Source organism: Leucoraja erinacea, chromosome 7, assembly GCF_028641065.1.
Source record: "Leucoraja erinacea ecotype New England chromosome 7, Leri_hhj_1, whole genome shotgun sequence".
Classification (NCBI taxonomy): Eukaryota; Metazoa; Chordata; class Chondrichthyes; order Rajiformes; family Rajidae; genus Leucoraja; species Leucoraja erinaceus.
Genome location: NC_073383.1, coordinates 16777246 through 17353961, shown reverse-complemented (window position 1 = coordinate 17353961; position 576716 = coordinate 16777246). Strand labels below are relative to the sequence as shown.

The window sequence follows — 576716 nt, the reverse complement described above, 5'->3', positions numbered from 1 at the left end:
TTATTCGTCTGGCTGTATGGTAACTCAAATCTCACTGTACCAATAATGATGCATGTGACAATAAATGTAACTTGAACTTGAACTTGAACCCGGGCTTCTGGCGAGGTAAGGCAGCAACTCTGCCACCGCGCCAGTGTACCGCCCTTAAATGCCGTAATTGTCCCGATCTCTACCATTTCCTCTGGCAATTCATTCCATGTAAGCACCACCCTCTGTGTGAGAAAGGTTTTCAAGCCCCTTTTAAATCTCTCTCCTCTCACCAGGAGAAACATTAGTAAATTGCAGCCATTACAGTTTGCCGACGCTGCTAAATAATGAAAGATAAATTGAGATTTACTATTATGGGTTCAAAGATAATGTGGCAGATGGATGTATAGATTGTCAGATGGGAAATAAAATAGTTTGTAAGTTGCAAACAAATTTATATTGAGGGACAGAATAAGAGGGTAGGCAGAGTGGATTTTGTCAAAGCTGCCTTAGTTAGGACACTATCATGGTGCTTCATAGGGTGAATATTATTACACAATAGAACAATGTAAACCAATGCCTTTTGATGCTTTTATAACACCAGAACGGTGATTGTTAAAAAAAAACCCAAATAACTTAATAAAAAAACTAATTTGATCATGGATGAAGCATACATAGTCAACATTTATTTTTTGTCTTAAATAAATGGTGTATACAATAAGGTTAAGCTATTACCTCAAAAGCAAAACAAAAAAGTCAATTATATTACCAAAAGTTGATTTAGCATCATATAAAATGTAGCACAAACAAATGAAGCAAGGGAAAATGATAATTAATGTCCAATAAGGAAATTAAAAGGAAAAATTCAACTAATAGATCGCTATGCTTCCAAAATGGACATTTAGCCGTTGAATTATGCCTTGCATCTGTTGATCGAGACTAGAGACTAGAGACTAGAGACTAGAGACGAGAGACTATTATTGTTTTGGTTCAGGAAACTTTTAATTGCATAGAACACACCCTGAAGCAGATGTTAAGTTTTTGAACTAGGGAAATTGACATTCCCATCTTGTTTAAAAAACCTCATTGCAAATGGTATTAGTTTTGAGCACCAAACTGGAGATGCAAAGCTCATTCAAAGGTGCAACAGGCTCCACTGGGGCAACTTTGCTTCTGTTTGTGCAATAAAACAAGATGCAGTGACTTTACTGTTCATTTTACATCTCACTGGTTTTCACTGGATTGGCTTGTGAAATAATAACCAGGGGCTCTTCATTACTTTCCTCCCATTTTACAACATTGCACAAAATTAAAAGTGATCCCGCCAGATCTGTGACTAGTTCCCTTTTCATTAGCTGTCCATATGCTTCCCCAAAAGTAAATACACATCTAGCAGGACAGGTGACATTCCATTGAAGATCATGACAGTAAATGCAGTGGATAGATGAAGATGCAAAAAATCTGTCTGATTCTGTTCTCCTCCTGACCGAATGATGCTGTGGTTATTTTTATATCCTCCAAAGCTCTATTGGTAAAGATTAACCTTCTCAACACAGGGTTCATGTTTATACTGAATTTCTGTCCCTGGATTTGGATAAATTATTCCAACCAAGGTCAACAGTGCAGACTCGTTGATGTAATTTATTAGATCAAAGCTGAATGATTTGAGCTATAATCGTATTTTTAGGTTAGAATTGAAATTATGTTGTAAATATACGTTTGTGATATCCAGGGTATAAATTATATATAAACAGATTATGGATCAGATATTTAAAACATTTTGTGGTTTATGACATAAGTGTGAACGCTGATATGATTTTTTAAAAATAGAGCTAATATAAATGTTTCATCTGCGCAATGTTTCACTTTGTTACTCATCAAATAATGATGCTGACATTACTTCATAATCATAGAGTTTTTTAAGTTAATTTTACCGTATAATGAATACAATTTACAAATGAAAATGAAGCCTAATTGTGATATTTTAATTGCATTCAATTAGGCCAAGATTAATACTTCCTGTGAGTTTTGTAAAGGAAGGATTTATGGCATTTTAGAAGAAAGGTCATTAGGAAACTAAACTAATTGTCATATTGAAAATTATTTCTAATTGGTATAATTAATGAATGTTTAATATATTTATAATTGTTTTTTATGAGCATATCCTGTATGGTTTGTAAAAAGATGTTTCAGTTGTTAGATTGTTTCACTAATTAATTGAAATATGGATGGAATTACGTAACCCACTGCCAGTGACTTTTTCTGGTAAACATGCAACTTCTTATACACGCTGACACTTTCCCAACTACACATATAATACAATGCACAAATTAACATTCATATTTATTTCCAAATGAAGATTATTCCAAGCCTCAGTTTCTCAAAATTGTTGGAAGTATCGTATAGATACTATTTGGTCCAAATTTACCCAATAATAATTCTGATCCAAGGTTCATGACTTAAGAGATGAATAAAAAGTGTATTAATAATAATGATTGTTTAAAAAACCCAAGAATAGTTCACAAACCAAACTTTAATTTTGAAATTAGTTGTTAGAAATTGGCAAGCATCAACTGGCAGACTGACTGAAGAAGGCTAGATGTACAAAGATTTTTAACATCTCAAATGAAGAGTCAAAATCCATATTGTTCCACTGTTATTTTGGATGAGTTTCAATGGGAACTCCTTTTTTCTTTCAGTGGGAAAACTTGCTGTTGGGAAAAGCAACCAGTTTGAGTTTGTCTAATGACGGCATAGTGGTGCAGTGGTAGATTTGCTGCCTCACAGCGCAAGGGACCTGAGTATGATCTTGACTACGGGTGCTGCCTGTATGGAGTGTACATTCTCCACTTGACAGTGTGGGTATTCCCCAAGTGCTCCGGATTCCTCCCACACTCCAAAGACATACAAGTTTGTAGGTTACTTGGCTTCAGTAAAAATCTTAAATTGTCCCTAGTGTACAGGATAGTGCTCGTGTACGAGGATCGCTGGTCATCGTGGACTCGGTGGGCTAAGGGCCTGTTTCTGAACAGTATCTCTGAACTAAACTAAACTAAACTAAACTAAACTAAACTAAACTAAACGTGTTGACTGAAAAATGACAAAAGAAGGCCAGATGCACAAATGAAGAGTCTAAATCCATATTTTCCATTGTTATTTTGGTTCAGTTTCAACGGGAGCTCCTTTACTTGTTCAGTGGGAAAACCCGTTTTCCTGTAGTTTGATTTAAATTGGAACCTGTGCTGTTGAGAAAAGCAACCAGTTTGAGTAAGTTTTACAGTGATTCATAACATTGGGCAATCTAGTCAAAGAGCTTAGACTGCAGGAGATTGTATGAACCATGAAGGATGTATAGCTTTGTGTTGTCAGGTTTAATTTGGTCTTTATGGAGCTGCATGATGAAGGAAGATTGCACTATGCTGGGAGTCATCTAAAATCAGAATAAATAGAAACTAGGTGATGGAGTTTAATCCTAACAATTGGTAGTATGTTGCAAAACATATTTGGATTATAAAATATGACTATGATTATAATTATTCAAAACTCACCTTGACGGAGATGCAATTTTATTTGTATCATATCTCTGTCTGCAACCTAACATCGAGGAGTTGCGGCCTTTGCTGGAGACCGACTTTGAGAGCTTCAACCGCTGGTGCTTGTGGACTTAACATCGTGGAGCTCGCGATCGCTTTGCCAGAGATCTACCTCTGAGCTCTACCGCTGGAGTCTGTGGGACTTTAACATCGTGGTGCTCAGAGACTGACTTCGGGTACTCAAAGCTGCAGGAGCTTCGATCGCCCCGACACGGGAGCTTCAATCGCCCCGAAATACAGCTTAGTATGGCTGTATGGTCATTCGAATTTCACTGTACCTTAATTGGTACACATGACAATAAACTGTCCTTGAAACCTTGAAACCTTAAAATAGACAATAGGTGCAGGAACAGGCCATTCGGCCCTTCGTGCCAGCACCGCCATTCAATGTGATCATGTCTGATCATCCACAATCAGTACCCTGTTCCTGTCTTCTCCCCATATCCCCTGACTCCGCTATCTTTAAGAGCCCTATCTAGCTCTCTCTTGAAAGTGTCCAGAGAACAAGCCTCCACCCGAGGCAGAATTCCACAGACTCACAACTCTCTGTGTGAAAAAGTGTTTCCACATCTCCGTTCTAAATGGCTTACCCCTTATTCTTAAACTGTGGCCCCTGGTTCTGGACTCCCCCAAAATCGGGAACATGTTTCCTGCCTCTAGCATGTCCAAACCTTTAATAGTCTTATACGTTTCAATAAGATCCCCTCTCATCATTCTAAATTCCAGTGTATACAAGCTCAGCCGCTCCATTCTCTCAGCATATGACAGTCCCGCCATCCCAGGAATTAACCCAGTGTACCTACGCTGCACTCCATGTTCCATAGATAAATGGTCCATAGGATAAAGGAGTTAACCTTTCCCGCTCTAATAAAAATGAAAGCACAATTAGCTTTTGCTCACTTGAATTGAACAATCTTTAAGAGCTGCAGTTGTCAGCTGATTGAACATGTAAAGAATAATTAGTGATTTAATTTTTAATTTGATTGTTCTTAACATTTTCAATGCATTATAGTGATGAGATCTAAAACAATGCATCGTAAACTTACAAACTCATTGGAGCTCAATCTGCAGAGTTCAGGTATATCTTATATTTCAGACTTTGCAATCTCCTCGCAGCACTGAACTGGCTAATAGTTTTGTGCTTTAGATAAGATGTGGACTGATAGTAATTTAACAGTGTAATGGAGCTTACAATTCGTAAGCTTTGGTTCAATCATTTGGCACTTAGAACTGAAAATCTCATTCTATCTATTTTTATCTCATGGAGCCTAATTTTACAGTGATCATCTTCGTGAATTTGTTTCCAGCGTTGTGATACAATTAGAATAAACAGATATTGGGTTCTCATTGTCCTTAAATCTTATTAAACATAGGAATTGTCTGAATTGTTCATAGTCATAGTGTCACGGAGAGTCTATGAATTGTTCAGGTGATTTAGATATAAGGGAATGAGAATTTAGATCTTTACATTCATTCCTGTGAATCGATCGCAATAAGGCACATTTTTGATCAGTCACGATCTTGAAATCTTTAAAGTTCGTTATCTTTTGTTAAAGTACTGATCAGAATATCAGAAGTGATAGGAGCAGAATTGGGCTATTCGGCCCATCAAGTCTACTCCTCCATTCAATCAGGGCTGATCTATCTCTCCCTCCTGATCCCATTCTCCTGCCTTCTCCCCTGAAGGAGACCAAAGGGCAAGAAACGCTCGACCTATATTTCATTTTCCAAGCTTGTTGTTCAACCCAATAATTTGGTCAATAAATATTGCTTCATGCATCAAGCTTCATGTTCACCAGCATCCTAACCTGGTTCCTTCACATTAATGTGGCGATCATGAAAGTGCATCAGCTATTTAGTTTTGTCGGTGTCGGTGGAGATTTGGTATGCCCACGCGGATTATCTTACACTTCGACAAATACATTAAAATATTCCGATGGGTTGCATCTCAGCCTGGAATGGCAACAGCTCTGCTCCTGATCACTTGAACCGAAGGAGAGTGGTGAACACAACCTTGCTTATCACAGGCACGTCATTTTCTTAGGTCCAGCCAGGCAATTGAATCACCCCACCACAACTAGAGAACAGCCCTGAACTATTATCTACCTCATGTATTGTCTTTCCGCAGACTGGTGAGTGCACAGCAACATCTTTTCTCTGTACCTCGGTACACATGACAATAAACTAAACTGAACTGATTCCCTTTACACTCTTCCACTTTCTGGGAGAAGACACAGGAGCTTGAAAGCTCAGATGTCCAGACATCACAACAGCTTTTTTCCCACTGCTACCAGGCTCCTCTTTCCCACCCCAGCCCCAGAGATGTTGCATGTACTCTTACCCTTAAGTCTGCCTCATTTGGTTATTCTGCTATTGTACTATTGCACTACTTCTGATTGCACTACTATAGTTTCACCATTCAGCTGGTCTGCACGTTTCACATGTTAATAAGTGATAGGAGCAGAATTAGGCCATTTGGCCCATCAAGTCTACTCCAACATTCAATCATTGCTGATCTATCTATCTTTCCTAACCCCATTCTCCTCCCTTCACCCCACAATATCTAACACCTGTACTAAACAAGAACCCCTTAAAAATACCCATTCTTGGCCCACAGCCTCCTGTGGCAAAGAATTCCACATATTCATCACCCTTTGGCTAAAGAAATTCCTCCTCATCTTCCTAAAGGAACGTCCTTTAATTCTGAGGCTATGATGTCTGGTCCTAGACTCTCCCACTAGTAGAAACATCCTCCCCACATCAACTCTAACCAGGCCTTTGTAACATGTTGTTGTATTTATTATTATATTGATCATTACTGTGTGTATACTGTTTACTCTGTGAGCTTCACGTGAACAAGGAATTTAATTGCCCCTTGGTGTATATGACAATGTGATCATTAGAATCTGAATCTTTAGGCATGTGCAGGAAGTAATCCCATACTTTTTACAGTAGGATAAAACAATTAACAATTATCGTAAACAAATAAATAATTTATTCTATATTAGAAACATAGAAAATAGGTGCAGGAGGAGGCCCTTCGGCCCTTCGAGCCAGCACCGCCATTCATTGTGATCATGGCTGATCGTCCCCAATCAATAACCCGTGCCTGCCTTCTCCCCATATCCCTTGACTCCACTAGCCCCTAGAGCTCTATCTAACTCTCTCTTAAATCCATCCAGTGATTTGACCTCCACTGCCCTCTGTGGCAGGGAATTCCATAAATTCACAACTCTCTGGGTGAAAACGTTTTTTCTCACCCCAGTCTTAAATGACCTTCCCTTTATTCTAAGACTGTGGCCCCTGGTTCTGGACTCGCCCAACATTGGGAATTTTTTTCCTGCATCTAGCTTGTCCAGTCCTTTTATAATTTTATATGTTTCTCTAAGATTCCCCCTCATCCTTCTAAACTCTAATGAATACAAGCTTAGTCATTTCAATCTTACCTCATATGACAGTTCCGCCATCCCAGGGATCAATCGCATGAACCTACGCTGCACTGCCTCAATCACAAGGATGTCCTTCCTCAAATTAGGAGACCAAAACTGTACACAATACTCCAGATGTGGTCTCACCAGAGACCACATAATAATATAAGGAAATTGCTAGCAGACTACATCACATGTTGCTACAGCCTGCAACAACATAGACTTTCTTGAAAATGATCATTGAATTGATATTAAGCAATAACTATCAAAGATGCCAGAGAACAGTTGTTAATTGTCCGAAAAACACACTCAATTAATGTCAAAATGGATTTGTTGTTCGGAATATTGCCCTTCCTTTGTTTTGTCACTAACTTGTTTCTGGTGCCTGATTTTCTTAACGGGTTGTGTTGGATGTTAGTTTTGTCTCAAAATTGCTTTGTATGTTTCAATTGATCGTGAAAACAATGCTTGGCAGCTCTTTTTCCCAAAGTGTAAAACAAACATTAGATATACATGGTAACAGCTACAAAGCCTCAACCTATGGGACTGACTGGATGGCTCTTACATGCTGCTGACCCAGATTCAATGGGCTGAATGGCCTTCAACAATGCTGCAACTATTCTGATCTTGTCACTGAATGGAGCTGTGGGATGAAGACAAGAGGGGCAAAGTTTAAAGGTGATGTGAAAGGCAAGTTTCTTACACAGTGAGTGGTGGGTGCCTGGAATGCACTGTTAAGGGTGGTGGTGGTGGGGGCAGATACAATAGTGGTGTTTAAGAGGCTTTTGGATGGGCACAGCCCACCTCAATATTGTCTGTGAGTTTGCGGCCTGGTCAGAGGAACATCCTCCCTCTGAAAATAGACACAAAATGCTGGAGCTACTCAGCAGGTCTGGCAGCATCTTTGGAGAAAAGCAATGGTGTTGTTTTGGGTCGAGACCCTTCTTCAGACCCTTTAGCTGTGGTAGCGAGTCTGGGTTAAAATGTGGTCTTAGAGCCGGAGAGCAGGAGGAATCACAGAGGCGGAGCAGCGAGAGAGGGTGTTGCAGAACTCTCGTCGGAGAGAGACGGAGAACCTCTTCAAAGTAGACATACCTTGAGGAGATTGTCTCAGTGGAGCAGACAAATTATGTAGGAAGATACTGTTGAGGCTGGTTTACATTGAAGATAGGCACAAAATGCTTGGCAGGTCAGGGAACATCTCTGGAGAAAAGGAATAGGTGACATTTCGGGTTGAAATCCTTCTTCTGACCCCCTATGAAGACCGCCCCGCTCATTTGAGAAGTTATGTTTATTGGGTGAGCTGAATGAGCACCTTGTAGGTTGTGGACATATGGAATTATTGGGATTGAAAATTGGAAAATACTGAAGATGCTGAAAACCCGAAATAAAATAGAAAATTCTGGAAATACCAAGCACGTGATGCGTTCTGTGGAATGGGAAACAGAGCTTACATTTTGGGTTGAAGACCCTCTCCTATTGGGATGGGTGGGTGGTTTTCCGAGATTCAGAATAGATAACACTTTGCAATGATGCCAGCCTTTTGCAGTAAGTCTGCTTTTCAGGGATGTTGAAGGTATATTTGGCAAAGTATATTTTTCCTTTTGGATCAGGTTATTGTGAAGTTCTGGGTATACGCCAAAGATTCTGGCGGTTTTCCCAGACTTACTGCTCGTTAGTGCTGTGCTCGCATCTTCCTTGTATGTGAACATACTTGGCCAATAAACTTATTCATCATCTTCATCTTCTTTAGTTGTAAAGGCTGTTGTGAGGAGCAGGTTTTTGTAGAGAAAACCGAAGCAGAATTTTCATTGTTTGCTTGTGCTGGATAGGAGTTATGCAATGTTAGAATATAGAAAATAAACCAGTACAGGAATACATTCTTAGCCCACTAGATCCATCCTGAACATGATGTCGTTGATGCCAGTACGTGATCCATATCGCTCCATTTTCTGCGTATACATTTCCCTATCCAAAAGCCTCTTAAATGCCACTATTGTATCTGCTTCCACTACCCTCCCTGACAGCGAGTTCCAGGCACTTGTACGACAGGTCCACCAAAGATTTTCCAGCAACTGGTGGTCCTCCTTTAATCCAGACAAAACTCACCCTAGAAATGCGGTGCCCTGGCCGGGTGACGTGGCCGATCCTGACTTCCACACCGATTGGAGGGTCGAATTTGTCACCCCGGGCCGGGACATTGGAATTCTGGCCCGGGCAAGGGCCAACAGATCCGTTCCCATGTCGACTTCCACGGTGACAAATGCAGGCCGTTATAGAGTCATAGAGTGATACAGTGTGGAAACAGGCCCTTCGGCCTAACTCACCCCCCATGTCCGTGACCTCTGTTGGTCTGGCAAAATGGATAATCCAGAAAAGCTTTGGAACCAAGGAATACAGCTGGTGGACCGGCAGTAGATAAAGAAGAATGTCACTCAAGTCCCGACACGTAAGATGGTCAGATAACTTATGGGAGTCACTGACACCACAGACAGTTCCTGCAGTGGACATATATTTGTTATTGTGTGAGTAAAGAGACAAATGTTCTGACATGAAAGCTGGTGACATTCCATATGGGTAGCTTACAACCCCAACGGTATGAACATTGAATTCTGCAATTTTAAATCACACCTCCCTCTCCCCCTCTCTCTTTCCTGTGCCCCCTCTCTAACTCCCATTCCACCCCGGTGTGTTTCCAATTCTCCCACTACCCTGTCCCTCTCACCCCCTCTCTCCCCGTCCACTTATGTCTCTCCCCCTGGCTTTGAATTTCACTCCTCTTCTCTCCTTATCTGAACCCATTCCTTCTTTTTTTTAATCTCTTGCCTTTGTCACTTTCCAGGATTTGTCCCGCGCCCCACCCCTTTCCCAGTTTTCTCCCCCCATTACAATCAGTCTGAAGAAGGTCGAGACCCACAATGTGCTTATCCACGTCCTCCAGAGATGCTGCTCCAACACAATGCATCTTACTTGTAACAGAGGGACCAACATGAATAAAACTGCTGATCTGAAGAAGGGTCCCGACCCAAAACATCACCTATCCATGTTCTCCAAAGATGCTGCCTACCCCGCTGAGCTCCTTGTGTCTTTAATTTAGACTTCAGGCTTTGGAGATACAGTACGGAAACAGGTTGTTTGCCTCACGCCGACCAGCGACCACCCTGTACACTGGCACTATCCTACACACTAGTGGCAATTTACAATTTAACTGAAGCCAATTGATGTACAAACCTGTGGAGTGTGGTAGAAAACGTGAACACCTGGAGAAAACCCACGTGGTCACAGGGAGAATGTACAAACTCCATACAGACAGCCCCTCTAGTCAGGATCCAACCTGGGTCTCTGGTGCTATAAGGCAGCAACTCTACTGCTGCACCACCGTGCCGCCCTTTGGCATCCCTGTTGTGTATCAACAAGTATCTGCAGTTCCTTTTTTCTGCTGTTCAATTTATTGCAAACATCGCTGCTATAGCCACTCCCAAACTCATAGAATAGGTGTAAGATAAGTGACGAGATAAGCAAATTAGTATTATGTTGTATGTGGCACGCTGATACCTATTAGTATTTTATAAAGCTATACAGGACCACATATATCCCCAGAGGCTCCCATTAACATCTATCATCAAAGCACTTCACCAGCTCCTGCCACCAGGAACTCCATTAGAAGGATTTGTTGCAAATAACATTATTATAAACTATGAGCAAATCTTTTCACTGATTTTAAGTACCTAAGATTCCATGCCTTAGATTTAGTGAAGATTATTGCTTGGAGTGCAGGAGGGTGAGGGGTGATCATATAGAGATGTATAAAATCATGAGAGGAATAGTTGGGACATTTTGGCCGGTGTGAGCAAGTTGGGCCAAAGGGCCTGTTTCCACACTGTATCACTCTATGACTCTCCATGACTCTAATAGACCAGGTAGATATGCAGAGTCTCTTGTCCAGCGTAGGGGAATTGAGAACCAGAGGATGGAAGTTTAAGATGAAAGGTGTACCTTTTTCACACAAAGGGTGGTAGGTGTATGGAACGAGTTGACAGAGGTGGTAGTTGAGGCAGGGACTATCACAACATTTAAGAAACAATTGGATGGGTTACATGGAGGACAGGTTTAGAGGGATTTGGGCCAAATGCAGGAAGGTAGGACTAGAGTAGATGGGACATGATGGTCGGTGTGGGCAAGTTGGGCTGAAGGCCCATCTTTCACTACTGCATAACTGACACTATCATGAGGCCATATGTCAGTGAATATAGAACATCGAACAGTGTAGCACAAGAATAGGCCCTTTGGCCCACAATGTCTATGCTGAAAATGATGCCAAGACCATCGTTTATCTACCTGCAAATAACCCATATCCCTCTATTCCCTCAAGATAGACACAAAATGCTGCATATCTGGAGAGAAGATCCATTTGTGTGATGTCAGCATTCGGGTGACGTTTTGGGACCTCTCTTGAGAGATGCTGCCTGTCCCGCTGAGTTAGTCCAGCATTTTGTGTCTATCTTCAGTGTAAACCAGCATCTGCAGTTCCTTCCTACACATCCCTCCATTCCCTGCATATCCATGTGACTATCCAATAGTCTTTTGAATGCCAATAACACACATGCTTCAACCACCACCCTGGCAGCACATTTCAGGTACTCACCACCCTCTGTGTTAAATACTTGCTCCGCACATCACTTTGAAACTTTGCTCCTCTCATCTTAAAGTTGTGCCTTCTAGTATTTGATTTTTCCATCCTTGGAAAAAGATTCTGTCTGTCTACCCTATCTATACCTCTCAGAATGTTATATACTTCTAGCAGGTCTCCCTGTAGCCTCCAGCATTCCAGAGAAAACAATCCAAGTCTGTCCAACCTCTCCCTGTTGCTAATACCACCAAATCCAGACATAATTCTGGTAAACCTCTGCACCTCTTCCAAAGCTTCCATATTCTCCCTGTATTAGGGCTACCAGAACTCTACACAATACTCCAAATGTGTTCTAACAAAAGTCCTATAAAGCTGCATTATGACTTAATTGTAATGGTAAAACAAAATCGCACTAAACATTATTCCCTTATCCTGTATCTTTGGCATGAGGACAAATGCACCAACATGAGCGTTGGAGGAAGCTAACATGACTAGCATCACCACCACAATAATGCAGCACCAACTTCAATGGACTGGCCATGTCGTCCGCATGTCCAACATACGTCTTCCTAAACAAATCCTGCACTCTCAATTGAAGGAAGGCCAACAAGCCCTCGGCGGGCCAAAGAAACGCTTCAAGGACAACATCAAGAACAGTCTGAAGAAATTCCACATCACATCGAGCAACTGGGAGCACATTGCACTGGACAGGCGCTCCTGGAGGAAATCTGTGCAGGAAGAAGCTGCATTTCACAAAATTGAACTATGTCGTGTCGCAGAGTCAAAGCAACAGCACCGCAAGTGAGAGAGAAGGGGGCTCGACGACTACCAACCACCTCCAGTCTCCACTGTCCACGTTGCATCAAGGTGTGTGGATCGCGGATCAGCCGCTGCAGACATCTGCAGACCCACAAGTAGATGACCCTATGGAGAGGAGAGGACAGTCATACTCGTTTCGAGTGACCACCGCCAATGATGATGATGTAATCATGTATAGTCTCTTCGCTGACTGGATAGTATCCAGCAAAAAAGCTTTTCACTGTATCTGGTTGGACATGCCAATAATAAACTAAGCTGAACTTCATACACAGCACTTGCAATTTTGCTGATTCGGATAACTGAGGGCAGTTTAACTTGCGATGGAATTCTGCAAAATGTAACCTGTTTGCCTGTTCCATTCATGTAAACATCAGCCACCCTCTCAACCGGAAAATAAAATCCCTTTTGGCTGTCACCGCTGACCATTGTCACAATCGCCTAGTCCGGGCAAAAAATAGTGGTTATCAACAATGTTCATGAAATGGATCACAATAGTATTTATTTAGAAGTGACAAGAGATGATTTAAGGTAGACAAAAGTGCTGGAGAAACTCAGTGGGTGCGGCAACATCTACAGAGTGAAGGAAATAGGCAATGTTTCGGGCCTGTAAGTTATTGGGGCAAATCCTCCAAAATCATGGAAGAACTCGGATAAGGACATGGACATTTTAAAAAGACAAATTTGCTGGCTGCAACGGAAAACCCCCCAATCCACAAACCTGTCTGGCCTGTGGGCATCAAACAACTGGGCGAATGGTGTGGGGAGGAAAGGCTGAGACGGAGATAACGAGATTATCTTGGATACACAAAGGAAGGAACCAAGCCTCAGCAGACGGTGGTAAACAGGCCAGCCCAAGCTCAATCACCATCTTGGATGACCCATCCATCGAGACAATAGGAGCCCGTCCAGGCGATGGGATAACGATCAGGCTGAGGGATCATGACATCAGCAAACCCCTTATCATCGGAAGCCTATTGTTCATGCCAGATCGAAACTGGGAATCATCAAAAGAACCCTTTTCATCCAGAGGACCACCTGGGGGTTTCAAAGTAAGCTCAGGTATAAAAACAGGAGTCAAGCCAGAACTCTCTCTCTCTTTCTGCTCTGCTGGACAGCTCGTGGGCCTGTGTTGACCAACTGTAAGTACCCCAGTGACCTGGTGAAATTACCAAAATAGGATAGAGGTTGAGAAGATAAAGTGGGTAAAATTGTGGAAAAGGGGTACTTGCAAGTAAAAGTGTGTAAAGTAAGTTTTACGACGTGCCCGATAGTTTTCCGTCCATAGTCTTAGTTTAAAGCATAAGTTTAGCCACGTATTATGTAGTGTTGGTGAGATTCGATTTCTCATTGTTTAATAAAGCCTGTAAATTTTAGACTTGCTTTGAGCCCATCTTGGTTTCTGTTTTCCCTCATCAGCCCACTCTGGTCAATTCAACCTTTTATCATATCCCACCATAATTCCGAGGTCTAGAACCTAGGGGAATCCCTTTTGTTGTATTCTCTCTCTTGGAAACCGCTCGAGTGGAGTGGTGGCCGTTTGACCCTCCGACAAGGGAGAGAATAACTCGGGCAGTTGGGCCCGAAGGGAAATAAAGGGAAACGCAAAACCCCTACAGGCTGAAACCTTCTAAAGAAGAGTTTTGGCCCGAAACGCTGCCTTTTTCCTTCTCTCCATAGATGCTGTTGCACCCGAGAGTTTCACCAGCACTTTTGTCTACCTTCGATTTTCCAGCATCTGCAATTCCTTCTTAAACAAGAAATAATTTAAACTGTAAAGAGCTAAAACCAGAGCAACTTTGAATATTTCTGCATTTGAGAGATCTAGAAAAGAATACGAACTTTAAATCATCCAACGAACTGCGCTTTTAAGGCTAACCAAAGGTACTGAAGGAAAATAATAGAAATAAAAGCATTTCATTAGCAAGGTAAATGGGAAGTTCTGGGGTGTTAAATTGGATAAACCCTGAATTGGACTTGGGAATTCTGTAACGTCATCAAGCCAAACACATTCATGGTGTTAAATTCATGGTGCCTGCTGTTTCAGATAATTACTACTTGTAGTTAGTTGTACCTATGTTGTTGTTAGCTGCAGAAAACACTGGGGGGCTTGACTATGTGAATAACTAGCATGACTTCAGACAGTCTATCACACTTGACAGGGAGCGATGTTCTTGCTGCAGGTAATGGTTGGAATTGATTTTATACGGCCAAATTGTGGAAGGACAGGCACCCACGTTGTCTGACAAGGTATTGCAGGTTTTGGTGAAGGCGCAGAGAGAAAGAAAGATGTTCTGTAACTTCTGTGGGAAAGATAGTCTTTTGTGATATAAAAACACAGGGAGAAGGAGTAAGAGTGTTCAAGTTAAAGTTCAGGTTTGTAGGAAGGAACTGCAGATGCTGGTTTAAACCGGTTACTGTAGACACAAAAAGCTGGAGCTACTCAGCGGGTCAGACAGCATCTCTGGAGAAAAGGAACAGGTGACGTTTTGGGGCGAGACAGAAGGTCTGAAGAAGGGTCTCGATCCGAAACAGCACCTACTCCTTTACGCCAGAAATGCTGTCTGTCCCGCTGAGTTACTCCAGCTTTTGTGTCCATCTTCAGGTTCAGGTTCATTCTCACACACATGAGTACAGTGAGGTACAAGTACAATAAAATAATTTGCTTGCTGCAGCACCCTCCTGCACCTGTTTTCTATGTTCTATGTTTCTATCACAGGCATGTAGTCTCAGACAAACATACAAAAAGCAAATCATATGTGAATTATGCATAAGTTACATGCAAAATTCTAAAGGAAAGAAAGCTTAAAAAAACATAATCGGAAAACATATAACATAGTTTAGAGATACAGTGGCGATCAGTGAAACGTGGTTGCAGGAGGGCTGTGATTGGAAACTAAATATTCCAGGATTTCGCTGCTTCAGGTGTGATAGAATTGGAGGGGCAAGAGGTGGAGGTGTTGCATTGCTAGTCAGGGAAGATATTACAGCAGTGCTTTGGCAGGATAGATTGGAGGGCTCATCTAGGGAGGCTATTTGGGTGGAATTGAGAAGTGGGAAAGGTGTAGCAACTCTTATAGGGGTGTATTATAGACCGCCAAACGGGGAACGAGAATTGGAAGAGCAAATATGTAAGGAGATAGCAGATATTAGTAGTAAGCACGAGGTAGTGATTGTGGGAGATTTCAACTTTCCACACATAGACTGGGAAACACATTCTGTAAATGGGCTGGATGGGTTGGAGTTTGTAAAATGTGTGCAGGATAGTTTTTTGCAGCAATACATAGAGGTACCTACTAGAGGAGGGGCAGTGCTGGACCTCCTGTTAGGAAATGAGATGGGACAGGTGGCGGAGGTATGCGTTGGGGAGTACTTCGGGTCCAGTGATCACAATACCATTAGTTTCAATATAATTATGGAGAGGGTCAGAACTGGACCTAGGGTTGAGATTTTTGATTGGAGAAAGGCTAACTTTGATGCGATGCGAGATGATTTAAAAGGAGTGAACTGGGACATTTTGTTTTATGGGAAAGATGTAGAAGAGAAATGGAGGACATTTAAAGGGGAAATTTTTACGAGTACAGAATCTTTATGTTCCTGTTCGGTTGAAAGGAAACAGTAAAAATTGGAAAGAGCCCTGGTTTTCAAGAGAAATTGGACATCTTGTTCGGAAAAAGAGGGAGATCTACAATAATTATAGGCAGCATGAAGTAAATTAGGTGCTTGAGGAGTATAAGGAATGTAAAAAGAATCTTAAGAAATAAATTAGAAAAGCTAAAAGAAGATATGAGGTTGCTTTGGCAAGTAAGGTGAAAGTAAATCCAAAGGGTTTCTACAGCTATATTAATAGCAAAAGGATAACGAGGGATAAAATTGGTCCATTGGAGAGACAGAGTGGACAGCTATCTGCAGAGCCAAAAGAGATGGGGGAGATATTGAACAATTTTTTTTCTTCGGTATTCACCAAGGAGAAGGATATTGAATTATGTGAGGTAAGGGAAACTAGTAGAGTAGCTATGGATACTATGAGGTTCAAAGTAAAAGAAGTACTGACACTTTTGAAAAATATAAAAGTGGATAAGTCTCCAGGTCCTGACAGGATATTCCCTAGGACATTGAGGGAAGTTAGTGTAGAAATAGCCGGGGCTATGAAAGAAATATTTCAAATGTCATTAGAAACGGGAATAGTCCCCGAGGATTGGCGTACTGCGCATGTTGTTCCATTGTTTAAAAAGGGTTCTAAGAGTAAACCTAGCAATTATAGACCTGTTAGTTTGACTTCAGTGGTGGGCAAATTAATGGAAAAGATACTTAGAGATAATATATATAAGCATCTAGATAAATAGGGTCTGATTAGGAACAGTCAACATGGATTGGTCCATGGAAGGTCATGTTTGACTAATCTTATGGAATTTTGTGAATAGGATTACTAGGGAAATTGACGAGGGTAAAGCAGTGGATGTTGTCTATATGGACTTTAGTAAGGCCTTTGACAAGGTTCCTCATGGAAGGTTGGTTAAGAAGGTTCAACTGTTGGGTATAAATGCAGGAATAGCATGGATGGATTCAACAGTGGCTGAATGGGAGAAGCCAGAGGGTAATGGTGGATGGCTGTTTATCGGGTTGGAGGCAGGTGACTAGTGGGGTGCCTCAGGGATCTGTGTTGGGTCCTTTGTTGTTTGTCATGTACATCAATGATCTGGATGAAGGTGTGGTAAATTGGATTAGTAAGTATGCAGATGATACCAAGATAGGGGGTGTTGTGGATAATGAAGAGGATTTCCAAAGTCTACAGAGTGATTTAGGCCATTTGGAAAAAATGGGCTGAAAGATGGCAGATGGAGTTTAATGCTGATAAATGTGAGGTGCTACACCTTGGCAGAACAAATCAAAATAGGACGTACATGGTAAATGGTAGGGAATTGAAGAATACAGTTGAACAGAGGGATCTGGGTATAACCGTGCATAGTTCCTTGAAGGTGGAATCTCATATAGATAGGGTGGTAAAGAAAGCTTTTGGTATGCTAGCCTTTATAAATCAGAGCATTGAGTATAGAAGCTGGGATGTAATGTTAAAATTGTACAGGCATTGGTGAGACCAAATCTGGAGTACGGGGTACAATTTTGGTCGCCCAATTATAGGAAGGATGTCAACAAAATAGAGAGAGTACAGAGGAGATTTACTAGAATGTTGCCTGGGTTTCAACAACTAAGTTACAGAGATAGGTTGAATAAGTTAGGTCTTTATTCTCTGGAGCGCAGAAGGTTAAGGGGGGACCTGATAGAGGTCTTTAAAATGATGAGAGGGATAGGCAGAGTTGATGTGGACAAGCTTTTCCCTTTGAGAATAGGGAAGATTCAAACAAGAGGACATGAGTTCAGAATTAAGGGACAGAAGTTTAGGGGTAACATGAGGGGGAACTTCTTTACTCAGAGAGTGGTAGCGGTGTGGAATGAGCTTCCAAGTGGAAGTGGTGGAGGCAGGTTCATTGGTATCATTTAAAAATAAATTGGATAGGCATATGGATGAGAAGGGAATGGAGGGTTATGGTATGAGTGCAGGCAGGTGGGACTAAGGGGAAAAAAATTTGTTCGGCACGGACTTGTAGGGCCGAGATGGCCTGTTTCCGTGCTGTAATTGTTATATGTTATATGTTATATGTTATATGTTATACAGAGCTGAAACAGACCCTTTGGCCTACAAATGCGTGCTGACCAGCAATCCCTGCACTATCTACACACCAGGAACAATTTACAATTGACCTATAAACCTTTACGTCTTTGGAGACAGCGCCTCACGTTGATGCTTTTGATGTAGACGAGGGCTGTGCTCCTGATGGACCAGGCTGAGTCCACCATCAGTTTGTTTTTTGCCCAAGATTCCAGCATCTGCAGTCTCTTGTGTTTTCGGTATAATCAGTTTATCCTTTTCATTAAGTGCTGCATTACTTCCTTTCTGTGATATGGATTGGAACTGCTTTACTACAGTAGGTATTGACATTTTTATGTGGCTTTCTGTTAAGTGCCAGTACCACCGATTTTTAAATTCCAAGGCCATCGACTATTTCTATTGAATTGGTATGAATACGGAAGATTTTTGCTTAAATTAGAAAGGAGTATGAATGGAAATTATGGACCCACAACAGCAAAAATATCTATTTTGGTTACATTGATGTCATTTGCACTAACAGCTACTTATGATGATTGTGCACTAACAGCTACTTATTCTATCTTCATTATCCTCATGAAAGGACAATGCTGCTCTTTTCTGGTTCTTTCCGATTTCTGGGTTAAATATATTGTGAGCAATTTTGAGGATCCTGAGGAGGTTTGTAAGAATGATCCCAGGAATGAGTAGGTTAACCTATGATGAGCATTTGTCAGCACTGGGCCTGTACTCGCTGGAGTTTAGAAGAATGAGGGGGGACCTCATTGAAACGTATCAAATAGTGAAAGGTTTGGATAGAGTGGATGTGGAGAGGATGTTTCCACTAGATGAGAGTCTAGGACTAGAGGTCATAGCCTCAGAATTAAAGAATGTTATTTTAGGAAGGAGATGAGGAGGAATTTCTTTAGTCAGAGTGTGGTGAATCTGTGGAATTCTTTGCCACAGAATGCTGTAGAGGCCAAGTTAGTAGCTATTTTTAAGCCAGAGATAGATAGATTATTGATTAGCACAGGTGTCAGAGGTTATGGGGAGAAGGCAGGAGAATTGGGTTAGGAGGGAAAGATAGATCAGCCATGATTAAATGTGGAATAGACTTGATGGGCTGAATGGCCTAATTATACTCCTATCACTTATGACCTTATGACCTTATGATTGTGTACATTCCACTTGCAAAATGAGTTACTTCATTTATTATTTCTGACCTTACTTATGACCTTATGACCTTATGATCTCATTTGCAATAGGAGCTTCATCAATATATTAATGGGTTGATTCTATTTTAGCTGGTTGGCAAAAGGCAGACAGACGAGTGGTTAAATTGGTCAGGTTACGATGCTTACTCGCTTTGAAATTGACTGCAATTTGCACCTCCGTCCCAGAGGAGGCAGTGCGATGATTTGGTGCGACTGGCAGGGGCCTTCTATAACACAGGCATGTCAACTTCCTGTGATGTCACTGGGTTGCAAATGGAATATGTTAACAAGTGGCCCAAGTAGTAGAGCAATTCAACAATGAAGTAGTTCTAGACCAATAAAAGTACATATATCTAAAACACTTCCCTGACAGAGTCATGACAGAGGCACAATTCTGGATTGGACAAGGAAAACATGCTGATGCTCCAAAGAAAGCCACAAAGTACTGGAGTAACTCAACGAGTCAGCAGCATCTCTGGAGAACATGGATAGATGACTTTTCGGGTCAGCACCCTTCTTTAGACAGCTACTACTCCCTTCACTCTTGCTTTCTTCTGCGAGCCCTGTATAGCTGATCCCTCTGCTTAGATGGTTTCAGAGATGGATTTCCACCATTTTGCATGGACGTTCAACCTCTCGACACCGCCATCTGATGCAATCCCACTTTCTCTCCCAGATGTCGGTGGAATCGTTTGAGGAGTGGCGATTTAAAAATACTTTATCCTGTCCTCAATTTTGTAAAGTGGATTAAAACAGACAAAAGTCTTGAGCCTTAACAAGGATAAAGTGATGATCCATTTTCCTAGACGCAGCTATGAATAACAAAACTTCAGCAGGTGGAACGCTAACCTTGTGACTTTGGTGGAAGGCTGTCAGGAAAAGGTCCCTTGATCATTCTACCCTTAATTTATTTTTCAGTCTCTTTTCCGATTTAATTCTCCATCTGTAGGCAACCCATCTAAGGAATAGATCCCATGTGTAATGTGTGTACTGCTGTGGGACCTACGGAAAGCATTTGATGAATTCAGCTTCAGTCGCTTGCGGTGGCTATTTCTTATACAGGGTCTATGGTCAATGTGCAGTTCTGCTCCGACATTGGAAGAATCTCCCAGGGCAATAAACAAGACACCACAATTTGCTGTTTTACAAGATGTCACAAGATGCAAACATGACAGGTTATTTTATCTGAAGAACCAGTCTGAAGAAGGGTTTCGGCCCGAAACGTTGCCTATTTCCTTCGCTCCATAGATGCTGCTGCACCCGCTGAGTTTCTCCAGCTTTTTTGTGTAACCCCAGGTTATTTTATATTTTGATGTACAGTTCGGTCATTATTTTCATCTGTTCAACTGCGCTCTCGCTCCTTCGCAAAAGTTTTCGTGGAACATTTTTCTACACAAACCAGTTCATCCCATGTGTCGCTTTCCAGAATGGGGAGTATTCGGGCTCCTTCTGGAATAGGAAAGTTGCATCGACGTTTTCCAGTGGGGTCAACTTTTTCAATAGATAATTCATGCAAACGTCGGATGTCCACTTCCTTGCCTCACACATTGTGGGGGGTTTGTAGTGGATGTACGGTTTGTAGGTAAATGGGCTTCAGTTAAAAAAAGTGTCAAATTGTCCCTAGCGTGTAGGATAGTGTTAGTGTAGGGGGCGATTGCATGTCATCACAGGATCCATGGGCCAAAGTGCCTGAATCTGCACTGTATGTCTAAAATCTAAAGTAAAGTCTAAAATCAAAAGGATGATATTTTTTGATTCTCTACAGAGTGGTATCATGACATCTACGGAATATAACACTTGGTTCCCCTCCATTTTACTTCCTTCATTCTCCTTTGATAACTGTATTGCTGCTGCTTCCTGCTCTCATTTTCACTTGACCCATCTCTGACTCTTCTCTTCCCTTTTACAGCTTTCTTTCTCCATCTCAGGGGATGGGGGTTAGCAATCAGTGTTCAGCAAAGGAACCACAGGTTCTCATAGGCCTCTTGATAACACTGTTGCCTGTATACGTAGGGAATGGAATTATTTAATCAAATGGGTAGCTTTGTCCTGGATTATGTTGGACTTCTGGTGAGTTGTTGGAGCTGCACTCATTCAAATAAATGGAGGTAGACAGAAATGGTGGAGAAACTCAGCGGGTGAGGCAGCATCTATGGAGCGAAGGAATAGGCTTCTTCAGATTGATGTGGGGGTGGGGGGGGGTGGGAAGAAGAAAGGAAGAGGTGGAGACAGTGGGCTGTGGGAGAGCTGGGCAGTGGAGGGGAAAAGGAAAAGCAGGGACTACCTAAAATTGGAGTCAATGTTCATACCGCTGGGGTGCAAACTACCCAAGCGAAATATAAGGCGCTGCTCCTCCAATTTACGGTGGGTCCTCACTCTGGCCATGGAGGAGGCCCAGGACAGAAAGGTCGGATTCGGAATGGGAGGGGGAGTTGAAGTGCTGAGCCACCGGGAGATCAGGTTGGTTAAAGCGGACCGAGCGGAGGTGTTGGGTGAAGCGATCGCCAAGCCTGCGCTTGGTCTCACTGATGTAGAGCAGCTGACACCTAGAGCAGCGGATGCAATAGATGAGGTTGGAGGAGGTCCAGGTGAACCTCTGCCGCACCTGGAAAAACTGCTTGGGTCCTTGGATGGAGTCAACGGGGGAGGTCAAGTGACAAGTGTAACGTTTCTTGTGGTTGCAACGGAAAGTGCCAGGAGAGGGGGTGGTTTGGGTAGGAATGGACAAATTGACCAGGGAGTTACGGAGGGAGCGGTCTCTGTGGAAAGCCGAAAGGGGAGGAGATGGGAAGATGTGGCAAGTGGTGGGATCCCATTGGAGGTGGCGAAAATGTCAGAGGATTATTTGTTGTATGTGACGGCTGGTAGGGTGGAAGGTGAGGACCAGGGGGACTCTACTCTTGTTACGAGTGGGGGGATGGGAAGTGAGAGCAGAGTTACGTGGTATAGAAGAGACCCTGGTGAGAGCCTGCAGTAGAAGAGGGGAATCCCCATTTCCTAAAGAATGAGGACATCTCCGATGCCCTGGTTAGGAACACCTCATCCTGGGTGCTGATGCGGCATAAACGGAGGAATTGGGAGTAAGGGATGGAGTCCTTACAGGAATCAGGGTGGGAAGAAGTTTAGTCCAGATTGTCATGGGAGTTAGTTAAATAAATAAATGACTCCCATAAAAACTCAAATAAATGGAGAATATTCATGGAACCTAGAGCAATACAGCAAAGGAACGGGCCCTTCAGCCCACAATGTTTGTGCCGAATGGTGCTGAAATTATGACTTCCTGACTCTTATATTCAATGCCCCTAGAAATGAAGGCAAGCATACCATAATCTTCTTTACCAAAGCCTTCTTTACCTCCCCAGCTACTTGTGATGCCACCTTCAGTGAGCTATGAACTTGTACCCCCAAGATCCCTCTGCACATTAATACTGGTAAGGGTCTTGCCATTAACTGTAAACTCTCCCCTTACATTCAACCTCTCAAAGTGCAACGCCTCGCACCTGCTTGGGTTAAACCCCCATCACATTTTGGACTTGTGCCATGTACATTTTAGAAAGGCATTGAGTAAGAGGAGGCAAATCGCTCACCACAAGAGGTGCCATACTTCGGATGTTCACAAGTTCAAAGAGCAGAAAAGGGCCATTCGGCCCATCATGTCTGCTCCGCCATTCAATCATCTATCTCTCCCCCTCAACCCCATTCTCCTACCTTCTCCCCATAACCCCTGACACCGTACTAATCAAGAATCTGTCAATCTCCACCTTAAAAAAATCCATTGGCTGCCACCACAGCCATTTCTGGCAATTAATTCCACAGATTCACTACCCTTTGACTAGATACATTTTCATCTCCTTTATAAAGGTACATCCTTTTATTCTGAGGCTATGGCCTCTGGTCCTAGACTCTCCCACTAGTGAAAACATCCTCTCCAAACTCACTTTATCCAGGCCTTTCACTATTCGGTAAGTTTCAATGAGGTCCCCTCATCCTTCAAACTCCAGAGTGCCTTCAAACCTGTTAACAAAATCTCCAGCGATTACAGCACAAGATATGCCTTCAAAAATTAGGTCATCGTAGGCCATTCGGTTAACCCCATTCAATCATTCATCCAACTGGGTACCTGCCTTCTCTCCTCGATCCCCTTAGCCACAAGGGACACATCTAACCTCTGAACCTCTCTCCAGAGAGTTCCAGCGCATCCTTCCTCAAAGGACATGGGGACGCAAAATCGGGAACAATCTGCTCACAATACTCCCCTTAAAATTTTGCGGATCCCCTCTCAATCTCCTAAATTCTAGAGAGTATAAACCTAGTTAGTGTCATAAAGCCTCAGCATTACATCCCTGTTTTTGTATTTGAGCGTTCTCAAAATAAATACTAGCATTGTACTCACCTTCCATACGACCCAAAAAGACAAGGATTACTGGTCTTAATGACTACAGGCCTATCGCACTGACCTCTGTAGTCATGAAGGCCCTTGAGAGACTTGTGCTGGCCCAGCTGAAAAATATCACAAACCCCCTGCTGGACCCTCTGCAGTTTGCATATTGGGCCAGTAGATCAGTGGATGATGCAGTCAACCTAGGCCTGCACTTCATCCTCCAGCACCTAGGCCACCAGGGGACCTATGCAAGGATTTTTGTTGTTGATTTTAGCTCTGCAGTCAACACCATTGTGCCAGAGCTACTACACTCCAAACTCTCCAAGTTGACTGTGCCTCAACCCCTCTGTCGGAGGGAGGATCACCAAATTCCTGACAGACAGGAAGCAGCATGTGAGCACATCTCAGACCTGCAGACCCTCAGTATAGGAGCACCGTAAGGCTGCGTACTCTCTCCTCTCCTTTACTCTCTCTGCACCAACGACTGCACCTCCTCAGACTCCTCTGACAAGCTTCGCAAGTTTGCAGATGACACAACCCTGATTGGTCTGATCCGGGATGGGGAGGAATCTGCCTAGAGACAGGAAGTGACATAGCTGGCATCCTGGTGCCTTCGTAACAACCTAGAGCTCAATGCTCTTAAAACAGTGGAATTGATAGTAGACTTTAGGAGAGCTCCCCTTCACCTCCCCCCACTCACCATCAGCACCACAGTCACATCTGTGGAGTCTTTTAAGTTCCTTGGAACCATCATCTCCAAGGACCTGAAATCATCTCCCCAGTAAAAAAGGCCCAGCAGAGGATGTACTTCCTGCGGCAGCTGAGGAAACACACACCTGCCCCATGTAATGATGGTCCAATTCTATATTGCCATTGTAGAGTCTGTCCTCACCTTTTCCATCATGGTCTGGTTTGGCTCAGCCACCAAGCACGACATCCGGAGGCTGCAGCGAATCGTCCGATCAGCTGAGATGGTTGTTGGCTGCAACCTTCCCCCGCTTGACGAACTGTACACTGCAAGTGACAGGAAGCGAGTGGCTAACATAATCTCTGACACCTCTCACCCTGGCCACAAACTCTTTGAAGCACTTCCATCTGGAAGGCTACTCCGGACTGTCTAAGCCACCACAGCCAGGCATAAAAACAGCTTTTTTCCATGAGCAGTAGCTCTGCTCAATGACCCCAAGTCTGTAGCCTCCTTTTGCTCTGGTATTTTATTTCATTCACATGTTTCAACTATAATGTTTTATTATTAATGTTTAATGTTTTATGTGTGTCATTCTTAATTGTTACAGTATGTCATGTTACTTGCGAGCGGAGCACTAAGGCAAATTCCTTGTACGTGTAAATACTTGGCCAATAAACTTATTCATTCATTCATTCAAATTAACTTTTTGGGAATCCTGCACTAGCACTTCCAAGTCCCTTTGCACTTCCGATTTCTATTTAGAAAGTAGTCTAATAGTAAATAGCATTTATGTGGCTGGTTTAGTTGAGTTTTTGGTTCAAGGTGACTGCTAGGATGATGATGATGTTGATAATGCTATTGAATGTCAAGCAATAGTGATTAGATTCCCTCTTGTTATATATAGCCATTGATTGGCACTTTTGTAGCACTAACATCGCTTATCAGTCCGAGCCTGAGTGTTTTCTGTTAAATGGTTGTTTCTGAAAAAAAAAACAGTTTAAAAACCCTGGTGCTGGTATTTTAATACCGGCTAATTGTAAAAGCTGTAAAAACAGATAATCGTCAAAACAGCATTTTTTAAGGGTGTATTGAGAGCCATGTTAGGAATGTAAATCAATCCTATTTTTAGTGCAAGTAAACTGTGGTTAATGTACAGAAGGTATTGTGTTGAGGAAGATAAAGATGTGTTCGGTCTTTCTGCGATGTTCCAGATCAACAACAAGATTAAAAATAAATAATTTATGTTACTTAGGTACGTGACCAAATGCATTTCTTCCAATTTTAAACATAATCGGCTCCTTGGCCAGTGCATGCCCATTCATCAACTGTACAATTGAAGTCACACAATGGTAAATTGGAAGTACATCAGCTGCCTCCAAACAACGAGCAAAATTTGTCTCATAGATCAAGGGATGATGTGGAGGTTCAAAATCAATTGCTGATGCAACTTTCGGAAAAGAGGATGGTAATGGTGCAGTCTCTTTGGTTAATTTGCTGAACAATTAGAATGGCAATTAAATCATCCAGTTGAATCTTTGGACTAATAAGTAGAGGAACCTGGGGAAAAAATAGCTCTACCCTGTAATGATGTGTGTCACCAAGATTTTAGATAGCTAAAATTGAAATTGAATTACAGTGTTTCTGAAAGATTTAAGGTTGCATTAATTAGGGCAGCCTCATCACTTCAATTTTCATTTATTGATCACAAATTAAGGTATCATTTCCCTTAAAAGATTTTCCGGATATGCAGAAAAATGACTATTCGTACTTAGATGTGTAATGTCCTTTAATTGGGGTGTGCATGCATGCGTGCATTCGCGTATGTGTGATAGTCATAGATTAATTCATGTGGGTGAATTAGCTGCTGTGTTTCTGCATTATTCCTGTGTATACTCTTCAAAAAGCCAATTGTGTTATAGTGTTATGGTGTCATACAGCATGGAAACAGTCCCTTCGACCCAACTTTCCCATGTCGACCAAGTCCTAAATGTCCAAGTTTAACCCATCTATACTATTACTAAAACTCTCATCTTGACCACTTCCGGTTTGCTTTTTTTTTTAATTGCGCAAAAGCAGTACCCTTTATCGCTAGGATTTTATTGCCACCCTACTCATCGTTCTCGTCTGGTCCAAGCGCACTAAGTTTTGTTTTCCGATCGGTGGAATATTACAAAAGTTATGAAGGTTTAAGAAATCGTGACATCAGCAGATTGGTCTTCTCGCTTGTCACTCACCATTAAGGAAACGCCCCTTCCATGCGAGGAGAATAAACTCCCGGAGGCAGGGCTGAGTCCACAAGCCGTGTGGAGTCAGGGAAAGCTACTGTGTGGTGTCGGGGGAAGCTGCTGTGTGGAGTTGGGGAAAGCTGCTGTGTGGACACAGGGGAAGTCACTGTGTGGAGTCGGGCAAGCCGCTGAGTGGAGCCAGGAGGTGCTGTGTGGTGCCACGTCCGGTGGCCACTGAGTAGAGTCCTTCCCCCCCCCACACATCCCCTTCTCCCCTCTCCCCCCTCCCCCCCTTTCCCCTCCCCCTCTCCCCCCACACCCCCATCTCCCCACACACCCACACCCCCCTTTCCCCTCCCCCACCTCCCCCTTTCCCCCCACACCCCATCCCCCCAACCACCACCACCCCACCCCACCACCCCCCCCCCCCCGCCACCCCCCCCCCCCACCCCTCCCCCATTCCGCTGCCTACCCGCAGTTATAGTACCTACCCAACACACCTCCAGCCCTCCAATATACCCACCCCCCTGTCTTAAAACGAATATCCATGTGTGAGAAAATGAGGCTGTTACTAGGCGGTTTGAGGAAATATTTCCATTCAGTTTCTTACATGGGGGTCAAGGAAAGAGCGTTCACGCTGCGGCTTGTTTCCAATCTTTCCACCACCACGCACAAGAGGTACAAGAAGTGACAAGACAGACACCGTTGCATGCAGATGCCGAGAGGTGTGTTCAGCTCTACACAAAACAGAATTCTTAATGTGTAGCAAGGAACTGCAGATGCTGGTTTAAACCAAAGATAGACACAAAAAACCTGAGTAGCGGGATAGGCAGTATCTCTGGAGAGAAGGAATGGGTGACGTTTCAGTCCAGACCCTTCTTCAAACTCTTCAGTCTCAAAACGTCACCCATTCCTTCTCTCCTTCGAAGTGCTGCCTGCCCCGCTGAGTTACTCCAGCTTTTTGTGTCTATCTACAGAATTCTTAATCTTTTGCCCCCACAGTTTTACCACAGATTAAACCATGGAAAGTGACCGGGGGGGGGGATATTATGGTTTGTGAGGTGGGATGAAACTGTGGAACATGTTGCCATTATAAAGGTGAAGGTATTCAGTCTTAGTGAATTCATAAATCCCCAGGGCTTAATGGGATGTATCATATGGGATGCAAGAGATGATGTGGGTAGGCAAACTGACAAGATATTTAAACCTTCGCTGGCATAGGTGAGGTGTCAGTGACTGCAGAACAGCAAATGTGGTATGTTTATTCAGGAAAGGCAGCAGGTGTAGGCCAGGCCTATAAAGCCAATGTCACTTGTAGGGGTTGTTAGCAAAGGTTCTGAGGGTCAGCATTAATCTGCACTTGGAAAGGCCGAGAATTAAGGATGGAGGAGGCACTGCAGCAGCCTGGGGCTTACCAGGGCTTACCTGGACCTGGGACACTCCAGTACATGCAGAATGCGGGCATGAGTTTGGACTTCTTCTTATTCCTTTGTAAACGACACCAAAATATGGCAATGGGTGCAAGAATCTCACTGTGTAGTGGACACGTGACAATAAAGAACCATTGAAACATTCAAAATAATAATAATTAAGAACTACCCAGTAATATTTTTGTTGGGGGGGAGATCCTAACTGAGCAAATTTTTCAGAGATTTTAAAATGAATTATTGAGAGCAGTATGGTTAATGTAGTCTTTATGGATTTGATTAAGGCCTTTGACAAGCTCCCATATTGTATGCTAAAGGTCACCTAAAGGTGAAAGCTCTGTGATCCAGAATAAATTAGCCAATTGGATCTAATTTTTTTTTTAATCTGCAGATCATGCAAATCTAAAACCTAAAGAGCAATTTTTTGGAAATGCTCAGCTTGGCCGCATCTTAGTTTAGTTTTAGTTTAGAGCTAAAGTGCAGAAACAGGCCCTTCGGCCCACCGAGTCCGCACCAACCAGCGATCCCCGCACATTAACACTACCCGACACACACTAGCGACAATTATACCAAGCCAATTAACCCATAAACCTGTACTGTACGTCCTTGGAGTGTGAGAGGAAACTGATGATCTTGGAGAAAACCCACGCAGGTCACGGGGAGAAAGTACAAACTTGGAATTGAACCCGGGTTTCTGGCGCTGTAAGGCAGCAGCTCTATCGCTACGCCACTGCGCCGCCCCGTCTGAGAAGAGGAACAGAATCCATATTTTTTTGCTCGGAGCCACTTTCTCATAATTTTCTGTTTTTGTTTTATATTGAATGCAAAATTAGCTTGGTACTAGGAGGGAGCAAGTGATGATGGAGGGTTGTTCTCGCTGGAAGCTCATGATCAGTAGTTTACCACAGGGAACAATGTTGAGATGTCTGAAGAAGGGTCTCGACCTGAAACGTCACCCATTCCTTCTCTCCAGAGATGCTGCCTATCCCGCTGAGTTACTCCAGCTTTTTGTGTTGCCTGTCCCGCTGAGATACTCCAGCTTTTTGTGTCTATCTTCGGTTTAAACCAGCATCTGCAGTTCCTTCTTATACAACGTTGAGATCCTGACTGTTTATCATGTACGTTAATAATTTGGATATGAAAGCAGGAGAAATATTAATAAGCTTGCGAATAATGTGAAAATTGGCTACTGGAAATGAAGAGAATAATGTAAAGCTCCAGAATAATATCAATCAGTTAATATGATGGGCAGAACAGTGGCAGATGGAATTGAATTTTGACAAGTGCAAGTTGGTATTGTTTGTTTTATTATTATTTTCACATGTACTGAGATATAACAAAATTTAACTTTATTATTTTAGACAAGTTATAAATTGAAGAGTTATTGCAGTTAAATTAGTTAGTAAAGGGCCTGTCTCACTGTACGAGGTAATTCAAGAGCTCTCCCTAGTTAAAAAAAAAAAACTCGTGGTAAGTACGTAGATTGTACGTAACGGCTATGTCGGAGCTCGTGGATGTCTCGTAACGGCTCGTAATGCTAATGGCAGGTACTCGGGAAACGTGGTAGCTCGTGAAGTTTTTTCAGCACTGTGAAAAATGTCCACGAGAGCCCCGAGTACCTACGAACGGCTATTACCGTAATTCTCCGAGTTCGAATCGGGGAAACGGGAGAACTCTTGAATTATCTCGTACAGTGGGACAGGCCCTTTCGTTTAGTTTATTGTCACGTGTAAAAAAGTACAGTTTAAAGCTTTTGTTGCGTGCTAACCAGTCAGTGAAAAGACTATATGATTACCATCGAGCCTTCCACAGTGTATAAATACATGATAAAGGGAATGGCGTTTAGTGCAAGATAAAGTGCAGTAAAGTCCGATCAAAGATAGTCCAAGGGTCTATATAGTCCAAGTGTATATCTTTGGAGTACGTCTCAAAGGTATAACCCGAAGGTTCATCAGTCTGGAGAATGTCACACGTGTAGAAAGGTTAAGTTTAAGTTTAAGGGTACAATACAAGTATCTATGGAATTGTTAATATGTTCCCTTAACTCATGATACTGTGTGTTCAGTGTATGTCTAGAAACATATTTTTTCTCCCCACAATACAGGTCCACCACCAATTTTATGGAAACTGATGGTCTGGCACCTCCTTTAAATCTAACCAAATGACAAGAGCGCATTTGAAATCCCCGCCCTCCCCAGAAGTTCCCCACTTCTTAAATTGTCCTTAGTGTGTTGGAGAGAACTAGTGTACGTGGTGATCACTGGTCAATGTAGACTCAGGCTGGGCTGAAGGACCTGTTTCCACATTGTATCTCTAAACTAAACTCAACTCAACTAAACTTAACTAAACTAAAGTAAACTAAATTAAACTAAACTAATCAGGGCCAAGTAGCTTTAATGTCAATGGTATCTCACAATGTCTCATTATCTTAGTCAATGAGTTATCCTTTCTTGTCCTTTATCGTTTCAGGGACAACAAGTTTTGCACCCCTCAGAAGAAACACTTGTAGCAGGTCCCTCTCTTGGTCTTGTACCAGCAGTGAGATTTTCTTGCCAGTCAAATGCAGAATGAAATGGACCAAAGTTCTCAAGATGGATCCATTTTAATGATTTATTAATTAATCTGAGCTAATCCAGAGAGTTGAAGCTAACCTGTGTATGTGTGATGGCTTGTATTCCTTGAGCAGAGAGCACTGAGGACCTTTGCATTGTTTTCTAGTGCTGCATCTATCCCATCATACCTCTACTTCCTTAGAAGATTGGGGAGATTCAGCATGTCGATGAACACTCTCTTGAACGTCTACAGATGTATAGTGGAGAGCATATTGACTGGTTGCATCACGGCCTGGTTCGGCAAGAGCAGCAAACTGGACAAGATGCAGTAATTTAGCTGCCGCTACCTGGAATAATCAGGAAACTGGTAGTTCAGGATTGCAGGGACTCTATGGACATATTGGTGTTCTACCATTGTAAGATTTAGACTTTGGACTTCAGAGGTACAGCGCGGAAACAAACGACAAGTGATCCTCGCACATTAACACTACCCTACACATACTAGGGACAATTTACACTCATACCAAGCCAATTTACCTACAAACCTGTCCATCTTTTGATTGTGGGAGGAAAGCAAAGATCTTGGAGAAAACCCACGCGGTCATGGGGAGAACGTATAAACTCCATACAGACAGCGCCCATGGTCGGGATTGAACCCGGGTCTCTGGCGCTGTACGTCAGCAACTCTACCGCTGCGCCACCAGGCCACCCTTGGTTGCAAACAGGTTGCTGAAGAAACATTGGCAAGAAAGAATGTTGATTATTGTTTTGAGTGGACGGAAATCTTGATTTACTTCAAATTGTGCAATCAATTTTGCAGAATGACTAATCACAGTGTTGTTCAGGATTACTTAAATACCACGCAATTCTGCATTGACAGGAAAAGGTCACTGATTACTTCAGAGTTGTTTGTAAGATGTAATTTAACAAAATCATTTAATCACTTAGGATTCTGACTGGGATTTGTTTTCTACTTAAGCAGTCCCTCTGGGCTGAAGATGACACACTTCAACTGTACATAGAACTGCAAATGCTGGAGCTTTTCAGTGGGTCAGACAGCATTTATGGAGTAAGAAACAGAATGAACTTTCATCGGCACTACTGGTGAAGATGGTGAGTGGTAAGATGGCAGCAGAAGCCAACATGGTATCACCACACTCTGCTGGAGACAGCGCAGGGGGTGTTTGATTGAGGTGATACATGGATATTGTTGCTTTGCCTCTTTCACTATTTTCACATGGCTTTGGAATGTTAATAGAATAAATTGTATTCAGTGCTTTCATTAAATGACGGTGTGCATGTATTAATTTTTAGGCTTTTCAATTTTTAACTATCAATTATTTTACAAAATGTTTACCATAGTTTAAAAAATAAAATTTATTGGTCAGGTGTGGTAAATTGGTTAAATTAATTATGTATTCCAGGCACTGATGTAAACTTTCCCTGCACATCTTCATTAAACTTTCCCCTCCCACCCTATTGCCATGGTCTCTAGCATTGGACATTTCCCAGTTGGGTATAGACACAAAATGCTGGAGTAACTCAGCAGGACAGGCAGCATTTCTGGAGAGAAGGAATAGGTCACGTTTCGGGTTGAGACCCTTCTTCAGACTGAATAAATGTCACCCATTCCTTCTCTCCAGAGATGCTGCCTGTCCTGCTGAGTTACACCAGCATTTTTTGTCGATCTTCAGTGTAAACCAGCATCTACAGTTCCTTCTGACACATTCTAACCTGGGAATAAGGTTATAAGAGTTTACCCTATCCATGTCTCTCATAATTTTATATTCTTCGATCAAATCTCCCCTGAACCTCTGAAGGTCCAGAGAAAACAATCCAAGTCTATCCAGCCTCTCCTTGTAGCCAGGGGCATAAATCCCAGGGGGGGGGGGGGGGGGGCAGGTGGCAGCCCCCCCCCCCCCCCCCCCCCCCCCCCCCCCCCCCCCCCCCCCCCCCCCCCCCCCCCCCCCCCCCCCCCCCCCCCCCCCCCCCCCCCCCCCCCCCCCCCCCCCCCCCTGTTTTGAGAGATGGGGGATAGTCCCCCCCCCCCATTTTTTATAATCCGGATTTTAAAACCGGGTGAAAACTCAGGTTTCCGCGAGACAATGGAGGTGGGACTGCTGATCGAGGGCGCCGATTGGACGAGAGAGACACTGGTCAGCAGGCAATGGGGGCGGGACATGATACTTCAGCGTGATGATTGGAGGGGGGAGATGTGCCAAAACACTCTCGGCACAGACCTGCGCCTCATCCGCAGCCAGGATAGATCCCGGCTCTCCGGCGCTGTCCCGTCCCCATCCGAGTGCCCCCCCCACGCCCGGGGCTGGCCAGCCCGGGGCTGAGTCAGACAAGAGCTGTGCCCACAGGCCCACAGCCAGCGCAGAGAAATAGCGCTAAACCCAGCTCAACCCTGCCAGGTTAACCTACAGCCCTGCCTGGACTTGCGGGAAATATGGCCCAGCTTTGCAGCCAGCGCGGAGAAGCAGCACTGGTGTCCCGTCCCGTCAGTCCAGGCAGGGCTGTAGGTTAACCCGGCAAGACAGGCAGAGTTGAGCTGCATTCAGCGCTGAATTGCGCCTCTGAAGCCTCGCGTGTGTGTGTGAGTGTGCGCATCCACGCGCGGTCGCCAAGAAATTGTGTCCCCCTTTTCCCCCGGTCCCCCCCATATTTTGATAGCGATTTCCGTGCCTGCTTGTAGCTGAAACCATTTAATCAGGTAAACCTCCTCTGTACCCTTCACGACTTGCCTGTTATGGGATGATAATGCAATGCTTCAAATGTGGCCTAACCAATAGTTACATTATGACTTTCTGACATACAGTACAATACAATACCGTTTATTTGGCATTTGGACCTCACATGAAGTCCAAACGAAATTTGGTTTCTGCAGTCATACAAGAAAAGAACCAAGACACACACCAACACAATTTACACAAACATCCATCACAGTGAATCTTCTCCTCATTGTGATGGAAGGCAAAGTCTTGTCTCTCCCCTGCTCTCCATTCCTCTCCCGAAGTCAAAGTCAAAGCCCCCGGCTGGCGCTAGCAAGTCCCACGGCCACTTAAAGCTGTGCCGGGCGATGTAAGGTCCTGCTCAGGGTCCCGATGTCAGAGCCCCAGGCGGGCGCTAGCAGTCCGCGGCCACTTAAAGTCGTGCCGGGCGATGTAAGGCCCTGCTCCAGGTCACTCTCAACTCCGCAATTCGAGCGGAAGTAGTCGCCGTTGCCGGTGCCCCACAAAGCGATCTCCCACCGGGGACCCGCGAGCTCCCGGTGTCACCATCCACCGGAGTTGGGTCGCATCCGCGCGCCATCGCAGCTCCCCGCGCTCCGAAGCCGGCCAGCTCCACGATGGTAGGTCCGCAGCTCTGCCGGCTCCGTGACTTGAGCTGTCGTTCCGTTTGGAGGCCGCTCCACGGTGCTAGGCCCCAACGGCAACGGAGACCCGACAGGGAAAAGGTCGGGTCCCCGTACAGGGAAGAGATCTAAAAGTTTCCCCCACCCACCCCCACGCCCCCCACACATACACAGTCAAAAACCCACCACAAACTGTACACTCTACAGGACAATAAAATAAAAATAGACAAACAGACTACAGAGGCCGCTGTGACGTCGGTCGTGCCGCCAACCCTTTTATTGGAAAGAGATAACATTCTGGGAAAGAGATAACATTCTGAAGAAGGGTCCAGACCCGAAAAGTCACCCCTCCTTTTACTCCAGAACTGCTGCTTGACCCACTGAGTTACTCCAGCACTTTGTGTCTATCTTCTAAGAGATAACAAAAGGTTAGTTTTACGGCATGGAGAAGGTAGAGGATTGTGGAGATTCAGCCTCACAACACCAGAGACCCAGGTTCAATCCTGACAAGGGGTGTCCCCCTAAGAGGAGTTTGCATGTCCTTCCTGTGACTGCATGGGTTTTTTCTGGGTGCTCCAGTTTCTTCCACATCTCAAAGATGTGTTGGTTGGTGAGTTAATTGGTCGCTGGTAGTTGCCTGCAGTTTGCGTGCGAGTGGTAGAATTTCAGGAGAGTTGATGATTAGATTAGATTAGATTAGATTAGATTAGATTCGTTTATTGTCATTCAGACCTTTCGGTCTGAACGAAATTCTGTTTCCCTGCAGTCATACATATAATTAAAAAAATGACAAAAACACACAATCAACACAAATTTAACATCCACCACAGTGAGTTCACCAAACACCTCCTCACTGTGGTGGAAGGCAAAATCTTAAAGTCTCTGTCTCTTCCCTCTTTGTTCTCCCTCTGCGCCGAGGCGACGGTTCAAACTCCGCGGGTGGTCGCTGCCTCGCCACAGCTCAGAGGCCGAGTCAGGTCTCCGCTGCCGCCGCCGCCGCCACAGCTTCGGTGCCGAGTCAGGTCGCCGCCGCTGCTGCCGCTGCTGCCGCCTGCTGCCTCGGTGCCGAGCCAGGTCTCCGCCGCTGCTGCCGCCGCCGCCGCCACAGCCTCGGTGCCGGGTCAGGTCTCCGCCGCTGCTGCCGCCGCCGCTACAGCTTCGATGCCGAGTCCGGTCTCCGCCGCTGCTGCCGCCTGCTGCCGCCGCCATCGCCACAGGCTCGGTGCCGGGTCAGGTCTCCGCCGCTGCTGCCGCCTGCTGCCGCCGCTCCGTTGCCGCCAGCTCCGCCATTAGGCCTCGGCGCAGACGGAGACGGGGGATACGACCGAAGAAAAAGTCGCATCTCCCGAAGGAAGAGGCCAAAGCATTGTTTCTCCCACCCCACCCACATACATACACAACTTAATAAAACAAAATTAACTAAAACATGACAAGGAACAAAACGAAAGAAAAAAAACAGACGGACTGCAGGTGGGCCGCAGCTGTTAAGCCAGCGCCGCCATCTTGGACGGGGGAATGTCGGGAGAAGTTAAAAATGAAATATTTATGTTGATTATTGTATATGGGGTGTTGATTGGTGTGGACTCAGAAGAGCCTGTTTCACTACAGTGCCTTTCAGTTGCTCCCTAAGGTGGGTGAAATTAATATCACTAACAAGGTGAGGTCAAGGTTGTTTTTGGAATAAGTTATAGGAAGAATGGGCAATGGGTTAATTGGGGGGCAATTACAGAGAAAGAAAATGAATAAAAACTCTGAGCTGAGATCAGTTGGAGAGTGGGAATACTAAAAAGGGAATGTGGGAAATGTGATACTATTGGATGTGTTCCTGGATGGAGAGGAATGCGGAGCTAATATCAAAGATGGTGATACAGATGGAGAAATGAGTTGGTTAAAGTAATAGAATTTGATCTTGAGTCTGGAAGGTTGCAACATGCCCAGACGAGAGACCAAGCTTACATCGGGCTGTATAACAGCACTGCTTGAGGCCACAGAGAGATAGGGCCAGCGTGGGAACATGATGGAGAATAGAGGGCCTGTCCCACTTGGCCGTCACTTGTGTGTAATTTACGCCACATCATTTACGCGTCACAACAGACAACGTGCGTGATGCGCATTACACGCGCATAGTGCGTGATGACATAGGCAGTGACGCACGTCCGCGTGCGGCGTTGCAGGATTTTGTGATGTACAAAATCTTTGCGTGCCATCTGCGTGGCGTAAATGACGGCCAAGTGGGACAGGCCCTTTAAAGTGGAGAACACTAGAGACACCCCTGCAGACTAAATGTAAGCCACTCTGCAAAATGGCCACCCAACCTCCATTGCAGTGGAGACCACATTGTGAACACGAAGTACAGAATAGAAAAGATTTCAACTCTTTCAAAGTATTGTTAATGTCAGCACCACATCCTGACAGCTCGGCTATTCTTAGTTTCTATCACTTTGGTTTCCTCTTTATTTTCTCTGCAGGAAATTTTATTGGCATTAATATTAGCAGAACTGATATTTAAGACAAGTTAACAGTAGATAAAAGCTCTGCATATTGAAATCCCAGTGAAGTAAAGGTCACTATGTTGCTCTATTGGGAAAGGAGGTAAAGCATTTTCACGACTTGCTAATGACTGGAAAACTAATTGGCAGAAATTATAACACTCACTAACTTGTATTATTGATCCAGTGAAGGGACTAATGTCACTACAGCATAATTTCAGTGTTATTTGCCAGTTCAGTTCAATAATAAGGAGAAACATTTTTCTGTCCAACACTAGAACAGCAAAGCCCAAGTTTGCCTTGTGAAAGACATCGTTATTTCTTCAGATGACAAATGGTGCGGAGACCTGTGAGAATTGGATGTTATCCTTGCTTGGCCAGGCCATCCCTGCAAAGCTGGACAAGTTAAGAATTATATATAACAATTTATATATTATAGGCCAGCATTGTCTATCAAATGAGGGCAGCATGGTGGTGCAGTGGTAAAGTTGCTGCCTTACAGTGCCAGAGACCTGGGTTCTATCCTGACCACGGGTGCTGTCTGTATGGAGTTTGTATTTTCTCCCCATGACCTGTGCGGGTTTTCTCTGGGTGCTCCGGTTTCCTCCCACATTCCAAAGACGTACATGCTTTGTAGGCTAATTGGCTAGGTTTACAGAGTTGACGTGGATAAGCTTTTCCCACTGAGAGGAGGGAAGATGCAAACAAGGGGACATGACTTGAGAATTAAGGGACAGAAGTTTAGGGGTAACATGAGGGGGAACTTCTTTAATCAGAGAGTGGTGGCTGTGTGGAATGAGCTTCCAGTGAAGGTGGTGGAGGCAGGTTTGTTTTTATCATTTAAAAATAGATTGGATAGTTATATGGATGAGAAAGGAATGGAGGGTTATGGTCTGAGCGCAGGTATATGGGACTAGGGGAGAATACGTGTTCGGCACAGACTAGAAGGGTCGAGATGGCCTGTTTCCGTGCTGTAATTGTTATATGGTTATATGGTTATAGGTGAAATTGTAAATTGTCCCTAGTGCGGGTTGGATAGTGTTAGTGTTAGTGTGTGGACCCAGTGGACCGAAGGGCCTGTTTCAGTGCTGTATGCTCTGTGATAGCACAGTGGTGCAGTTTGTAGTGCTGCTGCCTCACAGTGCCAGTGACCCTGATTTGATCCTGACCTTGGGAGCTGTCTGTGAGGAGTTTGCACGTTATCCCTGTGACTGCATAGATTTCCTTCACGCACTCCAGATTCCTCCCAAACCCCAAAGAAATATGGCTAATTGTCCCCTGTACATTGGCCCTAGTATGCAGTTAGTGGATGTGAGTGGGATAACATAGAACTAGTGGGAGCAGGTGATCGATGGCTGGTGAGGAACAAAGGCCTGTTTCCATGCTGTATCTTTGAAACAATAATTCAATCAATAAATCACAATTATAAGGTAAAGGTTGTGTGTCAAACTCTTTCTCTTTTCATCATGCTCCTGCTGCTTAAATTTAGTCACTCGTTCTGCTTGTTAAATGATCCCTAAAGAGGCCGACCAAGCTCCCTAAAGAGCTAAGAAGCACGAGGGAGAAATGTAATTGCATAATGTTGACTTTAATGGAGCTGCGAGGTTTCATTTGGCTGGAACTTTGAGGAGGGGGTGCGTCGCAGGTGGAAGGTGGAATAATAAACAGCAGCACCTGATGATTCTGTGCAGCTGCCATTCCCTAGGTAATGCTCTGTAGTTGTGGAGTCTTCTGATACCCTCAAGGCCACTTGGAACAGTGGAATCCCGAAGCAAGAGGGCAGTAGTCAAAGGATACATCGTGGGAACATGCCCTGCGGTACACCGAGTCAACGCTGGCCAACCTCGCTGAGTTTCTCCATCATTTTGTGCCTATGTTTGGTTTAAACCAGCATCTGCAGTTCTTTCATACACACAAATACTGTTACTGGCCTGGCTGTAGCTTTCTAATAAATCTTTAGGTTCAGCAGCTTTTAAAAAAAAATCTAAATTTACTTCAACTAAATTTACAACATTTGCAGGTTGATTGAGCACAAAATATGGAGGTATTTTCTTTTTTGTCAAGATGCAATGGCAATCTGTTCTGATAAAAGGCCTTCAACCTGAAACATTAATTCAATTTCTCTTTCCACAGATGCTGATTGACCTGCGGGGGTGTTTCCAATATTTTCAGTTTTTATTTGCAATAACAATCTGTTTATTACTGATTGTACATTCCCAGCTAATTTATGCTTGGTCTTGTCTTAACACAACAGATTATTGCTCATGAGAGAGAGTGGTGTGTGTGCTCATGTGATGTATCTACAGTACTGGAGATGACTGCAGGAAATGCTACACTTGCCGCTTTACCTCCCCCCTCGACTCCATCCCAGGACCCTTTTCAGGTGAGGCAGAGGTTCAGCTGCACCTCCTCAAACCTCATCTATTGCATCCACTGCTCTAGGTGCCAACTGCTCTACATCGGTGAGACCAAGCGTAGGCTTGGCGATCGCTTCGCACAGCACCTCCACACAGTTCGCATTAACCAACCCGATCTCCCGGTGGCTCAGCACTTCAACTCCCCCTCCCATTCCGTATCCGATCTTTCTGTCCTGGGCCTCCTCCATGGCCAGAGTGAGTCCCACCGCAAAATGCAGGAGCAGCACCTCATCTTTCGCTTGGGTAGTTTACACCTCTGCAGAATTGACTTCTCCAATTTCAGGTAGTCCTTGCTTTCTCCCTCCTTCCCCTCCCCTTCTCAGCTCTCCCACAGCCCACTGTCTCCGCCTCTTCCTTTCTTCTTCCCATCATCTCCAGTTTAAATTCCATTTGGAATATTTTGGAGGACCAAGAAACCAAGAGACCCCCACACCCCCCTCCCCACACATCAGTCTGAAGAAGAGTCTCGACCCTTGTGGGGAACAAGGAAATGGCAGATGAGTTGAACAGGTACTTTGGATCCGTCTTCACTAAGGAGGACACAGCCACTCTTCCTGATGTACTAGTTGACAGAGGATCTGGGGTGACGGAGGAATTGAAGGAAATCCTCATTAGGCAGGAAATGGTGTTGGGTAGATTGATTGGACTGAAGGCTGATAAATCCCCAGGGTCTGACAATCTGCATCCCAGGGTACTTAAGGAAGTGGCTCTAGAAATCGTGGATGCATTAGTGATCATTTTCCAATGTTCTATTGATTCAGGATCAGTTCCTGTGGATTGGAAGGTAGTTAATCTTATCCCACTTTTTAAGAAAGGCGGGAGAGAGAAAACAGGGAATTATAGACCAGTCAGCCTGACATTGGTGGTGGGGAAAATGCTGGAGTCAATTATAAAAGATGAAATAGCGACACATTTGGATAGCATTAACAGGATCGGTCCGAGTCAGCATGGATTTACGAAGGGGAAATCAGCTTGACTAATCTTCTGGAATTTTTTGATGATGTAACTAGGAAAATGGACAAGGGAGAGCCAGTGAATGTAGTGTACCTGGACTTTCAGAAAGCATTTGATAAGGTCCCACATAGGAGATTAGTGGGCAAAATTAGGGCACATGGTATTGGTGGTAGAGTGCTGACATGGATAGAAAATTAGTTGGCAGACAGGAAACAAAGAGTAGGGTTTAACAGGCCCTTTCAAAATAGCAGGCAGTGACTAGTGGTGTACCAAAAGGCTCGGTGCTGGGAACGCAGCTATTTACAATATACATCAATGATTTAGATGAAAGGATTCAAAGTAACATTAGCAAATTTGCAGATGACACAAAGCTAGGTGGCAGTGTGAACTGTGAGTAGGATGCTATGAGAATGCAGGAGATATAGGGAGAAGGCAGGAACGGGGTACTGATTGGGGATGATCAGCCATTGAATGGTGGTGCTGGCTCGAAGGGCTGAATGGCCTACTCCTGCACCTATTGTCTATTGTCTATTGTCTATTGTCTATTGTGGCTTGGATAGGTTGGGTGAGTGGGCAGATGCATGGCAGATACAGTTTAATGTGGATAAATGTGAGGTTATCCACTTTGGTAGCAAAAACAGGAAGGCAGATTACTATCTAAATGGTGTCAAGTTGGGAAAAGGGGAAGTACAACAGGATCTGGGAGTCCTTGTTCATCAGTCAATGAAATTAAGCATGCAGGTACAGCAGGCTATGAAGACAGCAAATGACATGTTGGCCTTTATAACAAGAGGAATTGAATATAGGAGCAAAGAGGTCCTTCTGCAGTTGTATCGGGCCCTAGTGACACCACACCTTGAGTATTATGTGCAGTTTTGGTCCCCTAATTTGAGGAAGGACATTCTTGCTATTGAAGGTGTGCAGCCTAGGTTTACAAGGTTAATTCCCGGGATGGCGGGATTGTCATATGCTGAGAGAATGTAGCAGCTGGGTTTGTATACTCTGGAGTTTAGAAGGATGAAAGGATATCTTATTGATAAGATTATTAAAGGTTTGGACATGCTTTGGACAGGCAGGAAACATGTTCCCAATGTTGGGGGAGTTCAGAACCAGGGTCCACAGTTTAAGAATAAGGGGTAAGCTATTTAGAATGGAGACGAGGAAACACTTTTTCTTACAGAGAGTTGTGAGTTTGTGGAATTCTCTGCCTCAGAGGGCAGTGGAGGCCGGTTCTCTGGATACTTTCAAGAGAGAGATAGATAGGGCTCTTAAAGATAGCAGAGTCAGGGGATATGGGGAGAAGGCAGGAACGGGGTACTGATTGGGGATGATCAGCCATGATCACATTGAATGGTGGTGCTGACTCAAAGGGCCGAATGGCCTACTCTTGCACCTATCGTCTATTGTCTATTGACCTGAAACGTCACCTATTCCTTCGCTCCATAGATGCTGCCTCACCCGCTGAGTTTCTCCAGCATATTGCCTACCTTCGAGTTTTCGAGCATCTGCAGTTCTTTCTTAAACAAAACTTAGACCTGAGGTCACTTAAGAGATTTAGGATTGCAATTTGGACTTTTAAAATAGATTTAACTACCTTCTTGAAAAATGTTGCAATAAGCATTGGTGCCGAGGCAGGCTGTTTGGTCTTCCAACCCAGTTCTGCCATTTAATTAGATTGTGTTGATCATATCTTTGCTTCAATGACTCTACTATAACAGGTTGGTGGTTAATCCAAGATTTAGCCATGGCTCAGCAAGCTTTGCTTTGCTCTCAGCACACGTTATCATCCTGATTTTAGTAGCAGCAGGTTTGAGTAAGAACGATAATGAACTTTTAGCAGGAGGGCAGTTTTTAATTAGCTGCGTTCGGGCAGGCAACCGTGTGGATCAGCTCGAAGAAGTGTACAAACAGCAAGGGGTCGAGACAGGATGGAAGTCTACACAACGCCATTGCAAACTCTGGAAAAAACACTCAGTCCGTTAAAGCCAACTTTATTTTTCTATTTTACTTTTATATTACAATTTCAATTCCTATTTCAAAGCCATAGAGGCATCCAACATGGAAACAGACCCTTTGGCCTAATTTGCCCATGCCAACCAACAAGCCTCGCATATACTAGTCCCACCTGCCTGCATTTGGCCCATATTCCTCTCAACCTGTCCTATCCATCCTGCCCTATCATGTCCATTTTTGATAGGACGGGGTCAGACTTTGCATGTTCAATCTTTGTTCAGCTTCAGAGATGTTAGAAGCCATCCTCTAAATTATAGACACAAAATGCTGGAGTAACTCAGTGGGTCTGGGAAAAAGGAATAGGTGACATTTCGGGTCGAGACTCTTCTACTGACTGAGAGTCAGGGGAGAGGGAAACTAGAGGTATGAAAAGGTACAGAACAAATTGTTGGCTGAGGAAGAGGTGATAACAAAGGGAAACAGATAGTGAAACTAGCAGTTCGACAAGAGAGAGAGAGAGGGAGAGGGAATGCAAGGGTTACTTGAAGTTAGAGAAATCAATATTCATATCGCTGGGTTGAAGTTGCCCAAGCAAAATATGAGGTGCTGTTCCTCCAATTTGCATATGGCCTCACTCTGACAGTTAAGGACGTCCCGGACAGAAAGGTCAGTGTGGGAATGGGAAGGGTAGTTAAAGTGTTTGGCGACTGGGAGATTGCGTAGGAGAATGATCGTCCAGCCAGCACTTGGTCTCGCTGAGATATAGGAGTCCACACCTGGAACAGCGGATATAGTTGAAGCGATTGGAGGAGTTGCAAGTGAACGTAGCCTCACCTGAGAGGACCGTCGGGGTCCCTGGACGGAGTTGAGGGAGGAGGTATAGAGACAGGTGCTACATCTCCTGCGGTTGCAGGGGAAAGTACCTGGGGAGGGGGTAGTTTGGGTGGGAAGGGATGAGTGAACCTGTGGAGGGGGTGATTTGGTTGGTAAGCTTCTTTGAATGCAGTTTTTCACTCTCCACAGATGCTCTCCAACCTGCTACAGCCATGATGAACTTGTCTCCCTCGTGCCGCCTCAGGTCCTCTGTTTGGCTTGAACGTTGCCCGGTGGGCTAGAATGTATTGTTGAAGTCTGATGCTCAGCACGGAAAATCTACCACACAAACTTCATCGCAGTACGCGGACATGTTCCAGCCGCGCTGCTGTACAAACTGGGCCTGCGCTGCTGGAAATGATGCGTGTTTGGGGAAAAGAACTACACAGGGAGCTGAGGGTACAGTAAGAATATTGAGCACCATGGATGGACAAATGTAAGTGCTGAGAGTTATTGCTGGCAGTACGTTAGAAGATGTGTTTTGTTGTGTTTGAGGCATATTCACTGATCGTAGCCTATCGTGTGAGATCAATGAATTTGCTTGGCATCTAGAACCCCAAGACATGACTTCTGATGCTGATCTTTAGGAATATCTGCTTCCACTGTCTTTTATATCAAATTATGGAAGGTGTCCACATTCCCTGGTGTTACAAACCACCTTTGCCCAGCTCCCTTCCTCCACCAGCGTTGCAGTGCTGTGTCCAAAGGCTGTGGGACTCAACTTCTCTCTTAGGTGAGGGAACTATCAGCTACAGGTGGAGATTGGCAGACTTGGATTGTTTTCTCTGAAACATTGGAGGTTGTGGGGAGGCCTGATAGATATAAAATGATGTGAGGCACAGATAGGGTAGACAGTCGTAACCTTTTACCTAGGATGGAAATATGAACTATTAGAGAATATAGCCTTAAGATGAAATGGGAAAAGTTTATAGGGAATATGTGAGGAAGTTTCTTACACACAGGGTGGTGAGTGCCTGCATAGCTGTGCCCAGGGTGGTAGTGGATTCAGATATGCTAGTGGCGTTTCTGAGATATGACGAGGGATATGGAGAATGTGCAAGCAGATAAGAGTTGGTCTTGGCATCATGAGCGGCACAGGCGTTGTGGGTCAAAGAGCCTGTCCCTGTGCTCTTGCTTGTCTTTGTTCCAGATACAATATGGTTTCTCAGGTTGCCGTCAGTTGAGGAACCCTCTATCATGGCGCACCTTCCCTTTATAGGAGTTGCAGCTAACCTTAACTGTTGCTTGGCATTGATTCATGAAGGGGAATCCTACTGAAGCATTCAGCAAATGAAGTGCAGCTACTCCAGCTAGATGTGGAATGCATTATAAAGCGTAAGTCGCACATATTTGGTGCCCTGCTTAAATTAATGCAGGTTAATCGCACATCACATTGCATGTGCCTCTTCCAGGGACCATCAGATTTAGCTTCATTAAAGTTAATTTTATGAAACACTAGAGTATTGTTTTCCATTAATAAGTCGCTCCCTGTTGTAGTTATGAGAAGTAATCTTATCAGTTTATTAATACAGTTGAAATTAGTTCGTCATTAAAAATAAGTCATTTTAATTAAGATGGTTATTCCCCTATCTGAGGGTAAACTGATTAGTACTGAAAATCATTTGCAGAAAAAACATATTGAATCATTTAATAGTTTCATCAATGACTTGCTCAGTAATTTCAAGATTCTATGACAAGAGAAGGATTTTATAATATAATTCTGAGAAACAAAATGTAATTTGCACAAATAAACAGTCAGCAGTGTCTTGTCTTGTGGGATGTTTCTGTTTGATTTAGGTGATTGAAATCATGACACTGAGCAAAAAGGAAGACAGACACGAAATGCTGGAGTAACTCAGTGGGACAGGCAGCATCTCTGGAGAGAAGGAATGGGTGACGTTTTGGGTCATGACCCTTCTGCAGACCTCGGTCTCGACTTGAAATGCAACCCATTCCTTCTCATCAGAGATGCTGCTTGTCCCGCTGAGTTACTGCAGCGTTTTGTGTCTACCCCAGTTTACTGAATCTCTTTACATGTGATAAACCGACCGTCCAAGCGATCCTGATTAATCTCGGTGGCACTCCCTCAATCACATGCCCAGACCTGTACACAATATTCCAGAAGTAATAAAAAACGTTCTGCAGATGCTGGTCTGAAGAAGGGTCCCCATCTGAAACGTCACCGACCCATTTTCTCAAATGGGTGACCTTTTGGATCAAGACCCTTCTTCAGACCCGAAACGTCACCCATTCCTATTCAGTGATGCTGCCTGTCCCGCTGAGTTACACCAGCATTTTGTGTCGATCTTCGATTTAAACCGGCATCTGCAGATCTTTCTTACACGGTGAGCAAAATAACTTGGTTAAAAAATAAAGTAAACTCGATGGTTTTCTCTGTAACTCATTCACATTTTAGATTTTCACGTTGCCTGTTTGTATTTATAGAGCTAACAAACTGGAAGAACCACAACCCTTGTTTGTGTGTTTTTTTTAAGGGTTGTCATGGAGGCAATGCGACAGTCACAGCTTTGATGGTAGACATGACAGAGAAGCTCGCATTCCTCAAAGCTGCGCAGCTTTTGACCCAGTAACTAGATAAACAATGGTGATAGCCAGGGATAATATGAGATTTGAGTATAGGAGCAGGGGGGTTCTACTGCAGTTGTACAGGGTCTTGGTGAGACCACACCTGGAGTATTGCGTACGGTTTTGGTCTCCTAATCTGAGGAAAGACATTCTTGCCATAGAGAGAGTACAGAGAAGGTTCACCAGACTGATTCCTGGGATGTCACGACTTTCATATGAAGAAAGACTGGATAGACTCGGTTTGTACTCGCTAGAATTTAGAAGATTGAGGGGGGATCTTATAGAAACTTACAAAATTCTTAAGGGGTTGGACAGGCTTGATGCAGGAAGATTGTCCCGATGTTGGGGAAGTCCAGAACAAGGGGTCACAGTTTAAGGATAAGGGGGAAATCTTTTAGGACCGAGATGAGGAAAACCTTTTTCACACAGAGAGTGGTGAATCTCTGGAATTCTCTGCTGCAGAAGGTAGTTGAGGCCAGTTCATTGGCTATATTTAAGAGGTAGTTAGATGTGGCCCTTGTGGCTAAATGGATCAGGGAGTATGGAGAGAAGGCAGGAACAGGATACTGAGTTGGATGATCAGCCATGATCATATTGAATGGCGGTGCAGGCTCGAAGGGCCGAATGGCCTACTGCTGCACCTATTTTCTATGTTTCTATGTTTCTATGAGATGAGCTTAAATCAGTACATCAGTTGCTGGAAGGAACTTGGGGTGGAGGGTGCTATACCTAGCAGTTCCATGCAACAGATTTCTGAGCCGGTTCACAGACTCGCCAGCCACCTGCTACTTCTGCGGGCCGGAAGAGTCTGTGTTCCAAGCATACATTGAATGCGTGAGGCTGCATGAATATTTGAAGGGGCAGTTCCTTGCTTTCTGGCTTCATGTTTGTCCCACCGTTGGGCACCCAGTGCATAGGGGAGTGGTTAAATCAGAGGATGCCCTGGTTGGTTTGCTTTTGCCCGAGCCAACTGCCTGCCCCTTTTCTGGGGTTACGTCCATGCCCAAGTAACACTTGATAACAAAAATGTCCATGGACACCATTGAGGGGTTCTGGGACCGTTGGGAACCGCTTGGGATTGTTCGTATCCTGGATCAGGATTATAATATAGTGATTTGAGTAGCAAGGAATTTCAGTAGCAAGCATTTAGTAGCAAGGAATACCTGGCAATTTATTATCCTGGTGGTGGGCATTCTGTTATTGATCGTTGCACAAATATAATTGTAATTAATTAAATAAATTTAGTTTTGTAAAAAATAATCAGTTGCTGGAATTCACGATTGAGTCAATTATAAAGGCTGAGTGAATATTTCAGAGTGTATATATATACTTTAACTCAAAGTGCAGACTTTTAGCCACTGTTGGTTTTATTTAGGGTAGATTTAACAGGAGACAGATTGAGACAATTCCGGACTCTCCCTGATACATAAAAGTAATAAAGGTGGTATTTAGATTCTGCCCAAGGATATTTAGAAGTCTATAATGCTAAGTTAATTTACTTTAATGGTTTTTGTCTGAAATGTTTAAGAACATCATACTTTCTTTCAGTGGCTCACCATGGACTTCAGAGTTGAATGTGGTCTGAAAATAATTTTCCATGGTGAGCTCGAGCCATCAGATGGGACTGTGCCTTACAGAGGGATGCTGATGAGCTGGTACCTCATGGCTGAACGCAAGATAGAGGAGTAACCTCCAAGCCACTTCCCTGCTCACAGGACATTGTGCATTGTGGCCTGGAGCAAAGGGCCTGCCCAGCCGCCCCTTGCTCATCCCATGAAGACCAGAGGCTGGAGGCTGGAGCCGGCGGTGACAAATCTTACTCAGATTTAGTGGGAAAAGGCCAATTGTTTTATATGGAGCTACTGTCACTTCCCACGCAAGTTCAAAATTAACATAGGATGCAGAACAGTATAGCATCGGAACAGGCCCTTCGGCCCACAATATTTGTGCCGACCATGTTACCAAGTTAAACTGATCTAGTCAGTGTGTACATGATCCATATCCATCTATTCCCTGCACTTACATGTGCCGATCCAAATGCCTCTTAAATGCCACTATCGTATCTGCCTTCACCACCATCCCTGACAATGCGTTCCGGGCCCCCACCACTCTCTGTGTAAAAAAACTTACCCGCACTATTCAATTAAATGTTCCCACTTACACCTTATAGCTATGCCCTGTATTGTTGGACATTTCAACTCTCGAAAAAAACGTTCTGACTGCCTGCCCTATTCAATGGCTCATAATTTAATGTATTTCTTTCAAGTCTCTCCTCAATCTCCAACGTTCCAGAGAAAACAATTCAAGACTATCCAACCACTCCGTGTTGCTGAAACGTTGTCATTCAGGCAGCATTCAGGTACATATGTCCATCGATTAACAAATTCCATTAACACTGGGAAATCCACATGCTTAGTTAGAACTGGTGCAGGAATAGTGTCTTGGAGCAACTGTATGGGTCTCAGGAAAGTATCAGTATTCTTAGATTTTTTAATGCCCATTTCAATATCTTTAATTGTTGATAAAAAACAAAGTGTACACATTAAAAAGTTTGGTGTTTAATATTTGTGGGTCATTTCTAAATTCCAGAGATATTCAAGGTCTTTGGGATTATTTAACAGCTGACTAAGTGAGATATGGCTGACCCAACTCTCAAAGATATGTTTCTGTATTTTTGTGGAAGGAGTCAGCACTGCCTTTTCCACCCGCTCCTATATAATGGGCTTTCCTTGCAGATGCATGGATTGCTGATGGCTTTGGTCCCACAAGTTAGTGTTGGCAGATCCACATAAGATAAGTGCAACCCTTTGACGTGGAGGACTGCAAATTCTGGTGTCCATCGCTTGTAATTTACTGCAATAATTTATGTACATCATAAACATTAGCAACAAATGCCACAACTATTCCCATGTTTGCTATTTTTACAGTAGTGGATTAAAAATGTTGAACTATTCAGCGTTTGATTTGTAACATGGCAGGCATTTAAATTTTACGACCTTAACCGCTTACTTTCCAAAGTTCTAAACAAGAGGTACTTTTATCTTTATTCAAACTGTTTTACCTCATTTGTATGTGCGGCTTGAGCCAGAGAAAGAAAAAGCATTCTATAAAGGTAAGGAAAAAAAGTTGAGAAGTTGACAATCAAAAAGTTTCTCTATTATAGTATGCATGCTGTGTCCATAAATGTTATAACACGAACTGCAATAACAAAGTCTCCAATTTATACACGATTATAAAGATAATCAAATCTAGTTTGGTTTAATTTGTCTGAGGTTGATTAAACTGGTTACCTTGATTTGATTGCTTGCTGTAATTGAATCGGTAGATATACATATAATGCAAGGCCTAGGGCTGTGAAATTATATCAATATGTTACTATGTTTCCTTGGAGCTATTTTTAGGATATATTATACCGCTTGACTAAATTTCATGCTTGCTACCATTTTCCTCCATTGGTAGCTTAAGCCATATCCCAGTAGAGAAATAATTTAATAAAATGAAATGTGAAAATTATATGACAATATTGCATAAGAAATAAAGTCTAAAGCTAATGAAATATTCACAACCACCTTCTATCATCAATATACCTAACAAGTGGCTGCATATTCACCTAGGGGACAAAAGAAGGAAACATATTAATTCAGTCTTCAGGTTCTATAAACACTGCTTTTTAAGAAACAATACAATTTTAATTCAAAATATGACGTATGGCACGTTGACAGGATACTGATGCCAGCTGATATTTTTTAATATTTGGAAATATATTCATTTTCCGATTTTTGTCATTTCACAGAATAACTTTATTAGCAAGAGATGCAACACTTGTCCTTCACCTCCCCCCTCGACTCCGTTCAAGGACTCAAGCACTTCCAGGTGCGACAGAGGTTTACCTGCATCTCGCAACGTTCTATTGCTCCGCTGCTGTAAATGTCACGAGATTTTATCGCGTGAAAATCGGAGTCTGGAGTTTCGCCGAACCAATTCAAAAAACCAACTTACCGGAGGCTCCCCGGGAACTCCCCCGCTGATGACTCCGATCAGGGTAATGCGCTGTGCATTTAAAATGGGAGGATAGCACCTCTATTCCGTTTGGGGAGTCTGCACCCCGGGGGCATGAATCGAAAATTTTGTCCTCCAGTCTCAGAGCCCCTCAGAGAACAATCTCAAAACAACTGCTGAAAACCCAGAAACCTGAAGAACAGACCTCTGAAGTAGATTCGGCCCGAATGGCTACAAGATCCAAGACTGCTGCAGATGGCTACTAGCTTTTTTGGTAAAAATTCCCATGTTTGCTATGGACAGCAGGGATAAAGAACTCGCGTTTGAAGAGAACATGGCAGGATAAATTGACGCTGGAAACTCAAAAATTCTGGAAAATATTAATGTTAAATTGATGGAAAATATGTCGAACATCAATGAGCCAGTAATCAAAAAGTTCTTGAATGCATTGGCATTATACAAAATCGAATTGAGGATGCTGTGTCCATGAAGAGCTATAACACGAGAATTAATAAAGGGGAAGAAGAGATTATAAAGATAATCAGAAGTTTGGTTTAATTTGTGCAGGTGTAATTGTTTCTTCACATGTAACTGCAATGAAAGGCATGGAAACAAGTTGTTGAACAAATGGCTGAAGATATTTTTAGGATATATGAACCGCTAGAACTAGACAGCTTGCTCATTTTCCTCCAGAGTCAACTGTAGAGAAATAATCTCAAATGATAAATGTATTGATCTAAGAAGCTCGCTCTAAAGACATATTCCAACATTTACGAATACTGGGAGTAACAGAAGGGGCAGAAGGGACACAACGCCCGTGAGTTCAGTGCTCAGATTCTAAACTTTTTATGTACTCAATTTACCTGTGGAATTCAAAATATGAATACTGAGTGGCATGATCGCCATACCCAGATTTAAGCGGTGATCACAAGGGCAGAATCCAGCCCACCCACGACAGATCATAGTCAAACTTCGGGCCAATTCAGCACTTGAAGAGCTGATGAAAAAACATGTTAAATACGGAGTGAAGATGACATTTGGAAACGACTCTGTTTGGTTGACAAACTCCTCCGGGATTATCCCTATATTTGAGATCATGCAAAAGAGAAGTTTTTTAATCACAGACAAGACAGATTCTCCATGGAGTTAAAGATGTCAGATGTGGCGTTTTTTTATCAACGGCCAGCTGCTACGCATTACTTTCAATCGGGAAAAGAGAAGGACCAATTCACTAAACTTGCTCGGACGCATCCGTTATAAATATGCCCAAGATTTTATTGTGGCACTTTAAACAGAAGATTAATCAAGGCAGCGGGACGATAAGGACAAAAAAAAGTCTTTCACTTTTAAAAATACAATCACAGAACATAGGAAGAGAAGGGAAGAAAAACACCATTTTCTAAAAGTTTAAAGGCATGGTCAAAAGCGCATTTCCAAATGCGCTGGTCTAGACACCTTATTTCCTTTGGATGCTTTGGCATTCAACTCAAGGACATTCCCCTCTGTTCAAAATGAAGGGTAAGGAGCAGCTGACCAGCTAAACAACCGCAGAGCCGAACGGCAGAGCCGAATGGTGGAAAACATCACAAGGATTTAAAAAAAATAACGGTTTCTTAAAATGAACCCGAAATAGCTTTACAAAATATAGAGAATTAACATATAATTAACAATACTAAAAATAGAAATGTAAATGGAAAGTGAAGAACGAACTATATAAAATGAGCGCGTTACAAATCCAGCCTAATGTAATAAAAAGACTGACTAAAATGCTGCCGCTCGATATAGAGTGAGACAGTTCAGTAAGCAGTGATAAAGAAATAAAGGCTAAAATAAACAAATTTTAGAACCCTAAGTAGATCTCAAATACTGAAAACCCAGTTTAAGTGCTATGTCTGTTCGTGGATGGGGAAGGGCTAGGAGACTCAGGCACCTGGCATAATTCCAGGAGCCTGATTCTGGTTAATCCTTTCAGTTAACAGGATTTGAGGCTATTATCAAAGGTGATAAAATAATAATGTTAAAATGGAAAATAGTAGATAAAAATGTGGTAATCAAATATACTGCATTGGCATAAACAAAATCGATTACGAAGGCTAATGGGGTGATTAAATGGGAAAAAGACCTGATATATAGTTTGACAAATGTGCAATAATGTAAGACATAATCTAATTCACATGGAAAATTGTACATGGCTGAAGATATATTATGAAGCTAGAAAACACAAGAGTGAACTGGCAAATTTTATCCAAATGTCTTGATCCGCCACTTTGATAAGACGTCATAGCCCAAATACTGGCAACTATAACACACTCCTTAGTTCACTACTAACTTAATCAAACTTTATAGATTTTGGAATGGATATTTTTGAAATCGACTTACAAAATTATTCAAGACACAAGCAATGGAACCCACGACAGATCTGAAATTCGGGATTTTCAGCATTTGGTGTAATGGAAGAAAAAATGGGAATAAATTGAACACATCTCAAAAACTCTATTCCTTAACTATGGTTTAATAATAGCAAAAAACAGATTCTCCATACTTAAATTTTGGAAGGGTACATCAATACCAACGCTTTTCAAATTCGGACGCATGTGGATTGCAAAGTATTGTTGGACACCGCTCATCAAGAGGGGACGATATGGACGATTCCTCCTAACTGGATAAGATCAGAAACACCATTTTCTAACGAGTTGGTCTCCATTCGTCGTTTTTTTTGGCTGCTTTGGCATCATATGGTGCAATTCAATTGTCAAAAAAGGAAAGACTGATAAACAACGCAGAGACGAACGGCAGAGTTGAATGTGGAAGACTATAAATAATGATCTCCTTTTCTTTATTCAATAGCTTTCAAAATATAGAACTTTCAATAATTAACAATACAATATAGTTTAAATGGAAACTAACGAACTATATAATGGGCAAAATGTAATAATGTTTCACAAAAGACTGACTATCCTTTATATAGAGTGAACAGTTAAGCAGGGATAATTTTAATAACTTTTCTCAGAACTAACGTAAAAAAAAAAGAAAGTTGTACATAAAATGTATTATGAAAATATATATTAGGCACTTTGGTGCCATATGACTGTGTTTACTATTTCTAATAAAATAAAAATATTAAAAAAAAAAAAGATATATAAATTTCACAGTAGCTGAACAATTTTTTTATCACAATATGCCACAACTATGTGTTTTGTTTTCAAGGACAATCGCAAAAGGGATCTACCAAGGAAGTCAGTAATATAAACGCCCCCCAAATATCCAGAGTCCTGAGGTACGGATGCACCGTAATAAATAAGGGTATTAAAATCAGCGAAAATGCAAGATGATAAACAAAAGAAAATGGGAGGAATCACACTGTGTGGCTGGAATATAAGGGGTATCAATGAATCAATTAAAAGGGGCAAGATACTAGCTCAGTTGAAATCTTACAACACGGACATTATTTTTCTACAAGAAATGCATCTTAAACATCAAGATCAGATCAGATTGACGGCGAATTGGATAGGCCAAACATTTCACTCCTCACATACTTCGAAATCCAGAGGCACCGCAATTATTATTCGCAAAGGAATACCATTCAAATCAAAGAACATTATATCAGATAAGGAAGGGAGATATCTTATAGTTACAGGAGAGATCCATGCTACGCCAATCATTTTGGTAAATATATATGCGCCCAATTTTAATAATCCTCAATTTTTCAATAAAATCCTGAATACAATCGCAGAATTTAACTACCAAAATGTTATAATTGGAGGAGATTTCAACTGTGTTTTAGATCCGTACTTAGATAAATCGATGCAAAAACAAAGAGGTAATATGAAATCTGTGCTCTTAAATACATATATAAAAAATACAAATATAGCAGATGTTTGGAGGATCGCGAATCCGACTGGAAGGGAATATTTGTTTTATTCAATGGTACACAAAACATACTCACATATAGATTATTTCCTAGTGGATACAAAACTAATCCCTTATACTATGAACCCTAAATATCACACCAATACGATTTCAGATCACTCCCCGCTAACTTTCATTTTAAAATTAGAAGAAATGTCTACGAACAAATCGTTCTGGAGGTTTAATTCGCAAATTCTGAAAGACCCACAAGGGAGTATATATCTAAACAAACAGATGGACCTATTTTTTGAGACAAACGATACACCAGATATATCGCCCACTTTACTATGGGAATCCTTCAAAGCATTTATTAGAGGAGTCATTATCTCGTATCAAGCTTTTCAAAACAAAAAGAATAAGAATGAACAAAGACAATTAGAAAAACAAATCAGCCAACTAGATATAGATAATGCTAAAAATCCAACTATGGATAAACATAATAAAATTTAAATACTGAAATTTAAACTAAATAAATTATTGTCAGAGAAAGTTATAAGACTATTCCAAATTACAAAACAAGAACATTTCGAATTTGGGGATAAACCCCATAAACTTTTGGCACACCAACTGAAAAAAAAGGGAAAAGATCATGCAATTTTAAAGATTAAATCAGATAGAGGGGAATTATTAACACTACCTAATGATATCAATAAAAGATTTGCTCAATTTTACAAGAATTTATACACATCGAAAACGCTAATAGACAATAATAAAGTTTCAGAATTTTTGGACAATTGTAACCTTCCAAAACTAGAACTGAAGGAACAAGAGGAACTGGGAGCACAAATTACATCTAAGGAAATAGAAGACACAATAAACACACTTAAGAATGGAAAAACACCAGGACCAGACGGATTCAGTAATGAATTTTATAAATGTTTTACGACATAGTTACACCACGTCTACAGAAAATGTATACATACGCTTTTAAAGAACAAATCTTACCTGAAACACTAGCAGAATCAACGATTACATTAATACTTAAAAAAGGTAAAGATATAGAAGAACCAGGCTCATATAGAGCTATTGCTTTGTTAAATACGGATCAAAAAATATTAGCGAAAACACTAGCTAGAAGACTTAGTAAATATGTTAGTAAATTAATAAATGAGGATCAAACGGGATTTATACCTAAGAGACATTTATTTAATAACCTGAGACGTCTGCTTAACATAATGCACTCTCACAAACCTCAAGAACAAGAGTTATCTATCATTTCATTGGACGCAGAAAAAGCGTTTGATCAAGTAGAATGGGATTATATGATTAAAGTATTGCAAAAATTTCAAATGGGAGAGAACTTCATCGCATGGATAAAATTATTATATAACAAACCCACGGCTAGAATATTAACTAATAATATACTATCTACGAAATTCCAATTATCAAGGGGCAATAGACAAGGATGTTCATTATCACCTCTGTTATTTGCCCTGGTAATTGAACCTTTAGCTGAAAAAATCAGAACACACCCGGATATTTACGGTTATAATACAAAATATTCAAATAACATAATATCTTTATATGCAAACCCCAAATCAGTATACCAAACATATTAAATCTAATTGAGGACTCTGGATCTTTCTCAGGATACAGAATAAACTGGAACAAAAGTGAAATTATGTCGATAAAACCGAAAGACTCAACACATCTCTTGAAATTCCCCTTTAAAATAGCCACAGAAAAATTCAAATATTTGGGAATTGAAATTACTAGAAACTATCACGCTATTTTTAACGCCAATTATAGTCCCTTACTTAAGAAACTAAATAATCTAATGAAATTCTGGAAAACGCTCCCGATGTCTTTAATAGGTCGAATAAATGCTATAAAAATGATCTTTTTACCACAAATCCTATATTTATTTCAATCAATACCTATATATTTTCCAAAAAAGTTTTTCAAAAAATTGGACTCAGACATCACAAATTTTATATGGGATTATAAATCCCACAGAATACAAAGAGCACACCTTAGTAAACCAAAAGAGATGGGTGGTCTAGCGCTCCCTAACTTTATGTACTATAATTGGGCAGTAAATATTAAAAATATGATTCACCTGCTGGACAACTCTGCCCAGCAGGTGGACTGGATTGTAATGGAGAGAGAATCTGCTCTCCGTGTAATACGGGAGCGACTCTCCTCTCACCAATGAATCTGAATGACAAAAATTACAATAAAAATCCAATGATACATAGCACAATTAGAACTTGGAAACAAATAAAACAGAATCTAAAATTAAGAAATCTATCTCTTTTAATGCCAATAGTCAATAATCCGTCGTTTAAACCTTCAATTATAGATAAATCATTTACACAATGGGAAAGAATGGGAATCAAAACGCTCGGAGACTTGTATGAATTGGGAAAATTATTATCATTTCAACAATTACAACTGAAATATAATTTGAAAAATAATCAATATTTTAAATATCTTCAAATCCGTGACTATCTGAAAAAATACACAAAAGACTATCATAACATGCCTCCAGACTTATTGGATGAAGCCATGAAGACAAAGGCTGAATCAGCAAATCTAATATCATACTTATACAACATTATTTTAAATATAGAAATACCTACAACTGATGGTATTAGAAGAGACTGGGAACAAGAACTAGCTATAAAAATTTCAAAAGAGAGCTGGGATAAACACTTAATATATGTCCATAAATGCTCGATCAACGCACAACATACTCCCAACCAATTCAAAACATTACATAGACTATATTATTCAAAAACCAAAATAAATAAACTTTTCCCCAATGTCTCACCCACTTGTGATAAATGTCAGTCACAAGAAGCTACCATAGCGCACTCTTTTGTTTTTTGTATAAAAATCCAAAAATTCTGGAACAAAATATTTGAAATCTTCACAAAATTAATTAAAATAAAACTTATACCAAAAGCAGAATGGATCATTTTTGGAATATCGGAAGGTAACCCCGAACTAAACGTGTTTCAAAAGAACTTACTTAATTACGGGCTAATAATGGGGAAAAAAGCTTATACTAAAATTCTGGAAAAACGCTCCAATACCAACAATAAAAATGTGGATTTCAAACATGTTCGAAACATTACACCTGGAAGAGATGAGACTCCTCCTAGCAGGCAAAGCAGACCACTTCCAAAAGACGTGGTCTGCATTTATGGAACTATTACAAGCATAAGGTGCAATAGTAATTTAAAAAATAAATGGTACCAGGATCTGGTAACGGGGGGTAAATAAAAAAAACACGGTTGGTATATCCTTTTTTGCGGAGTTTTGTGTTATAATAGAGCGATTGTTTCTCCTTTTTTTTCTTTTCTTTCTAGGGTCTATTTCCTTTCTTTACTTCCTTCTCTAACTTCTTCTCTAAGGGGCTTTCTTTTCCCAACACTTTCCTGCACCTTCACGACTCTTGCTCACTTTCCTTACTTCTTTTATTTCTACCTTTTTTAAAGCTCGAAAAATGAATAAGATATGTGATGTGTATTACTGTAATTTACTGTACTTCTAATAAAAATAAATTAAAAAAAAAAAAAGAAAAAAAAAAGAAGATGAAACTCTGAGCAGAATGACAAGTCAAAGAGTTATACAGTGTGGAAACAGGCCCTTCGGTCCAACTTGCCCACACTGACTAACAGCCTCATCTATACTAGTCCCACTGCCTGTGCTTGGGCTGTAACCCTCTAAACCTTTCCTATCCATGTACCTGTCCAAATGTCTCTTAAATGTTAGGATAGCATCTGCCTTAACTACCTCCTCCGGCTTCTTGTTCCATGTAGCCATTGTAAAAAATGTTACCCTTCAGTACCCATTAAATCTTTCTCCCTCAACTAAACCTAAGTCCTCTGGTTCTCAATTCCCCAACTCAGGGTAAAAGGCTCTGTGCATTCACCCGATCTATTCCTCTCACAATTTTGTACATCTCTATAAGTTCACCCCTCATCCTCCTAGGCTCCAACGTGGTGCAGTAGTAGAGTTGCTGTCTTACAATGCCAGATTCCTGAGTCCAATCCTGACTACGAGTTTGTACGTTCTCCCTGAGACGGTGTGGGTTTCCCCGGGCTTTCTGGTTTCCTCCAACACTCCAGAAATATACAGGTTTGTAGGTTAATTAGCTTTGGTAATATTGTAAAATTGTCCCTACTGTGTAGGATAATGTTAGTGTACAGTAGTCGGCGTGGAATCGGTTGACCAAAGGGTCTGTTTCCCTATTGTATCTCCAAAGTCTGAAGAATAAAGTCTGACCCTGCTCAATGTCTCCCTTTTGCTCAGACCTGGCAACATCCTTGTAAAAACCTGGCAACATCCTCGCAAAGTTGAGAAACTGATCTGTTCAAATTTCTTGATTTTAGATGTTGCCCCAAGGTCAATCCCTGAAGCCTTCAGTGATCCCACCATGTCTCAGTTGAGGGCAGCAGGAGGTGGGTGAGATGTTGAGTAAGATACAGCCAACCCTTCCACTTCAGCTGCATGGAATTAACCTACAAACCTGCTGGCTTATGGAATGTGGGAGGAAACCGTAGGACCTGGAGTAAATACACGGAGTAAATGCATTACAAGAAATCTTTCTCTCTGCAAACTAGTGACATTGTTCAAGCTTTTCTATCTTTGAGCAGCCACTTTGGCAGTATGCAGCCTCAACTCCAGCATTTGCAGCTTTTTTTTTTGATTTCCAGATAATAAAGCAACTTCCATTGTCTTAATGAAAATCAATACCACTCTGCCTGTTCCTGTTGCTAACTTAATTAGTTGGCAGGGCTAATTCCATTACTGCGTTTTTTTACAACTCATGGAAAGAATTCTTTGGCACTTTTTGATTGATGATCAAATATTAATATTTTCTGCCAAGTGGGGAATTCCATAAATTCGTATATAAAAGCTGAATGTTTTCAGCTTTCAGTTCAGTTTAGTTTATTGTCACATGTGCCAAGGCATCTTTTTTACTACCTTTTCTTCCATTTAAGTCCCTACTTTTTAAAAAGCACATTTGACCCTTCTTCAGACTGATGTCAGGGGAGAGGGATATACATCGATAAGGAAGTGTAAGGTGTGAAAACAGGACAAACGGGATGCGGATCAAGGAAAATGTAGAATAGATCATTGTTAGCTGGGAGAAGGTAACCACAAGGAGGACCTATGTTTATGGTGAGAGGGGAAAGATTTAATAGGAACTTGAGGGGTAACATTTTCATGGATGGGTATATGGAATGAGCTGCCGGAGGAGCTAATCGAGGCAGGTACTATAAAAACATTTAAAAGATACTTGGACAGGCACATGGATAGGAAAGGTTTAGAGGGCAAAACACAAGCAAATGAGACTAGTTTAGATGGTGCATCTTGGGTGGCATGAATGAATAGGAGCGAAGGGCCAGTTTCCGTGCTGTATGACCATGTCTCCATGAATGTGCGCAAGACTTTATTGAAAAAAGGCTTGCCCTAACTTAACCAGGTAGTGAGAACAGAATGCATATTAGCGGGACAGGCAGCATCTCTGGAGAGAAGGAATGGGTGACGTTTTGGGTCAAGACTGAAGAAGGGTCTAGAAGACCCAAAACGTCACCCATTCCTTCTCTCCAGAGATGTTGCCTGTCCCGCTGAGTTACTCCAGCATTTTGTGTCTACCTTCCATTGAAACCTGCATCTGCTGTTCTTTCCTACACAGAATGCATCTTGTTACTTAATAAGAGTAGCTAATGTTTTGGAAGAAAAAAGCAAGTAAATGGCATGGGGCATGTGTGGAAACAACCAAGTTTGCTTCTGGGAGTAGAATTTTGTTTTCTGTTGAATGCATTTAATGTGGGAGGTAGGAATATTTTACATGTTGAACTCTCCTTCAACACTTGACTGCAATCTACTGGAGGTCTGCAGATTCTTGTTTGGCAGACTCATTGGCTGTCTGTTTGGTTTGGGCTGCAGTTGGCCAAGCAATCTGCTGGGCGCTAGATCACAACACTGACGCCATGGCCACAAGGTGCATGATGACAGCAGTCCATGCCTGGATGGCTGAAAGCTCAGCTTGGATGGGAATGCCAGGTGCAATGATGCAGTCCCCTCTCTTCCTCCTCAGAGGCTGGTTCCTCAGCAGGGCAGAAGATCTCGGCTAATGAGACGTGAGTTACCTTGTCAATCGGCAATGATAATATCACGGAAACATGATCATAGAGGAGGGAAACAAAGTAGGCCATTTGAGAGAGTTGAGGATGATCAAAGGAAAAAGATATAATGAGGATGTTTTCAGAACTCATGGGCCTAAACTTTGGGGCAAAATTGAGTAGGCTAGGACTATTCTCTGGAGCGCAGGAGGATGAGTGAGGTGCAAAAACCATGAGAATAGATCAGGTAAATGCTCAGTCATTTGCCCAGAGGAATTGAGAACCAGAAGACATAGGTTTAAGGTGAGGGAAAAATTTAATAGGAACCTGAAGGGTAACATATTTTACACAAAGCGTGGGGGTCATATGGAACGAGCTGCCAGAGGAGGTAGTTGTGGCAGGTACTATCCTATCAGTTCAGAGACATTTGGACAGGTACATAGATAGGTCATGTTTTGTTTCTATTTCAAATTTCCTTACAGCATGGGAGGCCATTCAGCCCATTGAGGGGCAGAGTCTGGTGGAGACACCCCTCAAACAAGAGAAGGGCTATAACAAGAGAGGCAAGTGTGCTTGGTTTAAGGGCAGCTGTGAATACTACAAAATATGACACTAATGAATGTATAGATTGTTGGAAGAGATTTTCAACTGTTCTTGTTCTAGATATATTTTTTATTCAGAATCTTGTTTATTTTTGGCAAATTAAAAAAGAGTCTATGCTCCTCCCCTAATTATCTGTGCAACCTATTCCCACTCCCCCACACCCCCAGCCCACCTCTTCTCATTATTTTCGCCACTCACCTCTCAGTTACAGCAACTTTCAGTGGCTAATCAACCTGCCAGTCCCAAAATCTTTGGTTCAAAGTTCAAAGGTTATTTATTAGTCACATACACCATAGGTGTAGTGAAATGCTTCTTGTCAATGCAGCACTTAAAAAAAAGAATACAGACATAACAATAATAAGAGATTTAAACATAAAAAACATCCACCCACAATGGTTCCCATTATGAGGGAAGGCACAATGTCCAGTCCTCATCCCATGTCCACCCATAGTCGGGCCCATTATGGCCTCCGCAGTCGCCTTTACGGAGGCCCGATGTTCCAGGCCGTTCTCGCCGGGTGATGGTCCTCCAGCGTCGGGAGAACCCTCTCAGTGGCTTGGGATGCCTGGAACGGCTGCATCCTTACCGGAGACCGCGGCTTCCGAAGCCGCGCTGGATGGAACTCCACCACTGGCGATCTCGGCGAGAGATTCCAGGCTTCCGATGTTAAAGTCAGCGCCGCCGCCCGCGGCTGGCCGCTCCACAGACCCGCAGCTCCACGATGTTCATCGGCGGTCCCAGCATACCGGAGTTCCAGCGCGGCGAGCCGGGCAAGGCATCACCCGCTCCGCTCCGCTCCGCAAAAGCGCTCCACCACTGTGCCACCCCCGAAGCCGAGGTTCTGGTCGGTCCCCTCAGGGAACGCCGCTCCAGGGATGAAGAAGGAAAGCAGAACATCTGGAGTAAACCCATGTGGCCAGAGGGCGAATGTGCAAACTCCACACTGTAAGGTGTGCGGGGTGGGTGGATAGAAACATTTGCATGTTTCCCAATGAGGAGGTGGTTGAGTCGGATACAATAACAGCATTTCAAAGATACTTGAAAAGGTACATGGATAGAAAATTGGAATGGTTTAGAGGTCTATGGGCCAAACGCAGGCAGGTGGGACCAGTGTAGATGGAACATGTTGGTTGGTGTGGGCAAGTTGGGCCTAGGTGCCTGTTACCATGATGTATGACTGTGAAGCATAATTTTAATGCACGATTTTAAGGAGAATAATGATTTTCGCCCAAGCCTAATGCAATAAAGGAACACACAGTCTGAGAACAAGTATTGATTGAACTGCTTTCGCTTAAAGTGCAGCCTTGTCATGCCTGAATCTAATTTTCTTAACAGTAATTCCATTAATTAAAATAGGTAGGTTAGGATGGCTAATTAAAATCATAATTAAAGTAAATGAGCTTTCAGCTCATCTGCAGTCTTGATCTATTGGTGAGACAAAGTGCCATTTAATCTGCTCCTCATCACCACGAACCCTGACAGAATTTTTTTATTTGGGCATTAGTTCAGGTCAGGCTAACAATGTTAGTTCTTGTGCTTAGAGAAGATAAAAAATATTTGGATTTGACTATGGGTGGACATGGGATGAGGACTGGACATTGTGCCTTCCCTCATAATGGGAACCATTGTGGGTGGATGTTTTTTATGTTTAAATCTCTTATTATTGTTATGTCTGTATTCTTTTTTTTAAGTGCTGCAATGACAAGAAGCATTTCACTACACCTATGGTGTATGTGACTGATAAATAACCTTTGAACTTTGAACCAAAGATTTTGGGACTGGCAATTTTTTTTACATGCTTTGGTTATTTTATGAACGCACGGTGTAAGGACTGATAACGCTTTAATAGCTTTATAATAAGAATTTCCCCTTTTCCTTTCTGGGGAAGAAGGGATAACATGTACTGGAATTATTAATGACTAACATGAACAACTTTTCAGGTTCTATCCAAATAATCTGCTGGCTATGACCACACAATAGTAAAGGTGAATATTAATGGAGAGGCCGTTGTCCATAAACTAATGAATTCATTGGTATTTTAGCAACGTTAGCATTTCTGCAGTTGGAATGCTTTCAAAATCTTCTTCCCTATTTGCAGCATAATTGAATCCAGTTTGCTTTTGATAATGTATTGTACTTTAGATGCCATATAATACACAAATGGAATTTATGTTTAATAGTTCATGGTCAGACTTAAATTAAAAAATGCACTTAATGATTTTGATTTCACTCTGCATTGACTGCAATCTGACTTCTTAATGGAGTTGATTATTGCATTTCATGCACAAGCCAAAGTAAGAGTTAAACTATGGCTGAATAAAAAACCTTGCATTACTCCGACTATCAATTGTTATAACATTATTGATCAACAGAACATCTTGGTGAAGTAAAGCAACCATTTTAATGCTTTGAGAAATAAATAGAACTTGTATTATTGTTATCAACCATGAGTCACCCTTAGTTTATAGGGCAGTAACTAGGCAACAACAAACTAGCTTCAAAGTTGCTCCAACATGGTGAAAGGGAATTCTTTAGATAGGTGTGAACACTACTGAGTATGACAATAAGAATATATAGACACTGAGAATGTGTGAAATGTTATTGTTTTGATTTTTTTTAAATTCTGAATAAAGTTTATTTTTGATATTAAAAAGTAAGGTACAAACCAAAGAATATTTACTTTAATAATTCTAGAAATTGACAAATTCACGGTTGAGGGGGTTGAAACATTAAAGCTGCGGCAACGTATTTATAGAATACATTTAATATAGAAAAACATTTCAAGTGGCTTCACCAAGAGTGTTATCAAATAAAAGTCACCACAAGGGACACGTTAGGGCCGAATGGCCTACTCCTACACCTAATTTCTATGTTTCTATGTTAGGGAAAATGATCACAAGTTTGGACCAAGACGTTTAAAGGATGGAAGGAAGAAAGGCTTAGATGAGAGGAATTCCAGAATGTAGGTATGTTCACTAGTGTCAGAGCAAATACACCGAGGAGGCCAGCACGATACGATACGACATAACCTTATTTATCCCATGAGGAAAATTGACCAAATTGATCAATCAGCACTGGAGGAGCACAAAAATCTTGAAATCAGTTTAGTTTAGTTTAGAGATACAGTGTGAAACAGGCCTACAGAGTCCACAGCAACCAATGGCCAACTGTACACTCATTCTATCCTACACCCTCGGGACAATTTACAGGTCAAATAACCTGCAAACCTGTACGTCTTTGGAATGTGGGAGGAAACCAGAGCACCCGGAGAAAACCCACATGGTTACGGGGAGAATGTACAAACTCTGTACAGACAGCACCCGTAGTTAGGATCGAACCTGGGTCTCTGGAGCAGTAAGGCAGCAGGCCTATTGTTGTGTCACAGTACTGACCCAATCAGATAACAGAAATTGAGGCCACAAGGAATTTGAAACCCAATAAGATAGTCTCCATGTTTATAGTAGAAGGTTATATGTTAGTGCTGGGAAATAGGCAATAACCATTTAATATGCTGATACGATATTTCCATTAAAATATTTCCTCATCATATATTTTCACCGCTCCTTTCAGAATGGTCCAGCTGATATCTATTTTCCCCAAAAGGGTATCCGTACGTAAAACCAAAAAAATGTTGTTTGGCATTTATTTGCCAATATTTCTGCAATGACCAGGAAAGAAATAATCAAGATTGTTGAGTCTTGTTCCTACACACACTAAATCGCTAGATTCTTGAAATGTTTAGATTTGCAAATCATCTTCTGTTGTCTCGTTTCTCTCTCTCTCTCTGGCTAAGTCTAATTTGCATTCTCCATTAATTTGCTTCTGTAACTCTAATGATTGCATTTCTTTCTCCATTGCTCTACTGTTTCTTTTTTATTCTTTAAATCCCATTGATTAAGAAGTTAGTGCTCTCTTTGTGATGACTGGCACCAAACGGAGTACCGGCATCTCTAAAAAAAATTAAACATCATTATTTTGTTTCCTGGTCACGTGAATTAATCGTGCGTACTGACACATCTATATCTACAAAAAAAATCACTGTAAGAAGTTATACTTGTAATCCTCTTATTCAGCCAAGGAACCTAAGCGCTTTGTTGACATTGCCAATTGCATACTGACTTACTTTTCCTGCAGATTGCAATTAAAACATTTTTGAGGTTGAGTCAAGGGAAAAAGTCTAACCAAGGAAATTTGCCGTAAGATGGCCTGGTCCAACAAACGTTAGGCTATTATACTACCATCCTTAAATAAAAGCAACACCATAAAACAGTTCACCATCAGTACACAGTGGAGCAGCTGGTAGAACTGCTGCCTCACAGCACCAGGGACCCGGGTTCAATCCCAACCTCAGGTGCTCTCTGTTTGGAGCTTGTGCATACTCCAAATGACTGCATGGGTTTTCTCCAAGTGTTTTCCTCACATATTCCAAATACATATAGGTTTGTAGATTGTTAGTTGAACATTGAATTCTCCCAATTTTGTTAGTCCTTGCTGTCTCCTCCCATCCCCCAGCCTTCGGGCTCCTCCGTCTTTTTCCCTTCTTGTCCCCGCCCACCCCCGCCCCCGATCATGTATGGAATGGGGCCCGAAACGTGAGAAAGCTGCAATGACTCCATACAGTAGAAATTGGTGGAAAAATTGCCCTTAATATGGGTGATCAGTATGGTGGAAATGGGTGATCTATGGTCAGCATGGGCACAATGGGCCGATGGATTTGTTTTTGTGCTGCCAGGCAGTCAATGCAGAGTGAAATCATTGGGTAAACTAAAATTAAACATTGAGGAATTGTACGATATTGAGTATGTGTGCATGTGTATATATTCACACTGAACTTTTTTTTCTCCCGTTATGTCCTTTGTTTACATATTCTGTTGTGCTGCAGCAAGCAAGAATTTCATTGTCCTATCTGGGACATATGACAATAAAGCGCTCTTCGCTCTTGATAAATGTTTGCCTTCTTTCAAATCAGAGAAGTTTAACAGCCTCAATGCTTATTATTGCAAGAATATGGAGATTGTTGCTTGCGAGCAAAAATGAAGAAATACAAGCATGTTGCTGAGTCTTAAAGGGCTAAACATGACATTCTGAGAATACTGATTCTAGAATAGGTTTTAGAATAAGCACCAGGCCGTATTTGTTCCTTTGAAAATTGCTAGCTGAGCTTTGCAAATCCCTCATTGTGTAAGTTGTTTAATGACTTGGGGGATTCCAAGTTGGTTCTCCAGTTACCTTCCCTTTTCTCCAAAAGGCGCTGCTGACTTACTTGTGAACGGCCACAGCAGATTCAGTGTCTAATGTGGATTTTGAAAAACCATTAATTTTCATGTACAAGTCTTGGTCTTTCTAGTGGGCCAACTCTGATAGAAACATAGAAACATAGAAATTAGGTGCAGGAGTAGGCCATTCGGCCCTTCGAGCCTGCACCGCCATTCAATATGATCATGGCTGATCATCCAACTCAGTATCCCGTACCTGCCTTCTTTCCATACCCCCTGATCCCCTTAGCCACAAGGGCCACATCTAACTCCCTCTTAAATATAGCCAATGAACTGGCCTCAACTACCCTCTGTGGCAGAGAGTTCCAGAGATTCACCACTCTCTGTGTGAAAAAAGTTCTTCTCATCTCGGTTTTAAAGAATTTCCCCCTTATCCTTAAGCTGTGACCCCTTGTCCTGGACTTCCCCAACATCGGGAACAATCTTCCTGCATCTAGCCTGTCCAACCCCTTAAGAATTTTGTAAGTTTCTATAAGATCCCCTCTCAATCTCCTAAATTTTAGAGAGTATAAACCAAGTCTATCCAGCCTTTCTTCATAAGACAGTCCTGACATCCCAGGAATCAGTCTGGTGAACCTTCTCTGCACTCCCTCTATGGCAATAATGTCCTTCCTCAGATTTGGATGATTGCTTGGAATAGTTAAAAGCCCCATGAAAAAAATTAACAAAGAAAATAAAATGGAGATTGCATCTTTCTGGTTGCTTGAATTGCATTTGACAGTGCAACAATTACATGGTCACTTTGTGTCTTTTGGAAGAGCTATTTTATAGCAATAAGGAGCAATGAGTGTAAAGTCCAAGCCAGGGCATTAGAAGAGATCGGCCCACTCTATTTTCTGCTTCTACAGATTAAAATATTCAGATTACTGACTACTAATGTTCTCGCACTCATTAGCTGAGAAAGTAAAAATTGGATCGGTGTTTATTATTTGCATAATTTAGCGCATTTACCAGACAGTGTCATTACCCAATAAGCCATCCGGGCAAATTTCCAAGATTTTAGCTGTCACTTATCATTTACAATCGGCTCCATGATGTGAACTGGTGGCTCGGAAAGACCTGGGAGATTTTACCTGGCATTCAAATAAAAGTTATATTGTTGATTAATTAGGTAAGTATAGAGAACACATCTGATCATGGTTTATTTCAAACATGTTTGGCAGTGAAACCTGTGGAGCCACATGTCAAATTAATTAGTTGCTGCAGTTTTCAGAAATACCCAGTATTTAACTCTTGCTAATGGTGTTCTGTTGCTTGTCAGACTAAAACTTTCAGTGGGTTCCCTAATACCTGAGTTGTAAAGTGATTAATAACCCTGATAATCTCACAGAAATGTAAGGGAGAACTTTGCATTTGAGAAAAAATCTCTAGATTAAAATACCGTTACAGTAGTAATCTTTTACGTTTGCCAACATCTGTTGGCCCACCTGAAAATATCACAAACCCCCTGCTGGACCTCCTGCAGTTTGCATACTGGGCAAATAGATCGCTGGATGATGCAGTCAACCTAGGCCCGCACTTCATCCACCAGCACCTAGACCGCCAGGGGACCTATGCAAGGATTTTGTTTGTGGATTTTAGCTCTGCATTCACCACCGTTGTGCCATAGCTACTACACTCCAACCTCTCCCAGGTGACTGTGCCTGAACCCCTCTGTCAGTGGATCACATGACTAATTTCTTGATTGGACAAGAAGCCACATGTGAGGCTGGGAAAGCACATCTCGGACCCACAGACCCTCAGCATAGGAGCACCGCAAGGCTGTGTACTCTTCCCTCTCCATTCCTCTCTCTGCACCAATGACTGCACCTCCACAGACTGCTCTGTCAAGCTTCTCAAGTTTGCAGACGACACAACCCTGATTGGACTGATCCAGGATGGGGAGGAATCTGCCTACAGACAGGAAGTGACATAGCTGGCATCCTGGTGCCTTAAGACACTGGAATTAATTATAGACTTTAGGAGAGCTGCCCTCCCTTCCCCCCATTCACCATCAACAACACCACAATCACATCTGTGGAGTCATTTCCTGGAACCATCATCTCCAGGGACCTTAAATGGGAGGCCACCATCGACTCCACAGTCAAAAAGGCACAACAGAGGATGTACTTCCTGCGACAGCTGAGAAAACACAATCTGCCACAGGCAATGATGGTCCAATTCTATACGGCCATCATAGAGTCTGTCCTCACCTTCTCCATCATGGTCTGGTTTGGCTCAGCCACCAAGCATGACATCCGGAGGCTGCAGCGCATCGTTCGATCAGCCGAGAAGGTTATTGGCTGCAACCTTCCCCCCCATCGACAAACTATACACCGCAAGGACCAGGAAGCGAGCGGGCAAGATCATCTCTGACCCCTCTCACCCTGGCCACAAACTCGCTGAAGCACTTCCCTCAGGAAGGCAAATCCGGATTGTCAAAGCTGCCACAGCCAGACATATAAACTGTTATTTTCCACGAGTAGTAGCTCTACTCAACAGCCAAAAGTCTGTAGCCTCCTTTTGCTCTGGTATTTTATTTCACTCTTCACATGTTTAAATTATAATGTTTTGTTTTTAATTGTCTGCTGTATATCAGTGTTGTTACTTGCAAGCAAAGCACTAAGGCTAATTCCTTGTATGTGTTCATCCTTGGCTCATAAAAAAATGATTCAATCTGTTTGGAAGGGGCTCTGTAAAACTGAATAAGCAAAACCAAAACTAAAGCAAAGACAGTTTATAGAGTGAATGGTATAATTGATAATCAGATCAGTGGTGAATTAAATTTTCTCAGCAGACTAGAAATGTTCAATATTGAAACTTGCCCCGACACATATTTCAGGCAGGTAACATGGGCACCTAAAACTAAGGCCCGGACTAATTTAACATTGCCCCAAGCACATGTGTAGATTGAGGTAGGTCGCTGCCTACACTGTTAAATTAGTTATCATTGCATCCATTTTAATCCCAAAAAATCATTAGCCATGCAGGGATACACAGTTAAACCGAGAGCTCGAGGCTGGTCAAATGTCTTCGAATTAGAACCTCTCAAATACTTCTGTTTCTTTAAGAATATGACTCATATTTCTATGACAAACTACACCGCAAGGACCAGGAAGGAACAGGTGGTTTAAAAATGCGACATCCTTGTTCCAGGAGTGATATCCATCATTCCTGTAGGAGAGAAGCTATTACTTTACTGCACACTCTAAAATGGAAGTATGGCATGTGATAGTCTATTCTCATATCGCGCCCCTTGCTGTACTTGCTTTGTTGATATATCTTGCATGCGACATGTAGCAGGAAAAGCACTGAACAAAGGGTGTCCTGTAGCTGGCCTGCCCAGTATTTGGGTTTATTTTGTGTCCTATGTGAGTAAAAGGGCAGCACACAACCTCCCCACATTTACAGGGTGGTGCTTCATGGCAGGGTCAAGGTTTACCACCGTGGTGTGTGTGTGTGTGTGTGTGTGGGGGGGGGGGGGGGGGGGGGGGGGGGGGTTGCGGAGTGGTGATAAGCCATGGAAATGCAGTACACTGAGAACTTGTCTCCATCCTGTCAGATTACATTCCTTGTTCCATCCTCATTTTAAGGTGAAGGTGGTTGGGGGTGGGGGATTTAAAAGGAACCTGAGGGGCAACTTTATTACACAAGGGGTGGTAAGTATATGGAATGAGCTGCCAAAGGAGGTAGTTGAGGTACGCAACCAAAACTTTTTACTGGACCTTGGTGCACGTGACAATAAACTAATCTAAACTAAACTAAACATGTAAAGAACATTTGGACATGTGCACGGGTAGGATAGGATTAGAGGGACATAGACCAAACAGAGCCAGGTGAGACTAGTGTAAACAGGGCATGTTGGTGGGTGTGGGCAAATTGGGCCGAAGGGCCTGTTTCAATTCTGTGTGACTCTATGACTCTATCTGCATACAAACCTTTGGGATAGAAAGGATATGAACACTTTAATTGTCTGTTAAAGGAATGCCCACACATTCTTTTGAAATTAATTCTGCCCTCTGTGGGTGTTGTGGGCTTTTAGAAACTCACCAGAGAATCCAAAGAGTTTGAAGGCACTGGGACTGTACATGCTGGAGTTTAGAAGGATGAGGGGAAGCTTACCAAATAGTGAAAGGCTAGAATAAAAGGACATACCTTTAGAAAGAAGATGAGGGGGCATTTCTATAGTTAGAATCTGTGGCATTCATTGCCACAGACGGTTGTGGAAGCCGTCAATGGATATTTTTAAGGCACAATTGATAGATTCTTGATTAGTATGGGTGCCAGGGGTGAGAAGGTAGGAGAATGGGGTCAGAAGGGAGAGATAAATCAGCCATGATTGAATGGTGGAGTAGACTCAATGGGCCGAATGGCCTAATTCTGCTCGTATGATTTATGAACTCATGAAAACAAAGCAATTTTAACATTGATACCATTAGTACACTGTACAATAGACTATTTCTTGCTTGTTGGTGGGAAAGGGTTTTTTGGTAGCTAAGCAATAGTCCCTGCCTCAACTGCCTCCTCTGGCAGTTTGTTCCATACATCCACCACACTTTGTGTGAAAAGGTTACCCCAGATTAAATCTTTATTAAATATTTTCCCCTTCACCTTAAACCAATGTCCTCTAGACCTCGATTCACCAACTCTGGGCAAAAGACTTGTTGCATCTACCCGATCTATACCTCTCATGATTTTATACACCTCAATAAGATCGCCCCTCATCATCCTGCGCTCCATGGAATAGAATCCCAGCCTACTCAACGTCTCGCTTTGATTTAGACCCTCAAGTCCTGACCACTTAGTACCCTTCCCGGCTGTATGGAAGCGAGTTTGATAAGTCTAGAAGATTGTGAGTGGAGTGTGAAGTGTTGGAATATTGTGTGAATCATTGAGAGTTTGTGTCCATTGTTGGCAACGATGGGAAATCAGATCGAGCGTGATACAATTGAGGATCCCGAGAGCCCGTTACAGCTAGTGTGTAGCGAGTTCCCAAAAGATGCTGAGAGATTAACAAACTTTTCGGGAGCGCTGTATAGGAAATTAGGAGGTGATTTGCGGCCTGAAGGGGGAGAAGACGATTATTTGGAAGATTGGGAAAGTGTTCGGATTAGGTGAAGTTCGTAGCCTCCACCTTATTCCTCTTGCATTCCCCGTACTCCATCCACACATTGTATTGCTTGCACACACAACAGACACTCTGAGCCTGCAGCACCTTTAACACCACCTGCAGATTCCACGATAAAGCCTGCTTTAGAAACAGCAGCAACACCAGTACAGGATTCTTTGACTCCAACCACTCCACTATTGGCAGGTAGTCCAGTAGTTCATGGTACCAGGAGTAAAACAAAGAAGATAGCTCCCGTATTTAAGGAGAAAGTGGTTATTAGAGACATAGCGCAACTTCCAGGATACTTTTGTGAGCCTAAGACCAGACGAATTAGCTAGAGATCAGAGAGAAGTACCGTAATCCCCCTAGTGAAGAGGAAGACATATTGGAGGGTGAGACAATAGCGGGAGACACTGAGGGAGATCCTGATATGGCCAATATCATGAGAGCAGAGCAAGTATCGTGTAGGCCGTTCCCAGTCAGGGAAATGCCTAATCCAGCCTTTGATCCAGCTAGTGCAGTGGGTTCAAACAATCCCCAAACTATTGATGTATATACCCCATGGAAACCCAATGAGATGATGGCAGTACTGAGCAAGGTACCTGACCGAAGTCACCTGCTTCCTTTGTGGATTACCTTAGGGCCACAATGCGTGTGTATCACGCAGACTCCCGAGGGCTGTACTACAGCAGAATCAAATACACAGGACAAGATGTTAAGAAGTCCCTTGTGCCAATAGGTGGGGAGCATTTCACGACATTCGCTGATTGTTGAGAGTGGTAGACGCTCAACATCGGTGGGGGGGGGGGGGGGGGGGGGGGGGGGGGGGGTATACGTATATCTTGGCCTGGGTAACCTTCAGGACAGTTGGGCACAGGACACATCATCAGTAGTGTACTGATAATTACTCTGACAGAACATACCAGATTCCGAGCAACCTTAGGACACCCAACTCGTGAAGCACTGGCTAATGTGATTGCTGATAATAGTGCAAGAGAAGATGCAGTTTTAACTGCCCTTGCGAATACTCTAAGCCGATAGATATTGCTAGGATTCTGGATATGATGTGAGACCAAAGAAAGGAGAAGGAGCAAATTAATTTTTGGAAACATTCTCAGAGTTAAGAGGCTGTCCCACTTGGGCGACTTAATCTGCGAGTTCTGGCAAATTTGCCTTCGACTCATACTCACAGCGTGGTCGACACGAGGTCTTAGGAGGTCTTCGGAGGTCTTCATAACTCTCCTTCATGGTTGAGAGTGATCTCCACGTATTCAAGGCCTCAGCTAGGTTGCGGTGGTTTTTTCAATATGTTAAAAAATGCCCGCAAGTAAAAAAAGGTCACCATGGAAAAAATTGATACTTTTTTTACTCATGAGTTAATCGTAGTAGGTCGTAGTAGGTCGCCATGTTAGTCGTAGGTAATCAAGGGTAGTCAAAGGTAGTCTAAGGTAGTAATATATAGTCTTCATCTAATATATAGTCTTCATCTTAGTCGAAGGGAAGTCGAAGGAGATCGAAGGAGGTCGTCTTCACTCTCCACTAGTCGGTGTCCAATTTTCCCGAAGTTAGTCGTAGCTAGTCGTAGCTAGTCTTCAACATAGTCAAAGGAGGTCGAAGGAGGTCTTCAACATGTCATTTTTTCAAACTCTTCTAAACTCACCAATTAGGTCGCCCAAGTGGGACAGCCCCTTTATACATGGATCAGTCAGGAGATCTGAATTTTAGGAATGGGGCAAATTCTCCTCAGTACTGTAGTAATGTTACAAAATTTTGAGATTTTAAAAATCAAGTCTGCAATTTATCCCATCAGATAAAGTATAAAAATAAGTTTAATTTGACACCTAATTCACTTTCATATCTCAAGTATTTAAAAAGTTATGGCCATTTTCATACTCGGAAATTAGCATTTTGTTCCCTATTGATTTTCTATGACATAACAAAAAAGCTGTGATCATGGACAGTCAAAAGCCCATAACTTTCTTAAAAATTAAGAGAGCTGAATGAAATTTTCAGTTATCATAGATTGAAGCATTCTGAAACAAATATAAAATAATCTTACTTGGATGACCTGAAATTAAAGCATATAGTTAGTTAGTTACCCAATTGTAGCTAATTACAAAACTCAATTACTAGATCTAAACATCTATCCAATTTCTTAAGAAATGATAAACATTTTTAAATAGCCTAAGTGTCCAAATAATATTCACAAAGAATTCACAATAAAACATGATTTTTAAATCTCATTTACATTAATTTATGGGCCAAATGGAAGGAATTTAGTGTTCAATTGCTGTAAATTAATGGCATTTAAATCAGCTTTCTACGTGGATCCTGTGAACGCGCTGGTTTAGAACGTTCACATTGCGGTGGATTTGTGCCCCCAAATGCCCAGAAAAATACTGCGGGATATAATGGGCCCCAAATTAGCTACTCGCAACATTAAACTTTGTATAAGGGGATCATAAGAAGCCCTTTTTAACGTAAAAATAAACAGCCTACCTTCTGTTGTCCCCTGTATGAGATCCGGCCCATTGTTGCGGGTTTAGAGGTTAATTTTTAACCTACTATAACAAGTAAATAAAGCCCTTAAAACTAATAATAGCTCCAGTGACGGAATCTTCCAGCGATTTTTCGTTAATAATTAACTAGGCTGAGCAAGCTCGGTTTGAACAGTCTAGGGGAAATCGCGTTTTAAACCCGCCCCCCTCTAAACGGCGCCAAAATCGCGCACACGGGCTGGGACAGATTTTCAACGACCTTCAGGTATGTTTTACAACATACCTATGTACTGCGCAATATTATTGAACTGCCTTCCAACTAATGTGGCTGAATCACTTAAAACCAATAATATGGACTTGTCGGAAAATAGTTCCAGTCAGATGGCTTGGGCAGTGAGATGGAATTGGAAAGATATCAAAAAGCAGGAAGGTCAGCCTGCAGTAAAAATGAAAACAGAATACGTAATTAAAAAGGAGGCACCAAAATCTGACTCAGGACCGTGGAGTCCTAAAATATTAGTGAAGTATGGAACGAGAGAAATTAGGGTCCCAGAATACCCAGGTCACTTTTATGATGAAATGCCTGCCTTAGAGCTGATTTCCCCGAGACCAAATTGGAGAAGAAATAGAATGCTGGGACCAGATCAGTGTTATACTTGTGGTGGGACAGGGCATTGGTGTAGAGCATGTCAGAGAAGAGACTCTCAGGATCAAAGGGACTCTTGGGGTCCAAGAGACTACAGGAGCTCTCGAGATCCTAGAGATTACGGGAATTCTCTAAATCCTAGAGATCAGAGGGATCAGAGAGAACAGAGAGTAAGCTGGCCAGGAGATCAGGGATCAAGAAGACGGGCACCTTTTTCACAGACCAACCCATGTTCGCAGTCCTGTTTAGTCAGCCAGTCCAGAATCAATGGACAAGATAACTGGACCCCTACCCCTGGACACATCAAAATAATTTATCAAGATGAAGAAAGGTATATTTATCAAGATGTAGAAAGGTATACCATTACAATAAACACTGAAAATTATATGAGGAAGACCTTAAGGAAAGATAGTCCAGAATCAAGAAATATTAGCCCCATACTTACCCGGAGAAATATTTTAAAGTGAAGAAATTAGTAGCCTCAGGGATCTGCTTCAATTGTAACCAACTAGGTGACTGGAGCAGGGAATGACAGTGACAGAGAAGGAGAGAATGGAGCAAGAGCCGAGGGGAAGCTACAGAGAAACTAAGTAGGGACACATATTAACTGTTATTGATGTGAGGGAACAAAGTGGAATAAGAATTTTGTCACACGTTGAAGGAAAGGAAGGCGCTCCAGAATATGCTGAGGTACCTGTGAATTTATGGAAAAGAACTGCAGAGGTTGCTCCACATATCACCAAAAAAGTAAACTATCCAGCAAGTGCAAAAGATCTAGGAGCAATGGTGAAAAGGGCAATTACTATGGCAGACCCGAATAAGTACGAAGAGCCAAATTTGTCAAACCAGTAGGTTGTTAAGTCTATCAGGCCCCAAGGACAGTTGTTACCCGGCTATCTGGGGAGTGAGGTATGTGAGTATGTGGGTCCACAAGTATGGGCAGAAGGCACAGCTCAGGTAGGATGTGTTCGCATTCATCCCATCCAAGTAGCTTTTCAGATAGGGGTAACACTGCCTTCGATACAGCAGTATCCATTGACACCACAGGTCATTAACAGCATAGACAAATGAATGTGGGGATTGCTGGAACAGGACATCTTAGTAAAATGCCAATCCATTTGCAACACACCAATCCTTGCAGTTCCGAAACCAGGAAAGGAGGGCCAGTACAGATTGGTCCAAGATCAAAGATCGATTAACTCAGTTGTAGAACCGCTCCATGCGCCAGTGCCAAACCCTGCTCACATCTTCGCTCTAATCCCAGCCCAAGCAAAACTCTTCTCAATAGTCAACCTGCAACATGCATTATTTTCCTTCCCTCTCCATAAGAACAGCCAATATTTGTTTGTTTTCACATATAGGGGCCAGCAATACACCTGGACCAGATTGCCTCAGGGATTCATCAAGTTGCCTACTTTCCTAAAGAAGCAAAGCAAATGAGGCAATGGTGTTGTATGGTCAATTCATGTAGACCTTGGATTCCTAACATAGCTTTAGAAACTAAAGATCTGCCACCCTATACAAGTAAAGAGGGTGAATTTCAACTAACCAAGGAGGCACAAGAGGCTTTTGAGAACTGATCGCTGATGCAGGCCCAAGCATTGGGAAGACCACTTTACGACAGACCCTTCCAACTTAATTGCACCATTCTCTCTCAATGTTCGATGGCAGTCCTTACTCAAAAATATGGGGATAGGCATAGACCAGTGGCATATTACTCATCTAAACTCGACCCAGTAGCAAGGGGACACCCATTATGCACTCAAATTTTGACCGCCATTTATAACAGTTTGACCCTACAGCAGGAGATAATAGTATATACTTCACATTCAGTGGCAGCCTGTTAGGGCAACTCCAGACTCCACAATGGCTCGTCAGAACAAATATGAAATCTGCTTATTAAATAACCCGAAAGCTTCAGTTTAGGCATTGTACAACAATTAACCTGGCATCTTTTCTTGTTTCACCCCCAGAGGAACAGTCAGAGGCGGGACATGACTGTTTGTTTGTAATCGAGGAGGAGACATCTGTGAGGGAGGACTTGAGAGATGCACAACATGACATTGTACGAAGATGGGAGTGCATCCATTGGACCCTGGGTGAGAAATTGTCTGGGTATGCAATTATTAATCAAGATGGGGAAAATGTAGAAGCAGCTGCCTTTAGGTCACCTTATTCAGCACAACAGGCTGAATTATTTGCTTAGGGCTTACATTATGGGGGAAAATGTAAGGGTAAACATATATTCAGATTCTAGATATGCATTTGAAGTAGTGTATGATTTAGGACAATTATGGAGAAATAGAGGATTTCTTACCTTGGCGGGGACTCAAATATCAAACAAAAAATTGGTGACAGATTTATTAAAGACCCTGACAATTTTCAGTCATGAAATGTAGTGCACGCACAAGAGGACAGACGCCAACAGACATTGGAAACCGTAGAGCCGATCAGGCAGCAAAATAAATATCCCATGAAAGTAAGATGGTGGTACCAAAGTTGATGAGGCGGACTAAAAGTTTAACAGGTCCCCTTCGGAGAAGCCAATGCCAACCATCCAAAAGATTGTTCAGTTGCAGGAGGAGGCTACTTAAAGGGATAAAGAACAATGGAGGCAACTTGGGAGTACACTGGATTGTATGACAGGATTATGGACCACTCCAGCAGGGAAAACTTGCATGACAGATTCTCTGTCAGTATGGGTTATAGAGTGCATGCACTATGCAACTCATTGCAGTGCAAGAGCGGTAGGAGACACTATTTTGGCTACTTGGTGGCATCTACGGTTACAAACATTAGCCTGGTTAGCCAGAAATACAATCCAGGGAAAGGAATAGGTTGTGGAGATGGAAAGACACCTTTGCCCATGGGTCCATTTGAGGCATTACAAATGGATTGCATCAAATTAGAAAGGTGCCAGGGATACAGGTATGTACTTGTCATAGTCGATGTATTCAGCAGGTGGATTGAAGCTTATCCAACCCTTGATAATAAAGCAGCTTCTATTGTCAAGGTATTAACAAAATAAATTGTCCCTGGATTTGTCATCCCTATTTGACTTAGTTCAGACAATGGTCCACATTTAAATGGGCTAGTTAATATAGAGTTTTGTGAACAGTTGGGCTGTTTTGGGCAAATATGCTGCTGGCCATGTAGAAAGACCAATCAGACCCTGAAAACTAAATGAAGGCATAGACTGGAATTGGTTGGATTAAATTACTCCCCATAGCTTTATTTCAAATGAGAGTCACGCCTGCAGGGAAATCTAGACTGAGCCCAGCTGAAATTGTTTATGGTAGTACCCTAAGAACACCTTGGATCAAAATGCGAAGAAAATTATAAATTTCCATCATATGACTGTGGAGATGACCGACTACATTTTGGCTTTGACTCGAGTTTTGGGAGAATCACATTGTAGGGTGAGAGCAGCGTATGGTGAGTTGCCTTTGTTGACTGCTTCTACTAAGGTGGAGCCTGGAGATTATGTCCTTATAAAGAACTGGGTAAGGAAAGGGTTGGAGGTTCGCTGGGAAGGACCATACCAGGTTCTGCTAACGACTCCAATAGCAGTGGAGGTAGAAAGTAGAAACGTATAGGTGCATCTCCACCACTGCAAGAGTATCCGTGAGAGAATAGGCTGCTAACTTATTTTATTCAAGATTCTCTTAGAAACATCATACTCTACGATGAGTCAAAAAACAGATGCACCTAGCAGGATAGATGGAGGGGATTCGTGCCCTTGAAAACACGGGAGGTGAAAAATCATCAGATAGGAATCATGAAGCTACTCCCATGAAAACTCGGGAAGCTTGGTGAAATTCTGAGAAATTACATCAGCATCTTCATGTTAGGATACCTGCCTAGAATGGGGTTATTGTTGTGTTTTGATTATCATAAATGATAAAAGAGGGGAATGATAATTAAGCATGCAGGTACAGCAGGCAGTGAAGAAAGCGAATGGCATGTTGGCCTTTATAACAAGAGGAATCAAATATAGGAGCAAAGAGGTCCTTCTGCAGTTGTACAGAGCCCTAGTGAGACCACACCTGGAGTATTTTGTGCAGTTTTGGTCCCCTAATTTGAGGAAGGACATTCTTGCTGTTGATGGAGTGCAGCATCGGTTTACAACGTTAATTCCCGGGATAGTGGGACTGTCATATGCTGATAGAATGGAGCAGCTGGGCTTGTACATTCAGGAGTTTAGAAGGATGAGAGGCCATCTCATTGAAACATATAAGATTGTTAAGGGCTTGGACACACTAGCCAGGAAACATGTTCCCGATGTTGGGGGAGTCCAGAACCAGGGGCCACAGTTTAAGAATAAGGAGTAAGCCATTTAGAACGGAGATGATGAAACACTTTTTCTCATAGAGAGTGGTGAATCTGTGGAATTCTCTGCCTCAGAGGGCGGTGGCGGCAGGTTCTTGTTCAGGTTCAAGAGAGAGCTAGATAGGGCTCTTAAAAATAGCGGAGTCAGGGGATATGGGGAGAAGGTAGGAAAGGGGTACTGATTGGGGATGATCAGCCATGATCACATTGAATGGCGGTGCTGGCTCAAAGGGCCAAATGGCCTGCTCCTGCACCTATTGTCTATTGTCTAGTATTTATAATATTGGCCAAATAAATGTCACAAAATGGAGAATCTCTGCATTTGCAAAGTCTTCTTTCTGTGAAAGGTTGCAGGGCCATGTGTCATGGCTCCAAGATGTCTAGACCCTGGGAGGAAGTTGAGGATAAGGTGAGTTTCGGGCCGAAACCCTCCTTCAGAGGATAAGGTCCTCCCTATTGTTAATATGTATAAGGGTTTTGCACAAAGAGCTGAGCAGGATTGAAAATGCATGATTAGGATTGGTTGTAGAATGGGGTGTTATAAAGTATTGTTAATTATGTTGCAGAGTGTTGGTGCTGTTATCTTATGATTGGTTAAAGTATGGAGCCTTGTTCAAATTGTTTATACTACCTGGGGAAATGTTTCTTTACTTTGTTAAACTGTCTCCCAACTAGAACCTATTGTGGAAACAATGAAATGGGGTACTTTGTGATTGGGTTAGGGAACTGTCAATAAATGTATCATATAATCTATATTTGTGATTGGCTTGTAGGGGTTGCCCCCTCCATATAGTTTCGTGCCACGGGTCTGATAACCTATAAAAGAGAGGACACCACATGGATCGGAGCCGATGTTCTGGGAGAGCACTTTGGATTGTGTGACTGTTTGGAGGTGTCTATTCGCACGAGGCTGAAGGGCTTAGACGAGTAGAGACAAGGATCAGACCCTATACGATACCCAACCAAGGTGTTGGTTGGGTATCGTATAGTAAGCTTGTTTGTGTTAGTGAGAATAAAGAATTAGTTGATCCAGTGCTTGACTCAGTGTTTTATTGAACTAGACTAAGGGGTTAAGCTGCAGAGAGCAAAATTACATATGACAATAAAACACTCTTAATTCTTGACTCTTGCCATTCATGGAGAAATGCTGGCAGTTCTGCATGGAAGCATGTGCAGTTCTGAGCACATTCCACAAAAAAGTGGAACTGTTTCTATATATATGCTTTATTATTGTGTGTGGTAAAGATAAAAATACCTGCTGAGCAATCTGTTCTCCGGCAGAAACAGATTGCAAGTTTATTTTAAATTGAATTATATTGCAGACTGAGCATTAGCAGATAATCTGGTACAAATTGTAATGTTCCTGATTTGGAGACATAAGGAACTGCTGGAAACTGAAGTAAATACACAATGTGCTGGAGTAACTCAGCAGGTTAGGCAGCATCTGTGGAGGGAATGGGTCGGTGTTGATTTGGGTTGGAACCCTTGTCAGATTTCTTCCTGATTTGCTCTTTCTTCACAAGCTTAGTTGGCAATTCTACAACTGAATCTGTCAAATGTTGCCTTCGGCATTAAATTGCTTTCAGTTGGCAGAAAGGCCTCTTCTATGAAGGATATTTTCTATAATCAGGTTGGTGGTTGATTCGTTCTAATTATACCTATTATAGTGCAGATTTTCTGAAAGGTGTTCTGAATCCTAATCTGTACCCTTTTCATATGATGACATTCCCACTCAACACTTAAGGTGTACCAATAACAACCTTGTCCTCAACTCACAGAAGACGAAGGAAATCATCGTAGACTTCTGGAAGACCAGAAGTGGCAGACATACCCCCAGCCACATAAACGGGACTGAGGTGGAGCGCGTCTCCAACTACAAATTCCTCGGGGTACATATCTCATAGGATCTGTCCTGGTCCCTCAACACCGCCAAACTGATTAAAAAGGCGCAGCAGCGCCTCTACTTTCTGAGGAGGCTTAAGAAAGCTCACCTGTCCCCCCAGATCCTGTCCAACTTCTACCGCTGTACCATTGAAAGCATCCTGACCACCTGCTTCACGGTATGGTACAGCAGCTGCACCACAGCTAATGAATCTCTCCCTGCACTGGAGACCCGACCTTTTCTCGTCGGGTTTCCGTTGTCGTTGGGGCCGCAACGAGGAGCGGCCTCCAACGGGAAGAAGCCGGGGACTCTGGTGCCGACTCACCGTTGCCGTCGCGGAGCTGGCCGAGACCGGAGCGGGTGGAGCGGTGGAGGAGCGCTGCTGCTGCTGCTGCCGCCGCTGCTGCTGCTGCTGCTGCTGCCGATGCCGCTGCTGCTGCTGCTGCCGATGCCGCTGCTGCTGCTGAGTCGGAGGCTGCTACTGCGGGTCTGCGGACGGCGGCACCGGGAGCCCGCGGATCCCTGGAGGGAGACCGCTTTTCGGGGCTCCTGCAACGGCGACTTCTCCCGCCCGAGTTGCGGGGTCGAAGAGCTCCTGGAGCGGGGCCTGACACCACTGCCCCGCGCGGCTGGAATGGCCGCGGGACTTTGCGAGCGAACACCGGGGGCTCCAACACCAAGACCCGGTGTGCGACCTCGCACCACCCGGCGTGGCTTCAATGGCCGTGGGACAATCGCCATCGCCAGCCGGGGGCTTTGACTTTGACTCTGACATCGGGGGGGGAGAGTGCAGTGGAGAGATAAGTTTAAGTTTTTTTGGCCTTCCATCACAGCTATGTGATGGATGTTTATGTAAAATGTAATTATGTTGTGTCTGGGGTCTATTTGTGTGTAATGTATGGCTGCAGAAACGGCATTTCGTTTGGACCTCCAGGGGTCCAAATGACAATTAAATTGACTCTTGACTCTCTCTTGACTCTTGAGGAAGGCACTGCAACGGGTGGTGAAAACCGCACAGCACATCATCGGTGCCCCGCTCCCTGACATGGCTGCCCTTCACCGCAAACGGTGTCTGAGACGGGCTGGGAAAATCATTAAGGACCCCTCACACCCCAACCATGGACTATTTGCCCTCCTCCCATTAGGGAGGCGGTACAGGAGCCTCAGGTCTCGCACCAGCAGGCTAAGGAACAGCTTCTTCCAAAATACCATTACCCTGCTGAACTCACAGGCCCGACGCTAGCTATCTTTTTATACCCTTTTATCTGTATATATTTATTTGCCTATGTACTAGATCAATATATCAACATTGTACATATTGTTTTAACCAATATTTTACTACTTTGCACTTTGATTAGATGCTAAACTGCATTTCGTTTTACCTGTACTCGTATTTGTGCAATGACAATAAAGTTGAATCTAATCTAATCTAATCTAATCTAATCTAATCTAATCTAATCTAAGGCATGGTTTTGTAATAGACTCATGGAGTCATGGAGTGATGGAGTGATACAGTGTGGAAACAGGCCCAACTTCCCCAACATGTCCAGGCTACACTAGTCCCACCTGCTCATGTTTGGTCCATATCCCTCCAAACATACCCTACACATGTTGGTATTTATGTATATTCTCCAAATCACAACCCCACCCCAACTCCCAGTGAAATACATCAAGCTATTTCCATCAAAACAATTGTTTATACTGTTTTCTTTTAAGCCTGAGTTGAAGCATTTCAGAAATAATTGTCTTCATAACTGAAAAATCAGAAAGGTTATATTTATTCCTTGATTCAAATAGTGTTTTAGAAATAAATACACTTTAAAAAACATGAGTTGCTGTTTCAAGTAAATTCAATTCAGTGTATAGCCAGAAAAAAAATGTTGATTTTCTTAGATATGGGTTCAAAAAATAATATTGGGAATCGATGGGAGGAATGGTCTAATTAAGGAAGAGAATGATTTTACAACTCAACAAATTGCAAGCAATTTACATTGCAGAAACTCATCGTTGAAGTAAATTGAATGCAACATGCTAATTATACAGCGTGAGTTTTACACCACAGGTGAGCTGGACTTAATGGATGAATTTCCTGTTTTGCAGTCATACTGGTACGTTAAATTACCCATTGGAAAAATTGTACCCTAAAGCAATCCTTCCCAATTCAGTTCCACTGGGAGGTGCATACTTTCAATGAGTTTGGTATGCCGAGCATGGTGAAGCAGAAAGCTACTCTGAAATGAAGTCAGTTACACTTAGAATTTGGAGTAATTGGAATATTCGAAAAATTCTTGCTGGGTTTATTCTAATCTGGACACTCGACAGTCAAATTCTGTGGGTAAATGTATAATTTACTAATAAATCAGGCAGTGCCATTCGGATGTGTGCATTATGTTCTCTTGCTATTGGTTTACAGTACGTATATTTTACTTGGGTATTTGGAATTATGAACAATGTGGAGCAAAAATTCTAGCATACGTAAAATAAAAACAGAAAATGCTGCAAATTACTCAGCAGTCCAGGACGCATCCGTGGCGAGAGAAACAGAGTTAACATTTCATGTCAATGACTCTTTTCAGAAGGACCTCAGTCAGTTCCAATTTAGACTTTAGAATTTAGAGATACTGCGCGGAAACAGGCCCTTCGGCCCACTGAGTTCGCGCTGACCAGCGATCACCCTGCACACTGACACTATCCTGCACACTAGGGACAATTTACAATTTTACCTAAAGCAAATAACCTACAAACCTATACGGCTTTGGGATGTGGGAGGAAACCGGATGACCCGGAGAAAACCCAAATGGTCACAGGGAGAACGTATAAACTCCATGCAGACTCCACTCGTAGTCAGGATCGAACATGGCTCTCTGACACAGCTCTACCGTTACACCACTGTGCCATTTGAGGGATCTCGACCTGAAACATTAACTCTGAAACATTCTCATTAACATTTCTCTTTCCATGGAAGTGGCCTGACCTACTGAGTATTTCCATGATTATTTGTTTGTGGAAATATTTCCAATATCTGCAATTCTTGATTTTTTAGCAGGCATAAGAGCATATAACATAGAAAAGTATAGCACGGGAACAGGCCCTTTGACCACAATGTCTGTGGCAAACATGAAGCCAAGGTAAACTAATCTCATCGGCCTGCACGTAATCCATATCCTTCCATATCCTTCCATTCCCTGCATACCCATGTGTCTACCAAAAAGCCTCTGAAATGCCACTATTAGAGTCATACAGTGCAGAAACAGGCCCCTTGAGTGAACACTAGATCTTCTGTCCTTCATCCATCCGAATACCATGTGTGAATCAGGCAGTGAATCAAGGAAACCCTGCCTCAAATGTCTTGATGACAATTACTCCATCACAACAAAGGGAGATTTATTACCTGAAGATATTGGTTTTTAGCCTATCCTATAAGGCAGGGCCTTTTCATATGTCTTATATGTCCCTGAAAGTATCTTATATATAGATTAAAAACACCACTTCCATATATTTTTCTCATCTGTTTTTTTTTTCTAGATAGCCACTGGAACTGCTGATCTTTTTCGATTCGGCAATCCAATTCTTTGCAAGCATTCCATCATCGGATATTATGAAGTTTATAGCGGGTAAGTGATACCCTATTTCTAACAGATTAGTATTATCCAGCCAGCTTGTTCCAATCAATACACTGGCTAAATTGCATTGCTTTCATCTGCAGTGCATTTATTGTAGGTTCACTGAAGCATTAAGGTCTACCAATCTGTTAATGCATTTGATCAGTGATCGGACTGAATCCTTAACTCTGTAACATCACCAATAAAATTCAGACCAAGTGTTATTTTCCTCTGAACTTTCGTCTCCTAATGTTAGGTTGAGAAAATAAAATGGATTTTCGAAAAGCTTGTAAAGGGGCTATAATTTAAAATATTTTTTAAAATCTGTTGCCTAAAGAATGTGTAGGAAGGAACAGCAGATGCTGGTGTACCACTAGGGGCGGCGCATTGAAGGCAGCCTCTGCCTACAGTCTGTCTGTTTTTTTTTCTATTTTTTTAATTTTAGTTTGTCTTAAAAGTGTGTTTTGGAGTTTCTTTACTTTTTTCTATGAGGGGGAGGGGGGTGGGGTAAGGGGGAAACCGCTTCCCAGTCGCTTCCTGGCGAGGACGCGACTATTTCTCCGAGTTGCGTCCTCGCCCCCCCCTCCTCGCAGCCTACCATCTGGATCGGAGCGGCCTTTCCTGCCGGGGACCCGGACCAAAGCTTCAGCAGCGGAGTTGCAGCGCTGGATTCACCGCGGAGTGATGCCTACCTGGATCGCCGTTTGAAGCTCCGGAGTGCTGGTCCCTCTGTTCCAACATCGCTGAGCTGTGGTTTGAAGAGCTCCCTTTGCGGGCGGCACTGACCAACATCGTGGAGTCCTGGGACCCTTTGCCAAGGGCCACCAGCGTGAATCTCCCTCCGCCTGTGGACTCCGGGAGCTGCGGACTCTGGTAGGAAGCGGCCAATTCGGTGGTCCAAGCCGCTGAGGTTGTTCTCCCGTTCCGACGTCGGAGCTCCAGCATCCCGGCGAGCGGACCTGAATATCGGGCCACCCATAGCGGCGACTGCGGGGGGCTAGGGAGGCCCTGACCACGGGTGAACATTAAGAACAACAGAGGAAGGGAACTGACTTTGGTGCCTTCCCTCACAGTGGGAAACTTTGATTCTGCTGTGTGGGGATGTTTTATGTTGGACTCTATCGTGTGTTGTGTTCGTTATTTTATTTGTATGGTGACCACACATTTCACTTTACCAACTGGTACATGTGACAAATAAATGTATCTTGTATCTTGTATCTTGTACACCAAAGGTAGGCACAAAATGCTGGAATAACTTACCGGGCCAGGTAGCATCTCCGGAGAAAAGTACGAGATGATGTTTCGGGTTGGGTTGGGTAGTGAAGGGTTCCAATTCGAAACATCACCTATTCCTTTTCTCCAAAGATGTTGCCTGACCCCCTGAGTCACTCCAGCTTTTTTTTTTTTGTCTATCTTCAGTTGATAAAGAATAATTTTTGAAAAGCAGGGGTGAAGGTGGGGTGGAAACAATATATCTGGAGACACTTTGTAGGCCAGACATTATTTGAGAATGAGAAGCAGCATTCAATTATTGGTTTGATGGCAACTCATTGAAATATTGGCTGTGATAGTTAGTGGCCAGGAATCCTGGAAAATTGGATTCTTCTCCATCCGGTTGGTTTGAAAGGCATTCCTTTAAAGGTTGCTCTTAACCTATGGTGTAAGGCTGTAACAACAAGGAACTGAAGATGCTGACATACCAAAGAAAGACACAATAAACAATAGACAATAGGTGCAGGATTAGGCCATTTGGCCCTTCGAGCCAGCACCGCCATTCAATGTGATCGTGGCTGATCATCCCCAATCAGTACCCCGTTCCTGCCTTCTCCCCATATCCCCTGATTCCGCTATCTTTAAGAGCCCTATCTAGCTCTCTCTTGAAAGTATCCAGAGAACCGGCCTCCACCGCCCTCTGAGGTAGAGAATTCCACAAACTCACAACTCTCTGTGAGAAAAAGTGTTTCCTCATCTCCGTTCTAAATGGCTTACCACTTATTCTTAAACTGTGGCCCCAGGTTCTGGACTCCCCCAACATCGGGAACATGTTTCCTGCCTCTAGCATGTCCAAACCCTTAATAATCTTATAGGTTTGAATAAGATATCCTCTCATCCTTCTCAACTCCAGAGTATACTAGCCCAGCTGCTCCATTCTCTCAGCATATGACAGTCCCACCATCCCGGGAATTAACCTTGTAAACCTAGGCTGCACACCTTCAATAGCAAGAATGTCCTTCCTCAAATTAGGGGACCAAATCTGCACACAATACTCCAGGTGTAGTCTCACTAGGGCCCTGTACAACTGCAGAAGGACCTCTTTGCTCCTATACTCAACTCCTCTTGTTATAAAGGCCAACATGCCATTCGCTTTCTTCACTGTCTGCTGTACCTGCATGTTTATTTTCATTGACTGATGAACAAGGACCCCCAGATCCCGTTGTACTTCCCCTTTTCCCAACTTGACGCCATTTAGATAGTAATCTGCCTTCCTGCTTTTGCTACCAAAGTGGATAACCTCACATTTATCCACATTAAACTGCATCTGCCATGCATCTGCCCCCAGCCCGTCCAAGTCACCCTGTATTCTCGCAGCATCCTCCTCACAGTTCACACTGCCACCCAGCTTTGTGTCATCTGCGAATTTGCTAATGTCACTTTGAATCCCTTCATCTAAATCATTGATGTATAATGTAAATAGCTGTGGTCCCAGCACCGAGCCTTGCGGTACCCCACTAGTCACTGCCTGCCATTCTGAAATGGACTCGTCAATCCCTACTCTTTGTTTCCTGCCTGCTTACCAATTTTCTATCCATGTCAGCACTCTACCCCCAATACAAAATGCTGGAGTAACTCATAGGGTCAGGCAGCATCTCTGGATAACATGGTTAGGTGACGTTTTGGGTGAGGACCCTTCTTCAGATTCATTGCAGGGGGAGCAGGAAAGGTGGAGGGGAGGGGAGAACCTGGTGCAAGGTCACTCCCCTGCCATGATCCTTGGCAACCCTCCTGTTGAATGACCAGTCCCACACATAAAGGTTAGAATTCATGGTCTTTATAGCAGTACAAGCGGAGGGAACAACATGCTTTCATCCCCGTAGTCTGCATCAAATCTAATGAGAGATTGACGCACCGGCTACAGGATCGCTGTGCCCTGGGTAGGGGTGAAGATCTGGACTGGACTATATAAGGAATGTGTAGCATGCATAATCTGTGTGGTGATATATATATATATTGTAAAGACATACTAACCTACACCTCCCCTCTCCTTTCTTCCCACAACCTAACCCCCCCCCACCTTTCTTTACCCCCCACTCCCCCACCAGGACGTTGGCACTGACTTGCCCCTCCCCTTTCTCCCCCAAGGCTCCCCCATTTCCACCTCCCACTCCCCTCCCCTGAAGCCTTGCTGACCTTGCACCCCCTCTCCTCTCCTACAGAGTCTTAACAATCCTCCAAACAGTCTTAAGAAGTGTCCTGACACAAAATGTCACAAATAGTTAGCCTGTAAGATAGAAATCCTCTCTGTCCTTTCCGCTAGCTGCCTCAATCTCCGGGTAGGAAGTAGAGAGTTGTTCATGTTCTAGGAGCAGAATCAGGCCATTTGGCCCAACAAGTCTATTCTGTCAATCAATCATGTCTATTCTTTCTTTCCCTCTTAACTCCATTCTCCTGCCTTGACCCCATAACCCTTGACACCCTTACTAATCAAGTATCTGTCAATCTCCGCCTTTTAAATATTCACTGACTTGGCCTCCACAGCCATCCGTGGCAATAAATTCCACAGATTCACCACCCTCTGACTAAAGACATTTCTCCTCACCTCCTTTCTAAAGGTACTTCCTTTCATTTTGAGGCTATGCCGTCTGGTCCTAGACTCTCCCACAAGTGGAAACATCCTCTCCACATCCACTCTATCCAGGCCTTTCACCATGCAGTAATTTACAATGAGGAACCCCCTCATCCTTCTAAACTCCAGCGAGTACAGGCCTGGCCCTGACAAACGCTCATCATATGTTAACCCAATCATTCCTGGGATAATTCTCGTCAACCTCCTCTGGACCCTCTCCAACAGCAGGCCTGAGCTATGGGGCCCAAAATGGTGATGCTGGGGAGTATGGGGTGGCAGTGGTGTTGGAGTTGGGGAGGTTTCACTGTGAGTAAATGTGTGCAGAGATCAGCGGGAAATGATGGGGAGCTGATGAATATATAGTCTTGGTGGAAAGGTATCGGGAGGGAAGCAATTGACTGCTCTAGTAAATACACAGAGACAATGATGGTGGGGGTGTTATGGTAAGTTTGTTTGCTAGGGAGGTTAACGAGGCAGCTAGATAAACCAGGGAGGTCCTCCCACCTCTCTTGGCCTACAGGCAGTGCTAGAAAGGATCTTGTGTTCAAGAAGGAACTGCAGATGCTGGAAGATCGAAGGTACACAAAATTGCTGGAGAAACTCAGCGGGTGCAGCAGCGTCTATGGAGCGAAGAAAATAGGCGACGTTTCGGGCCGAAACCCTTCTTCGCCGAACACCTCCGCTCAGTCTGCAATAACCTACCAGAACTCCCGGTGGCTCAGCACTTCAACTCCCCCTCCCATTCCCAATCCGACCTCTCTGTCCTGGGTCTCCTCCATTGCCAGAGTGAGCAACACCGGAAATTGGAGGAACAGCACCTCATATTCCGCCTGGGCAGCTTGCATCCTGATGGCATGAATGTTGAATTCTCCCAATTTTGCTAGCCCTTGCTGTCTCCTCCCCATCCCCCCGCCCTCGGGCTCCTCCTCCTCCCCTTTTTCCTTCCTTCTCCCCTCCCACCCCCCATCAGTCTGAAGAAGGGTTTCGCCTCGAAATGTCGCCTATTTTCTTCGCTCCATAGATGCTGCTGCACCCGCTGAGTTTCTCCAGCAATTTTGTGTACCCTAGAAAGGATCTTGTCTGTTCTCCAACAAACAAACGTTGTCTTTGTTCTGGTGACAGATTTAGCAAGATCTGGGGAAACCAGCCAGCCAGTATTAAATTCATAGGCATTCAGCTTCATTAAAATTGTTAAACTATAAATCATTCCCACATGCTGTTAAGATTCAGGTCGTCCCAGCAAGGCGATTTGGGATTGTTGTGGCGTTTTGTTTTCCCATCCAATTTTTATTTGTTGGATGAGGTATTTTAAATTAGCCCCAGTTAACTGTTTTTGTCTTCACTGACATTGCCGAGTATTTCTTTTTTTTTCCTTAGTGGACAGATTATGTTTAACGTTTCTTAATATACCGCAATGATTTTTAAATGGAGATATAAAGCAAAAAATAAACAAGCGTTGGCATAATGTTTGTGTTAATAAACTAATTTTCCAAAGGACGAATGAAGAACAAAATCCTTGTTTTTATTTCAGATTCCCAATATCTGCAGTACAGATAATTCCTTTTATAATGGACCATAGAGGCGCTGTGGTGCCCGCTATTGCTGATTGTCCACTGTAATAAAGTAAGGGAGGGTAAATAGAGTTAGTGAATATGGGGAGAAGGCAGGAACGGGGTACTGATTGTGGATGATCAGCCATGATCACATTGAATGGCGGTACTGGCTCGTAGGGCTGAATGGCCTACTCCTGCACCTATTGTCTATTGTCTATTGTAACATGTACCGTATTGAAAAAAAAAAGACATTAAACACACACTAAACAAGACACACAATAAACAGGAAAGGACACAAAATATATAACACTACAGAGTGATCGCACAACAGTGCTCTGACACTACCTGGCGGTAAACACAGTGAGACAAGATTTGCATCAACCATCTAGTGGTCACTCAGTGAAACAACAGTCTGAAGAGGGTCGTGGCCAGAAACGTCACCCGTTTCTTCTCTCCAGAGAACTCAGCCCGTCCCGCTGAGTTACTCCCGCTTTTTGTGTCTATCTTCGGTTTAAACCAGTGTCTGCTGTTTCTTCCTACACAAATTCTATGTTTCTTTTGTCGGTTGTGAACCTTTATGATCCCTTGTTCCGGATACCGATTCAGATTCAGATTCAGATTCAACTTTATTGTCAATGTGCAGTTTACAGTACAGAGACAACGAAATGCAGTGTTACTAATAAACTACTAATAAACACCTAGGTTACAACACATTTAATAATAATAATAATAATAATAACAATAATAACAATAATAATAATAATAATAATAATAATAATACTAATAACAACAATAATAGTAATAACAATAATAATAACAACAACAATAATAATAATAATAATAAAATAATAATAATAATAACTTTATTGGGCCAAGTATATATATATACAAGGCATTTACCTTGGTGATTTGCTCGCAAAAGGATAAAAACACGATAAAAACACGAGAAACATTTTGTCCGCTATTACTAAAATCCGTGATAAAGTGGCTGGTAATAATGATGGTAGATTGTATGTTGCCTCTGTATAAAAAATCTCATGCTGGTATAGTGGAAGAGGCAAATATTCCTCAGGCGCTGGTTGAACTTGACCTGCGATTGCCCATCATTGTGGGTGACCAGTCCACTTTAATAGTGTTCGTGCATATGGAGTGCCCAGGGATTCAGAGGATGTTGAAGAATGGTGGATATCAACAATTGATGCAGTTGGGACTTCCAAACCTTCACAGTATTCAGTCCAATTCTCCTTACATCATTAGGGGTTCTGAGGACAGTGTTGAGAAATGGGTTGCTGTAAGTAATCACGTCAGACTCAAAACTGGGTCATGTCAAGGTTTGGACTGTGGTCCTGTCCTAACCACCCTTGAGAGGGAAAATAAACATCTGAACAATCTTGCTTTATTATAACATTATTCATCCTAGATGCCATTCCTTTCCCCCTGAATGTTGTCAATATCTTTTTGCACATTACCAAGTAAACCAGGAAGTTTCCAATTGATATGTTTGACCTATACAAATTTCCAAACCACTCTGTCACACTCAATCAAACTACATTTGGAATTACTGTTTCTGCTTGGTGGTAGCTATGTGCATGGGTCAAAATCTATAGAATTAATGAGCTATATTTTCTCCTCACTATTTTTTAATAAGCAATCATTCAACAAGACGTCTAGTGGGCAAACTATGTTTAATGTTTCTTATTATACTGCAATGGTTTTCTAATGGAGATATAAAGCAATACATAAACACGCACGTTGGCATAACAGTTTTGTTAATAATCTAATATTCCAAATGACAGGACTAATGATGGACAAGTCCATTGACAGATGACTTAGCTTAGATTCACAAAAGTGGAATAAAATGTTTGTATTAGGTTTACTGTAAAAGCTATCTTGTTGACTTACATCTACCAGGGTAGGAAATCTGCCACCCTAATCCAGTCTGTTCTAGGGTGGCAGATTTCCCTAGAACGTGGGCAATCTAGTTAAATCTTAACCATCCTTCAAATTGCTGAACAGGACAAACAAGTTTGGGGACGAGTAAAAAATTATTTGCCACAGAAGGCTGTGGAGGCCAAGTCAATTTGTTGCATGGTGGCATAGCAGTACCGTTGCTGCCTTACAGCGCCAGAGATCTGGGTTTGATTCTGCCTATGGGTGCTCTCTATAGGCAGAATCTCTCTGTGAAGTTTGTGACACAATCCTCCCACACTCCAAAGACGTACAGGTTTGTAGGCTAATTGGTTTGGTAAAATTGTAAATTGTCCCTAGTGCGTGTAGGATAGTGTTAATGTGTGAGGATCGCTGGCTGGCTTCTATTCTGCACCTATAACCTATGAACTTATGAAATAGTAGCAATAAAGTTTTAAAACCTTGATTGCATCATAATCTGTGTTGATTGGTTGAGAATTGTTTCTTCGTGTTATTCTTGCATGATAATATTCAGTGATGAAATTTGCATTATATACAGAGTGCATCTGATCTCTGTGAGTTGATTTATTTATATACTGTAGGTATTAATAAACCAGCACAGAGGAGTGAAATGAAAAGGAATTCACAGATGACTGAGTGAGTAACTCAGTTGTAGAATCCACTGAATTTTGTTTCTATTCAACAAAGGTGAGTTGATGTAGGAACTCATCGGGTCAGCCAGCATCCATGGAGGGAAATGGGCAGTAGATGTTTCTGGATGGGATCCTTAATCAGGACTGGCTGAAGTAGTAAAATGGGGACAGTGGAGATTGCAGTTGCTGGAATTTCGAGGAAATAAATGCCCAAATTAAAAGTGGAACCAATAACTGGGAGGCACAGTTGCACAGCGGTAGAGCTGCTGCCTTGTGGTGCCAGAGACCCGGGTTCGATCCTGACCACGGGTGCTGACTTTTGGAGTTTGTACATTCACCCTGTGACCGCGTGGGTTTCCTCCAGATGCTCTGGTTTCCTCCCACACTCCAAAGATGCATAGTTTTGTAGTTTAATTCTCTGCCTCAGAGGGCAGTGGAGGCCAGTTCTCTGGATACTTTCAAAAGAGAGTTAGATAGGGCTCTTGAAGATAGCGGAGTCAGGGGATATGGGGAGAAGGCAGGAACGGGGTGCTGATTGTGGATGTTCAGCCATGATCACATTGATTGGTGGTGCTGGCTTGAAGGGCCGAATGGCCTATTGTCTAATTGGCTTCAGTGAAAATTGTAAATTTTCCACAGTGTGTAGGATAGTTCTAGTGTACGGTTGCTGGTCGGAGTGTACTCGGTGGGCTGAAGGGCTTGTTTCCGCACTGTATCTCTAAAGTCTAAAGTCGAAAGGGGCTGTCCCACTGCGGTGACCTAATCGGCGAGTTTAGGAGAGTTTGAAAAAGTGTCATGTAGAAGACCTCCTTCGATCTCCTTCGACTATGTTGAAGACCAGCTTCGACTAGCTACGACTAACTTTGGGAAAATTGGACTCCGAATAGTGGAGAGTGAAGACGACCTCCTTCGATCTCCTTCGACCTCCCTTCGACTATGTTGAAGACTATCTATGTCTACCTTCGATTACCTTCGACTACCCTCGATTACCTACAAATAACATGCCAACCTCCTACGACCTACTTCGACTAAACCTACGAGTAAAAAAAATATCCCACACTGCAAAAACGTTTGGGTTTTGTAGTTTAATTGGCTTCAGTAAAAAAAATTGTAAATTGCCCCTAGTGAGTAGTGTACGGGGTGATCGCTGGTTGGTCCTGTTTGCATGCTGCATCTCTGAAGTCTAAAGTCTAACTCAGCAGGTCAGGCAGCATCACAGAAGACCCTGAATGTCACCCATCCATGTCATCTTGAGATGCTAGTGTGTAGTGCCAGTGTCTGGGATGATCCCTGGTCGGCATGGATTTGGTGGGCTGAGGGGCTTGTTTCCGCACTGTATCTACAAACTCTAAAGTCTAAAGTCTAGAGATACTGTCTAACCCACTGCGTTCCTCCTAGCAGCTCTCTTTTTTTTTGCTCCACATTCAACGATCTCCAATCTCTTGTGTCCACAAGGGAATACATGTCATTTAGTAAATTGCTCTTATGATTACGTCCATACATAATCACATTGCTTATGTAGTACATAAAACCCTAGATCTTGCTGCAGGGTGACCACAGAACAATTTCTCCCACATTTTCCCACCCATATCTTTAAAAATATGCCAGGAAACTAATTTCCATGGATATTCTTAAGGGGGAGATTGACAAATTCCTGATTAGTACGGGTGTCAAGGGTTATGGGGACAAGGCAGGAGAATGGGGTTGAGAGGGAAAGATAGATGGGCCATGATTGAGTGGCGGAGTAGACTTGGTGGGCTGAAGGGCCTAATTCTGTTCCTATAATTTATGAACTTTTGCAACTGCCATTCTTATAGCAGAGTATTCCTTCTGATGCATTGGGTATTAAACCATTATCATTATAAAATAGAATATCCTGATTCTTCTCAACATTGAATGATGCTGCTAAGATTCCCCAATGAAGTGAAATAGCTCGAGAAGGAGGGTTCAATACATTCCCCTTCAGTGATCATAAGATGGATCATTTTCAGGATTGATGGGCCATCTTTTAGGTATTAAATTCCATCAGATTTCAGAACATTTGCATTGATTTTTTAATGTTTTCTTCCTATGATTCTTGAGTAAGACACAAGGAATATATTACATCATCGATAACTGGAACTTGTTGGGCTGTATTTTTTAAAACTAATTATGCCATGTCATATACAAGGAATTTTGCAAGCAATGAGCTTTATGGATAATTCTGGGAGAAAGCAAAAGAAAGTCAACGATAGAACAATATTTAAAATATTAAAATACACACAGACACTCTCACTCAGACAAGCACACAGGCGCATTCACTCACAGGCACACTCACACACAGACACACTCACACACAGACACACTCACACACAGACACACTCACACACAGACACACTCAAAGACAGACACACACACAGACACAGTCACACACAGACACATTCACACACAGACACACTCACACACAGACACACTCACACACAGACACACTCACACACAGACACACTCACACAGACACACTCACACACAGACACACTCACACACAGACACACTCACACACAGACACAGTCACACACAGACACACTCACACACAGACACACTCAAACACAGACACACTCACACACAGACCCACTCACACACAGACACACTCACACACAGACACACTCACACACAGACACACTCACACACAGACACACTCACACACAGACACACTCACACAGACACACTCACACACAGACACACTCACACACAGACACACTCACACACAGACACACTCACACACAGACACACTCACACACAGACACACTCACACACAGACACACACACACACACACACACAGTCCCACACAGACACACACGCACACACAGACACACAGACACACACATACACACACACACAGTCCCACACAGACACAGTCACACACAGACACAGTCCCACACAGACACAGTCACACAGACACAGTCACACACAGACACAGTCACACAGACACAGTCACACACAGACACAGTCCCACACAGACACAGTCACACACAGACACAGTCCCACACAGACACAGACACACAGACACATTCACACACAGACACCCTCACATCGCACATCCATGCATTTACAAGCCCTTGTGCACTTGGCACACACACGCATACGCACATGCACACATCCACATTCAGATGCACACGCACACATCCACATTAAGATGCACGCACACACATCCATATTAAGACGCACATGCACACGCACACATCTACATTGAGAAGCACATGCACACATCTACATTGAGAAGCACACGCACATGCACACACACATCTACATTAAGATGCACATGCACACATCTACAATCAGACGCACACGTCTACATTCAGACACACACGCACATACACGCGCACACATCCACATTTAGATGCACTCACTCACCCACACACACATTCAGACACACTATCACATCAGCCACACTCACACAGACATACTCTCACAAACACACACCTTCATTAAACGAGGTAATGGCAGGAATGTCTTGTAATTGCCCACAAAGGGAAAATGAAATTAGTTGAATCAATTAGTCGAATGCAGTATTAGTTGAAATTAATCGAATGCAGTATTTTTATCATTAAGTTGTAGCAATGAAGGTTAAATGCACCTGTGCTGTCCTTTGCTGAAAAACATACATTGGTTATGATCATAACATCTGAGCCCTGCATCAATGCTACTTGGTGAATGACGCAAAGAAGAATATTATCAAAACTATTTCCTAATTAAATGCCCTTTATGCAATCTGATATTCTTATTCTTCAACAGAAAGAAAATCATACAAGGATTTGTGGCGACTCAGCTGCTGATATAAGTAAATGGAAACCTGTACACCTTACCTAGATAGCACTACATTTAAAGCTCACATCTACTAAACCCATGAGATTCAATTTATAGTGACAAGTAAACATATTGCCTGGAGATGCAGTAGCTGCACAGCAGATGTATGACCAGGAAACATCACATTGAATTGCATGGGTTTCAGCGATATCCATAGCTCAGTGAACCTTGATCCATATTGGGATGAACTGATTTCAAGCCTTGTATGTTCACTCTGTATGAATGCAGTCACTTAGAAAGTGTCACCTTTGTGGCCCCGAGCTTAACTTTTGCCTTCCAAAATAGAGGTCAAGCCACCTTATATATCAAAAGTTTCAGCAAACTAACATTGAACTTCAAAATGTTTTCAACTTTTGCCTCCAAAGCTGGAATAATTTGCTTTCTGTGTACTGACCCGGGTTATTTAAATACCCCTGATTCGTTTTGGAGGACGGATTATAGATAAATTCTTGTTGGAGGAAGACAAGTTCTATATTTTTGGAGTTCTTTTAAGGTAAGAGAAGAACTTATTAAGGAGGGATATTTACCCCCGCGAGGCACAACTGTGATCAGATGCGGTGCCACACCAGTCTGTATGGAGTTTGCACGTTCTCCCTGCGAATGAGTGGGTTTTTTATGGGTGCTCCGGTTTCCTCGCACATCCTAAAGACGTGTGGGGCTTGTAGATTAATTGACCTCTGTAAATTGCCCCTATTGTGTAGGGAGTGGATGCAAATGTGGGATAACATAGAACTAGTGTGACAGGCAATCGATGGTCAGCATGGACTCGGTGGGCTAAAGGGCCTGTTTCCATGCTTTATCCCTCAAACTAAAAACTAAATTAATTGTGGACAAGCACACAATTAGTTCTAATGAGGGGTCTCAAACTTGAAAGTGTAACAGTTTCTCTTTCAAAAGATTCTGAGCTTTTTTTCCAGTATTTTCTCTTTTACGTTTCCAGCGTTTGAGTTTGTGATTTTCTTTGACTGGGGTGGAAGTCTCAATCACCTATAACAATCAAAATCCTAGTTCGTGGGTCAGGGGTTACGAGGGGGGGGAGGGGGGGGGGGGGGGGGGGGGCAGGCAGGGGGGGATGGGGTTGAGGGGGAAGGAGGGGGATCAGCCATGATTGAATGTAGACTTGATGGGCCAAATGGCCTGATTCTACTTCTATAACATCTGAACATGACGTCAGATAGGATGCAAACGTGGTTTGAAAGTGCCTATGGCTAAAAAAAGGTCAGGTTTACTCTATCCATTCCCCTCATAATCTAATACACTTCTATAAGTTCATAAGATCGCACCTCATCCTCATGTGCTCCAAAAAATAAAGTCCAAGGTTGCACAACCTCTCCCTAAAGCTCAGGTCCCCATTCTCTGGCAACATCCTCATAAATCTTGTCTGACTTTCCAGCTTAGATAGGTGATGTTTTGTGCCAGGATTCATTCTTTAGATCCTAAAGGTCCCCATCCCATAACATCACCTATCCACACACTCCAGCGATGCTGCCTGATGCACTGATTTACTCCAGCACTTTGTGCTTTACTCCAGATTCCAGCATCTGCAGTTCCTTGTGCCTCTGTTAAATTACATTGAATGTAGTTTGCTCTGCTGTCAGGATTAGAGTAGACTTAAAAAAAATCAATTCCTGCTCAGGATTTGAGAGTTGTTGACAAGGCTAGTATTTACTATCCATCCCTGATTGCCCTTGAGAATGTTACAGCTAGTCGTGTTCTTGAAGTGCTACTTATACTTGATCAAGAGAAGTCTCTAATTCACTAATAGAGTTCAATTATTTTGTTCTTGTCTGGACTCCAGCTGAAACGGGTGCAAGGCCAAGTTTAGTTCAGCTTAGTTTAGAGATAGTGTGAAAACATGCCCTTTGGCCCACTGAGTCCATGATCACCCATATACTAGTTCTATCCTACACACTAGGGACAATTTACAGAGGCCGATTAACCTACATAGCTGCTCGTCTTGGGAATGTGTGAGGAAACTGGAGCATCTGAAGAAAACACTCGCGGTCACGGGGAGAACATGCAAACTCCACAGAAACAGCACCTGTCGCCAGGATCCTGGGACTGCTGCTGTCAGGCAGCAATTCTACCACTGTGCCAACGTGCTGCCCCCTAGTGGCCTTGACAGCACACTAATGTTTCAATGACCAGCTCACAGCTGATGATAGTTCTAATTGATAATGCTGCCTTCACCCTTTTTATCATTTTGTGGATTACTGCAGCCAGGTTCAATTTGTCCTGCGTTGAGAGGTATTTGGATATTGTTTATTCCTGTTGTATCTGCACTGAAGCAGCTTGGTCGGAAATATGATTAGTTGTAGAGCTGAGGGTTTCACCTCAGATGGTGTCAGAGTCCAAAGTCTTTGCTGCTGCCTGTTCACTCAACCATTTCTCAACATATCCCAGAGTGAATTGAATGTGTTGGAGACCATGCTGTCAGGAAGAGGTCAGGATGGATTATCCACTCAGCACTTCTGGCTGGCTTTAACTGTGCACACTTCCAGCTTCTCTGCTGAATTCAGGGCTGGACTCCTCTTCAATTGATTCGATTGTTTAGTTGTCCAGCACTAATCCGGGCTGGTGAGTCATTGCCTCTGAACATGGTTGCACTTTGTAGCTTCATCGGGCTCAAGGGGCTGCACCACAGTAAGGATATGATGGTATATGAGTGGGTACAGAGGGTACTTGGAGTTATGAGGAAAGACCATCTAGGCCAGAATTATTTTGTTTGGAACAATGTGACTTGGGGGTGGGCAATATCAGAACTTAACCCAGGTATGCAAAATTATAAGAGGGCTGTTGTGTCAGGCATGACACTGGCTCAACTTAAGGGCGGCACAGTGGCGCAGCGGTAGAGTTGCTGCCTTACAGCACCAGAGATCCAGGTTTGATCTGGACTACCAATGTTGTCTGTATGTAGTTTGTACATTCTCCCTGTGACCATGTAGGTTTTCTCTGGGTGTTCTGGCTTCCTCACATATTCCAATGACGTACAGGTTTATAGGCTAATTGTCTTCTGTAAATTGTCTGGAGTGTGTAGGGTAGAACTGGCGTATGGGCAATTGTTGGTCGGCACAGACTCGTTGGGGTGAGGGCATGTTTTCATGCTGTGTCTCTAAAACTAAAACTAAACAATGATTATACTGATAGTCATAGTAAGGTGAGTATCAGTACATGAATTCACAATATATGGTTTATTTCAAATGACAACCAATAATGAGGAGGTGTCGGTCATCTTGGATTTGTCCTAACTGCTCACTCTGGCATTCAGAGGAGGTGCTGGCGGTCTCAGGTCTCTTCCAAGCTAGTGAAAGATGCAGTTAGTCTTTCACTTTCTTCCTCTCACATCTTGTTCCCCTTTCTTCCTGTCCCACTTTCTTCCTGTGTAGGAAGAACAGCAGATGCTGGTTTATACCAAAGTTAAATACATAATGCTGGAATAATTCAATGGTCAGGTAGCATATCTGGAGTAAAGGAATAGGTGACATTTCGGCTCAGAACTCTTCTTCAGTCTGACCCGAAATGTCACCCATTCCTTCTCTCCAGAAATGCTGCCTGACCCACTAAGTTAGAAACATAGAAACATAGAAATTAGGTGCAGGAGTAGGCCCTTCGGCCCTTCGAGCCTGCACCGCCATTCAATATGATCATGGCTGATCATCCAACTCAGTATCCTGTACCTGCCTTCTCTCCATACCCCCTGATCCCCTTAGCCACAAGGGCCACATCTAACTCCCTCTTAAATATAGCCAATGAATTGGCCTCAACTACCCTCTGTGGCAGGGAGTTCCAGAGATTCACCACTCTCTGTGTGAAAAAAGTTTTTCTCATCTCGGTTTTAAAGGATTTCCCCCTTATCCTTAAGCTGTGACCCCTTGTCCTGGACTTCCCCAACATCGGGAGCAATCTTCCTGCATCTAGCCTGTCCAACCCCTTAAGAATTTTGTAAGTTTCTATAAGATCCCCTCTCAATCTCCTAAATTCTAGAGAGTATAAACCAAGTCTATCCAGTCTTTCTTCATAAGACAGTCCTGACATCCCAGGAATCAGTCTGGTGATCCTTCTCTGCACTCCCTCTATGGCAATAAATATAATATGGCTATGATATACAGTGCATTCAGAAATCCTAATTAAGCCCTTTGTCCTCCTCTGCTGGTCTATGAATATCTCCCAGTCCTGTATGCTGCTTTTTCTGGCTAATTTGTACGCATCATCCTTCGCTTTGATACTATCCCTGATTTCCCTTGTTATCCACGGATACACTACCTTCCCTGATTTATTCTTTTGCCAAACTGGGATGAACAATTTTTGTAGTTCATCCATGCAGTCTTTAAATGTTTTCCATTGCATATCCACCGTCAACCCTTTTAGAATTAATTGCCAGTCAATCTTGGTCAATTCACGTCTCATACCCCCAAAGTTACCTTTCTTTAGGTTCAGAACCATTGTTTCTGAATTAACAATGTCACTCTCCATCCTAATGAAGAACTCAACCATATTATGGTCACTCTTGCCCAAGGGGGCACGTACAACAAGACTGCTAACTAACCCTTCCTCATTACTCAATACCCAGTCTAAAATAGCCTGCTCTCTCGTTGGTTCCTCTACATGTTGATTTAGATAACTATCCCACATACATTCCAAGAAATCCTCTTCCTCAGCACCCCTGCCAATTTGATTCACCCAATCTATATGTGGATTGAAGTGACCCATTATAACTGTTTTGCCTTTGTCGCACGCATTTCTAATTTCCTGTTTGATACCATCTCCAACTTCACTACTACTGTTAGGTGGCCTGTACACAACACCCACCAGCGTTTTCTGCCTCTTAGTGTTTCGCAGCTCTACCCATACCGATTCCACATCCTCCAAACTAATGTCCTTCCTTTCCATTGCGTTAATCTCCTCTCTAACCAGCAACACTACCCCACCTCCTTTTCCTTTCTCTCTATCCCTCCTGAATATTGAATATCCCGGGATGTTCAGCTCCCAGCCTTGGTCACCCTGGAGCCATGTCTCCGTGATCCCAACTATATCATAATCATTAATGGCTTTCTGCATGTTCAACTCATCCACCTTATTACGAATACTCCTTGCATTGAGACACAAAGCCTTCAGGCTTGTTTTTACAACGCTCTTACCCCTTATACAATTATGTTGAAAAGTGGCCCTTTTTGATTTTTGCCCTGGTTTTGTCTGCCTGCCACTTTTACTTATCACCTTGCTACCTATTGCTTCTACCCTCATTTTACACCCCCCTGCCTCTCTGGTCTTGTACCCAAATTTGTTACTCTAGCTTTTTAGGTAGACAAAAATGCTGGAGAAAATCAGCGGGTGAGGCAGCATCTATGGAGTGAAGGAATAGGTGATGTTTCGGGTCGAGACCCTTCTTCAGACTCGACCCAAAACGTCACCTATTCCTTCGCTCCATAAATGCTGCCTCACCCGCTGAGTTTCTCCAGCATTTTTGTCTACCTTCAATTTTTCCAGCATCTGCAGTTCTTTCTTAAACAATACTCCAGCTTTTTGTATTGTCCTCCTCTCTTCCTGTCCCCATCTCTCTTCCTGGTCCCCTTCTCTTTTCCTGGTCCCCCTCTCTCTACCTTTCCCCCTCTCTGTTCCTGTCCCCCTCTCCCATCCTGTCTTCCTTCCTCTCTCTCCCCATGGCTGGATCTCCCAGGGTTTATTAGGAGTAGGACTGATGAGGTGCAGCTTAGTTGATCCAATTCCAGCGATTGTGTCCACACAGCTGTTTCTTCTTTGTCTGTGGCCTCAGCTCAGTCCAGAGTGCCGATCATTGGCTTCTTCAGGCCTGTGTGCCAGTGATGGGTATAGGAGCGGCCCTTTGGAAAGGCGTGTCGTCACAAGGCCTCGATTAGGTGAACAGGAGGTGCTACAGCAGAGAGTCCTATTCCGCAGGGGGGGGGGGAGAAATGTTGATCTATGTTAATTGATGGAACAGTTAGACGAAGGTTGAGAAAAACATTTTCATCAAACTGGTCGTGCCGAATAAAACTAAGTGCCTGAAAGTGTGATGGATGCAAAAAACCTCACTACATTTAAGAGGTATCTGGATGAAAAGCTCTGATATATGCACTGAGAATTGGGAATTGAGGGTAACTAAAATTGGGAAGTGGGCTCCAAATCATTGGGATATGGGCTCCTTCTGTTCAGTGTTTCTAGGAATCTTTCTATAGTTGACTCCTGCTCCTACTTTTTAAGTCCTTAAGTTTTCCTAATTGCCCATCTCAATATTCGCTGAAAAATTAGCTGAAGTTATTCCACGTCTTCTACAAGGCAGCATGAATATTATACATTGCTTGGGAATTTATGTAATACTATTGAACTCCTCATATGCTGTGTGACATTGTTAAACTTCTTTATCTCAGGATTCACAACCTGTAATATCCGTCAAACCACTGAGGTGTTCCACAACCTCGTAACACATTGCCAGTCATCTGTTCTTTTCTACATAATACATGCAACAGTAATTTTGGACTTCATTACATCAAGAAGCAAGCAAAAGCCAAGCAGCAACGAGACAACATTGTATTCTACCTTCACTGTAACTTTATCACTTTATTTGCATCACTGCATCCTACAGCTCAATGAGCTGTTGAAAAACAAGAGTATATTTCACCAAACCAATGTGATGTTGCAGCATTCAAAATGCTAGTTGAATCGACGAAACTCCATGAAAACCACATAATTTAGAAATCAACCAGTTAAAATGAAGTAGGATCACAGAGTGTGGAAACAGGCCCTTTGGCCCAACTTGCCCACATTGGCCAACATTGCTAGCGGCACTAGTCCCATCTGCCTGCGTTTGGAACATATCCCTCCAGACATGTCCTATCCATGAACCTGTCTAATTGTTTCTTAAACGTTGGGATAGTCCCAACCTCAACTACCTCCTCTGGCAGCTTGTTCCATAGACCCACCGGCCTTTGTGTGAAAAAGTTACCCCTCAGATCCCTATTAAATCTTTTCTCCTTCACCTTGAACCTATGTCCTCTGGTCCTCAACTCACCTACTCCGGGCAAGAGACTCTGTGCATTTACCCGATTTATTCCTCCCATGGTCAATTTTGACTGTGGCCTAGAAATTCTTTTTGCAAGCTCTCAATAGGAAAGTGCTGTACAGTCAAGGTGAGAAGAAGGGTCCCTTGGTGAAACGTTGTCTATCCATGTTCTCCAAAAATGGCGCCTGATCTGCTGAGTTACTCCAGCACTTTGTGCCTGACTTTGGTATAAACCAGCATCTGCAGTTCCTTTTTATTACAATTTTGCACGCAGTTTTTCCTCAGGAAATTTGACAGCTTCCATTTCAGCAAGACTTTTGTTGGGCTCAATGCCTTTCTTCTAACAATAAAACTCTTGCAAGTGAAGTCGATTTACTGCAAGACACAAAATTCAGCATCGGCATGATTTTTAAACTGACTAGTCAGAAACAAAACAGTTCTTATTTACTTACGAAACAACCAGATTCTACGTTAGAGTTTAGAGTTTAGATTTATAGGTGGAAACCGGCACTTTGGCCCACCGTGTCCACATTGCCCATCAAATACCCATGCACGAGTTCTATGTTGTTCCACTTTCACAGCCTACACAAGAGGGGCCAATTTTGCAGCGGCCAATTAGGATTTGAGAGGATGTGTCAGATTCAGATTCAGATTCAGATTCAGATTCAGATTCAATTTTAATTGTCATTGTCATTGTCAGTGTACAGTACAGAGACAACAAATGCATTTAGCATCTCCCTGGAAGAGCGACATAGCAAACGATTTGAATAAATAATAATAAGTGTCCGGGGGGGGGGGGGGGGGGTGGTGATTGGCAGTCACCGAGGTACGTTGTTTAGTAGAGTGACAGCCGCCGGAAAGAAGCTGTTCCTCGACCTGCTGGTTCGGCAACGGAGAGACCTGTAGCGCCTCCCGGATGGTAGGAGGGTAAACAGTCCATGGTTGGGGTGAGAGCAGTCCTTGGCGATGCTGAGCGCCCTCCGCAGACAGCGCTTGCTTTGGACAGACTCAATGGAGGGGAGTGAGGAACCGGTGATGCGTTGGGCAATTTTCACCACCCTCTGCAATGCCTTCCGGTCGGAGACAGAGCAGTTGCCATACCATACTGTGATGCAGTTGGTAAGGATGCTCTCGATGGTGCAGCGGTAGAAGCTCACCAGGATCTGAGGAGACAGATGGACCTTCTTCAGTCTCCTCAGGAAGAAGAGACGCTGATGAGTGATGTGTGTGATGTGTGAGGGAATCGGAACGCCCGGAGTAAACCCAAGTGGTCACAGGCAGCACTCGTAGTCAGGATCGAACCCGTGTCTCTGCCGCTGTAAGGCAGCAGCTCTACCTGTGCACTGTGCCACCATTAATCCAATAGAAATAAGGGAACACAGAAGCATAGGAGGTGGAGAAGACCATTCAGCACAGTGAGGTTAATCTGCCATTGCTCTGTCCTGTCTCAGTGTTATGTTCCTGTGCTCTCATCATACCCCTTGAGGCATATTATATTTAGAAAGATAATCTACCTGCTTCCTAGGTATACTCTGTGACCTGGCCTCCACACCTGTCTGTGGATACAAATTCCACAGGTTCACCACCCTCAGAGAGAAAATATTTCTCATCATTTCTTCACCAAACATCTTACCCTACACTCTGTGACCTCTGGACCTGGACTCTGTGGCCAGGGGAACCATCCTCCCTGCATGCAGCCTGTCAAGTTCTGTCAGACTTCCCCTGAAACCGTGATGTTTACAGGGCCAACAGCCAAACAGCGTTCTTTGCTGCATCCGAGACCTGCAATGTCAAATACAACCTGACGTGCTGGCCTTGACGGTTCTGCCCGATGGAGGTCAGAATCACGGTCATTTCTCAGACTCCTGGCCACAGGAATATTCTGAAATGCAGCTACTGATCTGTGTGGCTTCTCAGAGTTTGCTTCTCAGCTGTTGCACTGGAGGTCTCACCTCAATGCCCTACGAAAGGAGGAAAGTTGGACAATGAGGATATGCTCTCAGGCTACAGTGATATTAGTCAGCTTGTAAGTAGGTGAGAGGAATATCATATGGAACTTAATCCTGACAAGGGTGAAATGATCCATTTGGTGAGAAAAAAATAGGGATGGCTTAGAGGATATAGAAGGACATTGATGTACAGGTCGAAAGATCTCCGAAGGTGCCAGAACCAATAGACAAGGTGGGAAATGAGGCATACAATGTTTGCCTTCATTAGCTGGTGAATAGAATATAAGAGCAAGGATGTTACAGCTGCATAGTGGTGCAGCGGTAGAGTTGTTGTCTCACAATGCCAGAGTCCCGGGGGCTATCCTGACTATGGGTGCTGTCTGTACAGAGTTTGCACCTTCTCCCCGTGACCTGCGTGGGATTTTCTCTGGGATGTCTGGTTTCCTCCCACACTCCAAAGACGTACGGGTCTCGACTCAAAACATCACCCATCCTTTTTCCTCCAGAAATGCTGCCTGACACGCTGAGTTACCACAGCATTTTGTGTGTATCTTTCGCAAGCAGTATCTGGGTGACCTGCAATAGTGTTATTAAATAGCTGTAGACAGTAAACCATGTTTTGTTCCTGTATTCCTTGCATTGTTAATTCTGCTTGACTCAATAATCTATGGTTAAACTATGCTTTCTGTAGAGATAACTTGAAAACATTAGATGGACACAAAATGCTGGAGTAACACAGCGCATCAGACAGCATCTGTGGAAAAAACAGAAAGGTGACATTTTGGGTTGGAATTCTTCTTCAAACTCATGTTTTGGGTGGGAACTTATTTCAGACTTTTAAACTCAGTGAATTGAATAAAAATATGTTAATATATTCATGGCATTTTGAAAGGTCTTGGTTTGTAACTGAGGGAGAGGATTATCACCTCCTTAGACATGACTGTGGCAAAAATGAGGGACATCCGTTCAAAGGGTTCTTCCTTTGAGAATAGCTCTTCCATTTAGAAAGGTGTGCATCTGCAACTGGGTAAATTTAGCCAACATTTAGCCAAAGCAATACAGTTTCTTGAAGGTAGAAACATCTACATCGACTGATGAAACAAACCTTCAAGCATTGGGTGACAGAGTGGCACAGCAGTGGAGTTGCTGCCTTACCGTGCCAGAGATCTGGGTTCGATCCTGACTACAGGTGCTGTCTGTATGGAGTTTGTACGTTCTCCCCATGACTGCGTGGGTTTTCCCCAGGTGCCCCGGTTTCCTCCCACACTCCAAAGACATACAGGTTTGTAGGATAATTGGCTTTGGTCCAATGTCCCTAGTGTGTAGGATAGTGTTAGTGTACAGGGATCTGCGGTTGGTGCAGACTTGGTGGGCCGAAGGGCCTGTTTCCACACTGTCTCTAAACTACACTAAACTAAACTTACAGACACAAGTAACTCAACTGGATAGGCAGCGTCTTTGGATAGAAGGAATGGGTTAAGGCTGAGTTCTATCTTTGGTGTAAACCAGCATGTGAAGTTCCTTCCTAAACTAAAATAATGCCAGGTTAAAGATCTATCTATGATGGTCTACACACTGTAGAAAATATCAGCAGCAGACTTTCACGCAAGTGATTAAATGTTTTTGCTGCCTTGCTATCTTAAGATCAGAGAATATTGATGATGGCTTCATAATTTTAATGTAACAGACGGAACCCAGCTGCGAACAGCATGCACATACAATGACCAGGAGAAGCTTCAACATCAAGGAAACATTTGATTCCTTAATGAGGAGAAAATTAAGAATTGAACAAATGTGAGTAGCATATTGTCCCAGTAAATGTTTTTTTAATTGTTTTGGTTATTTCAAAATTAAGGATTGAATAGAAAATACACTATTTTAGACAGAGTAATTTTTCATTCAGAATATTTGTAGGAGTATTAACATTTGTCTGAATAGGTGACTACATTGGTTGTTGCATTGATTAAAGAAAATACTTAATGGCATTGAATATGTAACAATACCAGTCACAATGTTAATTGACATCTTTGTTTTTTAAATGTGATTCTTGTTCATGGTCACGTAACAATGTGTCTAAGATTCGTCGCCCTAAATGGGTCCGGAAGTAGTATTTAAACAAAGAAAAACGTTCTCTCACTGATGAACAACGAGTATCTATCTACCTTGGTTTCACTTGATGGTAGAATTATGTTGACAACAATCTATCATACTGGATCCATAATGGATTCCTAGTCGCTTTTATTTCACAGATACAGGTGCACAACCTTTTATCCGAAAGCCTTGGGACCAGACACTTGTCGGATTTCGGACATTTTCGGATTTCCGAATGGAAGATTTTTAGCGTAGATTAGGTAGGTAGCGCGGGCGGCTTGAAAAGTCTGGAGCGACTGCCTCCTCCCCGGAGACCGGGGAATCATTGTAAATCATTGCATAAATGTTAGTCAGTTAGTTTGGAGGGATTTTATGTGGTGGTGGTGGGGTGGGTGGGTGAAGGGGTAAACTTTAATTCTTAGTCCCCTACCTGGTCGGCGACTCCCAACATCGCGGAGCTGGGGGCTCCGTCCGGCCGCGGGCGGCGCCGGTTGTAGCTCCGACCCCGGCAACTCGACCCCTGGCTGCGAGGCGCTCCAAATCCAGCGCCGCCCGCGGCCGGACGCCCGCAGCCCCCAGCTCCGCGAACGTTGGGAGAAGGCGGCCTCAGCGCCCTGGAGCTTACCGCACAGCGACCCGGTAAGGCATTGCCCGCTTCCCGCTGGTATCCCAGCGCTGCGACGCCGCCGACTCCCAACATTTGCGGAGCTGGGGTTGCGGGCGTCCGGTCGCGGGCGGCGCTGGATTTGGAGCGCCTCGCAGCCAGGGGTAGAGTTGTCGGGGTCGGAGCTACAACCGGCGCCGCCCGCAGCCCCAGCTGGGAGTTGGCGGCCACAGCGCTGCGGAGCTTACTGCACGGCGACCCGGTAAGGCATTGACCGCTCCCCGCCTCTCCGACCAGGTAGGGGACTAAGAATTAAAGTTTACCCCTTCAACCCCCCCCCTTCACATAAAAGTCCTCCAAACTAACTGACTAACATTTAAGCAATGATTTACAGATGTTTAAGTGTCTCCCCGGTCTCCGGGGAGGAGGCAGCCGCTACAGTAGTACAGACCTGGGTTGACCGTGGGTTGTTTCGGGTCAAGTTTGGCGCCAAACGCGAGCTTTGGTGTGAAGACGACATCCTGGAAAAAATGGCCGGTTTTCGGAGTTTTTCGGTTTCCGGAACACCGGATAAAAGGTTGTGCACCTGTATCGCATAAAAACAAACTCTTCACCCCACCAATAATAGTCACAAAATGCTGGAGTAATTCAATGGGACAGGCCACATCTCTGGAGAGAAGGAATGGGTGACATTTCAGGTCAAGATCCTTCTTCAGACAGAACTGATCCTTACCCTTAACAACTTTTCATTTGACTCCTCCCACTTCCTCCAAATCCAAGGCATAGCTATGGGCACTCGCATGGGTCCCAGCCTTGCCTGCCCTTTTGCAGTCTCTGACTCTTCAGCCCACCACAGGGGCCATGCTAATCATTATTCACACTAGTTCGATGTTATCCCACTTTCTCACCCACTGCCAACACATCAGGGGCAATTTTCAGAGGACAATTAGCCTACAAACCCACATGACTACAGGAAGAACGTGCAAACTCCTCACAGACCTCATCCATAGTCAGGATTGAACCTGTGACTCTGGCGCTGTGAGGCAGCAGCTCCTACCGGTGAATAAACCAGTCACAGTTTACTGATTGGGAGATGGTTAAGGCCGAGTAAGTGATTGAACTAAGGTTGATGAAATAGCGTAACCATTTTTGAGCCTGCACTAGGCAACACACAGGGTAAAAGACTAAATGTGGCCTTTGGTCCAGAAGAGATTTCTATTGATGATTGTCTGGACACAGACAGCTCACCTGTAGGTCAGGGGGCAATAGATTTGGTCATGGCACCAAGAAGACCATTCCAGTGGGAGTGTGGGTGGGTCGGGCTGACAACAGTCTGCAGTAGTGTGACACAGCTTGGAGTGACATTCCTGCACCTCCTGGCCCCAGTCCAGCTAAGTTACAGTAAAACTTAGGTGTAAGTTGCTGGTCTTCACAACCGTCTCCACAGATCATTATTTTAGTCTCAATGATCTGAGTGGATCAGACCCACTCTTTGTTCTCCAAATACAAATGCATTTCTGAGCCAACCTGTGGGAGTTATTGTTTTGATTTAGAGAGAGAGAGAGAGAGATAGAGATAGAGTGTGTGTGTGTGAGAGAGACAGAGAGAGAGAGTGTGTGTGACAGAGAGAGAGAGAGAAAGAGCGACCGAGAGAGAGATAGAGACAGAGAGAGAGAGAGAGAGAGAAAAATAGTGAGAGAGAGTGAGAGAGAGAGAGAGAGAGAGAGAGAGAGAGAGAGAGAGAGAGAGAGAGAGAGAGTGTGAGAGAGAGAGAGAGAGAGAGAGAGAGAGAGTGTGTGAGAGAGAGAGTGAGAGTGAGAGAGAGAGAGAGTGTGAGAGAGAGAGAGAGAGTGAGAGAGAGAGAGAGAGAGAGAGAGAGAGAGAGTGAGAGAGAGAGAGAGAGTGTGAGAGAGAGAGTGTGAGAGAGAGAGAGTGTGAGAGAGGGTGTGAGAGAGAGAGAATGTGTGAGAGAGTGAGAGATTGTGTGAGAGAACGTATGTGAGTGTGTGTGTGTGTATGTGTGAGAGAGAGAGAGAGATACAGAGAAACACCATAGAAATAAACCCTTCAGCCCACCGAATCCACGCGATCCACTTATCAGCTGATTTGCTGAAGCAAAGTTCAAAGCAGCTGGTGACTAAAGGTCACCTGACCAGAATGACATTGAATATAATTTAGGTGTTTTTGGGGACAGGATATAAACTTGAATAGTAAAAAATGAAGAATGTTCCCCAATGGTGCACCAGAAACATGGATGTATAAGGCTGAACTCCCTCACATGTCTGCACCCAAATATCTGCAACAGAAGCTAACGTGTGATTTATTGTAAAAGTGAAGGAAATAGCAAAAGCCATGGCAATCTCTTATATCAGAACACTTACTTAGTTTCCTTTGCATGGAAGATAAAATATTTACTTGATTATGCCTGTACCTGCCTTCAGTGATTCCATCATCACTCTTTTACAGGCCAGGAATTAACAAACCTCATCATTACTATTTCAAGTGATCATCAAATATTTACTTTCTACTGGTTATGCCTATAAATATTATGATGTCTTTGAGCTATAAAGTGATACGGCGTGGAAACAGGCCCTTTGGCCCACTGAGTCTAAGCCAAACATCAAGGATACGTTTTTAAACTAATCCTACTGTAACCTGAAAGGAATGGAGGGTTATGGTCTGAGTGCAGGTAGATGGGACTAGGGAAAAAAAATATTAAAAAAATTGTTTGGCACGGACTTGAAGGGCCGAGATGGACTGTTTCCGTGCTGTCATTGTTATATGGTTATATCTTATTCTTGTCACATTCCCATTGACTTCCTCCCCCCCCCCCATACCAGATTCTATCATTCATCAGCACACTGTCAATTTTCAATGGTCCATTAACCTACTAACCCAAACATCTTTGGGATGGTGGCGTAGTGGTACAGTTGCTGGATCTCTAAACTAAATTAAACTACTGATAAGGGTGTTCAAGAAGGAACTGCAGATGCTGGAAGATCGAAGGTACACAAAATTGCTGGAGAAACTCAGCGGGTGCAGCAGCATCTATGGAGCGAAGGACATAGGCCACGTTTCGGGCCGAAACCCTTCTTCAGACTGATAAGGTTCCCTGATTGTGCTGTGCTCAGGGTTGTTGCACTATATGGTTTGTAACATCATCCAAACAAAGCAAAAAAACACTGGTTCCCTTGACAGATCCACCCTACGTACACGCACATTTGTCATCATGGCTGGTAATTCCAGGTCTTTGTCCTTCTGGTTCTCATGTGCTCTAGGCTATTTTGTGGTCCAATCTTAAAGTAGTAACTTTACTTCACATAGCTAATACTTCACTTGAATTTTCTCATCTCACAGAGAAAATGAGCAGCTGTAATCATATTTATAGGATTTATCGCTCCATATTTTCATTTCCTACAAAGTCAGAGACTGATCCAGTGTTGTCTGATTTACTCCGTGCTTAAAGGTAAAGTGACCCACATTTGATTTTTTTCTCCTGTCTCTCTGTGATGGAGTATGTACCAATTTTATTGATTCTTGTGTAAAACACAAATTGATGGAGTAAATCAGCAGGTCAGGCACTATCTGTGGAAGGAACTAATAGGTGATCTTTCGGCTCACTATCCTTCAGACATTTTAGTCAGGGGGAGAAAGCTGGAAGAGACTGGTGGTGATGGGACAGTCAGTGATAGGTGGATACGGGTGAGGGGGGCTTGATTAGAAGATGGGTGGAGTAAGTACTTTACAGATCCTCTTTAAATTGTTCCCTTCACACCTTAAACCTATGACCTATGCTTAGAATCCCATAGAATCCCTTAATCTGATTAGAAATGAAAAGGAGAGAAAAGGGTTTCAGATAGGAGGGAAGGGGAGTGCAATGTAAAGCCGGAGTGGATGGGCGGGGGAAGAGCAAAGGGGTAGATAATGGGAGAAGTGGGTGCACATCAGGGTGGGTGGGAAACAGGAAAGAGAGAAGGCAAAGAGGGGATGTTACTTACAATTGGAAAATTCAGTGTTCATACCATTGGGTTTTAAGCTGCCCAAGTGGAATACAAGGTGCTGTTCCTCCAGTTTAAATGTGGGCTCTCTCTGGCAATGGAGGAGGCCCAGGACAAAAAGGTTGTTATGGGAATGGGAATTAAAATGGTTACTGGCTGGGAGGTTTAATGGGCCTTGGCAGACCAAGCGCAAGTGTTTGACAAAATGGTTAACTGGTTTATGCTTGAACTCTGATGTAAACAAGGCCACATCAGGAGCACTGAATGCAATAGACAAAGTTTAAAGAGGTGCATGTGAACCTTTGTCTGCATTTACTGATACTTTATTATTCAGGACCAGTGGCATCAGAGAACTATAGAGTTGTCCAGCACAGAAATGGGCCCTCCAGTCTAACTCATCCATGCCGACTAAAGGTGCTTTCCTTTTTGCCTTTAAATCTTTTCCTTCTCGCCTTAGACCTATGACCTATGTCAGGAATGTTGAATCACTTACCCTGGGAAAAAGACTGTGACCATCTACTTTATCTATGCCCTCGTGATTTTATGAACCTCTATAAGGTCACCCCTCGGTCTCCTTCACTCCAAGGAAAACAGTCCCACCCTATCCAGTTCCTCCATATAGCTCACGCCTTCCTCTTCTGGCAACATCCTTGTGAATCTTCACAAGAATTAGGGTAGCACAGCAGCAGAGTGGTAAGTTGCTGCCTTGTAGTGCCAGAGACCCGGGCTCAATGCTGATCACGTGTGCTTTTTGTACGGAGTTTGTATGCTCACCCTGTTTTCTCTGGGTGCTCTGGTTTCCTCCCACATTTCAAACATGTGCAGATTTGCAGCTTAATATGCCTGGTGTGCAGGATAGAACTAGTGTAAGGGGATCACTGGCAGGCGAGGACTTGGTGGGCTAAAGGGCCTGTTTCCACACTGTAGCTCTAACCTAAACTGCACACAACATTCTGGATGCACTCTCAGCGATGTGTTGTACAGTTGTAGCATGGCGTCTCAATGTTCGATCTCAGTGCCCCTTCTGATACAGGCAATCTCACCATATGCTATCTTCATCACTTTGTTTACCTGTGTCCTTACTTTCAAGGAACTATGTGCTTTTACCCCGATGTCTTTTGCTCTCTGCACCACTTACCCATTGCCTTGTCATTTACTGTGTCGCTCCGGCCCTACAATGCACCTCTTTGCACTTGTCTGAAGTAAAATCTATCTGCCATTACTTTGCCTATTTTCCCATTTGATCTAGATCATGGTGCACCCTTAGACAACCTTCAGTATCCATCACACAACCAATTTTGGCATTTTCAACACTTACAAATCACTCCACCTTCTTTCTTATCCAAAATTGTTAATATATATGACAAACAACAGGAATCCCAGCAACAAACCTTACGGTATACCAATGGTCAACTGCTTCCAATCTGAAGAGCATTCCACATACCACCCTGCGATTCCTTCCAACAACATTTTTTTGTGATGTACATACGTACGTACAAAACAATCTATTTTAAAGGAATTGTGCTTGCCTAACACCTTAAATTGGTTAAAAGTTTCTTATTGAAAACACTACTGTATGTGTTTACATGTGTCTATTGGACAAGATTGGCATTGACCAATAGGCCAAGCTTAAAGTAAACACTATATCGCTGAAGATCTCACATTTCTGAGAATTGTGGGCAACATTGCATCCTAGATCAGAAAATGTTATTGCTTTCTCCTCGGCTGTTTTAGATGGTGCGAGATGATAAAAGGTCAATAACCTGTTACCAAAATATATAGGACAGCACAGTGATGCAGCTAGTGGAGCTGCTGCCTTACAGCGCCAGAGTCCTGGGTTCAATCCTGACCTCAGGTGTTGTCTGTGTGGAGTTTGCACATTCTACCTGTGACCACATGGGTTTCCTCCGGGCGCTCCAGCTTCCTTCCACATCCCAAAGGCATGTGGGTTTGTAGATTAATTGCCTTCTGTCAAGTGCCCCTAGTGTGTAGGGAGTGGACATATAAGTAGGATAACAGAACTAGTGTGAATGGGTGATCAATGGGTGGATGGATCTGCTTCCATGCTGTCTCTCATTCAATCGATCAATCGATCGCCCGATCAATTGCTTAATCAATCAATCACTCACTCAATCAATTGCTCAATAAATCAATCAATGTGTGTAGGGAGTGGACATATATGTGGCATAAGTTTGTTCAAGTTCACATTTATTGTCACATGCACCAATTAAGGTACAGTGCTATTTGAGTTACCATACAGCCATACTAAGTGAAAAGAACACAATACACACATAAAATAAAATGTAACATATACATCCACCACAGTGGATTCAACATTCCTCACTGTGATGGAAGGCAATAAATCAGTCATCTTCCTCTTTGTTCGCCCGTGGCCAGGCCTTGAACCCTCCGCAGTTGCCGCTGCCGATGGTCCAATGTCCACGTCTTCTCGTCGGCATGATCGAACCGGATGGGAGCACTCTGAGTCGGCCACTTCTTACCAGAGACCGCGGGGCTTCATGGTGTGAAAGTCCACAGGCCCCGCGGTTGGAGTTCTTCTTTGCGCGATCCTTGGCAAAAGATCCCAGGGTCCGCGATGGTAAGTCCATGCCGCGCCCGTGGCTTGAAACTCCGGGCCGGTCTCCAGGAAAAGCCGCACCACTCCATGATGTTAGGCCGCAAGGGGGTGGGGGCGCGGAGATGCGACACGGAGAAAAATTGCATCTCCGTCGAGGTAAGTTACTGATAAAAAGTTTCCCCTATTCCCCCACCCCCCACCCCCCACGTAAACTAACCAAGAAACATTGAAACAAACTTTAAAAACATACTTAAAATAATAAAAACAGTAGAAAGGGCATGTTGGCGCCACCTGGTGGATTAATTAACATATAATTAATGTGAATGGGTGATCAATGGATGGATTGATCCGCTTCCATGCTGTCTCTCAGTCAATCAATCAATCAATCAATCAATCAATCAATCAATCAATCAATCAATCAATCAATCAATCAATCAATCAATCAATCAATCAATCAATCAATCAATCAACCTTGCCACTAAAGTTGATATATCAGGCTTCAATCAGAGAGGCATGACTACAGCAATCAGATGGCTAAATCCTGGCGAAGACCCGTCATTTGTCATGAAGATACTCATAAGAATGTTGAGAAAATACAACTCATCTCTTTGCCAAGGAAGCCAGATAGATACATTATGAACTAAAATTACTTTCAATTAAGTGAATAGTTTAGTATAAATCAAAAGCATACCGTATAACATTATCTTCAAAATGTTATCTTCAAAGTGGTAATATTATATGTGTTAGATTAAAGTAGTGGGAAGCACACTACTGCATATCCTGAAGGTGCCAGAAGAACAGCAAATCTTCATCAATCTTCATCTGTGGAAGCTGCTGACAACAATTTTACTTTGACATTTGCATTATCATTTCATTGATGTGCTGTAAAGCATAACGTTCCTGAAACTCTCTCTGGGATAGCAATATGCCAACAGCAAATATGCCCTTTCAAAATTCCTTTTTGTTAAGGGATTAAGCCATTGGTGTTAGGTGAGTGAACTGTCATTTATTTGTCTTTTTTTGCCATTAGATTGTGAGAAAGCATTACCGATATGGAAAAACATTTTGCCAGAAGTTTGGAAAAAAGAGACAACCTTTCTTTGTTTGTCTACAAGAAAGAATGTTAGTGATTTATTTACAAATCTGCTTTGGCACATATACTCCAGTTGACTGAATGTTGATAAGAATAAATGTTCAGAAGAAATAATTTCAGTTTAGAATTTAGAAATGCAGCATGGAAACAGGGCCTCCAGTCCACCAGGTCCACTCCGACAATCGATCACCTGAACATTAGTTCTATGTTATCCCGCTTTCATATCCTACACACGAGCGGCTGTTTACTGAAGCCAATTAACCTACAAACCTGCACGTCTTTGGAATGTGGGAGGAAATTATTTCCACATACAGTACCTCGACTCCATCCTAGTACAATCTCTCCCGACCTATGTCCAAGATACCGCACATGCCCTTCATCTCTTTAATGACAGCCGCTCTCCGAGCCCCCACTCCCTCATCTTTACTGTGGATGTTCAGTCACCCTATACCTCATCCCCTACCAGGAAGGCCTAAAAGCACTGTTTCTTTTTTGACCGCAGAACCATCCAATTTCCCTTTACTGACACTCTATTCCGCCTAGCGGAGCTGGTCCTCACCCTCAACAACTTCTCCTTTGACTCCTTCCACTTCCTCCAAGTCCAAGGCATAGTTATGGGCACCCGCATGGGCCCCAGCTATGCCTGCTTCTTTGTAAGGTACGTTGAACAATCCCTGCTCCAGGCGTACACTGGCTCTATCCCCGAACTCTGTTTCTGTTACATTGTTGACTGCATTGCTGCTTCCTCCTGCACCCATGCAGAACTCATGGACTTCATCAACCTCACCACCAATTTTCATCCTGTACCCAAATTTACTTGGACCATCTCTGACACCTCCCTCCCCTCTCTTGATCTCACAGCCTCCATCACAAGAAATAGACTATTGACTGATGTCTATTACAAACCCACTGACTCCCACAAATATATCGACTACACTTCACTTGTACAGATGCCTGTTGAATCAACGCTGAAAGTGTCAATTTTACATGTGAGAAGGAACTGCAGATGTTGGTTTACTCTGAAGACAGACACAAAATGCTGGAGTAACTCAGTGAGTCAGGCAGCATCTCTGGAGAAAATGTGACGTTTCAGGTCTCAGAGCCTCTGTCTGCAGATGGGGCTCGACCTGCTCCTTTTCTCCAGAGATGCTGCCTGATCCACTGAGTATCTATTCAAAAATGTAGTTCACAGCCATTTGCAAGGATTTAAATGTAATGTTTTTAAATGGGCTACCATAAGATTACTTGGTGAATGCATCCAAAACCACATCTTATACATTTTATAGATACTTGCAGGAAGAGAGAGGGGGGAATATTATTGATTGCTCTTCCTAGTGCACATTAAAAAAAAAAAAGCAATCCTATAAATCAGAAGTTATGAGCTCCAGTAAGCTCCTGGCTTGGTAGCATTCATTTACTAAAAGCTGATTCAGCAAATGAACATCACAGCCAAGATAATGGAAGCTAAAATTAGTGTACAATTTCTCTTGTTTGATCTTTTTAAATTGAAACATCTCTATGGAAAGTTAATCCAAGAATTTTATCATTTGGAACACAAAATGCTGGAGAAACTCAACGGTTTGGGCAGCATCTCTGGATGACATGGATAGGTGATGTTTTGGGTCAGCTCCAGTCTTCAGAAGAATTCTCTTCCCCAAAAGTTTGTCATTACTCGGCTACTTGAAACTAAACTCTGAGAGGGATACATTTTTGTTAACTGAGCAAGGTGCTGCCCGACCAGCAGGATTTTCCCAAAATTCTCTATTATTGTATGACAATTCCAGCATATATCATTTTTTTGTTCTTTTACTATTCTCCTTCATCCCTTTCTACTGATATCTCCTCCGGACAGATCATTGGCGATAAAGAACACTTCACCTCCTGCCCCAGCCATTAACGCCAACGTTAGCAGACTTTGACCTCTCTTGACCTTGCCTTGTCATAGATATCACCCATTCCCCCTTCACTCCACCTCCTCCTCTACAATTTAAAACATACTTGTTTCTTAACTTTAGAAACAAAAAACTGCAGATGCTGGTTTACCAAAAAAAAGATGCAAATTGCTGGAGTAACTCAGCAGGCCAGGCAGCATCTCTGGAAAACATGTATAGGTGACATTTCTTCTGACTGAAGAAGGGTCCCGACCTGAAACGCCACCTATCCATGTTCTCCAGAGATGCTGCCTGACCCGCTGAATTACTTCACTTCACAGACATTGTGGGCTGAAGGGCCTGTTGTTGTGCTGGAATGTTCTATGTTCTTTGTTCTATGAATGGCAAGGTACAACAGAGGAGTTGAGTTACCTACCTCTGTTCCAATAATCCCATGATCTCCGAAGCATGTAGAGAATTCCATTTGCCGGAAATTTCAGGCATGTCATTGGAAAGAATGTACGGGGCATGTTTTTTTTTACAGGGAGAATTGGGTTTGTTTTTTACACGGAGAGTGGTTGGTGCCTGGTGTGGTATTATGCAATAATAGTGTAAGGCTGGGCAGACGGGCACTAGGACCCTGTGTGACAGAAGCCCATCGTGCACAGTCAGCACTGCTCTATCAGCCCAGTAATAGGCTCCAGTAACCGGATGTGACTGGAACCCAGGGTGTGGGCAGTTAGGGAGTTGCCTGGGCTTGCACACGAGGCTTTGGCTGTTGCTGCTGTTGTACATATTAAAGATATACTCTGTTTACGTCGTGGTACGAGCCTTATTACAAGCATAACTCGACACCTGGAACGAGCTGCTAGGCCTGGCAGCCCACCGAGTCCGCATCGACCAGCGATACACACACACACAGACACAGACACAGACACAGACACACACACACACACACGACAATTTACAATTTTTACCACAGCCAAATTAACCTACAAACGCGTATGTCTTTGGAGTTTGGGAGGAAACCAGAGCACCCGTGGAAAACGTATAAACTCCGTACAGACAGGACCCGTAGTGAGGGTCGAACCCGGATCTCCGGCGCTGTAAGGCAGCATCTCTACCACTGCACCACTGTGCTGCCCCACCATGTCCCGTGGTGGAGGCAGATGAAAGTGGTGCTTAAGAGTTTTTTGATAGGCACACGGATATGCACGGAATGGAGGGATATGGACCACGCAGAGGAGCTTAGTGTAACATAGCATCATGTTCGGCATGGTCTTTGCATACGAAGGGCCTGTTCCTGTTCTGTACTGTTCTGCATTCTATATTTCTTTTGCAATGTTAGGCTTTTATCAAAATACCTCACAACATGCCACTTTTTGCTTTAAAAGCAACAATGCTTGAAATCAGATATAAAAGCACAAAATGCAGGTAAAATGCAGCAGCTTAAACAATGATGAGAGAATTTATGATGAGAAAAAAATCTGTTCTGCACATCCAGCATTTCCTGCTGCGTTTTACCTGCATTTTTACTGCTTCTCCAATCGCTTGCTTGTTTATTCTGGGTTAAACCTTGGCGTGATTCGGGTTTTCTCATTGCTGGTGGCATCCAGAGTTTCGAATGAGTGCTAAATCCAGCGATTTTTACGTTGAGCTGGCTGCGTATTTTAATTGAAAGCGAGCTTTGTGCTCCCACTCTTTCATCAAACTGTCAGTCAATAATGCTACCTCCTCATGTTTTGAAGTTTCTGATCGAAGAGGAATTTTGCTGAAGCGGACAAAATTTCATGATGGAAATATCTACTGTAAATTTGCAAAAAATGCTTTGCAATATGTTATGTCAGGCACCACAGTCTTCTGTACATTACATTAACTGGCCATATTGCACCTTTTTATCTCATTTTGTCTTTTTTCCAATAAATGAAAACTGCTTTTCTGTTCCCTTCTTGAAATTGAAATGGGGAGCAGTGAGGCCATTACCGTTAGTCATGGAATTTTGTAGCATTTGGGGGCAAAAGGGGGCTCATTACAAAATCATGAACAATATAATGACCCTCTATTAAAACAAAGCATCTTTCTTATGTTAAAAAAAATCACAAAGTTGCAGTATTTGTTTTTCTGTGATGTCTGACTGTGAGACTGATGCAGTGTGAGCTGTAAGTACTCGTTATTATTGGTTAGGACATTTAGTAGGTGCAAGACCGAATGGACGGCAGCACTGCCATTCTGATGGTCTCAAAGCAGCAACAGCACTCTGCAGAATATACAGTCAACAGCAGAAAATAAATGCTGTGTAGACAAGAACACAATGTGCTGGAGTATATCAGTGGGCCAAGCAGGAGGACACGGATGGGTGATTGAAGAAGTCCTGACTTGAAAATGTGCCTATCGTGCCCTCCAGAGATGCTGTCTGATCCGTTGAGTTAATCCAACACTTTGTGTTCTACACAAGATTCCAGCATCTGCAGTTTAGTTTCGTTTAGTTTATGCATCATGGAAACAGGCCCTTCGGCCCAACGAGTCCGCACCGACCAGCGATCACCCATACACTAGTTCTACCCTACACTGGGGATAATTTACAGTAGCCAATTGACCTGCAAACCTGCACGTCTGTGGAATGTGGGAGGAAACCGGGGCACCCAGAGAAGACCCACGTGGTCACCGGGAGAATAAGCAAACTCTGTACAGACAGTACCCGTAGTCAGGATTGAACCTGGGCCTCTGGCACTGTGAGGCAGCAACTGTGCCACCGTGTCGCCCCAGTTTCATGTGTCTCTTCTCGAAGACTAGTTGCTGATTGACACTGGGCAGGAAAAGCAGATGGAGGAGAGAGTGAAATGATACAAAGATTTCTCAGCTGGTGTTTTCAGAGAATAGATTTGCTACGTGAACCTCAGTGAGAAAAAATAAGCAAAAAACAGCTGAACTTTAGTTATTGTACTTTGCTTTGGAGACAAGGAGAGTTAATAGAATCATTTGTAGAACGGAGACGAGGAAACATTTTTTCTCACAGAGAGTTGTGAGTGTGGAATTCTCTGCCTCAGTGGAGGCCGGTTCTCTGGATACTTTCAAGAGAGAGCTAGATAGGGCTCTTAAAGATAGCAGTGTCAGGGGATATGGGAAGAAGGCAGGAACGCGGTACTGATTGGGGATGATCAGCCATGATCACATTGAATGGCGGTGCTGGCTCGAAGGGCCAAATGGCCTACACCTGCACCTATTGTCTATTGTCTATTGTCTCCTATCCCATCTGGTTCAATCCCTTCCCACCAAGGTCCAAGACACCTCACACCTCCTTCAACCTTTTAATGACTTTCAGTTTCCAGGCCCCTGTTCCCTCATTCTTACTATGGACATTCAGCCTCAAGAGGGGTCCCGACCCGAAACGTCACCTTTTTACCTTTTTCTCCAGAGATGCTGCCTGACCCGCTGAGTTACTCCAGCACTTTGTGTATATTTTCTGTTAATAGAATCATTTTGTTTCAGAACAATCCTCAATCTCCCATGATTCTTCCATTGCTGTGATCTCTTCCTGATGGAACATCTAGTTTGCTGTAGGGAGCCTCCTAAGAAGTATGTTCCATTTATCTCTGTGCAAAATTCACTGTTATTTTTCCACCGTGCATCACATCAATCTAACAAAGCTCAACATTCGCATTTACCAACCTCTTGTGTTATGGAAAGTCTCTTGGTGGTTTTGATAGAATTTTTAGCCATACAATTGGACTGAAGTTTAAAATGTTTTAGTTTAATTTAAAGATACAGCACGGAAACAGGTCCTTTGGCCCACGGAGTTCATGCCGACACACATGCCGAGTTCAATCCCCGGGCACGAGCACTACCCTACACACACCAGGAACAATTTACAATTTTATCAACAGACCTTCAATTTTAGCTTAGAAACCTGTATGACTTTGGAATTGAGGGAGTGATGATTAAAATTCCACATCTCAGCAAGCACTGCAAATATTATGGATGTAACTTGGAGCCTAATCTAATCTAATCAGTGCTTTTCTTTGTAGACAAAAGGTGCTGGTACACATATCAATTAAAAATGAAGCTGCATTCATCAACAATTTATTAACATGACCCAAAACGTTTCCTATCCTTGTTTTTCAAAGATGCTGCCTGTTCTGCAGAGTTACTCCACCACTTGTGTTTTATTTTGTAAACCAGCATCTGCAGTTCTTTGTCTACAATATTCCAATGTACTTACTTACATTATCCATTAGTTAAATATGATGAATAAATATTCATGTCATGTGAGAGGTGCTGGTACAGCACCACATTGCATAGAAAAGCTCTGGATCTAATTAAATTAAAACAGAAAATACAGTCAACACTCAGCAGGTCCGACAGCATCAGTGGAAGGAGAAGCAGTTAACAATTCTGACCAGCATTTTCAAAACGTTTGTTTCAGATTTCCGGCGTCTACATTTTTTTAAAATTTTCAGTGATTAGGATGTCAATATCCCAAATTTACCAAACTATGTTTGAAATCATTTTTTCAAAACCCTGCTAATGGTTGTTCAAGTAATTCTGGCCACTTCAATAAAGTTTTTATTCGATGTTCATTCTAGATTAAAGGCTACTTATGCAGTATTGTGTAGGCTTCTTAAGGGCCTGTCCCACTGTACGAGGTAATTCAAGAGTAATTCTCCTGAGTTTTCCCTGAATCGAACTCTGAGAATGTCCGTAGCGGGTCCGTAGGAGTTTGTGGATGTCTCGTAGCGGCTCGTACGAGTAACGGTAGGTACTCGGGAAATCTGGTAAACTCGTGACGTTTTTTCAATACTGTGAAAAATGTCTATGAGTAAAAAAATACTCGTGATGAAAAAAATGGTTACTTTTTACTCGTACAAGCCGCTACGAGACATCCACGAACTCCTACGGACATTCTCCAAGTTCGAATCAGGGGAAAACTCGGGAGGCCTCTTGTATTACCTCGTACAGTGGGACAGGCCCTTTACATTGATGAACTTCATTCTTTATGAAAGACAACTGGTACCCCAAGTTTACGTCCTTTAAATATTTTTTAAAAAGGACACAAAGTTGTGGAGTAACTCAGTGGGTCAGGCAGCATCTCTGGAGAAGTTTGGTGACGTTTTTAGTTGGGACCCTTTTTCAGTGATTTTTGTGGTAGGGGGGGGAGAGAAAACTGGAAGAGACATGGTGGCAGGACAAAGCAAAGCGAGCAATAGGTGGATACAGGTGAGTATGGTAGATGGCTGGACAATTCAATTCAATTCAATTCAATTCAATTCAACTTTAATGTCATCGCACAAAATACAAGTATCAGTACAACAAAATGCAGTTTTGCGTCAGTCCATAGTAGTTGTACATAAAGAGAAAGAAGAAGAAAAAAATAGAAAGAGAGAAGATACAGAATAATCAGGAAATACAGAATGATTAAACAAAGGGGGACGGAGGGACCAGAGAAGTCTATCGTCGGGACTCCGAGTTCAGCAGTGTGATTGTGTTGTTATAGAAGCTTTTCCTCATCCTGCTGGTACGTGACCTGAGGCTCCTGTACCGCCTCCCTGATGGGAGGAGGGCAAACAGTCCATGGTTGGGGTGTGAGGGGTCTTTGATGATCTTCCCAGCCCGTCTCAGACACCGTTTTCGGTGGAGGGCATCCATGGCAGGGAGCGGGGCACCGATGATGTGCTGCGCGGTTTTCACCACCCGTTGTAGTGCTTTCCTGTCCGCAGGCCAGGCCAAAGATGATGAGACAAAAAGTGTGAGATAAGAATAGAATAGTTGAGAATTGTGAAGATTATGTCAGAATATAGGAGGAAGAAGACAGGGAGAGGGGGACAGGTAGAAATGTGTGCAAATTCAGCTGGGGCACAGGGAGGAAAAGGGGGGAGGGGAAAGAAGGGGGATTGTTAATGGGTTGGTTACCTGAAATTGGAGAATTCAATTTTCATACCATTAGGTTGTAAGCTACCCAAGTTGAATATGAGGCGATGTTCCTCCAGTTTGCATGCAGACTCACAAGGCAGTGGAGGCCACAGCAGGCAGTGGAGGCCAATTCACTCGATGTTTTCAAGAGAGTTAGATATAGCTCTTGGGGTTAATGGAATTAAGGGATAAGGGGAGAAAGCAGGAACGGGGTACTGATTTTGGATGATCAGCTATAATCATATTGAATGGCGGTGCTGGCTCGAAGGTCCGAATGGCCTACTGCACCTATTTTCTATGTTTCTATGTCTCTATGCTTCTGGCATTGGAGGAGGCTGCAACAGAAAGGTCAGTACAAGAATGGGAAGGGGAGTTAGAATGATTAACAACCTGGAGATTCAGTAGTCATTGGTGGTCAAATGCAAATGGTCTCCTAGTCTATGCTTGGTTCCACCAATATAATGGAGGCCACATTGGGAATACTGAATGCAGTAGATGAGGTTAGAGGAGGTGCACTTGAACCTCTGTCTCAGCTGGATGTAATGCTGGTACCCCTGGATGGATGTGAGGGCGGAGGTATATGGACAGGTGGTATATTTCCAGTGGTTCAGGGTATAGTACCTGGGGTGGGGTAGTTTGGGAGAGACGGGATGAGTGAACGAAGGGCATGCGGAGGGAGTGGTGTCTGTAGAAGGTTCAAAGTGTTGGAGATAAGAAGATGTGACTGGTGGTGAATCACATTGACAGTGGCTGGGAAATGTTGTAGAATGATATGTCGGAGGGTGGGGAGGGAAAGAACAAGGTCCTGGTAGCAGATGGCATCCCTGTTCAGATGGCATCCCTGTTGAAATTCCAACACTGGTGGAGGGGAATGTCAATTGTAAATTCATAACCTCGTTTCCCTTCACTGGGAAGAGGGGACATACGAAGGGACTTTAGAAAGGTTCATTGTCACAACCTCCAACAAGGGGATAAAACCAACTGCAGTAACTACAGCAGGGTCTTCCTGTGTTTGGCTGCGGGGAAAGTGATTGCCACAATCCTCCTCAAGCACCTCCTCTAATGGTTGAAGAGCCGCTCCCAAATTGCAGTGCAGAACCTGCTCATCCAGGGCTACATATTATCACTGCACATCAACTCTAAGAGAAATGTAAGAAGAAGATATAACCACTGTACATGGCCTCCACATCATTGCATTTTTGAATAAGTCATATTATTGTTTATCATGATCTTGCAATGCTTCTTGCAGATCCTTCCCCAAAAGTTAAAGTGGCAACATCTGTCCTTTCACCAACTCATGTAATATCTTTTTTCAAAATATGTGGCTTAGCATTGATCTCAAATTGTATTGGCATCTCAAAAGATGCATAAACCATATTCAGTATATTCCTTTAAATTGCCCTTGTCTGTCACCAAACATCCTTCTGCAATTGTACAAGGCCCTAGTGAGACCACACCCGGAGTATTGTGTGCAATTTTGGTCTCCAAATTTGAGAAGGACATTCTAGCTATTGAAGGAATGCCGCGTAGGTTCACTGGGTTAATTCCTGGGATGGTGGGACTGTCGATGTTGGAAGAATGGAGTGACTGGGCTTGTATACACTGGAATTTAGAAGGATGAGAGGGAATCTTATTGAAACATATAAGATTATAAAGGAGTTGCACATGCTAGAAGCAGGAAACATGTTCCCGATGTTGGGGGAGTCCAGAACCAGGGCCCACAGTTTAACAGCTAGAGATAGGCCATTTAGAATGGAGATGGTGAAAAACGTTTTAATCCAGAGAGTTGTGAATCTATGGAATTCTCTGCCTCAGAAGGCAGGGCAGTGGAGGCCGATTCTCTAGATGCTTTCAAGAGAGAATTAGATAGAGCTCTTAAAGATAGTGGGGTCAAGGAATATGGGAAGAAGGCAGGAATGGGGTACTGATTGTGGATGATCAGCCATGATCACAGTGAATGGCAGTGCTGGTTTGAAGGGATGAATAGCCTACTCCTGCATCTATTGTCTATCTGAGGATTTTTCTCCATTAGACATTCCTTTGCTACTGGCTTGTTGTCATTTAACTCGTATCACACAATGTCAGTGGATGAGGTTCTATAATTTGCTTGGTTGTCATTATATTTGATAATACCCATGCTCAAACCTGCCTTTCAGCTCAGTAGGGGGCTTAACGTTATGCTGCGCACAAGCATAAAATTCAGCTAATATCTATAGCCATTACAGTATATCAACAGCCATACTTATTCTTTAAGAGGAATATAAATTTTATCCAAAATTATAATTGCAGATTTTACTAATTTCACAGATGAAAATTAAAAATCTTTGGTTGCTTTTTGTACAAGTGAAGTAGAATTACATCACATTGGCATCTCAGATTGTCACTGGATTCTAATCTATTGGTAACATGTTCCTCATTATTCAAATTAAAAGCAATGACTACGACAGCAAGAACCATTTGGAACATCAAGTGCTGGAGTAATTCAATGGGTCAGACAGCATCTCTGGAAGACATGGATAGGTGACGTGTTGGGTTGGGATCCTTATTCAGACCCATGTCCTCCAGAGATGCTGCCTGACCTCATGAGTTTTCGAGAACTTTGTGTATTTTTTTGGTAAACCAGCATCTGCGGTACCTTTTGTTTCCATTTTAAAGAAATATTCTGGTTCCTCATCAATTGTTCGGGCTATCTATGTTTAGGTGATTTTTTTCCCCACTGTATTTGCAAAATGATTTTTCCTTCTCACAGATTTATTTATTTTCCTGCGTTCACATGCTGAAACATTCAAAAATAATGCACAAAAATAATCTACATGACCTTGTTGACTAATGTTTCCGTGCAAATTTCAAGATTAGGCACATTTTCATTTCTTCTTCTTCTGGATTCTGCAGAGGGTGGTGAAAATTGCCCAGCGCACCACCGGTTCCACGCTCCCCTCCATTGAGTCTGTCCAAAGCAAGCGCTGTCTGCGGAGGGCGCTCAGCATCGCCAAGGACAGCTCTCACCCCAACCATGGACTGTTTACCCTCCTACCATCCGGGAGGCGCTACAGGTCTCTCCGTTGCCGAACCAGCAGGTCGAGGAACAGCTTCTTTCCGGCGGCTGTCACTCTACTCAACAACGTACCTCGGCGACTGCCCATCGCCACCCCCCGGACACTTATTATTATTTATTCAAATCATTTGCTATGTCGCTCTTCAAGGGAGATGCTAAATGCATTTCGTTGTCTCTACTGTACACTGACAATGACAATTAAATTGAATCTGAATCTGAATCTGGATTGAGGATAACTAGTTTCTACTCTGGTACTGTGGATTCTGTGGCGGCAGACACAATACAATCATTACATAGAAGACACAAAAGTGCTGGAGTAACTCAGCAGGTCAGGCATCATCTCAGATGAAGATGGATAGATGCCCTTTAGGGAAGGAACCTTTCGGTTGGGTCAGAAGAAGGGTCCAGATCTGTAACGTTACCTATCCATGTTGTCCTGAGATGCTGCCTGGAATGTGTCTTAATGTCGTGTTCACATGCACCTTTGGAATGATGTTATCACTATTATCATTGATATGAATAGATCGAGTATCTATTTTGCCATACATTTATGGATATAAGTGATAGCAAAAGAATTAGGCCATTCGGCCAATCAAGTCTACTCCACCATTCAATCATGGCTGATCTAACTCTACCCCTCAACCCTATTCTCCTGTATTCTCCCCATAGCCCCTGACACCCGTACATCCTACATTACTGCCATGTAACCTGTGGTATGAGTGTTCTTGCCCCAAACGGTCATTGCAAGAATCGTTAGGTGTACTTGTCTTCCACTATCCAGGTCAGTGTGAGTATAATTACAGTCTAAGTCAATAGATAGATCCCGTTGGTCCACAGAATATTGGAGGAACCATTTAACCTGTTTTCCATGCAAAACTTCCATCCTCTCTCCCTCCTATCACAGGCCTTCATGCTTTTGTACTTCCGATGAACATACTGCAGTGTCTTGATTTAGTTAAACTGGCGGAAGAGAGTGTAACTCTAATGCCCCTGTCCCACTTACGGAGACCTCTGGAGACTTTGCGCCCCACCCAAGGTTTCCGTGTGGTTCCCGGAGGTTTCAGGTGGTTGCTGGAGGTTGCAGGTAGTGGAAGCAGGTAGGGAGACTGACAAAAACCTCCGGGAACCGTACGGAAACCTTGGGTGGGGCGCAAAGTCTCCAGAGGTTTCCGTTCAGGTTTCCTAAGTGGGACAGGGGCACAACTTTCTCTTGCAATGTTGAATATGGTTAAAATAAGCATAGTAATACAATTTATACAAATATATTTACAAAGCTCTTCAAGTCAAGAATAAAACCTAATACGGAATGGATTATATTTGGAATAATAGTAGAAGATATCAGTTTAAATAAAGACCAAAAAGTATTCTTTAATTATGGGTTAATAATTGGAAAGAAATTGATACTTAAATTTTGGAAAAATACAGCTATACCAACTATTAAAATGTGGATTAGGAATATGATGGACATAGCACACCTTGAAGAAATGAGACTCCGCCTAATAGATAAAAAATGACCAATTCTTAAGGAGTTGGTCCCCTTTCATCAACTTTTTGGAATCGTGTGATGCAGCGTTACCGTAAGGATTACTGATTTCAGGTCGGGTCATGGATAGATTTACATCTCCGAACAAAGATTTGAAAATTTCTTTTTTAATAATGATAATAATAATAATAATAATAATTTATTTATAGAGCACTTTAAAAACAAACATAGCTGCAACAAAGTGCTGTACATCACTAATCATTGACAAAAAAGTTAACACACACCAAAAATAACAATCAAAAGAAATAGTAGGAAAAGACATGTGAAATAAAGAAACATCAAAAACACCACAAACAGAAGCAAAGCCTCAGGCATGGTCAAAAGCCAGGGAGTACAAATGCGTTTTAACACTGGATTTGAAGATGGACAGTGAGGGGGCCTGTCTGATGTGCAGCGGCAGGGTGTTCCAGAGTGCCGGAGCAGCAACAGAGAAGGCTCTATCCCCTCTGAGCTTCCGACTAGACCTCGGTACCTCCAGGAGCAGCTGACCAGCTGACCTGAGGGACCGGGCAGGAGTGTATGGGTGGAGCAGCTCAGAGAGGTAAGGCGGGGCGAGCCCATTCAGAGATTTAAAAACAAATAACAGTAACTTAAAATGAACCCGAAAGTGCACCGGGAGCCAGTGTAGGGAGGCCAGAATTGGCGATATGTGCTCCCTCTTTCGAGTCCCTGTTAAAAGGCGAGCAGCAGCATTCTGAACCAACTGGAGACGAGCCAGTGAAGAACGAGCAACACCAAAATAGAGCGCGTTACAGTAATCCAGCCTAGATGTAATAAAGGCATGGATTACTGTCTCAAAATGCTGCCGCTCGAGAATGGGCTTCACCTTCGCCAGCTTCCTTAGGTGAAAGAAGCTGGACTTAACCACCGCGCCTATTTGGCGATCTAATTTAAAGTCACTGTCCATCCTAAAACCCAGGTTCACAACTGTTGGCTTCACGTACCTTGACAATGGACCTAAATCAACAAATGGAGGTTCACGGCAGCCATTGGGATCAAATAAAATCACCTCTGTCTTCTTTTCATTAAATTTTTAAGGGTCCTTTTCTCCTATTTCTACTTTCTATGTTTTCTTTTCTTATATACACACTTCACCTTTTTCTATTTTCTACTATTTTTCCTCTTTTTCATCTCTCTTTTTTTTTTTACTTCCTTTTCAAAAACATAAAACTAGAGGTTGTACATAGAATGTATTACGTTATGACATAGTTGGCACCTAAAATTAGGTACCACTGTATTGCTTTGTACTGTATTAACTTCTAATAAAATAAAAATAAAAAAATAAAATAAAAAAGCAATAAAAATGGTCAAGATTGATTTGAATATGAGAGTTAACCCGATGAGGTTGGTTTCTGATCCTGGATACCTTTGGTTTAGTTTAGAGATACAGTGTGGAAACGGGCCCTTTGGCCCAACGGTTTCACGCCAACCATTGATTACCCATTTACACTAGTTCTACAGTGTGTCCTATGCACTCAGGGCAATTTGCAGAAGACCCAATTAACTTACAATCCTGCACGTTTTTGAAATGTGGGAGGAAACTGGAGCCTTCAGAGAAAACCTATGCGATCACATAGCGAACGCACAAACTCCAAGCTCAATCTTATCTCTGACCTTTTCCCATTCCATGCAGTTTTATGGATTAAGTTTAAAATTAAATGACTGCTTTAAGCTACAATGATTTGAAATGAAAGCACAGAATCTTCAAAATAAGTAGCAGCAGCACACTGAAACATTGATCTATTAACTTCAACTAATGAACTATTTGCTTCAAGGTTATTTCAATTCATTATGAAGTTCTACAATTTTCAGCTTTAACTTTTAACTTTACACTTTAAATTAATTGCTTTGTTGAGGGAGAGAAATCTGACCTTGCATCATATTAGGTGAACTTCTCAGTGGTTTGAGTCACTTGCAAGCTTAATTGGTACTTTAGTAAACTTAAATTTGAGGTTGAAGATGAATTGGTTGGCGGCGCGACTCACCCGTTGCAGCGGCCCCTACAGCCTGTCTGTCTTTTTTTTATTTTTTGTCTAGTTAAATGTAGTGCTTGGTGTTTTTTAATAGTATTTTTAAATGTGTAAATGTGGGGGGGGGGGGGGGGGAAACTATTTAAATCTCTTCCCTGTCCGGGAGACCCGACTTTTTCCCTGTCGGGTCTCGGCTGTCGTTGGGGCCTAGCACCGTGGAGCAGCCTCCAACCTGAACGACCCGGGGGCTCCAGTCCCGGAGACTGCGGAGCTGCGGAGCTGCGGAGCTGCGGATCTGCGGACTCACCATCGTCGGGGCTGGCCGGCCTCGGAGCGTGGGGAGCGGTGGTGACTCGCTGCTGCGACTCGACTCCTGGGGCTCGGAGGCTCCAGCAACGCAGCCGCAGGTCCGGTGGACTGTGACATCGGGAGCTCGCGGGTCTGGGAGGAGAGAGAGAGACCGCTTCCCGGAGCTCCCGCAACGCGACTTCTCCAGCCGGTGTCACGGGGTTGGAACGACCCGGACCGGGACAGTACATCACCCGGCACGGCTTCATGGCCGTGGGACTCACCATCGCCCGTGGGGGTTCCAACCTTGGACTTTCAGACCGGGAGCGGGGCCGTAAATCGCCCCGCGCGGCCTAAAATGGCCGTGGGACTCATCATCGCCCGCCTGGGGCTTGGACATCGGGAGAGACACGGAGAACAGGGGAGAGAAAAGACTTGCCTTCCATCACAGTGGCTTCACTGTGATGGATGTTTGTGTGAATTTAATTATGTGTATGTCTGTAAGACAGTGTCTTTGTTTGTATGGCTGTGGAAACAACATTTCGTTTGAGTCTCACTGGGGCTCAAATGATAATAAATTTGTATTGTATTGTATTGTATTGTATTTGAAATAAGTTGATAAAGTAAGAAAATGGATCAAATCTTGACAACAGAAAGGTCAGAAGTTATATTACCTCTCTGAGTTTTTGAGAACACAGATTTAGAACATAGAACAGGATAGCACTGGATCAGGCCTATCAGCCCGCAATGTCCACACTGAAGATGATGCCAATAGACAATAGACAATAGGTGCAGGAGTAGGCCATTCGGCCCTTCGAGCCAGCACCGCCATTCAATGTGATCATGGCTGATCATTCCTAATCAGTACCCCGTTCCTGCCTTCTCCCCATATCACCTGACTCCGCTATTTTTAAGAGCCCTATCTAGCTCTCTCTTGAAAGCATCCAGAGAACCTGCCCCACCGCCCTCTGAGGCAGAGAATTCCAGACTCACCACTCTCTGTGAGAAAAAGTGTTTCCTCGTCTCCGTTCTAAATGGCTTACTCCTTCTTCTTAAACTGTGGCCCCTGGTTCTGGACTCCCCCATCATCGGGAACATGTTTCCTGCCTCTAGCGTGACCAAACCCTTAACAATCTTATATGTTTCAATGAGATCCCCTCTTATCCTTCTAAACTCCAGAGTGTACAAGCCCAGCTGCTCCATTCTCTCAGCGTATGACAGTCCCACCATCCTGGGAATTTGTTTCCATATGGTCATTATTCCTCCATTCCCTGCATATCCACATGCCTATCTAAAAGCCTCTGAAATGCCACTATCATTTCTGCCTTCACCCACCACCCCTGGAGGTGTGTTCCACGCACCAACCACTCTGTGTAAAAAAACTTCCCCCATACACCTCCTTTAAGTGTTTTTCCTCTCACCTTAAATCTACTGGGGAAAAGATTCTGACTCTCTAACCTATCTCTGCCTCTCAGAATTTTATAATTGTCCGACTTCAAAATGGTTTTGGAAGATTCTCAACATTGGGATAAATTGGTAGAAATGGTTTTGATACTTTTGGCATACATAATTCAGGGAAGATTTGACTTGGCATAGCTCCAAGCCCAGCATCCAACTAGAACTAAAGGCCAAAGCATCAAAGATAATTGACTTTCATGTTCAGAACAAGCTACCTCTGCTGCAGCTTTCTCAAGGTACAATTTCCATCTTGGTCTGCACTCTATGTCCTAGTACAACTCGGGAAATGGAAATTGGAACAGGCTATGGGGTTGGGACCAGGTGACAGTGAGTGGAAATATAATGCTAATTTTGGAAATGGGGCTGAAGAATTGCAGCAGCAATTTAGGCCAATGGTATGTAACTACCTAGATACCCGCTCAATGAATTGGCTGAATATTAACTTTATTTAATATGCGATTAAAAGATAAAATTGTGCTACATAGGCAAGAATGAGGGGACAAGAAGGTAGCACAGAATCGGAGGAAAAAGCCAACATGCAGGAGGTACAGAAGCCTGAAGTCCCATACCACTGGGTTCAGGAACAGCTACTGTCCTGCAATCATCAGGTTCTTGAACCAACCTGCGCAACCCTAATGGGCCTGTCCCACTTAGGTGATTTTTCAGGTGACAGCCAGTGACTGTCAAGTTGCCGGTAGCCGCCTGAAAAACCGGCAACTGGAACGGCGACTGTCAGAGTGGAATACACACACACACACATCGCTTCCTTCACCAGCCCGTTATGCAGGCGGGGGACAGGGCAAGCGGGGGGAGCACTGTCTGAGTGAAATTCACACGGTGCAAAGCCAATGTGATTCAGACACACACCGCGATGAACAGGAAGGTTGGCGCTGTAATTAAGACGGCTAAAGCACAGTGTACGGCAAGTCCTTTAAAAGATCGGGGGGGGAGGGGGAGAGGGGAGAAGGGGGGAGAATGTGGGAGGAGGGAGAAGGAGTGGAGACAACCTTTAAGAAGCAAGACAACTTTTAATAAACCAGATATACACGGGTGTGAAGTTCGGCGGACATTTAACATTACCGGTCGGTTACCCTTGGTTCTGAAAACTACAGCTTAAGTTTTTTTTTACAAATGAGCCAGGTCAGCACCGGTTACAACCTACAAGAACCTACGAGAACCTTTGACCTCCTGGCAACCCACTAGGATCTCCTGGCAACCCACCTACGGCACAAGAATTCTCGCTACTCTCCATGGCGGCTTCATTCTAGTTGCCGCTAATTTTTCAACGTGTTGAAAGGTTGCGCAGTAACTATAATGAGGCCGCGACTAGTTCACAGAATGCCGGAACTCCTCAGGACCATGAAGGCTACTTCTCGGCAACCACCCGCGAACATGTGGCGACCAAATGGCGACTGCATAGTCTCCCGCAGTCACCTCAAAAGTCGCCTAAGTGGGACAGGCCCATAATCTCACCTCGACAATGGAACACTATGGAACACTATGGAACTCTTGCACTACCAGGGGCTTGTTTTTATACTCATTTTGTTTTGTGCTAAGGTCTTATTTTTTTATGCCTTTTATACAATTTTTCTTTCTGCAGAATTTTACGTATAATTCACGTACAATTTATGTTTTTTAGATGTTTGTCCGAGTCTTCGTGCTTGTGATGCTGTCAGAAGCAGGATTTCATTGTATCTGCACCTCATTGAGACCAATCAGTGGATTAAGTAGAATAAAGAACATACATATTAAAAGAAAGATTTGTATCTCTCCAATGCCCTTCACATACTTTCAGGAGAGCCCAATGTGTTTCATGTCCATTGATAGGGGCAACCTAAGGGCCAACTTTTTTCACTTGCTGGTGGTGCTGTGTGGAACGAGCTGCCAAAGGAGATAGTTGAGATTGGGACAATAACAGCATTTAATAGACACTTGGGCAGGTACATGCATGCAAAAGGTTTCGAGGTATATGGGCCAAATGCAGGTAAATGAGACCAGCATAGATGGAGTATCTTGGTCAGCATGGACAAATGGGCCAAAGGGCCTGTTTACGCACTGTATAACTCTACAAAATATATTCACTGATGTTATATAAGAAACCTGGCAGCTAATTTACTCATAATAAACTCCTACAACAGCCCAATGTCAACAAAGTAGAATTCCTTAGTTGTCATTCATGTTCCTGCACTAGTTTAGATCACAATGTTGGCTCAATACATTTGGTTACTGTTTTATTTGATTTGATGACTGTTTGAAGCTCAGGCAATCTGGACGTCATCTGCCTGTACCCTGCATAACTTGGCTATCTACTCTATCTATGCCCCTTTAATTCCTACACCAATTGGCCAACTCACCTTGGATCTCCTGTGTTCTAACCTTCTGCCCAGCCCACCCTGAGGAAGCTTGTCAAAGGCCTTGCTAAAGTCCATATAGACAATGCCCCCTGCCCTGCCCTCATCAATCCTCTGAATCAAATCTTCAAAACACTCAATCAAATTTATGAGACATTATTTCTCATGCACAAAGCCAAGGTCACTATTGCTGATCAGTCCTCGGCAATCCAAAGTAAAAGAAAGCCTCTCTCTTAGAAACCTTTCCAGTAACATTCCCACCACGAGTGTACGGTTCACTGGCCTGTAGCTCCCTGGCTTGTCCTTGCAACTATTCTTAAATAAAGGCACACCATTAGCCATCCTCCATTCTTCTGGTACCCCACCCTCATCTTGCGTGTTTGTATTGCAATAAGGGGCGGCATGGTTGATTTGCTGCCTTACAGCGTCTGAGACCTGGGTTTGAATCTGAGTATGGGCGCTGTCTGTACGGAGTTTATCCGTTCTCCCTGTGACTACGCGGGTATTTTCCGGGTGGTCTGGTTTCCTCCGATACTCCAAAGTTATACAGTTTTTTAGGTTAATTGGCTTTGGTAAAAGTAAAAATTGATCCGAGTGTGCATGATAGTGCTAGTATATGGGGTCATCGCTGGTTGGCGTGCACTTGGTGGGCAAAAGGGTCTGTTTCTGCGCTGTATGTGTAAAGTCTAAATTCTCACCCACGGCTTGCAAAGAGATCGCTGCCATGACCTAGCAATTTCTTCCATTGCTTCCCACAACTTCTGAGGGTACATCAGGTCGAGCCCTGTGTATTTATCCACCTTTATGTGTTTCTGCACCATCACACCGCCTCTTTCATAATGCCCAGATGTTTCAGGATGTCACAGCTTCAAAGGAATGTTCTGAGTCAAAGACACCAACCCTCACCCATTCCATTTTGCAGTGTCACCAATGAGTAGGTGGCTTTAAGGTATTTCAATGATTACATCAATTTAATTTTTTTAATTTCAATGTGCAATTTGTTTCAAACACCCAAAGGGGCTGTCCCACTGCGACGACCTAATCCGCGAGTTCTGCCGAGTTTGCCCTCGACTCATACTCACAGAATAGAATAGAATCTTCATTTGCCACGCAACCAGGGTTGGTGGTATTTGGTGGTATTTGGTCGACATGAGGTCCTAGGAGGTTTTTGTAACTCTCCTTCATGCTCCAGAGTAGTCCCCGCGGCTATGTCGCGGCGTATTTTTCAACATGTTGAAAAATGCCCGCGAATAAAAAAAAGGTCGCCATGGAAAAAATCGATACTTTGTTTTCTTGTAGGTTTAGTTGAAGTAGGTCGTAGTGGGTCGGCACGTTAGTCGTAGGTAATCGAGGGTAGTTGAAGGTAATCGAAGGTAGTCGTAGATAGTCTTCAACATAGTCGAAGGGAGGTCGAAGGGAGGTCGAAGGAGATCGAAGGAGGTCGTCTTCAATCTCCACTATTCGGAGTCCAATTTTCCCGAAGCTAGTTGAAGCTGGTCTTCAACATGTTCGAAGGAGGTCGAAGGAGTGGAAGGAGGTCTTCAACATGACACTTTTTCAAACTCTCCTAAACTATTCTAGATTTGCGGACTAGGTCTCCGCAGTGGGACAGCCCCTTCAATCTATTCTTTATAAATGGGATAGTTTCATGCAAGGAAAATACATTCTCCTTGGTTCTCATTTGAAACGTAAAGATGGACCTATAACTAAATTAAGTTAGTTTCCTGTTCACTTTAATTATTTTTCTTAAAACTTATTAATTGAAATAAATTCCATTGCAAAACTTAAAAAAATGACAAATAAAGAGATAGTGAATATAGTTTAAAAGATGACATAAAATGTTGGATGCTTATGGTTTAACCATCTGGTTTTATTCAAATTAGCTAAATTAATAAATTCCAATCCCCAATGATTTCATAATAAATGATTTTGTTCCATTAATGTCTGCACTCTGTTACAGATAACATGGAATTGTTCATTGTGACTCATTTCTCTCAAACATTTAAGCTTTTCCCCTGTTTCCAACATGTCTGCTTATTTTTGCCAGAGGTTCAAAAAGCCTCGATGATCCATTTCATTGTTGTGAATAACCAGATCAAACTAAATAAAACAATAACAGAATAGTCATCGTTCAAGAAAATTAATGAGTTTAGTTTAGAGATACAGCAAGGAAACAGGCCCTTTGGCCTGCCGAGCCCCCACTGACCTGTGATCCCCGCACACTAACACTATCCTGCACACAGTAGGGACAATTTACAGAAGCCAAATAACCTACAAACCTGTATGTCTTTGGAGTGTGAGAGGAAACCGATGCTCCTGGAGAAGAGCTATGCAGGTCACGGGGAGAACGTACAAACTCCATACAGCAACACCCATAGACAGGATCGAACGCGAGTCTCTAGTGATGTATGGCAGCAACTCTACCACTGTGATGGCTGCTGCCCAAACACCGTGCCGCTGAATTAATGTCCGAACAGAATTTTGGATAAACATAAAGCTAATCTCCAACCACCAATTCTTGCAGGTACCAGCAGAAAAAAGAAGTTATCCATAAATGATTCTTCAGGGTCACAGGGTCAGAGCTGCAAATTGATGAGCTATTTTGCCTGTCTGCAGTTTGCCATCATGATTTTAATAACATGCAGGTAGAAAGAGTCATAAAAATTCCATTTAAAAATACTAAAACATGTTATAAGGTTTAATCAGATTAAATTTCACTCCCAATTTATTTCAGGCTCAAACTTTAAATGGCATAAATTGCAGATATATTCGGTCAGAACAAAACGTGGCTGATTATCATTAATTATGAAGTGCCATTCCCAGACAATAGTGTGGCACTGCTGTCTGAAACATATGAAATACAATAAACAAAAAATTGGATTATAGTCTGTGGGCAGAATATGGATAGTAGAAGTGCATGATTATATCACCACATTTTATTAATATTCACTTCTCGTTTTGAGAACTCAAATTTAAGAAATCTTTTCTGTTGGTTTTCCTGCAAGATACAATACAGATTATGGATTCAACCTTGTAAACTACGATAATTCTTCTCACTGACTGAGGTTCTTTCCTTTGCTTGCATTCATATATTTTTACAGCATGGTCTTACTAGCTTCAAGGAGACTTGCAGGCCTTCTTTAATTAGGGTTACACCTGGAGGATACAAGGAAATGCTAATGCAAGAGCAGGATATAACTGGAAAGAGAGTGTGGAATCAGAAGTTTGTTAATGGTTTGTAACGTGAAGCCATATCTTCCCCAGGAATCACTGTTCTTTATGAACTTCAGCGGGAATCACTAGGTGACACATCTCCTTCGAAACCACGAGTAAAAAGAAGCTGCAGATGCCGGTATATAACAAACGTAGACACAAAGTGTTGGAGTTAAACACTGGTTCAGGCAGCATCTCTGGAGAACATGGATAGTGACGTTTTGTGTCAGGGCCCTTCTTCAGGCTAATGGGGGGGGGGGGGGGGGGGGGGGGGGGGGGGGGGGAGGGGGGGGGGGGGGGGGGGGGGGAGTGGGGTAGGAAACCTGAAAGAAAAGTGAGGCAGGACAAAGTCTGGCGGGCAATAAGCTAATATAGGTGAGGGGAGGGGGGGTAATAGGCAGATGGTGGACTAAGGCTCGAGATGAATAGGCAGAAAGTGTGAGACAAGAGGATTGAAGAGTTGCAGATTGTGAAACTAGAACAAGGAGTGTAGGTAGGCGAGGAGGGGATGGGAATAATAGGTGCAAGTTCAGGTGGGGCACAGAGGAGAGTTGGGGGGAAGGAAGGGGGGAGGGGGAGGTTAGCGAAAAGAAGCGAGAAGGAGAGCACTTGTGTAATTACCTAAAATTGGAGAATTCAATGTTCATACCCCAGCAGAATATGAGGTGTTGTTCCTCCAGTTTGCGTGTAGCTTCGTTCTGGCAACAGAGGAGGTTCAGGCCACAAAGACCAGTGTGGGAATGAGGTGGAAGAGGGAGATCCTGTAAGCTTTGGCTGACCGAGCGCAAATATTTGGCTGGAGGGTATAGTTTTAGGTTAAGGAATAAGAGATTCAGAGGGAATCTAAGAGGGAACCCTCTTCACCTAGAAAGTGGTAAGTACTTGGAATACACTGCAGGAGAGGATGGAAGCAGAGTTGCTGGCAGCAAGTAAGAAGTATCTAGAACATGCACTTATATCACACATGCATACAAGACACTGAGCTATGTGCTGAAATATACTGATGCAGTTAATTTTTGATGGATGCCCAATGTTGCTGAGGAAGGACATTATTGCCATAGAGGGAGTGCAGAGAAGGTTCACCAGACTGATTCCTGGGATGTCAGGACTGTCTTATGAAGAACGACTGGATAGGCTTGGTTTATACTCTCTAGAATTTAGGAGATTGAGAGGGGATCTTATAGAAACTTACAAAATTCTTAAGGGGTTGGACAGGCTAGATGCAGGAAGATTGTTCCCGATGTTGGGGAAGTCCAGGACAAGGGGTCACAGCTTAAGGATAAGGGGGAAATCCTTTAAAACCGAGATGAGGAGAACGTTTTTCACACAGAGAGTGGTGAATCTCTGGAACTCTCTGCCACAGAGGGTAGTTGAGGCCAGTTCATTGGCTATATTTAAGAGGGAGTTAGATGTGGCCCTTGTGGCCAAGGGGATCAGGGGGTATGGAGAGAAGGCAGGTACGGGATACTGAGTTGGATGGTCAGCCATGATCATATTGAATGGCGGTGCAGGCTCGAAGGGCCAAATGGCCTACTCCTGCACCTAATTTCTATGTTTCTATGTTTCTATGTTTGCTGTGAAAATGATGGGCCGAATGGCCTGTTTCAATGTTGAATATAACTATAAAAGCCTCATAGAATGTAAGCATAACATAAAGAATGAATGGCTGATCCCTCCAATCTACAGCGGCTATGGTTACTAATTTCAAATTGACAACTTGGGCTCCCATTTTCTGTAACATCGAGCTTGAAGTACTTTCTGAAAAAATTACTGTGCCCGACTTCTGAAAACATTGCAGCTCTCAATGGAAGCTATTATTCTGGCCTGCTAAACGCTCTAACAAATGGTTATAAATACCCGTGCTAAAAGTGATTCAGGAAGATGAAGGTGATCATTAAAATATCCAGTTATTCCAAAATGTAGATAGAGAGGGGTGAAATAACTTTGAAATATAGTAGTATATGCGTTGTAAGCAAGAGATGGAATAACTATCCACATCAGTCATAATATTGATTCTTGGAAATTGAACAGATGAATTAGCCTGGCACAGCTTAATGTGAAGTAGCTCTGCCACTTGTACTTTCAAATATTATTAATCGTTTGCAGTAAAATGAGCCTGTGTAGGAAGGAACTGCAGATGCGGGTTTAAACCGAAGCTAGACACAAAAAGCTGGAGTAACTCAGCAGGACAGGCAGCATCTCTGGAGATGAAGGCATGGGTGATGTTTTGGGTCGAGACCCTTCTTCAGACTGGTTAGTGAATAAAGGAAACAAGTGATATAGACGATGATGTGGAGAGATAAAAATGATGAATAAAAGATATGCAAAAAAGTAATGATGATAAAGGAAACAGGCCATTGTTAGCTTTGTTGGGTGAAAACGAGAAGCTGGTGCAACCTGGGTGGGGGAGGGATGGAGAAAGAGGGAATGCCGGAGCCTGGTTTGCTGTCCCCAGGGTTACAGGCGCGACCATGTCACGTTAGTGATGTGCTACTTGAGGTGTGAAGGCACATCCTTCCACATGCACGGAACATACCTCTGTTTAGTTATAAAAAGATACGGTAAGAAAATCATCCGCAATCTTAATTGGACGTAATATAGATATATTGTTGACTTTTTGATACCTTTAATTAATGTTCCTTCTGGAACACGACTCAGCAATTATATAACAAATAACACGTCACCCTACTCATTTAACAATATAATGGTTATTACTTACCTTTTATAACCTACATAATAAGCCTTTTGCTGCACAAACTGGGCTGTCATCATATATGTTTTTTTTTAAAATCTTGCTGAGTAATGCTTTTCCTTTGGCTTTTAATATATGAGGAGTAGGAGGCAATGCATTATTCTGGAGCACTTGATAAATGGCACAATTAATTTGATGCTTTGTTTTCGAGTCAGATCATAAAGGTGTTTACAGTTTTAGGTTAATTTGATACAGCCATTGCTCATTATTATTAATGTGAGAATGAGCTGAACAGGAATTCCTCTTGTCATAAGCTTGAAGTATTAGCTCTGGGGCAGTTGTGTGCTTGCTGTTGAAGAAAGCAATGAATATTTATCAACTTATACTGTTCCTAAAGTGCCTCTCATTTTGCATATCTTGTCAAGTAGCTGGAATAAAATGTTGGTTGAAACAGAAAACGTTCGTCTTATTTAAGCGCCCTGTGTAAGGATAATGATACGATGTAAAAATATAGGTTTGGAGAAACAAAATGACCATGTCCCATTAATTAGGGCAGAAGGCTCAGAACTGCAGCATTAATCAAAGAAAAATGATTACGGCACCAAGGAAAATATATTCCGAGTTTCACAACTGTAAAATGTGTGGTGTGGATTTTTTTCAGCGTGAGAAAGCCAGTCTGGAAATTGAAAAGGAGTGTGAAGAAAAAGATTGGCAGTAATCACAGCTTCCAGGAGAAATGCTTTATGGGTTGTTGCAAAGGGCAATTAGACTGACTAAAATGGAAGCAATAACAGCTGTCTGTTTACTTTAATTATACCAGAAATTGTACAGGACAAATGGCAGAAGGATGAGAGGGTATCTTATTGAAACATATAAGATTATTAAGGGTTTGGACACGCTAGAGGCAAGAAACATGTTCCCGATGTTTGGGGAGTATAGAACCAAGGGCCACAATTTATGAATAAGGGGTAAACCGTTTAGAATGGAGAAGAGGAAACACTTTTTCACACAGAGAGTTGTGAGTCTGTGGAATTCTCTGCCTCAGAGGGCGGTGGAGACCAACTCTCTGGAAACTTTCAAGGGAGAGCAAGATAGGGCTCTTGAAGATAGCGAGGTCCGGGGATAGGGGGAGAAGGCAGGAACGGAATACTGATTGTGAATGATCAGTCATGATCACATTGAATGGCGGTGCTGGCTTGAAGGGTCGTATGGCCTACTCCTGCACCTATTGTCTATTGTTTATTGACAGAGGATCAAATGAATTTGGTGTTTCTTCTTGTCATTTGAGCAGGCACTAAATATATAACACTCCAAGGATTTCAGTCATGGGATCATGGAAAAATGTACAATGTGGATGGAGGCCATTCTGTTCATTGTATCTGTGTTGATCAAAATGAACCACTCTGTCTGCTGAGCTACCAGTAGTCCATAGCTCTGCATATCACACCTCTTTGTGTCCACATTCCTCCTACGGTTTCTGTCTCAACCCCCTTTTTAGCCTCTGAGTTCCAAACACCCATCGGGATGAATTTATTTTTAATCCCCTTCCAATTCTTCAACCAATTATCTTACATCTTGGTTTTGATCTCGCTGTTGAGGGAAATTATTTCTTCCTATTTACAGGCACACAAAAATGCTGGAGAAACTCAGCGGGTGCAGCAGTATCTATGGAGCGAAGAAAATTGGCAACGTTTCGGGCCGAAACCCTTCTTCAGACCTACCTCCCAGTTCGGACCCCAGCCGAACTGTCGGTACCGACTGGCTATCTACCGGCATACACAACAATTCTCCAACCAGGCACTGAGATTCCCAACCCCTTCCTATTTATTGTCTACAGCTCTCATTCTTTTAGACACTTCCATGCAGTTTCCTCTTAACCTCCTCAGTTCCAAAGAAAACACTGATCTCATCCAATCTTTTCTCATAGATACAATTCCCCCATAATGTGGTGACCAGAACAGTACGCAGCACCCAAACTTTGCTCTAACAAGCTCCAGCACAACCTATCTGCTCTCAGATTCCATATATTGGTTATTAGAGAAAAGCATCCATAGGGACTTAACTACATTATCCTGCTATTGAATATCCATGGATATATATTCCATGGTATAACTGTTCCTCCAAATCTCTAAAAACTACAGTTCTTCATTGTTTATTCCTTGTTCCATTGCACATCCCCTTACATTGGGTGGATGGACATAGTTTCTTGCCCAGAGTGGGTAGGTTGAGGACCAGAGGACATAGATTTGACGTGAAGGAAAGAGATTTAATGGGAATCTGAGCGTAAATTTTTTACACACAAGGCGTGGCGGATGTATGGAACGAGTTGCCAGAGGAGGTAGTTGAGCCTGAGACTATCTCGCCATTTAAGAAACAGTTAGACAGATACATGGATAGGACAGGTTTGGAGGGATATGAACAAACACGGGCAGGTGGAACTAGTGTAGCTGGGACATGTTGGCTGGTGTGGGCAAATTGAGCCAAAGGGGCTGTTTCCACGCTGTATCACTCTGTGAAAGGAGTAAAGAAGGTAAACATTTATGCCTTCCATCACAGTGTGGAATGTGATGTTGCCGAAAAACAAGATGGATGCTCTGCCTGCACTGGTGAGGACTCGGAGGGAGTGCCGTGAGTGCAGTGATCTCAGTGTTTGCGGGGACATCGCTCCATGAGGACATCTCGGAGTCTGGTGCAAGTGTGGATGGCTTTCTGACTGTTCGGGCAGACAGGGACTGCAGAGAGAGTGACAGCGGTCAGTACAACTCAGGCCACATCACGGTGAAGCGTGTGTGTGGCCCGGACATTGGACTGATGGCTGTGGGTCTCCGCATATGCTGTGTGCTTGGGGATTCTCACACACCGCTGTGGTGGCTGTTTAAGTCAATGTGTAATCTTTATGTAGTTATGCATCTTGTTGCTTTTTTTTGTATGACTGTATAGTAAATCAAAGTTCACTGTACACTTGTTTCCAATTTATATCACTTACATCCAATTTGGATCCCCTGACTTTTTTAAGACCCTATCTAGCTCTCTCTTGAAAGCATTCAGGACCCAGATGAAAGAATTCCTTCCACAGACTCACCCACTCTCTGTGAGAAAAAGTGTTTCATGCTAAACCCAACATCTTTCCTGCCTGAGTGTCTGCCTCAAATATGTCCAATGCCCTCAGTAAAATCCCTGGCCCCAGCCGCTCCATTCTCTCAGCATATGCCTCAAAAACCTATTTAAAAAGCTAGTTCCTCAAATTAGGGGATCAAAACTGCCACAATTTTATTGTCACGTGTCTCGGTACATGCCTGAAGGACCATTGAATCTGAACTCTACGATTCTAATACCATTGTTAGCAATGGTTGCCATAAACGACGGTTTTGACAATTGTAAAATCCTTAGCTTTCTACCACAGAGCCATTTGTTTCCAAAATAGGACCAGATAAAGATCATGCTAAACTCACTAAGTAACCCTGCAATTGTCTCAAAACATGCTAGTTCCCTTATAAAATCCAAACCGTCTCTAAGTAATCTGTACTTTTAAGCGATCCCTTTTTCCAAAATAAAACACTAAACGTGTTTAGTTAGCATTAGCAGTAAAAATCATCCGGTTCTATCCTTTCCGCGTTTTATCACTTTTGCAGCCTGGAAATGTTGGGGTGAGAAAAACTCAACCCGACCTTTTCTTTTCCCTGTCGTTGGGGCCCAACGACATCAATGTGCATTATCTAAGACCGATTCTGGAGATTGTGTGGTTCTTGTCCTGCTGGACTTGTCTGCCGCCTTTGATACAGTGGACCATAATATCTTGTTATCTCGGCTGCGGCAGTTAGTGGGCATCTGCGGCGGCAGTGCCCTGGGATGGTCCTGGAGCGGGGCCTGACACCACTGCCCCGCGCGGCTGGAATGGCCGCGGTCCTATCTGGCAGACAGAACGCCATCGTGTGGGGGGCTTTGACTTTGCCTCTGCTGGGGGGGGGGGGGAGAGTTGGAATCCTCTTTTTTTGGCCGTCCATCCCTATGTCATATGGTTTCCACATTTGGGAAATGTCGCATTTCGTTTGGACTGGGGTCCCCCTGCTTTTCTTGACGTCGCTGTAATTACATACTTCCCCTCTGGCATTAGCAATTCCTATCCTTTGGTAAGCAAAGGTGGAAATCATCTCTTTCCCATTGCATTATGCAGATGATACCCGCCTTTGATACAGCTTATCTTTATATTCGGCTACGCTGGGCAGGCGGCAGGGAGGTCTTATCTGGCAGACAGAACCATTTTTAGCTGTGGGTTTGAAATATCACTTCTGTCTTGTCTTGATGACATTAAGTCCTGGATGGCCCTGAACTTTCTAGGATTTAATGAAAAGAAAAGAAGGCAGAGGTGATTTTATTTGATCCCAATGGCTGCCGTGAACCTCCATTTGTTGATTTAGGTCCATTGTCACGGTACGTGAAGCCAACAGTTGTGAACCTGGGTTTTAGGATGGACAGTGACTTTAAATTGGATTGCCAAATAGGCGCGGCGGTTAAGTCCAGCTTCTTTCACTTAAGGAAGATGGCGAAGGTGAAGCCCATTCTCGAGAGGCAGCATTTTGAGACAGTAATCCATGCCTTTATTACATCTAGGCTGGATTACTGTAACGCGCTCTATTTTGGAATTGCTCGTTCTTCACTGGCTCGTCTCCAGTTGGTTCAGAATGCTGCTGCTCGCCTTTTAACTGGGACTCGAAAGAGGGAGCACATATCGCCAATTCTGGCCTCCCTCCACTGGCTCCCGGTGCACTTTCGAGTTCATTTTAAGATACTGTTATTTGTTTTTAAATCTCTGAATGGGCTCGCCCCGCCTTACCTCTCTGAGCTGCTCCACCCATACGCTCCTGCCCGGTCCCTCAGGTCAGCTGGTCAGCTGCTCCTGGAGGTACCGAGGTCTAATCGGAGGCTCAGAGGGGATAGAGCCTTCTCTGTTGCTGCTCCAGCACTCTGGAACACCCTGCCGTTGCACATCAGACAGGCCCCCTCACTGTCCATCTTCAAATCCAGTGTTAAAACACATTTGTACTCCCTGGCTTTTGACCATGCCTGAGACTTTGCTTCTGTTTTTATTGTTTTTAATGTTTCTTTATTTTACATGTCTTTTCCTACTATTTCTTTTGATTGTTATTATTGGTGTGTATTAACTTTTTTGTCAATGATTAGTGATGTACAGCACTTTGTTGCAACTATGATTGTTTTTAAAGTGCTCTATAAATAAAATTATTATTATTATTATTATTATTATTATTATTATCCCCAATTTTCCTCGCTGCTGGTTTCTTGCTCGTTCTTGGCAGCCGGCCTCTGGAAACAAAGTTAACAATGCACTGATCTCAAATAAAGTCTAGTGCACAAGAATTCATTCATGCCGACTTCATATTGGAAGCTAATATCAGCCCTACTTCCAACAAGACTACATGTTCAGAACAAATCTTTGTCTGACATGAAAGACTGATATCTACATTTTCCATTTTCTTGACTCAATCAAGAAATAAACGCTGAATCATGAAGTAGCAGTGTTTTTCAGCTCAGCTAGTCACTTACAGTCTTGATGTATTTTGTCCCAAATAACTTTTCATTCCTGATTCATCGTCAATTCTGGTACTTCACTCCGACTTTGCACTGTCTGTGCTAGTTACAATGTGAGATGCATCATATCCATTAAAATAGTGAAGATGTAGTTTCTCCTGTGTCATTCTAAGACAGCAATGATTTCTCCACACTATTCATCTTCTTTAAGAACTTTCTAGTCTACTTGTCTTTAGTTATTTGCTTCCTTCCACTGAATGATGTATTGTAAGTATACAGATGGCATCTTGGTTTCTGTATGATGAGAGAACTTGGGATCCTTTGTTTAAATGCATCGGTGCCGCATTTGAGCTGAAGATGTGTTACCAGCAATGGAAGTGGCAATGGAAGTGGTAAAAGGGATTTTAATAACATTACAGACAAAAAAAGTATTTTCCTGGCAGCTATGGGTATGAATCTTCTTCACCCTCTCACTTGTTTTCTGTAATTCTTGATTAGAATGGATGTCAAGGGTTATGGGGAGAAGGCAGGAAAATGGGAATAGGAGGCAGAGATCAACCATGGTTGAATGGCGGAGTGGACTAGATGGGCCAAATGGCCAAATTCTATTCCTATAACTTGTGAACTGGTGAACTTGTAATTCTGCAAAAATGTTAGCAATGATTCAAGAGGTTTTAAATTATATTTTCCAAAGATGGTGAACTCACTGTACAGAAACTGAGACGCCTTTCACTAAAAACACATTTTCAACTAAATGGATTCCTCTTCAGTAGCATTAACTATGGTGACAAATGCAATCTTTTCCATCTCTGAAATTCATTCTCAACTATTGTCATTCCAAAGCTGTTTCTGGAGAGCCTGCTGTGTTCAAATTGCCTGCCATATTTTCTCTGTTGTTTATTATTTATATTAATAATTTGGATATGAACAAAGTGCTATGGCTAGTACGTTTGCAGATGACACCAACATTCGTGGTCTAGTGGAGAATGAAGAAGATTACAGTGGGATCTGGATCATCTTGGTCAATAGGCCGATGAATGGCGGAAGGTGGTGGGTATGTGGAATGAGCTGCCAGAGGAAGCTTTAGAGATGGGTACAGTTACTCATAAAATAAATTTGGACATTACATGGATTGGAAGTGTTCAGAGGCAGAGAGAAGTAGAGAGAGGTAGTGAGAAGTAGGCAAATGGGACTTGCTTAGATAGGCAACTTGGTCGGCATGGATAGATTAAGCTGAGGTGATCTTTCCCTGCTGTATAACACCACAATATGGTCTACTCATTCTCAATTGCTCTTTTTCAAAAAGCTGGCCCAGACTTGGTGGGCAGAATGGCATCCATCCATGCTCTAACCTTTTGAACCCGCGGGGGTAGAAGTATTCCCCATTATGTCACAATCCTGGAAATGGCATGTGTTCAATCAAATTGACTATTCCAGCTCCTGCTGTGACTTCCTTTGCAAAAGACAGAATAATCAGGTTATAATTAAGATATCAGAAAGCAGCGTTCATTTTCCAGCTGATAGGAAATCTGTAATTCATACATCAGAAGTCTCCTTAATATTCTTTGCAGGTTTAAGGCACTGCAACTAAAGGACGTTTTGAATATAACCTGTGAAACGTACGATCCACATTACTATTTTATCATAATATTTTATAATCTTATGTTCTATGGTTGGTGTCTCTTTCCCAGTATAATAGGTGGGGTAGTGTGCCTCGCACATTACAATTCATGTTATTTCTAATTCTGGTATATGATATACCAAAGCTAAAGCTGATTGTCATTGCTAGCATGTAAAGAATTAATGTCTGGGCACCTAAAGTATTGGTCTGAAGCAATCAGTTTGAGGACGACCATGGCAATTTGGCGGCTTGGTCGCGCAGCGGTAGAGTTGCTGCCTTACAGCGCCAGAGACCCGGGTTCGAACCTGACTACGGGTGCTTTTTCTGTACAGAGTTCGTACGTTCTCCCCATGTCCTGTGTGGGGTTTCTCTGGGATCTACAGTTTCCTCCAGCACTCCAAAAACATACAGGTTTGTAGATTAATTGGCTTGGTATAATTTTAAATTGTCCCTAGTTTATGTAAGATACCATTCGTGTTTGGCGATTGTTGGTCGGCACGGACTAGTGGGAACGAAGACCCTATTTTGGCTAAACGAATTAGAGTTATAGCATTGCAGAGTCACACAGCATGGAAATAAGCCCTTCAGACCAACTTGCCCATGCCATTCAAGGTCCCCTATATGCACTAATCTCATGTTTGGCCTATATCCTTCTAACCCTTTCCTATCCACATACCTGTTCAAATGTCTTGATAGAGGTCTTTAAAATGATGAGAGGGATAGACAGAGTTGATGTGGACAAGCTTTTCCATTTGAGAATAGGGAAGATTCAAACAAGAGGACATGACTTCAGAATTAAGGGACAGAAGTTTAGGGGTAATATGAGGGGGAACTTCTTTACTCAGAGAGTGGTAGCGGTGTGGAATGAGTTTCCAGTGGAAGTGGTGGAGGCATGTTCATTGGTATCATTTAAAAATAAATTGGATAGGCATATAGATGAGAAGGGAATGGAGCGTTATGGTATGAGTGCAGGCAGGTGGGACTAAGGGGAAAAAAAGTTGTTCGGCACGGACTTGTAGGGCTGAGATGGCCTGTTTCCGTGCTGTAATTGTTATATGGTTATATGATTATATCGTCTTTTAAATGATATAGTACCTGTGTCAAATACATCCATTGGCAGCCAGTTCGATATATCCCCGCAGGATAGCTCAGGTACTTATGTCTTGGGAATATCCTTATGAATCTTCTGTGCATAATCTCCATTTTAACAACATCCTTCCAATTGCAGGGTGACCAAAACTGAACACAATACTCTAAATACGGCCTCACCAATGTCTTGTACAACTGTAACATGACCTCCAAACTTGTCTACCCAGTACCCTGACTGAAAAAAGCTAATGTACCAAAAGCCTTGTTAACCATCCCGGCTAACGGAGATGCCATTTTAAGGCCACCACGAACCTGGACATCTGGTGATGCTGTTGCTAGCTGCCTACGCCCACAGTCTGGTTGTCTTTAGTTTTTTTTGTTATGTTTAAAGTATGTTTTTTTTAGTTCTTTTCAGTATCTTATGTGAGGGAAGAGGGTATGGTAAGGGGGGAACTGTCCTTCAGTCACTTCCTGACGAGGATGCGACTGTTATCTGAGTCACGCCCTCGCCCCCCCCTCATCGCGGCCTACTAACTGGATTGGCGCGGCCTTTCCTGCCGGACCGGACCAAAGCTTCAGCAGCGGCGGCGAGGCACTGGAAACATCGAGGAGCGGGCGAGGCCTTACCTGGGATCGCCGCTTGGAGCTCCGGAGTGTTGGGCCGCTGCTCCAACATCGCGGGTTGAGGGTGCGGAGCTCCCAACAGAGGCGGCGCTGACCTTGACATCGCGGAGTCCTGTGACCCTTTGCCGGGGGTCGCCAGCGCGGCCTGTTGACATCGGGAGCCGCGGACTCCGGTGGAAGGTGGCCGATTCAGTGGTCCAGGCTGCTGAGGATCTTCTCCCATTCGACGTCGGGGTTCCATCGTTCCTGGAGAGAGGGCCTGAACATCGGGCCGCCCGTAGCGGTAACTACGAGGTGCTCGGGAGGCCCCGACCACGGGTGAACATAGGGGGACATCATTGTGGAGGTTGGCTGGACTTTGGTTCCTTCCCTCACAGTGGGGAAGTTTGATGCTGCTGTGGGGATGTTTGTGTTGTGGTCTACTGTGTTCTGTGTTTTGTGTCTTTTTAATTATTGTATGACTAAGGGAAAACAAATTTTGTTGTCTCTTGAAGGCAATGACAATAAATTAAATCAAATCAAATCAAATCGAATCATGCAGCCCTTAGTCCCTCTGCTCTACAACACTTCCCAGGGCCTTGCCATTCACTGTGAAGGTCCTGCCCTGGTTTGACTTCCCAAATGCAATACCTCGCACTTAACTACATTAAACTCCATTAACCATTCCGCAGACCACTTACTCAGCTGATCAATATCCTGCTGTAATCTTTGATAACCATAATCTCCATCTACCATACCGCCCACTTTAGTGTAATCTGTAAACTTACTAATCATGCCTTGTACATTCTCATCCAAAACTCAATCAGATTCATGATACACAATCTCCCAAGGGCAAAACCATGCTGACTATCCCTAATCAGCCTCTGTCAATCCAAACACATATATCTTTTAAGGACCTGTCCCACTTTGGCGACCTAATCTGCGGGTTTGCCCTCGACTCATACTTGCAACATTGTCGACACGAGGTCTTAGGAGGTCTTCGTAACCCTCCTTCATGCTCAAGAGTGGTCTCCGCGTACTCGAGGCCTCAGCTAGGTCGTGCCATTTTTTTCAATGATAAAAAATGCCCACGAATAAAAAAAGGTCGCCATGGAAAAAATTGATACTTTTTTTTACTCGTAGGTTTAGTCGTAGTATGTCGTAGTAGGTTGGCATGTTAGTCGTAGGTAATCGAGTGTAGTCGAAGGTAGTCGAAGGTAGTCATAGATAGTCTTCATCATAGTCGAAGGGAGGTCGAAGGGAGGTCAAAGGAGATCGAAGGAGGTCGTACTCACTCTCCACTATTCGGTATCCAATTTTCCCGAGTTAGTCGTAGCTGGTCTTCTACATAGTCGAAGGAGGTCTTCAATATGTCATTTTTTCAAACTCTTCTAAACTCGCTAATTAGGACGCCCAAGTGGGACAGCCCCTTCGTCCTCTTCAGCAACTTGCCTACCACAGATGGTCCGTATTTCCCAGGCTTTTTCTTGCAGCCCCTCTTAAATAGAGACGCAACTTTAGCCACCTTCCAGCCAAGCCGCGCCTCACCCGTGTCTAATGATGAGTGATGTATTTTAGCCAGGGTGCCTGTATTCTTTCTCTAACTTCCAACAGTATTGTCGGATTTATCTGATCAGCCTGGAGATTTATCTACCTTCATTCACTTTATTTCTCCATGGTAAAAACAAAGACATACTCATTGATGACCTTACCCATCTCCTGCAGCTCCACACAGAGATGGCCACTTTCTGAAGGGCCCGATGTTCTCTCTAATTACCCACTTTTCCTTAATGTACATACAATCTCTTTGAGTTTTCTTTAATATCATCTAGCAGAGCAGATGGAGATATTGCAGAATTTAAATAAATCTAGAATTAAAATTGTTATATCATTAAGTATAAATTGTATACCTGCATTTTTCAAAGGAAATTTGTTATCCTTACCTAGTCTATTCTCTCGTAAATATACTTCTCTTCATGGTTCAGGAGCGATTGGATTTGAATAATATATGCTGGCAAATCCATGTGAATGAATAAGAAAGAACTATTTTCTTCAAAAGATTGTACAATCAGATCAGAAAGGATAAATCAAGCTAGATTTATTTTAAATAAAATAGAACTGAGATGCATTCATGTATCACAAGAAAGTAAATGCACAAAAAGCAAAACAAAAAAGATAAAAGAATTATAGAACGTGTTAAAAAAAGACCCTTTGTTAAAGGTATTTCATCCACATTGTGTTGGACTGGACTGATTTTGAATGAAAGAACCTTCCGTGGACATCTTGCTAGTAGCTACGACAATTCCTAAGTTAATCAGAACTGAACAAAGGAAATTGTTGCATTTATTTCATATCTGAGGCCACAGGGGGAATGGAGCTGCTAATCACCCAAATTCAAAGACACAATACCATTGCAATGAATGAATGACAGGGATATGTTGATGTGTTTTGCCAGATATTGGTGGAACATTCATGTTATGGCTATGAGATGACCACGTTTTCCCTGTGTTCTTCTGGTTGAAATGTGCCACGGCATGACTTTCATGGTGGATGCAAATTGGAAAACTTGCGTTGAAACCTCTGGGAAGTGGTGAATGGTAAATAAACATTGGAACAGAGGACAAAGAGGAAAATATTAGAATAACAGAAGAGGATAAACTAGAGTCTAAATACAGTAAGAGCAAATTGAGATAAGAAGAAGCAAAATAAAAATAACCTAGCACTTCCGAATACTCAAGCAACAATATCCAATGATAGGATTGAGAGTGAATGGATTAAATTGTTGCAATTCTGGGCCATTAACGGCAATTTGACTTCAGAACTAAAATAATCCTTTTGTTAAAAGGAACATGCCATTAAAATCCAGCTGTAGCTTTCACCAGCATTTCTAATGTTCAATCAACATCCAAGTCTAGCAATCACTTACAGAGAGGCACAGGGTGAGAACTAGAGTAAAGCAACTCAAGGTTTTCTGTTCAAACTTCAGAGCTTACTTGCAGATTTGTGAATCTTCTGACATGGCTGAGTTGGGCCGATGGAGCTATTTCCTGGCTGTACAACTTGACGACTCAATAACTCTTCATCACACTTCTATCCTTGAGGCAGACCTTGGTCCAATAACTGGTTTGGCAGTATATTTTACAACTTCAACCAAGGAAAACATCTTAAGCCACAAATGTGACAGTACCAGCAATGGGTCGACGTAGCCCAGACCATCACGCAAGCAACCTCAGTTCCATTGACTCCATCTACACTTCACGCGAGGCCACCAGCATGATCAATGACCAGTCTCACTCCCTCTTCTCCTCTCTCCCATCAGGCAAGAGGTACAGAAGTTTGCACTAAATGTTGTACACTTTATCCTTTACCTGTGCACTGTGGACAGATTGATTGTAATCATGTATACTATTTTCTTTGACTGGATAGTATGCAAAAACAAGTGGGTACACGTGACAATTACTTGGACAACAATGGACCATTTGGTTCTAAGTCTGCAAAAATGTTGCAGCAGATAAAGAAGGTGGCAAAATTGCTTTTGAATTGTTTGAGGAGGTGACGAAGGTGATCAAAGAGGGTAGGGCAGTGGATGTTGTCAACATGGATTTTAGTGAGGCATTTGATAATGTTGTTCATGGTAGGCTGATCCAGATGATTAAGATGCATGGGGTTAGTGGTGACTTGGTCATTTGGATTCAGAACTGACTTACTCATGTAGCCAGTGGAGTTCTTCAGGGTTCTGTGCTGTGACCTCTGTTGATTGTGATTATATACACATACACGTACACACACATGCACACACTTATATATTTAATATATTATATTTAATATAATAATGCACACACACACACACACACACACACACACACACACACACACACACACACACACACACACACACACACACACACACACACACACACACACACACACACACACACACACACACACACACACACACACACACACACATACACACACACACACACACACAACAAACACACACACATACACACATACACATACACAAACACACACACACATAAATAAATAGATGTGTTTGTTAGTGACCTTGCAGATGACACCAGCATTAGAGGAGTTGCAGATAGTGAGGAGCGCTTGGACATAAATGTAGATGGGTTTGTTAGTGACCTTGCAGATGACACCAGCATTAGAGGAGTTGCAGACATACTCACTCTAACTGCAGCAGTAGCTCATTCAATCTCACCTTTCAGACACATTTTCTTTGCCTATCTAGCCTTCTCCACCTTCTCAGCTATCGAAAACAAACTTGTTTTTCTCTCTTTCTTAGTTCTGATGAAGAGCCTGAGAACAGGTTCCCTTTCCACGAATGCAGATGGACTTGCTGGCTGTTTCCAATGTTTTCTGCATTTATTTCACATTATTTATGTTGGTGTTTAACAAAAACCATATAACCATATAACAATTACAGCACGGAAACAGGCCATCTCGGCCCTACAAGTCCATGCCGAACAAATTTTTTTCCCCTTAGTCCCACCTGCCTGCACTCGTACCATAACCCTCCATTCCCTTCTCATCCATATGCCTATCTCAATAATATGCCTATCCAATCCAATACAGCTGAAATTATGCTGTGGTCACAATCCTGAGAAATAGTGAGGAAGTTAATTGGACTATTTTTTTCCAATTAATTTTCAATGAAGATAAATTGATTACATTAATAATAAACACAATTAATGTATTGATATGGGCGGCACAGTAGTGCAATGGTAGAGTTGCTGCTTTACAACTCCAGAGACCCAAGTTTGATCCTGACTACAGCTACTGTCTATATTGGGTTAGTAGGTTCACCCTGTGACCACGTGGGTTTTCTCCTTGTGCTCTGGTTTCTTTCCACACTACAAAGATGGGCAGGTTTATAGATTAATTGGCTTCCGTAAATTGTCCCAAATGCGTAGGATAGAACTGGTGTACGGGGATCGCCGTTCAGCGCAGACTCGGTGGGCCGAAGGGCCTGTTTCCACGCTGCATCTCTGAAGAAAAATTACAATGTGCCTTGACTTTGAAGGTATGAATATTGATCCCCAAAATGGTGCACAAAGAAATGTCTATAAATTATTCATTGCCATTGTTGTCATCAGAATATTTTTGTCATAGGTTTCCAGTATCTGAAGACTTTAACTGTCATCAGAAACTTATTTATTTATTTATTTATTTAAAAAAACCCATAAAATGATATTGTCGTTTGCCGGCACTGGGCCTTTACTCACTGGAGTTTAGAAGGATGTGAGGGGACATCATTGATACATGCAGAATAGTGTAAGGCTTAGATAGAGTGGATGTGGAGAGGATGTTTCCAATCGTGGGAGAGTCTAGGACCAGAGGTCATAGCTTCTGAATTAAAGGATGTTCTTTTAGGAAGGAGATGAGGACAAATGTCTTTAGTCAGAAGGTGGTGAATCTGTGGAATTCTTTGCCACAGAATGCTGTGGAGGCCAGGCCAGTGGATATTTTTAAGGCAGAGATAGATAGATTTCTGATTAGTACAGGTGCCCGAGGTTATGGGGAAAAAGGCAGGAGAATGGGGTTAGGATGGAGAGATACATCAGCCATGATTAAGGCATTGTAGACTTGATGGACCAAATGACCTAATTCTACTATTCCTTATGATCTTATTACCTTATATATTTTTTTTAATGAATTAATTCCTTTCTTAAAGTAGGTGGAACTCCAAGGAACCCTGCCCCATTTTTCAGTGCCATTGACCACTTCCCATATGGAGGGTTCCTATCTGACTAAAAACCTACTGAAATTTGGTACACAATAAAAACCCCAAAAATGAACTAATTTTGATAGGGCTGTTTGAGGAAGTAGTATATTACTAACCAAATTTAAATTGGTGAAAGACTCAAAAAGACTATAACGATGACATTGAGCATATTGAACAACAAATAAATCTAAGTTAGATGTAATCTGTTCAGTTTTTTGTGTTATTCCCCAAACATTTTGATTGATGGTTAGCAGCTTAAAGAGGGAGTGACTGAATCAGGGTTCCATTCAAAAATCAAAGTTAACACGTGTGAGAGTGAATTTTGAAAACATCAATGACAAGGATAATTTGGAGAAATGTAATTATTAATTATTTTTTCAGGATGTTGGTATTGTCAGCAAGGCTAGCATGTATTATCCATCAATAATAGCTATTGAAAATATAACAATGCAATGCTTTTTTGAAAGGCACTGCTACAGTGCTATGGGGTAGAATGCATCAAGATTTAGACTCATCAATATTCTTGTTAGCATGTGGAGTGAATACAGTCTTGTGTGATAGTGGGAATCTCAGGAGGACGTTGTGAAGCATCATCCATTTGGTACATCTGGCTGAACATGGTTGTGAATGCTTCAGCTTTGACGAGCTCTTGCATGCTGTTCCCACCATCACTGAGGATGAGGATGCAGCTGCCCTGTGCCCCACTAGATGTCTATTGTCCACCACCATTCATGATCGGACATGGCCTGCAGAGGCACGGAGCGCCCAAGCAGCGATGGAGGACATCTACTCATCGCCTGGCCAGGCAGACCACTGCAACTCCATCTTTGACCCAGTACTGCTGCCAGGTCAACAGGCCTTTATGGCCAAGTTAAGACTCTAACATCTGTGTGGAGTTTGCATGTTCTCCCTGTGGCTGCGTGGTTTTCCTCTAGATGCTCCAGTTGCCTTCCACATTCCAAAGACGTACAGGTTGGTAGGACAACTGACCTCTGTAAATTGCCCCTTGTGTGTAGGTGAGTAAGCGAGGAATTGATGATAATATGGACACAATAAAGTTGTATTAGACTCGTGTATATTTGTTTATAAAATTATGAGAGGCAGAGATAGGGTAGACAGTCAGAACTTTTTTTCCCAGAGTGAAATTGCCCAACACTGGGCATGGATATAAGGTGAGAGGGGGTAAGTTTAATTGAGGTGTGCAGGGCAAGTTTTTTTAACATAGAGAGTTGTAGGGGCCTGGAACGCATTGCCAGGGGTGGTGGTGGAGGCAGGTATGATAGTGGGATTCAAGAGGTTAGGCACATGGAAATGAAGGGAAAAGTGGGATTAGAATCATGTGCAAGCAGGTGAGATCAGTTCAACTTGACATCATGTTTTGGCACAGTCATTGTTGGCTGAAACGCCTGTTCCTGTGCTGTACTGTCTATGTTCTCGGTTAGGGTTAGTGTAAATGGGTGGTTAGTGATCAGTGTTGACTTGGTGGTCCAAAGGGCCTATTCCATGCTGTAACTCTCTATGTCAACTTCTCTCTATGGAGCAGCACTGATTAGTCAGCTGACGAGGAACAGGAGGCAATAATCAGAATGTTTCTTTGCCCAGAAGGGCTGCTCTGTGGTGCAGCAGTAGAGTTGCTGACTAATGGGCCTGTCCCACTTAGGTGACTCTTTAGGCGACTACAGAAGACTCTGCGGCTGCCACATGGTCGCCACATGTTCACGGGTGGTTGCCGGGGAGTCGCCTTTATGGTCGTGAGTAGATCCCGCATTCTCGGAACTAGTTGCGGCTTCATTCTGGCTGCTGCTAATTTTTCAACATGTTGAAAAGTTAGTGGCGACCAGAATGATGCCGCCATGGAGAGCAGCATGAATTCTCGTGCCGTAAGTGCAGTGGTAGTGTGTCGCCAGGAGGTGGTAGGTTGTTGTGGGTTGTCGTAGGTTGCCGCCGGTGCTGCCCGGTGAATTTCATTGGCTCATTGGGAAGAAAAACAAACAAAAAAGGTAGTTTTCAGAACCAAGGTTAACCGACCAGTAATGTTAATGTCCGCTGAGCTTCACAGCCGTGTATAGATATAGATATGCCATTTATTGTCACTATACATGTACAGTGAAACTGAAAGCTGCTCGTACTCAGTGCATACATACAATTTAGCACAAAAAACAAGAAACAGAAAAAACAAAAAACAGAAGGGAGATGGGGGGGGATAGGTGCACAAATTCTGCGGCGCTACATACATATATACATATATACAGATGGAAGTCCGTGTTGGGCGGTGTAGTCAGTGCATGTGTGAATTTGAATTTATAGTAGATATAATTCTCGGAAAGCAACTATTCCTGAGTCTGATCTCTGGCTTCTTAAAAGTTGTCTCCATTCCTTCTTCCCATCCCGTCTCCCCCTTCTCCCTCCTTCTCCCCCTTCTCCCTACTTCCCCCCCCTCTCTCCCCCCCCCCCCTTTTTAAAGGAAATGACCCTTCCCGTACACTGTGCTTTCACTGTCTTAATTACAGCGCCAACCTTCCTGTTCATCGTGGTGTGTGTCTGTATCCACATTGACTTTGCACTGTGTGAATTTCACTCAGACAGCACTCCCCCAGCTTACCCTGTCCCCTGCCTGCATAACTGGCTGGTGAAGGAAGCAATGTTTGTGTGTGTGTGTGTGTGTGTTCCACTCTGACAGTCGCCCTTCCAGTCGCCTGGTTTTCAGCAACCGGTTACTTGACTGTCCAGCAGTCGCCTGAACAATCGCCTAAGTGGGACAGGCCCATTAGAGTGCCAGGGACCCGGGTTCAATCCTGACTATGTCCATACAGAGTTTGTACGTTGTCCCTGTGACTGCATGGGTTTTCTCCCACATTTCAAAGAAGTACTGATTCGTAGGTTGTGTACGAAGGAACTGCAGATGCTGGTTTACACTGAAGAGAGACACAAAATTCTGGAGTAACTCAGCAGGTCAGACAGCATCTCTTGTGAAAAGGAATAGGCGATGCTTTGGGTTGAGACACTTAATTGTTTTTTGTAAAATTGAAAATTATTCCTAGTGTGTTCGATAGTGCTAGTGTACAGGGATCGTTGGTCGGCAGAGACATTGGTGGGCCGAAGGGCCTGTTTCTGTATTGTATCTCCAAACTAAATCTCTAAACATATTAGACCTGATGGCGTAAGACTTGTGCATCCTTTGAGGGAGCAACGTTAATGAATGCAAAATCAAATACCTTGCATTAATAATTCTATCTGTCAGCAACCTTACAGGTTGGTAGTCAGTAATTCCTTTTAACTAGCTCACCCCCATGAGATTACACTAAAAAATAATAATTTAATAATTCAAGAATGCAGCAGAACAACATAAAATAAACACTTAGGATAACCATATTTTTTCTTTGAAGTGAGTCTTAATGGTTTGAGTCCCTTCACTTTAAATGTCAAATGCCAGTCTCTTTTACTATCATCAGAATGTACTGCTTGGCATTCTCTCTGTGTCTCATTGTGACATACATATTTCATTGACTGATGCACATGATAATTTCTAAAACATGTACAGGTCATCAATTATGAACATCTCACCTGCAGTCCATTGCTTGATCAATACTTTTTAACATGTTCTGTGCAAGAATTCACTGTTTTGCGACTAATTTATGTCAGACTTGATTGCACGTCAAAATATTTGGCAATAATTTAGGAAAGGTTCTAATAGAGACTTGCAGCTTATTTCAAGTGCCGTGGAAAAATCGTAGATTCGCCATGATCTGTGATGGGAATATTTTGTGCGAAATGCCAAGGTAGGAAACTGGGTTTCCACTTTTTGTTTGTGCTTGGACTGGAAATACTGAACTGAATGCATAACCAGATCCTATCTCCCACCACCCTCAGATGTTTATTTTATACAACCAATAATAGAACCTTGTGGAAAGGAGGCATTGATGAAGTTTTCCATCAAGGACTTCTTGTACGGAAATCTCAAGACAGGTTTAGCAGCTGCCAAATTTAGCTTGATGGTTACGCTTAAAAACAAAAGGCTTTCCATATGCATAGAAACATAGAAACATAGAAATTAGGTGCAGGAGTAGGCCATTCGGTCCTTCGAGCCTGCACCGCCATTCAATATGATCATGGGTGATCATCCAATTCAGTATCCCGTACTCAGTCTTAGCTCTTGGATATGATTTCAGCGAATGTAATTCGGCATGGAGTTTGGTTTAAAACTGGCAAATTGGCAATGGGTATTATACTCCTGTAGAGCATAATTCACTGGCTCTGTTGAAGCAATGGTTTTATACACATTTCAATAATTTCTTTCAGAGATACAGCATCGAAACAGGCCTTTCGGCCGACTCAGTACATCCTGAGCAATGAAAAAACGTTCAAAATAGTTTGATGTTTACCCACTTTTTCTTCTGATCCCTCAACACTACGGATAATTTTACAGAAGCCAATTAATCTACAAACCCGCACATCTTTGGGATGTGGGCCGAAACAGGGTCACCTGGAGGAAACCCACGCGGTCACAAGGAGATTATACAAAATCTACACAGACAGTACCCAAGGTCAGGATTGCCACAGTTCCCAATGCCAAAGTTGCTACATCATTTGCCAATGTTTGTGCTCAATGCTATGACCAAGGAAGATGTGTATATCGCAAACCAATCTTGTAAGAACAAACCTGAACAAAGTTCGGGAGTGAAATGTTTAATTATATAATTTCTCATCTTCTACCTTAATTTGTTTCCATTGTTCGATGTTCTGGTGTTTTGTTCATATTATGGGCCTGTCCCACTTAGGTCTTTGCAGTTCACCGAAAATTTTCAACATGTTGAAAATCCAGCGGCGACCAGAACAAGGTACAACACTTTGGGCGACTACTCCTGACCATACAGGCTTCACCTCACAACATGTCGCCAGGGTGTCGCTTGTATGGTTGTGAGTAGTCTCCATAGTTGCCCAAAAGAGTCGTAACTGAGTTACAAAAGAGTCAACATGTTAAACATTTTTGGTGGCCTGCAACGACCTATGACGGATGCCGGCAGTCGCCGAAAAAATCACGTAAGTGGGACACCCATTAGAGTACTATAATACTTGGAGTCCAGAAACCTGTGGTTTATTCATTCTATCCAGAAGATTGTTTAGTTTAATTTAGTTTAGAGATACAGCGTGGAAACAGGGCCTTCGGCCCACTGGGTCCGCGCCAACCAGCGATCCCCACATTATCCTACACCCACTAGGGACAAATTTTACATTTACCAAGCCAATGAACCTACAAGCCTGTCCATTTTTGGAGTGTGGGAGGAAACCGAAGATCTCGGAGAAAATCCACGCAGGTTACGGGGAGAACGTACAAACTCCATACAGACAGAACCCGTAGTCGGGATCGAACCTTGGTCTCCGGCGTGCATTCACTGTAAGGCAGCAATTCTACCGCTGCGCCACTGTGACTGGCTCTGCTGACGAAAATCGACCCTAGCTTGGATTGCACAGTAACAGGATGTAGTTAAATTCAAGGCTGTGGGTGCATGCATGTTAACCAGATTTGCAGGCAGAGCAGATTTACCTGACATCATGTCCGGCACAGACATTGTGGGCTGAAGGGCCTGTTCCTGTGCAGTATTGTTCTATGGTCTATGTTTCTAGGATGCTCACCTTTTGGGGATGTGCATTCCATGGCAGCAATTAAGAATAAAAGATGAGTTTTGGGTGGAGCTGCCGTACTTTACAACCTGCTGTTATTTGATGAGTTTACCATTTGCTTCATACCGGGTGTTATTTGGTTGCTTTACAATATGCTTTATATCCTGATGTTTTTTGGGGAGCTTACATAGTAGTAGAACCCTCTCGGTCATGACTGACCATGGGTGATGTATCCGGGTTGGATGCAAGCCTGGGCGATGTCATATGGAGGACAGGCTGTTGCCCATGCAGCACGGCCGTTACAGTTTGGCACCAGCACCATCGCAGGAGCTGCCAGAGCGAGGTTGTAGACAACGACAAACTGCCTTCGGGGCTCCGACTCCGGATTTTCTTGAGGTTTACTCCAGGAGCCTTTTCCATGACTGGATATGGCCACAAGGCAGTGGAGGTTTTAAATCAGAGTTTTCCCTCTCCTAGATGGACTGCCTTCCCAGGCTGACGAGCCCCATCTACCCGATACACCAGGCATTACAATGCTGCTATTTGGTGAGGTTACCACATGCGTTATACCCTGGTGTTATTTGGTGAGTTGACCACATGCTTTAAACCCTGCTGTTATTTGGTGAGTTTACAACAGACAATATAACCTGCTGTGACGGTTTCATCACCGTAACCTGAAACCAAAAAGGAGCTGAACTTCACTAGTCAGAGTAATTCAGGTGTTTTCTCAAAGAACAAGTGACAACAAAAAACTTCACAGAGTTATTAATGGTATAAATTCACCAAATAGTTCTAGATTATAAAATTCACCAAAGCACAGCTGTGGGCAGTTTTGGTGATCACTCTCAATCCAATTGTTGGACTCATCCCACCTCTTCCACATTATAACTAATACACCAAATTATGGGAGAATCCTTGGGGATGTCTGACCCAAATTTGTAGCTAATGACTCAATCTCCAGTCACTACAGATATTTGGAAAGGGAATTAAACTTTTATGTAGTTGTGTGTCTTGATATGGCTATATGGTAATTCACATATCACTGTACCTTGTGGTACATGTGACAAAATAAGACCTTTGAAACATTTGAAACCTTTGAAACCCTTGCACCTCCTCATTCAGAGAAGCAAACATCATCACTAAACCAATCGTAGAAATGACCCACTGGCCCCATTGTCCGACATCCAAATGCCACCATCTCTCAACTGGTGTTGTCACCGCTATAACTTTGCTCAGTCACTGAATTATATGAATGTTGCGGGGAGCTACCATCGTACTGCAAGCAATACTTTGCTGCTGAACTCCTATAGAGATGCCAATCATTTTAATTGCAAGCATTAAGCAATCACACATTTGTCTGAATGTCAAGAAATCTGTGCAATACCTATTACTATTTTTTTCTAACACAGAAGAAAATAAAGTAATTTCAATTTGTTTTCTGTTCCATATATGTGGAGTAAAATGGAAGCTGGAGGGATAGTGACATCGACAGATGGTGACTTGTCTAGATCATATTAATGTAATCAGCCATCCATTAATTTTTACATTACTTCAGAATCTACCTTGTGGATGTTTTTATTGTACAAATGCATGTTACTCTGCCACTACACTATAACTGCAGAGCAGATGGGAGAGAGGGGATCTGTCTATAAAGATTAAAGTTAATCATTTCCAGAACATAAGCACATTACCTTAACAAATGCAAACCTTTCCATTCCACTGCTGTGCTCTCTGTAAATCTATTATTTGTGAACCTATTTCATTTTCTTAACTTCCAACCTTAAAAACGCTCACTGGAGTTCAAATTCAGCACATTTTGCAAGTGGGTACAGGAATTGTTCAATCAAACAAACTGGGTACTGTCTGCTCATTCCAATGATATCAGCATCTAGCCAATCAACATTGTAATTATGCACAAAGTGCTGGAGTAACTCAGCGGCCAGGCAGCATCTCTGGAGAAAAACGATCAGCGACGTTTCAGACTTCCGACCTCCCGACCCAAAACTTCACCCATTCATTTTTCACCAGAGATGCTGCCTGATCGCTGAGTTACTCCAGTACTTCGTATCTATCTTCAGTATAAACCAGCATCTGCAGTTCCTTCCTACACAGTGTGATTATACAGGCTGGCTGCACCAAATGGGGATTAAGTATTGCCATTGGCTCATAATGGTTAAAGTTATCCCACATTGCCTAAAGCAAGTACATGCATCCAGAATGGCAGAGATTTATAAAAGAAGAAACTACAGATGCTGGTTGATACATAAAAGGACACAAAGTGTACAGGAAGGAATTCCAGATGCTGGTTTACACAAAAGAAAAGCACAAATTGCTGGAGTAACTCAATGCGTCAGGCACCATCTCTGGAGAAAAGGAATAGGTGATGTTTTGGGTCGAGACCGTTCTTCAGACCAATCTTAAGAAACTTAACTACCAATCTTATAAACTGTCACTTTCTGAAGAAAGGGTCTGAAGAAGGGTCTCGACCAGAACGTCACCTATTCCTTTTTTCCAAAGATGCTGCCTGACCCACTGTGTTTCTCCAGCATTCTGCATGTATCTCAAGGACACAAAGTGCTGGAGTAACTCAGCAGGCCAGGCAGCATCTCTGGAGAGCATGGATAGGTGACGCTTTGGGTCTAGACTTTTTTTTCAAGATCCTTGATGGGAAGATGTGATGGGAACATATACTGAAGGGTGCACAAGAAGTGGATCTAATTTGCAAACGGGGCACAACATCAGAGGGAGTTTGCTGCAGGTTTACTTTGCAGGATGAAGCAGGGAGGCCTTGCACTAGACTCTGAACAGCTCTCTGGAAAACACTAAAAAGACATTGAGAGCAGATGGCTGCTGAGCACAATGATGGGAACCAAGCCACAAGAAGCAGTAAGAAATCTAACAACCTTGTAGAAGGAGTCAAGGTCATTAAATGCATTTTAAAACGGCATATCCTACAGGTCACATCCCTGGGATCTGATAGCGTTCAATGCTTGTTACCTGTCACACATCTGCCAACAATCTCCGTCAAGAAGCAATCAGTCCTCATGCTCATGTCAGTCTGAGACACTTGGCATTGCAATAAGTGTCACACCTCATCTCACAACCGGCACATGCTTCCAGCCTTCACTGCAATGGATTCGCCAGCTAAGCAGATTCCAAGACACCCACTGGGATACTTCCTTCTCCCTTGCAGGCCAAGCTGGTGCAGAAGCTGAGAAGACTAGAACCAGCTGGCAAGGGACTGGCATGGCAGTGCTTCCAAACCATGGAGTAAATGGCTCTGCCCATTCGAGGGGTGGCGTAGCTGAGGCAGTGAACAGTGGTGGGGTTCAACACTGGAGATGACAGTATTCCTATTTTTTGAACCACATCATACCACATCCCTGGCCCACAGTCTCCTTAAAGGGTCTGTCCCACTTACGCAATTTTTTTGCCGACTGCCGGCACCCGTCATAGTCGTAGCAGGTCGCCAAAAATTTTCAACATGTTGAAAATTCAATGGTGACCAGAAAAAGGTACAACTCTTTGGGCGACTACTCATGACCATGCAGGCGACATGTCAACCCAAACTCAGTAACATGACCTAGCAAGGTAGGGAAAGCAGGAAGACAAGACGATAGTTTTAGCTCCGAGACTGGCACTGTGATTTAGTTAGAGAACGGCGTGGCGTTGGAATTGGGTGTAGGGGACTATCAGCCAGAGCAGATGGATGACAAGGACAGCTCGGATGTCCTCATCTCCTGCATCATCTCAGCAGAAGGCTTAATCATGCTATTAGTTTTACTGTCAAGGATTCAGATGATAACATTTGATGGGCAGGTTACAATTAAAGGCTAACGGGGAGACTCAAGGAAATACTAGATGCATACGGCCAACACTGTATGTGAGCATGAGGCCTAGGGTAGTCGGATCTGTAAGGCAGCATTTCTATTAGCATCACCTTCAAAAAGTCACATCACCCTAGCCACAATCCCCAGGATGCCTCACAAGATGGATTGGGAATAGCTCCATCCAAGACCACAAGGAATTGCAGAGAAATGTGGATGCAGCCCAGCCCATTGTGCAAACCAACCTCCATTGACTCCATCTACACTTGTTTGTGTGATGGTCTGGGCCACGTCCACAATTCTCTGCTATTTATTTCGGTCTTGGATGGAGCTGTTCCCAAACCAAGCTGTGATGCATCCTGATAAAATGCCTTCAACCTGTTTCCCTTAGAAGAGATATGAATAACAAGCACCATCTTCCCTCGACTCTGTCCAGGGACCCCGACAGTCCTTTCAAGTTAGGCACCTTCTCCAACATCTACTGTATCCGTTGTTCAAGATGTGGAATTACGCGCAAATGACGGCCAAGTGGACAGGCTTAAGACTAAACGCAAATTGGAGGAACAGCATCTCATATTTCGATTAGGCAGCTTACAGTCCTCTCACTTCAGGTAGCCCTGGCGTTCCCTATCTCTCTTTCCATCCTCCACCCAAGTCACACTAGCTTCTCGTTTTCACCCTACAAGCAGCTAATGGCCTGTTTCCTTTATCATCGTTACTTTTTTGCATGTCTATTATTCATTGTTCTTTATCTCTCCACATCAATATCCATCAATCAATATTAATATCAGGTTTTATCCCCACCACGCTGCAGCTGCTGCAGCCAGAGGCACCGCAGACGGCAGGGCCGGCAGTCGGAGCTCCTCTCCAGGGGTCCCCGCTCTGGATGGTAAGTCCCCGCCGCGCCCGCGGTAGAAGTAGGCTGCGGGCCGGCGGTCGGAACTCTTCTCCTCCCGGGTCCCCAACGAGGGATCCCAGGGTGCGGACGCCACGCCGGCTGGAGCTCTGCAGACCGCGGCTTCAGACTGCCGCGGGCCAGCGAACAGAGCGCTCCCCTCCGGCGACCCCCGGAGGGGGCTCGTCCGCTCCGCGATGAGGGCCCACGCTGCGCCCGCCACTAAAGTCCCGGGTACGGCTCCGGGAAAGGCCGCACCGATCCTCGATATAAGCCACGGAGGAGGCGACCAAAACGGTTTCCCCCTTACCCCCCCCACACACCACACCCCACACAGGAAACACAGAGAGACACCAAAAACACACAAAAAATTAAAAAAGTAGAAAAAAACTAACACGCTGCTGGCATGGCTTCCGGTTTGCGCCCCCACCGACCTTGTCCAGTCAACGTCTCTATCTCTCGTTTCCCTTATCTTTAACCAGTCTGAAGAAGGGTCTCGACCCAAAATGTCATCCATTCCTTCTCTCCAGAGATGCTGCCTGTCTCATTACTACAGCTTTTTGTGTCTATCTTCTGAATAACAAGCAGATTGGATTTAAACTAAATTTTTCAGAATAAAGGGACGTTGAGGAAAGTTTCTCACTCTAAGACTGCACTCTGGTTGAAAAAGAAACCTGTACACTTTTAAACATAGTTTGGGTAAACACCTTTGTACTGTAACCTCGAAGGCTGTGGACTGAGAACTGGATTAGTCCCCAGAACTCTTTATTTGGCAGGTTCCAACTCAGGGGGACCTGATTATCATCCACAATAGTGCAAAATTGTATTTCTGCAATAGGAATATGATGCAAACAGGCGGTGAATCATTTCTGCCCTGATTATGAAGTAACTTAAAGGGAGAATCCTCACAAGTAAATTCCTGGTGTTCATCTGCACAGCACGAGTTACAATGTGATCGCTGGATTCAGATTTGAAAGGTGAAAGTTCTATTACCCACTGCCATCAATTTCCCCGACGCATCCTTTGTGTAGGAAGGAACTGCAGATGCTGATTTAAACCGGTTAGACACAAAATGTTGGAATAACTCAGCAGGACAGGCAGCATCTTTGGAGGGAAGGAATGGGTGATGTTTTGGGCCGAGACCCTTCTTCATTCTTTCTTTTGTTTGGGAAACAGTGAAACCTTTTAGCGGAGGCATGGCAGATATTTGTCAGGCTCATAAAAGATTAGTGCAAAGATAGACCCAAAATGCTGGAGTAACCCGGGCAGCATCCCTGAAGAAATGTAATTAGGTGACGTTTTGGGTCGAGACCCTTCCTCAGAAAGATTATTTCATCAACATTGAAACCACAGTTAGAGGGTTGAATGGTAAATAGTATTCAAACCTCCTAAGAAGATGTTTTGGAGTGTACATGATTCCCTGTCATGTTGCCTGGAGAATTATCAAAGGGATTGTTGACTAGAGCAACACCAAAGTGTTCTGGTAAGGAATAAATACCAAACACTGTCATTCGATGATCATCTGAAAAACCGGGAGGCATCTAATGCAGAATTTGATTTGCTGTGTATACAGCATCAATCTGAAGTACCAAGTCCATCTTTTGATACTTCAACAAGGCATGCACACCCCTTTGAACTTGAAAGTGAGTGGATGTGACAGATTGAAGTTGAATGAAAATATATGGATGACAGATAAAGAGGAATGACCGAAGTTAAAAAGATAAGTGTGTGCAGAGAGAAAGTGATGTGCACTTACTGTCATATTCCTGCCTAGTGGAATTTAAAGTGACAGGCACATGTACAAGGGATCAGAACAGATCAGCCAACATAGCAGCAAGTACAGATGGAAGTTCAGTGAACAGGGCAGCAAATTCTTTCAATAGTTGTGAGGAATGATGAAGAGAAGGCAAGAGAAAAGAAAAATCATTATTTATGTTTGGATCGGTTGCATTTCTCCCAAAATGCTGGCATTGATTATATCTTTGAAATTCGGAACTTAACGGAAACAATGTACTGTACACTTGACAAGTGTGATATTGTATGCTTGCACATGAAGGATGGGAGAAGGAGAAGGGGAAAGGGTGTAGGGGAACTAAGAGGGTGCGTTCCCACACAATACAATATTACAATACCGTTTATTTGTCATTTGAACCTCACATGAAGTTCAACCGAAATTTGGTTTCTGCAACCATACAAGAAAAGAACCAAGACACACAGCAACACAATTTACACAACCATCCATCACAGTGAATCTCCTCCTCACTGTGATGGAAGGCAAAGTCTTGTCTCTCCCCTGCTCTCCATTCCTCTCCCGAAGTCAAAGTCAAAGCCCCCGGCAGGCGCTAGCAATTCGCACGGCCACTTAAAGCCGTGTCGGGCGATGTAAGGCCCTGCCCCGGGTCTTGATGTCGGAGCCCCAGGCGGGCGCTAGCAAGTCCGCGGCCATTTAAAGCCACGCCGGGCGATGTAAGGCCCCGCTCAAGGTCGCTCTCAACCCCGCAATTCGGGCAGGAGAAGTTGCTGTTGCCGGTGCCCCACAAAGCGGTCTCCCACTGGGGACCCGCGAGCTCCCGGTGTCACCATCCACCGGAGTCGGGTCGCAGCCGTGCGCCACCGCAGCTCTCCACGTTCCGAACTCTCCACGCTCCGAGGCCGGCCAGCTCCACGATGGTAGGTCCGCAGTTCTGCAAGCTCCGTGACTTGAGCCCCCAGGTCGTTCCAGTTGGAGGCCGCTCCATGGTGCTAGGCCCCAACGGCAACGGAGACCCGACAGAGAAAAGGTCGGGTCCCCGCACAGGGAAGAGATCTAAAAGTTTCCCCCACCCACCCCCACGCCCCCCACACATACACAGTCAAAAACCCACCACAAACTGTACACTCTACAGGACAATAAAATAAAAAAAGACAGACGGACTGCAGAGGCCGCTGCGACGTCGGTCGTGCCGCCAACCCATACCTCAAGAAGTAACTTGTCAGCAGGTTACACGTCAGAAGAAGTCATGGACTGAAGGTAAAGAAAGTGTGAGAATGAAGATCAGGCAGATGGATATCTTCATCAGGGGCCAACAACAGGTTTGACAGTGACACGTGCAGTAAGGTGAATTTATGCGGTCGGAATTATTTCTGGTCAAACATTAGTGACAAGAAGGTCCAGGGTCACACAGGAATATAGTCCTTCATCTTCACTAAGGAGGGACAATTAATAAGAGTCCTGTCCCCCTTTCTTCCTGTCCCTTTTCCCCCTCACCTTCCTGGCTGGAACTGTTGGATCTATAAGGGATAGGGCTGACGAGGATGATTAATTGGTCCTAATAACCATTTATTGAACCTAGCCGTGGCTCATTTCCTGTGGCCTCAGTTTACTCCATAGTGCTGATGTTTTCCGGCAATGGGCCTCGTCCGGCTTGTCTGCCGGTGACAAAGATCAGGAGGATCTGGACTCAGCATGGAGTTCCACAACTTCAGCTCACTTGTTTTCTCTTTTAGAATTCCGAGTTTAGAGATGCAGCATGGAAACAGGTTATTCAGCCCCACCAATTCCACGCTGCCATCCATCACCCGTTCACCTCGTACACGCAACAATAAACTAAACTAAACTGAGAGACCAAGTAATCTGCAGACCTGCACATCTATGGCTTATGGGAGGAAGCCGGAGCACCCGGAGGAATCCCACACGGTCAAAGGGAGAACATGCAAACGCCACACAGACAGCACCCGAGGTCAGGATTGAACCTGGGTCTCTGGCGCTGTGAGGCAGCAGCTCTACCAGCTGCACCACTGTGTGTATGTTAGGCATCCATCCATGATATGGGCTCAGCTTGAGTATTTGTCTCCCTTTTACTCTGGGAGGAGAGTTCTTTCCTTGACTGACTTGCTGCCTTGTCCTCCTGTTCTGCATTTTGCAACTCAGCAATTCTACTGTCTTAAGTTCTCACACTCTCTCCCATTCACTCATCAGTTAGAGTTAGGAGTTGGCAACTTCAAATTCCTGGCCATTAACATCTCGGATGACATGTTTGTAGGTTAATTGGCTTTGGTAAGTTGTAAAATATATTGTCCATTGCGTGTGTAGGTTAGTGTATGGGGTGATCGCTGGTCGGTGTGGACTCGGTGGGCTGAAGGGATTTCTACCTGCATGCCAACTTTCAGTGACTGGTGTACACAGACACCCAGGTCTCGCTGTACCTCCCCCTTACCTAACCTAACCCCACTGAGATAATAATCTGCCCCTTTGTTTTTGCCACCAAAGTGGATAACCTCATATTTACCTATATTACTCTTCTTCCTGATGCCATCAGGGCGCCGTAAGGCAGCAACTCTACAGCTGTGCCACCATGTCTCACTTTCTGCTGGGTAATGAGCAGGAATCCTCAGGAAGTGTAATGTTCACCTAAGTCGTAAGGCTGCCGTGGTAATATGCCACCTCTCAGAATCAGAATCACATTCACTAATAAGGACTGGGTTAAAACTTGGTCATAGAGTTGGAGAGCAGGAGGCATCACAGAGGGGAAGCAGCAAGGGAGGATGGTACAGAACTCTTGTCGGAGAAAGGAGGAGAACTTTTTCAAAGTAGATACAGTATTCCTTGAGGAGAATTCACAGTGGAGCAGACAACTTGTGTAGGAAAGAACTGTAAATGCTGGTTTAAACCAAAGATACTGAAAAAGCTGGAATAACTCAGCGGGACAGACAGCATCTCTGGAGAGAAGGAATAGGGATGTTTCGGGTCAAGACCCTTCGAGTCCAGTCTGAAGAAGGATCTCGACCTGAAACATCACCCATTCCTTCTCTCCAGGGATGCTGCCTGTCCCGCTGAATTACTCCAGCTTTTTGTCTCTATCTTCAGTTTAAACCAGCATCTGCAGTTCCCTCCCACACACTAATATAGGACTGTTGTTTGCCGGTGGTTAAAGATATCACCATCCTGACCTTTAAATGCAACCCTCTCAAGCTTGCAACAGGCTGCTGCAATCACCTTGCTGTTATTCGGGTGCCAGACATACTCTTTGTAAGCAAGCAGATATCAAGAACCTATACCCCATGGAACAGCATCCACAGCTATTAATCAGCATGAAGACAAAAGACACTGCAGATGCTGGAAGCTTGAGCAAAGTGCAAAGTGCTGGAGGTGCTTTGGGTTCGGCAAAAGATAGATACAAAGTGCTGAAGTAACTCAGCAGGTCAGGCAGCATCCCCGGAGAAAAGGAATAGATGACATTTTAGGTCAGAACCCTTCTTTAGGGTTAGGCAGCATCTGTGGAGAGAATGAATTGGGAACATTACAGGATGGGACCGCTCCGATTGTACTAGTTTAGTTTAGTTTAGTTTAGTTTATAGATAGACACCGTGGAAACAGGCCCTTTGGCTCACCGGGTCTATGCCGACAGCGATACACTAATTCAATCCTACACACTCAGCACAATTTATAGATGCCAATTAACCTGCCAACCTGCACCTCTTCGGAGTGTAAGAGAAAACCGGAGCATCCAGAGAAAACCCAAGTAGTCACAGGCAGAACGTACAAATTCTGTACAGACAGCACCCGTTGTCAGGATTGAACCCGGGTCTCTGGCGTTGTGAGGCAGCAACTCTACCGCTGCACCAACGTGCCAGCCCAATAGTGGGAGAAAGCTGGAAAAGAGAGACATGGACGGGACAAAGATGGGCAAGTGACAGAAGATGGTTGAGAAGCAGGAGAGCAGCAGGAATCCACAGAGGGGGAGCAGTGAGAGATGGTCTCACACAACTCCCATCGAGAGAGCAGCAGTATTTCAAGGAGATTTTGTAGCAGAGCCTATAAATGGAGGCATGTGGAATCGCAGATGCTGGAATCCTGAGCAAAACACAAAGTGCTGGAGTATTGCAGCGGGCCAGACAAGGTCCAGGCTTTGTATTGGAGCCGTTAACCATGTACACATGCAAACCAGGCAGAAAGAAAGGAAAGTGTAAATAACACGGAAATCATGAATGGGAATCAAAAGTTCACACTGCCCCTCCTGCCTCAGGGCTGAATATCTCAGAGGAAACAAATATCGTGAACATCTCCCAAGTATTCCACCTCATGAATCTCATACATTTCCCCTACAGGCACATCCCTCAAAGAAACTCTGTTTAAAATACTTTGTCAAGTGGTGTGGGGGATAAACAGCTGTCACTCCTCCATTTTAATCGAATCCATGAAACAAACGTTGGGAGTTGGTACAACTGGTGGCTGACACTCACTGCCTCATCTCACATGAGTTACCCTAGGTAAACTTTGACATGTATTGAGTACAGCTCTGGGACACTGATACAGCACTTCCAATGTTTAGCCCTTTGCACAAGGGCTGCCAAATAAATTAAAGATTGCAGAGATGCATGTAATGTGGTCCTCGACCAAAGCATTCCCCGAGAATCTGCTGAAGAGCAGCTGTGGCAAAGGGAATTGAAAAGTTGGATGGTGTGCAAGGTAAACTAATACTAATGCAAGGAAACTGTGGCATCAGCAACTCAACGATGAGTTTCTCAGAAGTTACCTGTTCTGGTATTTATACAGCAAACCAATCACTGAATGTTTGCAACCCATTTACCTCCCAGTTGTGTAGGAACGAACAGCAGATGCTAGTTTTCACAAAAGACAGCCACAAAGTGCTGGAGTAACTCGGCATGTCAGGCAACATCTCTGGACCAAAGGAATGGGAATAAGAATGCAGTCTGACGAAGGCTTCCAACCCGAAACATCACCCATTCCGTTTCTCCACAGATGCTGCCTGACCCGCTGAGTTACTCGAGCATTCTGTGTTTAACTTCCAGTTTCCTGATATCTTTGCCTACGTGTTAAATGTTCTTATCTGCCAGTGTTAATGTTCACCTGGTGGTCCACCTCTTCATGGTTCATACAGGAACTTTTCAAGAAATCACAATGCCCTTGATTATATGGAACAAGTTTTATTGATGCTTAGTACTGGCAATCAATCTTCACGGTAGAAGAGTGGGGTTTGGATTCAGGTTCTAGCTTTCAACCTTTCTGAAGCACGGGTACTTCAGGGAAAAATGTCTCTCAACCTTTGTTAAGCACATTTATTATTTATTGAACTTTTTCTTGTTTGATTTATCATGTTATCTATTGAGCATTGTGTTTTAGACCTGTTACGCTGCTGCAGGTAAGAATGTCATTGTTCCTTTTCACTATAAATGACAATTAAACACTCTTGACTTGACCATTGCTCTGTTTAAAGTGTATCTCTAAAATTGGTCATATTTGTATTACTGTGAATTACTGCAGTGTTAAACACCTGATTTTGTACCAAGAAGTTACATATCATGGAAAAGATATCAGGACACATTTATTCCTGACCCATTGACAGCAGCATATTCAAGAACAAATGTATATAATTTACATCAGATTTTTCTTAAAGAAAGTCTTCCTCACTTAATTGCTCTGCAAAGCTTTCGCAAATTATTAACCAACACAGGAAAACGCTATATAATCCACAATGCCTGTGCTAAACATGATGTCATATTAAACTAGTCCCGTTTGGCTGCATATGATCCATGCCCCTTCATCAAATCAAGAGTGTTTTATTGTCATATGTCCCGAAACGGAAAACAATTACTTTCTTACTTGCAACAACACACCAGATACGTAAATGTATTACCCCGTAAATCCCATAGTAAACAACAACAAAAGTTCAGTATATATTATATATTAAAATTACAGGAAAATAAAGAGACAACAGCAGTCTATCCCTTATATCCTTGTGTCTATCCAAAAGTCTTTTAAATACCACTATTGTATTTGCTTCCACTGCACTCCTGCAAGTGCATTCCAAGCACCCGCCACTCTGTGTAAAATTTGTTCCCCCACATCTCTGTTAAATCCACCTCTTTCATTTTAAAGCTATGCCCTCGAGTATTTGACATTTCCACCCAGGGGTCTCCCCACAACCTCCGAGACTCGATCTCTCGTTATAACTAATGCCCTCTAATCCAGCAGCATCCTGATAAACCTCTTCTGCACTTTCTACAAAGCCTCAACATCCTTGCTGTATTGCAGCAACCAGAACTGCATACAAAACTCCAAATGCAGCCAGTTAAAAATGCACCAGAACTTCCTGACTCTTATACTCAATGCCCTGACTGATGAAAGCAAGCATACTCTAATGCCTTCTTTACCATGCTGCCTACTGGTGCTGCTACTTTCAGACCTGAAGTAAACTGCTCCGTGATGTTAAGTCTGCAAGCACCCACGGTTGGAGCTAGCAAAGGGATCGTGGGCTCCGTGATGTTAAAGTCCCATAGGCTTCCCGCTCTGGACCTTTCAAAAGTCGGTCTCCAGCAAAGGCCGCCAACTCCTTGATGTTAGGCTGCAGGAAATGATGATACGGAAAATAATCGCATCTCTGTCGAGGTAAGAGATTAGAAAAAAGTTTCTTTCCCCAAACCCCCACTCCCAACCCCCCACATAAAACAAGCTAAAGAACACTAAAAACATACATTTAACACATATTATTAAAACGCAAAGAAGGAAAGGACAGTTGGTGAGGCTGCCATACACAGCAAATCGACATCGTTTTTCATTACAAAAACTGATGCCTTAAGGATTACCTAACAAAAAGTCAATCATGTCAAACAATTGCATGTCTAACAAAAAGTCAATTATGGAGTAAGAGTAATGGACACTTTCCTATTGAATAATGCCTCTGAGATAGGAACGCAGATCCACCATCCCTGAAACAGGAACATTCGTCCATTTTACATGACAAGTTTTCCCCGTCTTGGTTTTCTCTTGACAGGTTGGATCCATGAGAGGAATAGTTTGGATAATTGCACAGAGTCTCTGGCCCAAAGTACTATCTCTATGTTTAAGAAGCATTTCGATAAGTACATGGATATCAATGGATATTTATTGTCACATATGCAATGATACATTACACAGTGAAATTCATTTTTCCCAAACCGTCATCCTTCTCATCTCCTTGTCAACCATCTTGTGTCCCGGGGGCAGCCTGTAGGATAGGTTCAGAGGGATAGGGGCCAAATGCAGGCAGGTGGGACTAGTGTAGATGTTGGTCTGCGTGGACAAGTTGGGCTGAGCAGTCTGTTTCCACGCTGTATGACTCTATGAGGATAGCTGCATTTTCCTTCCATCTGTTAGAAAATATTTAGTTTGAACGTTGACTTCTGTTTCGGACCTGAGGAATTTCACTGGCTTCACTTGCCCTTTTCAGCTTTGAAATCAATCAGCACACAATAAACTGCATTGACCAGCCAGCCATTGCAAAGCTGTCCTGAGCAGCAGTGGCTGCCGAGGAACACAGACCTTCTTGCTCTACAGCCTTCCCAGATGTGTAGTGTGGAATAACGTGTTGGATGCTATTATCCTTCATTAAAATTGGCCTCTTTTATATTTAGCCAATTTGATGTGGGTTTTATAAGGGTCCAGAAAAGGAACCAGAAAAGGTGGCGCTGAGCTGCCTGCCTGAACCACTGCAATAACAGTGAAGGTAATATCACTGTGCTTTTGGGCAGGGAGTTCCAGGATTTAGATCCAACACTGCTGATGTTTCAGGACCAGTGATGTATTTCCATGTCACAATGTGCAAGTAGGAGGGAAACTTGCTATTGTTGGTGTTCTCATGCATCTACCAGTCCTTGACTTGGTTGGTGATGGAGGTCATGGGTCTGGGATGGGGGTGTGGGAGAGGGTTGTTGTTAGAGTAGCCTGCGTAAATAATGTATGGAGCAAGCTGCCAGAGGAACTAAATAAAGGTGGTGCAAAGACAGCATTTAAAAGACATTTGGACAGGTACATGGATTGGAAAGGTTTAGAGGGTTATGCTAAGTGCGGTTAAGTGTGATTAGTTTAGATTGGAAATCTTTGCGACATGGACGAGTTGGGCTGGAAATTCGGATGTGTCTGTGGGACAACTCTCCCAGTTTAGGCACCAGTCTCCAGTTGTTTGTAGGGTTGACTATGCTGGCAGTGACCTTACTGTGCCAAAGTTTGTTGCCTTCGTCAATACCAGCGGCTCCATGTAATTTATTCATCCTCTGTTTAAAGGCAGCAGGAACAGTTCAACTAAGTGACTTATGAGGGTCATTAAATGTTATCCACTTGGGGTCAGGCCAGCATGCCAGGATGACAGATGATTAATGAGCCTGATGTTTGTTTTTTAATGATAGTTCTGGTAGTTTGCATCATTACTAAGACTGGGTGGCCGAAGTTCAGACTATTAACTGAATTTAAACTACAGAGTTGGTGTCATGGATTTGAATTAGGGGCAGCACATAGCACCGTGGTAGAGCTGCTGTCTCACAGCGCCAGAGACCCGGGTTTGATCCTGTCCTCAGTTGATGTCTGTCTGTGTGGAGTTTGCATATTCTCCCTGCGACCGCGTGGGAGACACAGGGAGACCGTACCAAACTCTTTACAGATTGACCCGTAGTCAGTCTCATGCGCGGCTGACGCTGTAAGGCAGCAACTCTTCCGCTGCGCCACCGTGCCGTTCACTCTAGTCTGACCTTGGCCTGTACTTGAAAAGGCAACAGAATTCTGGCTCATTCTGGCTCATGCAAGGACCTGTTCTGTGCATGAGAGGGAATAATACTGGAAAACCGACCTCTGGTTTTCTGCTTTTGATGGCATAAAGATACAAAGCCTCTGGGAAATTTACATTGCTGTACAAACTCCATCTCCATACAGCAGGAACAGTTGTACTAAACAATAGAAAATAAATGTTTTCACTGTTTGTCAAAGTTTAATGTAACAGTGATGTTCCTTTGATAAAAACAAACGTTACACTACATCCTGGTACAATACATCATGGTTAGCTCAAATTTCTCAATAACTAAACCTAAGCACCCAATTATCCAATATCTCTGAAATATATTCCCTTTCATGAAGACCCATCAAACAGTGGTATTTTGATTATTTAATGATCATCTTAAATATAATTAATTACATTTGTTACATATTAGCTATAACATACAGATAGCAGTTCAAATTCAAATATGAAAATTTCATGATAAAATTAATTACTTAATCTTCCAAAAACTACAACAAGATTCATCATAAGGCCAAACCAAGTCTCCAATGGAGACAAGGCCAAACCAAGACTTTAGTGGAGGTCTCAGCCTTGGCACTGGTATTGGTATTGGTTTATTATTGTAAAGTGTATCACGGTACAGTGAAAAGTGCTTAGATGACATCAAGCCAGATCAAATCACAACATACATGAGTATAATGAAGTTATGAGAACAGCAGGTGGTGTAAAGAGAAAAATACCAGAGTTCAGAATATGGTGCAGCATTGCAGCATCACAGAGAAAGAGTCCAACATCTGTAATGTGGTAGGTTGGAAGATTGGGACTGCAATCTAGCTCACGGGAGGACCGTTCAGTAGTCTGATAACAGCGGAGAAGAAGCTGTTGCTGAATCTGGTGGTACATGCTTTCAAGTTTTTGGTCTCAGCAGGACTGTTCCCAAACTAAAGATAGACACAAAAGCTGAAGCCATTCAGCGGGACAGGCAGCATCTCTGGTGAGAAGGAATGGTTGTGATGCAACCTGATAGAATGCTTTCTATGTTGCATCTCTACAAGTTGGTCGGAATTGTTGGAGACCTGCAAAACTTTCTTAGTCTCCTGAGGAACTAGCTTTGGTGTGTTTTTTGGCTGTAGATTCGACGTGGTTGGTCCAGGACAAACTGTTGGTGATATTTACGCTTAGAAACTTGAAACTCTCTACCATTATACTTCAGTACCATTGATGCTGATAGAGGCATGTGCTCCACGTCGCTTCCCAAGGTCAATAACTAGCTCAATAAAGAGGGAGAAATTGTTGGTTTGACACCATGTTACCAAGCTCTCTATCTCATTTCTGTAGTCAGTTTTGTCATTGTTGTTAAATCCGGCCTAATATGGTGACACAGCGAATATACTCAGTGTATCTCAGTGGATATTTTTAGAGCAGAGATAAATAGATTTTTGATTAGTATGGGTGTCAGAGGTTATGGGGAGAAGGCAGGAGAATGGGTTTAAGAGGGAGAGATAGATCAGGCATGATTGAATGACGGAGTAGACTTGCTGGGCCAAATTACCTAATACTATTCCTATTCCTTATGACCTTATGACACCATCTGTAAAATTGTAAATGGAGTTTGAGCAGAATTTGAGTGCCCAGCAGGAAGTAAATGGGGAGTTTGGTTAAGGGCTGAGAATGCATCCGGACAGAGCATGGGTGTAGAGAATTATGGTGGAGGATGCTTTGTTGCCTATCCTCACATATTGTGGTCTATGGGTCAGAAACGCAAGGATCCAGTGGCAAAGAAGGTGCTGACTCTTAGGTCAGGAGTTTGGAGATAGAGATGAGTTTGGAGGCTTAAATCTAACACTTCCTTATTTTTCCTTAATTGAATCACCCTACCACAACCAGAGAGCAGTGCTGAATTACTATCTACCTCTTTGATGAACCTCGTCTATTCTTGATCTTCTTTGCCCTGCTTTAGGCAGCGGGAGGTATATCTATTCACTGTAAATGTGGAGATTGTAATCAATGTTTTGTCTTTCTGCTGACCTGGTTACCCTCAGCAAAAAGCTTTTCCCTGTCCTTGGTACATGTGCAATGAACTAAGCTAATTACCATGCTTTACTGAAGATTGTCTGCCCTGGTTGGACTACCCTAAATGCAACACCAGCATTTATCTGCAGGTTGTGCATTGACCATCCCTCAGATAATTTGACCTTTATCAAGGTCTTGCTGTATATTTTTAACAGCCATCTTTGCTGTCCATGATACCACCCATTTCAGTGTCATTTGCATATCTGCGCGTCTTCTACATTCTCATCCAAATCATTGATACAAAACTGCAAGCAGCAAGGAGGTCTGCACTGATCCCTAAGGCCCACCACTAGTCACAGGTCTCCAGTCCGAAAAACATCTTTCCACCATCACATCATCATTTATTCTCCTCATGACCTTACACACACTTTCCAGCTTAATAACATCCTTCCCATAGCAGGGTGACCAAAGTGAACACAATGCTCTAAATATGCTCCATCAACTTGTTGTGTAGGAAGGAACTGCAGATGCTGATTTAAACCGAAGATTAACGCAAAAAGCTGGAGCAACTCAGCGGGACAGACAGCATCTTTGGAGAGAAGGAGAGGAGTTACTCCAGTGTTTTGTGTCTATCTTCCATCAACTTGATGTTCAACTGTAACATAACAGCCCAATTTCTATACTCAATACCCTGACTAATGGCCACATCCCAGCATGAAGCCAATTCTCTATCCAGTCGGCTGGATCCCTAGAGGTATGGGAAAGACACTTTGGAGATACAATTCTCTCTTGGTTATCACTTTTGACTGAATTGAACTGACTCTGAGCAAATAGTTGACCCGATAAATCTCCAGGTGGTGTCCTTATTCACTCGGGCCATTGGACATGTTTCCCATGATTTTCACATTAACTGTTGACCTCCAGAACAATGTTTGAACATCAATAATCGCACTGCATTTATGTGCATTAAACTGTGACATTGACCAGGGCTTCCATCCTTTCCATTCGGTTTGTCAGGAGATTTTGTGGAATATTTTTAGTGCTTTCTTTGCTACAAAGGTATCAACTTACAGATCTGTGTCTTTGTCCTATGTCTGCTGTCTTTAATTAATGTCCAAATCTTTTTACACAACTGATGGAGCATGGAGGCCAGACGCTCCCTAAGGCCCTGCACTAGAACAGGTTATATTCCTTTATACTGCCTCCACAGTCATTGTAAGTTGCATATTTCATCATTTTTCAAATTACCTATTTTTCTGCTTGGGGAATGGACGACAATTTAGCTTTAGGGGAAATCTGTACACAATTTGCTGATCGCTGCTTGCTGTATAAAATGCCACACTTAATAGGAAGAACGCAACTTGCAGGAGGCTAAACCGACAGATGGATCGCAAAAATGGATAGTCAAAGTGGATTTGACAGACAGCATCTTTGGAGAGAAGGAGAGGAGTTACTCCAGTGTTTTGTGTCTATCTTCCATCAACTTGATGTTCAACTGTAACATAACAGCCCAATTTCTATACTCAATACCCTGACTAATGGCCACATCCCAGCATGACGCCAATTCTCTATCCAGTCGGCTGGATCCCTAGAGGTATGGGAAAGACACTTTGGAGATACAATTCTCTCTTGGTTATCACTTTTGACTGAATTGAACTGACTCTGAGCAAATAGTTGACCCGATAAATCTCCAGGTGGTGTCCTTATTCTGCGGGCCATTGGAGGTGTTTCCCATGATTTTCACATTCCCCTGTTGACCTCCAGACAATGTTTATAACATCAATAATCGCACTGTGGAAATGTGTCCTTAGTACTGTGACAGCTCTTCCAGGGCTTCCATCCTTTCCATTCGGTCTTGTCAGGAGATTTAGTGGAAGAAAATGGAGTGCTTTGTAATTGCTACAAAGGTATCAACTTACAGATCTGAGTCTTTGTCCTATGTCAGCTGTCTTTAATTAATGTCACTGCTCTTTTTCCACAGATGATGGATGATCCAGTGCCAGACGCTGAAATCACTGCATGAGAACATTTTATATTCCTTTATACTGCCTCCACAGTCATTGTAAGTTGCATATTTGGCATTTTTCAAATTAGATTTTGATGCTTGGGGAATGGACGACAATTTAGCTTTAGGGGAAATCTGTACATAATTTGTTGATCGCTGCTTCCTGTATAAAATGCCACACTTAATAGTACGATCGTCAACTTGTCAGGAGGCTGAAATGACAGATGGATCTCGGAGATGGATAGTCAAAGTGGATTTGCAGAAACAAGATCATACAGCCGCTAGAGAGCCTATAATCTCATTTTTGATAATTACTTTCCTGTTTCCTCAAAATCATACACAAAATTGAGACTATGCTTATATGAAGTTATTGGATCTGATTTTGTGGCAGCATTGTAACAGACTTGCATACTGAAAGGGCAGGGCTGTATGTGTGTTGATTCATATCACTGGCTATAGACTGAGGACAGATGGTACTTGAGGTAAATTTGCAAAACGCAATTTTGAGTACAGGGTTCATACTTGGTGATTGGAAATAAAAATCCGGGATTTAATTTGCTTTGCTGTTTTCTGCGGGAGTCTTGCAGAATGGCTGCCTTGCCACGTCCTGGTCTGCAATGGAAGCTTTCGGAGGCCATGGTCAGGGCAAGGTGAAGAAGGGTCTCGACTTGAAACATCACCAAAACCTTCACTCCGGAGATGCCGCCGGTCCAGCTGAGTTAAGGAACTGCAGATGCTGGTTTACACTGAAGATATTCACTGAATGCTGCAGTAACTGCAGGCATTGGCCTGGTCTTATTGCACGATTTTCGTGTGTTTGCTGTTCCCAAGTCTATGTAGTTCAGAGCTTATTTGGAGGCTGTTGTGTTTAATAGCCCGATGGCTGCAGGGAAGAAGTTGTTCCTGAACCTGGGTGTTACAGTTTTCAGGTTCCCATGTCTTTTTCCCAATGGCAGGAATGAAATGAGTGTGTGGCCAGGGTGGTGTGGGGCTCTGATGATGCTGGCTGTCTTTATGAGGTAGCAACTCCTAATCTTATAATCCAAATCTAATATTCTATTGACTAGAAATACATATTCCCAACTATGGTGTAATGTTTTATTTCCATTCTTATAAAGACTGTATCAAAAACATCAATTGCTAGATTTTTAATATATAAAATACATAAATTCTTATATGTCACGAGTGACATTCAAATAATATCAATGAAATTCCATAGCGCATTAAAAAAATCATCAATAATCATCACAATTTTTGTCAATTGTGAAGTTTTCTTACTTAGACGACCTGTTAATTAATAATGAAACAAATTAATGTCAATTGGTTTTACCGCTTTAATGTGCTATATGATTATTGTGATCAGTTTTGGGCCTCATATCTGAGGAAATATGTGCTGGCTTTGGAAAGGGCCCAGATGAGGTTTATGAGCATGTTCCCAGTAATTATTGGGTTAACATATGATGAGCGTTCAATAGCACCGGGCCTGTACTCACTGGAGTTTAGAAGGTTGAGGAGGGACCTCATTGAAACTTACTGAACAGTGAAGGACCTGTAAAGAGTGGATGTGGAGAGGATGTTTCCACTAGTGGGAGAGTCTACGACTAGAGGTCATAGCCTTAGAATTAAAGGACGTACCTTTAGAAAGGAGATGAAGAGGAATTTCTTTGGTTAGAGGGTGGTGAATCTGTAGAATTCATTGCCACAGACGGCTGTAGAGGCCAAGTCTTGGGTATGTTTAAGGCGGAGTTTGACAGATTTCTGGTTAGTAAGGGTGTCAGGGGTTATCAGAAGGCAGGAGAATGGGGTTGAGAGGGAAAGATGGATCAACAATGATTGAATGGCAGAGTAGACTTGATGGGCCGAATGGCCTAATTCTGCTCCTGTAACTTATGAACATTGACCTTTACTCGGTCAACTCTCATCCTTCACTGTTCTAGCTAAAATAGGCCCAATCTCTTCAACCCGCGATTACATTTGAAAGATTTAATCTTGAATACTGGTGTATATTTTTTGCACCTTCTTGAGCATTGCCCCCCTCCCCCCCCCCCCCCCCCCCCCATTTTTAAAAATAATATGGCAACTGTATATCTGATACTGAGGCAGGTTTTCCTGAGATCAAATGTAAGGTCAGAACTATGTTCTTTTAATGGGCCTGTCCCACTTAGGCGACTTTTTAGGCGACTACAGGAGACTATACAGTCGTCACATAGTTGCCGGGGAGTCACCTTCATGGACATGAGGATTTCCCGCATTCTGGGAACTAGTCACGGTCTCATTATGGTCGCCGTGAATTTTTCACCCTGTTGAAAAATTAGCGGCGACTAGAATGAAGCCGCCTTGGAGAGTAGCGAGAATTCTCGTGCCGTAGGTGGGTCGGCAGGAGGTCCAAGTGGGTCGCCAGGAGGTCGTAGGATCACGGAGGTTCTCGTAGGTTGGAGCTGGTGCTGACCAGTGAATTTATACGGCCGTGTATCTCTGGCTTCTTAAAAGTTGTCTCCATTCCTTCTCCCCCCTTTTCCCCCCTCTCCTCCCCTCTTTTAAAGGACTTACCGCAGACTATGCTTTAGCTGTCTTTTTACAGCGCCAACCATCCTGTTCATCGTGGTGTGTGTCTGTTTCACCTTGGCTTTGCACCATGTAAATTTTTTAGACAGGGCAAGTGGGGGGAGTGCTGTCTAAAAAATTCACATGGGCTGGTGAAGGAAGCGATGTGTGTGTGTGTTCCACTCTGACAGTCGCCGTTCCAGTTCCCGGTTTTTCAGGCGACTGCTGGCAACTTGACAGTCGCTGGCAGTCCGCTGAAAAATCGCCTAAGTGGGACATGCCCATAAACTCCAGTGTTTAGTATCTTGTATTTGTGCTCCAGGTCCCTCTGGTCCACTACTTCATTTAACTTGCTTTCCAAGTAAGAAGTTGTTAGTTTTCTACCCAAGACGTGTCTCCACATTTATGTTGATTCAAGTCTCCTTGTAGTTCATTGCAACAGTTCTTGGTATTGACCAATTTAATGTCAACCTCATATTTAGAAATTGTACCTTCAATTGAAAATTTTAAGTTGTTAGATCGGGTTGTCAATGGCATAGGTTCCAACATCGATTCTTTCGAGACCCTACCCTGCACCACCTGCCACCTTGTATTAATGGTGTTTGACCCTATCTCAGCTTTCTCACAGACAGCTGGCTATCCAGTCTGCCCTCTGCCCCCTGACTCCATATTTACTGACCTTGTTCATTGTATGGCAAATTTCCAAAGGTCTTTGGGGAATCTGGATAGATTTCTTCTACCATATTACCTTTCTCTACTCTGCCTGTTGCCTCTTCAAACCATTCAATGAGATTCTTTCAAAATTCCGTCCTAAATATATTTGGCTTCAGAATGTTTTTCTGTTTGGTATTTTAAGATTCCACTATTATTCTTTGGTAAACTCACAACAGCATGGGTAGTGCAGGGGGTGGCACAGTGATGCAGCGGTAGGGTTACTGCCTTACAGGGCCTGAGACCCGGGTTCGATCCTGATTATGGGGACTGTCTGTATGGAGTTTGGACGTTCTCCCTGTGATCACGTGGGTTTTCTCCAGGTGCTCCGGTTTGCTCCTACAATCCAAAGACTTGCAGGTTTGTTGGTTAATTGGCTTCTGTAAAATTGTCCCCAGTGTGTAGGATGAAACTAGTGTATGGGTGATCGCTGGTCAGTGTGGACTTGGTGCGCCAAAAGGCCTGTTTCACACATCTCAAAATAAACTAAACTAAACTAACAGTTTATTTTTGCCTGGACCTATCTCCCTTCTTAAATACAGGTATATTATTAGCTATTCAGCAGCCCCATGGCACTATACTTTTTCCTTATGAATTATTAATTAAGCATAATAGCACCACTGCTGTATATTCCAGGTTCTTTAAGAATGCATGGAGAAGTCTGACTGTAGCAGAGGTTTGACACAAGATGCTGGAATAACTCAGCGGGACAGGCAGCATCTCTGGAGAGAAGGAATGGATGACGTTTTGGGTCAAGACCCTTCTTCAGACTGAGAGTCAGGGGAGAGGGAGAAACAGATATGGGAGGGTAAGGTGTGTGAAAACGGGACATCAAAGGGGATGAAGCTCAAGAAACATGTAAAATAGATCATTGTTAGCTAGGGGAAGGTGACAACGAAGCATACAAAGATAACATTTAATCAGGGGGGCAGTCAGGCTGGTTGGAGAACAAGGATAGGGGAGGGATGGGGAGAGGGAAACAATGGCTACTTGAAGTTAGAGAAGTCAATATTCATATCGCTGGGGTGTAAGCTGCACAAGTGAAATATGATTGTCAGCCTCGATAACAATTAGCACGGGAGCACCTCAAGGCTGCGTGCTCAGCCCCCTGCTGTACTCACTCTATACCCATGACTGTGTAGCGAACCACAGTGCGAACTCCATCATCAAGTTTGCTGAAGACACCACTATTGTGGGGCGTATCACTGATGGGAATGAATCAGAATATAGAAGAGAGATCGAGCAACTGTCCATATGGTGCCAGCGCAATAACCTGGCCCTCAACACCAGCAAAACCAAGCGCCAGAGACCCGAGTTCAATCCTGATTATGGGTGCCTGTCTGTCCGGATTTTGTACTTTCTCCCCAAGCCCATGTGGGTATTCCTCGGGTGCTCCAGTTTCCTCCCATACTCTAAAAACGTAGAGGTTTGTAGGTTAATTTGGCCTTAGAAAAAAATTGTAAATTATCCGTAGCATGTAGAATACTGCTAGGGTGCAGGGATCGCTGGTCAGCATGGACTCGGTGGGCTGGTTCCACATTATCTCTAAACTAAACTCTTCTATAGAATCAAGAATGCTAAGATATGTGATCTAACTTTGGTATCTTCAGAGGCGTCTCCCTTCTGATGACCACAGGAAAAGTAATCACTAGTGTCCTCCTGTACAACTTCCTCCTGGCAGTAGAGAATCTGCTCCAAGGCACAGCATGGATCCATTCATCTGGAGGCAGAGGAGACATGATTTTCACAATGCACCCTTGCTTCACGTTTCCTCTTTGCCTTTCCAATAGTTTATCACCTTGTCTCCTTGCATTCTCCTGTCATGCTCACCCCTCTTTTCCGTGAATTTTGTTAATGTTGGTTTCCTTCCTCTCAGCTTTTCTCTTGTGCCTTCATTCAGATAGAGTGCCACAAAGCTGTTCAGTTTATTCTATCCAAAGACACTCTAAAAACAGATTTTCTCCAATCTATTAGTCTCTGATCTTTGTCAAACTAAACAAAGCTAAACTAATCATGGAGTCTGTTACTTAAGTGTTTCCTGTTTGTAACTTTTGATCTCTGCTCTGCTATTTTATGGTGACAGATGTAATAGTAAAATTGCTTCCTCTTTCTTAGAAACATAGAAACATAGAAATTAGGTGCAGGAGTAGGCCATTCGGCCCTTCGAGCCTGCACCGCCATTCAATATGATCATGGCTGATCATCCAACTCAGTATCCCGTACCTGCCTTCTCTCCATACCCCCTGATCCCCTTAGCCACAAGGGCCACATCTAACTCCCTCTTAAATATAGCCAATGAACTGGCCTCAACTACCCTCTGTGGCAGAGAGTTCCAGAGATTCACCACTCTCTGTGTGAAAAAAGTTCTTCTCATCTCGGTTTTAAAGGATTTCCCCCTTATCCTTAAGCTGTGACCCCTTGTCCTGGACTTCCCCAACATCGGGAACAATGCATCTAGCCTGTCCAACCCCTTAAGAATTTTGTAAGTTTCTATAAGATCCCCTCTCAATCTTCTAAATTCTAGAGAGTATAAACCAAGTCTATCCAGTCTTTCTTCATAAGATAGTCCTGACATCCCAGGAATCAGTCTGGTGAACCGTCTCTGCACTCCCTCTATGGCAATAATGTCCTTCCTCAGATTTGGAGATCAAAACTGTACGCAATATTCCAGGTGTGGTCTCACCAAGACCCTGTACAACTGCAGTAGAACCTCCCTGTTCCTATACTCAAATCCTTTTGCAATAAAAGCTAACATACCATTCGCTTTCTTTACTGCCTGCTGCACCTGCATGCCTACCTTCAATGACTGGTGTACCATGACACCTAGGTCTCGCTGCATCTCCCCCTTTCCCAATCGGCCACCATTTAGATAATAGTCTGCTTTCCCGTTTTTGCCACCAAAATGGATAACCTCACATTTATCCACATTATACTGCATCTGCCAAACATTTGCCCACTCACCCAGCCTATCCAAGTTACCTTGCAGTCTCCTAGCATCCTCCTCACAGCTAACACTGCCCCCCAGCTTAGTGTCATCCGCAAACTTGGAGATATTGCCTTCAATTCCCTCATCCAGATCATTAATATATATTGTAAATATATTCTTCTTACAGACCAGTTTAAGTAGACCTCCAGTTCCAATGAGATACAAAGGTGATGTTTCAGGACCCTTCTTCAGACTGGTTATAATGGAGAGATGGGTGGGGGGGAATATTCTACCCATCTGGTTGGAAACTTCAAGAAATTGCAGAGTTGTGTCCGTAGCCCAGACCATCATGCAAAGCAACATCCTTTCCATCGACTCCATCTACACTTCACGCTGCCTCAACAAGGCCACCAGCATAATTAAAGACCAGACCCACCCTGGTCACTCCCTCTTCTCCTCACTCCCATCAGGCAAGAGAATGGAATATTTTATTGTCATATGTGACTAGGCACAGTGAAATTCTTTGCAGCATACCAAATACATACAAACAGCAGCCACCTACGGCACTGACAAAGTTACAAAGCACGCCGGCTCCTCCTTTTGTTCTCTCCCCTCACCCTCAGCGGTTCCCCCATGCCCGGTCCCCACTGTCCTTTGTTCTCCCCACCTCCCTCACGGCAGTCCTCTACGCTCTCATCGACCGTCAACTGCGGGTTGACCCGCGAGACATCGCCGCCGCCGTGAGGTTTCACCACCGCCGAGGCCCCATCGTCGTGAGGCTTCACCACTGTCGACGCTTCACTGCCACCGAGGTACAGAAGGCTGAAAATGCACACCTCCAGATTCAGGGGCAGTTTCTTCCCAGCTGTTATCAGACAAATGAACCATCAGCTAGAAGTTAGTTCTGACCAGCCATTCACCTCATTGAAGACCTTTGAGCTATAATTGGATTTTATTGGACGTTACCTTGCACTGAATATTATACGTTTTATCCTGTATCTGTACACTGTGAATGGCTTGAGTGTAATCATGTACATACTGTTTTTTCTTTGACTGGAAAGCAGGCGGCAAAAAGCTTTTCATGGTACCTTGGTACGCGTGACAATACTAAACTAAACTAAACTAAACTAAACTAAACTAAACTAAACTAAACTAAACTAAACTAAACTAAACAGAACTAAACTGAACTGAACTAAACTAAACTGAACTAAACTAAACAGAACTATACAGAAATAGACTTCATATATAGAGACGGTGAGTAGAAAAGATGATTAGCGTTGAGCCATTATTATTCTCTACTAACATATTTCATACATATTTTCTCACCAGACTAAAGGATGGGTATGAAGGCTCAGGTGATCGTACAGAAAGGATTTACTGATCCCACTCCAGGGATGAGGGATCTCAGTTATAAAGATTTTTCTCTCTTTGTAACTGAGAAGCTGAAATGGTTCTTTTCAGAGCAGTGAAGGTTGAGAAGAATATCATGACAGGTTGTGACAGCGCGGATAGCAAAAAGCCGTTCCTATTAGTCAAGGAGCCAAGATCGAGAAAACACAATTTCAAAGTTATTGGAAATAAGTCTGGAGATGATGTGAGAAAAAACCTCCTTCCACAGTCATCAGTTACAATCCGGAATACTCTGGTTAATTTAGATTTAATTTTTAAAAAGGAATCAGATAAGTATTTTTACCAGAGTGGAAATGTCAAAGCCTGGAGGACATAGCTTAAAGGGCCTGTCCCACTGACGTGACTTTACTGCGAGTGCCTTGAAGCTCGAGGGCACTCGCCTGGAATACCTCGAGCTGGATCGACCGTCAGCGATGAAACCTCGAGCTGGATCGACTGACCGCATATACACACACACACACACACACACACACACACACACACACACACACACACACACACACACACACACACACACACACACACACACACACACACACACACACACACACACACACACACACACACACACACACACACACACACACACACACACACACACACACACACACACACACACACACACACACACACACACACACACACACACACACACACACACACACACACACACACAAAAAACAACACATCGCAAAGGCGGAGGCCAGGGAAAGCGGGGGAACGCTGTCTGAAATTCACACCCGCTATGAAGAGGAAGGTAAAAGATGGCAGCACAGTGTACGGTAAGTGCTTTAGTGAGTGCGGGGTGGAGAGGGGGGGGGAGAAGGGGAGAGAGGGCGAGAGAAGGGGAGAGAATGGGTGAGAAGAGGAGGGGAGAGAAGGGGAGAGAAGGGGGAGAGAAGGGGAGAGAAGGGGTGAGAAGGGGAGAGAAGGGAGAGAAAGGGGGGGGGAGAAGGGGGTGGAGACACTTTTAAGAAGCCAGACAACATTTAATAAAGTTTAGCGGGCATTTAACTTACTGGTCGGTTTTCCTTGGTCCTGAAAACTCCAATGAGCCAATTAAAATGCCCGGTCCGCGAAGGAGATTGACGACGGCTGCCCTCGACTGCCTGTAACTAAATAGCGATCCCACTCCACTGCACTACGAGTTCAAAAGAACAATGCCGTCCAGTTTTTTCTCGCGGAAAATGTTTCAACATGCTGAAAATTTTTCCGCGACCTAGCTGAGGCCGCAAGTATGCTGCAACGTCCCTCGAGCATGAAGGAGAGTTCCAGTGACCTCCTAGGACCACATGTCAACCATGCTGCGAGTTTGAGTCGAGGGCAAACTCTTCTAAACTCGCAGATTAGGTCACCGCAGTGGGACAGCCCCTTTAAGGAGCGGGCGGCAACGTTTAAAGGAGTGTGCAGTGAGTTTTTATGCAGTGACTAGTGGGCTGTTGGAAAGCACTGACAGGGGTGGGGGTGGAGGCAGATTTGATTGCAGCCTATAGGTAGACACATAGATATGCAGGGAATGGCAGGGGAAGTATGGATCATGTGCAGGTAGACGAGATCAGTTTAAGTTGGTGGCAAGTTTGGGACAGACATTATCGGCTGAAGAGCCTGTTCCTGTGCTGTAAAATTCTATAGAAAGAAAGAACTGCAGATGCTGGTTTATATCAAAGATAGACACAAAGTACTGGAATAACTCAACAGGTCAGGCAGTATTTCTGGAGAAAAAGGATGGGTGACGTTTCGGGTTGGGTTGGTTCGGGTTAGGTCTGAAGAAGGGTCCTGATCCGATACATCACTCATCCTTTTCTCCAGAGATGCTGCCTGACTCGTTGAGTTACTCCAGCATTTTGTGTGTACCTTCTGTCAATGTTCTAGGTTCCATTTGAAGATTAAATTTTCCAGGGCTTTGTGAGAGAGCGGCTTCTGGCAGGAATTCTGGTTTCAAGCAGAAGATCGCCGCAGCTTGATGGCTTCATGGCCACAGAACTTGGGGAGGCCTTTGGATATTTCAATATTTAGATTCCTTCATGGGATGTGTAAATGAATGGACGGAGACATGGGTGAAGTGGAAACCACCAAGTGAAATAATGTGTGAGTAAGGCTGAAGTAAGCGGAAGACACAGTGGGTACAACTCTGTCCATTAAGTGCCTTAATGTTTTCACTCTTGCTTCACAGAGAAATACAGCCAGAAAAGGGCCCTTCGGCCCATTAAACCCATGCTGGCCCTGAACCACTTATTTATGCTAATCCTGCATCATATTCCTGGGTTGTATGGCACCTTCCTTGTGAGAGATGCAATAATAAGTTGTCTGGTAGCAGGAAGTTGTACAGCCCAGTATAAACTTTGCTATTTCAACCATCACAATTCAATAGTTGTTATCATGCGCTCTGATCTCAATAAGCAGTTGAAATCTGATTCATTCCCCTCAAAGGTAATCAGAAAAATAGAAGCCATAAGAGAAAGTAGATAAAGAAGTCACAGAAGTGAATGATGTTATGACTTTGGAACCCAATACTATTTGAGAGACACCTCATCGAAAATTGGAAGTTCCACTGACTGACTAAACCAGGCATATTAAATTCAGTTCAATTCAGAGATACAACATGGAAACAGACACTTCGGCCCACTAAGTCCACACCGACCAGCGATCGCTGCACATTAACACTATCCTACACACACTAGGGACAATTTACACTTATACCAAGCCAATTAACCTGCAAAATTTGCACATCTTTGGAGTGTGGGAGGAAACCGAAGATCTCGGAGGAAACCCACGCGATCACGGAAAGATCGTACAAAGTCCGTACAGACAGCACCCGTAGTCAGGGTCAAACCTGGGTCTCTGACGCTGTAAGCATTGTATGGCAGCAACTCTTCCACTGCGCCACTGTGCCATCTGAAATATGAGATATTTAGTGTTTAATTAACATGGAATTCTGATTTTGGTTGTCCCTTTTTGGAAAATAAAGCAGTACACATTGCATGGATTAATACTATATGCTGGCAACTTGCCAACTGTAACATTAGTGATGCTGGGGCCCAAGTTAGGACTGTCCTTTGGGCCCCTTGATCACAATGGGCACAATATGGAAAGCACGCTAGACATGTTTCTACTCAATCTTTAAACACAATGTTTTCTGAAGCACAACCTGGGAAATTATCATTTGCTGTTGTGTATCACCACCTGAGGAGAAGTAAATTAATCAGTGAGCTGTGGCAGAACTCACAGCAAAGGCAGATATGCATGGTGAAATTCATCATTGGCTTCTGTGCATCAGTACTAACTTTGCCTGGGGAAAAGAGTGAAGATCAAGACCTCAGAACCAGCACTGATCTCAGGGTCTATGGAACAGCAGTAATCTCTGAACTCCTGTACACTACTGTCAGCAATACTCCTTAAAGCGCTAGAGAAATACCACTAATACCGTCCTCACAAACTTTACTGGTTGGAGAAGCAAAACAACATTAGCATCCTTTCCCAGGCCAACATCCCCAGCTCTGAGGCTCAAATTGCACTTATATGGCCCTGATGGATAGGCCATGTCATTTACATACCCTACACAGAGCTCCTGAAACAAACTCTCAAACTGGTGTAGCATCCACTACAGATTTCCCATGCTGCGAGATGGTATTCTTTACCAAGCCTCTTGTATCCTACTGCTAGTTACAGTTCTTTCTTCTATCCCAAGGGTTTGGCATGGCCTTGAGCACATGTACTGTACGATTCAAGTGACATAATCTGCAGCTCTTCCTCGTAGACTTTGCTGCGAAGATATTGGATGAGTCCAGTTCTGGAGAGTGAAAGACATGTTTAAAGTGGAATGTTTTTGCCTGACCTTGTATTTGAGGCCTCAGACTATCGAATTTTATTCCATCTACTTGCTATTCATATTCCCAATTGCATGTTATTTGGCAAAGCTCATCCATTAATATATTTGGCCAGGGTTATCCATTAATGATCCTTGTTGTAAATGTAATATCAATATTTCGTTATATCTAGGTTTCGCTGGGGTCAACTGCCACAGTAAGTTTTGAACACATTATGTTGAGTTCTTTCCCCTTTGGCTTTGTGTAGGGCAGTAAAGAAGGCGATTTAGAGAAAGTATAACTGATTTTCAGTAAACTCTGGGTAGACAAAAAATGCTGGAGAAACTCAGCGGGTAAGGCAGCATCTATGGAGAGACGGAATAGACGACGTTTTGGGTCGAGACCCTTCCTCAGACTCTTGTAAATCCTTGTTATTAAGGACCTCTTTATGATATATTTGGATTATAGAAGACAGACTAACTGACCTTCACCGCTAGGCCAGGCTGTGGACGCAGACCCACACCATCACCCTGGCTGCTTCCAGGCTGGACCTACTGACCTTCACCACTGGCCCACACAGCTTCCAATCCCCACCTGCCTACAGCACCACCGTGGCCCTTACCTGCACTCCGGCCACCCACTGGCCGTGACCAATTACTCCGCCGATCCTTGCCTCAACTCACCTGGATTCTGGATAAGAGTTACAAGAAGGGTTTCGACCCGAAACGTCACATATCCATGTCCTCCTGAGATGCTGCCTGACCTGCTGAGTTACTCCAGCACTTGATGTCCTTTTGTGTATTAACCAGCATCTGGAGTGCTTTGTTTCTACTGCTTATGCAATAATAGTCTATTACTCATTAATCCCTTACTCAGTTATAGTGGACAATCAGCAAGAATGATCGCCGTTAACCCCCAATATGTTCCGTTATTACAAGGGTTTACTGTATGTGAGCATGAGCTCAAATTGGCCAGTTTAGATGTCAAGCCGTTCACCTCAAATCAGTTTTTCTCTCTGTACAGATAGTGCTTTGTCAAATGAGTATTCCCAGTAGTCAATCATGATCCCTGATTCTGTCTGCATGGAGATTGTATGTTCTCCCAGTAACTGCATGGGTTTTCTCAGGGTGCTTCAGTTTCCACCCACATCCCAAAATTGTGTGGCTTCATTTACCACTGTAAATTGACCCAAGATTGTTGGTGAGTAGTGAAATCCGGAGTTGATGTGAGTGTGGAGAGAATAAAATGGGATTAGTGCATGGTTGGTGTAAATGGGTGCTTAGTGATCAGTACAGACTTGGTTGACTGAAGGCTTGTATTGTGTTGTATGATGCTATGAATCTATGATTCCAGAATGCTGCACAGCATGAAGAGTACATAGAACACAGTACATAGAACATAGTACACAGTACATAGAACATAGAACATAGAACATAGAACATGGAACATCGTACATAAAACATAGAACAGAACCTAGAACGTAGAACATAGTACATAGAACATAGAACATAGAACATAACATAGAACATAGAACATAGAACATAGAACATAGAACATAGAACATAGAACATAGAACATAGAACATAGAACATAGAACATAGAATAGAACATAGAACATAGAACATAGAACATGGAACATCGTACATAAAACATAGAACAGAACCTAGAACGTAGAACATAGTACATAGAACATAGAACATAGAACATAGAACATAAAACATGGAACATGGAACATGGAACATAGAACATGGAACATCGTACATAAAACATAGAACAGAACCTAGAACATAGAACATAGTACATAGAACATAGAACATAGAACATAGAACATAGAACATAGCACATAGAACATTACATAGACCATAGAACAGTACATAGAACAAAGCACATGGAACATAGACATAGCACATGGAACATGGAACATGGAACATGGAAATTGAAACATGAAACATGAAACATAGAACATGGAACATAGAACATAGTACATAGAAACATAGAACATAGAATATAGATCAGAACATTACAGGAACAGGCCCTTTGGCCTACAATGTCTGTGCCGGACATGATGCCAAGATCAACTCTTAACTGCCTGCACATAATCAATACTCTGCATATCCATACACATATTCAAAGGTCTCTTAAATGCCACTATTGTATCTGCCTCCACCACTTCCCCCAGCAATGCTTTCCAGGCACACACCTCCCTCTTATGTGAAAAAACATGCCCTGCACATCTGCTTTAAACTTTGTCCCCTCTCTACCTTAAAGCTATGCCCTCCAGCAGTTCAGCATTCCCACCATTTTCTTTTCTTATCAGGTGTAAGATGGAGAATTTTCAAAAATGTTTCAACTGTTTTGCCATTTAATAAGTAAAAAGCAATACATTATCAGTTGATTGTGGACAATGTCTTAAGCACTTTACCATTAATACGTGAAAAGATTAAGATGTAAAATCTGCTTTTTTTGTTATGTACTGAGCTATCTGACTGCATGCTCATTCTCTGACCAGTAGAATAGGGAGGACAATTCATGCACTGTTTTCAATGCAGCTGCCAACAGCATCTTTTGGATTATAAAACTACATTTGATATATACTTGAATTATTTTCATGTTTATAAATTCTAACAGCTGATTCAAACATTCTATTGTGCATTGATACTTTGGGATTTCCATGCATTATTCATTTCATTGGAAGTCATACACTATGGTCAATCATATTCTTTCGGAAATTGAAAAAAAAAATCTTGTTTTCTATTTGATTTTGAAGATGTGAAAATAAGCTGCATTTGATTGACAGTGAATATGCTGAATTCTGCAGGGTTTGTTGTGTGTGGGGGAGGGTGGGCAAGGGTAATCTACTGAAGAGGTATTTTGTTCATTGACAGAATAACAGTTGAATACAGATTATGTGGAGCTGACAAAGGCCGCATTGAAAATAACTTACAAATATGGCAGAACAAAATTGGAAATGGCAGCTGCAATAATGAAAAGGGTCATCTCCAAAGTGATGATTGAGTATTTAAAGAGGATTTTTAGTTTAATTTAGTTTAGTTTAGTTTATTGTCATGTGTACCAAGGTACAGTGGAAAGCTTTTGTTGCGTGCTAACCAGTCAGTGGAAAGACCATACATGATTACAATTGATTCGTCCACAGTGTACAGATACATAATAAAAGGAATAACGTGAATAACATTTAGTGCAAGATAAAGCCCAGTAAAGTCCCATCAAAGATAGTCCAAGGGTCTCCAATGAGGTAGATAGTAGCTCAGGATCACTCTCCAGTTGTTGATAGGATGATTCAGTTGCCTGATAACGATATTGAGGACAAAATGGTTAAAGTCATAGAGATTCAATCCATGCACAAAGCATTTGAAGAGGAAACTGAAAGACTGGTTAAATTATTGGATTTTGGTAAGATTTTTAAAGATGGAAAGAATTATGGTGAAGCAAAGGGTAATATGGAAGGATGTCAAACAACTGAGAATGACAGAGAAATAGAAGGGAATGAAACTGGAGATTTAAAGGAAATGGAGGTTGAAGTCAACATCCCGTAAAATGAGTGTTAGGGTTGAGCTGGAAGGTTGAGACTTGAGGGTTGTTACCGTGGGTAAGATTGAGGGCAGCAGGCTGAATTTGTGCTGCCTGCTCGTTCCATTGACTTTAGTGTTCAGCCAGCACTGCCCTATACTTAGGTATGTTACAAAACTTACCTTCAGCGGCGCTGTCACTGGCTGTGTCTGACTTTGGCACCTTTGACGGGGGAGTGGGCGGGATTAAAATGCCGTTTTCTCCTGCCTGATCGAGATATATTTTCTCGGGCTACTTCCTGATGCTGAATAATCGTTCCGACTGCCGATCTCAGAATTAAAAAAAAAAACGCGGGACAATTTAAGCGTTGGAGTAAAATAAAAATCAACTTCTAACGCCGTCAACGCCGTCAACGCCGACAACGGGACGGATCTCATGTAAGGGACAAAACATAAGGCAAGTCGTTTATTTTACATATAAACTTGCTTCTTAGGATTACTTTAATCAAAATGTAATTATGTAAATGTACGAACCGGCAGTGTTTTTCCTGCCGATATGGGGTTTAAATTCACCGCAAACCGCAACGTTCCAATCGATCGTGTTCCACAAAATCTCACTCGCAAGGTGATTTAAATGGCCATTAATTTACGGGAATTAAACACTAAATTCTTTCCATTTGGCTTGAATTTATAAATGACAATGAGATTTAAAAATCATGTTATATTGTGAATTCTTGTGTGAATGTTATTTGGACACCTAGGCTATTAAAAAATGTTAACCTTTTCTTAAGAAATGGATGGATGTTTAGATCTAGTAATTGAATTATGTAAATAGCTACAATTAGGTAACTAACTAATTATATGCTTTAATTTCAGGTCATCCAAGTAAGATAGTTTCATATTTGTTTCAGAATGCTTCAATCTATAATAACTGAAATTTTCATTAGGTTCTCTTAATTTTTAAGAAAGTTATGGGCTTTTGACTGTCCTCGATCACAGCTTTTGAGTTAAGTCAATGGAAAAGCAATAGGGAACAAGACGCTAATTTCAGAGTATGAAAATGGCCATAACTTTTTTAATACTGAAGATATGAAAGTGAATTAGGTGTCAAATTAAACTTATTTTTTTATGCTTCTTCGGATGGGATAAATTGCAGACTTGATTTTAAAAATCTCAACATTTGGTAACATTGCTACTATACTCTTCATTCACTGAATGCATCAGCTGGGCGGACATCAAGTATGGTCAAGTCATGCCTGGCTTCCAGAGGCTGGATTTGGTATCCAGCTTGTATTTGCTTGTTTTAAGAGTGGGGGGCCACTCTCCAACCTGTCCCACCACAACCTGAATGAAACAAGTAGGGCACAATATGCTGGAGTCACTCAGCGGGTCAGGCAGCATCTCTGCAGAAAAAAAAGAATAGGTGGCGTTTCGGTTCGGAGCCCTTATTCAGACTTCAGAAGCATGCTGGCATTGTTAACAATACAGAACATACCAAAATATATTACATGCTTTTGAAGTGTAGGCACTGCGGCGCTGTAGGAAGATCATAAGATCATAAATGATAGGAATAGAATTAGGCCATTCGGCCCATCAAGTCTACTTCGCCATTCAATGGCGGAGTAGACTTGATGGGCCGAATGGCTTAATTCTATTTTCATTTATGATCTTCTGATCTTTCTCTCCTTCCTGAATGCAACGGTTATTAGAAATTAGAGAAATCAAAATTCATACCGCTGGGTTGTAAGCGGCCCAAATGAATTATGAGTTGCTGTTCCTCCAATTTGCATTTGGTCTCACTCTGACAGTGGAGGAGGCCCAGGACAGAAAGGTCAGTGTGGGAATGGGCAGGGGATTTAAAGTGTTATCTCTGAGAGGGTAGCCACCTCCCCGCAATGCATCAGCGGAGATTGCCTTGACGGTGTTCCTGGAGAAGGACTTCAAGCCACCGCCTCCTGATTCAGAAGCCAGGGTATAAGCCTGAGTCAAAGCTAACTTCCAAGCAGAGTCAACCAGGTAGGCTAACAACCTGACCACATAAACAATGATCACCATTGTGGAAATGGCCCAAAGTTCTATCTGCCAGATGCAAAAGCAGTGAAAGAAATGAGCTGTCTAATGTGCCTGAAGGCATGGAAGAGCATCTTAGCATAAATTTTTCAATTAGTTTTGGAAAAAAATTGCATATGAAATATTTTTATGTCTGTCCTTTAAACCACACAATGTACTGTATAAATGTATAATAGCTCCATTCATGGTTACCAGCTGTACAATGAAAATAAATTGAAAAGCAGCAACATGAGCAGATACCAGTTCTACTGCTGCAATGTCATTCCTTTAGAAAGAAAAGGCCTGCAACGAGGTGACTGTTATCATTAAATTTCACCTGTTATTTTGTCGCCGCAGTTTTATTTCTTATGTTCCAAATTGTATGATGTTCTGTTTAATTTCTTCAAGTCTTAATACACAAAAGAACTTTTCATTCAATAAAAAAAAAATTAAACCTCATGTGGGCACAAAATATTTGACTTGCAAAAGATCAAATGCATTTATCAATTTCCTCCAGCCCCATTCTATTCTCCGGTTTGTGATGATGGTAGGTGTAGGAATAGGAACAGTGAAGAGGGGGAGCATTTGCTGCCAATTGTTTCAGAAATATTTACTGGTGTCAGAAGAGAAAATAAATAGTTTTTTTTTGTCATTATTCAAAGATTTCAAAGGTCTTTTATTATCACGTACCAATTAAGGTACAGAGATATGCGAATTACCATACAGCCATACGGGGAAAAAAAGCAACAAGACACACAACTACATAAAGGTACATAAAACTACATACAGTACATAAACATCCACCACAGTGGATGCCCCCATTCCGCACTGTGATGGAAGGCAAAATGGCCAATCTTCTTCCTCTTTATTCCTTATTATTATGGGTATAAATGTGCGGTATGCAAGTTTAGTTTATAGATATAGTGCTCAAATAGACCCTTCGGCCCACCGAGTTCACGCCAACCAGCAATCATCCCGCACACTAACACCATCCTACATAACACTTTAGGGACAATTTACATTTTTTACCGAAACCAATTAACCAACAAACATGTACGTCTTTGGAGTGTGGGAGAAAACTGGAGGTCTCGGAGAAAAACCCAAGCAGGCCACGGAGAGAATGTACAAATTCTTTTTAGGCAGCACCCATAACTGGATCAAACCCGGTCTCTGGAGCTGTAAGGCAACAACTCAATGGCTCAAGTTGCCCACCCTTTGTAAGCACAAGGCAAGGTGTGGATAAAGGGCCTCATGTACAATTCTGCACCGAGGAAAAATAATATGTAATATTGGTTGGTATCACTTTAACTATTGTACCCTTTGGAAGGAAGCAAGTTGCTCCCTCTTCACTGTTCCTATTCCTACTCCTACCACCACCCCAAACTGGAGAATAGAATGGGGCTGGAGGAAATTGATAAATGCATTTGTTCTGCTGTGACAAACATTTTGAGGAATCAAAAACATCCTTTGATATTTTTTTAATGGAGATAAGCATTTTGAGGAAATAAGTGCAGTTTTGCAGATTTGCAGTACATGCAGACCGGATCATTTGTGGAATATGGGGAATTCATCATGAGTCAATGACCCTGTCTCAGCAAGGCCCTGTCTCATTGTGTGGCTGCAGGGTGACTCTAGAAAAGTGTACATGCACATACCAAAGCTGTGGAGCTGTCCAAAACCAGGCTAATACTGATGGAGGTCCAAAGCATATTCAAATGCAACAAGCAAGGCTCAGTGTGGAAAGTGGCTTAGATGTGTGCAGTATTGAGGGCGGCACAGTGGCACAGTGATAGAGCAACAGCTTCACCCCAGCAGACCTGGGTTCGATCCTGAATATGGATGCTGTCTGTGCAGAGTTTACATGTTCTCCTTGTGACTGCGTGGCTTTTCTCTGGGTGTTCCTGTTTCCACCCACATTCCAAAGGCTGGTAGGTTTGTAGGTTAATTGGATTCTGTAAATTGCCCCTAGTGTGTAGGATGCAATACCTGGAACTAGTGTGCGGGTGATCAATGGTTGAGGTGGGCTCGTTGGGCCAAAGGGCCTGTTTCCATGCAGTGTCTAAACTAAACTAAACTAAACTATTGTTGATGGCAGCTTGAAAGGCTGAGAAAGAAATGGACTATGTTTGAGAAGGAGTTTGAGCAATGTGAAAAGCGATTTTTACAAATGGTGGAGAGTGAAGAGGGTTTTGAAATTCCATGGAGTAGCAGAGATTTGCCAGTGGGAACAGAGATAGAGGTAGATTCAGAATGCCAGCGATGTACTTAATGCTAAACAAGGTCAATTATGTGGAATCAATATCCATAAGACGTGCCTATGTCAAATGTTAGTGCAAGTGCAAGTGTAAATTCTAAAATGTGGTGGTTAAAGCTGATAGGTCATATTCTGTCAATATATAACACCATGAGACCAAAGATAGCTGGGACATGCTCTTTGAGGACGGTGACTCAAAGAATTTTCATTGCAGAAGACCAGAAAGATTTGCCCTTACTTTAAAGTAGTACAGTACAGTAGATGAGTCTGATAACAGGTAAATCTTGACAGGATAATAAAGAATGCTTCAGTGCAAGGAATCTCTCCCACTGCATGACCCACAGATGAATGTGCTGAACTTGTTTGTAGAACAAGAATATCAAAGTGACAGAACATGCAGGAAGCAAAACAGAGACAAGCTGTCCACAATATGGGGTAGCACGGTGGCACAGCAGTAGAGACCCTGCCTTACAGCGCCAGGATTAGGTGACATTTCGGGTTGAAACCCTTCTTCATACTGACAAAGGGTTTCAACCCATCACATCACACATTCCTTTTCTCCAGAGATGCTGCCTGACCCACTGAGATACTCGAGCATTTGTGTCCACCTTTGGTCTATCAAGTCTGCTTGCCATTTGATCATGGCTGATCTATTTTTTCCTCTGAACCCCACTCTCCTGCCTTCTCCCCATATCCTTTGACGCCTTTACTAATCAAGAACCTAACAATCCCTGCCTCCGCAGCCTTCTGTGGCAATGAATTCCACAGATTCACCACTCCGCACACCTTGGTGCAATGAAGAGCAATGTTGGCTGGAAATTGCTATTGTAACAATGACGTCCGAGCACAAACTTCTGGTTCAATCTCTCCTGAATTAAACAGGTGAAGGCCAGGCCCATAGAGATTCCTGCATGTTTTCCAACCTAGTCCTTCCCAGCATTACACTCCCATCCCGCACCATCCCCTTCACTCAAGTTAGAGGCATAGAGTGAAACAGTGTGGAAACTGGCCCTTCAGCCCAACTTGCCCACGCCGACCAACATGTCCCATCTATACTAGTACCACCTGCCTGCGTTTGGCCCTTATCCCTCTAAACCTGTCCTATCCATGTACATGACTAAATGTTTCTCGAACATTGCAAGAGTACCTCCGTAGTTGTGAGGTTTTATATTGTTTGGTTAATTACAAATATTATCTTCAATTATCTAACTTATTATCTAAATGGTGGCCGATTGGGAAAGGGGGAGATGCAGCGAGACCTGGGTGTCATGGTACATCAGTCATTGAAGGTAGGCATGCAGGTGCAGCAGGCAGTAAAGAAAGCGAATGGTATGTTGGCTTTCATAGCAAGAGGATTTGAGTATAGGAGCAGGGAGGTGCTACTGCAGTTGTACAGGGTCTTGGTGAGACCACACCTGGAGTATTGCATGCAGTTTTGGTCTCCAAATCTGAGGAAGGACATTATTGCCATAGAGGGAGTGCAGAGAAGGTTCACCAGACTGATTCCTGGGATGTCAGGACTGTCTTATGAAGAAAGACTGGATAGACTCGGTTTATACTCTCTAGAATTTAGGAGATTGAGAGGGGATCTTATAGAAATGTACAAAATTCTTAAGGGGTTGGACAGGCTAGATGCAGGAAGATTGCTCCCGATGTTGGGGAGTCCAGGACAAGGGGTCACAGCTTAAGGATAAAGGGGAAATCCTTTAAAACCGAGATGAGAAGAACTTTTTTCACACAGAGAGTGGTGAATCTCTGGAACTCTCTGCCACAGAGGGTAGTTGAGGCCAGTTCATTGGCTATATTTAAGAGGGAGTTAGATGTGGCCCTTGTGGCCAAGGCGGATCAGAGGGTATGGAGAGAAGGCAGGTACGGGATACTGAGTTGATGATCAGCCATGATCATATTGAATGGCGGTGCAGGCTCGAAGGGCCAAATGGCCTACTCCTGCACCTAATATCTATGTTTCTATGTTTCAATAAAACACGCAATATTGCCCAACATATAATGTTGGCATTGCCGAGTTCGATGGCATCAGTATGTGTGCAGAAACTATGTTCTTATTCATTTATTTTTGTCCAGTTATGCCAGAATGCACTAAAATCTCTGATGGTCAATATTAGCCCTGTAATTACACAGATGAAAGGGGCACAGGGAAAGCATTAACCTGTCCACTCTCCTGATAGCTGCTCATTGGCCTTCTCTGCACTGTGTTTTTATCTCATATTTTTACTACCTTGTTAGACCAAATCTGGCAATCTATTTCACATTGATTGTTCTAATATTACAACCCTTTAACATTGTTTCTAGTTTGGCTTTGGCATTTTGGATCTATGTTTCAGTTTGAGCTACTTTATTATTTATCAGTCTAGAATGCACTGTAATCAATATTAGTGGACAGATGATTAATGCATTCATATAGCATATATTAGTCTGTTTCCAGACAGACATTTAAACTCTGTTGACTTTAAGTAAATAGCACTTCCTCAAAAATAATGGGGTGAAGAATGTGAGATGACTTTGCCCGGCTTTTGTCTATTAATATCACCAACAATGTAGACACAGGGAACTGCAGATGCTGGTTTACAAAATAAACCTGGATTAACTCAGTGGGTCAGATACCATCTATGGGAAACATGGATAGGTGAGATTTCGGGTCGGGATCCTTCTTTAAAGTCCCATCAGAACTGCCAGCTATCCATGTCTTCCCGAGATGCTGCCTGACCTGCTGTGTTACTCCGGAACTGTGGGTTTTTTTAAATATCACCAACAATCTGTACAATCTTTTGATTGAAATAGTATCTAAATACGGATCAGAAAATTTTAGCAAAGATTCTAGCTAGAAGGCTAAATAATTATATTAACAATTTAATAAATACGGATCAAACGGGATTTATACCCAAAAGACAATCATTTAATAATTTGAGGCTTTTTAATATAATGTACTCTCATAAGAAGGACAATGAAGATATCTCAGTGGTCACGTTGGATGCAGAGAAGGCATTTGATCAAGTAGAATGGCAGTATTTATACAAGGTACTCCAAAAATTTAATATGGGAGAGAATTTTATCAGATGGATTAAACTACTTTATGATAGACCTACGGCAAGAATATTAACTAACAATACGCTATCTCCAAAATTTTACTTATCAAGGGGTAATAGGCAAGGGTGTGCCTTATCACCATTGCTATTTGCCCTTATGATAGAACCGCTGGCCGAAAGAATTAGAAATCACCCGAATATTCACGGATATAACAGCAAGGACTCAAAGAATAAAATTTCATTATACGCTGATGATATCCTTTTATATATTACTAATACACAAACGAGTATACCCACCTTATTAACACTAATTGAGGAATTCGGCTCTTTTTCAGGATACAGAATAAATTGGAATAAAAGCGAAATTATGTCTTTAAAACCACAGGATTCGAGACACTTACTAAAATTCCCTTCAAAATTGCAACAGGAAAAATTCAAGTACCTGGGTATTCAAATTACGAGAAGACACAAATCATTATTTAGTGCCAATTTTATACCACTATTAAATAAACTGAATGATACGATTAAATTTTGGAAAACGCTTCCACTCTCATTGATAGGTAGAATTAACGCTATAAAATTGACTTTCTTACCACAATTAATATATTTGTTTCAAGCAATCCCAATATATATTCCAAAATATTTTTTCAAAAAATTAGATTCCACTATCACTAATTTTATATGGGACTACAGAACACATAGAATTCAACGGAAGCATTTGTGCAAATCTAAAGAAGTGGGGGGTTTATCATTACCTAACTTTATATATTATACTACTGGGCAGTGCATATTAAGAACATAATATACTGGCTAGATAGTTCCACTCAGCAGTTGGAGTGGATAAGAATGGAGAAAGAGGAGTGCTATCCACACGATATAGGAACGATCCTGCTCTCACCGATAAAATTGAATAGTATAATATATAAGAAGAACCCAATTATTCACAATATAATAAGAATTTGGAAACAAATAAAAGCATCCTTGAAATTAAATAATTTATCAGTACTAACCCCACTATTGAACAACCCCGCATTCAAACCTTCTCTCATCGACAACACATATCAACAATGGGATAGACTGGGGATTAGGAAAGTAGGGGACATGTATGAAGTGGGCAAACTGTTATCATTTCAACAATTAAAATTAAAATTTAAATTGAAGGATAATCAATATTTTAAATATATACAGGTATGTGACTTTATGAAGAAACATACACATAGATTTCAAACTATATTTTTAGATCCTTTAGAAGAAGCAATGAATATCAAGGCTGATTCACAAAAATTAATATCATACTTTTATAATAATATATTAAATAGAGAATCACCCTCAACAGAAGCATTAAGGGAAGATTGGGAACAAGAGCTAATGACAAAGATCTCGAAGGATAGATGGGAAAAATATTTGATGAATACACATAACTGTTTTATTAATGCAAGACATAATTTAATTCAATTCAAATTATTACATAGACTATATTATTCAAAAACGAGGTTGAATAAATTTTATCCAAACGTCTCTCCCAGATGCGATAAATGTTTGTTTCAAAACGCTAATATAACACACTCATTTGTTGGATGTACAAAGTTGAATAAATTTTGGAGTGATATATTTGATATATTTACAAAGATTTTCAAGTCAAGAATAGAACCCAAAACGGAATGGATTATATTTGGAATAATAGGAGAAGATACCAATTTAAATAAAGATCAAAATGTTTTTTTTAATTATGGGTTAATAATTGGAAAGAAATTGATACTTAAATTTTGGAAAAATACAACCACACCAACTGTTAAAATGTGGATTAGGAATATGATGGACATAGCACGCCTTGAAGAAATGAGACTCCGACTAATAGATAAATATGACCAATTCTTAAAGAGTTGGTCTCCTTTCATCGACTTTTTGGAATCATGTGATGCAGCGGTGCCGTAAGGATTGCCGATTTCAGTTCATGACGCGGATAGAGCTACATCTCCGAATACAGATTTGAAAAATTCTCTTTTAAGGGGCCTTCTCTTCTATTTCTACTTTCCTCTTTCTCTCTTCCTTTTTTTATTTTTTATATACACACTTCACGTTTTTCTACTCTCTACCATCTATTTTTCCACTTTTTCCCCTTTCTATTGCTTTCTTTTTCTTGTTCTGCTTACTTCTTTCTTATAACATAAAACTAGAGGTTGTACATAGAATGGATTACGGTATTACATAGTTGGCACCTAAAATTAGGTGCCACTGTACTGTTTTGTGCTGTATTAACTTCTAATAAAATAAACACAAAAAAAAAAAAAAAAAAAAAGAAATAGTATATGACATTTTCTTCAATTGTACGGGGAAGTTAAGTAGTGAACTCATTTCTAGAATAACATATAAATTAAAATCAGTACCATTGTTAGATTGTATACCAAGTGCGATCTGTATGTTTAGAAACAGTGTATTTACAATTGTTAACTTTGGCCTTCAGGCTTTTAGAAAATTGAGTTTTTAAACAGACATAATTGGTGGATGGATGGATATTTGCAGTCAATTGATTCTCTTATAAAAGGCAAATGTCAAATACTGTAAGATGAGAACATTAAAAATTCACCATTAGCATGAGAAAAGCCCCTCTTCATTTCCAATAGGCTGTTCATTTCCATGTATTTATTTTGCTGATTTACCTAAGGACACTTGATATATACATAAAGCTTTCATTTCCCTTTCAGTGCCAGAATTTGTAATTGCGACTTTTATTTTCTTTAAAAAAAATCAAGGCAATCACATAACCTAGTCATCCCCAGAAATTAGTGAGTCATCTGAGTGCCAGTCTCTTGATATTTTCAGAACGGTTACTCATTGTGTGCCACTGATGCTGCCTTGACTCACTAGCTGGCAATGTGTCTTAAGATTCCTTCGAAGAGCTTTGGATAGTGAGGTGTTGGTGCAGAGGCCAAGAGCATTAACATGACGCCCAGAAGAACTCTAATTCCTAGATTTCTCCACTATATTTGTGCTGGCCATTAGTTCCCATCTGCTCTCATCCCTCACTTAACATATCAACTTATTTACCAATTTTGTCCATGGAGAAAAAAAAGACAAAGAATTTAAATGCACATTTAAATCCACAAAAATTGAACTGATATTTCTCTCTCCTGCTGTTTGTTTTTAATTGCACGCCTCTTATTAAATTTGAAGTCTGCACTCAATATCATGCTTCTTGGTTAGATCAGCTCCCATTAACTAAAAAGGTCTCGTGGAAGGCAATGCTTGTTAATCAAACAAGTTAGTGGCCCAAGTTGGAGATAGTTACCTTACTCGATTTGTTTCAAGTTTGTAAACACAGGCAGGAATGTCTGACTGACAAGCGAAAGCTAGGGTGGATTCTGCTTGTGTATAACTCAAAAGCTGGTTTCAATCATACTTTGCTAAATGCAAAATGAAATATCACCCTCATTATTTTGTTTACTGATAGCTGAATTGCAGCATAGAGCAACAATGGGCCAGAATTTTTTGATAAGAAACAACAGTGGGACTGTCAGCTCTTGTGCTTATGCCAGGGAGATCTGACAGAAATCTTGGAGTTTGCAGCTACTGGTATATGTGGAAATCTAGAAGTTACTGTCGGTGATTCTTGCTCCTCTACTGAGTGCTCTCTTATCATCTTCCCGAGCATTATCAGCAGAAGCCAGAAATCTGAGAATTGACAATGTATTTGTGCGATATATTCTGCAAGAGTAACCTAACCATCTTACCATTTATTGCTCGCTTTTTTAATGTCAAATTATATCATAATTATCATTTAAGGACACCTCTGGCCTTAAAAGTCTAATTTTATGTCGGAGTATTTTCAATTCAGACAATAATTTCAAAACTTCAAAATAGTTAAATGTAAGTTTTATTTTATTTTTTAAATCTAGATTAATGGGCCAAATGGTTAATAGTTCATCAATAGTCTTGCTGCCGACTGCTGGCTAACAACAGTGTGTAGCTCAAGGGCAGTGTGCGTCCAATTCCTATGCCTGTGTGTTTAATTTAGAGATACAGCATGGAAACAGGCCTTTCGTCTCACTTTGTCCACACTGACCAACGGTCACTCATGCACATGTTCGATGTTATCCCAGTTTCGCATCATACACACTAGAGGCAATTTAGAGAAGTCAATTAAACCTGCAGCTCCTGCAGTCAGGATTGAACCCGGGTCTCTGGTGCTGTGAGGCAGCACCTCTACCGATGCGCCACTGTGCCGCCTATTTCAGTGCACTGATTCATGTTGTGGTCTCCTCCACATTGGAAAACAATTGTTTGACCTTCATGCAGAATGCTCCCATCCAATCCATGAGAGTGATCTTGACTTCCAGCTATCTGTCACTTGCAATTCTCCATTCCATTCCCACTCTAACCTCCCTGCCTTTGATGTTTTGCACTGTTCAACTAAAGCCATGTACCTATGTAGAAGTCTCTTAAAAAACATTCTTGTATCTGGCTCCACAACCTCCCCTGGCATTGCATCCCAGCCACCAATCACTCTCTGTGTAAATGGGCAATTTGGCTTATTAAGGATTGAAGATGCCAGGAACTGCAGATGCTGGAATCTCAACTAAAGCTCAAAGTGCAGGAGTAACTCAACCGGTCAGGCAGTGTCTGTGAAGGGAATGGGCAGGCAACATTTTGGGTTGTGACTTTTCTTTGGAATGATTATTCTGAAGAAGGGTCCCGACCCGAAAAATCGCCTATCCATTCCCTCCATAGCTGCTGTCTGACCAACTGAGTTACTGCAGCACCTTGTGTTTTATTAAGGAATGAGATGGATTTCAGACTTCCTTCCTTGTAATGTTCCTCTTCTAATTTAAGCCTCCTTCATGCCTATCTTTACAACGGGAGTCTGCAGGTTGTAAATTTACTTCAAATGTCAAAAGTTGAATGTATGTAATAAAATTGCTGGAGCTGTAGGAACTGCAGGTCACTTCCTGATCTCTTTGATTCTATCAATGAACTTGCAGAAAATTTATGGCACGCCAATGCTTCCCCGGTCTCTGTTCAGGATAGGAAATGCTGATAAGCAGCTTTCAGCATTGATAATGCACAGCTGATCTGAGATTTACCAGGCTCCATATTTAGCGTCTGATGACATGTAGTTATATGCTGCCATGAGAGATTACCTGACATTTATTGTTAGCGTACATTGCCGTTTCAGTTGCTCATCGGCAGAAGGGTCTGATTGCTCCCTGATAATGGATATTAGGGTGCCACTGCTAACATAATAGCAGCTTCATTTTCAGCTACTTATTATCTCGTGCACGGTTAAAAAAGGGAGGTCAGGGCCTTGGAAATTAAGACTGCCTCTTCTGGCTTGGATTCATTGATTGCTTGTTCATGCACTGTACATTTTCCACTTCAGACACCGGTTCATCGGAAAATCAAAATGATCACAATTTTTGCAATGTTCCACAATGTCTTTTAAAGTTGAATTACTACAATAATTCAATGGTAACTATCTAAAGCAGCATCTGATGAGGCAAAGTTAGATTTCCATAAGATCATGAGACATAGAAGCAAAATTAAGCCATTTAGCCCATTGAGTTTGCCCCACCATTCGATCACAGATTATCTATTTTTTTCCTCTCAACCCTTTCTCCTTCCTTCTTCCCATAACCTTTGATGTCCTGACTAATTAAGAATTTTGTTTCTACTTTTCATGATCTAAGAAACATGAAATCATATCCATTAGGAATAATATTTTGAAAATTACGTTTGTTCCACAGGAGACTGGCGGCACAGTGGCGCAGCAGTGGAGCTGCTGCCTCAGCGCGCCAGAGACCCGGGTTTGATCCTGACCACGGGTGATGTCTGTACGGAATTTGTATGTTCTCCCTGCGACCACGTGGGTTTTCTCCGAGTGCTCCGGTTTCCTCCCACACTCCAAAGAGTTAGAGGTTTGTAAGTTAATTGGCTTGGTATAAATGTTAATAGGCCCTTGTGTGCAGGATTTAGTGTTAGTGTGGGTTGATGGTCGGTGCAGACTCGGCGGGCCAAAGGGCCTGTTTCCGCGCTGTATCCCTAAACTAAACTAAACTAAACATCAACAGCAGCTGGATACACAACGTGAGTTGGAAATAAACTGGGCCTCCATCCTTCACTGTAGCACTGCTAATGGGAGTCCAAGGCTGAGGAAAGGATGTTGTAACGCCAGTGTGGAGCACTACTTAACTGTTGAGCTGTTGACCTGTGGTATTCGCCATACTTCCCCACGGCAAAATGCCTCAATGGGTACTAGCAAAGAATAACTGAAAAAGTGATTGCTAATTTTGTTTATAAACAAAATTATGCTAAATTCCTATGGGATAAAACAAAACTGAACATTTTAGTGACATCCCTTCCTCATGGTGGAAGTGAATGTTATAGAAACATAGAAAATAGCAGGAGGAGGCCATTTGGCCCATCGAGCCAGCACCACCATTCATTGTGATCATGGCTGATCATCCACATTCAGTAACCCGTGCCTGTCTTCCCCCCATATCCCTTGATTCCATTAGCCCCTACAGCTCTTTCTAACTTTCTTTTAAATTCATCCAGTGAATTTGGCCTCTATTGCACAAAATTCACAACTCTCTGGGTGAGAAAGGTTTTTCTCATCTGTTTTAAATAGCCTCCCCTTTATTCTAAGGCTGTGGCCCCTGGTTCTGGACTCCCCCAACATTGGGAACATTTTTCTTGCATCTAGCTTGTCCAGCCCTTTTATAATTTTATATGTTTCTATAAGATCCCCTCATCCTTCTAAATTCCAGTGAATGCAAGCCCAGTCTTTCCAATCTTTCCTCATATGACAGACCCACCATCCTGGGGATTAACCTCGTGAACCTACGCTGCTCTGCCTCAATAGCAAGGATGTCCTTCCTCAAATTAGGAGACCAAAACTGCACACAATACTCCAGATGTGGTCTCACCAGGGCCCTGTACGACTGCAGAAGGACCTCTTTATTCCTATACTCAAATCCTCTCGTTATGAAGGCCGACATGCCATTAGCTTTCTTCGCTGCCTGCTGTACCTGCATGTATACTTTCAGTGACTGGTGTACAAGGACACCCAGGTCTCGTTGCACTTCCCTTTTTCTAATCTGACACCATTGAGATAATAATCCACCTCCTTGTTCTTGCTGCCAAAGTGAATAACCTCACATTTATCTATATTATACTGCATCTGCCTTACTTCTGCCCACTCACTCAACCTGTCTCAGTCACCTTGCAACCTCCTAGCATCCTCTTCAGAGTTTACACAGTTATAAAGGTGTTTCTGAGCCTGGGCCTGGTTACAGCAATTATCGCTGGGTGTTTGCAGCAGCTCTGACAGTGAGATATTTAATGAGAGAGTTGCCTGATCGTGTAAACCTTGGCTTTAGGAATGCAGGCAGAATTTATTGCACAATGTCAATGAATAGAGGGCATAGGTTTAGGATGAAAGGGGGAAAGTTAAAGATGTACAGGGCAGGCTTTTTCACACACAGAGTGGTGGGTGTCTGGAACACACTGTGGTGTGGTGGAAGAAGATACAATAGGGCTGGGTAGAATTAATGCGGAGGGGATATTTCCAATAGAGGGAGAGTCTAGGACCAGAGGCCATAGCCTCAGAATAAAAGGACGTACCTTTAGAAAGAAAATGAGAAGGAATTTCTTCAGTCAGAGGGTGGTGAATCTTTTTCATTTTTTTTGTACTTTTGAAGTTTATTAATGACAGTCTCATCCAGCAATACAAAAGCCAACCTAGGGTGGTGAATCTGTTGAATTCATTGTCACAGAAGGCAGATTGACAGATGGAAACAGACCAGGAAGCAGGTTTTCGTTCTGAGGTGATCAAGTAATTGTGTTGTGCCCTTGTTGGGGGAGAGAGGAGCTGTCCTCCAGCTACTCAGGAACACATATTATGTGATGTAACCTCAAAGCCCATTTTACCTTTAAATAAGGCATTTGATAAATCTCGAAAAAGTCTAAAATAAAGTAAAAATGTTTGTCTTTCTCTTTTTCCCTATTTAATATCAGTTTCCAACTATCATCTATCAATCCCAATCTTTGTTTCATTATCAGAACAAGGGAAATCTAATTGATAATTTCCGCTTGATGCTTTCTGATTTAGATTCTGCAGGAATAGAAACTTGTCTGCAATCACCTCCATGAAATGCAGAAAATGCTGGTGGCAGCAACTTTTTTCTCTGCTTCTGAATTTCAGCTCAACTGATGACAAATCAGAGGCAGAGTAAACCACCATGATATTGTGCATGTTCACACAAGCGACTGGGAATGGATTTCTTTGCAGAGAGGATTCTTCAATCTGGCTGGTTGAAGAGGCACAGATCACTGGTAGATAGTCTCTCCTCCTGGAGTTATAAACTTAGATCAGTCATGATTGAATGGCGGAGTAGACAATGGGCCGAATGGCCTAATTCTACTCCTATCACTAACAGTGAGCAACCCGGCAGCACGACAAAAGGAAAGCAGTTTTTTTTTTTGCTACTGAACACAAATAGCGGACCATAATATGTGTCACATTAACGGAAGAAATATTAAAGTGGTGTGTTGCATTATGCATTAAATGGTGCATAATTCATAGCATTAGATGTAGAATTCACACTGAACTTGGATAAAGGATTCGTTGAAAAGCAGATGTGATATCTGATGTCTGGACTCTGTAGTAATAAAATAATTTCAATTAACCATTGACCTGATTTTTTAGTGGTCTGTATTTCTTTGTCTGAAATCCTACAGAGACTACAACAGGGCAGGCTCAGAACTGTGTCTCTGGTTTCCAATTGTGGTAATGTTTCATGGTCTGGGGTCTGTTTCATGCGTTGAAGACATTTCATGGGCCTGAAGACATTCAGACATGTTGTAAACCCTCGTCTTATTGTGCAATGCTGGAGAAATAGTGACAAATCATTAAAACCTTAGCTCCAGTGGAATCTAATCAATTCCCCGGAGTGCTCTGCACTTCCTCCCTAATTCACCAAAAGCAAGAGAGGATTCATTTCAACTGACATAGTGTATTTCATAACCTCCGTATATTGCAAACCACTTTACAGTCAACTAAACCCTATTGAGGTGGAGTGGCTGATGTGCAGTAGCCAAACTTAACACTTTCCACATAATATGATGCCATATCCAACAGTGAGGAATATAAACAGTTCATTGGGGCTAATGAAATAGCTTTTTGGGAATGTGTTAGCCTGGAAATGAGTAGTTTACTTTAGTTTAGTTTAGTTCAGAGATACAGCATAAAAATTGTCCCTTCATCCCACCGAGTCAGCGCCAACCAGCAATTCCCAATACACTAGCACTATTCCACACACTAGGGACAATTACTAAACAAAGCCAATTAACCTACAAACGTGTACATCTCTGGAATGTGGGAGGAAACCGGAGCACCACAGGAAAACTCAAGTGGTCATGGGGCGAACATACAAACTCCGCACAGACAGCACCCGTAGTCACGTTTGAACCTGGGTCTCTGGCGCTGTAATGCCCCTGTCCCACTTAGGAAACCTGAACGGAAACCTCTGGAGACTTTGCGCCCCACCCAAGGTTTCCGTGTGGTTCCCGGAGGTTGCAGGTGGTTGCCGGAGGTTGCAGGTAGTGGAAGCAGGTGGGGAGACTGACAAAAACCTGGCGGGAACCGCACGGAAACCTTGGGTGGGGTGCAAAGTCTCCAGAGGTTTCCGTTCAGGTTTCCTAAGTGGGACAGGGGCATAATGGCTGCAACTCTACCACTGCACCACTGTGCCGCCCAGAGCCCAATGTACTTCAGAGCTCTTCGGTCAGCATCATACAATCTTTAAATGATACATCAGAAACTTTAAACTATATCATGCAATCTTTAAATAATGTATTGGAATCTTTAAATAACATGCAATCTCTAAATAATGCATTGGAAACTGTAAATAATAAATAAAATGCTTCAATAATACTGTAATTATTGAACAATGTCACAACATCTTTGAATCATGCATTTGAATATTCAAATAAAGCATTGAACATTTTTAATGATGTATATGGAATCTTTAAAAAATGCATTAACCATATAACCACATAACAATTTACAGCACGGAAACAGGCCATCTCGACCCTTCTAGTCCGTGCCGAACACGTATTCTCCCCTAGTCCCATATACCTGTGCTCAGACCATAACCCTCCATTCCTTTCCGTCCATATAACTATCCAATTTATTTTTAAATGATAAAAACGAACCTGCCTCCACCACCTTCACTGGAAGCTCATTCCACACAGCCACCACTCTCTGAGTAAAGAAGTTCCCCCTCATGTTACCCCTAAACTTCTGTCCCTTAATTCTCAAGTCATGTCCCCTTGTTTGAATCTTCCCTACTCTCAGTGGGAAAAGCTTATCCACGTCAACTCTGTCTATCCCTCTCATCATTTTAAAGACCTCTATCAAGTCCCCCCTTAACCTTCTGTGCTCCAAAGAATAAAGCCCTAACGTTCAACCTTTCTCTGTAACTTAGTTGCTGAAACCCAGGCAACATTCTAGTAAATCTCCTCTGTACTCTCTCTATTTTGTTGACACCCTTCATATACTTAGGCGACCAAAATTGCACACCATACTCCAGAATTGGCCTCACCAATGCCTTGTACAATTTTAACATCATATCCCAACTTCTATACTCAATGCTCTGATTTATAAAGGCCAGCACACCAAAAGCTTTCTTTACCACCCTATCTACATGAGATTCCACTTTCAGGGAACTGTGCACAGTTATTCCCAGATCTCTCCGTTCACCTGCATTCTTCAATTCTCTACCATTTACCATGTACGTCCTATTTTGATTTGTCCTGCCAAGATGTAGCACCTCACACTTATCAGCATTAAACTCCCATCTGCTATCTTTCAGCCCACTCTTCCAACTGGCATAAATCTCTCTGTAGACTTTGAAAATCTACTTCATTATCCACAACCCCACCTATCTTAGTATAATCTGCATACTTACTAATCCAATTTACCACACCATCATCCAGATCATTGATGTACATAACAAACAACAGTGGACCCAACACAGATCCCTGTGGCACCCCACTAGTCACTGGCCTCCAACCTGACAAACAACCATCCACCATTACTCTCTGGCATCTCCCATTCAGCCACTGTTGAATCCATCTTGCTACTCCACCATTAATACCCAACAATTGAACCTTCTTAACCAACCTTCCATGAGGAACCTTGTCAAAGGCCTTACTGAAGTCCATGTATACAACTTCCACTGCTTTACCCTCATCAATTTCCCGAGTAACCTCTTCATAAAATTCAAGAAGATTAGTCAAACATGACCTTCCAGGCACAAATCCATGTTGACTGTTCCTAATCAGACCCTGTTTATCCAGATGCTTATATATATTATCTCTAAGTATCCTTTCCATTAATTTGCCCACCACTGACGTCAAATTAACAGGTCTATAATTGCTAGGTTTACTCTTAGACCCCTTTTTAAACAATGGAACAACATGCGCAGTACGCCAATCCTCCGGCACTATTCCCGTTTCCAATGACAATTGAAATATTTCTGTCATAGCCCTTGCTATTTCTACACTAGCTTCCCTCAATGGCCTAGGGAATATCCTGTCCGGACCTGGAGACTTATCCACTTTTATATTTCTCAAAAGTGTCAGTACTTCCTCTTCTTTGAATCTCATAGTTTCCATAGCTACTCTACTTGTTTCCCTTACCTCACATAATTCAATATCCTTCTCCTTGGTGAATACCGAAGAAAAGAAATTGTTCAATATCTCCCCCACCTCTTTTGGCTCTGCAGATAGCTGTCCACTGACTCTCTAATGGACCAATTTTATCCCTCGTTATCCTTTTGCTATTAATATAGCTGTAGAAACCCTTTGGAATTACTTTCACCTTACTTGCCAAAGCAACATCATATCTTCTTTTAGCTTTCCTAATTTCTTCCTTAAGATTCTTTTTACATTCTTTATACTCCTCAAGCACCTCATTTACTCCATGCTGCCTATAATTATTGTAGATCTCTCTCTTTTTCCGAACCAAGTGTCCAATTTCCCTTGAAAACCATGGCTCTTTCCATTTTTTGCTAATTCCTATCAACCGAACAGGGACATAAAGATTCTGTACTCTTAAAATTTCACCTTTAAAAATGTCCTCCATTTCTTTTCCACATCTTTCTCATAAAACAAACTGTCCCAATTTACTCCTTTTAAATCCTTTCGCATCTCCTCAAAGTTAGCCTTTCTCCAATCAAAAATCTCAACCCCAGGTCCAGTTATGACCCTCTCCATAGTTATATTGAAACTAATGGTATTGTGATCACTGGTCCCGAACTGTTCCCCAACGCATACCTCTGCCACCTGACCCATCTCATTTCCTAACAGGAGGTCCAGCACCGCCCCTTCTCTAGTAGGTACTTCTATGTATTGCTGCAAAAAACTATCCTGCACACATTTTACAAACTCCAACCCATCCAGCCCAATTACAGAATGTGTTTCCCAGTCTATGTGTGGAAAATTGAAATCTCCCACAATCACTATCTTGTGCTTACTACTAATATCTGCAATCTCCTTACATATTTGCTCTTCCAATTCTCACTCCCCATTTGGCGGTCTATAATACACCCCTATAAGTGTTGCTACCCCTTTCCCATTTCTCAGTTCCACCCAAATAGCCTCCCTAGACGAGCCCTCTAATCTATCCTGCCAAAGCACTGCTGTAATATCTCCCCTGATAAGCAATGCAACACCTCCACCTCTTGCCCCTCCAATTCTATCACACCTGAAGCAACGAAATCCTGGAATATTTAGTTTCCAATCACAGCCCTCCTGTAACCATGTTTCACTGATCGCCACAACATCATACTTCCAGGTGTCAATCCAGGCTCTAAGTTCATCCACCTTTCTTACAATGCTCCTAGCATTAAAATATACACATTTAAGAAACCCACCCTCTCTTATTCTCTGTTTATTGTCTTTTTCTTCTCTCTCCCCTACATTTTTGGTCAGAGTGCTGCCATTCTCTGCCTCCTGCCTCACACACTGACTGCTAGCTTTCCAAATTTGAGTCCCTCCCCCCAACCATACTAGTTTAAAGTCTCCACAGTAGCCTTTGCAAATCTCCCCGCCAGGATATTGGTCCCCCTCAAGTTCAAGTGCAACCCGTCCTTTCTGTACAGGTCGCACCTTCCCCAAAAGTAGTCCCAATGATCCAGAAACTTGAATCCATACCCACTGCACCAGTCCCTCATCCACTCATTTATGATCCACCTCGCTCCATTCCTACTCTCACTGTCGCGTGGCACAGGCAGTAATCCTGAGATTGTTACCTTTGCAGTCCTTCTCCTTAACTCTCTACCTAACTCCCTAAATTCTTCTTTCAGGACCTCTTCTCTTTTTTTACCTATGTCGTTGGTACCTATATGTACCACGACCTCAGGCTCCTCTCCCCCCCATTTCAGGATTTCTTGGACACGTTCAGGCACATCCCTGACCCTGGCACCAGTGAGGCAAACTACCATCCGGGATTCCTATCTACATCCACAGAATCGCCTATCCGACCCCCTGACTATAGAGTCCCCTATTACAATTGCCCTCCTCTTCTTTTCCTTACTGCATTGCAATCATTAAATAATGTCAAGCAATTTTTAAACAATGGCGTGAAATCTTTCATGCATTGGAATCTTCAAATAATGCGTCGACAATTTTCAATAATGCATCCAAATCTTTAAATAATGCAAAGCAATCTTTAAATACTACCATGCAATATTTAAATAATTAGCTCGAATCTTTAAATAATGCCATGCAGTATTTAAAAAAACATCCCATGAAGTAGTTAAATAATACAGAAATGTTAAAAAGGCACCACAACAATGCAGTCTTTAAATAATGCCATGCTATCCCTAAATAATACTTTTTAAAAAAAGCAATGTAATTATTTACTTTTGCATAAGTGGGAAGAAGGGTCGGCTTAATGGTTTATCCAAAACAGCTCCACCAACAGTAAGGCATTTTCATAGCACTGAATTTATAGCCTAGACCATACTGTCAATTCATTGATACACGATGTTCTAAATCGCAAGTGAAAATATCACTAGTCAGGGCTGTGTCTTTGTGAAGACTAAATACCGTGAGCAGATTTCAAATATATAATTAAATAAATAATGACAGGAAGATACATTTTTCAATGATTAATGTGAGTTTGGGTAGTACATTGGTGCAGCTGGTAGAGCTGCTGCCTCACAGTGCCAGAGAGCTGTGTTTGGTCTTGACCTTGGGTGCTGTCTGTGTGAAGTTTGTACATTCTTCCTGTGATCGCATGGGTTTTCTTTGGGTGTCCCGATTCCCTCTCACATCCCTCAGACGTGCAGGGTTATCGATTAATTGACCTCTGTAAATTGCCCCTCGTGCGCAGGGAGTGGTGTAGGAAAATGGGATAATACAAAACTAGTGTGAACGAGTGATCGATGGTCGGCATGGAGTCAGTGGGCCAAAAGGCCTGTTTCCATATGGTAGTTCTGCAGGCAAGTTACAGAGCTGGCACACTGGTACAACGATAGAGTTGCAGCCTTACAGCGCCAGAGACCTGGGTTTGATCCTGACTACGGGTGCTGTCTGTACGGAGATTGTACGTCTTCCCTGTGACCGTGTGGGTTTTCTCTGGGTGCCCCAGTTTCCTCCAACACTCCAAAGACATACAGGTTTGTAGGTCAATTAGCTTTGCTAAAAATTGTAAATTGTCCCTCGTGTGTAGCATAGGGCTCGTGTACGGGGATTGCTGGTTGTCATGGACATGGAGGACTGAAGGGCCTGTTTCAACCTTGTATCTCTAAAGTCTAAAAGTCTAAATTAATCCGAAACATGCATGTTTTTGGGATGTGGGAGGAAATCGGAGCGCCCAGAGGAAACCCAGCAGGTCACAAATGGACATTGTGCGCCGAGGTGTTTGTTTCTACGCTAAACCTCTGAACAAAAAAGTACATGAAGAAATAAGACATTACTTAATTTGCAAGATCTCGCTAATTTATGTCTAATCTCTGTTATCCAGCAGGAGATGCAAAATGGCAGAGATGCTAAATGGCAGTGTCAGAAGGAGGTTCACTTTGGGCCTAGGAATTCCTTCATTTCCTTCAATGATTTATAGAATTTTATATTTACTTCAACATCATTAGATTCCAAATAATATCTCTAAATAAAAACAAGTACATTTTTTAATCAGTGTGTCAAAATAAATTGACTGGAAAGTAGTCCCACATTTACACATAATTGTGACTGCTGACTGCTCAATCACTTCCAGTGGACAGAAGTTAAATTCCGAAGCTGCTTGCCCTCTGATTTTACACAGTTTGAAATGTTGCCTGCTGATGTACTCACAGCATTAACAGCAACTTTAGCCCTAGGGGATGACAAATACCGACTGTGACTTTCATTTCATTTTTGCAGGCAGGTACTCTTCCCTTTCCATTAGAGTACAATGCCTACTCTGCAAAGCCAACCAGAGAATTTGACTTAAAGGATTGTTTATGATTCTGAATCTCACCTTTTTTGGTGGGGAATTCTTTCTTTTGAATGTATTGGTGCCTTGTGGTGTGTTCCGTTAGCCTTAGTTTCCTCCGGACAATTTGTCTCCATGATTGGTCTACATACGTGACTCCGTTTAGAGGCTATTCCAACAAAGAAAGGATCACAGCTGAAGGGCCTGTTTCCGCGCTGTATATCTAACCTAAACTAAACTAAACCAAACCAAACCAAACCGACTCAAACTAACCTAAACTAAACTAAACTAAACTAAACTAAACAAAAGAGACTGCAGATGCTGGAATCATGAGCAAAAAAAACAAACAAAATGCTGGAGGAACTCAGCAGGTCAGACAGCATCTATGGAGGGAAACGACATGTGCCATTTCGGGTTGGGATCCCACTTCAGACTGATTGCATTTGGGGAGAGAAAGCTGGAAAAGAGAGGTGGGGAGTGGACAAAGTCAGGCAGGTGATAGGCGGATAGAGGCAGGGGGGTAATTGGCAGATGGGTGGAGTAAGTGACTGAAGGGCCTGTCCCACTTAGGTAACATTTTAGGCGAGTGCAGGAGACTCTGCGCTCGCTACATGGTCGCCACTTGTTTGCTGATGGTCTCCGGTTAGTCATGGTCTCCTTCATGGTCGCGAGGAGTCCCCACCCCTTCTGCCTCCCCCCTTTCCCCCCCACTCTCCCCCTCCCTTCTCCCCCGCCCTTCTCCCCCTCTTTAAAACGACTTACCATACACTGTGCTAGCCGTCTTAATCTTCCTGTTCATCGCGGTGTGTGTTTGTATCACCTTGGCTTTGCGCCGTGTGAATTTCAGACAGCGCTCCACCTGTTTTTCCTGGCGCCTGCCTTTGCGATGTGTTTCTGTATGTGTGTGTATTCCACTCTGACAGTCGCCGTTCCAGTTCCCGCTTTTTCAGGTCGAGTGCCGCGAACTTGACAGTCGCCCGCAGTCCGCTGAAAAATCGCCTAAGTGGGACAGACCCTAAAGGCTAGAGGTGAAGAGGAGTTACAAGAGCATCAGATGAGAAAAGAAGAGCAGGACTGAATTGTAAAGCTGGAGGGAGGAACATGGGTAGAAGAGGAAATGTGGGATGGGAAAGAGAGGGTGTATGAGGGAAATGTGGGACTCAGGGGTGGGAGATGAGCATACGGAGGAGGGGAATGAAGCAGGATCACTGGCAGGATGGGAGACGGGGGACAAATGTATGTGCACTGTGGTGGAGTGGGGCAGGAGAAAAGGAAGGGGGTTATTACTTGAAATTGGAGAATTCAATTTTCAATGTCCATACCATTGGATTGTAAGCTACCCAAGTGGAATATGAGGAGCCGTCCTTCCTGTTAGTGTGTGCCGTCACTCTGACAAAGGAGGAGGCTAAGGACAGATAGGTCAATATGGTTTGGAAAGGCGAGTTAAAATGGTTAGCAACCAAGACAAATAGCGGGTCTTGTCAGACAGAGAGCAAGGGTTTAGTGAAACGGCCACCTAGTCTATGCTTGGTCTCACTGATATATGATACAATAGAACTTTATTTATCCCAGGAGGGAAATTGGTCAGCCAACAGTCAAAAAACATCACAAGATACACGAAACATGAAATTAAAGTGACGAGTAAAAAGTCCAGGATTTGGGATGTGGAAAGATTGGGGAGGGGGAGGGGAAAGGGAAAAGGGGAGTCAGTCTACCCCAAAACAGAAGGGGGAGGAGTTATGAGTTTGATCACCACAAGGAAAAAGGATCTCCTGTAGCATTCTGTGCTGCATCTTGGTGGGACCAGGGAATAACCAGGGAATAACCAGGGAGGTTATCATACCTACTTCCTTTCCCCATCTGATGTGCACACTCAAAGCACAATTCCATTGAGGCAAAACGTGCTGGACAATGCTGCCAGTTCTGTATTGCATTGCCACGAGTTACCTGCATTAAGTATAGGACCTTCATTGAAGCACATGGGATGCAAAGTTGCTGGCAGAGTTATTTCCTGTCTAAACGCTGTTGTTGGTCTCAGTGGCAGAACTTACTTCAACCCTCTTGAAGGTAGACCAAAATGCTGGAGAAACTCAGTGGGTGAGGCAGCATCTATGGAGCGAAGGAAATAGGCGACGTTTTGGGTCGAGACCCTTCTTCAGATTGATGTGGGGGTGGGAAGAAGAAAGGGAGAGGCAGAGACAGTGGGCTGTGGGAGAGCTGGGAAGGGGAGGGGAAAGAAGGAGAAAGCAGAGACTACCTGAAATTGGAGGATAATGTTCATACCACTGGGGTGTTATTGCAGTTGGTTATTGTGAACATGAGCGGAGGTGTTGGGCGAAGCGATCGCCAAGCCTACGCTCGGTCTCACTGGTGTAGAGCAGCTGACACCTAGAGCAGCTGGTGTCAACCCTCTCGAGGTCACATTAAAACTATGGCCATGGAACACACTGATGTCTACTTTCTCAGAAGACTCAAGTGGTTCGGCATGTCTCCAACCAACTCTTACCAACTTCTACAGATGCATCACAGCTTGGTTTGGCAACGACTCTGCCCTAAACCGCAAGAAATCGCAGAGAGTTGTGGACTTAGCCCAGTGCATCACACAGACCAGCTTCTGCCCAATTGATTCTAGCTACACTTCCGGTAAGCTCACCCGGTAAAGCAGCCAACATGATCAAGGTGCATTTATACACTGGTCATTCCCTCCTCTCCAATCTCCCATCAAGCTAAAGATATAAAGGCTTGAAAGCACGTACCATCAGGTTTAGGAACAGCTTCTTCCCTGCTGTTCTCAGACTACTGAACGATCCTCTCATTAGCTAAGGGTATAGTCTCAATCTCCCAACCAGCTCTTGCATCTTTTTCTATCTATACTTTCTCTGAATTTTTAACGCTATAATGCAGCAATGCTATTTTCTGCACTTTTTTTGTCTTTGCACTCCCATTTGTATTTGTGTAATGCTTGATTGTACTCATATACAGCAAGATTTAACTGGTGGCAGGCAAACCAAATTTTTCACTGCGTTTTAATCTATGTGACATTAATAAACCAATGCCAGTACCAATATTCCAAAGCAGGAGTGGGTGAGAATGAGAAGCAGTTGATATATTTTGAATACATTGAGCTTTGTCTCTGTTTAAGTGCTTTATGAGGTGAATACATTTTAATTGCTTTTTAAATTTGTATATTCGACTTTAAACAGTTTTGATATGTTGCTGAGGGTTATCCAGAAACTCACAATGTTCTTGACATCAGTGAGTGGTGTCAGAGCCTGGGGGGCATTAACTTTGCTGGCTGTCAAAGTTTATCAGCTGTTTTGTGGGTGGTGATTATTTAGGCCCACTCATATACAGGTCTGGCCAACATGCTGAGCTTCCTCAGTTTAAACCCGCATCATACTCACCAGGAAGGATCAATTGCTGGTGAATACCATAAACAAGGAGAGGCAGCTCCCAATTAAGTTTTGGCTCATTGCCTTTGGTTAACATGAATCTTGGGCCATTATCTCTTTCTAAAGCCATTAGAGTGTTGACAAAATTGAAATGATCATCTCATCAACACTTGCTGGCATCAAATCAGTTAATGTCCCAACGAGTCTGCGTCGACCAGCGATGCCCTTAACGAGCACTATCCAAAACAATAGAGACAATTTGCAATCTTAATCAAAGCCAATTAACCTGCAAACCTCTACGTCTTTGTAGTGTGGGAGGAAATTGGATCACCTGAGGAAAACCCATGTGTACAAACTCCGTACAGACAGCACCCGTCGTCAAGATCGAACCCAGGTCGCTGGCGCTGTAAGGCAGCAACTCGACCGTTGCGCCACTGTGCCGCTCTAAAGAGTGATATTATTTACCTTTTATTGTATCGATGCAATTTTTCAAGATAATGAGCTATATTCCATTTGAAGGTGTGCTGGTCTGTAATTGTATCACATTTTAACCCTCCCTCGAACAAACCGTCTCATTGTATCTCAGTACACGTGACAATAACACTGTAAACTCTGATGCTCCCTCCTTCTAAGCTGTTGCACTATGCTCTTTATACTAAACAGTACAGTTGATGTTTTATCATTAGACAGTTCCTTATGAAGTTATCAGCATTATAAAATTATATATATAAAGCCAATTTCACCACCATAGTCCAGACCTTGCAGCAACAGAGCACCTCTTTCCTTGGATAGACATAAAATGCAGGAGTAACTCAACGGGACAGGCAGCATTTCTGGAGAGAAGGAATGGGTGACGTTTTGGCCGAGACCCTTCCTCACCTCTTTCCTTGGGTTAGAGTTGCACCAGCACCTTCCCTATTTAAAGACGGCTAATAACAGAGTCTAGGGGACTTTAACTGTACAAATTACTTGACTGACTGAGGTTTAAGGACTGGGAAAGTACACAGCAGAAAAATTCAAAAAGGGGTTGGATCAAAGAGAGAAAATTCAATGGCAAATTGGATAGAAAGAAAAATAAAGAAAAGGTACGGGAAAACATGAGCAACACAGAGCGCGATATTCTGTTCAAGGTTTAACCATCTAGAAGCTCTTCTCGATTTTGGTGGCAGGAAACATGCTTGGTAGCAGCATCAGCATGTTGCACAGTGTCTTTGAAATTCCTTCATTTCAGAAGAAGATTACACCACGCTGACACTGCTGCACAGCACATTCACAGAGCTGACTGGGAATGGATTTCTAGGCATTTAAAAACGTCAAACAAAAAATCAGGCACTGAAGGGATGAATCCCCAAGCACATGGGTCAATTTTTCCTGCTTGTGGGTGATTGTTAGTTAATATCACTTATTAGAGGTCAAAGTAGTGGCTCAGTGGCCTGCTTAATGTATGCATGGGGAATTTTACAAGAAGCCTCGGAGATAATTTTGGCAATTTTTATAAACAAACTGCATGCGGCTCATTAATATAGTAATTGTAAGCACCTCACGGACTCATATCAAACAGTACAAGAACAGAGGGTGGTGTGGAGGGTGATTTTTCAGACTGATGGGCAATAACGAGAGGTTTACCAAAAGAATCAGTGCTGGGTCCACTATTGTTTGTTATTTATGTTAACAATTTAGATGCGACTACAAAATGACAAGTTGGTAAGATTGCGGATGACACTAAAATTGGGGATAATGAAGGGATACAAACAATGAAACTAGCGGGATGACAAGGGTGGAGGAGAGATGGAGAGAGAGGGACTATGATTGTAGACCCCAGCTCTTGCCCCACCCCTCGTCCTCACTTCTTCATACAGTCTGTCTCCTCTCTATATTCAGTTAATGGGTCTCAGCCTGAAACATCGACTGTCCATTTCCCTACACCAACGCTGCCTGACCCGCTGAGTTCCTCCAGCAACTCACTATTTTTTTTGTCCTGCAAGCAACATAATTTAATGCTCTTTTGTCTTATATTCCTCAATTGCTGTCACTGGCCAACATTTATTTCCTATTTCTAATTACCCTTGAAGCGAGTGAATTGCTGGACCATTTCTGGGGGACCGTCGACAACATTGCAGTCGCATAAGAACCAGATTGCTTACCCCAAGGGGCTTAGAAACCAAATGGGTTTTACCACGAACCGTTAGTTTCATGGCCATCACTATTGATATATTTTTGAGTCAATATTATTTAATTAACCAAATTTAAATTCCCCAGTTGCCATGGCAGGATTTGTGTCTCTGGATCATTAGCTTATGTCTCTAGACTCTTGGAGCAGCAACTTAACCATTATGCTGCCACAACCCTGATATAAAATGTATCTAGTATGTTTTTACATATGATAGTTTAGTTTAGTTTACAGTTTGGTTTAGTTTAGCGATACAGCATGGAAACAAGCCCTTTGGCCCACTGAGACCACACTTTCCAGTGGTCAGACATATATTAGTTCTATCCTACTCAATTTACAGAAGTCAATTAATCTGCAAACCTGAATTCTTTGGAGTGTGGGAGGAAACTGGCACACCTGGAGAAAACCCACAAGGTCACAAGGAGAACGTACAAGATGGAGTATGTTGGTGACTCCGGGTGAGAAGGGGGAGGTGGCATTGGTGGGGGGAGGAGGTGGTGGTGGAGGGAGGATGGGGGGGAGGAGGAGAAGGGAGCCCTGGCTTCCAACCTTCCAGTCACCTCCCCCTCTCCCTCCCCTCCCCCCCCCCCAGCACTGCTGCCTCCTCCTTCTCCCTCAGTGTTGCCGACATACTCCACATTGGAAGTGACAGCAGGTGAGAGGGGAGGGAGCCCCATGGTGACCAAGCGCATTCTGTCAGTGGGGGTATACTAGCGGCACTAGTGGTGCAGACCAGTGGCAACAGTGCCTAGTCTTAAAGTGAAACAGCACAAAAATGCTGGAGTAACTAATCCGACTGAATCAGTCTGAGGAAATGTCCCGATGTCGTAAATACATGTACTCTGGATATCCTGAGCCGCTGAATTACTTCAGCACTTTATGTCCTATTGGTGGGTTAAGCAGGGATTGCTGGTGCACTTTATTTGTCGGGTGTGGGTTGGAATCCAGGGCTCTAGACAGTTGGGTAGACGGTGCGAGCTGGGAATGGGTCCACATACCTAACATCTATTATATGGGGGGTCGTTAAAATGAGGGATTACTGCATTATCTTTGTGAATCAGTTAGGAGTGTAGATTGTAAGCATAGTTAATTATTTCACGACGGACAAAACCAGAAAGAGCGCTCTCCACTCGCAACGCCATCTGTGGCCACTCAGGGAATTTCAATTGAGCTCTTGTAATTTTGGTAGACACAAAATTCTGGAGAAACTCAGCGGGTGAGGCAGCATCCATGGAGTGAAGGAATTGGCAACGTCGATTTTGGGTCGATTTTGTACTTTTGTCTGGATTATAGAGGTGGGCGGACCATCAGTTGCCAGAAAATCGGTGCTTAATCTGTAGCATTTCTGCCTTTGAAGGAAGGTGTTGAGTTCCCACTCCAGAAGATTGAAAAATAAATCTATAGGCTAACTATCCAGGAGAAGAGGGTTCTCCCTGATTTAGACTTACAACATGGAAACAGGCCCTATGTCCCATCGAGTTCAAGCTGACCAGCGATCATCCCGTACACTAGCACTATCCTACACACTCTAGGGACAGTTTACAGTTTACAGAAGCCAATTAACCTACAAGCCAGTGCATCTTTGGAGTGTGGGAGGAAACAGGAGCACCCGGAGAAAACCCACGAGGTCACAAAGAGAACGTCCAAACTCTGTACAGACGACGCCCGTAGTCAGGATTGAACCCAGAACTCTGGCGCTGTAAGGCAGCAACTCTACCGCTGGGCCACCGTGCTGCACTGATGCTGGGGTCTATCAATCTGTAGTTAAACAATAGCACTAGACCAGATGATCTAGTCATTATCACAGTGCTGTTCCTGCTACCATACTTCGGACAAATCAACTGAAGCATTTCATTCATAATAAAAGTGCAAAACAATTTATTCTGAGCTCTGTCATGGGAGAAGGTTTCTAGTCAAACACAAGAAAAGATTCAAGGATATACTCAAAGCCTTGATGAAGAAAAACAACATTCCCAGTGAGCTTCGAAATCTCTGGCCCATGGCTGCTCAAAGTAAAGAAGGAGTACTCTGGAAGGTATTGACAACATAAAATACATGCTTTGGGACTCCCTGGAAACCTTACATAAGCAGGGAAGAAGCACAGCTCCTCACAAACTAGTGATGCAACTCATGGCCCAGCTGCGGAACAGTCTACGCTTTCCACATGTGTCTCATTAGTGGCCCCAGAACCCACAAAACCAGAGGGGAAGAAAGTCATCCCTAATCCTGGGGGACGAAGATAACAGTGACGATTTCTCTAACTTCAAGTAACCTCTGCACTCACTCTCTCTCTATCCCTCCCCCACCCAAGTCACACCAGCTTCTCGTTCTCACCTAGCAAACAGCTAACAATGCCCTGTTTCCATTATCATAGTTACTTTTTTGCATATCTTTCATTCATTTGTTCTATATCTCTCTACATCACCGTCTATATCTCTCGTTTCCCTTTCTCCTGACTCTAGTCTGAAGAAGGGTCTCGACCCGAAACGTCACCCATTCCTTCTCGCCAGAGATGCTGCCTGTCCCACTGAGTTACTCCAGCATTTTGCATCTAACCGGTTCAAACCAGCGTCTGCAGTGCCACATGTTTGTTTGTTCCGTGCTTCAGAAATCCTGAAGTTGTGGACTGGACTAAATGAATGTTCACAAAACATAGAACATAAAACATGGAACATCAGAGGAACAGGGCCTTCAGCCAACAATGTCAATGGCAAAAATGTTGCCAAGTTAAACTAATCTCATCTGCCTGTACGTAATCCATATCCCTCCATTCCCTCCATATCCATGTGCCTATCCAAAAAATGGTACTGTTTTATCTACCTCCACCATCCCTGGCCTTGCACTCCAGGCACCCCTCAAACTATGTGTAAAAACATCCAGCGCAAATCTCAATTGAACTTTGCCCTTCTTACCTTAAAGCAATACCTCCAGTTTTCAATATTTCCTCCCTGATAAAAAGATTCTGACTATCCAATCTATCTATGCCTCTCACTGTTTTGTATATCAAGTTCCCCTCAACCTCCGACACTCAAGAGAAAACAATCCAAGTTTGTCCACCCTCTCCTCATAGTGAATACCCTCTAATCCAGAGAGCATTCAGCTAAACCTTTCCTGCACCCTTTTAGAAGCCTTCACATCTTCCCTGTAATGGGGGCAACCAGAATGCTCACAATACTCCATGTGCGGCCTAACCAAAGTCTTATAAGGCTGCAACGTAATCTGCTGACTCTTATCTTGCTCATCATGCTTAATGCCACAACAATACTTGACAGTGGATCCTGGAATGTTCCAGAACTACGTCAGTATGGCAGGTTGAGGGAGTTTGAAATTTAAATCCCTTCCCTCCACCCAAATGTATGATTGATTATGCCTCTTCCTTTTGTAAAACTCTCAAATTAAAAAAGTACTTTGCAGAAGCAGCAGCAGATAGCAATGTTTTAATTTGCTTGGACTGATCAGGTCATCTGGCACTGGTCTATCGTTAGTTCTGCAGGTGACAGATGTGATAATCAGCACCACTTCTTCAGCTTGCTACAGGCATGCAAAACATAACTCTGTGGCATCTTCCCAAAGGACACTCAGCATTTTTCTCTCCTTCGCTGCATCTCAGCCAGCAGTATTTGTAGGTTAGACTTGAAATTCTGGGCTTTTTCCTTTCTTGCTATTTCCAACACTTTGCCGTTTCTTTGGGTGCCTCTGCCAGGCATCTTTCACAATAATACATTTAAAAGTGTCATGGAGATATACATGAGTCAGTTATCACACACAACCAACAGTTACTTGGTCTTGCAAAAATGGTTATATTCCACTCGCCCAGCTTTCTATTGGAGACTTTGGCCAATTTAGTGTCTTGAAAAGCATGCTTCCAATTTCTCACTTTGAAACTCTTGTTTAGTTTAGTCTAGTTTAGAGAAACAGGCCCTTTGGCCCACCAAGTCTGTGCTGACCAGCGACCCCCACACACTAATATTATCCTACACGCTATGGACAACTTACAATTTTACCAAGCTAATTAGCCTACAAACCTTACAATTTTACCAGGCCAATTAGCCTACATCATGGGGGAGGACGTACAGACTCTGTACAGACAGTGCCCATAGTCAGGATTGAGCCCATGTCTCTGGCGCTGTAAGGCAGCAACTCTATCACTGCACCACCGTGCTGCCTTGTATTGTAGCTGATCCATCAGTGGAGAAAATGTCCAGAAGGGTAGCACAGTAGTACCATGGGAAGAAACAGCTCTGGCAGATATCAGCATAGATCTGATTGAACTGTGCTGGCATTAGTACCACACAAGCAAGGAATCATCCTTGTTATTGCCATCTATCAGCTCCTGAATCTAGTCCTGCACTTTGAGCTCCACCTGCAAGAAAAACTAAGAGCAAGGAGAGAGAATGTATTCTGGGGGAGGGATGGGGGAGGGTGCAGGAGCAGTCTCCAATGTCCATGACCATAGCAGGGTAGAGAGATACAAAATGCTGGAGCAGCTCAGCGGGACAGGCAGCATCTCTGGAGAGAAGGAATGGGTGACGTTTCGGGTCGAGACTTTTCTTCAGATTGATAGTAAGGAATTCACTGGTTAGTTTAACAAACCTTCAAAGTGTTTTCTTTGCCCCAGTTTGAACGAAGGGATGTCCAATGTGAAATCTGAACCATTTATTTTACCGCAGAATTTGTCTGACCTGCTGAGTGTTTGTGGTCTTTCTCTGAATTACCTCCAAAGTAAGTGTAGTCCTCTTTAAGTAAGCAGATCAAAATTGTATGCAAAAGTCTGAGTCATGACACAGTAGAATCATGGCCAGCATTCCATTTACTTTTCTGATTATTCATTGTTAATTTTGGGCATTTCATGAATTGAGCCAGGTAAATCAATCTGCACAGCTGCATTCTCTCCATTGAAACATTTCTTTGCTTTTCTCTTCTTAACCACAAAGTGAATGGTCTCGCTAATAAGGATTGCAGCGGACTCTGTCGTAGACACTACATCCGCTATTGAACTCCACAGCTGATGCAGATCACTAGAAAAAAGGATGCATTATTTTGAATAAAGGGTGGAAGTTGATTTTTCTGAATTCAGTAAGGTTTCTTTCAGTGATACAAAATGGAACCAAACCCTTCGGCCCTCAATCACCTGTTCACAATAGTTCTATGCCATCCCATCTTCTCATTCACTTCCAACACTCTAGGGACGATTTACGAAGAAAGAGCCATTAACCTGACAGAGGCCCAGGACCGTTGGTGCAGTGGAGGAGGGTCAGGGCGGTGAGTATATAAATCGGGCGCGGGGCTTGTTTTCACAGAGGCCCAGGACCGTTGGTGCAGTGGAGGAGGGTCAGGGCTTTTACCAGAATCCGTAACGTTCCACACTCCTTAGGGAGGATTCTGGTGGAAGTCGCTGATTGGTGGAAGCAGACTAGAGGAAGCAGCTGATTGGGTGCAACATCAGGTTAGCATTTGTGCTTTCTGGTTAAAGGGGCAGTGCTTTAGTTAAGGTACAGTGGGTTAAAGGTGCAGTTCTTTAGTAAAGGTACAGTGAGCCAAGGGTACAGTGGGCTAAAGGTACAGTGCTTTTTGTTTATATAATAAAGGTGCAGTTTAAAGGTCACGAGGGAGCAGCTGTTGTGAGTCAGATACCTGCTGATTTCTCCCAGCAGTTTCTATTGTGTTATACTGGTATCAGATCCAGGGTAAGGCGGGAGAATGACAGTCAGAGCAGTATACTGTTCTGGATGTCAGATGTGGGAGGTCATGGTGTCGGATGGCCCTCCAGACATCCACATCTGCTCCAGGTGCAGCGAGATGGGGCTCCTAAGGGACCGTATTAGGATCCTGGAGCAGCAGCTCGATGACCTCGCTCTGATCAGGGAGAGTGAGGAGGTCATAGAGGGGAGTTATAGAGAGGTGGTCACTCCAAAACCACGGGAGAGAGACATGTGGGTCACGTTAAGGAAGGGCAAGGGGCAGAGGCAGGAACGAGTGAGTACTCCAATGTCGGTACACCTCGCAAATAAGTACTCCTGTTTGAGTACGGATGGGGGTGACAGCCTACCCGGGGGTAGTGACAGCGGACGGGCCTCCAGCACAGAGACCGGCCCTGTTGCTCCAAAAGCTAGGGAAAAAAAGAGGGCCATAGTAATTGGGGACTCTATTGTTAGGGGGTCGGATAGGCGATTCTGTGGACGCAGTCGGGAGACCAGGATGGTGGTCTGCCTCCCTGGTGCCAAGGTCTCGGACGTGTCTCAACGCATCCAAGATATCCTTAAATCAGAGGGAGAGGAGCCTGAGGTCGTGGTACATATAGGTACCAATGACATAGGAAAAAAAAAGGAAAGAGGTCCTGAAGGGAGGATTTAGGGAGTTGGGAGGAGAGTTAAGAAAAAGGACCAAAAAGGTAACCATATCAGGATTACTGCCTGTGCCACGCGACAGTGAGAGTAGGAATGGAGCGAGGTGGAGGATAAATGCGTGGCTGAAAGACTGGTGCAGAGGGCAGGGATTCAAGTTCCTGGATCATTGGGACTTCTTTTGGGGAAGGTGGGACCTATACAGAAAGGATGGGTTGCACTTGAACCCGAGGGGGACCAATATCCTAGCGGGGAAATTTGCAAAGGCAGCTGGGGAGACTTTAAACTAGAATGGTTGGGGCGAGGGACTCAAATAGCGAAAGGTAGTAGACAGAATGGGAGGCAGGAAGCAGAAATGGGAAGCACTCGGACACAAGAGGAGAAAGAAAAAAAAGGAAATAAACAGAGAATAAGAGACGGGGGTTTTCTTAAATGTGCATATTTTAATGCTAGGAGCATTGTAAGAAAGGTTGATGAGCTTAGAGTCTGGATAGACACCTGGAAGTATGATGTTGTGGCGATCAGTGAAACGTGGTTGCAGGAGGGCTGTGATTGGAAACTAAATATTCCAGGATTTCGTTGCTTCAGGTGTGATAGAATTGGAGGGGCAAGAGGTGGAGGTGTTGCATTGCTAGTCAGGGAATATATTACAGCAGTGCTTTGGCAGGATAGATTGGAGGGCTCATCTAGGGAGGCTATTTGGGTGGAATTGAGAAGTGGGAAAGGTGTAGCAACTCTTATAGGGGTGTATTATAGACCGCCAAACGGGGAACGAGAATTGGAAGAGCAAATGTGTAAGGAGATAGCAGATATTAGTAGTAAGCACAAGGTAGTGATTGTGGGAGATTTCAACTTTCCACACATAGACTGGGAAACACATTCTGTAAATGGGCTGGATGGGTTGGAGTTTGTAAAATGTGTGCAGGATAGTTTTTTGCAGCAATACATAGAGGTACCTACTAGAGGAGGGGCAGTGCTGGACCTCCTGTTAGGAAATGAGATGGGACAGGTGGCGGAGGTATGCGCTGGGGAGCACTTCGGGTCCAGTGATCACAATACCATTAGTTTCAAGATAATTATGGAGAGGGTCAGAACTGGACCTAGGGTTGAGATTTTTGATTGGAGAGAAAGGCTAACTTTGATGCGATGCGAGATGATTTCAAAGGAGTGAACTGGGACATTTTGTTTTATGGGAAAGATGTAGAAGAGAAATGGAGGACATTTAAAGGGGAAATTTTAAGAGTACAGAATCTTTATGTTCCTGTTCGGTTGAAAGGAAACAGTAAAAATTGGAAAGAGCCCTGGTTTTCAAGGGAAATTGGACATCTTGTTCGGAAAAAGAGGGAGATCTACAATAATTATAGGCAGCATGAAGTAAATGAGGTGCTTGAGGAGTATAAGGAATGTAAAAAGAATCTTAAGAAAGAAATTAGAAAAGCTAAAAGAAGATATGAGGTTGCTTTGGCAAGTAAGGTGAAAGTCAATCCAAAGGGTTTCTACAGCTATATTAATAGCAAAAGGATAACGAGGGATAAAATTGTCCATTGGAGAGACAGAGTGGACATCTATCTGCAGAGCCAAAAGAGATGGGGGAGATATTGAACAATTTTTTTTCTTCGGTATTCACCAAGGAGAAGGATATTGAATTATGTGAGGTAAGGGAAACTAGTAGAGTAGCTATGGATACTATGAGGTTCAAAGTAAAAGAAGTAGTGACACTTTTGAAAAATATAAAAGTGGATAAGTCTCCAGGTCCTGACAGGATATTCCCTAGGACATTGAGGGAAGTTAGTGTAGAAATAGCCGGGGCTATGTCAGAAATATTTCAAATGTCATTAGAAACGGGAATAGTCCCCGAGGATTGGCGTACTGCGCATGTTGTTCCATTGTTTAAAAAGGGTTCTAAGAGTAAACCTAGCAATTATAGACCTGTTAGTTTGACTTCAGTGGTGGGCAAATTAATGGAAAAGATACTTAGAGACAATATATATAAGCATCTAGATAAACAGGGTCTGATTAGGAACAGTCAACATGGATTTGTGCCTGGAAGGTCATGTTTGACTAATCTTCTTGAATTTTTTGAAGAGGTTACTAGGGAAATTGACGAGGGTAAAGCAGTGGATGTTGTCTATATGGACTTTAGTAAGGCCTTTGACAAGGTTCCTCATGGAAGGTTGGTTAAGAAGGTTCAACTGTTGGGTATAAATGCAGGAATAGCAAGATGGATTCAACAGTGGCTGAATGGGAGAAGCCAGAGGGTAATGGTGGATGGCTGTTTATCGGGTTGGAGGCAGGTGACTAGTGGGGTGCCTCAGGGATCTGTGTTGGGTCCTTTGTTGTTTGTCATGTACATCAATGATCTGGATGAAGGTGTGGTAAATTGGGGGTCTGTGTGGATGAATGAAGGGATTTCATTAGTAAGTAAAAGATGATAAAGATGGATAGATGGGGGGGTGTTGGGATAATGAAGCGGATTTCCAAAGTCTACATAGTAATTTAGGCCATTTGGAAAAATGGGCTGAAAGATGGCAGATGGAGTTTAAATGCTGATAAATGTGAGGTGCTACACCTTGGCAGGACAAATCAAAATAGGACGTACATGGTAAATGGTAGGGAATTGAAGAATACAGTTGAACAGAGGGATCTGGGTATAACCGTGCATAGTTCCTTGAAGGTGGAATCTCATATAGATAGGGTGGTAAAGAAAGCTTTTGGTATGCTAGCCTTTACAGGTTGTATGAGAGCCTTATAAATCGGAGCATTGAGTATAGAAGCTGGGATGTAATGTTAAAATTGTACAAGGCATTGGTGAGACCAAATCTGGAGTATGGGGTACAATTTTGGTCACCAAATTATAGGAAGGATGTCAACAAAATAGAGAGAGTACAGAGGAGATTTACTAGAATGTTGCCTGGGTTTCAACAACTAAGTTACAGAGATAGGTTGAATAAGTTAGGTCTTTATTCTCTGGAGCGCAGAAGGTTAAGGGGGGACCTGATAGAGGTCTTTAAAATGATGAGCGGGATAGACAGAGTTGATGTGGACAAGCTTTTCCCTTTGAGAATAGGGAAGATTCAAACAAGGGGACATGACTTCAGAATTAAGGGACAGAAGTTTAGGGGTAATATGAGGGGGAACTTCTTTACGCAGAGAGTGGTGGCGGTGTGGAATGAGCTCCCAGTGGAAGTGGTGGAGGCAGGTTCATTGGTATCATTTAAAAATAAATTGGATAGGCATATGGATGAGAAGGGAATGGAGGGTTATGGTACGAGTGCAGGCAGGTGGGACTAAGGGGAAAAAAATTTGTTCGGCATGGACTTGTAGGGCCGAGATGGCCTGTTTCCGTGCTGTAATTGTTATATGGTTATATGGTTATATGGTTAACCTACAAACCCACATGTCTTTGGAATGTGAGGGGAAACCAGATCACCTGGAGAAATCCCATGTGGGAGAACGTGCAAACTCCACATGGACAGCATATATCAAACCCAGTTGAATTTGTTCACAGTTGGGTTCATGAGCTATAACCTAGGTGGCACAGTAGGACTTAAGGTTAGGACTCTAGCGCTGTGAGGCAATGGCATTATCAGCTGCACCACTGTAACACCCTTCAAATTTTATTTCATTGTTACTGTGGGGCTTCTGATGTGTCTTCCACAGTGATTGGGGTGAAATTAAGTGGAATATGAAGTCTATTCACTGATGCATTCACTGACTGTCAACCACTCTTGAGCCATTAATCACCTAAATTAATATACATAGAAATCATGTACATGAAATAATAATTGCCTTTTCTCATTAGTTCTTAAAGCTGAACCTATCCTCTTTCCCAACAACTGGCATTTCTGAAAGAATTGTCTATTTCCTCTACCCTAATAAGTGCTCAATCACATTCCCAGGGCTGGAAAGCCCCAGTTTATTAATTTGTTTCCCATGGTCTTCCTGTTACACCACTGGGGAACAATTACATTGCTTTTATATTTCTCCCCAGCCTTGAAAGGTGTTGAGAATTGAAATTGCCACTCCACGTGTGGTCCCAACAGGGAGCTACAGTACATGGTTTCGCCGCAACCTTTATGAATTTGAACAACTACAATATAATCTAGCTTTCTCTCTTCAGTGTTTGTTTCAATCTCACTATGGTGAGCGATGAGTAGTGAACATGCAGGTCTCTTCCAACAGCGGTGTATATGTTTGTTATTATCTTTAACATGATGTGACTTAAACTTCTCCACACTGAAGCTTAAGTCCGACTGTGCCACCTGAGTTATGGCTCATGAACCCAACTGTGAACAAATTCAACTGTGCCCAACTCTGCACCACCACTGTGTTTTCCCTTTCTATAATCAACATTTCACCCATTCTCTTCCCTTCACAGAGACACAAAGTTGGATTGGGTAGGAAGGAACAGCAGATGCTGGTTTAAACCGAAGATAGACACAAAAAGTTGGAGTAACTCAATGGGCCAGGCAGCATCTCTGGAAAAAATGAATAGATAATATTTTATGTCAAGCCCCTTCTTCAGATTTCTTCAAACAGAGAAGGAGAGTTTCGACCCAACATGTCACCTATTCCTTTTCTCCAGAGATGGTGCCTGACCCACAAAGTTGGATTGTTTTCTCTGGAACACTGGAGGATGAGTGGAGACCTGATAAAGGCATATAACATTATGAGGAGCATAGATAGTGTAGAGTCAGAACCTTTTCCCCAGGATGGAAATGTCAAAGATTAGAGGGCATGACTTTCAGGGGAGATTGGAAAAGTTTAAAAGAGATGTACAGGACAGGTTTTAATTTACATAGAGAGGTGGATGCATGGAACACACTGCCAGGGATAGGGGTGGAGGCAGATATGATAGTGGCCTTTAGATGGACACATGGATATGCATGAAATGGAAGGGTATAGGTCTCACACAGATTGGGGAGATTAGTTTCATTTAGCATTATGTGCTGCACAGACCATGTGGACTGAAGTGCTTGTTCCTGTGCTGTCCTGCCCTACATTCTCAGTGTCTATAACTAAAGTGGTGGCTGCTGCTTCTGAAGTGTTCAGTTCTTTTCCTCTGTTACCTGACCTTGACAATGGGCAGAACAAGACACTCCTTTGGAAACAGGGGCACATACAGCTTGCATTCACAGGCCTTTCATGATCCCAGGACAATCCAAAACCTACATTCATAGTCAACATGAGGAGGCTAATGCACACACACCATGGTCCCACAAACAGCAATCTGGAAATATGGTCAAATAGATTCTACTTGGTTTTGGTTGGGGTACAACAGTTTTCCAGGATAAATGTGTGAAGTGTCATAGCAGTATCAGGAAATACTGGGACAGACTTTTCTCAGGTGAAATTCTCTTTTGTTGCACTTGCGGTAATGATAAGCCGGAGGATCTCTGCCAAACATCCTCCATCCAAGGTCACATTGTTACTTAGAGAGAAGGGATTAGACGTCAGTAGGCAGCTGGTAGAGCTGCTCTCTTACTGCGTCAGAGAACCAGAGGCCCGAGGTCGATCCTGACCTTGCGTGCTTTGCTGTCTGTGTGGAGTTTGTACATTCTCACTGTGACCTTGGCAATTTCCTCTGGATACTTTGGTTTCCTCCCACATTCCAAAGACGTGTGAGTTTTCGGTTAATTAGCTGCTGTAAATTGCCTCTAGTGTATAGGAAGTGGATGAGAAAGTGGGATGAAATAGAACTAGAATAGAGTCATCAATGGTCAGCATGGATTTGGAAGGCCAAAGAGCCTTGTTCCATGCTGTATCATCTAATCAATCATTTCATTTAACTTCTATAACGGATAACTTGCTGAAATCAATTCTGAGTTCTTCTTCATTTGAAAAAACACATCTCAAACATGACATCCTGTTTGAATTTGAAGGAAAACTGTGTACAACCAATTTGACTTACTATTATGAACAAATGGCAAGAAACATCAATGAGAATCAATGTCCTACATGGCCGGCTAATGAAAGTATAAAAACTGATGGGATTCAATGGAGAATGGCAAATTGGATCCAAACCTGTTTGAGTCCAGGAAGCAAAAAGTAATGGTTGATATTTCTTTTTTGAATGGAGGATTGTGGTCAGTAAGGTTCCAAGAGGTCCAGTATTCATATCCGTGGTTTCTGCAGTATATATTAATGGCTTAGATTCAAATGCATGTCATGATAAAGAGGTTTGCAGATGATTGTGTGATGGCTGTGTGGTTAGCATTGTGGAGAAAAGCTTTAGACTGTACTGAGAATATTGGTGTTTTGGTCAGTTGAATGGAATAGTGGGCAGTGGAATGTTATCGGAATTTAGAAGTACAATTCCGGGAAGTTTATGGAGATGTATCAAGGCAAGTTCATCATGCATGCCTTGTCAACTCCTGTACGGAGTTCTATCACAGGGTCAAAGGAACCCAGGGCACCCGAAGATGTGGTTGAAAGACTGCGTCAAGGACCAGCTCCAGCTCACAGGCCTCGCCCCAAAAGAACTGGAAACCCGTGATGGTGACAGGACTGATCAGCAGTTTTGTAAAATAATCGCCGAAGCCGACTCATTACTGTCAGAGACAGGAGGAAGGCTGCAGCCATGAATCCTCCCACAGCGGCTTTTATGTGTCCCCACTGCTCCCGCCTGTACGCTCACGCATTGGTCTCGTTAGCCACACTCGATCCCACAAGACATGAGGCTGCAAAAATAAGCTATCATCCTCTACAACAGGCCACCACCACCGAGGCAAGTTCATCCACAATAAATTATGGTGCAGAAAAATATGGGTATCCAGAGGGCCCTTGGAGTGTATTTCCACAGGTTCCTAAAGTTAGCTGGACGGGTGTATAGGCAGTTAAAAAGGCCCATAGAATTTCATTATTATTTGAGGTACAGTATAGAGGAGTGAGTGTCTATGCTCGAACTGTACGCAATGCTATTAAGACCACATCTTTAGTATTGCAAAAGGTTCTGGTCACCATGTCACAGGAAATAAATTATGGGGCTGGAGAGGGTGTGGTGGAGATTCACCGAAATGTTGAAAGATTTCACCTGTGAGGAAAGATTGAGTAAAGGGCCTGTCCCACAAGCATGCGATTGCATGTGTCTAGCGCGGCCAAACATGGTCGCTTGAGGCGTATGTCCGCGCAGGGTCAGTCCCACTTCGAACCGACTTCGCACGGGACTCCGAAATCCTGCACTGTCCGAAAATCCCGCGCGCTAACGGCCTGTCTTGTTGGCGTACGCCTAGCGCGTGGCATTGCAAGATGACGTCGCCGCCTGGCTTGCCGTTGTGTGATTACATCACCGCCCGACGTCCAAATTCAGTCGGCCTGCCTCCTGCCCAGCTGATTGGTGAATATGATGTCGGGACTAGCCCCGCACAATTCCATACGCCTCCGCGGTTCGAAGTGGGACCGGCCCCACGCGGCTGTACGCCTCAAGCAACCACGTTTGGTCGCACTAGATGCATGCAATCGCATGCTGGTGGGACAGGCCCTTAAGGTTTGAGCAGAGAGACTGTTTAAAATTGTGCAATGTTTGAGTGATATGATTGGCCAATTTCCCTTTGACAGATGGTTCCAAAACAAGGGAGAAAAGGATTAGAGTGGTGAACAAGAAAAACTTTCTCATGCATATGAGTGTCAGAGACCTTGTACTCACTGCTTGATATGGTAATGGGAACAGAAATCCACATCTCGTTAAAAAATACTCAAGATATACACAAAGTGCTGGAGTAACTCAGCCAGTCAGGCTGAATCTTTGGAGAACATGTATGCGATGCTTCAGGGGCCCAACCCAGAACATCAGCCATCCATTTTATTCAGCACCAGATTTACACCAGCATTTTGTGCCTAACTTTGTTATAAACCAGCATCTGCAGTTTATTTTTATTATATTACTAGACTAAGTGGAATCCGCTGGGTCCCATTCTTACATGGGAGGGCTGGTCCCCCAACGCAATATTCCACCTCTCCACCAATTCCAATATTCCACCACTCACGCATAGCCCCCAACTGCACAGGCACGGCTGATGGGTTCCCATTGATATTCCCCTGATCCCCCCTCCTCCCCTCACTCCCCCACTCCTCCTCTTGCCCTTCCCCCTCCACGCACTCATCCCTCCCCCTATCCACTTTCAGCGGCTCTCCGGCGGCGCAGCCATTCCCTCCCATTGGGTTCCCATTGTGACGTAGAACACGCAGGTATTACTGCGCAGGTGCAGCTGACGGGCACCGCAAGTGGAAAAGGGATTTATTAAAGCTTAAATGTGAATAACTCTTAAAATATAACAACAATTTAAACGTTAAAGAGGAGATTTATTCAGTCCATTATTTCTTGTTGCGTCTCTTGTTGCGTTCTGCAGCCGGGGGAGGTGGTCGGCTTCAGGCGGGGGCTGTTGGGGGAGGCGTCCTGCAGCCTGGGGAGGGGGACGGCTTCAGGCGGTAGCTAGTGGGGAGGCTTTCTGGAAGGCTAGTATGGGTGTTGTGGGTCGAAGGGAATTATTTCCAGAGGGCTAGTATAGACATTGTGGGCCGAATGGATTCTTGGACTCACAGTTCACTCAATCACTCAATCACTGCTTGTGGGCTCACAGTTCACTCACTCACGGCTTCCGGGAGCAGATGAGAAAGGTGAGTAAGGCGGCAAAAAATATTATGCAATATAGGGTAGCGTTTTTGCGCAAATTTAAATACAATGCAGTGGTCAAGATGAGAGTTTTAGTAATAGTATAGATAGATATTGAAAAAAGTTCAGATTGAACGAGGAGGAATGGCTAGAACTGAGATAAAGGTGCATAGGTTTTTTTGACCAGCAAAAATATGATGGTCTTATTGGCCTCATTCTGTGTCATTATTTTCCTCAGTCTACTTTCAATACCGCTGTTGTAATGACACAAATGATATTCATGTAACACAAAGACATAAAGTGCAGGTGTAACCAAAAGGGTCACTGATCATCCCTGGAGAATAAGAATATGTGAAGTTTTGGGTCAGGTCCCTTCTTCAGGCTGAGGGGGAGTGGGGATAGGACAAATGCCAGATATGAAAAGTGAAGGAGGCTAGAGATTTGTGAATTCTATTGATGTTATTGCTGCCATTGTGTTTTTAAGTGTCACTGTTGTGAGCACCTAATTGTTTCTGAGCATTTAAGGTTTTAATTTGCTTGTGTTTGTCTGATATCTCCAAGGCTTTTAAATCATTTGCCTGGGAGCTTGATGTTAAGAGGACTCCTAAGCATTTTGTGACCTTGGATTCATAATCATTGCAATATTTTAATCTCATTAAAAAACAATTAAACCAAAATCAATTATTTGTTATTACACCACATTATAGGAAAACCTTGTTTAACACACACACATATCTATATTACTAAAGGTCTGATCTTGACCACTTCCTGTTGTTCTTTATATTGATTTTAGAAAAAACGCTGCCACTTATGGCTGTGATATTCGGCCATCTTACTCAGAATACCCTCCGCTGCGCAGGACATGAGGATTTTTCCCATCGATGAAAAATGAAAGAGTTATTAGTGTTTAGAAAATGTTGAGATTCTCTCTCCTGAAGGCCACGCCCCTTCCGGAGGGACTATAAAACCCGGAAGTGTTGAGTGCCTCAGTCAGTCTCTGCACGATGGGGGAGCAAGAGGGTCACGTCTTTCAGTTTGAGCTGTGAATAACACTGAACATATGTTCACTGAACACTAAACTGCGGGTGGTTTTACTGACCTGCCAATGCCCTTAATGTGGTTTGAAAATATAGTTTGGAAATGCTAATGCTGTGTTGCCTTTGGTTTGGAAATGCTAAAGCTGTGTTGCCTTTGGTTTGGAAATGCTAAAGCTGTGCCTAATTAAAGTTGCCTTGCCCAATTGAAAAGTTGATTTGAGAATGCCTTGCCTAATTGAAAAGTTGGTTTGAGAATGCCTTGCCTAATTGAAAAGTTGGTTTTAGAATGCTAAAGTTGCCTTGCCGTCTATATAATTAAAAGTCTAAACTTTACCATTTCCTGTTTGCGTTGTATATTGATTTTAGGAAATACCACGTATGGCTGTGTTTTTTGGCTACCTTACTCAGAGTCCCCCTCCGCTCATCAGGTGCCGAGGATTTTTCCCATCGATGAAAAATAAAAGAGTTATTAGTGTTGAAAAAATGTTGAGATTCTCTCTCCTGTCAATCATGCCATGAAGACCACGCCCCTTCTGGGGGAGGGGGGAGGGGGGAGGAGGGACTATAAAACCCAGAAGTGTGGGCATGGCTCAGTCTCTGCAAGATGGAGGAGGGAGAGGTCAAGACTCGATGTCAAAAGTGGCCTTGCACCCTGCTTGAAATGGTATGAAACTGCACTTGAATATGGTGGCCTTGCACCCTTCCTGAAATGGAATTTCAAGGTATAGCCGAGAGTCAAATGTCAGCCCACCAGCCGTGAGTGAGTGAGCTGCCAGCACAACAGGCTTGAGTGTCTGAGCCGCCAGCCCAAGAATCCATTCGGCCCACAATGTCCATACCAGCCCTGGAAACCAGTCCCTTCGGCCCACAACACCCATACTAATGCTCCAGAAAGCCCCCCCCCCCCCTCACTGGCAACCGATATTGGAATTGGCGGAGAGGTGGAATATTGCGTTGGGGGACCAGCCCTCCCGTGTGATGCTGGGACCCCACTTAGTATATATATATATATACTAAATATATATATATATTTCCTAAAAGCTTCTTCAACATAATCATACATGGTGAATTAAAACTGGCAAAGAGACAGCATAGATTTAAGGTGAATTGTGTAGGAAGGAACTGCAGACTGAAGGGTCTGAAGAAGGGTTTCGACCCGAAACATCACCCATTCCTTCTATCCTGAGATGCTGCCTGTCCCGCTGAGTTACTCCAGCATTTTGTGTCTATCTTTGGTGTAAACCAGCATCTGCAGTTCCTTCCTACATATAGATTTAAGGTTTAAATTGGATTAAATTGGAGATGAGGATTTTCTTTTCATCCTCTGAAACGTTGGGGTCCTGGAATTTACAGTTTTGAAAGGACAATGGAAATCGAAAACTGCACAATGTATTAAACATTGAATGGCTGAGTATCTGAACTGCAATGTAACGGAAAATGGGACTCATCGTAATGATTCTTTTGCAGATGGAATGGCCTTCTGTGCCATATAATCCAGGTTTATGAAAAGTACAATTTATTACAGAATTACTGCAAATCAGTTGGGATTCTTTTAATTTTCCCATTAAAATCTAGACAATGAAAACACAAAATTACCAGCCAGTTAAGTTATAGGCACAATTAGCTGGAAAGCAGTCCTTGCAATATATCATAAACTTCAAGGAAAAGTGAACCATATCTAATTATACATGCATCTGAGATTGTTTCCAAAATCCAATATATCTGCAAAGCTTGTGCGACCCCATCATTCATACTCTATAGGATATCCACCCCCATTTTAACCAGGGATCAATAAGAAAGCACCAGTCCCAGTTAATGTGAACAATACTATAGTTTTGAAGGATTGAAATATCATCTATTTCTGGCCAACTCCCTCCAATCATCACCTGCAAAACATGAGGATTGAAACACATCACATGCATCAGGCCCAATAATGGATCGATTGTTCTTCAAACAATCAAGGACATCAATTGTGTAATAATACAAGGGATTGCTAAAATTTGTGTAATTTTATGGGCCATTGCTATTTTACTTAACTTTTTGAATATTTAGTTCAGCTGTGCTTAATACTAAATTGAATCTATCACGTATTATTTAACAAAACAAAATCTTTGGTGCCTCTCATTAATTGTCTGAGCCCTTTTCCAATATAATTCAAAATTAGGCAATATATCTTGTGAAGATCAATACAATTTCAGTCAGCAAAGTAAATGTTGTTCCTGCATTTAAATTGTAGAACTGTGCAATACATTAAACTCAATTTGTAGTGAGTGTTTTTGCAGAATGACAGATATCCTAACACACTTTTGCATAAGGATTTATTAATCCAATTCACTAATTGGTTAATCTTGCAAAATGCCGGATTGTGATGGATTATATTTCAGTTGAGTGGAGGCGATGAGCAATTTTGGAAAATGTGAACATAAATAATTTCTTGCTTTTTTGGGTTGTTTTTACAAAGAATTGCTTTTAATAAAATTACATATATTTGCATAGTATTTCCATTCATTTAAAGGAAGAAAAACATACACAGCTTCAGGATGTCCCAAAGGATTCTAGAGCCAGTGAAGCGTTTTTGATCACGATGTTAATGCAGATATGTACAACAACATTCCACAAACAGCAATTTAATAATAAATGCTAAAACACTTGTTTTTCAGTGATTCTCTTTGATGGATGAATTTCAGTCAGGTCACCAGCAGGTCTATCTCCTGTTGTTCATGTCGTGTGTTGTCATCTTTTACACTTGCCTGAGAGGGCACTTGTGGTCTTAATTTGTGACCTCATCTGAAAAGCATTACTCTCTCGGACAGCCTAATTATGTGCTGAGATCTCTGGAGCAGGGTTCGAAATGGCAGTCTTCTGATGCAAAGGAAAAAGGGCTGTCTCTGAATCTGACATCCTTACATGAGATGAAAAGGTCAAAATTGGAAATACCGCAATAGGAGAAAGCCATTTCGCCCATCGAGTCCTGCTGACAAAGAGGTCAGGTCTGTTCTTCTTCCAGTCCCTCCATGTCCTAATTAACTTGGTTAACAAACATGTATTGGCCTTGCATTTACTAGCTTTGCATTAATTGACTCCTAGTTTTGTTTAGTTTAGCTTAGAGATACAGCGCGGAAACTTGTCCTTCAGCCCACAGTCTGCCGACCAGCGATCCCCGCACATTAACACTATCCTACACACACCAGGGACAATTTACTACTTCACCTACGCCAACTAACCTGAAAACCTGTCAGTCTTTGGAGTGTGGTAAGAAAACGGAGCGCCTGGTGAAAGCCCACGCAGGCCACTGTACAAGCATCGTACAGCCAGCACCCATGGCCAGGATCGAACCTTGGTCTCTGACACTGTGAGGCAGCAACTCTACCGCTGCACTATTATAGAAGGGGAATCAAAATGCACTTTAATCATATAAAAGCTCCCAATGTTTCTCTAATTTTAGTCTCTCCTCCTGATCCTAATTTCTCAATATCTATTATACCATTGGCCACAAAATGTTGAAAATTTGTATGTACCTTCCACTTGGTGAATGAAACCCTAGCTTGGGTAAATATTCCTGATAACATAAATATTGTACCCCATTGTTATTGTGACACATTTTTATATCATTTCAAGGATTCCTCCTTTAGTCACTATGATTGAAGACGGGGGTTCAGGAGATTAATCGAGACGCTCTCACGAGCTCTCCACGAGACATTCAATGCCATCCAAAGATAAATCTTCCAAACACAGTCTCTTAATTAATAGTTTCTTTATTGTAGTAGTAAAAACAGTAAGATATTCATCCAAACGTCTTCTTGTTTAACTACATTTTGATCTTACTCGTGGTCGGTAGAAAGCATGGTAGAAAGCTGTGACCTCTCCCTCATGCTTCTTCAAACAAAACTAACTACCAGGGCACCTGTGCGAGAATCCCAGCTGCAAATACGCCTCAGACTACGTATAAATCCCACCCACATAATTACAGGCAGATAAAATTCAAAGGTAACTGGTTATAGTTATAACATACTGAGTTAAGCTATATGGCTACTGCAAAAAGTTTGGTAAATCAAATTTTACTGCTTTAAACCCAATTGCCCTGATTGTACACATTCGCAGTCTATTCATATTTCTTTATAGCTTTTGTTTTTTATCTACACTGCTTATGCTTTCACTTAATTAATGATGTTGATCAGGAGCTTCACTTCCCAACAATGTGTCACAGACCATTTTATTCTGCTATGTGTTTCGAGCTGTCTTGCCTCATGTATTTCTTTGAGTAATGTGCATAGTTGAGACAATGTTATATTTCATATTTATTAAGGATATTTGCATCAATGCAAATTTTACATTTGATTTGCTAATTTGGACTATCTTCGGGGACATTGTTTTAGGGCAAGTTATGTTTTACGGCTTGTCTTTTGAAATAAAGTGCACATTTGTACAGAAAAGCTTCTTGTTGCTAACTTCATACAGAAGTGATGAGCGCAGAACATCATCAGAAGCCTATTTCTTTATGTCAGGGCAACCAGATAGCAATTGGTTATGTATGTACATTGATTAAAAAAAAACTTCAGGTAACCTACACCTGTTTTTCTTTCCCATTCCCTTATAGATTATCCCTCTCTCTCCTTACTCACCTTTACCATTCCTTCATCGCCATCTGGCTCTATCTGATCTCCCACGTACCGATCCATCAGGCTCACCTTTCCTATCTTCTTCCCAGCTGGTTCCATCTGCACATCAGCACTCCTTCATCTCTTTCCACCCATCAACAAACAGCCTATGTTAATACTCTCAATACAATACAATACAATACAATACACAATACCATTTATTGTCATTTGAACCTCAGTGAGGCTCAAACGAAATTCCGTTTCCACAGCCATACAAACAAAGACAATTTCCTACAGACATACACACAATTTAATTCACACAAACATCCATCACAGTGAACCAACTGTGATGGAAGACAAAGTCTTTTCTCTCCCCTGTTCTCCATTTTTCTCCCGATGTCCAAGCCCCAGGCGGGCGATGATAAGTCCCGCGGCCATTTTAGGCCGTGCCGGGCGATTTACGGCCCCGCTCCCGGTCTAAAAGTCACAACGTTGGAGCCCCTGGTGGGCACTGTAATGTCTCACGGCAATGAAGCCGCGCCGGGCGATGTACATCCCCGCTCCGGGTTGTTCCAACCCCGCGACACGGACTGGAGAAGTCGCGTTGCGGGAGCTCCGGGAAGCGGTCTCTCCCCCCGGACCCGCGAGCTCCCGATGTCCCAGTCCACCAGACCTGCAGCTGCGTTGCTGGAGCCTCCGAGCCCCAGGAGTCGAGTCGCAGCAGCGAGTCACCAGCGCTCCCCACGCTCCGAGGCTGGCCAGCCCCACGATGGTGAGTCGTCCGCAGCTCTGCAGTCTCCCGAGCCCCCGGGTCGTTCAGGTTGGAGGCCGCTCCATGGTGCTAGGCCCCAACGACAACAGAGACCCGACAGGGAAAAGGTTGGGTCTCCCGGACAGGGAAGAGATTTTAAACAGTTTCCCCCTCCCCCCCCGTCCCCGCCCCCCACATATACACATTTAAAACCAGTATTAAAAAAAACCCACCAACACTACATTTAACTAGACAAAAAAAAAAAAAAAAGACAGACAGGCTGCAGGGGGCGCTGCAACGGGTGAGTCGCGCCGGGTGAGTCTACCCTCTCCCATCACCCTCTGGTATAGGTAATGTTTCCTGCACTTGTGTAGAACCTGAAAATGTCATTACCTTCACTGCCAAGTTTTACATAAGACCATAAGACATCAGATCATTCGGCCTATTGAGTCACTCTGATTCATTTTTCTCTCACAACCCCATTCTCCTGCTTTCTCCCTGGAACCTTTGATGCCCTGTAACCTTTGTCACGCCCTTACAGGACCATGAACCTATCAAGATGGTTTTATTACTGGTTTCCACAGATTCACCACACTTTGTCTAAAGAAATTCTTCCTCATCTCCATTCTAAAGGTACGTCCTTTTATTCTAATGCCCCTGTCCCATTTAGGCGATTTTTAAGGCGACTACAGGTGACTAGGCTGTGGCCACATGGTCACCGGGGTGTTGCCTGTATGGTCGTGAGTCGTCTCCTCAGTCGCCCAAAGAGTCATAGCATTTTTCTGGTCGCCGCTGCATTATGAAATATTAAAAAAAATCTGGCTGCAGTTGGCGACAGTAGGCTTGACGCCAATGAGCGTAGCTTGACTTCTCCTGACGTAGGTGCTGTTGTAGGTTGTTGCCAGGATGACGTAGGTTGTCGCCAGGTGATGTAGGTTGTCGCTTGTGCTGACGTCCGTAACTTCCATTGGCGACTACCTACACCAACCTACGTCAACCGGCGACAGGTACCAGCAACTGAATTGTCTTCAGTTGTCTTCAGTTGTCGCCGACAGGGTCGTAACTTGTCATAGCTTGTCGCGGGTGGACGTAGGTTGACTTCGGTTGTCGTAGGTTGTCGTCTGTGCGGTCATAGATTGTCGTAGGTGTGGTCAGAGGAGGATGTCCTAATGGGTCACCGATCATCAGTATCTTGCCGTAGCTTGATGCTGACTAGGTGGTAGCTTGTTGTAGTTTGTAATAGACATTGTCATAGACATTGTCATGGGGGGGTCCTGTCACCGTTTTTCCGGCGACCTGCTACGACTATGACAGTCATCAGCAGTCGCCTAAAAAAACGCCAAAGTGGGACAGGCCCTTAAGATTGTGCCCTCTAGTTCTAGACTCTCCCCTTACAGGAAACATCCTTTCCACGTACACTTGATCTAGGCCATTCATTATCTGATGGGGTTCAATGAGATCCTCCCTCATCATTTCTAAACTTCAGCGAGGAACGTTCCTGAGCCATCAAACGGTCCTCACTTGGTAACAGAATCGTCCCTGGGATCTATTCTCATAAACCTCCTCTGGATCCTCTCCAATGCCAGCATATCCTTCCTCACATTTGCCTTCCCCTTTCACATGGCCCACATTTGACTCTTTCCTCCCATTTCTCAATACCACCATAGTAGGGGGTAGATTATTGACCCATATCTATTACAGGCCTGAATACTCCTATATACATTCATGAATGAATGAATAAGTTTATTGGCCAAATATTCACATACAAGGAATTTGCAATGAGAAGGAATGGGTGACGTTTCGGGTCGAAACCCTTCTTTAGAGTGAAATCAGGAGAAAGGGAATCATGGCTGATCATCCAACGGGTACAAAGAGCATGTAAGGTGTGAAAAGGACAGGTCAAAGCAGAACAAAGGAAGCTGAAACGTAGGACTTCATTTTCTGCAGTTAGAGTGTTTACGAAGGAAGTTACAGCTTAAAATAAGCAAATGAACCAGACTGTGGAAGTGACATGATGCATGTTTGATTATTTAATCACATTTTTGAAGAGGGAAATGAGAGAGCAAATAGAATTTGCTTTGTTGGTTATTCTGCATGATCGCTTGTTGTTTGGAAGTTAAACAATTTAACAATTCTCCTCCGGCTTTGTGGCGTTGTGTTTCTCAATATACCTTTAGAAAGATTAGAAAATAAACCCCCTTGATCACTGACATCGATTCAGTGCAGCCATGATTCAGACATATGAATGGTGTTTGTACCCCTTTATGCTCTCAACATAATTCAACTAATTGCATAATGATGCAGTAAGCATAATAGCAAACCAATACATTATAAAGAGACAAAGACAATGGTATTCCATCTGTGGAAAATAACTATTTAAACCCTAGAATGGAGTTATCTGGGCGGTACAGCAACACAGCGGTAGAGTTGCTGCCTTAGGATCGAACCCGAACCTAGAGATCGGGGTTCGATCCTGACTATGGGTGCTGTCTGTACAAACTTTGCACGTTCTCCCTGTGATTGCGTAGGTTTTCTCCAGGTGAGGAAAGATTTAATAGGAACTCGAGGGGCAACATATTTACACAAAGGGTGATAAGTATATGGAACCAGCTGCTGGCGGAGGTAGTTGAGATAGGTACTATCACAATGCTTAAGAAACGTTTAGACAGGTACATGTGAGGAAATTTAAAGGATTTAAACTTTACAAAACTTCAGCTGAAACTAAAGACAGGCTGTTACCTTTCTCCTATTAATTGCAAAACCAACAGAAAGCTCTTACCCTTGCTTATATTGCACTAACAAGGCTAACAAAGATGTTTATGTTCTTTTTCCCATAAACACAAGCGTGATAACAAGCACAACTTCATGAATGTCTCCTCTATAATATAAACATTGATATTCAGACTCTCAGCTCCTACCCTTGCTCTATAAGATTATAATGTGCGTCATTTGTAAAAAAAAAACAAGATGCTTGATCTGCAGAAAAATAGCCTTCTCATCATCACCATGTATGGGCTAACCCTTCCTCTCTCAGAAGAACTTGTTAATCTTAAGAAACTGTCAATCTTAAGAAGCTGTCAATCTTAAGAAGCACGAGGCTGTACTCTGCTCTGTAGATGAGGTATTGTTGAATCACTGATTATTGAATTATAAATATATGTACTCAATCACTGCCCCTGTGTGTGAGAATGACTCTGTATAGTCTGTATCTACATACTGCAAGAGTCTTTACCACACCCGCCTGGCGAAATAAAGGTTTTACTGCTTGATAACTAATTTTATTTGCGTTTTTGTCTGTTTAGTGAAACAACCCACAAGATTGGCGTAGTCGAGCAGGTCTTGCTGGAAACAATCGCTGAAGAGTATTCCATCTGTATATATGTATATAGCGCCGCAGAATTGTGCACCTATCCCCCCCCTTCTCCCTTCTGTTTTTGTTTTTCTGTTTCATGTTTTTTGTACTAAATTATATGTATGCACTGAGTACGAGCAGCTTTTAATTTCATTATACCTGTATAGTGACAATAATGGCATATCTATATCTATATCTAAGAGGCTGCAGTTTGCCTGGGGCCTCGAAGGGAGAAAGAAAATGTACTATCAGACCCCTTGAGTCTGAACTCCTGAGAGTACCCAGGAACACTGTGGTCCTTCGTCCGAAGAGATCCAGTTCCCTGCCAAGATCTTTCAGAACAGACAACACAAGGTACGACAATTTTTGGGATTGTTGACTCAGACTAAGTAGGCTGTCTGGAAATTTGTGAGTGAGTGGCAGGAAGAGGGTGTGGAGTGAGTGAGTTTAAAGTCTGTTACTTGTTTGTGGAACCAGTTCTGGGTGAATGTTGAATTAATCATATAATTAAGATGAAATAGGATGTCATTGAACGAGCTTGCTCATTTACGTGATGCATCTTTGTAGAATCTCATGTGATTAAAAGGTAGTGTCTCTTTAAGAAGTTGCAGCTGTATGGGCGTTGAGCCTTGGGGCAAAGTTATTTTCTTTTCCTTTGCTCTTTGAAAATGTGATGCCTATCTATGTGGAAATTAACTGTGTATTCTCTGTCTTCTCAACTTTTATTAAACAGCGGATGTGGCTCAGCAAAGAGCTCTGCCGCATAACCTGGCATTAGGATTGGTGACCTTGTCAGTATTTTAAGTTTGATTTCTACCTACTTTGTACCTTTTGAATTGAATTCAAGAGAGATCTGAATTGTGCACTGGTCATGTAGAATTCAGATTGAGGTGTTGGATGAGATTGGAAATAATTTTTAAATTGTTTTTTCTTAATAATTACCTATTTTTGAAGGGTCTACCTTGTCAGTAGCTAAAGAGTTTAAGTAAAACCTTGACTGAGACTGGACAGGACCTTAGTGTGAATTAATTACATATGCACAGCAATTCACCAGAACCTTGTTAGTCTTACAGAAACCGCTGAACCAGAGAAACGCAGAAACCACTATCGGCTGACCATAACGACGAATCCTTACAACCAGGAGATCACAAACTGATAAGGAATTGGGATCAGAGGAAATTAGAAGAACAGTGGAAGGAGCCCTTCCCAGTACTATTGACTACACCTACCTACAGTAATCGTCGAAAATAATCCTCGTTGGATACACCTAACATTGCAAAATAATTGGAAACTGGCAAAAGGAAGTATGAACTTGGATGACCAAGACGGGAGGTAAAAGGAAGCCATACACAAAAAAAAAGCCCGTATTTACAGGATCTTGTTAAAACAAGCCATGAACATAAGCGAACACATCGCACTGATTATATACATACCTCCCTAATCCCAGATACTTGGAATTAGTCTCCCCCTGGTTGAATAAATTTGAACTATTAACAGTGACCCTTTATTTTTACTTTGAGGTCCCGGGATTTGGAATGAAACCAAAGGGATCGATTTGAGATAGGAGACACCTCTGATTCACACTTAATCGTAACTACTAGACCTCCAGCAACAGTGAAAGAAATTGGAAAACTAAGAAATGGCTGAAGGACAAACAGACAATTCGTGTTTTAAGTTGCCAATGACACAGAAGGAACGATCACATAGGTCAGAAAGGAATGGGACACTATGTGAAGCAACAGCTGTATACTGAGGATCTACCTGCTGTGGCTCTGTTCCAAGTACCCTACACACTATGAGCAAAGCATAAAAATCATGTGGGATGAGTGTATTCAGCGCCTGAACATAAACTGACTATAAAAGAAAGGGGAGCTGCCTTGCCATGAATTAAAACAATATTTACTGGCCCCGGAGGCTGAAGAAGGGATAGCTGTAGTCTATTATGATTGACATGATTGCCTTTATTGCAACGAGCATTATTAGTGAAAATGCAAAGTCTGTATAATAGACACCAAAAGAGGAAAGACGTAATGAACGGTGTTTTGTCTAAGACCGATAGCCTATTGTTCCGTGGCTTTGCCAGCAGTGGTGGAATAACATGCCAGCCTGCTTACGCACTGTAACGGTGAAGGGCTACAATTATAGAAGTGTTAAGCAGTGAACAAGCTGCTGTAAGGTAAATAAGCTTCTTTATCTGATTAGGATGTTGGATTTGTGCCATAACCCCTTACGAGCTTAAGGACAGATTCAAACCAAATTACAATCAGACACATAATGCTTCTAGTTCATGGTATCTTGTAGCATTTGAACTTATGGATGTTAATCTCTTAAAGAAGCTAAAAACTAATCTGCAGGTTTCACAGTGATGGATAAATGGCATGAAGCAATCCAATGAGGGAATTTGTTTAAGAGTTAACAGTAACAGACTGAAACGTATGAATTCTAAATATTACTCTTCATTTTTTTTATAAGCTCTCCATAAAGCTAGTTGACAGCTCCATTCTCAATTCTTGATAATCTTTGTATGTAATCGTGTTAACTGTTTTACAACTATTGTATATTAAAAAACTTTCTTACTATGAAATAAGTATTGATCATAAAGATCACCAAAGAGGAAACTATATTATAATAAGACGAGTGTTGTGCCTAGGTCCCTGATGAATTCTCTAATATAAATGACCTTGCTACCCACATTTCCCAAGAAATTGAAAAAATTCATAAGGTTGACAGTGACATGTATGGGTACAATGAAGTAAATGAGAGATGCTAGCCAATCCGTTGGCTTGATGGACTTTGGAATACTATAATACACGATGGCTTGATCGCTTTATTAATCATCGCTCTAATTTTTATTGTTAACTGCTTGCGACCATTATGTACCTACCGGGGATAATGAATGTTATCATAAACTGATAAAGAAGAAGGACTGAGGAAGTTTAAAAGATTTAAAAGTTACAAAAGTAACTCTTCTTATTAATTGCAAAGCCAGCAGAAAGCTCTTACCCTTGCTCCTATTAAACTAACGGCTCACAAGATGTTTATGTGCTTTTTCCAATAACACAAGCGAGATAACAAGCACAACTTCATGAATGTCTCCTCTGTAATATAAACATTTAGAGGATGTTCAGACTCTCAGCTCTTACCCTTGCTGTATAAGATTGTAATGTGCGTCATTTAGTAAAAAAAACGAAATGCTTGTTCTGCAGAAAAATAGCCTTCTCATGTAACCATATATGGCTAGCCCTTCCTCTCTCAGAAGAACATGTCAATCTTAAGAAGCTGTCAATCTTAAGGAGCTGTCAATCTTAAGAAGCAAGAGGCTGTACTATGCTCTGTAGATAAGGTATTGTTGAATCGTTGATTATATGAGAATGATCCCTGGGATGATTCGGTTACCATGTTAGGACTGATTATTGGAGTATAAATATATGTACTTAATCACTGCCCCTTTGTGTGAGAATTACTGTGTATAGTCTGTATCTACATACTGTAAGAGTCTTTAACACACCCGCCTGGCGAAATAATGATTTTACTGCTTGATTACTGATCTTATTAGCGTTTTTGTCAGTTTAATGAAACCAACCACAACATAATAAGATGGTTTTGAAGGAATATGTATCAAGTGCAGGCGTGGGATCAGTGTTGATGGGGCATGTTGGTTGGCACGGGCAAGTTGGGCTGAAGGGCTTGTTTCTATGCAGTATGTCCCTATGACTGATTAAACTTGGAGTTTCTGATAATTTGTGAAACTTAATGTTCATTATTTTTATTATAACATAGAAGGAGACCATATGTCCCATTGTATCTATTCCGGCTCTCAGAACATTTCCATCAGTCCCAGTTCCTCACATTCCCATCTAACCTATTCTCTGTCACATGTCTATCAATTCCACCACCTCACACCCATCTCAAAATTCTTCTACGCTGGGTGCAATTTACAGAGGCCAATTAACTTGCTGACTGGCAGGCCTTTGGGATGCGGGAGGAAACCAGAACATCAATATGGCTACAGCGAGCACATGCAAGCTCCACTTAGACAGCACCCATGGCCAGAAACAAACTCGGAGTGCTGGATGTGTGCAATAGCAGTCTGACCCCAGTCACTCTCCCCCATAAGCCAAGAGGAACATAAGTTTGAAAATGCATACCTCCAGACTCAAGGACAGTTTCTTCCAGGTTGTTGTGTGAGAAGGAACTGCAGATGCTGGTTTAAACCAAAGATAGACACAAAAAGCTAGAGTAACTCAGCGGGACAGGCAACATTTCTGGAGAGAAGGAATGGGTGACGTTTCGGGTCGAGACCCAAAATGGCACCGATTCGTTCTCTCCAGAGATGTTGCGTGTCCCACTGAGTTACTCCAGCTTTTTGTGTCTATCTATCAGGTTGTTATCAGGCAAAATAAACCATTCTCTCACCAGCTGTAGATTGGCCCGACCTTTCATCTACCTTATTGGAGATCTTTGATCGGACTTTATTAGACTTTATCTTGCACTAAACGTACCCTTTATCTTGTATCTGTAGACTGTGGGCTGTGTAGTGGCAGATTTTTATATCGTTCAAGAGATTACTCCCTCTAGCCACTAAGTGGACTACATGATTAAGGAGAATGTCGTAATATGCATGTGAGTGGCTCCATGAGCTTCAGTGCTTCTTTACAGATAAATCTTCATAACACAGACTTTTGATTAATAGATTCTTTATTGTTGATGAAAAACAATAAGGTACATCCAACCTTCTTCTGACTCGTACTCTATAATCTTCGTCAAACTCCAGCATATCACTTTAAAGGTTAGAAAACTCCTTGTGTCTTCATTACACTGTGCATGGTCAAAGGGTATGCCTTCTTCATGCAAGTCCAAAACTAAACTAAAAACTAAACTTCTGCGCAAGAAACCTAGCTCCAAACACGCCCTAGAATACGTCATAAATCCCACCCACATAATAATGGGCATTCTGAAATTTAAAGACACATGTCATAATTAATGACACACAAAATAAGACAAATGGCCACTACATACTAGCCCCTAATTTTTCCGAGTATATAAAGAGGCAATTATTAATAAACATCAAAAAAGTAGCCATGAAGGCTTAACACATCAAAAGCAAAAAGTCAGGGAATTGAACCCCTTGGCTCCCCGTCAGCGAATTGAATCCCGGTCTCCCACGTGACAAGTGTGGATACTAACCACTATACTAATGAGGAAAATAGCATGCACTTTATATCCGCAATCAGAATTCTTCATCGACTCTTCCATCTTCACTTTCGCCTTCTACAAGCAAACATATCTTGATTATTGATCTTATTAAAACACTGTCCTTAGCTTAAAGTCGTACCGTGCACACCAAACCATTAAAATCAAGCATGATACCCAGTATATAGTCCAAAACTTTGATAGCATGAAACGTCTTCCTCCATATCTGATCAACTCATGGATGTGTTGTAATAACAACGTTCAAGTGTGAAACTCCTTCAAAAGAATAACAGGATTTTTAGCAATAAAGTTCACCGTTAGGTTTGATCCAATTTCCGGATCATTAGCAGAGATTTCCCATCCCATCTCAAACTCTGTCTGGCTTACAGAGAGAATCTAATTCATTGATCCATCTCTTATCGCTTAAGAAGCGGTTCGCTGTCAGTTCTCTGGAAGCTTCATCCGCAGGCTTTTTGTTTGTGTTAACATATTTCAATTGTGCAACATTGGTAATTCCCAATGCTCTTTCCATTGGCAGATTGTCTTCATCCAAATCCAACTCTCTGGTTTCTTTGGCTCCATCATCTGGTGAAATGCTTTCACAATTGTCGCTGATCCACTTGGAAAGTGTGAATCCTCCCTTATTGCAAAGGGAAGTCAGATGTTTTACTGGTTGAATTGCTTCCTGCTCAGTAGACATAGATTATAAGCAATCATCCATGTAGAAATTATTCTTCAAAGAGATTCTTACTTCATGAAATTTAGTATTCTTGACAAACTTGCTTTTCAAATTCTGGTTGCATTGCTCTGCCTTAAGGGGCTGTCCCACTGTATGAGGTAATTCAAGAGCTCTCCCGAGTTAAAAAAAAAATCAAACTTGTGGTAAGCATGTAGAATGTATGTAGCGGGTACGTCAGAGTTCGGGACGTCTCTTAGCAGCTTGTAACGCTAACAGCAGGTACTCGGGAAACGCGGTAAGCTTGTGAAGACTCATGAAGATTTTTCAACATGAAAGAGCCCCGAGTACCTATGAGCGGCTATTACCATAATTCTCCGAGTTCAAATCAGGGGTTGAATTAGCTCGTACAGTGGGACAGCCCCTTTACAACGATTATTCGACAGAATAACACTTTCTTGTTTGAAAGGTAAGTCCAGACAATAGTGTCCGTCAATCTTTACTGAGTAGTTCATAATATCCATGAACTTCAACTCTTCATTCGACATCTCTTCAGATTCTTTAATGGTACTTTCATTGAAGTCATGATTGTTTGGCTTCATCACTGGCTTTTCTAATTTATCAGTAGATATTTGATTAACAGCAATGATAGGATAGTTCCGATTCCTGTTATCGCTGTTCCTTTATCAAGGAGCCATAGATAACCCATCCAAGTCGGGTTTTTTGAGAATACGGTCCATCACCTTAGCTCCTAATAATCTATATAGCTTCCAATGCCTTCAAAACACTCGTTTCAATAAGTACATCAACACTAGAGTTTATTTCAGATATCTTGACATCCTTCAGGTAAAGGGCCTGTCCCACCTTCCCGACCTAATTCACGACCTTTATTACTCGTGGACATTTCTCATCATGTTGATAAAACGCCCCCGACCTACTTGATGCCACGAGTACCTACGACTAGCATTACGAACTACCTATGACCTACCTACGACCTCCTACGACCTACCTACGACCTCCTAAGACCTTGTGATGACCATGCTGCGAGTATGAGTCAAGGACAAACTCGGCAGAGGTCGTGAATTAGGTTGTGAAAGTGAGACAGGCCCTTTAGGTCATTGTTTCAAGTCTTCATGTTTTGGTATATTTTGACGATCAACAGGCATGGTTCCATGTGTAAACACTTCAGATATTGGTACAAAATTATCTTCATCCAAACTGGATATCTCCGTACTCGTAATATAATGACTCCTGCTCTCTTTATCTTTCGTCAAGGTACGCAATCGAATTTTAGTTTCTTCTGTGATGTTCAGCCTTCTCGTCAGGTTTTCTGTGCAAAAGGTAGTCGAACTTCCGTGATCTAAAAAAGCATATGTTTGCAACACAGTATTCGTCTTACTATTCCTCACCTGTACCGGTAAGATAGAAAAGATACAAGCTTCAACCCCAGCCCCAATATGAGCAGTTCCTTGAGGCGAGGTGATAGCATCAATAGTAATTGGTTTCTTCTTCTGTTCCATTTGCTCCGGTTCCTCCTCTTCTATTTGTTCTGGTAGCTCTTCTTCTCTTTGTTCCGGTTCTTCCTCTTCCCAATGCTCTGGTGTGTTCTTTTCAGTATGAAGTGCTTCAAGATGCTATTTCCTGCACTTATAACAAATTATAGGACTTACAATCTCTCACCGTATGTCCTTTTTTCAAACATCCAAAACAGGTTCCCTTGCCTTTCAAGAAATCCATCTTTTCTTCATATTCTTTCATCTTGAATATTCGACAACTTCATCACATAACAACTTCATCACATAACAAACAAAATATTATTTGCTTGCTAGTAGATACATTTCCTTTCATTCCATCTGTCGTTTCCACAGGTATGGTTGTGGTAGCAAAACTACTTCTCATAGGTTCTGATCTTTCTTCAGTTTTGGTAAAAGTAGAACCTTTATTAGTTGCAATTGGTTTATGATCTTCAATGGTCCTGTGGTGTGGCTCTAACATGTACCGTACTTCCTTGTCCAAGAAATCCACCAGGTCTGGTAGCCTGGCTACTTGCTTCCTCTCATCCATTATTCCACCTGCTTCATCTCTCTACTTTCCTCCCAGTCTGGGCAACTTGCTAATGATATCTCTAGTATTACTCGCAAGATTCATTTCCTCCATGTAGCCGAGATTTCTCATCGAACTGCAACAACCTCTCAGAAATATTACTGAAAAACCTTTTCACTGAAACTCAGTACACATGTTCATTAGTGATCGGAGTAGAATTAGGCCATTCGGCCCATCAAGTCTAATCTGCAATTCAATCATGGCTGATCAATCTTTCCCTCTGAACCCCATTCTACTGCCTTCTCCCCATAATCCCTGACACTCATACTAATCAAGAATCTATCTATCTCTGCCGTAAAAATATCCATTGACTTGGCCTCCACAGCCATCTGTGGTAATGAATTCCACAGATTCATCCCCCTCTGACAAAATAAATTCCTCCTCATCTCCTTCCTTAAAGGAATATCTTTTAATTCTGTGACAATATGAAAATACTAATTTAAACTAAACTAAACACTAACTGCTGCACCACTGAGTCACAGTAATCAGTCTGCGGGGACATTGACGCAAACTCAGCAACCCTGTGATGTGAAAAGCCTTTTACCCATGATCCGTCCCAATCTATTGGTCTGCAGCTGCCTATCATGCACGTTGGGCATTTTCACTTTTAAGCAAAAATAAATCTCATGGATAAGCCATTGTAGTGGCCTAAGCCAGAAATAAATTCTGAGCCAAATGATGCAGTTCCATTCACAGAACATCCTATTGCTGTATATCAGGTTTTCATGATTCGATGTTAGGCCAGGGCTGGAGAAATGCTGCCTCAGCACTTTCTGTAATTTATTAATGCATTGCTATGAAGCATCTGCCTTATCCTCATCCAACATTCCAGTTCACAGTGGGAAATAAGAGATGAATATGTCTGCTTGGTATAGTTCTGTTCACCTGTGCTTTCAAGGTACCTCTTCCTGATTAGTGATGGAATTAAGAAGGACTCTGGGATGAAGATTTATCAATGGATATCAATAACTATGACTTGTGTGCTGATGTTTTCAGAGATGAATTGAGTTTGAGTTGAGTTTATTGTCACATGTACTGAAGTACAGTGAAAATCTTTGGTTGCATGCCTACCAGTCAATATGAGATTACAATCGAGCTGTCCACAGTATACAAATACATGATAATGGAAATAACGTAAATAATGTTTAATGCAAGATGAAGTCCAGTAGAGTCCGATCAAATATAATCTGAGGGTCTGCAATGAGGTAGATTGTAGCTCAGTATTTTTCTTTAGTTGTTGGTAGGATGGTTCAGTTGCCTGATAATAGCTGGGAAGAATCTGTCCCTGAATCTGGAGATGTGTGTTTTCACACTTCTATACCTCTTACCTGATGGGAGAGGGGAGAAGAGGGAGTGGCCAGGGTGCGACCCATCCTTGATTATGCTGCTGGCTTTGCTGAGGCAGCGTGAGGTGTAAATGGAGTCAATAGCAGGGAAGTTGATTTGTGTGATGGTCTGGGCTGCGTCCACAATTCTCTGCGATTTCTTGCGGTCTTGGGTGCAGGGCCACCTTAACACATGGGCATGCTGGGCAGTTGCCTGGGGCCACATGAGCATAGGGGCCCCATGCTAATCTATGTATGTTATGACTTGCTGTCAATAAATATATACTATACTGTACTAAACCATAAATATTTGTTATTGGAAAATACATATTTAGCATGTGTTTTACTAAAGATAATGAACAATATTAATGTTAATTTTTATGATAACAAGTGGACATTGGCATTCGCCTCTGATTTAATATCACGGTCACCTCGGCAACCAAACGTGCATGTATGTGTACGTATCTCACGCGCTACATCACTGGAAATCCTGGAAAAGGGAACCCATCATATTTGTGAGGAATTTATTGAATTAATGGGACAACATGTTCTTTGTGCTACTCTTGAAGAAATAAAAGAGTCAAAATATTATTCAATAAGTGTGGATTCCACTCCAGACATCTCACACACATTGATCAACTGACATTTACTGTCCAGTACATTCGAGGATGTGAGCCCGTGGAACGTTTCATTAAGTTCATCCCCATCTTTTCTCATGGAGCAAAGAATCTAGCAGATATTGTTGTGGATTTCCTTAATGAGGACAAAACTCCACTATCAAACTGCTGTGGCCAGTCGTATGACAATGCCTCAAATATATAACCATATAAACCATATAACAATTACAGCACGGAAACAGGCCATCTCGACCCTTCTAGTCCGTGCTGAACACATAATCTGCCCTAGTCCCATACACCTGCGCTCAGACCATAACCCTCCATTCCCTTCCCGTCCATATAACTATCCAATTTATTTTTAAATGATAAAAACAAACCTGCCTCCACCACCTTCACTGGAAGCTCATTCCACACAGCTACCACTCTCTGAGTAAAGAAGTTCCCCCTCATGTTACCCCTAAACTTCAGTCCCTTAATTCTCAAGTCATGTCCCCTTGTTTGAATCTTCCCTACTCTCAGTGGGAAAAGCTTTTCCACGTCAACTCTGTCTATCCCTCTCATCATTTTAAAAACCTCTATCAAATCCCCCCTTAACCTTCTGCGCTCCAAAGAATAAAGCCCTAACTTGTTCAACCTTTCTCTGTAACTTAGTTGCTGAAACCCAGGCAACATTCTAGTAAATCTCCTCTGTACTCTCTCTATTTTGTTGACATCCTTCCTATAATTAGGCGACCAAAATTGTACACCATACTCCAGAATTGGCCTCACTAATGCCTTGTACAATTTTAACATTACATCCCAACTTCTATACTCATAAATATGTCTGGATGCTATACTGGATTGCAAGCACAGATTGGTGAACTGAATGAGTTCGCCATCAATGTGCCCTGGGCTGGACACAGCCTGAACTCAGTGGTAGTAAAAGCAACAGAGTGTTGCCTACAGACTGTAAAATTCTTTGACTTTGTTCAGTGTCTGTATTCCTTTTTTCTCTGCTTCTACACATCGATGGAATGTTCTGGCCTCATCTTTAGGAAAAAATGTTGTGGCCAAGCGTCTGTGTGACACGAGATGGTCGTCACATTTTGATGCTGTTCCTGCTCCGTATGGGGGTTTGGAGAAAATTAAACATGCACTGCATTCTGTATCGGCTTACACTGAACAGGAAGAGAACACAAGACGAGAGGCGACGAAATGGAGAACCTGGAAACAATCTTTCGCACAATTCTTTGGAATGACATCTTGAAAGAGTGAACAAAACAAGAAAGGTCCTGCAGTCAGAGGATGTGAACATACTTGTTGCCATGAATCTTCTTGAGTCTCTGAAAGCCTATCTTCAGGAAATTAGAGACAAATTTAGTGAATATGAGTTGAAAGCCAGGAGTAGGTGTGCAGATTCAGATTATAGCGATGTGAAAAGACAGGAACGAAAGCGAAATGTATGTGTAGGGGCCCCAGTGCACCGCTTTGCCCAGGGGCCTATAATGCTGTTAAGACAGCCCTGCTTCGATGGGGCTGTTTCCAAACCATGCTGTGATGCCCCCCCCGATAAGATGCATTCTACGGCGCATCTGTAGGAGTTGGTGAGAGTTGTTGGGGACATGCCAAACGTCCTCAGCTTTTTTGCATGACAAGCAAATAGTGCATTCGATCATCTGAGTTATTTTTCTGTGCAACTTTCACTGTCTGGACCCCATGCTGGAGCAACTGTGGGCTTCAGTAAGTTCGCAATTGCAGCAATCATTCTTCAAGTCATTTGTGCTCTGTGCAGCAGAAAGGCTCATTTTGAAAGCATCCAAACATCCTAAGAGCAGCAAAAACAACCACAGAGACACTGTTCAATGCTGCCGATCAATCATAATCCATCAGTTGGACAACTATTCCCATCCAGGCACCTGTTAAGAATGTGCAGGTCTGCAGACATAGAAAGGTTTTAATTCTGCGAGAGTGCACCCTGCCTGACACACCGTGGCAGAAATGTAATTACAGGTGAATTTGTGCGTTAATAATTCCAAAGTCTATGACTGATACTTTTGTTCCTTGCTACTTCAGGTAGTCAGGACCTGATAATTGACTGATGATTGCTGCTACATAAAATATTAACTTGTAGGTCTCTCAGTCATTCTGTTGCTTATTTGGGATATTTTATGCAATGTCTGTTTTTCTTTTGAAAATGGCAACATGGCCTAAAGCAATAACTGACAAGTGCAGTACCTACTCATCAACGACATGCTCAAGAGAAATGTAACGCCGTGCAAACTAACATCTCTCAGGAATCCTATCAACTATCACTTCCATGATCCACCTGCTGTATTTCTCTGCTTCCTTATGGCCTTCTGACAGGCATGAAGCCGCCTCTCCTTTATCTTTGTAGGCCAAGGTTTTCCTATTTAAATCACGACCACTGTGTTTGTCTCAAGGTTGGCTATGATTGTTGACAAGGCAAGCCCTTGTCCAACATATTCTTGCACTTACATCACAATCAATCATGTATCCATGTCCCCTGCAACCACTGACACATTCAGTCCAAAGCCATCAGACTACTTGCTCATCCATGACTGTGAATTGTGATGCTGGGCTCTGGCTCCTGGTTTAAGAGCTTTGCTTTCCTTTTTTCATTTAGAATTACACTGCGGCTCCAATTCCTCTGCTTTATCATCGACAAAATATTCTTACACCAGGCAATTATTCGAATAAGGTTTTGCGGATACACTAGTTTCAAGATATTGCTTAATTAATAATGTCAAGTTTACCTAAATAGCACTGTTCAATCTTGCCGTAAAGTGCTTTAATAAACTGCAGAAATGTTTTTGCACATTGATTTTATTTTCACTCTCCTATTTACTTGCCAGGTTTGGAGTTATTTGTTTTGTCGTTCCTAGTGGCAAACATGCGGAAATTCTAATGTCAGTTGCTGTACTTTCTCTCCACGGCAGTATCTTATAAATGCAAAACCCTCCAAGCACAATGTAACCTGAAGGATAAAAAGACCAACAATGCTCTTGACACAAATGAGATTGTATTAATGCAGAAATGTTCTTTATGCCACAAATATGTCAACACGATGGTGAAAGTGCAAAGATATGAGACCTGTCCCCATTAAAACGACATGCAACAGGATGGAACAAAGATAAAAGAGCACTGGTTAGAAAATAGAGCATATGTAAGAAGAACAAGTTAAATAGTTTCATGCAAATAGCTCCAATGGCAACTGGTCCACCTCCAAAGCTGAAAATGGGGTTGCTTGCCCCACTGACCACTGTTCTGGGGGTGTGGACTGGTGAACGAGAAGCACATGGTGAGGGAGGATTTGGGTGCAGGGTTTGAGTAAGCACAGCGCCAGCTATTTGCTTGTGGTGGCAACATAAAAAGCACGACCACTCAGACCAATGTGCCAAATAATGAAAGGCCTAGATAGAGTGGATGTGGAGAGGATGTTTCCACTAGTGGGAGACTCTAGGACCAGAGGCCATAGCCTCAGAATAAAAGGACGTACCATAAAAAAGGAGATGGGGAGGAATTTATTTAGGCAGAGGGTGGTGAATCTGTGGAATTCATTGCCACAGAAGGCTGTGGAGGCCAAGTCAATGGATATTTTCATTCAATAGATAGATTCTTGATTAGTATGGGTGTCAGGGTTTATGGGGTGAAGGCAGGAGAATGGGGTTGAGAGGGAAAGATAGATCAGCCATGATTGAATAGTGGAGTAGACTTGATGGGCCGAATTGTATATTTCACCTCCTAGAACTTATGAATATGATAGTGGCATTTAGGAGGCGTTTCGATAGGTACATGGATATACAGGATGGAGCAATGTGGGATGTGGATTATGTACAGGCTTCTACAACTGATGAGACCAGCTTCAGCGTTGATGGCCCAGCCAAATCCTTGCGGCAAAGCTCCTCCTAGGGCAGCTATAACTCCATGGAACTTTAAAAAAAGTCTTCATCCTCTTGTTGGTGGATACAGTATGTGACAATGTCAGGGACATTGAAATAATGGAAATCATGCCAAACATGAGTCAAATGTTTTCTCACGAGTCTCCATGCAACGCAGCATGTACAGCCCAAATCTGGAACTTGTTGCATTTATTTTACATGGGTGCAACTGTCGATACTTTAGACTTTAGAGATACAGCGTGGTAGCTGGCCTTTTGGCCAATCAAGTCCGCGCCGACCAGCAATCACCCCGTACACTAGCACTATCGTACACACTAGGGGTGATTTACAATTTACAGAAGCCTATTAACTTACAAAACTGCACGCCTTTGGAGTGTGGGAGAAAATCGGAGCACCCGGAAAAAACCCACGCGGTCAAAAGGGTGAACGAACAAACTCCGTAGAGACAGTACTGATAGTCAGGATTGAACCCGGGTCGCTGTCGCTGTAAGGCAGCAACTTTACTGCTGTGCCACCATGCCACCCCATTTCGTCTTTGGTGGGGGTGAAGTGCAATAGTCTTGAAAAGTGGATAATAAAAATCTAGCTCCCTTTTAAACTGATGTAACTGCCACGTAGAATTTCTGCTTAATGTCCTCATGATGTTTGTTATATTATCTTAATTGCTAGCCTTACTCTTGATACACATCCTGTTTAATTTCGAGCTCAGTAGATACAATCCAGGAGGAATATTTAATAGCCCAGGATCAAGAGCTGTGAAGACACTTTTCATTCCCTTCCGCCTAATATGCAATTAGCTTCATATACAGATAATTATTGTAACCCTATCATATCTTAAACTTAATGAAGAACAATCTCTAAGAGCAGGAAATAGCCTGAGTATGTTTACTTCATCTCAGATATTCAAAGTTTCCTGTGTTGCTGGCTGTTCAAAATAGGGTCAAATATTGGGCATGGAAGACAGCAAGTACTGGTTGAAGTTCTGTGACTTGTTGTTCTGCAAGGATCAGTGGTGGGACGTCTCTTTGTAATAGATAGAAATAATTTGGATAGAAAAGTGATTCGTAGGTTTGCTGCTGACACAAAAATGGGTGGAATTATGCAGAGTAAGGAAGGAGGGTAGAGATTAGTTTAGTTTAGAGATACAGCACGGATACAGGCCCTTCGGCGCTCATAGTCCACACTGACCAGCGATCACCCCGTACACTAGTTCTATTCGCCGAACTTTTACAAAAGCCGATTAACCCACAAACCTGCACAACTTTGGAATGTGGGAGGAAAGTGGGGCAACCGGAGAAAACCCACACAGTCACGGGGAGAACGTACAAACTCCATATAGACAACACCCGGAGTTAGGATCGAACCCAGGTCTCTGGCACTGTATGGCAGCAACTCAACTCCTGCACCACTGTGCCACCCCGAATCTGTTGGAAATTTGGGTGGAGAAATAGCAGGTGGAATTGAGTGTGAGGTGATACACTTTGAAAGGTCAAATGCAATAGGAAAGTATACAATAAATGTCAGAACCTTAAGGAGCATTGACCTAGAAAGGAATCTTGGGGTGCAAGATAGCTCCCTGAGAGTGGCAACACAAGGGGATTGTGTGATAAAGATGGTGTATAACATGCTTACCCTCATCAGTCATCGCACTAAGTATGATAGCTGGAAAGTCATGTGCAATTGTGTAAATCTTGGTTAGACCATATTTGGAGAATTGCGTAGATTTCAAGTCTCACTTCAAAAAGGATGTGAAGGCTTTGGAGAGGGTGCAGAAGCGGTTCACCAGGATGTTGCCTGGATTGGAGTGTATTAGTTATAAGGAGAGATTAGACAAATTGCAATGGTTTTCTCTGGAGTTTTCAAGAGAGTGTGTGTGTGTGTGTGTGTGTGTGTGTGTGTGTGTGTGTGTGTGTGTGTGTGTGTGTGTGTGTGTGTGTGTGTGTGTGTGTGTGTGTGTGTGTGTGTGTGTGTGTGTGTGTGTGTGTGTGTGTGTGTGTGTGTGTGTGTGTGTTTCACATATACAAGTTTGTAACATTATTGAAAACATAGATAGCATAGACAGAGTTATTTTCCTCAGAGTGGCAATTTCAAATACTAGAGCGCATCGATTTAGCGGGAATGGTGAAAATGTTAAGGAGATTTAGCAGGCATCGCTGTTACACAGAGAGTTGTAGGTGCCTGGAACACAGGGGAGGTGGGAGAAGCAGAGAACCTCACAATTTTGAGGCATTTAGACATTTGGACATGCATGAACTAGGTAGGGAATGGAGGGATAAGGATCATAGGCAAGCAGATGGGATTAGTTCAGATTGGCATCCTGGTCGGCCAAAAGGCTTGTTCTCTGTTCTACAGTATTTAAATTCTGCAGGTGCATCTTCCAAATATATTGCAACACATTCATTAACACATTTCACTTTTTCTTGCAGGAGAAGATGGCACATATTGCAAGCAGCAGCAGTAGGTTTACAAAGAGCATGTGGTTCTATGAATGTATAGCACTGCCATTGCCTTGCATGGGTTGAAATTCTCTATTAATGGTACTTGAATAGTCATTGACATTTTTGCATGCAATACAACATTTAAATTCTCAGTGTTTAATAACTTTGGTTTAATTTGTTCATTAAAGAAACCAAAAAAAAACCAGCCACCGAGTCAAACAGCGTGGAAACAGGCTTTTCACCCAACTTGCCCGCACCGACCAACATGTCCCATCTACTCAGTCCCACCTGCCTGAGTTTGGTCCATACCCGTCTATATTTATCCTATCCATGCATCTATTTAAAGGCTTCTTAAACATTGCAATAGTACCTATACGTCACGATAGTACTTGTTGCTTCTTAAACATTGCGGAAGTACGGCACGTTACAATAGTACGGCACATTGCGATAAGACCTGCACACTCTGATGGGACCTGTCATGGTCTAAGATGCCAAGGTTGAAACGCCATCACATGCTCTTAAATGAGGCACCATGACTCTATACAGCATAGAAACATACCCTTCGGCCCAACTTGACGACCAGGATGTCTCTTCTAGACTAGTCCCACCTGACTGCGTTTGCCCCATATCCTAGCAATGTTCCAAAATTTTGAGATTTTAAAAATCAAGTCTGCAATTTATCCCATCAGATAAAGCATAAAAATAAGTTTAATTTGACACCTAATTCACTTTCATATCTCAAGCATTTAAAAAGTTATGGCCATTTTCATACTCGGAAATTAGCATCTTGTTCCCTATTGATTTTCTATGGACATAACAAAAAAGCTGTGATCGTGGACAGTCAAAAGCCCATAACTTTCTTAAAAATTAAGAGAACTGAATGAAATTTTCAGTTATCATAGATTGAAGCATTCTGAAACAAATATAAATCAATCTTACTTGGATGACCTGAAATTAAAGCATATAATTAGTTAGTTACCCAATTGGAGCTAATTTCAAACTTCAATTACTAGATCTAAACATCTATCTATTTCTTAATAAATGATTGACATTTTTAAATAGCCTAAGTGTCCAAATAATATTCACAAATAATTCACAGTAAAACATGATTTTTAAATGTAATTTACATTAATTTATAGGCCAAATGGAAGGAATTTAGTGTTCAATTGCTGTAAATTAAAGTCCATTTAAATCAGCTTTCTAGTGGGTTCCTGTGAACGCGCTGGTTTAGAATGTTCACATTGCGCTAGATTTGTGCCCTCAAATGCCCAGAAAAATACTGCGGGATATAATGGGCCCAAAATTAGCTACTCGCAACATTAAACTTTGTATAAAGGGATCTTAAGAAGCCCTTTTTAATGTAAAAACAAACAGCCTACCTTCTGTTGTCTGCTGTATGAGACCCTGCCGGTGGTCGCGGGTTTAGAGGTTAATTTTTAAACTACTACAACAATTATATAAAGCCTTTAAAACTAATAATAGCTAAAGCGACGGAATATTCCAGCGATTTTCCGTTAATAATTAACTAGGCTGAACATCCTCAATTGGAACAGCCTAGGGAAAATCGCGTTTTAAACCCGCCCCCTCTAAACGGCGCCAAAATCGCGCACACGGGCTGGGACAGATTTTCAGCGACGCTTCAGGTAGGCTTTGAAACATACCTACATATCCCTTTAATCCTTGCCTATCATTGTGGACGGCTTGATTGAATTCAATTCAATATTGTCAACTGAATGAAAGCCGATCTTCCTGCAAAATCCAGCGGCGATCAGAAAAATGCTACGATTCTTTGGGCGACTGAGGAGACGACTCACGACCATACAGGCGACACCCCAGCGATCATGTGGCGACAGCCTAGTCACCTGCAGTCGCCTAAAAAATCACCTAAGTGGGACAGGGGCATTAGGATCAAACCTGGGTCTCTAGTGCAGTAAGGCAGCAAGTCTACTGCTGTGCCGCATTCAATGAGCTCTGATTACCCTGTGTACCAATTGACCACAAGACGAGAAAGAAGTGGTGAAGCCTCAGATGCAGAAAGATCGGCTTTCATTCAGTTGACAATATTGAATTGAATTTAGCTTAGTTTAAATAAGTTTATTGTTGTCACATATACCTAGGGTACAGTGAAAAGCATTTGTTTGTGTGTGATCCAGTCAAAGAAAAGGCAGTACCTGAATTGCTGTCTACATTTCAGGGAATGTCCCAGCTTAACAGCAACATCCTGAGCTCCCAGCCTAGTGAACGGCTGGAGGCATGGGCCACAAAGGGGTATGTTGAAAAGGCGAACGAGAGAGAGAGAGAGAGAGAGAGAGAGAGAGAGAGAGAGAGAGAAGAGAGAGAGAGAGAGAAAGATGCCTTTCTTGCGGAGTCTGCTAATTACTAATCCCCAAATAATCTTCTCCACATTCCAAAAGTTAACACCAACCTAGGATATCAATAATTAGCTGGTAAACCCAGATGGTGCATAATATATCCTCACATCCTGCTGTGCTGATTTATCTGCACTAATTGTAATATGTCAATGAATAAATGCTTGATCCTATTCGTTAAATGCCTTTTTACGACATCTCGGCACATCATAATGAGCAATACCCTTCATTAAAGGGTTATTGGATAACGTCAAACCAAAGGACCCTTTTGTTGGGGAATCTCCGTGGAGTATCAGTGAACGGTGGTTGAGGGCTTGAAAACTTTGAGCTCATTGCAGGTATTCAGCATTGCAGCCAGTGCAGCTGAGCAACTAGGTGAAAGTTGGTATATTGGTATTTGTTGATCTCCCAGCAGAGCGAGATGTCCATTCGGGAATGTTGCAGTCTGGCCCGCTCCAGACTGCAACATTTGATGAGGGACGCACTGAAGCTTGGTGCAGCCAACGCCAATGCTCTGTGGGGGAGGACCACAGTCTAGGGTCCCTCCATTGCTGGACATTGAGAAGCAGGGTGTGGTGGAGATGCCCCTCAAAATAAGGGAAGGGAGTTAACAACAGGGGGCCACATGAGTGGCAAGGATGTGCAGTAAAATCAGGTAATTTGTGTAAACTTTTTGTAATGATGAATTGAATGTTTGTATAGCCTCCGAAAATGTCGGAAGAATTTTCTGCACAGTTCCTGTATTGTACATATTTATTTACTTAAATATAGTTTATTTTGATATATATTAAAAAAAAATAAAACACATCACAATATACTGACCAGGGCTGGTGGGCTGGCAGCTCAGTCACTCAGGGCTGGTGGGCTGGCAGATCAGTCACTCAGGGCTGGTGGGCTGGCAGTTCACACAGCTATTCCTTGAAATAGCATTTCAGGCAGAGTGCAGGCCCCCAAACTCAATTTCATAGCATTTCAGGCAGTGTGTGGGCCCCCAAACTCAATGTCTTCTATCAACGTCTTCAGCATCGTCTTGATTGTCCGTCCCGAGTCACGTATTCCATGGGTGGGTTGCCACAGCACAACCTTGTTTGCTGGCATTTCTGGGTGGCGGTGGCAGTGACCAGTGAGCCTCACCCTTCTCAACTTGGTCTTCTCGGTCAGAGGTGGAATCTCCCCATAGAGCTGTGTACACCCCATAGGGTGTATAACCATATAACCCATATAACAATTACAGCACGGAAACAGGCCATCTCGGCCCTTCTAGTCCGTGACGAACACGTATTCTCCCCTAGTCCCATATACCTGCACTCAGACCATAACCCTCCATTCCTTTCCCCATCCATATAACTATCCAATTTATTTTAAAATGATAAAATCGAACCTGCCTCCACCACCTTCACTGGAAGCTCATTCCACACAGCTACCACTCTCTGAGTAAAGAAGTTCCCCCTCATGTTACCCCTAAACTTCTGTCCCTTAATTCTCAAGTCATGTCCTCTTGTTTGAATCTTCCCTACTCTCAGTGGGAAAAGCTTATCCACGTCAACTCTGTCTACCCCTCTCATCATTTTAAAGACCTCTATCAAGTTCCCCCTTAACCTTCTGCACTCCAAACCACAACCTTGTTTGCTGGCATTTCTGGGTGGCGGTTGCTGTGACCAGCGAGCCTCACCCTTCTCAACTTGGTCTTCTCGGTCAGAGGTGGAATCTCCCCATAGGTATATAGTTATAGATATGGCTCCAGGTATAGGTTTTGCCATAGATGGCCTTATTAGGCAGGGTGCGATACTTGATCTCCTATTAAGGAACAAGACAGGGCAAGCGACCAAAGTGTTGTTGGGGAAAAGCATTGGGACCGGTGGCCATAATGCTATCAGTTTTTGAATAGTTGTGGAAAAAGATTGTGGCATTCACCTTTGAGGTGAACTGCGCATGATCAATGACCAGCTGGATGGAGAAGGGAAACTCTTTCCGTCGAGGATTAGACCTGAGTCTTTATTGTCCATGAGAGCAGCCAATAACTGCCTGCATTCATGACAGAGATGTTGGCAAATCCGAGTGACCAAGTAGCCCAGGGGAGAAAAAATGGAATGTAGTGCAGGTTATATGAGAGGATAGGCAGAGCGGAGGAACTGCACATCATATTTAGCTCGGGCAGTTTACAACTGAGTAGTATGAATATTGATTTCTCCAAGCATGAGAGGATATCTTATTGAAACATATAAGATTATTAAGGGATTGGACACGCTAGAGGCAAGAATCATGCTCCTGATGTTGGGGAGTCCAGAACCAGGGGCCACAGTTTAAGAATAAGGGGTATGCCATTTAGAACATAGATGAGGAAAAACATTTTCACCCAGAGAGTTGTGAATCTGTGGAATTCTCTGTGGCAGTGGAGACCAATTCTCTGGATGCTTTCAAGAGAGAGTTAGGTAGAGCTCTTAAAGATCACGTAGTCAAGGGATATGCGGAGAAGGTAGGAATGGGGTACTGATTGTGGATGATCAGTCATGATCACAATCAATGGCGGTGCTGGCTCGAAGGCTACTCCTGCACCTATTGTTTATTGTCTATTGTAACTTCAAGTAACCCTTGCTTTCCCTCTCTCTCCATCCCTCCCCCTTTAGTTCTTTTGCTAATTTCACCGTTCATATCCCTTCGTTATCACCTCGCCCCCAGCCAACAATGAACCATTCTGGGCTCCATTTTCTCCTGAGTCATCGATGAAGTCTCTGCTTTGTTCTGTACCTGAGTTATTCCACCGGCTGAGTTATTCCAGCATTTTGTGTCTATCTTCGGAGTAAACCGGCATCTGCAGCTCCTTCTTACACACAGAGAAGCTTGGAATGGTGGGAGATGGTGGGAGTCACCATTACCACGATGCCCAAGGGAAGAGCTGTCCAGGCAACGGCCATTCTGCAAAATCTCCCCAACGTTTTTGATAATGGTATTGAAGACCTGTGGCTTTGAATGGTTTTTCGGATAGGTCCAGACAGCATGTGGTGTCTATGAAGAGGGTTTCCACAGATGGACATCTCTTTGCCTTCTGGTCCAAGGATCCCTTGCCTTCATCGAATGACTTGCCTCTTGTGTTGGGCTGCTGCTGGTACTGTCACCATCAATGGGTGGACTAGTTCAGCTGATAAACGCTGAAGAAAGGAAACACAGACTGTCTGAGTCAGGATCACATGTAGAGTTATAGAACTACTTATTCTTCGGTGTTACAAGAGCTTTGACCAACCTGCAATCAGTTTGGAAGCTCCAGATCAAGGCTCCTGATGTCAGAGACATCATCAGCTGGATTGACATGCAATGTGTCAAGAGTCCACATGATTTAGTTTAGTTTAGTTTAGTTTAGTTTAGTATAGAGATACAGCGCGGAAACAGGCCATTCAATCCACCGAGACTGCACCGACCAGCGATCCCCGCACATTAACACTATTCTACACACACCAGGGACAATTTACAATTTTGCCAAGCCAATTAACATACAAACCTGTACGTCTTTGGAGCGTGGGAGCTAACCAGAACACCCAGAAAAAATCCATGTGGTTACGGGAAGAACGTAAAACTCCGTATAGGTAACATCCGCAGTCAGGATCAAACCCGGTCAGCAACTCTACTCCTGCACCACCGTGCCGCCCTAATATTCATCCAGAAGTTATTGTAAATTCTACTGATTTTGGGGAAACTAATCTTGGATTGCATGATAATCTCAAACAAAATCATCACAGTCCATTTTCTAGGTTTTATTTTGTATATCCGCTTGTTTGTTTTAATTCTTTTGTCTTTTTCTCAACTTTGTCTTCCAAACTAACCATGACATAAGATCATGTGATAGGAGCAGAATAGGGCCATTCGGCCCATCAAGTCTACTCTGCCATTCAATTATTGCTAATCCATCTGTCTCTCCTAACCCCATTTCCTGCCTTCTCCCCATTAACCCCCGACACCCTGTACCTCTGCTGTTTATTCTTGCCCCAGGAAGCAGTGGGGATAATTTGACAACCCACCAAAAATACCAGGTTTTGTGGTGCGAGTAGCAAACCTACTAATTGACATGTCTGCAGCATGCAGCCATAAGTCAGCATGTTAGTATTTGGCCCTACATCTCAGCATGGCTCAGTACTGCAAATGGCTGGTATCATGTTAAATTAGCCTAACGTACAAAAGGCCAGACTGCACCTTTTAAAGGGAAGTGCTATTTGGTTGAAGCAAGTGCTAGCAATTGTAAACTCCATTCTGAAATGCAAAAGGACTGAATGGTGATACACACAGTGAGACCGCAGGCTCCGAGTTGTCCAAAGCTGCGCTGGAGGCCTTCATATGTTCATAGGTTCTTAAGTTGTAGGAGCAGAATTTGGCCATTCGGCCCATCGAGTCTACTCCACCATTCAATCACGGCTGATTTATCTTTCCCGCTCAACCCAATCTCCTGCCCTCTCCCCATAACTCCTGACACCCGTACTAATCAAGAATCGGTCAACTGACTTAAAAATATCCATTGACATGGTCTCCCCAGCCATCAGTGGTAATGAATTCCACAGATTCACCACCCTCTGACTAAAGAAGTTCTATCCTGTACAGTATCTGTACACTAAAGAGAGGCTATACTATATGTACACTGTAGATGGCTTGATTAAAATTTAGTCTTTTCGCTGAATGGATTGCGTGCAACAAAAATCCTTTTCGCTGTACCTCAGTATAGGTATGTTACAAAACCTACCTGAATCGTCGATGAGAATCTGCCCCCAGGCCGTGTGTGTGATTTTGGCGCTGTTTAGAGGGGGGCGGGTTTAAAATGCGATTTTTACTAGGCTGTTGCAATCGAAAATGTTCAGCCTAGTAAATCATTAACGGAAAATCGCTGAAAGACCCCGTCGCAAAAGGTATTATTAGTTTTTATGGCCTTGTATAATAGTTATAGTAGTTTAAAAATCACTCTCTAAACCCGCGACCTCTCGCAGCCCCAGGGTTTTATAAAGCAAACAATTAAAGGTATGTACCTTATTTTTACATTAAAAGGGGCTTCTTAAGAACCCTGTATATAAAGTTTTCTATAGCGAGTAGCTCATTTTGGGCTCTTTATATCCCGCAGTATTTTTCTGGGCATTTGGGGGCACAAATCCACTGCAATGTGAACGTTCTAAACCAGCGCGTTCACAGGAACCCACTAGAAAGCCGACTTAATATAGACTTTAATTTACAGCAATTGAACACTAAATTCCTTCCATTTGGCCTATAAATTGATGTAAATGAGATTTAAAAGTTTTATTGTGAATTATATGTGAATATTATTTGGAGACTTAGGCTATTTAAAAATGTTAATTATTTATTAAGAAATGGATAGATGTTTAGATCTAGTAATTGAAGTTTGAAATTAGCTACAATTGGGTAACTAACTAATTATATGCTTTAATTTCAGGTCATCCAAGTAAGATTATTTTATATTTGTTTCAGAATGCTTCAATCTATGATAACTGAAAATTTCATTCAGTTCTCTTAATTTTTAAGAAGGTTATGGGCTTTTGACTGTCCATGATCACAGCTTTTTTGTTATGTCCATAGAAAATCAATAGGGAACAAGATGCTAATTTCCGAGTATGAAAATTGCCATAACTTTTTTATTACTTGAGATATGAAAGTGAATTAGGTGTCAAATTAAACTTATTGTTATGCTTTATCTGATGGGATAAATTGCAGACTTGATTTTTTAAATCTCAAAATTTTGTAACATTGCTACTCAGTACATGTGACAATAATAAACTCAGCCTAAATCTAAACATAACTGTTAACCCATTTCGCCAAGTGCAACTGGTGTGGGAGATTGTAAACTTCACGTGGTCTGCCCTGTTTCGACGAGTGCAATCAACCTGGTGTACACAATCAAGTAAGATCAAATAGAACAAGTTGTCCTACAACTTTAGGCTGTGTACGCCATACGCAAGAAGAAGAAGAAGCCAAGTGCAACTGAGTTGGTGGTACAACACTCCATTGACTTTTGCATTTTTTGGAAACATGAAGGCAATAAGCCAGTTCAATTTTAATTAAATTCCTGCCATCGCAGCTGGGAATACAAATATTGTAACTTCTTTGGAGGGTAAGGTTGGATGTGGACCTTCAAAGAACTGGCAGGACAAGGAAGGTCTTATAGAAACATATCATCTTAAAGGATTGGTCAGGCTAGATGCAGGAAAAATGTTCCCGAAGTTGGGGGACTCAGTTGACCCAGTTTAAGAATAAGGGATAGACCATTTAGGACTGAGATGAGGAAAAACATTTTCAACCAGAGAGTTGTGAATCTGTGGAATTCCTGCCACAGAAGGCAGTGGAGGCCAATCCACTGGATGTTTTCGAGAGAGAGTTAGATATGGGGAAAAAGCAGGAGCACGGTACTGATTTTAGATGTGTAAGAAGGAACCGCAGATGCTGGTTTAAACCGAAGATAGAGACTCTGGAGAGAAGGAATGGGTAATGTTGTGGGTCGAGACCTTTCTTCAGAAGAGTCTGAAGAAGTGTCTCGACCTGAAACGTCACCCATTCCTTCTCTCTACAGATGCTGCTGTCTGTCCTGCTGACTTACTCTAGCTTTTTGTGTCTATCTACTGATTTTAGATGTTCAGCCATGATCATATTGAATGGCGGTGCTGGCTTGAAGGGCCGAATGGCCTACTTCTGCACCTATTTTCTATGTTTCTATAATTCTATGTACCAGTAAGAAAATAAACTGATGAAATGGCAGACATTGAAGTGATGCTCATGCAGAAAGTGGTGATTGACTGGAATTCCCTAACCCAGAGGACTGTGAAGGCTGGATAAGAGACAGTATTTGAAAAGGAGGAAGATCTATTTCTGAAAGACTGGGGAATTGATGGCAAAGGGAAGAGGCACAAAATCGGAATGGTGGCCCAGTGGCAATTATGAACTTACTAAGGGAATAACGTTGAGTGCAAGACAAAGTCCAGCAAAGTCCCGGTAAAGATAGACTGAAGGTCTCCAATGAGGTAGATGGCAGGTCAGGATTGTTCTCTAGTTGGTGATAGGGTGGTTATGTTGCCCGATAACAGCTGGGAAGAAACTGTCCCTTGATCTGGGGGTGAGCGTTTTCACACTTCTATATCTCTCACCACACCTCAGGCTCAAGTAAGCTAAACTTCCCGTCTCATCTCATTTTCCACTGGACCGGGATGGACCACCAGGAATGCACCTCCACGCCACCTGGATCCCAACCCCATCCCTGCACATGTCTGTCACCCATTCCTGCCCCACAGGAGACTGACAGCATCAGATTAGTTCCCCATTTTCACCCCGCTTCTGTTTAACATTTCTTTGAACTCATTAAAATTACCCGCAGCATAGTTAATTAACAGAATGACTTGTAAGCACCTTCTTCAAACGACAGAGTCTGACTAATTGCATTTAAATGTATCTACAATTAGTAGCTTACGGCTGTTAATATTGTTATCTCCTGCTGCTTTACAGGAGCTCCAGTCGCTGTGGACTGCTGCAAGATGCCTGAATGTAGGACACATACTGGTACATGTAGAACACAGTGAAATATTATATCTTCCAAACAACATCATAGCAGGGCTGTTTCCCTCCTATGCTGACCATTCTGCGATTCCTGATTCAGTATATGAAAGGAGACCAGGAAAAGATCACTGGCTGGCATGCACAAGCAGAAAACCTTCAGTGAGTGTTGGAAAGGAAATGGAGTTTGGGAGAAAAACAAAAGGTCTGTAAAATAGGGTTTTTTTAAAAAGAAAAAGCACCGGAAAAGTGAGAGAGCCACATTTGCCTCCGAAAAGTTAAAAAAATTCAATTTTCACCTTACCTCAATCCAACACGCACTAATTGAGCTGGAATGAATAGTGTGGAGTTAAGCTTGGAATGAAAGGGGCCACCTCTTGGCCTTAAAGTTGTCCTGTGCTGTGAAGCAGAAATTTGCATCAGGCTGGCATAAAAGGGTGACATAAATCTTCTGTCATTTTTTATTGAAGAAGGAAAAAAAATGAGTGCAAGAGTCAAGCTGGTAATTTAATACCCTCTTGAGAATCACTGCCTCTGAACAATACTACAGATAAATCCCAGAAGGTTCTGTGTAGTTCAGATCATTTTGAATTAACCCAGACTTGTTCTTTACCAGGAACCCTGACTAAACAAGGTGGAGATAATATTGAAAAGAAAGAATTCAGGCAATATGTGGTCCCAGGTAATTTGTAAATTAGTAGATGCGTCTCGAGGAATTTGAAGAGTGTACGTGAAATAGTCTTACAAAAGCAAGAAAATCTGTGCCGTCTAGAGCTGAAACAGGAACAGCAAGATTACAAAATCAAAATGAAATATCCACATAAAGGCTTTGTACTAGTAAGCAGTATAATATAATCACAGAACTCTGTGTGGGTAATTTACTACCACATAGGCCGTGAAACATTTTGGCTCAGTTCAGAAATACAGCGCAGAAACAGGTCCTTTGGCCTATGGTCCACTTTGACCATTGATCACCAATTCACATTAGTTCCATGTAGAAATAAGGAACTGCACAAAAAAGACACTAAGTACTGCAGTAATTCCACGGGTTAGGCAACATCTCTGGAGAACAAGGATAGGTGACGTTTCAGGTCAGGATATAAATGTCACCTGTCCATGTTCTCCAGCGATGCTGCCTGACCCGTTGAGTTACTTCAGCATTTTGTGTGTATTTTTTGTCACACTGGATCAAAGTTATTTCACCTTCGTATCCACTCCTCACAGCCAAATATTAATCTACAAATCTGCGCATCTTTGGGATGTGGGAGGAAACCCACGCAATCACAGGGAAAACATGGAGACTCCACACGATGCCGCGCCTGAGGTCAGGATCGAACCCAGCTCTCTGGTGCTGGGAGGCAGCACCTCTGCCAGCTGAGCCAATACCTCAGGCAACTTTCTCTCAGTTACTTTTGCATAAATCTGCATCAATAGTATATTTTGCTATTAAATGTTACAAAATGTTATAACAATCAATTCGAATAGATTTGACATTTAAGAGAAGCTATTATCATAAATATCTCTTCACTATATGCAAAACAGGCAAAACTTGCAGGCTTAGTCGTATGAATTCTAATACTTTTTCTTCGCCAAGGGATATAAATTTCTTACTTGGTTTAATAAAACTTCTAAAATGTTTTAAATGAAGTAGACAATAACTTCATTGGAAGTCATGAACAAAAATCACTAAACACGTTAATTGGTTCATTAAAAACAGCATGGATACATTTTTACCCCCCAACGGTTTTGTATAAATGATTCATGTGAAAGGGATTGTTATAGATTCAGTATAATACATATCAGCAAAAATTAAATTAATAGCGGTACCAACAAAATTTTCTGGCCCATTTTGAATACTTTGCAAAATAATTATGTTGTACGAAACCCAACCGATAGATTAGATCAAATTCATTGAAATTCTTACATTTCTGATGACTGCTTACTGGAAAAATAGTAATTTGCCATTAAGAAGCGGCAGCTAAAATGAATTCAATTCAAGGCCCCATATGGCTGGCCATCTGGGAATTCATAGATTTACTTCAGGGATATTTGAAACACATCAGCCAAATTGCATGAAGAAGTCATGTGTAATCAGGAGAGAGAGAGAAAAAAAAGAGACGTCTACAAAGAAAGCAGAGATTTTCTTGAAAACAATGCCTCGTGTTTTGGATACAAATTAATTCAGGGGAGAAAACAGGAAACTAAAACACAAATACCCAAGATTGAGAGCTGGTGATCAAACTATATTTCACAGGAGGCATTGCACAAACAGTTATAGCACATTGCAAAGTGGTGTTAGTCGGATAAAACGATGCTTCCAATGGGTTCTCTCTAGTGGCCTGTGTAATAGTAAATGAGGCAATTCAATTACATGTTGCCTCCAGACAATGTTTAGAAATAACTGTCCTAATTTGCCATCTCTCCTGTGATGTCCTGGCACATGTCACAGTTCCCTCAGTTATTTTGCTGTCAGACCTGAATGTGTTAATGTGACTGCGATGTGAATAAATTATTGTTCATAGTGATTTTCTTAGGGTGAAATGATGGGCTGCCACGTGGGCTGTTTGGTGTCAGCAATGAAACCATAGTCTGGAGAAGGGTCTCGACCCGAAACATCACCCATTCCTTCTTTCCAGAGATGCTGCCTGTCCCACTGAGTTACTCCAGCTTTTTGTGTCTATCTTTGGTTTAAACCAGCATCTGCAGTTCCTACCTACACATATAGTTCTTGCTTTGATCCTCTATGAAACTCTTTAACCTGCCCTCGTCTTGCACTGATTCTTATGAATGCTGTTGTAGCTGTCTGCTGGTTGGTGGAGGCTTGCCATGTGTACGACTGTGTGAGGTTGAGACGGTAATGTATAAAAGCAGCATGTGACATATGTACTTCACAGACAGCTTTCAGTATTAGGCTAGTGGCTTTCTTCCATTGGCCCGGTGCGATAGACCAGAGGCTCTTTGTGGTGTGTGAATATTCTGCCTGTGAGAGACTGAGATTCAGGACACTCATTCGCGCAGCAGAGATGCAAAGAGATTGGGCACACTGCTCTAAGCAGGGCGAATCAGCAGTAGACGGAAAAGCTGACTAGCTAATGCCTCATTTGCTTATGCTGCGGGACCAGTGTGAAACAAGAGGGGAAAGAGGAGCAGCGTTCATTGAGTGAGCAGCACCGTGTGTTCCCAGCACAGATCATCAGCAGGCTTCTCGTTTGCAGTCCACTTGAACTGTGTGTGCACTGTGTGCATGGGAGCTACAGCAGCATATGGCGTGTTACTATATTGTCATCAGCTCTACACACCTTAGCAATGGCCATTTCAGAAACATCAAGGGAGTTTTCCGTGGCCCTCTCTGCAAGAATGGAAACAAGACACTGGTATTTGTTTTATTTTAAGCGTTTTGCAGAAAGTTAAACCGACAAGCTTAAAGTTTACGAGCTAATCTAATCGATACAGTAAAATGTGTGCTGGGTGAAATTTAAATCTTGCTGCTGTTTATTTGTAATTTCTCTCAGTAGTTTTTGGGTTAATGAAGTGAGGGGAAGCTGATATGTGCATTGATTAGTTGCAATGACTTAAGATGACTTAATCAATAAATGGCTGCAATGAAATATTTTACACGCGTGCCGAGAAATGCCAGTAAAATGCAGCAAAATGTAATTACCTGTCATTGTGTTATTTAGGGTTCTTTAGCTAAATCAATCCTCACTTTAGTGTTTTTGCGGAGTTCTCCAAATCACCCTGGATTAACTGTCGTAAAAGCAGGAGTGATCATTTTATGGAAAGGGAAGTGTTTAACCGTTTGTTATTTTAATTGTCATGGAAATAACAACAATAACTACCTGTTATTTGCGGATATTTTCAACTCATTCCCTCCATAATCTTCCAATTGCTGGGCTCCCTAACAATAGCTGTGTAAAATGCATGCAACTTGTTAACTCCTCATCTGCTAGTTTGCTTTCGGAGTCTAATTGTATTTTGTTCGAGTTGAAGTGCCTAATGAAAGGGTGAAGGAGAAAGGCACTTGGTCAAAGCTCCAGCATGGATTAACTAGAAGGGAAATCTCATCAGATGGCCTTCAAGGTGATTTTACCTTGTAATATGTGTTTGGGTACCAGGTTTAGACAGTTCAATCCAATTGTGCCACCTTCACCCTCAGCTACTTGTTTAGCTGCTTTTTATAAAGTTTTGCTGTACTTTGTATAATCAAGAGCAGACCAAGGCCACCCAGGTATGTCTGCTGTTCACAGCTTCACTTGTCATTTTATAGCACAGAATAAGATTTAGCAAATTAACAGACTTGCATGTAAATGCATTAGACTTTTGTTCTTGTAGAAGCTGATACTAAACTAAAAACTAAATGGGGAAAATGACAGTAGCCAGAGATGGAATTGATTTTCACTTGGTTAAAAGTTTACTTAAAACTTAGAAACCTTGAACGTTGTCAAGTGAAAAGAACATTAAACCTGCAGCAATAATGTGTTAACACCGTGATTGGAGGCATACATCTAAAGTTCCAAAATTCTACGATTCGGACTCAAAATGAGGCATCTGAGAATAACAACTAATTTACCTACTCTGCAAGGTTACTGTGGAGTATGCTCATGGCAATTACATATAACTACATGAATGTCTGAAGTTTCAGCTGGTGTTTTTCTGTTGTAAACTCGTTTGCCAGAGGAACAATAATAGGAAAGATTGGGAAAAGCCTAGTGATTTGTCCGGTAGTGTTTCAGCTGTGTAAACTCTATGTATGTTACAAGTGCCTGTGGTTTAACAGTACAATTACTGAAACCATACTGGCAAATGAATAGCCTGGAGTTTGGAACATACTGAGAAACAGAGTGGGTAACATTTTCCAAGCTTGTGGTGAATGCAGGTCAGTAGAATGAAAAATGCAACCAGTGAATTAAGAAACATTGTTTTAAAGATTCAAACAAAATAAAAATATCAAGAGGAAACAAATATGTTTCCTGACCATTCGAAGCAGTTGAACATATTACATTTATAAATTAGCAATTTCAGCATTTTCTGAGTTTTCCATTCAAATTTTTGTGTATTCCAGCTCTGAAATGGTGAAAATGATTATTTTTATTCAATTAATGCTCCATGATTAATAAAAAAAATCAGCCAATTTCCTTGGCTTTAAACAAAGATTTGTAAAAAAAAACTCACTGAGATCATACGTTGAACTCCAGTTCATTCCACCTAGAAGGGGTTATAAAGGTTAATGGAATTTATCCTGAGCACGATAAGTTTTTATTTTGATGGTGTTGGAATGTAGAAGTTCCTTTGTGGTACTCCACCGAAAGTGCATGAATTTTGGGCACTGCACTTAGAGGGTTAAATTAAAGCAGGGAGTTGAACGAAGTTTACTTGCGTTTTGTTCAGTCTGAATGGTTCATGGATGATCTGAAGTATTCAAAGTGGAAAAAATTGCAGTTTCAGAGAAGCTATCTCTTCTGCTGGGGAAAATGATAATAAAGAAATTGAATCTTAGGACACTTGGAACCTTTTTTTGTGTTTTAGGGAATGGAGAGTGAAATGCTCATACTCTCTCCCCCAAGAATCTGTGACATTGGGCAAACTGTATCTTCCAGGAACAAGATTGATCCCGTTTTGTTAAGAAAATGGATCGAAAGATGTGGATCAAAAGTTAGCATACAAGGCCAGGGTACAGTAGGATTGAAACAGACCTGGTGGGAAGGGGTGTGGGGGTGGCAGGAGTTGAATGGGCTATCCATGATTCTATGCTCCATAAATAAGCCAAAGTCCCATGCAATGACAATGGTACTTTATTCACATGTAGTTAGGTACAGTGAATTTCCTTTTTTTGCGTACAGCGCTGTAAACATTTTACTATACATGTGAACAATCATACGTAAAGAGTATAAGAATAGTAGACAGTGCACAAAAGTTGCTACATTTACCAAGACTGAACTGTGGCAAATTGCTCTATAGATATCCAAGTATAGTTCATATTTTCAATAATTTTATGTTCTATAAATGTAGTTGTTAGCTGTTATCTAATGGTTTCCATTCACTATTTGAATATTAGATATTTCAAATATATTTGATGAATTTAAAATGGTTATTGTTAAATGTTTACCATGAGCAATGAAACTTGAATAAAATCTATGCAACAAGGGAGAGTCAGTTCACATAATACTATCCTGGTGATAATAGCAAGGCACTGATATGCTTAATGAGGTTAAATGGGTTGAGGTATAGATTTTATATTCAAGGGAAACGTAAGAACTAAAATGTAGTAATTTTGTTATTTCTGTACGCTGAGTGATTAAACACAATGTGGTTGAGCTATTACTATTTTCATTCAAAGTGAACAAAGGAAGGGTTTCAGGATTAAAACAGGTTGGTATTTTGAAAAGCTACCAGGCTGTGGCAGCAGTCAGCAAGATGAAATGGTTTGGACCCATACGGAATCTAAAAACGGTGTAAGAGACAGGTTGATAAATTATATATTTTATGTGCTGCAATAATGTACATTGAATTCCATCTCGATTGAACAGAGCACATTCAGCCACGACTCTTGGTAGTGATTACCAATGGAGTATATGTTGTACTTCAGTAATCTATAAATGGGATTTATTTAAAGAATTGTTTCGTTGAATGTAAAATTGCAAAGGAGAATCTGTAAAATTTGTTTCTTTTTGAAAACGCAAAGCATTGGCAAGCGGCTCGTTCAAGTCAATTATGTGGGCCAACTGTTCTCGGTAATAAGATTGGGAGATCACAGAAGCCCATCACTCCCAATAATTTGTATTTAATGGAATGAATTTTACATGTCCTATTTTGAAATGTTAGATGTTGCACAACAGAGAAAATGTCCTTGAGGAAGGGACTAACTTTCATTCCCAGCTAATGGAGCTCTGATATTAGGGTTGATTCTAGCTTGGGAAAAATGTGTTACATGAACAATCTGTTACTTCCGTATGAAGGGTCATTCAAGGTAAGTGGAAACAAAGGAAAATAACATGGAGGTGGGTGAAAGGGAAGGGCAAAATGCAATGCTGTTGTGTTCTCCATTAAACTTGTTGTTCAAATGGAGATACGTGTATCTGCAGATGTGGACTCGTGTGATATCTGAAACCATTCACAGCAGTACATAAAATGGACAGCTTGGAAATTGTTTGTTTTAAGTTACGAACGGATTAACCGTTAGTATTATTTAACTAATTCTCACACTCAGAGCCTAGCTATCTACAAATGACTTTATTAAATTTGATTTATATTCAGGATAAACTCAGATGATAAATTCCAACCATCTTTAATTAAATTAAAAGAATATAAAACCTCATCATGGGCATTATGATATAATCTAGCAGAATGGCAATCAGCTACAAATGGAAAATGTACCATTTGGATTACAGGGTATCTTCCATTTTGGGTTAAAATAGTCTACTGATGGATGTAATACATAACCTTTTGTATAAGTCTCTAATTTTTATTTCACATGAAATGATAAGAAAATGCTAACGATTCAATCACTGTGGGGAAGGAAGGCATCACTAACTCTTTCTTCCTCTTTAAATTCTGCCATCTAATGTTTTGACAGCTATTTATGTTTACTATTTATTTGAAGGAAAAGAGCTGGAAAAATGAGGTTATCTATTTTTTAAAAAGGACACAATTTCCATGTTCATTCTTTTAATGAAAGATAACAAAATCGGTACAATTCACTTTAAATTCATTGGGAAAGTTATTTTAAGGCAGTTTTACTTTGGGTCTCGAACATGGTTGTGACAGCAGTTACAAGTTACTGCGTAATCTTCTAAATGTGGATTAAACCAAATCCCTCTTCAGATGTGCTTTAATAATCTTAAAGAGCATCTGTCCATCATTTAATGAGCAGCATTAGTCACAATTTTTATGGCATTATATAAGCAATAAGAATTAATGCCAGTTTATGGAGAATTTAAGACAAAGCATTTGAAGTTTTAAGTTAATGATTAACATGAGTAGTGCTAATCAAAAGTACCTCAATTTTGTTTTAATATCTGTGTTATTGCATCAACCGCATTATATGTAAGGTGTTGATTAGAACTATTAAATTGATGTGTCAACAACATCTGGCTGCATCATTATTCCTGAAAAAGCTTTTTATTTTAAGCCTTGGATTTTATTTGGGAGGCAATACTGTCTCGTCAAGCTCCTCTGTAGTTCCTCAATTTAAACCCACTAAAGTATATTTTCTGCTTCTGATTCACAGGTAAGTGCTACGGTACAATACGACAGAACTTTATTTATACCAGGTGGGAAATTGATCTGCCAACAGTCATAAAACACAACAAGATACATGAAACATGAAATTAAAGTGACGAGTAGGGAGTCCAGGATTGGGGATGTGCAGAGAATGCGGGGAGGGGTCACTAACACAAAAAGTGATGTATGCAAACTTTAAATATAATTGCATTTATGTACAGATTTGAATTCAGTATGATGCAAAAATGGAAAACGCTTTATGTTTGTTTACAGTATTCATAACATCATGATGTCGAGGTTGTGTTTGAGTGGGTCAGAAAGAATTAGAATTATGATTAAAGAGAGCGCAGCACTCCTTCATGGAATTAAGATTAAATGGAGGTATATGTTACTTTATGGAACAACAGCGCATATTATCTTTCCATACGATACATGTTACTTGCATGAGACATGAGTAGATGTCCCAAGTCATTTGGATACACCTGCTGTTTTGATTGATGGCATGGACAAATATTAGTTCAATTACATCATGGTCCACCTATCTTCAATCAGCATAGTCAAGTTTGATGAATATTTTGTTCATTATTTCACGTGCAGGTATATAAATCAGATTTACCCACAGCTCATTTCAAAAGCTATGAATGTGGCCCACTGTGAAGATTACCATTTCATATTTGACTTCATCTTACTTTTGCGTAACTAGTGTCATGGAGTCCTACAGAATGGAAACAGGACCTTCAGCCCAGCGTATCCATGCCAACTAAGATGCCCCATCTACACTAGTCCCATCTTCCCACATTTGGCCCATTTCCCTCTAAACCTTTCCTATCTGTGTACCTGCCCAAATGTCATTTAAATGTTAAATGCACCTGCCTCAACTACCCCCTCTGGCAGCTCGTTCCATACACCCACCACCCTCTGATTGGAAAAAGTTGCCCCTCAGTTTCCTATTAAATCTTTCCTCTCTTCACCTCTTGCATTGATGCACAAATATTGAAATGATGTTTTGTTCTTCTGTGCTTGTAATACAGGGGGTGATAACACTTCAGATGTCTTTCACTTGAAAGTAGACATTGATATCTTCACTGATGATAAAAAATACTGTTGTGACGGGATGTTCTTTCAGCACATCAGTTGACACAGCTGACGTTCCACTGAAATTTCACAGTTAAAACATCACAGGGAAATGTCTGATGACAATGACATCTGCTTCCTTCTTTAAGTTTTACAATATCCTGCATTTCATTTGTGAATAAATGATTACTTTAAAAATGGTTGTATTGCAAACAGAGGTCTCTGTTTATTTCACCTCTCACTTTCACCCTCATTCAATGCATAATGTACAACCTACTGACTCAACAAGCAGTTTCTGTTACCCACTCATGACACAAAACCATCTCTATGTGATCAAGGAAAGGCACAAAATGCTGGAGTAACTCAATGGGCTAGGCATCATCCCAGGAGCCTGGATCCCATGGATAGGATCAGGACCATTCCTCAGTGTTAGTCCAGCATTTTAGTGTGTGTAGGAGGGAATTGGAGATGCTGGTTTAAACCGGAGATAGACACAAAAAGCTGGAGTAACTCAGCGGGACTAAAGGGTCTCGCCCAAAACGTCACCCAGTATATATATATTTGGTACATTATTGTTGTTTATTAGGGATCGGTTTAGTTTAGCCCTTCGGCCCATGGATCCACACCGACCAGCGATTCCTGCACATTAATGCTATCTTACACAGGGAAATGTCGGGGATCGGCGTCGGCGTTCCACCAGCCCGGCGTGAGGGCCTGAACATCGGACCGCCCGGTGCGGCGACTGCGGGTGCTCTGAGGGCCCCGACCACGGATGAACATCTGGGAAGATCGGAGGGGAGGCTGGCTGGACAATGGTGCCTTCCTCACCTTGGTGCCACTGTGTTGTGTTGAGTCGTGGACTTTCTGTGTTTTGTGCTTTTCTTTTTTTAATTCAATTCAATTTTAGTTTTAATATGTTTTTATTATTTATTTATTTTTATGATACTGCCTGTAAGGAAAATTCATTTCGTCGTCTCTAATTGAGACAATGACAATAAATTTGAATACAATACAATACACACATTAGAGACAATTTACACTTGGAGCAAGCCAATTAACCACCAAACCTGTACGTCTTTGGAGTGTGGGAGGAAACCGAAGATCTCGGAGGAAACACACGTGGTCACGGGCGGAAAGTACAAACTCCGTACAGACAGCACCCGCAATCGTGATCGAATCTGGATCTCTGGTGCTGCAACCATTGTAAGGCAGCAACTCTACCGCTGCGCTACCTTGCCACCAGCACCGTGTGTACGGAGTACTATGTTTACATATCTGTTCTGCCGCAAATCAAAATTTCACTTTTCCGTTTTGGGGCAAATGACAATAAAACATTCTTGACTATTGACTCCTTGGTAAACCAGCATCTGCAATTCCTTGTCTCTACATAATCATTCACATTCAAGATATCAGAGGGATGGATAAAATGAAGCTATGTTAGTCCCTTGCACTGAATAGATATCACTGTGCCATTGCAAAGGGGATTACTGAATTGAGGCAGCAAGTCTATTTCAAGTTAGGAATTGCAAAGGATTTTTCTTACAGACAGGTTCATTTTTGTTCTGAAAAAGTGCAATCGTGGAGATAAGTACACAACTAACCAGAATGGCACAGTGGTAGGAGTTGCTGTCTTTACACTGCCAGAGACATTGGTTTGATCCTGACCACAGGAGCTGTTTTTAGGAGTTTGTACATTCTCCCTGTGACCACGTGGGTTTTCTTCAGCTTGTTCCCACAGTCCAAAGATGTGTAGGTTAATTGGCTTCTGGAAATAGTCCCCCATGCATAGGATAGAACTAGTGTATAGGTGATTGCTGGTCGGTGTGGACTCGGTGGGCCAAAGAGCATGTTTCCACGCTTTATCTCTAAACCAAACTAAACTGAACTAAAGTAACTTTTCTCTTTTGCGCTTCAGTTAAATAAGAAGTAGGATTTCAGGTGCATAAAGCAGGAGAGATGGAGCAGGAGTCCAGGGCATACATTGCTCATCCAGGACGTAAAGTGTATGGCTTTTGCACGTTCTCCCTGCAGCCATGTGGGTGCTTTGGTCTCCTCCCACATTTAAAAAAACGTGTGTTTGTGTGTGGGTCTCCTAACACATTATAAAAACGTGTGTCTGTAGGTTAATTAGCCTCTGTAAATTGCTCCTTGTGTGTGGAGAGTGGATGTTAAAGAGGGATAACATACAATGGGTATGAACGATGGTCGGCGTGGTCCGAAGGACCTGCTTCCATGCTGGATTGATGATAGACATCATCATTGAAAGTGAAGAAATCACTGGGAAGTAAAATGCTGCAATGTGGGCTGAAGTACCTGTTTCCTGCTGCATATTTCAAGCAATTAATTGTGAAGAACCAGATAAGCACTCCTGCAACATAAAGGAAGGGGTCACCCTTATACTCACAATGGGCATTAGAGGTATGGAAAAGTACAGAATAAATCACAGCCGGCACTGATAACACAAGATAGCTGGAGCCCACTTGGGCAGCTTAGAACCCAGCGGAATATTGATTTATCTGATTTCAAACTGCCCCCTCGCATTCCCTCTCTCTCCATCCTTCCTCCTCCCTAGGTTTCTTGCTAGTTTCACAGTTTGCATCCATTCATTATCGCTTCTTCCACAGCCGACAATGGACCATTGTGGGCTCCACCTTTCTTGTCTGCGGCGCTAGCTGCGATGTGTACTGTACCTTTTCATACCTCTAGTTCCCCTCTTCCCTGACTCTCAGTCTGAAGAAGGATCTCGACCCGAAATGTAACTTTTTTTCTCCAAAGATACTGCCTGACCCGCTGAGTTACTCCAGCAATTTGTGTCTATCTTTATGAATATGACTTTCTTGCTATACGTTGGAAAGTCAAGCAAATATTTATTTCGGGCCTGCTGGAATAACCTCCCTGTAAATGAAAGTTGGTTGTTTATTTTTGATTCATCTTAGAACATTTATTTGTCATCTCTGCAAGTAAGCTTAACTTCAAACACACACAATCTACAGCGGAGACAGTTTGCCCTCAAACAGGAGTGGAACGTTTGTTCCATATTCGCTTCTCTAAAGTTGCATAATGAAAGTAATAGGAAAATTACTGTCATTGTCCTTTGATGATCAGAAAAGAATCAATGTTAATGCTTGCAATTTATACTTGTGTCAGCCTGATACTCTAAGTTGCAGGAATTTTGATCATGCCTAGCCATTCTTACATAGGCTTTTTTTTTAACTTATCCATGTAGTCTGATTTGTTAGTTTAGTTTAGAGATACAGTGCAGAAACAGGCCCTTCGGTCCACCGGGTCCGCGCCGACACTAACACTATCCTACACACACTGGGGACAATTTACAATCTTTACAGAAGCCAATTAACCTACAAACCTGCACGTCTTTGGAGTGTGGGAGGAAACCGGAGATCCTGGAAAAACCCCATGTGGTCACGGGGAGAAGGAACAAACTCCGTACGGACAGCACCCGTAGTCAGGATCGAACCCAGGTCACTGGTGCTGTAAGGCAGCAACCCTTCCGCTGTGCCACCGCGCCACCCCTGCTGTGTAGATTGCTATGTAGGTTTAGGTCACCCTGTTAAAGTGGTTCTTGAAATTCTGCTACTTTTGAGTTCTTCATGGTTCAGTGACATTGACCTGACCAGGGCACTCAGTAACATTGATATTTCAATACCGTTCGTCACTAGAACAAGAACCTCGTTGAAAGGCCAGGTCCATTAGAGCTCTCTTCACTAAATATTGATTCCAATGATTTTGTTACAGGAATATTTGATGACCCATTAAATTACCTTCTTTAGAGCAAACAAAATCTTTTCTTCAAATGTATCTTTAAACAAATGCACAATATTGAAATAGACACAGTGCTGGAGTAACTCAGTGGGTCAGGCAACATCTCTGGAGAAAAAGGATGGGTGATGTTGTTTCGAAATCTTAAGAAGTCTGAAGACCATCCTGAAGAAGTCTGAAAATTTCACCGACCAAGCCTGACTCCAGACGGGTCCCGACCCGTTCCTTGTTTCTACACATCTCTTGATATTCCCTAATATTTTATTAATTTTCAAATTTTGATCGGAGATCGAATTGAAGCATAGTAACACAATTCTGAAAGCTGGGATCCCATCAAAATTTTTTATTAAAATATCCGTCCTTTTTTTAGAAATTTTTACCAATTTTTAGATAGATTATATTAACTACAATCCTGAATTCAAGTAGTGAGGTAAATTAGCAAATAATTCGGTTTGTCAATATCTGACATTTGTCACAGATGGGAGAAATATTTGGAAAAATTCTATTTAATTTTGTTTTAGAGTAGTGCAGTCTATGTAGTACAGGTGCATAACCTTTTATCCGAAATTCCGGAAACCGAAAACCGGACATTTTTTCCAGTCTATGTAGTACAGGTGCATAACCTTTTATCCGAAATTCCGGAAACCGAAAACCGGACATTTTTTCCAGGATGTCGTCTGCGTTTGGCGCCAAACCTGACCCGAAATGACCCACGGTCAACCTAGGTCTGTACTACTGTAGCGGATGCCTCCTCCCCGGAGACCAGGGAGACACTTAAACATCTGTAAATCATTGCTTACATGTTGGTCAGTTAGTTTGGAGGGCTTTTATGTGAAGGGGGGGGTTGAAGAGGGAAACTTTAATTCTTAGTCCCCTACCTGGATGGAGAGGCGGGGAGCGGTCAATGCCTTACCGAGTCGCTGTGCAGTAAGCTCCGGAGCGCTGTGGCCGCCGACTCCCAACATCACGGAGCTGGGGCTGCGGGCGTCCGGCCGCGGGCGGCACCGGCTGTAGCTCCGACCCCGGCAACTCTACCCCTGGCTGCATGGCACTCCAAATCCAGCGCCGCCCGCAGCCCCAGCTCCGCGATGTTGGGAGTCTGCGGCCACAGCGCTCCGGAGCTTACCGCACAGCGACCCGGTAAGGAATTGCCCGCTCCCCGCTGGTATCCCAGCGCTGTGGCCGCCGACTCCCAACATCGCGGAGCTGGGGCTGCGGGCTAAAAATCTACGCTAAAAATCTTCCATTCCGAAATCCGAGAAGGAAATTCGGATAAAAGGTTGTGTACCTGTACTTTAAATTACATTAAAGAATGTCTGGAAGTTAATGAGCATTGATGTATATGTTGTAGACTTTCATCCCAAATATCTTTGATTATAAGTTGAGCTAATTCATTTTCCCATACTTGTCTATATAATTCCGTCGACGGGACCTCACTATCTAAAAGAACATTATAAATGTGAGATATTAATTTGTCTGTGTTAGGATGTTTATTCAAACATTCATCAAGGGTCTCTGGCTCCCTAGATCTATATTCTTGTGTATGTGATTTAACATAATCTCTGTTGTAAATATCTAAAAAAAAGTATTTGAATGTAGTCCATCATTCTGTTGTAACTCCTGAAATGAAAGAAAAACACCCTTTCTGTAAAGATGTCCCACCTTTTTAATTCCATAATATTTTAATTGTTTCCAAATTCGTATACCACTATATATTATAGGATTTTCACTATAGGTTTTTTTATTCAGTTTTGTGAGAGCTAACATAATCGAGCCAATTTCAAAAGGTAAACAATTTTCCTTTTCCATCTTTAACCAATCTGCTTGTTGATCCATATATTCCAACCAGAAGTTCATATTTTTAATATTAACTGCCCAAAAGTAAAATAACAAAATTGGAAAAACTAACCCTCCATTCATCTTCAAGTTCAAGTTTATTGTCATGTGTCCCTGTATAGGACAATGAAATTCTTGCTTTGCTTCAGCACACAGAACATAGTAGGCATTTACTACAAAACAGATGAGTGTGTCCATATACCATGATATAAATATATACACACATGAATAAATAAACTGATAAAGTGCAAATAACAGAACATGGGTTATTAATAATCAGAGTTTTGTCCGAGCCAGGTTTAATAGCCTGATGGCTGTGGGGAAGTAGCTATTCCTGAACCTGGTTGTTGCAGTCTTCAGGCTCCTGTACCTTCTACCTGGAGGTAGCAGGGAGATAAGTGTGTGGCCAGGATGGTGTGTGTCTTTGATGATACTGCCAGCCTTTTTGAGGCAGCGACTGCGATAAATCCCCTCGATGGAAGGAAGGTCAGAGCCGATGATGGACTGGGCAGTGTTTACTACTTTTTGTAGTCTTTTCCTCTCCAGGGTGCTCAAATTGCCCAACCAAGCCACGATGCAACCGGTCAGCATGCTCTCTACTGTGCACCTGTAGAAGTTAGAGAGGGTCCTCCTTGACAATCCGTCTCTCCATAATCTTCTCATGAAGTAGAGGCGCTGATGAGCTTTCTTGATAATTGCGTTAGTGTTCTTGGACCAGGAAAGATCTTCAGAGATGTGCACGCCCAGGAATTTGAAGCTCTTGATGCTTTCAACCATCGACCTGTTGATATAAATGGGGCTGTGGGTCCCCCTCCTACTCTTTCCAAAGTCCACAATCAGTTCCTTGGTTTTGCTTGTGTTGAGGGCCAGGTTATTGCACTGGCACCATATGGACAGTTGCTCGATCTCTCTTCTATACTCTGACACCCCCATCAGTGATACGCCCCACAACAGTGGTGTCGTCAGTGAACTTGATGATGGAGTTCGCACTGTGACTGGCTACACAGTCATGAATATAGAGTGAGTACAGCAGGGGGCTGAACATGCAGCCTTGAGGTGCTCCCTTGCTGATTGTATCGAGGCTGACACATTTACACCAATACAAACAGACTGTGAACTGTGAATGAGGAAGTCGAGGATCCAATTGCAGAGGGATGCGCAGAGACCCAGTTCTGTGAGTTTGGTAACCAGCTTGGAGGGGATGATTGTGTTAACTGCCGAGCTGTAATCGATGAATAACAGCCTGACATACGAGTTTTTGTTGTCCAAGTGGTCCAGAGCGGAGTGGAGGGCCAGCGAGATCACATCCACCGTTGATCTGTTGTGGTGGTACGCGAACTGCAGGGTGGGTCCAGCTTTTTATCGAGGTAGGAGTTGATTTGCTCCATGATCAACCTCTCAAAGCACTTCATCACCACCGACGTTAGTGCCACTGGTCGATAGTCATTGAGGCACGTCACCTTACTCTTCTTGGGCACTGGTATAATTGATGCCCTTTTAAAGCAGGTGGGGACCACAGACCTCAGAAGTGAGAGGTTGAAAATGTCCATAAAAACTCCAGCCAGTTGGTCCACACAGGTTTTTAGAACACGACCGGGTATACCATCAGGTCCAGGTGATTTTCAGGGGCTCACCCCCCTGAAGGATTTCCTGACGTCGGCCTCTGTGACTGAGACTGAAATACCATCACAGGGAATGGGAGATCGGGAAGGCACATCAGTATTCTCCCTATCAAAGCGTGCGTAAAACGCATTGAGCTCGTCAGGGAGTGATGTTTTGCCAACATTCGTGCTGCCTCCTGGTTTCGCCTTGTAGGAGGTGATTGCATTCAGGCCCCGCCACAGGGGCCGAACATCTGTCTCATCTTCCAGTTTGGAGCAGGTCCATTTTGGCCTTTTTAATGGCCTTACCAAGGTCATATCTGGACTTCATGTAGGCCACTGTATCATTGGAAGTGAATGCCCTGTGTCTGGACTTCAGAAGAGTGCGGATCTCAAAGTTTATCCAAGGTTTCTGATTGGGAAACACTCGGAAGGCTTTTGTAGGGATGCAGTCTTCCACACATTTCTTTACGAAGTCTGTAACGACGGTGGCGTATTCGTTCAAGTCTGTTGCCGAGTCCTTGAACATTGCCCAGTCTACAAACTCCAAACAGTCCTGGAGTTGTTCCTCTTGGATTTACATAAATGTTTTTTTACTTATTCTATGGTTCTTATAATCCCAAATAAAACTTGTGACAATAGAATCAACTTAAAAACAATTTTTTTTTGAGAGATATCGGAAGTGATTGAAAAAGGTACAGTAATTGTGGAAGGAAAATAATTTCTATGGCATTAATTCTACCGAGCATTGAGATGGGAAGTGTTTTCCAATATTGAATATTCTTATGCAGTTTATTAAGTGAAGGCAGAAAATTTAATTTAAATAAAGAAGTATATTTCTTAGTCACATAAATTCCTAGATATTTAAATTTTTTGTTGACTATTTTAAAAGAAGATTGTTGCAATGTATGTAGGTTAAGTTCCGTTATTGGCATAATTTCACTTTTGTTCCAATTCATTCTATATCCCGAAAATGAGCCAAATTGAGTTATAAGATTTAACAAGTTTGGAATGCTGGTTTCTGGATTTGTAATCTATAGTAATACATCATCTGCGTATTTTATTGACTGTATCTTTAGTATTATACCCATATATTTCTGGGTGCACTAATACTTTCTGCCAGTGGTTCAATAGCTAGGGCGAATAATAAAAGAGATAACTGGCATCCTTGTCCACAACCTCTAGATACATTAAATGTAGGTGATAACATTTGGTTTGTCAGTATTCTAACTGTTGGGTTAGTATATAGGAGTTTAACCCATGTACAAAACTTCTCACCCAGTTGAAATTTTTCCATCACTGAAAATAAATAGGGCCTTTCCACCTGATCAAATGCTTTTTCAGCATCAAACGAGATAACTGCTAAATCCACATTAGCTATTCTATTTGAATATATAATGTTAAATAATCGTCTCAGATTATAAAATGAATACCGTTTTGGGATAAAACCTGTTTGATCGGGATGTATTAATTTATGAATCACTAAACTTAATCTATGGGCTAAAATTTTAGTTAACATTTTCTGAGCAGTGTTTAAGAGAGCAATTGCTCTACAGGAACCTGGATCCTCAAGGTCCTTATCCGTTTTTGGTATAAGTGTTATTGTTGATTCGTTTAAAGTTTCTGGCAGTTTCTGTTGAGTAAAAGTGTAATTATATAATTTCTGTAGGCGTGGAGAAATCAGGTCATGAATTTTTTTAATAGAATTCAGAGTTTAAGACATCAGGGCCTGCTGCCGTTCCATTTTTCAAAGATCTAATGGACTTCAATATCCTTTATTGATATTTCAGCACCTAATAATTCCCTCTCTTTCAGATCTAAACCTGTAAGATTACATTTCTGTAAAAATGATTCTATTCTTGCAGAACACACTGTCGTTTGGTTGAATAAAGTGTTTGATAATATTGTAAAAATCTGTCATTGATATCCTTGGGCAATGTTAGTATTTCTCCCATATCTGATCTAATTTTATAAATTGTTTTTTCCCCCATCCAGTTTTCGAAGTTGACGTGCTAATAGTTTTTGTGGTTTATCACTAAATTCAAAGTGTAGTTGGTTAGTGTGTTGATAAAGTTTTATGATTTGATCTGAATATATTTGATTTAACATATTTAAGTGCAGCAATTTTATTATGTTTTATCATAGAGGGGTCGGCCGTATTCTCAATATCTAATTGCCTTATTTCTATTTCCAATACCTGTTGTTTAGCTCAATTCTTTTTATTATGAAAGGCTTGTGAGGAGATTAACGCTCCTCGTACAAATGCTTTGAATGTTTCCCAAAGAAGGGAGGCAGAATGAGAAATTAAGTTTCAGGGCGGTCATTCGACTCGAAAAACATATTAATCTGTGTAATAAGATATTTGTGACATGCTTTATCATTTAAAATTTGAGGGTTAAGTCTCCATTGTGTCTGCTTCTCAGTCATTCTATTTAGTTTAATCATGAATGTTAAAGGTGCATGATCCAAAATTATAATATTATGATATTTCGAATTATTATAAGCAAATGGAATAAGTTTAGAGTCTACTAAAAAGTAGTCTATCCTTGAATAGGTTTTATGTACCGGTGAGTAGAATGAATATTCTCGTCCAGATGGGTTTTCGATTCTCCAATCATCTTTGATATTAGTAATATTAATGTATGAATTTAATAATTCACTTGCCTTGGATTTAATTTTCCTTTGTCTTGATGATCTATCTAGATAAGAATCTAATGTACAAATGAGTTCCCTTTTGGACCAACACTTTAGCTTTCTTCAGAAATCAATAGGCATTTGAATCGTGGGATCTACCTGTATTGAGACATCTACTTTCATTGCAGTATTTATCAAAACAACATATGACTGTGAGAAGTATAAAAGTTCATAATTAGCATTCATCTTTTCTATCTCAACGCCACGGCACCTTCTCTTTATTTTTAAGGAACAATGGTGTTAGAGAAAGTAATTAGTTAGTAATGGCCCTGTTTGCCACAGGCGTCATTACTATTACAGTCACAGCTTTGTGTAATTAGCAGTACAACTATGGCAATATCCTTTTGCCCCAGTGGGAGTCTAAGATGAAGAGGCAAACTGATGTGTAGACAGTGAATTCAAATGAAGTTACAATATCTGTTCTATTTAAAAAGAAAGCAACTCCTGTAATGATGCAACATCAATTCTAGTATTTACAAAATGTTCCTGTAGTGGTTATTTGCTGAGATAGCACTGTCCTACCGCACTGAAAACAAATAAATGTTTACTAAATTATGGCCATTATGGGCTCCATCTTTCCTTGGTCCTCAGTTACCAGCCCTCCTTTGTTCAGAAGGTCATAAGTAACAGGAGCAGAATTGAGCCACTCGGCACATCAAGTCTACTCCGCCATTCAATCATGGCTGATCCATCTCCCCCTCCTAATCTCGTTCTCCTGCTTTCTCCCCATACCCCCTGACATCCATACTAATCAAGAATCTACTGATCTCTGCCTTAAAAAAAATATCCATTAACTTGGCCTCCACAGCCTTCTGTGGCAAATAATTCCACAGATTCACCACGCTCAGACTAAAACAAATCCCTCATCTCCTTCCTAAACGAACGTCCTTTAATTTTGAGACTGTAAACTCTGGTCTTAGACTCTCCCACTAGTGGAAACATCCTCTCCACATCCACTCTATCCATGCCTTTGTGTTCTGGCCTTTTCTTATCTCCAGTTCCCTCCCCTCTACTTTCCATCTGAAGAAGGGTCCGGACCAGAAGTGTCACCAATCCTTCTTCTCCAGAGATGCTGCCTGACCCGCTGAGCTACTCCTGCACTTTGTGTTCATGTTCAATGTACTACATTCGGTATGGGGGCTGGAAAGTGTGGAAAACGAGGGAAGCGAAGCATACTTAAGGCATACTTAACGGTGGATAAACCCAATGCTTCTTGCCACGTGGGAGCAGTATTTGCCTCAGAAGGCAGCTGCCCATTAACTCAGAGTAATTTGTCAATTAGCATGGTGCATCCAATGAAGAATATTATTAAAGTCAATGGTTAAATATTAGTTGGGATTCCCAAGACGGCATCTTTTTTTCAACATTTCTATACTCCCAAACACAGAATAAAAGCAGGGTTCTTTGAGCCTTATAAGAAATGACATTATTCAGTTTCAAAGACAAATTGCTGTGTAACAGGAAAGATGTTAAAATGAGTATTGATTTATTTGACAAAGCAAATTCATTTTGCTGCACCAGAAACATGCTGTGAATTGGCTCCATGACTTGACATTTCATTAAGATTCACCTGGTGCCCTCTCGATTTTTATCTGCCTTTGATTGGAGCTTTACACATTAACCTTTGTCCTGTGAATGTATCACAAATTAGAGCTGATAAATGCAATGGTGCAATCGTGAACAAAGCAATGTACCTTCTTCAGACTGAAGAAGAGTCTCAAATAAAACGTCACCCATTCCTTCTCTCCAGAGATGCTTCCTGTCTTACTGAGTTACTCCAGCATTTTGTGTCTATCTTCATTGCTGTATTGATCTCAGACAGAATATAATTTTACCAGGATTTGTTTTAGTTTCTAAATTTCTGTACTGAATTTGTTCCTTGGCCTTTTGAATTAATGAATTCACTTATCATATTTCAGCTATATTTCTTTTAAGGTTGATCAATTTTTTAGATAATTTCAATTTAAAGGAACAGCATCCACTTCAACGGGAATAATGGTGGTTCATAATCCATGTCTTCATGCACACATTACCATCAAAAGGATTTGAATAATCACTTTTTGATTTGGACTGATTTCTATTCTACCAGGACTGCCACTCTACCGGTTTAATTGATTGAAAGATACGGCTTCAAGGAAACTTCAACCCACTGAGTTCATGCTGACCCACTCGCACCTGTTCTATGCTAACTCACTTTTGCATCCACTCCTTTAACATGAGGGGCAATTTAAGGTCAATTAGCTTACAAACCCACATATGTTTGGGATGTGGGGGGGAACCCACGCAGTCACAGGCAGAACATGCAAACTCCACACAGCCTGCACCCCACGTCAGGATGGACCTTCGTATCTGATCAAGGCAGAAGTGCTCACCAGCCAGTGTGCCCCCACGTGGTCTTCCCCAGTTTGGAAAGCTTGACTTGTGTCTCTGAGATGCCAGTGCAGTCAGGCATTTGTCAAGCACTCTATGTGCAGTTGTGCCAGTGGCAATGCCACGGACAAAAGCGGTCAACCCCCAAACAATTAAAACTTCATAACTTGTTTACAGCTAATAGATAATAGAAGGAAAACGTTCTGTAGAGTTTGGGAGAAAGGCGTGGGGTGGAATTTGTCTGGGAAGAAACTCCTTCTCAACCTCTCCGTTCTCACTGCATGGCAACGGAGGCTTTGCCTGACCGTATTGGAACTGTTGCAGGGGTGGAAGAGGTCTCTCATGATTTTGTTTGCTCTGGAGTTGCACCTCCTGTTGTAAGTTCCTGCAGGGGGTGATTTCTCATGAGCTGAATTCGGCCGAACGCACTACTCTCTGCAGAGCCTTCTTAGGAACGAGAGTTTGGGAGAGTAAGTGAAATCTGTTGCGGGCTGCTGGTATTGTCTGTTGGCTGAATGTTTGGATAAAACATTTCTAATGAGCTCTTGCCTTTGTTAAGGGAGCTTCCAAACAGAGGAAGTAAGTCAAACTGCCGTGGAGGCTCATTTCAATAAAAGCCTAACTATCTTTCATTTTGGATAAAGCTGCCGTGGTTAGCATTTTGGATTATTAGCAATTAGTAACCAAAGATATTTCTTTGGGGTTTACCATGCAATTAAACTAACATCTCCTGCAGTCTTTAACTGTGGATATTGCTCGATAAGCATTGAGCGGAGATGTATGATATTAATCTGCTGGTGCAGATTCATATTAGCAGAAGGTCCTTGGGTGCATGCATATTTAGTGCTTTATCAGAAGCCCATCCCTAATTGCCATTGATACAATGGCGGTGAGCTGCCCTCTTGAACTCCTGTTGAATATTCTCCCACAATGCTATTGGGTAGGGGTATCTTAGATTTACTTAGATACAGTGCGGAAACAGGCCCTTTGGCCCATCAATTCCGTGCCGACCAGCGTTCACCCTGTTCACTAGCAGTATCCTACACACTACAGACAATTTACAGAAGCCAATCAACCTACAAACCTGTACTTCTTTGGAGTGTCGGAAGAAATTGGAATACCAGGAGAAAACCCACGCGGTCACAGGGAGAATGTGCAAACTCCGTACAGACAGCACCCGTAGTCAGGATCAAACCTGGTTCTCTGGTGCTGTAAGGCAGCAACACTACCGCTGCACCACTGTGCTGCCCCAGGATGGCAGTATATTTCCAAGTCTTGGAGGGGAACCTGCAGATATTGGAGTTCCTATTGGCAGGCTGCTCTCTCCTTGACAATGGTGGTCGTTGGTTGAGAGGTGCTGTTGCAGTGACCTTGGTGAATAATTACAGATGGAAAGCATTGGAGCCTTACTGACGGGGTAGAGATTAGATTAGATTAGATTAGATTCCTTTATTGTCATTCAGACCTTTCGGTCTGAATGAAACTTCGTTGCCTGCAGTCATACATATAATAATAAATAACAAAACGTACAATAAACACAAATTAACATCACCAAGCACCTCCTCACTGTGATGGAGGCAAAAGTCTTAGTCTCTGTCTCATCCCTCCTTGTACTCCCTCTGCGCTGAGGCGGATCCAGGCCGAAGATGCCGCCCTCCAGTCCAGCGGACCGCCAAAGTGATGCCGCCGCCGCCTCAGCTCCGATTCGGGCCGCTGCCGAAAACTGGAACGCCGCATCAGCAAGTCGGGCCGCTGCAGCCACAGCTCCGAGTCGGGCCGCTGCTGAAAGCTGGAACGCCGCCTCAGCTCCGAGTCGGGCCGCCGCTGAAACCTGGACCGCCGCATCAGCGAGTTGGGCTGCCGCCGCCTCGGCTCCGAGTCCCGCAGCCTCAACTCCGAGTCGGGCCGCCGCCGTCTCAGCCCCGAAGTCGGCCGGCCTTAGAGATTAAATGTGATGAAAGAAATACCAATCAAATGAATTGCTTTCTCTATGATGTTGTTGGTGCTACACTGAACACAGGAACATGGAGAGTATGCTCCTGAATTGGGCCTTGCAGAAACTAGAAAAGCTTTAAGTTGGCAATAAGGATGGCACGGTGACACAGCGGTAGAGTTGCTGCCTCACAGCACCAGTCCCAGGTTCAATCCCAACTACAGGTGCTGTCTGTACGGAGTTTGTACGTTCTCCCTGTGACCATGTGGGTTTTCTTCAGGTGCTCTCGTTTCCTCCCACACTTCAAAGATGTACAGTTTTGTAGGTTAATTGGCTTTGATAAAAACATTAAATAGGATAGTCCTGGTGTACGGGGTGATTGCTGGTCGCCGTCGACTCGGTTGGCTGAAGGGCCTGTTTCTACACGCAATCTCTAAAATCTAAAGTCACTCACCACAGAATACTCTGCCTCTGACTTACTGTTGTAGCTGCCGTCATTATGTGACTGGGACAGATGAGTCTCTGGATAATGATCCCCGACATACTGTCGGTGGGAGACTTGGCAATGATCATAGGTGATAGGAGCAGAAATAGGCCATTCGGCCCATCAGGTCTACTCTGCCATTCGATCATGGCTGATCTATCTCTCCCTCCTAATCTCATTCTCTTGCTTTCTCACCATAATCTTTGACATCTGTACTAATCAATAATCTATCTAACTCTACCTTAAATATCCACTGACGGCCTCCACACCCTTCTGTGGCAAATAATTCCACAGATTCACCACCCTTCTAGTCCCCTTGTATGTCAAGGATAGACAGTGGGGCTCCAATAATCACTAACTACCTCCTTTTTGCAAAGTATGATTTCAACTCTTGGAGTATTTTCCTTTTCCATTGACTTTGGGTTCACCAGGGCTGCTTGAAGCCACACTTGATCAAAAGCTGCCTTTATCTCAGTTTCAATTTACCTCTCCCATATTGATTGCTTTTTGCTATAAAGTGTGCTCTTGCGTAATTAAATCCGGAGATAATTTGGTTATAAAGTGCCTCTCAAATGGTTTGTCCAATAAATCTGTTTAGGCTGTGTTCCAGATAGCATTCAAAACACTTTTCTGGAATATGGCTCAAATGATTGCACACAATTTGGAACACAGATAAAAATGCCATTTAGTATTGATGGCCCATGTTCTTTAGGCACACGTCCCAACTCTCTATCCCATTATCCTTCCATTCTGTTTTCCCCTGTGTGAATTCATGCTATTTGCCTCAAACTTTTGTTGTAACATATTCCACTTTGTCAGCACCTTCCACAAATATGTGTAAGTAAGAACTGCAGATGCTGGTTTACACTGGAGATAGACACAAAATGCTGGAGTAACTAATTGGGTCAGGCAGCATCTCTAGGTAGGAGGAATGGGTGACGTTTTGGGTCGAGACCCTTCTTCAGACTGTGGTCATCCATTCCTTCTATCCAGAGATCCTGCATGTTCTACTGGGTTACTCCAGCATTGTGTGTCTTTCAGTGAGGACCTTCTATTTATAACAACTACTTTTAAGTTTAGGTTTGTTATTGTCACCTACTGAGGTACAGTGAAAAGCTTTGTTTTGCATGCTATCCAAGCAAAATGGATAATTCTACATGTATACACAATCAAGCCAAACATCAGTGCATTAGGTAGAGCATAGTGAAAGATACAAAGTGCAGAGTATAGTTCTCAGTATTGTAGCGCACCAGTTCCACAGCCAAATTCAATGAGGTAGAGGAGAATCAGACAGTACCCCAGCTTAAGGAAGGACCGTTCAGGGGCCTGATAGTTTAGTTTAGAGAGACAGCGAGAAAACAGAATCTTTGGGCCACCGAGTCCACACTGACTATCGATCATCAATTCAGACTAGTTCTATACTAGTTCAACCGGCTCCAACTGGTCCAGAACGCAGCCGCCCGACTCATCACCCACACCAAATCCTGGTATCACATCACTCCAGTCCTCAAACAACTTCACTGGCTTCCCATCTCCCACCGGATCACCTACAAAATCCTGATCCTCACCTACAAAGCCCTCCACCATCTGCCCCCCCCCATATCTCACTAACCTCCTCTCCCCCTACCAACCCTCACGGTCCCTCAGATCCACATCAGCCGGTCTCCTCTCCATCCACAATTCCAACCTCCACAGTTTTGGGGACAGAGCCTTCTCCAGGGCAGCTCCCAGGCTCTGGAACTCCCTCCCCCAACTGATCCGCAATTCCGTGTCCCTCACCATCTTCCAGTCCCGCCTCAACCCATCTCTTCACCTCTGCCTATTCTTAGCCCCACGTGCCGTCCCTTTTCATCTGTGCATTAATTGCCTCATACTGTGTTTTGTATTGAATTCTGTATTTACTTTGTGTACTAGTCATGTCTCTACTATTTATTTCATTCCCCTTACATGTTTTTCCTCTACCTGCTAAATTTTTGTAAGGTGTCCTTGAGACTCTTGAAAGGCGCCCATCAATAAATTTTTTTTATTATTATTATTCTCCTACACACTAGGGTCAATTTATAGTGTGCCAATTAACCTACAGACCTGCACAGGCACGGAAATCGCTATCAAAATATGGAGGGGACCGGGGGACAGGGGGACACACCATTTTTTGGCGGCCACACGCGCATGCGCCCACTCACACACACGCGCGCGCGAGGCTTCGGAGGCACAACTTTGGGATGTGGGAGGAAAGCGGAGCTCCTCCGGAGCAAACCCGCGTGGTCACAGGAAGAATGTGCAAACTCCACACAGGCAGACCCAACCATCTGTGGGAATAGAAAATCAGAGGACACAAGTTTAAGGTGAGAGGGGAAAGATTTAACAGAAATCTGAGGGGGGTTATGTAAAAAAAAAAGGGTGGTGGGTATATGGAATGAGCTACCGGAGGAGGTAGTTGAAGTAAAAACTATAGCAACATGTAAAAAACATTTGGACAGCTTCATGGATAAGAAAAGTTTAGAGGGATATTGCCAAATGTGCATTGGCAAGTGTGCATAGGCAAGCTGGGCCGAAGGGCCTGTTTCCATACTGTATGGCTCTATGACTTTATATGTGACTCTGTAATCTTGGCTGGACATTGATGCCAAAACCTTAGCAAAGAAACACTGGAAAGCGTTCAAATAATTATTCAATGCAATTAAAGTAAGTACCCATTAAAAGTGAGTGCTTCTCATATGAAGTAAATATCCATATTCTATGTTAAAATGGTGGCACAGTAGTGAAGTTGTGAGACTAGTAGTCAAAGGACTGGACTAATCATCCAGGGGGAATGGTTTGAATTCAATCTTGTCAGCAGAGCAATTCAATCTTGTCTTGTCAATTCAATTAGGTAAACAAAAGCGAAATGAAAAGCAAATGCTAGTTGGCACTGGTTTCCATGAAGTTATCAGTTTCTTGCAAAACCTGGTTTTCAGAGCAGTGATTGCACCTTCCTTCATTGGTAGAAATATGCGAGTGAAGTTGGGGGGAAATATTTCACTCACGCTCAAGGCTAAGGTAGACTTTGCGGAGGTGTTCAGCGAAATGATCGCCCAGTCTGCGCTTGGTCTCGCCAATATATGAGAGGACTGTTGGGTCCCTGGACAGTCAAGGGAGCAGGGACTGGGACTACTATCTGCACTCTAAAGCCAGTCAGGGGTTGGGCAAACGGGTGACGGCAGCATCTGGACATGGACTATTCGTGCTAACTTTGCCAGTGGCATCTGGATCTTGTGAACAGATTAGAACGTAAAGTAAATGACCATATGAAGATAATGTAAATTTGTATAGGTATAAAATTAAATAGTGAAAGTTGGTAGATTGTAGAGGTGTGAAGGGACGTAACAATGTGATAAGAGATGTGAACATTGAAAAAATAAATCAGCTGGTAATATCAAAATTGACAGCAAGATTTTGTACTAACCTGTCTCAAGAAGGACTGTGACGTACAGAGAAGGTTGATCCATCAGAAATGGTGGTTGAAGGATGATAATTATGATTATGGTAGGAAATGCCAGATTTGTTGCCTTAGTATTTTGAATTTCTTAAGCCAGAGGAGGAGGAAAAAATGCCTGCAACATTTGAACATCTTAATGAAAGGATTTTCTTGGATTTAATATAAAATGACAAGGAAACCACATTGGGACTAGATAAACAAGTCTCAAAGACACGATTTGCTTCCACCACAGGATAATAAAATAGATAATTGATTTATTTATCTTCCTTTTGATGTTTGTCTTACCTAAATTAAATCATGATTTTGCAAAGTTCTCTGGATTCACCTTTTGAAATAGAAAATTGAACATGTTACTCTTATTTAAGAAGGGGGAGAAGTTGCAGCCAATAGTCTTCTGTCAGTTCCATTATCAGTTTAAAGTCAATTGTGAGAAAATAGCTGGAAAATATAAGCAAAGGCAGTATGACAGACCACAAGGTCATGTATCAGTTGATGAAAGCACCACGAGTTTGTGAAGCAGAGATTTTATCTGGGTGAATTTATTAATAAAGCATTAGATAGTGGGATAAGAACTGCCCATGTATCTTTTCTATACAAACTTAAAAATGACAAGTGCTGAATTCCAAAATAGATGTTATTAATAAAAGTGAGAGCATGCTTGTTCAGAATTAAATTTGTGTCAGTCAATGATTAGGTGGAAGGCACAGTGGGTAGTGGTAGAGTTGCTGCCTCAAAGCGCCAGAGATTTGGGTAATCCTGACTATGGGTGCTGGGTGTATGGAGTTTGTACGTTCTCTCTGCAACCACGTGGGTTATCTCTGGGTGCTCCGGTTTCCTCCCAGATTCCAAAGCCGTGCAGATTTGCAGGTTAATTAGCTTCAGTAAAAGATGTCCCCAGTGTGTAGATTGAATTAGGGTATGGGTGATCGCTGGTCAGCGTGGACTTGGTGGGCCTCTAAACTATCTACAAACTCTAAACTAAACTACAAACAGAGTGGGATTTGAGGGTTTGGCCGTTGATATATCTCATGGGTATTTACAAGTAGCATTCATCAAACTGGAACTTTGTTCTGGACATGTTCAAGGATTCCTGAAGGCAGCAGCACAGGTTGGTGAAATATCCTACCAAATCTTTCCCCCATCTATGGATGGTTGAAATCGGAAGTGTACAACCAGTGGGGGTGGAGGACACGGGCACAGTCACACCATCGGAATGCACAAGGCTGGGACCCAAAGTTGGGAAATCAAGAACCACGGGTTTAAGGTGAGAGGGGAAGGATTTAGTAGGAACCTGGGGGCCAACTTTTTAGCACAGAGGACGGTTGCTATAATGGAATGAGCTGCCAGAAGACATAGTTGAGGCAGGTCATATAACAACTTTCTAAAGACATTCGGACAGGTGCATGGATAGGAAAGCTTTGGAGGGATATGGGGCGAATGTACCAAAATTGCACACAATACTCCAGGTGTGTTTTCACTAGGGCCCTGTACAACTGCAGAAGGACCTCTTTGCTCCTATACTCAACTCCACTTGTTATGAAAGCCAACATGCCATTCGCTTTCTTCACTGCCTGCTGTGCCTGCATGCTTACTTTCATTGACTGATGAAACAAGGACCCCCCTTTAGATCCTGTTGTACTTTCTTTTTTAGACAATAGGTGCAGGAGTAGGTCTTGACACCATTTTGATATATCCCCATCTGCCTTCCTGTTTTTGCCCTGACAAAAATGGATAACCTCACATTTATCCACATTAAAACTGCATCACTGCCCACCACCCCAACCTGTCCACAGTCACCCTGCATTCTCATAGCATCCTCCTCACAGTTTACACTGCCACCCAGCTTTGTGTCACCTGCAAATTTGCTAATGTTAGTTTGAATCCCTTCATCTAAATCATTGATGTATATTGTAAATAACTGCGGTCCCAGCACCGAGCCTTGCGGTACCCCACTAGTCACTGCCTGCCATTCTGAAACTGCACACAATACTCCAGGTGTGTTCTCACTAGGGCCCTTTCCAACTGCAGAAGGACCTCTTTGACCCGTTAATCCCTACTCTTTGTTTCTTGCTTTCTTGGTCCTACAAAATATTCCAAATGAATTTAAATTGGAGACCCCCCTCATGTTGTACTTACCCTTTTACCCAACTTGACCCTCCCCCACACCTCTCTACCAAAATCCCCACATTCCCCTAAACTTCATCACCCATGCATCTGCCCACCCCTCCTCCTCCTCCCCTCATTCTCATCTCCCTCTCCTCCTCACAGTTTACACCCCACCCAGCCTTGTCCATCTGCAAATCCCTAATCTTAGTCCTCCCTTCCCTAAATCATTGATGTATATTATAAATAGCTCGGTAGCACCGAGCCTTGCGGTACCCCCTTCCCTCTCCATCTGAAAGGGACCCGTTAATCCCTCTCTCCCTCTTGCCCCTTCCCCCCAAAAAATTCCAAATGCAATTTAAACCCTCTGGTCCATCTCTCCCCCTACCCCACCTCTCTCTCCCCTTCCCTATCTCCCCCCTCCCCCCCCCTCCCCTCCTCCCTCCTCTCCATCTCCCTCTCCTCGCCCCTCTCCCTCCTCCTCCCCTTCCCTCTAACCCGCACCCTTTCCCCCCACCCCCCTTCCCTCTCCCCCCCCCTTCCCTCTCTCCCCCACCCCGTCCCCCCTCCCCCTCCCCCTCTCCCCCCCGTCCCCCTCCCCCTCCCCCTACCCTTATCCCTCTTCCACCTCTCCCCCTTCCCCCCTCCCCCCTCCCCACTTCCTCCCCCCCTTCCCCTCCCCCCTCCCCCTCCCCCCCCCCCCACCCCCTTCCCCTACTCCTCTGCCCCTCTTCCACCACTCCCCCTACCCCTCTACCCCTCCCATCCTACCCACCTTCCACTCTCTCCCCTCTCCCCCCCCCTCCCCCTCCCCCTCCCTCCACACTCTTGTGTGAGTTTCCTGTCTGCCAACCAATTTTCTATCCATGTCAGCACTCTACCCCCAATACCATGTGCCCAAATTGTGCCTACTAATCAGAGGGTGTGGAATCTGTGGAATTCATTACCACAGAAGGCTATGGAGGCCAAGTCAATGGATATTTTTAAGGCAGAGATAGATAGATTATTGATTATTACGGGTGTTAGGGGTTATGGGGAGAAGGCAGGACAATGGGGTTATGTGGGAAAGATAGATTGATTGAATGGCGGGGTAGACTTGATGGGCTGAATATCCTAATCCTGCTGCTATCACATATGAACATGATTTATGGGGAAAAAAGGATAGCTAATTTACCGTAAATTGGAGAATTCAATTTTCAGACTGAAGGTTCACAAGAATGATCACAGGAATGAGTGGGTTAATGTATGATGAACATTTCTTGCAGTAGATTATTTTCTAACTAGACATGTAAAATTGAATTTTCACTACTTTACTGTTGTAACAGTAAAATTGGGATTTTATTTTTAACATTTCCTTTCAACAGCGCCGCTACTTAATATTACTACCTACATCTTTTGGCAATTCTTCCCAGATGTTTATCAGTATCACTATAAGCAAATGTCTGTATATCTTATGATTTCTGTTATGCACAAAGCATGGCCACATGATTCTCCACTTTGAACCATGTTTTATACCATTTGGATTTGCCCAATCTCTTGTAGCGTAGCAGTCAGAATTTTTAGTGATTGTGTTTGAGAGATTTCTAGTGAGTTTGTGGCTTGTATGTTGCATGACAATTATTGGTTGATACTTCTTCATTACACCAACAATCTTTGTGAAATTGCACCATTAAAAAAATGTTTCGTATTGCTACTGTAATTAGCAAAAATAAAACCAATTGAAGCTATTTAAGAAAGAATTCCAAGGCCTTTTTTCAATTGTATTTACATTGGTGGTCACATTCCATTTCCTTTGGCTAAAGCATGACAAACCAGAAACACTTACGAAGCAATTTTTTCAATTGTAGAACACTTATGCTGATTATCAATATGGAGAGTAATATCTCTTAACATCACTTAAGGATTTATATTTATCCCAGTTTTGACATTAAGCTGATTAAATACTTTCATGGCAAACTACTTTCATCGCATCCAAAAAATGAGTATTCGGGGCACTGCTCTTTGGATTTTAGCTGAATAGATATTCCACATTCAATCCCTTCAATGAAAATAATTTGTAATGTATTTCATGAGAAAATAACACTAGCCTTTCAGTCTTTTACGGTCAATTTTTATGGTTTATTGGAATTCCTCAGACATAATTGGATTGCCTAGTTTTTAGCTTTACGATGCTAAAGCTTTTGAAATCAATTGCAGATTAGGTAAGCAAAACATTAATGATTTGGTTATTTTAGTGAATTAATGGAACTGAGATTGCTAAACAGAGCTCCTTATTATTTAAATATACTAAGGAGATAAACATTTCCTTAACATTGGTCATAAGACCTCCATATTCCCAATACATATTCAGATCGCTGGTTAAATACAGTTCAAAATCTGAGGTGCTAAAACAATGGGATTTATATTTTTTCTTACTTTAAAATCTCTTCAAATTCTCAATTTCCTTTTAATTTGTCTGATATGGACCTTTGTGAATTCAGTGAGCACAGCCTTTCTTTTGGTTCTTCATCTAAGTGCTCTTGTGTTATGTGACCATAGGGAAATCACAGCCAAGTGTGCTCTGTATGTGCACACCATCCACCAGGATTCTCTATTTAACTACTGGAGTGGGAGCCTTGGCTGATATTTCCTTTCAATAAACAAACTTTCTACAATTAACTTCATAAGTTCTAGGAGCAGAATTAGGCCATTTGGCTCATCATGTCTACTCCGCCATTCAATCATGTTTGATCTATCTTTCCCTCTCAACCCTATTATCCTGCCTTCTCCCCGTAACCCCTGACATCCTTATTAATCAAGAATCTATCTATCTCTGCCTTAAAAATATCCATTGATTTGGCCTCCACAGCCTTCTGTGGCAAAGAATTCCACAGATTCACTACCCTCTGACCAAATACATCCCTCCTCCTCCTCCTCCTCCTCTCCTTTCTAAATGTATGTCCTTTTATTCTGAGGCTAGACTCTCCCACTAGTGGAAAGATCTTCTCCACATCCACTCTATCCAGGCCTTTCACTATTTGGTAAGTTTTAAAAACTCCAGTCAGTACAGGACCAGTGCATCCGAACACTCATCACCTGTTAACCCAATTAATTAATGCTGCAGAATAATACTGGTACTGGGTGTCTTGTCGTTTGTGCTGATATTGAACCGTATAATTAGTAAAACCCCATTTGATACTAACTGACCTGACAGCCATTGTAAACAGTAGGAGGATGCTTGGTAACAATGAAGTGGATCCTTGCATCAAAAATACTAACTCTATATTCGGATGCATGTTTCCCATATCACAGAATCATAGAGCACAGAAAGAGTCTATTCAATCCAATTTGCCTCTTACAAACTTTTGTCGATGCACCACAGAAAACAGATTGTTGGGTTGCAGCATAGATTGGTTGGGGGAACAGCTCCGCCCAAGACCGCAAGGAATTGCAGAGAGTTATGGACATAGCCCAGTCCATCACCCAGACCAGAGTCTCTGCCACTGATTCCATCTACATTCCCCACTGCCTGGGCAAAGCGGCCAACATAATCAAAGTCTTGTCCCACCTCATTCATTCCTCCTTCTCCCCGCTCCCGTCGGGCAGAAGATCCAGGGGTTTGAAAGTGCGCACCACCAGATGTGGGAACAACTTCTCCTCTGTTATTAGCCTTCTGAACAGTACAACCATAAGCGTCTGATTCACCTTGACCCCATTGCAGGCATTTTACTTTGTAAATGGAACTGATGCGCTACAATGCTGAGAACTGTATTCTGCACTTGGTATCTTCCCTGTTGCTCTAACTATTGTACTTGAGTTTGGCATTATTATATTTTTATATAGTATCACCTGATTGGGAAGCATGTAAAAAAAAAGCTTTTCACTGTACCTCGTTACATGTAGCCTAAGCATTTTATTGGGTGTGTCTGTGATAGCTATTTCAAATCCATATACAAATGTGATTTGGTCTAATAGAAGCATTACACCTGCTTTAATCAATTCTGCCTTGTAGTGCCAATTGAGGGGGGGTGGGGGGAGGAGCAGGTTAAAACCCCTCCCCTAATGACTGGTACTTTTCTAGGTCTGAGATTTCATACATGAGGATGTAGCATCACCAGTGTGATCTCCAGACTCTTGCTCTGACATTGCGCTCCCCTGCATCGCACCAAGCCACATCAAGGCCATTACTTTTGACAGTTCTCAGTTGGAACAAGTTAAACTTGAAGTAAACAAAATCAGTCAAGGTCAGTATGCAGCATATTGCACAAATGTGATCGTCTTCAACTGCCAGTCTTTTCAGCAATATCATTATTTGAGGTATACACAATTGTACAATCTTCCATTTTCATCTTTGAAGGCTCCAAAATACAGCACAGCAAACACAAAAGGAAATGGAAGCAACTAAAAATAGAAGGTAAAATCCTGTGAGAATTTACTTTGCTGACATTTTCTTGCTCTCTCTTTGGGAATAACGATTCAATCATCGTTCAGTGATTGATATAAAGTATTAGTGAAAATAGATAGCCCAGGAAATTAATATTGCTTGTTAACATATCATTGTCCAGATTGGATGGTCTGGATATTGGTTTTATCGGACAGTGACAAACGTGGGCTTCAACCATTTTAGCAAAACCGAGTTGTATTTCCACGGACTTCAGAGAAAATAAAAGTCCATAGAGGTGCACAAAAAATATGCTATTGGCCTTCATGCACTATCATACAAAATCAAAATAATACTCTTTAAGCTTAATTTGCACAAATGTGTAAGGTCCATATCATTTACCAAACAATTATCACCATTGGAAGACTTCATGATAAATCACATCCAGCTTACAATAAATCCCTTCAGATTGTATTGCTTTGTAATATGTAACAAGTTAAATTTATTCTGAAATATTTAAATAAAATATTCTTCCTCAGGAAGGCTGTCAGCATCCATAAAGACTCCTCACACCCTTGTAATGGACTGTTCGAACTACTTCCCTCCGGCAGACGTTACAAGGCCTTCTATGCCCGTACCTCCAGACTCGGGAACAGCTTCATTCCCAGAGCTATAGCGGCTCTGAACCGGCCCTGCTGAGTGCCCTCCACCCCCCCCATGGACTGTCTCCCTCGGATGGTCACGTCACACAGACACATCTGCACTTTAGTCTGTTGAACTGTTTTGACTGTTTTACTGTTCTTTTTACAAACCATGTTCTCGGGATATCTAAATCAATATTTTATTAGTTATTTAAGTTATGACATCGGATGGAAGCTGCATACCAAATCTCGTTGCACTTATGTGCAATGACAATAAAATATATTATTATTATTATTATTATTATTATTATTATTATTGAACTAACTCAATGAGAAACATTCACACCACACTCTGTAATTTTCACAACAGTTCATTTGCTCGTAATTCTCCTCCATCTCTGATATTCTAGTCTTTTTATCTGTGAAATTTCCTTCCTTTCTCATTTTCCTGACATTTCCCACATTGTGCTCGGAATGTCCTTCTCTTCCATGCCCTGGGGATCTGTGTTAGTCAGGTTCTTGCGTTGCAGAAATTGCTCACTCACTTCACTAATTGCCTGATCCCTAACCATTGCAAAAAAACCATTAAACACTCATTCTATTTATTTTATTCTCCTATACAGGCGGATACAATGTTTACTGGCGAATGCTGAACAAAACGCTGAGCTCGTGAACAACCTTTATTGAGCACACATGCATCAAGTCCAATAAATTTTACTCTCTGAGAACCATTGGATAAAATGAAGATATTCTTTCCCAGAACCATTGGTTGAAATTAAGATATATTCTTCCTCTTTGCTCTGTTGTGGCCCTTCAGTTTATTGGTTTAGATTTCAGTAAAGAGTGAGTCAAAAACAGAGATGGTCATTCAATTGGAAGTAACGTAGACAAACAGCACCTTTAAGCTCTGATTGAAACCAGAATACCAATGCTCACCTTGAACTTTTACTTGACAACCACCTGAGCCATCTCTTCGGGTAGAATATGAATATTGATTTCTTTAACTTCAAGTAACCCCTGCATTCCCACTCTCTCCATCCATCCTCACCCAAGTCACACCAGCTTCTCGTTTTCACCGAACAAACAGCTTGTTTCCTTTATCGTTGTTACTTTTTTGCACATCTGTCATTCATTGTTCTTTATCTCTCTACTAGACGTCATCGTCTATATCTCTTGTTCCCCTTTCCAATGACTAGTCTGAAGAAGGGTCTCGACCTGAAATGTCACACATTCCTTCTCTCCAAAGATGCTACCTGTCACGCTGAGTTACTCCAGCTTTTTGTCTCTATCTTCGGTTTAAACCAGCAACTGTAGTTCCTTGTGTTCAAGAAGGAACTGCAGATGCTGGAAGATCGAAGGTACACAAAATTTCTGGAGAAACTCAGCGGGTGCAGCAGCATCTATGGAGTGAAGGAAATAGGCGACGTTTCGGGCCAAAACCCTTCTTCAGACTTCAGACTTCAGTCTGAAAAAGGGTTTCGGCCCGAAACGTTGCCTATTTCCTTCGCTCCATAGATGCTGCTGCACCTGCTGAGTTTCTCCAGCAATTTTGTGTATCTGCAGCTCCTTCCTGCACACTTAGGATAGAAATGTGTTCTTTAAGTTGCATGTATAGTACAGTGAGCTATTCACATCGTACGTCGCTTCTGTTTTTTGTATGAAAAGTTTTGCAATGCAAATATTCTTACAATGTCACACACTGAGCACAAGTGACCATGAACACATTCCTATTCTCACAAATCCAATGTAAATGTAATGTGCATATTGTAGATTACTATAACCGACAGTCATTCCAATGATTGTATCACTGTTACAAATGGTGAAAAGCAAGGGTCATCTTTGGACAGAAGTATCTGAATATTCTCCATAAAAACGCAAGCTGTGCGTGCATGATTAATTTTGATTGCCAATTTACCGTGCCTTTTTAACAGAAACACCAATGTATGCACATAGACAAACTCTATTAAGGGAGTGTTTTAAAGTCTCAGTGGAACCTTTATTGGAAATTAGAAAAAAAAATCCTGCCCAAAGCACAAATTTTATTAGAATAGTATTGCAGTTTTCAAACCATGTTTGGATAGATATTCTTTTTATGTGATGATGCTATCACTATAATATTTTTAACATTCCAATCAAAATCCATATAAACAAGCTGATTTGCATTGATATGTAATATTAACTGAGCAATATTCTTAAAAAAAAACCTTATGGATAAGGTGTTCTGAAGTAATGTAATAGTAATTGAGTTTTCAATCTAGAAAAATGCTGTGATTTGTTGTTTTCTAGATGTGTGGTGCATCTTACTCTGCATTTTAATTTCCTGTTTATGTCGAGGAAAATAATAATTTATAAGGATAATATAGAAAAAAAAAACAATTGGGTGTTCACATAAAACTTATGATGTTCAATTCCACAAACTAAGTTTGCAAGATAATGAGCCAGACTTTGCTGTAAGTAGGACATGAATCAACATTTGCATTAGTTAGGCTTTCAGTGGCATCCTTCATTGCAAAGATCGCTGCTGGTAAAGCTGCTGGGAAAGTAACCTGATGGTGGTGCATTGAAACAAACAAGACATTCAGTAACTGACTTAGCAAAATAATCATCAGGGTTTCTCTTTAATTAAATAAGCTTGAGGATTGAGAAATTAAGGAACATGAGTAATTAAAGTGATGAACTCTTTATCAAATTGCTTTCATGACTTAGAACATAGAACATTACAATACAGTGGATAGACACAAAGCTGGAGTAACTCAGCAGGACAGGCAGCATTTCTGGAGAGAAGGAATGGGTGACGTTTCGGGTCTGAAGAAGGGTCTCGACACGAATCTGCAGTTCCTTCCTACACAGTACAACACAGAAATGGGCTATTTAGCTCATAATGTTTGTGCCGTACATGCTGCCAAATTAGCTTGATCTCATCTGCCTGTACATGATCCATATCCCTCTATTCCTTTCACTTCCATGTGCCTAGGTAAAAGCCTCTTAAATACCACTATTGTATTTACCTCCACTAGCATGGATACCAGCATGGATAGAAAGTTGGCTGAATGGCAGAAGGCAAAGAGTGGGAATCAAGGGGGCTTTTTCTGGTTGGCTGCCAATGACTACAAGTGACTAGCAGTGTTCCATCGGGGTCAATACTGGGTCTGCTACTCTTCATTGTACATGAATGATTTGGACGAGGGAAAATTGGATTTGTAAGCCTTTGAATTCGGATTAGAAGGCTTTATAGCTAGGTTGATATGAAGATAGGTGGAGGGGCAGGTAGTGTAGAGAAAGCAAGGAGTCGAGAAGGACTTGGACAGGTTGGGAGAGTGGGCTAAGAAGTGGCAGATGGAATACAGCAAATCTGTGGAATTCATTGCTGCAAACTGCTGTAAAAGCCAAGTCAATGGGTATTTTTAAGGCAGATTCTTGATTAGTAATGCCCCTGTCCCACTTAGGAAACCTGAATGGAAACCTCTTGACCTTGCGCCCCACCCAAGGTTTCCATGAGTCACCAGAGGTTTTGGTCACTCGCCTGGAAAGCCTCCACCGAAGCGTGAGCTGCATCTACTGACCAAAGATCCTACAGGATCTTTGCTACCGACCACGTGCGCGCACACACGCACACACACACACGCACACACACGCGCGCGGTGGGGGCCAGGGACAGCGGAGGAGGTGCTTGATGGTGTTGGTTGATGGATACCTTGAGAGGTGTCGCCATTCACCAATGTTTACTTTAGTGTTCTGAGTGCTTTGAACGCATGGACTGTGCGGTTCTCAACAGCACCTTAACATTCCTACTCCATTTTGAGTGCTCAGATATACCTTCCCCCCCCCCCCCCCCCCCCCCCCACTCCCGAGCTGACTTTGAGAACATCCTTGATCCTTTCCTCTGTTCACCGGCTATTCTCTTATTGAGGAACCAGAGTAGCAGGTCAATAAATGACTGATGGGAAGACAGGGGTTATGACCACTAAGTCTCAAAGGAACGACCAACAAGGAGAGGTTCATGAATGTGGTATAAAAAATATGTGGGAAGGAACTGCAGATGCTGGTTTAATGCAAAGATAGACACAAAATGCTGGAGTAAATTCAGACTTTGAAGAAAGGTCACCCATTCCTTCTATCCAGAGATGCTGCCTGTCCCGCTGAGTTACTCCAGTATTTTGTGTCTATCTTTGTGGTAAAAATGATGTTACAATAACAACATAAAAAAAAAAACTGGGGTAGGGACATGGATAGGAACGTTTTAGAGGGTTCTGGACCAAATATGGGCAAATCGAACTAGTTTAGATGGGCATGTTGGTCTGCATGGATGAATTGGGTCGGTCTCCGTAATGTAAAGTCCAGGTCAACATTTAAAAAATCTGATCAAAATAATTGTTTCCTCTGATTTGTCATGAAGATTAGCTCCATTCCTTCTTGGTGCAATCATGTTCTTAATCTAACCCATGGAACTGTAACAGCATTATAGTGAGTTGGCCCCTTACTCTTCTCAAGGCTAATCTCTTCGCTTCAATGTATGGTAGGGTCCAGATGTCCTTCTAGATATGCTTTTCACAGCTGAGATAAAACAAATTCTCTTTTGTATTCCAACCCTCCAGGCTAAGATTCCATTTTTTAGATTTTTATAATTATTTTCCTGTGTATTTTTTTGATCTATGTACCTGAGCACAAATTTCTCTAGAAGGCTCCAGTTCTTAACTTTCACAATTTAGATGATAGTCAAATTTATCCTTTTTGAACCTTGCTTCTATGAGAATTCTGTCATCTTCCATTGCCATTTTCCCATCTTGATGTTCATCCATAAACTATTGATGCTGGGAACTAAACGCTGCACTCAGTATCTACCTTTTGCCCTGTTTATTGTACTTCCCCTTTGCTCTATCGGTTGCACCTGAGTTTGACCATTATATGTATGTATAGCATAGCACATTGTGCTTAGATAGCATGCAAAACAATGCTTTTCACTGTACCTTGGTGATAATTTTAAACCTAAAACTAGACCTGATGCAACATTTTCAGTTGCCTTGGCCTAAACTCGAAAACTGCCTGGAAACCTTTTATGCTTTCCACTTCTTTCACATCTTTTCAGATACTCAAAAAACCCATCCTGTGTTACCCAGTCATTTTGTCATCAACCTTGATTAATGTTTCTATTTTATTCACATGCTTCACACAAAGCATTTTGAGATGTTCCGCCAACTTTTTGACATGATAAAATGCACAGGTTATTGATGATACAATTTAGCTAAATTAATTTCAGCGATTACAGAGATTGAGGCCCCTGATTCTTCATCATCCTTGCCAGAGTATTTACAGACTGCTTCCTTACAAAGTTTAGGAGGTTTTGCAACAGTGGGCGCATGGAGTTTTCCACCTATGTTTCCATGATAATCCAATCCTACTCTCTGAAAGGCAAGAGTGAACCATTTAACTGGGGATTAGCAGGGAGTACTGAAGTTGATCCATTGGGACTTGCAACATTCCATTCCTGATTAAAGCCACAAAAGAAACATCTTTGAAATTCAGCACTGAACATTTTTTTGGCTGTTGCCATGTGTGTGTGAATGAGTATGAACTACCTGGAATCATTCCCTTAGACAGCCTCTTGCCTCAACAAAGATGATCAGGATCTCGTCCCGAAACGTCACCTATTCATTTTTGTGTCTATCAAGGATTTGACTAAGGCGGTCAAAATATGCTGGAGAAATTCAGCGGATGAGGCAGCATCTTATGGAGAGAAGGAATTGGCGACATTTCGGGTCGACCCTTCTTCAGACTGATGTCGGGGGAGAGGCGGGAAAAAGAAAGGAAGTATGCGGAGACAGTAGGACGTGGGAGAACTGGGGAGGGGAAGGAGGGAGAAGCAAGGGCTATCTAAAATTAGCGAAGGCAATGTTCATACCGCTGGGGTGTAAACTACCCAAGCGAAATTTGAGGTGCTGTTCCTCCAATTTGCGCTGCGCCTCACTCTGGCAATGGAGGAGGCCTAGGACAGAAAGGTCAGAGTGAGAATGGGAGGGGGAGTTGAAGTGCTGAGCAACCGGGCTATCAGGTTGGTTAAGATGGATTGAGCGGAGATGTTCAGCAAGGCAATCGCCGAGCCTACGTTTGGCCTAATTTGACTAATTTGTTTTGGCCAAGATATACAAATACTGTTGAAACTCATTACTGGATTCCAGAGAACACTTTTTTTTTGTTGCATTGTTGTTAGAAATTTTGGTTCTTCAGACCTTATCTTCAAGTTCACTTTCCTCTTTGAAATAAGGAACATCTCACATATGGTGGTGAATTACTGGAATACTCCACAGACTCCAAGAGTATGACTGAGTGGCAATTAAAGAGGAACTAGATAACCTTAGGAAAGATTGCAGTCTATGGGGAATTGGCACAGTATAAGAGAAAAACAGTGGGTTATCCTGATAACTATACTCTGCACTCCATATCTTCCCCTTTGCTTAATGTTTTGTACATCCCCTTTGGTTCTATCTATTGTACCTGAGTATGATTTGATTATATTTATGTATAGTATATAGAGGAGGTATATACTCAACTCCTCTTCATAACAAGATGAATGAACACTTTTTCACACAGAGTTGTGAGTCTGTGGAATTCTCTGCCTCAGAGGGAGGTGGAGGCCGGTTCTCTGGATACATTCAAGAGAGAGCTAGATGGGGCTCTTAAAGATAGCGTAGTCAGGGGATATGGAGAGAAGGCAGGAACGGAGTACTGATTGTGAATGATCAGCCATGATCACATTGAACGGCGGTGCTGGCTCGAAGGGCCGAATGACCTACTCCTGCACCTATTGTCTATTGTCTACTGTCTATATCAGATCTGTTTGGATCGCATGCAAAACATTGTACCTCGGTGCACGTGACAATTATAAACGTAGACCCGATACCACATTTTCAATTGATTAGCCGAAGCTAAGACGAGCCAAGATCATATTGAATGATGAGACCTAGTGGCTTACCCCTGCTCCAATTTTCTTATGTTATCTATTTTAATGCTTGCAAGTCACTGGTAAATGCAATGGATATAGCCATTTAAAAAAAAAAAAAGTTAATACATTTATTCACATCTAGCTATAACAGAATGAGAGAAGAACATTGGATATGCCTAAAGATATTAAAAACAAAATTACAAACACTTCCTGTTAAAGTAGTGGGAACCAGTGCCTTTCTTTTAAATGTGTAAGTCAAGTCTTGAAGACTGTTCATGGTGCACTGGCAACTCAAAGCACCATTAGTCTATACATTACAATTGCTTTAATTCAATGTATATTTTGACAGCAGTAACATTGATGCCATTGTGGTAATAAGCTAATGCTGGACTGATGTTTCATATTTTAAGTTACTGGTTTCAGTATGCATTATCTTCAATTTCTGAACATTAAAAGCCATTTTCTAATCATTTACCCAGTGCTAAATCCATCTGGAACTGCTTTGAATAATAGCTGTGACACAATTCGCCTTCCTAAGCAAATTTACTGTAGGTAGGTACCCTGTATATGGCTTTGAATCACTGCTCTGAAACCATTTGTGAGATTGAAGATCAGTAGCAGACCTTGTCCAGTCCAGCAATTAATATTACCCTTTGTAATTTTCAAATGGCCATTTCAAACAGAACCTTTTTTTAAATTTTGGCCTTTGTTTCACCTGTGACACGTTTACATATTTGATTGCAAAGTTTTAAGCTATTACAAGATTTCAGAGTCACAAGAAGTATTGCCTCTCTCCCGGGAGATTAGCTAGTACAAAGGCAATAATTCAGAGATCCATTTGCTCTTATACTGTCACAGCAGTGTCAAAAGCTGAAGATTAATAATGTGTTCTGTTATTTGTTGATCTAATGCTCATATGTTGCTGACACAGTATAAGAGGCAGTCATTCAAATTGTTTGCTGTTTATTACCCCCTTCTCTACAAAATATACTTATTATGTTTAAAATTGATATCCGGCCATGTTTTCAAAAATGATGTTTATCTTTAATCTATTAAAACATACGTTTTTGAAGATAATAGGTATATCTTTGAGAACTACATAAAACTATAATGGTAGGGCTTACGGCTCAGACATATTCGCCAATGGAAAGGCAAGCACATAGAAGCACAATCAATTGACCAGCCCATTAAATTAATTTGGAAACAACCGTGTACTGTTTTTCCACTTTGAAAAACGCTACATGATGGATGGTAGAATATATATCATGCATCAGATTAAAGCAGTGGAGAGGTTATTTAAGAGGCATTGGATACAGCACAATAAAACTTCCTAGACATTTATAGTAATTTTGTGCAGATATAATCTTGCTTGATAACTGGTCTGATGCCCTGCCAATGAAGGAATCTATGAGTCGCTGCCTCATGAAGGCAGCCAGCATCATCAGAGACCCACACCACCCTGGCTATGCTTCCATTTCATTCTTGCATTGGAAAGAAGGTATATGACTCAGAAAACTGTAACGTCCAAGTTCGGAAGCAGCTTCTTCCCTACAGCCACCAGGTGATTAAACACTACAAGCACCAAATAGGCTCCAAACTATATTTACTTGGGGGCATTATTTTTTACTTTACACAAATTTTTTAAATTTATACGTCTGTTTATGTATTTTGTTTAGTTTATTGTCACGTGCAGTGAAAAGTTACTCCAGCAGTTTGTGGCGACCATTGATTTAAACCAGCATCTGCAGTTCTTTCCTGCAGTGAAAAGCGTTTGTTCCATGCGCTCTCGCTCGCTGCTGCTGTTGTGCAGTCCGTCAACTGCTGGTGCCACTATCAGGTTATGGTGTTGCACATATCCGGTCCAGGGGAAAAGGCAGACAACACACATCCATGATAAGACAAAGACTCCCATGGCTATCTGGACTACACTTCTTCCCACCCTGCTTCATGTAAGGACTCTATCCCCCTACTCCCAATTCCTCCGTCTACGCCGTATCTGCACCCAGGATGAGGTGTTCCAAATTAGGGCATCGGAGATGTCCTCATTTTTAGGGAACGGGGGTTCCCCTCAACCATAGATGAGGCTCTCACCAGGGTCTCTTCTATACCCCGCAGCTCTGCTCTCACTCTCCATCCCCAACTCGTAACAAGGGCAGAGTCCCCCTTGTCCTCACCTTCCACCCTACCAGCCGTCACATACACCAGATTATCCTCCAACATTTTCGCCACCACCAAAGGGATCCCAACACTGGCCACATCTTCCCATCTCGTCCCCTTTTGACTTTCTGCAGAGACCACTCCCTCCGTAACTCCCTGGTCAATTCATCCCTTCCCACCCAAAACATCTCCTCCCCTGGTACTTTCCCTTGCAACTGCAGGAAATGCTACACTTAAGCGACAAGTAACTCACCCCTTGACTCCATCCAAGGACCCAAGTCTTTCCAGGTGTGGTAGCGATTCACCTGCACCTCCTCCAAACTCATCTATTGCATCCGCTGCTCTAGGTGTCAGCTGCTCTACATCAGTGAATCCAAGCGCAATACCTCCGCTCAGTTCACAATAACCAACCTGATCTCCCGGTGGCTCAACCCGGTGATTCCCATTCCGAATCCAACCTTTCTGTCCTGGGCCTCCTCCATGGCCAGAGTGAAGCCCCCCCGTAAATTGGAGAAGCAGCACGTCATATTTCGCTTAGGTAGTTTACATTGTATGAACATTGACTTCTCCAATTTCAGGTAGTCCTTGCTTTCTCCCTCGCTCCCCTCCCCTTCCCAGCCCACTGTATTTTCTCTTCCTTTCTTCTCCACCCCCCCCCCCCCCCCCCCCCCACCCCCTCATCAGTCTGAAGAAGGGTCTCGACCCGAAACGTTACCTATTCCTTCGCTACAAAGATGCTGGCTCACCCGCTGAGTTTCTCCAGCATTTTTGTCTAGATGTCCAGACACAAAATGCTGGAGATACTCAGTGGGTCAGGCAGCATCTCTGGAGAAAAGAAATAGGTGATGTTTTGGGTTGAGACCCTTCATGTTTTCCTTGGCTGGATTACCTCCTATTGCTGAGGGATGTGGACACAGACACCCTGTACCAATAAAGACACCATGCTAAAGTAAGCATGAGTGAGCCACAGGTCCTACTGTTCTACTGAATCTTGTTGGGGGGATGACACTTGTGAGGCTGGCTCCCTGTTATTAAACACTGAGCCTGAATGGGGTGAGGAAAGATCCCGGGCATGAGTTCTCAGCTGGTTAATGGGCATCAGCGTTTCCAGGGTGAAGTGAAGACACAAAAGACTAGATGCTGGAATCTTGAGTATGGAGGAAGGAACTTCAGATGCTGGTTTACACTGAAGATAGACACAAAATGCTGGAGTAACTCAGCGGGTCAGGCAGCATCTTTGGAGAGAAGGAATAGGTGACGTGGGTTGAGATCAGAAATGTCACCTATTCCTTTTCTCCAGAAATGCTGCCTGACCCACTGAGTTACTCCAGCATTTTGTATCTGTCCAATCTTGAGTGTGGGTCAGGCAGCATCTGTGGAAGGAATAGACAGGCGATGTTTCTGGTTGGGACCCGTTTAGATTGGATGAAGTGTTTGCTCATTAGCTCTTGCATGCGGAGTGGCTTCTCATTCATTCCTAAAGTGCACCGTAATCAACCAATCACTTATGCTGGCAGTTTTGGATTCATTACTTAGTCCCATTTTATTTAGTTGCTGAAGAACAATTTAGTGAAAGTACATTATTGGCTTTAAGTTTCTCAAAAAAAAAATCAATTTTGGGAATGATGCCACGATGGAACGAAACAAAGATTTTTTTTTAAGAGTGAACTTAATAACTTTATATAATATACTAAAATTAGTATTCATTTCATGCCATAATAGATTGCGATAAACAAATAAGAAAAGTCTTCATGCATATATAACACTAAGTAAGAGGGGAAAAAAGCCTTGGGTAAGTAAAAGTTATTAACCATGGGCTGCTGCTCCGAATCACAGATGTGCAACTTGTTCATTTACAATCTAATTCTCCATGTCAAAGGAAAATTAGTACCATATGGTTTTGATCAACAAATTTATAAATGTGTAGAGTGATTCGTTATAATTTGCAGCAGCCTGGATATCACCTTATCATTAAGACTTGTATTTAAATATTTTGTTCTGTGTTCTCAAAATCATTTTGGGCATCAATACCATGTGGTGGTAAAGGTGGGTCTGATTATGTACATTCAGCGAGTCTGGAGTGTTCTGTTTCTCTCATAAGAGTGGATTTTAACATGGGATTGGATAAGCAAACCCTTGTGTGTAGGAAGGAACTCCAGATGCTGGTTTATACCTAAGATAAAAACAAAATGCTGGAGTAACTCTGGGTCAGGCAGCATCTCTGGAGAAAGGAATAGATGACGTTTCGGGTCAAGACCCTTCTGCTGATCTCTACTGGGGGTACTTCTAATGTTTGTCTCCAATCAGCCTGAATTCAAGGCATAGGAATGCCTTAAGCCGTGTGTGAAGCAGAGCTTCTAGTTCTACGTGTCATTGCAAGTTATCATTTCTTAGTCATAGAGTCATACAGTGCGGAAACGGGCCCTTCAGCCCAACTTTCCCACACAGACCAACGTGTCCCATCTACTCTAGTCCCAAATGCCTGCATTTGGTCCATATCCCTCTAAACCTGTCCTATCCATGCACCTGTCCAAATGTTTCATAAACATTACAATACCGCCTGCCTGAACGACCTCCTCCAGCAGATCATTCCATACACACACCAACCTCTGTGTGGAAAAGACCCCTCAGGTTTAACCTTTTCACCTTTTGTGAGCCTCCCGTTTAGCATTTCTCTACAGAGTAAGGTTTACATTGTAAAAGTACAATTTTCACCAGAGGATGATTTATTTTCATTTAATGCCTAAGATGAAGATTCAATAAAAGTTACATTTCCACGTAAAATTATTTTATTGGCTATATCTAAGAGGGAGTTAGATGTGGACCTTGTGGCTAAAGGGATCAGGGGGTATGGAGAGAAGGCAGGTACAGGATACTGAGTTGGATGATCAGCCATGATCATATTGAATGGCGGTGCAGGCTCCAAGGGCCGAATAGCCTTCTCCTGCACCTATTTTCTATGTTTCTATGACACAACATCGATGTCGAGCGCCTTCATATCTCTCTTGCAGACATCCTTGTAACGTAGCTGTGGGTGGCCATTGGAAGTCTGTGCATGTATTATGAATGTCGTTTTGGATGTTAATGGATGTTCAGCATCCAAAAAAGGTGCCACTGAGGATACCTAGATAGTGCAAACGTCACACCTGCTGGAAATTTGTGCCAGTATAACCATTTTAGTATAATTTTACTTTCAATGGACATACAACGTGAATTAATTCAGTGCAAAAAATAATGCAATAAAGAAAGAAAGCTAATGAATCTATCACAATAATAATCACATGTAGGATATAGAAACAATAGAACTATATATTTACATCTAGATATTGAAGTGTCGGAGTAACATCAGTTTATTCAATACATCTTACAAGCATGTAATTGTAAACAAACCAGTTTGTAGTGCTGGCACTGACTTCAGAAACTGTTTTACCTAATCAGACTAACAAAGAATTCAAATGGCCCTTGTCACTGATTAGCTATTCCATCAGATTAACTGGAAGTATTGTTCCAGAGCAGTAATTGAAATCTATACTGTTGCCAACAAAGTATTCCTAAATAGAGTCATACAGTGTGGAAACAGGCCATTCGGCCCAACTTGCCCACACTGACCCACCTGCCTGCATTTGGCCCATATCCTTCTCAACCTGTCCCTATCCACGTACTTGTTCAATTGTGTTTTAAACATTGCGATAGCACCTGACTCAACTACCTCCTCTGGCAGCTGCTTCCATATACCCATTAATTTGTGCGTAATTAAAAAAAAAAAAAAAAAATGCTCCTCTGGTTCTTATTAAATCTTTCTACCTGCTCCTTATACCTATGTCCTCTAGTTCTCAGTTCCCCTACTCTGGGTAAAAGACTCCATGCATTTACTTTATCTATTCCCAATATGATGTTAACATGAAATATTAATCATATTTTAAGATAAAAGAATGGGAATTTTCCGAATGACTATGCAGCTGGCTCGAACACTAAGGAATCACATTTCAACTTTGGGGATTAGGTAAAATGGGCAGCAAATGTCTATTTTGTGGTATCCCAAATACACAATTTTCCTTTCTTTTGAGTTCAATTTAGCTCTTAGGGCGAAAGTAATCAAGGCATATGGTGAAATAGCAGAAATTAGGTATTAATTTTGGATGATCAACCATGATCATATTGAATGGCGGTGCTGGCTTGAAGGACCGAATGACCTACTCCTGCACCTATTTTCTATGTTTCTATAATAAGCATAGTGTTTGCTCCTGCTTGGTATTCAGTCCCATGTAGGAAGGAACTGCAGGTGCTGGTTTAAAAAGAAGATAGACCCAAAATGCTGGAGTAACTCATCGGGACAGGGCAGCATCTCTGGAAAGAAGGAATGGGTGACATTTTGGGTTGAGACCCTTCTTCAGACTGATGTCAGGGCAGTGAGTGGTACGTAGATAAGAAAGTGTATAGTTAAGGAACTGTGAGGTGTGAAAACATGACAAAGGAAATGCAGATCAAGGAAAATGTAGAATAGATAATTGTTAGTTGGCAGAAGGTAACAACAAAGCAAACATAAAATGTAGTTGGTGGCAGTAAGACTGGTCGGAGAACTGGGAAGGGGGAGGGATGGAGAGAGTGGGGAAGCAAGGGCTATTTGAAGTTAGAGAAGTCATTGGGGGGGGAGGGTGGGGTGGGGGGGAGGGACTCCACTCAGCGGCCACCAGCCGCGGCACCACAGTGCTTGCCCGACTCCACACAGCGCTTACCCGACTCTATGCAGCAGCTTTCCCAACTCCACTCTTGCAGACTCAATCAGCACAGGTTATTTATTCAGCTCTGCCTCCGGGGTTTTATTCTCCAGTGGGTGCTGGAAGCGGTGTTACCTTCATGGTGACTGACAGGCGAGAAGACCAATCTGCTGATCTCACGATTTTTTAAACCTTCATAACTTTTCTCATATTTCACCGATCGGAACAAAACTTGGTGTCTTGGAGTAAGTAGAGGAGGCGGCAAAAAAATCTTAGCAATATAGGGTAGCGTTTTTGCACAAATTTAATTACAATGCAGACCCGAAGTGGTCAAGATGGGAGACTTAGTAAAAGTATAGGTAGACGATGAAAATCTTCTCACAATTGACCAGAATGAACGTGAGTCTCTGTAGTTGCAGAATAATACATTCTGCCCATTATTCCCAGGCTTGGTAACTAACTGTCATTAAGCAATGCTTCAGTGATACTGATTCAAAACAAACTTTTAGACAACAATGATATTAATAACTTATTGCTTTTGATCCAGCAGTAGTTAACATGTCATGAGGTTAAAATAAGTAGTCAAGTTGAGTGTCTAAAGCAAATATGTGGAGGAACAGGGGCACAAGGATGGAAGCTTGGCAAACTGCAGACATGCTCCAATAATAACATAAACTCCAATTGGCTGTGCTCAGGAAAAAAATAGAAGTAGGCCTACATGTCAATATTGCCATGGAATTGGGTGATGTTGGATAAAGATTAAAGAGGATAAGGAGTTACAAATGTTACCTTGGCCGAGACTGATTCTGTGGATGTCTCTTTGAAGCTCATTGCAAGCTATACTGAGAAAGATTTCACAAGAAATATAACAAATGTGTTTTTAAGAGCCTCCGTTTAAAAACAAATGCCATTTGTTCGTGGGCAGCACAGTGGCACAGGAATAGAGTTACTGCCTTACAGCAGCAGAGATCCGAGTTTGAGCCAGTCTATGGATGCTGTCTATATGGAGTTTTCCTGTTCTTCCTGTGACCACGTAGGTTTCCTCCGGGTGCTCTGGTTTCCTCCCACATTCCAAAGATGTGCAGGTTTGTAGGTTAATTGGCCTCTGTAAATTGTCCCTAGTGTGTAGGATAGAAGTAGACTCTGGTGCCATGAGGCAGCAGCTCTACCAGCTGTGTCACTGTGCTGCCCATTGCACCTCTATGCCACCCTTGATGGGAGGTGGTGAGAGAATAGATGAGAACAAGGTGGTCAAAGGCAGGAAGCAGTTTGTCAAGTTAACGGCAGTGGGACGATCGGTATGGCAATAGACTGGAGAAGAGGAAATTGTCAGTCTGAACATGAAGGTGTGGATCGGTCACTGGTGGTGGAGGGGCAGTGGATTTCGTAAAAAGTTGAGAAATATAATTACAGCTGCTGGTTGTGGATTTCTAGTAACTGTCAAAAAATTTGCATTCTGCAGTGTCGGTAATATTATAACACTTGGAAGTTGATTAATTGGCTGTGATGCCCTATGGGACATATTTTGAGATGTGATAAAGTCTCTTTTTAACTAAGCTTCATGTTTAAAATTGTCCTTGTCAGGGCCGAGAAATTGCTTCACACACTCTTTTTTGGCATTAACATAGGATTATGAATCACTCGCGCTGTAGGTAGAAATCACATCGCGGGCATGAGCTACATCTCTAAAGTTCACAGTGGAGTATTTTTGGGTTTCCCCATGTTGCACATTCCTGACACTGATGTTGCCAGTTTCGGTGATACGTTCCCAAGTTTGCATCGGTTTTATGCTGGCCTGATCACCTCTCGAAAGGTCAACACTCTTCTAGGTACCGGGGAGTGTTGCTACTGGATTAACCACTCTCTGTGTGAAAAAAGTTAGTTTAGTTTAGAGATACAGTGAGGAAACGGGGCCCTTCGGCCCACCGTGTCCATGCTGACCAGTGATCACCCCATACTCTATCCTACACACTAGGGACAATTTACAGTCTTTATCAAAGCCAATTAATCTACAAACCTGTATCTCTTTGGAGTGTGGGAGGAAACTGGAGCACCCAGAGAAAACCCACGCAGTCACAGGAATAATGTACAAATAATGTGCAACCGTGTTCAGGATCGAACCCAGGTGTTTGGCGCTGTAAGGAAGCAACTCTATTAGTGTGGCACCATGCCGTCCTATTGATGGGAGGAACATAAGAGAAGGGTACAGAGAAGTCTGGGCAAGCTGATGAAGACCCGTGCCTGCAAGAGATTGCAATTGAGTACAGGGCTTGGGTTACCTCCTTGGTGTGAGATGTGGCGGGGATCGGCAGCAGCCTGCAATGATCCTGAGCCTAGGAAGCTGTGATTGAATGTCACACTGATCTCCACGAGTAGAGCAGTCAAGATGCACATGAGCTTAGAGTTCAGCGTCCTGGAGTTCAGAGAACTCTCAGGATAGAATGCAGTTGGCCCTTAAAATGACTCAAGGAAACCAAGTGAAAAGAGTGCATCAATAAGAAGTTCTTAATAAATGTTAATAAAAATAATAAATAAGCAGCTACAGATGCTGTTTTACAAAATAAAGGCACAAAATGCTGGAGTAACTCGGAGGATCAGGCAGCATCTCTGGAGAACATGGATAGGTGACGTTTCTGGATCTGGACTGGACTGGACTGGGCTCTTCATCAGGCTGATTGAGGTAGGGGCCAGAAAGCTGGAAGACAATTGGTCCGAAGAAGGGTCCTAACCTGAAATGTTGCCCTATCATGCTCTCCAGAGATGCTGGCACCGTGTGAGTCGGGAATAGCAGGAACCACTCCAAGTGTGGATAGACCACCCACGTCCCATGGTCTCCAACATCACCTCCATTTGTAAGCGATGGGACTGTTCTGTCCACTTTCTTGATTTGGCTGCAATGGTTTCATTATAACCGGTGCCGTCAGCGATGGCAGCCCCTCCTACTGTCTCTGTCTTTTGTCTTTTGTGTTATATTTAGTGGGTTTTAAAAAAAGTTTGTGTCAATGTTCTTTGGTTTGTTTTATGTGGTGGGGGTCGGGAAATCTCTTTACCTTGCCAGAGATGCAATTTTTTTTTTTTCCTGGATTGTATCTCCGGTCGCTCTGCAGCCTAACATCATGGAGCTGGCGACCTTGCTCGAGACTGACTTTGTGCCCCACCGCGGGGCTGTGGACTTGCCAACGGAGCCTGCAATCCCTTGCCTGAGATCGATGCTTCAACCACAGCCTACGGATTTCAACATCGAGGAGCTTGCAGTCTCGGATAGAGACTGATGTCGGGAAGTTTCAAGCCGCAGGAGGTTCGACCAGCCCAGACTCGGGAGTCCGATAGCCCGGCACGGGGGAACCAAGATCCCCCCCGATGTGGGAGCTTGATCGCACCGATACGGGGGGCACGACTGCCGATTGCGGGAGCCAAGGTCGCCCCGACAACGGAAGGTTTGTGTGTCCCGACCGCGGTAGAGCAAAGAAGGGAAGAAGATTGAACCTTTTTTTGCCTTCCATCACAGTGAGGAATGTGTGAGTCGCTGTGGTGGATGTTCATGTTAAAAATGTATCTGGGTGTCTTGGTGCTCTTTATTGGTATGACTATGGCAATCTGAATTTCACTGTACCTTAATTGGAACATGTGGCAATAAACTCACCTTGAAACCTTGAACAACCGACTCAAAAGCCCAAGACCACCGTTGAACTTGTCACCACACAGCAATCTCTGGGATGGAGAGAGTTCTGCAGCAGAATGAGGAGATGCATTTCGTTGTCAATGCATTTCGTTGTCTCTGTACTGTACACTGTACTGTACTCTGTACTGTACACTGACAATGACAATTAAAATTGAATCTGAATCTGAATCTGAGAGGGAAACAGCAGCTTCCATTTCATCCACCAGGAAGCGATGAGTGAGATTGCTGGATGTGGGCAATCTGCTGGAACTCAGTAATGACCCACAGATTCTGTGTCGGCCAGACGGTGGTGTTGAGCCCACATCTCAATGCTCAGTGCCTGTATTGTCCACCCTGTCCCAACCAGCACCAGCCCTCATATGGAGTCGTGGGGCAATTTATTCCTTGGGGAGCACTGGATTACTAGCATCTGATAAGATTTTAGTTTAAAGATACAGCGTGGAAACAGGCCCTTCAGCCTACCATGTCCACGCTGCCCAATGCTCACCTGTACACAATTTCTAAGTTATCCCAGTTTCGCTTCCTACACAATAGGGGCAGTTTACAGAAGCCAAATAACCCACAAATCCAGGGTGGCACGGTGGCGCAGCGGTAGATTTGCTGCCTTGCAGTGCAGGAGACCCGGGTTCGATCCTGACTACGGGTGCTGTCTGTACGGAGTTTGTTCGTTCTCCCCGTGACCACGTGGGTTTTCTCCCAGATCTTCGGTTTCATCCCACGCACCAAAGACACTCAGGTTTGCAGGTTAATTGGCTTGGTCTATGTGTGAATTTTTCCTAGTGTGTGTGGGATAGTGTTAATGTGAGGGATCGCTGGCCAGTGCAGACTCAGTGGGCCGAAGGGCCTGTTTCCGCGCTATATCCCTAAACCTGCACGCCTTTGGAATGTAAGAAGAAACTGGAGCACCCAGAGCACACTCATGCGGTCACAGGGAGAACGTACAAACTCCCTCCGCACAGCCAACACCTGCAGTCTGGAACAAACCTGGGTCTCTGGTGCTTTGAGGCAGCAGCAGCTATCGTTGCGTCACCATGCCACCTTCTCTCTCACTCTCTAATGCTGGAATGACCCCTTTTAGCAATATAGCATGATTTACCAGGAATAACTGATAATTTATTGTATATTTATCTGTGCTGTCGTTGTTTTTAATTTGCTCGTGAAGTGGTAATGAAAAGAAATCATTGTTCATGTCCTGGTCCAATTAAACATTCTCAACCTTTGGTTTGACCTGAATTTCAATAGTACTCTCTTTCTTGGGGATTTCCCTGATTGCTGAGGGAGGCATCAGTGAATTGCTTTTTGTATGAATAATCCTGATTTTAAACTGCAGAGCACTTTCATTTTGTACTCATTAATGAGATTGAAATCAGGGCAGATAACGCACTCTCTCCATCGCCAGAGACGGAAACCGCTTTCAAAACATGGAGGGGACCGAGGGTCAGAGGGGACACAATTTCTAGTGTGATGCCATGAAGGTGCTGGTCACCACCTCTGGCATCAGCCTGCATGGACACTAGCTTCTTCTGACCCTCTCGCATTGGGTTCAGTTTCTGGCTGTGCCAATGGATTTCTTGTGGAATCCAACATGATCATGCAAACGTCCGCAAGTTCCCCCTACATTCAGACTGGGAAATCCTCCCACTGCATTAATTGCATCAGCTCCCAGAAGAAAGGTAGTTGGTTAGGTTTTATAATAATAAAAGAAACACACAGTGCTGGTGGAACTCAACAGGTCAGGCAGTATCTGTGGAGGGAATGAACAGAGGATGCTTCCGGTCGGGATCCTCCTTCAGAGCCAGAAGAAGGGTCTTCTTGAAGGGTTTTCTCCCGACTTGAATGTCATCTGTTCATTCCCTCCGCAGAGTTCACAATTGCAGCATCTGCAGTTCCTTGTCTCTCACTTTTACCCTAATGCTCATTCATTCAAAGCACATACTGTAGGTCCAGAGACTAACCAGGCTAGAAAGAAACGCACAAACGGGCAAGACAGTCTATAAAATGGAGGCTGACCACACAAAGCAATGCAAACATTGGGATTGGTGTCCCATTTAGTTGAACAACTCTGAAGGCAACATTTCTAAACTAGTCCACTTGTCCAAATGAGCAAATTGCAATTTTCACATCACCACGCCCATTTGGAGATGCTTCTATTCCAGTAGAATAGACTCTTACAGAATGCAGAATGCAGACGAAGAGGGAGCAGGGACCCAAAACATCAACTGCCCACTTCCCTCCACAGATGCTGCCGGACCTACTGAGTTCCCCCAGGAGTATTTTGCTCAAGATGCCAGCGTCTGCAGTCTCTTGTGTCTCCATAATGCAGATGAAGATGGGCGGTGAACTATCGTTACTTTTCAACTGCTGCAAATATGTTTTCGTAATGGAGGTGCACATTTACAGACTTGGCAATCCCACATGGCCTCAAAGGGAAGTGCATGCAATTTATCAATTGTCCTTTGTTAGCCTAATAGGCTTGGAAAAATACTGGTGCAGTTTATAAACTCCTACAATACCATAATGACAGTGTCAATATTTTACATTTAGCTTTGAAACACGGTAAATCATTCCTTAATTTAGCCTTTCCACACACAACAAGGCAATGTAATCGGTGTAGCTTTACTCCCAGATGAGATGAATTATTCCTCGCATCAAGGTTTACTAGGCAGACAGTGAACTAATGAACACACAGGAGATGTAATTAATGCTAAAGTTAAGATCATTTATGAGGAAAGGTCAACTTTTCCATTCGCAAGGGAAATGTAAATATTTTGGATTGAGGGAAATTAATAATTAAATTAAATACTTGCTAGCAGCATTTATTTATGTGGTATGAATGACAGTTTAGCTCATCTTCTGTCTAATATTGTTATTGTAACCTCTCTTAAGAAACAGACTGACTTTGGACAGGGGTGTCTTGGACCTCCAGTGCATATGTATCTATTATTGAATTCATGCTAGTTCTGTGGTTGATATTAAAGGTGTGGCCAATACTGAGGAACAGTCTAAATGCATGGGATGGGGGGGGGGGGGGTGAGAAGAGAGAGTGTTGTGAGCTTCTACAATATTGTTCAAATATTGGATTTATATGAAATAACTTTTGAAAATGGCATGGTTTTGCAACGTACTATATTGATTTCTTATTAATTGCAACACAAGGTAGATGGGACAAAGGGAGAGAGAGAGTCCGGGGTCTCGATCCAAAATGTCATCTTTTAATTTTCTCCTGAGGTCTAAAGAAGGGTCTTGACCTGAAATGTCACATATTCTTTATCTCCAGAGATGCTGCCTGGCCCGCTGCACTACTCCAGCGCTTGTGTCTATCTAGGGGAAAGGCAGGAATGAATGGAAGTGGAATGTTTTTATTCACTTGAGTTATGCTGGCATTCTTTGTACATTGGTTAGTTGTGTCTACTGCATGCTGTTTTTGCTGGTTAACATCCATGTAGTCCTGTGTTGTAGCTTCTCCAGACTGGTACACCTGGTATTGCTTCTAGCATGTCCTCCTACACCACTCATTGGGCCAGGGTTCAACTCCTGGTTTGTTGATTGTGGAAGAGTCAGCATATCAGTCCTTGTGGTTCTTTTCATAAGTTCATAAATTAAGCTCACGTTCATTGGTTCTAGGAGCAGAATGAGGCCATTTGGCCCATTGTCTATTCTGCCATTCATGGCTGATCTATCTTTCTCTGTCTTACCCCATTCTCCAGCCTTCTCCCCATGTGACCATTATGAGGTCGTCATGATGCTGTTCATACCAATGTCACCCAGTACCTTAGTAATGCCCAATTTTAAACTGCTAGATCTTTTCTAAGTTCAGCTCATTTGCCAAGATGTCAGTGCTCCACAATGGAGGGTATCATCTGTGTGATGGTAGCAATTTGTTTTTATAAGTAAAACTTATAAGTACAACGGGTCAGACAGCATCGGGGGGGGGGGGGGGGGGGGGGGGGGGGGGGGGGGAAGAGTAGGGATAGTTGACGTTTCGCTTCGGGACCTTTCTTCAGACTGATTGGAGAAGGGAGGAGAAAGCTGGAAAAACAGTTGGGGGTGCGGAGAGAGGAGGACATAGTCTGTCTGGAAAATGTCGGTCTTTCCCCCCCCTCCCCCCTCCCCCCCCCCCCCCCCCCCCCCCTGCTCCATCTTTCTTTTCCAGCTTTCTTCCTCATGCTCCAAATCAGTCTAAAGATGGATCCTGACCCAAAATATTGTCTGTTCAGTCCCACCCCAGATGCTGCCTGATCTGCTGAATTCCACCCAGCATTTTGTGTTTTGTTCAAGATTCCAGCATCTGCAATCTCCAGTATCAGATTGCTTGTATATGGACTTTGTAATGATCTTCCCCAGGATGGATGCATCTAAAATTGATATTTTGCTAAGTACGGAGTCAAGTAGGTCTATTCCTTGTGTTAGATCACGCACCATCTGGCAGAGAGCCAGTCTAGCAATGCTGTTCATCAGGACTCAGCTCGGTTGGACAGTTTTTGATCTACATGTAGCAGTGGACATTGAAGCTGATTACCCTTAGAACATTTTGTGCTGTTGTTAATCCCAGTGTTGCTCAATATGGATAGTAAATGGAAATCAATACCCATCAGTTCCTGGCCTGTGTTAAAATGAATTTTCCAAACAAATTAAAGAGGGATTTCTTCTCGGTTTTGGAATCAAAAGACACCCTCTAGAGTTGTATTAAGATGACATGATTATACAATGCTGCAGTTAAGAAATAAACTGCTCATTTCAGAAATGGCATTGATCCAACAAGAAGCAAAGTTGGGTTTGTGTTGTTGAAAATCTGGTCTAATAAGCAAGCATGGGAAAAACTGAGAACCAGTTGGGTTTTATAGCTAAACATTTAAAAAATACAGTGTATGATCCAAAAACGTAGATCTGAGCATTGGGCTAGGCTCCATTCAGTGGAGTGACTTCAGTGCATTTCCACAGTGTCCTGTGTCCTGACGTATGAGGGGAGACAGGGATCAGGCTAAGCAGACAATAGGTTTTTTGGTTTCAGGAAAGCCCATGAAGATCTAGGCCATAGAAACTCCATAGCTGTGCCTGGCTCCTGGGTGTGTGTGTGTGTGTGTACCGGCGAACAGGAATGTTCTACTGAAATTGCCCAAACTGCGGACTAGGAATGCCGCACTGACGCTGCCTGTACTGGGGACCAGGAATGCTGTGCTGACACTGTAGGCACTGAGGGACCAGGAATGCTGTACTGACACTGTGTGTACTGGGGACCTGGAATGCTGTAGTTCTGAGGATGCATGGCAGGTGACACTCCCCTGAGCCAACAGATGGATCCTTAACATTCCAGGGCATTGCTGAGGAACAGAGTGGGGTGTAATTTGAAGTCCTTTTCTACATTGACCAGAAAGGTAATGAAGGCCAAGGACTGCTCTCACCCTAACCATGGACTGTTTACCCTCCTACCATCCGGGAGGCGCTACAGGTCTCTCCGTTGCCAAACCAGCAGGTCCAGGAACAGCTTCTTCCCGACGGCTGTCACTCTACTCAACAGCATACCTCGGTGACTGCCAATCACCACCCCCCCCCCCCCCCCCCGGACACTTATTATTATTTATTCAAATCGTTTGCTATGTCGCTCTTCCATGGAGATGCTAAATGCATTTCGCTGTCTCTGTACTGTACACTGACAATGACAATTAAAATTGAATCTGAATCTGAATCTAAATCTGAAGGCTCACACAAGTATTTGGAGCTGGTTCCACCACTGCCTGCAAACCCTGGCATCTAGTGCTACTCTGTTGTTAATTAGCTCAATTTCTCAATTAGCAAACCTCTGCAGAGTAGCAGATTGCCTGTTCTCCTTATATTTTTCCACCCACAAAAACAGTTAGGTGGCATATGAGAGGATATACTAAATAAAGTACAGGCGTTTTAGAAATGTATTAGAACATTAAGTTTGTTAATTTTCACAGTGTTTGTTAAGGAGAATCATCTTGAACCACATTTTTTCATCTTTTGTAAAAGTCTATTAAGATGTTTTTGCACTGGTAGCAAATGTTATTCTTGTAAACTATGGATTGGATTTTTATCATCGATTTAGTTTGGAAATGAATGGAGTGGATTTCCAATAGACACCAACCTTGCATCATTGCGTTAAATCTTATCTGCCTAGAATCTTTTTCAGCTGGTAGTGCTAAATGCTCTATATTGGTAAAGAGCTTAATTTATTTTGTTTCAGAAATGTATTCAAAAGTCACTGCTCGCTGCAAGATGAAATCCTTTGCTGTCTGACATCCGGTAATAGAAACCTGTATGTTCATTGTACGTTTAACGTGGGAGGATATTCTATGCTGAATTACAGAGGATATTCACCCTATTGAATCCATGCAGAGCAAAAATATAGACACCTCTAGGATTCTCCACCTCCCAGCCCTGTGTCCATAGTCCTATGGTGTTCATCCAGAAAGGAGGAGGGGGAGAAGGACTGGAAGGAGTGGAGACACTTTTAAGAAGTCAGACAACTTATAATAAAGTTTAGCGGGCATTTTACTTGTCAGTCGGTTTTCCTTGGTCCTGAAAACTCCAATGAGCCAATTCCAATGCCCGGTCAGCAAAGGAGATTGCCTACGGCTGGCCTCGACTGCCTGTAACTAAATAGTGACCCCATTACACTGCACTATCAGTTAAAAAGAACCATGCCAACCAATTTTTACTCGCAGAACATTTTTCAACATGCTGAAAATTTTTCCGCGATCTAGCTGAGCCACAAGTATGCGGGAATTTCCCTCGAACATGAAGGAGAGTACCAGTGACCTTGTAGGACCTCCGAGGACCACGTGTCACCCCTTGCTGCGAGTTTGAGTCGAGGGCAAACTCGTCTAAACTCGCAGATTAGGTCGCCGCAGTGGGACAGCCCCTTGATTTAAATAGGGATCACTTATTTTGCAATCCGTCTGTCAAGGGAAATAGTCTTTCCTTTCAACCTGCCCAGATCTCTCATTTTGTCCTCCTCAATTAAAAATCCCCTCAATCTCGTTTACTGAATACTTGATGTCTTTCATTTAGATTCACAGGAGTAACTCATCGGGTGAGGCAGCATCTCTGTAGGGAAGGAATGGGCGACGTTTTGGGTCGAGACCCAGGTCTCAACCCGAAACGTCGCCCATTCCTTCTCTACAGAAATGCTGCCTCACCCGCTGAGTTACTCCAGCATTTTGTGTCTACCTTTGATTTAAACCAGCATCTGCAGTTCTTTCTTACTCATTTAGATTCACTGTATATTCTTAAATTCTTCCACTTCTGCTGAAAGGTAATTGACCTAAAATATTAGTTCCGTTTTTCTCTACACAGGTGCTGAATGACCTGCTGATCATTTCCAGCATTTTCCATGCCTGTGGCAGGGAATGACATTAGAACATAGAGTATAGAAAAGTACAGCACAGGAACAGGACTTTTGGCCCACAGTGTCTGTGCCGAACATGATGCCAAGTTAAACTAATCTCATCTGCCTGCACATGATCCATATCCTCCCCGGCTCCCCATATCCTGCATGTGCCTATCCAAATTCCTCTTAAACGCTGCTCTTGTATCTACCTCCATTATTACCTCTGGCAGTACGTTCCAGGCACCCAACACCCTCTGCGTAAAATAAAAATCTTTCCCTGCACATCTCTCTTAAAGTTTGCCCCTCTTACCTGAAAGCTATGCCTTTGAGTCTTTGACATTCCACCCTGGGGGAAATAAAGATGTGACTGCCTACACTATCTATGCCTCCCATCATTTTATATATATCTCTTAGGTTTTATATGTTTATGCCAAGCTGGAAAGGGTACAGAGAAGATTTACAAGGATGTTGCCGGGACTCGAGGGCCTAAGTTGGAGGGAGAGATTGAGCAAGCTAGGACACAGGATGAGGGGTGATCATGATAAGATCGAGAAAGGAATAAATCTATAGACGTACAAAGTGTCTTCCCAGAGTAGGGAATTGAGAACTAGAGGACATAGGCTTAAGGTAAGTGGGCAAAGATTTAATAGGAACACGAGGGGTAACTTTTTCACACAAAGGGTGGTGGGTGTATGGAACAAGCTGCTGGAGCAGGTAATTGAGGCAGGTACTATCACAATCTTTTTAAGAAACATTTGGACAGGTACATGGATAGGTCAGGTTTAGAGGGAATTGGGCCAAAAACAGGCAGGTGGGACTTGTGTAGATGGGACATTTTGGCCGGTGTGGGCAGGTTGGGGGAAGGGCCTGTTTCCATGACTATGAGTCTGTGTATTATTTCTTGTGTGTGTCAGCTGACTGCAGGGAACAGCAAGCCCTTGCATGTCATCAAAGATCCTTGACCTGAAATGTTGGCCCTGTTTCTACTTCAGCGGATGCTGCCTGAACTATTAAGTATCTAGTATCCTCAATTTTCCTTCACTATTACATTTATTAAATGTAATCATTACAACAAGGATCGTGGCTAGGAACCTTTTGCCCCATATATTGCCATCATTATTACTGCCAATTGACATTGTGTATGCCCCAATTTAAAAAATAATTCAACAAGACAAGTCAATTAATTGCATCAGCAGTTTTATCGTATCTAAATAATGGCCATGTAATTTGATATTGTTTAAAACTAGTTTTGCATTCCCTATACAATTTGCTTTATTTTTACATCTATTTAAATACAGTGGTTCTTGTAAATTGACACAGATTGAATGGTTTTTGGACAGACACCATTCTGGCCTCTGTTCTGTGAGTTCATCATTGAACCATACATAGAGTGATACAGTGTGGAAACAAGCCCAACTTGCTTATACTGGCCAACGTGTCCCACCGGCTACACTAGCCCCACAAGCCTGCATTTGGTCCATATCCCTCCAAACTCGTCCTATCCATGTACCTGTCTAACCGTTTCTTAACCGTTGGGATAGTCCCAGCCTCAACTACCTCCTCTGGCAGCTTGTTCCATTCACCCACCATCCTTTGTGTGAAAAAGTTACCCCTCAGATTCCTATTAAATTTTTTCACCTTCACCTTCAACTATGTCCTCTGGTCCTCGATTCTCCTATTCTTGGGAAGGGATTCTGTGCATCTACCCAATCTATTCCTCTCCTGATTTTATACATTGCTTAGATTTTCTGTAAAATCTGATAAGACCTCAAAATTTTAATTCATCTATATTACTAAATCTCTGATCTTGACCGCTTTTAGCCGACTGTGCTGCGATTTCCGAGAGAACGCCACCACCTACGGCCGTCATTTTTGGCCACCTCGCTCAGAGCCCCCCTCCGCCGTATAAGTGCGGAGGATCTTTTCCGTCGATAAAAAATGAGAGAGATATTAATGTTTTTACAAAATTCCCCATTCTCTCTGCTGCCCCCGCTGGCGGCAGAGGGAGGGACTATAAAACCAGGAAGTGCCGTGCCTCACTCAGTCTCTGCCAGACCAGGAAGCGAGAAGGTCACGGCTCTCTGAGCTGCGAATAACACTGAACGCACGTCTACTCCATGGTGAGTCCCCTCGATGCGGCTGTAAAGTGGCTGCAGCCCTTTTTAACAAGTTTGTGTTCACAAAATGAATTTTGGTTGTCAGGTGTCTGCAGCCCAATTGTTTGCCTCGCCTTTTTTTTAACAAGTTTGTGTTCGCAAAATGAATTTTGGTTGCCGGGTGTCTGCAGCCCAATTGTTTGCCTTGGCTTGGCTTTTTTAGCCCCCCCCCCCCCCCCCCCCCACTGGCGAGCAGTATTGGAATTGGTGGAGAGGTGGAATATTGCGTTGGTGACCAGCCCTCCCGCGTGATGCTGGGACCCAACGGGTCCCACTTAGTCTAGTAGAATATAGAAAGCGGAACAGAACAGACCCTTCGGCCCATGATATCTGTGCCAGCCATGAGACGAAATTAAACTAACTCCATCTGTCTACACACCATCCATATCTCTTCATTTTCGGTTTGTTCATATTACCTGTTTAAATGAATCTTATCTTATGTCATTATCATATCTGCTTCCACCATCTTCTCTGCAGCATGTTCAGTTTAGTTCAGTGATACAGCGTGAAACAGGCCCTTCGGCCCACCCACTCTGTGCTGACCAATGATTACCTATACACTAGCTCTATACTACACAGCGGGGATTATTTACCGCAGCTGATGAACCTACAAACCTGCACGTCTTTGGATGGTAGGAGCAAACTGGAGCACCCGGAGAAAAATGATCACAGGGAGACTGTACAAACTTTGTACAGACAGCACCCGTGGTCAGGATCAAACTCAGGTCATTGGCATTCTAATGCAGCAACTCTATCAAGGATAGGTGAAGAGGACATGGATATAAGGTGAAGGGGAAAAAAGATTTTAATAGGAACGTGAGTAGTAACTTTTTTTACACACATTGTGGTGTGTGTGTGTGTATATGGAACAAGCTACTGAAGGAGGTTACACAGAAAAGCTGGAGAAACTCAGCGGGTGCAGCAGCATCTATGGAGCGAAGGAAATAGGCAACGTTTCGGGCCGAAACCCTTCTTCAGACTGATCAGGGGTGGGGGTGGGTGGGGACAAGAAAGGGAAAAGGAGGAGTAGCCGGAAGGCTGGAGGGTGGGAGGAGACAGCAGGGGAGCTGAGGAAGGGGAGGAGACAGCAAGGACTAACAGAATTGGGAGATGTCGATGTTCATGCCCCCGGGGTGCAGACTCCCCAAACGGAATATGAGGTGCTGTTCCTCCAATTTCCGGTGCTGCTCGCTGTGGCCATGGAGGAGACCCAGGACAGAGAGGTCAGAGGCGGAGTGGGAGGGGGAGTTGAAGTGCTGAGCCACCGGGAGGTCAGCTAGGTTATTGCGGACCGAGCGGAGGTGTTCGGCGAAACGATCGCCCAACCTCCGCTTGGTCTCACCGATATAGATCTGCTGACATCTAGAGCAGCGGACGCAATAGATGAGGTTGGAAGAGATGCAGGTAAACCTCTGTCGCACCTGGAACGATTGCTTGGGTCCCTGAAAGGAGTTGAGGGGGGAGGTAAAGGGACAAGTGTTGCATCTGCTGCGGCCGCAAGGGAAAGTGCCCGGGGAGGGGGTGGACCGAGAGGGAAGGGAAGAATTGACAAGGGAGTTATGGAGGGAGCGGTCTTTGCGGAAGGCAGATATGGGGGGAGATGGGAAGATGTGGCCAGTAGTGGGGTCACGTTGGAGGTGGCGAAACTGACGGAGGATTATTTTTTGTATGTGATGGCTGGTGGGGTGAAAGGTGAGGACTAGGGGGACTCGGCCCTTGTTGCGAGTGCGGGGATGGGGAGAGAGAGCAGTGTTGCGGGGTATGGAAGAGACCCTGGTGCGAGCCTCATTTATGGTGGAGGAGGGGAACCCCCGTTCCCTGAATAGTGAGGACATTTCAGATGTCCTGGTGTGGAACGCCTCATCCGTGGAGCAGATACGGCGTAGACGGAGGAATTGGGAGTAGGGGATGGAGTCCTTACAGGAAGCAGGGTGGGAAGAAGTGTAGTCCAGATAACCATGGGAGTCAGTGGGTTTATAGTGTATGTCGGTTAGAAGTCTATCACCTGCAATGGAGATAGTGAGGTCAAGGAATGGTAGGGAAGTGTCGGAGATGGTCCAGGTGTATTTCAGTGCCGGGTGGAAATTAGTGGTGAAGTGGATGAAGTCAGTCAGTTGTGTGCGGGTGCAGGAGGTGGCACCAAAGCAGTCGTCGATGTAGCGGAGGTAGAGGTTGGGGATGGGGCCCTGGTATGTATTGAACAAGGATTGTTCGACGTAACCTACAAATAGGCAGGCATAGCTGGGGCCCATGCGTGTGCCCATAGCTACGCCTTGTATTTGGAGGAAGTGGGAGGAGTCGAACTCGAAGTTATTGAGGGTAAGGACCAGCTCCGCTAGGCGGAGGAGAGTGTCAGTGGCTGGGTATAGGTTGGAGGCTCGGTCGGGTAGGGCATTGGAGTGGATGAAGTTGGTGATCTCAACCAACCTCATCGTTCCCCAGCCCCGCACAGCCCGATTTTACCTTCTCCCTAAAATCCACAAACCAGATTGTCCCGGAAGACCCATTGTCTCCGCCTGTTCGTGCCCCACTGAACTCATTTCCAAATACCTTGACTCCATCCTATCACCCTTGGTTAAATCCCTCCCTACCCATGTCCAAGACACCTCAGACACTCTCCATCGTCTCCGCGCATTCAATTCTCTAGGCCCTCACCCCCTCATCTTCACCATGGACGTCCAATCACTATACACCTCCATCCCCCACCACGATGGTCTCACAGCCCTCCGGTTCTTCCTCGACCAGAGAAGCAACCCATACCCAGCCACTGACACTCTCCTCCGCCTAGCGGAGCTGGTCCTTACCCTCAATAACTTCGAGTTCGACTCCTCCCACTTCCTCCAAATACAAGGCGTAGCTATGGGCACACGCATGGGCCCCAGCTATGCCTGCCTATTTGTAGGTTACGTCGAACAATCCTTGTTCAATACATACCAGGGCCCCATCCCCAACCTCTACCTCCGCTACATCGACGACTGCTTTGGTGCCACCTCCTGCACCCGCACACAACTGACTGACTTCATCCACTTCACCACTAATTTCCACCCGGCACTGAAATACACCTGGACCATCTCCGACACTTCCCTACCATTCCTTGACCTCACTATCTCCATTGCAGGTGATAGACTTCTAACCGACATACACTATAAACCCACTGACTCCCATGGCTATCTGGACTACACTTCTTCCCACCCTGCTTCCTGTAAGGACTCCATCCCCTACTCCCAATTCCTCCGTCTACGCCGTATCTGCTCCACGGATGAGGCGTTCCACACCAGGACATCTGAAATGTCCTCACTATTCAGGGAACGGGGGTTCCCCTCCTCCACCATAAATGAGGCTCGCACCAGGGTCTCTTCCATACCCCGCAACACTGCTCTCTCTCCCCATCCCCGCACTCGCAACAAGGGCCGAGTCCCCCTAGTCCTCACCTTTCACCCCCCCAGCCATCACATACAAAAAATAATCCTCCGTCAGTTTCGCCACCTCCAACGTGACCCCACTACTGGCCACATCTTCCCATCTCCCCCCATATCTGCCTTCCGCAAAGACCGCTCCCTCCATAACTCCCTTGTCAATTCTTCCCTTCCCTCTCGGTCCACCCCCTCCCCGGGCACTTTCCCTTGCGGCCGCAGCAGATGCAACACTTGTCCCTTTACCTCCCCCCTCAACTCCTTTCAGGGACCCAAGCAATCGTTCCAGGTGCGACAGAGGTTTACCTGCATCTCTTCCAACCTCATCTATTGCGTCCGCTGCTCTAGATGTCAGCAGATCTATATCGGTGAGACCAAGCGGAGGTTGGGCGATCGTTTCGCCGAACACCTCCGCTCGGTCCGCAATAACCTAGCTGACCTCCCGGTGGCTCAGCACTTCAACTCCCCCTCCCACTCCGCCTCTGACCTCTCTGTCCTGGGTCTCCTCCATGGCCACAGCGAGCAGCACCGGAAATTGGAGGAACAGCACCTCATATTCCGTTTGGGGAGTCTGCACCCCGGGGGCATGAACATCGACATCTCCCAATTCTGTTAGTCCTTGCTGTCTCCTCCCCTTCCTCAGCTCCCCTGCTGTCTCCTCCCACCCTCCAGCCTTCCGGCTACTCCTCCTTTTCCCTTTCTTGTCCCCACCCACCCCCACCCCTGATCAGTCTGAAGAAGGGTTTCGGCCCGAAACGTTGCCTATTTCCTTCGCTCCATAGATGCTGCTGCACCCGCTGAGTTTCTCCAGCTTTTCTGTGTAACCTTCGATTCTCCAGCATCTGCAGTTCCCTCTTTAACACAAGCTACTGAAGGAGCCAGTTACTATCACAACATTTAAGAAACATGTGGATAGGTACATGGATAGGGCAGGTTTAGAGAGATATGGGCCAAATACAGGCAGGTGGGACTAGTGTAGATGGGACATTTTGGTCAGTGTGAACAAGTTGGGCCTGTTTCCATGTTGTACAATTCTATGACATTGGAACAAACTATTCCAGATATAAAGGGCACAAATTTGGGAGCTATGTTAAGGTGAGAGGGAAAACATTTAATCAGAACTTGAAGAGCAACATTTTCATCAGAGGGGGTGAGTGCATGGAACGAGCTACCAGACGAGGTGTTCGAGGCAGGCACACTAACATTTAAAAAGCACTTGGTGGCACATGGATAGGAAAAGTTCAGAGAGACATCGATGAAATTTGGGGAATCTTGGTCAGTATGAATGAGTTGGGTCAAAGGCTCTGTTTCTGTGCTCTATGACTATGATTTTCAAGGACTGGAGTCGTGAGGAAGGTGGGAAATTAATCAGCGGTTTACCAGTAAAGTGGAGGGAGGCGGGAACGTTTTTTTAATAAGAAAAGAATGAAGAGTGCAGCCTTAAAATTGAGGGAAGAGTACTTGAGAGAGAACGCCATCAGGCTTGGGTTTAGTGATGTAGAAGAGTTAAAGGGGGTGATAGTTCATGTTGCCAGTGGAGGTGGTGAAATTAAATACAATTACTAAGTTTAAGAGGCATTTAGACATGTGCTTGTGTAGGCAGGGTATAGAAGGAAACTGTCCTAATACAGGCAGGTGAGATTACTGTAGATGGGCAAAATGATCTATATGGACATGGTGGGCCAAAGGGCCTGTGTGTGTGCAGTATGACTCAGTCTCCCTGTTAGACTATTTACTAATATGACCAAGGAATTTGGGAGCTGAGCAGTGTATTGGGAATTGAGTTAGGAATGAGAAGGTGAGTAATATGGACAAGGTGAGTATGAGGAGAGATGATATAAATGATAGGGACAGGATGCACACCCAGTTCCTATCAGACCATGGCATTTGAGCAAAACGCACAATACTGGAGGAGATCAGGCAGCATCTATGGAGGGAAGAGACAGGCGATGTTTCTTGTCGGGAACTTTCTTCAGGTGCTGCCTGACCTACTGAGTTCCACCAGCACTTTGTTTTGTTCAAGATTCCAGCATCTGCAGTACCTTATAGTAGTTCAATAGTGCTTTTTACCGTCACGTGTGTGAAATGCTAACACAATGAAATTCTCACAAACAGCCCAGTAGAGTATTGCCATATCCCCGAGCTATTAGTAAGTGTACAGAAATAGTCCACTGAGCCCGCATGCAAGAGGCGCCATGTTTGCCGCTAATTTCAAAGTCTACGCTCTAGTTCTTGTGAGCGGTGCCTGTTCCAGACAAGTCCCAGGCTGTTCTGGGCCTCCAGCCATCTCCTTCCTTGGATGTCACATCCCTCTCTTTGCCCATCCACCTTTGTTCCTCGGAGGTGCCTCTCGCAGTCCACAAGGGCGCGGTGGGCCAGACCCCGGTTCCCTCTCCTCCCCTGCTGGCTTTCGTGCTCGTCATCTCTGGCTCCATCGTTCATCTGGTCTTTGCGGGACCCTCTCGAGCTTCCCTCCTTTCTTGCTCTATACCTCCCCTCTCGTCGTTTGTAGTCATAGAGTCATAGTGATACAGTGTGGAAACAGGCCCTTTGGCCCAACTTGCCCAGCATGTCCCACTGGCTACACTAGTCACACCTGCCTGCACTTGGTTCATATCCGTCCAAACCTGGCCTATCCATGTACCTGTCTAACTGTTTCTTAATTGTTGGGATAGTCCCAACCTCAACTACCTCCTCTGGCAGCTGGTTCCACATACCCACCACCCTTTGTGTGAAGTTACTCCTCGGATTCCTATTAAATCTTTTCCCCTTCACCTTGAACCTATGTCCTCTAGTCCTCGATTCCCTTACTTTGGGCAAGAGATTCTGTGCATCTACCTGAACTATTCCTCTCAGTTGTCATTGGAAATGATGCAGCAGAATGGGAGAAACATTCATGACAGTTGTTTGCAGGAGAAAAAATAATCCAACCATTATTTTTGCACTGGAGAAGAAAGATGGAAAAGAACAATGTTGAGCTTTCTGCAGTCTGCTTGAATCTCCTCAGACTTGTGTTGACATGTATATTTTGCCTCCACAATTGAGGCTTGACCCGCTGAATTCTTCCAATCCTTTAATGTTTTTGTTCCAAATTCCAGCATCTGCAGTCTCTTTTATCTTCATCTCCTCAGACTTCTTCACTGATTGACTGCGAGAGCCTGATATTCCCAGACCCCTTCAAAATGTATTTTCTTATTAGATCTCCTCACCTTGCCCCTCACTTTGGGACTGCTGTTGGTGACAAGAATCCAGCAACGTTAGCATTTCACATGCTGCTGTCAACACACTTTAGGAAGTTAATCTCCCACAGTACTTGGGGATGTATAACTCCCAGTCTTAATAACTTTTCTACAGAGGAGGACCAAGAATAGCAGTAGGCCATTCAACCCCTTGAGCCACCTCTGCTGCTCAATTAGCTCATGGATCATCTGCATCTGTGCTCCCTTTACCCACCTTTGCTCTATATCCTTTATTATCTCTGCATAACAACCATCCTGGTACAGCGGGTCCAATTAGCTTTCCATTCTTAGCCTTTGGGGAGAGCGAGCTCCAGATTTCTATTTCCATTTACTTCCAACACCACTACATTGGATAGTTGGGGCTAGCTTTTGAATATTTATTGTTCAGGGCAGTTCTTTCACTCGATACATGGAAGATTTTATGGTCTAGTTAGCCTTGTCTGTTCTGCCTCTCTAAAGCTGTTGTTTTTAAGAACAATTCTTACTAACTGCAACCATTAATAAACAACTGAGATCAATCAGTTGTGGTAAATGCATATAAATTCCAAACTCTGGGAAATTAAATTGAACATTTTAATGACCGGTGTGCGAAAGATGCAAGTCGAGAACTTTTAGACAAATAGATTGTTAGAGAGATAACGTTATTAAAAAACTCTGAAGCAGGCATATCATACATTGATTGATAGCAGCAGTATATAAATGTTTTGATAATCAAATAGCATTGGAGAAGACCGTAGCTAGCAGCAGACCCTAGTCAGACTTGAGACCACTTTAAAAGACAATTTAATTATTTAGGCTCTGTTAAACAGTTCAAAATGTTGCTAAGTGTGACCACAGAGATAAGATTAAAGGCGGCACGGTGGCGCAGAAGTGGTGTTGCTGCGTTCGTGCCAAAGACCCGGGTTCGATCCTGACTACAGGTGCTGTCTGTACGGAGTTTGTACCTGCTCCCTTTGTGGGTTTTCTCTGGGATTTGGAGTTCCCTCCCACACTTCAAAGAAGTACAGGTATATAGGTTAATTGGCTTCTGTAAAACATTGTAAATTGTCCCGGGTGGTGCTTCGACGGCAGCCTCGCCTACAGCCTGGCTGACATCGTCTTTTTTTGCTATTTTTAGTGTGTTTTAAAAGTTTATGTTAATGTTCTGTGGTTTGTTTTATGTGGGGTGGGAGGGGAAAACTTGTTTTCAATCTCTTACCTTGCCGGAGATGCAATTTTTTTCCGGGTCACATCTAACATCGTGGAGCTGGAGGCCTTGCTCGGGACTGACTTTGAGCCTCACCGAGGGCCCGTGGACTTACCATCGGTGCCGATTCCTTGCCTGGGATCGACGCTCCAACCGCGACCTGTGGATTTTAACATCAAGGAGCTCGCACTCTCAGATTGAGACCAACGCTGGAAGCTCTCAAAGTCGCAAGACGTTCGACTAGCCCTGACCTGGGGTAGATCGCCTGGTGCGGGGAAGCTGAGAATCGCCCCGACGAGGAGGCCTGCAGCCGGCTACGGGAGTAAGATCGTACCATCAGCGGAAGGTTAAAGGACCCCGACTGCTGGAGGACAAAGAAGGGAGAAATTGAACTTTGTTTTCGCCATGATCTCTATAGATGACGTCTGACCCGCTGAGCACCTCCGGCCACAACTTAGATCTAGTTTATTTTATAATTATAAATCACACAAATTAGAAATGTTATTATAGATAGATATATAGTCCAAGGGGAATTGTTGGTTAGGTTGGCAAATGCTCCGAAAGTCAATGGCAGCTTGTTTATTGTGCTGGAAGGAACTGCAGATGCTGGTTTCTGTAGACACAAAAAGCTGGAGTTAATCAGCCGGACAGGCAGCCTCTTTGGAGCGAAGGAATGGGTGACAGTTTGGGTCGAGACCCTTCTTCAGACATCCTGATGAAGAGTCTCGACCTGAAACATCATCCATTCCTTCTCTCCAGAGATGCTTCCTGTCCTGCTGATTTACTCCAGCTTTTTGTGTCTATCTGCAGCTTGTTTATTAATATGCTAGCCATTTCTGATGTTTTTTTTCTGCACCAGTATATTCAAATTTAAGGTAAGAAATTGTTCTGCAATACCCTGGTGTGCCAGATGTGTTTGAGTATGTTGTTTTTGTGTAAATTAATTGGATATTAGTGGATTCAGTAATACTGTTTTGCTGTGTAGATTGAGCATCAGAGAGAGTAATACCCAGGGCTGCTTCATATATATAGTTCAATTATTACATGTTCATCTCTCACTCACTGGTTATGTTTTCTCTATAAGTAACAATTGTACATTTTCCAATCTAAGCTTTAAAATTAATACACTTTGATACCATATATAAAAATAACGCGAATTAAATACAAATATCATCAGTAAATTACAAATATTTTGTAAAACATCCTTTACCTTGTGATATAAGCAGCTAAAAAATCTTACAACATAACTTGCAATGCTATGATTTCACTCAGTGCAAGTGCTGCCAATAAAGCAATTACAATTGGCATTTTTCTGATGATACGTGTGGTGAATATTTAAAAATGCATGTACGCCCTTTCAATGAAACGTGATTCAAAGCCACTGTAAAAAGAGACAAATCTGTCTTTTCAGTACGTAAATGAGTGATTCAATGTTAATAACCTTGTATGTTTATCTGAAACTGAATTAACAAGTTAAAGTTCCAAACAAAAAAAAAAAAACTGCTGGTGGGTTTCAGCAGGTCAGTCAACATTGGTGGAAGGATAGATACAAAGTGCTGGAGTATCTCAACAGGTCTGGCACCAACCCTGGAGAACATGGATAGGCATTGTTTCAGGTTGGAACCCTTTTTCAGATTGTCTAGTTCTTAAAATCTGTGGAAGGATTGAGGGGGCTCTGTGGCGCAGCGGTAAAGTTGCAGATTTACAGCACCGCAGACCCAGTTTTGATCCTGACTCTAGGTGCTGTCTATACATTCTCCCTGTGACCTTGTGGGTTTTCTCCGGGTGCTCTAGTTTCCTCCCACACTCCAAAGATGTGCAGGCTGTAGGTTAATTGGCTTTGGTGAAATTGCCTCTATTGTGTTGGATAGTGCTAGTGCACAGGATGATCGCTGGTTGGCGTGGATTCAGTTAGCTAAAGGACCTGTTTACCTGTATCGCTAAAGTCTAAAGATAGTTGATGTCAAGACTTGCAATGCTCTCTCTCCCTCTCTCTCCCTCTCTCTCCCCCTCTCTCCTCTCTCTCCCTCCTGCCTGACCCATTGAGCTGCTCCCAAAAACTCTGCTGGAAGCACTTTGAGTTGCAAAGCGACATTTGGTTTTCTTGGTTTTGTCATTGAGTTGTCAAAATCGCCATGAATAATAGTAAGATTAAACGAGAACTTACCAGTTCGAAGTTTGATCTGTATTTTATGACGAGTTACGATGAGGGATTACATGAAGAACCCGTCCAGCATGCATGCGCGACATACTTCAAAGCAGCGGTCTGGAATCACAGAAGACACAATAATTGAAATAAACATAGTAAAGAAAAGGAGAACTTAAATACCAGTTGATCTCTATAATTGAGGGTGGGAGCGGAGGGCACGTAATCCCTCATCATAACTCCACATAAAATACAGATCAAACTTCGAACTGGTAAGTTCTCGTTTAATCTGACTATTTTACTTCTGAGTCACGTGAGTGACTACGTGAAGATTTTAAAGCTCTGTGATTTCAAACCGTGTAACAGTTCATACTTCACTCGCTACCGAAGTCATTCGAGGGAGGAAGTATGTTATCGTAATCAACCATGAATCTGTTTGTAAAACAATAATGGTGTTATTAACAATAACAAGACCAAAATGCTCCCCCGGGCTTAAATTATATATTTGCAGATTCTAATACTTTTTCTGCAAACGATACAGGTTCTGCCAGCGGCTTGTTATAAAAAGTTAGGAACGTATACTCCTTAGACCACCCCGCTGTAGCCAGGATGTGGTCCATGGGCACGTCCATCCTCTTAGTCACCGATGTGGATGCTGCCCTGGTGGAGTAAGATTTATACATGTTAGTATTTACTCCAGCAACTCCCAGTACCTGCTTGAGCCACTTGAGATAGTTTTGCTCGTCACCCGACCATGAGGTTTCTTGTGGCTGACCCATAAGGCTTTTTTTCTCCCTCGGGGATTTCTTATTGTGTCGATGTAATTCAATAAGTGGGTCATGACACATAACCGTGGTTCAGGTGGGTATGCCCGGAATTCCATGACTGGACCTGATGTTCCTGGTCTGCTCTGTTTGACCAGCCCCTGAATGGTAAATCTGACACGGTCTGGTGTTATAACCATATTGTCCAATCGTAGTAGATGGAGGAACTGGACTCTTTGTGCTGAGACAAGGCCATCAGCATGACCGTCTTCAGGGTAGGCTGTTCCAGGGTGAGGGACCTGGCTGGTGACCATCCCCTAAGGTACATCAGGACCACTCTGACATCCCAGATTTGGGTGTACCTAGGACTGGGGGATTAGAGTTGAATATGCCTCTCCTGAGTTTGATCACCAGTGGGTGGTACCCTATGGCCTGTTGTCCGGGTGCCTGAGGTGAGTAGGCTGACAGAGCACTTCTGGCTGTATTAATGGCGCTGTAGCTGAGTCCTTCATTGTGGTGAAGACCTGCCAGGAACTCCAGTACAGGTTTTGTTGTAGTTGAATATGTAGTTCCTGTATTTGAACAGTATCTTCCCACTTCTTGATGTTCGCCAAGTATGTTCCCTTGTGGATATGCGATGGGATGCTGTCATCGTGTCGATAGTGCTGTCTGACAAATCCAGGCCCAGCAGTGGTCTTTCCAATTCTGCAACCCAGGCCCAGCAGTGGTCTTTTCAAATCTGCAACCCAGTAGTTTAATTTATCATGGCATGGGTGGCTTATGCCTGATACTGGGCGAGTTGATAAGTCTGGGCTACTGGGAAAAATCATTAGGGTTTTAATGACCATGTCGAGGACCACTGGGAACCATGACTGTGTAGGTTAGTCGGGTACTATCAAAATACCTGAAGCAGAGTCCATCTGTATTTTGCGTAGTACCCGACTGATGAGGCCGTGGTACCTGACTGATGAGGTAGAAAAGGGGAGAATATAGAGATTAGATTCCCCCCCCCCCCCCAGTTCAGTGGGAATGCATCCATTGCTGCTGCCTCAAGGTCTGGTTTCATGCGACATACATCGGTACATGGTGATTCAATTGGAATACAAGGAAATCGATATCTGGTGTTCCATATTGCTTTGTAATTTCAGCAACTACTTTGGTTTAATATGTCTGTTTACAGTATTTAGCTCACCTGGTAGGTAAGTTGACAAAGTAACTTATAAACCAGCATGTCAAAACATTATTTTGGGAACCTGTAAAAAGGTACCACTGTATTGTACTTCTAATAAATAAAATAAAAAAAATAAAAATTAAAAACCAGCATGTCTTTCGGATGTAGGTGGAAATGGAGCTCCCGGAGGGAACCCACGTGGTCACAGGGAGAGCGTGCAAACTCCACACAGTTAACATCCAAGGTCAGGATCGAACCCGGGTCTCTGGCGCTCTGAAGCAACAGCTCTACCAGCTGCACCACTGTGCCGCCCACAATGATTGTGTGGTAGCTCGACCCAAGATTACCATCATCACCTGTGCAACTTGGCCTGTGAAATTGTATGTGAATCCTTCCACTCTATGGTCCTATCCCAGGCACCTGTTGCTGTGATAGGTGCTGATTTGAAACCTGCAGGAAAGAGGGAAGAACTTCAGTGGGTGTGTTGCAAGATGCATAGGCTATGATGTACAAGGTGTGAGATGTTGGAGTGGCTCTTTATGTGTGTGAAAAACAGTGCTTGTTGCTCCATCAGTTAAACTTGATCACAGTCTGATATCTTTACAAATTGTCCCTTATTGAGAACATTTTCCAAGTTTATTTCTCAGGCATTGCTATCAAACATGTTTTAATGAGTACTTACATTTCCAGGCATTAATTATATATGAATATGCAGAGATGTAACGATTATGGAGCATGTGCAGGCAGAAGGGATTAGTTTAGGTCAACATCATGTTCAGCACAGACATTGTGGGCTGAAGGGCCTATTCCCGTGCTGTACTGTTCTATATTCTATGTTTGATGCATACTTCTGTAAACCTATTCATTAGTTTTCTTGAACATAACAGAACATAAAAATATTTAACCGGAAAAAACATTCCAAATGTTGGAAAACTGAAATAAACATCCCAAAATGCTGGAAATCTGAGCAGGCCATAGCAACATCTGTGAAGAGAGAAATGGATAAAACATGTGTATCTCTCCAGGGAGGCTGTCAGACCTTCTGGGCATTTCTATACCCTTATTTTTTTCTTGTATGAAGGATTAGTTTTATTTTGAGCAGTTAACATTCAGATATCTCTCGGGTTTTATAGCATACCAGACCGTGCAGACCTTTTGGGCCCGCTCCCCCAACGCAATATTCCACCAAACTGCACATGCACGGCTGATGAACCCGCACTGCCTGCTGAAATTAAGTTGAAGTGAATAACGGGAAATACACGGGAAAATAAACTGTGAAAGCCGAATGGAAGATGGCGGCATGCTAACTGTGCAGGGGGCGGACCCGTTGGGATCCCATTGTGGTGTCAAACGTGGCTGATGGGCAGGGCAAGTGGAAAAGAGTTTTTTGTAAAGTTTAAAATGTCAATAATGTAAAATATACCATCAATTTGAACAAAACTTGCTAGTTTACATCGCAGGACAATGATGAGTAAGGTGGGCCAAAAATTGTAGCGCTATCCTGTACCACTTTGGCGTAGTTTCGGGGTCAAATCCACACGCAAACAAACAAGATGAGCGTTTTAGTACTAGATAGATAGATAGATAGATGTAACTTTTTATTTAGTCGTAGACGAATACAGCATGGAAACAGGCCCTTCGGCACAACTTGCCCATGCCGACCAAGATGCCCCATCTACACCAGTCCCTCCTGCCCGTAATTGAGCCTTATACCTCCAAAGCTTTCCTATCCGTTTAATTGAAAAGGTGCAGTCCTTCTCCAACATTTGAAAAAAATGATGGTATGACCGTAAACTAAAGTAAGAATGATGTCTTCAAAATTACATTTAAGCAGATTACAAGAGTGGGAATAAAGTACTAAATAATTGTTTTGCCATCTATAATTTCATCCGTATCAGTCACAAAAGTGCTCACTAATGTAAATATGCACAGCAAATAGAAATAAAACGGCTTTGTGAATTTGTTGTTATAAGATGGAACATAGAATTTGCCACAGATCCCAAGGCACTTCTATTTCGTTGATACAATAATAAGATTCTATGTGGTATAACTAGTTTTACAAGAGGGTCTCGTTAATTTTTCTAATTCGTATGAATTAATTTTAAATCCATTTGTTCTGGCTGCCATTTAAATTGCTGTTGGAAGGAGAAAGCTATTGGAAAAATAAAATCACTTCAGCACAAAAAAAATAATTTTAACATTTCACCAGTAATTAATCAAACCATGGTTACAGAACTGCGACTTTGACTACTAACACCTCCTGGCTGAAACTATTTTTTAATCCCGGAGTAATGCTTGTACATGCTAAGGACTGTTACTAATTGGAATTAACTGCAATGAGTGAAATCATTCGCCAAATACATTCAAATTTATGTATCTATTCGCACTTTGCCCGATCACAAGTGTTTGATTAGACTGCGCAGAGGTCGTATTTCCATCATAATGACATGTTTCACGGAAGAACTTACTGTCACAATGGTGTGGCATGTGTTCATTCAACAGCAAACGTGTAGATTGGTTTGGATAAGGCTCACAAGGAAGTGTTGGCTATTTGGATATGGAAACCAATTGCAACGATAGTGCCGCATTTGAAATTACAAAGTAATGACCAGATCTCATCATATTTTCTACTTCCCAACAAATTATTGGAAGAGCAGGTGACTGGGAGGCTTCTCGGGTTCCACAGAATAGAGGCTGTGGGAATAGATTTGTTACTTTTTGGAGATCATGCTGCAAATTTTAATTTCAGCAGCAGGAAGAAGTCAGAGTAGATAACCAATTTGCAGCTTTCTTTTGGGGCGGTACAGTGGCAAAGTGGGATGGCTACTGCCTTTTAGTGTTAGGCACCTGGGTTCGATCCTGCCTATGAGTGCTGTCTGTATGGAGTTTGCACATACCCCCAGTAACAGCTTGGGTTTTTTCCGGATGCTCCGGTTTCCTCCCAAATTCCAAAGTTGTGCAGGTTTGTAGGATAATTGGCTTCTGTAAATTGCTGCTATGTATGTAGGGTAGAAATAGTGTGAACGGGTGATCGCTGGTCAGCACATACTCGGTGGGCCGAAGGGCCTGTTTCCATGCTGTATCCAAACTAAACCGTTTAACCTTTAGCGATGCTGTTAAACTCAATTCAATTCAATTCAATTCAACTTTAATGTCATCGCACAAATACAAGTATGAGTACAACGAAATGCAGTTTTGCGTCAGTCCGTAGTAGTTGTACATAAAGAAAACAAAAAAAATAGAAAGAGAGAAGATACAGAATAATCAGGAAATACAGAATAATTAAACAATGGGGACGGAGGGACTGGAGAAATCTATCGTCGGGACTCCGAGTTCAGCAGTGTGATTGTGTTGTTATAGAAGCTTTTCCTCATCCTACTAGTACGTGTCCTGAGGCTCCTGTACCGCCTCCCTGATGGGAGGAGGGCAAACAATCCATGGTTGGGGTGTGAGGGGTCTTTGATGATCTTCCCAGCCCGTCTCAGACACCGTTTTCGGTGGAGGGCATCCATGGCAGGGAGCGGGGCACCGATGATGTACTGAGCGGTGTTCACCACCCGTTGTAGTGCCTTCCTGTCCGCAGCAGTGCAGCTGCTGTACCATACCGTGAAGCAGGTGTTCAGGATACTCTTTATGGTACAGCGGTAAAACAAGTCAACAAGAAGTTGTAAGATCAAAAGGTAAGAAATTAAGGTGGTTTCTCGTACTTTCATTAGGCTGAGAATCTCCTGAGCATCATGAGATCTGTCTTTAGGGTTGCTATCAGGGAAGGCATTAGACAGCATTACATAGAACATTACACTGACCATACCACTTTGGTTGGCTGAACCACTGTCAATGACGGGCCTTTGTACAGGGGAGAGTTGACCTCCTGGTTGAGATGTGCTGCAACAGCAACCTCTCGCTCAACGCCAACACGTATTGACTTCAGAAATAGCAGGAAGACCAGGCAGCAGCTTTTATAGGTGGGTTGGTATTGTAGATGACTTACCTTAGGCCTAACACATGGATGTAATCATGAAGAAGGCACCCCCCAGCAACTCTATTTTATTGAAAATGTAAAGAGATTTGTTATGTCTCCAAATACTCTTACAAGCTTCTGCAGATGTGCTGTGGAAAGTATCCTGACTGAGCTGCATCATAGCTCACTGCAGTACTCCTAATGTGCAGGAACGCAAGTGGCTGCTGAGAATGGTGGACTCGGCGTACTCCATCACGGGCACAGCCCTCACCTCCATCGAAAGCATCTAAATGAGGCGCTGCCTCAAGAAAGCAGCGTCTATCATTAAGGACCTCCACCATCCACCGTACAAACTCCGTACAGACAGCACCCGTAGTTGGGATCGAACCCAGCTGGAAGCATTATAAGGCAGCAACTCTAGTGCTGCGCCATCGTGCCGGCCTTCTGCTGAAGCTGAAGCTTCTTTTAAACTCATCCTTGCCCATCTTGGAATTTAATTTTCCATCTTGGCACCAATGGTATCTCGGGCTGTAACTATCCGCAGGATAGAACGGTGTGAATGATCCTGATTCGGGTGAATAACTTAGATTCACAGCAAATGATGGTTATAGACGGACGGAAACCTGGTGAAATATTTCTTTAAAATATTGTAACAAAACAATGGCAGATGCTCCATTTAAAAAAAAATGACCATCCATTTGAAGTCCAACAATCATGTTGACTGAATTAGAGAAATCTTTACCTCATATGTCCCCAGTCTTCAAAGACATACTCCATCACCCGAGATCAAAAACATAATGTAATACACTGCAACATATCATACTAATGAACAAGTTAGCATACATCATTTGGGTCTCACTTTGAACTCCTAGTATAAAGCCACTACTTTATATTTAAATAACACATCAATCAGCTTGGTCCATTTTCTCAAATACAACACCCATTTTAAAATGCAAATCAATACCGAGGCCTATCCTCTCTTGAATCAATTAAAGACTTTGCCGTTGGTGCTGTTCGAAAATCTATGGATTCTAACAATTTAGAATCCATGTGCAGGATTACATGAGTAGATGGCTTAGGGGAGATTTTCCTGAGTCTGTCAAACTCAAATATTAAGGTAAATTCTATCGGATTTGAGAAGGGTGGCACAGTGGTGCAGCTGTAGAATTGCTGCTTTACAGTGCCAGAGACCCAGGTTTGATCCTGAATATGGGTGCTATCTGTACGGAATTTGTACGTCCCTGTGACCTGCATGGGTTTTCTCTGGGTGCTCGAACTAACACTTCAAAGATGTACAGATTTGTAGGTTAATTGGCTTGCTGTGAAATTGTAAATTGTCCCTAGTGTGTGTGGGGTAGTGTTAGTGGATTCAAATGACTTGACCTTTGATATGCCTGGCAACATGCACCACAGTAGAAGTCTAATGCATTACTTTCACAACTACAGTACAATGGCACAGAGACATTCGGTGGCTCGAAGGGTCTGCTTCCGGGCTGTATGTCTGAAGTAAACTAAACTAAAGGTTGACGTGTGCAAGATGTATATTGTACCCCATGACATGTCACCTGTATAGTCGTGAGTAGTCGCCCAAAGAGTCGTACCTTTTTCCGATGGCCTCTGGATTATCAACATTTTGACATTTTTCGGCGTTCTGCTGTGACTATGATGGGTGCCGGCAGTCGCCGAAAAAATCACTTAAGTGGGACAGGCCCTTAGTGCATAGGACTTCTATTGTGGTGCATACTGCCAGGCATATCAAAGGTTAAGTAAATTCAATCCAACTGGTGTCAATTTATACTAATTTTCTAATCCGCATTGATTTTCCGCCTGTTAATCCCTATGCATTTTACACCCACCATTAAATGTAAAGAATGGAACAAATGGAGGATTATATGATTCAATTAATCAATGATTTTTAATCAGTAGGCTTTGAAAGAATTTGGTTCCAGTTTATCAGGTTAAATGTGCAAAGTGTGAAATGGATTATGTCCATGAGCTACTACTCATCATTGGGGATTTCAGTGTATTGTCAGAGCAGAAAGCTTTGGTTCCCTTGTACTTGACATCTAACTGCCTCATAGAAACATAGAACATATGTGCAGGATTAGGCCATTCGGCCCTTCAAGCCAGCACCGCCATTCAATATGATCATGGCTGATCATCCAGAATCAGTACCCTGTTCCTGCTTTCTCTTGATTCCCTTGATTCCATTAACACTAACAGCTATATCCAACATCCAGTGAATTGGTCTCCACTGCCTTCCGAGACAGAGAATTATACAGATTCACAACTTTCTGGCAGAGAAAGTTTTTTTTCATCTCAGTTCTAAATGGCCTACCCCTTATTCTTAAAATATGACACCTGGTTCTGGACTACCCCAACATCGGGAACATTTTACAGCATCTAGCCTGCCCAATTCCTTAAGAATTTTATGTGTTTCTATAAGATATCCTCTCATCCTTCTAAATTCCAGTGAATATAAGCCCAGTCGATCCATTCTTTAATCATATGTCAGTCCTGCCATCCCGCCAATTAATCTGATGAACCTACGCTGCACTTCCTCAATAGCAAGTGTCCTTCCTCAAAATAGGAGACCAAAACTGCACACAATACTCCAGATGTGATCTCACACCGTGTGTGTCTCACACTATGGTGAGATAAAAGTTAGTTCAGACATCCAGGAGTTGAGTAACTCTTTAGCTCGGCAAGTATAGAAACCAAGCATAAGCTCGAAACATTAAACAGTTTGTTAAGCAGGTCATTGCAGGTCTAACTCCTGAACCAACTGTGCCGTGGGAATACCCTCACAAGAAGACATCCCGTGGTCCAAGAAAGGATGTAAAGGATGGACATGAATGAAGGGGTTGTCCGCATTGCCTACATCGTGAAAAATGAATAGTTGAAAACAAATCTTAGAACCATTGGTATCCTGTAGCTACATGCAACAAAGTACCATGGCCTGGAAAGTGTAGTTTAGTTTACTTTAGAGTTGCAGTGCAGAAACAGGCCCTTCCGCCTATCTAGTCCTCGCCGACCAGCGATCCAAATACACTAGCACTATCCTACACATGAGGGACAATTTACAATCTTTACCAAAGCCAATTAACCTACAAACCTGTAAATCTTTTGAGAGTGAGAGAAAACCGCAGCATTCCGAGGCAAAATCCACATGGTCACTTGGAGAACATACACACTCAGTACAGACAGCACCTGTGTTCAGGATCGAATTTGGGTGTCTGGTGCTGTAAGGCGTCAACTCTACCACTGCGCCACCCCCTAGGTAGGTAGGTAAGGTCTGGGTTTGTTGCACAGTGCATCACAGTGTATTTGGCATGGTTTCAGGCTTCAGGCAGTCCTTTCCCTCTCTGCAGCGTTTACAATGGAAGATCCAACTTCCTGGTGGGGTCAGAGGCAGGGAGAGTTTGGGATGAGAGAGGACCAGTGATGATGGGATTGGGGACATTAACAAAGCTAACCTCAGCTGTGACCTTCCAAAGTACAAACTTCATGTTACCTACCCCACCAGAGGGGAGAGAACACTTGACCACTGTTCCACGTCAATCAAGAACGCATTTTGCTCTGTTCCTCGGACAGGGCTTTGTCTCTCTGATCATTGTCTAGTTCACTTTATTCCGACCTACAGGAAGAAACTAAAAGCTGCTAAGCCTGTGGTCAGAACAACGAAAAGTTGGACAAGCGAGAGCATTGAGAACCTACAATCCTGCTTTGACTGCACGGATTTGAATGTGTTCAGGGAAGCAACCACAAGCCTCGATGAATATACAGACACAGTATCATCATATGTCAGCTTTTGTGAGAACAGTTACATTCCAACAGACATTTTTAACCAGTGCCTGCAAACCTGCATTGTCCCTGCCTGCTTCAAAGTCTCCACTATTGTCCCTGTACCCAAAAAGGCAAGGATTACTGGTCTTAATGACCACAGGCCTGTCGCACTGACCTCTGTGGTCATGAAGACACTTGAAAGGCTTGTGCTGGCCAAGCTGAAAAATATCATGAACCCCCTGCTGGACCCTCTGCAGATTGCATCTCGGGATGACGCAGTCAATATAGATCTGTGGATGACGCAGTCAATCTGGGTTCATCCTCCAGCACCTAGGGGACCTATGCGAGGATTTTGTTTGTTGATTTTAGCTCTGCATTCAACACCATTGTGCCAGAGCTACTACACTCCAAACTCTCCCATTTGACTGTGCCTGAACCCCTCTGTCAGTGGATCACCAGCTTCCTGACAGACAGGAAGCAGCATGTGAGGCTGGGAAAGCACATCTCGGACCCACAAACCCTCAGCATAGGAGCACCGCAAGGCTGCGTACTCTCCCCTCTCCTCTACTCTCTCTACACCAATGACTGCACCTCCACTGACGCCCCTATCAAGCTTCTCAAGTTTGTGGATGACACAACCCTGATTGGATTGATCCAGGATGGGGAGGAATCTGCCTACAGACAGGAAGTGGCATTGTTGGCGTCCTGGCACCATCGCAACAACCTAGAGCTCAATGCTCTTAAGACAGTGGAATTGATTGTAGACTTTAGGAGAGCTCCCCCTCCCCTCACCCCACTCACCATCAACAATCTGTGGAGTATTTTAAGTTCCTGGGAACCATCATCTCCAAGGACCTTAAATGGGGGGCTACCATCGACTCCACAGTCAAAAAGGCCCATCAGAGGATGTACTTCCTGAGGCAGCTAAAGAAGCTCAATCTACCACAAGCAACGATGGTCCAATTCTATAGCGCCATGGTAGAGTCTGGTCTTCCCCTTCTCCATCATAGTCTGGTTTGGCTCAGCCACCAAGCACGACACCTGGAGGCTGCAGTGAATCGTCCGATCAGCTGAGAAGGTTATTGGCTGCAACCTTCCCTCCATTGACGAACTGTACACTGCAAGGGCTAGGAAGCTAGCGGGTAAGATCATCTCCGACCCCTCTCACCCTGGCCACAAACTCTTTGAATCACTTCCCTCTGGAAGGTGACTCCGGACTGCCAAAGCTGCCACAGCCAGACATAAAAACAGCTTTTTTCCCCACGAGCAGTAGCTCTACTCAATAACCAAAAATCTGTAGCCTCCTTTTTCTCTGCTATTTTATTTAATTCACATGTTTAATCAATAATGTTTTATTATTAATGTTCAATGTTTTATGTATCATTCTTAACAGTCACTGTATGTCATGTTGTCACTTGCGGGCGGAGCACCAAGGCAAATTCCTTGTATGTGAATACTTGGCTAATAAACTTATTCATTCTCATTCATTCATTCTCTCATCTCCTCCAGGGACAAACATATTCACACATTGCAAGTTAAGGGAGCAAGAATTTTCTCTGATTAACAAGTATTCTGCCTGCTGGGTTTAAAAAAACCCTCACTGTGAATTTCATATCAGCACAATGTGCCCAGTAAATTTACACATTTGAACTAGATTTCTATTCTATTTACTTCTATATTCTTTCAATGAAATTCATTTTGTGTAGTTGATGAGAACAGGAATGGGCCCGTCAACCGCTTGAGCTTGTTTTATTTTGTTAGATCAAAACTGAAATGTACCTGAATTCCATTTATCTGCTTTGGTTCCATACTCTGTGATATTATCAGTCGTAAATTTCAATTGCTTTAGCATTACAGAGTCTGTTAAAGTGAGATTTCCAGATTTCTATTATCCTTAGTATGGACAGCACATTGGCACTGCAGGCAGTCTGCAGTTGCAACACTAGAGACCAGGGTTTAATTCTGACTTCCAGTGCTGTCTGACTTCAGACTTTATTCTAGACTTTAGAGATGAATGAATGAATAAGTTTATTAACCAAGTATTCACATACAAGTAATTTGCCTTGGTGCTCCACCCGCAAGTGACAACATGACATATAGTGACAGTTAGGAATGATACATAAAACATTAAACATCAATAATAAAACATTATTAATTAAACATGTGAATTAAATAAAATACCAGAGCAAAAGGAGGCTACAGATATTTGGTTAGTAAGTAGAGCTACTGCTCATGGGGAAAAAAGTTGTTTTTATGTCTGGCTGTGGCAGCTTTGACAGTCCAGAGGGAAGTGATTCAAAGAGTTTGTGGCCAGGGTGAGTGGGGTCAGAGATGATCTGAACAGAGAAGACCCCTCTGTTGACGCAACATTGGAGTCTTGCTTTAAGATACAACGCGGAAACGGGCCCTTCTGTGCTGACCAGCAATCACACGTACACGAGCACACTATCCTACACACTAAAGACAATTTGTAACTTTACTGTGGCTAATTAACCTACAAACCTGTACGTTACGTCTTTGGAGTGTGGGAGGAAACCGGAGCACCCGGAGAAAACTTGTGCAGTCAAGGGGAGAACGTACAAACTGTACAGACAGCACCCATGGTCAGGATCAAAACCAGGGTCTCTGGCACTGTAAGGCAGCAACACCGCCATTGTGCTGGCCTACTGGCTGCTTGTATGTTTTCCATGCGACCATCTGGATTTCTTCTACATTCTCCAGCTCCAACCCACAATCCCAAGACATTTCCTGGGTGGATTAATTGGCTACTTATTAACCATGGAGGAGGTGGGTGGCAGGAGAATCAGTGGAGTTGAGGGGCATGTAAGACAGAATGGGGTACACATAAATAAAGTAGCCAAATAGGATTAATAGAACTAATCTACTGAGGGCAGGCAAAGATCACATGGGTTGCATGGCTTCTTTCTACATTATCATAAATAATGTTAAGTCACAGGTGCATCCTAATTTTACCCTTCTTGGACCTAGTTCTAATTTTATTTAAATCCCCTTTGCCACAGAAGGCTGTGGAGGCCAAGTCAATGGATATATTTAAGGCAGAGATGGATAGATTCTTGAGTAGTACAGGTGTCAGGGGTTATGGGGAGAAGGCAGGAGAATGGGGTAGGAGGGATGGATAGATCAGAAATGATTGAATGGCGGAGTAGACTTGATGGTCCGAATAGCCTAATTCTGCTCCTATCATCTTATGACCTTATTATGACCTTGGCTTTGGATTCCAGATCTGAAGAATGTTTCTCTGTATTCATCCTATTCAATCTACTAACATTTTAAACACCTCAACACATTACCCATTTCCAAAGTTAAGGAACTATAAGGCATATTTGTACAAGATGTCAATTTAGTTTAATCCTTTAATATTTATTGTGATTTTACTTGGAACATTTGCTTTCTCAAGTTCAAAATATCTTCAGTTTCAAAGACCAAGACTAAACCTAGAAATACTGGAGACAAAATGATTCAAGTTGTTCCCCATTATAATTCAACCCCCTTGAAGTTGAGTTAAGAATTTGAGTTAAAATTCCATAATTTTATTAGTTTTGTGTTTGTGAAGTCATTTTTATAGACTTGTGTAACTAGGCAATTAATCCCTTTGGGCTTATTTGTGGCCCTTCATCCGATTCCATCCGCAGGGTTTAATGTTCTTCTTAAATTAGATTCATCTGCAAACTTGGTTCTACAACTCTATTTCTTAAGCCAAATCATTGATATCTATGGTGAAAAGCAGAATATTAATACAATTCACTGGGAATAATCGCTTCCAATATTCCACTAATCTGATCATATGCACTTCATCACATTCCCTTGCCTCTTGCCTCACAAATAAACTACTTGCTCATGTCACAAGTTTAATGATATTCCCCACATCTTCCTTTGCATCACCTTTGGGCAATTATAGCCATTATCTTCTGGAGATATAAACAGCCAATATGTCCCTTCATCCACCAATTCTTCAACCTCGCAAAAAAGTTACATTTGTTTGGTAAAACAGGATTAGCCCTTCACAAAATAACAGCAACTCTTGCTGATTATTAAGGGGTGTTAAAGTTCTCAGCTATTCTTTCCAAGATTGGTTTATTACAATAGCTTCTATTTGACAGTAAAGTCTTCAGTCTGAAAAAGGGTCTCTTCAGATGTAAGATTAATTAGAAACGTCACCCATTCCTTCTCTCCAGAGGCTGTTCCATTCAGTTCCTCCAGCATTTTGTGTCCATCTTCGGTGTAAATTGAATTGAATTGAATTGAATTGAATTGAATTGAATTTTTAAGTAAATTGAAGTAAACCAGCATCTGCAGTTCCTTCTCACACAGCAAAGTAACAAATCTGTAATTATTTGGTCTCTCTCTCTCTCTCTCTCTCAAACAATAAGGTACCAAATACAAAAATAATAATCTGAAAGCACAATTCCTGAATCGAGTGTGAATTTGAAAATTATGACCAACCCTTCTCTGGTTTTGTCATTTATTGCATTTAATAGCCCGAGGTGAAAATCATCAAGTCCTGGAAAAGCGTACATCTTATTGTATCTTCCATTACTTCTTTTAAAAACTTGCATTAAATATTAAATCCAATACATTTTTCTCCTTCACTTATTTTTAGGTTCCAAAAAGTATTTGATACTTTTTCTTGACTGTGAAATTAGGTGCAAAATAATTAACCGAATGATAAGATTTGTAAGGATGCAATGGACGGAGATTTGATTTCCAATTGATTGTGGAATTTGAATTCAGTTAATAGCAATTTATTAAAATGAGAAAAAGCTATTGATTGCCGTAAACATCCACCTGGTCTTCAAGGGAGGATATCTTCCACCCTTAGGTGTCAACGTGTTTAAAATTTTAGTAGATTGAATAGGATGGATAAAGAGAAACATTCTTCAGATCTGGAATCCAGAACAAAGGGGATTACTGTAAAATGAGTACTGGGTCCAACAGGAATAAAGTCATGCAGCCTTAATGTCAGTCCAGACTCACCAATATGGACACAGCAAACTGCAGATGCTGATTTACAAAAAAAAATACAAAGTGCTGGAATAACTCAGTTGATCAGGTAGCATCCTGAAAAACATGGATAGGCGACCTATTGGGTTCTTCAGACTGATTGCAGTAAGAGGGGAGAAAGCTGGGGGTGGGACAAAGGTGGATACAGGTGGTTGATCCTTAAATAATCCAGCAAGCCAGTAAGTGGTTTTATTTTACTGTTACAAAGTATGCTCCCACCAGCAGTGCAGTAGGTCCAGGTGGCAGCCCACTCACCACCATCTTTGCAGTGGAAATTAATTAAATATTTAATTAAATATTGCACCTTAATGATTTATTCCAGTAACCTCTCAATGGATAGTAAATGGACAAATCTACAAACGAATAGTAGCAGATGCTGGTTTATACCAAAGACAGACACAAAGTGGGTACAGGTCAGGCAGCATCTCTGGGGAAAAAGGATGGGTAACATATTGTCCTGGGAACCCTTTTTCAGACTGAAAGTAGGGGTGTGGGGTGGGTGGAGATGTTGTGTTCAGAGAAATGAACAAATTAAACCAAGATGACACTTCAACCTTACTTTTTCCTATCAAGCTCAGCGTGTTTATGAGTCTTAGAAAAGCGCTATAAAAATGAAATTTATTATTATTATATTAAACACAAAGAGAACTGTTTTGCCTGAATTTCTCCAAAATACTTTCTTCCAAACATTGTGAACCATAGAGTCGTAGAATCATAGTCATACAGTGTGAAAACAGGCCCTTCAGTCCAACTTGCCCACACCGATCAACATGTCCCATCTACACCAGTCCCACCCGCCTGCATTTGGCCCATATCCCTCTAAACTAATCCCTCTGTACCTGTCTAATTGTTTCTTAAACATTGCAATAGTCCCTGCCTCAACTACCTCCTCTGGCAGCTTGTTCCATACACCCACCACCCTTTGTGAGAAAAAGTGACCACTCAGATTCCTATTAAATTTTTCCCCTCTCACCTTAAACTTATGTCCTCTGGTTCTCGATTCCCCTACTCTGGGTAAGAGACTGTGTGTTTACCCAATCTATTCCTCTCATGATTTTATACACCTCTATAAGATGTGTAGAAACCATTCTCCAGCACTCTAATGAATAGATTCTCAGCATGCTCAACCTCTCCCTATAGCTCAGGCCCTCGAGTCCTGGCAACATCCTCATAAAGAATGTTCCAAATGATTATCCAGGTTTGGTCAGATCGTAGGATGGAAGCTATAAGAGATTCCCATGCAAAAGATAACCAACGAATAGCTTTGGTCTCCAGGAGTGGGTGAATTTAACATTCACAGTAAGGTCCCGGTTTAGCTTCAGCTTGGCTTGTTTTGCTCAGCACTTTTCGGCACAAGACTGACACGCCCTTCACAGATGAACCCCAGGAGCCTCGAGCTGTCACTTCTAGATACTTGCAGCCTGATTCGGCCTGAGTTAACATCAGGGCTTTTCTGTCAGTAGGGCCAACCTGGTGTTATCAAGGCAGGCTCTTATTTTGGCTTTGTGAATTAGAAGAGGTGCTGCTGTTATGGTGAGGGTAGCAGAAGGCTGCTAATCTCTTTTCACTTTCTGATGGAGCATGTGTTTGGTAATCTGTCACCTCTTTGCAAAATGTCTTAATCAGAGCCAGATAAGGAATTAAGGCCATAAATGCCCTCTGTTGCTGTTGATGTTACCAACTGTTTTGCTGGCATGGAACAGGAATTCTGCATGCCTCCCTCTTCCCACCACTCCCCTCGTCCCTCTCCAAAGTCCCCTGACAATATCCCCAAGCAGCCCATTGCACAGGGAGTCTTCACAGTCAAAACCAACATTATTTTCCTAAAACCAATTTTCTTTGATTTGGACATTACTGTTGAGGATAGTATTTATTACCTGCTCCTAACTGCTCTTGAGCAGGAGGGTGGTAAGCATTTTGTAGAAACACTGCTGTACAAATACAGCCATTTACAGATCACTTCATTTAATCACACTAGAGTCTGGAATCACAAATCAAGTAGGGACACAGAGGGGCTTACAACCCTGGATATGAGCATTGATTTCTCTAATTCAAAGCAATTATTTCAAATTTTAACCCTGCATTCCCTCTCTCCCCCATCACCCTACAAGTTCCACTATTCGCATCCCTAACCTCTTCCCCAGCCAACAATGGGCCATTATGGGCTCCATCCTTCCTTGGCCCTCTGTTGCCAGCCCTGATCTGTTCTTGCCTTTTTGTACCTAGTTCCCCTGCACCCAGTACACAAGTTCTATCCTAGGGATAGCATAAACTCCGTACAGACTGCACCCATAGTCAGGATCGAACCTCGGTCTCAAGCACTATTTTCACTACTCACAGTGGTCTACATGGAGCAACCATCCTCAGCATATGAAGACTAGTTTGATGCACTCAGACCTGACTGGTACACAATAAAATAGACCAGAACCAAAATACTGTGAATCAAAATAATGGACATGCTTGAAGAGAACAACATGAAGTGGCTGGTGGAAGATGAGAATATAATCTCACAAATTGCCAAGTCCTAGCTCTATTCTGCTCCTATTTAACATTCCGCTTCTCACTTACCCACAAAAAATGGACATATTCAATATCACTCAGGCAGCATATAAATTGCAATGTAAGCTTTGCCTGAAGCTATCTCGACAATCAAACTTTTTTTTTCCTTCGGTTTTTTATTGAAATATGGAAAAATAAAACATTCAACACTGGTTCCAGGGCAACAAATAAGCTCTGTTTGCAGAACCTCATCAAATGGGAGTAGGTGTTGTGCGCAATATTTGATACCGAGGAGCGGCCTGTTTTATTCAGGAGAAAGAAGTCACTCCAGATGAAGTGACTTTCAAAATAATGTTAAAGATTAAAGCAAAACAAAAAGTGCCAGAGTAACTCAGCAAGTCAGGCAGCATCTCCGGGGAACATGGACAGACAACATTTTGTGTCGGGACTCTTCTACAGACCAGAGAATGGTAATTTACACGGTGCAATTTGCGCATGTGGTTCCTCAGTCTTCAAAGCCACTTTGGATAATTTCAACTGATTTCTCTAATTTATACCAGCAGAAACTATTCAGGCCCTTGTTGACATCCTTATCTGAAATTATGGTCGCTGTGTTGAAAGAACTCGAATAAATGCAATCAAAGAAATATTGCCTTTGGTAGTCTGAGGTGTGCTCGAAATGGTTTGGTTTTATACATACACTCATAGCCCAAACTCAGTAAATGTTCGGCCCATTAGGTTTTGTGCATAGATGGGAGCTGTAGATGGGCGAAATGTAGAGCAAACCTATAGCTCATGCACACTTCATTGCTGCTCAATTTGTCACATAAAACTTCTTGATGTGGGCCTTTTTATAACCAGTCGAAATCTGATTTGCAAATGTATTGTTTGCCCTCGGTCAACCCTTGTAATTCCTCTTTGTGCTATGGAAAGAAATGCCAAAACATCAAAGGAGCCAAATTGCGTATCAGGAAAAGTATCATTTACATGTTGCTTTGGCTTCACTGTCATCCCAAAATATGACAATCTGAATGAGCTTAGTACTGAGAAATTTGACTCAATTACTTTACATCTCATTATTTCATAATGATAAAAGCTGGGGACTAAAACCATGTTCTTAACCCAATAGTGCAGAAGTCCCAGATGAAAGGATAGAGATGTTTTCAACCTCTCACTGCTAAGGTCCGAGGTCCCCAACTGCTTTAAAAGCTGCTGACTGGTGGCACTGACATCCAAGGGAATGAAGTGCTTTGAGGAAAGATGCTGGAGTAACTCACCAGGACAGGCAGCATCTCTGGAGAAAATGAATGGATGATGTTTTGGGTCGGAACCTTCCTTCAGACTGATGGAGGGGGGAAACTGGAGGCAAGAAAAGGCCAGAACAGAGGGATTGGTTTTGAAGCATATAAACTCTTCCCTTCATGAAGTACTCAACTTTCTAAAGTTCGCCTGTCACTGGCTCTCCACTCTGCACTGAACCACTAGGACAATAAGAACACATGTGTCGGTCTGTTTTTTATCAACCACAGCTTGCCGTTCAACACTAGTAGCCTCTCCAAACTTATCATCAAACTCAGGGAACTGGGTCTCTACTCATCCCTGTGCCATTGGATCCTTGGCTTCCTTGTTGGCAGACTACAGTAAGCATGAGTTTGATGAGTAAGCTGGAGTTTTTACAGACATTTTCAACCTCTCACTTCTGAGGTCTGTGGTCCCCACCTGCTTTAAAAGGGCATCAATTATACCGGTGCCCAAGAAGAGCAAGGTGACGTGCCTCAATGACTATCGACCAGTGGCACTAACATCGGTGGTGATGAAGTGCTTTGAGGGGTTGATCATGGCGCGCATCAACTCCTACCTCGACAAAAACCTGGACCCACTGCAGTTCACTTACCGCCACAACAGATTAACAGTGGATGCGATCTCGCAGGCTCTCCACTCTGCTCTGGACCACTTGGACAACAAAAACACATATGTCAGGCTGTTATTCATTGATTACAGCTCGGCATTTAATACTATCATCCCCTCCAAACTGGTTACCAAACTCACAGAACTGGGTCTCTGCACATCCCTCTGCAATTGGATCCTCGACTTCCTCATTCACAGACCACAGTCAGTTCATATTAGTGGAAATGTGTCATCCTCGATAACAATCAGCACGGGAGCACCTCAAGGCTGCATGCTCAGCCCCCTGCTGTACTCACTCTATACTCATGACTGCATAGACGGTCATAGTGCAATGATACAATACAATGATACAATTTATTTGTTGTCATTTGAACCTCATTGAGTGCGAACCCCATCATCGTTCGTAGTGGGCGGCGCGACTCACGTCGCAGCGGCCTCTGCAGTCTGTCTGTTTTTTTTTTAATTTTTTTGTCCCGTATTAATGTAGTTTTTATTTTTTTGATGGGGTATGTGTGTGTGTGTGAGGGGCGGGGGGTGGGGGGGGGAAACTTTTAAAATCTTTCCCCTGCGCGGAGAACCCGACCTTTCCCTGTCGGGTCTCCGTTGTCGTTGGGGCTGCACCGTGGAGCGGCCTCCGGCAGGAACGTCCTGGGGCTCCAGTCACGGAGCTGCGGAGCTACTCACCATCGTGGAGCTGGCCGAGTCCGGAGTGGGTGGAGCGGTGGTGGCGCGCTGCTGCGACCCGACCCTGGGGATTCGGAGGCTCCAACCGCAGGTCTGGTAGACAGTAACACCGGGAGCCCGCAGGTCCCTGCTGGGAGACCGCTTTTCGGGGCTTCCGCAACGGCGACTTCTCCCGCCCGAGTAGCGGGGTCGAGGATGACCTGGAGCGGGGCCTTACGTCATCGCCCGGCGTGGCTTCAACGGCTGCGGGACTTTGCTAGCGCCCGCCCGGGGCTCCAACAACAAGACCCGGAGCGCGGCCTTGCAGCACCCGGCGCGGCGTTAATGGCCACGGGACAATTGTTGTCGCCCGCCGGGGGCTCTGACTTTGACTCTGACATCGGGGGGAGAGGGAAGTGCAGGGGAGAGATAAGTTTTTTTGCCTTCCATCACAGCGAGGAGGAGATGCGCTGTGATGGATGTCTGTGTAAATTGTGTTGTGTCTTGGGTCTTTTTTTTCTTGTATGTATGACTGCAGAAACAACATTTCACTTGAGCCTCTATGAGATTCAAGTGACAAATAAATTGTATTGTATTGTATTGTATTGTATCAAGTTTACTGACGACAGCACTGTTGTGGGACAAATCACTGATGGGGACGAGTCAGAGTACAGAAGTGAGATTGACCGACTGACCAAATGGTGCCAGCAACATGGCCCTCAACACCAGCAAAACCAAGGAACTGATTGTGGACTTTGGAAGGGGTAGGATGGGGACCCACAGTCCCGTTTATATCAACGGGTCGATGGTGGAAAGGGTCAAGAGCTTCAAATTCCTGGGCGTGCACATCTCTGAAGATCTTTCCTGGTCCCAGCACACTGATGCAATCATAAAGAAAGCACATCAGCGTCTCTACTTCCTGCGAAAATTACGGAGAATCGGTTTGTCAAGGTGGACTCTCTCTAACATCTACAGGTGCACAGTAGAGAGCATGCTGACCGGTTGCATCGTGGCTTGGTTCGGAATCTTGAGCACCCTGGAGTGGAAAAGATTACAAAAAATAGTAAACACTGCCCAGTCCATCATCGGCTCAGACCTCCCTTCCAGCGAGGGGACCTATCACAGTCGCTGCCTCAAAAAGGCTGGCAGCATCATCAAAGACCCACACCATCCGGGCCATACACTCATCTCCCCACTACCTTCAGGTAGAAGGTACAGGAGCCTGATGACTGCAACAACTAGGTTCAGGAATAGCTACTTCCCCACAGCCATCAGGCTATTAAACTTGGCTCGGACAAAACTCTGAACATTAATAGCCCATAATCTGTTTATTTGCACTTGATCAGTTTATTTATTCATGTGTGTATATATTTACACAATGGTATATGGACACACTGATCTGTTCTGTATTTGTGCCTACTATGTTCTGGAGTGCTAAAGCATAGCAAGAATGTCATTGTCCTATCAGGGACACATAACAATAAACTCTCTTGACTTGACTTGACTTGACTTGAATTAGCAACACCATTTTGTCCCTTGATGAGCACCAACACAGGAGCACCTGGAGGATGTGTGCTCAGTTCCTGGTCTACTCTCTCAATATGCATGACTGTGTAGCCAGACACACCTCACCACCATATTTAAATTCACTGACGACACCACGGTTGATGGAACAGGTAACAATACATCAGAGTACAGGAGGGAGATTGGTAATCTGATTGAATGGTGCCAGAACATCAACCTTCCTCTCAATAACGGCAAGACCAAGGAGCTGACTATTGACTTCAGAAAGGTTAAGCTGATGATCAATGAACGTGTCTTCATCTACAGGATGCTGGTGGAGCATCTTCTGGACGTACGCATCTGGTCTTTCGAAGGGGGACCTGGCGGGGGCGGGCTGCTGCCACGTGTGGCGACAGGCAGTAGATGGGAATATTCGGAAAGCTTTTGCAATTCTTTTTTTTTAATTTTTTTTTTTATGTACAACTTTTTTTTTTGTTACATTGAAAAAAGATGAGAATAAGAAAAAGAAGTTAGATAGTAAAGGATAGAAAGATGTGAAATATATAGTGTGTGAAGAAAGAAACGAGTAAATGAAGAAAGTTGAGAGAGAAAATAGTGAAAAGAAAATAAAATAAAAAAGAAAAGGAGATCATTATTTATAATCTTTACCAACCCTCGTCCAGTCCTGAAACAGTTATTTTTTACAATTGTGTTGCACCATATGATTCCAAAAAAACGACGAATGGAGACCAACTCGTTATGAATTGGTCTGATTTATCCATTAGGAGGAATCGCATTTCCTCAAGATGAGCGGTGTCCAACATACTTTTGCAATTCTGTCGGTGTCAACACAAGGCAACACTTGAACACTGTTGTTTTTGATTTTACTGGGTTGAATGCAAAACAAAGCTTTTCACTTTACCTGGGTACATACGACAATAAAGTATCAATGAACCATTTCATCATTGAATTGCCCAGGAGACTTGTGCAATAACAAGAACTCATCAGTGCTTCGACTTCCAGAAAGGATTTGAGGTGATTCGGCATATCACTGAATATTCTATCGAACTTCTACAGGAGTACAGTGGAGAGCACAGTGGCGGTAAAGTGGCACAGTGGTTGAGATGATTGCTTGCAGCGCCAGAGACACAGGTTTGATTCTGACTATGGATGCTGTGTATGGAGTTTGTATGTTCCCTCTGTGATCACGTGGATTTTCTCCGGATTCTCCGGTTTGTTCTGACACTCCAAAGACACACTCCAAAGACTTAGGTTAATTGGCTTCGGTAAAATTGTAAATTGTTCTTGTTGTGTAGGATAGTCTAGTGTGCGGGATGATCGCTACTCAGTGGTTTCTGTGTTGTATCTATAAAGTCTTAAAGTGTAAAGCATACTGACTGGTTGCATCATGGCTTCGTTCAGTAAATCGAATACCCAGGAATGCTGCAGAAAGTGATAGACATTGCCAATCTATCACAAGTACTGACCTCCCCACCATCAAAGTGATCTCCAGATGGTAGTGAGTCAAAAAGGCAACTAATATCATCAAGGACCCACACCACACTTGCCATGCTCTTATCTTGCTACTACCATTGGGAACAAGGTAGAAGAGCCTGAAAACTGTGACCTTCAGAGTGAAGAACAGCTTCTTACCAGCAACCATCAGGTTCTTGAACATAGCACAACTTTGTTTTGGTGGGCTATGTACTTCGGCTTTACGCTATTATAGCCTGGGTACCACGTATTACTGATTTTTAGATTAGTTCATTGTATTACTGTTTATTGTACATTTATCTGAATGCAGTTGTGTTAACGGGCCTGTAAAGCTGCAACACGTTAGAATTTCACTGTTTGTGTATCGGTACAAATGACAATTAACACTTTTGACTCTCGACTCTAACTTTGACATTAATTTGCTCTTTCTCTTGGGTATTTAGATTCAATTTGGTACAAGCTGCGGGCAGGGTGGGGAAAGACAATTAGAGCAATAGAGTGCTTCTGCAATGAATAAGTAACAGCTCTGATTTGTCGGGTGACTGGCCTGTGTCTGTGACGTCTAGTCCAGTCCACTATTTTGAAATACACAAAATTGTGTGCAAAACGTAAACTTGTAGGTTGTAGTTGCATAGTATATATGGTTGTAGTTGCATAGTATATATGGTTGTAGTTGCATAACATATATGGTTGTAGTTGCATAACTATATATTATTCAGTTTTCTATTCACGATCATAACTTAAATAGAAAATTGATCTTTAATTGCACCACCAACTTCCCAAATACCTACATTGGCTTGATACAGTAGAAGATGCATTGTTTTATTTCAATTAAATTACAACTCTGCATAACTTTCGGCTGTGGGAGGAAACAGGAGAAAACCCACGTGGTCACAGGGAGAATACACAAACACCACATCAGTCTGAAGAAGGGTCTCAACCCGAAACGTCGCCTATTCCTTCTCTCCATAGATGCTGCCTCACCCGCTGAGTTTCTCCAGCACTTTTGTCTACCTTCGATTTTTGCACTTCGATTTTTGCAGTTCTTTCTGAAACAAACAACACCGAGATCAGGATCGAAAGTGTTGATTTGAGACAGCAGCACTACCAGCATGGTGTTTTTTTTTCCCAGCTCTATTTCCTAGAACAATGTGACATTGAGTAAAACCTGTGGAGGTGCTGGGGATTGAACCCAGGACCTCATACATGCAAAGCATACACTCTACCACTGAGCTACAACCCTTTCTCCACTGTGTTACACCCTCTCTTGCTATCACATCAATAGGTAGAACTGTTTGAATGTTTCGTGGGACATATACGTGCAAATCCAGTGATTGAAGATTAATGTCAGAAACAGTAGCTGAGCTACCAGCTTCTATTCATCACTACACCATACAAAAACAAGAATTACTCCACAGATCATCAACCATAGTGACATAGTTAAACATTAGCTTTTAATAATTTACGTGGGCATATTTAAATATATATTCATAGAAACATAGAAAATAGGTGCAGGAGTAGGCCATTCGGCCCTTCGAGCCTGCACTGCCATTCAATATGATCATGGCTGATCATCCAACTCAGTATCCTGTGCCTGCCTTCTCTCCATACCCCCTAATCCCTTTAGCCACAAGGGCCACATCTAACTCCCTCTTAAATATAGCCAATGAACTGGCCTCAACTACCTTCTGTGGCAGAGAATTCCAGAGATTCACCACTCTCTCTGTGTGAAAAATGTTTTCCTCATCTCGGTCCTAAAAGATTTCCCCCTTATCCTTAAACTGTGACCCCTTGTTCTGGACTTCCCCAACATCGGGAACAATCTTCCTGCATCTAGGAATCATTCATGCATTACTATGCAAAGATACCCCCAGATTGTTCATCTTCATAGCTGTTTATTAGTTTATTCGAATACACTTGATTGTTGTACTGCTTTTGACCTTTTAATCTAGAGGACTGATCATTGGGAGGCAGCTTATAAAGAGAAGACAACCTTGTGTATTTTAACAGCTCAATGCTCAAGTAAAGCTAAACCATTAATTTGAGTATAGGAGCAGGGAGGTTCTACTGCAGTTGTACAGGGTCTTGGTGAGACCACACCTGGAGTATTGCGTACAGTTTTGGTCTCCAAATCTGAGGAAGGACATTATTGCCATAGAGGGAGTGCAGAGACGGTTCACCAGACTGATTCCTGGGATGTCAGGACTGTCTTATGAAGAAAGACTGGATAGACTTGGTTTATACTCTCTAGAATTTAGAAGATTGAGAGGGGATCTTATAGAAACTTACAAAATTCTTAAGGGGTTGGACAGGCTAGATGCAGGAAGATTGTTCCCGATGTTGGGGATGTCCAGGACAAGGGGTCACAGCTTAAGGATAAGGGGGAAATCCTTTAAAACCGAGATGAGAAGAACTTTTTCACACAGAGAGTGGTGAATCTCTGGAACTCTCTGCCACAGAGGGTAGTTGAGGCCAGTTCATTGGCTATATTTAAGAGGGAGTTAGATGTGGCCCTTGTGGCTAAGGGGATCAGGGGGTATGGAGAGAAGGCAGGTACGGGATACTGAGTTGGATGATCAGCCATGATCATATTGAATGGCGGTGCAGGCTCGAAGGGCCGAATGGCCTACTCCTGCACCTAATTTCTATGTTTCTATGTTTCTATTAAAAGATGCATTTTTCCAGTTATTCAATGAAAATCAAATTATATGGCTTACATTACAATGTTCTTTGACTTTTATTTTGTTCAAGGAATTGAAATGCAATGATTTCATAATTGTGTATATGTTTTTGGCACAGTGAAAGTTACAGGTTTTTAAAATCTTTGACTTTGTGATTTTGAAACTAATACCAATCTCGTTATCCTCAATACTCATCATTATTTACTGCGATAAATGATAATTGAATGATTGGAAGCTTTAATTGTCTGAGAAACAAGAATATTAGAAACAACTCATTTTCTTTTAAAGGATCAAAGTAATCAAGATATTAACATATATATTAGTGCTTGTATTTCCTGTGCATCTTAGAGCAAATTTAAAAACAGCAATGAGGCTAAATAGTGATCCATTAACAGATGTGAAGACCTCGTGCCATAATGAACAACCAAAATTAATGAACCAAGTTGATCAGAAACTTTTGAATGACATCTATAAATGTTAGAGTAGGTGATGATTAAGTGAACCTCAGAGTTTTTGAGTCTGCACAGGAATTCTTCCAAGAATTCGTTGTAACAGGCAGTGCCAAAAACTGCTAATTGGCTGTGCAGTATAAAAGAGCAGAGACATTAATTTTAAGAAGTGTAGCAATTGGGCACCAGAATACTGCCTGAATGAATATGTGGTACCATAATTTTACAGTTTTAATAATCTAAGATGTTGGCCAGTAATGTGAAAACTCAAATATTAATTGGTGTGTTCTTGCCTGGAGAAATACTCTCAAAAATTGGTTTTGGGGGATAATTATCAGTGAAGGTTTTTAAGGCTTTAATATCTAGATGCCCACTTTGTTAGTAAAGGCTCGTTGCACCAGACAAGGAGTTGACTTTAACTTCCAGATAATGGGTGGAGAGTATTGTTTAAAATAGTTCACTGGAATTATGGTTGCAATCTCCTTGGAGCCCCTGCAGCATAGATCTATTCCTCAGCCATTTTACAAGAACTTTCTTTTCATATTATGAGATGGGCATGTTCTCCTAACACTGGTAATAGTCACATAAAGATAGCCAAGTTATCAATCATTTGCACGCTAGGATGAAATGCCCCACATGTGGCTTCTTTATAAACTAGACATTCTAATTAGCCTGCCAGAGGACAGATACATTTTTGGAAGATTGCTTAGATGTAGCCTCATTTGCTGGCACACAAGACAAAAGTACTCTTTGTAAACAGCCAGGGAAAATATGACTGAAACTTTGCTGATTTGGATATCTGCTCAAGATTATAATTGTCAGGGTAGCGCGCATTAGTGCGCAGCAATATGTCATAACAATAATAGTCATTTAAAAAAAAGATTCTGTCTCTGTTGCTTCAGGCACAGATAATAACCATTCATCTTGCATGCTTCATTTTGACAGGCAGCATATTGATTTTAAAGGAATGTGGCTTATCTGTTTGTGACAGTATCATTTATTTTCAAATTGGGCACAATGATTTCTGATGAGTCAAGATTCACATCCCCAAACTAGGTTTTTTGTTCTTTCTACACAGTCCTCATGTTACCCCACCATTCTCCTACCCAGCCATCTCCATTCACCTACACAGCCGTCTCCATTCACCTACACAGCCGTCTCCATTCACCTACACAGCCGTCTCCATTCACCTACACAGCTACACAGCCGTCTCCATTCACCTACACAGCCGTCTCCATTCACCTACACAGCCGTCTCCATTCACCTACACAGCCGTCTCCATTCACCTACACAGCCGTCTCCATTCACCTACACAGCCATCTCCATTCGAGCAACACCAGTAGAGATAGAAAAGCAATGACTATTTGCACTATTTAATAGTTCCAACATCATAGAAAATTGTTCGGAGCAGTTAAGCAGAGTTATTTTATTGAGACAGCAGGATGGAATCTTCCACCAGATATTTGTTCACTGAAGAATTAAAATATTTATTCTACAGTCATAAGTTTATTTTAGAGATACAACGTGGAAACAGGCCCTTTGGGCCAACCAACAAGCCCCATGCACTTGCACTATCCCACACACTGGGGACAATTTACATCTTTACCAAAGCCAATTATCCTTCAAACCTGTACGCCTTTGAATTGTGAAACCGGAGCACCCGGAGAAATCACATGTAGACACGGGACGAACAGCACCCATAGTCAGGATCGAACCCAGGTCTCTGGCACTATAAGCAGCAATTCTACCACTGCAACACTGTGCACCCCTGGGAGTGTAAAGATTAAGGGTGGCACAGTGGCGCAGCTAGTAGATCTGCCGCCTCATAATGCTAGAGACCCAGGTTCGATCCTGGCCTCATGAGCTGTCAATGTGAAGATTACATGTTCTCCCTGTGACTGGGTGGGTTTTCTCCGGGTGCTCTGGTTTCCACCCACGTTCCAAAGCCTTACAGGTTGGTAGGTTAACTAGCTGCTGTTAATTGTCCCCAGTGTGTAGGTAAATGATAGAATCTGGAGAGAGATGATGAGAATGTAGGGAGAATAAACTAGTATTAATGTTGGATTAGTGTAAGTGGATGGTTGATGGCAGGATCAGATTTGGTGAGCCCAAGGGCGTCTTTCCATGCTGTATCTCTTTACGACTCTCTGACTGTGACTTTAGAAATCATAAACAAAATTCAATATTCAATAGGAAAACAAAGATATAACAAATGTATTTTACATCCATTCAATTTACAAATGCTATTTCTAAAACTAGTCATGAAATTAGAAAGTTTAATCGAATTGGGCATTCAATATTTTCTTTCATTTTGGTTTTGTTTATTCAGGTATCTTTGTAATAAAATAAACACTGAAGAATAGACTGTAGAGCCTTTGAGTAATTGTAGTTGGTTTATGCTGCAGTTACTTTATTGTTCTGCTGTGTGCCTTTAAAGTATTTAATTATTATGAGCTATTATTTCCACTACTCCTTTATTGGATCTCACTGGCCATATACCAACGCCCAACAAAAAAGAGACCAGGCATCACTTCAGCACCACTTACCAAATCGCCTGGCAATTGGGTATGCGGGAGCTGTTAAACTGTTATATATTCCTCTCCAACTTCAGACTTAGCTTTCGCTTTTCTGTAGGATAGTGAATTGTGGTTTCCTGTATTTATATCTTTTATATGATGCAAAGGCAGGCCATCTTTTGCTATGGGGTCTATTCCTGTTCTCAAAAGCGTGAGTCTAGTTTAGTTTAGAGATACAGCATGGAAACAGGCCCTTGGGCACACCGAGTCCATGCCGACTAGGATAGTCCATGCACTAATCCTACACACTATGGACAATTTACAGAAGCCAACTAACCTACAAACCTCCATGTCTTTGGAATGTGGGAGGAAACCATAGCACCCGGAGAAAACTCATGCGGTCACAGGGAGAACATAAAAACTCTCTACAGACAGCACCCAGAGTCAGAATCGAACTGGGGTCTCTGGTGCTGTAAAGCAGCAGGTCTACGGTTGCACCACTGTGCTGCCACCAAGTCAAGAGTGTTTAATTGTCAAATTAACTTAAATGGAACAAAACATTCTTAAAATAGACACAAAGTGCTGGAGTAACTAAGCGGGTCAGACAGCATCTCTGGAGAACATAGATAAGTGATGTTTCAGGTTGGGATCTTTTCTCAACAGGTGGAATCCCAGGCAGTCACAGGGACAATGTGCACGCAGCCAGCAGTGGACACTATGATCAAACCTGGTGCCTAATGCCTGGTGCTAGTGCCAGGCTGGAACTTGGTGCTGTGCAGTAATGGCACCTCATGTTTTGTTTAGAAATACAACATGGAAACTAGCCTTTTGGCCCACCGAGTCCACGACGACCAAGAATCATCCCATTCTATCCTACACTCTAAGGGCAATTTACAGAGGCCAATTAACCTACAAATCTGCACGTCTTTGGAATGTGGTAGGAAACCGGAGCACCCGGAGAAAACCCATGCGGTCACAGGGAGAACGTACAAACTCCATATAGGCAGCACCCGTGGTCAGGATCGAACCTGGGTCTCTGGCGCTGTAAGGCAGCAACTCTACTGCAGCAGCACCACTGTGTCATCCACTGTATCTGTTGTACTCATGTCGCCTATGGTGATCTATCCCATTGTGTGGTTTGTATAAATTCAATAATTCACATTTGTTGCCCAGATTTTCACTGAACAAAAGATCATTGCTACTTAATGCTCAATCATTATTCCAAGAATGGAACATTGAAATGTGGGACAAGGGCTACAAGCTGCAACACTAAACATCGTTAGCACATCAATTGGAACTGTCTTTTTCTTTGAAGCATCAATATTTTCCAAAGAGCTATTGCTGCTTTAAACTGATGGATTGCTTTAATTGTAGATAGCATGGCAGATCAGTACGTGAAAACATACATGATGAAAATATGGATCTTTTAGTAAAAGGAGCATTTAAATGAATCATGAAGCAAAACACAACTGTTGCCCATTAATTATATCACAGCAGATCAGTACCTTAGCTCCATTCCACTCCATCTTCTGCCTTAATCCATTCAGCCAACAGAACTGAGCAACTTCCATTTACATTTTTTCATTTGACCTTTTTGAACGCGATTCTTCCTGACTTCCATTGTCGTCTTCATGAAAGAATGCCAATATCAGTTCTGGATGATTTAGCTCCAGTGTTGAAGATGGTGTCACTTGTTCCAAACTCCCACACCAGAGGAGATAACTTCTCTTCATCTGTTTGACAACCCATACTCATCATGAACACATCAATAGCATCGCCTCATAATCTGGCTACACTTGTGGAATACAAGGAATGCCTTAGATACAAACATCCTGAATATTACAGGTAATGTTGCTGGCTTTTACTCACTCAAGATGTTTCAGTGGAAACATCCTTTTAATCTATCAGAGATTTGCTCTAATTCATGGAGATATCTTTAAAGATTGAAAAGCTTTTGAGATTATATTGCATTATTCTTCTGCCATGTCACATTTCACATGTTGGCCGGTGTGGGCATGTTGGACCGAAGGGCATGTTTCCATATTGTATAACTATGACAATTGATTGTTGTGTTTGCCGCAATTATGCAGTTTAGCTGGCTCTCTGCTGTTGTATTCAATAAGCAGCCCCTAGCCACTGACGGAGACCATGCATTGTTGCCATAAAACACAAAGTGCTGGAGGAACTCAATGGGTCAGGCAGCCTCTGTGGAGGGAATGGACAGATCACGTTTCAGGTCAACACCCTTCCTCAGATTGATCTTGACCTAAAGCATCACCTATCCATTCCCTCCACTGATGTTGCTTGACCTTGTGAATTCTTCCAGTGCTAGGTGTTTTGCTCAAGATTCCAGCATCTGTAGTTTGTGGCATCTCCATTGGGGTTAATCAGCCATGATCACATTGAATGGTGATGCTGGCTCGAAGGGCTGAGTGGCCTACTCCTGCACCTATTGTCTATTGTCTATTGTTGCTGGGCCCATGCTTAAAGTTTCATATCTATTGCAACTACATGGAGTAACATCAGCTTAAGGACTATGGATGTCTAAGGAACAATCTGTCCACCTCTCAAGCAAAGAAATGTATTTGGCGTGACACAACGAAAATTCAAACCTTAAGGGCCTTAATTTACGCGACATAATTTACGTGTCACGACGCACGACACGTGCGTCGTGCCGCGCACGTGATGCGCGCATGGTGCACATCACGTAGCGTGGCGCCCCAGGATTTTGGGATGTACAAAATCTTTGCGCACCATCTGCGTGACGCGCGAATGACACCCAAGTGGGACAGGCCTTTAGCCCTCTGCTTGGGATCCACCTGACAATCAGCAAGTATTCAACAAGTAGGAGTCATCTACTGCAGTAATATACTTTTTATGAGCGTCGTGCTTTGAGTGGAATAAATTGCAGGAAGGATTTTCAAAAGAGCATACTGCATTTAACAAGCATGAAAGTGACCTTTTGTTTGTGATTGCAATGATAGCACACACAGGGTAATTATTTTCAAATGACTTAAAGCACTTCTCAATCAAAATTCCCGATTTTTTTTCCCGATATTACTGCCAGTTGGATTAAATGAGTGCTTTCTATTCTGGTATTTTTCAGTGATACAATTAGTATTCTTACAATATACGGACATATTATTCAGCATATTTGAAATTCAAGATAATATTGGCATCAAGCTAATTGGTGTACAAATTATAATTAACAGATTCTAAGACCTATGAATCAGCATTAAATAAATGGATGTTTGTTGATATTAGATTGCATTCTGAGATTGATAGGAGACAATATTGGCTTGAAATTAAATTTCACTATGTTCGATATGTTACATTATGCTGCATTTAACCCTAACGGTCAATATGGAAACCCATTAAAGAAATCCCTCGATTAATGAAATTTACCTTTGAAATCATTGGGGTTGTTTGTATCTTTTACACTTCATTAAATTGTTGTCTTTGTCTTTCCTGACAGCACCTCCAGCTTGAAGCACACACTCCGTGGCACAAAGGGGGGTGAGGGGAAATTGCCATGCAGGGGCAACCGTGAACAACGTTGCAAGTCTAATTTTGCATTGGGTGAATCGAATACTGGAAATGAAAGCATGCGCGCTGAAACATGCGCAAAACACAATTTTTGCACAAATCCAATTTATAGGCATACATTTCTATGTTCATCATTGTAAAGGCCTTTGGGGCTATGAAGTATTAACTTTCATGGCAGATTGCAGTGCAGGGACCCCTGTTGTTTTTAAAATCACTCCATTTGGACAGATTTCAAAAATGTTTTTATCTCCCACTAAACGTCTATTTTTCTATCCCTTCTATCAATGAAAAGTTCACTGTATCATCTCTGGCCACCTTTGCAGCTTTCTATTATCTTAAAATGAGTTTAATCTTAGCAATGATCAGAATGTTCTCCCGTAATAACAAGTTCCTATATTCTTTGTTTGACTTTAGTAATGTTATTTGCACATTTCATAATAATATTATAAATGGTGGGGTCACAAGATACTGCAGATGCTAGAATCTGGAGAAATTCAGCAGGTCAGGCAGCAACTGTGGAGGGAAATGGACAGTCGGCATCTTGGGTTGCGGTTCTTCATCTGGCCTGTCCATTTCCCACCAGCGATGCTGCCTGGCCCGGTGACTTCCTCCAGCAGTTTTTTTTTTCTTTTGATTACAAAATGTAAGGTTGGTTCTTTGATGGCATAATAGTTTGGTAACATCATAAGTAAGTGGACACAAAATGCTGGAGGAACTCAGCGGGACTGGCAGCATCTCTGGAGAGAAGGAATGGGTGACATTTCAGATTGATACCCTTCTTAAGCTTGATGTCAGGGGAGAGGGAGATACAGTGGCTTGCAAAAGCATTCATACCCTTTGAACTTTTCCACATTTTGGCACGTTACAACCACAAACGTAAATGTATTTTATTGGGATTTTATGTGATAGACCAACACAAAGTGGCGCATAATTGTGAAGTGGAAGGAAAATGATACATGGTTTTCAAATTTTTTTACAAATAAAAAATTGAAAAGTGTGGCGTGCAAAAGTATTCAGCCCCCTTTACTCTGATACCCCTAAATAAAATCCAGTGCAACCAATTGCCTTCAGAAGTCACCTAATTAGTAAATAGAGTCCACTTGTGTGTAATCTAATATTAGTATAAATACAGCTGTTCTGTGAAGGCCTCAGAGGTTTGTTAGAGAACATTAGTGAACAAACAGCATCATGAAGCCCAAGGAACACACCAGACAGGGATAAAGTTGTGGAGAAGCTTAAAGCAGGGTTAGGTTATAAAAAAAATCCCAAGCTTTGAACATCTCATGGAGCACTGTTCAATCCATCATCCGAAAATGGAAAGAGTATGGCACAACTGCAAACCTACCAAGACATGGCCGTCCACCTAAACTGACAGGTGACAAGGAGAGCATTGATCAGAGAAGCAGCTAAGAGGCCCATGGTAACTCTGGTGGAGCTGCAGAGATTCACAACTCAGGTGGGAGAATCTGTCCACAGGACAACTATTAGTCGAGCACTCCACAAATCGGGCCTTTATGGAAGAGTGGCAAGAAGAAAGCCATTGTTGAAAAAAAGCCATAAGAAGTCCCGTTTGCAGTTTGCCACAAGCCATGTGGGGGACACAGCAAACATGTGGAGGAAGGTGCTCTGGTCAGATGAGACCAAAATTGAAGTTTTTGGCCTAAATCAAAACTATGTGTGGCGGAAAACTAACACTGCACATCACCCTGAACACACCATCCCCACTGAAGCATGGTGGTGGCAGCATCATGCTGTGGGGATGCTTTTCTTCAGCAGGGACAGGGAAGCTGGTCAGAGTTGATGGGAAGATGGATGGAGCCAAATACAGGGCAATCTTGGAAGAAAACCTGTTAGAGTCTGCAAAAGACTTGAGACTGGGGCGGAGGTTCACCTTCCAGCAGGACAACGACCCTAAACATACAGCCAGAGCTACAATGGAATGGTTTAGATCAAAGCATATTCATGTGTTAGAATGGCCCAGTCAAAGTCCAGACCTAAATCCAATTGAGAATTTCTGGCAAGACTTGAAAATTGCTGTTCACAGACGCTCTCCATCCCATCTGACTGAGCTTGAGCTATTTTGCAAAGAAGAATGGGCAAAAATGTTCAATCTCTAGATGTTCAAAGCTGGTAGAGACATACCCCAAAAGACTTTCTGCTTTAATTGCAGCGAAAGGTGGTTCTACAAAGTATTGACTCAGGGGGGCTAAATACTTTTGCACGCCACACTTTTCAGTTTTTTATTTGTAAAAACATTTGAAAACCATGTATCATTTTCCTTCCACTTCACAATTCTGCATCACTTTGTGTTGGTCTATCACATAAAATCCCAATAAAATACATTTACGTTTGTGGTTGTAACGTGACAAAATGTGGAAATGTTCAAGGGGTATGAAAACTTTTGCAAACCACTGTACATAGATAGGGAAGTATAAGGTGAAAATAGGACAAAGGGAATGGAGATCAAAGAAAATGTAGAATAGATCATTGTTAGCTGGGAGAAGAAAACAACAAAGCAAATAGATTAAATGTAGTCGGAGACAGGAAGACTGATCAAAGAACTGGGAAGGGAGAAGGATGGAGAAAGAGGGAAAGCAAGGGTACTTGAAGTTAGAGAAGTCAATGTTCATACCACTGGCTCCTCTCCCCTGTCGTCAGTCTGAAGAAGGGTCTCGACAAGAAGCGACACCCATTCCTTCATCCAGAGATGCTGCCTGTCCCGCTGAGTTATCCCAACATTTTGTGTCTATCTTTGGTTTAAACCAGCATCTGCAGTCCCTTCCTACACATTAGGTAAGTAGCTAAGTGTTAGTACTTTGAGCTCCTTAGGAATGGGAGATGCAAGTAGCTTAACCAATAGAAGGTCTTGGAGAGGTGGACAAAGAAACGGGCAGGTCTGTCCATGCAGATCGCCCATCATTGTTAATGGCTGGGTTCAAGATGGCACCTGAAGAAGCAGAATTGTTTATTATTGTTTCTTAAATTTCCTATAAACTGGAGGTAGCGATGGCTGGGAAAATGAACCAAAATTTGGAAGTAGGAGGCAGTGTGGTGAGTGGGTGGTAAGAATTGGAGGCCACATAAAGCAGCACAAGCATCATGCTGTTATGCAAGTAAACCATGATGGTCGACATCCATTCATATTGGCCATATCTGGGATGTGCATTCTTATTATTTAGTTTTACTAGAGTAAGTGGGGCCAGTTGGGCCCCTGTCACACAAGAGGCTTGGGCCCCCAACGCAATATTCCACCACTAACCCATAGCCCCCAACTGCACAGGAGCAGCTCATGTCCCCTCATCCCTAGCACTCTCTCCCCCTCCTCTTCACTCTCACTCTCCTATCCCCTCTCCTCCTCCCCTCCCCAATCCCTTCCTCACCTCTCTCTACCTCTCCTTTTCCCTACCCTCAGTCACTCCATCCCCCCCTCCCTCCATAACACCTCTCCCCTCCCTACTCCCCTCCTATATCTCTATCCTCACCCCCCACTCCTCACCTCCCCCTATCCCTACTCACTTCCCCCACTGCCCCCTCTCCCTCTATTCCATACTCCCTACCTTCCACACTCCCCCCCCCTCTACCTCTATTCCCCCTTATTCCCCCACTCTCCTCACCTCCTCCTTCTTCTTTTCCATATCCTTCTACCCTCCCCCAATCCCTCCCTCACCTCCCCTTTCCCCTACCCTCAGTCACTCCCTCCCTCCATAACTCCTCTCCCCTCCCAACTCCCACCCTCTCCCTCTATCCCCTCACTCTCCCTCGCCAGCATCTCGAGGTTGCCGCTCCTCTCCCTTCTTGCGTGCCCTGGAGGAGTATCAGCCGTCAGTGCGGATCCTCAAATCAGCCCGAAGCACCAACAGCGTGGAGGGTGGAGAGCTCAGAGAAAAGACGGGAAGAGCCATGGGGGAGAGGAGGTATCACGGGGAGGGGGGCAGCAGCCAGTGAGTGGGACCAGTGAGTGGACGATCTCCTCCACTGGAATCAGACTCTCCGCTTTCCATTTGGTGACATCGGCGACATCTCCGACAGCTCCAACTTCAGTTCGGGCTGGGTCGGGCCAGGTCGCTTACAGTCCCTCCGAAAATTGTGTCCATTGGAGTCCTCCGCCGGCCATCATCGGCTCCAGTAAAGATGCGATGATGCAGGAAGGGGAGTGACAGGAGAAACGGCCAATCTGCGCAGCGCTGACTGGCAGGAGAGGAGATCGATCTTCACACGCGTGTTTTTTACGATTTTTTACAACTTTTATATACTACCGATCGGAATGAAACTTGGTGCACTCGTAGCACAGGAGAACGGTGAGTGAGCTGACGAAAAATCGTAGCACTATCGCTTACCATTTTTGTCCAAATAGAAAAAAAAACGCAAAACGGAGGAACACTCGAACAGAGTTTTAGTTATGTATTAGACTAAATGGGACCCATTGGGTCCCAACGTCACATGGGAGGGCTGATCCCCCAACGCAATATTCCACCTCTCCACCAATTCCAATATTGGTGGCCTGTGTGAGCCAAAGGCAACACAGCTTGCTTTAGCACTTTCAAACCAAAACACACTTTTACATTTTCAAACTACATTTTCAAACCACATTAAGGGCACTGATAGGTCAGTAAAAGCACTCACAGTTTAGTAGACATGTGTTCAGTGTTAATCACAGCTCAGACTGAGAATGGCGACCTCTCACTCCCCCCGCTTGCAGAGAACTGAGGCACCTCCACACGTCCGGGTTTTATAGTCCCTCCGGAAGGGGCGTGGCCTTCAGGAGAGAGAAACTCAACATTTTTTAAACACTAATAACTTTTATTTTTCATCGATGGGAAAAATCCACTTGAACCTGATGAGCAGAGGGGGACTCGGAGTAAGATGGCCAAAAATCACAGCCGTATGTGGCAGCGTTTTTTCTAAAATCAATATACAGAACAACAGGAAGTGGTCAAGATCAGACTTTTAGTAATATAGACAGACAGACAGACAGACAGACAGACAGACAGACAGACAGACAGACAGACAGACAGATTGTTGTCACATGTACTGAGATACAGTTAAAAGTTTTGTTTTGCATGTCATCCAATCAAATCAGATAATGCTATACATAAATCCAATCAAGCCAAATTCAAATACAATAGGTAGAGCAAAGGGGAAGATACAGAGGGCAAGATCTAGTTCTCAACATCGTAGCGCACCAGTTTTATAGACAAAGTCCAATGTCCTCAATGGGGTAGTGGTGAATCACACAGTACCCTAGCTTACCGAAGGATGGTTCTTCAAGTTAATATTTGGACATGAATGAAAACAAATCACATGATATGATCAATTTCATAAAGATAATGTTGAAAGTCACCTAGGATTAAAACGTTTAGTAAAGTGTTCAAATTCCCAACTGGGTTTTCTTGTAAATGGATTGTGATTTGCAGTCACAACACATCTAATAGCATCTGATCTGCAGCTCAGGTGATTTTTCCCAACGATTTTCTGAAAGTGTGAGTTAATAACAACACAGCAATCAGATCAGGACCACAGGGACTTGAGTAAACAAAGTAATGGACAATATACCTCCCACCAATGAAATGTTACGGATTGGAAAATAAACAGGCAAGGAAGGCAAATTAAAAAGCCTAACTTTGAAGTCAAGTTAAGGGCCTGTCCCACTTGGCATCATTTGCGTGTCATGCAGGTGGCGCGCAAAGATTTTGTGAATCCAAAAATCCTGGTGCGCTGCCTGCGACCTTGCCTACGTCAGCATGCACCATGCGCGCATAAAGCACGGCAAGTGCGCATCACGTGCGCGTCATAACGCGTGCATCGTGACGCGTAAGTGATGTCACGTAAATGGCGCACAAATGACGCCCAAGTGGGACAGGCCCTTTAGATGCGGCGAGCAGTACGAAGGTAAAAAAAGATGCTGTTTGTTACCCAGGATGCATTATGCCTAAAGAACCGAATGTACCCTGTTTGGCGCCCCCACTGAAGATAGATTTTCTCTAAAAAAAACCCATCCAGTCCATATGCAGCTAACTTTTTAACCATGCCGTTATTTAACAACTTTTGTTGATTATTATAGGTGTCAGGGGTTATGGTGAGAAAGCAGGAGAATGGGTGGGGAGGGAGAGATAGATCAGTCATGATTGAATGGTGGAGTAGACTTGATGGGCCGAATTTCCTAATTATACTATTCCTTATAATGGTTCCCAAATCAAGTGCAAATTGACACATTTGACACAGCGGGACAGCGCTGGAACATCGCGGGGCTGGTGATGCCTTACCGGGGGTCGCCGTTTGGAGCCCGGAGTGCTGGACCTGCTGCACCGACATCACGGAGCTGCGGTTTGCAGAGCTCCCAACGCGGGCGGCGCTGATGGACAGCGCGGGGTCCTGTGACTCTGCCCAGCTCGACCTGTGGACTCAGGAGCTGCGGACTCCGGGAGCGGGAGGCGGCTGACCAGAAGGTCCGGGCCGCTGAGGAGGAGGATACTCACCGTCGGGGTTCAGCGTCGGCGTTCCACCAGCCCGGCGTGAGGGCCTGAACATCGGGCCACCCGGGGCGGCGACTGCGGGTGCTTGGAAGGTCCCGACCACGGATGAACACGGAGGGGAGGCTGGCTGGACTATGGTGCCGTCCTCACCTTGGTGCCATTTATGTTGTGTCGTGGACTTCTGTATTTGTGCTTTTTTAAAAAAAATTTTAATTCAATTTCAACTTTATTTTTTAATATGTTTTATTATTTATTTATTATTTATTTTTATAATTTCTTTGTGATTTTTTTAATGATACTGCCTGTAAGGAAAATTCATTTCGTTGTCTCAAATTGAGACAATGACAATAAATTTGAATACAATACAATACAATACAATACATGTTTACTTTCTTGCCCCTTACCTGATTGCATTTGTTCCCTTTTCTCAGGCCTTTTCTGATGCAAATGTCTTCTTCCCAACCAGTTAACCAGTTTTCTGACCAAATGCTGTCTCTATGACTAATTTGCCTTCACCCTCCTTCATGAACCCAGTCACCCCCATTCATTCCTTGTCTTACCGCTGATTGTTCAATAAACTTGCCTGCGATCATTGTAACTCAGAACTATAATGAAAACAAGGCCTCAGACTCAATATGCCAGGCTGCATCTGTAGAGGGAAATGGACAGACAACGTTTTGGATCAGGACCCAACAGAATGCATCATTCTGAAGAAGGGTCCCAACACGTAAAGTCATCTATACCAGTCTGAACAAAGGTCCTGATCCAAACGTTTGCCAGTGTCCCAACCTGAAGAATCATCTATCCATTTCCTTCTATGGTTGCTACCTGTTGAGTTCATCCAGCACTTTATTTCTGCTCAAGATTCTAGCATCGGTACCTATGGTGCCTCTATTATCAAGATGGCTCAAGCCTTTTTCATCAGCCACAACAGGTAAAATAAACACCCTCCACCTTTGCTATTTCAAACAGCAGCAACTTAGAGGTAACTGGGACTGACTTGTCTTCTCTAATTAAGAGAACATTCCTAGCACCATTAGCATAAGAGGACATACAGGAAAGCAAAGGCAATGCTGTCGTCACCTTTAGGGCAATGGGCAAATTACCAGCTTGGTCTTTAGAAGTTATGTATTGACTGGGCCAATACGTCCTAGGGGACAGTATGGATCATCAAAGGCCAGATCGGATGGAAGTGGCAGACTTCTTTTCCTAAGGAACTTTAGTGTTTCAGATGCTTTATTAAAAACTGTCTGGTCTCTGTTCCTGTTACTAGCTTTTTAATTCCAGTTAATTTAGTTAAATGATTTTTAAATGTCCCAGCTGACGTAATGTGAATTGAACTCTTCTCTGGATCAGTGATCCTGTACACGGAGGCCTCTGATGAACAGTCTGCTTGTTTTACCACTCTGTTACCATGACCATGGGTTGGAATCAGCCCCAAAGTGCTTTTGTTATTCCCAATGAAACAGGCCAGCTGTTCTTCATGTAACCTGATTTTAGGAAGAGTTCTTGGTCAGGTAATTGAAGAAGGCCTAATTCTGTTTCAGGCACATTTTTCAGACACTTGTTACTGATGTGGTTGGGGCACTTCAGGCATGGGATAATTTTTCCATCTCTCACCCAACACATTGGATGCTGCTGTGGCCATTTTACTTGTGTATATTTGGTACTACACCAAGGAATGTCTAGGCCATTATCTTCAGGTAAATTATCCTGCTCTTTGGCAAACCTTCTCTTACAGCAATTTATGGGCATGAGAAACATTCCTTTCCGAAAACAATGCATTGTGCTATTTGTTATAAATGATATTTTATTTTACTTGAAGCTAAACGGTGACTTGACTGTGCCTCATGGAGAAGTACACATGTACGTCTTCAATGGTTCAATAGTGCTTTATTTGTCACATACGTGACTGCACAGTGAAATTATTTTTCCATATATTACACATGCAGGTGCCGCCAAGTTTTGGCGCCATTATTCAAAGTCCAAAGTTGGGTCGGCCCGCTTGCTCAGTGTACTGGAGCAGTTCCCATGAACCGGTGTCCCTCTTCTCCTTGTCCGGCCTTCTTTGTACCCTGGGCACCCACTGCAGCTGACCTTGAAGGCGCTGGATGCATTACCCCGGTTCACCCTCCCAGCAGCCCACTCCTAGCTCAGGACGTCTCCAGTTTCAAGCTCTCCGGCACGCATATCACCAGCATCCTACTTTGGTACCTTCACACCGTTGCAGTGATCAACAATACACATCAGCGTACTTCCTTAGGTGGCTGAGGAGGTTTGACATGCTCATGAAGGTTCTCTCAAACTTCTACAGATACACTAGAGAAAGTGTTCTGGTTGGATGCATCTCAGCCTGGAATGGGCAACTGTGCTACTCTTGACCACCTGAACCAGTGGTGAACAAAACCTAGTCCTTCACAAACTCGCCACTTCCTTGCATGCAGTCCATCTCCACAACAGAAAGGCTGGTAGAGTCGTCAAGGAGGCCTGCCACCTAGGCCAGTCCCTATACTCTCTTCTACCTTCTGGGAGAAGATACACGAGTTTGAAAGCCTGAACATTCAGTCTTTTTCTCAACTCTACCTCATTTGGTCGTTCCATGAATGCACTTTAGTTTATTTTTGCACTACTTCAGACTACACTGCAGTCTGCACCATAGGCTGTTTTGCATCTGTTGTTGTGTTTATTGCTTTATTTATCATTACTGTCCGCATACTGTTTTCTCCATGAGCTTCATGTGAACAAGGATTTCATTGTACCCGTGTGTATATGACAATAAACTAACCTATTCAGATGGTGCCACAACCCGCTGGTGTTCACCCATGGTGCAAATTGTTCACACATGAAAACTTTAACCCATTTGGCCATAAAAGCAGTTTACGTTGAAGCAAGATTAGTTCACTTAGATTAATTTTATTTCACAGTAGCTACCTTGTGCTATCAGCCCACAGATAATAAACATAAATGCATTAGTTTCTCTGCTTCATATTTCTTATTATATATTTCATTACTGGTGGATATCTTTCAAAATGCAATTAATACCTCGTTTTATTTTACATTGCATTACAAAGCATCTCAGTTTAAAAATTCTCCCCTTTGTCTCAGGTCTCTCCGAGTTCTCACTACTACTTTTCTCTGTAATTTTCTCCAATCCTTTAATCTTCTGAGATTTTGCAGCACTCCTTAACGTAACCACTTAATCTTGGGTGAAAACCACTTAATCATTCCCAAAATGATTTGCACAACCACTGCCAATCTTGCATTTAATGTCAAAGCTCCAAGAAGTGGAATTCCCACTTTAAAGCCACTTTCACGACCTAATTAGCGACCTCTGCCTAGTTTACCCTTGACTCATACTCGCAGCATGGCCGCCACGAGGTCGTAGGAGGTCTTCGTAACTCTTCCTCATGCTTGTGAGGTTCTCCGCGAGCTCGTGGCCTCAAGTAGGTTGCGGCGTTTTTTCCAGCCTGATAAAAAAATGTCCATGAGTAAAAAAAAAAGGTGGCACGGAAAAAATTGATACTTTTTACTCGTAGGTAGGTCATAGGTAGATCGTAGTAGGTCGTGATGGTTGTTGTAGGTAGTCGTAGTAGTCATAGGCTGGTAACTGGCCCGAGAAAAAAAATACAAACATGACATTATTTTATCATGTGATCATTTTCCACTAGTAGCTAGTCGTAGTTGGTCTTAGGTGTGGAAAACTGAGGTTGAGGTTGGTCGTAGGAGGTTGTAGATATAGTCGTAGGAGGTCGTAGACATAATCGTAGGAGGTTTTTTACTTCGGCGAGTCAACACAACCTTGACATTTTTTTCAACTTGTCTAGGGTCTTCTAAACTCATGGATTAGGTTGTCCAAGTGGAACAGACCCGTCAGCATTACTGTTTAGTTTAGTTTAGTTTAGAGATACAGCATGGAAACAGGTTCGTCGACCCTCTGGTTCCGTGCCGACCAGCGAGGCCTGCAAATTAACACTGTCCTACACACACTAGGGACAATTTTTACATTTACCAAGACAATTTCCCTACAAACCTGGGAAACCGAAGATCTCGGAGAATACCGACACGGTCACGGGGAGAATGTACAAACTCTGTACAGCCAGCACCCGTAGTTGGGATCGAACCCGCGTTTCCAGCGCTGCAAGCGCTGTAAGGCAGCATCTCTACCGCTGCGCCACCGTGCCGCCCAAACATCTCTATATATATATATATGTCTTCCTCCTTGACCAAAGTTTTAGTTGTCTGTCCTTGTATCTCCTTGTGTAGTTTAGTACATTCTGTAAAGCCTCAAACTCTTTTGCTATGTAAAGGTTGGCCATTAAATGAAAGTGAATGTTACAGCATATATCCTTACATGTTTCTTTTTTATCAGTGATTTTGTTTAAACCCGATGCAACTATACTATGAAAACATCCTAATAATGTGGCATTATATAAAGTGATTTGGCTATTCATTATCGGTAGACAAAAATGCTGGAGAAACTCAGTGGGTGAGGCACCATCTATGGAGTGAAGGAATAGGTGACGTTTAAGGTCGGGACCTTTCTTCAGACTGATGTGGGGGTGGGGGGAAGAAGGCCATTCATTATACCAACGCTGGCCATAACCTCCAACAGTTATTATTTTTCTTTCTTTACCTTTCCAAATTCTTCTTGTGGTGGATGGATTTCAATTACAATCTGCTATCGTGTTGCAGCTTTTCATTTCTTCCTTTGTGTCTTTCCTCGAATCCCACCAAATTGCTCCTGTTATGAGTTTGCGCTATCCTGTAATATGAGAGGCCTTGGTTGCTGAAGTTTATTTTTAACCTGTCTCTATACAACACTGTTCGATCTTTACTTCCTTTACACCGTATAGATTTTCTTGCCTCTCAGCCACTTCTCTGCTGTTTAAAATGATGAAGAAACATAAAAACATAGAAAAATAGATGCAGGGGTAGGCCATTTGGCCCTTCGAGCCAGCACCTCCATTCAATATGATCATGGCTGATCATCTAAAATTAGTATCCCATTCCAATTGATTCCTTTAGCCCTAAGTGCTAAATCTAACTCTCTCTTGAAAACATCCAGTAAATAAGCGAGTTCGGTATTCTGAAAAATGCAAGGAATCATGGGATTTGTCAAAGGTCATTCATGATAAAGAAAAAGCAACAGCCCTGGACTGACAGTCCACGCTGGCTGTAAGCCTAGGGCCGCCACTGCTCCGGGCTGGTGTCCTGTCAGTCCAGGGTCATCCCGGACATCTCCGGCCGTCCCCAGACAGGGATGGGACACTCGGGAGGGGACGGGGACGGTCCAGTAGCAATTCATCAGCGCTTGCAGCGCCGGAGACCCGGGTTCGATCGTGACTACGGATGAAACGCAGGTCTGGACACACGCAGCAGCCGAGCTGCCGAGAATGTTTATCGTGAATGACTTATGACCTGGGCATGGGCAGTCGGAATATCAAACTCGCTTATTGACCTCCACTGCCTTCTGTGGCAGAGGATTCAACAGATTCATAACTCTCTCGGTGAAAATGTTTTTCTTCAAGAGGCTTATTACTGCAGGTCTATCCTAATTGGATGCTTGTAGAGCAGACTTGTTGGTAACTGACATCAAAATTTTGTCCGACAATATAAAAAAAATCACACATTCTTGTGAGCGACACTTAAAAATGTGTAACAATAAAGAGAGATTGCAGTAGGGAAAAAAATGTGGTTGTAAAAGCCGATGTATAGTAAAAATAGCACTCATGGACATCATAAACATAGTCATCTAATGCCAGATTATCTTGTTATAGGTAGTCCAACTTAATATCATTTGATACCGTACAGTGAGGTGAACGAAGTCTACAGATACTGTTCATTATACTCCTTAAATTGTACTTGACTTGATATGCCATAAAACCAAGATAATGCGATCTTAAGTGTATTGATAACTTTAACTGTGCTCATTATCCATTGTGGTTTCACATGTGGTTGTCACATCTACTCTCAGTCTGGTTGCTTGGAAGTTGCCCAGCAAAATACAAATCGCCTCACAATATCCATCAAGTGAAAATTGAATTTAACCTATTAGAGTAGGATCACATCCCCTGGGTTCTCCTCTCTCATTGTTTTCCAAGGGAACCACAGCTAATAGATAAGGAAACTGTTCTCTGCATTTGTCATCTGCATTTCCTTGCCACTATTTGTGCCAGAAAATGACAAATGCGTTGTTTCCAACCGTCTGGCCGAAGGTTCCTGATAAATGGAAACATAAAACAACTAAGTAGAGATGCTTCAACCCTCGGGTGGAAACTCTCTTATGAACTCAAATTGGTTGCATTTGGCTGAAGGCTTGTTATGAATATCTTGAAGCTCTAGGAAAGACACTGCTACTTTGATAATTGACAATTACTGTGCCTTTTTTCTAATTAGCTTTATCAATGGATGCCGTGCATCACGGGTATGAGCCTCGATGAGCAATGGTGGCTAAAGTAATGCTTTGCCTCAGTACGAGATAAACAAACACACCTGTATTTCCAGATTCATATTTCCTATTCATCGCGTTCAAATTTTCGTTTTTATTTATATTTTAGTGAACAATATAAGGGCATACAATCTTAAAAATATGACCATAATTAGACACAACACCAGCTAGTTTCGTAGCCTTCATTACTGTTCTGGCTTTTTATTTCCAGCCCATTTGGCTAACTGAATTTAAATTTCCCTGCTGCAATAGTGAGAGTTGAACAAGTCTCTTGATCATTGACTCAGGACATGAAAGATTCTGGATTATTAAGGGCCTGTCCCGCTTAGGCGATTCTTTAGGCGACTGCCAGGGACTAGTGTTAATGGAATTCTCCCACGACACCTGGCGATAACCTACGACATCACCTACGACAACCTACGACAGCAAAAATTGTCGCCACTGTTGCTGACATTTTTTTAACATGTTAAACATTTTGTGGCAGTCGCCTGTAGTCATCCAAAAAATCGCCTAAGTGGGACAGGCCCATTACTCTGATAATCTAATGTCCACACCACTGTTGTGATGTAACCCACAATCTATAATATTGCCAATGTTACCTATGTGAAAGTAGGCAGGCAGGCTCTTTATTTGTGGTAGATGACAGTGTTCTTTGTCAGGTTTATGACTACTTTTACATGCTGTGAAGAAGAGAGCTCTGAATCCAATTACAGGCATTTATGAGCACGATATAAGTAAAGGCTACTCTCCAGATTGTTATAATTGCACACGCTATTGTACGTTAGAGATTGTTATAGTTGTACACTATTTTAGTCAAATCTGGTTAGCTTATTGTCCTATAAACAATGAAGCATGAAGCTCCTTGAGTAAACAATAGAGTCATAGAGCATGGAAACAAGCCATTTGGCCCAACTTGCCCACTCCGCCCAACATGTCCCTGATCTACACTAGCCCCACCTGCCTGCATTTGACCCATATCCCTCTAAACCTCTATCTATGTACCTTCCTAAATGTTTCTTAAACTTTGCGATAGAACCTGCCTCAACTATCTCCTCCAGCAGCTCGTTCCATACACCCCACCACTCTGATAGCACAAATAAAGTTTAAGTTGCAATAACAGGATAATCAAAGGATGTAGAGTTACAAGTAAGAGTACGTGGCAGCAGTTTTGGGAAGGGGGGAATTGGTTCAGGAGCCTGGACAGCAGTAGAGATGGAGCTGTTCTTAAGTCTTGATGTTTGGGCTCATTAATCTCTCTTCAAACTCCTGAATCTTCTCCCAGGAGCTAGAAGAACGAAAAGGGAATGCCTGGATAGTAGACATCCTTTACGATCCTTCCATCTTTCCTGATGCAACACACCCTGAAGAGGGACTGGATGGAAGGAACAACAAGCCTGTGATGGACTGGGCTGTGTTCACCACTCTTTGCATGTTCAGATGGTCAGGATCCGAGCAGGTGCCATAGCAGGTTGAGAGGTTCTCTGTCGGATTATATTTATGGTGCATCAGTAGGTTTGAGAGAATCCTTGTGGACATGCTGAATCTACTCAGGTTTGAAAGAAAGTAAATACTCTGATGTCTTTAACAGCTACTCTTGGAGCTGCCTGCGAAAACTTACCGGGAAAAAGTGCTCCGATCGCGGGACATAGGTACTCGCGGTAAAGTTATTACTCTACAACAGGCTGGCATTAGTGACAATGTTTAATTTACTGTGTTTTGGATACATATAGTTTAGGTCCTCAATTTCATGAATGAATGAAGTAAGTGAACGAATGAATGAATTTATTCACATTATAAAAGGGTGCAATTAAATTAATTAAACTCCATACAGATAGATTTTCATAAATTCAGACTTTAGATCTTACCTTTTAGTTAGAGTTGGTCCCTGGCTGTCTAAATCTTTGTGTTCCAGGACCTCAGCAGGGACTTTGCTTTCAAGGCGTTCTTGCACTTTAATCCACTTCGCAGCGCTTTCTTCAGCCTTTTTAATGCTTTTCCCACTAAATACAATTAACCTGCTGCAAGTTTCCACGACATTTATTCCACAGAACAACAAATCGGAATCTCCAGTAAAACAGGCATCTGTGAAGCCCCCTCAGCCATGTTGTGTGCTAGCCTGAAACAAAGCGCGTGATTGGCCAACTGGCAGACAACTCAATGTTAAACGTGCTTTGATTGGACTAAAAATTACCCGAACATTTTCCGTTTTTTCTCTAATTTAATAAAAAATGTGCAAGTCTTCTTCATATCGAGTTTCAGGGGTGATTTATATAAATTTTCTTACACAATATGTGACAATTTCATGTAGTTTGGTGGCTTGGGTCCCATTTCTAGACACAATTTTGATGCTCGGCCCACAGCCTATCACCACCTAATTATGATCGGATCAGGTTAGGGTGCTGGTAATATGGCTGCCTTGGAACTTGAATCTGTTGACCATCTCAATGGTAGTTCCGTTGATGAAGATAGGGTTATGTTCACCCCCTTCCCACCTCTGTTTTCTTAGGTAAACAACAAACTCTTTCATCTTGTTGATGTTAAGGACTGGATTGTTGTTCTGCTACCATGACACAAGATTGACAATCTCTCCCTTGCTGCAATTGCAAATTATTGTGCTATCATTTTTGCCATGTTTATGAGACGATTTGTTACCACACTTGGAAAGAAGGAATGGCCCCAAATTTGCAGCAAAGTTTTAAGCAGACATGTAGCCAGTCCTTTGTTTTGTTTAGTTTATTGTCACTTGGACTAATTTTTTGCTGATTTATATTAGCATCTCAAAAATAGCGTGAACACCCAAACCAAAGCTTCCAACTCACTCACAAACACTCCATTTTATTGCTAGAGATTTAGGCTTACTAAGATAAAATATAATCTTTAGAAATATCATAATATATTTATTTTATTTCAAATATCATAATATCAATATCAATATCAATATATATATATATATATATATACACACACGACATATGTATATATATATATATATATATATATATGTGTGTGTGTGTGTATATATATATATTTGTGTGTGTGTATATATATGTGTGTGTGTGTGTATATATATATATGACGTATGTGTGTGTGTATCTATTATATATTAAAACCTCTGTGGCTGCCGCCTGCCGCCTGGCGTCCGGCTGCCTTTCTGCCTTTTGATTCGCTGCTCCTTCCTATCAGCTTCCAACACACTTCAAAACAAAGTTGCAAGACAGGAACACTCTGAACTTTTCACCTCAATGGGATATCACAGCAAGTGCTTCAACAGGAGGGGGAGGGCCAATTGGTATTGCAATTGGAACTGCTGCAGCAGGCAGGGGAGGTGAAATTGGATTTTTTTTTAAATCCACTGCTGAGGGAGGCAGGGGAGTGCTGGAATCTTACATTTGGGAACGGGTTCAGTTCCGTTGGAGGAGACGGGTGCATGGTGGAATATTGGGTTGTGGGATCACACCATTGGGGGAGCAGACCCAACGGGTCTGCACTTGGTCTAGTATATATATATACACATACACTCTGGAGTTTTTTTCAACTCTTTTATTATATTGTTTACAGTGTACTGTAGTTAGATATTCTGTTGTGCTGCTGCAAGTAAGAATGTTATTGCTTTATCATGGGTATATGATAATAGAACACTCTTGATTCTTGACTGTGGAATACATTTCAAATATAATCATGATTATAATGTGGGAAACATTGATTTGTCAAATAGTTATAGAGTTATGGAATCATAGCAATGTACGGCAAAGGTTGTCTAGTTTGTGTATTATGTAGTAACACAGACTACTGTGAATATGGTTTGAGCTATAGCTCTGAATAAATAATGAAAAAAATGTGAACATTTGTAAACAAATGTAAACAAAACCAGTAAACCAAAAACTAGTAAACTCGATTAATGTTGTAGAATTCATTTCGTCAAAGCAGCTTTGCTGGTCAGCTAGCATATTACCCATATTTGTCCAAGAGTCAAACAGTGTTATAATTTAACCTGTTATATACACAGTGTTATTGAATTAATGCAGTGGGTCTGACAGTAAACTATAATTTTACATGCAAGTTAGTTAGGTCAAACCATTAAGCTAAAACCGCTTGTGCATTTCACTGATGAAGCCAAAAGCAACAGAAACAAAGCAAAATGTGGGCAAATGTTAGAAATATAAAATACAAATAACGTGCTGAAAACTGGCAGCCACCCAGGCAGCTCAGAGAGAGAAGAGTGCTGACAGACAATCAGTCATTGACTAATAACATCAAATCAGTTTCTCTCTCCATACATACTGCCTGACCTGCTGAGTGAGCACTTCCAGAATTAAAAAAAACACAGCCTGAATGGCTAGTCAGGTCAAAATACCATAGCTGGTCTGAAGATGAGTGGCATAATTTACCTGTTGACTAGAAATACGATTGCATAAGGCTTTTCCTTTCATCTTCACACAATTCAAAATATTTTATTCGACTTTAGACTTTAGAGGTACAGCACAGAAACGGGCCCTTCGGCCCACCGAGCCTGCACCAACTAGCGATTACCCCATACACTAGCACCATCCTACACACTATGGACAATATACAATTTCACCGAAGGCAATTATTCTGTAAACCTGCATGCCTGCGGAATGTGGGAGGAAACTGGAGCACCCGGAGGAAACTCACGCAATCACACGGCGAACATACAAACTTCGTACAGACAGAGCCCTTAGTTGGGATCGAACCTGGGACGGCCACTTCCCTGCTATTTAGCTTCATCGTGGAAGTTGGACCATGCACTTCCACATCGCGACCACAGATGATGACAACATTTCCTGAAGAGTGCTCCTTTTGGAGAAGCGCTGAAACGTTGAGTGATGTAGACCTGGGAATAATCATTGCTCAGCACTCCTGGGATAATCTGGTTTTCTGAGGAACCCACCACCCACCCATTTGTACCTAATCCCCATCCTGTACATGCAAAACCTCTGACCATCTGAAGTTCAGTAGGAATCCTCTGATCTGTCACTAGCTGCCGTGACCATACTTCGCTGCAGATATACCATGGGGTGCTCTATCCAACTCTCTATCCCCACCATCCACCCTTGCTAGCATCTAATTTCCCACACTCCCAGCACACAACACAGCATTACCCCAAACAAGCCTCTGGCCATTGCTCGTTTCAATCTACCGAACTGCAATTTCAGTACATATTGATAGGGAGCATACTTTGGGTATTGAAAAGAAGCTTGTAGCAGGGTGAGAAGATAGACCATCTTGAGCCAGCACGTCCTTCTGCTGCACCAGTCTTTATAAGCCTCAGTTGGGAAATATAAAACTCAGTGGAGTATCTGTTGGTGCATCAAGCATTTGTTGTTAATTTCCAAAATCTGAGTTCCAGTGTTAATCAGATGGGTTTTATTTTATTTTTTACATCGGATAAGTGGCTGCAATGAATTTTCATCATCTTATTATAGCAGGGAAAAGAAGTCCAGGTGTCAAAACTATACATCAATGAGCAAAATTTCACTCAAACATTTCCTTTGTGTTGTTTAAGCAAAACATAGCAAGCATCACCAGAGATTGACCTGAATGTGGCATTTCCAGCAGATTTCTGTGGTGTGCCTGGTGTCATTGATCACAAGCGGAGATTGTATCCTAATTTATTGATTTACAAAAGGCAGTTGAGAACCTGAGGGAAAGCTCTTCAGGAAATCCTTGCAAAATTGTGGTCTATCTGCAAAACTTGAAAGCCACGCGGTAAAGCAAAGCACACTTAGCAACATTCGAGTAGAACTTTCTGAGTGGTTCCAAGCGACAGCAAATTTAAGCAAGGTCATTTATTATTGCTTAGGTTATTTAATACCTTGCTGCAAAATTGTAATGACAGAGGCATTGCAGAGGCATGTAGGCGGAGAGGGAAATAAATGAAAGGGTGATTTTAGATCTCTACCTCACTAATGGTATCAGTCCACACACTGAAGTGGAAGGAGGATGAAATGCATGGAGTCAGAGCATACACTTCTCTGACCCGATAATAGGGAGGTAATGAAAGAGGCACATGGTCATTGAGAAGCAAAGAGTTGAACGCTAGGATTGAACAGGGAGTGCAAACTCAATTTAAATGTCTTGTGAGTAATATTCATCTCAATAAAGAGTAAAGCAATGAGATCAGAATCACAAAGCCATGTTTTAAGATGCTACAGTTTGGACAAATGTAATACCATGTAGAAATTTTATTGCAAATATATAAAAAATAAAAACATTATGATTGGAGTATCATATCCATCCATCAGCAATCATATATTACAGAAACATGATAAGAAATCAAAGTCTTTTCGGGAATAAAGCTAGCTCATTTTTCTCTGTCTGATTAAACCTGACCAACCTTTAATATTGACATTGGTTCTTAATCAGGTTTTTAATCCTGTCTTGGAACATAAAAACATAGAACAGTGTAACACAGTAACAGGTCGTTCAGCCCACAATGTCTATACTGAACGTGATATCTAGGTAAACTACTCTCCTTTCTTTTAAGAGACATACCTTTGAGTCATACAACAAGATAACAGGCCCTTTGGCCCAACTTACCTATGCTGACCAACATGCCCCATCTACACTCGTCTCACCTGACTGCATTTGGCCCATATCCCTCTATACCCATCCTATTCATGTACTACCCTATTCAATCCAAACCCATTCTATCCATCTACCTGTCCAAATGTTTTATAAACGTTATGATAGTACCCCAAACTAGGAAACAATCCAACTCTCTTATGAAGACTGACTTTAAAGAAGCATGGAGTGCACTTGCTCAACACTTGTGCCATTCTGTAGGGAAAGTAAAAAATACCCAACATTTAATTTAGCCCCACACTTGCATGAATTACGTAGTTTATTAATCTATCCAACTCGAATAATAACTTGATACATATATATCTAGTCGTTTAACTGGTTTGTATAATTTTTATGAAACCACATTGAAGTTTGAAGAGGTGTAAAGCAAATATATCTGAATTTTAAAGCCTATTTCAGTGTCTGGTTTTATTTAAGGTGGAAATATTCTAATTACCGTTATACATTTTCCAGATATTCTTTCTACAAAACTAGATGAAATGAGAGTGATCCAACTAAAATCGTGCAGAAAATTATATGTTTAATTTATGGTTAATGGCTTTGTTGATATCCACAATGTCCCTTTGACCATCACATGTTAACATTGGTCATTATCTTTCAGGGAATGAAGAACTCTTGCCAAGTTCCTTTCCCCTCCTCTTGATTTTATGTTTGGCCATGTGTAAAGTCTGAGGACAATTTATGTTGCATCCGCTCAGATTAATAACAACGCTTAATTACCACTTGCAGAATTTGGCATAAATTCCACTGCAACTAGATCTGTTCATGGAAATTTATTCTTTTGAAAAATCACACCACAAGCTCAAATATTATTAAGAAATAATACAGTGGCACAGAAGTAGAGTTGCTGCCTTACAGCTCCAGAGACCCAGGTTTGATCTTGACTATGGGTGCCATTTATAGTCATAGAGTGATACAGTATGGAAACAGGCCCTTCGGCCCAACTTGCCCACACCAACATGCCAACTACACTAGTCCCACTTGCCTGCGCTTGGTCCATATCCCTCAAAACCTGTCCTATCCATGTACCTGTCTAAATGTTTCTTAAATGATGGGATAGTCCCAGCCTCAACTACATCCTCTGGCAGCTTGTTCCATACACCCACAACCCTTAGTGTGAAAAAGTTACCCCTCGGATTCCTATTAAATCTTTTCCTCTTCACCTTGAATCTATGTAATCTGATCCTCGATTCCCCTACTCTGGGCAAGAGACTCTGTGCAACTACCTGATCTATTCCTCTCATGATTTTATACACCTCTATAAGATATCCCATCATCCTCCTGCGCTCCATGGAATAGAGAATTTTTACATTCTCCCTGCGACCTGCATGTGTTTTCTCCGGGTGCTCCGGTTTCCTCCCACACTCCAAAGACATACAGGTTTTTAGGCTAATTGTCTTGGTAAAATTGTAAATTGTTCCTAGTGCGTAGGATAGTGTTAGTGTACGGGGTCGGCGCCGACTTGATGGGCCGAAGGGACTGTTTCATGCTGTGTTTCTAAAACCGAAAACTAAAATTAAAACTAAAATAAAATGTGCAAATGTTGGTAATCTAAACTTAAACAGAAAATTCTGAAAACGCTCAGCAAGTGAAGCAACATTTGTGGAGAGAAAAATAGTTCACATTTCAGATCCGTGACCCATAGCCAGAACTGGGAAAGAGAGAAAACATGTTATTTATTTTAGTCGGGGTGGGGCAGTGGTTTGTAGAAACTTGGAAAACCTCTAATGTTCTTATTCTTATTGTGAAGAGAATCGTGGACCATCTCCACAAAATTGCTTCAGCATAAAATCAACCTCTTTTCTCTAGGTAGCACATCAATTGATGTGGGCGAACACTTATGACTGATCCAAGCAGGTACATGAATATTTGTAACACTTTGTAACAATGGTAATGTAGCCTATATAAAATGATTGTACTAATTGTAGTTATTTTAATCCCACATGATACTCAGGTGATGGGTAAAGTCATTAGGAGAGGCAATTATCATCAATTGGCTTATTCGGTGAAATAAGAAGATTAAACAAACCAATTAGAAAAGCACTATAAGTGAAGGAAAAGTAATTAGAATAACAATTTTTCCAAGAAATAGCAAAGGAAAACAAAGATCAAATTAAACACACCTCCCACTTTTCACAAATGCACATCATAACCATTTCTCAGTGGGGCAAATTTTCCATTCTACTTAAATGAGTAGCGTTCGTGTGAGGATTAGATGTGTTTTCGTTGAAGATAAATGCTCTTCGTTTTGTTAACAAATTTCAGAATAAAATGGATTTCCCTCAGTATTTATTTTGGGAAGAAGATTGTGTTTAGCATCCAAAGATAGACACAAAATGCTGGAGTAACTCAACGGGACAGGCAGCATCTCTGGAGAGAAGGAAGGGGTGACATTCAGACTGAAGAAGGTTCTCGACCCGAAACATCACCCATTCCTTCTCTCCAGAGATGCTTCCTGGCCCGCTGAGTTACTCCAGCATTTTGTGTCTATCTTCAGTTTAAACCAGCATCTGCAGTTCCTTCCTATGTGTGTAGCATCCATGTTAGTATTGGTTTATTATTGTTTCAGGTATGGTGAAAGGCTCTGCTTGCTTGCTATCTAGTCATACTATATGTAAGTACAATCAAGCTCATCAAATAGTGAAAGCCCTGGATAGAGTGGATGTGGAGAGGATGTTTCCACTAGTGGGAGAATCTCGGACCAGAGGCCATATCCTTTGAATAAAAGGATGTACCTTTAGAAAGGAGATGAGGAGGAATTTCTTTAGTCAGTGTGTGGTGATCTCTGGAATTCACTGCCACAGAAGGCTGTGGAGGTCAAGTCAATGTATGTTTTTAAGGTGGAGATTGATAGATTTTTGATTAGTAAAAGGTGTCAGGGGCTATGGGGAGAAGGCAGGAGAATGGGGTTGAGAGGGAGATATAGATCAGTGAATGGACTGAATGGCCTAATTTGCTCCTAGAACATATGAACTATGCACAAGTAGAGCGTGTTGCAAATAATAAAGTCCCGAATGCAGTATTAGTGATATAGCATTAAAGTGCTTCTGTTATAGAGAAAATTCAGATGTAACAAACAGTGTGCATTGAGGTAGGTTGGGAGATCTGGGTTACATCGTAGCTTGTGGAAAGAGCATTCAGTGGTCTGATAATAGAGGGAAAGAGGCTGTTCCTGAATCTGATGGTACGTGGTCTCAAGCCTTTGTACCTTTGGCTAAGGGGACAAGTGCGAATAACTGGGGTGAAAATGATCCTTGATTATGTTGGTTGCTTTCCCAAAGCAGTGTGAAGTGTAGATGGAGTCAGTGGTGATGAGGCTGGTATGTGTGATTAGCACATGCGGTACTTTTTATAATTGCTTGCGGTCATGGGGAGACCTGTGGCCAAACCAAGTTGTCATGCATCTCCATAGCATGCTCTTTGCAGTACATCAGTTAGTACGAGTTGTTGGAGACATACTGAACTTCCTTCGTCTGTTGAGGAAGTGGAGGCGTTGGTGTGCTTTCTTGGCTTTAAGCTTCAATGTGGGTAGTCCAAGTAAAATCTTTACCGATATCTTTACTGGGGCGGCACAGTGGCATAGCGGTAGAGTTGCAGCCTTACTGTGCCAGAGCCCTGGGTTCTATCCTGACCACGGGTGCTGTCTGTACGGAGTTTGTACATTCTCCCTGTGACTGCGTGGGTTTTTACCGGGTGATCCGGTTTCCTCCCACACTACAAAGGTCTGCAGGTTAATTAGCTTTGGCAAAATTGTAAATTGTCCCTAAAACTAGAAATAGGTAATACTTGGGGCCCTCAGTGTTTAAACACATCAAGTGCATGAAAAACTGGAAATCATTATTTTTCTCAGTAATACTGTACGTACAGGAAGATCCCAACTTTCATTAACATTTAATTCTTCACAGCGCTAAAAAAAACATGAGTTGGACACGGATTATATTCTTTTGCAAGAATGAAATAAATGTTTCTGAATAGAACACAAATTGGAGGGCAATTAAATATATTATCTGTACCCGATCTTGAGGCATCCGATTATACAGTTACAATAAATACTACCATTAATATTAATCTCAGAAGTAGAATTAATCATCATTCAAGATTTCAATTTGTTATTGAACAAAATCATAAATTAACGGGTAACTATCAAAGGCAGAAAACTAAACACTTTCAAGAATGAAAGACGAACAGAGAGGAGTAATCTACCAATCACTTTATCACCCATCTACCGCTGTGCAGATAATATTCATTGAGGGATGAAAAAGTGCAGTTGGATGGAAGCAGACAATGTTCATCTTCTCTGATAAAACTTCAATAAGGCCAATTAATCTAACCGTAATCCAATTAGCTTCTTCTGGATACATTAGCATACTTGGACCAAGCTTTAATTTAGCACCATTGCAGGGAAATCGGAGTGACATAAGCATTTTTTAAATTATCATTTGGAATCTATCAGTGAAGCAAGATTATGCCTTGCAATAATGTATAATGGCATCATTCATTAACCAAGAGGAGGGGTTGAGTTCAGTTTAGTTTATTGTCACGTGTACTGGGATACAGTGAAAAGCTTTTGTTGCATTCTAACCAGTCAGCGGAAAGACACTACATGATTACAATTGAGCCATTTACAGGGTATAGATAGATGATATACATTGCTGCATGTGTATGCACTCTCTGCTTAGATAGAACATAGAACAGTGCAGCACAGGAATAGGCCCTCCTCCCACAATGTCTGGATTTGAGTTCAGTTCAGTTTCAGTTTAGTTTATTGTCACATGTACCAAGGTACAGTGAAAACATTTTTGTTCCATGCTATCCAGTCAGCAGAAAGACAATGCATGATTACAATCAATCCATTTACAGTGTATAGTTACATGATAAGGGAATAACGTTTAGTTCAAGGTAAAGCCAGCAAAGTCCAGTCAAGGACAGTCTGAGGGACATCAGTTGGATAGTTGTTCAGCACTGCTCTCTGATTGTGGAAGGTTGTGAACTGGGAGAGGGGAGAAGAGAGAATGGCCAATGGCTAATTTTTGTTTCATATTCCAGAATATCGACTGAATTCAAATTCAATATCTATAATGATTTTGTTGGATCTCTGGGTTGTTGATCAAGACGTCTGAATTATTGTCACCCCGACCGTCCCACCAAATAAGCCACTGCATGACCACAGTACTCGTGTACTTTTAATATACAGTGCCCTCCATAATGTTTGGGACAAAGACCCATCATTTATTTGCCTCTGTTTGAGATCCACAATTTGAGATTTGTAATAGAGAAAATCACACGTGGTTAAAGTGTACATTGTCAGATTTTATTAAAGGCCATTTTAATACATTTTAGTTTCACCATGTGGAAAACCTCTGGAGACTTTGCGCCATACCCAAGGTTTCCGTGCGGTTCCCGGAGATTGCAGGTGGTTGCCGGAGGTTGCAGGTAGGGAGCAGTGAAAGTCAGGTGTTCCATGCTATGCCAGTCAGCAGACAGATGCATGATTACAATCAATCCATTTACAGTGTATAGTTACATGATAAGGGAATAACATTTAGTGCAAGGTAAAGCCAGCAAAGTCCAGTCAAGGACAGTCTGAGGGACATCAGTTGGATAGTTGTTCAGCACTGCTCTCTGATTGTGGAAGGTTGTGAACTGGGAGAGGGGAGAAGAGAGAATGGCCAATGGCTAATTTTTGTTTCATATTCCAGAATATCGACTGAATTCAAATTCAATATCTATAATGATTTTGTTGGATCTCTGGGTTGTTGATCAAGACGTCTGAATTATTGTCACCCCGACCGTCCCACCAAATAAGCCACTGCATGACCACAGTACTCGTGTACTTTTAATATACAGTGCCCTCCATAATGTTTGGGACAAAGACCCATCATTTATTTGCCTCTGTTTGAGATCCACAATTTGAGATTTGTAATAGAGAAAATCACACGTGGTTAAAGTGTACATTGTCAGATTTTATTAAAGGCCATTTTAATACATTTTAGTTTCACCATGTGGAAAACCTCTGGAGACTTTGCGCCATACCCAAGGTTTCCGTGCGGTTCCCGGAGATTGCAGGTGGTTGCCGGAGGTTGCAGGTAGGGAGCCTGACAAAAACCTCCGGGAACCTCCGGGAACTGCACGGAAACCTTGGGTGGGGCGCAAAGTCTCCACAGGTTTCCATTCAGGTTTCCTAAGTGGGTCAGGGTCATTACAGCGCCAGAGAGAGTTTGTACAGTCTCCCTGTGATCGTCTGTGTTTTGTCCAGGAGTTCTGATTTCCTCCCACATCCCAAAGATGTACGGCTTTGTAAGTTTATTGGCTTTACACATTTGCTCCTAGTAAGTAACATGGGACAGCATAGAACTAGTGTACGGTGATCGATGGTTGGTGCGGACTAGATGGGCTGAAGGGCCTGTTTCCATGCTGTATCTCTAAAACGACTCTGTGGCATATTGCAGTATTAAATTACGTTGTACACAAAACATTTATTTATAGTTAGTTTTAACAGGCTTCCATTTAGTCATTTCAACTTGAATTTATATTTAAATGCTTCCTACAGTATATAGATAAACATTCGTTCATTGGCATTTAGGCAGGATTGCAATTAGAGTAACTGTGGAAAGAATCACAATGTTGTACATTTAAGTATAAACTCACATTGAATTGAGTAAGTGTTACTGTATGTTTATGGAAGGTATGGAAAACAAATCTGTGTAACATCACAATTTGGTACTGCAATATATTATTTAGTAGAATAAACTACTTATTGTGAAAAGATATAAATTCTCAACATTTATACCATTCCATTCCTTCCAAAACCTTCTCACAAGAATCCCAGGTTTTCTCTAGAAAGGCTCTGATCTAAATCACTGATGCTGTTCAATGTGGTACATAGGTAGTCATGTCTTCATGTCCCCCTTGACCTTTCTGGAGATCAGGGCCTAGATGACCATATCTGCTCTCCCAACACCTCCGACCTGTTTTTTCAATCACCTATGATAGTTTACCTAGTATTACTGATGATTGTCATTATATTATTGATTATTGTATATTTATTGTGTGTTATAGTGTTAATTGTCCTCTAAAGATGCAGCGTGGAAGAATTATACTGTTCTGTTTAGATTACTTTCAAGATACAGTGCCAAACAGGCCTTTCTGCCCACCGAGTCCACACCGACCAGTGATCCCCGCACATTAACACTATCCTACACACACTAGGGACAATTTACACTTATACCAAGACAATAAACCTACAAACCTGCACGTCTTTGGAGTGTGGGAGGAAACCGAAGATCTCTGAGAAAACCTACGCGGTCACGGGGAGAACGTACAAACTCCATACATACAGCACCCGTAGTCGGGATCGAACCCGGGTCTCCGGCGCTGCAAGCACTGTAAGGCAGCAACTCTACTGCTGCGTCACTGTGCTGCCAATGACAATTCTGTTCTGACAATTAAATACGCTTGACGTTTGCCTCTCTTGGGTTCCTTCTTATTTATGTTGCCATAGGTAACCCAGCAATGCTCCCAGTGCCCTTCCATGTCTGCACTGATGCCTCTGGTAACCTTCTTTTCCTGCCCATCAGCTATATCATTCACAAATCTGAACCACAAGGTGAATTTGCCCTTTATATTGCTGGTCCAGTTCTATTTGACCTTCAAGATTTGTGCACCCCGACAGTCTTTACATCTTTGAACTGGTTGCAATACTGGATGACAATGTATTTCTTGCAATTAAATAATGGAAAAGCAAAGCCGTTGATATAGATGAGATTGTTTTAACAATCTCTCTGGCAACTGTTTATAACTGAACAAGGTTGTTAGCAAACTTGGTGTGTGTTATTGTAATCTGTGTGCTTTTGAATCTTCTATTTGCATCATCTCTAAGACTCCATTTCCATTCTCCTGACATTATCCAACACCAGCCTTGTCTCAGTTAACCTGTTGCTGAAATGCTCCTTCACACCTTTGACTACCTATTGGCCATTCTGCCTTGCCTCTCTAACTATAATCCTCATAAACCGGATTGTGCCCACACTTCTGCTACTATCAATGAATGAAGGCACAAGATCTGTTCACCCACAAGCCCAGTGTTTGCTAATCTATGCTAATCGAGATTAAGCAATGCCTTGATTTTAAAATTACCATTCCCTGTGGTGCCTCCCTTCACTGTCTCTGTATTTATCTGATGCCCTGTGGACCTTTAATGTTTCTGGGTCCCCCTCAGTCTCGCCCTCCTGAGCCCCCCTGAATTTAATCACTCCACTATTAGTGGCTGCACTTCCCTCAGCAATATTCTCAGCCCTGAAATTCCACCCCAAAACCTCTCATTTTCTTTGGCTCGCCTTTTTATCAAAGATGCTCTTTCAAACCAATTAGGTAGAGTGGAGTTTATTGGAGACGCAAGAAACTGCAGATGCTGCAATGTCAGGGGTTATGGGGAGAAAGCAGGAGAATGGAGTTAGGAGGGAAACATAGATCAGCCGTGGTGGAATGGTGGAGTAGACTTGATGGGCTGAATGGCCTAATTCTAATTCTATCGCTTTTGAACTTATGAGCAAAAGTGCTCGAGGAACTCAGCAGGGCAGGCAGCATCTGTGGAGGCAATAGATGCAACCTTTCAGGTCAGGACACATTCACTTCTGCTGTTGATGTCTGAAGAAATCTCCCTCTACCCCAACAGTCTAAAGATAGATCCTGATCCGAAACGTCATGTCCATTCCCTCTACAGATGCAGCCTGAACTACTGAGTTCCTCCAGCAGGTTCTTTTTGGCTCAAGTGGAGTTTAATGTAATTTGCACAGGTACGACATGGTACAGAGTAAATGAAAATCTTGCTTGCAGCAGCATCACAGGCATAGAAAGCCAGACAACACACAAATACACAAATTATATGTCAAATACACATTTTGTGTAAGATCATAAAAAGGGGGGAAAAATCTGCAAAAAAATACCTCTAGACAGTGCAAAATGCAATATGAGAAAAGTCCACAGTAGTGCAAGAGGTGGTCCGTAATGTTCCCTTGTTGAGGTAGGAAGAGGGTTAGGCAGATCAGTCCACAAACCTGATGGTTGTAGGAAAGTAGCTGATGCTGAACTTGGTGGTGTGGGTATAAAGTTTTTGTGTCCCTTGCCTGAAGGTAACAGTGAGCAGAGGGCAGGGCTTGGATGGTGAGGAGCCTTGATGACAAATACTGTCTTCTTGAGGGACACCTCATGTAAATGCTTTCAATGGCATGGAGGGTTGTGCCTATGCTGGACCAGTCCGTGCCATCACCAATGGGCGGTACGATTGAGTTGCTATCTTATAGCGCCAGTGTTTGATCCTGATTATAGGTGCTGTCTGTACGGACTTTGTACGTTCTCTCCGGGACCGAGTGGGTTTTCTCTGGGTGCTTCAGGTTCCTCTCACACACCAAAGATGTACAGGTGTCTAGGTCAATTGGTTTTGCTACACTGTCCCGAGCATGCAGGATAGTGCTAGTGCAAATGGTGATCGCTGGTCGGTGCGAACTCGGTGGGCCGTAGGGCTTGTTTCAGTGCTGTATCTCTAAACTCTAAACTAAACACTCTCTGCAGCCTCTTGCATTCACCTGCATTGGAATTGTCATAACAGGTCTGGGATTCAGCCAGCCAGGATACTCTCTATATACTACATCTGTGGAAGTTTGTTGGAGTATTTGGCGACATGCCAAAAATCTCTTCTATTTCATCAACTCCTTTATCTTCTAATCTCATAACCTCTTACATAACTCGCAGTCCACCATATGCTGTGTAGTGCTCCAACAGATAATTTTAGATTGTTTTTGCAATGTTCAAGGTATTATAACTATAATTGTTTCCTGTGACCAAAATAGAAATTCAATCTAGTTCAACCAAGCAGAAACAAAATCTGCCCTACCGTCCCTTGAGCACAGATCTTAAATAAAAGCACATTAACAGAATGCCAGCAAACTATTTAGCACAATCTTTCTTCCAGATACCTCCAATAAAGATATTAGCTGTGTATCTTGGCCCACTGGATACCAAATTGAAACACATTGTGCAACACGTTGAAAAACGTCGATGTACTTAATTATGGAGAACAAGTGAAGGTAAAGTTTTGCCATTCGATAGATGTGGGCAGATGTTGTCTTAATAGCTTGCAGAGTAGCAGAGGAGAGAAATTGAAATGCAGAGGAGAGAAATTGAAATGCAGAGTAGAGAAATTGAAATGTAGAGTAGAGAAATTGAAACGCAGAGACGAGAATTGAAGTTCAAAACTATTTCAGTCAGCCTGAGCTTTCAATATTCTTCAAACAATTTAGAAAATAAAGACATGAAAAAGAATAAGTAATTTGCTGCTATGGAACACAAATGGTTCCTTAACTGTTCATCATTTCTTCTTTATCACAGTGGGCATTACTTTATCTGACAACTTCACATTTGTAGGAGAATCATTCTTTCAGAGTTGATTTTACATTTATAGTTATAAAGCTGTAGTCGCGAGACAGATAAGACGGTGTGCACCCCAGCAATAGCTGGCTTCCTGCAAGCTTGCCATCTGGTCACTTGCCTTTCATGTCTAATTGGTTGCAGTGCACTGTTCAACGGGCAAATCCAGGGAATAAAGCAGGTGGACTGTAGCGTAGCAATAAGTATTGTTCAGCAACATGGTTGCCGCGTGCTTTGTCCAGATGGAAAGTAGTCGGCGGTCAAAGCAATGGACAAAGAATTGTGAAATAAATGTGAAGCATGACTTTGAAAAGCAAATTCAGTCCTTGTCTCCAGGACACAATTCCATGCATTTAACCCGTGTAGAATAGGTGTGGGTTAGAAATATTTCCCATGAAAATATTATCTCTATGGAGGACAGGGTGGATTTATAATGAAGGACAAGGTTGATTTAAATCACCCCAGGAGAGCTGAAATTGCCTTTTGTGTAGTGCAATTTATATGGGTGGATAGGTTAGAACAGAGACAAGGTGTTGAGGATTTATGTACTCTATATATGTGTGTATATATATATACATATATATATATATATGTGTGTGTGTGTGTGTGTATGCAGACCATGAATATAAATTCAATTTGCCTACTATATTTTTTATGAAACACCCAAAAATTGATTTTCTTTTATATATATGACAAAATCACCTTCAGGATTGTACCAATAGGTAGAATTAGCATCCATTTGCAATTTGAAACTGGAGGCCACATTTATGTATCAGGCGTATGAATAACCCACACACGTTATGAATATGTCCATATTGGAAACTTGCAAACTAAAGTAGTTCTTGTGAATTAATGGGATTCATTCACCAGCATGTCGCCAACCACTTGGCATAAAATCAGAGTTGTGGAATAAAAAGCATATTGCAAATGCCTGAGCTTGACTTCCTCCAAACCTATGCTATTTACTAAGTTGGAGCCCATCAATTTATGTGTATATCAGATAACTGCCTGCAACACAGATTAGAACCCCTGTGCATGAAACCCAGACTCTAATTAATGATTGTAGAAGCCGATTAGAACAGGTCAACATAGGAAGGAAGATTGTTGGCCTGGGTGCCGGGCTACCTGTTGGGAGAACCGCTGGAGGCTGCTCCAAATAAACAAATGATTCCACTTGGCATTTGAAAGTCTCTTAATTCCAGAGAAACATTGGAACCCCTCTCATTTCACCTCTTCCACTCCTCCCCACAGGAGCTACCAGCAAGCTGAATTTCTAAAAGATCCCATTGAAACTGGACAGCGTGTACTGAATGCTGTCTGTCGCTTGGAAATTCTGTGCAAGTGAAGATTGAGGCTAGATTCTAATTAGGCTTCGGGCTTCAAGTGCTTCCTATTTGGGTTGCAAGTCAGCATGAGTTGATATTTCTCCTGTTGACTCTACTGCTGTTCCAATGTTGCATATGGGTTTACCAAGACCATGTTCACGTTTCAAGGGGACACAGTGAATATGGTTGATTACTGAAAGATTGGAGGTTAGATATTCCCGATGGTGTTCATTGTTACTATTGACTTTTACCGTGTAATACAGCTACAGGAGTTGATTTTCTCATTGATATTGCTGTTTGCTGCATCGTTTAGTTTTGGTTTAGTTTATTGCCACATAGAAACATAGAAAATAGGTGCAGGAGGAGGCCATTCAGCCCTTCGAGCCAGCACCGCCATTCATTGTGATCATGGCTGATCTTCCCCTATCAATAACCCGTGCCTGCCTTCTCCCCATATCCCTTCATTCCACTAGCTCCTAGAGCTCTATCTAACTCTCTCTTAAATCCATCCAGTGACTTGGCCTCAACTGCCCTCTGTGGCAGGGAATTCCATAAATTCACAACTTACTGGGTGAAAATTTTTTTTCTCACCTCAGTCTTAAATGATCTCCCCTTTATTTTAAGACTGTGGCCCCTGGTTCTGGACTCGCCCAACATTGGGAACATTTTTTCCTGCATCTAGCTTGTCCAGTTCTTTTATCGTTTTATATGTTTCTATAAGATCCCCCTCATCCTTCTAAACTCCAGTGAATACAAGCCTAGTCTTTTCAATCTTTCCTCATATGTCAGTCCCGCCATCCCAGGGATCAATCTCGTGAACCTACACTGCACTGCCTCAATCACAAGGATCACAAGTCACAAGTACCAAGGTACAGTGAAAAGCCTTTTGTTGCGTGCTATCCAGTTAGCAAAAAGAAAATCCATGATTGCTATTGAGCAGTCCCCATTTTTTAAAAAGGGAGGGAGAGAGAAAACGGGGAATTACAGACCAGTTAGTCTAACATCGGTAGTGGGGAAAATGCTGGAGTCAGTTATTAAAGATGGGATAGCAACACATTTGGAAAGTGGTGAATTCATTGGACAAAGTCAGCATGGATTTATGAAAGGTAAATCATGTCTGACGAATCTTATAGAATTTTGAGGATGTAACTAGTAGAGTGGATAAGGGAGAACCAGTGGATGTGTTATATCTGGACTTTCAGAAGGCTTTCGACAAGGTCCCACATAAGGGATTAGTATGCAAACTTAAAGCACACGGTATTGGGGGTTCAGTATTGATGTGGATAGAGAACTGGTTGGCAGACAGGAAGCAAAGAGTAGGAGTAAACAGGTCCTTTTCACAATGGCAGGCAGTGACTAGTGGGGTACCGCAACGCTCAGTGCTGGGACCCCAGCTATTTACGATATATATTAATGATCTGGATGAGGGAATTGAATGCAACATCTCCAAGTTTGCGGATGACACGAAGCTGGGGGGCAGTGTTAGCCGTGAGGACGATCTTAGGAGGCTGCAAGGTGACTTGGATAGGTTGGGTGAGTGGGCAATTGTATGGCAGATGCAGTATAATGTGGATAAATGTGAGGTTATCCATTCACCAGACTGATTCCTGGGATGGCAGGACTTTCATATGAAGAAAGACTGGATCGACTCGGCTTGTACACGCTAGAAAGATTGAGGGGGGATCTTATAGAAACTTACAAAATTCTTAGGGGGTTGGACAGGCTAAATGCAGAAAGATTATTCCCGATGTTGGGGAAGTCCAGAACAAGGGGTCACAGTTTAAGGATAAGAGGGAAGTCACAAGCAATCAGGAAAAAAATTCTGCCATGTTTTTTAATATGACACTTGAATAGCTGGTAGTCTGAAGAATAGGCAGTTTAGCGACCAGTTACATGGATAGGACAGGTTTGGATGGATATGGACCAATGCCCAGGCAGGTGGAATTAATGCAGCTGGGACAGGTTGGCCGGTGTGGGCAAGTTCGGCCGAAGGGCCTGTTTCCGCACTTTATCACTCTAAGACTATGTCTCTATGACTCTATGACCTGAAACGTCACCTCTCCATGTCCTCCAGAGATGCTGCCTGACGCTCTGAATTACTCCAGCACTTTTTGTTTTGCTCAAGATTCCAGCATCTGTGGTTCCTTGTGTCTCCCTCTCTTTGATGAATTTGCTCAACTGGTTATCAATTCGTCTGTGGTAACAAATAATGAAAGAGTCACGTGTCCAAAATAATTTCATTTATAGTTTGTTTTTATCTCCGCCGTGTGATATTATTCGGCAACACAATCTCATTACACTGAGCTCGTGCTGACGTTAAAGGACCACAGTTGCATCTGGATATGTTGGGTTTAACTCACTTCTGAATGTCAATTCCATTAAAACTGAGGTCAAGCTCAAGATGAGAAAGTGAAGAATCTAATAATATGATGACAATGTTGCAAGGTAAAATTTGGCCTCTAACAACAAATTTCAATTACATTTTAAACGCTGTAAAGAAAATGTGCTATGAAATATTCAAGTAGAACTGAGTTTGCATAAAATGAAATAACAAATAAGTCGGCCAAGGGAACAAGAGATCAAACTAGTTTTCAAAATGAATGAATAGTTGTTATAATGATGATTCGGTGAAGGTACCGTGAAGTTAACCACAAAAACTCTAATTGGGAAGGGAACAAAAATGTCCTTAAAAATCATTAACTGATTTGCTAAAATATAATCTAAAGCAATCAAAATGATGCTCTAGCCTACTTTAAGTCAGTGCATAATTATAAAAAAAAAAATTGGTGTTATGTTTTGAATTCTAATTGTGCTTCAAAGATATTCTAAAACATCAGAGATTCTCTGAAAATTTGCCTCTCTGCAGTGAAAGATAGTAATTTATGTCTGTATCTTTGAAGAACTATTTTAATCTATATATAGATGTAATGCAATGTAGTGAATTTTAATGCTTCATTTTGCTGAACAGACAATAGCTCAGCAGACAGGGGAATCACTATGACAAGAGATCTGATGATTAGATAGAAGAGGAATTTAGGTCAAAGAGAAGTTGAACAATTGTTAGTGCTATGAAGTGAACGCTAAAAATACCTGTTAATCTTCATGAAAGAAAATAAGGATGGAACATATCACAGGGCAAAAGACAGGAAGTATAGACAGAAATAAGACCATAAGAATTGGGGGCAGAAGTTGGCCATTTCAGCCCAGAAGATCATAAGATCATGTGATACGAGTAGAATTCGGCCATTCGGCCCATCAAGTCTACTCCACCATGCAATCATGGCTGATCTATCGCTCCCTTCTAACATCAACGAGATTGCTTCGCCATTCGATCATGGTTGATTTATTTTTCCCCACTCAACTCCATTCTCCTGCCTTCTCCCCTTAATCTCTGACGTCCTTTACTGATCAAGGACCTATCAATCTCCACTTTAAAAATACTCAATCACTTGGCCTGCACCGCCATCTATGGTGATGGATTCCAAGGGCTCACCACCCTTTGGCTAAAAATAATTTTCCTCATCTCCATGCAGGAGGTACAAGCTTCTATTCTGAGGGTGTGGCCTTTTGTCCTTGATTCTCCCATTACTGGAAGCATCCTCTCCACATACACTCTATCTGGGCCTTCCATTATTCGGTAGGTTTCAAAGAGACCCTTCTCAATCTTCTAATCTCCAAATGCGGGCAAATAGGACTAGTTTAGATGAGGCATCTTGGTTGGCATGGATGAGTTGGGCCGAAGAGCCTGTTGCCGTGCTGCATGTAGCTGTGACTCTAATCAGTGCAGGTCAAAATTGCAATGTGTGTGGGTGTTATCCATGCCACGTAGGCTGGTATCTGCTGCACAGGATATTATCATGCTGCATTTGTCATGTGATAAGCATCATCCTTAGAATGATATAACAGGATTTTAAATTGATGATCAGGGATATACCATGACTCCAACATGACATTTGGAAACAAAGGAGGAGAGGAAATGTTACAGAAACACAAGATATTTTAACAACACAGGACTGGCAACTTGAACACTAATTCATTGCTTGGATAGAATTTATTCAATTCTGCTGTATATTCAGAAACTCTCTCCAACTGTTGTTTATTGCTTTCTGTATAATGTTGCCAATCAGAAAGGATTCTGTGCAAACTTCAGAAATCTCATTCTCTCGTTCGATGAATATCTTAAACATGACCCTGAAGTCTATGTGGCCAGCATATTTTTGCTTTCACCAGCTAACTTCATGACCAATTTTCCAACAATTTTACACACTATCAATACAATTTACCATTGCTCCAGTTGACATACTTGCTTTGGCTTCTGACTCTGAGGCTTATGAGACGGTCTGCTTTGATGTAAGGGGCAGAGCTGAGTAACTGGGTGGCATGGTGGCCCAGCGGCAGAGCTACTGCCTTACAGCACCAGAGACCTGGGTTTGATCCTAAATACGGATGCTGTTTGTACGGAGTTTGTACGTTCTCCCCGTGACCTCTGTGGCCGTTTTCTCCGATATCAGTTTCCTCCCACACTCCAAAGACGGACAGTTGTAGGTTAATTGGCTCAGTATAAAGGTACATTGTACCCAGTGTGCATGTATGATAGTGTAAGTGTGCGCGGGGATCGCTGGTAGGCGTGGACTCGGTGGGCCGAAGAGCCTGTTTCTGTGCTGTATCCCTAACCTAAAACTGAGGTGTTTGAGGACTGAGGGACCTTTGTGGAACTGCAGTCACTTCTGAAGCAATCCACATCTGGTTATGGTTTCCTTGTATTGGCAAGGGGAGCTGTGCCCAGCTCTGGAATGTGAGGGAAGTGAGGTGGCCTTAAAGAGCAATGTTCCAAGTGTCCATTGCAGTAGTAACATTATGACATCCTCTGCTCCTGCTCCACTAACCTCAGTGGCACCCAACTTCAGAAGCAGGTTATGAATGCCACCATCACAATGGGGATTGGACATTGCAGATCATTGTTGTCCACTAATGCGCCATTGTGCTGCTCTCTAGAACCACTGTGCACATACCAAGCTACAGCCCTATCTCAGCAATAATCCACTATGGACTGCACTAGTGAAGTTGCACAACAAACTTTGGCTTCACTAGGGTCTGGTTTACGATAATATCAATAATTTATCGTATATTTATTTGTTTTCTTGTTGCATGTACTCTGAAGAACATACTGCAGGTAAGAATTTAATAGTTCCATTCTTGGTACATAATGTCAATTAAATGTTCTTGACATTCTCCATGTAGCAAAGATGGTCATAGATTTCAATGAACAAGAAGATGCAAGGATCATCTATCATTTAAATGTTTATCAATTCAAGACAATGTATATTTGCAGCAATCAACCACCCCATACAACTGGATTAGCCTTTCAACGGAAGAAAATGGTGTTGTTCACTCAAGAGGTATATTAAAAGCTCTTTTCACTTGAGCCTTCTAAAAGGTTAATAGTGAATGCTACAAATAAAATAATAGCACTTTTGGACTTCATTGTTTTAATCCTGAAGGAAATTGGCAATATGCAAAATTTAGAGAAACAAATAATAAGATAAATAGCACTAGATAGTCATTGTAAAGTATTAATATGTTTAGAACCTCTCATATGCATTTATTTTTGCACGTTTAGTTTACGTCCTTTAATCTTTATGCAATTTAGTCAGTGTAATAGAGTGATGTTATATTCCTTCAGCAGTTATACCAATAAATGATATTTTCCAGCACAACCAAATCTATAACGTTCTTCCTTGGACAATTTGCGATGGCACAATTTTACAGTTTCAATAATAGACTCATTTATCACCATGAAAATAATATTACACGATGTGCTGTTAACAATGTTCATCGCTAGTTTAACAGTCAGAACATCGCACCAACCCATCCACACGTTCCAAACCTGTGACTTCTACATAAGGGTTCTCGGCACATGGGAACAGTTTTATATCCAGTTTCCCTCCGTCATATTTCACTCTAACAAGGACGTATATTGTCCAGTCCAAATCCTCAAACTTCTCATTTATTGGACAGCATGGTGGTGCAGTGGTAGAAATTGCTGCCTTACAGAGCTTGCAACGGCGGAGACCCAGGAGAAAACCCACAAAAACCCACGCGGCGAAAACCCACGCGGTCACGAGGAGAGCGTACAAACTACGTACAGACAGCACCCATAGTCAGGATCGATCCTGGGTCACCGTCACTGCAAGTGCTGTAAGGCAACAACTCTATAGCTGCGGCACCAGTGTTAACGTGTTAATGTGTGGAGATCGCTGCTAGTTGTGGACTCGGTGAGCCAAAGGGCCTCTTTATGCGTTGTATCTCTAAACTAAACTAAACTAAATAGCACTGCATGAAATGTAGTTGAAAGACCTACCACCATCTTCTCAATAAGAACTGTGGATGGGCAGCAGAAGTGTCAGTGGGAAAACCTTTTGGGACTAGTGGCCAGTTCTATTAGCTTTAGACTAGTTATGGATAAGGACAGGGCTGGTCCACAAGACATATTTGGGCAAGGTCAACTTTGGTAATATTAGACAGGAGGTGGCAAAATTTGACCAGAGTAAGTTGTTTGTGGGCAAACGGAAGTCTGGAAAGGGGGTTGCTTTTCAATGTGAAATAATGAGAGTGCAAGGTATGCACCTAGAGTGCAGGGCAAGGCAAATTGGCATAAGGAACCCTGGATGAGAAGATAATTTGGATCTCTGGTCAGGAAAAGTGAGGTATGTGTGAGGTCTAGGCAGCCTAGATCAAATGTATCCCTGGAGGAATATAAAAATAGGTGCAATCATAGACAGTGGAGATGGTAATCCAGAATTACAGCAAGATCTTGAGTAGCGAAGTCTGTGGGACGAGGAATGGCAAATGGAGTTTAATTCAGATTAGCGTGAAGTGTTGCATTTGGGGATGCCAAACCAGAGCAAAAGCTTCACAGTGAGAGGGAGGGCCCGGGTCTTGGTGCAGAGTAGAGGGATCTAAAAGTACATCATTCAATGAAAGTGGCCTCACAGGTAGATAGGATATGAAGGATGCTTTTGGTATGCCTGTCTTCATCAGTCCTGCAATTGAGTATAGAAGTTGGACATTATGTTACAGCTGTACAAGGCATTATTGAGGCAGCAATTGGAGAATTGTGTTCAGTTTTAGTCACTCTACTAGAAGAAGGATGTCATTAAGCTGGAAAAAGTGAAGAGAAGATAAACAAGGATGATTCCACGACTTCAGAGGCTGTTCTGTAGGAAAAGTTTGGGTAGCCTAGGTCATCATTCTTTGGACTTCAGGAGACTTAAGGGTGATCTTATAGAAGTGTACAAAATCATGAGGGGAATAGATAGGGTGAACACAGTCCTTTACCCAAGATGGGGAATCAAGATCTGGAGGCTATAGGTGTAAGGCAAGAAAGGAACGATTTAATTGGAACCTAAGGGGCAACATTGTCACTCAGAGAGTGGTGTGTATCTTGACCGAGCTGCCAGAGGGTGTAGTTGAGGCAGGTACAATGACAACATTTAAAATATATTTGGACGGCTAGATTGGTACGGAGCTTTTGCATTTTTCAGCTTGAAATTGTGCAATCTGGTGCATACTGTAACAAGTCTTTTAATTTACACTTGAATGCAATATTTAGGCTTTAAATTGGATTGGCTATGAATAAGGTTAGGCTAAATTACATTCCTAATTACATTCCACAGTAGAGTCAGGCTCTGATCAACAGGTGCAGCACATGAACGATCTTAGTATATTCATTTATGGAAATCAGATTATAATCAAACACTTGGCCCATGTTGACCAACTTGGGTCTCACTGCACACCTGGTACTAATCCTGACCCTGATTCCAGTTGCATACCTTCTCTCATTCCTGACCCTGAGTCCAGCCTTACACCTGGCCCCCTATTCTACCCTGATCATAGTTGCTTACCTGCTTAGGTTCCCAGTGCAGAACACTCTCATTGTCCCAGCTTTGACTGCACAACTAGTATTATTCCAGACCTTGACTCTGGATGCATACTTGGCCTTGCTCCTAGCCCCTCTGCACTGTTAATATATCTGGCCCACACATAAAGCCCCATATCTGACCCCATGGACCTAACCTATTACATTCTTCCACAGGTGCTAATCTAATTCGGTAATCTTTTATGGGGCACTTCACGGACCAACTTTTGTATAACAAAATTTGCTATATCCATTGGCTTCCTTGTTATCTAACATGCTAGTTACTTTGTCAAAGACGTCATCAATTGGTTGAACACAATTTCTCATCCATAAAATTATACTCACTGAGCTGTATAAGTATTCTGTTACCATTTCCTTCATTTCCTAACAAACTGGCCTGAAGCCATTTTCACCCCCAATATTTTCAATATTTTGCTGTCTTCCTCTCAGCTGGGATCTTCAGAAATGCAAAGTTTAATAACTATATATTTAAGCAATATAATTCTATTAAATGTGATCTTGAGAGTGCATAATATCTTCTGTGGTATTCATTAACACAACAACAATAAAAAGATATTTGTTTTGATTACACCAACCAACATGCTTACATTATTATATTATAGTTAATATGTACCGAGGGCAAATTTTTATTCCAATGCTCCCCATTCCCATTTACTTTAACATTGATGTGATTGAAATTCAAGTGAATTTTAAATGGCATCAGAAAAATAAAACCTCTGGAATGGATGATATTCATTACGTGGTTGGTTGGAGTCAGTATCAGCACAATTACTATATTAAACCTTGAATCTTCAGATGTCCTGGTTCAAGCTAAAACTATAGACAAATAATAACCTCCTCACACATTCCCCTGCAATTATCTCTGTCACTCCTTTAAAATATGCCCCTTCTTTGAACAATCTCTTTAACATTGCATCTGAATTACACTCCTTGAGGATGTTCATCTACGTATTCAATTAATAAAACAATGAGATTGGGACATTTCTATTCAACCTTTCATAGGAATTTGGGGGAGGGGGTGTTTAGAAATAGTCAGTGAGGTAAACAAACATAATAGTTGAGTGGCAAATGACAATAGTGCTACCTTCCCAATATTTAACTGAAGGAAATAATGGGTTATCAGGGCTGTATTTTGTGACACCTTGCATGTCATTTTAATATTACACTTATCCCACCCTCCTGGATATTCCAGATTAATAAATTAAGGTTTTGTCAACTATTTACAAATCAGGCTAATTACAAATCAATAACATAGGCAATTCCGAAACAAGAAGCGCTGAGCATTGGGATCCAGACATCACGGACAACTGGCCTCAGTTCCCCACTCACATCTGGCAGTGCTCTCTGTCTGAACCAGGGGCCATGGAGTGTTTTTGAAAGTGTGGGGGCTGAGCGCTCACTGATCACTGGCCTTGGGGGGCACCCAGTGTGAGAGTGGAGCAACCAAGTGGGGGGAAGGGTGTGGGGTACTGATCAGTCTGAAGAAGAGTCTTGACCCAAAACATCATCCATTCCTTCTCTCCAGAGATGCTGCCTGTCCCACTGAGTTGCTCCAGCATTTTGTGTCTATCTTTCTATTGACTAAGTGTCAATATCCATATGTGTGGATACACTATGTTAAAATACCCCAAATGCATTTCACGCAGGCCTTTTGATTTATAAAGTCTCACTTCACAAAATGTATTCCTTTCATAATTTGAATAATGGTTGCAAATTGAGTTGTGTAAATAAAAGTTAACTTGGATGAAGGCAAGCCTAGGTACTGTACAGAGCGGCAAGGTGGCGCAGAAGTAGAGTTACTGCCCCTACAGCACCAGTGACCTGGGTTTAATCCTGACTACGCATGCTGTGTGCACGAACATTGTACGTTGTCCCTGTGACCATGTGGGCTTTCTCCGGTTGCTCCAGTTTCCTTCCACAGTCCAAAGACATGCAGGTTTGTAGCTTAATTAGCTACTGTAAAAACTACCCTTAGTGTGTAGGATGCGAAACTGGGATTACATGGAACCAGTGTACGGGTAATCATTAGTCGGAAGGACTCAGTGGGCCATAGGGCTGTATCTCTCTAAACTCTAAACTCTAAATGTACAATTACAGGAGGATACGACAGAGGAGAAAGATTAACATTATAGGATCCAATTATAACTTGCAGATCTCTGCAATCGCCCTTTTCATGAAATAAACTACGGACTCATTACATTGCCCTAATCTTAGAATATTTTTGGATGTCGCATTCACGTTTCAAGAACGATTTTCCAAAAATATGATTGATCAGTGTGCTATGATCTTAAGAGGGAGAGATAAAATGCTGACACATAAAATTGCTTTGTTTATACAGGAGAGGGTGACATTGTTGGTGCTTGCCCTAAGTCGGCGAATAGCAATCTGCTGAAACTGAAAGTAAATCAGCACCAGGGGATCCCTTTAATTGTTACAATGCTAGACCATTTCCTGTTGCCCGATGTTTAAGGGGCAAAGATTTATAATTTTCTCAAAGGAAGAAATGTCTTGCTAATCAAAATGAATAATTAGATCGTCTGAATGCAAGGCTTTGAAGCAACCAATTCTTAAAAATTACTTTGATTCATGTTGTTTGGAATAGCTTTCAAGCTGCAAATTAACCAAGAAAACTGCCATATTTCATAATTCAAATACAAATTTTGCACTCTTCGTTGCAACTGGCTGAACAAAGCCAGTCATTTTTTTCAAATAGAGTCATTATTCTTGGTTAGATTTCTAGTATTTTTTTAATCCCCCGTGTCGTCTTTTTAGCCTCCTGCCAATGTTTGTTTGGTTACATTACAATGAAAAACCTTAAGCTGTTTTTTCCCCGATTATAATAGATCATTTAATATAGTGTTGTAGATTTAAGTCCATACATTCCAAGGAATGTACACTCGGCTATAGCAGACACTCTCAACCAAATATTTTCATCTATTTCATTATTTTCCTGGATTGCTAAGATGCCCTGAGATTTATTTCTCCACTGCAGTATGTATTCGTACAAGCCATTCTCCTCTTCCACCTATCTTCACCTCAAACAGCTCTAAATGTGGTCTCACCACATAATTCTATAACTCACCGCTTTCATACACATACCAGATTTTGCTCATCTGACATCCCCCTTCTGAAATCGCATTCTGTAATCTGCCCAGGACCGCAGGTAACCAGCCTTGATCTCTTTGGCTCTCTACAACATGGTCCCATGGAAACAGGACTACTGGTTGCACAGTGAGGAGATTCTGTTCCATTGTGGCTCTGCGGTAGTTTAGATTAGTTTAGAGATATAACGTGGAAACAGGCCCTTCGGCCCACCGAGTCTGCGTTGACCAGCGATTCCTGCACATTAACACTAGCCTACACACACTTGGGACAATTAATGCGTACCAAGTCAATTAACCTATAAACCCGTACGTCTTGGGAGTGTGGGAGGACACCAAAGATCTCAGCGAAAACCCACGCGGTCACGGGGAGAACGTACAAACTCCGCACAGACAGCAGCCGTAGTCAAGATCGAACCCGGGTCTCCGGCGCTGCAAGCACTTAAGGCAGCAACTCTACCGCTGCACCACTGTGCTGCCCTGTAGACCTGCTGCTTCACAGTGCCAGACACTCGGGTTAAATCCTGACCTCGGGTGCTGTCAATGTGGAGTTTGAACGCACTCGCTGTGACTGTGTGGGTTTCCACCCACATCCCAAAGACATGCGGGTTTGTAGGTTAATTGACCTTTGTCAATTGCCCCTAGTGTGTAGGAAGTGGATGCAAAATGTAAGATAATGGAACTAGTGTGAACAGGAGATCGATGGTAGGTGTGGACTTAGTGGGTGAAGGGCCTTTTTCAATGCAGTCTCTCTAAACTAAACTAAACTAAAGTAAGCTAAACTAAACTGAACGCCGCTGAAAGTTGGCAAAGCTGGGAGTGGGGCTGTGCAGACTGAAAAGCTGTAACTATTTTTTAAAAGCTTTTAAATGCCCGTGACAGTAACGGATGTGGTACATTAGAATGAAACAATTTTAAAATCAAACCGTAAAGATGAAAATAAAACACACTCAAACACCTAAGATACACAATTAAATGCATCAAAGTAAAGCAAAGTAATATTAAAGTGTAACTTGTGGCTTCTGATTTTTTTTAGCTACAATCTCAGTTAGCATTTTTTTAGCTACAATCAGGTCGGTGGGGGCGCTGCAAGCCGGCAGCCCTGCCAGCTGCGTGTCAGTTATTTTATACTTTTTAAATTTTTTTTAGCGTGTTTAAATGTATGTTTTTAATGTTTCTCTGTGTGTTTTGTGTGGGAGGTGGTGTGAGGGGATAAGGGGGAAGCCGCTTTGGTCGCCTCCTCCGGGGAGAGGCGACTTATTCCATTTCGCCTCCCCCGTGGCCTAACATAGAGGATTGGTGCGGCCTTTCCTGGAGACGCGCCCGGGGCTTCAGCGGCGGGCGCAGCATGGACTCTCGCCATGGAACGGGCGAGCCCTCGCTGGAGGGGAGCGCTCCGTTTCGCTGGCCCGCGGCAGCCTGAATCCGGGGTCTGCAGATCTCCAGCTGGCGCAGCGTCCGCAGCCTGGGATCCCTCGTTGGGGACCCGGGAGAAGAAGAAGCTCCCACCACCGGTCTGCGGCCTACTTCTACCGTGGGCGCAGGCGGGGACTTACCATCAGGAACGGGGTCCCTTGCCGGGGACCCCTGGAGGGGAGCTTCGACCCCCGACCCTGCGGTCTGCGGTGTTTCTGTCTGCGGCGCGGCGGGGACTTTAGATCTTCGACCGCCTGCGTGCGGCCTACACCAACCTGAAGTCGCTGTCTCCGGTGGGGGAGGCACCATTTCAGGACTTACCTTGACTTTCACTCATCTGGACGCCCGCAGCGACGGCTGCAGAGGGTTGAGGTCCCGACCACGGGGAAAAATGGAGGAGGACTGGCCAAATTTTGTGCCTTCCACCACAGTGATGAATGCTGTGGTGGATATTTGTGTTAAATTTTTATAGTGTTTTTGTGTGTTCTTTTTCATTGTACCGCTGCTGGCAAATTCATTTCACTTGCACTTTATGTGCAAGTGATGAATAAAACTGAATTATTGATTGAGTTAAAATTCATCATAGTCATAGAGTCATATCGTGTGGAATCAGGCCCTTTGACCCGACGTCCCTACACCGACCAGCATGTCCCATCTACACTAGTCCCACCTGCCTTTGCTTGGCCCATATCCTTTTAAACATGTCCTATCCATATGCCTGTCCAAATGTTTCTTAAACGTCGCAATATTACCTGCCCTAACTGCCTCCTCCTGCAACTGATTCCATACACCCACCACCCTCTGTATGAAAAAGTTACCCCCCAGATTCCTATTAAATCTTTTCCCCTAACCTTAAACCTCTTCCCCTTCTCTGGGTAAGAGACTCTGTGCGTCTACCCGATCTATTCCTCTCATGGTTTTGATCAGGTCTAGGATCTTGCACCAGTTCGGCCTGGAGTGGGATCTGTGGAGAACATTCAGTGGTACCATGTTGGGAATGATGGATGACTGGACTCCACCATAGAACTCCATGCAGAGTCCTTCCACAGAGTAGGTAACAATGCAGCCTTCTCAGAATGTCAGTACACAAACAGGGGTTCTATGTTTGATGTCACATGTGTGGTGGCTTGGAATGGTGGAATGATGATACATCTGATGGAATCTGCCATCATTTGCTCACAAAATCCTGCAAAATTGATTTTTTTTGGGTGGAAAAGAGACCGATGATATAATCAGAAAACTAAATAGTTTTGAAATTTTCAATAATTCAATTAAAAAAAAGAAATATGTGCAAGTTTAGACTTGCAGCAGCTGCTAATACTTGTGTTAATACTATTCAAAGTATTGCTCATTACAAGTTGTAATTTTTATAATGATCCTGTAGAAATGACATCTTTAATAGCCAATTTACATTTCAGGATATTTATAGAAAAATCTACTCACTGAACACATTGATAACTATTGCTTGGAAATTGCGGTTGGTAAACTAGAAAAAAAAATCATCCAACATATTTGCATGACACCTATGTTAAATATTTTAACGAATAACTTAGGCCATTTATTTTAAATTTATTTTAAATAGTGGACAGAGTAACTGTTCAAGTATTTTTTTTAACGTCATAATGTACTTCACAGCTGGGGAGAGGTTAGACACTGTTTTTAAATATTTGCACCACTGAGTAAACTACAACCCAGGAGAAGTTTGAACTAGCCGTAAACCCATGGAATAAAACCTGGAAATGCTGGAAATATCCAGCAGGTCGGGTGGCATTTGCGAAAAGGAGAAACAGGTTTAAGTTTCAAGTCAAAGGTTCTTCGTCAGAGCTCGCAAAGTGAGCAATCAAGTTAGCTTTCATTTGTGAGAGGGTGGGAGAAGAGATGGATAAGACAAAAGGATGGACCCAGCCTTCCCTACTCTCTCTGCAATCTAACACCATAGTCCTGAGGAAGATCTGAAATATTAAATATGTTCCTATTTCCACAGATGCAGTCTGACATAAAGTCATAGACTCAATCAGCACAATCTGACATGGAGTCATAGTCTGAAACAGCTCATGGCATATGCTCATATGGGACATGCACATCCCATTTGCCTGTGTTTGACCCATATACTCTAATATTTTCCTATCCATGTACCTGTCCAAATGTCTTTCAAATGTTGTTATTGTACGTACCTCAACCATTGATTGATCGATGGCGGGACTGTCATATGAGGAAAGATTGAAAAGACTAGGCTTGTATTCACAGGAGTTTAGAAGGATAAGGGGGGAACTTATATAACATATAAAAACTATAAAAGGACTGGACAAGCTAGATGCAAGACATTTTTCCCCAATGTTGGGCGGGTCCAGAACCAGGGGCCACAGCCTTAGAATAAAGGGGAGGTCATTTAAGACTGAGATGAGAAAACACTTTTTCACCCAGAGAGTTGTGAATTTGTGGAATTCCCTGCCACAGAGGGCAGTGGAGGCCAAATCACTGGATGGATTTAAGAAAGAGTTAGATAGAGCTCTAGGGACTAGTGGAATGAAGGGATATGGGGAGAAGGCAGGCACGGGTTATTGATTGGGGACGATCAGCCATGATCACAATGAATGGCGTTGCTGGCTCGAAGGGCTGAATGGCCACCTCCTGCACCTATTTTCTATTTTTCTATGTTAATTTCCTCTGGCAGTTCATTCCATAAAAAACAGCACCTTTTGTGTTGGGCCCACTGGTTCCTATTAAATCTTTCCCCTCTCACCTTAAACCTATACCCTCTAGTTCTTAATTCCCCAACCCTGGGAATAAGAATGCATTTGTCCTATCTATGCTCATGATTTTATTCTTCTCTATAAGATAATTCTTGATAATCTTCATTGTCTACTATACCACCTATTTAAAAGCAAACGTACATGCCTTGAAAAGCGGGAAAAATAAAATGCTGATTAATCCAATACAGTATTCCAAATGCACAAACCTTTGTGAAGAAAAGATGAATCTGCAGAATCATCACTCAAATGCACATGAAATATTAATTCTATGTAATGCAGTGCAAGAAGGCAAAACTATGAACCTCAACTTGGTAATAGCAAACCTGATCAGCCATACTGCAGCGCAAACTATATTAATGGCAGGTAAAGAGTAGGTCTCACCAGCTATTTCTTTGGAGAAATAGAACATGACAATGGATTTATAAAAACTTCATCATGTTGACTCTCTTGTGAGCTTGGAAGCATAATTGGTGCAGAATTTATGGCAGCTTTCTTTTGACCTGTTGGGATTGCTTCTGCTTTTTGTCCAAAACTATTTAAACAGTCTGTTGCTTTCAAGATCAAGGATTCCCCTGTCAACTCAAAGAAGAACCATTACTGAATTAATCTTGGGAAAAATACCTGGAGTAATGACACCAGGACCTCAGTTCAAAACCTCGTATTGTGATAGAATGAGAGTGCTTTAATGGATAATTAACACCATATTTTACTTGTTTCGCTATGCCGTATTGGGAAATAACAAAAATAAACAGTAAACCCTTGTTTTAAATGAACTTCCTCATAACGGATTTTGGCTATGGCAGACTGACCTACCGGCGGTTGCCCAAGCCATTCCCAGTTTGCGTCCCCTCCCTGGCCGCTTCTAACCTCAGCTGCCCACGCCGCCACCCTTGACTAATGCCGCCTTCCCTGCCAGCTACAGCCCCAGCTTCCCAAGCCATCCCCGCACCACGCCACTTCCAGGCCATGTCTGCTCTTGCCACCGCTTCCGCCGACCCTCACCTGCTGTGTATACTATTCCAACATGTCCCCACTGCTCTTTACATGCATACCTTGGGCATTCATTCAGTTTAGAGATATAGTGATGAAACAGGTCCTTCAGCCCACTGAGTACGTGCCGACCATTGATCACTTGTACTCCAGTTCCAATCTATCCGACTTTTGCATCCTTCTAAGGGGCAATTTACAGAAGCCAATCAACCGACAAACCTGCACATCGTTGGCATGTGAGAGGAAACCAGAGCAGTTGGAGAAAACCCACAGGGAGAAGGAACCAACTCTGCACAGACAGTACCAGAGGTCAGGATCGAACCTGGATATCTGGCGCTGTGAGGCAGCATCTCTACCACTGTGCCGGCCACAGCGCACCTATTATTGGAATGCATCTGGTATGCTTCATTAACCTTCCACCTTTATAGATCTGTGGTTATACACTCCAAGGTCTGTTTGTTCATCCACTCCGCTCAGTAGCCTACCAGTGTTAGTGTTTTCTCTCCAACTCTCCAAACACATTAGCTCACAATCCTCTGGATGAATTCCATTAGTCACTCTTCACAAAGCAACTACGACCTTTGTTCCATTTTGAATCCAATTTGCCACCTTCCCTTAGGAATCATGGGCTTTTACTTTTATGACTACCCTGCTATTTGTGAGAGAGTCAGCACAGTGGCGCAACAGTAGGGTTGCTGCCTCACAGCGCCAGAGACCCGTGTACAATCCTGACTACTGGTGCTGCCTGTATGGAATTTGAACATTCTCCCTATGACCGCATGGGGCTTTCTCTGGGTGCTCCAGTTTTCTCCCACATTCCAAAGATATGCAGGTTATGGATATCTGTATGAACTAGTGTATGGATGATCGTTGGTCAGCGAGGACTTGGTGGGCCAAAGGGCATGTTTCCATGCTGCGTCTCTAAACTGAACTGAATTAAACTAAATTGCAAAACCAGTTTGGGAATGCATTTTGGGAGCCACTATAGATCTCAGATATCAAAAAAGTGTGTCTGCACATGCGTCAATTTTAGGGTGAATTGCACTAAATTTCATGTTGAACATGAAATTAGCACCATTAAAGTATCTAAATCATCATAATTTAATAACATAGGGAATAGTTGTGGAAGTAAGACATTGCCCCTTGGGTCTGGTTCATCATTCAAATGGAAAAGGCTGATCTGATCTCAACTACACTCAAGAGATTATTTATTTATTTATTGACATCTTCTGACTGTTGCTATGATTGTATGCATATTTTAGGCTTTATGCTTGTAGAAGTCTACATATGATGTGACAAGTACTGACAGATACATTTCAATTAGTTGTAGATAACAACCACGTAAGTATTCAGTATAACAGTCAGAGTGTAATCCTGTTATGTCTTAACCAGTTTTTTAATTAGCTAACCATGCCAAAATATATATTTTCGCCCCTATTTCAAAGCTAACAATTTAAGCTCACTACTCCTGACACATCTGCCAATTGAAACCCCCCTCACCTATATCCACTGATCACTTACCAGGCTTTGTCCTACACCCAGTATTTCCAGCTTCCTCTCCTTCTACAAACAGTCTGTAGAAGGGTACTGACCCGAAACGTCGCCTGTTTATTCTCTCCACGGACGCTGTCTGACCTGCTATCTTACACCGGCACTTTTTAATGTATTACTCAAGATTCTAGCATCTGCAGTTCCTTGTGTCTCCATCTTAATTTAAACATTGTTTATGTAACTCACCGGATAATTCCCAAGGCTGCAGAACCATTATCCTACAACTAGTTCAGTCCTCAAAATTAATTTAGCTACCTTTGTGCTAAAGTTATTTGGTGAGAGTGTCATTGTTCATGAAGGTTTCTCTTGGCTCAAGATGCCTATGAAGGTGCATTGCACCGTCTTGTATCACCCTGGGAAATATCTATGCCTACTTCAAATCAAGAGTCAAGGGTGTTTTATTGTCATATGTCCCGGATGGGGCAATGAAATTCTTACTTGCTGCAGCACAACAGAATATGTGAATATGTAAACATAGTACATAAAGACCCATTTGTAACATTTTATTAATTTAGAAAATAAAATGTGGGAAAATAATCCACGTTTTCAATATAGTGGCAATGTGGGGGGTGCTTGAGGAAGGAAAATCGAGTAGAATTTATTTCTAAGACCAAACGAATATTTTCCAAAGACATTGAATAGGGCTAATAATATTGTATTTGTAAACATTACAACAGGGAACATTTTATGTCACTATCTCTTTCCATGGTGGCATAGTATTCCATTATCATGTATCTGTACACCATGAATAGCTTAATTGTAGTTGTGTATCGTCTTTCCGCTGGCTGGTTAGCATGGAACAAAAGGTTTTCGCTCATACCCGGGTACAGGTGACAAAAAACTAAGCTAAACTAAACTAAACTAAACTAAACTAAACTAAACTAAACAACGGTGCAGCTGTAGAGCTGTAGTTTCAGTCCTAACTTCAGGTGCTACCTGTGTGGATTTTGCATGTTCTCCCTGTGACTGCACGGGTTTCCTCCGGATGCTTAGGTCTCCTCCCACATCCCAAAAATAAGGTCATAAGGAATAGCAGTAGAATTCGGCCATTTGGCCCCATCAAGTCTACTCCGCAATTCAATCATGGTTGATCAATCTCTCACTCTTAACCCCATTCTCCTACCTTCTCCCCATAACCTCTGACACCTATACTAATCAAGACTATCAATCTCTGCCTTAAAAATATCCACTGACTTTGTCTCCACAAACATCTGTGGCAAAGAATTCCACAGATTCACCACCCTCTCACTAAAGAACTTTCTCCCCATCTCCTTCCTAAAAGTACATCCTTTAATACTGAGGCTATGGCCTCTAGTCCTAGACTCTCCCACTAGTGGAAACATCCTCTCCCCATCCACTCTATCCAAGCCTTTCACTATTCTGTATATTTCAATGAGGTCCTCCCCTCATTCTTCAGTAAGTACAGACCCAGTGCTGACAAACGCTCATCGTTTGTTCACCTACTCATTCATGTGATCATTCTTGTAAAACTCCTCTGGACCCTCTGCAGAGCCAGCAAATCCTTCCTCAGATATGGTGCCCAAAATTGCTCATCATATGTCATCAAAATGTGAGGGTTTGTAGCTTAATTGGCTTCTGTAAAATTGCCCCTCGTACATAGGGAGTAGATGAGAAAGTGAAATAACATAAAGCGAGGGTGATCGATGGTCAGCGTGGACTCAGAGGGCCGAAGGGCCTGTTTCCATGCTGTATCTCTAAACTAAACTATTATTGTCAATGCATAATATCAGCATGCCACCATGCATTCCATTTACAAATCTTGTAAGGCATCTTGTCCCTTATGGTCAAACTGAATCTGCAACAAAATCTGTCTGTGACACAATGCTGTCCTTGAAGATTAAGCCCATTGTCAATGACTAAACTGAGAGGCTGGCTATGCCAGGGTTTGTATGCACATTGGGCCTGATTGTTATTTTGAAAGGGAGATTCACTTTCATTCTAAATCATCATGTTTTAGAATCATTATCATCTACATCGACAAATAAATATTTCAATTTTGCATTATTTTTCTTGTTTTTCATTAGGTTTAGGATGTTTTTTTAAAAATGAGTAAAACTATCCTCTGTGGAGTTGACTTGTATTTAGGAAATTATGTGAAAGTATTCTTAAAATACTTTAATTTATCCATATTCTTCTTGTCTACTCTTTCAAACGTTTACCTGTTTTTTTTTTCTGATACTGGGAAAAGTTTTTGTTAAATCAAACAAGTAGCAAAACTCAGGCAATGAAATTTGAATCACATGAAAAGATTCAAACAGAAAATCAACCTCAAATTAAAAAGCTGCCTTTATATAATTGCACTTACTAATTAATGGATGCTGAATATCAGCAAACCTGTCACAAAACTTCATTTAAGATTTAAGGTGTGTCAAATGGGTGGCATGCACGATGGCGCAGCGGTAGAGTTGCTGCCATACAGTGCCAGAGACCCAGGTTTGAACCTGGCTACGGGTGCAGTCTGTACGGAGTTTGTACGTGCTCCCCGTGACTGCATGGGTTTACCCCGGGTCCTCTGGTTTCCTCCCACAGCTTCGGTAAAATTGTAAATTGTCTCCAGTATGTAGTATAGTGTAACGCCCCTGTCCCTGAACGGAAACCTCTGGAGACTTTGCGCCCTACCCAAGGTTTCCGTTCGGTTCCCGGAGGTTCCCAAAGGTTTTTGTCAGTCTCCCTAATGGTCGAAAGTGGTTTCCGCTTCTTCTATGTTCCGGCGATTATTTCAAAAAATTCAAAACCAGCAGCGACTAAAATTAGGTTGCCGTTTAAAAAATCGGTAATTTTTAGTCGAAGCCGGTTGCGATGCTAGTTGAAGATGGTTGCCGGAGGTTGCAGGTATTGGGAGGTCTTACATCTGGCAACTACCTGCAACCTCCAGCAACCAGAGGTTTCCGTTCAGGTTTCCTAAGTGGGACAGGGGCATTAGTGTACGGGTACCATGGAGTTGGTGGGCTGAAGGGCCTGTTTCCGCGCTGTATCTCTAAACTAAATGTTAAAATGTTCTGCTTCTCAGACAGAGGGGTCAAATTATATTTTTTATTAAATTGTACAGGAGGCATTTCACTTTGAATCCATTAGAAATGCAGGCAACAGCGGAAGTTTACTATTTTCCTCCTTATTAATTTAAGAAAAATAGAGCAGCGGTGATTTAAAAATAAGGACTGATAATGGATAAGGTCATTCATGAAGTTCACTCAACCATCCCTGGAACATGAATTAATCACACACTGTGGCAGCCAGGTATGCAGGGAACAACTTGTCATGGGTGGATTCATAAAGTAGGACTAATGAGTTCATGCAAATCCTTCTCACTCCAAGATAAACATTTCATGCTTATGTCTAAAGTGACATAATTGTCAGCATAACTATGAAACTTCTAACTTTATTTGTTTCTTTGACATGACAGTAGGAAGGTGTCAATGGTTGCAGTGCATAGCTGCACTGCTCATTCTTTGCATCAAGATAGACACAAAAAGCTGGAGTAACTCAGCGGCGCAGGCAGCATCTCTTCGAGAAATGGGTGGCATTTCAGGTCGAGATCCTTCATCAGACTGAGAGTCAAGGGAGAGGGTGACCCAGTTATGGAAGAGTAAGGTGTGAAAACTAGAGAACAAAGGGGACGAAGTTTGAGGGAAATGTAGGCTAAGATCATCGTTAGCTGGTGGAAGTTGACAACGAGGCATACAAAGATAAAATGTAATCATGGGGACTGTCAGACTGGTTGGAGAACTAGGATGGGGGAGGGATGGAGAGAGAGGGAAAGCAAAGCTTACTTGAAATTAGAAGGGTCAATATTCATACCGTAGGGTTGTAAGTTATCCAAGCGAAATATGAGGTGCTGTTCCTCCAATTTGTCCAACGTCACCCATTTCTTCCATCCAGAGATGCTGCCTGTCCCGCTGAGTTACTCCAGCATTTTGTGTCTATCTTCAGTGTAAACCAGCATCTGCAGTTCCCCCCTACTCCACATTCTTTACACCGTTTCAGTTCAGTTTTGTTTATTTTTGTGTGTATTGAGGTACAGTGAAAAGGTTTTGTTGCATGCTAAAATGGATAAAGGTGTTGATATATAATGAAGCAGATGTTACTGTCCTTGTCTCCTTCTACTGTTAATCGTAGCTAGCAGTTGAATCCCCTAACGTGTGGTGATCTGCTCCAGCTACCAAGTGCCTGCCCTTGCATTCTAGAGCCCAGTGGCATACGCTCAACACTGCCAGGGTTTTAGGCGGTCTGCTGAAGAGGCTATTCCCCCTGCAATATTAATCTGAAGTAAATTTGATAGAAGTAATATACCTTAATATTTTCCTCATAAACCATTGGTCTACAATCCATTGAAGTTTGAGCCGCTGACCCTATTCCAGATCACCCATTCACATCTTTGCATCCACTCCCTTAACATTAGGGTCACTATACAGAACCAATTCAATTAACCTACAAAAACCCAACCATGTTCGGGATGTGAGAGGAAACCAGGAGCACTCCGAGGAAACCCACGCGGACACAGGGAGAACGTACAAACTCCACAAAGACAGCACCCGACGTCAGGATCGAACCTGTGTCTCAGGTGCTGTGAAGCAGCAGCTCTGCTGCTGTGCCCCCGTGATGCCCCAGGAAACATTCATGATGAGGTCAGGGAAGGCATCACTGGTGGTGTGAAGCAGCAGCTCCAGCAGCTGCACTACTGTGCACATTCTTTCTTGGGTTATGTAGGTTTCTTGTGGGAGCATCAGCTTCCGTCCACATCTCAAAGGCATGCAGGTTGGTAGGTTAACTGGCCACTGGATATTATCCTTTGTGTGTGGGCAAGTGGTGGCATCTGGAAGCAATTGATGGGAATGTGAGAGAGAATAAAATGAGGTGAGCATAGGATTTGTGCAAATGGGTGCTGGAGGGATGACACAGAGTCAATGATGAAAAGACTAGTTTCTATGTTCTATCACTCCTAAGGCCAGTCAATGCATTTGAAAGGGACTGAATTATTCTGAAGCAATAAATGCAGAATCTATTGTGTATTCAGCACACTAAAGTCTGTGGAAAAAATAGCTACTTGAAATAATCATGCCATCCGTCTTTGGGAGATATGGTTGAGGAGGGAATACTAGTCAAATTGCTGGGGGTACGATTTGCTCTCTTTTGAAGGATGTCAAATACAGCATCCGTCTGAATAGCCAGAACAGATTGATGTCAGAGAGAAGATTCTATCTTACACCACTGAGCAGGAAACTAGTCATAAAAGATCTGCTGCCCAGTGGATTTAGATTTCCATTGAAGTTAAAATCGAGACCAAAGGCATTTGTTGCATATCTCATCCAAAATATAGCACACCAGAGAGCACAGAAGTATTTTAAGCACAATATTAAATGGAAAATTGGGCTCAATAAGATGAATATCCTAATTCTTCTTTTAATTATAACATGCATTAATATAGAATTAGCTTTCATTGCATGCCAAAATTCTGTCATTATCAGATTGCATAATACGGAAACTTCTGGAAATGTCCAGAAGGTCAGAAGCTTCCATCAAAACTCTAGTGATGAAGACATGGAAATAAAGAGATTAGATGTAGGAGTAGGCCATTCAGTCCTTCAAGCATGCTTTGCCTTTCAATATTCTCACAGCTAACCTTCCACTTCAATATAGGCTACGCTTGTGAAAACAGTGAGGGGAGTGAGTTAGTGTTTCTAGAAAATGGTCTATATTGCAATTTTCTGTAAGACAAAGCCATGTCACCTCCATATGTGTCGAGAAATGTACATTGAATAAAAAATGTGTTCATTTATTCACATAAATTACGAGAGCAAATTTTATTCCATAACTCAAATTTTTGGGAGAGATTTATGGATTTTGTATAGATGAATTTCCGTTATCTGAATGGACCAGAGTATGGGAATCAAGAACCAGAGGACATGCGTTTAAACTGAGGGTGAAAATAGTTAATAGGAACCTGAGGGGTAACTTTTTTATGGAGTGTGTAAGGTGGTATGGAGGTATGGTGGTATGGAGCAAGCTGCTGAAGGAGGTAGTTGAGGTTGGTACTTTGCTATGTTTAAGAAACTTTTAGACAGGTGCATGGATAGGATAGATTTAGAGGGATATGGGCCAAACACAGGCAGGTGGGATTAGTGTAGATGGGACACGTTGACCAGTGTGGGCAAGTTGGGTCGAGGGACTTGTTTCCGTACTGTATAATTCTACGACTCTATGACTCGATGGCCATAACATGGCTTTTGCTTGTAATATATTTTGACTCTCTCCTTTGTTTAGACACAATGCTTATTGTGTCTAAACATTCAACTACCTCCTTCTTTAATATATTCACTAACGGTCTCCATGGTCCTCCATGGAGACACATATTCATCACCCTCTAAGCAAAGATGTTTTATTTCACTCAATCTTAAATGTCTTGTGTGTCACGAGACAGTGGTGTCTTATTCTAGTTCCCCACAGCTGCGGAAACACCCTCCCAGCATCCGGTCGAACAAACCCCGTCAGTGATATTTTACACTGCTCCTTCCTTTTCCAATTAAACAATTACTTCCTTAAAAACTCCTGTAAGTTTGTCAGATATGAATTCCCCATCATAATTCCCATAATGACTGCCCAATCCAGTTGATATTTTCAAAACATCCGACTATTACACCCTTCCTTCACATTACCATCAAAAATTACTTTACTTGGGAACATTGGCACGGACAAGAAATGAAGACTTTCATCCTATCCACCTGCATAATGGAATAACACAATGGAAGCTGTAAAGACGGTGAGTTTCCCCAGTTCAACCAGTTTGTGCTTATATCTTCTCATTTCCATGCAACTGTGCCGGTAACAATGACAACACAGAGGTTGTCTGTGTTGCTCCAGGGATCAGAAGTACATTCTCTCCAATGAGACGACTTTGAAATAGACCGTGTAGATTTGATCTACAGCGAGATGCCTCGTCAAATATCATCACCCGCAGCTGGAAGCTCTTATCGCAAAGTGTAAACCTATGCTTTTATAACATGGGGCCACGTTATTACCAAGGTGGATTTAAACAAAGCGAGTATCCGACCTTTTAAAGCTTAATGCACAGCATGAGGACAAAAGTCTTCTCTGAGGAAATTCCTATTTTTGATAGAAAGAAAGATGTTTGCAGAAATTACAGCTTCTTCACAAAGAGCACGATCAGAATAATGCCTTTACGACAAGTGGCCTTGCCTGGAGAATTACCTGGATTGCATGTCTGTCAGACAAGTTGTGAATCTGTGGAATTCTCTGCCACAGAAGGCAGTGGAGGCCAACTCACTGAATGTTTTCAAGAGAGAGTTAAATTTAGCTCTTAGGGCTAAAGGAATCAAGGGATATGGGGGGAAAAAGCAGGAACGGGGTACTGATTTTAGATGATCAGCCATGATCATATTGAATGGCGGTGTTGGCTCGAAGGGCCGAATGGCCTACTCCTGCACCCAGTGGCGGACTGGGTCTAAAAATATTGTTTGCCAGGAGACTTCATCAGGGGCCCACTTGATATAGGGGCCCCACTTCATCAGGGCCCCACTTGCCATCGGGCAAGCTGACACCCTGGCCAGTCCGCCACAGCCTGCACTTATTTTTCTATGTTCTAATACACTTGTGGCTTGACACAAGCTGCCAATGTTTTCATCTGTCACTTTTATGTTCAGTGATCATTATCAATTCGCTCAAAATTACCTGCTTTAATTGCATGGATTCACCTAAGTTTGAAGAATTATGATGCGCAGAACTGAGGTGAAATGTCAATGCTGCAGCAAACAACAGGTGCATGAGTATCTTCTTTTAACCCAGTGGCTAGATGTGGATGACAGGTAAACTCACAAGATATAAAATGTGATCAAGAATGTCAAGTTTCATAAAATCCAGAGGCAATATGATGCCAGCGTCATTTTAATGAAGGAAGGTCATGTCTACCAAGAGTTAAATGCAAAAAGGAAAATGACACTTTTATATAAATTGAGCACAGAATAAAAAAATAATCCCTCTGAGTTTCACACTCAGGAAACGTGACATTTAGCTAATGTTTTATGCTTGAGTTAGAAATAATGACGTGTCTACAGGTTGCTGTCACAGAAGAGTTTGTTTGGACATTTCATATTGATCACTCTATTGTTGGATATTATGCTATGTAAAAATTGTAGGGTAAATCTGATGTTCTGGATTCATTCGGTTATCTTAGAAATGCAGTCACGTTGCAGATTATTTTCTCATGCATGCTAAGTTTAATGGAACGGTGGGAGCAAAGCAGAGAACAACATCCCATATGTACATCCATACTTAACAAATGAGGAAAAATAGCCTTTGGAATTGAATATATCTTATTTCCAGAGGAAAGAAAAACTCAAGGTTATATCATTATTTTTTCTTGCAAGTTTGTAATGTCTAAATTATTAATTTGGATATATTATTAAAACTTGCCAATTGGATCTAATTGGTAGAATGGAAAATTGCAGTTGGATTGTAAAAGATTGCAAGGGGACCTAACCAGAGGTGTATTGTGATTAGCAGCAGATGTTATTCATAATTATGAATACATAAATATTGGAAATAAGAATAGAAAAATAAAATGTTTAACTTTCACGTCAAAATGTAGATGAATCTTAGGGCAGGGATACCTCTTTTAAAATGATAAGATCGCAAAAAGATTACAAATACAACGAGGCAACTGAAATTGTAAACCGTCTTTATCAATGGTGGGGAATAAAACAATTTGCCATCTCATTAAAAGAGAACAAAAATGTACCAAAATGCTGGAGTAATTCAGCGGGTCAGGCAGCATCTCTGGTGATGTTTCGGGTCGGGACACTTCTTCACACTGAAAGTAAAGGGGAGGGAACTGAAGATAAGAAACGTCCAGAATAAAGCAGAGCCGGCAACAGATGACCAAGGAAGGGTAACCACCAGAAGGTTTAATGAAGGGAAATTAGGGCTCAGTTGCATATAGCTCCTGAAAGGACCAGACATCTGGAGCAGGAGATGATTCATCTGCATCTCAGATTCAGATTCAGATTCAGATTCAATTTTAATTGTCATTGTCAGTGTACAGTACAGAGACAACAAAATGCATTTAGCATCTCCCTGGAAGAGCGACATAGCAAATGATTTGAATAAATAATAATAAGTGTCCGGGGGGGTGGTGATTGGCAGTCACCGAGGTACGTTGTTGAGTAGAGTGACAGCCGCCGGGAAGAAGCTGTTCCTCGACCTGCTGGTTCGGCAACGGAGAGACCTGTAGCGCCTCCCGGATGGTAGGAGGGTAAACAGTCCATGGTTGGGGTGAGAGCAGTCCTTGGCGATGCTGAGCGCCCTCCGCAGACAAGGAGGGGAGTTTCAGCCAGCAAAATATAAAATGAAGGTTTGAGGGATGTGGCCTTTAGAATAAACTGTGGGTGGGAACATATATTGCGAGGACAGGCTTTGCCTCGTGTTAATCAAAGTGAGTTCAAAAACTGGTTGAAGGACAAAGAAACAAAGAGCTGTAGATACTGGTATACACAAAAGGAAATAAAGTGGTGGAGTAATTCAGTTGATCAACTCTATCTCTGGAGAACATTAATAGGTGACATTTATGGACGGGACCCTTCTTCAGACTAATTCAGGCCATCAGTTCGAAGAAGGGTCCTGATCTGAAACGTCACCTCTCCATGTTCTCCAGAGATGCTGCTTGACCCACTTGTTAGTTTAGCACTGTGTGTCCTTTAAAAATGTATTTACTCAAATATTAATGGGTGGAGGGAAAAGGAGACTCTGAAATGAAATTGTGGTTAAGGCTGTAAGATCTTGGGCGACATGGTGGCGCAGTGGTAGAGTTGCTGCCTCATAGCGCAGAGACCCACGTTCAATCCTGACTACGGATGCTGTCTGTACGGAGTTTGTACTTTCTCACTGTGACCTGTGTGGATTTTTCCAGAGTGCGTCAGTTTCCTTCCACATTCCAAAGATGCAGAAGTTTGCAGGTTCATTGGCTTCACAAAAATTGTAAATTGTCCCTAATGTGTGTAGGATAGTGTTAGTGTGTGGGAATCACTGGTCGGCACGGACTCGGTGGGCTGAAGGGCTTGTTTCTGTGCTGTATCTCTGAACAACACTAAACTAAGTCTAACTTTCCAACACCGAGAGAAAGAGGTAGGCCTCAGTGAAGAAAGTAGTTATAAAGTTAGTGCAGATATATTGGCTCGTAAAGCAGATGAAGGGATTTAAATGTGTGCACAGTGTGCCATTGCCACTGTATGGTAAGACCCATCTCTCATTAGTCACATGCTGATCACTCACATACAATATTGAGAGTGCACTTTAGGCATTATAGGGCCAAATCTTTTGACCATTAGTTGCGTGTTGGCCTGGAGACCTTTCAGAGACAATTCACGTGTTTAACTAAGGTCGTGTCTTCAACAAATTTACTTCCACTCAATTTGTAATGCTTCATCTCCTCACATTGGCCTGTCAGCATAAAGTGTCCCAGCCATTAGAAAGGACAGCAGGTTAATGTTTGAACTGATAAAATGTGGTGTTCATGCCTTCAAGTTCATGAAGGGTTCGGATTGGGTAAATGATGATTGTTGGCTGAAGGGACAATAATGCAAATGTAAAATATTCACAAAGGATTCAAGCAAGAAGGGATAGTAATGATCTTCCATGGAAGAAAATTACAACACGATATTGATTATGCTTGAATTATTACTCACACTGGCTTGAAATAAGCTATTGGGAAGATACTGTACTTGGGAAAAAATAACAGAATCATTGTGGATATACATGAGGGCTTGCTGAAGGAATGAGGAAGCATGAATTATTAAAGTATACATAAAAACAAATAAAGCTAAGATTGGGGTGAGCGGTAAACCGAATTGACAACATGAGTTAGTTTTACATCCAGGGCAAAAAAAACCCAATGTGAAATTCATCACCATCTGCTGCCTCGGATAAAATATACTTACTTCCCGCAATTTTTGTTTGGTGTGGATTAACTGACAGCTCACCTGGAGTGATGTGACTGTGGAGGGGAAAAATGTTGGCTAGCATAAAAAAAAGTGATGTTTGAAACAGCAAGTGTAAAAGGACAAAGAGCAATTGATGTGAAAAGTAGTGAAAATGAGGAAAGAAAGTAGAGATGGGACAATGTGATTCACAATGAACTGTGGAATATGTTTTATTTTCAGAAAGCGAAACACATTAGATGATCTTACACATTTATGTGTTGGATAATTGGAGTATTACAAAGTCAACTCCAAGCAGACAGGAGTTTTAACAAGCGAATCCAATACCACACCACTTAAAATAAAGCTTTCATTTGACTCACTTAAGATTTTTTCCTACTTTACAAAGTACTCAAAGACCAAAATTCAGAATCCAATCAATTAATGAGGGAGTAATAATGTAAAAACATTTGAATCCATTAATCCTTATCAAGAACCTCTCCCTCAATGTCAGCAAAACAAAGAAGATTGTTTTGACTTTAGGAAGCAAAGCAGTACTATATCCTGACATACATTGCTGCACTGAAGTAAGAATGATCGAAAACTTTAAGTTCCTAGGAATAAATATCACGTAATTTGTCCTGGACTGGCCAAATCAAAGCTATGGCCAAGAAAGCACATCAATGCTTCCCCTTCCTTAGAAGGCATAGGATGTTCTGCATGTTCCCAACAAACCCTCACCAACTTCCACAGATGCATGTCGAAAGCATTTTATCAGGATGCATCACAGTCTGGTTTGGAATAGCTCCATCCAAGGACATAAGAAATTGCAGAGATTTGTGGACATGGCCCAGACCATCACATAAATCAACCTCCCTTCCATTGACTTCTACATTTCATGCTGCCTCGGCAAGGCCACTAGCATAATCAAGGACCAGTCTCACCCATGTCACTCCCTCTTCTCCCCTCTCCCATCAGGCAAAAGGTACGGAAGTTTGAAAATGCATACCTTCAGATTCAGGGACAGTTTCTTCCCAGCTGTAATCAGGCAACTGAAAGGCCCTCTAATCAGCTAGAACGTGTCCTGATCTTCCATTAACCTCTTTGGAGGCCTGTGAACTATCTTTAATCAGACTTTATCAAACTTTATCTTGCACTAAATGTTGTGCCTTTTATCTTTTATCTGTGCACAGTGGAGATGTATAGTCTTTTCTTTGACTTGATAGCACGCAAAGAAAAGCTAGCACTTTCGCTTTGTACATTTGATAATAAAACTAAACTAAACTAAACCAAACACTATGGTACCCTTACCACTGGAATTGCAGGGGAAGGAAGACCGTGGGCAGTCACAGCAGTAGAGTTGCTGCCTTACAACAAAATGCAGCGCCCGAGATTGCACCGGTTCAATCCCGATCGGTGCAGTCTGTATGGAGTTTGTACTTTCTCCCCATGATCTGCGTGGGTTTTCGCCGAGATCTTCGGTTTCCTCCTGCACTCCAAAGACGTACAGGTTTGTAGGTTAATCGGCTTGATTAATTGGCTTGATAAAAATGTAAAATTGTCCATATGCAGAGTACTGCCCCGCCGACCACAACATTCAGAAGGTTCCGAAGGACCATTTAAGAAAATGCAAAGTTCCAGAGTTTTGTTGTCTTCCTAATTTTTTTTAATCAAAAGGAACCTCATCCTCATAAGCATGTAAAGGGACAGAAAACATTTTTGTCTGATGGCTCCATCCTATTTCTCTGAGTTGAAATTAATTATATATTCGGAATGGATTTGGAAGGCTTAGGTGATATTCTATCCCATTTGGAGGAGGGAGGTCACATGCTGCAGCTAATCTACATTGAAATGGCAACACATTAAAAAGGAGCTTCGGGAGATAGCGTAGCGGTAGAGATGCTGTCTTACAGTGCCAGTGACCCGGGTTCGTTCCTGACTATGGGTGCTAACTGTACAGCGTTTGTATGTTCTCCCTATGACCATGTGAATTTTCTCCGGTTGCTCTGGTTTCCTCCCACACTCCAAAGACATACAGGTTTGTAAAGGGCCTGTCCCACTTAGGCGATTTTTCAGCGGACTGCCGGCGACTGTCAAACTCGCGGCACTCGCCTGAAAAGCCGGGAGCTGGAACGGCGAGTGTCAAGAGTGGAACACACACACAAACACATCGCAAAGGCGGGGGCCAGGGAAAGCGGGGGAGCGCTGCCTGAAATTCACACAGTGCAAAGCCAAGGTGATACAGACACACACCGCAATGAACAGGAAGGTTAAGACGGCTAGCACAGTGTACGGTAAGTCCTTTAAAAGAGCGGGGAGTGGAGAAGGGGGGGGAGAAGGATTGGAGACACTTTTAAGAAACCAGACAACTTTTAGTAAGCCAGAGACACACAGCTGTGAAGTTTGGCGGGCATTTAACATTACTGGTCGTGCTTACGTTTTATTTTCCCCAATGAGCCAATGAAAATGCCCGGTCATCAAAGGAGATGAACTAAAACTACTTCCGGCTACCTCGACTACCTACAACTACATGGCGACCCCACTACCACTGCACCTACGACTACAGGATTCTCGATTTTCTCCATGACGACCAATCTTTGGTTACAGAAAAATTTCCAACATGTTGATAAATTTGCTGCGACCATACTGAGGCCTCGATTCGTTCACAGAATGCAGGAACTCCTCGCGACCATGAAGGAGACTCACCAGAGACCACCAGCCAACATGTGGTGACCATGTGGCGATCATGAGGCGAGCGCAGAGTCCACTGCACTCGCCAAAAAAGTCGCCTAAGTGGGACAGGCCCTTTAGTCAATTGGCTTTGATAAAATTATAAATTGTCCCTACTGCGTAGGATAATGTTATTGTACTGGGTGATCGCTGGGCGGTGCGGACTCAGTGGGCCGAAGGGCCTGCTTCCGTACTGTATCTCTAATGTCTAAAAGTCTAAATAGCTAAAATTCTTAAGGATTAAATGTAAATTGTCTCTGAAAGAGGCTCAGGCCCACCAAAACCAATGGTCAAAAGGTTTGAGCCTGAAAACTAAAAGTTAATCTTCCAGATTGTAGATGGACATCAGCATGTGAACAGTGGGAGCTGGACTAAACTTTACCACACTAAATCCCTTTGAGTTTCCAATTTAACAACTCAGACTTATTTTGTTGTTATTCAGTGTCACTTTAAGGAAGATAAATGTAAAATAACAATCTCATTACTATAGATGAACGATACAGCCTTTGGATGTGCGTGTCTTGAATTACACATCTAACATTACAGTTAATCAATAAGCATTTGTTAATGAAAAAGTAGTTTAACCTCAGAGGTATTGGCCTTTGCTTCTGGATCTAGATTATGCTTTGAATGTTTGATATAAGATTAACTGGAGATTATAGAGTTCTGTCATAAATACTTAGGTGCAACAAATTGATTTGTTCTCATTTTTTAATCATTTATATTCATCCATTCTTTTATTTCTGAGACCTGTTGAGATTAGTGCATGTATCTACGGCACTATTAACATTGTATTGCTCAAATTCCTTCTAATGCTTTGGAGTCATTAGCTGGGAAACCTTTTTGGTAAAACGGAATATTTGTGCAACTGAAAACTAAGTATTCAAGTGAATGTTCTTGATTTTCCAGGAATTACATAATTTGTGACATCTATTTATCTATCTATCTATCTATCTATCTATCTATCTATCTATCTATCTATCTATCTATCTATCTATCTATCTATCTATCTATCTATCTATCTATCTATCTATCTATCTATCTATCTATCTATCTCTATCTATCTATATATATATAAAACTCAAATCAGTCCGCCTGCAGTACGGATCCCTTCCTGCCTTTTCGATTCGTTGACGGCTGCTCCTTCCTCAGCTTCCAACACACTTCGAAACAATGTTGCAAGACAGGAACACTGAACCTTTCACTGCTGCAGCAGGCAGGGATTTTTTTTAAAGAGGCAGGGCAGTGCTGGAATCTTACTTTTGAGAACGGCTTCAGTTCCATTGGAGGAGACGGGCGCATGGTGGAATATTGGGTTGGGGGATCACACCATTGGGGGAGCACACCCAACGGGTCTGCACTTGGTCTAGTATATCTATAAAACTCTGTGCCTGACGTCTTGTTGCCTTTCTGCCATTTGATTCGTGCCCAATACTCACAGATGTCCAATCGGAATGGCCGATGCTCGCAGATGTCCAATCGGAATGGCTGATGCTTGCAGATGTCCAATCAGAATGGATCCTTTTACTTTCTTCCTTTGATTCACTGCCACGCCGAATCCAGACGCTCAACCTCCCAGATCTTTTCCATTTCGGTGGAGATTTCGCTTTTCTTTCTAAGTATCCGCTCCTCATTACATTTCGTCGCCTTTAAGTACACGTTTTTATTCAAATCCTTCTCCCTCCCACTCACTCATTTTGTCGCCTCCTGCTGGCCAGCGACCATAACGGCTGCTGGCGCCCGCATTTCAACCTCAAGAGACGCCATTTAATTTGGCCTTTCAACAGCGGCTTCAGTTCGAGGACCACGTCTCCCGTGGGGGCTGCGGGTAGCGAACGGCTATGGGTAGGGAACGGCTACGGGTAGGGAACGGCTGCGTTGGGGGAGCAGACCCAATGGGTCTGCCATTGGTCTAGTATATTACTAAAACTCTCATCTTAAACAAGCGTGCATGCGTATGTGTGTGATCCCGAAACTACGCCCAAACGGTACATGATAGCGCTACATTTTTTGCCCACCTTACTCACCATTGTCCTGAGGTGTGCTGTGGCAAGTTTCGTTCAGATTGATGTTATATTTTAAAATTTATTCACATTTTAAACTTTACAAATTACACTTTTGAACACTTCTCCACTTGCCCTGCCCGTTACAATGTTAACAAATGACAGGACTCCCAGTGCAAAGAGAGATTTGTTACATTGTTGCAAGGAGAGGGAGGGAGTGGGGATGGGAGGAGGAGAGGGTGGGTTGTTGTTTAATGTTATTTAAACATTGTGTTTAGTGAGGGAGTGGGATAGTGTGAAGGTGAGCTGTGGGGGAGCAGGGAGATGGAGGCGTGTAGGGAGGGAGAGGAGGGGGGTAGAGTGGGGATAGGGGTTATGGAGAAGGGAGGGAGTGACTGAGTGTAGGGAAAAGGAGAGGGGGGGGAGCGTATGCGCAGTTTGGAATATTGCGTTGGGGGATGCAAGAGTGCCTAAATAACAGAATAACTTGAGTGGTTTAGTTTGAGATGATTGAAGATGCATGACCCACACTACTTCAAAAAATTACATGCAGCAGTAATGTTAAACTTTGAGTTAATACTAATGATGGACTGAGCATCTGGAATTATGGCAGTTAATCCCATTTCATGCACTTTGCTTCCTGACAGTATCTCACTTACAGCCCCACAATCCAGGCTTGTGGGAATACAGGTGCCACAGAAATGACTTGCATGAATTCATCATCTGCTCCACAAGGTTTTCCAATCTACCACCCTAGATAGCTGACAATGCATCACAGAGTATCATTAACATCTGGCTGTCAGGGCCATGTGCAGGAACAAGAGTGCCTGATAGTTATTTCAAGGTATCATGTAGTTGATAAGAGACATAGAACATAGAACACTACAGCACAAGGACAGGCCCTTTGGCTCAACATGATGCTAAGACCATTACTTATTTACCTGCACATACCACATATCCCTCCAATCCTGACATATCCATGTGTCTATCTAAAGGTCTTTTACGTACCATTAGTGTATCTACCTCAACCAACCTCCTCGACAACACATTCCAGGCACTTAACACTGTGTAAAAAAACTTGCTCTGCACATCGCTTTTAAACTTTGCCCCTCTCACCTTTAACCTGTGGAGTATTTAAATGTCCATCCTAGGCAATCTATTTAAAGATCTTTACAGCTTTCAACAACCAAATCAATTATTTCAGAAATGTATTTCTTTACCAAAGAAGGCACGGACAAACCTTACTATTTGCATTCACTGAGTTTGTTTCATGTTTGGATTAGCAACATCCATTGCTCAGAGTCAAACAGCAGAATACAAATCCCTGTCTCTGATGACTGTGTTGAGCTTTTGAAGTGTATCTCATTTGCTGGTTTTATGCATGCCAAAGCATACAATAACCCTTTGCAACTTCAGCCTAAAAGTAAAGACTTTCTTTCCATCAGGCCTAAATAAAACACCTTCTTACTGCATAAAGACATAGTTACTCCTCAGGAACTGTTTTGCTTATGAAGACCCCAAAATAATTCCAAGCAGTTGGAAGCTTCCTTTAAGAACATCATCATCTTGCTTACATGGATGACTTCAATATAATATTGATAAAAGCCATATCATTAGCAATTTTGAGATAATGCTTGATATGACCACCAGGGGCGCCGGGGAGATGGCAGCCCTGCCAGCAGTCTGTTAGTTTTTTCTTTCTTATTGTTATTTTTTAGTGTGTTAAAAGTTTGTTCTTCGGCATCTTTTATGTGGGGGGAGGGGGGAGGGGATCAGGGGAAACTTTTTTTCAGTTTCTTACCTTCCCTGAGATGTGATCAATTTTTGGATCACATTCTCTGGGCTCTGCGGCCTACCATCGCTGGAGCTGGAGGCCTCCTCGGACTGTCGGGAGCCCCACCGCGGGGCTCGGACTTAACATCGGAGCAGATCCCTTGCCTGGGATCGCTCCCAAGGCAACCACCGTGGACTTCAAGGGCCCGCATTCTCGGGAGATGCTAGTCAAGGAGCTCCAACGCCGCGGAAGGTTTGACCAGCCCTGATGCGAGGTTCGATCGGCAGGTGCGGGGGAGCTGACATCCCCCCCCCGATGCAGGAACTGAAGGCTTCGACGCGGAGGGCCTGAATGCCGCCTACTACGGGAGTCAAAATCATCCCATCAACGGAGGGCTCAAGGTCCCCGACCGAGGAAGAACAAAAGGAAGGACTTTAACTTTTTTTCGCCTTCCATCACAGTGAGGAATGTGTAAATGTCACTGTGGTGGATGTTCATGTTAAAATGCGTTTTTGAGTGATCTGTTGCTTTTAATTGTATGGCTGACATGGCCAATTAAATTCCTCGTATGTTGCAAAACATACTTGGTGAATAAAGTGTGATTCTGATTCTGATTTCCATTTTTAACATGCATACATCGTTTGAAGATATCTCACAAACAAAATAATTGCATATATTTTCTCCAAGGATTAACAGAAACATGTCCCCCTATGGCGTAATTACAACCAATTCTTCAATACTACACCATAAATACCCACCAATCTTCTTACTTCTTAAGCCCTTTGCTCCTCTAGGGAGCAGAGGCCATTGACAAATGTCCTCCACTTCACTCGGTTGTTGGCAGTTCTTTCGAGATCTCCCCACCTGAGCCCACTCTCAGACATTTCTCAATAATCACCAATACTGTCACCTTAACTTGGAATTCTTGTGCTGAATTTGTAACTTTCTATGATCTTGGAATAGTGGCTGGAGTCAAGAAATCCAATCACTTTTTATTAGGCCGATTCTTCAACCTTCTCTCCAGTACACTCGTACTTGAGGCCACCATCGATATTGTAAAATAATAATATGGTTTTCATCTCAAAGGGAGACGATTATGCAGCAAATCGAAACTATACTAGATGTCAATCTCTAAAACCTGTCATGTGTCATTGCCAGGGGCTATTGTCACCTTTCTATATTCCGCAACAAAAACCACAAACTAATCTCTGTATCGTCAAAATGTATTCCATTATGCTAAACTTATCCCTTTTACCTATAATCCCAAATATCACAACATTATTATTTTGGATCACTGTCCTCTCACTTTTTCAGTAAAATTGGAAGGAATGTATAATAAGCAATCGTTTTGGAGATTTAACCCACAAATACTAGCTGAGGCCAGTTGTTGTTACTATTTGAAGCTATAGATGAAAAGTTTTTTTGAGACAAACAACACCCCCGGTATTTCTCCATCTTTGCTGTGGGAAACTTTTAAAGCCTATGTTAGAGGCTGTATTATCGCATACCAAGCTTTTCAAAACAAGAAAAATAAGACTGAGCAGTTGGAATTAGAAAAACAGTTAGACCTAGAATACGCAGCTGACCCAGCCATCGCAAAACATAATAAGATAGCTGCATTAAAATTTAAATTAAACCAGATTCTCTCTGAAAAAATTGTTAGGGTATTTCATTATACTAAACAAAAATGTTTTGAATTTGGTGATAAACCACACAAGCTACTTGCACGTCAACTTCACAAATTAGAGAATGACCGTACAATACATAAAATTAGATCAGGAAAAGATTTGCTTACATTGCCTAAAGATATTAATGAAAGATTCTTACAATTCTACCAAAAACTATATTCATCAAAAACAACAGCCGATCCTGCAAAGATGAAACGTTTTCTTGAGAATTGCAATCTCCCATTCCTTAACGAGGAGGAACAGGATGAATTAGGAGCAGAGATAACAACAAAAGACATCGTGGAGACTATTAAATCATTGAAAAGTGGAAAAACTCCTGGCCCAGATGGGTTATAAAAACATGTAATGATTTAATTTCTCCACGATTACAAGCCCTTTTTATTCAAGCAATTAAAGAACAGACTTTACCATAAACTCTTGCTGAATCAACTATTACATTAATTCCAAAAAAAGATAAAAAATCTCATGGAGCCTGGATCTTATAGGGCAATATCGCGTTTAAATACGGATCAGAAGATACTAGCTAAGACCTAGGCTCGCAGATTAAGCTTGGTTATCGGTAAACTAATACATCCAGATCAAACCTGGTTTATACCTAAACGACATTCGTTTTATAATTTGAGACATTTGTTTAACATAATATATTTGCAGAGAACGCCAAATGAAGATCTAACAATTATGTAGATCTAGATGCAGAAAAAGCTTTCGACCGTGGAATGGTCTTATCTTTTCACAGTTGGAAACATTTCAATTGGGAAAAAATTCTACTTTATGGGTGAAGCTTTTATACACTAAACCGACAGCTAGAATACTGACAAATCAAATGCTTTCACCAAAATTTTACTTATCTAGGGGTAACAGACAAGGATATGCTCTTTCTCCAATGTTATTTGCTTTAGCCATAGGACATCTTGCCGAGATTATCAGGTCACATTCAGGCATTTATGGATATAATACCAAATATACCACCAATAAAATGTCGTTATATGCAGATGATGTGCTTTTATACATTACTAAACCCTAAGTTAGTATTCCAAATGTTTTAAACATTATAGAACAATTTGGGGGGGTTTCTGGATACAGACTAAATTGGAATAAAAGTGAAATCATGCCAATAAAAGAACAAGACCCTTCTTAACTCCAACAATTACCTTTCAGAATTGTTACTGAAAAGTTCAGATATCTTGAAATTTACATGACTAGAAAGTATTCCTTTCTGTTTAAAACAAACTTTCCACCATTAATTACTAAACTATATGCCTACATCCAATTTTGGAAAACACTTCCTATCTCCCTTATTGGTAGATTAAATGCCATAACGATGATCCTTCCGCAACTTTTATATTTATTTCAATCAATACCGATATATCTCCCGAAAAGCTTCTTTAAAAAAATGGATTCTATTGTTACTAACTTTATTTGGGACTATAAAACCCATAGAATACACAAAATACATTTGTGCAAATCCAAAGAAAATGGAGGATTAGCTTTACCTAATTTTATTTTTTACTATTGGGCAACCAATATTAAAAATATAACGTTCTAGTTGGACAATATATGTCAACATGTAAATTCGTTAAAAATGGAGAGGGAGGATTGTTTGCCTTTTAGTATAGGCTCGATCCTCCTATCTCCAATACATTTGAAAAAAATCAACATATGAGCAAAATCCAATAAAACATAGTACTATCCGTATCTGGAAACAGCTGAAATTCAGTCTTAAATTGAGAAATATCTCTCCTTCTTCCTATTGCAAATAATTACTTGTTTAAAACGTCTACTTTAGATACGATGTTTGTTCAATGGAAGAACCTGGGCATCAATACCGTGTGAGACCTCTATAAGAAGGGGACTCTCTGTTATTTTCAAGAACTACAGGAGAAATATCACTTGAATGCCAACAATTTTTTTAGATACCTTCAAATCCGAGATTATGTGAAAACATATACACAAACTGTCCTCTTATAGGTCCAGATATATTAGACAATTGTTTGAATAGACAGGCCGACAAGCCACCCTAACTCATTATTTTGTATCCTGTATAAAAATACAAAACTTCTGGACGGGAATATTCAATTTAATTTCTAAAACACTCAAAATTCAATTAGATTCAGATTCAAAATTAATAATATTAGGAATGTCAGAGGGCTGCCCTAAGTTAACAATATCTCAAAGATGCTTTCTTGACTATGGTTTAATAACTGCAAAAAAAATTATACTTAAATTCTGGAAAAGGATAACAGTCCCCACAGTGAAGATGTGGATCACAGAAACAACCGAGACACTACATTTAGAAAAAATAAGGCTTGTTTTGTCTGATAAACCAGACCAATTTTCCAAAACATGGCCTCCTTTCATTGAATTTCGTCAACAACATGATGGTTGAACACAAATTCAAAACTGATGCTAGGGTTGGGTGAGCGGGCGTAGGGAAGGGTAGTGGGATATATCTCCGCTTTTTTCACTTTTTCGTTAGCTCAGGGGGTTTTCTTTTTTATCTTTCATGTCGTTTTCGAAATTCTTTCCTTTCTTTTTCTTTGCTTCTTCCTTTCCTTTCTTTTCATTTTTCTTTTTTCAGATTTAGTTTATAAAATGTTAAAATTGAAGCTGTACGAAAATTGTATAATTGTTGTGTCGATTACTTTCTCCTTGTACAATTGCTTCTAATAAAATAAATATTTAAAAAATAAAAAAATGTATTCCAATAAGTGAATGGCCATACTCATCATTTATTTCCTCTTCAATCAAATCCATATGGATTCTTCCTTCTTTATACCTTATAGTGGCCTCTCAAAACACAATCACTCCCTCATTACTGAAAATTATGTTACGAATCCAAACCTTGGCAAAAGTACACTTGATTCTCAATTCTTTAAAAGCCATGTTATCGTCCAAACATTAATCCACGTATCCTTGATTCTCATTTCTTTAAAAGCCATATTATCAACAATCCCAATCTAAATATAAATATCCTGAATTATCATTTCTTTAAAAGCCATATCATCAACAATCTTGAGATAGTGCCTAATATTTCAATTTTTAGCATGCATACATCATTTGAAGATATCTCACTAACAAAACAAATGCACGTATCTTCTCCAAGATTTATCAGAAACTTGTCCCCCTTTCACACAGTAGGATATGTATTGGTTTTAAGACCAATGAGATAATAAACCCCGTTTGAAGAAGGGTCTCGAGCCGAAATATCACTCATTCTTTCTCTCCAGAGATGCTGCCTGTCCCTCTGAGTTACTCCAGCATTTTGTGTCTACCTTAGATAATAAAATAAAATTGTTTACCAGATCTATGTAATTTAGTCAATTTGTTTGAATTGTTAAACTGTTTTATTCATATACCTTAGTGTAGAGATTTGACCAGATTACAAACTCGTTATCTCTCCAAAGAGAAGAATAAATTCCACAGCTTACTTAAGGACATGCTACTTTGAAATTAATCAATTTATTTATACTGCCAGAACTATTGAATTATATATTAGACATTGCAAATTCCTAACTTTGTCGAATTTATCTTGCAAATTAATGCCTGTATAATCAAAAGAACATTATCAAAGGGCCTTTGACATACCTAAAAGATATCAATTTCCTAATTATAGCCGCAGGCATTTGTATTTTGTTGTTAAGCAGCTATTATGGATTTTGGCATAACAGATTCCATTTAAGAAGGTCTTGAGAACATTTCCAATAATCCAATCGACTATTATGAAACTCCTCCGAAAACCTCGGATCAAAGTGAGATAATCGTGGAACCTATGAATCTCATAGGTACTCTGCATATTTATATCATTTGGATGCATTTTGTCCGTGACCTGCGTGGGTTTTCTCCGGGAGCTTGGGTTTCCTCCCACACTTCACAGACTTACAGGTTGGTATGCTAATTGACTTGGTAAAATTGTAAATTGTCTCTAGTGTATGTAGGATAGTGTTAGTATTGGGATCACTGGTCAGTACGGACTCGGTGGGCCGAAGAGCCTGTTTTTGTGCTGTATCGCTAAACTAAACAAAGTTATACAACACGGAAACAAGGCCTTCGGCCCACCTTGTCTACATTGACCAATTTTGCATACTGGGTCAGTCCCATTTGCACACAGTCCTCTAAACACTTTCAATGCATATATCTATTCAAATACATTTTAAAGGCCATAATTGTATCTGCTGATCCATCAATGAATCTTCGAAACTGACAATATCTGAACCTCCAGGGTAGAGAATTCCATAGTTTTACCACCCTTCGAGTGAAATAAAATCTCCTCCTCTTAGTCCTAAATGCCCTCTCTGATACTTTGTAATGGTGCCCCTGTTCTAGACTCCTCAGCCAGGAGAAGCATCTTCCTTGCCCCAAGCCTGCTGAGCCTTGTAAGTATTTGTTTATGAGATTTCCTTTCATTATTCATACTTAGAATCAAACTAGCTTCATGCAATGCTACATTGATTTAATCTTGCATAGTTCTCTTGTGAATATATAATTTGCCCAATGCTTCCTCAAGGTAAGGTATCCAAAGGTGAATGCAGCACTCAAGATGATATCTGACTAAGGTGTTGTGCAGTCAAAGACCAGCTTTCTACCCATCTTTTATGGTTGTTTTTTCTATACTTGTTCCCTAACTTTACTTGATTTATGTATTTAACTGCCAAAATTTGCTTCCATATCCTCGTCCTTTCGCGATTATAGGTTTATCCCCTTTTTCTAAATATTGGCATGAAAGTTAAGATAATGTAATTTTCTTTGGGTTGTAGGAGATTGAGCAGGATCTAGCAAATTAACTGAAATGGAGCAATTTTGCCTCACAGAAAGGTCGAAACCTGAATAAATATAGTGTTGAAATAATTGGTAGAAAGATTGATGAGGATATAAGGAGAAATAATTTTGCCAGAAAGCAGAAAGGTTGCAAAGGTCTGGAACTAATTGCCTGAAAGAGTGAAGGTGATGCAATCCTCATCACATATAAACTACACTTGCAAGTGCACCTGAAAAACCATTACCATTGATTACAGACCTGGTACTAAAGGTGGGATTAGGCTGGATCGTTCATTCTTGACCAACACAGCCATAATGTCATTGATTCATCGAGTCATACAGCATGGAAACGGGCCTTTGGCCCACTCATCCATCATTCTGACCACGGTGTCCCATCTAAGCTCGTCCCACATTAGGCCTATATCTCTCTAAACCTTGTCCAAGTGTCCTTTAAATGCTGTTATGGTTCCTGCCTCAACTACCTCCCCTGACAGCTTATTCTAAATATCCACTACTCTCTGAGTGAAGTAGTTGCCCCTCAGTGCCTATTGAATCTTGTCCTTCTCATCTTAAACCTATGTCTTTGTTCTTTGATTCCCCTTTCCTGGATAAAAGATAGACACAAAATGCTGGAGTAAGTCGGTGGATCAGTGGGCATGTACAATGCATTCAGAAAGTATTCAGACTCCTTCACTTTTTCCACATCTTGTTACATTACAGCCTTAGTCTAAAGTGGATTAAATTCATTTTTTATATCATCGATCTACACACAATACCCCGTAATAAAAAAGTAAAAACAGGTGTTTAGAAATGTTTGCAAAGTAGAGATGGAGGAGGGAAACAAGGATAGGTGGCATTTCAGATTGGAACCCTTCTTCATACTGATTGCAAAGGAGGTGGGGGAGAAAGCTGAGCGAGAGGAGGGGTAGGACGGAGCATGGTCACTCTCCGCTGTTCCAGGTGTGGACTCCTCTATATGGGCGAGATCAAGAGCAGACTAGGCGATCGTCTCATGAACACCTTTGCTCAGTCAGCCCAGGCCTGTGTGATCTCCCGGTTACCAAACACTTTAACTCCCCTTCCTATTCCCACACAGACCTTTCTGTCCAGGGCCTCCTCCATTGTCAGAGTGAGACCAATCGCAAATTGGAGGAGTATTTCGCTTACAACCCAGTGGTATGATTATTGATTTCTCTAACTTCAAGTTACCCTTCGTCTCACTCTCCATCCCTCCACCACCCTAGTCATCACACTCATTTCCCAGACATCCTGTTGAGTTTCACTGTATATATAGTTCATTATCACCTCGCCCATACCCAAACAATGGACCATTGTGGGCTCCATCTTTCCTTCATCATTGTTATTTTTTGCATATCTTTCCTCCTCTATATCTCTCTCTATTACCATTTATGTCTCTTGATTCCCTTTCCCCTGACTCCCAGTCTGAAGAAGGATCTTGACCCGAAACATCACCTATTCCTTTACTCCAGAGATTGTGCCTGTCCCGCTGAGTTATTCCAACTTTTTGCATGTATCTTCAGTCTAAACCAGTATCTGCATTTCCCATTTATATATATGCTGAACTTTCTTTTCTTTGTTTATTATGGTCTGCAGTCTGTGAAGGATCCTGACATGTTGAGTTACTCCAGCAATTTGTTCCTTTCTCAAGATATTAATATACTTTGGTAGATTAAACCTTCTAATCTCTTATTAGTAAAATGACTTTAACGATTTATGTTAAAGGTTCATTTATGCTGCTGCTATTTTCCTTTATTAAAGCAAGCATAACACATTACTTCCAGTAACTAATTCAGTAACACATTCCAATGAGTGTTCTCTCTCCATTTCTACTGATGTTAAATAAAATTACTGAATATGCAGTTTAATATTCAATTCAATTCAACTTTAATGTCATCGCACAAATACAAGTATGAGTACAACGAAATGCAGTTTTGCGTCAGTCCGTAGAAGTTGTGCATAAAGAAATAAAAAAAATAGAAAGAGAGAAGATACAGAATAATCAAAAAATACAGAATAATTAAACAATGGGGACGGAGGGACCAGAGAAATCTATCGGCGGGACTCCGAGTTCAGCAATGTGATGGTATTATTGTAGAAGCTGTTCCTCATCCTACTAGTACGTGACCTGAGGCTCCTGTACCGCCTCCCTGATAGGAGGAGGGCAAACAGTCCATGGTTGGGGTGTGAGGGGTCTTTGATGATCTTCCCAGCCCGTCTCAGACACCGTTTTCGGTGGAGGGCATCCATGGCAGGGAGCGGGGCACCGATGATGTGCTGCGCGGTTTTCACCACCCGTTGTAGTGCCTTCCTGTCCGCAGCAGTGCAGCTGCTGTACCATACCGTGAAGCAGGTGGTCAGGATACTCTCTATGGTACAGCGGTAAAAGTTGGTCAGGATCCGGGGGGACAGGTGGGCTTTCTTGAGCCTCCTCAGGAAGTAAAGGCGCTGCTGTGCCTTTTTGATCAGCTTGGAGGTGTTGAGGGACCAGGACAAATCCTCCGAGATATGTACTCCGAGGAATTTATAGCTGGAGACGCGCTCCACCTCAGTCCCGTTTATATGGATGGGGGTATGACTGCCTCCTCTGGTCTGCCTGAAGTCAACAATAATCTCCTTCGTCTTCTTGGAGTTGAGGACGAGGTTATTGTTGGCACACCAGGCTGTCAGGTACTGGATCTCCTCCCTGTAGGCTGACTCATCGTTGTCTCTGATCAGTCCTACTACCGTGGTATCGTCAGCAAACTTAATAATGGTGTTGGATCCATGCTTTGGGATGCAGTCGTGGGTGAAGAGGGAGTAGAGGAGAGGGCTGAGCACAAATAGATCAAATCAAGATCAAAATCAAGATATAGATCAAATGGCAATGTGCTCCCTCTTATGACACAGTGATATCTCATATTCACATTCCTTTATATTGTTCCATGTAACCAACAAAGACATAGCAACATTTTTTGCCTTGAAACATTGCATCAAATGTTCTTGGATCATAAGTAATTCAGGCCAACCGTGGTGTTAATGTGAAGGATTTATCGAGGTTAACGCTGCATTCTTCACATATGTTACTAGATGTTCTATACTCAAGGTTCGGGAAAACAGATCATTAATTAAAAGTGATTTGAAAAAGCTGCAACACCAGAGAAAATGGAAATTCAAGAACTAAAACCGAGGCACATTTGACTTTACATTCAGGCTAGAAAAGCAATAGTCTGATCCACTGGGTAAATCTCGATCAAGTATAATTAAAATCAGATAGACACATTGTTCCTTCATTTTTGTTAAAGTGGCGTTATCTAAGGTAAACAAAAGGCAGTGTCAGACAATTTCTAGTTTTAGCACATTGTATCGAGTGGGGATATCCAGCTATTATCTCCCATGACAGCACTGAGAACTTTATCTAGTGTGGATAGAATATTCAATTTTCATTCATGAGTCATGTTAAATATCACAGGATTGAAATATGACATCCGAAATCTCATGAACAAATATTTTTTCTTAAAATAGAATTTTATTTATTGTGTGGAAAGGAACTGCAGATGCTGGTTTAAACTGAAGATAGACACAAAAAGCTGGAATAATTCAAAGGGACTGGCAGCATCTCTGGAGAGAAGGAATGAATGGTTGATGTTTTGGGTCGAGACCCTTCTTCCTACTCAGAGGCATTTGTAGGTTAATTGGCTTCAGTTAAATTGAAAATTGCCCCTGGTGTATAGGATAGTTCCAGTTTACAGGGTGATCGCTGATTGGCAGGGACTCGGTGGGCTGAAGGGCCTGTTTCCATGCTGAGTTAGGTAGGGCTCTAGGGACTAATGGAATCAAGGAATATGGAGAGAAGGCATGCACGGTTACTGATTGTGGATGATCAGCCATGATCACAATGAATGGCGGTGCTGGCTCGAAGGGCCAAATGGTCTCCTCCTGCACCTATTTTCTATGTTTCTATGAGATGTCCATTTAGTAGTCTGACAACAGTGGAGAGGAAGCTATTTCTGAATCTGCTTTCAAGTTTTTGTATCTTCCGTCTAATGGGAGAGGGGAGAAAAGGGAATGACGGGTGTAAGAGGTCTATGATTACATTGGATACTTTCCTGAGGCATAGTGAAGTGTTGATGAAGTCAATGGGGGTGGGGGCTGGTTTGTGTGACAGACTGGGCTGCATTACTGACTATTCTACACGCTAATGCTCAAATGGTCATTATTTAAAAGACAACAATGTACTTGCACTACTTTCAGTTTAACTTGCTGCATTTACAATTCATGATGTCATTGAGCCATAGTGCCATACAGCAAGGAAACAGGCCCTGTGACCCAGCTTGCCCAGGCTGACCAGGGTCCACCATCAACACTAGATGTGGCTCATATCCCTCTAAACCCTTCCTATCCACGTACCTGTCCAAATGTCTTTTAAATGTTGTTATTGTTTCTGCCTCAACTACCGCCCCTGGCAGCTCATTCCATTCACTCACCACCTTCTTACTGATCAGTTACCTATTAAATCTATCTCCTCGCATCTTGAACCTGTGTCCTCTGGTTCTTGATTCCCCTATTCTGGGTAAAATACTCTGTGCATTTACCCTATCACACACATGATCTTATACAGCTTATACATGCCCTTTAGCCCAACATGCCCATGCCGACCAACAAGCCCCATCTACACTAGTCCCACCTGCCAGTTTTTGGCCCATATCCCTCTAAACCTACCCTATCAATGTACCTGTCTAAATGTTTCTTAAACATTGCACTAGTCCCTGCCTCAACTACCTCCTCCAGCAGCTTGTTCCATACACCCACCACCCTTTGTGTGAAAAAGTTACACCTCAGGTTCCCATTAAACCTTTCCCCCCTCACCTTTAACCTATGCCTCTGGTTCTCAATTCCAAATGTAGAATGTGTTAAACGGTTAAAGCCCCTGTCCATTATGAAGACGGGGAAATCCTCATTAGAAAAGAAAAGGTTAAAGAATAAAACAGAATAACAAAGCAGCAATTGGGGCATTGGGACATCGGATTTGAAATCCATGCGTACACATATACTTTGAGTAAAAGTGAGCCACAAGCATAAATTTTGATTACAGTTTGATATAATAAACGGATCCAATTAATAGAAACTTCAGTCACAGCAGGAATGGAATCTAAATTTAGCTCAGAACAAAAAGATTCACGAGAGATTGTGATCAAAGAAAAGAATCTTGAAGTAGCAGCAGCCATTCATTTACACAGTGAAGCAGATGTGTATGATTGTGGAAAGGCTTGACCTATTTGGCTAGAATGGGGAATAGGGTCGTTTATTTTTATAGACTGACAAAGGGGGAAAGAAGGTAATTAATTCAAATGTAGTCAAGACATTCCCATAAGAAGTTTAAGATAAAGTAAATCTTTTTTACAGTGATGAATTATATTGAGATTTAGGCAAGTCAGTCAAACAGCCCCTTGACTCTACATCATCTTTCAGCAAGCTCATCACTGATCCACATTTCCGTCCATCTCATCTATAATCATTCCCTTCAGTATCCAAACTGTTATCTTAGTTTTCAAAAATACTTAATAAAATAAACTCCTCCTCATCTCAATCCTAAACAGTTGGCTTCCTTATCCCTAGGCTACCTCCCGTCAATCCCCCCCCCCCCCCCCCCCCCCCCCCCCCCCCCCCGATCCTCCACCAGTTAAAACCTCTTCAATCAGAAGAGACATCCTCTCAATCTCTCAGCTGCCAATCTCTTTCAAATCCTGAACATCTTTTCCCAACTCAGTGAATATGATCTTATCTTCCTCCATCTCAGAAACCAATTTAGTGAATTTAGCAACGTAGTGTATGTCGCACTATTTAGAAGGCAATTATAAGCTTTCTTAGATTTAGCGATCTGAACTTGTTTCTCACCAAAGCGTAGTCTCACCAAATCCCCATACAATAACATCGAGACTGCCTTACATTTATCTCCAATGCTCTTTTTGAACCTACATATTTACTTTCTGTATTTCATGAACTAGCCCACTGGATTGTGTATGTCCATGAGCATTTTACTATTTTCTCACAGTTTAATAAAAATATATTTAATTCTTCTGAGCAAAGGGCATAACCTCATATTTTCCACATGAAAAACATCAGCAGAGAATACAGAAACAGAAAGGTAGGGGTATGTATAAAATCTTGAGTAGTTTGCTATGTTTTGCTTTTTTTAAAGCAAGTGTATTAGTAGGAATTGATAATAAATGACTGAATTGACTATATGTATTAGAAAATAACACTGATTATTTTCAAATTGAAAATGCACCAGGCGATTGTGACTTAAGTGTGGATGATTCAGATCCTGCCATGGATCATCACTCCAGCCCTAGTGACACATCTAGTTCTGTAGATGCAATCTGGACACTGCAATTTATGCTTTTAATCTTGCTGTGTACAAGAAGCTTTCCCTGGATGAAAACATCTGGGTTTGTTTGACCATCAACATATTAGCAATTACAGCTCCAGGTATTGTTGCAAGCAGGTGGAGGTGAACTTGGGAGATTTTTCAGTTTTGGAAAGTTAAATATGGCTTATATTATTTAAAAGTACAATTTTACCAACAGCAAAGTCAAGTGATTTGCAAAATTATCAGATACATGATTTTATTCATGATTACAGTTCTCTACATGTGGAAATGTCTTGTGTTAATATTTATTTCAGATATTTTTTTCTAAACACTCATACATTTTTTTAAACTATGAATGGATATATCTGATTATTCTACTCTGATGTGAAAGTGGACATTAGCTGGGTTTTTTTTTGCAGAGAAATATAGTTAAGTTTTAACCTATGCTAATCATACATTAAGCTTTTACAACTTGCAATATATTGCATCAAAGGTCAGTCAGCATTTAAACACACGGGTCCAGAACTCCACTTTGAAAAGCTGCATGATTAAACTTGTTCTGAGTTTGTTACATTGGTTCTGCGCAAAAATAAAAAAGCACTTTCAAATTTTAATGTTTGAAATTACTTATGATTATTGCATGGTAAATTTTATGTACAAAGCTGGAGTCTTAGAAGCTTGGGGCTGCATAATTACTGCATATTCATCCGATAACCAGCTGATACAAGGATGTTTTGAAACTGACAACATTTGGACTGATGGATTCTTTGATTTCTTCACAGGATTATGCTGAAAAAGAAAAAGCAATAACTAAAGCTTTAGAGGATCTGAAGGCTAACTTCTACTGCGAATTATGTGACAAACAATATTACAAACATCAGGAGTTTGATAACCATATCAACTCTTATGATCATGCTCACAAGCAGGTAAGGAAATGGAACACCACATGTACATGAGTATTTTATTTGTAATATATTTTTCGTACAATATCATGTACTTTTGTTGCATTAATTAATGAGGACACACACAGTGACATTGATGTGGAAATTAACTCCCCGAGATTATTTCTGTTCTGTTATATTAATGTGACTAAGCATGTAGATACACTGCCATTCTCGCATAATATAAAATAATTTTGGATACACAATTGAGCAATAACATAATGGAGCAATGAATCAAAGTGGCATTTTACTCTGAAGCGCATAAAGACCATTTCCAAGTATGTCGTCTCACACCATCAACAGTTTGCAATTTCATGCAATAAACTCCATGGAAGGGACAAATTACTTTTTTTTAAAGTAGTAGCAGCCAAAGATTGTGATGTTTTTAATGGTGATGAAAAACATTCAAACACATTTTCATCATTAGCAAAAGGCATAGCTATGCTTAGGCATAATTTAGTAATGTTTTATCGCATGTTTGGCAGTTGAATTGGCATGAAAATAGCTTCAACAATAGCTTATAACCAATAGCTTATGGGGGTTGTATCAGAAGAGGAGCCACATAATATTTATCATATTTGGTAGTGTGTTATAATTGACTATTCTATAACTGTGCATTCTGAGATATCATGTTGTAAATTGCACCAGTAGATATTCTCCCAGGGCCAATAGAGTCATAGATGCATAGAGTCATTCAGCACGGAAACAGGCCCTTCGGCCCAAAGCATCCACGACCGCCATTCAATCATGGCTGAGCTATCTCTCCATCCCAACTCCATTCTCCTGCCTTTTCCCCAGAACCTCCAACACCTGTACTGATCAAGAAATTAAACCAATACCTTCCAGTTCTTGATTCCTTTAACCTAAAAAAAAAAGATTCAGTGCATTCATTCTATCTCTTCCACTCAGAAATACTATACCTCTATAAGATCACCCTCAGCCCCCTTCACTCTGAGGAGTAACGTTCGAGCCCGCCCAACTTCTCCCTTTAGCTTAAGCCCAAAAGACTTGGCAATAGCCTAGCATATCTTCTCTGCACACTTTCCACCTTAATGGCATCTTTCCTATAACATGGTGACCAAAACAAATATAATGGCCTCAAACCAACATTTCGAACAACTGTAACATAATGTTCTAACTTCTATACTCAAATCCCTGACCGATGAAGGCCAGCATGCAAAAAAATCTTCTTCACCGCCCTGTCAACCTGCAATGCCACTAAATACTGCTTCAATGTAAGATACAAGCCCTCCTACATGTAGGCAGAATTGGCTAACCAATAAAATCTTGGATTGTTGTAAATTACACCCAATTAGGTCATAATTTCTGATTAAATCTAATCTGATCCAAACTCTCTCTCTGATCACAGCCAATCTCATTCTGGATTAGATCCAATTTGATTAAACCATGATCTAATACAACAGTAACTATGATCCTGAAAAAAACAGGCGGTTGGGCGGCATGGTGGCGCAGCGGTAGAGTTGCAGCCTTACAGCACTTGCAGCGCCAGAGACCCGGGTTCGATCCCGACTACGGGTGCTGCCCTTACGGAGTTTGTACGTGCTCCACGTGACCTGTATGTGTTTCCTCCGAGATCTTTGGTTTCCTCCCACACTTCAAAGACGTACCGGTTTGTAGGTTAATTGGCTTGGTGTAAATGTTCAAAATTGTCCCTAGTGTGTGTAGGATAATGTTAATGTGCCTGGTCGGCGCAGGCTCAGTGGGCCGAAGGGTCTATTTCCACGTTGTATCTTCTGAAGAAGAGGTTATGTTTCTCAGCTCCTGAGCAGAAGTTCTTGCTAACACAATCATACCATTAGTTTTAGAATGTTTTTCCTCCCAGTGTGCTGTTTGATTGCTGCGATGGGACCCGCTTTGATGGTATTTCATCTGACAGCAAGGTTATATAATTTAACTAATAGTTATTCATTGAAAGGCTTTCTTCTGTTTGCACATTCACGGAGCAATGCTCTGACCACAATCACTCACCAAATGACTGAGCCTCCTATTCCTTATCTTCATAACTTGCCGCATTTAACATACACACATTTTCAAACGCATTCCAATTTGTCACATTTGAGAACATCAACTATCAGCTTCATCCAGTAATTTGTTTGCTTTCAAGAAGATGCTGAAGGCATTTTATGAGTGGTTCAAAACAAATACATCAATGTTACTTTTGGAATTACTCATTTGCCTTATATTTCCTTATATTGTATATCTTAGATTTTTACAGACCAATTGCTTCATTTGTAAAGATGGAATTTTTTGGACCCAATTTCTTAAAGTATATAAGCCTTTGGTAATATTAGTAGATGATTGCTATGTCTAACCATTTCCATTTTAACATTGTGGTTAATCTATTTGTCTTTACGAACTGCACGCTAAAATAACTGAACCCAAACATTTCATGAAACGTCGTGTTAAGCTCAATATTCAATGGATTCAATGCTGCTTTATTCGTCACATGTGCAACTGCACTGTGAAATTATTTTTGCATATTTACACATGAGGGCGCCTGCATGTTTTGGTTCCATTTCCAGTCATTCTCTCGATATACTGGAGCAGTCCCCAGTAATTCTAGTTGATTGGCTCGCAGATAGGAAAGCCATAGTGAAACAATAGCCCAGGTCTAAATTACCATGGTCACATACATTTATAAAAGCATAACATCTAAGTACAGTAAACCCTCGATTTAACAGGCCCCTTTATAATGGATTTTGGTTATAGCGGACGGAAACCCTAGCTCACCCACCTCCCCAGCCTATTACAGCCCCAGCTTCCGACGACACCTCCGGTTCGCAAGAGCCCTTCTTCACCCATCACACGGTCATGTTGACGTCACTATTGTTGTGGCTCATGTTGTAGCCCTTCAGGCTGCCGCCAATGACAGGACGCATGAGGGTCCCTCCTCTCTCACCAGCTGTCACTTCTTCCTGATGGCCATCGCTTTGTCCACTCCCTGCTCCACCGCCGTCTCCTCCTCTGCCTCCTGCCACTCTCTTCACTTGGCCTTTCACCCGTCCACTCCTTCACTCCCTCGACCTCCTCCTTCTTTTCCCCCAGAGTTGGTGACAAACTCCGCCTTGGAAGATGTCGGCACCTGCAGGGGAAAAGGAGGAGGAGGGGTTGCGGGAGCGGGTGAGAGTCCTAGTGGCATATTCAACTTTTGCTTTTGAATGCACAACAACATGTGTAGTGCGTCTATGGCAATTCTTGCCTGAATGAAATTGGCTGTGGATGTTTTTTGCTTGTGGGGGATGTATTTAATAGATATTTGCGTTCTCATGCATTCTATATAAATCTCCTAATACTCAATGCCACTCAGTGAAAAATCTGTTTCACGTACAGTATGAGCCTCAAAGATACATGTCAGAAATGTCACTCCCTATAAATTCAGGTTGGGAGTCATTTTGCAATGTAAAGCAAAATGGTGACTTTGATTGGTTGGATGTTACATAATGTTTGCAATACTCCTTTTGTGTAATGTGGAATCAGATGTTGTGGTGAGTGACTGGTCTGTTTGTGTCCAGCTGTTTTACAGTCTGGTTAATGTTGTATATTTCTGGAGTGGTTCATTTAGAAGGCTTCAACATCATGACAATCTAAAGCCAATGCAACCTTCATTTATATAAGATTGTCACCCTGTTTCAGGAGTCTGTTGTGCAAATATTCCCAACTGCATGCAGAAGGATTATAAATGAAGGCGCCAGGATCTTGATAGATGAGGGCAAACGGTGTTAAACTCTCACTGCATCTCTACTAAATGACCCTTCCAGAGATTGCGGGCAAGCAACTTCAGTGTCGGTGAGACAGGTTTTGTTCTGGGTTTAGATGTGGCTAACAGTGAGAGAAGGCAATGCCTTATTGAATTCAACACTTCCAACTATTCACTGTTACATCCGCTTGGATGATTCTCACAACTTGTATATCAGTAGTGATGAAAGTCCATTTGACCTGAAATATCAACTAATTTTCTCTCCACAGATGCTGTCTGACCTGTATTTCCACATTTGTTCTGCTTCAACTCCATCCCCATTGATTTTAGTGTTATTGGCAAATACTGACCACATGGCACATGTCTAACTATATATATGCAAGGAGAAAGCCCAATATCTTTCAAATACTCTGCATTTCAAAACATACTAATTTTCATGGTATAAATTTAAGTGTAAATCTTCTCTACACCCATACCAGCTTGACAACAACTATCCTATACCATAGTGCCCAAAACTGAACACAATACTACAAATGTGGTCTCATCAACATCTTATGCAACTGCAACATGACCTTCCAACTTCTATACTCAATACTCTAACTGATGAAGGCCAATCTGACAAATGCCATTTTGACGGCCTTTACCTGTGATGCCACATTCAAGGAACTATGTACCTGTACTCCTCGATCCCTCTGCTCTACAACACTCCCCAGAGTCCTGCCATTCACTGTGTGTGGCCTGCCCATGTTAGATACTTGGAAACTGTTCTTGTTGAAGTTTTGTAAGTAAAGTTAACCTTCCTAAATACAAGGAGGCCCAAAGATAGACACAAAGTGCTGGAGTAACTCAATGGGCCATGCAGCATCTCTGGAGATAAGGGATGGGTGACGTTTCGGATCGGGTTTCTTTGTTTCTACATGGAAGCCCACTTCTACTAAAGAAAACTGACTTTCTGCAATGCTTTTATTTATCTGCATTACACAAAGGAAACATGTAGGGAAACTAGAGAAAGAACATGTCCATTCTAAAGTATTTTATCATGTGGATTCTAAAGACACACACAGTTGAAAATCCAGGTCATTCTGGCCACAAGGCACTTATCTGCAATGAAAACACTTTGTTTACCTCACGATGTAGGAAAGCAGGAAACCATTTCAGCTGGTCTATTCTGTAAGCAAAATCTTAGCATTTTCATCACATCAACTAATTGATTCTTGAATGGATCAAATGCTTTCATTCTCTCTTCTCCTATCCTATTGATCACCAATATATGAAGAAATCCTTCCTGACGTTAATCCTAAATTGAATTTCCCCTGTGTCTTTGTTCTAATATTCTGCTCTGCTTTAAAATAGTGTTCCAATTTTACTTACTACATTCAATATCTTTTCTATTTCTGCATGGTTCTCACTCATCCATTCCTTGCAAGATTGAAATAGCTTTGTTTCTGGACACTTTCCCAGTCAACCCAGTGATGAGGATTTTCTCCTCATTGTCCTTGTCATCAGGATGTGCCCGTTAGATCAGTGTCCAAAAATGAAAGATGACACATTTAGATTAGTTTAGATTCGAGATACAGTGCGGAAACAGGCCCTTCGGCGCACCGAGTCTGCGCAGACCAGCGATCCCTGTGCACCTGCACCATCTACATACTAGGGACATTTTACAACTGAAGCCAATTAACCTACAAACCTGTACATCTTTGGAATGTGGGAGGAAACCGGAGCACCCGGGAACAACTCATGTGGTCACGGAGAGAACATACAAACTCCATACAGACTATATGGTCAGGATTGATCCCAGGTCTCTGGCACGGTAAGGCGTCACCTTATCACTTTGCCACTGTGCCACCCATTAAGGAGCAACTTAATAATAATAATAATAGATTTTATTTATGGGCGCCTTTCAAGAGTCTCAAGGACACCTTACAAAAATTTAGCAAGTAGAGGAAAAACATGTATGCGGAATGAAATAAATAGTAGAGACATGACTAGTACACAAATTAAAGACAGAATTCAATATATGAGGCAATTCAAGCACAGATGAAAAGGGAGGGGGATGTGGGGCTAAGGATAGGCAGAGGTGAAGAGATGGGTCTTGAGGCGGGACTGGAAGATGGTGAGGGACATGGAATTGCGGATCAGTTGGGGGACTTAGCCAAGTATGGACACCTTAAACATATCATATTTTGATAACTGCAATATTATAAACTTTTAAAAAGAAATTTGTTCTACAATAATAATTTAGAGCTGACTATATTTGAATTCCTGGGTAAATTTCACCTTTATTCTTGCCTATTTTTCAGCATGTATATATAAAACATTTATAAGGGCCAACATTTTTCATAGTCTTTCGGTTATGGGTAATTGCACCATCAGCCGCAAATTAATAGTCAGCCTTGATGTTTTCAAGCAGGATTTTATTAAGATTTCCCATTTATAATCCCAAATCCATTGGGAACACCAAGTAAGTGAAAATCGGAAATAAGTGCTGATGTTGAAAATCCAAAATAAAAACAAAATGGGGAAAAAAAGTAGAGAGAATATTCGGGTTGATAACTTTATATCAAAACTCTGTGCCTTAGTTTGGGATGAATCTGCTTGTAATTCCAGGATTAAAATACTAGGAAGCTTTTCAGTAACTCAGTTCCTGAACACAAACAGTATATCCTGCAGGCACAGTAGCGGCACAATGGAGCAGCGGTGGAGTACCAGTGACCCGGGTTTGATCCTGACTACGGTGCTGTCTTGTACTTTCTCCCTGTGACCCTGTGGAATTTTCTGGGTGCTCCGGTTTCCTCTCACACTCCGAAGACGTGTAGGTTTATAGGTTAACTGGCTTTGGTAAAAATTGTTAAATTGTCCCAAGTGTGTAGGATAGTGCTACTGTATGGGGTGATCGCTGGTCGGCATGGACATGGTGGGCCAAGGGGCCAGTTTCTGTATCGTGTCTCTGAAATCTAAGTTAAAGTCTAAAGTCTAAAGGCATCTTGATAAGCATCAGCCTCCTGCAATCCTAGATAAACTTTTTAACTTCTAATGTTGAAGTAGATAAAATGATCTCAAACTAGCTGATGTATTATTCACAAAAACTACTTTGTCTATTTTCCATCATTCACTCACTGAAGTACTTTTCCAGCTGCTCAATGCCGAAATACTGTCCAACCTAGTTGCTTGCTAAAAATTGTTTATACCTTGCCATGAAAATAGTTCCCCACCCCAAAAGGTTCTGATTTATGCCTTCAATTTACACCCTACCTATGCCTCTCAGAATATTATATACTTCTGTCATGTTTCTCCCTCAGCCTCCAACACCAGAGAAAACAATCCAAATGTGTCCAGCCTTTTCTCATAGCTAATATCTTCTAATCCAGACAGCATTATAGTAAACCTCCCTGCACCCTCACCTAAGCCTCCATGTCCTTCCTGTAATGGGGTGACCAGAACCACGCACAATACTCCAAATGCAGCCTAAACAGAGTATAATAAACTGAATACATGTCCCCATAAGATATAACAAAGCAGATCAAAAGGACACAAAGTACTGGAGTAATTCAGCGATTCAAGCAACATCTCTGGAGAACAAGGATAGGAGACGTTTTGCATCGGGATCCTTCTTCAGATCGACCCAAAACAATACCTGTCCATGTTATCCAGTGATGCTGTTTGATTTGCTGTTACTCCAACACGTTGTGTCCTATCGTGTAACCAGCATCTCCAGGACCTTGATTCTACATTAAAGGAGATCAACTAAAACATGTGTTTGGGTCTACTTTAGAACCATTTCCTACTATTCTTCCCTTTGACGGCTTCTTTATCAGCTTTTCCCCTACTATTAACACTAAATGCGTAAATGTATTTTACCACTGTTGTTGGTTTCCTGATCAGAGTCACCAACATGCATAAAAGACTGCAGGACACCACTGTTATCTACTAATGGTAATGCATTCCCACATCAACATAACCCAAACAAATACACCTAATTGTACACCCAAATAAATATCCATCTTTATGCTAATTGTATCCAGCCAGATATAACAGTTTAATGTTTCTAAACTCGATAGCAATGTGTGGCTGTTCACACAATCCCTTCTCATAAAAGTTTGTGTGTAACTTTTCATAGCATTTTATTTTTCCCCCAAAACTGCCATAAATGGCTCAATAAAGTTTATAGACAAAGTAATAAAAGCACTGAGTCACAAACCAAATGCCATGGGCAGCCATGTATCAAGTATACCTGGTAGTTAGTTGGGTGATTTATTGATTACATTCACCCATTTACAAACACATGAGTGGAATTTTATTGCGTGTTGCCATACTTTGCTCCAAAGTGACAATCATTGTAAGCAACTATAATTTACAGGTCGTCTCGGAGGTTGTAAATCACATCTGCTGACCTTGATGTACAAATAAAAAGGATCAAAAGAGAATTACATTTAGTACAACATCTTTTGTAGCCTCAAGTCATCCTGAAACACTACCACTTGGTTTCAAATTGTATTCACTGTTGTAATGTAGTAGACAAAGTGGCTAATTTGCCCACTGCAAGCAGCCTCAATGTAATAATGAGGAGATCGTCTGCTTTTATGATGTTGGGAGAGGGGATAAAAATTGACCAGGACACTGGGTTTATTTCTAATGATATTCTTTGAAATAGTGTTTGCACCGTCGATTTTCATCCATTTCACTGAGCAGAGAGGACCATTTAACTGTATAGGAAGGAAGGAACTGCACATGCTGGTTTAAACCGAAGATAGACACAAAATGTTGGAGTAACTCAGCGGGACAGGCAGCATCTCTGGAGAGAAGGAATGGGTAGCGTTTCCGGTTGAGACCCCTCCTCATCCAGAAAAGGGCGTCTCCAATAGAGACGCGGACTGGGGTATCAGTCTTGGTTTTTGATCTAAGTGTGTGGGGTGAAGATTCAAACATGCACCTGCCTGGCTTAGAATGGACAATGTCACCAACTCAGTCAAGGATAGGACGACACAGCATTGTAATTGGAACGTTTACCTTCAGCACTGACAAACAATTGTACTGCTATTTTCACTCAGCCACTAGTGTTTTCTCCATTCTATGCTTTAAAGCATTTTAAATTCAAGCTTGGAATCTATTTCTTTATTTACTTTTTCTCAAGACTTAGTTTTGGTGTTTTGCTCCAAATTGTCTTGTACACTCTGGAGTTTAGAAGGATGAGAGGGCATCTCATTGAAACATATAAGATTGTTAAGGGCTTGGACACACTAGAGGCAGGAAACATGTTCCCGATGTTGGAGGAGTCCAGAACCAGGGGCCACAGTTTAAGAATAAGGAGTAAGCCATTTAGAACGGAGACGAGGAAACACTTTATCTCACAGAGAGTGGTGAGTCTGTGGAATTCTCTGCCTCAGAGGGCGGTGGAGGCAGGTTCTCTGGATGCTTTCAAGAGAGAGCTAATAGGGCTCTTAAAAATAGCGGGGATATGGGGAGAAGGCAGGAACGGGGTACTGATTGGGGATGATCAGCCTTGATCACATTGAATGGCGGTGCTGGCTCGAAGGGCCAAATGGCCTACTCCTGCACCTATTGTCTATTGTCTTCCCCTTTCCTCTCTACCCCCAAAAGGGTAAACCTATGACAGAATGCTCACCTATCTTGAATGTCTCTCATTGTTATTCATGTTTATGTAGGCCTTCGTGGTCAGAGGGATATTTGAACCCAATCCCACACTCACTCCTTGTCCAAACATCAGCACACTTGCAGAAGGAATGATTGACGAGATCAGGAACAATTTTATTCTCACTAAACTGGCCGCTCAGGCATTTGCAATGTTTCCTGGCTAAATGTAGATAACTAACAACATTACATGAGAGATATCTGTAATGTGTTTTTTTTTAATATCCACCAAGCAACACCTGAAGCTATCTTTTGATTTCAAAATCTCGACATAATATTTGAGCATTGAGGATCCAATATGATCCAACTAACCTATGGCTAACATCGTAAGACCTGTGAAGGCAGATAAATCTCCTGGGCCAAATCAGATATATCCAAGGACACTGTGAGAAGCTGAAGAAGAAATTACAAGTGTCCTGGTTGAGATACTGTATATGAATCACTGCTAGATTTGGAGAGGTGGCAGACGAATGGAATGTGGCTAATGTTATGCCTCTATTTACGAAGGGCTGAAAAGAACTGGAATACTATTTTTCTGAAATCAGGAACTGAAGGCTATAGGTTTAAGGTGGGATTGGCAAGATTTAATAGGAACCTGAGGAGCAACTTTGCCACTTAATGAGTGTTGGGTAACTGGAATATGTTTCAAGAGGAACCTATGGTAGGTGCCAACTATAGATGGGATTTGCAACTTCTGAAGACCTTATGGTTCAGCTACTGGTTGGATAAGCTAAGTAAGATGTTATTAGAGAATGTTCTGTTTCATCCTTTGACAACATTTTCCCCCAAATTCTATAACAATTATTTGTAATAATTGAATAAAATAAAAAGAGAAATCATTAAAATAAAGCAAGCAAGCAGGTTACCGCGCGGTTCACAGACTCGCCAGCCACCTGCCACTTTTGTGGGCGAGAAGAGTCTGTTCCACGTGGATATATGGAGTGTGTGAGGCTGCAGCCCCTGTTCCATTATCTAAAGGGGCTGCTCCTTGCCTTGTCCCCGCTGCACTTCTCACCCACCATCCTCATCTTCGGACACCCTGTGCATAAGAGAGAGGGTAGGGCCGACGATATCGTGGTAGGGTTGCTCCCGGACCCGGCCAAGCTGGCCGTACGTGAGTCACGGTGCCAGGTGGAAGAGGCCTCTGCTCGAGCCAGCTACCTGCGGTTACGTCCATGCCCGTGTGGTATTAGAGAGAGTCCACAGGCGCCCTGGGGGATTTCCGTGACCGCTGGGCACCGCGGGGAGTTGAATGCATCCTTGACAAGGAGTCTAAGATAGTTGTATAATAGTTTCGTTTCTCGTGTATTATGGTGGTGGGTTCTGTTTTGTTTTTTACTGTACTGTATATTATTTTAATATTTGAACAAATAATTTTGATTAAAAATAAAGCTCACTCACGGAACTGGGTCTCTGCGATTGGATCCTCGACTTCCTCATCCACAGACCACCATCTGTTCGAATTGGCAGAAATATTTCTTCCTCATTAACAATCAGTGCGGGAGCACCTCAAGGCTGCGTGCTCAGCCCCCTGCTCTACTCACTCTATACTCATGACTGTGCAGCCGGACACAGTGCGAACTCTATCTTCAAGTTCGCCGACGACACCACAGTTGTTGGACAAATTACAGATGGTGATGAGCCAAAGTGTAGAAGTGAGATCGACCGATTGACTAAATGGTGCCAGCACAACAACCTGACTCTCAATATCAGAAAAAACAATAAACTGATTGTGGACTTTGGAAGAGGAAGGATGAGGACCCACAATCACAATCACAATCACACAATCACAATCAATCAGAATCACAATCGCAATAATACTTTATTAGCCAAGTATATTTTGCAACATTCGAGGAATTTTATTTGCCATTTTAAACAGTCTTACCAATAAAAAGCAACAGAACAGACAAAATACATTTTAACATAAGCATCCACCACAGTGACTCCTGCAAGTTTCTCACTGTGATGGAAGTCGGAAAAAAGTTCAATCTCTTCCCTTCTTTGTCCTCCCACGGTTGGGGGCCTTGAGCCTTCCGCTGACGGGGCAATCTTTGCTCCCGTATGATTTATGATACCTGCATGCTAACCTTCTATGTTTCGTGTGCTAGGAGCCCAGATCTAATACTTTTACATTTTGTAGTCTCACATTGCTTAAATCATTTTTTTTTTTTCCCCTTCTAAGGTAGATAACTCACATCTTCCCCAATTATATTTAATCTATCACTTGGTGCCCATTCTCTTAAACTATCTGCATTCTTTTGCAGGTCATTTGGTTCCTCCTCATAACTTTCTAATTGTCCTGCCTTTTGTCCCATTGTCAGATTTGGCCAAGTATATTTAGTCCTCTCATTTAAATCATCAATGTAGGTTGTAAATAGCCGAGACCCCATGTTTATAACTATGGTACCCCAACAGTCACCGATTGTAAGTCCAAAAGTGACCCATTGATTCTCAATTGCCTATTGGCCATTTCCCTTTCCATTCCAGTGCATGATGGAATGTACTGTTGGGGTAGTGGTTGAGGCAGAAATGAGGAAGTTTAGTTTATTGTCGCATGTACTGAGGTACAGTGAAAAGCTGTTTTGTTGTGTGCTATCCAGTCCGTTGAAAGACTCTACATGATTACAATCAAGCCATCTCCAGTGTACAGATATTGGATACAGGGAATAATGTTTAGTGCAGGATGAAGTCCAGTAAAGTCTGTTTAAGATATTCCAAGGCTCTCCAATGAGGTGGATGATAGGACTAGGATCATTCTCTAGTCAGTGAGAGGAAGGTTCAGTTGCCTGATGACAGCTGGGGGAAAAAGGAATCTGGAGGTGTGCGTTTTCACACTTCTGTGCCTTGCCTGATGAGAGAGAAGAGAAGAGAGAATGTTTGGGGGAGATGGTTGGATAGGCATATGGATAAGCAGGGATTGGAGGGATATGTATTATGTGCAGACAGTAAACAGCTGGCCTTGTCATCGTGTGATATTGTGGGCCAAATGGACGATTTTTATGCTGTACTGTTCTATGTTCTAGGTTCTACTATATTACCCAAAGTTGTGCAATAAACATTTTGCACGGTCTTCTTGAAATCCAAATACACAGAATCGAATTGTACCCCTTTTATCTGCCTTGTTTGTCACATTTGTAAAGAGCTCTAGCAAATTTGGAAAACACTATTTTCCCTTTCGTAAAACCATGTTGATTCTGTGTGTATGTTTATGGGTTTCTAAATGGCCAACTATTAGTTCCGTAATGAACACCAGCAATTTCCCTGTAACAGATGTTAAGCAAAAAGGTCAGTATTTCTCTGCTTTCTGGGTCCCTCCATTATTCGCTAGTGACATTACACTTACAATAGTGGCTGCTGTGACTTTGTGAACCAAGCTATTTGGTGGCAGAAGAAGATTGATCCAAAAGTCTATGTTCATTAAGAGATACAGACATTCTTACGGACATTCTCTCCGCAGAAATCCCAAACTCAAAATACATCAAGTTTATATATGTTTTAAGCACAAAGACAACATTATATGATTAACCACAATTTCAGTGGCTATAATTATCTACTAAGCTTTAATATTTTGAGTGTAGATAAGTAACTTAGCAGTTGCATATTTATAATAAGGGCATATTGTAGTACCCAATGCACCTCCGAATATGCAAGCACCTTTGCTTACTTCATCCCTATCACAGTGATGTGAAATAACATAAGCTGAAGATGTGCAAGGTGCTAGAGAAAATCAGCCTGAGAAAATCAGCAGGGTCAGGCAAACTCTCTGGGGAACATGGATAGGTAACGTTTTGGGGTGCAACCCTTTTTAAGACTAAACATCATTTCCTTAAGCAATATTCATCTACCTAAAGATTCAATAATATGTAGTCATGTTAATTGTAAAGATATGAAGCATAGGAGAGATATCTGCTCCATGTTAATGATATAGTAAGCGCTTTATATGTAGGCAGTAAGCCCTACTGCAAGCATAAAAATAAGACACATAACATCAGGCCTGGCTGGAATACGTATGCAGCTGAGTATCATACTGAAGCCCGTGAAGCCACCAAATCATGGGCTATGGCAGGTAGACCCAGACAGGGGCCTGTGCTTGAGTACAAGAAGCTCACTAATGCAAGATATCAGTATGCTGTTCGCTTCATCTGTAAATATGAACAAGCTATGAGGGCTGATTCCATAGCTAAGAAGCTGCTAAGTAACAATGCTACTGATTTTTGGAAAGAAGTGAGAGCTCTTGACAGCTGCAAAACATTTCTACCATTCACTGTAGATGGAATCTCCGGAACAGCTAATATCGCGGAGTTATGGAGACAGCATTATAGTACTTTATTCAACTGTGTCCAAGGTTATTTGTATAGGGTGGACAATATTGAGACTAATGACTCAATGGTGATTATGAGGTGTATCATGCCATGCACAAGCTGTCCAACAACAAAGCAAGTAGCTTAGATCATATTTCTGCTGACATCTTAAGTATGCGAGTATGAGGATAGCTCCTCTCCTTGCTATTTTTGTTACTGGCTTTATGATTCATGGCTTGTTATCAGACGCAATGCTGTCTGTTTCGCTGGTGCCGGTCATTAAGGACAAAGCTGGTAACGTAGGCAGCCTAAATAATTACAGGCCCATAGCTTTAGCCAACATATTATCAAAAGTTCAGGAAATAATTCTGCTAGATAGATTAAATTTGTTTGTTAACTCCACAGATAACCAGCTTGGTTTTAAAGCTAAGCATGGCACTGACTTGTGTATGTATGCCCTAAAGGAGATTGTAAACAAATATAGAGGTAAAAACTCTTCTTTTCTTATGTGTTTTATTGATGCTTCCAAAGCCTTTGATCGTGTTAATCATAGAAAGTTGTTTGTTAAATTGAATCAAAGAGGGGTGCCTATATACATTGTGAGAATTCTGGCATACTTGTATGCCCACCAGCCTATACAAGTAAAATGAGGCAACAGGGTCTCAGCCCCATTTGGGGTTAATAATGGTGTCAGACAAGGGGGAATTTTGTCCCCAGTCCTTTTTAATCTTCATGTTGATGATCTGTTCAAGCAATTGAAAGCCTGTAACACTGGGTGCGTGATTGATAATATTTTAGTGAACCATATTATGTATGCAGATGATCTTGTGGTCTTTAGTCCATCTAGCGCTGGTCTCCAGCAGTTCCTTACTATATGTTCTGCGTATGGTGTGGAACATGATATCAAATATAATGCTGGTAAGAGTGCTGTTATGATCTGTAGAATCAAAGAGGATAAATGACTAAAATTTCCTGATTTTTAATTGTCTGACACTAATCTTAGTGTCTGTAATAAGGTAAAATATCTTGGACGTTTTATTACAGAACAAATGACAGGTGATAAGGATATTTATAGGCAACGCTGCATGCTGTATGTACAAGCAAATATTCTCTTACACAATTTTGGTGCGTGTACAGATGTGGTGAAGATGTCTCTGTTCAGAGCATATTGTGCACCACTCTATACTGCACACCTGTGGTCAAACTACAGAAAAACAAGTTTACAGAGACTTAAAGTAGCTTATAATGATGCCATGGGAATATTACTAAAGAAACCTAGATGATGTAGTGCAAGTGAAATGTTTGTGGCTGCAGGAGTCAATGCTTTACAAGCTATCCTAAGATCATTTGTATGAATTTATTTGTAGGATTAATTACTCTGAAAATGAAATTATCTTGGTATTATCAACCATAAGGTTTGGCACTACACGCTACCCATTCCAGTTGTGGAGACATTGATATAGTTGCCTCGTAGGGCACTGATCTTTCTTTTTATTCTGGAAAGAGGACATGACTTCAGAATTAAGGGACAGAAGTTTAGGGGTAATATGAGGGGGAACTTCTTTACTCAGAGAGTGGTAGCGGTGTGGAATGAGCTGCCAGTGGAAGTGGTGGAGGCAGGTTCATTGGTATCATTTAAAAATAAATTGGATAGACATATGGATGAGAAGGGAATGGAGGGTTATGGTATGAGTGCAGGCAGGTGGGACTAAGGGGAAAAAAAAAATTGTTCGGCACGGACTTGTAGGGCCGAGATGGCCTGTTTCCGTGCTGTAATTGTTATATGGTTATATGGTTATATGGATTTTAAACCATGTTATGTGTTTTTATATATCATTTATGATACTCATAAGTAATTTACTAAGCTTTCATATGTATTTTATGGTGTTTTTATATGCAATGTATTCTACGTAATGTCGGCTTTTATCTGGACCTTGAGTCTGAAATAAAAGTTTAATTTAAAAAAAAAAATAATAATAATATTCATGTTCTCCATAAATGCTGCCTGACCTGCTGAGTTACTACGGCATAGGGTGGTTTATTTTTGTAAACCAGCATTTACATTTCTTTGTGTCTCCATTATGATGAAGATTGCTGGTTTGATGTAGGCAGATAAACATTCCCCAAAGTCTTTCATTTGGATGATGCATTCAGGAACGGGTCAAGGTCATGCATATGAGTAACCAACGTGTCTGCTTGCAAAGCTCAGCGGGTCAGGCAACATCTCTGGACAACATGGATTGGTGAAGTTTTGGGACGGGACCCTTCTTCAGACTGATTGTGGAGAGGGGGTGGAGGGGGAAGAAAGCTGGGAGAAAAGGTTTGCAAAATTGTCCTTTTAATTTCAAACAGATGACTGCTTTCAAAGTACAGTACATCAGATATTCCAAAGACTGTTTTTTATTTTGAATCAATAGTTGCTTTATCATCTGATAACCCCTGAATACCCCTCAACAGTGTCAAACCAAATGAAAGGTTCTGATGAAGTGGGATTGACCTTAAAAGGAAATCTATTTCTCTCTCCACAGATGCTGTGTGAGTTTTTAAAGCATTATCTGTCCTTTGAAAGAAAATAAAGGGGAGCATATCTAAGTTGACAGGTGGATGTTTCCCCAGGCTGTCTGCTGTCTAGAAACATGAGTCATAGTCTCTACCAAAGAAGATGATGGAGTTTTGGTCACTGGGTATGTTCAAGTCACAACTAAATAGATTGTGGATTTTAAGAGAAATTGGTTAATGCTACTGTCTGCGCATGAATGTGCAGTGAATGGAAGGGTTTGATTCATGTGCTGGCAGAAGAGATTAGTTTATCTTGGCATCATGTTCCAGAGAGATGTTGTGGAACGCTGCGTTCTGGTCCTGTACCTTTGTGTTATGTGCTGCAGTGAAAGATGAGGCATTAACCCTATAGGATAGTGAAACTAGCACAGGCGGGCATGTAATTTCTCATACTTTTCTTTCTCACGCTCTTGCAGTCTTTCATTCTTCTGATTTCAATATCTTAACAACAACTTGCATTTGTTTGCGTAATTTAAGGCAGAGATAGATAGATTCTTGATTAGTACAGGTATGGGGAGAAGGCAGGAGAATGGGGTTAGGAGGGAGAGATAAGATCAGCCATGATTGAATGGCAGAGTAGACTCGATGGGCCGAATGGCCTAATTCTATTCCTTATGACCTTATGAGGTTGAGGGCGAAAATATTTGATAGTTTTCTGATCTTATGTTCAAAGCACAGAATGCAGACACAAGGAACTGCAGGTGCTGGTTTACAAAAAAAGACACAAGTGTTGGAGTAACTCAAAGATTCAGGTAGAATCTCTGGTGTACAGGGATAGGCGAGGTGTCGGGTTACGACCCTTCTTTCAGTTAATGCATTCACCTCATCAAAGCACTAATTACCTGCATATGAAATTATTGTTTGCAATGAGAAAAAAAAACAGGATTTATCCAAATATGTATCACACAAGGATAAAACATAACTTTAAAATAGTTTGTTCAGAATCTCAGTTGGTATCATTCAATTTAAAGAATAATCAGAGAATGGGTCATGGCTGCACACCAGTGATAATTCCGATTCCTCACTTCTGGTGAGGAACTTTATGCACCACAAATGGATAACAGGAATGTTTGAGCTCACAGCTTGATCCTCCAGACATTAAAACGATGGGAAAATCTTACACGTTGAAGGTCTGAATTTCCATTCAAACGCCATCAATGGACAAATCAGAAAATGATTGCTTACTGTAACTGAGAAACAAATGTAATCTGAGTTGTGAGATTGCATTAAACCTGTAAAGGCAGCATTCCTTCAGTACGATGCAGAACTGTCAGCCTGGATGATGTGCTCAAGCCTTCACTTGGATCTGAACTTAAAACGAGGACAGTGCTGCCAACCAGAAGGGACAAAAGGCCACTGTATTTGTATCAATATTGACGTGTCCGTTTTCATGTACTGAAAGCTTCCTGACTTGTTGTTTTAGAACTATTTAGTTACAACACAGGATGCTCGTCTGCCCAATGCCAATTCCCATTTGAGTAAACCATCAGTTCCTTTCCCCATGTCCTTACATGTTTCCGTATGGTCCTGTGGATTAACCTATAAAACTGTGTCTTTGTTGTGTGGCAGGTAACTGGAGCACCCGGAGAAAGCCCATACAGTCCCAGGGAGAACGTACAAACTCCGTAAAGACATTAGCCACAGTCGGGATCAAACCCGGATCCCTGGCGCTACAAGGCAGAAAATCTACCACTGCGCCACTGCGCCGCCACTTTTATGCCCATTAGTTCACATTTACATATACTGGCTAATTTACAGCAGCCAATTAACCTACTAGCACACCAATGGCATGCGGGGAGAAGCCAGAGCATCTGGTGGAGATCTGCACAGTCTGAGGAGAACATGCAGATTGTATATTGGCAATTCCAGATGACAGAGTCCCTGATGCTTTGCAGCAACAGTGTGAACTGTGGTGTCACCTTTGCGTGCTTGCATGATTGATAATGCACCAGACGTGAGAAAGAATACACACCATGATTTATAATCTTGAACTCTTTCCTATCTTTGTATCTTTTGAGTGTCATAGACTGTACCTCATTGAAGCAGAACACATAATCAACTTACCCAAATATAATCAATGGAGATAATTAAGAGAAACAAACAGCCTAAAATTCCAATTACACCCTTTTAAAAATTACATTCAATGGTAATACTTAGCTCTTGTTTGTTCAGCTGGTTCAACGGTGTTATAAGACTATATACTTTAAATAAGGCACAGTGCTACAGTAGTAGAGTTGCTGCCGCACAACGCCTGAGACACGGGTTCGACCCCGACTACGGGTGCTGTCTGTCTGGAGTTTGTATGATCTCCCCGTGATCACCTGGGTTTTTTTCCACATACTTAGTTTCCTCCCACATTCCAAAGACATGCAGGTTCGTAGGTTAATTGGTTTTGGTAAATAGTCCCTTGTGTGTGGGATAGAACTAGTGTATGGGTGATTGTTGGTTGGCACAGACCCGGTGGGCTGAAGGGCCTGTTTCCACACTGTATCTCTAAACTAAACTAAACTAAACTAAACTAAGCCAGACTAAACTAAAACAAATGAGTTAATTACTTGGAGTACTGTGCAGTTCTGCAAACTGTTATACAAAACAGATCCTTAAAATGTAATTGAATTGTAATTTGTTCTTTTCCTTAATGATAATGTGAAAATTGTGTAGAACCGCATGACAGAATTTTATGCGGCTTTTGGGTTTGAAGGGTAATGTGTGTAAAACATTCAGAAATCAGAATAAAGACACAAAAAATGATATCTGGGGGGGGGGGGGGGGGGGGGGGGGGGGGGGGGGGCGTTTTGTGATTCCCTTATCTGAAGCTGTTTAATTTTCAGAAGATAACTTAATATCACATTAGGATACAGGCTTGTGAAGTACAATCATTGTCAGGTTTTATATTACAGTGGTTTAACTGTCAAATGTTATACCAGTGTGAATTCTCATTTCCTTTAAACATCTGAGAGGTGACAGCATAAATGTTATTGCTTCAACAAAATGCATTTATGTCACTGAGGAAATTGAATATTCGTGTCAGAGACCCAAAGAACAGCAGAGAACAAATCATTGGGTTCTGGGTGGTTCCAAGAGTATGTCATCTTGGGGTCCAAGTTCACAACACTCTGGCAAGACAAGTAGAGAGTGTTAAAGAATGAATATGGAATCCTTGCATTCATTGGCTGAGGCATTGGGTATAAGAATCAGGAAGCCATGTTGCCGTTTTATAGTTCTTTGGTTAGGACAAAGGACAAAGGACATTTATTGTCACATACACCATTTGGTGTAGTGAAATTTGAGTTGCCATTTGCAGCACACCAATAAGAATAAAACACAACATTAAAGAATTTAACATTGAACATAAAAACATCCTCCCACAATGGTTCCCACTGTGAGGGAAGGCAGCAAAGTCCAGTCCTCTTCCTCTTGTTCACCCATGGTCGGGATATTTGAGGCCTCTGCAGTCGCTGCTAGGGCGGCCCGATGTTACAGGCCCTCTCGCCGGATGATGGAGCTCTGGTGTCGGATGAACACACTCTCAGTGGCTTGGAGGGTCTGGAACGGCCACTTCCACTCAGTGGAGACAACAACGGCTCCCGAGGTCCACAGGCCGCGCTGGTTGAAGCTCTGACACGGGCGATCACGCCGAAAGATCTCAGGCTCCGCGGTTTTCAAAATCAGCGCCGCCCGCGGCTGGATGCTCCATGACCACAGCTCCGTGATGTTGGAGTCAGTGGTCTCAGCATTCTGGAGCTTACCACACGGTGACCTGGGTAAGGCATCACCCGCTCCACGATGGTGCTTCAGCGCTGTGCCGCCGCCGAAGCTGAAGTTCTGGCCGGTCCCAGCAGGAAACGCCACTCCAGTCCCGTTGCTAGGCCGCGAGGAAGGGGCGAAGATACGGCTCAGAGGAAAGCCGCATCTCCGACCAGATAGGGACAGTTTCCCACTACCCCCCCCCCCCCCCCCCCCACCCACAAAAAAAAAAAACTAGACCTCCAAAAACAAAAACTTTTGTGTGCAGTTCTGGTCACCCATTACAGGAAAGATCAAGACCATAAGTTCGTAAGGCAGAGGAACAGAATTAGGTCATTTGGCTCATTGAGTCTACTCCACCATTCAACCATGGCTGATTTATTTTTTCCTCTCAACTCCATTCTCCTGCCTTCTCCCCGTAACCTTTGATACCCGCGCTAATCAAGATAATGCGGAGGGTTCAGGTAGGGTGCAGAAGAGGTCCATCAGAATGCTGAAACAAAGAACTGCAGATGCTGGTTTATACCAAAGTGCTGGAGTAACACAACAGGTCAGAGAACATCTGTGGAGAGAAACGATAGGTGACGGTTTGGGGTGTTGGAGATTGAAGGGAGATCTGCGAGAAGTATATAAAATTATGAGAGGCAAAGATAGTGTGGACAGCCAGAAGGTGCAAATGTCAAAGAGTAGAGGGCATCGCTTTAATGTGTGAGGGGGACAAAGTTTAAAGAAGTGTGGGATCGGATTTTTTTCACAGAGTAGTGCTTGCCTGAAATCTGTTGCCAGTGGTGGTGATGGAGGTAGATGCGGTGGCTGGATTTAAGTGGCTTTTGGATAGGCACCTGGTTACTGTACTACAATCTATGCTTTATGTCATTCCAGCTTCATGCAGACACACCACCTTCAAACTGATTCCAAATTTCACCTGACAGTCACCAACAGTAAGTGACCTGGCAAAGAAGTGAGTGCATCGATGACCTTGATGATACAAAGGTTCTTTCGCCGATCAATGCTGTGACTGATTAGGACCTTTCGCTGATAGTGATAATGAAAGAGAATGATTTAAAGTAAGCCTGTGCACTGAGGTAAAGATAGAGCCTTCAGACATAATTACTGCTCCTTCAGATCACAAGTGATGTCTGCTGAACTAATGAAAGTTAATGTACACACAGGGGTAAATGCAAGGAATTGGTTTGACATAAAATGTCTTTCCAGACAATTCCAGCAGCATTTCAGCTGATGTTATTTCCAAGAAACATAGAACTGCATATGCTGATTTGTACCAAAGAAAGACACAAAGTGCTAGAGTAACTCAGTGGGTCAGGCAGCATCTTTTGAGAAAAAGGGACGGGTGACCTTCCAGGTTTGGAGCCTTCTTCAGTTCTTTAGTCTTCTTCAGTTTGTGACCTTTTCATCTCTGACTCTTCTCACTTAGTCCAGCCATCTGCCAATAAAGCCCCCCCTGTAACCACCTATCACTTGTACACAAAAATGCTGGAGAAACTCAGCGGGTGCAGCAGCATCTATGGAGCGAAGGAGATAGGCAACGTTTCGGGCCAAAACCCTTCTTCAGACACCTATCACTTGCCAGGTTTTGTCTCATTCCCACCTCTCCTTTCCAGCTATCTTCCCCCTACTCCAGTCAGTCTGAAGAAGAGTCCCGACCCAAAATATCACCTCTCTTTCCCCTCCACAGTTGCTGACTGACCTGCTGAGTTCCTCCAGCACTTTGGGTTTTGCTCAAGATTCCAGCATCTGCAGTGTTTTGTGCTTCCATTTCTTCCTCAATGTTCGGTAACAAATTGAAAAATAAAATGTTGGAAAGTAGGTCTTTTGAACAATATAACAAACTAAAACCTACAGATATGTGAATCTTTTAAACTCACTATCTTCGCAGTGGCACAATGGTACAGTTGATACATTACAGCGCAAGAGAACAGGGTTTGATCCCGACTGCAGGTGCTGTCTGTATGGAGTTTGTACATTTTCCCCGTGACCTGTGTGCGTTTTCTCCAGGAGCTCAAGGTTTCTCCCACACTCCAAGGTTTGTTGGCTTGGTAAAATTGTAAAATGTTCCTAGTGTGTGTAGGATCATGTTAGTGTTGGAGATCGCTGGTTGGTGCAGACTTGGTGGGCCGATTGGCCTGTTTCTGAGCTGTATCTCTAAACTAAACTAAACTTTTAAATTACAGTTTTGACTGGGCGTTCATTTATTGTAGAAGATTATAACTGGGAGGAATAATTTGTTGAAGCAACTTAGTTGTTAAAGATCATGGCTGCAACCACAACCAAAGTGATCAACTAATGAGTCAATTATTTGTGTCAAATAATAGGGTGATTTCACGAAAGGTCACTGGAGCGTAGATCCGCACCCACGTGACCGCAAAATTCAACTGGAGGACATGCGATACTTCCGGTACATGTTAGTGAATGGGAAAACACGCACTTTCACACCCGTTAAAAACATCGAAAACGGCCAGTTTTTGAGCTGCAATTTACTGTGCCAGTTGGAGTGACCGTGAGGCACAGCTACCTAAATTTACAGTCCAAAAGAAAGATAGAAACTAAGGTAAATTGAAGAGGGAGCTGAAGGTGCAAAAACAGCGGAAGTGCTTAGCGGACATTTGTCGTGGATATTTAAAGATCCAAAATATCGGGAATTATCGCGTTTGCTCGCTGCATTTCATCAAAAGTAAGGCATTATTTGGGTGATTGTGCAGGCTTTAAACAAGAAACATTGAGAAATATATTTTGGCAAATAATAAAATGTCCTGATTTTGTCCAACTAACAGCTGACAAAATGCATTTCGTTGTCTCTGTACTGTACACTGACAATGACAATTAAAATTGAATCTGAATCGGATTATTGACTTTTTTATCTTTATTCATTTGTTATATGAAAAGTTTTAAAAGTGAAAAATCCGTCAGTAAAATTGCAAAATCGCCCATGGTTCTCAGGTGGGTTTTAACATGCAAAATGAAAATGCTTCTGAAGCTACATTTACCATTTAAATAATCGTAAACTATCAATGCGTTTTGAAATAAAGCATCTCAAGCATCTATAGCTGCGACCAAATCTGCTTTAATACTCTCTTGTTGCACGTGCATGGCGTTCTTGTGCACATTGTCTATCCTGCTCACAGTGGGTGCCCAATCAGGATTGTTGACATCATTCCATGCTGCAGGCTTGTCTGTTATTAGATGATAAATAAATAAGTAGTTTGGGTGATTGTGCAGGCTTTAAACAAGAAACATTGAGAAATATATTTTGGCAAATAATAAAATGTCCTGATTTTGTCCAACTAACAGCTGACAAATCCCATTCCTTAGCTTGCATCTGAGTAAAATTTATTTCAAAACGCATTGATAGTTTACGATTATTTAAATGGTAAATGTAGCTTCAGAAGCATTTTCATTTTGCATGTTAAAACCCACCTGAGAACCATGGGCAATTTTGCAATTTTACTGACGGATTTTTCACTTTTAAAACTTTTTCATATAACAAATGAATAAAGATAAAAAAAGTCAATAATGCCTTACTTTTGATGAAATGCAGCGAGCAAACGCGCTAATTCCCGATATTTTGGATCTTTAAATCTCCACGACAAATGTCCGCTAAGCACTTCTGCTGTTTTTGCACCTTCAGCTCCCTCTTGAATTTACCTTAGTTTCAATCTTTCTTTTGGACTGTAAATTTAGGTAGCTGTGCCTCACGGTCACCCCGACTGGCACAGTAAATTGCAGCTCAAAAACTGGCCGTTTTCGATGTTTTTAACGGGTGTGAAAGTGCGTGTTTTCCCATTCACTCACATGTACCCGGAAGTGACGAGTGTCCTCCAGTTAAAATTTGCGGTCACGTGGGTCCGGATCTACGCTCCAGTGACCTTTCGTGAAATCACCCTATAGTTCTAACAATTAGTCTGAAAACCGCACCATCCACCTGCGACACCACTCGTAGGGGACTGTTCACTTGTACTCCTAGATCCTCCTGTTCAAAAACACTCCCCAGGGCCCTACCATAGACCCGTGTGTGTCCCATCCTGGTTCAATTTCCCAAGATGTAGCACTTCGCACCTATCTGAATCAAACTCCCATCAGCCACTCCTCGGCCCACCCTCCCAGCTGGTCAACATGCCACCTCCCTTGTGCCTCTTGAACTCCTATATCCATCCACTGGCCATCTGGAATCATGCCTGAATCAAGGAGTAAGCCTCTTTCCATATAAATGAATAGTGTTGATTTACAAATTTCTGAAAGATAGATGTGCTGAACATGCTGTTGGACATCTCCTTCAATTAGTCTGTACATTCAGATAAGGAAGCAGCCATGAGAGACATTAAATATTTTTTTGTGTGTCAGAAAATGACAATCTCCCAACTACACATACACGAAGTGACCGACACAAAATGCTAGAGCAACTCAGCGGGACAGATAGCATCTCTGGAGAGAAGGAATGGGTGATGTTTCGGGTCAAGACCCTTCTTCATACTGATTTCAGGGGAGGGAGATAGATAGATAAGGAAGTATGAGGTGTGAAAGTTTGGTCTCGGCTCACCTTGCAGCTCCTTGCCCTAGGCCAGGCATCATCTGCAGGATGCAGCCAGAGTCCCTTTTCACTGATGTCCCGATAGCCAGTGAGCGACATCATAAGGTTTACCTGGTCACACCTGACATAAAGCATTGGTTCATATGTCCATAAGTTGTAGGAGCAGAATTAGGCCATTCGGCCCATCAAGTCAGTCAGTCATGGCTGATTCATCTGTTCCTCTCAACCCCTTTCTCCTGCCTTCTCCCAATAACCTCTGACACACTTATTAATCAAGAATCTGTCAGTCTCCAACTTAAAATTATCTATTGACTTGACCTCCACAGACGATTGTGGCAATGAATTCCACAGATTCACCATCCTCCGACTAAAGAAATTCCTCCTCATCTCCTTACTAAAAGAATATACCTTTGTAACGATATTTATTCTGAGGCTATGAACCTCTGGTCCCAGACTCTCCTTCTGGTCATCTTGAAGTGAAAATCAACCTTGAGGAATACTTGATAAAAATTTACAAACCACTGATTATTCGCAGGTCACCATGCATCTGTCTGTGAAAATAGATAATCTGAAACAATAACATTCACATTGATCCAAATTGATAATGCATCCACATAATTACTTCATGGCAACAAGCAGGCTAATGAGATATCAATCTACAACAGAACTAAGAGGTAGTTTTCAGTTTTCATTATTTGCTCTTAGCGATTAACAAGAGTTATGTGTTGCTAAATTTAGTCAAGTTAATTCACATCACAATATGTGGACAACTAAAACAGTTGCAATGCAAAAATGAACCAGCTATAAAATGGGTTAGAGATTGAGAGGGGATTGGATTTACATGCAAGTTAATTCATTCACTGTTCCAAAGGCTTGCACTGTTATTTTAATGTTACATTATGCATTGATATTAGTTATGAGTGAATCGCCAAGCATATGGGAATTTGATAAGCTGAAGCTTAAGCCTATGTGCTGGCACTCGTGATTTCTCTCATTCTGTTCCTGTTGTGTTAGCTTTTTCAACATCCATGTGTCTTTTTCATGCAGTGAAGCTGCCCACTACAGAACCTCATAAATATTGTAATGAGAAGACCTGAAGAAATCATTTGGAGCCAGGGATGGATTTAATAGTAAAACGCACTCAATTTGCACAACCCTGCAGCTGCCATTTAAATTAGGCAGCAAACTATATTGTAGTGCAAAAAATCCCCAGGGCAGTTGCATTACATCCTTTTATAATTGTTAGGTACCCTTGCACAGCCCAGAGATGTAGATGTGCTCTCACTTTCCTTGCTAGAATAAAATTGGGATCCTCTGGCAAGGAGTTCTTTGGTTACAATAGACACAGATTCCTTCCACATCGATGATCAAGGACACTCTCTGGTGGTAGAATTTCCAGTCCAGGGATATTCCATCCAAGGCAAACAGGAGAGCTGATAAATATACAACCAAGGTTTATTTTAATTTAGTTTAGTTCAGAGATACAGCACGGAAACGGGCCCTTCAGCTCACCGAGTCCACGCCGACCAGCGATCCCCGTACACTAGTACTATCCTACACACTAGGGACAATTTACAATCTTTAGCAAAGCCAATTATCCTACAAGTCTGTATGCCTTTGGAGTGTGGGAGGAAACCGGAAAATCTGAGGAAAACCCCGTAGTCACACGGAGAACGTACAAACTCCATACAGCCAGCACCCATAATCAGGATCGAACCCGGGTCTCTGGTGCTGTAATTCAGAAACTCTACCACTATGCCACTGTGCAGTCCTTAAATGGATGTTGTGTTGGGCAGTGACAAATCCAGTCTGAACTTGCATGTGTTAAAATTTGCAATATAATTTGCATATAGACATAAGCTGATTCTTCATTACAAAGTGATTGCAAGAGGGTCTGGCAGTACTGTAGCTAAATTACTAGACTAGTATCTAGAGACTTGGAATATTGAACAAGTCATGAGGGTAAAATCAAATCCAGCAGCTGAAACAAATTCAAGTAATAAAAGAAAACGGGAATTTAAAAAAAAACAGTCCAGTAATGATGACAACTTAATAGTTGTATAAATCTGAAGAAGACCCAACCCGAAATGTTGCCTGATTATTCTCTTCACGGGTGCTGCCTGACCTGTTGAGTTACACCAGCACTTTGTGTATTGTGGTTGTATGTCATCTAGATTACTAAGTCATTTGTGTAAGGAAATATGCTCTCCTTACCTAGTCTGGTCTATAAATGAATTCAAATACCTCCCCTTGACATGGCCTCCTAAGCCATTCAGTTCAGGGAGACCATGAAAAATGGACAACAAACGCAGGCCTTGCCAATGTCAACCGCATCATGTGATAGAATATATTAAGTTGGGTTGCATGATAAAAATCATACCTTTGATACATATTTTTATATTTACATTATAAATGCCTACATATAGGCAAACTGATGCTCACTAACTAATAGTACATTAGTAAATGTCTAAGTGTTCTACACCTTTATCATAGTAATTTTGGAAACCACTGCAGAATGGGTTGATAGAGTTTTGAAATACAGTACAAAAGCAGGCCCTTCGGCCCACCGAGTCCACGCGGACCATTTAGTTCTGCTATATTACTTTCATATCCACTCCCTACACATTAGGTGCAATTTTACAAAGGCCAATTAACCTAACAACATGCACATCTTTTTGATGTGGAAGGAAACCGGAGCACCTGGAGGAAATCCATGTAGTCACAAGGAGAACATGCAAACTCCCCATAGACAGCACCCAAGGTCAGGACTGGGTCTTGCCGTTGGGAGGCAGTGGGTCTACCACTGTGCCGCCCCTAAATAGCAGAGATCACACACTATCTGAATAGCTATTTTTGCCATTTGACCACCAAGGTTGCAATGGCATATCTTCCCATATCTAAAAATTGCTCTTCCGCATCTTCTCCTTCTCCTTCTCCTTCTTCTCCTTCTCCTTCTCCTTCTCCTTCTCCTTCTCCTTCTCCTTCTCCTTCTCCTTCTCCTTCTCCTTCTCCTTCTCCTTCTCCTTCTCCTTCTCCTTCTCCTCCTCCTTCTCCTTCTTCTCCTCCTCTTCCTCCTTCTCTTCCTTCTTCCTTCTTCCTTCTTCCTCCTTCCTCCTTCTCCTTCTCCTTCTCCTCCTCCTTCTCCTTCTCCTCCTCCTCCTCCTCCTCCTCTTCCTCCTTCCTTCTTCCTCTTCCTTCTTCCTCTTCCTCTTCCTCTTTCTCCTCCTAAAGTTGTAGGACAACTTGTTCTATTTGATCTTATTTGTTGTGCACACCAGGTTGATTACATTTGTCGAAGCAGAGCAGACCACGTGATGGTTGCAATCTCCCACCCCGTAAATGTATCTAAAGTGACTGTAAAGCATGACAGGGTGGTTTCTGGCAAGATAAGGGGATACTAAATTCTGAGCTGTAGCCGGAATATACTAATTGGATGGTCCTGCGCGTTTTCAAACTCCAAAGTCAGAATGGGTCTTATTATATCTCATACTGCTCAAGGGTGAGAGTGGGAATCTGTTGTAGGATAACCCAAAGATCCATGTCTAACATCACAAGGTCATCTATAATTGATCTTAAAATAGTTTTTTGTAAGTTTCACAAAAGCACTTTCATAAATTCCTGGGTTCTTTTCTGTGCCAGCTATAGTATTATTTTAATTTGCAAATGCACTATTAAAATTCCTCATTCCATTTTGTCAATGACTACATTTTGAACACCTTCAAATGTAATCAAAAATTGATTTAAAAAATAACATAATGCAGCCTAATAAAAGTCCTGTAATCTGAATTCCTGTCCCCATAAGAAATATCAATAAAACACAAAGTGCTGGAGTAACTCAGTAGGTCAGGCAAAATGGATAGGTGACATTTTGGGACGGGACGCTTCTACAAGCCCTAAAATGTCACCTGTCCATGTTCTCCAGAGATGTTGCCTGACACGATGAGTTACTCCAGCACTGTGTGTCCTTAGTGTAACTAGTAACTGCAGTTCCTTGTTTCTGCATGATGTTTCAAAACATTTATATTGTTACTGAGAAGTGATGATATGGGGACGATATAAATAATAGTTAATTCAACACTTAGACCTTTAGGCTTTAAGACTTTAGCGATACAACGCAGTAATAGGTCCTTTGCCCACCGAGTCAGTGCTGACCAGTGATCACCCCGCACACTAACACTATCCTGCAAACAAGGGACAATGTTTACAATTTACCAAAGCCAATTAACCAATACACAATAATTTTTATAACCAGATGATCATATATCCCTTTATTTTGCAAATGTTGTCATTTTTACAAATTGATATTGTTTATCCTATGTTTAAGAAAGAACTGCAGATGCTGGTAAATCGAAGGTAGACACAAAATTCTGGAGTAAAGCCCCTGTTTCACTTAGGTGACCTACACAGCAATCTCTGGTGACATTGCCCACCACCCAAGGTTTCCATGAGGTCACCGGAGGTTTTGGTCACTCTCCCTCAAGGTCAAAAGTGGTTTCCGCATGGTCGAGGCTTCATCTAGGTTGCTGCTATTTTTTCATCATGATTAAAACTGGCCTCGACTAAAAATAGGTTGCCGTTTTAAAAAGCGATAATTTTTTAGTCGCAGGTCTAGTCGAAGTCGGTTTTCTTCATAGTCGAGGAAGGTTTTCAATATATGCGTGAGAGGTGGTAGGAGGTTGCAGGTCACCTCGACCATGATGTCTTTTTGGGTGGCAGGCAAGGTCACCAGAGGTTGCTGTTTAGGTCTCCAAAGTGGGACAAGGGATTAATTCAGCGGGTGAGGGAGCGTCTATCGAGAGAAGGAATTAACAATGTTTCGGGTCGAGACCCTTCTTCAGACTGATGTCTGGGGAGGGGGCCAGACAAGGATAGAATATTAGCGGAGGCAGTAAGACTAGTGGGGGAACTGGGAAGGGGGAGGGGATAGAGAGAAAAAGCAAGGGCTACCTGAAGTTAGAGAAGTCAACTTTCATACCTTTGGGGAGTAAACTACCCAAGCATAATATGAGGTGCTGTTCCTCCAATTTGCGCTGGGCCTCTGACAATGGAGGATTGGGAATGGGAGGAGGAGTTGAAGTGCTGGGCCACTGGGAGATCAGCTTGGTTAAGACGGACTGAGCGGAGGTGTTCAGCGAAATGATCGCCGAGTTGACCAGGGAGTTATGGAGGGAATGGTCTCTGTGGAAAGCAGAAAGGGGTGAAGATGGGAAGATGTCGCCAGTGGTGGGATCCCTTTGGAGGTGGCAAAAATGTTGGAGTATTTATTATATGCTATATGCGACGACTGATGGGGTGGAAGGTGAGGACAAGGGGGATCTGTCCTTGTTACAAGTGGGGGGAGGGGGAGTAAGAGTGGAGCTGCGGAATATCGTGGTGACCCCAGTGAAAGCCTCATCTATAATGGAAGAGGGGAATCCCCGTTCCCTAAAGAATGAGGAATTCTCCAGAGGTGAATGGAATATTTAATTAAAAGTTTTAATTGTCATTTTGGGAAAGGCACTTGCCATTGCTTTAAGAGAGTGACATAACCATGTACAGTGAAAAGGCGGAACATTTCACTGGCTTGAGACAAAGAAAAGAGCTAAGGTTTTTATTTAGGTCTTTGTTCTTGCTGAATAGAAATTCGAAATAAGAAGATAATTCTGGCCGAGAAAGCAAAGAGAGTCTTTCTTTCAAGATTCCAGAAATATAATCAACTCTTACAAGTGCCTAATAGAGAGGTCTTCTGCTATTAACTGGTCATTCTGTAAATTAAGATTACATGCACGATTGCTCTTATGAAACTAGTAAGATATTAGACAGACTGAAATCACTATCCTCGGCATTTAAATATCCCAAAATGTTCAATTTATAATTTGCTTGGAAGATATTCCTATTTAGATTATGATCACGATAAATCTAAATTTTTCAGATTTTGTTCATAAAAGTCTTGCATTTCATTTTTCTTCTGTTTCAGAAGAATGCAAGAGAGAGTCATGAGTCTTTCATTGTTTCATGTTCCAAAACGGAATAATGCAATTCATACTTGCAGCAGCATGAGGTTGTAAACATGGTATTCAATAGACAATATAATAAATAAACATGAAACAGTTCAGTAAATAAAAATACCCCACTATCGTGCAAAATCCACAAAACCCAAGTTTGAATGTGTATGCACAAGTTTGGCTTTCTGGAGCAGAAATGGACCAGATGCATGCTAATTGTTGGTAGCCCTGTGTTGCTATTCAATTTGTCCCATTGGCTTGTTCTTCTATTGCCCAGTTACATTTTTATCTTTAAAGTGTTTGTATTGTTGCCATGGGACACCTGTGTGGGCAAAACTTGCGATACTGAACCTCGTTGAATGTCCAGAAAGAATGTAAAATATTAATCTTGCATTTGAGTGCACAACTCGTCTTGAATTAAACAATACCAGTTCCATGCTTAGAATCTGTCTCATTCTACTCCACTCATTTTAGATACATGTTTGGAATTTAATAAATTTTCTTGCTGTTAAAATCGATGGAGGCAACTTTCAACTTCAGAGATGGAAAATCTGTATTCGATCAATCCTCAAGTTAAATACGCAATCCTTTTCCAACTAGCTTTGAAGTTCAAAGGTGCCTTTTCAAAGTTGCTCTTTAGCTTTAACTGGCACAAAATTTGACAGTAAATTATTCTCATTCATCTTTATTGGTCGTTTTTTTCCCTCCTGCTCTCACTCTCACTCTCGTGAGTTAATGAAGGCAATGTGAGGGAAAATAACATCAGTTGCTGTTTCACTGTCTATTTACACTTGCATGTGGTCAGATGTTTAATTACCATCACCCGGTGGGAGTCACAACATCGGAGGCCTGGATCGCCTTAGGGCAGAGGGAGAACAAGGAGGGAAGATACAAAGACAAGATTTTTGCCTGCCATCACAGCGAGGAGGTGTCTGGTGAACTCACTGTAGTGGATGTTAAATTTGTGTTTATTGTGTGTTTTGTTGTTTTATTATACGTATGACTGCTAGGCAACAAAAATTTGTTCAGACCGAAAGGTCTGAATGACAATGAAGTTTCCAAGATCCAAGATTCTACATTTATGTTTAGTTAAGGAGACAAAAGTGAAAGTCTATCTTTTCTAGTCTATTCTATGAAAATAAGCCATTTCCTCGCTAAACCATTTTAAAGCTACAATATGTCAAAGTGTACAAGGATGGTGACACATTCAGAAACAATAAACTGCAGATGCTGGGTTACACAAACGGATAACTCGGCAGGTCAGGCAGCTTCTCTGGAGAACAGGGATAGATGATGTTTTGGGTCTGGACCCTTTTTCAGAATGATTGTGGGGGGGAGGAGGTATAAAGCTGGGACAGAGGAGATGCAGGATAAAATGTGGCAGGTAATAGGTAGACACAGGCGGGGGGTGAGGGGGGGGGTTGATGGGCAAATGGATGGAACAAAAGGCCAGAGGTGTGAGACAGACTGATCGAAGAGTTACAAATTGTGAAGCCAGAGGAAAGTGGAGGGGAGAAATAGTTGTGGGTCCTATTGACCTGGGTGAGTAAAGCTGAATGATGCGGGTGAATAAAACGTCAGTTTACAGAGCAACACTTCTTTGAATATTGTTGAAGGTTTCTGACGTTTGAACGAATGCCAAAAAAAACATAAATCGAATAAAACCAGTACAATTTGTAGCATATCGATATAAAGATATTCAAAGATTATAGGATGTAGAAAATTGCAAAATACCATGCATTTGTATGGCATCTGGACTCTAATGACATTGAATAAGCGTAATATTAACATCAACTTGCTTGCGATTTATTTAACTCTGACCCTCAAAGCAATTCGCTCTGGTGATACGGAAAAGGGGTCTCGACCTGAAACGTCACCTATTCCTTTTCTCCAGAGATGCTGTCTGACCCACTGAGTTACTCCAGCCTTTGGTATCTATCTTCACACTGGTGATAAATTGAAGCATGATGTTTTGCTGAAATGGAAATCACCTGACCCACAGTTTCTATCCAGGCTATGCTTCATTATGCATGTGTAGAGCTTTCTTAAACTAGATGATGTTGAAAATAATTTGCCCTGATGCATACTTGGAGGGTTCTGTTGACATGTGCATGGGATATCAATCCTGTCCACACTTGCTGCAAGTTGTCAAAGTTTGCCCAGATCTCTCCTTATTTTATAATGTAAAGATTACACCTGCAATCATTTGTTTAATGCAACCCTTTCCTCTTTGTGTGCACCATCTTTGCAAAGTCATGAGTACTCAATTCACTGTGGGGCGGCACAGTGACGCAGCGGGTAGAGCCGCTGCTTCACAGCACCGGAGACCCGGGTTCGATCTTGACCTCAGGTGCTGTCTGTGTGGAGTTGACATGTTCTCCCTGTGACCACGTGGATTTTCCTCTGGGTGATCCGATTTGCTCCCACAGCCCGTGGTACTGGTTGGTATGTTAATTGCCCTCTGTAAATTGCCCCTGGTGTGTAGGGAGTGGATGCAGAAGTGAGATAACATAGAACTAGTGCCAATGGGTGATCGATGGCTGGTGTGAACTTGGTGGGTCGAATGGCCTGTTTACAACCTGTAGCTCTAAACTAAACTAAAATAAATAAAACTTAGTGAAGTAGTCTAGTTTTATTTTTTTTTAAACTGTACTCTAGTTTAGTTTAGTTTAGTTTAGAGATACAGCGTGGAAACAGGCCCTTCGACCCACTGGGTCCATGCTGACCAGCGATCTCCTTACATTAGCACTATCCTACACACTAGGGACAATTTACAATCTTTGCCGTGGCAAATTAACCTACAAACCAGTACATCTTTGGAGTGTGGGAGGACCTAGTGAAAAACGTACAAACTCGCGGAAGAACATACAAACCTCGTACAGGCAGCACCCGTAGTCAAGATCTACCGCTGCGCCACCATGCCACCCAGTTCTGTTTGATAATTGACAATGATCACAACAACAGTGTATTGACATGTGAAATATGTGCTTTATTAGCATTCCAAAAGATTGCTGAATGCGTTTTGCTCTCACGACAATTCTGATGTTTAATTCTTTCACTGGGGGTTGGAGGCAAATCCAGATTTGGTGGATCCTGATTGTTATTTATATGTTGAATTGTAAACCTTGTTCATCAGCCACACCACCAGAGTTCAGAGAAGGGAGCAGGTAATTAATTTCCTTCAACCTGCTTTGAAAGATCAGCTACAAAACCTTTCGTTCCTCACAGCATGCTGTGGTAGAAAAACTAATCACATTTTAGTCAGTGTTGGTTTAACAAGAGTTACGTGCATTTTTCAAGCAGCTTTGGCTGCAAAGGAAAAGAATAGTTTACAAGAGTGTTTCATTATCATATGCACCAGCAATGGAATGGTGAAATTCTTATCTGTTGCAACTCAACAAATAAATATACAATAAACAATAATGCAATCAATTATCAGTTATACTAGGTAGCTCTCCCATTGTAGTGCAAGCTTACGTAATAATGCAACTTATATAAAGTTCATGGTAGTTCGGTGCTGAGGTAAGGTTGTGGTCAGGATTGTGCAGGGTGGCTGAAGAGCCTGATGGTTGATGGGAAGAAGCTGTTCTTGAACCTGAAGGTAATTGCTCCAAAATTCCTGCACTTTTTCTCCCGATGGTAGCAGTGAGATGAGAGCATGACCAGGATGGTGAGGGTCATTGATGATATTCTTGAGGCAGCGCTTCCTATAGATTCCTTTGATGGTGGGGAGGTTAGTACCCTTGATGGACTGGGCAATGTACACCACTTACTACATCATTCTGCTGTCATCATTCTTCGGCATTTGAATCACTGAACCAGGCAGTGAAGCAACCTGTTTAGTTTATTCTTTAGAGGTGCAGCGTGGAAGCAGCCCCTTCAACCCACCGTGTCCTTGTTGACAAATTATCCCCCATACACTAGTTCTATCCTACACATGAGGGACAATTTACAGAAGTCAATTAACCTACAAACCTGCACATCTTTGGATCGTGGGAGGAAACTGGAGGATCCGGAGAAAACCCATGCAGTCACAGGGAGAACGTGCAAACTCCAGCACCCAGAGTCAGGATCGAACCCGGATCTCTGGTGCTGTATGGCAGCAACTCCACCACTGCTCCACTGTGTCACCCTTAATGTGCTCTCTTCTGTACACCTGTAGAAGTTTGATACAACATTTGGAACATTTGATAGAATATAGAATAGAATAGAATGCCTTTTATTGTCTTTCAAACAGCTTGGTTTGAACGAAATTGCATTTTCTACACTTACATTACAAAAAAAACCCAAGACCCACACTTAACACACTTTACTCAAACATCCATCATAGTGGATCTCCAACACCTCCTCACTGTGATGGAAGGCAAAGTCTTAATAGATAAGCAGTCCAACTGCAGTGTCGAGGTGACTGGGGCTCCCGATGTTAAAGCCCCCTGCGGGCGATGGTAAGTCCCGCGGCCGTTTAAGCCATGTGGGGCGATGTTAGGCCCCGCTCCGTGTCCTTTTTCGCGATTCCAGCGGGAGAAGTTGTCGTTGCGGGAGCTCCGAAAAGTGGCCTCCCACCTGGGACCTGTGAGCTCCGATGTTCCTGTCCACCGGGCCTGCGGGCGGAGCCTCTGAAGCTCTGAAGTCAGGTCGCAGCCGCGCACCACCACAGCTCTCCCCGTTCCGAAGATGGCCAGGTGTGTCAGGCCTACAGGCTCCGCGACTGGAGCCCTCAGGTTGGTTCCAGCCGAAGGCCGCCGCCGGTTCCACGATGTTAGGCCCAACGACGCTGGAGACCCAACAGGGAAAAAGTCGGGTCCCCGAATGGGGGAAGAGATTAACGGTTTCCCCCCCACCCCCACATATACACAGCTAAAGAAAAATAATAAAAACTAGGCTCAAGACATACAAATAACGAGACAATTTAAAAAATAAAGTCAGACGGACTGTAGTCAAGTCGCTGCCTATAGGCACCACCACACAATTTTACATATTCACATATTTACAAGTTTACATATTCACATATTCTGTCGTGCTGCAGCAAGTAAGAATTTCATTGTCCCATCCGGGACATATAACAATAAAACACTCTTGACTTGACTAGTAACTTAACTAGTAACATGCAAAATCGCTTCAAACATCTTTATTTAATAAGAAGCATCAACAAAGCTTATTTGCAATTCCATCTGTATTGTAGGACATATCTTCAAGTCCAGAAACCAGGAACTTGCAGTTGTTGACATTCTCCAATGAGGACAAGTTCATGCACCATTGGTTTTCCCTTTCAGCAACCAACTCCTTGGTGTTGCTAACATTAAGATCTGTCTGTACGGAGTTTGTACGTTCTCCCCGTGACCTGCATGGGTTTTCTCCGGGATCTTCAGTTTCTGCCCACACTCCAAAGACGTACAGATTTGGAGCTTAATTGGCTTGGTATAAATGTAAAATTATCCTAGTGTGTGTAGGGTAGTGTTAATGTGCATGGATCGCTGGTCGGTGCGGACTCGGTGGGCTGAAGGACCTGTTTCCACGCTGTAAACTAAACTAAACTAAACTAAACTAAAACCTTCCACCACAGCCATCTTGAGATTACTTTTATAAACAGTATCATCCCAATAATTTAATTTGTCTTCACAGCTACTTTCAAAATAATCAACTGAAAGATCAGCATGGGAATCAAAGTATTTTTCAACATCCCTGAGCGATGAAATTCAATCCTTTCTGATTTAGTTGGCCAACTCACAGTATTATTACATGTGAACATTTTATTTTTGGAGACGCATCAAACCTCACAGACTCTGATATACAGTATTTCCCAACTGGATTTCAAATTAAATGACTCCAAAAACGTAAAAACACCAGAGACCCAGGTTTGATCCTGACTACGGATGCTGTCTGTATGGAGTTTGTAGGTTCTCCCTGTGACTGCGTGGGTTTGCTCGTTCTCCCTGTGACTGCGTGGGTTTTCTCCGGGTGCTCCGGTTTCCTCCCACACTCCAAAGACATACAGGTTTGTAGGTTAATTGGCTTCTGTAAAAGAAAATTGCCTCTAGTGTGTAGGATGGCGCTTGTGTATGGGGTGATCGCTGGTCAGCACGGACTCAATGTGCCGAATCTGCCCAAGCCAACCTACATGTCCCATCTAAACTAGTGCCACCAGCCTGCATTTGGCACATATCCCTCTAAACCTACCTTATCAACCAGCCTACATGTTGCTTGAATTGTTTGGATAGCACCTGCCTCAACTCAGATTCAGATTCAGATTCAGATTCAATTTTAATTGTCATTGTCAGTGTACAGTACAGAGACAACGAAATGCATTTAGCATCTCCCTGGAAGAGCGACATAGCAAACGATTTGAATAAATAATAATAAGTGTCCGGGGGAGGGGTGGTGATTGGCAGTCACCGAGGTACGTTGTTTAGTAGAGTGACAGCCGCCGGAAAGAAGCTGTTCCTCGACCTGCTGGTTCGGCAACGGAGAGACCTGTAGCGCCTCCCGGATGGTAGGAGGGTAAACAGTCCATGGTTGGGGTGAGAGCAGTCCTTGGCGATGCTGAGCGCCCTCCGCAGACAGCGCTTGCTTTGGACAGACTCAATGGAGGGGAGCGTGGAACCGGTGATGCGTTGGGCAATTTTCACCACCCTCTGCTGTGCCTTCCGGTCGGAGGCAGAGCAGTTGCCATACCATACTGTGATGCAGTTGGTAAGGATGCTCTCGATGGTGCAGCGGTACAAGACAACTACCTCATCCGGCAGCCCATTCCTTATACCCACAACCTTTGAGTAATAAAATTACCCCTTAGGTTCCTATTTAAACGTTCCCACCTCACCTCGTCTCGAACTGATCATATTTAAATTCAAACCATTTGAGCCAACTACTTTCACTTAAACCAACAATCATATTTTATGAACATTTAAATAGATCGTCAGGGGTCTGCGCATCTTGACCTCATTCACTTTTCATAACACTTTCTGGCATTCACAACAATCCAATAAGAATTAGGGAAGTTCAAAACATATTTATGTCAATGCAAATTTCAGTTGCATTCTTGTCTCTTTCAGTCTCATTATCACCCCCAGAAACAAAACATGATATAATCTCAACATGAGCTGCAATAGACAGCAACAGGGTGATTGATATGCTACGTTGTCTCTAGATGTAAGTTGCGCACAAATCAATTTGTGGAGGTGCACTGGAGAGGCATAAAATTATATGCTGCACTAACATTACATTAATGTAACGTCTGAAGAAGGGTTCTCCTTCGCTCCATAGATGCTGCTGCATCCGTTGAGTTTCTCCAGCATTTTTGTGTACCTTACATGTAACATTTATGCCAATGTTATGTGACCATTATATGTTGGGCTTTGTGCTCAGTTTTCCATAGAAGTTCGCCAGCTACTGTTTTAATTGGATTGTTTATAAACTTGGCATTCTCAGACAAGAAAAATAAGGAAAGAGTAAATGGCAGAAGGTTAAGATACTGGAAAGCAAGGCATTGATGTAGCTTCATAGTGTAAATTACCTGTGATTCATTGTTTATCTTGATAATCAAAAGACACTTTGCATCTATTCAGTTGGAAAGTCTTTGATCCTTTTTGTGCTGTGAGCAGCAATAGAAAACGGAGACAGAAGCAGTTAGTATTTGAAAAGACAAGTTGTACCAGTTGAACTAAGCAAACCTGATAAAACTCCTGCTCCATTACATTCAATCATCGTGAAATAAGACATCTTGCCTATTCATATCCATACTTGCCTCATTAACTGTTTTATGGGCCCACATTTGGAAAGACTGAAGAGATGCATGTTAGAAGTAGGTGAATTGCTTGGATCTTGTGCTTGTAATGACAACAAAACTGTCAGTGTTCATTGTTGTGCTGTTTATCTGACACCAGTTTCTGGAGGATGCTTATGCACGATCAAATGTGGAAATCCAGAAGTTGCCTGAAGTGATGTGCCCTCATCCTTGACAGAGTACACTAATTGTACCCTGCTCATTGTAATCATCAGAATTCAGTGAACTGGCAGGTGATCTGGAAACTCTTCTTGGAGAAGAATGCCCTCCAATATCTTACCATGATGAGTGAGGTAGGATTGTCAGGGTATACCTTCTTGGCTAGCACTCCGCACCAATACTCCCGCCCTGACGCTCACGTGCATAAAAATATGTGCATAATTTGTCAAGGGTCAAGAGTGTTTATTTGTCATAAGTACCGACAACGGAACAATGAAATTCTTACTTGCCATTCTGAAGATAATTATTTCCTAATCCTGTTTTTAATAATTTTAGTTTATAATATTTATGATACATCAATTATAATATAAACTCATGTCTAGTGTCCAGTTTTTATAATGTTCTTTGTCACATTAAGTGTTTAAGATGTTAATTAAACATAATGTGTTGCACTTGGTTTGTTCTCTGTGAGGATGTGTTAATGTGGTGGGCATGCTCAATGGTTATGTTGGTGCTCTTAAAAGACCATGCTTTTGTTTTGTTGCTGATTTTATAATGTGGATCGTAATCTTTTCAATGGCACAATGTTATTGCCATAGCTCCATGATACACTGTTGTGTAGGTAGGTGAGGGGGTAGAGTGAACCAACTCACATGAAAGTGAAATCTTCAGGCACCTTAAGCTGGTGATGGATGTTACTGAATTTTGGGAAGAATAGAGAAACGAGAAACTGCAGATACTGGTTTACAAAACAAAAAGACACTAAGTGCTGGAGTAACTCAGCAGGTCAGGGAGTATTTCTGGAAAACATGGATAGGACGGGTCCCGACCCGAAATGTCACCTATCCATGTTCTTCAGGAATGTGGCCTGACCTGCTGAGTTACTCCAGCGCGATGTATCTTTTTCTTAGCACGAACAGACATTGTTTGCAAAACACAGTATCTGAAATGAAAGAAGATTATCACCTTGGAACAATGCATCCATCAGGATCGGGGAACCTTGGGAATGTGTGAGAAAGAGCAAGCAAATGCCCTAGATGTCAACCGCATGGCATAATGGAAACTGAAGATTAATAAGAACTGACTCAAACAGATTGGTGTGAAATAGCATGAACAATGTTCCTTAAAAGCTGTTGAAAACCCATCTTGTCTTCACCTGTGCCACCATCACTGATTCCTACTGGCAAATTGGTCAGCATTAGCGAGTTATGTTATTCTTGCAAAGATATATAGCCACACTGTGAAATAATGTGGTAAAGATATAGTCACACTGTGAAATCCTGTTGGTATCCACTATTTTATCCTCAATTAAATTCCTATTTGACAAGGTTAATCTATTGTTAATTCAAATGTCATCCTTGTTCCCTGACTTTTAAATTAAGAATCTTAGTGTCTGTGCCACATAAATAATTTGTGCAATCGAGATAAATGAAATCCGAATCAATTCAACTTTTAATCTACAAACTTTATTAGACTGTGCTTTTGTCTCCAATTGATGGCATCTTTATATAGGGATTGATTTTGTTTCAAGGCAGCATTGGGTCACTTGGTTTCTGAGCTTGAAATAGATCAGCTGCAGATTAATGGCTTTAAATGATATTAAGGTCTGGAGACAATTTCATTGTCTAACTTTTGTTTCTTCTCTCCCTGTGCACATTTATTTTAAATAACCCTATTTTAAATATCCTGAGGAATTACAGCAAAATAACAGAAGTGAGGATTTTAATAAAGTCAGTCAGATTGTCAGTGCTTCAAAATCATTGGAATTATATACTCTTCTTTTCCTGCTTTATTCAGAAAAAGGGGAAAATTATTTCTATAGTGTTACTGTAATCACCGTACTTCACGTTAAACTATACAAAGGAAGAATTTATTTCTCTTTATCTCAATTTCTCAGGTTTCTTTCAAGAGTAAGAAGCTATTCTTAAATTAACTATTCTTCATCAAGCTGCTGAAAACTTTACACAACTGACGCTCGATAAAAAAACAATAGGACTTCTGTCGGGATTTTGGGAGTTTTCAATTTCTTCTCTTGAGCCCCAAACACCAGATTCAGGCTATGATCATGCAAGGTTTTAGTCAGAAAGAAAAGGCGTAGTTAATGCAGATCCTAGGGCCAATGTCATAGTGCAGTTGTGATTAGTTTCTCAATGATTAAAAAAGATTCTTCAGATGGTAATATTAGAGCATTAAATTTAGTTTAGTTTACTGTAATTTAGTTTAAAGTTCAAGTACAAAAACAGGCCCTTCAGCCCACCGAGGCTTCGCCGACCATTGATCACCCATACTTACTAGTTCTGTGTTATCCCACTTTCGCAACCACTCCCTACACATTAGGGGCAATTTGACAATCAACCTGCAAACTCACATGCCCTTTGAAAGTTGGAGGAAAGTGGAGCACCCGGAGGAAACCATGTGTTTACAGGGAGAATGCGCCAATTCCACACAGACTGCACCTCAGTCAGGATGGAACCCGGGTCTCTGACGAAGGAATTAATGGCAAACTAATTTAATTTCTACTTGCCCATAATAATTGCATAAATCTAATGCCTATGGTTCAGTCATGATAACCAATAACTAGTGCAATAACACATATAAAAATTTATGGGATGTTAACAATACCATCAAAATGACCTGTGCAGACTTGTACGATTAACGTTACCTGTGCAGGTAAATTTATAACAAGGGATTCAGTAGGGGATTTTTTTGTAATAAATTGGGAGGTGGAGCATTTGCAAGGCTTCCCTGATGCTATTAATGTTCATTTGCTATTGCAAGTAAGAAGTCACTGTGGGCAGATTACAATGTTTGAAAGGTAGGTCGTACAATGGGAGGTGTTGTTGCTCAAAAACTAGAGAGTCGGGGGGTTTTTATTGTCATATGTTCTGAAACGGAACAATGGCATTCTTACTTGGAGCAGCACAACAGATATGTGAATATGGTACCCTATAACACCCATAACAAAAAAAACCCATATATATATATATATATATATATATATATATATATATATATATATATATATATATATATATTTTATTTATATAAAATATTTATGTGGTGTGTACATGTATGTATAAACAAATTAAAAAAACTATAATAGTGTAAAAAACAAAAATGATGCCTCCGGGTCTATGTAGTTCAGAGCGTATTTGGAGTTTGTAGTATTTAATAGCCTGATGATTGTAAGGAGGAAGCTGCTCCTGAACTTGCAGCTTTCAAGGACAGTTGTGGACACAAACTATTGTTTAGTCAATAGGTATTTTGAAATTGAGTATGGAATATTCCTCAGAAGATGTAATTTGAGGGAGAAATTTGCTAGGTTACATCCATTTGTTAAAACAATATTAATCTTCACACTTTACACGCTCTTCGCACTCTAGCCTTACTTCAGCTACAGTATCAGAAATTGCTCCAATAAATCACATCACAGACAAAAGACATTCAACCTAAATGGTTTCTGTTGGCTTTTATGCACCATACAAAGCTTCTTCTTTCCTATCTCATTTTATCCACTCAGCATATCCTTCTCCACGATGATTACCTAGTATTACAGCTATAGATGTGTTAATTTTTTTTAACGATTATCTATGCATCGTATTTCTAGGCCTGTAGAAATAAGCAACTGCAGATGCTGGTTTACACAGTGCAGGAGGAACTCAACGAGTCAGGCAGCATCGATGGAGAACATAGATACTGTAGGTGATGTATCAGGTTGGAAGAAGGGTACTGGCCTGAAACATCATAAGGTCATAAGGTCATAAGGAATAGTAGGATTAGGCCATTTGGCCCATCAAGTCTACTCTGCCACTCAACCATGGCTGATCTATCTCTCCCTCCTTACCCCAATCTCCTGCCTTCTCACCATAACCTTTGACACCTGTACTAATCAAGAATCTATCTGTCTCTGCCTTAAAAATATCCACTGACTTGGCCTTTACAGCCTTCTGTGGCAAAGATCTCAAAGATTCACCACTCTCTGACTAAAGAAATGTCTCCTCATATCCTTCCTAAAATAATGTCCTTTAATTATGAGGCTATGACCTCTAGTTCTAGACTCTGCCACTAATGGAAACATCACCTATCTATATTGTCCAGAGATGCAGCCTGACCTGCTGAGTCACTCTTTGAATGCATTTATTGGCCTGTTATGCTGCTGCTGGTAAGAATTTCATTGTTCTGTTGCTGGTAAAAATGACAATTGATCATCCTTGACTCTTGACTCCATGGGGTCTGAAAACAATACCATGCATAAGCACCATTTAAAATGGACAACAGTCATCTAAATGGAGAGTTTGGATCAGCAGCTTCAGGTATAAAATCAGTGATCTATTTCTGTATTTACTAATATATAATTATTGCAACGGCACAAGACAGTTGTGAACAAAACATAGGGCAGTTGTATATTTCGCAATAGTGCAAATATGCTGAATTTGTGCATGTAATCTCCCATTCAGATAAATAAATCATTTAAGTGAAGGGGAGCATCAATCATGTACTGGATACCATAACTATGACTTCAAAGCATGACTTCAAAGCAGGTTTTAAATAACTGTCTGGTGTGTTTAGTGCTATTGAGGAAGTAAACATCTAGGTAAATGCTATATGGCATTTATTAATTATGTGATGCACTGTAATTGATTTTACCTTGAGGTATGATGCTTGCTTTATATTTCTTAGACAATTTTATTGGCGAACTGCTGGAACTTAATGGATTTTGTTGTGAATTATCATTATTAATTGCATTTTTACAGACATTTCTGCAAGATTTACTCTATTTCAAAATATACGTATTTTCATTTATTTAAATGTCCACTTTAACATCTACTTAATAGAATGAATAAGCAGCACAGCCCCAGAGACCTGGGTTTGATCCTGACCTCGGGCACTGTCTGTGTGGAGTTTGCATGCTCTCCCGTCTCTCGACCCGAAACGTCACCTATCTCATGTTTTCTAGAGATGCTGCCTGACCCGCTGAGTTACTCCAGCACAGTGTCAAATTTGTATGGTTATATTAGGTAAATTTGGTCCTGTCCGTGTAGATGGTGGATACAACAGTGGGATAACATAATGGGAGCAGGATAATTGCTGGTTAACTAATTTATACTATGTATGGAATAGAAAGACCATAAATAATATTATTTTCTCAACTGAAGATGATTGAACACATTTTTTTTCTGCTTTTATCTTTACAGATACACACATACATGCTTCCTGAAAAAAATGACCTGTCTGCACTCTCCATTTGCAACACATTTAACACAGGGGCAGCACAGTGGCACAGCAGTAGAGTTACTGCCTTACAGCACCAGAAACCTGGGTTTGATCCTGACCATGGGTGCTGTCTGTACAGAATTTATACGTTCTCCCTTATGACCGCATCGGTTTTCTCCGGGTGTTCCAGTTTCCTCTCACACTCCAAAGACAAATGGGTTAATTAGCTTCAGTAAAAATCGTAAGTTGTCCCTAGTGCATGGGATAGTACTAGTGTACGGATAGCATAATGTGAACAGGATGATTGCTGGTCGGTATGAGCTCGGTGGGCCGAAGCAACTTTTCCCCCGGTGTATCTCTAAAGTCTAAATCCAGATGAGTGGTGAGCTTGGTAGTCATGTTGAGGATTGCATGCAATGTTAGCTTAAATGTAACATTGCTGATTGTCCAAGTATCATGGCATTTTAAATTTCCATTGGCTTCACCACAGTGCAAAATAAACACAGACCAGTTTCTTTAAAGTGCTCGCACGTGCTTTCTCTGAAGTCATAATCTCCCAAGACTCAGAAAACTGGAGTAACTTAGCGGGTTAGGCAGCATCTTTGGAGAGAAGGAATGGGTGATGTTTTGGGTCGAGACCTTTCTTCAGACTTTTGTGCAGCAGTTCCTTAAACTGGGAGAAAATGCTGATCATTGGCATTTGTTTGGCAGGAACTGGAAGATCTTGCCCAAGAGCAGATTTGTAGAACCACATTTTTGTTGAACTCCTGGCAATTTACTTTAAAAAATCAGCAGGGAACTACACACTCCATTAATATAGAATGCCTGAAGTTACAGCACTGCAGAATAAACTTGCCATTCCCGATGACCATTTTAAAGTTCTGCATTCACTGTTCTTGTCAAAGTGAAGGCTGAAGAATGAAATACCATCAACATGAAGCCTCCTCAGGTCATAGTCATACAGCATGGAAACTGGCCCTTTGGCCCTACTCATGCGTGCCGACCAAGATGCCCCATTTATGCTATTCCCGTTTACCCGCAGTTGCCTCACATCCCTCTAAACCTTTCCTATCCATATGCCTGCCCAAGTGTATGTTAAGGTCAAGGACACCTTGAGTGGATGGATGATAAATCTATCTATGACCCAACAAGGTGTCTCCTAACATCAGAGGAACAACATGCCAGCTGTCTTTTTTCCCCTCTATGTGCAGATGCTAGTTTAAACCAAAGATAAACACAAAATACTGGAGTAACTCAACAGGCCAGGCAGCATCTCTGGAGAAAAGGGATAGGTGACATTTCAGGTCGAAATGGCCTTCTTCAGACTGGAAACATTACTTATTCCTTCTCTCCAGAGATTCTGCCTGACCTGCTGAGTTACTCCAGCATTTTGCATCAATCTTTTGTTTTAATCTCTCTATTCCCTCTATTAGGTGTTCTGCCGTCTCAGAGAGGTTATCTTCAAATAATGGTGGGTCATATATTCTTGTCCCTTGATGGCAGACTTCCATTTTGTGCAGATCTCCTTCATTTTGGTTCATTGCAGCCAGAAGACAGCAATGAATATGAGGTGGATGTGAAAGCTTTTACATGCAAGGCCAACACGTATCTCTTGCGCTCTATGCTACACAGTAGCCCACTAACTGTTGCACAGATGAAGGTGGATACCTTGCACAGTCTGAGTAAGGCCAGATATCCCTCTTCACAGCTGCTGGTTTGAATTGACATTGATTTTTTGTTGTTGCAGAGACTGAAAGAACTGAAGCAGAGGGAGTTTGCCCGGAATGTTGCTTCCAAGTCAAGAAAAGATGAAAAGAAACAGGAAAAAGCGCTCAAACGTTTACACGAGCTGGCAGAACTCAGGAAGCAAGTACGCTGGTGAGTGAGAAGAAATATAATTCTCACTTGTGAAGGAACAAGCACAGGTATAAATGAAAGAGCTTTATTACAGCTTTAGAATATAGAACAGTACAGCACAGGTACGGAACCTTTGTCCAACAATGGTTGTGCCGAACATGATGCCAAGTGAAACTGATCTCGTTTGCCTGTACATGATCCATGTCCCTCTATTCCCTGCACTTCCATGTGCCTATCTAAAAGCTTCTAACAAACACCACTATTATATCTGCCTCCACCACCACCCCTGGCAATCTGTTCCTGGCCCCCACCACTCTCTGTATAAAAAAACTTGTCCCGCACATCTCCATTAAACTTTGCTCCTCTCACCTTACAGCTTTGGCCTCTAGTGTTAGATATAATAATGTTACATACTTCTATCAAGTCTCCCCTCAAACTCTGCCATTCATGAGAAAGGTTGTGTTCCTTCCCTTTAGCCATCCTTAATAATTAAAATTGCTCACTGAGGTCACTGTGTTGCATTTTCACGCTATGCATTTGAACTATAAAATACTCACTCATTTCATGTGGGACGTCTCGGCAGCAGACAAAAAATTGTTGATGCTGGCAATATGAGCTGGATCGGAAAGGTAGAATGAGGTTCGTGTTGGTTTGATAATTAGATGCATTATAGGCTTGTCATGAAGATGGTCCTGCACCTCCTCTAATCTGGACAAAATTACGAGAGCGCACTTAAAATTCCCTGGACAGCCACAAAGACTATAGAAATGGGCAGATAGTTGAAAGGTAAAAGGTATTCCATTTTGGTGGGAAAATGAGAAGGGACATTATAATGAAGGGACATGATTTTATAGAAGGATCTTGGAGGGTATGTGTATAATTCGGGTTGAAGGTGCACAGCAGGTTGAGGCAGTGGTTAACCAGGTATTTGGGGTCTTGCCCTTTATAAAACTATGCATCCCATCTATATTAATCCCATTTATCCTCAGCAGATCCTTACCCTTCTAAAAGAAAACGTCGCTGATTTGGCATTAGATGCTTAATACTACAGTTCTTTTTCTCCCTTAACATTGTGATCATAAGATCAGAAGATCATCAGAGATAAGAGCAGAATGAGGCATTTCGGCTCATCAAGTCTAATCCACCATTCAATCATGGCTGATCTACTGTATCTCTTCCTCCTAACCCCATTCTCCTACCTTCTCCCCCGTAACCTCACCTTTGCTAATCAGGAATTTATCTATCTCTGCCTTAAATATATCCACTGACTTTGCCTCCACAGCCTCCTGTGGCAAAGAATTACACTGATTCACCACCCTCTGACTAAAGAAAGTGAATCTAGATGCATTTTCAGAAGCAGGCAGGAACCTTTTCCCTTTCACCCCTCCCATTGCCATCAAAGTTGTTTGGAGGGTTGGTTGTTCAGTTTAGTTTAGTTTATTGTCACGTGTACCGATGTACAGTGTAAACATTTTGTTGTGTGCTAACCAGTCAGCGGAAAGACAATACATTATTACAATCTAGCCTCCCTGGTTATTAATGGGCAAAGTGCTGGAGTAACTCAGCGGGTCAAGCAGCATCTGTGGAGGAAATGAATAGGTGATTTTCCAGTTCGGCACCCTTCTTCAGTCTGGATACTGCTTCAGATATCTGAACCGAGCTATGCTGCCTGCCCACTGAGTTATTCCAACACTTGGTGCTCAAGATTCCAGCACCTACAGTTCCTTGTGTCTCCATTGTACTGTTCTATGTTCTAAACCACCACACAGAGAGATTCTACCACCTCCAATTCAAGCTGGAGTGAAAACATACACAAAATGGCCGGCTTAGTGACACGGTTGGTAGAGCTGCTGTTTTACAGCGCCAGAAACCTGGGTGCAATCCTGACCTCAGGTGCTGTCTGTGTGGAGTTTGCACGTTCTCCCTGTGACCACGTGGGTTTCCTCCGGGTGCTCGGGTTTCCTCCCAGATCCTAATGACGTGGGGGTTTGTAGGTTAATTGGCCTCTGTAAAAAATATGTAGACAATAGGATAACATAGAACTAATGTTGACAGCAGGTGGATGGTTGCTGTGGACTCGGTGAGCCGGAAGGCCTGTTTCCAGGCTGTATCTCAAAAATAAACATATGGTGTCTGGTGGTCCTGACAGTGGTCATGATGCCTTCATTCTGCAGCATTTGCCATGCCATCTCTATTTCAGCTGCCACAACAAGCCCAAGACTACCCCTTGGTGAGGTACTCTTGCTGGTGGTGTGGATGTTTCTACGATGGGTGGGCAAACAGCATGCAACAAATGGAGTGCTGTTCCACGGAACACTCAAGCATGGCCATGTTCAAGGAACGATTCCACTGCAATGCTTGCATCGGAGGAGTTCACCCTCCCCACCAGACATGGCAGTGTGGGTCTGAGGTAATATGGTTGGGGATGCACAACCTCAATATCACACTAACTCGGTCCTTGCCATTAGCTATGAGGTGAGCATCCCAGTGTTGAATAAGAAGCGTTTGCACAACCTGCAGCTAGCGTATGATCAGTAGTGTGTGTGATGAAGGGGAGAGAGAAGAGGTTTAGGTTTATTATTGTGATGTGTACCGAGGTACAATGAAAGGCTTTATTTTGCATGCTATCCAAACTGATAATACGCTACAGAAATATAATCAAGTTAAACTCAAGTGCAACAGATAGAGGAAGAGCAAGGGAAGCACAACAGCACAGCTGGTAGAGCTGTTACCTCACAGTGCCAGAGACTCAGGTTTGATCCTGACCTCGGGTGTTGTGTGTGTGTATGGAGTTTGCATGTTCACCCTGTGCCCGCATGGGTTTCCATCGTGTGCTCCAGATTCCTCCCACGTTCTAGAGACGTGTGGGTCTGTAGGCGAATTGGCCTTTGTAAATTGTCCCTAGTATGCAGGGAGTGGATGAGCAAGTGGGCTAACATGGAACTAGTGGGAACGGGTGATCAAAAGTCAGTGTGGACGCAGTGGGTTGAAGGTCTTATTTCCATAATGTTCCCAAACTAAATACTGAGTGCAGAATATAGTTTTCAACATGGTAACATTGTCAGTTCCATAGACAAAGTCCAATATCCACAAAGGGATTGTGACGAATCAAATGATGCCCTAGCTTATGAAAGGGCCGTTCAGAAACCTGCAGGAACAGCGGGTATAAAGCTGTTTTTGAGTCTGGTGGTGCGCGTTTTCAAGCGTTTTCAAGCTCCTGTACCTTCCCGGATGTGAGTAAGATTGTTGAGTTTGAGTAGAATTATCTTCATTCTCTCCTCAACACAGTCTCAATTACAGTCAAAAAACAAAAAAAAAAAAATCTTATTTATATAGAACATTTTCAGTCAACTTGCATTGACCCCAAAGTGCTTCACATAATTACATTACATTTACACACAGGCAAAGGTGGGTGAAGTGTCTTGCCCCAAGGACACAACGACAGTATGCACTCCAAGCGGGATTCGAACCGGCTCCCTTCCGGTCGCCAGCCGAACACTTAGCCCATTGCGCCATCTGTCGTCAAGCCAATGATGACAAGCCCTTCATGTGACAGGGCAAGACAGAGCTTCTATACCCACTGCTTCTGGTGACTGTGAGCCAACTTGTCCTGTAGCAGTGGTGGAATTGTGCGGAAGTAGAACTACTGTCCACCTTCCTAGCCAGGGTACCTCAAGACAGCTTTGGAGAGCAGAATCGACACTGTTCTCTTCAACATCCCACAGATCAGCTGCATTACTAAGATGCTTACCAGCACAACTCAGTGACGGTAAAGCAGTCCTTTAAAAGTTCTACCAGAATTTAAGTTGCCCAGGCAAGATTTCACCAAGATACCAAAGTGTTTTGTCTAACACTTGCACTCAGTTGGCCAAGGCCTACTAGATCTCCCGGTTGCTAACGGTTTTAAATCCCCGTCCCATCCCTATACTAACCTGGCTGTCCTGGGCCTCCTCCATTGTCAGAGTGAGGACACATGCAAACTGAAGGAACAGAACATCATATTCTGCTAGGGTAGCTTACAACTCTACGGTATGAACATTGATTTATCCAATTTTAGGTCATCTCTAACATCCCCACTCCCCCTATGCCCCATCTAGACCTTCACCCATTTCTCTCTTCCCCCTCCCCTTCCACCTCCATTCATTCCTCTGGCTTCACAACTTGGAACTCTGCAATCTGTGGTATTTTTAAGGTAGAGATAGATGGATTCTTGATTAGAGGTTATGGGGAGAAGGCAGGAGAATGGGGTTAGGAGGGAAAGATAGATCAGCCATGATTGAATGGCAGAGTAGACCTGATGGGCCCAATGGCCTAATTCTACTCCTATTCCTTATGACCTCATGATCTGTTTATCTCACACCCTCTGCTTTAATTGTCTGCCTTTGTTTCAACAATTTGCCTATCAAACCCCCCTCGCCTGTGTCCACTCATTACCTGCCACAGTATGTCCTGCCTCTCCTATCTTCCAGCTTCCTTTCCCCTCCTCCTTACAATCAAACGAAGAACAGTCCCAACTGGGATAAGTCACCTATCTGTGTTCTCCAGAGATGCAGCTTGTTCGCTGAGTTACTCCAGCACAATGTGTCTTTTGGTGTAAACCGGAATCTGCAGTTCCTTGATTTTAGATTTTTAATGATAGACAGAAAGCAAGAAAAGACACAAAGTGCTGGATTAACTCAGCGGGTCAGGCAATGTCTCTGGAGAACATGGTTAGCCGAGGTCTCGGGTATGGCCCCTTCTTCAGAACCGATCCATGTACTCCACAGATGCTGCCTGACTGGTTAAGTTACTCCACCACTTGGTGTCTTTAGTCTTTTTGTAAGATTTTACTGGTGCTTCCCACTCACAATAGAAGGTACCCAGCCAAAGCGACGGACGAATTATCAGCATGGTTAATTGCTGGGCAGCCTGCTGAAATCTTTGTCTTGAGCAGACAGCACGAATATGGCACGCTGTCTTTGTTTCAGTGACAAATCAGCGCTGATTAATTATGCCTGTGCCTCCGTTCAGGTTTAGCCAATATAACCCACTGCGTCTTTTAAACAGTTTAAATGGATTGTGTGAGTCGTTATCGTAATCATAATTTGAGAGAGTGAGCAATTTAACTTCCCTGCAAAACAGTTAAACAAATGTTTCATTTAAAAATAGAAGAAAATACAAATTAAAAGCCATTTCCAATGAGCCAGGAAGCAGAGTGGTGTTTAAATATTGATGTTTTTAGATGTTCTCTGGAAGCACACTTTTTCATCCGTGTACTGCAGGTACAATAGATCTCTGATGATTACTATGTTACCCAAGCTCAAACAGCGTGGAATCACGCCCTTCGGCACAACTTGCCCACAACTACCAACATGTCCCATCTACACTCATTCCAATAAAAATAGTTTCTAAAACCCCTTCAGTTCATAATAAGTAGTAAGTGACAAGGTTAGTACTCTCCCTTGTATGCTACTTCATTGTTGGTTTCATTTCAAGTCCCAAATGCAGTCTGCATTAGAATTAACAAGGCAGGAATTATATCACCTCATATTCTGCTGGGTAGGTTATAACCCAATGGTATGAACATTGAATACCCCAATTTTAGATAACCTATAACCCCCACCTATCACCTATCTCTCCTTTATTCCCCAAGTTCTGCCCCACCTCCCTTTCCCTCGCACACCCTCCTTTCTCACCCCCCCCCCCCCCCCCCCCCCACTGTGCCCCAGCTGGGCGCAACAATTTCTCTCCTCCCCTTCCCCCCCCCTTGTACCTTGTACCTTCCGAAGAGTCCACCAGGAACTATACTGGAAGTTGGACAATTTTATACTGAACAGTTTTTTTTTTCATTTACCAAGCATATTAACCAAGCCAATTAACCTACATACTGTATGTCTTTGGAATGTGGGAGGAAACCGAAGATCTTGAAGAAAACCCACGCAGGTCACGAGGAGTGCGTACAAACTCCATACAGACAGCGCCCGTAGTCGGGATCGAACCGGGGTCTCCAGTGCTGCAACTCTACCGCTGCCCCATCATGACTGCCCTACATTCATTCTTCTGGCTTCAAATTTATGACTCATCCTGCCATCTCCTTCACACCTCCTGCTTTTCTCTCTTGCCTTTACCAGCCATCTGCCTATCTAAAACCCCTCTTGCCTGTGTTCATCTATTACCTTCCACACGTTGTCCTACCTCTTCCCTCTCTCAGTTTTCTCTACCCACCCATCCCCGCCCCCCCCCACTATCAGTCTGAAGAAGCATCCTGACCTGAAACGTCACATTTCCATATTTGGCAGAGATGCTGCCTAATCCACTGAGTTACTCCAACACCAGTTATCCTTCTATGTAAACCAGCAACTGCAAGAATTTTCTACAAGAATAATTTTGTGTTTGTGCAACTAGCTCTGCAACAGTTGGTGATTCATTTATCAAAGGATTTGCCATGTGAACTAACTTTAATTCAAAACTAGAGGGCCTACTAATATTTCTTGGAAGATTGCATAACAAAGTAGCATATTTATTTTCGCTATAACTTGTAAAACGTGGCGCAGATTCTGATTTTTATGTTGTGCTCAAATCTAGCTGCATAATTTTCATGAGCTAGTAGAATTTTAGAAAGTAATTGTTCTTTTTGGCATGCAAAAAAAGAAAAATTTAAGAACAATAGCCTAATTTACTACAGATGATGAAGCTATATCTTGGCCAAATTTGCTATCACTATGGCCCTATATCACGATTTGCAGACTATTGATCGGAATGGTTCATGGATCACACCTGTCAAGGACATCTAAAACTGTAATAGATATATCTTTCCATATCAGTCCAGACATTTGTGTCACTCTAGGGATCCAAATTCATGGTCGGGTCTGAACTGGAACCAGAACTGGAGGAAGGCAGGAATGGGGAAATGATTGGGGATGATCAGCCATGATCACATTGAATGGCGGTGCTGGCTCGAAGGGCTGAATGGCCTACTCCTGCACCTATTGTTTATTGTTTATCCGATCAGTGTTTGGACTGTTTGTCTCTAAAACAATTTTCTTTTGATTCCCACTCATTCCATCTAATGGGATCCTAAAGGGAAAAATATTTTTGAAAGAAAAATCATCTAGTTTGGGGAATTAAGAGGGACAAAGGTCGTGAAGAATGGCAGAGAGGGAAAATCACGATCTCAAGTGTCAAGAGTGTTTATTGTCACATGTCCCAGACAGAACAATGAAATTCTTACTTGCAGTGGCGCTACAGAATATGTAAACATAGTACTCAATATAATACATTTTATATATATATATATATATATATATACATATATATATACATACACATATATACATACACATGCATACATGCACATAAAAATAAACATACTAACAGTAATAGTGCAAAATGACAAAATCAATGCCCTCAAGTCTATGTAGTTCAGAGCTTATTTGGTGGTTGTAGTGTTTAAAATCCTGATGGCTGTCGGGCAGAAGCTGTTCCTGAACCTGGACGTTACAGTTTTCAGGCACCGGTGGAAGGAGTGAAATGAATATGTGGCCAGGGTGGTGTGGGTCTCTAATGATGCTGGCTGCCTTTTTGAGGACGTGACCCCCCTTATCGAATGGAGCAGGTATTCGGTCTGAATGATCTACTCTTGCTTCTGTTTATATTCTCCGTACCTTCTGATCTCAGACTGGGTGAGTTATCTCTCCCACTTCTCCAGGTGATGTTCATGTATCATGGTGTTTGTGATCAGGTGTATCTCAAAATACCACATGCTGGGTTTCTTTAAAATACTGGAGACAGCTTGCATTCATTCAAACATACATTCATTCATGCATTCATTCAATCATTCATTCATTAATTCAGGGACTCCCACATACACTCATCACCTCTTCATCGTTATGGGAAGTTGAAGCTGGGGAGAGGATTAGCCAGCACACACCAGAAGCTTAACAGGATAATGACAAGACAATTTATTTTTCCCTTGTCTTTTCTAGATTGCTGCTGCTACACATTATCAGCACAGTCAAATTGTGGGAGTGGTATCAAAGCTGGAGCTTCTAGATGCTGCACCTCAAACCATCAATCTGACATCAGCATGTAATCATCTTACAGTGGTGAAAAATACACCTAGACAGGAAAATGGCTATCAAGAAATCTTTGTTATTTTTATAGTTGTCAAGAGACAAGATAGATCATGCACATGGGGTTTTGTATTTCACATAACTTTTATAAGGTATAATCATAAAGATCTTATCATCTTAATATTGGACAAAGGGCTGAAGTAACTCAATGGATCAGGCAGCATGCTGACTACTCCAGCACTGTGTGTTTTACTGAAGATTCTACCATTTTCAGTTCTTTGCATCTCTGCCATGAATTGATGCAGGATTCTGTAGAAGGATTAAATTAGGCTGTATTCATAATATGAGAGGATCTTCACTCTATAGGTTTACTGTCCTCTGGAATAAGAGAAACTACCCACATTTCTAATCTAATATTTTTATGCTGCTTATATCCACAGCATCAGGTCTTCCCCGAACCTATCTTGGTGAAATAGCTTCACTCGAGAGAAATAATCACGCTCTTTAATATAACTATTTTATATCTATTAAAAATACATCGATTTTGAAATGAAGGGAATGTTTCACACCAAACTGGGAATTGTCTACAGGCATGCAAGATTTTTTTTCCAAAACTTCAAACTTGTCCTCCACAAAGTGTACATAGTATTTCAATTACAACATAACTAGGGAGTTGAAAAAATGCTCTGTTTTATATCTTGTCATTCTATTTTAGTATTGATGCTGCCTAGCAGTGCGTCATGAACAATGATGTCAAAGCCCTTTGCTCTTACCTGAATTCAATTCAATAACATGTAGAAGTGCGCTTAGTATTGATCCCACCTGGAATCAATGCTTACATTCATATCTGCACAGTTCCTCAGATGAACTAGTGCAAACACTGTATGTGAATCCATTTGTAAAATATCAAGTTTCTATATCTATTTCCAATTTGAGATTTGTTTTTATATTCATGGCAACCATGGTCCACAGGTAGAGCATTACCACTTTCTTCACCATTCTGACGATAATCCCAGTTCGATCCTGACCTTGGGTGCTGTCCGTGTGGAGTTTGCATTTCTTCTTGTGGCCCCTGTGGATTTCCCTTGGGTGCTCCAGTTTCTCCCCACATCACAAAGACTTGCTGGTTTCTAGGGTAATTGTGCTTTGCAAATTACCCTAGAGTGCAGAGAGTGCATGCAAAAAGTGGGATGACATGGAACTCCAGTGAACGGGTGATCGATGGTAGTCATGGACTCGATGGGCCGAAAAGCTTGAATCCATACTGTATCATTCAATCAACTCAATCAAAACAGCTCCCATGAGCAATACATTAATCTATGTACGATAGACACAAAATGCTGGAGTAACTCAGCGGGTCAGGCAGCATCTGTGGAGAGAAGGAATAGGTGACGTTTTGGGTCAAAACCCTTCATGGGACTCTGCAGATGCAGCATCTGTGGGTTCCTTCTTACACATGTGTTGAACCTAATACACAGAAGGAAATTGTACGCCATGTGTTAATTTGAAGTCTTATTACTTTCACTGCACTTCCTGCAGAAAGAAATGAGGCTGCTTACATATTCTGTTTTGATTTTATGTTCTGCTGTCAGTTGGGTTGAAAGTGATATTATATTTGTATCATCTTGTTTGTTGTGCTCTAGTGCCCCAGGGAGTGGTCCCATGTTCAAGTCTACTACCGTTGCTGTTAAGAATCCCCCGGGGAAAAATCATCCGTGTACCAACCTGGTCACTGAAGGACCAGACAGTAAAGCGACGGACCCTGAATGCGGGATGGCTGGAAACACGTTGGAAACCGGCAGAGGAACGAACAAGTCGCCGGCAAGCTGCATGGCTGACGTGCGGAAGGTGGAACTCTGCAAGCTGGGGAAACAGATCCGTGGACAGAAGGTGGGATTCTCCTTCTCTTTCCCCAAGAAGGTCCCCGTTAAGCTGGAATCATCGGCTGCGGTTTTCTGTGAGAACAGCGAAGAAGGAGCCGGTAAAAAGAATGCAATCCTCAAACACAAGATCAACGGCAAAACTTCCAACATTCAAACGGGCACCGTGGCTGAGACCGCTGTTGATTTAGCGAGCAACAAACACCAGCAACAAAACAATGGCCACAGTGTGGTAGAGACCTTGCTTAAAGAGGTACCGCAAGAATTGGCCATAAAGGGTTTTGACTATGGTATAGGAGAGACTACTAATCTTTCATCTTGTGTATCTCAAGTTCAATGCAGGAGTAAGCCAAAGCTTCCCATGTTGGTGTCTGTGCCATCAATGAAACAAGATACACTGCAGAAGGAAGTTAAAGCCACAGAAAATGCCATGATGGAGAACTTCGGTCCTAATGAAGATGTAGCTGTGAGCAGCCAAGTGATAAATTCATTCCGGGAAAGTGAAGGAAGCACACCATCTGATGAATTAACCCAGAGGGTTCATGTCACCGGGGAGACCCTCAACAGTTTGCCTGAGATTGGTTGTTCTGAGAAACAAGTGGCAGAGATTACTGCAAGAGGCATGCAAAATAACCCATGCTTGTGCAGAAGACCAGATGCCCCTTTCTTCCCTGTGATCAGCAAAGATGAATCAACCGTCCTTCAGTGGCCTTCAGAGATGTTACACTTTACCAGCACACAACCTTCCATAACGTTTTGTTGCAACCCCCTCTATTTTGACTTTAGATCATCCAAATCTAAAGGCTGTGCAGAAGAGATTAGGTCCAAAGCAAATGATTTAGAGACAACCCTGAGTTCACAGAAGGAACCAAGAAGACCTTGTGTCAATGCTAAAGGGGATTTTCTCAATAGCTGTTCCGATATGAACCTAAACATCTCTAGGTTGAATGCACAAGATATCATCTGTAATAACGAGACGTACCATGCTGGTCAAAAAAACGATCTTGATGTTTGTAACAAACAAGTGGTTGGGTTAAAGCATCGCCACAATGGGACTGAGCAAGAGGCGTCCATTAGAGAAATTATATCTTACTGCAAGCCTAAAAAATTTAAAAAGCACAGACGATCTTCCAGGCACTTGAGACATAAGCGAAGGAAGCATAGGACTGCAGGAGGTTTTAAACACTGGAGAGGAGAGGGCAAGCAGATTCACCTGTGTAAAAAGATGAAAAGGAGTAAAATATCAGGGGAGTGCAGAAGTAGAAAGACAAGTGAGGTGGGTGAAGGTTCCAGTAGTTCAGGGCCAATTGAATTGTCTGGTGAAGAACATGTCATAGACAGTGATGAATGCAAAGATGGGCACGGAAAGATGAGCACAGAAAACTCAGAAGGAAGCCCTGGCCACTTTGAGGATAAATTTGATCAAAGCAATAAAACCTCGGAGAAACTAGATATATTCTGGAAAAATATTGATTGTGATGCTCCAAAAAGAAATACCTTGAAAAATAAATGTATCCATAGAATATGCAATACAAATAATGAAGCAGAAGGAAAAAGAGCAGGTAGTGATGCGGAATTTGATGCTTTTCCTATAGATAATGAGACAAAAACTGTTTGCAGACAGCAGAAGACGTGTTCGCTGGCCAGAAATCCTGCAGGAGACTCATCATCTGACACGTGTTTGCATAAAAGAAAGCAAAGAAGGGCTGGAAATGGCTACAATTCTTTCTCAGATGTGGAATATTCAGATCAACTCAGCGATGAAAGACATTCTTGCCAGAACCATTCGAAGAAGCGGCGCTATGCATCCTTGAATGGTGAGGCAGGTATAATTTATCGCAAACGCTGTCGATATAGATATTCGTTGTCGCCACATAAAGATCACAAACAACGCCTTAACTCGCCACATAGGAGATGGAGCCAAGTGGGCAGTTCTAGTGTGGACTTTAACCACAAAAACAGAAAAGAATCTCGCCAAGAAAAGCAACAATGTCAAGCTAGGCACAATTTAAAGAGCAACGCCTCAGAAAGAGGAAGCTGTTTAACATCAGATGGGCTGCTCCCATGCTATCCTTCATTGCAAGACAATACGTGGGGAGTCTCGGCGCCAAATGATCCAGGGAAAGATAAAAATATGATAAGTGTCCCGCCTTCCATGACAGAGGAACGTTACACCTCAATGGTTAAACCATCGATGGGATGCTCTGTGGGAGATGTCCATTCAAAGGCAAACAATCAGCTCCTAGACAGGCCGGTGTCCAAAATCACACCATGCGATATGCGTGAAGTCGATGTACAAACAGAAAGCAGGTTATCAGAAATGTGGATTAATCGCACAGACCCAACAGGGGATGTTTTACTTCCTAGGCTTTCATTTGTCCTAGAGGACAGCACAGAGGCGCCTCACAGTGAACAAGAACATAATCAGGGTCTGTTGCAGAAAGATGGGATTACTCAGAAGCAGGCTGACCCGTGTGGGGATACTGTGAAAGATATCAAGGCATCCCTAAACGAAGTCTTTCTCTGCCGTTATGAAGCTATACCCAAGGGATGTGCAGAGGGAAGGTGGCTTCAAGGTAGCTCAAACATTCCACACTCCAATGCCCAGCAGAAGGACGCTATGTCACTTACTGGCAACAGACCCCAAAAGTCGGAGCAACTGTCCAAACCTTTCTCCCCGCTTTCTCAAACAATATCCTTCGCGCCCGAAGAAATCGAGAAGTACAGGCAACTGCAGATGCAAGCTCAGCAGCACATTGAGCAACAGAAGCTGGACAGCAGAGTGAAGGCACCTTCCTCCACTGCAGTAGGTCCCATGCAGCCTCCCGTCCCTCGCCAGCAGTCTGTGACCACCGCATCGATTACCACCATCCACCGCTCCGTGCTCCAGCGCCACCCAGCTACTGCCTCCATGACCACAGGGTCGTTCATACAGCCTCACCTGCAGTCCCTCCCACATATTCACCCTCTCCCGCCACACTTAACACACATTTCATTAGCGCATGCCCTTTATCCAGGTGGCCCCCCGACGTTTCTAGCAGCTCCGCAACTTCACATTATTCCCGCCTGTGCTCTCCAACCCGACCACTTTGCCCTGCACCCGTTGCCAGCCGCTGCCTTATTCCCCCCATTGCTCACCCTCCACACACCTGCTATTCCTCTCCACCATTTCCTGAATTCCACATTCGCCACCCAAGATTTTCTGCACCTAACAGGAGCACCCACGTAAACTGCGGGATGAAATTAATGTAGCCTGGAATCCAGGACTGGGTTTTCATCAAGTCTGTAAATAATAATGGCATTGCCAATTTTTGGTTGTGTTTCCAATATTTTTTACAAAGTGGTAGAGGAAATATAAATGATACCTTGTATGTAATGTCATACTAATCTCTTTCTTGCATCTTACTGTTAGTATTGGGATGTTCCCTCTTTGCTGCAAAACTTGCTATAAAACTTGAAGTCTACAGAGTATTTAATGTTGATGTGCTGCTGGTAGTGTTCACAGTAATGTAAATAAATATCCATAAATTTATTCTGAACGTACACACAAACGTTTTCAAAGATTGAGGAAAGGATTTACTGCTCCTTCCCCGTGACTATTTGTTGTGTGTTTTTTAAATAAATAAAGTGAATGCTGTGTATATTCACACATCTTGCAACTGCACTGAATTTTCTAATGCTACATATAATTCCTAGATCAATAGAGCAATTTAAATTGGCGTGTCCCACATGCGCACACATGCATTTATGCAATCAATGATAATAGGAATTTTGACAGTTAAATCCATGTTTATTCAGAACATAATTTGAACTTTATGTTGTTTAAACCATGTTATTCTTGGTATTGTGTCATTCCTTAAAATACTTGGTTGAGGCTGAGTAAGATAAATTATTGCACTTGCCAAGTATCTCCCAGAAATTCTAAATTTTCAGATGAACAATGTAGAACAATTCTATTGAAGTGCTTATGGAAAGGTATTGCTCCATTAATATTGAAATAATTTTAGACATCCTATTCAATGTGGAATCGAGGCATCTGTATTGGACCATTAACAATTCATTATTAACAGTTACTAATTGAATAGTCCCGCTGTAAACTTAATGCGAGGCATGTCTATGTAATAAAATTGTTTTGACTATGTAGTTAGAGGCTGTTTTCCTGAGGTACACTGTAAAATACTGCAATGCACCTTATTTATGACCTATGAGGCTCAACACTGTCAATGGTAAAGAAGCAGAATATCTTTTTCCTGTGCTGTCACTATTCCACTTTCTAATGAGCACACATACACGAGGACATTGTTTCTGAGGTGATAGCATGACTGACAGTGGAGATAAATCTTGTGCATCGAAAACGTGCAGTTTACGATTGCGACCAGCGTCTACAACGAGTGAGTATTCTGTGCCAGAAATGTGAAAGGTATGCAATGATCTGGCCATTATCCTGCCACGTGATGTGAGTGATGTAATTAGGGATATAGCAAAGTTCATTGTTACATATAAATGAGGTCAGAAGCCAAAAGAGTTTTGCAGTTTCTGTTTAATGGAAAGCGAATAATCTTCAGTGCTGTGATCAGTGCGGCTGTATGTTTTCCTAAGCCAGCAGGGTTGTCATAAATTGTAACTAGGATACTTAGCACTAAAATGCTTCAGCTTGAGTTACACTCAGTGGCGCTGACAGACAAAATCCTGGTTGCTGAGAATTATGTTCAGCATCATCAGCTGCCACAATTTGTTTGGGAAATTTGTTGGCAATCAAAAAGTTTGCAGATATCCTCAATGCAGATGTATTATACTTTTTTTCCAAACAATTATAACAGTTCCTCCTTAGCTACCACTATCGCAATGTTTGAGAAACATTTAGACATACACATGGAGAGGATAGGTTTAGAGGAATATGGGCCAAATGCAGGCAGGTGGGACTAGTATAGATGGGACATGTTGTTCGGTGTGGGCAAGTTGGGCCGAATGGCCTGTTTCCAAGCTGTATGACAATGATTCTCTCTCTACCTGAGAATTCTGAGCCACAATTTACTGCATAAAAGGATGAATAATAACAATACTCCTCCATTTTTAAGGTATGAAAACAAAATCCATTAACTCACAGTCCCCTGGAACTATTTAGTTATGTCATTATTTTATGGGTACATTTTATCATTTATGCATAATTTATTGTTTGTGTGTTGTTTAAGTCTATGTGTCTGTGATACTGCTGCAAGCAAGATTTTCATTGTACCTGTACTTCAACGTACTTGTGCATATGATGTCAAACTAGACTTGACTTGAGTCCTGTTTAATATCTCAGTGCTGTCTGTTATAATTTTTGCAGCAGTAACTTTTTTTTAAGCCTCTGCTAATTTTAAAGATTCATCATCAACAATCAAGCACAATTAAATACATCTGCAGACTCTGCCAATGCCAACGTGTGTATTTAAATTCACTGCATGTGACCCGAGAGATAATTTAAAACAACACATGAAACAGGATATGCAATTATTGCATTCTGTCTCCATCTATCTAATTCAGTCCAACTAATTTGCAGGTGAACCAAAGAAAAATGTAAGAACAACTGCTTGGGCTTTCCAACGCCTTAAAACCCTATATGCAGATATACCATACATCAAAAAAGAACACAAAGTGCTGGTGTAACTCAATGGGTGAGGCAGCATCTCTGGAGAACACAAATAAGTGACATTTCGGGTCCCGACTGGAAACATCACCTACCCATGTTCTCCTGAGATGCTGCCTGACCCGTTGAGTTACTTCTTCACTTTGTGTTCTTTTTTGGAGATCAGCATCTGTAGTTCCTTGTTTCTAATTTCTATGCCATACATCGCTCTGGCTATGATTAACCATAATCTGCTGTGTATTGGTTCAGAATAAGGATATTCTCCAAGAAGAGGTAGACTTATGGCTGCTAATGAATTGCTGCAAGAACAGTCGTAAGTGCAAAATAAGGCAGTTCATTAATACGTTCATACCTAAGATTTAGAAAGGAATGACGGGATTTTGTTTGAATGTGATAAATCATTGTGATCTGGTATTTACAGCCTGAAAGAATGGAATATTTTATAGTTCACAGTCATTTATTTAGTTAATAATGATGATTGGATGTATCATTTCGCAACACAAAGCTTCTCACTTGTTCTGCCCATTATACATTGTAAACTGCTGGCACTCGGTATTGCCTAACTATTCCAATATATTTTCACTATGACTGGTTTTAAAATGCTTTTGTAAGGGTCTTTTCAACCACACTTTTTAATAATGCATTTTTTATTGACACACTGAACTGACACGTCATCCTAACTCTTTCAAGAACAGACAATGTTGGGAATACTCAGCACCAGTGGTGAGAAAGCAAGTTAATGAACTTCAGCAGGATTGGATGTGGACAGTTTATAAGTTCTAATAAAAGTCTACGGCTTAGAAATGTAACATCCGAGTTTGAGTGTAGCTCAATTATCAGCTAGGGAATAACTGGGAAAAGAGTTTTCAATTTGTGGGTGATGTTCTTTTTATGATTCACTATGAGACTGTTCTCTTTGAAAGAGGAGTATTGCTGATGATGCAATTCACTTTGATTCCGTACTATGATTTGATTAGTACGGGTGTCAAGGTTAAGGAGAGAAGGCAGGAGAATGGGATTAGGAGGGACAGATAGATCAGTCATGATTGAATGGTGGAGTAAACTTGATGGGCCGAATGGCCTATTTCTGCTCCTATTACATATGACCTTATATCACTCCTTGCTGGGGCCTAGAGAGAAGCAAGAGAAAAGACTTTGATCCTTTCTCATATCAAGGAAACTACACTTGTGGACGAAGCCTGTCAGTTAATTTACACAAATATTTGCCGAAGTTATTGGATGGACTTCCTCTCTTTTCACACATCAATTGAAAAGAATAAAAATCAGAAGAGTAAATACATGGAATGATGGAAATATTAAACTTAATTCTCCTCTGAATCTAAGGCTGTAATTTCCAACAACTGACCAAAATGAGATTACCACCTTGAGTATCAGATTCTGATTATGCTATTAGTGCATAGTGTGGCCAATCACTGCAAGAAGAAAATAAATGAAAGGTTATTGATATAATATAATGAAAGGCATTAAACATGTCCCCATAATAGTCTCACTAAAACCATAAATTTTCTCATCAGTAATGATTTGAGCATTTGGTGTAAAGGTAATGAGTGATTCATTCTAAATATTCATGAGCTAACATATTCCGCCTGCTCTCCATACAAATCTTTCTTATCCAGTCAATCATTTTCCATTTTCTCACTCCTTTATCCAAGATGTTCTAAATATCAGAAATATCTGAACTAATTAATATTCAAAGTGTTCCAGACAATAAGAAGGAATTCAAACATGCACGATCCTTTATTGTTGAAGCTCGTCTGATAAATAACCAAAAACAATGAACATTAATTGGAGATAAAGCATGTGTACATAATAGGAAGTAATTATCTGTACATTTTTTTCTGACTCTGCTTAACGTTACTCTCATACAAAACAGCTTTATCAACCCACCCAGTGTATGGCTGAAAAAATGTCTTGCATCTCAAGATTCACTTCGAACAGTACAGTACAGGAACGAGCCCTTCAGCCCACAATGTTTGTGTCGAACATGATACCTAGTTAAACTGATCCAATTGAATTGAAGCTACATGAAAAAGGATTCAACTGCACCCAGATTAAGTCATGTTGTACCCAATGTTGGACAAAACCATGGTGGGGAACCCAAAACTGTTTCATGAATGAAGATAAGTCTTTCACAATGTAACAAAAGTGAAACCTCTTACTATTCAGTCTTCTTCTTGCGTATGGCGTGCACAGCATAAAATTGTAGGACAACTTGTTCTACTTGATCTTATTTGACTGTGCACACCGGGTTGATTGCATTAGTCAAAACAGGGCGGACCACGTGAAGGTTGCAATCTTCCACCCCACTATTCAGTTATTCTGAATAATGGCTCCAATGCAACAAATTATTGGAAAAAAAAATATCTTTCCACCAAAAGGTTGATAAGCATTTTATGTTGCAGCAATGCTTATATTTGCCTAGGTTTTGGCATCTCTGCAGCCATAAGTAGTGATCAACAATCATGTAAAACAGATACAAAAGTAAAGATTCATGTAAACCAAGTTTCTCTAACAGATTGATAATTAGTACTGTTTGATTATGTAGTACTATGTAAAAAATGTAAATTTGAAAATAAAAAGTTAAGAAAATATAAAGTGTCATCAATTCTAATTATTTGAACAGAATTGTTTATTTTTGCTCAATTCCTCGACTACGCATTGACCTACCCTCCTCCTTTCTGTCCTGAGGAAATTGGCTAATGTTGGAGTTCAGATACACCTTCAGGTTCAGTCCATTAGCTTTTAATATCCCTGTGTGATCATCTGACATCTGATCTGCAAGGGTTTCAAACAATAGGGAGAAATACACAGTTATTCCTGATTCAGATCATCAGCAATACCCCATCTATCAAACAGTCTCCTAATAACATGCCCATGCAGATAATGGACACAAAAAGCTGGAGTAACTCAGCGGGTCAGGCAGCGTCTCTGGAGAGAAGGAATGGGTGACGTTTCGGGTCGAGACCCTTCTTCAGACTCCACCTGAAATGCCACCCACCAGAAGGGTCTTGACCTGAAATGTCACTCATTCCTTCTCTCCAGAGATGCTGCCTGTCCCGTTGAGTTACTCTAGCATTTTGTGTCTAACTTTGGTTTAAACCAGCATCCGCAGTTCCTTCCCATACAGATAATTTTGTTTCCTTCCAAAATCCCTGGGATTTCTCATTTCCCAAGAAATCAGTCTTTAGACTTTGTAATCTATTCTTGTACCTCTAGCCCTTCTCCCTGGAATCATTCTCCTAAATATTTTCTGGACCTTTTCTAATGGTTTCACATTCTTCCTACAAAGGGGCAACGGGAACGGAACACAATACTTCAAATGAAGCCGTGCCATTATTTCATACAACTTCAGCATGTCTTCCCAGCTTTTACACGGTTAAATTCTATTAGTTCAGTTTAGTTTAGAGATAGAGCGTGGAAACACCCCTTCGGCCCATCAAGCTCATGCCAACTAGCGATCACCCATACACTAGTTCCATCCTACACACTAGGGCTAATTTACAGAAGCCAATTCACCTACAAACCTGTATGGCTTTGGGATATGGGAGGACAATAGACAATAGGTGCAGGAGTAGGCCATTCGGCCCATCGAGCCAGCACCACCATTCACTGTGACCATGGCTGATCATCCACACTCAGTACCCCATTCCTGCTATTTTCTCATATCCCCTGAATCCACTATCTTTACGAGCTCTATCCAACTCTCTCTTGAAAGCATACAGAGAATTGATCTCCATTGCCTTCTGAGGCAGAAAATTCCACAGATTCACAATCCTCTGTGTGAAAATGTTTTTCCTCATCTCCGTTCTAAATGGCTTACCCCTTATTCTTAAACTGTGGCCCCTGGTTCTGGAGTCCCCCAACATCGGGAACATGTTTCCTGCGTCGAGCATGTCCAAATCCTTAATAATCTTATATGTTATAGGAAACTGGAGCATCTGCAGAAAACCCATGTGGTCACAGGAAGAACGTTAAAACACCCTACAGACAGCACCTGTAGTCAGGTTTGAATATGGGTCTCGTGCTTTGATAAAGCTCAGAGTATGCACTCCTTCTTAACAATATTCCCTACCACTTTTAGTGATTTGTCCACACGTACTCCATGTCTCTCTCCGTGAACCCCCTTTAAAGTAGATTTTTAAAATTCTACATTGGCTCCCTCCTTTCTTCCTACAAAATGTATCCAAACCCATTTCTCTGCATTAAACTTCATCTGCCATGTTGCAGCCCATCCCACCAGCCTGTTTATATTCTGCTGCAATTTCTCAATGTCTTCTTTATAGTTCACAATAATTCCAAGATTTATGTCATCTGCCAATTTAGAAATTGTCGATTGCACTCCCAGGTCATGAGCATAGATTTTTTTTTTAAAGCAACGGCCCTACATATCAATTCTTCAAACACCAATACTGTCCTTCTTCCAGTCCAAAAAAAACCCCAGACATTTACTGTAACCTTCTATTCGAGGTCACTTTGCCAATTTCATATTTATGCTATCAATGTTCATATGCCATATGTTTCAACTTTGCTTATAAAAATGTTATGCAGTACTACCTACTAGAGTCCACATTGCATTAGTCTCATCATCACTAGATAGATTAAAAATTGAAAACTGATTAAAAATGATGGCTGAATTTAAAGCAGGGAAATCACCAGGACTGAAGGGGCTGAGGTAAGCACAGGAGGATTTGATGCTTCATTAACAAACATCTTTCAGTATCCTTTCATCATATTGGATCAAACATTGCCATCACATTGATTAAACGGAATTTCCCCTCAACAAATCCGTGCAGGATTGCCATAACTAATCCATTTTGCTCTGAATGACTATTAATCTCATCCTGGATTTTTTTTTAAACTGTTTCAAGTATATTTACTACTATTGAGGTTAAACTCAATGGTTCAATGTACTTTATTTGACACATATGCAATCGCACAGTGAAAATTATTTTGTATAATTACACATGCAAGCACCATTTTTGATGCAGTTATTCAAAGTCCAATTCCAAGTGCGGTCAGCCCGTGCACTCGATGTTCTGGAGCCGTTCCCATGTTCCAACATCCCTCAGCTCTCCCGGCCGTCTTTGTGTCCCGGGGGCGCCTGCTGTAGCTGCCCTTGAAGGCACTGTAGGCATTAACCCAGTTCACCCTCCTACCAGCCCATTCCTTGCAACCGATGTCTCCAGCCCCACCTGGATATGTTGGCCAATGAGCCTCCAATGTTGCATATAACTGGTGCATGTTTGGCCTTACTCCATATTTAGAAAAACATTTTGAAAAAACATTTGCCATTCTTTAGTCCTCTGGCACCACCCCTGCACACCAGGGAAGCTAAAAGGATTTGGGTTAATGATGCATCATTTCCTCATGAACTTTCCACTCCCTGTAGTCCTGGAGACATTCCTGCGTTAAATTCAGCCATCATTTGCAATACTTCCACATCAATTTTATTTTCTGTATCCGGCGTTTAATCTATCTCTTCTTTTCTCCCCTGGTGGAGAGAAATGCATTCATTTAAGACCTTAACATTGTCCTCAGCATCCATGTGCAAGTGATGATTTTTGTCCCTTATGCACCTACATCTTCATATACAGTAAACCCTCGTTTTAACAGACATCTTTGTACCGGATTTCAGTTATTGCGGGTGGAAATACTGATGGCAGCCCACACCACCTCTGGCTCTCATCGCCTCCTCGTCCACTTACAGCCCAGGCTTCCCACGCCACCCCTGGCCAGGCTGGACCCCCTGCCGCTACAGCCGGTCCACACAGCTTCCAAGGTGGCTTCCAGGTCGCGTCTGCTACCACTGACCCTTACCTGCACTCTGGCTGCCCGTGGGCCGCTGATCCACGCTTCTCCCCTGGCCACCAGCAGGCCAGGCCCGTCAACTCACCTGGATTCCAGGCCCAGTTCCGGACCGAGAGTCTGAAGGAGGCTCTTGACCTGAAAAGTCACCTATCCATGTTTTCCAGTGATGCTGCCTGAGCTTCTGAGTTACTCCAGCACTTTGTGTCCTTTTGTGTATTAACCAGAAACTGCAGTTGTTTGTTTCTACTACTTATACAACGATAATACTTTACTCGGTTCTAGCGAACAATTGGCAATAATGGACATCATTCCCCCACCTATGATCCGTTACAATGAGGGTTTACTGTATTTCAATTTTATTATTTATATGCTCATAAAATATGTCTGGATTCCCATTTAAGTTTGCAGCCAACCTCTTTTTGCTTGTCTGATTTTAATTTTCACTTCCTCGAGCTCTATTGCTATTTCCAACCCCACCTTTGTTATATGCAGCCATTTTCTTTATCTGCCTTTTCTGCAGTTCCTTCATCACCTGGATGCCCTGGGTTTATTTGTTCTGTCTTTGCCCTGTGCGAGAATGCCTCACCCGTACCAGAACCTTGAAAGCACCCTATTATAGAGTCATAGTCATACCATGGAAAAAGGCCCTTTGGCTCAACTTGCCCACACCGACCAACATACCCAATCTACACTAGTCCCACCTGCCTTCATTTGGCCCATATCCTTCTAAACGTATCCTATTCATGTACCTGTCCAAATGTCTTTAAACCTTGTGGTAGTACCATCTACCTCCTCTGGCAGCTCATTCCATATCCCTGTCATCCTTTGTGGGGAAAAAAGTTGCCCCCCAGGTTCCTATTAAATCTTTCCCTCCTAACCTTAAGAACCTGGTTCTTGATTTCCAATCTGGCTAAAAGATTCTGTGCATTTACCCTAACTATTCCCCTCATGATCTCATGCATCTCGCTTAGATCACCCCGCATCCTGTACTCCAAGGAATAAAGTGCTAGCCCAGGCTCTCGAGTCTTGGCCACATGCTCATAAATCTCCTCTGCAACCTCTGTAGCTTAACAACATCTTTCCTATAGCAGGGTGACCAAAACTTAACACAATACTCCAAATGTGGTCTCACCAATTTCTTGTACAACTGTAAAACAACCTCACAACGTCTGAAGATGGGTCTCGACCCGAAATGTTACACATTCCTTCTATCCACAGATGCTGCCTGTCCTGCTGAGTTACTCGAGCATTTTGGGTTTATCTTCAGTGTAAACCAGCATCTGCAGTTCCTTCCTACACCTCCCAACCTCTATACTTGATACTCTAACTGATGAAGGCAAATGTGTCGATAGCCTTCTTGACCACCCTATCTACCACTGATAGTGGTGATGCCACTTTCAAGGAACTATGTGTCTGCACTCTGAGATCCCTCTGCTCTACACCACTCCCCAGAGCCCTCCCATTCACTGATATGTTCCGCCTGTTAATTTCTGATTTCAACTCATCGCATTGAAACTGGCCTTCCTGCAATTAATTAGTTTAATTTAGTTAACTTTAGTTTGGAGATACAGGGTGGAACAGGCCCTTCGGCCCACCGAGTTCGCACCGACCAGCGATCCATGGACTCTAGCACTATCCTACACACTCAGGACAATTTACAATTTTTTTTTACAGATGCCACCCCACACAGGAACATGGAGAAGGTACAAACACTGTACAGACAGCACCCATAGTGAGGATTGAACTGGGACTCTGGCGCTGTAAGGCAGCAACTCTACCACTGTGCATCCTTTAATTAATTTCATTTTGGTTTGTTCGTTTGCCTTTTCTATAGCTGTCCTAAATCTTATGACGCTATGATTTTTACCTCCAGTCTTCTGTGCTCGCAATGTTGTGCAGTTGGCAAAGCTCGTTCCCTAACTTCTCTTTCATTTCCTTGCATGTTGGCTCCTCTCTGTCGCTGCACTTTTTGGTGACCTATGGAATACACCAGCGTTGCAATGATCCCTGTGGCGTTCCTTTGTTCTAACCCAGTTTCTATCTTTGATTCTTCTGCGACCTCCTTTCTCTAAAGCACTGTTCTCCTTAATGATCGAGGCTGTCTCTCCTCCTTTCCTTCCTTCCCTATCCTTCCTGATCACTCGAGTCCAGGAATATTTAATATCCTTCCTGTCTTTTTGAACCAAGTTCCTGCTATCGTTTGAATATCAATCCTCATGTGATTATATGCTGAATAATCTTATTACCAACCTCTGCACTTTCATACTAATGCAGAATCCACCAAGATTTTCCGATATTTATTTCCAAAAAAAGATACAAATGCTGGAGTAACAGTGGGTCGGGCAGCATCTCTGGAGAACATGGATAGGTGACGACCCTTATTCATTCTGAAGAAAGGGCCCAACTCAAAATATCACCTATCCATGTTCTACAGAGATTCTGCCTGACCAGCCGAGTTACTGCAACACTTGTGTCTTTTTTTGTAAAAAAGTGTCTGCAGTTTCTTGTTTAGTTTAGTTTAATTTCAAGATAAAGTGTGGAAATAGGCCCTTCGGCCCACCGAATCCAAGCCGACCAGCGATCTCTGTACACTAGCACTATGCTGCACACTAGGGACAATTACAATTTACAAATTTTAACAAAGCCAAATTGGCTTAAAAACCTGTACATCTTAGGAGTGTTGGAGGAAACCAGAGCACCTGGGGAAAAAAAAACATAGTCACGGGAAGAATGTACAAACTCCGTACAGACGGCACCTATAGTCAGGATCGAACCTGGGTCTCCGGCGCTGTAAGACAGCAACTCTACCACTGCGTCAACATGCTGCCTCCTTGTGTTGATATTCATTTTTATTTGCACTGACCCCAGTGGAATCCTTATGCTGATTTAATATAGTGAGCTGTCTTGTCGATCTATTTTTACTTTTTTGCCTCTAATTTTACATTATAGTTTTCATGACCGATGTTATCGAGTCATGGAGTGATACAGTGTGGAAACAGGCCCTTCAGCCCAACTCGCCCACACCGGCCAACATGTCCCAGCTACTCTAGTCCCACCTGCCTGCATTTGCTCCATATCCCTCCAAACATCTCCATATACCTAACTGTTTCTTAAACATTGGGATAGTCCCTGCCTCAACTACCTCCTCTGGCATCTTGTTCCATACAACCACCACCCTTTTTATGAAAAAGGTGCCCCTCAGATTCATGTTAAGTTTTTTTCCCTTCACCTTAAACCTATGTCCTCTGGTCCTCGATTCATCTACTCTGGGCAATTTGCTCTTAGGCTTGCTGCTTGGCCCCTTCTCGATATACTCAGCCTGCAAGACCTCATCTCTCTTCCTACCTATGGCATTGGTACCAATATGGACCAGACCAAGGTATCTGGCTGTTTGTTCATCACTTACTGTTTGCTCTGTAGCCATTCTGCCACATTGTACACCAAGGAAGCAACATACAGCGAGGACAACTCCTTGTTCCAATTCTGTCCTCTTATTCATCCTTGCTTTCCTCCCCACTGACTAATGACCAGAGTAGGGCAATTGAGAACCACAGGACATAGGTTTAATGTTAATGGGGAAAGATTTAACAGGAACGTGCAGGATAACTTTTTTTACACAAATGGTGGTGAGTGTATGGAATGAGCTGCCAGAGGAGGTGGTTGAAGCAGGGATGATAACAACAGTTAAAGGACAATTGGACAGGTGCACGGATGGGAATGGTTTGGAAGGATATGAGCCAAACGTGGGCAGAGGGGACTAGTGTGGATGGGGCATCTTGGCCGGCATGGGCAAGTTGGGCTGAAGCGGCCCATTTCCATGCTCTATGATTCTATGGATAGGAGATATTTATCAAAATACGTTTAAGAAGCATTTAGATAGGTACATAGATAGGACAAAGGGATATGGGTCAAACACAGGCAGTGAGGCTAGTATTGAAGGGGCATATTGGTTGGCATTGGCAAGTTGGGCCAAAGGGCCTGTTTCCACACTGTTTGACTCTATAACTATGTTTGTCTTTACCTGCATATGCCTCAAATTCTGAACATCTGCAAACTGTCTGTTTTTGTTTATAATGATCCTTAAAATCTTACTCTTGACTAAACTGTCTTAATAACTCCATAGGGAAACATAGAAACATAGAAACATAAAAAAATAGGTGCAGGAGTAGGCCATTCAGCCCTTTGAGCCAGCACCGCCATTAAATATGATCATGGCTGATCATCCTAAATCAGTACCCCTTTCCTGCTTTCTCCCCATATTCCTTGATTCAGTTATCCCATAACAGACATTGCCATATAAAACAAACAACCTGTTATTCAAAACATAAAGCACATGAGTTATTCAGTGGATCAGACAGCATTTGGGGAGGGAATGGACAGGTGACTCTTCAGTCTTTAGAAGGACCCCAACCCAAAACATCACCTGTCCATTCTCTCCCAAGATGCTGCCTGACCCGCTGAGTTCTTCCAACACTGTGCTTTGCTCAAGATTCCAGCATCTGCAGTTTTTTACTCTCTCATCTTGTTGTTTGTGTATGTGCAGGGCTGTGGAAAGAAAAAAAAGGAAATGTTGAAACTCGAAGGATGTTCTGAAAAAGAGCTCAGTGGTCCAAGGTATAGATAATGTATAAGGGGATTAATTGCATGGGTTAGTGATGACTTGGGATATCTTTGTGGAGTTATGGAATGAGGGATAAGCTAGTTAATTAAAATGAGAATCAGTCTTCCAAAACAAAACAGTCGCAATTTAACTTGCACTAATACGTTAAGGCCATTGAAACCAATTGGTGTTGGATATTATGATTCTGTACCATTGCAAATATGCAAGGGAAAAGAAAAAAAGATTGGTTATATTAATCCACCCTCATTGAAACTTTACTTTGGGCTTTAGACATACAGCATGGAAACAAATCCTTCGGCCCACCGAGTCCATGCTGACCCTACACTGACACTATCCAACACACAAGGGACAATTTACAATGTTGCTGATGCCCAATTAACCTACAAACCTGCACGTCTTTGGAGTGTGGGAGGAATCCGGAGCACCCGGAGGAAACCCATGTGGTCACGGGGAGAATGTGCTAACTCGGTAGTGACAACACCATGGTCAGGATTGAACCCGGATCTCTGGCGCTGCAAGGCAGCATCCATACCTCTGTGCTGCCCCATGAAACATTCATGATGAGATCAGTGAAGGCATGTTAAAGACATGTTGCTGCCATTTAATACATGGTTCATTATATGTCAATTTTATCACTTAATATTCTGACTGCTTGTATATCCTGGAAGCCATCCCTCAACATTCTAACAACAGAGGTATATTTTGGGTATCTGGTATATTGTGCTTGGAACAGCCACCAAAGGGTTCACTGGTAGACAGGAAGTGCTCCCATAGTAAATGTGTAAATCTGTAAAAGTTACCTATCTACATTCAGAATGGTATACTTAAAGAAATTATTATTAATAATTATATATAATCCACTATAGCAAATGAAGCTCTAGTTAATTGTTTATTAGTGTCTGTGGTTAAAAACTTTGAAACATCACTGAATTGTTGAGTGTCAGGAGACGAGAATTAGATTATTCAGAAGACCTGCTTGTGATGAAGAAAGTGTGGGAATTGTGAGAAGTGAGCTGTTCTTCCATTTTGTATTTTAACATCGGCAGCACCTCATTCTGTTGAGATTCAAACTTCACTCCAGTGAATATACTCTTCAGAGCGAGGCTTAAAATGCCCAGTGTCAGTGGCACATAGTCAAAAACAAGTCTTCTAAACACAAGGAAGAGTTTGTGAATTCAAGGCGACAGCCCATTGACCTAAATGCCCTAATCTTTCTACATAAATAGAGAAGCCTGGTTCGCAGTGGAAAATTACAGAATGCTGGATCACAATAGTTAACCATGTAAACAAGTGTACGTGACTAACCTTGCTTTTATCTATCCAAAATGCTTTTTGCATCTTTGAACCTGCAAAATAGTCTCTTATTTGACTGTTCTGGTCTGATACGTTATTGCTAATAAAGAAGAAGTTAACCATCACTTGGGCCTTGTGCAAATTATTCCAAAAGAAAGTCCTTTTATCTACCAGTTTTGGTCTCCTAATTTGAGGAAGGACATTCTTGCTATTGAGGGAGTACAGCGGTTAATTCTCGAGATGGCACCAGGTTAATTCCCGAGATGGCACCAGGTTAATTCCCGAGATTGCGGGACTGACATATGATGAAAGAATGGGCTTATGTTCACTGGGATTTAGAAGGATGAGTGGCTATCTAATATAAACATATAACATTCTTAAGGAATTGGACAGGCTAGATATTGGAGAAATGTTCCCGATGTTGGGGGAATCCAGAACCAGGGGTCATGGTTTAAGAATAAGGGGTAGGCCATTTAGGACTGAGATGAGAAAAAAACTGTTTCACCCAGAGAGTTGTGAATCAGTGGAATTCTCTGCCACAGAAGGCAGTGGAGATCATTTCACTGAATGCATTCAAGAGAGAGATATAGCCCTTGGGGCTAACGGAATCGAGGGATATGGGGAGAAAGCAGGAATGGGGCACTGATTTTGGTTGATCAGCCAGATCATATTGAATGGTGGTGCTAGCACGAAGGGCTGAATGGCCTACTCCTGCATCTATGTTTCTGTTTGTAGTTTCAGTCCCCAATGACTCAGTCACATCCTCCACAATATGGATGATTAAAGTGTTGCTTTTTGTCTATACAACAATACAATACAATACAATACCATTTATTGTCATTTGAGCCTCAGTGAGGCTCAAACAAAATTCTGTTTCCACAGCCATACAAACAAAGACAATTTCCTACAGACATACACACAATTTAATTCACACAAACATCCATCACAGTGAACCCACTGTGATGGAAGGCAAAGTCTTTTCTCTCCCCTGTTCTCCATTTCTCTCCCGATGTCCAAGCCCCAGGCGGGTGATGATAAGTCCCACGGCCATTTTAGGCCGTGCCAGGCGATTTACGGCCCCGCTCCCGGTCTAAAAGTCACAATGTTGGAGCCCCCGGCGGGCGCTGTAATCTCCCACGGCAATGAAGCCGTGCCGGGCGATGTACATCCCCGCTCCGGGTCGTTCAAACCCCGTGACACGGGCTGGAGAAGTCGCGTTGCGGGAGCTCCGGAAAGCAGTCTCTCCACCCGGACCCACGCGCTCCCGATGTCCCGTCAGTCCACAGGACCTGCGGCTGCAGCTGGAGCCTCTGGGCTACGTGGTCGAGCCGCAGCAGCGAGTCACCACCGCTCCCCACGCTCCGAGGCCGGCCAGCCCCACGATGGTGAGTAGTCCGCAGCTCTGCAGTCTCCCGAGCCCCCGGGTCGTTCAGGTTGGAGGCCGCTCCACGGTGCTAGGCCCCAACGACAACGGAGACCCGACAGGGAAAAGGTCGGGTCTCCCGGACAGGGAAGAGATTTTAAACAGTTTCCCCCCCTCCCCCCCCCCCCCCCCCCCGCACATATACAGATTTAAAACCAGTATTAAAAAAACACCAACACTACATTTAATTAGACAAAAAATACCCCAAAAAACAGACAGGCTGTAGGGGCCGCTGCAACGGGTCGCGCCACCACTATCTGAAGCATTATCATAATAATGATATCATGGCAAGAAAATTTACAGTATATTATGATAAAATAATGTAGATGAGGCAAAAGGGACGCCTTGTAAACTCAAAACAGTTAACAATTAATAAGAGAGGGCAGGAAGAATGCTGCTTCATCAGTCTCTGCTGTTAATCTGTGGCACCAATCCAAATGGTTATTAACTCGGGCATATGTCAATGAGGTGCATCTTTAATAATTTCAAACATACCTCATACATCTGTTGTAATTTGAGTAATAAAGTGCGGCATGGTGGTGCAGTGGTAGAATTACTGCCTTACAGCACTTGCAGCACCAGAGACCCAGGTTCGATCCCGACTATGGTTGCTGTCTGTACGGAGTTTGTACTTTCTCCCTGGGACCGTGTAGGTTTTCTCCAAGATCTTGGAGAAAACCCACATTCCAAAGACGTGCAGGTTTGTAGGTTAATTGGTTTGGTATAGGTGTAAATTGTTCCTAGTGTGTGTAGGCTAGCATGCAGACTCGGTGGGCCGAAGGGCCATTTTCCACGCTATATCATTAAACTAAAGTAAACTAAAGAAATAGCAATGATACATGTTTCATATCAAAATTTTTTCATGGTTCAGACCAACATGTTGTTTGTCACCAAAATAAAGTAGCGACATTATTCGATCAGTTGATATGAACACTTCATCTGGATTGAAAGGTCGGTGACCTTTTGTGACCATTTACTCCCTTCAGTATTCCTAGATATGCCTGAGCAGCCAAGCCCCAGCTGTGCTGTAGAATCGCTTCACATTTTCAGTCTCAGTTTATTCTCCACGTCCCTTCAGTTCCCCTCATTGATTTGCCTGTCACCCTGATAGAGACAAAACCCATAGTCGACTGATGACTGCTGTCGAGAAATCCAGCAACCCAGCAATTTTTTTTGGTCTCCGGGAACACAGTTCAACCGTTCCAAAGCTGGCAATTTCAAAGTTATTCATCATAAAGGTCAAAAGTTGAAATATTCAATTCGAGGTACAACACTGAACTGTAATTTCAATGTAGATTTTAAAATATTTGTTGTCACAGTGTTAAATTTCCGCAGCACTACAGGATGCCCAGATTTAAATGCAGAACACAGGAATGGTTAGCAATGAATAGGTGAACAATGAATCTCATTTAAAAATAATCCTTTGGATTAATGTGGTCAAATAAAAAAAATATATAATTTAACAAATACATTAGAAAACTCTAAACATGAAGGGAGATGTACTGTTTTTCTATGTCACTCATTCTGTCCATGACTCTACACTGCCTCAAAAAATGGATAAAATTTAATAACATGGTTGACAGGGAGACACAGCCTTAGAATCAGATCAAAGTCATTTCGGAGATAAGTTAAGGACACTTTATCATCTAACTGGCAAGAAAAAATACGCAACTCACTTACACAAGAATCAGTTTAGTTTAGTTTAGACATAGAGCGTGGAAACACCGGTCAACCGAGTCTGCGCCGACCAGCCATCTCCGTACACTAGAACTATCCAACACACTCTCGGTACAATTTACACCAAGCCAGTTATCCTATAAACCTGTACTTCTTTGCAATGTGGGAGAAAACCGGAGATCCTGGGGAAAACCCACGCAGGTCACAGGGTGAACATATAAACTCCGTACAGATTGTACCTGTAGTCAGGATCGGACGTGGATCTCTGGAAGTGCCGTTCAGTTGGTACTAACTCAATTCATAGATCCAAATCAGGCAACAATGGATTTTTACTAGCTCAAGCTTTAAAGGAATACTGAAAATACAGCAACTAAATGGAGTTAGAGCCAGAGTCATAGTACTATACGGTTTGGACACAGGCCCTTTGGCCCAACTCGGCCATACTGAACAAGTTGCATAATTGAGCTAGTCCCACCTGCTGATCCTGACCCATATCCCTCCTAACCTCTCCTATCCACGTATTTATCAAAGTGTCGCTCAATTGTCATAATTGAACCCATCTTTACTACTTCCTCTGGCACTTTGTTCCATATAACTACCACCCTTGGTATGAAAAAGTTACTCCTCAGGTCTCTTATAAATCCATGGCCTCAAGTTTCAGATCCCCTACCTTGGGGAAAAGACTGTAGGTATTTACTTTATCTGTGCCCCTCGTGATTTTACAAAGGTCTATAAGGTCACCACTCAGCTTCCTTTGCTCCAGAGAACAAGGACCCAGCCTATCCAACCTCTCCTTGTAACTGAACCCTTCCAGACCCAGTAACATACTCTGGTTGCTTCATAGATAGTCTCACTGAATTGCTGATCTCTATATCAAGGGAATGATATGCCCTATTTGCATCTCTTGTTCCTGTGTGGCTGCATTTGTGACTGGGGAACCAGCAAGATTCAATTAATAAAGTGTTGGCGGAACTCAGTTGGTCAGACAGTGTCTGTTGTGGGAATGCCCAGATGATGTTTCAGGTTGGGACCCTTCTTCAGACTGATGGAGTCTGAAAAATGCTTCCTCTACTCCATCAGTGCGAAGAAGTTTTCTATCCGAAACATCATCTGTCAGAATCAGAATCAGAATCAGAATGCTTTATTGTCATTGCATGTGTCACATACAACAAGATTACTGTGTCTCTCCATTTAAAAGAACTTCAAACATTCACATGCGCATACTTTTTACACTCCCTCCCTCCCCAAACCCACCCATGGATTCACATTTACATAAATTAACACTGTCTCCCACCCCCCTCCTTCCCCATAACCCGCTCCCGAGGCAGAGTTCAGTTCCAAGATTGCTGATGGGTAAAAGCTGTTCTTGAGTCTGTCAGTGCGTAACTTTAGCGACCTGTACCTTTTTCCTGAGGGCAGCAGTGTGAAAAGGTGGTGACAAGGATGTGTAATGTCTTCCATTCCTTCCACAGATGCTGCCTGACCCGCAGAGTTCCTCCACAACTTGGGTTCTGCTCATGATTCGAGCAGCTGCAGTTTCTTATACCTCCAGCATAATTCAAAGTATTCAATAAAAAAGAATACCAAGATAGTGTGCTAATTAGTGGATGCAACTGATAAGACCTGGATGAATGTTGACACTATTCTGCTGTTTGGCATTTGTTTTTGTATTTGTTTTGTATTGTTGTAACTGGGCATAGATAAGGTAGACAGTCAGAATTTTTTTCCCAGTATAGAAATATCAAACAGCTTTAAGATGAGAGGAATAAAGTTGAAAGGAGATACGCTGGGCATTTTTTTTTTACACAGAAGCTGGTGGGTGTCTGCAATGCAATTGGTGGTGGAGGCAGATACAATAGTGGCATTTAAGATACTTTTGAATAGACACATGGATATGCAGGGAATGGAATGATATGGATTATGTGCAGGCAGATGAGAGTTGGGCTTGGCATCATATTCAGCACAGGGCTGAAGGGCCTGTTCCTGTATTGTACTGTTCTATGTTCTATCATTATCACATATGTGTACTCTATGAGCTTCATGTCAACAGAAAACTTAATTGCATCCTGGTGCATATCACCCAGAGAGTTGTTTGTAGCACGTTAGTACCTGCACCAATGTAAAGGACTTTCGTCAACAAGAGTTGTTTTTAAATGTGCTATAGAAATAAAATTGACTTGACTTGACTACTCCTGCATCAAAATATTCTATGTTTCTGTTTCATATGACAATAAGATAATTTGAATCTGGGTCATGAGGAAAATCACCAGCAATTTGGAAATTTAGGATTGCACAGTGGCACAACAGTAGAGTTGCTGACTTATAGCACCAAAGACGCGGGTTCGATGCTGACTATGGGTGTTTGTACTGCGTTTGCATGTTCTCTCTATGATAGCGTTAGTTTTCTCTGGGTGCTCCGCTTTCCTCCCACACTCCAAAGAAGTATAGGTTTGTAGGTTAATTGACAACAGTAAAATTGTAAATTGCCCCTAGGGTACAGGATATAGGTATGTTACAAGACTTACCTTCAGTGGCGCTGCAGTTCTGTCACTGGCCGTGTGCGCGACTTTGGCGCCTTTGAGGGGGGGGCGGGGTTAAAATGTGGTTTTCTCCTGCCTGCCGGAGTTTTATTTTCTCGGGCTGCTAGCTTATGCTGAAAAATTGTTCTGACTGCCGGTCTGTGAATTTTCTTTTAAAAACCGCGGGACAATTTCAGATCTGGAGTAAAATAAAAAATCAGCTTCTAATGCCGTCAATGCCGACAACCGGGACGGATTTCACATATGGGACAGCTAAAGGTAAGCCGTTTATTTTACATATAAACATGCTTCTTAGGATTACCTTAATCCAAATTTTACATTGCGAAAAGGTGATTTAGGCCCCATACGAACCGGCAGTATTTTTCCTGCCGATATGGGGTTTAAATTCACCGCAAACACAACGTTCCAATCGATCGCGTTCCACAAAATCCCACTCGCAAGATGATTAAAATGGCCATTAATTTATGGGAATTAAACACTAAATTCCTTCCATTTGGCCTATAAATTCATGACAATGAGATTTAAAAATCATGTTATATTGTGAATTCTTGTCTGAATGTTATGTGGACACTTAGGCTATTTAAAAATGTTAATCTTTTCTTAAGAAATGGATAGATGTTTAGATCTAGTAATTGAATTTTGTAATTAGGTACAATTAGGTAACTAACTAATTATATGCTTTAATTTCAGGTCATCCAAGTAAGATTGTTTCATATTTGTTTCAGAATGCTTCAATCTATAATAACTGAACATTTATTTCAGTTCTCTTAATTTTTAAGGAAGTTATGGGCTTTTGACTGTCCTCGATCACAGCTTTTGTGTTCAGTCAATGGAAAAGCAATAGGGAACAAGATGCTAATTTCCGAGTATGAAAATAGCCATAACCTTTTTAATACTGAAGATATGAAAGTGAATTAGGTGTCAAATTAAACTTATTTTTATGCTTTATCTGATGGGATAAATTGCAGACTTGATTTTTAAAATCTCAAAATTTTTTGACATTGCTACAGGATATTGCTAGTGTACGGGGTGATTGCTGATCGGAGCGGACTTGATGGGCCGAAGGACCTGTTTCGATGATGTATCTCTAAAGTCTAAAGACTAATGAGTGAAAAAGGCTCCTGACCTGAAATTAGTTAGATTTAGCTCTTAGGGCTAAAGAAATCAAGGGATAAGGGGAAAAAGCAGGACCGGGGTACTGATTTTAGATAATCGGCCATGATCATATTGAATGGTGGTGCTGGCTCGAAGGACCGAATGGCCTACTGCTGCATCTATTTTTCTATGTTTCTGTGAATTGTTGTCTATCCATTTCCCTTCATAATTGCTGCCTGACAGATTCTCCAGCAACCTGCTTGTTGCCAATGATTCAAGCATCTTTAGTCTCTTGAGTCTCCATTTGTAAACAAACAGTGCTACTAAGCACAGGCTACCTAGAGATTTGGTTTGCAAACTGGCATGACATGAGACGTCCTTGTGTGCATCAGCCAAACATCAGACAACTGGGCCATGTAAATTGGCCTACGTCAAAACAAACATCCGACATATTCAGCTGAGTTATTTTTTACCATTGTGATAGAGATCAAGGAACATTCCAGACCAGTCTTATTTTGTCACGGCACATCAAACATGGTCCTGGGCATATTGTTCTGTATGAATTATTAGCAAATTTGTTTACTCAGAGGATCAGCCCACACCATGCTAATTATGGGGACACAAAATTCTGCAGAGGGAGGTATCTTGAGCAAAACACAAAGTGCCTGTAGCAACCGGGGAGGGAATGGACAGTCGATGTTTTGGGGTTTGAGTGATTCTCTGTCCTTTGATGCCTTCGCTTCCTCTGTTTCACAGATTCGCATTGAAAATCTTGGTGATCTTTCTCAGTTACGTCCTTTTGGTGCAAAAACCAGATCTCCACTCCTAATTCCATAAAAGTACAAAAATGTTACATGGTGCGTTACCACATCAATGAGATTCCAGTGAAAAATACATGTAAAAATAAAGAAATATATGCCTTCATTGTATTGTTTGTCCAAAACACCATCTGCCTTGTAATGCCCCTGTCCCACTTAGGAAACCTGAACGGAAACCTCAGGAGACTTTGCGCCCCACCCAAGGTTTCCGTGCAGTTCCCGGAGGTTTTTGTCAGTCTCCCTACCTGCTTCCACTTCCTGCAACCTCATGCTGCCACCTACAACCTCCGGGAACCACACGGAAACCTTGGGTGGGGCGCAAAGTCTCCAGAGGTTTCTGTTCAGGTTTCCTAAGTGGGACAGAGGCATTAGCTGCAATTTTGGGCAAACCATTATGTGGGCAACATTGGCTTATTATTCACTTCCATTTCCCAGTCTTTCTCCCCTCCACCCCCAGCCCTTCCCTCCCTCCAGACTGATCCACAGCACCTTGGTTAGGCTCAATTAGGGGTATTTTGCAACTCATCTGTCCAATCGTGCAAAAAACTCTCAGTGGAGCTGATCGCTGAATGTTGGGCGTTGCAAGAGAATTTAATGGGGAGGTTCCAGCTCCTGAAGGTTCAGTTAGGAACCGGCTTTGTCAGTGAGGGTTTAGCTGAAAGGTTCAACAATTGGCAATGAACTCCACCGAATCTTATGACCAGGAACAAAATTAGGTCCTGTCAGTTCCTCCAGATCTGATTGATAGTCTGACTTTGAAGATTGGATAAAGGTCACCTGTGATCTGTATTGACCTTAAGTGCAGCCCACAAGTCATCTGTTATTGAGCAAAATTGGATGACTCTCAAGGTTCTACACTATATATTTTTTACGGACGGAGGATTTGATTTGACAAATGAATTAGTTTAGAGATACAGTGTGGAAACTGGCCCTTCGGCCCACCGATTCTGCGCCAACCACAATCCTCGTACACTAGTTCTACCCACACACTAGGGACAATATGCAATCTTTACTGAAGCCAATTAACCTACAAACTTGTACGTCTTTGGAGTGTGGGAGGAAACCACAAGGTCACAGGGAGAACTATGTATAGTAAATTGTGTATAGTACAGCACCCGTAGTCAGGATTGAACCTGCGTCTCTGGCGCTGTAAGGCAGCAACTCTACCAATGTGCCACTGTGTCTCCCCAATTCTTCAAATGATTCTCAAAGCATTGTCTATGATTACCATGTCAGCTCTATAAAGGCCTGTCTCCATCAGCAATCTGGGGCTTCTTTTACGAGAGGAAAGGCGAGAGTTAGGGTGAAAGCATCATCCTCTCTCGGAGAAATGATAACCTCCAAATCATCCTTCCACACAGTTCAGTCCAGAATACTCGCACTGCCAGCGATTTTGTGACAGGTCTTGGTAACCTGCTGAAAGATCAACAAAGCCAGAAGCTCCATTATGTGTAAACTGGATCTCCCCAAATCTTTTATCGGAGGATATAGACAGCCATTGAGGGGAGAAACTATTTGGTGCTGAACACAATAACATGACTTCCGTTGCTCCCGTACTCCATTTCTGCTGTGGACATTCAAAGAACAACTTATTTTGTGATGACAATATTCACTCTCAAAGTTTAAGCAGCAGCTTCATGTTAGACACTTCTGAACAAGATTACAACTCCAGTTTACTTCATTGTCCAATCTTTATAACACATGATATCTCACGCTCGAAAAAATAAATAAAATTGCAGAAGCAAATGATTGCCATAATAGGATCATTTCAGGTTTGTGCCACTTATGATTAAGTACAATAAAACCCCTGAGTTCTGGGATTTTCCACGTCAAGACACTGAAGAATTTGTTCAAAGAAATTGCTCAACCTGCTCAGATGCTGTCTGCCAAAATCCTTTGTCATTTTTAAAACTGTTAGCAGATCTCGTAACCTAGTCTCTCCGGAGACATTCAAAATGAAAAGCAATTAATGCAACAAACGAACTCCAATTCTAATGGGATAATCAGTGGTAATTAGTTCCCAAATTATTTGGATTCGTAAAGCTAATGCTAAACACGTCATCCAGAATCACCAGAAAAGAGCAAATGTAAGAGACAAATTGGAAGTATAACTGGGAAAAAAAACAGAATAACCTCTTAAACAAATGTTGTAGCTCAGAAACTGGATCACCCTGTGCACATTTTTTCTTGCACAAGCTTATCTAATTTTGATTTTACTTGGAGTAGACCATGCTGAGAGCATTTATAGCGGAAACATTGCCAATTATGCATAGGGATGATTCGGAAGTTGTGGATTTATATGGATATAGTTGGCATTAATATAGTGGCATTAATATAAAGGAGAACTAGTTTTCAAAGAAAACCTCCTCAAATGTAAAGTACAAGCCGTAATCAACTTTGAAATTAAAAAGCTGTTTGTGCATTGTAATCATAGTGCTGTCGACAGAGATCAAGCTTCAGGCTTTATAGAGATACTAGACCAAGGGGGACCCGTTGGGTCTCATCCCCTCAACGTGTGGGCACCCTGCGGCGTCACACACACACTAATCACCCCCCCCGACACACACATTAACCACCCCATTGATATTATATTAATATTATTCATTGGCTCCTTTTACCCCATCCCCACCCTATCTCGAGGGGCAGAGAGAGTGGGGCAGAGAAAGAGAGAGAGGGGGGAGAGGGAGGGTGGAGGAGAGGGGGAGAGGAGAGAGGGAGGAGAGGGGGGGGGGGAAAGAGGTGAGAGGGGAGGGGGGAGGGGAGTGGGGAGGGGAAGGGGGAGGAGAGGGGGGATGGGGGGGCATGGGAGAGGGGGAGAGGGGAGGGGGGGAGGGGAGTGGGAGGCAGGACAAAGGGGGGGGGAGAGGGGGAGGGAGAGAGTGGGGGGAGGAGGGGAGTAGAGACGGGAGAAGGGGGAGTTGTGGCAGAGGGGGAGAGGGGGAGAGGGGGAGGGGAAGGGGTAAGAAGGGGGGGAAGGGGGAGGGTGTGAGGGGGGAGGGGTTAGAGGGGAGGGGGGGAGAGAGAGAGGGGTGGAAGGGGGAGAGGGGGGAGAGGGGGGGGAGTAGGGGGGAGGGGAGGGGAGAGGGGAGGGGGGGAGAGAAAGGGAGAGGGCGGATTTGAACTCGACGATCTGGCGACGTGGACGGGGATGACTGCGAGCGGGCGACGGGCATCAGCAGCTCTCGGGACTTTGCGGGACATCTGAGGCCCTTGAAAGCCCAACCAAATTACTGCATGTTCAGCGGCTTTAATCCAGAGCCCATGGGGGAGAGGGCTGTGGGCTGCGGGGAGAGCGAGTCGACTCAGAGCAGGAGGTGACAAAATGACTGCGAGTCTGGGTGGGATGGACTCGTGGAAAACAGTGCCCAGCAGGATGTGTGGTGAAAACACTGCACAGCTGGCCGCGGGGAGCAGAGCCATTGTGACATCATCAGCTCGTTAACTTCAGCTCATTAACTTCAAAAAAGATTTGAGATTTGTGAACAATTTTAACAAAAATCTAAAGAAATAATTAATCAAATTTTCAGATGAGGTGATTTTTGAGATCATGAGGTAAATCTCTATCAGAATATGTAAAAATGTCACCGTTAGCGTGCCGTGTTTTCGAGGAGATGTGAATCACACACACACAAACACACACACAAATACATCCATACATCTAAGTATATAGATAGAGATACAGTGCATAAACAGGACCTTCGGCCCACTGAGTCCGCGCCGACCAATGATCACTCCCAGACACTAACACCATCCTACACACTAGAGACAATTTACAATTTTTACCGAAGCCAATTAACCTACAAACCTGTGCGTCTTTGGAATGCGGGAGGAAACTGGAGCACCTTGAAAAAACCCACGTGGTCTAGGGGAGAATGTTCAAACTCCATACAGACAGCACCCGTATTCAGGATGGAATCTGGGTCTCTGGCACTGTAAGGCAGCAACTCTGCCACTGTACCACTATGCCACCCAGGCTATTGGCCCACAGTGGGAGGCAGCTCAGGTGGCATGGTTTGCAAATTGATGTGACCTGAAGATGTTTTTGTGCATATCAGCCAAATGCAAGACATGGTAGCATCTTGGTTGGTCTGCATCAAACCTGGCACGATGTTATTTTGTACCATTTTGATGGAGATCAAGGAGTTCAAGGAAGCTGTCTGTGTGGAAGGGTCTTGACTCAAAACATCATCCATTCCTTCTCTCCAGAGATGCTGCCTGAGTTACTCCAGCATTTTGAGTCTATCATCCAGACCAGATTTATTTTGGCACTTGGCACAATAAACATGGTCATCGGCATATTTGCCTATCAATAATTGGGATATTTATGTTCTGCAGAGAGTCAGCCCTTGTAACACTTAATTTTGGGCATCTGGATTCTCTGTCCAACTTTGGACCAACTTACTCTTCCCCAACAAAAGTGTTTGAACTTTCAGAGGAGTCTTGTCAGTTATAGCGGCCCACATTAAATGGAGCCGTTTATCAGACTAGAAATATTGAAATAAACAATGTAATTGTCGCTGTTGAAAGTTCATTGAATCATCTGCTATAATATTAGTTTTTAAAACTATAAAAATGTGACATACTTTGAGTTCGAGGAGACTCTACCGAACGGGTCTCGAAGTGAATGCCTTTATGGTGAATAACTGCTCTTATACATTCCAGCTTCAGCATCTCCAGTGCCCCAAATCACAGTCGCAACATAATAGACACTTCATACAAACCATTCTTGGGGTTAGGCATGTAACAAATGAATAGCACATGTTATGTGTAGGAAGGAACTGCAGTTGCTGGTTTACACCAAAGATGGACACAAAATGCTGGAGTGACTCGGCACGCCAAGCAGCATCTCCAGAGAAAAGGAATAGGTGATATTTCGGGTCGAGACCATTCTTCGGACTGTGTCCTTTTGTGTCAGCTTCAATGCATAACATGAAAGACATCCAACAATATTCACTTTGATGACTGCGCTTCATTTAAACAAAAGTGACCATCATACGCTTTCCTCAGATTAGCTCCACTGCTTATAGAGATTCATAGAGAGTCATACAGCATGGATACAGGAACAACAGCCCAATGTGCCAACCCCGACCAACATGTCCCATCTACACTAGTCCCACCTGCCTGCGTTTGGCCCATATCCCTCTAAATTGAACGAGGAATTAAAGCAATGTACAAACATGAATCATTTTAAAATTATATATAAAAAAATAATTTTCAAGGGGTACGGGGATGGAGGGGATGGTTGACAAGTGGGGGTTAATGTTTATCTATTGCTTTACAATTGTTTACTTATGTTTGGTTACTTCATATATGAAGTTTGTATGTATATAATAGTTGTATGTATATATATGACTGTAGGTATTATGGGAAATTGCCTGGGGTAGTATTATTATTATTATTAATTAATTGATTTTTAAATATGGTAGAAGTGTTGGGGAAAAGGGGTGAGATTTAATAAGATATTCTTCTTCTCACTCCTTTTCCAGCTTGTACAGACACAGAGTTGGACATTGGAAATTTGCTTTTTGTTCTTTTCATTGCTTGTAAATATTGAGTGTAATGTACAATTGTTTGATAATTTCGATTTTGTTACTATTAATGTCTTTAATGTCTTTACTTGTTCGGAATAAATAAAATAAAAAATAAATAAAAAAATAAAAAAATAAAACCTGCCCTATCCATGTACCTGTTTAATTATTTCTTAAATGTTGCGATAGTACCTGCCTCTGGCAGTTTGTTCTATACACCCACCACCCTTTGTGTGAAAATGTTACCCCTCAGGTTCCCATTAAATCTTTCCCCCTTCACCTTAAAACTATTCACGTTCATATCTTCAGTATTAAAAAAGTTATGGCCATTTTCATACTGAAATTAGCATCTTGTTCCCTATTGCTTTTCCATTGACTTAACTCAAAAGCTGTGATCGAGGACAGTCAAAAGCCCATAACTTTCTTTGAGAGAACTGAATGAAATTTTCAGTTATTATAGATTGAAGCATTCTGAAACAACTATGAAACAATCTTACTTGGATGACCTGAAATTAAAGCATATAATTAGTTAGTTACCTAATTGTAGCTAATTATAACATTCAATTATTAGATCTAAACATCTATCCATTTCTTAAGAAAAGATTAACATTTTTAAATAGCCTAAGTATCCACATAACATTCAGACAAGATTCACAATATAACATGGTTTTTAAATCTCTTTGTCATGAATTTAAAGGCCAAATGGAAGGAATTTAACGTTTAATTCCCGTAAATTAATGGGCATTTTAATCATCTTGCGAGTGGGTTTTTGTGGAACGGGATTGATTGGAAAGTTGCGGTTACAGTGAATTTGAGCCCCATATCGGCAGGAAAAACACTGCCGGTTCGTATGGGGCAAAATCACATTATCGCCAAGGAAATTTTGATTAAAGTCATCCTAAGAAGCAAGTTTATATGTAAAGTAAACAACTTACATTTTGTTTTGTCCCATACGTGAGATCGGTCCCGTTGTAGGCATTCACGGCGTTAGAGTAAAACTTTTTACATTACTCAAGGGATTAAATTGTCCTGCGATTTTTAAAAATAAACTTCCGAGAATGGAAGTCGGATCGATTATTCTTCAGCAGCTTAACAGCCTGAGGAAGTTCGACTCCGACAGGCAGGAGAAAACGGCATTTTAATCCCGCCTCCCCCCCCTCAAAGACGCCAAAGTCGCGCGCACGGCCAGTGGCAGAACTGCAGCGCTGCTGAAGGTGAGTATTGTAACATCGCTACTGTATATCCTCTGGTTCTCGATCCTAAACCCTTTAAACTCCCACAACTTCTATTCAGTAGTATAACCTCTGCAGTCGACAGTAATGCTTCTAATAACAAGTCAAGCCAGATTATCCAACCCACTGATGCCAGCTCTGCTGTCACTGCCAGTAATTACTCGCATTTCTAGTTGGAATGGGGTCAGGCCAGCAGAGTGACTCAACAACTGTTGCACCACCAGCCTTCTTCCAAATGGACATCTGTCAAACCAGCTACACTGTGGGTTCCTGACACTGGGATTGATATCTCCTGCCAGTCCAGGCAGTCAAGATCTATTGATCTAGGGTAGGGCATGGGCCCACCTCTCCGGTACAGTATCAATCGGAATCAAAGCTTCCTCTACAGGATTTACAAGTGGATTTGTGATCAGCAGATTAGATCTTCAAATAGCAACACCTGTGGAAATTGATGGTGCAATTCATTCCTAAACCTGGTCCTTCAATGTATTTTCTCACCCTAGACATTCCTTTTGCTCCCCGCTCCAATCGGGCAGAAGAAACAGAAGCTTGAAAGCAGACGTAGGAACAGCTTCTTCTCCTCTGTTAACATACTTTGAAACTATCCATTCTGAAACTACCAATTCATCTCTACTCCATTGTGGACATTGGATTTATCTCTGGAACTGGTGCGCTACAATGCTGAGAACTGTATTCTGCACTCTGTATCTTTCACTTTGTTTGGAAGATGGACACCAAACTTTCACTTTGCTCCACCTATTGTACATGAGCTGGGCTTGATTGTATTTACAGTATGTATAGCATTACCTGATTTGGTTGGGGAGCATGCAAAACAAAGCTTTTCACTGTAACTTGGTATGCGTGACAATAATAAACCTAAACTTAAACCTTCCTGTAGGTGGGGAATCCAATGGGCTGGTAATAAAGTTACCACTCACTAACTTACGTTACAAAACTTGATTAATCAGAGGGTAGTTATCTGTGGAACATTGCCACAGAGGGCTGTGGAGGCCGTTAGTGGATAGAGACCGACAAATTCTTGATTAGAACAGGGTGTCAGGGGTTATAGGGAGAAGGCAGGAAAATGGGATTAGGTCAAGTCAAGTTTATTTGACACGTACATACGAGATGCGCAGAGAAATGAAAAGTGGCAATGCCTGCGGAATGTGCAAAAAACTACAAAACAGAATAGAACAGAATCAGTAATTACATATTGGTGAGAAACAAAAAAGATGGCATAGATCAGCCATGATTGAATGGTGGAGTAGACTTGAGGGGCCGAATGGCCTCATTCTACCCCTATAACGTGAACGTGAGAAATGAGAGAGTGAAATTAGGACAGAGGAGAGAGGTATGGAGAGTTGGAGAATGGTGGCAGATAGAATGAGAAATGTAATAGCAGCAGCTGAGGTGCATAAAATAGTGCAAGAAATAGTGATGGGAAGGGGAAGAAATGCAGGGCCCTCCTGTTTTACATGGGTGTAATGTTCCTAAAGAGCAGTGCATAATTCAGAAATGTGCAAATTGGCTTTTGGTATTTGGTATTTTAAATATGCATAAATCAATCCAAATCCATCATCCCACCGTGCCTGAAGTCTGCCACAATCATCCCACTACCAAAAACGTCTGTTATCAGCGGCCTTAACGACTACTGGCCGGTCGCTCTCACAGCAGTCATCGTGAAGTGTTTCGAGAGGCTGGTCCAGCAGCACATCAAAGCCAGCCTCCCGCCCACCTTTGATCCAAACCAGCTTGCCTACAGAGCAAATAGGTCCATTGAGGATGCCATCGCCACTGCTCTTCACACTGCACTGACCCACCTCGAACACCAGGGGAGCTATGTGAGGATGCTTTTCATTGACTTTAGCTCCGCCTTCAATACCATCATCCCCAGCAGACTGGTCATCAAACTCATGGATTTAGGACTCTCCCAACCCATCTGCCTCTGGATCAAGGACTTTCTGTCTAACCGCGCCCGGACCGTCAGAATGGACAATCACCTCTCCACCCCCATCACACTCAGCACGGGCTCCCCACAGGGCTGTGTGTTGAGCCCCCTCCTCTACGCCCTCTACACCCACGATTGTGCCCCCGCCCACTCCACCAACACCATCGTCAAGTTTGTGGACGACACGACTGTGGTTGGACGTATCTCAGGAGGAGATGAGACAGCCTACAGGGAGGAAGTCCAAAGACTGGCAGCGTGGTGTTCCGACAACAACCTCATCCTAAACACCACAAAAACAAAGGAAATGATCATAGACGTCCGTAAGAACAGTGCAGCCCCCAAACCCCTATTCATCAATGGGGACTGTGGAAAGGGTCTCAGACTTCAGATTCCTGGGCACACAAATTACGGAGGATCTCTCCTGGACTACAAACACCACCACAGCAGTCAAGAAGGCCCAGCAGCGACTCTACTTTCTGAGGATCCTCAGGAAAAACAACCTGGAGGAGAAGCTGCTGGTGTCCTGCTCCATCGAGAGTGTGCTGGCATACTGTATAACCACATGGTATGCCATCTACTCTGCAGCGGACAGGAGAGCCCTTCAAAGGGTCATCAACACCGGACAAAAAATCACTGACTGCCCACTGCCTTCCCTGAAGGACATCTTCAGCTCTTGCTGCCTTGGCAGGGCAGCCAACATCCTGAAGGACCCTTCCCACCCTGGACACAACCTGTTCCACCTGCTGCCCTCTGGCAGACGGTACAGGTCCTTCAAAACTCGCACAAACAGACTCAGAGACAGCTTCTACCCCATAGCCATACATGAACTTAACAATGCAAAATAAGAAATAACACTCACATTCAACTGAATGGTTCTACCTCAGCTGCTATTGTTATTTATCTGTATTTTTTTTTAATATGTATATATTTTTACCTTTTCTTATATATTTAAAATCGCTCTTGTGAATCGCACCGTGAGATTGACTTTTAAATTTCGTTGTACCATGTGCAATGACAATAAAGAGATTCATTCATTCATTCATTCAAACACATGTAAAACACAAGGTGCTGTATTTGAAAAACTGAGAGAAAGTAATTGTAAGATTAAATAGCCTTGCATTTGGTTATGTGATCTCAAAATGTGATCTCCAGATTCACGGACAGTTTCTTCACAGTTGTTATCAGGCAACTGAACCATTCTCTCACCAACTGGAGTATGGTCCTGACCTCCCATCCAACTCATTGGAGACTTTTTACCTCCCTTTAATTGACTTTATCAGACTTAATCTTGCACTAAATGTTATCCCTTTTATCCTATATCTGTACACTGTGGACAGCTTGACTGTAATCATAAATAGTATTTTTAAGAACTGGTTAGCACACAACAAAAAACTTTTCACTGTTTCTCAGTACGTGACAATAATAAACTACATGCTAGACACAGTTCCACCGGCATCTTTAAATTCATGGAGAATACCACGGTTGTTGGACAAATAACAGGTAACGATGAATCAGAGTACAGGAGAGAGAATGATAATCCAGCATTGGCAAGACCAAGGAGTATTTAATGGCTTCAGGAAATGTAAACCCAGGGACCATGCACCCGTCCCCAATGACAGGATGGCAGTGGAGAGAGTCAACAGCTTCAAGTTCCTGAGTGACATTTCTCTGGTGATCTGTCCTGGGCCCAGCACATCATGCAAGTAAAGCATAAGCACATTGATGTATTGCAAAGAAAAGTCATCAATGTTTCTACACAAGAATGGATTGACAAGACTAGAATTTAGAAGGATGAGAGGAGATCTTATAGAAACATATAAAATTCATAAGGGATTGGATAAGCTAGATGCAGGAAAAATGTTTCCAATGTTGGGGGAGTCCAGAACCAGGGGTCACAGTTTAAGAATAAAGGGTAGGCCATTTAGGACTGAGATGAGGAAACACCTTTTCACCCAGAGAGTTGTGAATCTATGGAATTCTCTGCCACGCAAGGCAGTGGAGGCCAATTCACTGGATATATTCAAGAGAGAGTTCGATATAGCTCCTAGGGCTAATGGAATCAAGGGATATGGGGAGAAAGCAGGAACGGGGTACTAATTTTGGATGAGCAGCCATGATCATATTGAAAGGCGATGCTGGCTCAAAGGGCCAAATGGCCTACTCCTGCACCTCTTTTCGATGTTTCTATGTTGACACCCTTAGGAATTTGTGGAGATCTGGCATGTTTCTGAATATTCTGTCGAACCTCTGCAAGAGTTTGGTGGATTGCAGAGGGACTAGTTGCAACCTAGTCTGCTTCAGTGATTGAACATTCAAGAGCAAAGGAGGCTGCAGAAAGTGGTGACATTGCCCAGTTCATCACAGCTATTGACCTCCCCACCATCACCGTCTTCTCCCTGCTCCCTCTGAACAGAAAGTACAAAAGCTTGAAAGTGTAAACCACCAAACTCAGGAATAGCTTCTTCCCTTCTATTACCAGGCTCCTGAAAGTTTTTTTGGCCTTCCATCACAGCTATGTGATGGATGTTTATGTTAAATGTAATTATGTTGTGTCTGGGGTCTATTTGTGTGTAATGTATGGCTGCAGAAACGGCATTTCGTTTGGACCTCCAGGGGTCCAAATGACAATTAAATTGACTCTTGACTCTCTTGACTCTTGACTGAACAATCCTTCCACAAATTAGGGCACTGGCCAATTCACCACTATCCCATTACGGACGTTGGACTTTGTCTATGGAACTAATGGGCAACATTGTTGAAAATGATATACCGTACACTGCATCTTCCTCTTTCCTCTACCTATTGCATTTGAATTTGACATGAGAGTATTTATGGATAGCATTATCTGATCTGATTGGATAGCAAGCAAAACAAAGCTTTTCACTGTACCTCGGTATACTTGACAGTAATTACCCTAGAAACATATTTTATAGAAACATATAAAATTCTTACGGGATTGGACAGGCTAGAAGCAAGGAAAATGTTTCTGATGTTGGGGGAGTCCAGAAGCAGGGGTCACAGTTGAAGAATGAGGGGTAGGGCATTTAGGACTGAGATGAGGAAAAACCTTTTCAAGATTCAAGATTCAAGATTCAAGAAATTTATTGCCATGTCAACAAGTTGATAGGAATGTGTCTTGGTTCACTCTCAGACAGATACAATACAGTACAACACAACCACCACATACACCACAATAAATAATACAGTGCAAAAGAAAGTGCAAAGTGATTAGTGCAAATTCAAATATCTGATGGCTTGGAGGTAGGTGCTGTCTCTGAAGCGAGATGTTTTACTTTTAATGCTTCTATATCTCCTTCCTGATGGGAGGAGATTAAAGAGATTAAAGAAAAAAATTGAATCTCTCCCTGCACTGGAGACCCGACCTTTTCTCGTCGGGTCTCAGGTGTCGTTGAGGCCGCAACGAGGAGCGGCCTCCAACAGGAAGAAGCCGGGGACTCAGGTGTCGACTCACCGTTGCCGTCGCGGAGCTGGCCGAGTCCGGAGCGGGTGGAGCGGTGGAGGAGCGCTGCTGCTGCTGCTGTCGTTGCTGCTGCTGCTGCTGCTGCTGCTGCTGCTACCGGAGAGTCGGAGGCTCCAACGACGGGTCTGTGGACGGCGGCACCGGGAGCCCACGGCTCCCTGGAGGGAGACCGCTTCTCAGGGCTCCTGCAACGGCGACTTCTCCCGCCCGAGTTGCGGGGTTGAAGAGCTCCTGGAGCGGGGCCTGACACCACTGCCCCGCACGGCTGGAATGGCCGCGGACTCTGCGAGCGCACACCGAGGGCTCTAACACCAAGACCCGGTGTGCGACCTCGCACCACCCGGCGTGGCTTTAATGGCCGCGGGACAATCGCCATCGCCAGCCGGGGGCTATGACTTTGACTCTGACATCGGGGGGGGGTGGGGGGGGGGGGAGAGTGCAGTGGAGAGATAAGTTTATTTGGCCTTCCATCACAGCTATGTGATGGATGTTTATGTTAAATGTAATTATTGTTGTGTCTGGGGTCTATTTGTATGTAATGTATGGCTGCAGAAACGGCATTTCGTTTGGACCTCCAGGGGTCCAAATGACAATTAAATTGACTCTGACTCTGACTCTGACTCTGACTCTGACTCTGACTCTGACTCTGACTCTGAAGAGGTAATGTGCCGGGAGAGAGAGTTGTGAATCTGTGGAATTCTCTGCCACAGAAGGTAGTTCACTGGATGTTTTCAAGAGAGAGTTAGATTTAGATCTTGGGGCTAATGGAATTAAGGGATATGGGGAAAAAGCAGAAACGGGGGTACTGATTTTGGATGATCAGCCATGATTATATTGAATGGCAGTGCTGGGTCGAAGGGATGAATGGCCTACTCCTGCACCTATTTTTTATGTTTCTATGTAAACCTAAACCTAATGGAGATCCTCTACCTTTGCATTTGTCACAGTGCAAGAACTTTACAAGGCTCCAAAATGAATTTCGGCAATGTTCTCTGGATGTAAAGGATGAAAGGACATGTAATCAATCTGCTTTTCTGGCAGTTCACCATTTTGTTATGTGTTCTGCCACTAAATGCAAATGTTATTAATGCACACCTCTGTGACTGGGCCAAAAGGCATAACTGGCTGAATCTTTGCTGAATGAAATGCTTTCAATGCAAAAGGTTTGAATCAATAGTGCAACTGAACTGTGACAACCATTTAAAAAAAAAGCAAATTGGTGTTGTTTTACCAGATTGGGTCGGTGATCAATATTTTGAATCAGAAACGGATCACATGTTACAGACAGCTGTGATTTTTACTGCTTGGCTTTGAAATGAACCGGCGGTTCAGGAAGAGCCGTCTGCAAAAATAAGCATCTTGAGCTAGAATACTTCATGGGGTATTAGTTGGCCTGAGCTGCTTGTTGCAAGGTGAATGTATAACATTGAACAAAGTCAACTCTCTTCTTTACCACGCTATGCAAAATGTTCAGCGATCCCATATTTACCTGACACCGTGATTCATGTTGCTGCAAGGAATAAATAGCTCAAATAATCGATAACTAAAATTATATTTAAGAGACAGCTATGACGCTCTGTCTCTGGGACACAACACTGTGGATTTGAACCTCATTCCAGAGATATGAACGGGAAAATCTAGTTGCCACCTCTGTACCATACTGAGGGAGTGCTGTACTGTTGGTGACATCCTTAGATGTTAATTGGAACAACTGTCTACTGTCTTGGATGGATGTTAAAGTTTGCCGGTGCCACTTCAAATAGGATTATGGTGTATCATATGATTATTTGTCCTTGACTCAATATCATTTAAATAGGTTATCCAAGAGTACTGTGTTAATGAGAAATCTTGCTATGTGTAAATGAAGTATCACATTTCCCTCAATGTAACAGATCACATTTCAGAAGAGAACGGTCCTGCAGAAATGCCAGACTTCCTTTATTCCATTCTATTCTTTAGAAAGGATGTAATGCTTTTAGAGGGAAGTAGATGAAATTTAAACAGCTTCTTACCGAAATGACACCGACGTCCTTAAACAACTTATGCAGATACACTTTCCACATGGAGTGGATTCAATGAATGGATTCAATGATGAGTGTTAGTGGCATAAAAAAAAATGGTTTATTTCCCTCCTGTGAGTGCAGATGCCGCGCTATCTTCTAATGCTCTAGTTAGCAGCTTGGAAGCAAAAAAAAAACAGATGCTAACATCAACATCAAGCTAACATAGGAGTTGCAGTGTGTGGCCATCTGTTAGTGAACAAGTAGGACCACAGAGCCATTTCCACCTAAAAGCTGTGACCAGCTAATCTTTTAAATCCACGATTGAACTCTCATTTCTTATGGAATTCCCTCCATTTATCAACTGTCATTAGACACCAAAATTGTGGATTCCATTTGTTGTAGATGAAAAATACATAATTATTTAGCATATTATATTAAAAGATGACTGGGCATTGTTCTCATAGTGTTATTGTTTAAACTCATTTTTTTAATGCTCTGATTAAAGCCGCTGCTGACATTTCTAGATTTGCCCTGTTAAAACTTCACGTTATGCATCTACATGCACTTACTGTGCAGGCAACTATTTAACCTTAAACACATTTTGCATCTACCTGTTGCCAAGTTGGAAAGCAAATTAGAAAACTACTGACAAAATCAGAAAGGGGCTGTGAACAAATTATCACTAGCTCCACATTGAGCGGACTGGGGAACAGTTGATAAATGGAGGGAATTCCAGCATCTGCAGTTCCTTCTTAAACAGTTTAATTTAGTTTGGTTTAGAGATACAGTGTGGAAACAGGCCCTTCAGTCCACACCGGCCAACATTCGCCAACACACTAGGAACAATTTACAGAAGTGAATTAACTGACAAACCTGCACATCTTAGGAGTGTGGGAGGAAACTGACGCGTCTGGAGAAAATCCAAGCGGTCACAGGGAAAACGTACAAACTCCGTACAGACACCACCCGCAGCCAGGATTGAACCTGTGTCTCTGGCACTGTAAGGCAGGAACTATAGACAATAGGCATACGGCCCTTTGAGCCTACTCTACTGCTGCAACACTGTGCTGCCTTTGTTTTAAGTTCCATACATCCTATTGGTGGAGAAAGTATTTTTAATTTAATATAGGGAAATACATCCAGCCTGGAGGAGGATTTTGGACTGAAGAAAACAACTATAAACCATTGAAATTGTGTAATTACTATGTTCCAGCTGATTGCATCATCACAGAATGTAAATGGTATTGTTGGAACCGGATCTGACATAAACACATTTCAAATATTTTAGAAAAACAGGTATAAAAAGGAACTAGAGGAGAATTGGTCTATGATAATCATTCTATCTCATTATAGTCCAACTGATCTGTTTCCTAATATTTTAGGGGGGGGGCACAAAAAGAGATTCTATTCCCTTAAATTTTACTTGGAGTGAGAACAAACCCAACGTGGATGACACAGTGGCACAGCTGGTAAAGCTGCTGCCTCACAGCACCAGAGGTCTGAGTTCGATCCTGACCTCTGGTCCCAACTGTGTGGCGTTTGCATGTTCTCTCTGTGACCGTGTGGGTGCTCTGGTTTCATCCCACATCCCAAACATGTGAGGATCTGTAGATTAATTGGCCTCAGTAACATTGCCCTTCATGTGTATCAGGGTGGATGCAAAAGTGAGGTAACATTGAATCAGTGTGAATGGGTGATCGATGGATAATGTGAACCTGGGAGTCTGAGGATTCTGTTTCCATGTTGTATCTTTAAACTAAACTATCTACAAAATGGTACAGTTACAACATTCCATTAGAGATGTGGTTTTTAATCTATTGCAATCTTTTCGCATGTTTTTCTTTTGTGGAAACATTTTCAGAGAAGCATCATTAATAATCATAGTCATAGAGTTATACAGCACAGAAACAGGTCCTTTGGCCCATCTTCGTGTTGACCAAGGTATCTATCTGAGCTAGCCCATCGAGACAAGGTGTAAAGTTCTTGTCAGCATTCCATACAGTGCATTGAGAAAGTATTCAGACCCCTTCACTTTTTCCACATTTTGTTACATTACAGCCTTATTCTAAAATTGGTTACAGTCATTTTTTGTTATCATCAATCTACGCACAATACCTCATAATATAAAAGTGAAAACAGGTGTTTAGTAATTATTGCGAAATAATTAAAAAATAAATAACTGAAATATCACATTTACGTAAGTATTCAGACCCTTTACTGTGACTCTCAAAATTGAGCTTTGGTGCATCGTGTTTCCATTGATTATCCTTGAGATGTTTCTACAACTTGATAGGAGTCCACCAGTGGTAAATTAAATTGATTGTACATGATTTGGAAAGGCACACACCTGTCTATATAAGGTCCCACAGTTGACAGTGCATGTCAGAGCAAAAAACAAGCCATGAAGACGAAGGATTTGCCTGTAGACCTTCGAGACAGGATTGTGTTGAGACACAGATCTGGGGAAGGGTATAAAACATTTTTTGGAGCATTGCAGGTCCCGAAAAGCACAGTGACCTCCGTCATTCTTAAATAAAACTTTGAAACCACCAGGACTCTTCATACAGCCTGGCCAACCTGAGCAATCGGGGGATAAGGGCTTTAGGATAGAGACTTACTAACATATTCAGGGAGGTGACCAAGAACCCGATGGTCACTCTGACAGAGCTCCAGAGTTCCTCTGTGGAGATGGGAGAAACTTCCAGAAGGCCAACTATATCTGCAGCACTCCATCAATCAGGCCTTTATTGTAGAGTGGCCAGACAGAAGCCACTCCTCAGTTAAAGGCACATGACAGCCCGCTTGGAGTTTGCCAAAAGGCACCTAAACAAAATTCCCTGGCCTGATGAAACCAAGATTGAACTATTTGGCCTGAATGCCAAGTGTCACGTCTGGAGGAAACGAGGCACCGCTCATCACCTGGCCAATACCATATCTACGGTGAAGCATGGTGGTGGCAGCATCATGCTGTAGGGATGTTTTTCAGCGGTAGGAACTGGGAGACCAGTCACGATCGAGGTAAAGATGAACAGAGCAAAGTATAGAGAGATCCTTGATGAAAACCTGCTCCAGAGCGTTCAGGACCTCCGACTGGGGCAGACGTTCACCTTCCAACAGGACAACGACCTAAAGCTCACGTCCAAGACAACGCAGGAGTGGCTTTGTGACAAGTCTGTGAATGTCCATAAGTAGCCCGGCTACAGCCCGGACTTGAACCCGATCGAACATCTCTGGAGGGACCTGAAAATAGCTGTGCATCAACACTCCCCATCCAACCTGACAGAGCTTGAGAGGATCTGCAGAGAAGAATGGGATAGTTTACCCAAATACAGGTGTGCCAAACTTGTAGTGTGATATCCAAGAAGACTTGAGGTTGTAATCACTGCCAAAGGTGCCTCAATAAAGTACTGAGTAAAGGGTCTGAATACTAATGTCAATGTGATATTTCAGTTATTTATTTTTAATTATTTTGCAAAAATTTCTAAAAACACCTGTTTTCACTTATTTTATCGTGGGCTATTGTGTGTAGATTGCTGATTAAAAAAATGAATTGAATCCATTTTAGAATAAGGCTGCAACGTAACAAAACGTGGAAAAAGTGAAGGGGCCTGAATACTTTCTGAATGCACTGTATTAGGCTAAGGAATACAATACTCAGAACCCATCTCTATATCTTAGTTTTGTTTCTGGCAATGCTACAACAGTTGCCTTTAGATAATACTCAATGTAGAAAAACAATGTCGGTGACAATTTGGATGTGTAATCAAAACATTCTGGATGTGTAGGCAATGAATGGACTTGGTATCGGTTAGTCAAAAATACATGTACTAAAGTGAGCTATTGAGATCGTGGGACAAATTAAAGAAGGAATTTTACAAGGATGTTGTCAGGAATTGTGGGCCTGAGATTTAGGGAGAGGTTGGGTAGGCTAGGCCTTTATTCCTTGGAGCGCAGGAAGATGAGTGTTAATGTTATAGAGGGTCATAAAAGATTGGGTCGATGCACCAAGTCTTTTACCCAGGCTAAGGGAATCAAGAACCTGTGTTGAATGTGAGAGGGGGAAATAGGAATCTAATAGGAATCTGAGGGGAAACTTTTTCACACGGAGAGTGGTGGGTATATGGAACAAGCTGCCAGAGGAGGTAGTTGAGGCAGTAACTATAACAACATTTAAAAGACATTTGGACAGGTAGAGAGATACGAAAGGTTTTGATGGGCCAATTGCAGGCAAGTGGGACTAGAGGAGATGGGGCATCTTGGTTAGCATGAGCAAGTAGGGTAGAAGAGCCTATGTCCATGCTGTATGACTACTAATTCCAAAGAGTGGGTTGTACATGGTTAAGGGATAGCTACTGAAAGCAAAGGATGGAAGTTTATCAGAGAGATGGAGAGTTTTATCTAAGAGATGGTGTGTTGGGCTGACAGAGTGTAAGCGTATAGAAGAAGCAAAAGTTGGAAGGGGTGTAAACAAACGGGTAAGAAAATTGAACCAGTCAAGTCTGAATGTAGCATTTATTTGAAAATGTGCCCTGGAAATGAATCAGCATGACATGTATTACTACTGAGGTATCATTTTTTAGCAGCATAATAGAGAAAGTTGGTTTCCTTACAATTATCCAAGGCTAGAAGATGCTTAGTATTTATACATCATGAAGAATCAAAGAAGAATTAATGGAATATCCTTTTTATCTTTTAATGTTGTTCTTTGCACAATTAACAACTGCGAATACTTAAAACAAACACTTTTAACGTGATCGCCATGAGTGTTAGGGATTGTGCTATATTTTAGTGTTATATATGAACGTACAGTTTGTATGTTGTGGAAATATTTGATTTTAATTTCTCAACAATTTTCTCAAAGCTTCTCATGAGTAACTTTGCTATAATTGTGTCATAAATTAGCTCACACGGCAAGTGAGATTTGCAATGCACTTCTCCATCAAGCAGGAGGTCCCATGCCACCAGGTTCACAAACAGCCACTGTCCTATAATCATCAGGTCTTTGAACAAACCTGCGCAACCCTAGTCCTCTCTCAGCAATGGAGCACTTTGGACCACTGCTCGCACTACTATGAACTTGTTTTCTAATAGTGTTTTGCACCAATTTCTTTTTTTTTTCTTCTTTTCACTGTCTTGTATATTTTATGATTCATTCATGTATAATTTATGTGTTTGTTTGTTTGTCTGTGTCTACATGCTTGTGATGCTGCTGTAAGCAAGATTTTCATTGTATGTCTACCTGAGTTAAGTTTATTGTCGCGTGTACCAAGGAACAGTGAAAAACGTCTGTTGCATGCTAATCAGTCAATGGAATGACAATACATGATTACAGTGCGGATGCATGATAAATGGAATAATGTGAATAATTCTTTAGTGCAAGATAAAGTCCAGTAAGGTCAGATCGAAGATAATTTGAGGGTCTCCAATGAGGTACATAATTGCTCAGGACTGCTCTCAAGTTGTTTGGAGGATGGTTCAGCTGCTTGGTAATGGCTGGGAAGAAACTGTCCCTGAATCTGGAGGGGGGAGGGGGGGGGGGGGGGGGGGTTTTGTGCACTGTTTTTGTGCATGTGACAATAAATTAGGCTTGACTTGACTCCCTCAACCATAACCAGCACAGTGGAAGCAGCCCAAAGGAATTTCCTGTCTTCTCCTGCCTGGGTTATGGTAGGGTTCTGTTCCTAAGATTTATTCATAACCTGAACAGCTTGCATGTTGGAAATGTGACTGTAAAATCAAGTTCCCACATGGGAGAAAATACCTAAAAAGATGGATTGTCCCAAAGGAATAGAAAGTCTAGAGAAGCAATTTTTAAAAATAGCTTTGACATTTTTAATATTAACAAATTTAGTCCATGCCTGGCTCAAGCTAATAATTATATTCTTTAAAATATTTTTGCTGCAGATGAAGTTTTAACTGTTATTGATGGTAACCCTAAGTTCTGGCTTTGAATGCTTCAGTCACTCTGGGCTGGGGGTAATAATCAGGCAACAGTTGGGTTCTTTAGTTCTCTTTCATCACAGGTGGGTAACCACATGCAGTCTCCATGTGTCCACCAGGGGACTTTCTGCACCACACAAAATACATCCCCAATACATCAATTGTCGGTAGGAACTAAAATTACTGTGGGGCGTGACCGACTTACAAAATCTTATACAACAACAACATAGAGACATAGAGTCATAGAGTTATACAGTGTGGAAACAGGCCCTTTGGCCCAACTTACCCACACCGACCAACATGGGAAATGTGGGAAAGCATTTCACTACACCTAGGTGTATGTGACCAATAAAATAACCTTTAAAATAACCTTTAAAATAACCTTTGATGTCCCATTTGCACGAGTCCCGTCAGCCTGCGTTTGGCACTAAACCTATCCTATCCATGTACCTGTCTAAACGTTTCTTAAACATTGCGATAGTACCTACAATAACACAATTATAAGTTTTACTGCAATAACTGTAGCAATAATAGATTGTATAGAATTATTATCAACTTTACAAAAATGAATGCAATACAATAAACTAAGATTGCAAGTAGATTGTTGCTGGCCTGGACAGCCTGTCTCTCGAGATACTGCTGCCTGATCTGCTGAGTCCCTCCAGCACTTTGTTTTTTTGTATTCATCTTGAGTTTGATGTGACAAACATCCAGCCAGTGTCAAGAATTGTCGCCTTACAACAGTCGGCAAATCCATCCTGCCAGTCTCCCAAACACTTGTTTGTCTGTACAGGCTCTACATAAATTGGGCTGAGGGTGACCTGCTGTGAGTTTCCTCATGTCTTGATCAGTCGATCATTGCAATCAAACCAATGACAGATGTATTGGATAACCTTTTAGCAATGAAGGTATATTTTCTAATGTGGACTCTTACTTTGGTTCTATTAATTGATGTGCTCTCTTTTACGTTATGTTCAAAATGATCATTGTGGCTGTAACCCAGTCACGGAAATGGCAAAAATGCAATTGCCAGGATGATAGTGATTAACTTGCAAGCCATCATTGTAATTTCTTCATAATGGTGAGATATTCGCATTATTGAATATAATAAGCATGCAGTTTCCTTGAATAAATGCAGCTCCAAGACTTTGTACTACCTGCTATGTAATAAAATAAATTGTGGCATTGATTTTATTGTGAATTATGTAATAAAATGTTGTTATAAACTATTTATCTGATGGTTATATTACCAGCAGATTTCTCATGAAATTCTTAATGAGATGATTTGAAGAATAGGCAATTTCATAATAATAAAAGTGAACCTTTCTTCTTATGTGCTTTTTGTTTTAACTGGTGCTTAGTTTCCACAATCATATGTGATTATCATGATTATCATATATTGGTCTCTATGCTTTAACTCAGTTGGTGTCAAGACAAAGGCTTTTTTTGGTCACCTGATAATATAATTCTGGTGGCACAGAGGTAGAGTTTCTGCCTCACTGCACCAGAGACCCCGGTTCGTACCTGACTACAGGTGCTGTCTATACAGGGTTTGTGCATTCTCCCCTGACCGCGTGGGTTTTACAATACAATACAATACAATATTTATTGTCATTTTTCTCCGGGTGCTCCGGTTTCCTCCCACACTCTAAAGACGTGCAGATTTTTAGGTTGCTTGGCTTCAATAATAATTGTAAATTTTCCCGAGTGTGTAGAATGTATTACTGGTCGATGCAGACTTTATGGGCCGAAGGGCCTGTTTCCGTGCTGTATCCCTAAACTAAACTAAACTTAGTCTATAGGCTAGAGTGAGTGAGGAAAGATGGCCAATATCTGTTCTAAAAATAGTACATCGGTTTCTTGATTATCCTAGGCTTATTTAATTGCTTGAATTTAAATACATCACCTGCCTTAGTAGACTTGAACTTGTTCTTTGTTTCATGAATAGTGTCAAAGCAATCTACCGACAACTTCAAGGGCAATGCTGTCAATGAAACAACTGTTATTGTATGTGGTCATTATTGTACTAACACTAGCGATGGTTAAAAAAATGTGTCAAAAATGAATCAAATCATTTTAGGTTTCTACGCATGTTGCAGTTGTACAAGTCGTAGTGAGGCTACATTTAGAGTATTGTGTCCAGTTTTGGGTGCTATGTTATAGGAAAGGTGTTGTATGCTATGCTCTAGCAAATCATTTTTTTCATGGAGATAGTACATTTTTTCCATGGGGATAGCACAACTACTCACTGTTCCTCTGGGACCACATGGAATACTGAATAACATTAGAATATAGCATTTTCCAGTGCAGGAATAGTCCCTTCGGCCCACAATGTCTGCACGGAACATGATGCCACGATTCCTTGACCTTAATCCAAGGGCTTTGTGATCAAAGGTGGTTGATCTTCATTCTTCTTCAGTTACCCGAGAACAAACACGCTGTGTGCATGATTTGGATATGTATCACTGAAATAAATACAATTACAATTGCTTTTTAAGGTGGAGATTGACAGATTCTTGATTAGTGTAGGTGTCAGAGGTTATGGGGAGAAGGCAGGAAAAAGGGGTTGAGAGGGAAAGATAGATCAGCCATGATTGAATGGCCGAGCAAACTTGATGAGCCAAATTACCTATAATTTATGAACATTTTAATAAGCAGTCACCCTCCGCCATTCTTTTCAAATCATGAGAACTAATATTAGATTTGGGTTCTGATCTCAAGGAGGTGTGTTAAAATAATTGAACCTAAATCTCCTAATGTTTTATATTGATGGGAATTGCATACAGGCCATCCGATACACCAAACACTCCCGAGATATTTGACAGTGTGAATGTGCTTAAAACTTGAAAGAAAGCATAATTCCATTTTGCTATAACATCAGCACCAGAACGGGGGCTTTGGCCCACAATGTCTGTGCCGAACATGATGCCAATGTTAAACTGATCTCATCTGCCTGTACATGGTCCATATCCCTCTATTCCCTGCATTTCCATGTGCCTATCTAAATACCTTTAAAACACCACCATCGTAACTGCCTCCACCACCATCCCTGGCAATGTGTTCCAGGCCCCCAATACTCGCTGTGTATAAAACTTGCCTTGCATATCTCCATTAAACTTTCCCCCTCTCACCATATAGCTACAGTGCATTCAGAAAGTATTCACTTTTTCCACATTTTGTTACGTTACAGACTTATTCTAAAATTGATTAAATTATTATTTTTTTAATCATTAATCTACACACAATACCCCATAATAAAAAAGCGAAAATAGGTGTTTTGCAAAGTAATTACGTTTGCTGAAGCAAAGCAAGAATGTTATTGTCCTATACAGGGACACATGACAATAAATTCACTTGAACTTGTAATTAAAAATAAATAACTGAAATATCACATTCACATAAGTATTCAGACCCTTTACCTAGTACTTTGAGGCACGTTTGGCAGCGATTACAGCCACAAGTCTTCTTGGGTATGATGCTACGAGCTTGGTACACTTGCAATTGGGTAATTCCTCCAATTCTTCTCTGCAGATCCTCTCAAGCTCGGACAGGTTGGATGGGGGTCATCGATGCCCAGCTATTTTCAGATCCCTCCAGAGATGTTCGATCGGGTTGAAGTCCAGGCTCTGGCTGGGCCACTCAAGGACATTCACAGACTTGTCACAAAGCCACTCCTGCGTTGTCTTGGCTGTGTGCTTAGGGTTGTTGTCCTTTGGAAGGTAAACCTCTGCCCCAGTCTGAGGTCCAGAATGCTCTGCAGCAGGTTTTCATCAAGGATCTCTCTGTATTTGCTCCGTTCATCTTTCTCTCGATCCTGACTAGTCTCCCAGTTTCTGTCACTGAAAAACATCCCCACTGCATGATGCTGCCACTACCATGCTTCACCGTAGGTATGGTATTGGCCAGGTGATGAGCGGTGCCTGGTTTTCTCCAGACATGACACTTGGCATTCAGGCCAAAGAGCTCAATCTTGGTTTCATCAGACCAGAGAATCTTGTTTCTCATGCCTTTTGGCAAACTCCAAGCGGGCTATCATGTGCCTTTTACTGAGGAGTGGCTTCCGTCTGGCCACTCTACCATAAAGGCCTGATTGGTGGAGTGCTGCAGATATAGTTGTCGTTCTGTAAGGTTCTCCCATCTCCACAGAGGAACTCTGGAGCTCTGTCAGAGTGACCATCGGGTTCTTGGTCACCACCCTGAATATGTTAGTAAGTCTCTATCCCAAGGCCCTTCTCCCCGAATGCTCAGTTTGGCTGGGCGGTCAGCTCTATGAAGAGTCCTGGTGGTTCCAAAGTTCTTCCATTTAAGAATGACGGAGGCCATTGTGCTCTTCGGGGCCAGCAATGCTGCAAAAATTGTTTTATACCCTTCTCCAGATCTGTGTCTCAACACAATCCTGTCTCGGAGATCTACGCACAATTATTTTGTCTTCATCTGAAACACCACCTGAAGAAGGGTTTCGGCCCGAAACGTTGCCTATTTAATTCACTCCATAGATGCTGCTGCATCCGCTGAGGTTCAACCGGAATTTTTGTGTACCATCGAATTTCCAGCATCTGCAGTTCCTTCTTAAATACTTTGTCTTCATCACTTGTCCTTTGCTATGACATGCACTGTCAACTGTGGGACCTTATATTCGCAGATGTGTGCCTTTCCAAATCATGTCCAATCAATTTAATTTACCACTGGTGGACTCCAATCAAGTTGTAGAAACATCTCAAGGATAATCAAAGGAAACAGGATGAACCTACGGTCAATTTTGAGTGTCAGAGCAAAGGGTCTGAATACTTATGTAAATGTGATATTTCAGTTATATCTTATTAATTACTTTGCTAAACACCTGTTTTTACTTCTTCATTCTGGGGTATTGTGTGTAGATTGATGATAAAAAATAATGAAATGAATCCATTTTAAAATAAGGCTGTAACAAAATGTGGAAAAAGTGAAGGGGTCTGAATACTTTCTGAATGCACTGTATGCCCTCTAGTGTTGGACACTTCCACCGTTGGATGAATGTTCTGACAGTCTGTCCTTTCTATGTCTCTCATAATTTTATATAATTTCTATTAAGTTTTCTCTCAACCTCCAACATTCTAGAGAAAACAATCCAAGTTCATCCAACCTCTCTCTTTAGCTGAAATCCCCTAATCCAGGCAGCATTCTAGTAAATCAAGGGATATGGGGAAAAAGCAAGAATGGGGTACTGATTTTGGATGTTCAACCATGATCATATTGAATGGCGGTGCTGGATCAAAGGCCGATTGGCCTACTCCTGCACTTATTTTCTATGTTTAAAGGTAGACGCAAAATACTGGAGTAACTCAGCGTTTCAGTTTGGCACCCTTCTTTAGACTGAATGCAGGGCCGGGGGGGCAGGAGGTGAAGAACTGGAGGCGAGAAAAGACCAGGACCAATCAGGGCCAGCCACAAATCACCTCAGGCAGGGCATTGCCTAGTTTGTCTATTGTTGGCTAGGAAAGTTGTGATCCCAAGAGAAATAAAGTGGAGAATATAGGGTCCCAACCCAAAACGTCACCTATCCTTTTCTCCAGAGATGATGCGTGGCCCGCTAAGTTACTCCAGGACTTTGTGTCCACCTTTGGTATAAACAAGTATCTGCAGTTCTTTGTGTTCAAGAAGGAACTGCAGATGCTGGAAGATCGAAGGTACGCAAAAGTGCTGGAGAAACTCAGCGGGTGCAGCAGCATCTATGGAGTGAAGAAAATAGGCGACGTTTCGGGCCGAAACCCTTCTTCAGTTCTTTGTTTCCGCATTCTGGTAAACCTACGCTGCACCCTCTCCAAAGCTTCCACGTCTTTCCTGTAATGGGCCGACCAGAACTGCACACCCTAATGCGACCTAAACAAAGCCCTACAGAGCTGCATCATAACTCCCTTCACATTGTGATCTGCTCCATCCCTTTTCGGAAGCTTCGATGTAATGACTAAATCACTGGAGTAAAAGATAGTTTAGTAAAATAGAGACAAAATGCTTCATCAGTTTAAGCAGTCTGAAAGAATTGACAGTGATATCATCAAACTTCACACTTTACTATAATTAAAGACCTAATGCAAATAGAAAAGGGATTTGGCACCTTTTTAATACATTTTAATTCGCACAATTCTAGATTGATAAGAGGCATAAGCACTTCTTGGTTCCGTTTCAACTTCAGATCAACACATTAAAATTAAATTCTGCCATCCTGCATTCCCCATTAGGCACATCAACAATCTTGATTTAGAGTTAATAGATTCTTCTTGGGATTAAAAATGTGAAGCTTGTCATGTTACACTCCATTAGATGTGTATGTGTCTTTGTTTTTTAGGGGATTAGTGACACATTCTGCAGCCCCAACACTGTCAGTGGAAACTTGGCAATTCGCAATGGAACCGTGGGACTTGATTATTGCTCATGGTCTAAAGACAACAATATAATCAGCAAGAAGTGTTCTGTGATGTTTACTCATTAACGTTTCAAGCAACAACTCCTCTTTATAAAGGATGAAGATCTTATTTATATATTATTATATTATTTATTTAGTTTAGTTTAGAGATACAGCATGGAAACGTCCCTTCATCGCACCGAGTCCATACCAACCAACGATCCCTGTACACTACACTATCCAACACATTAGAAACAATTAACAATCTTTACCAAAGCCAATTAACCTCCAAATCTGTACGTCTTTGGAGTGCGGGAGGAAACCGAAGCACCCGGGGAAAACCCACGTGGTCACGGGGAGAACGTGCAAACTCCGTACAGACAGCACCCACCGTCAGGATCTATTCCAGGTTTCTGGCGCTGTGAGGCAACAACTCTACTGCTGCGTCACCGTGCCGCTGTAAACTTGTAAGTTTATAACCTCTCTGGTTAAAAGCTTTTAATCGCAATATGAAAAGAAAGATTCCCCCTATTTTAAGTGATAATTCTTTACTTTCAGTATGTTTGGACAGCAGCGAAGTAACTTTTAGCACCCCAAATGTCTGCTTTTGAAAGTGTTATGCTATTGCAATATAATGGTCCTATCCTGTTCTCATCACGTCGATTTGTGACACTTTATGGATGCCCTTTTAATAAATCGTCGCTCACCTCTGCAGAATCTAATAACATTTTCCCCAACCAACTTGGGCTATTACCAAAGCACTGGAAATACTGCAAATCTGCCAATCCTCAACACATTATAGGAGCCAAAGCACTTTTATGTAAGATAGAAGTTTTGGAAATTAATTTATATTATTTTAGATGAAACAGCTGATTAAATGCTTAAAGGATGCATGGTACAAAGGCTTATCACCTGGCTACCTTTATTTGTAATTTGTTGACCTTCTGATCCATGTCTCCCTGTATTCCTGTAATAATGACAGGAGTATTCAGTTTATTTATATCCACAATTAGGGCAGCAAGGTGGGGCAGCGGTAGAGTTGCCGGGGTTTGATCCTGACTACAGGTGCTGTCTGTGCAGAGTTTATACTTTCTCCCCGTGACCTGCATGGATTTTCGCTGAGATCTTTGATTACCTTGCATACTCCAAAGACATACAGGTATGTAGGTAAATTGGCTTGGTAAATGTAAAAATTGTCCCTCGTGTGTGTGTAGGAGAGTGTTAATATGCGGTGGGCCAAAGGGCCCGTTTCCATGCTGTGTCTCTAAACTAAACTAAACTAAACTAAATACAAATTACAAGATCCAGTGAGGGTTTATCTGGGAGGTTTAATATGAGGCCGTGGGCCGAACATTGAAAATGTGTCTAGAATTTAACTTTCTTGACCCATGTCTGGTATCTACTTGAAATTTGGCACAGAGTTAGATAAAATATAACTGAGAAGGAATTCATAATTCGTCAGTGCAAAAAATTGCACATTAATTAATGAAGGTAATTAGAAAAAGTAACAGTGCCCTCTTGTGCTCAATAATAGGTAGCTGTATATTACTCTATGGGGATCTGCGGTAGCACCGAGACTCGAATGGGAACATTGAATACTATTACGCCAATTACACGGGACGGGTAACTCTTCACTGCCGGAATTGTAGTCTTTTAATCCGTGATCTACGGGGAGAGGACGCTGGTGAATATGAGGCGACTTTTGGAACAATTTCAGGAGGTGAAACTCCGGCAAGAGTCCGACTGGAGGTGTACGGTGAGTGAGACTGCCGCAGAAGTCCAGGGTTACACCGGCTCCTGAACCCGCCTAATTAATGGGTGAGGGCAAAGCAAATCCTGTGCGTTCCCCAGTTTACTGAACCCCACTGACTGCCAGTTACATTCCTCTGGTAGACACACTTGCTGGAGTAACCCAGCAGGTCAAGCAGCAACTCTGGAGAAAATGGATAAGGCGATGTTTCGGGGCCAGACCCTTCTTCAGTTTGAGAGTGAGAGGAGAGAGAAGCTAAAGATATCTATGTCTGTCTGAAGAAGGGACTCGACCCCATACATCACCTATTCCTTTTTCTCCAGAGATGTCCCGTTGAGTTACTCCAGCATCGTGCATCTACCAGAGGAAAGTCACTTTTTTTTAGGTACTTTGCACGAACCAGTGTCCAGCATCACTGGACTTGATCTGGATGAGTCAGTACACTGTTCATTAAGTCAATCACCGCCTGACCTCGGGCTGTCTACCAACCCATCTCGGAGAATGAAGCACGACCCGTGGTACATTTTGGGGTCACGGTGAGACGTATCCCCTCTCTGTACAGCAAGATCATTCCTCACTACATTGCCGGGAACCTGTTGATTAAAATCGATCCAACTACCGCTCGCTGTAACTGAAATGAACAGGCAAACCTTTCACATCCCAACGGTAATCGATGAAATGTGTTGTATTCCTCACTCCCGGGTTTATATCAATTCAAACTTGGACACACTAAACAGAAAAAGTAGACTGTATATAATCATTCATTTTCCCAATCTTTTGGTTTAGATTTTATAGGTATGTCATGAATGGCTAGTTTACAAACAGAAACATTGCATTTTTATTTGTTTATATCAGTACACGCGATGTACAAAAGAAAACACTACAATCTCACAATAATAATCATGTCTTGGACCAGTTTCCTTTTTGGAGAACATTGTTACTTTAGTACAGTTGGGTACTCAAAGTATTCTTATCCAGAGTCATCCTCAAAGTTGAACTCTTTCAAACGTATGCATGCACAGTAATCTGCAGTTTACTCTCTTGCAAATACTAGATGACAACTTGCTGAAAGTTCACAGTAATCATCAATCATAGTCATGGTTTATTATGGTGTACGATAATCATGTGAGGTTATTTGTATTATAGTTTTGACAGTTAAAACCTCTTGCACTAACCTTCCTCTCCGCCATGATCCCAGTGTGTTCCCTGCCTAGCTAGCCTGAAACAAAGCTCGTGATTGGTCAATTGGACTGCGACTCAATGTCAAACGTGCTTTGATGGGACAATCACTACTCGGAAAATTGGAGATTTTTTTCCATATTTTTAAAATATGTGCAGGTTTTTTTTCTTGGCGAGTTTCAGATCTGATTTCTATAGTATTTTTACACAATATGTCATAAATACAAGTAGATATGGGATGTGGGTCATGAAATGAACTGAAAAAACACCTCGGCCCATGGTCTATATGGAGATAAAAAGCTCTCCCATAGACAGAAAAATGATCAATGCAGCCTCACACACTTCTGAGTTGCCTAGGTCAGTATCAGTGATTGTCATGTATTGTCCGTCACAGAGGACTCTGTGACTTATGGACTGTTTCCCAGGGACGCATTCGGAGACTGACATCAAGTGCTGCTGGAAGGTCATTAACGCGGTGAAAGAAGCTCTTTAGTCTGCCTGAGAGTTGTTGACCAGCGAGATGTCCGTTGGAGAATATTGCCGACTAGCCCGTTGCAGACTGCAGGAGTACATGCTGAGGGACGCACTGAAGCTCGATGCAGCTAATGCCAAGGCTCTGTGGGGGAGGACCTGCAGTCTAAGGTCCTTCCGCAGCTGGACATGGGGGCAGGGTGTGGTGGATACGCCCTTCGAAATAAGGGAAGCGATCCCATGCCAGTGGGCCACATGAGTGGCAACGGTGTGGGGTAAAATTTGTGTAATTTGCGTAAGCAGTATTAAATGTATGTATAGCCTTTGAGAATGTTGGATGGAGTTTTGTAAGGATCATGTATTGTATATATTTATTTCTCGAATAAAGTATATTATGAAATTAAAAAAGTCTTTCTGCTGACTGGTTAGCATGCACCAAAAGCTTTTCACTGCAACTCGGGACACGTGACTATAAACTAAACTAAACTAGTGAGGAAATTACAACTATTCTAATATAACCACAAGGGATGAGAAAGTAAAATAAAACACTTAATTACAGAACAAAATATAGCATTTGATGCTGACAAGCATCAGTTCCAGTAGCTACGTATTTTTGTACTGTATCGTCAAGGGGCAGTTTACAAAGAGCGAATGTGGCTTTACATTACAGAGAGGCTGCAGATACAGGAATCTTGAGCAGAAGCCAAACTGTCCATTATCCTCCCCAGATGCTGTCTGACCCACTGCGATCCTCTAGCAGTTTGTTTTTGGCCTTACCCTACTTTTATTTAGAAAGACTTAATAGCCTACGTCAAATGAACAATACTAATTTTTTGGCATTGTAACTCAAATTCATTTTAATGAAATGGATTACCACATGATATCAAACTAAATTCCCTTTGTGTTGAGTTCACCAAGAATTGGCGAAATAAGCAAGATTTATCCTGATCTCCATTGTGTTATTGCATACTGCTCAATTTTATTGAGCCTGATTTAACTTTGCCGTCACTGCTTCTTTGACAGTCAGCTTCAATTTTCCTCCCTTCTGATCAATGTCTTCATTCAAAAGATGAAACAGTGACACTTAAAAGAAATACTCTCATTCTCATTAGATGCATGGATCTTTTCAGAAGTGTCCACGATTTTGGAACAAAATCAATATCTTTTTTTCAACATTCCAATATTGAAAAACAAAATGAAGCCTTTATTATTTTAATTTGTACTGCTTTGCAAATGTAATTACATTGGTCCTAGGCATGGATCTAGGTAGTAGGCAAATGCACAAATTACGTAGCTGATTCATAAAATGTGGGACCAAAATTCGGGAAAGGACCCGGGGAGCCATGTGGCGGGAGTGACCCAGGGAGCCAAGTGCATGGCGGGAGTGACCTGGGGAGCCATGTGGCGGGAGTGACCCGGGGAGCCAAGTGCATGGTGGGAGTGACCCGGGGAGCCACGCTGGCCCGATCTACCCGCCGAACAACCTGCGGTGAAGCTGAGAGGCGAGGCCTGTCTGTGCCGAAGGCGCTTCAGCGGTGGCGGCGATGGGAGCCTCGACGGCAATGGGATCGGTGGTGGTGGGCATGGCAGTCGAAGAGCATGAGGGGGGAGTGAAAATCAATGGGGATCTGGCATGAGGGAGGTTGGGTGAACAAAGGGGGACCTGGTGTGGAGGGGGGGGGGGGGGGGGGGGGGGGGGGGGGGGGGCTCTCTAGTTTAGAATCCTCTGCCCAGGGGATGTCTGTGTTCATTTGTCCACACGGCAGCAGTCGCTTGTCTTTTTCTTTTTGTTTTCACTTTTAATTTCACGTTTTTTGTGTACCTTGGGTGTTGTGACTGTTGACAGACCAACTTCCCTCCGGGGATGAATAAAGTTTATCGTATCATATCGTATCGTATCATAAATATACAGACAATGGTGAGCTATGTGATGAAAAGGATAGTCCATGACCATGAGATATAAGAGCAGAATTAGGCCATTCAGCCCATCAAGTCTATTCTGCCAGTCCACCATGGCTGATCTACGTTTCCTTTTTTACCCTATTCTCCTGCCTTCTCCCCGTAACTTTTGTCGCCCTATCAAATCATCAACTAAGATCTAATGACCTAATAGGTCACTTTGGGATATACACCAGTTACGTTTAAAATATCAGAGGGACGTGCATCGCAATAGAATGATAGGAACAAACAAAGCCTGTCAGTACAAGGTATATTGCAGATGGGGTGGAAGGTAAGACAACAAATTAACCCTTCACAGTCCAGCCTCACTGCCCAGTCTCACTGTGCCTGCACCTACCAGGACAGGACCAATGTCCTTGTACACCGGTCATTGAAAGTTGCCTTGCAGGTACAGCAGGCAGTGAAGAAAGCTAATGGAATGTTGGCCTTCATAACAAGAGGAATTCAGTGTAGGAGTAGAGAGGTTCTTCTGCAGTTGTATAGGGCTCTGGTAAGACCACATCTGGAGTATTGCATCCAGTTTTGGTCTCCTAATTTGAGGAACGACATCCTTGTGATTGAGGCAGTGCAGCGTAGGTTCACAAGATTGATCCCTGGGATGGCGGAACTGTCATATAAGGAAAGATTGAAAAGACTAGGCTTGTATTCACTGGAGTTTAAAAGGATGCGGGGGTATCTCATAGGAACTTATAAAAGGACTGGACAAGCTAGATGCAGGAAAAATGTTCCCAATGTTGGGCGAGTCCAGAACCAGGGGCCACACTTAGAATAAAGGGGAGGTCATTTAAGACTGAGGTGCGAACAACCTTTTTCACCCAGAGAGTTGTGAATTTATGGAATTCCCTGCCACAGACGGCAGTGGAGGCCAAGTCACTGGATGGAATTAAGAGAGAGTTAGATAGAGCTCTAGGGGCTAGTGAAATCAAGGGATATGGGGAGAAGGCAGGCACGGGTTATTGATTGGGGATATTCAGCCATGATCACAATGAATGGCGGTGCTGGCTCGAAGGGCCGGATGGCCTCCTCCTGCACCTATTTTCTATGTTTCTATGTTAATATCTAATGGGAGTTCCCCTCTTCCATTATAGATGAGGCTCTCACCAGGGTCTCCTCTATATCCTGCAGCTCTGCTCTTACTCCCCCTCCCCCTATTTGTAACAAGGACATAGTCCTCCTTGCCCTCACCTTCCACCCCATCAGCTGTCGCATACAACAGATAATCCTCCAAAATTTTCACCATCTCCAACGGGATCCCACCACTGGCCACATCTTCCCATCTCCTCCCCTTTCTGCTTTCCGCAGAGACTGTTCCCTCAGCAACTCCAAGGTCAATTCGTCCTTTCCCACCCAAACCACCCCTTCCCCAGGCACTTTCCCTTGCAACGGCAGGAGAAGCAACACCTGGCCCTTTATCCCCCCCTCGACTCCATCCAAAGACCTAATCAGTCTTTTCAGATGAGGCAGAGGTTCACTTGCACCTCCTCCAACCTCATCTACTGCATCCGCTGTTCCTGGTGTCAACTCCTCTATATCGACGAGACCAAGCTCAGACTCGACGATCGTTTCGCTGATCACCTCCGCTCAGTCTGTCTTAACCAACCTGATCTCCCGGTGGCCCAGCATTTCAACTCCCCCTCCCATTCTCAATCTGACCTTTCTGTGCTGGGCCTCCTCCATTGTCAGGGTGACGCCCAGTGCAAATTGGAGGAACAGCACCTCATATTTCTCTTGGGTAGTCTGCACCCCAGCGATATGAACATTGACTTATCTAATTTTTGATTGCCCTTGCGTTCTACCTCTTTCCCCTCCCCCTTCTCCACTTCTCCATTCTCTCACAGTCCTACTGTTTCCACCTACTTCCTGTCTTTTTCCCGCCCCCCCCCCCCCCGACATCAGTCTGAAGAAGGATCTCGACCCGAAATGTCGCCAATTCCTCATCTCCATAGATACTGCCTCACCCACTGTGTTTCTCCACCATTTTATGTCTACTTTCAAATCTATGAAAGACATCATCAATTATTTTAAACTGCTATTTAAATAAAACCATACAATATATGGAGGATGAGGGGTGCGCTTATAGAGATGTACGATAATCAAGAGAGGAATAGATCGGGTAGATGCACAGATTCTCTTGTCCAGAGTAGGGGAATCGAGAACCAGAGGACATAAGTTTAAGGTGAGGGGGGAAAGATTGAATAGGAACCTGAGGGGTAACTTTTTCACACAAAAGGTGGTGGGTGTATGGAACAAGCTGCCAGGGGAGGTAGTTGAGGCTGGGTACTATCGCAACGTTTAAGAAACATTTGGACAGATACATGGAGAGGACATGTTTAGAGGGATATGGGCCAAGCGCAGGCAAGTGGGACTAGTCAAGATGGGACATGTTGATCAGTGAGGGAAAATTGAGCCGAAGAGCCTGTTTCCACATTATATCACTCTGTGACTCTGTAAAGTAAATTAATTCACAAATGCACATGTACAACTAACAGCAATACGTTATTGCCGTCTAACCCTCTGAGTTATTCCAGCACTTTGTGTTTATCTTTGGTATAACTATTCCTTGTTATTAGAGTAGTTTGATAAGTTTAACTTTGTCACCAGGACAGAAGTCGGGGCTGTCGGGGCTGTCGGGGCTGATTGTCGGGGCTGAGCAACTAACGGTCAAGCAGGTGGCAGAGGCCAGAACTCTGAACAAACTAGGGTCAATAATGACCAACCCCACTCACCCACTCCACGCCCTGAAGGTGATCAAGAGCACAGTCAGAGAAAATGCTGGAGTAAGGAAGTCTTGTATACCAGCTGCTATCTTAGAGAAAAGCATTGAAGCTATCTGAGGAAATGGAATTCTTGGTAATAGGTGATGTTTGGGTCGAGACCCTTTGTGGCAGACCTGAGAGTCAGGGGAACGCAAAATGCTAGTAGGTCTTAGAGAAAAGGAATAGGTGAAGACCCCTGGAAGTCAGAAGCAAAACTAGAGGTATGAAATGGAACAGAACAAATCAGAGCTGGCACCGATGGCCAAGGAGCCCACAATGGTCGATTGTTGGCTGTGGAGGAAGTGCTAACAAAGGGATATGAAGGATTCTGAAGAAGGGTCTTGACCTGAAACGTCACCTATTCCTTTTCACCAGAGATGCTGCCTGACACGCTGAGTTACTCCAGCATTTTGTGTCTATGTTCGGTGTAAACCAGCATCTGCAGTTCCTCATACACATTTTCTCTACATTCTGGAATGCAGGAGTGTATTTTCCAGCCTTGCTTCTGTTTTTGCAGGCAAACACCAACAATCCTGTTTGAAATTTGCACCATGCACCTGCAGGATCCAGGCTATGATGAGGGAGAGGCTTAATCATTAAATATGAGGGAAATGTTCTCAAAGAAATACATAAAAATCAGACAATAAATAATTCATTATGCAGGAGAATAAGAGGGAAGAAGGCAATGAGTTTGAAACATATAATCCAGAAGTAGATTGAAATGAAAAGAATGCCTGAGAATTTCTAAAGTAAACATGAAAGAGAAATGGAAAAAAGCTAAGACGGAAAACCATTATTATAGAAAATATGCCACGCCATTATTAAAATTTAAGAAAGGCCACTGGCTGAAAACTTATCATTCCCTTTCGCATTTCCTCGATAGATAAAGTCAACAATGTTGGCAGATGTAATAAGGATGTGATAGTATAGAAAATATTCAGCAGTAAAAACAGTTTTAAAAGAAGTACACACAAAAATCGAGTTGCTAAATTGAGATGTTAATGTGCTTCTTCATATCTCGTAAGTACTATATCTCATAACTTGTTTAAGACCTTGTGACTTATGTATTAGATTCTGTAACAGTACTTTTTCTCATGACTGAGGCATGTTGTGTTTCTCAAAATCTCATGATTAAGGCATGTTGTGTTTCTCCTTGCAGGAAATTAAGATTACGCAAAGGTAAAGTTGGAAGCTGATGTTGTGCATGCTGGCTGGCAGCACCTTAGCAGACTTGTAATTATATCTTCTGTTGCACTGAGCTACTAAGGTGATATGTTGGCAATTCATGATGGAAAATAGCTTGTCCTGGGAAATTACAGAAGATTGCTTTCTTCAGTGTACCTGCTGTGCTCAATGTTATCTGATGCATTGTTCCACAAGAGAAGTGCAGACACTCAAAATTAATGTTATATGGCTGAATCTGATTGGCAGTAAGTACTGCTTCACAACCCAAAGATACATCAGACGTTAAGGGTGAGGTGAGAGGTCAGGGACTTCACTGAAGAAAAATTGTTTGATACATGGAGAGGTTGTCAATGCAAGAAAACAGTCGTAGAATCTTACAACACAGCAGGAAACATTTGGACTTTGTCTCTGTGTAAACATCTCTGATCATTTCTTGGTATGGATTTAACCGCTTGTCAAGATTGTTTAAGAAGGTTTCTTTAGAGTTTAATGTAATCGCCTGGATTGACATATTGGAGACGTGAGGAACTGCAGATGCTGCAATCTTGAGTAAAACAAAGTGCTGGAGTAAGACAGCGGGTCAGGCAGCATCTCTGGAGGGATCCATTTCGGGTTGGAACCCATCTTCAGACTGAAGTTAATGTTTCGGTCAAACTTGAAACATCATCCATTCCCTCCACAAGTGCTGTCTGACCTGCCGTTACCCCAGCAGTTTGTGTTTTATGGCATGAAATATTCTTTGTTTCTTTTCTTTTCTGCTTAGTCTTTAGTTGTTTATGGATTCAATTACAGTTTGACTGTATGTATTGCTCCCAAAGGTTTCAAGAGATATTTTTTATAAAGAGAGCAATTTATATCAATCCAAAAAGGATGATATTAAGATAGAGTCTAACACATTGATCCAAATAAACTAAGGCTTTAAGTTGCCTGGGTTTCAGCAACTAAGTTACAGAGAAAGGTTGAACAAGTTAGGTCTTTATTCTTTGGAGCGCAGAAGGTTAAGGGGGGACTTGATAGAGGTCTTTAAAATGATGAGAGGGATAGACAGAGTTGACGTGGATAAGCTTTTCCCATTGAGAGCAGGGAAGATTCAAACAAGAGGACATGATTTGAGAATTAAGGGACAGAGTTTAGGGGTAACATGAGGGGGAACTTCTTTACTCAGAGAGTGGTAGCTGTGTGGAATGAGCTTCCAGTGGAAGTGGTGGAGGCAGGTTCGATTTTATCATTTAAAAATAAATTGGATAGGTATATGGACGGGAAAGGAATGGAGGGTTATGGTCTGAGTGCAGGTAGATGGGACTAGGGGAGAATAAGTGTTCGGCACGGACTAGAAGGGCCGAGATGGCCTGTTTCCGTGCTGTAATTGTTATATGGTTATTTGGTTATATGGGTGGAGAAAGCTGGGTTCAGGGACGTAGTGCCAGAGATAGGTATCTAGAATCTTTCTTGTAGGAGACTGCCATTGCCTGGCATTGTATGATGTGAATGTTAACCACTTATCATGTTGCTTAGTGCTTGATGCATGTCGGAATGGACCACTGCAGTTGCTAATGGGTTGCAAATTGGATTGAATTAGCTAGTTTTGCCTTGTCTGCATTTCATTTCAGTGATACAGTACGGGAATCAGACCCTTTGGCCTAATGAGTCCATGCCGACCATCGATCAACCATTCACACTAGTTCTATGTCATCCCGCCTTTTCATCCTCTCCGTACACATGAGGGGCAATTTACAGAGATCAATTAATCTTCCTTTATTTTACATTAGATTTTAGAGATATCCTGTGTACTGGAACTATCCTGCACACTAGGGACAATTTACAGTTTACAAACTAACCTACAAACCTGCACATCTTTGGAGTGTGGGAAGAAACCAATGCACCCAGAGAAAACCCACAAGGTCACAGGGAGAAATGTGCAAACTCAACACAGACAGCACTCACGGTTGGAAAGGAACCTGGGTATCTGGTGCTGTGAGGCAGCAGCTCTACTGGCTGTGTCACTGTGCTGCCTACTTATTTCCCTTATCGTATTTGCTTATTATATCACACTGCTCTGCTTATTTTCCCAGTCATGATATGTTCCAAGGGTAATGCTTACTAATGGCCACAAACAACTGGCTGATATATAATCCTTGAAGTCACAACAAAGTCCTTCCAGCAATTAGCACACTGTTTTGTGTCAAATTTTAGGAAAGCATAAACCACTTATACATTTGAAGTTTAGCCAGTAAGAATCAGTCAATAACGAGCCTGAAAGTATTGATTATCCCTTTTAAATAATGCTACTAAGGATCCTAGTGCACTCTAGTAGCCTTATACAGCACGTCATGACAGATACCATTTGTGTAAAGGTATTCATGTGAATGTCTTCCTTAATTCCTGCTGTATTTTTTATGGAAAAGGCAGACTAATGAACGACACCAACTTAACATCTGCACTAATATTTTTGGAGCTAAATCTTCCAGTGAATGCAGCACAGCCATCAGCAGGAAGTAATTTGGAGTAGAGTCATAGTCTTACAGTGTGGAAACAGGCCCTTCGGCCCAACTTACCACACCAACCAACATGTTCCATCTGCACTAGTCCCATCTGCCTCCATTTGCCCCATATCCCTCTAATGGGGCTTTCTCACGGGGCGACTTGATGCAAGATGTAACCAGAGTGAAGTGGTCGTGGTCTAGCACGATATCACACGATATAACGGGAGGTAGATAAAGAGTTCCCACGGGTACTCGGCATTTCTGTTATTTGTGCGAGTGACTTGTCCGCCTCCCAAGCTTTCCCGTTAAATCTTGAATGAACATTGTGAACTGTGAAGTGTTGTTAAATCATCACGTGGCACAAATGATGTCGCTTTTTTTATCACACACTATAAATATCCTCCCTTGGTTGAATTGGCTCATTTGGAGACATGCCTGTACTAAGTAGTGTCGAGTACAGGATGGTGGTGTTTTGGTGGCAGCCCTCTATGTGAATCGAGGACGCTTGCGGAAGGGTGAGATTAATTAAAAAGAGAATTAAGAGGAAGTCTCACTGGGTGAAGCCCATCTTTCAACGGAGATCTCTATTTGGACAATATGATTCATGATTCCAGCCTCAAACACAGAGGGTGTAAAAGCTGTCTGCGACTTTTTTACTTTGCAGCTGCAGGGCACAGACACACTTATAAGAGAAGTTTAAGTTAACTGCAAAAACAGCACTTTTACATCAATAGCAATGTATGTTTTTAAATCATGGATAACATTAAATGGTTTTCCTGTTGATGTATTAATATATCGTTATATATACTCACATGAGCACCCGGGATACTCCGCAGCCTTCGTCTCCAGCAGGTTCCGTTTTTTCTCCCTGTTTCTGTAATCCTCTCTGGATTTATCGTAAAGAATTTCGTTGAATTGGTACCATTCTACAAGTTCACCCTCTTGTTCCCTGGTGAAGTTATATGGCCTTACCTTCTGCCATCTTCCCTTTATATACACGTCTGTTGAGGCTATTCCTACAACGACTACTGGGGAGGCAATCTGAAATCCACCTTGCTCACCCTCTCCCTGCTCCAAGGAGCCCACAGGCAGTGTTATCTGTGGCATCTCCTGTTGCCTCTCCACCTGTCTCTCTTGCTGCGTCTCCTCCTCATTCTCCTGCATGGCAAAAACCTTTCTGACATGCTTTACCCCCTTTCTTTGAGCTTTTCTGGGAGCCATCTCTGCGTGTTCCAGTGAAAAAGATTCTCCAACAATGACAATGAGGTGGGACGTTCTCGATGGACACATGTTCCATTGGCGACATTGAGAACACCTTTTTTACTCACCTTCTGTCCCCTCTGTCCAGCTTCCGGGTTCACCATTCGCAGGAGTTCCCACGGTAACCGCAAGAGTTTACTACGGATATCGCACTGGCCACTACGTTCATAAAATGTTGCAATGCTCAACCACAAGTGTACAAGTCACTCTTGGAGAAATTCAAGCTTGCTTGAATTTTCTCCCGAGTCAACAAGTTACACGAGCACCTGCCGTTAGCGCCACGGTGGTCCACGGTGGTCCACGAATGCCGTACGGTTATCGTATGAGGTTCCCACGATGTTCAACTCTGGTTACCTCTTGCGTCAAGTCGCCCCGTGAGAAAGCCTCTTAAACCTATCCTATCCTTGTGCCTGTCTAAATGTTTCTTAAACGTTGCGATGGCACCTGCCTCAACTATCACCTCCGGCTGATTGTTCCATACACCCACCACCCCATTGTGTGAGAAAGTAACCCCTCAGGTTCCTATTAAATCTTTCCCGCCTCATCTTAAACCTATGTCCTCTGGTTCTCAATTCCCCAACTCTGGGCAAGAGCTTTGTGCATCTACCTGATCTATTCCTCACATGGTTTTAAATATCTCTATAAGATCAGCCCTCATCTTCCTGCACTCCAAGGCATAGAGTCCTGGCCTCCTCAACCTGTCTCTATAGCTCAGGTCCTCGCGTCCTGGCAACATCCTCATAAATTTTCTCTGCACCCTTTCCAGCTTGATATTTTTTCCCATAAAACG

General features: G+C 42.4%; 1 protein-coding gene and 1 non-coding gene across 2 annotated transcripts; one reads left to right on the top strand and one right to left on the bottom strand.

Moving 5' to 3' along the window:
* Positions 1–274982: 274982 nt before the first annotated feature.
* Positions 274983–520065, top strand: znf804a (zinc finger protein 804A). Its single transcript, XM_055637836.1, has 4 exons — positions 274983–275617; positions 455838–455981; positions 501404–501534; positions 511208–520065. The coding sequence occupies exons 1-4, from the start codon at positions 275507–275509 to the stop codon at positions 514671–514673; spliced, it is 3852 nt and encodes a 1283-aa protein (XP_055493811.1). The 5' UTR covers positions 274983–275506; the 3' UTR covers positions 514674–520065.
* On the bottom strand, positions 367745–367816 carry trnaa-ugc (transfer RNA alanine (anticodon UGC)). The gene has a single exon. It is a non-coding gene; the product is annotated as a tRNA-Ala (tRNA).
* Positions 520066–576716: the final 56651 nt, after the last annotated feature.

Coding starts and splice junctions, on each gene's coding strand:
- znf804a (XM_055637836.1), top strand. CDS start 275,507: ATGGCGTGTTACTATATTGTCATCAGCTCTACACACCTTAGCAATGGC. Junction 275,618..455,837: donor AGAATGGAAACAAGACACTG/GTATTTGTTTTA, acceptor ATTTCTTCACAG/GATTATGCTGAAAAAGAAAA. Junction 455,982..501,403: donor ATGATCATGCTCACAAGCAG/GTAAGGAAATGG, acceptor TTGTTGTTGCAG/AGACTGAAAGAACTGAAGCA.